Source organism: Anopheles moucheti, chromosome 3, assembly GCF_943734755.1.
Source record: "Anopheles moucheti chromosome 3, idAnoMoucSN_F20_07, whole genome shotgun sequence".
Lineage (NCBI taxonomy): Eukaryota > Metazoa > Arthropoda > Insecta > Diptera > Culicidae > Anopheles > Anopheles moucheti.
The window spans coordinates 22,942,409-23,519,124 of NC_069141.1; the positions used below are offsets into that span (position 1 = coordinate 22,942,409).

The window sequence follows — 576,716 nt, forward strand, 5'->3', positions numbered from 1 at the left end:
TCGGTTCGGTTTGCCGACACCAGCCGAAAGTGGCGTGAAGGCTGAGAACTGCAAACCGACCGACGCGAAGACGAAGCGTTCGTCCCAGGCTTTGTCATCGTCGTCGTCGTCGTCTATCTTTGTGATCGTAGAAACGAAAACCTTTCCATTTCTTCCTTTTTCGCAAACGGAATGGCGCGGTACACGTTCCGACGCTGGGAGGGATTACTTCGCGGCAGGATTTGCCGCTGCCAGAGTGCGACATTTCGTATGTCTGGCGTTGGTGTGAACGGGAGCATGGGTTTTTGATTCGATGCATTATTGGTTTATTTTTGCACAACAATTTGAAAGTGCATTCCACATCATGAAGCTGAATGTTTTACTAAATCTTAACCAATTTTCCGTAACGCGATTAGAGGAGATGGGAAGTTAAAAATATATAACACATGCTCTTACACAATGGTACAATTTTAATATACAAACTCCCTTAAAATTGCCGTACAGAGGTAGTTTTAACATAACAAAAGTTAACCGAAAATAAGGAAGGAAAAAACCTTCTCTACAGCTTGTTTTTTTTTTGTCGTTCAATTCACAAAAAACCCAACGATCACTTCCATTCACCACGTACTTCGTTCGTTTCTGCTGCACTTCCAGGGGCAGATGCATGCGACGCAAGCGCATCGCATACCTTACCTTTTTTGGAGATTTCGCGCGACGGTGCTAAATCTAACCTCAGGTTTTGTCGAGTTTTGCTTTCTCCAGCATCTTCTTTATTCGCAATTCTCGCGAAGAAGTAGCAAGAAACGAACGCAAACAAAAAAGAACACACAGTGAAGAGGTGAACACCGTCTGCAAAGTAACGTCAAACAAATTTCAGTCACTTCATTTTTAAGGGAAAACTGATTAGTTGTTAGAGTTCCTTTGTCACGTTTTCCTTGTTGAAATCACAATTTTCTTTGGGTTTCTTTATAAATAAATTTTAGAACAAAATGCTAAATATTGATTGGATGGAGCTGGAGTTGTACCAGGATGGCTTAAAAGTCCACAAAATATTAAACGAACCAAGTGCTCAAAACGATTCAAATTAAGAGTATAAAAGGAAATACAACTCTAACACCCTTTCCGGACTATTTCCATTGAGTTGCACAGGAGCATTTTAAAAACATTATACAAAATTTCAATTTTTATTTTCATCTTTCTTTGTGTTTACTGTTTAAACTACTTTAGACCAGCTTTCATTTACGCCAACCGACACGATTGCGCAGCAGCACTTCACGGTCTTTGTCGGAAGGCAAAATGAGGACAACACATTTCTTTGTTCAATTTCATGTTTTTTTAAGACCTCTTTTTTTTTACTGCTCAGAAAAAGAGGACAAAGCATTTCACAAGAACAGGACATCCTTATACTTATTTATCTTATCTTACGTATCTAAAACTCCTTCCAAAACTCTCGATCGACTGTTTCCCCCAAAAAATGATATTTAAACTATTCTTTTTACCTTCAATTGGTGGTAACTAACAAATGAAAGTTTTATGTTTTTCTTAGCTTAAAAGTCCAGTCCCAGGAATTGTAACATTTGTTTCCGAAGGAAGATATTAACAAAGCTACATGCTCGGTATCGTGCCATACAACATCTTCCTATATTCTACCCAGAAACCAAACTGGAGCTATTACGCGAAAAAAAAAGTAAAACACTTTTCGAACGACCACGCAATTCCGGAGCTGTTCGGAAACAAACGAAAGCAAACAAAAAAAAAACAAAAATGAACCATAAATCTTGTCACCATTGCATACAGCAATCGGGACTACTTTATCCATCCAAGCTCTGTCCAGTTTTGTGGCGATGCAGGCACGTACACACGCGATATGTAGAACGACATTTTGCTCAATGTCACGCCATTCGTCACTAGCCAGTTCTTTGGGGCCGGGCGCGCTCGCACAAGATCAGCCCCGGGATCTTTACGAATGGTGAAACCCGGGACGCTTTCGACCGCGGGTTAATGACTTTTTTTTTCATTCCCGGTGCACAACGTACCAGGGGTGGTGGTCAAAAGCAAAAAGGATGGATTTACATGCATGTTTTTCTTCAGCAGCGAAGATGCTGTAAAAAACCCCCCTCGCTTGGTGCTAGCATAAAAATGCAAAAACCCGGTGCATTTCGGTGCAAACGAACACGCTGATTGCACTTGAAACTGCATCTTAAAACACGATCGTCTATCGCCCAGAGTCAACTGTACCCGGCCGGCAGTTCGCTGGCGCACTTTTTATGAGATGTTATTTGCCGCATTTGTGCCTTGGTTCCGGGGCCCCCAGCCTCAGGGATCTGTTAGCCGTTTTCGTTTCAAGCCGGCAAACTGGCCGTTGTATAATTTATGCCCTTGCGGCGAATATGCCGGGCACATGTTTCTTCTTTCGATTCTTCCTTCGGTTTCGGTGTGGTTTGGTGTGGTCCGAGCGAAAAAAAAAACCACCTCTTCGGTACGTTGGCTTTTGGTTCGTCTCAGATCGGACAGATCATACGCTAAGCTGATCATCGTTCTACGCGGACGGCATTCCTTCGGGCCACCGCCACAGCATCATTTAAATGTTTAAATTTTATTGTTCGTTGTAAAGACATAAAGTGAACATGCCACTCGACACAATGGGGCATTCGAGCAGCACAAATCATAAGCTGGTGTGCGATTCAGTTAATGAAGATCAGTTTTTATGCAAAGCCTCTTACATGAGGGTACACAGTCAAAACAGAAATAATAAACAAGCGACCGTAAAGTTGAACAGGTAAAATGAAGAATAGCTGTAGCTTTGTGTGGTAAGAAAAACTTAAGGATATTAAATTCTTCCTTTAGAAAATTAAACCTTTTTAGGTAAGTCTTTATTACATCCAAAAATATCAGCTCTTAACTGTTATATCCGTTGTTGGTTTATTGTCTCAAGCAGCAAACAAAACATTTTCAGAAACTTTGTGCAATATTGTGATGTATGTCAGCGCAGCCAGAAATTGAGTGGCGGTTTTAACAAATTGTTTCCCGTGCAGCTAATTTCTTACCACCCGCAGCTTGAGAAAGCAACAACGCAACGAACATAACCTACCCCACCATGGTCGGAGAGGACCGTTTTGCATTGCAAGTGTATTTGCTCGTATTGCGCGTATTTGCACACTGATAGTGAAGCGCATTAGAGAAGATGAGGGCGTCGATGCTAGTGGTGGTGGTGGTGGTGGTGATGCTTGACTCTCTAGTCCGTCAATGCGCATATGCAGCAGTGCCTTTCTTCTGCTTTGTCTGGTCGGTTGTCGTAGTGACGTGACCACCCCATCCTTCCCCATCAACCCCGAAAGCCAACTCTCTCCTTCTTACCCCCTTCGGTTCTGTCTGGATGTGTCGGATGTGGCTTCATGTTTGCATCGGTTTGTTTGTTCATTTGTCTGTCTGCGGCTGCTTCCAACGCTTCAGCACCCATCGCCTCTCCCCCTCCCAACCCCCTCTCGCGATGCACCTGCCGTAACGAGCAACTCTTCGCGCAAAACCGAGCGCATACACTCCCAGCGCAACCCCCACCCCGCTCCTGTTCCGTGGCTGTTGCGTTTGCGTCACTGCACCACCCCAAGCCCCGACGCATCCGCAACCGGGCCGGTCGTGCCATTTTTGATCGCGTCGTTGCATGTGGTGTGCATGTGGCTCTCGTTAGACATTGCACACACGCATGCCCGGTTCTGTTCGCTCGCGCGGTCCCGTGTGGACTGACCGAAACCTATTCAATGCTGGTTGCGTTTCCCCACGGAGGGGGGGTTTCGCTCACGGAGCAACGGACGCCGTTGCCGTCGAGGTTCCACTTTCTTCGTCAATCCATCCCTGACCGGGGGCCCCGAAACGCATCCGGGCGGGTGAGGTGTGGGTAACTTACACCTTCATTTCCGTTCCATTTCGTCGCCATTCGAGGGGAACACATTGGAAGTGGCAGGGCTTGAGAATGGGTTTTTGTGTTCTGAGGTCAGCCTGAACGGTCATAATAAAACAAAACACAACACAACACACAAGCAGAATGGTCTGCCTGGGCGAAAACCGAAAAGGGCACTGGCGTAACAGAGAGAGACAGGGTGCTCAATGCGTGGCCAACACCAGCCACGGTTAAGCCATCCGCATCCGGTGCCTTTGCAGTACGCTCCTGGACGCGCATTGGCTTGGCATGGACAGTGGCATACGCCTTCTTTCGCCAATTGAAGGGCAGTAACAAAAACAAAAAAAAAACCTGACCCATCCAATGAGTCCGGCACAAGGGACATCCACAGCACCAAAAAGGGTGTCCAAAGAGCGCACCCATGATCGAGGGGGGCCCACCATGATGGTGATGATGATGATTATGACGCTCCACAGCCATTGTGCGCGCACATCATCACTATCATCGTCGGCAGGGATGTGCCGGAGCCGTAATGGTATTATTACCCATCGGTCTCTGTGGTAGGGCTTCAAAAGGGGAAGAAAAGGCCCCTCGTACAGCTTCTGCAAAACCGCACACAGCGCAGCGAACCACCACGCAACGGCGTGGCACCAAACAATTGCCCAATCCGGCAGCAAAGTTTTCGGAAAACGAACGCTTCCACGGGACAGTGTGGCTGATCCAGTGCTTGGGATCGACGCCGTCCGGAAGGGCTTCGAGTTGCTTTTGGGTTGGCGCATACGTCGTGTACCGCGAATTATTGCTATGGCTTCCCGATTTTCCGGACCGTGCGTTGATCAATGGGAAGCACGAACGAAGAATGGGATGAATTGTTCCTATTTTTAATGTCCACGGTGATGAAATAGTTGTAAAACTTTTTAACAATAAACTTTCACACAATTAAATTGAAGTAAAGTACCTCTTCAAAATTTTATTCAATCATTTATAAAACTTATATTCGACTACTGCTTCAAGAACGCGTAAACATTCCCGCAATAAGCTGCGCCACACAAAAAAAACACACTTCAGACATTCAGCATAAAAGTGGTCTAATGGCTACCGTATAAGTAAAGCTCCAAAATTACCTTTCCCGATATCAGATGTGCTATTCGAGCAGCGGGCAAACTGCCAAGGGTACGGTATAATAATAGTGATTTCCAAACTGAGCTCATACCGAATTACGGTGCTACAATAAATTACCTGATTATAGTGTATGTTAGTAAAGCACATTGCACGTTTATCACATTTCGGTAATGGTGCTACGCCTTTTGCTTCTCTTCATTTGATCACTCACAAAGCAGCAGCAGTAACGTTTGGCACAAGTGGATGGTATCGAAGACTTTAAGGAAATTATAATAAGAGGATGTACAATAAAGCATTCCAAGGAATCTGCTTCAGCATAAGCAGGTTTATAAACAAAAACACTCTTGTTAGAGACTCTCTGTTGGTTTTTGATGTCCTCAGTGAGTTGAAAGGAATTCATTTACAATAGGTTATCTCAGAGCTCAGTAGAGTCTTTAAGATATATAATCTGAAATCAATACACAATGCAAGATAAATGAATACAGTGTAATTCGTGATATTAGAAACATCTCCTTCATCATTATTTTAGCTTCGTGGTTTACTATTCGCAATACTTTAGTTAAATTACTTTAGTTGATCCTTTAGTTACATTTTTCCCATATTTTATTATTCGATTTAAGACCTTTCGTTTGTCCCATTAACGTTGTTGCAAATCATATGTCTAATTTCCTTCAGCACTGTGAACCGCACGGATAATCCGACACCCGGTTAAATAGCACCCGGATAATCGGCGATCCATTTTATTATTTAAAAATTTATGTTGTATGTAGTGATGCATAAAATTCCGAATTAATCACACAATAATTAGTACTAATGAAAAAAATTAAATTAAATTAAATTAAATTAAATTAATTAATTAAAGTGATAGTGTTAATTTGATAATCATCTACTGCTTACATCTTATCAGTGCTTCGAAATGGAGACGCCCAGTCTTTGGAACAATTAGTAGAATAGTCGCAGAATTAACCGGAATAAAAAAAAAATTAATAACTTTTATAACAACACACACACACACACACACACACACACACACACACACACACACACACACACACACACTTTTTCACTGCCATCACAAATCTGAATCGTCAACTAATAAAGCATTCATAGCGAAATCATTCCCAAAACCACCATTCCAAAATTTTCCCCCAACAGTAACGAACAACACCCAAAAAAAAAACCCCCCTAGACGGGGTTTTGTTTCATTAACTCCCTATTATGGTGTGTACTCACCCTTCGAAATGCAACACCCAAAAAAAAAACCCCCCTAGACGGGGTTTTGTTTCATTAACTCCCTATTATGGTGTGTACTCACCCTTCGAAATGTAGGACAATATAATACCGTGCCGCAAGCGAATGGTTGTTCGCGGTCGCACGGCGAAGGACACAAAACGGTGAGTTTTGTCTGCCGGCTCTCGGGCGTTATTGAACAGGACAATCGTATTTGCAAATTATTCAACGCACGTCTACGCGAAACTAATTTCAAAACTGCGCACCAACATCCTGTACGTGAATGGTTAAATATAGATGTACTGCGTCATGGCCAGGACTCCTCGCCCTCCCCCACTTTCCCGTTCCCTTCCACCCTTTACAAACCTCCGCGCCAGATTTATGCAAAGGATACGATCAATAATAAATAACGTAATCACAAGGGCAGGTTGGCTTCTCCCGCTCCTCCGGCCAACGAATGCGTTGCATAAAATCCGAGACATAAGTAAACATGTTGCCGAAGCGCATGGGATGGAAAGGAACAATTTCCGACACAAGTGGATACGGGGCTATTGAGACAAATTTGATAAAGTTCCCTCGCCCCAAGTTCGTGCTGGTGTTTGTTTTGTCAAGGCAATTCAAATGTTAACCTATGGGTGGAATAGATTTCTATTGAAACGATGAAATGGTTCCGGTGAATAGCGGACGCCAAGGGTACGTACAGATTTCGTTGTTGAGTCTTTTGCAGCGCCCACCAAAGGGATGAGTTTATTAACTAATGAATTATACAAAAAAGGGACGCCGTGGCTGTGTGGTTTGTTCGAAATGTTTCTACGCTTTTTTTTGCGCTCTTTTAAAAGGGACTTTAAAAGTTTGGGACCGCATCTCTCTGTGGACACTTTGCCCATGTATTGGATCACCATCAACTTTAAGGGGTCTTTTCTATATCTTCATTCTGTAATTTCATCGCAACCTCAAGACATCAACATGTTCGACAGACTCAAAGGGAGAAGCAAGAGCTATCCATCTTTTTTACACCACAATTAATGGCTAGCGGCATTCCCGAACGGGCCCACAACGGGCACACCAGCACAGCGTGTGCTTCTCCTGTTGCTTTGACACGCTAATTTCCACTTTGATTCACGCTACAAAACGGTCCTCCCGTATGCAAATCGAAACCCGTGCCGTAATTGCTGGTGCCTCCGCTGATAAGTGCGCGTTAAAACAGGGGGGGGGGGGGTGGCACAGTGGGCAGAGCATCCTTCCGGCAATGGGATGGGAATCACATCGTGGACAAAATGCGCACGCACCGGACGCCCGGATGAAGCGCGTGTGTGCTTGGCGCACCGAGTCGGACCGATCTGTCTCGGCGTGAGCGCGTTCGATGACGCCTTCAACCTGTCGCTCATTCGCGTAATGCGTTTGAAACTCCTCACCATGGGAGCTGTGCGCATGGCAATGATTGTTTTGCGTGCATTTTTACTGTGTTTCTCTTTTTGTTGCTTTGTTTTGTTCCGTTCTCTTCCTTTGGTTTGCTATCATCTTTACCCCCCCCCCCCCCCCCCCCACTCGTGTACACATGTATTGGCGGTGTTGTTGTTGTTTTTTTATCATACGTTAGCACCCATGTTCTTCCAACCCCATCGCGGCAATACACGCGGCCCTTCAACTGATCGCAAACTCACATCGATTTCTCGTGCGTCAGACGCTTGGAAAATTATCTCGCCTCTTTCACAGTATCCATTTGTCGCTCGTAAAACAAAACACAACCCCCTCCCTCCCCCTCCTCCCCCTTTCCCACCCCCTACACACACACACACACTTTGACTGTTCTAATGCATGAGTTTTGGCTTAATTTCACGCTTTCCGTTATTACCATTCTCCTCACCTTCGCATGCGAGTCATTACGCTGCACTTGCTCCGTTTCCTCTGCTGCGCAATTTTCGACACGTCCGACCGTTCCAGTTCATTGAACTGTTTTTTGTTTTTTTTTTTGGAGAGACCCGCGTGACAAGTTGTGTGACGATGATGAAATGCTCGTTTGTATTGCATTGCTGGCCCCCGTGCAGGCCTGCCCCAAAAATGGAAAGTTAACGTTAAAGGCTATTGAATGGCAACGAGCATCCGCGCCAGGATTATGGTTTTGCGCTTTACGTTCCTCAAATTGCTGCGTTTTTCGCTTGCGGCAAGATTTTGGGGAACTTTTTTAATATCCTTCCCCATTAGGGAGTTGAGAAACTTTCGTACCCTTTGCAATTAAGCGTAACGAAGTTTGTAACCATGACAAAAACGAATCAGTTTATGCTACATTCTTATGTCATGTATGTAATTTACATCGTTGAACACACACAAAAAAAAAACCCAAATGTCCATCTGCATCTTCTCAAGGTGCCGTTCTGCGCTAGAGCCAATCCATCCTCGGGTGAATCTATAAATCAAAATGCTCGTGTGCATAAAAACGAACCCCATAAAGATGAACGGCAAAATTGAAGTCTTCTGTTCAAACTACACACACAGACATTCGCGGACATGAACACAATGTTTCCATTTCCTGCACGACGTCGGTGGAGGACTGGTAACTGGTAACATAACGCAGCAAACTTATCTCTCTGGCCGGTGTCGCGCCGGAGGCCATAGTTAACCTAAATTGGTTTTTGCAACAGAACGCGGCAGGAAAGTAGACAAATAATTGTCTCCACCGACGCTAAGCTATCGGTTGATGGCCACTGTTAAACGTGAGTAGTTGGAGACACTTCGCACAACGACAACGACAACCACAACAACTGGAAAACAATAAATCATTTAAATTGTGAATTCATTATTTGTGCCAGGAAATGAGTTGTTTGGTGGAAAATAAGACAGCCAGCAATAAGTAAATTTTAAGTGTTTAAACAAAAGTGGTTTGAGTTAATTATTCTGACTTTAATATTACTCTTGCATGGTTGAGTAATATAGTCGGTGTGTATAGTTCTGACAAAATCCTCATAACTTAAATGTCAAAACTAATTAATCATTAGCCTTTCAGATGAACTTTATCACAAAGTTCAACAAACAGGAATTATTTAACAAAGTAAAGCAGAAGAATCCTAAAAGTTTGTAAACTGGACGAGCTAATTGGAAGAAACTCTAGAAGCGGATTCCTACCATTTAGCACTGCTTTGTCAATGTAAACGGGCAATGTCGGATAGTTGACGGTGTTTACGTAACCCGGCCATGTTGCCATCATTCGTTACGCCCCCGTATGACCTACTTTTTCGGGGGGCGATTGCCTTGTTTATCTGAGCAGTGGGATTTCGTTTTGTTTCGTGCCGCCTTTACCGCTTGGTTTTATCACATAATCATTACAAATGTTTCCAGAAAATTGAACTGACGCATCTGGAACGATCGTTACGTATCGATGGATGAATGTGACTGTTTGCTATACTACTCGTTAATACTTCTCCGATATGCTTTTGCTGTACAGTGTGTAACATAACTATGTGTGAATCCTTTTTTTTATATAAAAATACGAAACAGTTAAATAAATGTTTTGATAAGTTTGATAAGTTTTAAAAAATATTACAAGGTTGCTATGTTGTTTTTCTATCAGGTGGCAAATTACTTCGTGTTAGTACAGAACGTCGCTCTTATTGTTATTGTTATTGTCATTGTTATTTTAAAATTCATTCCAAAACAGTTAATGCTAGAGAACATGTCATGTTTTGTAAACATTCATTGCTGATCTTTTTTTTTTCTAATGTCTAAGGATTTAAGAACCTGCAAGAATTTATAAGAACCTTTCAAAATATTCAGATACATCTTTAACTCCACGAAAACGACATGCATAATGGTGTTTGAGATCTGAAGGTGAGATGTATAACTATAATGCACTGTTCTGTAATGGTTGCGAAAATAAAAATCTCTTGCTTCATTTTTCAGTTGAGGCAAGGCTTACGATTTATGCAAGCTTATGGTACTGTAGTAAAAGGAGAGCAATTTATTCGACATCTGCAGAGAGATCATCTTCAAAATTCGGTTGATCATATGATTACGTTACGCACTGTATTACTACTGCATGTACAATACTCTATACTGTGAAAGAAGTATTTCATGCGCTATTACCCAAAAACATTCTTTGCACGTTATTTCTACCTATCATTGCTCAAGTTAACGCACAGTTATAAGGCTTGTTGTTTCATAAAAGTATAACCACACCTGTATCATCAACTCGCTAAGTTTTTGGTTTAAAAAATATATTTATTAAAAAAATACACACACACAAAATCCAAAAGGGAAAGCAGACTCACCGCGCAACGCGACACCGGCGTCACACAAGACCGAGTTTTTTGATCCGCAATAACGACCATAACAAATTGTCTTGGGGCGTGGCCACCGCGCGCACTTGGGAGCACTTCCGCAAGAACGGTTTTTGTGAGGCGCACTGTGGCGCGGGCAAAAAAGAGGCAACCGTCGGCAGGAAGCTCATAACCGCAGAAATCCGAAAAATGGAGCACACGGAAATATGTTTCCTTTTTTTTATGCTTCTTCCATGATGGCTTCAGTGTGTGTGTGTGTGCTTGGTGTGATAGTTTTGTGTCTGTAAAACTGTTTTCTTTTTTTTATTCGCTGCAACTTGCACTATAGTGTCAACCCGGAATGGAACCATTTGGTGAATGTTGTATGAGTTTCGTACAACGTCTCCTTCCGCAGAAAATGTTGGCACCGCACGGTATGCAAAGCGACAAGGCGAGTAGATGTGAGACAAATGTACAAAATAAAACGTTACCTTGCGCAAAAACGGAACATCTGGATCGGGCCGGGGGAAGGTCTTGGAATGTAACGATGGTTTGCTTGCGGCTTGCGACCGGGTACGGATATTTGAAACCGGTATCCGACACCGACCTACAACCATGTAGCAAAATGTGGTGACTTTTAGACTTTTTTTCAGTGTTGGGACGAGATATTGATGCGGACGCACCAGAAACACCATGCATGTACGCTTTATATATTTGACTTTCGGTAGAATATTGTTGACGTTACTACGAACTGTCAGTTATTATCCATTCGTACAGCACTTGTGAGCGTTTCTTTTAACCCAACACATCGGAACGAAAAGGGTATAAAAACCGTTCCAGATAACAATTTTTTGTAAGAAAAAACACTTTTACCGTTTGACCTACATTGGGAGAGTAATTTTAAGATGACAAAAACATCTTAAGTAACATGATCGAGCAGCAAATTTGCTGCGTCCACCGTATATCACCACCGAAAAAGGATCACCTTTCGCCAACACTGGGCGAAATACAATAAACTCGCATCGTCGTCAAATCGCATCATTTACTCTGAATGCCGGCTTACAGCAAGACAACATCCGTGATGATCGTGGATGGGATGGGATGACGTCTTGCCATCTGCTGCCTTTCCATGCGCTGGTGAGATGAAGCGGAAGTTTTGATTTTTGACGAGAGCCGTTACTGTTGCGGGACAGTGCGAACGCAAAGAACAAGCGTATTAATGGACATTTCCTGTCCGCGTACGCAACCAGTCTGCTCCCGTTCGGATCCCGTGCCAAATCGGTTGGAGGCAATCGTGTGCAACACCAACACCACTGGATGATACGCGCGCTCGCGGTGAGACAGACGGTAAAAGACGGCCCACGTGCGTGACGAGGTTTTTGCGTTATCAGCCATCGATTTAACGACGGATCGGGCGTCTCGATGTCTCCAACCCCCGTGGGGCCACAAACGGTTTTGGGCAAAGCGAAACCATCGTCTGCCGACCCGACGACCCTGGTGAATGACCTTCAACTGTTTTCTTCGCTTCGTACCGTCGGGTCCGTCTTCCCAGCCGTACGCAGCGTTGGCCAACGGCACGTACATCCGCTGAAGGGCATTCGAGACGCCGGCAGTATCATGGCGAAACCACAAAACTGGCGTCAACCGTATGTTCTGTATCGATTCCTTTTCTTTAGCTACTAGCTCCGTATTTTTTTGCTTGTTGTTGCCTTTGCCACTGCGTTGGAACTTTCTCCAGTCCACGAGTTAGGCACGATGAAATAAAATAAACCTTCGTGCAAGGTTATGGTGGCGCGACGTCTTTATGAGCTGAAAGTTTAATCAACCGAAATGAGCCACCGGCTGCTAGATGAGCGGCACTGTGGGAAGGCGAGGGGTCGAAGTGGCTAAACTTTACTACTTCACGAACAACAACTTTACACCCTCGACGGCGTTTGCAGGCAGCATACAGCCCCACCCACCCACCCAAAAAGGTCACTCGGAAAAGCGGCATGAAAAAAGGGAGTGAAAACCTTCCATCCAAGTTGTGGAACATTCTCTTAATAATATTTTTTCCTTTATATTCTATCGCAAAGCCTACAAAGTTGCGTAAGGGACTTCCAGTGTGACGTATTTGTTGCACAACAAAAAAAAAAACCAAATAACAAAAACAGAAACATACATAGAAAGACAAGGATCGAAAGCGAGTAAGAATGCTCGCGAGAAGGATAAGTAATGCGTCGAGACATGCCAACGTCTCGAAATATTGATTTCTTATCCTACTGTAGTCCATGCTAAGGCAACATTGTCTCGAACAGTGGCAACTTGACGCCCAGGTAATACATCCGTCGCCAGGAAAGATCCTTGTGGAAATTGGATACTCCCCCACACAGACGATCAGGGAGGGGGAGGGGGGGGGGGGTGGTGCTCGCTCTCATTTTCCAGACACATCCAAGGTAAACGATTGCTATGCACGAAAGCGCCCTCTCGTGGGCAGGTTTGTAGGCAATGCTTCGCAATCTTGCATAGGTCATTCAACCCCTTTAGGGGATGGTGATTATCCTTGGTAGTAATAATGCCCTTCTAACGCTTGGGAGCGATAATCTAGCCCTGCGTAAAGTTATTCAAAGTAAGGTTGCGTCGAATATAAAAAATGCTTTTTTAATTCAAAGTTACATTTAAAACACATTAAATCTAATAATCTTTTTGAAACAAATCAAGCCAACAAAGAGAAGATTAGGAAAAGCGATAAGTGCATCATCGTACATGTTTTATGCTACCAAAAAAGAATCCATTCTGCTTCATCGAAGCAACCGCTGGGGAACAAATGCACCAGCGATGTTGGAAGAAGCATTGAATGTTGTTGCACTGCAGAACCAAAATGTTTGCAGAAAAGTCACCGATTGTCCAATGCATCGTTGCAGTTTATTATTACTTATTGTATCACAATCAAACCAAAGTCCTAAATTACCGGTAATTTGTTAGATAAAACAAAAAACTATCTTTCTATTTCTTTGCAAAAGTTCATGTGCACCGTAGCATCTAATGACAAAGTAGGCCAGACCATAAAGCATACAAGAAATGTCACCTGCATCTAGTATGCCATGAGAGAGCACCAAACGGCATTAGCCATTGCGAGAGAAATATTATCTTGTGCATCACTTCATCACATTGCAATTGCATGCTCTGGCTATTCTGAACAATTGATTATTGGTACAGAGATAAATTTGTTACATAATTTTACTCAATGTTTATCATATAAATGTACATTTAAACCTACAACTCCCTAAAAGGACTACTAAGTAAATGATAAACAGGATTGAGACCACTTACCGTGTTAGAGTACAGAAATAGCTGATGAAACAAGTACAAATATCCTCATTGGTTGGTCCGGCCACTAGATCAGTGTTTGTGGTTTGTGATGTAACGCACTATGTCTGTTCATGTCCTCTGATACATAAGGTTTAATCACCGGACTTATAGTTCCGTCTCTGCTTACTATCATCCAAGAGTTAGTTATGATAGCATTTCACTTGCTTTCACTGAATGCACATAAAACTCTAGGGTTTCTATTGAAATTTTCACAACAACTTTGTTTGTAGTTCTCCACTTGCTTCACTGAGATTGTTTCATCAAATGAAACAAAATGATGAAATTCACGTAGAATGCAACAACATGTAAAGAAGAGCAGATGCTAGCATCCTTCTAGTGCACTTGCAGTATTGTTCACACTCTTCCAAACACTCTTTCACCGAAGGACCACCACTCAGAGTCACTAGTTTGTTTGGTATCGTTTCTGGCTTGCCCGGAGCCCACTCAAATGTGCGTCCAAACTTGGCTGTTGTCGGATTTGAAATAAAATTTCTGGCGGCCACCAATTCCGACCTAGGACGATTTTTCGGACCACCATCCATGCTGTCAACCACCTTCCGATGCCGGCTTTGGCCGCCCGCCTTGCCCTGCGTCCCGGGTGCGGCAGCTTCATCGCGGTAGTACCATTGATTGTCCTCCGGAGCATATAGCCGTCGTACTCAACCACATACACGCACACACCCGCAGACAGCAGACAGCGGTGCGAGTGTGTGCGTTTGTGGTATCTGTCTCGCAAGGATGCAAACGAGAATGGTTGAACGAAGCAGCTACGCATACACGCGCAAGTGTGTAGTGTAGCATATACGCACTCGCATCGGAGGTCAGAGGCACTCGGACAGCGATTTAGTATACAAAACAAATTTTTCCAACGTCAGGAAAAGTTCACCCCGAGTGTATTGCGGTTAAGACCCGACCATCAACCCGACGGAGGCTTCGAGTGCGACGGATTCGGGCCGACCGAAGGCGCAAACTCGTGCCCTGCTCGGAGGGACCGCATGGAATGGGAAAGCCCAACCGTCGGTGGTCACGGTATTCCCGTAGAATCACCAAAAAACTGTGGATGGAAAAAGCATTACAACGGTTTACGACGTATACTATTATAGTAATAGTGACGATTGTGTTGATAGATGGTGTACCTAGCATCAGGAAGGTTCTCCGCACTTTGAGAGTTCAGAGTGTACAGTTGATGCCGTGGCGGGTGTAAGCACTGGGAATAGAAGGCTGGAAGTGCTTTCCATTCGCCCTAACAGATGGTGTAAGGGTAGCGAGTTTTTTCCTTCGTTGTTGTCACTTATACAGCTTCCGTCGGAAAAGCGGAAGAACAAGACAAATAACAAGAGTTAGACACTGAACTTCCGTGACCGTACAGCTCCACCCCACCGTTTTCGGGAATCATATTTTCGGCAGACAATAAAGAAAATCTTATCCCATCCCCGACCACGGCTAAGTTCAATGGCTACGCAAATGGTGGCGCTGTCAGGCGTACACGCACAGCGGCTCCCACCAAGGAGCAAAGCACTGGCAGGAACGGACGGGTTTAACAATTCCTGTGCCATTGACGCCACCGCGAGAGATCATTTCCGTTCCAAGTGTTCTGGTTTCAGTGCTAGACGCTCCTTCAGCGCAGAGGGCAAAGTTGATTCAACTGCATGATTACGGTTAGGGTAGAAGTTATGAGAAAAGTTGCTCGGTGTGGGTGGGCACTCTTACGGAACTTTCCAGAGGATGTTGAATTTACCAGTTCAGGTTTTAGAATATGTGTTTTGAAATTAATAATGAATTTACGGTTGTGAAATAATACTCCGAACCGCTGAAAGAATCTTCTGCTTGTATCAAATCACAAATAATGATAATAAATCATCCATTTAAGCTAATAAAAGATATTAGAACTTGCTTAAGCTACGAGGCAATATATTGTGTGAGCTACTAATGAACGAAAGCATACATCAATCCTGTTTTTTTTATTTCATCAAAATGCATGGAGTTGTATAATTTTTATGAAAAAAGGTAACTTATTTGTTGTAAGAAATGGTTTGCATTTGGTAACAGTAATTTAGAACTCTGGTTTTTAGAACTCGGCAATTTTTGACCGGCTATTTGGAGATCGTTTTTTAATGTCAGTTTATGCTAAAATCGAAACTTGTAGAATAGTTCACGAAGTTTGTGTCATCCCGAGTATTGGATGGTCCTCTGTAGGTCGAAGTTAACGAGGAATCCTTCTATACTTCCATGGACATTTCTTGTCTTTTAGCTTTGTTTTTATATTTCTTTTCCGACTTTGAGCTAATTTCTTTCTAAATTCTAAGGAGTTCTTTAAATTTCTTACTGGGTATCTATGTTTCGGAAAAAGATTGAAGCTATATTTGATCCAATCTCGCTATACAATAATATGAGATAATATCGAATCATGTCCAAAGATATCTACGTAATTAAGGTATTTTTGTATAGATCTGGATTAATTTAGCAAAAATACTTCCTTCACTAGGTATTCGACAATCATCAGCTTTCTTCTAATTAAACTAGCATATCGTCAAGGATTTAAAAGAATTTATTTTTTATGCCTTGAGGCCTTAAACCAAACCAATGAATCATGTAGAGTTGTTTTCTCGATACCAAGATACCAAGGATAATCTCTTCCTTAATCGGTTCCATCCTTCCAATCAATTAAAACAATTTTTCCAACTCGATCTTGCTTATCTTTCTAAAAAAAAGCAACATAAAACGTGGCAATCGATTTGCTCCTCATGTTTTTATACACACCTTTGTACACCTGTATCAAATGTTAAGAATCACACGAACTGATCGATTGGACCTCCCGGCATTGTAAATGCACTCCCGCCACGTGCCACACTCTTTCTCGTACGTACTCGCTTCCACCCGTACTGACCAACACCGCCACCTCCAACCCGCCTGCAAGCGCCCGTCCAGCCGCCAAACGTGCGGACGCGTTGCTTTTGATGAGTTCCGGAATGTTTTTATGCTCATTTGATCGGCGCAATTTATTTCACGTTAATTCTGTACCACTTCGTCGACCACCGCGTCGCTTCCCATCGTTTTTCCCGCCGTTTGTAGCGCTCAGCGCTCTATCTCGATGGTGCGGCGGCCCTGGATGTGCTTAATTGTTTATTTTTATGTTTCATTCGTTACTTCGCATCTTCCAACCCTGAGCCGTTCGGCGGCACGTCGCCGGCCACGAGGGTATGCACCCGCTTGCGCCTGCTGTCATCCTTTCCGGCAAAGGTAAAAACTTCGAGCAATCTTAATTTTCGCCATCTTGCGTTTGTAGAGAACCGCATCAAACCCATCCAAGATATCTGTGTCTTGCTGTCTCTTTTTGCAGGGGGAAAAAAAGCGTCCAACGGTGGCGATGAGTTTTGGGCGTCGACAGTGCAACGGCGGTGGCGGCTTACGGTTGACCACTGCACCGGAACAGCAGACAATTTCCTGTAACCTTCGACGACACCCCCGTCACCACGCCCGCAGTCTACAAACAATCGGCAGGACTTCTTCATTTGCAGACGCTAGCGCTAGGGGTCTTGGGTCCACCGGTGCACCGGCCCACGTACAATGTTGCAACGACCCGTTCGCATCAACCATCAAGGATGACGAACCGGCCCGGCCCGGCCTGGATCGTTCGTTTTGGATTCTTAATTGATTTTAAATTCACCCCCCCGTGCGCTGTTGCGGTGCGTAGCGAGCGCCACCGCCCAGACCGATTGCATCTTGCAACGCGCCGTTTCGGAAGATCAACGGCCCAAGATTGCAACGGGGTGACATGTGAAAACGCCAAAAATTGGCTAAAATCATGCTGGCAACTGGTGCATATCGGCACGGTTGCAAAGGAAAGCCAAATTATTCCAACCACCAAAAAAAAGGCGTCCGTAACGTACCAGCGGGAGGATCGAGGTGATCGTTCAGGTGTGTGCCGGCTAACGCAAACGATGGTTTTTGCTTCTCTGCGCCTCATTTTCCTATCCTGCTGAACATCAATGAATGGTTGCGTTATTTTTATGTTTCATTTCTACACCCGCCCAGCAGATACACAGTGCCTTGCCGAGTGTTTTCAATTTGAAGCAACAACCTGTAGGCACGCATCACCTACGGCCTGGCGATGGTTGGTGGTGGCGTGGCGGCCGGTTTCGTTTCGTTTAATGGTAACGATGTTGGGATTAAAGCCGGTAAGCCGCTTAATAGTAACTAAATGGTAATATTTGTGGAATTTAATCAATAAAGTCCATATCGAGTCGGCCGGCATCATCATGCGAACCTCCGGTTGTTGCCGGCAGGTTCGCTTTGAAATGTGTATCCGTTTTTCCGTTCCGTTGTTTTTTTTTCTCGCTCTCTCTCTCTCTCTCTCCACTGCACACCCTCCTTTGTGCGCCGTTCAACCCGTGCAGAATCGACCACCCGGGATGGGCATGGGATATGAGAAAGGTGTTTCGCAGCAATTGCGATACCGATTACGGTGCGTTTGAAAGGAAGCGTATTTGTCAGTTTTGGCAGATTGCAGACGGATAAACGGCTTCATTTGCTGTCGTTGCAAACACTCCCGGTTGTTTTCCTATAATTGTTGGAGGGATTAAGACAAGAACTCTGCGGATATTCAGTAGGACACATTCGTTAGCCGGGAGGATTAACTGAAGAGCACAGGAAAGGTGCCACATTTGCAATGTTTTGTTAATAAATATATTAACAATATTATGATCACAATATAACATTCTTCCGTATAGGAACTTCTCGCATAAACAATAATATGAGGTATGGTACTTCAAGATTTAAATGTCTTAACTAATATGAAACACAAGCCGAAAGGACCTTCTACCAACTACTAGATTAACAGTTCATACACGTGATTCTGTACCTTTAAGCACTTTTCCGAATAATTAATGTTCTTAATTTGTTGATTGCTCTTAGCGTGCTCATAATAGTTTGAAATTTTCGAACAACTTTAAAGAAAATTCTTGTTAGTTTATATTTTGCAACTAGAGGATCAAGTAGCCCTTGTTCTGACAGCCTGATACCCGGTTGCTAGATGCTTGATGACAAAATAAATTTTAGTTTAAATAAATGTAGTCTAATGTTCCCTTAATACTTCCAAAGCTATTGATGGGTCTGTAGAAGTGTAAAGGATTCAAACAAACCTATATTTGTGAACTTCTGAGAACTATTTTTAAATTGCAATATTGAACAAATCTAGAACATCATTGTGGTCTTTCCGATTTGAGAATAAAAGATAATACATGCTGATACGTTCTCATCATACTGCTAACAACCCATCGCAGCAACCCCCATAATAATCCCATCGTTACACATTGTCATGATGCTTCCCCGGGCCGCCAGTACGGCCAACATTCGATACATTTTCGCACAATTTCTTTATCTCAAGCAGTTCATGTTCCTTGCGGTTTCGGTATCAAACGCAACCGGTTGCGCGAAAGTGATCTTCCACCAAGTTCCCATCGAATCACCACCACCGTCGAGAGCAAGGCTTCTGCTCCACCCGGTCGGAAGCGGATCGAAATCATCACCACAGCACACACCATCGTGAGAACGGGCACATCGTTGCGTTTTCAAATCGTCGGTTTTACGGCGGGAATCTCCTTCACCAAGATTAAGTAAAGCCCTACGCAACGCAAAACGAGATACGCTAGGCAAAACGTCAAGGCTTCGGCTGGTGGTTGGACTGCAGTGGGATAGTGGTGACGCTGGCGTACCGGGGAGTTGCCACTTTATCCCCCTCACGGTGTGATTCATTCGTGGGACCGGAGATCACGCTGCTGCAACGTGAGAGTGACCGCGTTCGGGGTGCTGCAGGGTGGTATAGTTGCACTTTCTAGATCCAACTAACCGACACGTCTCTATCGCTTAATTTTTCCGACGTACGTCGTACGCCCACGTGGAAAAGCAGGAGACGCCAAGGAAGTAAACGTGTGGTAACGCTACCAGCGACACCGTCATGCGTCGTACCGTGTGCGTGGATAACTAACGCACCACGGGAAGCAACACGGTTACGTAAAAGCCACGGTTACGGTGGCGCCTAGACGCACGGATTTCTTCACACAGTTCTTACGCGGGACACGTGAGCATGTCTTGTTGGGCTTTGGCCCTAACCTCGTGTTTTCCTAGTGTCTTTCGAACCATTTAATACGGTTGTCCTATGGGGGCAGACTATGAACGACAAGCAAACAGGGGAATAATAATGTGGTAACGAATATCACTTACGCTAAACCGGAGCCACCGGAGCCGTTGGGGAAATTTGTCACCATTTTGTAATCGCATTATGGGTGCCAACGCTACACGTCGGTTAGAAAATCAAGTTGCAAGCATGAAGCTTTAACTGTTTAAGAAGAGAACAAAAAATACCTAATCAACTTTAACTCGAGAAGCAGGAAGTTATTCGAAAATGTGTAATTTATTCCATTGTCGAAACTTGAATACAATTTAGTTTACATAAAATTCTAAGTGTGCTAAACTAAAACTCTATGAAACTAAATAATTATGTCTGTTGAATAGGTGTCCAAAAATTTCGCTACTTTATAAAAATATTTGTCCTTGAGGCATTAACCCTCAAAGGCATTAAGTGACATTAATTAAAGATGAGGCTTTGGTTTGTCATTTCTAGCATTTATGTTGTTATTTTATTCACCCAATTTATCAATGAGACATGCTACAATTCAGTCAAAAATCGGAACTTAAATTCATTTTCATATCAAAACATTTTGATTTAAATTTGCCGATCGAACCTTCAATCAAATTATGTAAATGACATACTGCAAGTTGACATCATTTTCCAGGCGCACCAATGAAATGCTTTACTTTTAAAGGAAGTATTTTTGAAACCGCGAATATCCTCAAAACATTTTTCAAATTTCCTCAAAATATTGGGGCAAAACTCTTATCATTGCAACAACAAAAAAACAGCAGCAGCAGATGACGAACATAATAGCGTACGTTAATGTGATCCCGATGCACATTCCACAGCGCACGAGTTCATCACCTGGCATTATCCGGTAACATCCGATAATATGATAATTCACCACAATTTTGCATCATACACATCATCACTCTTCCCTCAGCCGAGTCAATCGTCCGTTCCTGCAGGAAGCACGACCTACATATACACGAAATGATCGCAACCACTGACACCCGTAAAAGATCCATCGTTCGGATGGACATTGTCACGATCAGCAGCTTCTTGCAACCTATCATTAAGCGTACCTTCAAACCCTGCAGCAAGGACTGCAAGTGCCTGGAGGGAATTAAATATAAACCGATCGATCGGTGTTCCGAAGCGCAGCGCGAAAACAATCCAGGCAAGGTTTGAAAGAATATTTTTCATTTCATTTCATTTTCCTCTTCCGTTGTTACAGTTTTCACCTCTATCCGCCAATAATGATGAGCCGCTTTACTTATCGGTCATTTCAATTAACTGAATGTTATACCCTGCGACGGGATAAATTGTGTTGCACACTTAGGCTGCTACCTGAAACTCATTAATTTTCGAATTCTTCACATCGCTGTGACGACAACTTCGCCATAGTTTAACATCATTCACTTGTACCTCGATTGCGCATAATGATGGTAATTTGAGACGGTGTTTCAATGAACACAAAAGCGTATACAAAACGCAAATAACATTAAATGAAACATTACGGCTTTGGAACGGTTTGTTTGACAACATTTTATTAACAGCGTAGCCAAAACGTGTTGAAATTCTGATAATAAAATTTATCATCACATTGTGTTTCTACCAGGAAAATAGATAAGCAACAAATATTAATGAAAATAAATAAGACAAACATTATTACATTTTGTTTACCAACCACTAATAAAACCTTATTTGTACGCAATTTACAATGAAAAACTTTAAAAAATAAAATCATTTGGTATTGACAAATGATTTCAAAATCTTGTTACATTTATATAATAATGTAATATTTAAATGTCTGATTAATTAAACTTATACAGCAGTCTTTGTTTTGGAGCAATGTGATTGTATTATCATCGCGCAAAAATGCGCTGAAACGTTCCCTGGGAATTATTTCCTAGAAGAAGTTAACAAAAGATGTAACAAAGAAGGCGATGAGCCACAAAGAGTAGCAAACCTTCGTTCGCGTCTGCACGGCATGATTGGTCGCCCTACACAAACAGGACACGCAAGAGATGGATGATGTTTAGAACCAGTTTCTCGGCATGCATCGGAAATTCCCAGCATAGTGACGCATCCGGAAATAAGCGAAATTGTTCCTACTTTGATGATTCACACTACAAATATTTTTGGCGCCATAACTCGACAGAAGGGTCGCGTATGTTTGCTTTATGATAAAAATACATAACACACCCGTCTTCCGAAATATAAATTATATCTTGTTGTTATGCAGGCGAAATTTTGAATCATTATGCTACTAAAATGCAATAACAATATCAAACATATTTTAATTTTGTTTGTATATCATGGTATTATACAAATATTTACCAATTAATTATTTATCTGAAATATTTACTTATTAATTTCTCAACTTAGAATTTTTTTTTTTGCCAGAGCTCGGTGAACTAAGAAGTTAGAATGAATTAAACAGAAAAGAACTATAAATAATTAGGGACAGTAAAATTTACTTCGGTGAAACAACCAAAATAATAGCATAAAATGTTTTATGACAGATTTTTACTCAATTATAACTATGTTCATATGATCTATTCTGCGAATAAAAGATGTATGTTTAGAATTAAATTTATACACTTCATTTACATTCATTTATTTATTACGCGAAAGAGAAAACCGAAACATAAACAACATATTCATTCTATATGCACGATGAATGTGATTAAATGTAAACTAAATTGCTGTTTTTATTTTACAATATTTCTTACATATTTATCCTATCAAAACTAACACAGACATCTCGATACACCTGTCAATGGATTTTAAATACTTAGCTGAACGTACGAGAAACAATACTAATACTATATGTTCTGTACAGTGACGCATGTTCGCCGTTGTACGATCTTAAAACTATCTACCGAATGAATTACCATTGCGTTACGTGTGAAATGCACTGTATGTTAAAATGTCAGCTCTCAAGCCGATACCTGATCAAAGCAAGCGATTAAAATTAACTCTAGCCTTTGATACAAACCGCTGTAAACGGGAACCGCATACTAACACGTCCACAAGTCTAGAAAACGCCCCGCAAACTGTTTTTACTCAAACAATTATTCGTCCCTGTGGTTGAATGGCCGGTGTTGTTGTAGATCGTATGAACATTATTCACATGTGGCTGGCGCTAGGATGATGGCGTTGACGGGGTGGGTGCTACAAATGGTGTCCACTTTAGGCAAGATTGATCAATCTTGGGCATGTTGCCGCGACGCTTCACGCGTTCCTCGTACTCTTCCAGCACGTCCTGAAAAAACAGCACAACATCGCATTTTAGTTTGCACCGTGAACGGGTGACTGGCTCTTCGAGATGATCCTCTTTTCGAACCATTGGATACAATTATTGTTGGAATGAAGAATCAAATTGGTTAAAACATACAAAAAACGGTTTGAAAATAAAAAAACCATACGAAAAGCCAATGAACATGAAACGCCTGTTCCTATGCGTCTTTAATGTGCCATTAACAGACACTTTCGCGTGCACGAAATTGCATTGTCCGATGTACAATTGCTGGTATGTTAAAAGATATTAAATAAAACAACTTAAGCTAATTAAAGAGAATCCTATTAGGACGCATCGTTTTGCCGACAAGGGCCTATCATTACTTGCTCAAGCAGAAACTGATAAGGATGAAGATTAAACATTCCATTTCTCATGTGCGTTCCGGGCGTCTCACTTCTCAGCTTATGTCTTACCCCGTCACTTAAGCTGCGCGCTCCGTCGAGTGCAATTCAACGTTTGCGAACATCGAAAGTTAATCTTAACAACGCATTGAGATAAAAAGAAAACTTTTCGAACATGAAACTGGATCGAGCATTGCGCCTGGGCCCAGAACTTTGGAGCGCTTCTTGGTGTAAATGGCTTAATTTATGTCGAGCGGCACGGTAAATCGATCCTCTTCCAAATCGACAATGCGCACAAGCACACAGACACTGGTTGTAGAATGCATTAACTGGAAAGATTGTAGCATTAACCAACAAGCTGTTTATGCCACAGCTTGTATGTGATTAATAATATCAGCGATCAAACATATCTCGTTAGCGGAAGGCAATAAACCCTTCGACCCGGAGGGTAGTATTTGGGCAAAGTGTGCAATTTGGTGCTGAAATTGCTTTTTGAAAGTGAAATATTTATCACAACATTAATTTCCAGCTCCATTCCTGCAGCCAAATTTTCGACAGAGTGCCTAGATTTTATCCACATCAAGGCGATAAACTCCTAAAATTACTACTTCAGTGAAGGTTTTATAGGAAGTTAGTAAGTTATAGTAAGAGCAACAAATATTTTTAAACAAATAATTTATTTATAACGTAATTTTAAATAAATTTGTAATGGCAAATAAAATGAAAACAACTTTCAATAACTGACCTATACTGCTTTTCATCTTATACCTTTATATCTCTATCAAATACACCGTCGTGCTGCACTGAAACACCTGAAAAGCTACTTGCTTCCCAACGTGTAAGAAGAGCTCGGACAGCACCGCAGTTTGTTAGCTTCGTGCCTTCAAGCTTCAGCCAACTAAATCGGGTAGCCACCGTCGTTACCCATTTTCGCAAAGTTACATTTTTTCGCAAAACAGGCGAAATCCCGGAAACGTCCATCAAACGAGCAATTACACGCTAATTAGCGAGATACGGCCAAAAGTTCCGGAGCACCATCATTTCGCAAGGCTCCAGCCACAGCCCCCGGGGGGAGGGGGGGGGGGGGGGAAGAGGGGAAAGGGAAACGCAAAGGGGGTGCGCAAAGGGAAGCAGATAAACCAACGAGGTCATCGGCGAATGCCTGAACCGGTGTTGTGGTGGTGGCCAGCATGAGCGCAGGGCGCATTCGCATTTTAGCTAAGTTTCGAAGCGCTTCGGCCGGATCTGCTCTAGTGATCGTGATCGTGAGGCTATTTGCTTATTGACAGCCAGAACGCGCTGAAAACGGTAGCTGGTAGTGTGGTACGGGTTCCGGGACACCGCAGAACATACCGGCTGTAAATGGCTGTACTTGCGTGACAGCGCACCGACCAGCTGATTGCTCTCGAGAGAGGATCGTTTCATCAAACTGTCAAATTTGTTGAAGCGTACCAATCAGGTACCGTTAGCCCCAGTAAGCCGTTTGCTGTGCAAAGTGGCTGACGATATCTAACACGGATCGGCCAAGCGCATCGATTGTTCCTACAATTTGTAAACTAAAAGATGGTCAACCGATACCGATCAACGGGGTAGCAGAAATTAGCAATGGGCGCTACACACACACACCCGGGTGTTGCCGTGGCTTGACCAATTTACCTAATGAATCCAATGGCATACATTCGCCCAAAAGCCAGGGAAACCAGGGGGCCGCCGGTGCATATCTCAAATCTGGGGAACATTTACTCTTCATAACAAGCCATTTGCAGGGAAAAATCTCAAGGCAACCGGGTATGCGTGAAGCCCAGTTTGCGACCAAAAACCATTGCGATAAGCTTCGTCGTTGATAATTAAGTTATTACTCATTTACATTTAAAATGGATCTTTTTTGTTTAAAAATGTTTCTTCAGGATCGCTTAAGGATCAGCGGAGCAGTATTGCGAATAATGGGAAGCAGGGAGAGCGAAAATGAGCGTTACACAATTGCTACCGTAAGCTGGGCAATGCAATTTTAAAGCTCCTGAACGCACGGTGCTGGTGCTGCAGGTGATGCAGGACTGTGTTTGAACCCGATTATCTTCGAAATGGTATTTAGATGGATCTTTTGCCCTCGCATTTCGATTGGCAATGAATTTGAGAAGAAATTTTTAAAAAGTTTTCTTTTCTCTCTCTCTCATTTGCTGAGCAATGGGTTACAGCAGCTGGCTTCTGGAAATGTTGATAGGAAAGCTAACAGTTATCTTTTTTGTGAATAAGCAGCTTAGCAAATAGATAACCAGTTTTTTGTTTTATTTCCACTCCCTTAAATACAAAACAAACCACAATACAAGGATAATACATCCCAAACAAAAAAAAAAGGTAAATTGAAGGCGCGTCACGGTTTGATCCTGCTATTGATGATCCTTAATCCTGCCATAAAAGGGCAATAACATCAACAGGTGCATCGGTGGAATTGCCTCCTAAGAGATAAGCTACAAAATCAAATTTAATTTACTAAAACACCACTCGTTTCTCTAACCTTCCCTCGCATTCCCTTTCTCTCTCTCTCTTTGCTCCATTCACACAGAGTAGTGAACACTGTTAGACCACCTTGCGTGTTGCGGTACAGCTGTGGATTACTGGGCAACTGATAGCTTCTCCAAATAAAGCCGCATCAAGGAGTGCACGAACTTGCAGTGCACCTAACAGCCCAAAACCGCATCGTACTGCTGCTGTTCGGCCGGCTTAAGAATCGTGGATATTGTGCGGCAGGCATTATAATTGCATTTCAATTTGCCGCCTTCTGTCTGACCGCGACGTCTAACATAGGTGTATCGAATAGCGATCGAGAAGCGTGTTAAGATAACAAAAAAAACGAACAAACTAACCGCTGCACCTTTCAGCTCCAAGTTTGCCGGCAATTTAGAGTGCATATGAATTGTTTATTTTTCTCACTTGATAAGTATCTCCTTCCCATGCAACTGAACCTTTCTACGGGTGGTGAGATGATTTTTTTTTATTGCAGTCATTGCAAATAAAGGCGTCCTTAAGTTTTGTACTTTTATTTTTGTTGGCTTGCATTCGTTAGAAAAATAAGCGATCGCACGTAATCCGGTCAAATGAAACCAGCCAGCTGCGAATATCATTAGTGCCAATTCGTTTGCAATCTGGTAAAAACGGTACGACTGGTTCGGTTGAGAAAACGTAACTTAAGAACAGATCTCCAAAGGTTCAACACACAAGGCAGGATCGCTTACAACCTTTCGCAATGTATCAAATCTTAAAGGTTATTTAGCAACAGCCACACAACTCCGCATGGCACTCATTCACGCTGGCAAGGTGACAGACTCCGGAGCAAACTCCCGAATCAATGGAGAATGATAATTAACGCCATTAGCATCCCGAAAACGAAGCATACTTCATTAGCAGCGGAAGCGTACACGATTCGGGACTTTCAATATCAAACAGCGCGCCTCGGTAAACAATGTTGCCCAAAGGTATTGGGGTATCCATATTACCCAGCGTTTCGTGTGCAATCAATTTTGGCACATTCTCGGTAAGGAGCTGATTAACCATATCACGAACGTGTATCGATGCCGGATGGCTGTGCGGACACAGGATCAGTATCAAACACGCAATAACTGTAATTAGGGGCCCATTGCAAATCGGCTGCCGTCGGGTTGCATCACGGTTGCAGCCCCGATTGGCAGGCGGGTGCACAATCGATCCGATAACGAACCAGTCAGCCCATGCCCGAAACCCGGAAGGGGTTCTTGGCGTTTATGCTGCCTTTATGCTGCCGTTAGACATCGTAAACATCTGCGTCGCGCATAAAGCTAACTGGCAGGTTGTAGAAGCAGAAGGGATATGTAAAGCATCCACGCGGGGTTCTGTTTTAACAAACATAATAACTGCCCTATTATCAATTATTTTCCATTTGGAAGTCAAACAACACTATGTTACAAATATATTAATAATCTTCCGGCAAGCTTAAACGTTTGCGCATTAGAAGAAAGGATAATGCTGTATTCGATTCAGGCATATCTTACGCACAATCACAAAAAAAAACCATCCAGGCGGTTTGTTTTCCCGAATCATTTAGCTTCACACATTCAACAGATGATGATGATACATTTGCCATTGCGGAATCTTATTATGTTTGTCTCATTTGCTGCGCATAAGAATTAGGCGCCATAACAATAAAATATGATGATCACTAATAATACCGTTGAGTGGCGTTTGTGTTGCAGATCCCAAACCCCTAAGACGTAACAATCATACATTCGTCATATGAAATATTCTTAATTCTAATTCGATATTATTGCTATCTGTTATTAATACTTAAGCAATCGTCGATGAGTCTAAAACGGGTGATTAGAACAAATGAAACAATTTCGGCTTGTGGGCATAGTTTGAGCTACCGTCGTGACTCATTTTGTAGCCTAATAAACAGACATCTCTTGAGCGTATTTTTACAATGCGAACTATAAATTGCTATAAGATAGACAAATAATAAAATAAGGAGCAAACTGGACACTCACAAACTGCTGATGATTATTTTAAAACGCAAAGAGCCCTCGTACTCGTTTTACTCACCTGTTTTTTCAGTATAATGTGCTTCCCTTTCCAGTACTTCATCATACCAAGGGCCTGCAGTGTACTAACAATATCGTAGGAATTTATTGCCATTTCCTGAAAAGATGAAAGCAAGGTGTCAAAAGTGAAGAAAATACCCAGCAGGCAAAAGGAGCCAAGTGGAAGAATAAATTGAAAAAACGAAAAAAAAAAAACACAACAAACAAGCATTTGATTCCCTTATTTTAATTTATAATTTAACCATCTTTTATCCATACATCGATTGTGCGAAATAGGCAGCTGCATCGTCTTGATGCAGCGGCAAAGGGGTGAAAAATGGTTGTATCCTTTTTTGGAAGGATACATTCATCACGCTGAACTAATGATTATTTAATTTGTTAATCAGCTTCGTAAAGTGATGGCAATCAAATTTAAGGTGTGAAACAGTGCTTATCATGCCCCCGGCAGACACATTCATCCTGTTGGTTGCAGTTACCAACAGAAGAACAAAAAAAAATCGTCATTTTCATCACTCAGCCAAGAAGAGCACAGCCAGCTGTCCGAATAATTGCGGCAATTTATCGAAACCCCCGTGTGATTGTTTTGACAGGTTAAAGTTATGGGTAAAATACAAACAGAATGATCATTTCACCGCTAAACATTTATCGAGTGTTTCGAAAGCAAATTACTATCCAAAATTAATTTTGTACGCAATTACGCACGAGACGGATAAGAAAATTGATATCTTGCGGATACTTAATACGAATTATGCTTCAATTAAAGCATACCATTCGAATTCTGCAGCTAAGACAAATTTTGACGTTTCCACTTTACTAACCTTAAATGGGCAAAACCTGGGCTTACCTGTGAAATGTCTTTTATGCTGAGAGTAGTTCCAGGTCGAGAGCATAAGTAGGCTAACAATACGTCCTTCCAATACGAGCGATATGATATCAATCCGAGGTCAGAAAGAGGTTTCTCTGGAGAGCCTATTTTACCTTCCACTCGTGTTAGGAGATAACCTGTAAATAAAACAAAAGATAACAAGACACATTTTACTATAGCTTCAACGTAATGCGATTAGAATGCTTGATGAATTTCAAAACAAATCTTTAACACATTGATGAAGTTTACTTCACATTGGTTCCATTTATTACTTACGGAATTCCACTGCAAATTCAGCAGCCAGACAGATAAAGACACATCCCCACGCGTGTCCGAAACAAACCACCACAGCAGGTGCTGTCCAGATAACAACATGACAAAATTGCGAACACGAGGGATTGGATTGGCTTTATGCGTTGCTATGCTTTATACCGGATTCGTTCGATGAACTGGCTGTCCGTAAGAAGTGTTTGCCATTTCAAGGCTGACAGCTGTATTAAGATCATTGACCAGCGTAGAACGTGTAGAACGTTATCCCCGAAATCGTGTGTGTTCTTGGCCCAAAGATTGATGCATTTTGTGTTTCGTAAGGAACCCATGAGACTTCATAATCATAATGGGAAGCACAAGGTAAGACTTCTTTATAAAGCTTTTTCGGTTAAAGTTTTTTTAGAACACTCAGGGACTTAGAAATTTGAAACACTAAATGATGTTTTAATTGCAAACCCCCAGTGATCTCATTCCTGTTCCTTGAGGGTAAACGCAACTTCATTCCTTGTTACTTGTTTTTTTTTTTCTGCAACATCCATCCATTTTGGGCCTTATATTAGCATGCAGTTTTAACGGTCAAAAAAGGAAAGGAAGCAATTAAACGACAGAAAGTCAAACATGGTATGAATGGAAAAAAAAACAAGGAAATGACCTCATACCATCATTAACTTCATATTCGTACTCATGACGTGGGCGGTTTGAGATTAAAATGTAAAAAAGATGACAGCGTACTTGAACGAACAGTTCTTTTGACACAAAAAATAAAATTAAATCAAACGCAAAAACAATGAAAGAATTTGATGTCCGTAAACATTGTTACAAAAATCTAAGGGGTTTGCATACAACAATTATTATACGCTGAATTTTACGCCACAATATTACTGCAACCATGTTGAGAAATAGCAAATAGATGAGCAGGACAAATGTTATCAAACTTCCGCTCATTCCTACCGCGCAACGGAGCAACAAATAAAGGAGAAGCTGCTCGGCAACATCCGAGCGGATGTTCCCAACGTACTCCACCCGTTGGTGGTATGGTGTTTCCGTCGTGTGGTTGTGTGTGAACGATGGGCAAATTTATTATATAATTTAACACTAAAGTCATGTTATGCACCGACACCGACAAACCCTGTCGTCGCGAACGCTTCTTTTGCTGCGCGGATTTTCACATTCAAGCGTTGGTATGCGTATGTACAAATTACCACGACACGATCGCGGTGACGTCCAACATCCCCCCAAAAACAAAACAAAAAAATCGTCCTCCAAAAGCGCCAAACGTGATGGAGGAGTTTTTTGAACTCACGCTTTATCTCTCCGCTGGGCGTTCGGGTGCTCTCTCAGTCAATGACAAACGTTTAAACATGGGAAGTAAACATCTCTCCGAGTTCAATTTGTTGAATAAAATTCGTTTTGAAAAGGTGCGAGCATAACGAGCATAAACTACAATGAACTCTGCACCTAAGCGGGAGGGAGATATGCATCTAACAACATCCTAAATTTTACAACCCAGAAACCCCCCGGAGAACCCCCATTTTGTGGTATCGAACAGAAATGCAGCACATAGGAGGTGAAAGTTCATCAGTTCCTGCTTATCGGAGAACGCTCCCGGAGAGCGGTTGTGGCTGGAAAAAAAAAACAGGAAACATATGAACCTACCTCACACCGGCGAAAAACAAATTGTGCAGTGCAATGGCTCGTTTATGTAGTTATGGCCGTGCCACACAAAGCAGCAACCTACCAAGGTGGGTACGTGGGTTTTTCGGTTGGGTCGCATATACTTCCGCATGCTTTCTCGCTCGCATAGCGCCATTTCGATTTCCCCTTTCGTGCTAGACGACTGCACTAATATTGCCATACTATCTTCCAGACATTGTAGCTGGAATGTGCTCCACCCGGTGAAGGTTTACTGCAAAAAGGAAGGATCGCCGAACGGGCTTGAGGGTCATTGCCTTGCACAGTGTGTGCGTATATACCGTAATACCGATCTAGTAGCCTGTGCATCGAATTTCCCCATAGTTCCCAGTTTTCTACGAAACCTTCGCGGATAAAGCTTTGCCTGTACATACAAAGCAGGCCAGGAAAAATGCTGCTGCCTCACCGATACAAGCCAAATACATCCTGATTCCCAACACACATTGCCCAGAAGCCGTCCACAAACACCGTTACAGGCTGCAAACCAGACGCAACTCTCACGCGTACTAGTTAGTCGACCAAGAGCGTAGTACGCCCACTCGGCCCATAACGGCAACAACAGCAGCATAAAAAAGAAGGAAAAGCTCTCTACCCACCAAACGTTCTCCGGACGTTAGCCGGTACCGGAAAACCCGAACCGGGAAAAGCGAAAATGGAAAGTGAGGTTTAGGAAAACCTATAACGCATCGACAATGACGGCGAAAGCGACAAGCGGTGGCCTAGCGGTGGAGTGACAGCGAAGAAGGACGCGGCATGGAAAAACCTGTGGTGGGAAAACGGCGCAGACAAGCGACGCTACTAGGGCGCCACACCAAAGTTGCGCACTGTTGACGTAGGTTCGGGTTTCCGAGACTGTCGGGGATTCGCTTCCCACTTTTCCCATCCCCTCCTCGCCCGGTGCGTTCTATCTTGCTCTATCTCGTTAGGTACTTAGCACTCTTGCGTTCCCGCGCTTGCCAGTGTCAATTACCTACCGGCGGGGGGGGGGGGGGGGGGGGGGGGCCCTCTGGTTTGCATCCGACCGTGGTTTCGAAACACGAGGATGATACACAACCGTAGAACTGTCGATGGATTGCTCTAGACGGTCGGTAATTTTTCGCACTCAGTCTCCAGTCCACGCTCTTTTTTCCAGTCTGTTACCTTTTTTGCTTTCTTCTTAATGTCGGCGGCAAAGGAAAAATCCCTACGAAAGTCATCTCTTTCACACCTGCGCTTGGGATTTTCCCATGCGTATGTGAAGCGGAAAACCGAACGATTTTGGTGTTCTTACCTCTAGTAGCCAACGAAATTAATTATATGCGCTGTCGCTTAATGGAAGACATTGAAAAGTGCTTTTGCCGAACAATCCGTAGACGCAAAACATTACGGCGAGCTTAATTGATATAATTTATAATGAATAGAATGTTTCGTTATTCTCGCATATTTTAAGGGCAAATATTTCACATCCCCAACATAACCAATGTTTTGATTATTGATTTTTGTTATTGTTGATTATTGTGGCATACTATTGTCAATTGTTTCAATTGTTTCAAAATGTCTTACGACTAATTGCAATGTAAATAAAATCGATAAATCGATTTAATATAACAATTTCAGGAAATATGGAACCAAGCGGTGTAAACTCTTCTATATCCTTAAAGTTTATATATATTTTTTTAAATAAAGTGATTAGTTCTATAGCTTTGAGCTTCTACAATTCTAAGTTATTTCTAAACAAGGAATTTATAGAAGTGAGACATAAAAGAGACCCTTCAAGGGTTTTATGTTGACTCTGGATGCGTATATGATAAGACTCCTGATTAGTGTTGTGATTAATAAATCATTTGAGAAGACTCATCCAAATCATTCATCGACTCCATAAATCTTCAATCAATGATTCAAGATTCTCCATAGTTACTATCAATAAAAAATGTACAATATATTCGTAACGCAAAGAAATCCGCGAATTCTTGAAGCATAAGATCTTTCTGAATAAATTAAATAAAATTCCAAGACAACTGTTTTCAAAACATCATCCAGACATGCAACAATTTAAAATGCAATACAACACTTTTATAAATTAACATACAAAAAGTTCAATAGCTGCGGCATTTGTAATTGCATCTTTAGCTGAGCTCAATTTTGGTATGACCAATTAGTAATAAGCAGCAAATGTGCTATAACGCAGACACATCATGATTCATCATGATAATATACCGTCTGAACAAGTACGCCTTCATCGGGCATCCGCAGCCATATGCGAATATCCGCCTGTTCCCAAATACAAACATGTATTATTTTGAAATTGCAATCATGCATCTACTCAGATTACCAAGTGTGTGCATCACAATAAGATACCTTCATTAAGAGTCGCCTCCTGATTACCAGCTGTTCGATCGTGGCTGTCGTGTGCACGCGTTGATCTGGCAGAAGAAACAAAAAAAAAACAGCAACCTTCGAGCACAACTTTCAAACAAAACACGCGCAAGTGTCCGCTCAAGTGTTCCTTCGATTCGCACGAAAGGAAAACACATTGCAGTGCTACGCCGGTTTTCTGCCGGCACAATGTACAGATGATTCCACTACATTGTTGCAACACATCGCACGCCGTACTCGAATTATATGCTCACAGCCTTAAAACCATCGCAATCTATCATCGTGTGTTAACGTCAATGAAATGCCGGTTTGTACCCTGTTTTTTTTTTTTGGTTTTTGGTTGGTCCGACTTTCTGATGAGCAGTTTCTTCTCACTTTCCAAACTTCCGGACATTTTTTTTTTTTTGGGGGGAGAAACCGAAACGTGCATTCCACCGTTCAATTTTTATTTTATTTCGGTGTGAGTTGTTCAATTTTTTTTAACCAAAACTCACGCATTGTTCCTGGTAAGGTTTTTGTGAACATTTTTCATTCTTTTTTTTTGGCGGAGAAATTAGTTTGCGAGGAGATAATTTAATTACAGTTTTAAGGTTCCTTTAAGCTTCATTCCACTTGTATGCAGGGTCGGGGGAAAAAAATAGACCCCAAATGAGAATGCTTTTTTATCTGTTTCGGTTTCTTTTTTTTAATGTTTTGCTGCCATGAACTATCTGGGATCACCGGGCCGTAATTGAGTAATCAATTAGTGCGATTTCAATCAACTTCGTCTTGAGCTGCACGTTGCTGCACCGCAACTCGCACACCACGGAGCCCTTCCCGCCTGGGTCGCGTTACCCACCAACATTCCATTTGCATAACCGTGCAACCACTTACGGTTATGTGTATCACATTTCTCCTGGGAAACTTGCTTTGCCTCAGGTGGAAGAGCCGGGTTTTTTTTTCTTTTAAAGCAAAAAAAAACCCGTATACGCTCGTGGGTTCCAATTATGACCGCCTGACTCAACGTATAACTTAAGTGTCTTCATCTTCGGCAGTATCGCCGTCTTCCTCTTTATCCGTTGCACAGCCTTTTTCTTGGCCGCTGGTCATTCTTTTCTGCAAGCAATTCACTTCACACTAGCCGCCATTGGGGAACCCGGGGAACGCATTCGCCACCGCCACCACTGGCGGTTCCGTGGTTTTCCCAAAGGTCAGCGCTTGAAATCCCATAAAGCCTGCGTCTCACGAGAACCAAAACGGCAGAAGGCAGATTAGCCAGTCGCTTACCTACACCACATTAACAGCTCCCTCGGGAATCAAACGCGTTCGCAACGATACAACGGGCCGCTTCACCACTGACCTCTACGGGCACACCACGATGTTTCCCATGGCACGCAGGAAACGTCCAAAAATTGATTCACATGCACCATGCTTCCGGACCACACTACGTTAATCTTCTGTCTTATAAGCGTCCCTGCTCCGCTTCCATGCCCGTGCTATTCGTGCTACTCCCTCCACAAAGCCAATTCTTAGCGCTTGTCTGGGAAATAGACACATTTGCAGAATTTATGAATACAATTTACATCCACTTCGCTTTTCAAAGTTTAGTCTTCCTGTTCGTCATCCGCCACGCTTTGCTAGGAGTATTTTTAGCTCCAAGTCATTATGCATCCCAAGCGACCGTGTAGGGCAAATTTGAATATAACAAATTATGTTCCGAGCAGCCGTCCTCTGTGCATTGATCGGCTAATTATTTCGATGACCGGTGGGGTTCAACAGTGACCACCCGGAATATTATACAATGCCCGACGCTCGGCGATAATGGTCCGACGACAGGAAATTAAGATAACTATTAATATGAATTAAATATAAAAACAAAGAAACAATAGACCACTCCACAGCTTATTTCCCAGGATAATTGGCAGAACGTCTGGCACGGTCTATGATTAAATTCTACAGTTCAAACAGTGGTACCGGTAAATGGACACATATATTTAGAGCTTCGAAAGATATTTCAATCACTGCAAGTCAAATACATCATATGTTGCGTCTTGGAATTTTGTAAATCGAAGTAACCATACCAATCGAAGTAACCAATGTTAAATGAATTGTAAATGAATAGACATTTGTTAAAATGGCTATATAAGTGGGAGCAATTGGCGAGTAAAGAAGTTTTTGGTGAATCGGTTGAAATAGGAACATCCGGTTTCCTTTAACAGAGCTCTGGTCTTCGGCACCTTCTATCTGAATAGACTCCCCAAGCTTTGGATAAGGAGCAATTAGCGAGAAGGGCTGGTAAGCGGGACGAATCACCCATAGACTCTGCTTCGCCGAGAAAACTCCGTTACCGTCCTGTGACTTCAGCAAAAGGACTAGTCCTTCGCGTGGTCTGCCGTAGAAGCTCGGCATGTAACACCATATACAACTCAACATGTAAAGTACAATCAAGGCATTAGGAGCTAGTCGATCTAGATTGCTCATACCAATGTCAGTAAAATTTGTTTTGTGCCGTGAAATAATTCTTAGTTGCCCTACGTGCTTTTTAAAAAAATTTTATTGAAAGAATCTGCCGACCTCAAAAGGAAACGATCTAGTAGCTGGAATCAAAGTGCACTGAATTTTCCCTGTTTTTTTTCTTCTTCTTCTGTCAGAAAACTGACGTCTCCCGCTCGCCAAATTGCATCATTGAGTTTGACACTTCGGCGTCAAACAATAATGATATACTCATACTTATTGTAAAATTTACTCTATATTGTTCAAATCTATAGATATTATGGCTTCAAATTACCAAACTTGACTAAAACAGATGATAATTGATTTGAATCCTGCATATCATTTTCATTTGCGTCCTTCGAGAATGAATGTGAAGCCAATTTAGCTCAAGATAGTAAACCCCACAGTATCAACAAAAACTACGCATCTTCATAAATTCTTTTAAGCCAACTATACTTTTGTTGTTACAGCTTTATTCTCCATTCTATCAATTAAATCTTTCTGCATCCAGCAAGGATGATTTTTTTTTGTCGCCCGTGCGTCTACTTTTCCAAATCTCATGTTCATCGCATTGGCGTCCCCATCCTCCAACAACAGTTTTCCAACACACTCAAACCCCTCAGAATACGGATTTTCGAAATGGTTCCAAAAATTTAATGGAATGAGCACGACGAGTGCGCGCACGTAACGGCACAAGTTCAATGAACGCAGCATACGAGAGTTAGTACGCCAGTCTGCCTCGTTCCACTGGTAACGGCGCGTAGTAGTACTACTGCGTCTGTCTGCTGTCTGGTCTAGCCGGGTCTAGACTTACTCATCCCGAGATCCTTTTCACACTCATCATTTCCACAGCCGGGCAGCATTCTCTCGTTGCATACGTAGTACGCTCCCGAAATGGCTCTCCCTCGCAACGGGCAAACGCAAACCCGGGGGTTGTCTGAACAACCCATCCCCCGGCCCCGGCACCCGATCCGACGAGATTCTGGGATCTCCCTCGCAAAAACATCAGCTGGATACTGCTGGAGAATCCCATCCCAGGACTGGCAGGATTGTAGACAGTATTTACCCCCCGTATTGTGCCAGACATCGGGAGAAAGAGAGATGAACAGTCTGAATGCTAAGCATCGGAGTGTTATGTTCGCTGCGAGGAGTGAGTGAGTGAGTTATGGTAGGAGAATTTACCGGCCTTGCGTCCAGCACCAGGAGCACAGGACTCTGTGGTGTACTGTACAAAAAAAAACACGAAGCGTTGAACTGTACAGTACTGCATGCGCTTCTAGTAATGTTATTTTATAAATTATGCTGTTTTAAACTTAAAAAACGAATTCCCCTAAATATTACATTTATTTCATTGCACAAACGATTGTTTGTAACTTTTTTAGATAGTCCTGTGCTTAACAATCATTCATTAGAAGCATCATCCATCTTGAGCTTTCCTGTTTGGTTACGGGGAACAATTGTTACTAGCAATGTCGCTAACCTCAGGCGGCCTCTCAACGGATTTCAATCGATATAGACACCACTGACAGATGAACAGAGATATCCATTTCTAACAAAGGAAGTACCCACCAACTCAGACATCTTGATGACCACTTCAATGAGCAATAATAATCCCATTTATAGAAAACATCCCTCGGGAAAATGGTGAACTGTGCAACAAACTTTCCGCGCACCAATCGTGCCAAAACAAACAGAAAAGGAAGCCGAGGCAGAAGCCGGGACAAAAACCACACAGCTAAATATTAGCTCTCATAAAGTTAAACAAGAAGCTAATTAGGCTAACGGCGGTAGTTGCTGCTAAGCGAGAGGGTCAAACCTCCGGCTGTGGCTGTGAAATATCTCCCTCAATGTTAACAAGACATGTTTGATAAATCGAAATCAACCCATCAGAGACACACACACACACACACATATTATCCATCGTTCTGGTTGGATGGGCCGTACATAATTGTGACAGCAGCGCGGATGTTCCTGTACCTCATTAACTTCGGATTGCGGCGTGCAGGCGTGTCCGGTGCGAAGGAGCAGAATGCTTTATCGTTTAATTTGATTTTTTTATTAATATTCTTGCATATTAAGTAGCGTACACACTCTTAAGCATTGTTTTGTTTGTCTCGTGGCACACAAAGTGATGAAGAAATCTGGCGAACCTTGGGACATCCAGCGGTATTTAGCAGTATGGCCTTATGTTGCTTTGGTCAATTAAGTTTCGATAGCCCTCGATAGGCTTCTTCGAACGAACCCTTTATATTAATCTGTCCCCAATTAGTGTACTGCATTGGAGTTTATCCTACACAACTTTACATTGGTTAAATTGTACCTCATCATTTTGATAAATGTGTTACATCCGTTGTGTAATGTGTGAAAACACACCCAATTAACTATTTGTTGTCATACCGATATCAACACCACAAAGCATAAAATACAAAAAAACACCAATAAACTCAACAACTATAAATCATAAATAATGTAAAAAAAACCTTTTAAACAAATAAGTTTAATAATAATGGATAAATAAACAGAGATAGGAGTTTCTCCAGCGTATTTATATCCTTCTATCTATCCTATACTATATTTCTTATAGTGAATTGATAGTAAAAAAGTAAAGAAATTTGCAACAAATCGTGTTGCCCATTACTATCCAAGATGGGCTCTAATTCTATGCCACCATAATATCACATTTTGTGGCATGTGAAACCCATTATACATGATTACAGCTACACATTATTTGAAATAACTCCCTTCGGAAGAATAAAAGTCGCCAAAAGCGACAGGTTTACAGGACCTGCCACGATCAGACGACCTCACACCCCAAATATTGCTTATTTGCCCGTGTCCACCTTCCTTTGCTGTTTGCATCTCCCACACACATCCCACACTTGCGTGCGTCCTTTCTCTCTATTTAACTCTCTTTCTCTCCCTCGCCTGCTATCTTTCTCTCACGCCTTGCTTTTTCCTAGCTCAGGTTCAATATGTATCGTCTCACTTCTTTTCTGCCAAACATCTGCACCGAACTAACCGAAAAATGTACTCACACTAGCGCGTCTGAAGCTGTCGAGACTAGATTACAGATCTACTCTGTCTAGACAGTTAAATTTATACCACCCCCAGCATCGCGTTCGCACCATCCCCCTTCACACACACACGCACACACACACGGACCCTCCCGCATAGTCCCACCGTGCACACAGACGTCAACCACTAAAACCAAACGGGACACAACCACGGTACCCATTCGGGGGGTTAAAGTATGCATTCGATTGGGGTTGGCCACCCCGTTTCCGGAGGGTTACAGACAGCTCGATGCCCGCGCGACCGTCGACAGCATCGGAACTGTTAAGCTATTTTTCGGATATTACACGGCGCCTTTCACCGAACCTCGGCGCTCATGCAAAAAACTTCGTTCTGGCCCCTTCCTCACGCTTGAGCACATGTACAGCAAGCACCAGCAAGTTTGCCATCGATGGATGCAATCGGTCATCGGACCCCATCCCGAAATGCAGCTTTCAATCAAAAAGGACAAAGAAGCGACCGGTCCTCTTGGGAACTAGGACCTAGGCTGAACGCTACCGTTCGCATAAGATTGCGAGGCGATTAGATTTTATCCTCCCTTAAATAATCCTTTTCTCGCTGTCAGTTTCAAACATTCTTACATTCGGATAAAACGGATACAATAGAGAAGCCGGTGTTGCAGGACGGCACCATTCCAGTGGACACTTTTTCATTACATTACAAAGATTGGTAGGCTTTCGGCGGACGTCAAATATGCTACACATCGAACGAAGCGAACCGCCGGGGGAGGGTTTGGTCTTTGGTCACATTTGCATGGCTCCCTGCATCGTCCGCAAAACTGCACAGGCGTGTGGTCAATTCTCGGATTCCCATGAGGATAACTCTCAGCCACCTCGCAATGATGTACGTAGTGCGCATCACAAGGAACTGCGTTTCGTGCCCGTACTTCCATCTCTTGCAAATAATAGAATTACTTTCTCGCTCTCTCTCTCCCTCTCTCTCTCTCTCTCTCTCTCTCTCTATCTTTCTCTTGGTCTCGCTATGCTGCTGCACAATCTGCAACTAGAGAGCGCTCTCAACGTTTCTAGAGAGATGCCTTCCAACTGCAACGCTTCTGCTCCTGTGCATCTGCCAGCATCCGATAGTCGCGGGGAGTTGGGAAAATCGCATTTAGCCGTAACTGTACAACACACATACGGTCATTGCACTATCGGTGAATCGCAATGGGTATTGAACGCTTCGCACAACTACAGCCACATCTCCGCTGGTTGTATGGTATCGTCCAAAACCGTCCTGCAGAACATAACAAATCCCGGAACCTTCCTATTATGCGCTCGAAAGCATCGTTGCACCCAGAAAAAGGTAAATAAAATCAAACAAACGACAAACGGGACGTTCGCGGGGGAAGTAAATGTCCCGCACGGGGGTGTGGGGGGCACCAACACATGAAAGTTATGAATTATTATGATTATTAAATTGCACTTTCGGAACTTTACCGGCACCGGATGGGTTCAAGTGGCGGAGTGGAAAAGGTGCACTGTGTATCTTGTCATGCCAGGGATGCAGGGATGCAGTCATTGGGCTGAAAGTCAATCAGATAACAAGTGCATACTTCCCCCCGATGGGTGCTCGACGTAGCCTTCACTCACAACAGAATGACTGTGAGCTGTGGCGGATGAATACTAATTCAAAATTCCTCATCCACAATTAGTGGGACGGTTCTTGATGAGTTTCAAAACTAACGAACATTTTATAATAGGTAATATAACTTTAATAACTACCTCACATCAGTAAACAGTTTACCAAATTGGGTTTAAAATAACTTTTTAATTTAATTTATTCCTTAATGATTCACCACCGGCAAATAAATCAAATGAAGCTCAAGTGATGTCAAATTGAAATTATCTGCACGCATCGCACACAAACACAGGTGGTGTTTTTTTTGTTTCAAACTTCTTAGAAAACAAACGAATGCTAGCCCACTACGTGAAGGGTACATCCATAAAAGCGCCCATAAACCGCTTGATTGGTATGCAATCCAACCGACTTCCCACAGGAAAAATGCACCACGTTTGGCTTCATAAATCAGGCTTCAACCATCAACGATACAGGTAACGAGCAGCACAAGTACATCATGTGGCCCCTTTGCAACTCATCCACAATCAATTACAATAACAACAGTGGAATGCTGCTCGTCTTGCAAAGTGCAATTCACCCGTCACCCCGTTTGGGTTGCGGGTTGCGACGAGCCACAGCTGCAAAAAGAGCGAGAACAATAAAAAAACAAAACATAAATGCAGTTCCAAGCTTTTCGGTGCAATTTAACCGAAGCGCGCACGAACGTGTGGAAACGCGCAAATCAAAAGCTTAATGTCTAATTACGGCCGATCGTACCGAACCGCGATCGCAAAGGTGAACGGATCATGCTTAACTGAACGGCGATGCCCTTTCTAGTAATGCGCTGTACGTTTGATGCGAATTTTAAGCTGCATTCAAACACCATCCTATCAGCTATCCAAACGAGGACTGTCAGCTAATGTTTGTGGCCGTTTCCATCACCGTACAAAAAAGAAATTCAACCATTCTAACGGCGCGTGCGTAAATAATGATCGTATCTAACGAACAGGTGAAGCGTTATCCCCCTCGCAACATTTGAAATGATCATCCACTACCGATCGCTGCACCGACCGGGTAGCGTGTTTGAAACATTATACGTTTACATCGGTACCATGATGAGGTACATTGGAATTATGCCATTTATTACACGATCCCTTTCCACCCCGTCCGTCCGTCCGTCCGTCGGTGTAACGGATGCATCCAACACTTATGCTGGTTGATGAGCTGTTTATGATGTCATTAAATAGATAGAATAGAGCTTCCGGTCAATTTCGACCAAAAATTAACAAAAAAAAAAGAGGCTTCATTCATCCCTTTCTTTTCCAACCTTTTTTTTTTTTGCTGTTGATGCCTCTTAAGAGCGGCCCCAAAAAATAGGTGGGAATGGAATGATGAAGAACGATCATAATTCATCATAATAAAAAATTAAAACGTTCAAACGGAAGAAACGGACACGCAAGATGCAATTGAAACGATTATAAAACTATCGACTCTTTTTTATTTTTCAATAATAAAAACTTAATTCCATCAAGCTACTCTTAAGTGATAGAATCACTCCCGTACAATAAAATAACGCATTGAGGGTTGCATCCCAAAAGGTTGCATAACGCATCCACAATCGTTATCTTGCAGCCGGAGCGTTTGCCTATCCGGATTCCAGGATAATGCAGCATAATGTTGGCACCACCAGCCGGCATCTTGCAATGCTTCGTGCAACGTCCACACGCCCGCCTGGTTGGACGCCAAGAATGAAACATCCCCGGCGGGTCTGTGTGTGTGCGCCTGTGGCGTGAACCTCGCTTCTAACTGTGTGTATGTGGGTCCGATAGTGTGCACACACCCTTTTTCGGAACGGTTCCATTTCCCTTTATTGCCTTGCCTTTGGTTCTCTCCCTACCTCCCTCCCCAGAAAATGGCACGTTCGCTTGCTGGTCTTCGTTGCTGGTGGCCTCGGGTCGCTAAATCCGAGGTCAACTCAGGTCACAGTCAGGACATCGCCCTCGAAAGCGGGCGATTCGCATATGAGGGCACCCGAACGGGCGCGCCCGAACTCGGAACTAGCCGAACAACTACTACTACCACTACTACTACTACTACTAGCACCACCACCACCACAACTACTAACCCGGCAACAGTCGGGCCACCTTCAACCCACCCCGGACGGGCGTGACGGTCCGGGGGGATCCACCGTTGACTCACCGTTGGCCAGCCAAATGAGCGTCGGTGCAGGCAAGCGAAAACCGGAGAAAAACGACGGTTTGGTACAACAACCGAGGATAAGAAAAAAATACTATTTCCAACTATGCGACATCTAGCACCGCACCGATGAAAAGCCACCGCCGCGGTTCCATAGTTTTTCCCACCGATCGATAATGTCTCGTCTCGAATACGTGGACCTTTCGCGCTCCTTTTCCAATAAAAAAAAAATACTAGAGTTTGCTCATCCTCACAACATCGCTTGCAACTATTTTGAGGAATAAAATGTAATGATTTACTTTTATGGTTTACTTCGTAATTTAACTTCTTTGCATTTGCAAACGCATAAAAATAATACAAGTCCATCAAATGTAATAAATCCAATCAGACTTTATGCAGGAATATGCAACATACGAAACGCATTGCCGCTGCTCATCTTCGAGAGCCTGTTCCGTTACGAGTTCCTGCTCCCGGTTCGGTACTTACAGCTAAAGTTTAATTATGCTTGTATTGCATTGCACCACCATGGAATGATCCGCCCCCGTCTCCAATTCGCTCGTCATTATCATCACACAAGGGTCCTTCATCCTGGCAGGGCGCAGCAGATGCAATTATTAGGTATGTGTGTTTACTTTGTCGAAAGCATTTGTGCAGGGCTTTGTTCGAGTGGCAGCGTTTGCCCTTTATCCAGATGGCGGATATTGGCGCCACCAGCAATCCGCCCGCCCGCGCTTCGGCCCTATCCTATCATCCCTCCCACCGCTTGACTGATATGTACAATGGACGAGAGACGTCGTAAATCAATGCACCGCGGTGCATGGTAGGATGTACGCCGATGCAAACGATTGCTCGGCTGGCGTCTTCGAACTGCGATCACAAACACAATCACCGTGTCTCCCCTGGTGGCTGGATACTGCCAGGTGAAACGAAGCCCTTTATCTTTATTACGACGCTATAGCGACGCTTTTGGACGCTGGAATTCGTCAATGTTGTTGTGGATGCGATTCGACCCTCCGTTACCGAGAAGAGCAATCGCAATGTTGTGTGATGCGTCAACTTTCAAATGCTGCTCGTGCAAAAAAGTTATTACCTTCTCGAGTGCATCGTGCCGGAGTAGAATTGCATTGGCCACCAGAACCAATTTTTGCCTAAATTTGGACTTAACAAAGCTTAACTTAACTTTGCAACAAAGCTTCGTAGGAATTATTATCACATCATTTATTTTCACATCTTCACGTTCCATCCCCCCTCTTCGTTCGGACGCGCGTCCAGCATATAACGGGAGAACGCAGAAGGCGCCGTAACACACAACAGGTGAAAATTTGCAACATGTAACGGTACCGGCATACCATTCCCCGTTTGTTGTTCGCCAAAATAGAAAAACCCAGCATCAGCGCAACAGAAACGGCTATTTTTAGCCGTTCATCCACCACCAACAATCGCGCCATCTAGCGCGCCAACACCGGTAACGGCATAATTCATACAGATGCTGCCGCTCCGCACCGCAAAAAAACCGCGAAAGGCTGCTTTTGGCCCTGTTTCGGCACTGGCCGGCGACCGGGTGCCAACCATCAATATATAAAAAAAAAAATAGCTAAAAATAGCTATTCTATAATCAATTAACAGCACATTTTCTCACCTTTTGCAGGCCGAGCCGTACGGCCACACGGTTGCGGGGCCAAAGATTTGCCCCCGGATGGGTGAAATAAAATAAATAACCAACCCGTTACGGAAACCGCTAGCACACGATGGAAGCGAGAGTTTGCAAGTTTGCTGCAAACAGATCATTACACGCCCGAAACCGCAACTGAATAATACCGCAGCGAATCAATTTGCCTATACGGTCGATACGCGCTTCCAGGTTGCAAAACCCGAAGTATGTGAATGTTAATGTGCTAATTTTTTTGTTTGACACGATTGGGGGTTTTATGTTTTGTTTTGTTTCGTCTAACCATTAGGTGCAGGGCCACGGCAGGTGACGAAAGGGCGGTAAGTTTTTCAAGCAACAAAAAAGTCAAATACACAAAACCATTTTATTTAAAACAGAATAGTCTTAACAGACTTCTATAAGAATATTATACGGGAGTCGAATAAAAGTCCTATAGAACTCCTATAGGACTGTAATAGGTGAGTTTTGCAACAGTCCGATGGAACTTCTATAGGAATGTTATAAAGCAGTTCATTTTGCGTACAATAGGACTACTATAGGACTGGGGCTGCCCGGTGGCATGATGGTAGCGGAGCCGGTCTTAACACAAACGGACTGGACCAAAATCTCTCCCGGACCAATCCCCCGTAGCAAGGACTGACTACGAGATAAAATAAATCTAGTAAGCCAGAAATGAAAGACATGACCTACTAGATCGCTTCGTCAAGAAGATAGATCGCTTCGTCAAGAAAAGAGAGAAGAGATTCAGATTCATCCATTCAATTCAAAGATTCATTTCTGCATCTAAACATCCTTGGAATCATCGGAGCAGCCCGGTGGCATGATGATAAAGGAGCCGGTCTTCACACGAACGGACTGGACCAAAATCCCATCCGGATCAATCCCCTGTAGCAAGGTGGTAAAATAAATCTAGTAAGCCAGAAATGAAAGGCAAAAGCATCGTTACGCAAAGGCATAGACATACTGGAATAGGTCGTTACGCCAAGAAGAGACACATAGGACTACGGTAAGACTCCTTTTTTTATTGTTCTATTTTATTTTGTCGATTTACACATACAGAACAAACACTATCCCAATTTCTAAATTTAAAATTGAAACAAAAATCCACTCAGTGGTAGCAGCACCAGTTAAACACGACAGGACTGGAAATCTAGAAATGACCGCTTGCGGTTGTAGTACCACTAAAAGACCAGAAAATATCTGGAAAAGCTCAAAACAAACAAAAGTTGCACCTTTTTGATAACTTTGTCATAATTTTGTCAGTTCCCCGTGGCGCTGTAAATATTAATGCTCAAACCCAGATAGCACTACGGTATTTTGGTCAAATTTGGCACAGCATATACAACTCCCATTACAGTGTCTGATTGTTTTAATTCACGTTTGCAAGCAATGATTACCAGCTTTCGAATGCGATTTGAATTATTGTTTTCGCCATAAAGTGAACCATCGTTCATATCAAAATTAATTAATTATGGCGTATAATCAGCGCTCATCAAACTGTGCACGGACTGTCCCGTCTGTTAACCTATAATCATGTCAATATTAATTCAATTAACTTATCTCTCGAGGCGTTTACATCTCGCGGCAGATAAAACTAAAGAACCCCATATTTTATTCGACGTACTGTCTCTGATCAGACCATACAGTTTGATGGGTTAGCGATGCATTTTCCCACGACAGGACTGCTACCAAATCTCACAAATATTGGGCTGTGAATTTATTCTACGTTTCATCACTCTTAAAGATCTGTTTGGCTGTGCCAAGTAACGACCATCCATCTTCTGCCAGAGAAAAACAGCTTCACTATTCGGAACGATACATCTAGTCTCCCTACGTTAACCGAGTCCTCTCGCCCGTAACTCGGTGTGAGAAACTACTACGCTAAGCAACATTATTAATCACTTTTAAATAAACAGATTAAGCTAACGATGTCATTAGCACATTTTGCATCACCGTCGAAGACTCCGGAGTTGTTGCACGGCGAACGGCGAATTTATGCACATGCAATCAACCTTCATTAACAATGCCTTTATGTTTTGTATGCCGTGTAAGACTGCACGCTGCACGCTGCACTTTCATTTCATGCACCAAACTACCCTCCAGGATCCAGGCGCTACAGCATAACCACTCAAACATTCCTCCCCGTCAGCCTCCAGCAGCAGAGGTAAAACCACCACCACCCGGTACCGAACGGTCAAATGTGCCATCGCCCTGCACAAACACATATTGCCGCTGATTAACGGCCCGAGTTGCGTTTTCATTCTTCGTCTCGTCCTTGACCGTACGACGGTGGATGCGGATGCGCTACGCCTTCGGAAGCCTTACATGGCGGTACACGATAAGGTGAGCAACTCCCTTCATGCCCCGATGTATCATCAATCATAATTTTTCCATCTCGGAATCTCAACGTCGCCGTCAATAGTCCCGGTGGGGTAGTGGTGGCCGATGCATTCGCTCACCGGTGCATTCGCGGAAGCTTACAATTAGTACCGTTTTTTTTTGGGTGGAAGCAAGCGTACCGGTCGTCGACGCAACATTTTGCGCAACCCCTTTGCGTTTTGTTTGGAAGGGCCACGTTCACAATCAGGAACTGGGCTTGTTGGTGGAAAATTATTACATTGTTCAGAACGAGCAGGTACGATCGATTAGCGCACCACAGCGCACCAACGACGTACCCACCCGGTATTCATTTCTCACACGTTCGGTTTCGCGGCGAATAAAAATGGCGGTAAAGCAACCACACCAACAACAGCACAGCGCCGCTGATGATCATAAATTATCTCTTTTGACAGCGGTCACGCAGCATCACATCAAAGTGGAAATGCTATTTATTATTGATACGCAGCTACCTTCAAAGAGGTAGACGCCTCATGATGCCCATGTTTTGCTGGCTTACATTTGTCCTGATGTTGATTGTAGTTAATATATAAAAGATAATGTATCATCAAGCACAATAGGAGAGTTTTTTTTATCATTTTACATTACTGTCACCTTTACATACAAATAGCTAGTTTCCCGAGCAACCGAGTTTCATCGTGGTAGTACATGACGAGAAAAAAATTCGTCAAATGCGATGAGATTTTCGAAAAACATTGTTTAGACTAGTATTGTGTTTATAAATTCTTTTGAGAAGAAGCATTCATGTGAAGAATCATTTTAAACACCAGTTGATTCTTAAAAGATTAATTAATCTGTGAAGGTTCTTGTGGAGGCCTTGAGCGGAAGGAGATTCGAGGCCCACCTCAACTTAATGAACAACTTACAGAACGGCTGGTCTAAGTGTCTTAAGTCCTTGGAAATTCATGACTCTCTATAACGAGATTCAGCGTCATTCATATGGTTTAAACATTCATTCAGATTCATTTGATTTTATAAAGAGATGAGACTCTTAGTACTAAAACCTTATCATTTGTAGATATATTGGTTTGAAATGTTCAGATATTGAAAAAACTTTGAGTTATAATAAAATGCAAATTATTTATTATTAATCTGCAAAAGATACTAACAACAACTCAGTTTAGTACAGATAAGTTGTACTGAAGACTTCATCGTTTAGCAAGCCCTTTGAAGAGTTTTAACGTTTGAGTTTATAATTTGTATTATATTAAACTTGTTTCAAATTTAGGAATTCCACAAAATTGGTGTGTGTTAATTAGTAATTTAATCTTTTTCTAACTCACTCATCTTGATTTAGTACACAAATGAGTAAAACATGATTCTTTTGCATCACTGTGAGTGAGCTGTCATGGAGTGTATTTATCTGGCTTTTAAAAATATATTAAGAGAAACAAAAACAAGCCTGAGCCTACCTTAACCTAGATGCACGTACTCCCTTCCCTGTATAAATGGCTACGGGAAAAGCTTCGTTTGATAAGAAAAAAAGCCCTTACTGGGGAACACCTTTCTCTGCATCATGTTGTACAAGCACAATAATAATGCAACTGCACCACACTCGGTAGAACCCATCAAGTACGGGTAAGTGCCGTATTGTTTTGCTTTTAGTGTTATGTTCACCCATAGATGAATCGGAGGAGCGGATTAAAAAAAAACTATATAAAGATGCCTAACTACTTCTAACATCAAGCAGAGCACGAGTGACACACTCGGAACCTTCGCAAACCCACGAAACAGGTGGACGACTTGACTGCTGAAGAGCGTTCCCCGTAATGATGCCAGTAGTGATGATAGTGCTGATGGCGAACCAGGAAAAAAAATTATCTACAACAACCACAATGAGCCAACCGAACGAACGACACGTACGATGATGATGATGATGATGAGAGTGTAATTATTTCCGTTTGTTCAGCGTCATTTCCGTGCATGGTGCTGGAGATGGAGCGTATGCATTTCTGCACTCTACGGGTGCAGAAGAACACCTCATGAAACGCTTTGCGTTATTCGCTTTTAAACGCTGCCGCACTCACACACACACACATGCTGATGGCAAATGTTGTGAGTGACACATTTTTCCCTGGGTGAAATTATGTCAACGAAAGTAATTTATCATTTGCTCAAGGCATGGTCCCAATACAGGGGACCGATGGTTGTACGTACGCTTACGCACGCGAGCCATCAAGAAATGCTTCTTTGCATTCGATTTGCAGACCACTTTTCCCTCTCCCTGTTTATTAACTATTTAATTTACACATTTCTTCCGCTCATTTCGAGCTCGTCTTGGCGAATAGTTTTTACGCTGGCTCAGTTTGCCGGCATGGGACACACGTTATAAAACCTCTTCACTGTCGCCAGGCTGCGCGCCCGCCGAATGTCCTGATCCTTTTCCTTACCGGCAGGCCCATCAAAAATGTCGGAATCGTAACGGCGATGCGATCTCGTGAGGATGATGAGGATGAGGATGGATGCAGAAGTGAATAATTTGACATTATTATCGCCACTGCAATGGAAATGGTGCGCGAGTGCCCGACAGGTACCGGGGCGAAGATTGCCACCGATCCGGGGCATGCGATCGCCGCCGATCATTAGAACGACGTTGTGTCAAGAATGAGATCAAATTAATTCCGTTGCATTTTTACGCTCGTAACAGGCCGCAATGGCTGCAAAGAAAGCATACACTGACCTATATTACACTCAGGGGCAAATTACTCGCCGGATTGCGCCGCCATGCAGGCATTCCAGCCTACTGCGATGATGATACAATTTTCCGCGTAATTGTGTACTGATACGCTGAAAACGACACAAATGGAATGTTGATTTGCTTCAGCGGGTAGCTCTTCCTCTTCGGCCATTAGTTGGCCACGGCACTCCAGATCGATGGAGCAATATTTTCAATAGCGTATCATGTTTTGAGGCACACTAATTATGGCGATAATAATTTTAGTTACAAAGTCCCTTACTCAGTGTGTTGAATTATAGTTATTAAACATTCCTGTTTTCTTATGAACTCGTGCACCCTACGAATGTTGTGAGTTTAACAAAATATTAGGACACAAAAGAATAAACTTTAAGTACTTTAAAAATGTTACGGAAATTAATAATGAAAAAAGATAAAAGACAGACATAAAAAAATAAAAAATAAAATAACACTAAATAAAATAAAATGACACTAAATATGCAAGAAAACAACAACAACAAAATGCAAGAACAATAAAAAATAAGATCATAAATATAAAATAAAACCTGAAAACTAAAAGTCAGCAGCTAAAAGTCTTTGAATAATCACTCAACCACGACTAGATAACTGGATAAGACAATTATAGGAAAATTGGCCACACTTCAAATCTAACTGCCAAAACCATAAATGGATATGAATGCCAGATCCGATTAGAATTGTCCTTCCCCCCCTCCTTTGGGAAATGAAATCGATGAAGGAAATCAGCTAAATGAGCACTAAACAAACTCAATTATCACATTACCGATGCGTCACCGGTTCATGACCTACCCACACTCATGCTCGATCGATGCCCGTGTGAAACCAATACCGGTTTCGGTGGCCATCGATCCCCCGGGGCTCGCGAATCCGAACGTTCTTCGGTTTAGGGTAGGGCAGGATTTAATTCAATTTACACCGGGCGCGCATGCTGGGTGTTCACACACTGCCTCCCCTTTTTGCAACAAGGAACTGCTCGACATACTGTTTAAAATGACATTCTTGGGAAGGCAAACAGAGGAGAAAAAAAATGGACACCCCAACTCCGGCACCCCCATCACCCTCCGGGGTGCGCCAGGTGAACAACTTCGATACGATTCCAATGTTCAATCCGCCTGACCGCGCGGTGTTCCCGTCGCAGCAGTCATCATGGTGCTTCGTTGCGATGCATCATAAATGAGACGAAGCTCGAAGCTCGGCACTCACAAGACGACCCGGACGGTGGCGCACACGTCATTGACCGGCATTTCTTTCCCGTCCCCCGGTTCTGTTTGTCTTGCGGCGTGCACGGTGCAAATGTTCGGTTTATGGTTCTGTTTACATACGTCCATTTCGCGGTTATCGAACCGAACCGCTCTCGAAATGGTCGACCACAAAACAACAAAAAAAAAAGGGCACAGAAACGTTCACAGCGAGTCCAATCACATCGCGTTCAAGCATTGGCATACTCACAGAACACAGCCACAACTGTCCCGGGAGAAAACATTAGACAGACAAATCGGCAATCAGCCAGTCGGACCTGCAGACTGATAAATAGCCGACCGGTGGGACGCAATTAAGACGTCTTTTCGGGGGGGGGTTCTGTTCTTTTTTTTGTTTTACTCTCACGTCAAGACACTTATAGAGAAACATCATTGCAAGGTGTTGTTCTAGCGCACAATGTTGACACAAACGAAACATCGTAAATCGTAAAGTTGTCGCATAAAGAGCGATTCTTTTTGTCAATGTCGTCTTGTCTGAAAAACACGATGATCATGATTAAGGGCAATATATAATGTTTCATAGACAAAAACACAAAAGTGTTTATCACCACAGACTATTATTTTCTACCGTGTTTTTTTAGAAGAGAAATTTCATGTTGGAGCCCTTTGAATTTTTGAAGCTGTTAGGTAAAGCGAATAAATTGTTGTCCTTTTAAGTTGTGAAATTCTTCGCAGGATAGTTTTCCATCACGAAAGAGATGATATTCAGCAGAACCAATCGTTTGATGGGACAAAGTTTCCCCTTTTGGATTTTTAAAGACTTTTCATAGGCCAGAATTACATACGGACAAGTGTTGTTATGCTGAATTGATAATGTATCACGTCATTATCTCTTTTTGAATCGATTTTGAAATTAATTATTTAACTAAACACTTTGGTCGAATAATTTATCAAAATGGTGGCCGAAATAGAGCTGATTCCACCGAAATCAGAGCCATATATATTCCTACAATGGACAGGCAATTATCAAAACTTATTTTAATTCGGAATTATCCATAAATTTAATCTGCAGTCGAAAATCCTACCATTGTACTTGTTCTGAACATAGGAGTCCTATAAATAGCTCTTTTATAGATAGATTAAACTTGGCTTGAAACAAGTTCTTATATAAACTTTATGCTCAATCCTTATGGGGCTTAGAGACAAAGATAATTGAAAATTCAATATAAATAACTCTATGTAGTCAGGATTTAGACAGATTCTTCAAAATTTGATTTGCCCTGTATGATTTTATCCGAGTCCAAGTAAAGGTGCAAATAAAGGTTAAGTAAACATTCCTTTCATATATATTAAACACTTTCGCACCACCACCCCAGGAACTCAGTATTGTCTGCGTTATTGGAAGTGAAAGAAGCGCAAGGTACGTTGTGTTTAAATCTCTGCCCCCAGACAGCAATCGGCACACCTATTTAGCTACAGTTTCGATTGAATGAGTTTACAATTATCCTAACTTCAACATCAACGGTTCGGTTCGTTACTTGCACCGTGTCCACGGTGAATTGCGTGAAGTCGCTTCGTTCCTTCCCTTTCCCCCCTCTGTTCGCAAAAATACACATTTCTACTAATTTTGTTCTCCGCTACACGCGTACAATACCATCGCCCGCGCGGTAGATGACCATTGATGGACGATGCAGTAATGGACGCTTAACCGTCAGAATTGGCTGCTCTTTAAGAAAAACCGCCCTGCAACCGCAGCGCTACCGATCAACCATTATCATCGGCCCCGAACGGGTACTGCACGCAATCAGGTGCATGCAAACGTAACTAGCATCAGAACCAGCTTCCATCAACGCACATTCCCAGAGCCCTCCCTCTGGCCCGCGCCACCACCAGGTGATCGTTTTTAGATTTCTGCTTACAGCAAATTGAACCGCAGGAAACAGGAAGCGAAGGCAAGCGAGTTGATTGCGTTTTTTTTTTCTCATTTCCAGCCCCACCGAGCCCCACACCAGCGGCGCAACATCGACCACTTACAGCTTGCAAACCGTATGGTTCCTGCTGTCAAGCAGAAAATGAACATTCAGATGCAGACCCACATACACAACACAACGGGTCAATGGACCTTCGGGTGGAAGAGGTGGATTGGTTTTGGCGATGGATTTAAAAATCGCAACCTTCCTTTCTTTTCTGTTGGCGAAATTTGCTCGTTTCCTTTGCCTTTCGTTCCCATCTCTTCGCGTGTTCCGCGGGGTTAACGGAAAATCTTTAAAACTCCTCTTCATTCGGCAGCTTTCCCTGCCCAATTCGATTTTGGGTGGTGAATGGTGGATAGCGAAACAGTTTCCTCACAAACGCGATTTGATTTCTCAAGCTCAAGTAAAACGATACTCAAGCCGTACAACAAACGTCATGCAAACCGAAATAATATCAATTAACACAGTTCGTAATATAACTATATGGCAACTTGTTTCATGAAACAAGAAACCGAACAGTTCAGATATGAAACTACACCTTCTTATATAAGACTTAAGCATATTTTTTCTATTTTTTCCCCACAAATCAAAACAATTGCTCATAACATAATGAGAAAATCACTCAAATCAAATCATAAATAAATAAATTTATAGTAATAAATCATAATAAGTATTCATAAAATATTTGAATTTGAAGCCGCGTTTTAAAATTATGCGAATGCTATTATTTAGCTGATAGACATGTTTTTCATTCCTTAAACATCAATTATATGTTGTTTTTATTACATAGTTATCATAGAATTATAAAACTACATATCTATCTTATGTTTAATGCCCAGTTTAATATATTTAATACCGCAGCGTAAGTTATTGTGCTGTTGAAAAAAAATACGGATGACTCACAGGACCTAATTAAACTCGCCCACGGGTTTACCGTGTGCAAAGCTCCTCAATCCCTTTTATGCCCCCCCCGTACACAACTAAATACAATAAAACAAACCACCACCCTCTCTACTGTTGCGAAAAAAAAGGGAATCAGGAAGAGCATTTGTAGCCCAAACCTCCGTACCCCCCCTCCCCAAAGGACGGGTCCTTTTCCCGCAAAGGACCCACCGTTCGGGTGGAACACATTTCCATTTGCGTGATAGTTTACTTTTGATAAGCAATATTACATGTGTATAATGTGTACGTTTCCACCCCTATTGTTGCGAATTATTGCTCAGGTCATTCAACTTCCCCACAAGTATTTTGCCTTTTTTATGTGTGTGTGTGTGTGTCTTTTGCCTCGTGGGGAAGGTTCAATTGCAGCAAGGCAAAACTATTCGAAGCAAACTATTCCAGCGAGAGTCCCCCCCAACATCTGTTGCCAGCGGCGGATATAGGACACCGGTGCCAAACCGAATATCATGCCGAAGTTAATACAACCGGCACACACCGGCACCATGCCCTCCGACAACCCGGCAGCAGGACGATGGACGGTGGAAATAATAGTGCCTTCGGATAATGCGATAATATCGGTGTAATAGGTATGATTATTTTCGACAAAACAGTACCAAACAAAACCAAAACGGAAGAACTATAAATTAAATCCCTTTACGTCGCCATTAATTCGCGTTACGAATTGAAACGCACCGCGACCTTCCCCTGGTTTCTGCAAGGATCAAACTTTAAGTGTTGGGTGTTTTTTTCCGTATTACCCCCCCCGATCGTTGAACGGGCGGCTTACAACGGTAATCCGTCGATGTGCCACACTCGTACAGCGGACCCGAAATATTGAGATGTGTCTGTTTGGCGTACGGCCTATAACGGTTACCCACCCCTCGTAGTAAATTTGCCAACCTCTGAAGGACTCTTTTTTATGCACACAGTTCCTGTTTTTTATTAACGAGAAACCCCCAAAAGATCCAGATCAAAAGGGTAAAGTTTTCGCCATTCAATCGCACATTCGAAGGTGTACCTTATCGACCCCAAATGATCGAAAATATAGCAATGACCGCATTCGGCCAGCACCGGCGGATAGGACAGTATGGGTTTTGTTGAAACCAGCCCCCCGTCCCCGAACACGAAGTGTCCGAATTGCAAATGGTAAAAGTATGTAAATTGCCTGATTTAAACCACCACCAATCCGCTAACTTCACGTAGCACGTCACATTTGCCAATTTGCCACCCTCGAAAAAGACAACACACACACACGCTTGCCAAAGTATGCAATCGGCAAACAAAACGGGAAAAAAAGTAAAATAAACGGAACCCCCTGGCGGTTGAACGTGCGCCGGAAGGCCGGTAGGGTCGACGACCACCCTAAAAGTGTAGCGGAATAAGAAATAGTACTTACTGAAGTCGATCAGCAACCGGCCATAGCCCTTCCTTTGGTACGGCGGTAGGGTAAGGATACACGACACGTTGTAGTTGAGGAATGAGTTTTTCTCCTGCAAAACGGAAAAAAATAAAAGGATAAAATTTAAATATATATATATATATTCGAAATGATTTCGTATTTCAAAATAACATAAGGTGGTGTTTATATATCTTTTATATGATAGTCTTAAATAGTCCATATTATATTTGCATATCAAATCTCTTCTTGAACTTCTTTAAAATATAAAAAAAAACATTTAGGTGAAGTAAAAAATAAACTATTAGACTAATACAGCTAAATAATTAACGCATCCCACCAGTAATAGTATATGAAAATAAATATTTTTAAGAATTACTATCACTGGCCAACTTGCAGGGTTTTCCACATGCTTTAATAACGAAATGTGCTATAAAAAAGCGCCAAATGACAGTTCAAAGATCACGAATCACAAAGAGCGAGAGTATGACGCATACAACAATGGCAGCAGCTAATAACACAATTGTGGCACATGACAGCATAAAATAATTTAGAAAATATACGCAAAGTACAAACACGCGCTCCAAGCTTTACTTCGCAATTGTTTTTTGTTATTATCTGCTCTGATTGTATTGTTGCTGATGTTCTCATTATGTCATCTGAGACCTGTCATCAGCACTGTTTGCTTTTACAATCGTTTGCTTTATGTTATCATCTGGAAAATTTTTAAGATCGTAACACAAAGTTTGTAATCAGTAAAGTTGTATAAAGTCAAATAAAGGGTCAGTTCTTACATACAGTAATTTTTAAACCATACTGTCAGAAAATGCCACCCTTACAGATATTGTCTATTTTTTAGCATTCTATAGGAAAAACAATTTTCAAAACGAAATTGAAAAATGGGAAAGATTTCCCTGTCAGTGAACGGGAACGTTTTGGAAGGAACCGATTTGCAAAAAAAAAAAAAACTACGGATACTTCAAAAACTGTAGCACCTCTCACGGGGTGTTAAGCGAAACAACTTCTATCGTAAGTGCGCATTCATTAATATGCTTCACTCTTCGAACAAAAAAAAAATGGCAAACCACTTGCCGGTTCTGCCATCGTTATCACATCACACGGCGAACCGCATGGCCGATGCACTGCTCTGCATGCAACGGCCATACGGTGCAGATGGTATATAGCAACAAAAAAAAGGCTTGATCCTAACCAACGCCAAGGAAGGAGCGGTGTATAGCATCTTGAGCTGAGTACCCTCTATGACAAAATCATGAAAACCCATGGCCTACTGATGTAATATGCAGAAGAGCGACAAAATTATGGCCTCTCTTGGGCAGTGTTTCTAGAATAAAATGATATCATTGCACTTTTTCCTTCCTCAATTTGGTATATGGCAATTTGGCATTATAAGTAATGCTGTGCTGAATTTAGTAGCATTCACATTTGATTGTTTAGCTAAGAAACTGTAAACCCCTGTACACGAAAAAACAAAACCCCTTCGAAAGGGAAAGCTTTTCGACTGATATCTGCACATCTGATGATCTGAACGGCAGATAACGATGAAAAATGCTTCATTAACGATACGAAAACACGTGTTAAATATGTGCTGGGTATTTTTTTTTTCATGTTCGCTCCCCTTACAAGCATAAAAATGCAACACATCTTATTAAAAATCGCTCGTATTTGCGTTCACGGAATTTTCGCCACACAACTGGTATTTTTATGTTGGTAAAACGAGGAGAAAAAAAAACAGCACAGGGAACCAGGTTCCTAAATTTATGTTTTAATCATAAAATTCCAAATTAATGCAAAACAGAGCGCACACACAGAGCAAAAAACGAAAGCCACAGTCACAGAGAATAGTGCAGGAATAATGAGTTTTCGTATCATTTCTCACGTACACCATCATCATCATCATCATCATCATCGCTGTCTGTGATAGTGATCTGACAAACAAGAGTGTAAACAAATAAACTAGCTGTTATAATTAGCCAAAAACTAAACATAACCGATACACACGCCCTATATCCTCGGTTCCACCCGGCAACATTTGCCTCAAAAAACGAGACTCCTCCAATGATTTGCACGACTGTCGTACCCCGGCGGTGTCTGGTTCCATCATATATTTCCTCTTAAGCATCGGAGTTTTTTTTCCTTTCCTTTCATACACACTCATCGGTTTCCTGTTGGCTTGGCAGTACCTTCTAACCATTGCAAGTTCGGCACGGTACACCAGCAGCGCGGTAGCTTGCAGCGACAACACCCTTCAATTTGCATTAAATTATGGTACACGTTGCCACCGGTGATGATGGTTGGCGGTTCCTATTTCTGCCAAATCGGCTTTCGGTGAAGAAACACACACACACACACACCCCGTGTGTGTCTGTCGTTTGTCTGTGCCGGCGTTACCGGTGGCTAATGTCGCTGAGCTTAACTAAAGCGTCTCGTAAGATACATATTTACATGTTGCTTGGCTTACGCTCCATAACACAGCGGAAAAAAGCCGGAAGAAGAATGAAAAAAAAAACAAGAAACAAATGCTTGCAATCTTATCTAACTCATCTCTCTCGCTCTCTCTCTGTCGCTACCCAACCCCATGAGCCGTGACCCTTCATCGACCTGCCCGAATGGGGTCGATGTGATGATTGTTTTTTTTTTGGTTCGCTTTTTGGTTGGCGAGCACACAAGAAAACGCCTCGAAAGAAGACGCAACCCTGCTCATGCCGCCCCGCGTGGTACGGTGGCGTTGAGTAAAGTATTAACTCACGAGGCCTGAGCTTTAAGACAAATAATAAATAAAATGTTAACAAACACCAACAAAAAAAAGCGTTGCAGGAAAAGATGAACAACCCCCGAACCTCCCGAAGAGGGCCATAACACTCTCCCATGGGTTTCCCGGGTGTGCTTTCCAGTGCTTGCCTTTTATTGTCGCTAATATATCTGATTCAATATATTTTGTTAATTGCATCTCATAAAGCTTGCTCAACTGTAGGTGTTTCACAATTTTCGGAAACCCGCTGCACTGCGTTGAGTTTATTCCGGCTTCAGCTTCATTCTTCCTACCACGGGTGGAGCATAAATTTTCAGCAATACTGTACGGCCCCGGTACGGTTGCATGCGAAAGCGCACGAACGCGGGACCGAGAAGCCAACCCCGGTTGGCCAGCCTGCGAAACCGGGAAAAAACACATTGGGCGCGTTCGATCCGAACCGAAAGCACCACAGGGGCAATAGCGTGCCGTATCCATGGCCCAGAAAAAAGGGAACGCACCGAAGAACGGTGCTCATCATCGTCGTGCCTCCTCCGACCGTAGTAGTGGCATTGGATGGTGATAATGATAATCGTAAGTGGATATAGGGTCAATTGCCAAAGCCCCGGGGTCAGAAAACGGTCGGAAACTCCCTCGTCCATGGCGGAGGAGTGTGTAAAGTGTGATGGTGTTAAAACAAAATTACCATTTTTTACCATGTTGTAAAACTTGCCAACGGGTGCTAGCTGGTGGCCAAGTTCCGAGACGCACCAGTACGAGGTTTAAACTAACAGAAGAGAAGGTAAGCGAGTGTGTGAGTGGAAAATATTGGAAAAACAAGTTAAAGATGAAGATCAACTGTGCTGAAAATTAAAAATCACACACGAAAACGAAAAAACAAACGAAAGACTTCAACGAGTGTAAAACAAGAAACACATATGAGATCATTTTGAAGCAAATGAAAACGGATCAAAAAATTAAAAAAAAAACAACAAAATGTAATTAAAACAGTTAAATAACTAATAAGAACCGCGAATGAACATAAATAAACATAGTCCATACTAAGAAGATGTTATTCTAACGAAAAATAATAAATAAATAAATAAATAAATAAATAAATAAATACGAAACACATTTGTGTAGCTTGCAAGTGATACAAGACACTTGCAGTAACTGTGAAAATTACCATAAAAGAATCGAAACACATTGATCATTCAATTTAATCGCATCCCACAAAACATGTTCATTCGTTTAAATGTTAATAGACGGAGTATCGTCAGCGATAAACATAACTGGTATGAAGGGGGAAAAAAAAACAATGTACCGTCCACAATCGTCCACACTAATTAAGTCGTTATAATTAACTATTTCGTTAACACATGAGCAGAGGTTTTTCAACCCTTCGCGTACACACGGCTGCGCATGATGGTCGCGCCAGTAACGTGCCATTGATTATGAATCAAAATGCTTGCGGGAATCGTTTACGGGAACAACATTGCTAACATAGTAGCGATGATCCGATGCCGGTTGCATGGAAACTTCATTAGCGTTAATGTTTTTTCAAACTTTACCCTTAATCGAACCATTTCTAGTCCCATCTGATTAGCGCACAAGATGTACAGTACTGTTCGAATACTGTTCACCCTTTCACCATTCCCCTGCATCGGCTTCGGCCACATCGCCCTACCCCTATCGTGAACCGATGTATTCGGACCTCGAAAAACCAATACCGTTCCACAAGCGCAATACCCCTTCCGGCTTGGGGGCGGTGGGGAGGAACACATCTTAGCTGTGGCGCATTTTGCGCTCACCTCTGCACAAATCATTAGCACGATCGGTAGAAGCATCAAGAAAGTTCAGCCTTAAGCTTTGCTTTTGCTTAAATTTTACGCTTCAGAATCGTCTCTCTCTCTAGGCGCTACGGAACATTAAGTCGGGTAATATCCGGTGATATCTTCTTCAGCGGTTGCTTCCATCCTGGCCCACCCTCCGGTACGGACGCGTTCGGAGTCACTGGTCTTTCATTAAATGGGCCACAGTTTGACATGGGCGGACGGGTTAATAGATAATCGGCGGTGGGGCCGCCAGGGGGAAAGGGACCTGGAATCGGCTTGGTCCTAACCTTGCCGGTTTGGAGGATATTCTACGACGGCGCTCTAGCCAACCAGTCACAATGACAACAAACACAACACCGGGTGCCATCTGCCGGTCCGTTTCCCGTGTACGGGCGGACGGAAAGGAACCCCGACACCGATATTATGAAATAATGACCACTAGAACGGCGGCAAAGAGTTTACCTATTATCCGGACAAAATATGTGCTAATTTATGTACATTCATTTTCGGAACATTGTGCGGTTTTTTTGACACAGACCAACGATCAACCTGGCCACCGTTTTGATCGCGTCCATCGGGAAGGGGCTTGTGGTGATCGAAGTTTGGATCTCTTGACGCTTGACGCCGAACGTGTAACAGACCCACGGACGGACAGAAGCAGCGCGGTGGCAACATTGCGCTGGGAACGGCAGGGTTTTTCACGATCGAACAACCGTAGCGTAGATGAATATCGTGCGCGCGTTGGTGGGTTTTTCGCTTCTTTAGCGAGCCCATTAAGGAACCCGCGCTGAGAACCCAAGGTTTCGGAGATGGGAAACGATGGGTTTTGGGCGCGGTTCGAGTGCAGTGCTTGGGTGTGCTTGGTTTCGTGCCGAAAGCTTTTTATGAATGAATCGGGCAGAAGCGCAACCACAGTGGCCACTAACAAGCAAAAGAGCCTAACCCATACGGGGTGGAGGTAAAAAAAAAACCACACACACACACACACACACACACAAGCCACAAGCTCAATGTTGCCAAATTCATTCAGAAAGCTAACCGCCCGAGCGGCCGACCCGGCACACAACGGCGACATACTGCGCATTTGGGAGTTTGGCAATGAGTGCGCTAATGATTCGTAAATCGAAGTAATTTATTCCTGTTCGCGCATTTTGGTTCCCCCGTCCAGCCTGACCGTGGTTAACCATGGCAACCAACCTAAGAGCTACTGGGCTCACTGGAGCTGTTTCGCCAAATTTGGTCGTAAAAAATTAGCTTCGTTTTATTAGCTTACTGCTGCTAGTATTATTGTTATGAACAATTCACTAATGCAGTTGTGTTAAACTGAACTGTTAAATAGTAGTAAATTTTTTGTTTCTGTCTAGTAATTATTCCCGATAAAAGTTTATCGACTGTGCTCTGAGTTTTAGTTTTGCGCAGTTTTTCTTATTCATATTTGACACTTGGGCGCCTGTGTGTATGGGGAGAGTAAGGCGCCGTCCTAAATCCACTCACTCGGTAACTGATTGCAAACAAGGTTAAAAATCATAAATTTATGAGAAAAAGTAGTAAGGCTAATTTTGCTTTTAAAAAATGTCAAACTGTCACTTTAACTAATCGTAAAAAGCATAAGATCATCAATATACAGTGGTGGTCAGTGTAGTAAGACCATTATGGCATCTAACTTGATGTTAATCCACTGTTTTCTATTGCAAAACATCAAAAACGTGACTTAAAAAAGCACTACAAAGCACATATATCACGTTTTATATATTATATATTTTTTGTTAACTAATTTTAAGTACTAAAACATAAAATATAACACATACTCATACATGTTTTACATGTGTTAGTTTGTTGAATGTTCTGTGAAGAAAACCAATTACCAAGAATAAGAGAAATAAAATAACACATCATTCGTATCCTCAAATTATAATGCAGTCTTACTTTGATGAAGCACAGTGTAAATGAAACATAACTTAATAAACCCATCTGGTATTTAGTAGAACACTTGTGATTCTCCAGCAACACTTAAATTAACCGACAGGAAAATACAAAAATTGTCTAACTAACTATTACAAATATAAAATTTATGCTAACTGAAGAGCCTGTACGAACAGAATGATTGGTAGTACTGTGTAAGTATAACAATGTCTGGATAATATGTGCAATATGTTTTACATACTATAAATTCAACCACCATTCCGGACTACCGATCACATTACAGACGATGGCTAACATAAAATCATAACGCGTCCCATTCAAACGATGCCCTCTTTATGTTGCCCACCTTCACCACGTTAATTTTTGCTCAATTCAACCAGCTAGTTGTCTCGCCGAAAAGCGTACGAGGGATTGCATGAATGAAATATGAGTTAAGCAAACAATCTCCAAAAGCTGATTACACGCTGCACATCGCGTTCGGTGCCAAGATGCTGAACAAACAGTGTTGGAACCGATCCCCGCTGAAGGAACGGGCGAGGGAACGAGCTTCATTGTGTTCCGGAGGGGGGGGTGGTTCCTTTGGTCCCTTTCGAACGAACACCGGTACGAGGCAACCCAAATGCGGTACGGGTACGACCTTCCGACCTTCCGACCAGTGCCGAATGCACCGCGCGCGCCGCACACGCCCAGGGAAGTTGTCAGGTTAATTATGAGCTGAAAATTTATATGCCCTTTACTGCGGGGTAGCTTTATTTTGCGCAAGCTCTTGGCGGCTTGGTCGCGTTTTCCTGCCTTGGTGACAGCGCGGTGGTACCGATCCTTCGCATCGCAACCCCGATCGCGTCAGGTTCAAGCGGGTGCCCGATGCGTTGCGCCGAAGGAATCGGCGAAGAATCGGTGCGCGATTTTTCGCGGACAACATTAAGCAACGGCGTGAAATTATCCATTAGCCTGCTGGCCGATTGACCGTGAGTAGGTAGCTGACAAGAGCCAGACTAAACGACAAATTGAGTACCATAAATCTGCATGGTGCGGTTTGTTTTATTATTACTATTATTACCACACCGCTTTCGCGTTATACACACACAACTAGGGGTTAAAAAATGTGCAACATACTTTTCGGATGGGCAACACCCCCCCCCCCCCCTCCCTCCCCCGGTCAACCACGGGAACCTCTATGGTGGATAATTTACGAGCGATCGTGGTGAATATATACACCGAAAAAAACAACTCCAATAAATTATATGCAAAGTAAAAGGTAATCCGACTGCTGCACCTACACTTTCTGGAGGATGCGGACACTTGCGGAGACGTGGGCTCGAAGGATTTTCCGTAAATGGTTAGCGAGTTGATCACCTAGCTATAGGTAGCAGAAATAGTATTCGCGTTGGGAAAAAAAGGAACTTAAAACAGTAGAATAAAGGGTCGTATTTCGATTGCTACATTTATCAGAACTTAAATTGAAAATCCGTGACACTTACAGTGCTCACCACTGTGCACGGTGGCACACAACAATCGATGTACCAATCGGGAGGTGTATCTGTGTGTGCGTGCGGTTCACACCAGACAGGCATTCGCAGTGAGCATTAGACAACTAGTCAAATTATTTCAGGTGCTATGCACTCTACACGCTTCAGCTCAATCAGCTACCGTAGCGAAGCGGTGACGAAGAACAAAGCCAAATGCTGTTCAAGATACGCTTCTGGCCGGCAGCTCGTGCACTGGGGCCACCATTGACGGATTTCGCAGCCGCATGCCGAAACCATCGCAACAAGACTTCACTAAACACCGTTCAAAACTGCTGCGCTAGCGCCACATCCACCGCGCTATTGTCCCTTTTTTCGACACCCAACGACGGCAAGGAATTAGGAGCGTGGCTCTTGAAAAAGTGGGCTGTTGTTTTATTTTATTCTCTGCTCAAACGATGCTCAAACGGATCAAGCGGTTCTCTTTAAGGGGAGATATTCAGTAAATAGTCATTCGAATCATGATTCATCTCTCTTAAGCTACATGAATCTGTGAGGTTTAAGAATTCTCTGTTTATGCACTTAAGATCATTTTAACACTAGCGTTGTGCTTAATGCATACTTTAAGCAGAATCATTCTTAAGAAATTTTAATGAAGAGTCATTCGAATCATGAGTCAACTCTCCAAACATACATGATTCTTTTCGGATCAGAGAATAATCAGATGTTTGTGAATTTTGTAACATCTTCACAGTAGCGATCACAAAAATCATTCATTCCGTTCCAACATTCGTTCAGATTTTTAGACCTCCAAAAAATTCATCTGGATTCATCCGAAAAATATGATAAATATAAACATTAAGAATTTCTGTGTTTCGCAGATATTTGAGTTTATGTTTTGGTCTTCAGCATATCGATATTAAACGAATTATTGATGTGAATTTTCCACCTGATATTCATAAAATTTCCAGTTACGAGGAAATTCCACATATTTTCCCTAGAATGCTCTTCTGCTTCTTCTTCTTCTTCTTTATAGACACAACAACCTCAAGAGATCTAAGCCTTGCCACTATGACTAAGACTTTATTTAGAAGATATTCCTGGATAGTCAGTCCTTGCTTCGGGGGATTTGTCCGGATGGGATTTTAGTCCTGTCCGTTCATGTGAAGACCAGCGCCACTACCATCATGCCACCCAACTCTCTAACTGCGTATATTCCCGTAAAAACGAATCCTTCTATTCGATATAAATCAATATTAATTTTTGGTAATCAAATTTATTAGGATTTTGCTAAACCTGATACGGTTTAACAATGCGTACACCAAACGCAATTTCCATTATAAATGTCGATTAAATGTTCACCAATTCACCAGACGCAACAACGCCAGCCACTGCAGACGCAAACAATCGAAGGGATGTTTCACCCGAGGATGGCACCAAGGCAACGGGTGCCGGGCAGGACGAATTAAAAAGAATATTTTATTACTAAAGTATCGCGACCGTGCGCAACGGAGGCACGGAAACATAAACTCACACACACACACACACAATCGGTCGGACCGAAACCCCCTCACCCAAACACACACACAAAACGGTCGAAGGAATCGGTGCGACATCAAATTTTATTATCCCGTTTCCTATTTGTGCGAACCCGAGTCCCCGATGCCCGGGACTCCGGGACAGACTTCGCCATCCCCGGCAGCGTCCCCGGGAACAAAGACTGACGGGTGGTTCCGCACCACCCGGCCAACAAAAAAAAAAACAGCACCCCAACCTCCACCCCGCTCTAATGCGCGTGGCTCGCAGCAATCACTTTACGTATCCGTCCGACCAGACACACACCCGAACGGCGCGCGTGGCCGTGGAAATTGCAAACGTGCCCCCACCGAATTCCCCGGGAAAAAACGCGGGACAGACTACGGTGCACCGAAAAACACACCGACGACACCGACTCGCCACTCGACAGATCATTGCGATGCGTTTCCGTTTCGGAGTTCCGGCAATTCTTCGCTACGCAAAAGCCGCATTTGGTTTTGGGGAGGGGGAGGGTGTCGCGTTCCCGTCACTCCACCTACGCGCACGGAGTGACACTGTGGGTGTGTGTGAGTGGACAGAGGAGTCGTACAAGTACACACATTCATCTTTTGTCGCAGGCTGCCTACAAAAGCACCAGCCACCACCATCGTTGCCGCGCCATACACAAAGGCTTTCGGTTGTACGGCAGCCTCTGCACCTGCCATTCATTCTGTCGACATCCGGGGCCAACCATAGACCCATCGCTCCGAACGCCATCACCATATTATCAACCGTTTATTAAATATATACATATTAAACACTCCGAAAGCGCACACCCTGCCTGAATGCTAGTGCCGCACGTGTCCCCCGACGTACCGTGTCTGGCCGCCAAAACCCTCCCAAACCCCTTAGACGTTCCGCTCCGTTTTTGTCACACTTGTTCCGGCAGCGCCTTCTCGTCGGGAGTTTCCTCGGGAGTCTAAACTCTCTCGGTGCAGAATTCCACTCCAAAAACTGCAACAGGGAGAAAGAGTCATTGCAGTACGGGGAAGGATTCCGGGTCCCGGTTTAATCCGCCGAGTCGTCCGAGGAGTGTCGCTGCTATTCCAGGGGTTTCCGGGGAATAAGGAGCAACGGCAACAACAACAACAGTAGTAGCAGCAAAAAACAGCAAGCAAGGCACAGCTAGAAAGGGAACCCGCAAGTCCCAGCCACTACACTGCTTGTCCTTGTCCCTACTGTGCCAGCATCACCAGACGCACCGCACCATCCCATGGCGTCTGTTGCGGGTGGCGCGTTCGTACTTCGCCCCGTTTCGGCCATCTCCACCAACCACTCCACTCCGCAACGCCAGACAGAAGGCGCGCACCAAATGAAAGGGCAATGACCGAATTTCAGCCAGCCAAACACATGCCGTACAGCCCAACATCATCAGCCGGTTGGCATGGGTTAGGGTGAGTCTGTTAGTCTCGTTGACCTTCCCCATGGTCGTTGATTTGTCGGGTAAATGTCTTCCCAGCCAGCCAGCCAGCCAGCCAACTCCGGGGGACTCCACACATTCCGGATTCTGTGTGTAGCGGATTCCCGCACCAAACTTCGACGCACATAGACAAAACATTGGCGTACGGTGGCGTTTGTTTTTTTTTCTTGTGTGTTCATCCCCAACGCCACATCATCATCCAGCCGGATGTGTAGTAGTTGTGTAGTAACGCCTGATGCCCGCCCTTGCCCCCTCCTGCTCAACATGCGCGCACACATACGCACCGCAGCGGCAGAATCCGTACGCCGGAACGGGATTGTGAATGAAGAAGTGGAACACAAACGCGGGAAAAACCCGCCAGTGACCAGTGTGCGAGAACTCTCCTCTCCGGGGCATGATGTGCTTGTGTGTGTGTGGTCACACAAACACAATCGCGCACATTTGCGCCCTCCAAAGGGTGGCCCTTTTCGGTGGTGGCAGGTTTGCTCCCAAATGGTGTACATGGTACACCACCACCTGCTATACCCATTGATAACTTTTCGTCCTTTTCTTAAACGGGCGCACACCATCAAAGTAGGTCCTGCGTTCGCGTATGCTACGGGAAAATCACTACAAGAGATAGATGGAAAAAGAGAGAGAGAGAGAGAGATTAGTGAGCAAGTACTTGCCACCATGTTTGGCACCACCAGACACACATACTCACAGGGCACACATACACTGTGGGCAAAGGGCCAGAACATAGCCTTATGTCTGCATGCGTTATCCTTCTTATATACCGCGTGTTAGGGCGCGTGTTAGTGCGCCGCCTATATGTACACGCTTTCCCACACACACACACATCCAGCTGGACGGACGAGAGCATCTTGTGAGCTCCGATGCCGTCATCAGTTTCCCCGGATTGTTCAGCTCCGTCGTTCGCGTCGTTCCCTCTTTGGACTCTTTCCAGTCAGACCCAAAAACATCAGTGACGCACAGGGCACCTTCGGGCATGTCTAAAAACCCCCCCTCGACATCACCCGTCGGTAGAATCGCGTATGTATTGCGGCCTGGTATTGGGGATTTTGTTGTTTTTTGTTATCCCAATTCTGTCTCCCAGCACCGTGTCTGGGCATGATGCGAACAAGCGTCTGGGCGCGTACGAACTCGTCCTTCACCTTCACCCAGTCAGACCGGCCAACCGGGGTGGAGGTGGGCATCAGTGCGCGCGGTAGGCCGTCGTTGCGGGGAAGAGCTTTTTTTGCGTTCTTTTCTCCACTCCCCTTGTGGTTCTCCTCCCGCCATCCTTTATGTATTCTGTGTGCTGCGAGCCGATTGCCGATTGCTATAGGGAGATTTATCCTTTATTTATCCTTTCGCCGTTATTGTTCATCTGCTGTCGAGAAGAGAGCGAAAATCCAACCGCGACACCCGTGTGATCGTGGGAATCAATGGAACAGGGTGCGGCGGCGCGACAACGAATTAACAGCGGCATCAAAAAGGAAGCCCCAGACAACGCATACGCGCACACGCACTAATGCATACATGCGTGTGCATGCGACCAACAATAGGGAGGACACTGGCAGAAGATCCGGCTAAATCTGGCGGGAAGAATCGGTTACGCATGCTATGTGTGCAATGCCCTTGCGACACACACTCACAGACACACACACACCCGATCCGTCCCAGTCCGCGCTTCCTTCCACACACCCATTCTGACTCCTGGCACCCCCTGTAGCCTGTCTACCATCAAACGGCACTAGGCGGAACAAACCACCGATGGGAAACCCGCCACACCAAAGGCACCCTAAAAGTATTTGCACAAATTTCGCAAACCTCTTCGTTATCCTGGCATCCTGACAGTTCGTTTTTTTTTCTTCGTTTCGCAGCTTCGCTAAACAACCATCAGCTCTCTTTTTCTGTCCCACTGTGTGTGCGTCCTTGCCAGACGACGCGGGACACGCGCCATATCCCGACACCCAGTTTTACAAACTTCATCCGATGGGTCGCACCCGTTTGGGGTCATTGAAATTTTGATTGCATCGTTTGCAACAGTGTCGGGTGAGTCTCTGTGTGTGTGTGTTTTTTTTTTCTCTCGCTGGTTACCGCGGATTCACGATGCTAGCCAGTGGTGAAAAGTGGTGAAAAGTGGTGAAAAGTGGTGAAAAAAACGAAACGAGCAAGACGGGTATTGTACGGAGCGCGTTTGAATTTGCTGTGAAATTGAAGAACGAAAAATCAATGCAAAACCATCATAGTAACCATCGCTTATGAACATCATCCGGACAAACTCCTCGACAAAGGGCGTCCTTGTACGCAAGTGCTTGGAGTGTTGGAGTTCCAATCTGAATGCTGACTTTTAAACGGCAACGGCCTGCCTGCCTGTAAAGAGTGCCGATGAGGTTTGGTTAGTTGTAAAACTTTTTTCCCAAAAAAAAAAAAAATGCTCTCACACCTATGTCCAATGGTTTGCCGACTTATGGCACCGAGACCCACGTCCCCTTTACCCCATCATCCATCCAGCGGTTCCAAATAGTTGCGGTTTTTTCTTTGTTGCGACGGCAGGGCAACGGCTCACACCTTTGCCACCACCTGTGTGTGTGCCCCGGTTGGGTGCTGACGAATCGTTCCGAATGGCAATGGCCGGTGGTAGTTTGGTGTGGGCCTGCTGCCAGCCGTCTAGACACTGCCAGACAGAATCCGCATGATCGCGGGCATCCGCAAGCAACAAGGGTGAGCACCATTGGCAAAAGTTAACCCCAGACGTCTGGTGCGGTCAACGTTGACGATGCTGCTAAGACGATAGACGGTTGGGCAGAGGGGGGGTGGGGGGGAGAGAAAAAAGAAACACACACACACACACACACTCTGCTGGTCCTTCGTCCACACAGCGGCAGCATCCTTGAGTTTTTCGGGTATAGTAGTGCCCCTGCCCCAGAATGCTTCTGGCAGCCACGCCACGGGACGCTGTAACGACCGACCCGCGCAGACCACTGCCTTCCACCAGCTTCCACCACCGTCGATCTTACGAATCAAGCGACGCAAAGTTCATTGACCAATTCATTGCAATCGTCGTCGTCATCGTCGTACGATGGCCCCGGCTTGCGAGTGCCATCCCAGGCCTGGAGCCGAACGACGAGCCTTCACCCGGGAGCCTCGGCACACACAAACACAACGAACAAACGCCTGCCACGCGCGATGCTGCACAAAGGCGTCACTATGTACTAACACACCGGTACACACCGTTTTGCATCCCGAACTCACCCCACCGCACACATCGGCGGCAAAGACTAACGATCGGAAGTACGTGATGCCTTCCAACTTCCGGTGCCGAGGGGGTGTTTTTTTTGCCATCGACATCGACTCCCTATTGCACATACACCACACACCCTGCTGGAGGAATGCTTTGGGAAGCGTAACGGGGTTTGGTCCCCCCCGCCACACCTTACCAAGGTTGCCTTTGCGCAAGATAAAAATTACCAAAACACACAACGCGCCTCACAGCGACGGTGTGATGGAGGCGCCTGGTTGAATGTACGCGAAACAGCTCGTTTTTTGCGGAAATTTTAGTGCAAATAAAGGTGTGTTCGATCAGAAATCGATCATACGCGATGATGCATATCAAGCGCAGTGGCAGAAATATATTTTGTACGCATCTATATTTTCCTAACCTCAACAAATAGAGCCTTATTTGAGGAGAGATTTAAACTGATGTGCATTAAACTAATTTAATCATCGCTTATAATAAGTTTTCTCCTTAAAAATATATAAATGGTAAATCGAACCGTAAAAGAACGGCACGAAAGAATCAAATTATAACCCATTACACTCAAATGCACTCCTGGCGGAACTCTCGAAACGCTCTCACAAAGGGTCCACTTGGCTGGTGGCTGGACAAACCATCCATTCCATCCAGCGGTCATCGACGACATATTGATGTCTATAAATTTGAACGGAACGGACAAGGGAAATACAACAAATTTTCTACTACTACGCGGTTGGAACTCAAACCGCTCCCATTGCATTGCAACAATAACCGTCTCCTGCACATGAGGACCGACGAAGGAGGAGGACATTCGATTGGATTGGATTGACCAAAAATGATGCTCGGAAAGCATAAGGGCATCTCTTCAGGACAATGCAACCAAAATGAACCCAAAAAAAATACGATGTACCGTCCATACCGGATTATGGGCACATCTATCACGTTCGGGCGGGTGTGCGAAAAGGAACGGCACGGCAACAATCAGTCTACGTTTCAAACGCTACATGAATGTGCTCTTTTGCAGCACCCGTTCCCGTCTGTCTGTCTGTCTGTCAGTTCTTGTCACAAAAAACGCCCTCCGAAGCCTTCTCGAATTGGTCAACTGTTGACAAACTTTATTAAGATTGTGTGAATATTTCTTATATATATTCCAACAAATATTGTAATAAAATACATACAGCTAACAAGGATAGTCAAATATATCATAGCTGCACTACCAAAGGTGAACGTTTTCCCACTCAAGAATAAACGCTTCGCGCTGTCTAATAAAAGATCATCTTGAAAACTTCCGCGTCCGAAGAGTTCGCGTCCAGCTACGTCCATTTCGTAGAGAACGAATAGTGTAAAGTAATTACAAATCCGTACAGTTTGCTTTATCGACCTACACAACTGTACAGACAGAATCTGCCCACATCTACCGGTGCAGCAGTAACACCATCCATCCGCACATGGACGTTGGGTCGAAAAATTTAAACACAGTTCAACGGGATGGACAATCGGTGGGGTTGGTGGTACTGACCGGTGGTTCGATGCTATCGGTGGAATGACCGTTGCGATGATAATCAAAAACCAAAACGGCCAAACGCCATCGGTTTGTCGTAGAAGTGGCGGATGCAGATACTGCGGTATGGTGAAACTAGGAAGCAAAAACCCTTACTTCCACTATATTTTACGCTCAACAATATATATATATATATATATATATTTATACCCCACACACACACACACTTCAGCGTAAAAGACCACCAGCACAATCGAAACCATAACACAGAAGCAGCAGCAACCAACGGCACGGGAAAGATAGACAGGACGTCCTGCATTCGGTGGTTTTCAAACTCTCCCAGTTTTCGTCTAGGCAGCGGTCATTGGCCCCGGCAGACACGGGCGTTTACCAGGAGCCATCCGAGTGTACCGATAACAAAACCCACCCCACGCTGATGCACTCGCGAAATCCTTTTCCAGTCGATGCTGGATGCTAGATAATGATTGCAGCAACGGCACCGAGCGCGACGATGCCCGATGATCATGATTATTGTAATTGAAGTCAAGTCTCATTTTACTCTTTACGCTCTATCTATTTTCCACTCTCTCGTTATGGCTGGCTTATACCGTATCGTAGCACGTACCGCAAGCTCTTTGACCTTCTCGGGCAAGCGTCGTTCCGAGTGTTGAACTTTCCATTTTCGACGCTTGAATGCAAAATTTTGCTATTTTTCAATAACACACTAACTTTAAAGTTCCAATTACTAATGTGTTGTTACAAGTTTGGTTTAAGCTTTTGCAGGATCGTGACAAAGGATGCGACCAATATTATATGGTGATGAAAGCAACTAATATAAAACAAAGAAATACAAACAATCTTTAGCTTTGCTAGATATGTGTTTTTTTAGTTGAACCCAATTTCTATTTACTATCTAGTTGCAATCAATGCGAATTAATTAATTAATTACACGATCTGTTCGATCGGAAACAAATAATTCAAAAACACTAAATACAGTACATTATAAAAATTCAGTAAAGTTAATCAATCAGTAGAGACAAAGAAGCTTCAACTGATTACAAGTGACTGATGACTCATGTAGCCAAATAAAAAATCTAATTGAATAAATAAACGAATAAACATCTAAAAACATGTAAGCATTAATTAAATCATTTGATAAACGTTTAATCAAACAGGTTCGTCTGTATTATGATTGCAAAAAAGTAGAAAAAACATTGAAAAATACCCTCGTCAATCCCAAAATTACTAAACAAAACATGCAAAATTGCGCTAGCAACAAATTTTTGTTCAAAACTGCGTTAAAATGGCAACAAAACAAAATTTGTAGTTGTCAGTTCCATTTCACTTTCACCTTAACTGTTTTATGTACTCATAAAACTCGAGACTTGTTATAAATAACAATTAATAAACTCGTTGTAAATGGACTTTTGTGCCTTTTTTGCTATTCGAGATAATAAAACATTAATTAAATTATAAAATATCATTCAAATAAACAAATATGAACAAATTGTCTTCAACCATCCAACGAATATCATTCTGAAAGAGCATTCACTAGTGTACAATAGAGGGCACTGCTGTCGCCTGAAAGATTTATGTCGCACAAACGGACAGCAAAATTCATACAGAGATTTAACCCACAGTTTGCTGGTAAGTAATTTAAGGAGCAATTAGAGGAGTGTTTTTAAATAAAATAGTCTATAACATCAGAGAACTAAGTATTTTTGAATATTTCAAAGTTAAGTTTAAACATAGTCATTCAAAAACAAATCAACCTAGTCAACCTTTAAGAGATTTTGTTTGTGGAGGAATCGTTAACAAAAGACAGACAAGAGGCTAACGACACTTACCTTGCTGAAATATCCCACCGTATGGCAGCCATCACTATCGGCCAGCGTCATCACATAGAACAGAAACGGTTCCACATCGTAGTACAGCGTTTTATGGTCGAGAAAGAATTTCGCCAGCAAACAAAGATGCTGGCAATACTGTTTGTGCCGTTTGCCATCCACCTGCCACACGCCAAGCTTACCCTTGCGGTAAATCTGAAAACATTGAGCAAAAAACGTTCAGTCAGCATTGAATCCACATAGAACGGTTCATTCCGTACCTCATCACCCGGTGGATGCCGCCAGACACATTTGGCCGCATGACGCTTCATTCCCACTTCCGACTTCTGATACCGCAGGCAGAATTCACACAGATAGAGCTTTGGTAATCGCGTCGCATCATCCGGATACGGCGACTGGTACCACACCTGCATACAGTGCCGTCCCATCGAAATGTATTTCGTACCTTTCCCGGTCACCATGTCGCCCAACTCTTTTTCAATACTTTCACTGGCCAGTGCCTGCGCTTCGCGGAACAACTGCAGATCATAGTCCGGCACAATCCCTTCGATGTTGGGTTCCGGCTTCACTTCATTTCCCTCGCGATCGATCAACGGTTTTGGGCGTTCCGCCATCGGGGGCGGAGTGGACGGTTTAAAGCGCGCCCGCAAGTCACGGATCTTTTGAGCGTACAGTTTCTGCTCCGGTGTTTGAATCTTTTTCGAATTCTCGTACACCGGAATCGATCGTCGCCGTTCTTCCTCGCGTAGTTTGCGCTCGTGCAGCAGTTGCTTCGTTTGGTCGATCGTCATATTGTGGTACATAGGGCAAGCCTCCAGGATGAAATGTTTCTCGGACTGACCGCCCATGTGCCCGAGCGAGTCACACTTTTCCAGCGGACAACGGCGCTCGATCGGCGCTTCCTCGATGAGCATCTCCTTCGCGTTCGGTTTATCGTTCGTCCGTTTGCTGGACAAAGCGTTGGCAATATTATTTTTTGCCTTGCCTTTCGACGGAACGGTGGGAGCTTTCTTGGCCGGACTCTTCGAGGCGGCATTCTTCACACTATCTACGTCCGAATCCGTTTCGGAGGCGTTCTTGCCAAGCAAATGTTTTGATTTTCGTGTGCTTGCCGAGCGAGTTAATTTTCTCGTTTGTTTTAACGTTTCCGTCTCCGAGTCCGAGCCTGCAGCGGTACCATCCTTGGTGTCATTCTTCTGTGGAGTTCTTTCGAGCACCCGTTTGATCGTGTTGTTGGATTTTTTGTAATTCTGTGCCGCTGCCGCACTTATCGAGGGTGACGAATCATCGGAGGATTCCGTCTCCGAGTCCGAAGATCCACTTGAGGATGATTCACTCGAACTAGACGTGGCTGAGGAGAGTGCCCGTATGGGAGATTTTATCGTCTTGGACGATGGAACGGCGGTTGGGCTGGCAACTTTGGTTACACCACTCACCTGTGGTTTTACCTGTCCGACCGGTTTTGGTGCCGTGATGTTTTGTGTACCAACTTGCGATGCCTTTCGAGGACGACCACGTCCACGTTGCAAGGCGGTAGCTCCAGTGGTACCACTTCCGGCAGGATTCTTGTCAAACACATCGGAACCCGCTCCCGTGTTAGCAGCCGAAGCGGCATTCCCACTGGTAGAGCTGGAACTGGATGTCCGTCTGTCTTGCAAGTCCGGTTTTTCCGGTGTCGTTTCCACCTCCGATTCCGATGAATTGACGGGCGAAAAGATGCTCTTCTTTTTGCCCTTGCTGGCAGGTGTCGATAGTGATTGAGCCGCATTTGGGGTCGGCTTTTTCACACCCGTTCCTGCATTGGCACCGTTGTTGCTGGATTTGTGTAAACTTTTTACTACCGTACTAGCCTTTACGGCGCCCTTTGTTGCGGGTGTTGCATTATGATGGTGCTGTTGATGTTGCTGTTTAATGACGGACGGTGGAACCTTACCACCACCGATCGGTACCGACCCCGTCGCTCTTTCCTTGCCCTGAACGGTGGCGACGGTTGATTTTTTCTTTCCTATTTCAGTAGTTGGACCCTTTTTGCCAGTCGTGGTCGGTTTGCTGGTATCGGGGCCTGAGTCATCGTCGTCACTCGATGAAATAGAACTTTTAGAAAGCTTTTGTTGTTTGAGTGGGAGTGGTTTATCCTTAGCTGTATCTGGTTTGCTGCCGGGTTTGATTGTAGCTCCACCGACCTCGGAACTTCGTCGTCTTATAATTTTATCATTCGTTTTCGATTGTGTGGCTAAAATATAAATGAATGTAAAAGGTATTATGGGTGTATTTTTCCGGTAAACTTGATATCCTTTACCATTTCCACTCGTTGCTCCGGCAAGAGCGGAATTGTTGCCACTGGTTGGACGAGGTGACGGTTCTCTTGAGCTGGATGAATCACTTTCACTACTTGAACTTCCGGAATCGGATCCCCCCGAAGAATCCGTCCCACTGGAACTGGAGTCCGTCGAACTGCCACTGCTGGACTCCGTGCTTGTGGACTGGAATGGATGAAGATGCATAAGAGTACAGGTGATTACAATCAAACGTGGCTTATGGTACGTGATTTACCTTTTTCCGCTGAGGCATGATGCTTAATTCAAGACAAGTCTTCGCTCCAAACGATGGATCAGAATGCACTACCAGTACAGCAGGATTTGCTTGTATCTAACGCTCTACCGCTGCACTGCACCAAATCTTTGCCTAAACTATTGCAAATCGTCCATCGCAACGTAGAGAGCAGCTTCGACAAGTGATCCGAAAATCCGGTGATAAACCAAATTCAGAAACGGACAAACAATTTTCTTCTTCTTCTTCTTTTATGCCTTTAATATCAAAACTTTTCCAACACTGCTGTATTACTTTACTTCCGAACGAGTTGCACAAAGTTTCAGAGAAGTTTAACGATTGTTGCACTCAGGGCAAATAGTTTTACGATGCCCGCGTTACAATTTTAGGGTTTTGAAGGTAAGTTTATTGTGGGCCGCTGTTTCTAAACGCTTTTTGTTTGTTTGTTGTGCATATTTTTTTCTATTTTGCAAATGTTTGACATCGATCTGTGCTGTCACCGGGCTATACCATCATGACGCCATATTGATTCTGGAATGTTTATTTCAAACTGAAATAACAGGATTTTGGTAATTTAAAAATTTTATAAACATCGGGTAATGCGTTTATTAACTTTATTTTTTGTTGGTTAGTTTAAGAAGAAAGCTTATAAGTCGTTAATTTTTATCGATAAATGCTCTTGCTCTTGTACTATCCCAACTGTCAAAATGCATAAAATGGTGCAGCCTTGGTTTTTGCCGTTCTCGGTAAACATTATTGCGGTAGTCGTCGGAGTACGGTAGTGTCCTTTTTCATCCCATCATGATTACGATTTAAGCGAACTGGAGCTTTTCAGCGTAAGCGGTGGCCTTTTAGGATTTGGTCCCGGTTGTGTAACAAGTTCCGTTCCACGCAAAAGTTAGCGTTCTAATACCTATCCTCAGCGTAATCATTCCCCGCACAAAATGCATCCAACCCTTGAGTATCTCAAAAGCCCGGAGCTGGTTGTGAAGGTACAGGAATATTTCGGCATCGAGTACCAGAAAAGTGATCCCTTATCCAAAAACGGCAAGATAACCGGCACACAGAACGGCACGGCCAATGGTACAGGTGTGCCGAGCAATGGGTACAGCACCGTGAATCATGCGGATAGGAAGAAGATCGATGACAATGATAATGCTTATCGGGTGACGAATTACTTCTGGTACGTGCTGTTCATCGTCGGCACCGAGCTGGGCGATGAGATATTCTACGCCACGTTTATCCCGTTCTGGTTCTGGAACATAGACAGTGCCGTTGGCCGCAGGGTCGTTATGGTATGGTCAGCGATTATGTACGTAGGTAATGCATCTGCACGAAGATAACGACCGGTTCTGTAACGATCATTCGCCATCTTGGTAATTGTTCCGGTGATAAGACTTATTAACGTGCCCAAAATGTTTCAGGACAAAGCCTTAAGGATATTATTCGATGGCCCCGACCATCCTACCCGGCTGCTCGGTTGCAGAAAAAATGGGGACTCGAGTACGGAATGCCGTCCACACACGCGATGGTCTCGGTCGCGATACCCTTTTCCGTGCTGATTTATACGTACGATCGGTACATTTACTCTATGCCGGTTGGATTGGCAATAGCGTGCGTGTGGTGTGCCGTCATATGCGTCAGCCGTGTTTATCTAGGAATGCACAGTGTGCTGGTAAGTCCTGTCCAGTGTTTAATGAATAGAATGGAGCCTTCTTTACTATGATTATTGTTTTTCTTTTTTAGGACATTATTGCGGGACTAGTACTAGTCGTATTGTTGATGATCCCACTGATCCCTATCGTAGATCGATTGGATCTTATTATCGTCACCTCGCGCTGGTCGCCAATATTCGTATTTACCATATCAATTCTACTGATCGTGTTCTACCCCGACTCTGGCAAATGGACACCAACGCGGTACGGTCAATTTTTCATCCCAGAATCGTATGTCCATTCTTATATTTTGATTGTTCTATCTCTTACAGTGGCGATACTGCCCTAACGGTTAGTGTTTGCGCTGGAATCGAAATTGGCGCCTGGCTCCACTTCCATTTGGACGAATTTCAGCAACCCGCGCAACCACCACCGTACGAAATCATTTGGCCTTCCTATAGCATGTTCGGTTTGCTACTGCTGCGCACCGTTCTCGGTCTTTGCTGCATCGTAGCATCGCGCGCATTCGCAAAGTCCATCTCGTACGCGTTCGTTTGCTTCATACTAGGGCGGGACAAAAACGAACTGCGCCGGTCGGAAAATACGCTCGAAAACAAGAACAAAATCATTGTCGAGTTGTCGTACAAACTGTTCACGTACGGTGTGATTGGGTTCAACACACAGTACCTGCTGCCGAGCGTGTTCAAACTGCTCAACATTGGCCGACCGGATTTCTACACGGAAATCTAATCAAATGATACAACACGAAATGTATGCATCTAGCGGATCGAAATCGCATCGAAGCACATTCCATCCACGAACGCCCAGTCACAGTGACCATACTTGTAGCATGTAGGCAAATCACACTTAGAATCACATTTCTTCCAAAACAAACGATAGGGTACCGACAGGACGGTACAGTTTGCGGGGTTTTTTACGCCACACCTTCTCCACTATCTTGTTAATCGCCTTTTTGCTTCTATAGCGTTGGCTAGCAGCAAGTGCTACCTACTATCCACTTGATCTTCAATTTATTCCAGCCGAATCTTTCTTGCATAATCTTAATGCATTGAACATTTTATATATAGAAAACTATTAGGAAAGGAAATTATGTTTCCCCTTTTTCAACTATATAGCAGAAAGTTTCCAAAAGCAGGGTACGCTTAAATGTAACAGTTACACGCGTAGGTAGTCAGCAGAGTGGTGTTACACGTTGTAGTTTTTAGAACAAAATCAGAACTCTCACAAAGTTCGCGCGTTCGTTCAAGTGCTTCCCGTAGCCGTGAGTATATAGAATGAACAACGCTTTTATAGTAAGAGTAAGAATAATGCAGCGTTAGAGTCCTATTCCGTACAAAGGAAAATCCATCACTACAGAGCTTAAATATCGCCACAACGAACAGAAAAGGAATGAAATTCATACTGCCAGTAGAAGAAGCAATTGGATCGGATGTTAGTTCAGGCTCTCCTCTCACGAGTGAATAACTGGCCCCCAACGTTAAAGGTGGGTTCGGATGCAAAGTATTCTAGTCTAAACAAAGCAACGAGCGAAAACATCAGTCCGTGGAAAGGTTTGAATGTATCCGCGAACCTTTCGGCTCTCGGTGTAGGTTGCAAAATCAGTACAACCGTACTGTAAGTTAGTGTTTAGACAAACGGTTCATCTCCCTGTGTCCCAGAAAGGGGGAGATTTTATTGTATCCAAAATGGTAGATAAAACCAAACAAAGCAAATAATGAAGGGATACAATGATTTTTTGCAGCTTTTCTTATCCTCACGAAATTCACGCAATTTGTGTGTAGGAATCGTCTTTCATGAAAATAAATGATCACATTTCATTACAATCTAGTCTTCTTTGGTAGTCTTTAATTATGTTGTGGGCTGCTGCAATCTGTTAATGCGGCTTCTCTGGATTAATGGAGATTAATGAAATTTGGTTTTATCTCGCTACCCTCAGTTTTGAACATAGTTCATGTCTCAGAGGCGTGTGTGTGGGAATTATATAAGTGTTATATAGTTCTATAGTGTAGCTTTATAATTAATTAAACCATATTTTTATTTATTTAATTTATATTATGACGGCAATGCCGTATTTTCAACACCGCTTGTGTTGAGCGATAATAACAAGTGGCACAAGGCATTTCCTCCTTGCGATTTACCTTATCCCGGGCATGCTCCGTTGTACTGGTAGTTGGCGTATTTTGATGTTGTTTGTCGTTTGTCTATCGTTGTTGTATGTGGTCTGTTGTCCTATTGTTTTGTGTGATGGTATTGATCCGGGGCTATTGTTCTAGTTGTTGTGATGCATAGTGGTTTCTGTGTTGAAGCTATTGTTTGTGGTGTGGCTGATGGGCGATTGCGCCGCTCTTCACTGGAACAACCTACTATGTCCGACATTGGCCGACCCTTAACGGAACTGGAACAAAACAAGACAGCAAATTTTGTTGTTATATGGCTTATAGAGACTTTGATCCCTGAGGACAAGACAGCAAATGGACTAGACGGACTACAAGTATACACCTATAAGTCTGCCTCCCTTTCAGTGGTTTTGGCGTTGTCCTTGGGGAGGTGACTGTTTTCTCATCGGCTTAAAGTGGCACAAAAAACAATTATCCACAAAGACAACAAAAAACAAAAGATGGACTACGAAGGGATATGGGAACAATGGATATTAAGGATAGGAATCAAAGGATAAGTCCATTATCTCGCGCAAAGCAGTAAATGAGCTTCATAAACTTGAGGTCCCTACACCCCAAAATGTCGCGTATTGGAGTACCCGGGAGCCTTCCGATTATCCCGGCCGCATCCAACAAGGAAGGTCTGGCGGTTTCAAAATCCACGCAGGACCACAGAAGGTGGTCCACATCGTGAAATCCTACACCGCAGCCACATACCATTGACGTTGCCAGATTAATACGCTGTAGATGTGCATCCAATGCGAAATGATTAGACATGAGTCGGGACATCATTCTAATGAAAGCACGATCTACAGGGAGCCCACCGAACCAAGGCCGCAGGGACACTTGCGGAGAGATCGCGAAAAGGAAACGCCCTAATTCGTCCGCTTCCCACATGCTCTGCCATCTTGACAGGAAAAGTTGCTGTGGTGAACGGAGGAATTCTTGGGTTGAGATAGGCCTGTCGTAAAAAACGCCTTCTGTGGCGCCTGTTTTGGCCAGTGAGTCAGCTTTCTCGTTACCAGGTATTCCCGCATGAGAAGGGACCCAAATTAGCGATATTCTAAACGCCTTGTTAAACATTGAGCCGAGCAACTCTACAATGTTAACTACAAAATAGTCTTGGCTCTTAACAGCCCTCGGAGTTTTCAGTGCTTCAATAGCACTAAGGCTACATGTAAATATGAAGTACTGATTCGGGGGACTCGCTGCTATTAACAATAGTGCGTAAAAAATTGCGGCAAGCTCAGCCGTGAACACGGAAGATGGCTGCCTCAATTTGAAGAATGCTTCGGTGTTCTCGCTAAAAACACATATTTTTGGATGTGGCAACCGGCTCAAAATGTGGTTAAATTTGTTATAAAAATCAATTCGACGCGTCATGTTTGAAACCATGTAAACCTGTACTAGTTTACTCTAGCGTTGCGAATTAGCGTGCCAGAAGGCGATAACAATGGATCGACTACGATCGTTCTCATGTGCGTGACCACAAGGGCATCGGGAGCAACAAACTGTGTGCCAGGCGTTAAACGGTGACTTTGCCAGTCACTTTTTTTTCCTGCGAATAGGTTTTTTAAAACGATTCTTACCTATAACCTGACAAATGATTTATATCAATTTCAGAAAGGCAACAAACAATAATTGGATTCATAAAAGCCATCGTCGTTATACAATTTGTTCTCAACAAATTTATTTATTGCACAATAAAATTACCCTTTTAACGATATGTTTCGCTGCGAGAAAAGTTCACCGAAAAAGTTAAATTGCTGTTTGTTAGTTGATTAAAGTTGCGCAAGCGTAACGAGATTTGGTCTCGTAACTCAAGCTCAGGGGTAAAATATGCATCTAGCATTGATTGTAAGTAAGTACAAATTGCGGGGTGTGGAAATCGTTATCAAAATTCATCCTTTGCCTGTCATAACGACACATGCAGATACTCTATCACGAACACGGAAAATATTCTGATCAAATTGCGCACCGTCGGTACGTCCACGATGTCACCATTATCTTCCAGCCTGTGCCACACGTCCGGGAAGGGGTGCGGGATGACGTGCAGCACGGGCACTCCACGCCTAAGGAATGGAATGTGATCGTCTTCGATCTGCGCCGAAATGGAATGCGGTTTGAAGTAAGCGATGGATTTTTGGGTCGTTGAAACACTGCTCGTGCTGTAGTTTTCCAGATGACCCAGCTCGTCCAACCGGCGCTCGACATGAAGTAGATGCACGTACCAGTTTTCCGTTTCGGGGAAATAGCTATAAAAATTGGGCTCCGGTGTCCCCAGCAGATCGAGCAGTACGAGCATGTCCATCTTTTTCAGCGTGTTGTTCCGCTCCATTTGCTCGGCAAGGTGCCGCGCGCCGTAAAGCGAATCCTTCTCGGACCAGTTTTGTATTGCTTCTTCACCATCGAAGAAAATAAATTGTAAGTTAAGGTCCGTTCTGGCTTTCGCGGACTGCAGATACGGTTCCAGTGCGGCCGCCATTGTAATTAGCATTGCACACGGCACGGCCGAATCCGTAGCACCGATGAACTTTTGTCCGGGGAAGTGTTTACTGTCGTAATGGCAAGCCAGCACCAGATTGCGTTCCGCGTTCGGGTTGAGCGAGGCGATTATGTTGCCAAACCGTACCTTGCCCAGAATCGGGACGGTTTGCTCAAACTCGTCCAGATCTACCGTGTAGCCGAGCCGCTTCATCTGTTCCACGATGTAATTTTTCACATTTTCATGGCCCGCTGTTCCGACCACTCGCTCAACGAGCAGATTTTCCAAGGCCTGTGGTAAAACCACCAACAGCTGTTCAGCTGCCAATTGCTGAAGGCCGCTCGTAGAAAGGGGCGATGGAGTGTGGCTTTGCTGCAATTTCCCAGGTAATCGGTAATAACATACACGCACGAATTAATGTTTCTCAAGGTCTTGTGTCTTCACAGACTGATAAACTTACCACATTCTTTAAGTTTCCATGCTGAGCGTTGGAATTCAGGAATGCTATCGCAAACAGCAGCAGAATGATATGTACTCGTGGCATGTTCTATGCTGCACCCCCTTTCTTGATTGATATGTGGTTTCAAAAATGTGATTAGATGAGCGTACTCGGCACGGGTTTTTGGGGTTCGTTCTTCCAGCAAACAAACGAACCGATTGTGACCCTTTGGGGCAAGTGTTGTGACTTTTCTTCCACGAAATTGGTTCCGCGAAACAACAGAGAACAACGTCAGTTGGATCACAAGACAGCTGTCAAACGAAATATTTGAAATGTACGTTGAGCGCACACCGATGTAAACACTATTAGCTCGCACTGCAGTTTCTGCAAACTTTAAGTACAAATACGTTCCAAAATAGCACGGTTCGTTAAATTAACTCTTTGTTCTGTATATCAACAACTATTTACAAAACCTCTAAATCAAATGTGGTGTGTCGTAACGTATCAGCAATTGCACTTTGTCGTAGTTTCCTAGCAGCAGCTCCTGGTAGACGTTCAGCATTTTGAGGTACGGCATTACCAACGGATGACTGCAGTTACCCATCGCTATTTTGGCCTGTTCGTAATCACCAATCAGAAACGATACCACTGCCCGATTGTAATGCATTACCGAACGAGCAACATCGGCGGAATTGATGTTCCAATGTGGTGATGCGCGCATCCCAAAATCATCACCGGCAAGCTCGGTTATAAATTTTGGTTCCAGGTATGTTATAGCTTCCAGTGGTCGGTTCATCATGATCAATGCTTCCGCTGCGTACATATGCGAGAGTAATCTAAAGGAAGAGAAAGGGCTTACAATCAATTCATCACCATCGGGATAGGTTGATTATGAATGCGTTACACTTACAAGTAAGACTGCGGTAAATCTTTCATGGTCAACATTTGTTTCGCATACTTTAGCGCCAAGCTATACTCGCCGAGAGTATTCAGCACATAGCTGTACGCGGCCAATACAGCACACTTGAGCTTATTGAACGAGACCAGCTTCATCGGCAGCGAAGGATTGCAAGGTACGCCTTCGTATACCTTATCCCAGCCAACCGTTTTATCGCTGCTCTCGGATTGACGGATCAGTTCCGGCTCGTGAAACTCCAACAGGGTGACCGCATTGCGTAAGCACAGCGAACCAAACTCGAGCGTTGTAGCCGGAATGGCTAACGATTGGTCGCCATCAACTACGGCAGTTTTAGGCATAGGACTAAGAATATACTTCCGATGCACACCACTACCCACAGTCCCGTGGCAAATGTTCGTGTTTTGTGTCTGCTTTTCCTGCCGGTGCACCATTATGCAGCACTCGGCCAACCGTAACCAAAGGCGGGGATTGTTGTGATTCGAGTTCAACACTATCAGCATACACTCGAAAGCTTCCTTGGGACGTTGAAGGTGTAGCAGGGCAAGCCCATGGTTGTACAGTATTTCGGGTCGCTTCGTTGCACCGACACAGTACAGTGGGGAACCTTCAACCTTTTCCGTCGATGTATCTTCCGTTGCAGATTTGTCGAACAGCAGCGCTTGCTGAAAGAATCGTGCTGCCAGTGCAAAGTGTTTGACCGAGAAGTGTATTACGCCCATATTGTTCGCCAGAATCGTATTCTGATCTTCACCGTGCTTGTTCACACTGACCGGTTCATTTGTGAACTGTTTAGAAAGTTCCTTGGCAGCCATTTGATAATCGTTGCCCAAGAAATACTGATGCCCTTTGAGGATGGAGTATTCCGAAGTGTCTTCCAGCGGGATGGACATGTTCTTCTTGCCATTGAGTAAATTGGAACGAATTAATATCAACCGAAACTCTTTGCGGAACTCCTCGAACTGCAACTCGGATATATCCTTCCGGCTTTCGTTATCTATCAGTGGTTCATCTTCGTCGGAATCGCTGAGAATTGCGTACACTTGTATGCCTAGTCGGTTCTGCAGCATTCCCAGCAATCGATTAGCCTTCTTGGGTTGGTTCGTATCGAGCAGCAAGTGCACGGTAAAGATACCCGCTCGCCGTAGCAAATAATCATCCAACCGATCAAAGTGAGCCATAACAGCGAGCATTATCCTCAGTGCTGCTTGCGGTTGTTTGAAATGGTATAGCACAATTGCTTGATTCACGTACGCCGCACAGGACTCGCGGTCTTTTACGTCTACCGCGCGAATCTCACCCACCAAACCGGTCAGCTGCATCATGGCCGAGCGGAACTGATCGTACCGACGCAGATCACTGTTGTAAAATTCCACCACTGCCTTGTTGTGCAGCACCTTCGGGTTGGAATCTTGCGTTTTAAGCAGTTTCTGCAGCGTTTGGTGACATGCATGGTAATCAGCTCTGAAAGGCAGACGATAGGATTAGCTGTTCTGCTATGCAGCAGGGAGAACCCCATGTTTTAACTTACTTTTGAAACTCAATAAATGCCTGTTGTTCCAGATCGCGCTCCTGGTCACTGAGGGTGGGTTTTTTCGCTGAATTTGCATCCGCCATGGTGAAGATTGTTTTGAATAACAAAATTGGCTGACTGATCGACAGCAGTGCAGCAGTTTGATGAAGACGAAATTAAACGGAACATGTGCGGTTGTAGTTCAGGTCTACTTACTACGACAGTAAATATTTTATTTCGTACCTGTATGACTACCATTAAACAATCTATATTTTAATTTACATAAAAAGCGGCGAGTAAGGTGTGTTGTTGCGTTTTTTGGCTTTAAAACATATTTGTTGTTGGGCACAGAAATAAATCGATGGAATTGTATATAGGGCCAATTTTGCAACAGAGCGCAAATAAACCATAATTTTATTAGAAAGGACGACAAAACTTTCATGTTGAACAGTTAATTTTAATGAACTCGCTAAATTAAGCGTTTTAAAATCAGGATTTTCACGAAAAATTAAAAGGAATAATTTATGAATTGTCCTTAATTTTCCACGTGCTCGCACACTGTACACCGTTCCAAAGCAAACGTCAAAACGCTATAAAGCATCATCCCCATTATGGCATGTCGGTTTGTTTCAATTTCGTGCTAAACTTTTGTGAAGCGTGAATACGGCGTTTTTGTGTAGAATTTCGTGCAATTTTCCGTGAATTGGTGTGTCGTGCGTAGTGTTTTCGGTGCGTATTTGTAGTGAAGACGTGTTTGGCGTAGATATCTGCATCGAAAGGTAGGTAAAAGCGTATTTCATGCTCAGTTGCCGGTTTTCCACGCACGGGGCAGGATGCTGGACGGTGGAAGAAGAAGGTCTTCAAAACCGGGTTTTCTTCGCGTCAGGACTTGCTTTGCATGTGTGCAGCATCGCAACAGCGTGCACATGTACGGTACGTGTACGGTTGTGCGTACAACTCGGAAGTGATCAATTATCAAAGCACTTTTTGGCCGGTACGAGGCTGGGTTCAGTGATGGGTTTAATTGTTCGAAATTGGCTCTACCGTATGACGGTAGCGTGCGAACAAGAACCAGAAGGAAAAAGCTCGCAAAGAAACATTAAAACTCTCGTTGAGCGCCATTCTTGTAGGTAGAGAAACGGATGAAATTTTCGGTAGAACGAATAAAACGCGAGCGAGAGAGATAGGGACAAACGGGACATGAATCCAGCCAGTTTTTCGGTTATGCTTCCCTCCCTGCACGCCATTCCACGCTCTTCACACTCTCGTTAAACCGTTGGTACGAGGCTTTCGTTTATGCTCACGTATACCATCGCAATTATCGCCACCATCGCCGGCTTGGTGGTATAGGTGTGAGCATACAAAAAGCTATAAGATGGAAAGAGAGGGAGCCAGTGGACAGGCATCACATTGCTCCCATACTGGTCAATCGGACACATTTTGCCTACTTTAAAAATATTTTGCAGCGCTGACTTGATGATAAAGTAAACTAATTCTAGTACGAGAAGTTTGCTCCATTCATCACGGGAATCTTTCGGAAGAGTCCTTTGATAGAAACGGATTGTACAGGAAGAGCATGTTGAAAAAGATGAAGCAGCGATGAGGCAGCTCATGCTGGTAGTTATGGTAACGCTATGCTATGTTGAGCCTGGGTTCGGTTGCTAGGTCGAAAGAGAATTCTCTCGATTCCATTCTGATGAGAGCAGCAGCATAGCTTCTGGGTATGCTAAAAGTCAGCAGAAGGGAGATTTAAATTTGGCGAATTTGCCAGCATGCCAAATAACGCCAATCAAAGTGTCCATTTTGGTTTAGCGGTTGCACAATTAATTCGGACTTTGATGATGTTGAGCACTTCTGACAAGGGTGTCTTTTATATTAGACTTTTGGAATAATGTTGTTGAATTTGTTCGCTATTCAGTCTTCTGAAGCTGTAACAAATTGGATATCTAAGTGAGCTATAATTAATGTTAAAATCATAGTTAGGTATAACATTTGAAATCGCACTGTATTCATTGCGGTAGGAGCTCCGTTTCTTAACGAATGTGTATTTTGCCCAGCTCCATACAGTACGTCTCAAAAGCAACTTGAAAGTCCGAATAATTTACATTACATCAAACATTCAATACTTTACAATCCTGTTCCTTTTTTTCTATTCTAGCCCAAGAATAGCAGGAAGGCTTACAGAGCAATTAAATGTAACCTTGAATTAAGTTCAACTCCGCACAAAATGCCATTAGATGCCCCGACTAGACACCACCTAGCCTGTGTCGGAGGCCAAAGTGAATCTCGCCACCATAATGGAAGATGGAAGAATGAGTGGAACTCAATGAGAAAATCATCGGACACGCTAGATATGCCGGAACTGGTTCAATAAAGCACGCCACGCCGTATCTACCAAGATCTTCACCGGCGAGGGCCAAATTTCCGACGAGCTAGGCCGCGTGTGTGTTCATATTTTTTTTGTCTACCCACGCAACCATGCTGCCGGTGTTACTGGCCGGGGCCACTCTTTTGTGGTTGGCTTTTTCCTTCCAAATTACGACCACTCCGGTTTGTTATAATGCTTGCAATATCAGCGAGATGATCGCATTTGGGCTCTTGTTGTTTTCGCGGAGCCTAACTACTTACGCAAGGAGGAGGGGGTCGGGATCCGGGTGTGTTGTGTTGTGTACGATATGGAAAGCGACCCCGAAAAGTCGCTGGGACCCAGATTGTTCACACTCCATCCAGGGTCCGAGGAGTTGAGCATTGCCGATGTGTGAATGATGTATTCCAAGTCAACAAATGCGATAGAGTCGTAAAAAGCATGGCAGCATGGACTTTGAATAACACACAAAAAACTACACCTCCGGAAAACAGTGCCACTAAAGCCCCCCCCCCCCCCCCTCCCCCGCTTCCCCAGTCCCACTTGGAAATATACCGAGGAAGTGAAGGAAAATATGCCAAGAATAAAGATGTTCGCATGTGGCTTGGGTAGTTCCCATCTCTTTCATTCCCACGCGGCCATGTTCGCAACATGTTCACAAGAACTCGCGCAATTGTGGCTTCAGATACAGCGGCATGAGCACACAACCCGCGTGGAGCTGTAACCTTTTTGGGGGTTTCACCTCTTTCCACGTTGTTAGCTCTCCCCAAAACTTCGCGCGTTGGTCGTATCGGATGGTTAGTTTATGCTCTCGTTTTGTTTTCTTTATTGAGATGCGACTGGAAGTTCCCATCTATCAAGCGCTGGTGTGGAGATATCGAATGGTTGGTGTGGAAGGCTCCCGGAGAGAGACCCTAAGTGAGGAAGACTCGCAGCAGATGTTTCACTGTTCCGCAATATGGTGAATGTCTAACAGTGAGCTGGAAAAATGACTCCACACAGCGTACCATCTGAAATAATATGTTGTGCATTGCGATCGTAGGCATCTTGTTCGGTTAGAGAGATTGCTCTTGATCATAGTTGATCATGCACAACAGCTTAAAAAACGACACATCTAATAGGCAGTATTTATTTACATTATCTGCTTTGAAATGATTTTCTTCTGGGCCGATCTATAGTTTCCTGGTTGATCTTGTCAAATGTGACTTTAAACATATTCGAAATATTAGATGTCATTAAGTATGAGGTCTCCTTCTTTAGCTGATCGTTTTACACCTGTTTTGAGTTAACGAGTTCCTTTTTGTCCCGATAGGTCAATCGGTCACATCGATAACAAACGTCACGTCTGGAAGAAACGATCGCAAACCCAGAGAGGTTTCCCGCAGACTGCCCGTAGGCGTATAGGGATTGCGTGCGACCCCAGTTTCCTATTTTACATTTGAAAGGGTGAATCTGTCCAATTTCTACGTAGCCTCCGGTGCTGGTCGAGAGCATTTCTTTGCTGGCTTTCTCTTGAACTGCTATGACTGGTACCGGAGCACGATAGGGACACGACCCCGTAGGTCGATTAATAGACATCAATCGGGTGTGATTCCGATGGAACACGGGCGCGCACTCGCGCGCTCTAGGCAAGCAAAAAAAACCCTACCATCAATAGCTGTCATATGTTTTCTACTCTTTGCCCGCTTCTTTGTCTCAACCTTCACATGTTGACCTTAGCGTGGATGTGGCTATGTGTTTTTCGTATATGAATGTGTCAATTTATCGCCATTCTAAGATCGCTTTCACTTACAACCGGTTGGAATGGGATTTGTTCCTTCTGCCGTTTCAGTCCGGCAATTCAATATGCAAAGGCGTTATGTTTGCCGGTCATTGGCTTTTTGACCCCTTGAAGTTGTGCTGATGGAACGAGGCTACGGGTAGATTCATCTCAAGTGTGCATGGAAGGGCAACCTTTGAGACCGTTGCTGACTGTTTACCGCCGCACAGCAGCAGCAACACACCCTCATGGGACGAATGTTAACCGAATCAGTACGGGGGCACGGAATCGTACCATATAAAATAGATAAAAGATTGATTGGTTTAATTGAATTACGTTACCATCGGGGAAAGAGTAGCAACGTATCATGTAGAGATAGTGATGGTCAGGAAGTAGGTAGCTGTTATCGTCGATTTCCAAGCGATAGGGAAATTTCTTTTATTTGGAACACGATGTGTGGCGTGCGTTCGTGTCTGATTGCTTTATCAATCGCGTAGAAGAGAAGCGTATTCGATTCGGTAGCCTTAGTTCCGTTTTGGTCGATATAATTGGTGTTATTTGTGTACCACTTTAACAAGTTTCCTGCATAAGGGTTCAGTGCATTACGAGAACTCGCATTCTAACTCATGTATAGGTTGTTCTAATGTCCCCTAGTTTGATATCACAATCGAATTAGATTAGCGTTTTGACCTCTGTGCTCCTAATATCTATAATATCCCTGTACATCGTATAACCGGGAACCTCCGAGATAATAGAGCCAAAATTTCAGTCTAATGGTTATAATTTTTTGTCAGAATGCTACTAAAACAACATTGGAAATGGGCCGATAAATCTTATTCTGAAATGTTAATAACTCATTCTTCTTTCGTAGGTCCATTCAGGACATGAAAGAATAGCAGATTCTCTACGCTCCCGTCTACAGTGAAATGGCACTGGTTGCTGAAAAAAATATGCAAAAATATGTTTAAAACAACAATGCAGTATAATTCAACTTTCAAATAAAAACTGCATTAACATTTGTGAGTCACTCAACCGGAGCGCACTAAATCATATGGAGGGCATGACTTGATGATGTTACACGTAACGAAAGCAGAGCGAAGGAACAGGCAGCAGCAGCAGTTCAATAAATTGTGCTCAGTAGAGCCAATTAATGTATTGTCGCCATTCTACCATATGCTGCTGAAATGTGCCATCAGCATTTCGACCACATTTGTTATATACTTATAGCGAAAGCGGCCAATAATGCACACAGCACCCGCCCCATGTTATCCAATTAACCGTTCGAATGTCGTTCGCCCCGTGGTGTGTGTGTGTGGCAGTTGTGCGGAAGAAAAATGCTGGTTAAATGTATCTTTGTCGTCGCGTATGCCGCGCAGCTCACAATGGAATGTATGCGATTATTCAATTTCTTTTGAATTTTTGTCCTTCTTTATAAAGAATGTGGAGCTGTGAAATCACGTTGCGGGGCGGACATAGAATTCGTACATAGATGAAATAGTCGACAGATGATGATGGATGTTTTGGAACCCTAACATGATACAACTTGCCGAATATATATCGTACGCCGAATTTCAATATTGAAGCTTCAACCGCAATCTTCCGGCAGCAGTAGGAGGAAACACATTAGCAATGTTAAATATTCTCAATCTGTTCCGTTATCTGTAGTCGGAAAACATTTTGCTTGCGACGAGTAAAAAGGCGTTGAATTTCTCGATTAATCGAGCAAGTAATTGATTGACGAGTGGAAGCCTGTCCATCTTCGTCAGTTGATACGCTGCTGGTCACAGTGCGTTAAGCTCTCCACATTCGCGCCTACTTCTTGTGATTAATCGTGCAGTGGGCATCATCGTATTGAACTCTGCTGTAAGAGCATCGTAATGCGACCATGAGCAACAGTATTTAATGCTATCAATGTTAATCGCATCACTGCCGACGATAGTGAGCAGGGAAGCACACAACCGAATAACGATAATATGTCATTGAGAAGGGTGCACGTGACAAATGCCAGAACATGGTTTGTCGTGGAGAGGAGAGTGTTAAGCGCGCCGCAATACGTTTCTTCTTTTTGAAGCATTCGAACACATCACCTCGCTGGGGTGTTACACACATATTTACGGCTTTTAGCCGACCGAACGACAATACTCGCACGCATGAATTGGCTGCTGCGCTGCTGACAGTGTGTGACACCGAAGAATTCCAATCCGATGGCTAATTGTTCAATAATTTAGCTCAATTTAGGAATCTTATCCCCATTCCATTGACGATAACGGATAGAATAGAAAAGAAAGAGAGAGAGAGAGAGCGAAAAAAATAGAATGTGGGAAAAGAATGTTCTGTTTTACGACTGTTGTTTCGTAGAACATGTGTTTTGGGTTTGAGCACTTCCTACCCTACTCATTCGCAGTATTACATGACTCATTGACATTGGAACTGTTAGTAAATATGACGACATTGTGAAAAAAACATTCACAGCCGCCACGTTTCTGGTTCACTTTAACGACGGACCACGAATCGGATAATGATGTACATTTTATATACAATTGATTATTAATAGAGATCATGATCTTACTGCTTAGTTAAGCAATTTGCTGGATAACTAACTCACAGGTTTATACGATGTGATTGAAATTCTTTCAAATTTAGTTATTGAAATAGCACAGCACGATCACCAATGCCAGTTTTGCACTTGACACTGGCGGAAGCTTGGACCGGATACGTTCTTTCCCGTTTCCGGTTCTCCTCGTGGCACTGCTGATGAGTTAAAGAAATTAAAGAACAGTAATCGGTGCTTCCTCGGTACAATTGCACCAATCCTACCGGGGGGGTGGTACTTTATGGGTTCCCCGTTCCATAAGCTGTCGTAGAGTTTTACACCCGGCTTTGCTTGCGCCTTCGTCACAGAAAGCATATATTTATGTGCCATTACACACGGTTAATGATTATGTATGCTATCGATAGCTTTCCTTTCGACTAGGTGCCAAATAGTGGATGTGGCGGCTGTGATGGGGCCGATTCCTGTGAGGTCCCGTGAGTAGTCGGGGGATGTGGCGCTTTTGGCGCCGATGAAAATATACACTTATCGAAAGGGTCGTAAGGCAGAATGCAATAGAGGCGCGCCTAGCCTTCGCGTGATTCCATCCCAAGTGGGAAAGTGCATTTGCGTGTGAAGTTAAACGCCAGTGGTGGATGGCGTGCTGTGGGTGTGCGGAAGCTCGTGCGCCAAACTGTCGACGACACGAGCGTTTCAGCGGGATTCACGCTGTTCTCACGCGGCCACTAGTAGTAGGCATGTACTGGGGGTGCCTGTAACAACGCCGCATTAGAAGATAGGCGCCCTCGCCTTGAAGAAGAGATTCGGAAGTCACCACAGCACATTATGTTGCTTCGTGTTTCCGCACGTTTCGGTCGATCCGAGGGGGTCCAGGAAATCATCAAACGGCAGGAATACTTCGTGATGCTTGTTCGGGGCTCTGGAACCGCCAGCTTGCCATGATGGTCTGGTGCTGTTTTCTATTCGATGTTCTGTGAGATTAACGAACAAGCAATGTCGCTACCTCCCTATTAGTGTCAAATGCCGGCAAAATATGTTCTATCGTGGGTGCGAATTTAGGACACAAAACGGCTTTAGCACAGTTTCGTAGTAGTGTTTTATTGATCGCGATGTTGAGTGAGTAAAAAAAGGGGGACACATTAATCCGAGGTACATGCACATAATTATGCGAATAATACTGTAGAAGGGGAAAAGAAATTCAGTAATTAAACTTTTAGTTTAAAAAAATATGTTTGTTTTAATTGTCTATGTAACAAACTTGGTAATTCTCGACCATTATGCAACTAAATTTCGTTTTTCGTTTTTTTACAGATTTCATTCCAATATTTGAGGGTAAGTGAATTCTAGTGCTTTAATTATTGCTTTAGAACAATCCATTATCCGTGCAGCTCAGAAATGACAGTTCCAAAACAAAATTTGACATAAATCCTGCAACATCGATGAAGCAAGATTTGAAAGGTAGATATTTGTAAGTGATCGTTGACAGATACATTAGATTTTCCAGTTCTGATGTTCAGTGCCCTGATCCCAGCTGCTTAGAAGCAGGGGAACTGATCAGAAATACACCTTTTCTAAAGGTAATTATGTCCTTCTGCCAACCAACGTTCTGCGGACAATATGGAATTTACAACCATCATCAGCTAGACCTCTGCTGCCGGACCGGCGCCGTATTATATAAAACTAAAGAACAACAAACATGTAATTCTTATTCATAAATATTTTTCTTTATTAAAAAAGGGCCGACCGGATTGGCTTATTTTACCTCGTACCCAGATAGTCAATCCAATTTTATGTTTAATATGTACAATATTGTAATTATATTTATGATAAGTTTCTTTTATAGCAATTCTACTATCAAACACAAATGAGTGTTTGCCAGTGTTTGGAGTACATAGATTCACGTAAATAAAAATGTATGCTTTACATGCTGGTGGTAACATGCAATTTTTCCGCAACCTGATGTCTGTTGAATAAAACCCTCCGATGCCGTAATGCCGCCCAAGTAACAGAGAGAGAAAGAGCAAGTCGAAGTTGTTGTGGGGGGCTGCGTGCAAATTTATGGGATAAAGTCGAGTGAAACGCTAACGCACGACACCGGAGTGAGCACCCTGAGGCAAGAAGGTACCATCATGCAGGGTTTAAGAGCGGTTTGTGGTAAAGGATGGAAAGTGTAGCCGGGTTGGTTTAGGTTTTTTTTTATGCTGTCGGTCCGTATCCTTTGCATGTATGTGAGCGTGAGCGTTTTTTTTTTTTGTGTTCACCTCACCATTTACTGCTAGACTCCCTGTGTGTGTCCCTATTTGTCTCCCTCGTGTCTTGCGTGCGGAAGGGCGGCAAGTGTCTGGCGTACAGGCTGTTGGAAGCAAACCTCTGCCTGCCACCAGCATTAGTAGTCGTGTTGTCTGTCAAAACCCCGTGGAACGTTTCACAGTACCACCGGATACGAATTTGCCGAAGGGGGACCCGGCCGCCCCGACATTGATGATTCAGACACGCACCGCGCCCGGTGGATTGTTTTCCTATACAATATCCTTTGATTCATTTATTGGATTTCGCGTGGGCTGGCTAAATTTCCATTTGGCCAATGCCGGTGCGGTGGCGCCCTACTACCACTACCGGTCTCCTTAAACTGCCCCCCTGTTCTCTGCACGGCGAAGGGAAGGATACAGTGCCCTCGAGAAATTGTACTTGAACGAGGTTCCGTACACTCGAAGCCGTGTCTCGTTTTGGGGGTGAAAGCCTGGAGGATATCGATACGGTCGGCTTAAAATGACGAGGGCGATTCTAGGGGCTGGTCTTTTAAGTACAGGCGTCACGTTTGGGGTGAATTTGTGAATGGGTGTTTTGTGTCGTCATGTTGAACGGCGGCGGCGGCGGCGGCGGCACTACGTAGAATTAAAATCCTCCGTTCCTTGTGTACAACACATTTTATGATGCGGATTTTTTGTTGAATCATTTAAATTGCAATTGATGATTAACTTTCGCGCGGCGGGACCTGTAGTGCGGGAACATGAGATCGCGCGGGATAGGAAAAGGCATAACATCAACAAATAGTTATTGAAGATTGATTGGAGTTGACTGGAGTATCGATTGGGAGGTTTTCAGTAGCATTTCGCTTGTGGTTTCTTTCAAGGTATTTTCTTCATTTTTTTCAATTCTTTCAAGGTTCGATAGAATAACTAGCCTACTAGGTCTACTTCCTTACTTATACTCCTCCCTCCTTACTTATACTAACTCCCTGCTGGTGTGCATATGCAATTGGGCTCTCTTCAATCAGAGTAGTCCGTTCAGTTGTTTTTGAAATAATCTTAAATAGCTTAGTTTACAATCGCTGATCCGATTCTGAAAGGTCCACGCCTGTTTCAAACTGCTTAGATGAACTCAGTTAGACATACACGGTTCGAATTATTCGACTGAGATGTTTACAGACTGTGACACAAATTCGATTGTCTCGAAATAGCAATAATTAAATGTCAGTTGTGAAGGTGATCATCTTTCCTTGCAATAATTGAAAACATGTTTTGAAGTTGAAGGAACGAAAATAAAAATTATATACCTAGCCACAAAAGGTCCAGGAAGTTTAGAGGAGTTATGCTCCGAGTATGCTAAAAGGCCCTTAATAATGCGTGATTACAAACTTATACCTCCATTCTGGTATCTTTTCTAGAGCAGAAATCTGATGAAACAATAGATTGACAACCTATACTCAGAGCGATCGAAAGACGACTCCCCTTTCGTTCGACCCGTTGGAGTTGGAGAACTCTGTGCGTCCGTGGACCTGAGGTTGAAAGTAAGAATAGGACAGACGCCTGAATAAAATGACAAATGAGCAAAGATTGTTGCGTGACTTAAATTAATTAAATTCGGCATGGAGATTGGGAGGTGCACGCGTGCGCGCGCTCGTTCTCGTTCTCGGTTCTCCGTTTGAAAGATTCGTTGGGTCAAATATGTTTCTTTCCTTCCCTTCGCTTGAGAGGAGCGAGGTTGTGGATGGAGGGGATTACCTTTTGTTCTGGCACCGACCAAAGACCGTAAAGAGAGTCGTGCATAACGGTGTGATGGGTTCGACATTCTTATGGTCCGTATCGTCGCCGTGGGGTAGTTTTGCCACCATCGCAGCACACCGCGTGCAGAACGGAATGTCTATTATTTGTCCCCCAATCTCCACTCCCCCCTACGGTCGGGGTAGTATTTTAGGGTTGACCACTTTTCAGGTACGATATTCTAATGATCGCTTGGGTTAACCAAATTTTTTTTCCGTCCCTCACCATCTCCCACCCACCGTCTGGTATAGAACTAGGCGTTCGCACGCCGACACTATTATTCCACTTTTGGCTGAGGCTTTTGTTTGGGCATATGTTTTCGGCACGCAGTCGTCCGCTTTTCCGCACCCGTGCATCGTTCTTGCGTGACATGTATTTCGTTTTGTGAAAATTTACTAGCCCTTTTTGTTGTTTTTATTCCGTTTTCCGAGTTATCTAATGTTCATTTCGTTTCGTGGCGAAATTTCTGTAACGGTGATTTGTTAATTGAGTAATGTAAACTAACCTCACAGTAAAAATTTTCGTAATGTCGAATTATTGCGTACAGCGGCAGAGTACGATTTCATAACGTTTTTCCGTCGATCGCTTTATAAACTTTTTTGTTCTGTTTTTCTGTATGTGACCATTGTAATGCATTGTAACCGTGCAAAACAAACATATGTGCGTATATAATCCTCCCCCGCGTACACAACATAGTCCACAGAAAGAATGTTTGGGGGGATGCTTTTTTTTTTTGAAACTACATTCTAAGCACCGACCGACGCATGAAGCTCCCCGAGAGTTCGCAGATAATACCTTTTTTGTTGCCTCAATTTAATGCTGTTAATCCGCACCCGTACCGAAAACATACGGTGGGAAGCGGTCGGCTTGTGCAAATTTAGCGCTATTGTTATTCAGATATTGCGAATGTCATCGCGCTGTCCTTTCTGTTGTTACCGGGTGCGCGGACCTCCCGAGTTCGATGTGCTCTCTTGCGCGCGGGTTTGCATATGTAACAGTGCTGTGTTGTGGCACGGTTGGACCGGTCCTTGCACAAGTGAACCCTCGCGCATTAATGCAATAACCCCCCGCGTGTGTGCATGTGTCCGATGGTTGACAAAAAGAACCCAGGAGAAGGCACTCTGTTTTTTTTTTTGGCGTGTGTATGCTCTCCTTTCATGTTTCGATCATTTTATGCCTGCCTCTAATTCTTCTCAATGAAACTAAATTAAACCCGTGTGTGTGGGTGGGTGGGTTGGGTAGCAGTGGTGGAGCAGTGGTTAATTGATGGAACTCATGTTTTTTTATTGCAGAATGTTGAATACACTTGAAGAGAAGCACAAATGATGTAGGCAAGGCTGCTGTGTATTTTAGGATATTCTTTAAATTGTGCATTAATTTATGGGATTCGGTCCCAGCTTCTTGGTCGGTAAGCTCACACCCCGTATAATCATCATCGCCGCAAACTAGCTGCTTCTTGTTAACATTTCAAACATTTTATTCGAACCTTCCTTTCCAGCAACTTCGGTCCGTTCCTCCGGCTAACGAAGGTGGAAGAAACAACCAGAGATGCAAAACAGTGCGCTGGAATGCATTTCAAAATTCCAATCACTGCCGCCGCCGCCGCCGCCGCCATCGTGTGGTGCCACCATTGGTTTTGAGCGCTTGTTTTAACAAATCAAAAATCGCGTCTGCAAAAATGCTCGGCACAGCATGAAGTCTCTCTTTTGGCAAGCGACGAATGCCCGAACTATATCCGCTGCCACTCACGCTGCCGCGTTTGCTTGCATTCTTAACATTCATGATTTTATGAGCCCTCGTTGTTCATTCTTACCCTCCAGGGTCTATGTGTGTGTGTGTGTGTGTGTGCTGGGGAAGGCAACGCTTGCGTTATCGTTCTTCCTTCCGCTTTGTATCCGTCCCGATATCTCCCGAAAACCCCTAACCTAATGACGCTGGGCTTTGATTATTTTATGAACCTGTTTATGGTCTGTTAGTTTCGGAAGTTGACGCATTTACTGCGCGTTCGAGCCATCCGTGTTCTTGCCCTTATCATTGGAACAACCTGCATTAGGAGGATGTGTAATGTCTTCGCTCCGGCACCGTAATTGTTATCCTCTCGACTAAACGCTCTAAAGACTGGGTCATGCTTTTGGGAATTTGCAATCTTGCTTTTGCGTTTCCTACATTTGTTGTCGCCTATCCTAATCGCCTGCTACCGTTGTGGTTGACTCAACATCCTGTTGGAAGATCTCCTCGCACCGAGAACAGCAGACGAACAGCTTTGGGCTGTTATCTTTGCCGATTGTGAAGCAACACTATCTCGTCGGCTAGACTCACGAAAGAGGGAAGGGAGCGATGGTTGAAATACTTATCAGAAACAGCAACAGCGATTGGAGTGTCCTTTAGGCTCTGCTTCTTAACGTAAGCTGCCTTTCTTTCGTGTGTACTATTGTTGTTTGTTTAAAGCGGCTATTTGTGGATTTGCTAAATTCCACTTCCAGAATGATTGTCGCCTATCACATCGTCTCGTGTCGTCCTTTTTTGTTTTTGCTTTTCGAGCGATCGATACATCTGTTTTGCATAACGAGAATCGCTTCCTCCACCCCCCACATCTCTGCTGGAGCGTCATTCGGAACAGCTTACTTCCGTATAATATTATGGGGCAAATGTTTTCGCTGCATTATTCATGCTCTCGCTGCTCAAGCATTGTGTCTCCTTTCTCTTTTTTTAAAGTATTATCATTATCACACTTGTTGTCTGTTGAAGCTTGTACTTAGTTGATTGCTTACTTAAGCAAATGTTTCCCAACAAATGTGAATTGTAGCTACTTTGCTCTGTTGTAGTATGATAGTTACAAGCAACACGGTCTAGATCTCATTTTTTTTTTAGCTTTAGAAGACATAAAGCCAATGGCGGATGAAGCCTCTTGGAGGCCTCAATCGGAATGGCAGTTAAGGTTATTTAGGACTTAGAAGATACCCAATATCTCGAGGCTATCCGCGGCCGCTTAGTTCGCGTTGTAGATGATCCACCTCTGCGTAAGGTGTCATCTTCAATGTCTTCAAACTTCCATAAATATGTAATTGCAATTGTGTGCCATCGTGACTAATCTACCAGTATCTGCATTCCGATCGACGAGCACGTCATTGTAGGGGATCGTCTAATGTCCCTCACGTCCATATTTGGTAGGATATGTCGGCTTTAGACTGAATGGACCAATGTCTCAGAGATCGCTATTAACTCGCTACTTTTGTACCTTCAAAACAGATTTACTGAGCAAAGAAGCGTTACTTCTAGCGATTCTCAGCGATTACCAGTCACGGAACTAATCATTAAAGTTATGGCCGATGTTAACCACTTACCTATTTTCAGGTGACGTTCTAGACGAATCACGCTGTAATCATCATGTGCCTCCACTTCTGAAACTGAAACCATCATGGACATCTGAAGCCTTTCGGTCAGATTTGGAACACACGAAATGGCTAATCTTCCACTTCTCAACGCTAACCCTCTTTGCGCTTGAACAACCCCAAACTGTCCCACGTGTAATGTTGGAAGGGGAATGACGGTTACAATAAACGACTTCTAGCTACCGGCAAAACAGTGGCCCAATCCCAAAATGCTTTGGCTCCGAATTGTTGGTACACTTACCGGAATTGATGGCGAAACCAAATGTATGCTACCGGAGCATAATCCACCAACAACACCGCGCGCGCTCCTCTGGTTCACTGGCTGTCCGGGGGGGCTGCACACAGTGACTTGCCGTTGCTGTTCACCATCTGGGCTCCAGTCGTGTGCGATCAAGAAATTCGTGGAGCACCACGAATATATGCTTAGATGGCGGGGATGGTATGCATAAACGCTGTGCATGTGCAGAACGTTGCCGGGTCGAGCGCGCGCGCGCTACAGTATGCGTGTGGTTTGTGCAGTGGTGAAGTTAGTTAGGTCGAGTGACGACGCTTTATCCCCAAATTCGTTGTGCTTCGCTTTTTTTAGCAGTTGTTGATCCGTTTGTGGGTCGTGGTTTAAATTGAGTGGCAAACGAAAAAAAAAAACCCCGGGCGGGCTTGTCGGAGACGAGTGGTGCATATCGATGGCAGTCAGTTTCGCTACGGGATGTTGCATTAGCTGGCAGCCCAAGGCAGCGGGCGGCTGTGCAGAAGTTGATTTTCGAGGGCATTCGATACAAGCGAAGGAAGGTTCCACCTCGGTCTCGGGGAGCCCTTTTTCGAGCTAAGCGACGAACGAGATTGTTCCTGAGGCAATGCAGCTGTCCTTCCTCTCCCGTTTGTTGTCGTCTTTGCTGCGTTCTTGTGCTCAATTTTCGACCCAAAGAACGTGCACTGGCCGGTGTGGTGTGATGATGGGGTGTCCGTTTGGGCTCCTCCGACAACAAGCCGCCAATCTGTTCGCGGTTGGACGATCTTCTATCTTGTGTGTTCCTTGTGCGCATAGACACGGTCCTCCCCCGCTGCTCATCCCGCCCGTGTCCGTCTGTGTTGTGTATTCCAATATTCCGGTCAAAGTCGTCGAATGAGGCGCACGAGATAAACGTACCGCTTATAACGGGTGTTTGTGGAAATTGGGAATTTTAAACTCTGCCGGGGCAGTTGGAGCTGTTCGCTCCTCTGCTGATTGCTTTCTGGTGGTTTTGATTCGATATCTCCGGGTGTCCGGGCGGGTGGTTGGGCTTATGGGGGATGGTAGAGGCTACGGGGAAGGTACGTGTTAGAGACAGGAGAACGTCAGCAAGACCGCGTTTTGACCTATCGTAACGCATGTGTATAAGAGAGTCGAACCGCGTTACTGTCTGGCCGCTGCAGGCTCCAAAGGCGCCAGATTGTGCTCCTAATGCGTTCCGTGCGGAGAAATATGCAGGATCAGATTGCGATGACTTGAGATTAGACGCGGGGCATCTTCAAAATTATTGGGCGGCTGGGGTGTTAGACATTCGGGGTGAAATTAGGCTTTTACTGTCGTGAATCTTACACCGAAACACGTGTGGAGTTATTGTAAATGGTGTGTTGAAGTTTATGGTTTAAAAAACACCTGAAAAGAATAGATCGGGGGTGACAGTTCCCAGTCTAGTATCGTGTTGAAACGGCTAATAAATAACTTTTTCCTCCAATTGACTTTTTTTTTTGCTTTGCCCGACTGTTCTGCGCCTGTATGAGTTTAACCCATATTGCAATTTGAACCGACCAAACATGTAGAGCAAACATTACACTGTGTGTTTTTGAAACACAGTAGGTGCCTCCCAGTTCGTGACAAGATCTATCGATGATTCATCTGTTGTTTGGAGAAGACCTTTATAAATTTCCAGCACTGCGGAGAGCCACTTGATCGTTCCAGGGGGACAACATATGACTCATCGCGCAGGAAAATGCTGTACAGTTTTCTCGCGGCTTGCAAAAATTTAGTGGAAATGTTTTGCCCTGGAGAAGGGTTGCTGGAGCTTACCAAGCCCTTTGTTGGACGCGCGATTTTCACCGGGTTAATTTGAATCGTGCCATTTCACTCTAGCATTGCTACAGACGAATCAATCCCGATCAGTTCAATCATTCCCCATCTCTGTCGTACATGTGGCAGCGGGAAGGTGTTGTTCTCTTTATGCAGCCACAGCATAGCAGATGAATAAGGGGTGCATACGTGTTTGTATGCGTTGAATGTGCACAGGTGAAGGAAATGTGTGTGTGTTTGTATGCGTACGCGCGTTTCTCTCGCAGCGGTTGTGCGAACAAAGAAGAAAGAGAACGATGCTTCCTTCTCTCTCGTTTCGCTATCGCTTTCCTCTTCTATTTCATCCCCTACCGTATGGTACGCACACCATCGTTCTTCGTTAGTGGTGGTGATTGTCCGATCTCGCATCATTTCGCAGGAAAGTTGGCTTCTCTTCTCTCTTTCATCTGGCGGTTCTCTCATTCTGTGTTCGACGTTCGTGCTGTGAAGAGGCGTTTAATTCCCGTGAGTTTTGTATTGCTTGTGAGGATTTTGTACCGTTTTTCCCTGCCAACCCGGGGGCGCAGGGATGCTATTTTTTTTTTTGGTTTGTTGGGCCGAGATCAGCCATTTTCATCGAGGTTTATTGGGCAGTTGCGGTGGAACAAGTGTAGTGCGCATTTCGGCTGATGAAAATTGGTGTCTAAAGCGGTGTAACGTGTGTGTTGTATGTGTTTGAAGAACGTATGAAACTTAACGGAAAAGTAGCAGAGTGCATCTTCAAAAAGGCAGAAGAAAGAAATGCATGATGGGTGATGCATATGGGATGTGTCACTGGCGTTGAATGTCTTTAGCACTTTTTAGAATTAGTTTCGCTGGAATCACGCTGAAAGAATGTGAATCCTAGCGAGTGTGTGTGTGATTCATGGATAACTCGATGAATGTTTGTGCAGTTTAGCGAATAATAGTGTTTACAGCAGCAAAACCCCGCAATAAAACCGCTACAGTAGGCATTGAGCTCGTACGCGTGGCCAACCAAATTGCCAGGACGTTAGCTTCGACGCGGAAGTGCACAAAAGTTAGACAATGAACCACCACCCTTTTTACGCGCCATCATCCCCCCGGGGGGGTGGGTGACTGTGGTATACGGGTTTCCACCCCGAACCATGCAGAAATAGTGCTGCTGCTGCCCTTTTGTTCGTACCGTTCTCACTTCAGCATCCTCGTTTTTTGTGGCACGTACGCGCGGGGTTAGTGGGGGTTTCCATAGAGAGAGGGGGTAAATTATCCCTGATCTTCTCAACAAGAAAACCAGTGTTGGAGCATTTTCCGAGCACAGTCAGAGTGCTCCTGCTTTCTCGCTTTCAGTGTTCTCCCTCTCGCTCTTGCTATCTCTCTCTCTCTCTCTCTTTCTCATTCTTTCTCTACATCTGTGGCTGGATTTTCCTGTGTCGGAGGGAAATGATCCCTCCCTTGGCTGCGCTTCCACCAATATGACTCCACTGACTAATGCACCCACCACCACTACCCTGCTCCCATGTATGATGTGTGGTAGTAAAATGTTTGCCCGGTTTTGGGAGCAGCGCGATCTTCCTCTTCTGCGCGAGGTTGTGTTTTCCGCAGCTTTTTTTTACCGGGCTTGTTCGCTTTCCTCCAACGAGGTCAGTGTTCAATTTGACCGTTGCTGTTTTTTATGATAGCCCCAAGTGAGCTGTGCTGCTGTCGATTTGAATTTTCTACACTTGACTTGGCATGAGGCTTAACGCTTATTTGTGCCGTTTTTTTTTTGGTGCCTTTCTTTGCTAGGTTTTATGTCGATTCAAGCGAAGTTATCGTTAGGAGTTTAAGATCTATATTTTTTTCGTAACGATTCTTACCCCACTGGTGGTCCAATCCAATTGGATGCATCGACTTGAATGGACATTAGGTAGAACTCGAAGTCACCCAAAGTGTCGACGGGTAATTGATGATACTCGACGAGACCAGCATCAACAGGAAGCGAAACATTTTCGAGAATGATCTCTCTACCCCTGGGTTGTTCGTTGCTACCTGTTCCAGAGCTTCCCAAGGAGGATTAAAATTCTTACTACACTAGCCGATCCCGATCTGACCACCAGCATCATCCAGCTCAATAAGAGTTAATGCGTCTGGAACTAGTTTTTGGTGTCGTACCTCCGCAACATGTTTCCCAGTGCAACTTTACCCAAGAGCCTCGCATTCATTGTGGTACGAACTATAGATTCTGACATCCTTCTGCGCCCTTCTGTGGATTTCGTTTCTTGCCTTACGGGCGCAACTTACCCACCCCATAAATACTCCTTCCATTAAGCCATTCATTCGCTCGCGAGGTGGCTTTTGCCGGTCGGCATCTTATCGGCATCAACGGGGCAACAACGAGAATAAAAAAAAACACAACTAAATAAACGGAAGAGCACGCGTTGTCTTCTCGGCAGGCCCGTGGCTCGCTTGGAGACGTTTCGTTACCGGTTTCGTCGTCCTGTGCCACCGGTTTATGTCGTCCTATTCAAGATTTTCTTTGCTGCCCACGTTATTTCGTACCCCGTTTTGTGTTCGCGTTCATTCCCGTTTGGCGAATGGTCGTCTCTCGTTGTGGTGTCCTCTGTGTGTGCGTAGGGGTGGCGGATTGTATGCCGTTTGGTTGTGTACCTGTGTATTATGCGCGTGCGTCTCCGCTACGCATCCGAGAACCGTACATGATGGGGTACACAAGTGTGAAGGATGTTTGAAATACGCAAGCACCAGAACCCCGGCATGCCGCAAAACTCAATCAGGGTGACGATCGGTGCAACAAGAGGAAAAGCTCTAGGGAATCGAAGGAGGGAGGGAGGGAGGGAGGGAGGGAGAGAAAGAGAGAGGAGGAGTGCGTGTGTGGATGCTGTGGGAATAGGAGGCTGTGTTCGCTTCCATTAGAATCCACCCTGCGGGAACACAGCGTCTTTGCCTTTTGCACCCTTCAATCGACGAGTTTCAATCGACCCAGCCCGATGAAGGAAACGCAATACGATAGCCGGTAGACGCACACACTCACACACACATACATACCAACGTGTGCTCTTCAAATTCACCACGACCTAACCTCTAAAACGGACCGAAAGATACGCCAAAGCGTAAAGCTGAGAAAGGGGGTAGTTTGCAATATAAAATTACCCATAACAACTTCTTCTCCACGTTTGCGGGAAAGAAGTGCAGCACAACGCGGCGACGTAAAGGTTTGTTTTTTTTTGGTATATTGCAGACTCCGACGAAAAGCTTTTCCTCAACGTCTTTCGGGTTGTTGCGTTTTTCTTCTTTTTTTGGTTCAAATTTATCGCGCGTGTGTGTGTGTGAAGAAGGCAAAGGAACGAAATCAAACGATGAAACATATGCAACATGATGCGCGGGGTGATGGTACAGTGATGTTGCCCCCTTGGTCGATCAAAAGAGGGAAAAGAGGGGGCCGGGTGGGCAAGTAAACTTGCGTGGATGTAAGATATGGACCAACAAAACATTTAGAGAAGCAAAGCAAGAGGCGAAAGAAAGCAGGAAGTAGTAGTAGTAACGGCCGAGAGAGAAGAGTAATACGAGCGGTTTAACATTTGGAAGAAAACGTTGCAAAAAAGTTGCCTACTGTGTTAAAATTAAGCAATAATAAGATAAACACAAGCCCTCCTTGTGGTCAGCTTTCCTGAAGAAATTTGAACCCTCCCTAGTTTTTTTTTCCCGCTGTTCTTGATCATACGATCGCGATGATCATTATTATTCGCTTTAAAATATGTTCATTCTTTGTTCTTTATTTGGCAGCAATTTGATAGAGCCCGAGCGTAAAGAAAAAAAGTGCTTTTTATATGTAGAGTGCGCGTGTGTGTCAAACCGGTGATTATTACTGCACTGTCGACTAAGTGATCGAAAAGTGTTTGCGTGTGTGTGTGTGGTGTGTGATCAATCCTCACGGGAAAGCGTGTAGCGCGGTCATCATCATTGACCCTGTTTCAGCAGTGTTGGTGACGATCAGTGTGCTCTGAATAAACATCATTACCGAAAAGGATCCACAAAGCATCGCGAAAGTGTGCGGTTGGAAAGAATACCCCCTCCGCGCTCGTAAGACACCCCGCAGCAAAACCTCGGAAGTTGTCGAGGAGAAGAATCTCTTGCAGGAACGATCAAACTTATCCAAGTGTGGCCTTTATTTTAAAAAGTAAGTAAGTTGCAGAAGATTAACTGCGTGTTTAAAACGTTTGAAATCGCTTGCGAAAGGTGTGTCTTTTTGCAACAGCCAACGCACACCCCTTCACTCGCCTGTGGGTGTTGAGTAATGATGGCTATTTTATTTCCTTCTTATACATACACACGAAGGAGGTGTAGGCGGTGATGGTTAAGATTTTGGACGGACAACACTGATTAAGGCACCGTGGCAAAGTTCATCCTCTGATGGTTTAATAACACAGAAGGGACGAAAACAGTTGTGTTTGGGCTTAAGAGGATGTTCGCTAGTTGTGAAGTCATAAGTTCCCTGAGCATATTCGGTACGTAATCTGGCTTCAGAACGCATTGCTATCCCGTCCGAAAATCGTTCTTGCAAAGGAAAGCGGAAAAAGGAAATGAAAACGAAACATAATATCCAGCGTTTTTTGGTTGGACTGGCTTTCCGAGTTTTTTGGCATATGACACATGTCAAAACTCTCGCAACATATCGTCTTACGTCCGCGCGACCCACCTCGTACAATTATGATAGCATATGCATGCCATTGGATATATGCCTGTTTTGCTGTGAGTGCGCACGGTGGTGTGTGGCTTCCTTCTGTCTATCACGACTAAAACACGACTTTGGGAAAAGTTGCTCCACGAGTCACAGATAGATGAGTAGGTCCCGAAACTAATGGGGGACGCCATAAACGTTTTTTTTTCGGTGCGTTTTATTCAACGAGAGCGCCCGCTCTCTTCACTGTCAAATGCATCATGTTTCAAGCCGAGTAATTATAGGTCATGTTGGTAGCCCTGAAAGAGATCGGTTCGCTTTTTGAAACATTTACCAACAGGGCGAGGGGTGGCGTGTAATGTGATGGGCGCCGGGGGACAGGATGGGGGGAAATCGTGAAATGAAACGCACAATTTCAACATAATTGGATTGATTCGGTCGGTCGGTCGGTGTTAGCGATGTATTTTTTTTTTGTTTGTCTACATATATGCCCGTTTGTCGTCCTGCCTTCTTTCCCCTCTGTGTACTGTGCAACAGCTTTCTTAATCTTGCATTTTGCGAGCGAAATCTCATTGTACGCACAGTACACAGTACCTTTTTTTGTTTTTGTTGATTTGTTAGCAAAAACAACCGACAAAAAAAGACCGACTTCCACACTTTCTGCGATCGAGAGTAAGATCACGGTATCCATTCTGCGGTTTTAGCCATTTTTTTCTTCTTCTTCACATGATTTAACATGATTCACTTGACTGAACTGAATTTCGTTCGATGTATCATGAGCGCGCGCGGGGCCCCATTCCCCTCCTCATGAAGTGTGAGCAGTTGACGAGAGTAGTAAGATGGGATTTACGCACTCGTCGCGTGTTTGTTGCATTAGTCAGCAATATTTTATACTTTTTCCCCAAGTAACAACCAAGTAACTGTATTCCACGGGACAAAGCTACTTAAGACATTGGCCTGCCCGAGCTAACAAGCTGTTTTGTTTCACTTTTGTTGGATAGCGGGTTGGATATCGCTGCAGGAGGAGGAGGAAGGGCTCGGTTGGAAGAAATAAACAAATGAATCTTCTAGTGGTGGGTAGAGAAAAAGGGTGGATGGATGGGCATATGCTGCTGCGGGGTGGTGAATCAATGGTATGAAGAAAAAATGTCTGCGTAAGGGTCGTATGCTACAGAGAGAGGGGGAAAAAAATCCATCCATTTGAACGAACATACAATAAACAGTGTGTCCAGATGATGCAGATGGATAGTTCACCGCTAACGACCATGAGAAATTCCTACGCCTTTGTTAGCAAAGTGCACAATGTATCAAACATTCGTCAGGAGAAAGCACAAGATACGTTTCTAAACTACCCACAAAAACTTTGTTACGCGCTCTGTTATACAGATGCTTTGATAGTGGTTCTGTTTGGCATATTTGGTTGGTACTTCGCAGTAAAATGTTTGATGCTATTAAACTTTGTATCCTTGAGAAGGAAATGTCTTCGAACGAATGTGAATTGTACACTAGATTAAGTTACCTTTAGTTGTAAACAATGCGGCCTGGCCATTCTTGAAGAAATTGTATCCTTGCATCTACCATTTTTCAAGTCTAATTCTCAATTCGGACTTTTTCTTTACTATTAAAATGATTTTTTGAATCAACAACTTATTGATGATAATTAGAGCTTTGTAGAACATTTTCACAAGGATTCTTCAAGGAATTGGTCCGGTGAGATAACGCTTTGTCTATGAAAAGTTTAGAGAATACGTAAAGACTAAGTAATCTGATACACATTATATCATTCTTTGAACTCTATTAGTTGGTTCCAAGGCTGCATTCAAACGAGTGTAGTGTTTTTGAAAGAACTGGAGCTTACATCCAGTATGGTCTGATGTACATATTCACGTGTACCAGCAAACACCATGCTCCTCTAGTTCTATATCCACAGCAAAAAATGAATATTTAATACAGTGCAACTCGCTAAAGTGCACCAATTTTCCGCCCATTGAATATTCTCGACTTGATATTGGCCTTTAAACATATTTTCACAACTAATAACCAGAGGGTCCCTCTGCAATACACCTCCCTGCAAAAGGCGTTGTTCTGTTGCGGCACGGTATGCAGGTTCTGGCGAACATTATGTCTGTCTTGATTTCTGCCTCTCTGTGGAGTGAATTTCTCCTTGCGTGGGAAGAAATTTACCATTCAGCAGCTGGGCTCGTAAGAAAAACACAAAGAGCAGTACTTATCTTATGGGTCTCCCGGTAGCTAACCAAGCCACACTACCATACACCGCGCGTGGCCGCACTAGTTATGCTGGACTCTCTACCGCGGAACACACGCGACGTCGATGATGATGATGATGGAAAGATAAACGTTTTTAACACTCAGCCCCAAAGCGTTGTGTTCGGTACGGTGAAGCGAACAACAGCAGGAAGCAGTGAAGTTATAAGTGCAGCAACTTCAACAACATTATTGCTCTTCGCTGGTTGACGCTCGCGTCAAATTGCCTTCCAGGCCCCGGGCGGTGTATGATAAACGCCTTTTGTGAACCCATCAGCGCGTCATCCGTGCACTGCTCTTAATTCAATTGTAACAGTTTGAGAGCACTTTTGTGCGACGAGCTTCCTATGGTAGTCTTAAATTTGAAGTTCACGAGAAACTCTGGCTTTATTGTTACATGATTACTCAGTAAGATGGTCTTCAGGCTGCGTGGATCTTTTCTTTAGTCAGTACGAGTGACGGAGTAGAGCTTGTGTTGGTCCATATCTTCAAAAGATAGTGGAGACCTTATAGGGTCCTAGTTCCTATAGGGTCAAGTTCATTGCTGCCCGCTGAACAAAGCCGTCAAAACATCTGTTTTACGGAAATGTTTCACTGATAGCTTTAACGTGTAAAGTGCATAAAGAAATGCATTGCGCCTTGCGAGATGAGGCCAAGTAAAGTGAGAAGTCGCACATCGTCGACTGGAAAGATAAACACCACTCTGCTGCACGATCACTTGATACTTGGAGGAGTCGGTTAGATGGCGAGGATTTCTGTGTTTGCCTAACACCGTTCAATCTCGACCCCCTAGCGCCAGGGTGTGCATACTTTAACGGAAAGGCGTGTCACACATGCGAATTCGACGCCAGACAAAGGATCGTAATGTGCGTCGAAGTCAAGGTTACGACGTATCGTCTACCTCAGCGAGATCCATCTTCCAAACGCGTCCATGGACCATGGGCAAGAGCTCTCCCAGTTCTTGCGCAAGAAGTCTCGTCGGAACAGGATCAAATACGCAGACGAGTTTTCGACGATTCGCGATTTGCATAGCCAAGCTGCTATCGGCTAGGATCGTATTACCTACCCCTGTAGTGGAGGTTCAGGTGATGCCAGTGATCGTCGTCGTCCACTCATTCTCAATGTCAACTACTGGGCGTCGACCGTCATCATCATCATCATCATCATCACGATCGTCCAGTGTGTGTTGCCCGCATGGAATGACAATCGGCATCGCACAATAACATCAAATTGCAAGTACGATCTCGCGCTTGTCGAATTCTTCGCCCCTCTTAGCCTCCCCCAATAACAACGAGCGTGTTCGCAGGTTTCTGAGGTGGTTGTGTGGATCTTTTCTTTCTTCGTCCACCCGCTTTTCGCAAACACAATCCACCCGGCGAGACAGTATGGTGCGCGGCCCGACCAGCGACAAATATTTCACCCTTTGTTTGCGGCATTCGTTTGGAATTGTGCGGTGAGATTCACGCATAGTAGGTATTGAGTTGTTGGCATGCGTGGCGCAAAAGTTTTCTTTATTTCGCTTGATGTACACCACACCCCTCCCACGGCCGATGGAGCGTAGACGAACGTGTGTGATCCGGTTGGATTTGGATGATCGATTTGTTTAGCGCGCGTAAAAGAAGATTCAAGTGGATCGGTTTTGGAACGCAATCACAGGGCCCCCACAATACCCCAGGGGGTTGGTGGGTGGGTGGCTGGGTTTAAACGATGTTGGCAGGACATGTAAGCGAAACAGAAAAAAAAGACATCACCATCAATTCATTATTCATGGCCATGGCGGAATGTTGTGTTCGTTCGCGTTGTGGAATGTGGAGTTTTACGCGTCGGCCGATAGCGAAAGTGCTAGAATGTGTTTAAAGGTTTTCAAGCGTACGCGCCTTGAGGTTTTCGGTGGTTTATCATCAGTACGCGTGTGCGCGCGCTGCTGTTGTGTTTGGATCCCGTGGTCTGATGCGTAGTTTTTTTTTTGTTCCGGTGTTCCATCTCTGCTCCACGTCTCCCTGTGCGCCACCGTGTCCATCAGTCATTTTAAAAGGGTTTATCTCGCCGTTGAACCAGTTTGAGCAGCCCAGCTTGAAGGTCACACCTCTTGCCCATGTGTGAGGTGGGTAAAATCTGTCCGATGTTTCGGGGTTTTTTTTACTTTACGGTTGTTTACGAAACTGTGTTTTCAGAGTGTTACACCCGTCGTTGGTAAGTTCATTTCGTTTGCATACTTCAGCTCATTACAGGGTGATATGAGATGATCTTTAAATCTGTTCACGATCACGTTGCTGAAAGGCGTTGATCACGCCCGGGGGGATGTATATTAAAACCTCCGGCTATCGGAACATTAAAGTAACGCTTCGTTATTCAGCTGCAGGTATTGTGGAATATAAGGGTTATCTATGGGATATTTGTTACAGCATATTTCGCATCCATAAACTTCACATTTATTGGCCCATTCCCGTAGTTTATAGCTAAACGCAGCAACTCTGTAAACACGCGTCACCACGCGTTTGTATGTTTTAGGCTGCGGTGTATATTATTTCCAGCCCGGAGAAGGATCCTCACGTTCCAGACGCGTTCGCGAATGGATGCATCTAAACAGAAGTTTGTTTACGGGAGTTGTTGTATATTGCCCCGGGTGCGCGTGGGCGAAGGGACTGAAAATTTATTTGTGTAACAGCGTAGAAGTAAAGGGCAAAAGGGATACGCGGAGGGAGCGCTAATGTGCTCTATAGTTGATCGGCTAGATGGTAACGGACGATGGGAAACAATATAGACTAGACCCCTGTCATCACGCATGCGAACCCGCACCATAATGTGCACCCGTGCGCAGACAGCAGTGTCTCGACAGGAAAGATGTTGAGCGCCGAATAGAGTTGTTGGTGCAAAGCTCGTGTCGATACGCGGTTACTGCTGACCCAACGGATCTGCATTACAGTGTATCCGATCCCGAGAGCCTCATACTGCTCATACTCCTCTGTCCGTTGTTGTTTTATATGTTCGTTTTCCACACCGCCATCTCCCGCCCTACTGTGTATATCTATTTTATCTGGCTGGAAACATCTCTGGACTTCCGGTTTTTTTTTCGGGGAGGTTCACCCCCGGCCAAATAACCTTGGTGCGGGGAATTATCTAGCGAGAGCAGACTGGCTAATAGATATTTCCTCCCATTGATGCTTGCCTCCCTGTCTCTTGTGTTATTCTTGCTCCTGAACCCTGGGGTGTAGAAAGCGTTGGTTCTTGTTGTGCGTATTGTTATTAGCCGATATGTATATTGGCTGTTTACACTAGTGATGCGCGGGTCGATTCGAACCTACCGGGTAGGAGCCATCCGGAAGCGGCTCGAGTAGGTTCGGGTCGACCCGTAGGTTCAGTAGATGAAGGCTACCATAAGTCACTCCGACCAGGGGGTGTAGCGAGTTTGGGTCGGAGTCGGGTCCAAGTAGGTTCGGTAGGTTCAGTAGGTTCAGTAGGTTCGGTAGGTTCGGTAGGTGCAAGCTACCATAAGCGACCTGCAGATGCAGCGAGTTCGGATCGGATTAGGTTCAGTATGTCCAATAACTGCAGAGTTTGCAGCTCGAACCTCGCTGCACCCACAGGTCGGAGTCATTTATGGCAGTTTGCACCTACCGAACCTGCTTAACCTACTTGGACCCACCTTGGACCCGAACCCATTGCACCCAAAAGTCGGAATCGATTCCAATCGGTTCGCAATCGAATCCGGGGCTCGGGAAATGAATCGTATGACCCACCACTACTTTACACTCCAGAATCTACTCTAAATCGTTGCGCTCCGCGTATGCAACCGCGCATTTTTTTTTTTTGGCCACGGTAATTTCCGCCCGCGTGTATGTTGGGCGGGGGTTGGGAGGCTTTTGTGTTAGATGGCGTGCATACGAACTTTGTTTCGGGAGGTCGGTTAAAAGGCGTTGTTGATTATTTATACCGATTCGGCGGGTTGAGCCGTCCACGTGGCGCTCGGTTAATGGCCTTTTGCTCTTTTTTTTTTTCGTTACGGTTGAGAGATCGCCCGCTGTAGTTTTTTTTAGGCTCTGTGCGCGCATTCAGTCCACTCGCTCACCTCACACACATTGGGGTGTGAAGAGTGAACCACCAACCTCCCCCCCCGCTTTCCGGTGGTTCTCTCGACGCCTTCATGCCACATTCTTTTCCCGTCATCTGTTGTGTGTGTGGATAGCATTTCCATGTTACAGCTTACGGCAGCAATTTTATTATCGGGGATCATCGTCGGTTTTTGTTGTACTGTTTTATTGCGGTTGATATTATTTCTGCAACCATTTCCTACCGTAGTAGCCGGCACAGCTAGCAGGTTTGTGAGATACGTGTTAGATTGAGATGAGATTCGTTTGCAATGTTCTGTTACACAGCTCTGCAGCATGTTTTATTAAGTTGTGGAAGTCGTAAATTTAGAAGGTTTCCATGGAATTTCTGCCGGAACAACAATATTTACAATGGTTCTCCAATTCGACATGGTAAATCGTATTATTAATAATGTATTATTCTGTCTCAGGTTTTCCTTTTGACTAAGGTAAAGAACCACGTACATCTGAAACACAAGGGTTTAAGTTGTGGCGCGAATGATTCTTCCTCGTGTTTTCCTTCTTTTAAGGGACACTATTTAAAAAATCACTAGCCAAAGCCTTGGCCCTCCGTCGTTCATCATGTTGTCAGGAGGGTATTCAAAAAGAAATGTTCCGGTGGCATAACGGCAACATTCGTTTGTCTGCGTTTGTGGGCGGTGGCAGTGAAATGTTGTCGACATGATAATTTATAGTGGTCGATCTTTCGATTGGTTGATGAATTTAACAGCTAAAAAACGCACCAATACCACGCAGCACGCAGCGTTTGCCTACGTTTTTCGGCAGTTCGTTCGTTTTGCATTACGACGAGAGAGAAAAAAAAGAAGGTTCTTTTACCTTCACCTTATTATCTTATTGTCTCGTTAAGTTTTCCCCCCCAATTCGATCCGTGGTGTTGAACATTGTGTTGTGTAGAGAAAAAAAAAACGAAAGGAAGATAAAAGCATGTGGATGGGGCTTTCCAAACCTTCGTTCGGTTTCCAGCTGGATCTAGTTACACACCGTCCTACACGGCCACGGGCGTGCGAGATATGTGCCACGCGAAGAGGAGGTACTGGATGGTCGCCAGCGACAACTCTCAACACGGAAGACAATTATGAATAAAACATGGACTTAAAAGTAATGTTGGTTAACCCTTCGGCCACGTGCAAAGGCACAGCATTTTTTTTTTCGACATTGTACACCTACCTTTCCTTGCCACATCGCGTCGAGGGTTTGTGGAGGATAAAAATTCAGTCGAACCGATGAGTCATGTTTCATGAAACTTTGAACTAAAACTGTCTCCCAAAAGGAGCATCATACTTTCCCTTTCGCCAGGTGGTGTTTAAAAAGGGGTTTAAAGAGTGCCATTGAGATATCCTTGTTGGAAAGTTAACAATTTAATAGTATAACGAGTGACAGTAGAGTTATTACTTAGAAAAATGGCGCATACAATTATTTATTGTTATTTATAACATCGAATAAATACATCCAGAGTTCTAAAATCGTTTTGCGAAGTTAATATAGCTACGTTACATTTTAAATAAGCTGCGATTTGATGAAAATGAGGTTGCCCATTCCGGGATCTGCGAAACAAGAGTGAAAGTTTCCAAAACAAAACACACTGTTGTCCTACCAAAAGCCACCGCCCTTACAGATGAACCCTGAACCTCCGAAGGGTTACCAAAGAAGCGTTTATTTGTCAATGACTATATTCAGGTCGTCGGTTAGCTTCTTTCGCTGCTTTGTAATGCAGTCTGTCAGGAAAATTCTATCTTTCTTTGGATAGCGCACTTCCTGCCGTAAGATTATCTAACTTTCATTGGCCTTTGTCAAGCCCTTTTCTCGGTTTTTCAACGCCCCATTGACATCGGTAAACAAATTCATAGCCGGAAACGAATCCTTGGCATGGGGAGGCAACGACGCCACGCACACGGGTGGGTACAGCTGTGAAGTTTTGACTAGGCGCGCGATGGCTAGGGGATGATAAGAAATGTAGCATTTGAACAAGGGTTCGCGTTGATTACATGTCACAAAGATTAATTGATTTCGTAGTCAGAAATGCTATTATCTCCTGTGGCCTTAAGAACGCCCCCCATTTTACACAGCTAATGCGCGCATCGCTGATCGTAGCATTGATAGCTCATTTCTTGCTGGAAGCTGAAAATGGTGTGCTGCCTTATAAATTACACGACGATATCATTAATCAAATATAGATTAATTTGTGTGACAATAATGAAGGACAGGAATATATAAAACTCACAACTTTACACACTTTCTTGCAATTCGTTTTGCGTTGCTCAGCGTCAGCAAATAAACCAATTTCGGTGATAAAAATCTTATCAAAAATTTCCATCGATAGGAGAACTGTTTTTTCTAGCTAAACACTATCGCGGGTTCGTCTCTTGGTGCTGGGTTTTTGTGCGGGCATTAGCTCTCTCACCGTAACGAATGCGGAAAGCGAACGGAAATGCTTGGTTCCGGAAATGGAAACGGAATGATGTCTTGATGTGTGCTCATCAAATCGGGATCTTCTTCCCTCTACCCACACACACTCGGTCCGATTCCTACTTGACGTGATACGAATCGCCGAGGTTTTTCTTCTTCTCACTTACATATTCTGTCTACCTTCGTGGTGCGACCCGGCCCTTGCTGGACAGCGGATGTAATGTTATTGAAATATTAATTTCTTTCCCGAACGTTTTCTCGACAATCTCTCTCTCCAATATGTGTGGTTGCTTTCACGACTCGCATTTTGTTCGGTTTTTGTTCTGTACGCGAGTGGTGATGCGTTTAGCATTCTTCTTGAGGCGAAACCGTACGCGTTTGACGTTCGTGTATGAAGTCATAATTCATTCGTCAAGCAGGAGGAGGGAGTTGTGTGTGCTTGTGATTGAGTTTCTGTATTTCTGACTATGCTTCTGGCGTGGTAGAAACTCCGATGCCTCCGAGCCAAGGCATACACCGATTTGGTATTCAGGAAACGATTCCAAATCTTCACTTCATTTTCCTAGTGATTTTGTGTGCGGCACAAGTGGCGACATTGATTGGCTATCATCGGCAAGAGCCTAATGCCAATAAACCAGAGGTAAATTGCTGATGGTTCAGTGATTCGTTCCCCTGTGCACCTTGAATGTTGACTGAAATGAATAAGGAATTAACATACGAAAAACAGCCACGGTATTGATGTGGTACTTCTTTTTTCTATCTAACTATTAGAATTAACAAAAAAACTTTAAAGAATTAGTTTTATAAAACTCCATGTACTCTTGTAGTAAGTCTCTTAATAATATTTTTCATTCAATCTTTCACATAGTGCCAACACAATGCAGCTAATAAGATTGAGAGGAGAAAGTAATGAAAATAATTAAATGAAATTAAATTATCATCAGATGATATCGCCTACCGTCGACTATGTTTTGCATACGTCAGCTTGATCGATTTCAATTTTCTGTGATGGCAAATGGCCTGTTCAGCCCGTTTAATTTGAAGTAGGACAGTGAGAGGTGTTATCAAATTATGCTAATCCTGCGGATGTGACAGTAATGATAGACATTCGTTCGATGGTTTAGCCAATGCTGGCTTCTGGTTTTGTGTGTACTCTGCGTGCCTAGATTGATAAAGAGAGTCGTACGTTTCGGATTTCACGCTCATAACATTGTCACAACCCATAATACCTTTGAGCATTTCATGCACGCGGCCGATCGCACGATAAGCAGCACTTGGTAACAGTCTATTAAATTTGTATGCAGTTAATGAGTGACATTTGATAACATCCGAGTATTAGATAACATACTGAATGTTAAGTTTATTAACATATTTATGAGTATTATTTGAAGTACTCCGAATGTCCCCGCTGGAAAGTATGTGTCATATTCATTATTTAAAATACAAAATCCAACCATGTTTTTGGGGGGTTCGTCTAGCCTGTGGATGTTTTGGAGCGTCCAATCAGCCAACGTGTATCGGCCATTGTTTGTTATGTTTGCGCCCTGATTCAGGACCGCATTTGTACAATCTATGGCCTCGAAAACAAGCTCCTCGTGCAACTGATCAATTTGCACACGAAGAAAAACGAAAGAAAAACACCTATCGACAGTGTCGTGACTTTTGCAAAAATTTGATTAGCATCCATGTTTTTTTTCCGTTCTTGGAGGCTGCACTCACTTGTTTGTTGTTGGGGTTTCTCGCTCCCTTTCTCTCTCTTTCTCTCTCTCTCTTTTCTGTAACGCTTGATGATGTTGTTTGTTATTTGTGGCTGCACGGTGGCATTCTTCATTTTGGTTGGTGATGAGATACGAGATGGAGGATTTTGCGAAAGGACAACGAGCAACGTTGGTTGGTCAGTCGAATCGTTAAATAGACCAATGTAATATTTGAAATAGGTTCAAGAAAACATGATAAGTTACGTATCAGTGGGTTCGACCGGGAGGTGGAAAAGTGCGCAGTAAAATTCGATCACGAATAAACTCGCTTCTCCGTTTTTAATGAAGTTGATGATGGTTGGTGGTGGTCACGTGTACGTGAATCTCCAATTGTGTGTGCCGGGCTGCCGTGGCTGCAGTGTGAGCGTGGGTCCGATCATAAAACACCTGGAAATTGATTAGTTCCCTGGGCTACGGTTATACCTTCAGCGGGGGGGAGGTTGCACTGATAACGCGCACCGTAATGTTGCCGGTTTAGAGGTGTTGCTGCAGGCCATTTGTTGACAGTGGCAGTCGTTACATTCCTTCTTAGTTGTTTGTTTTTTTGTTTTACACTTTACAGGCTTTTAATTTCGCGGATATTACTTTTTTCATTACTGCAGTTCCGCTGTTCCGTGCATTGTGTTTAGACAACCGCATCGCATCGGTCTCTGTGTAAGGTTTTGGGTCAAGAACAAGACCGACAGACTATAATGATGGAAGGAACGGGGAGCGGCAGTTCGAATGTTGAATGTTATTTTTATGACCATTATTTTATGGAGTCTTCCGACGGATGGTTCATCGGGCGCAACAGCAAAAAAGTGCGGGCATGGTTGATGAAATTCCTGTTTCGGTGTGTTTGACTGAATTTGCATACTAATAGCGAGGTGTAGCAATGACTGGCCGGCTGGCTGGTGGTCCCTTGGCCTAACCCTCTAAAGGTGTTGAGCCCCAATTGTCACTGTATTAGTTGGCGTTTGCACTTAACTTATTTGCTTGTATGCGATTGGTGGCGATCGGCCACAGCTTTGATCCACGGGGTCGTATGTGTAGTTTTGCGAAGTGTCACACAGTCTGTGGTTATTTATTGCCGTGTGCCGGAAGTATCGTTGTCACATGTTTCATTTTTCTGCATGAGACATTGTGAAACATTACCTAAAAGCTGCTTTTTGCTTTGTATCCAGGTGTGGACGTCTTTCAGACAAAGAAAGATGAAGTAGTGGTAGGTTAGCTGCTGCTCGCAGCTGAAAGAAACCTCAGCAGTGCCTCAATTTGCATGTTTAAGAGCCAATCGCATCTAAAGCTATAAAATTGCTCGGTTTCAAGACGTAGTTAATAATTAAAAAGACGTTGTCGTTTGTTACATGGGTTTCAATTTAATAGACACGAATGAATTCTTAAATTAGTGAGATATACGCTACAATTAGCAGCAATTCTGTTTCACATGCCTAAGACTAAGTTTTGTCAATTGTATAAGCATACAAGCGTTTATATCCTCTAGCAATACAATTAACGGGAACTGATTAACGAGTTCTGAGGATTTTACGGCCAGAAATAAACTCGAACGGATTAGTCACGTTCTGTTTCAGTCGTTGTGTTGCTTGCCATTTTTCAACCACGGCTCTTCTGTGTACACCACCACCGGTGCGGCCAAGACTTGTCACCAGATGCATTCTCTCGGAACTTGTCTTTCCCGGTTGCAGAGGAAGGAAGACTTCTTGCCCTTCGCCGTTAATGCCTTATTTTAGCAGCGGCGCGCCAACCACACACGCGGCAACCCGGTGTGGTGTAATTCAGCCTGGCCACACATCTCTCGGTGCCGTCGACCGCCACAAGGTCATTAACGATGGATGCGCGCGATCGCGAATGAATGCATGGAAAACGTGTATGTGTGTATATATCTGCGGCCGTTGTACGGTGGCGGGCTCCCCATTGCCGGGTTGGGCCCAGCAGCAGCAGAACAGAAGCAGCAGCTGCTGCTGGTTGTGCTGTGTTTCTTCTGCCGGTGTTATTGTTGCTTTCCCATTGCGTAAACGGGTCGTCGTTCTTGTCCTTCTCCGGTTTTTCGCCATTTAAAGGAAGTCTCAGTGCTGCCCGGGTGTGGAGGTTTGTCTCTCCACCACAACATATGGTTGCACCCCACACGCTTGCTGCCACCAGTGTCAGATCAAGCCCTACATCAAGCTCAAGAACCCACGCGGAAGGGAGGATCGTGTTAAGGGGGAAACGAATGAAGACGAAAAATATGAAACCAAACCGGTATTTTGTAGATACACACGAAATAGATTAGGAAATTAAACTTTCCGCCTTCAGGCACTGAGAGTACTTGATTTAATTTTCAGCTTTCAAGTTAGTGTGTTGTGTATACACTATTTTAAGTCGTACAATTATTGTTACTGTTACAAAATTCTATCTACTAAGAGAACGAGTTCTATATTTATTTTTTGTTTGTATACAACATAGCACTTTTATTTATTTACAGCTACAAAAAGCCCCCAATCGCATTAATCGCCATGCCGGTCAAGTTTTTCCCACGTCAAGACATTTTCGTCAAGGTTGCACATTTGACAAATCACGTTCATTCAGAGCTATTTTCTAGATTGCTGTTCGAACGTGCTGACTCGCTGCTATAATCAACCAAGTGTACAGGCAGGTCCCGTTCGGCCGGGCGATCGTGTCGGGATGGGTTAGAAAATTGCGCTATGGTTCGGAATGGCTTGGTACGTACTCGCAGCAACTTTGTTGGGGGCACCCAGTTCTTACACCATTTCTCACCTTCGGTACGACGGCTTCAATCAGACTGTAATGGAGTAGGCACAGGAGCCTCTCTATCGTGTATTCTTGTATATGTTTTTTTTTTATTTCATAGTTGCGCGCTGCTCCCATGCGGCAAGTTTTATTTTGTTTTCTTCGTATCACTTGTAATAACGCGCGCTCCTTGATTCTTCCCCAAGCGATCAGCGCGCGCGCTGCTGTACCCGGAATAATAAAGCCAACCATCAAAACATAATAACAACAAGATTACCACGTTAATGTACGGTTATGTGCGCGCGAGCACCGCTCTAGCTACGCTGATTAAACATAACGGTTTACGGCACCGTTTCCTGGCTTCCTGCACGTACCGGTACACCAATCCGCTGGATTGCGGGCAAGGTTTAGGCGATGAGTCAAAGGAGAAGCGTTCGAACGTGTCATTCGGTCTATCTGTTGCATCCTGCACCGAGCAACAAACCCCGGAAGAAGGTCCAAATCGGACATTTTCATTTTACCTTAAGAGACGACGGCGAGGGCTGTCTCATGATGGAGACACTCACCGCAATGGCCTCCCCTGCACCGGGGCTCGATTATAACGTGGCCAAGAACAGCACGCAGCAAATCGGTTTGACCTTTTTTTGTAGAAGAAATACTACAAAATCATTGATTCTTTCTCCACCCAAAGCTGTGTACCCCGTCGTCTTGGGGACCAAAGGGAAAAACATTTTATGCCTGTGTGTTTCTTCGTTACGTTGACGTCCCGGGAAATGTAGCAACAGCTGGGGAACTGCATTTGTTAGAACTAAGCTTGATTTGATGCGTTGTGAGGGCGGGCGACACACCTTGCACCGTGTGTGTGTGTGCAAGCTCGAGACAACTTTTGCTACATCATCTCTAAACTGCTCACCCACCACCCCCAACAACATATAAAATGCTGATGACTGTCATTGTTGGGGCGCATTTGTTTAATTAAAATTGTTAGAACATTCTCACAAATTTTATTGCGACCACCGAGTGCCGCCGCCTTGGGCTCTGCCACCCTCCACGCTGATGTGCAGCAATTACACGTTTGGTTGTCGCGCTGAATCATCACCATTCCCATCCAACGCAGGGAAACATTGTGCAAGCGTTGTCAGCTGGAAATCAAAATAGAGCTTTATGCAATGTTTTATAGCACAACGCGGCATTAGTGATTCATGCTAATTTCAAAGAATGTTTAAGGTGACTCCACACTGAAAGGTTGCTCTCTTCCGGTGACGAAAAACGAATCGCTAAATGATATCATCCGGCGGTAAACGCAAATACTAAATTCCACTGTGTCTGCGTTTACCGCCGGATGATATCATTTAGCGATTCATTTTTCGTTCAAGTTTTCAGGAACTTAGACATAGTTATATTAATATTAAGTACACGGGATTTTAAAGTGATCGTAAAAATTGATAAAGTGTAAATTCCAGTCAGTCACTGGTTTAGCCGAGTAAGCGAAATAAAATGTTATTTGGGGAACATAAATTTTGTTGCTCTCGAACAAATAATATTGCACCGTTGTGGTTCACATTTGAGTATGCGCATAAGTATGTCATAGGTAAATACGGAACACGGCGGAAATATTCCAAATTGCAATCGTTGGTATAATACACGCAGTCCCCGAGATATGCGGTTCCTCTTATACGCGGTTTTTGGAAATTTTACAGATGAGATGAGATGAGTTTATAGCACAAAATTTAAGCAAAAAGGTGAAAAATTGATTGAAAATATCGTTTTCGTAATATAAAACAAATGTTTTTAACTTATTTTATTGTAATCTTTCTAAAAATCACCTGATTTGGTGAATCTCGGGGACTGCCTGTTTTAGCCTCCATTCGCAAAGGTTTAATATCTAGAACATTGTTTCGCTCCTGTGCACACAAGAAACAACGTTTGTAGTCAATAATTGATAGAAGTAGCTGCTGCAAATAACAATACGCATTTTCCGAATAGTGTACACAAGAAATTTCATTTTATGAAGCTTCATCTGAACGAAGTTTCGTTTAGCGTGCACTTGGTCTTTATTACACCGTCTGGGTACTATCCACAGCTTGAAGGTTGGCCTTTACCAGAAAGGCATAAAATGTTATAGCCCTATTTTGTTTGTGGTCGATGTTTCAAGGGTTTGTGATGGCAGCCTGGTTCTGCTCTGGCAGTATTACGATGATGGAAGTGCACCCTTTGGTGACATTCACAAGGGGGAATGTGTCACATGGGCTTCTAGGGCTCCATTCATATTTCTACATCCGTGTTTCTCGCGACGTTTCGGAAATGAATGAAGACATTTACAACATTTGTTCTGGCAAGGGATTTTAACGATATTTACATTCAACACTATTGTTTTGGTTTGGGTTTTGTTTGAAGAGGTATATTGGAAATAATGCACCAACCGCTTGGTAATTTTGCTTCATTTTATAGCAAGCAATGAAGCATTTATGACTTATTCTCAAATAAAATAAAAAAAGCAAATAGCAAATAAAAAAGATTTGAATGTAATTCTTAAAATTTTTATCACCTCAAGTATACGTTTATCATCGCTGGAACTCAGTTTTGTAACGTAGAACCCACATCTCTGGAAGAGGAACAATCGGAAATGAATTTGCTCACCTCAATTAAAATGAGCCAAACAGGAATTTCAACAAAATAAACGTCAAACCGGCCTGCAAGTTGACGTCAACAGCTCATTAGGGCAGTGATCGCGCTACAGTTAAAGCACATGATGCAAAGGACTATAGGCATCCACCACTTGACTGTTACGATGGATCATTAATCTTGAAATTGAAGACCCCATAGCTGTCCATACTTAATTGATTTCGAATATTATATACGTGCTTCTTATGCTTTTCTTTTTTCTTAAATATCGTTTATCTCACTTGTTACGCAAAAGATGTATTAATACATTGATTAATTCATCACGCACAGCATGGGTGGTTGGAGAACACGCAAGGGAACAACAAAAAATAGTGATCGTAATTTCTATTATTGTCTAGATTTTCTAGGGGAAAATACCCTGACTACATAAAAATTTGTACGATTTAGACAATACAATGATACAGCAATATAATAGTGATTGTTTCTTTTTTGTTTTCCTTGCAGATAAAAGCTTCATCAAAGATATAAAAGATGGGACTGGCACAAAGTAAGCGTTCCGTTAACATAACCACAGACCCAGCCAAGGAAGCAGTGGTCGCTGAAGGAACTGGCAAGCTGGAAAAAATTGGAGAGGTAGATCAGCTGAAAGCACAAGCTAATGGCGATACTCAACACAACGATGGCGAGAATGTGAGTATCACACAACAAAAAAAGAACCATTACAATCCATTACTATAACTGATATGTTTCAAAAACTTCAAGCAATTTTGCTCCTTAACTAGGTAGTATTTCATCTATCCATTAAGTAGAAATTGCACACCGTTTGTTGCATTCGCTTGAGACCAGTTCACGCAAATTACCTTTATACGGGGCAGTGTTTTATTAATGCGATATTTTTGTGTCCATTTATTGACGGGCACGGTGGCGGACCACCCCGTAGAGACACTGACCTACCTCACGTAATCCGAGACCTTGGCATTCGTTTGAGGACGGCGGCGTGTTGTATTATGGAACATGTCGTCGGGCTAAAGCAGCGGAACGGTTTCCGTTTGTTATGGTTTTACAGAAATGGAATAGAAAGAGAAACCACACTCTTAGTGTCATAATCCTCTGAAATATTTCACCCGATGGTCTAAGCGTGTGCGCGTAGGAGTAAAATGGATTTAAATACACGCTGCAGCCGCTGCTGCTGCTGCTGCTGCTGATGCTGCTTGGGTTAGTTGGTTGGTTGGTCGTGACGTGAGAAAGTAGAATATGGTGGTGGTGCACATTATATGCATAGTTTATTAGAAGTGCAGTCGGTCTAATAGAGGTGATAATTTTCACGATATTAGCATACACGCGTATCGTAAAGATTGTTTTCCTTGCTAGGCATGTGCAACACGTTTCGTTCATTCGATGGACCTTGCTGTGTCCAATATTTCATTTGAACTATTTCACCGTCGGTAAAACATGCGTTTTCTGATCGAAAGTAATAGCGATGTTTATTGATTTAGTTTAATGTAAAAAAAGAAATAATTTACAAGATTTGTAATGCACCTAATCAATTCCGAATGCTGTTACACTTGCTGCTGCACTGTAGGTGTGCTGTTTACTTGCCATACAGGCACCACAGGTTCGTCGCTGCTGTGAACGTGGGGTGCACGTGCAGACGAAGCGTCGCACGCGTTAAATAAATCTCACGGTTCCTCCTGGGGGAAAAAAAAACAACACGAATGTCAGACGAAGGGGGAAATACCGGTCGCGTTCGAGAACATGATCGTAAATTAAGGAATTTATTTAAAGATTTTCAAACGAGGAAGTTACACAGTGGTAATACAGGTTTCGAGCTCAGTTACATTGCATGGTTTATCTTCCCGACAGTCGGTTACGCTGTGCGTAAAAGTGTAATAATTTTTATTTCTCCTTTAAATTGGAAACATCCGCATTTAACATTTGTTAAATGTTTTAAGAACAAAAATAGAAAACAAAAAAATTCGGTCTAATAATGTTAATTAGATACTCTTTTTGTTTATAACAGTTTCCTCTTGCGTTGGGATGCATTCGTTCTATATCAAGCCGAACATGCGCGCATTCTAGACGAATAAACAAATACGTCCTTTGTGATTTCAGCTTTTCCTATGCCCTGTACTCCATTCTCGAAACACACATCCACACGGTGTGTGATGCGTATGAGAGCACGAAAAAAAATCCCCCAGCCTCGGCCGCTTCCCTATTGCGTGACTTATAGACGTTAAATAATCTTTTAGAACCTGTGAAAGATGAGGGAGAACGACCGTGGAGAGAAAATTATAATGCTGGCGTGAAAAAGGTTGCCCGGTTTCCGTGTTCTTTTGCCTGGCTAATTAGAGAAAGTTCAATCGTTAGTTATGGAATTGCTTTTTGACGGGTTTTTTTTTTAACTTTTTCCCTTGTCCCCCTGTTCCGTTGTTGTTTGTTGTCGGTTACACGGTGCTACCGCCAGCTTCGGAGTACGGCCGCAGGTTCAAGTTCAATTTGAAACGTGATACCATAGTGTGGTCTTTTATGTAATAAATGATACGCATTGGAAGAAAAGAAAAATGAAAACGATATGAAAGGCATCGTGGAATTCCTTTACCCGCAGACACCCGAATACGGGGGTACGGAAGGACAGCGGATAGAAGCAAATGTTTATGGAAGATAAATTTTAACCTGATCATGATTTGTGTTCATCTGCATGCAGTTTATCTGATTCTGATCTTTTTTTTGTGTAATGGTTTCTAAACCATCCTTGTGGGTTTTAATGTTTTAAGGTTTTTTTTTTAATGTAACAGACCTATTACATAGTAATAACTTTTTTGTCTAATTACCATCCGGAATGCATACAATTTTTGCCTATTGTATTAATGTTAATTATACAATTATTGTTAATTGCCTATTTGTATTAATTCTTTGCCAATAATGCAGTAGAATTGTGTCGCTCTTTGAAATGCATAATTTTGCGCGATTCTTTTATGCAATCTGTTCCAAACTGAAGTATCCTCCATGCATCTAATTGCGGAACGTCCATCGTTTAGATTTTATAGCAAAAGAGACACTTTCCATTGTGCTGTTGCGCGTGTGAATCTGAATTGCAATAGTTTCTTTGTGTTGTTCTGTTTGCATGATCAACGAATGGCGAACAGCAAGTGATCAATTAACTCTTCATGATGCCGTCCTTTCCATCCGGTACGCAGGAAAGAGAGTGAAGAAATTGGTTATTTCTAAATATAATTTGTGCGTTTGTTGCACCAGGAAGCGTGCAAATGCAACGCACGCTTACACTTTTTTCTCAATGGATGTCAATTGATCTGAAACTCTGGTCGTCGTAGTAGAATCGCGCCGCGTAGATATAAGACAGATGTAGGAAAAAGTAGATGTCGCTTGCCTCATGTTTTTTTTGTAAATTCCTATGTAAAGAAACAACAAAGCAATTTCCTACACAGCGCAAAAAGGTTCTATCACGGCATAGTAATGGAAATGCGATCGGATGCGTACGGCTTTCAAAGATAAACAATCTAAATATATTTTGCATCCCCCCAACTATCGAAGTGGTTTTAAATCGACAATGATCAAGCGAAGCGATTTGATTACATCTTTTCTCTCTTACCGCACAGAACAAACCCGTACCATGCTGCTTTTGCCCGAGTTACCGTCGACGGCACACCGGGGCCCCTGTAATTATAGGGGCTTCCTAAGATGAATCTTGCGCCCGTCGTGTGAGGCGTTGGGCCGGAATATGCGGCTCCTTGCTTCGTTGCATCTTTGCGAATTGAAGCGTGCATAATAGTTATCGTCAGTTGACGATGATGATGCCTGTAAGATACCCGCGCGCGCCACCACGATGTGTGTGCTGTGCGAGAAAGAAAGTGTTCCCCGTTCGGCACAGTATGCGTGCGTGGGGTTTTCGCGGATACACCCGTGAGAAAAAAAGGGAAACCTAACCATTTTCATTAACCATTTCAACGAAACGGTGGGGCATCTGATATGAGTGCACTTTTCACTCTTGTTCACACTTTTCATCGGTACTCACAGGAGCACGCGTATGCGTACATGTTTGATTGATAGCTTTCTAAATCAATTACCAGCAAATGGAAGTAGTGTAATGGGTAGCTAGAGGGTTTGAGCCGGTATGTGCCACTGAAGAAAGCAAAGGGAGGGCCCCGCGGGAGGGGGACGTAACATTCTAACGGTAATGATTACTTTCGAGATTTAATGCTCTGCTGGGCCCACGCGTGTCTTGTACACCGTCCGTGTAGATTGGAATCTTGCTGGACGAAGTTTACGTACGCACGGCAATACAGATATTATTCATTCATCAGTTCCCTCCCCCAGCCCCCCTGGGTATCGCTAATGGAAATATGTAAAGTGGAAAACACACCTTGCCATGTTCTGATACCCAACCTCAGAAGGAAAAGCTTTTAAGGTGTCGTTTAGATCAGATTATTGTATTGCTTATACAGAACTGATAGTGATTTCAAAATGTAGTTTGAATAGAAAAGAATTTTTTTTTGATAAGCTGTACAAGTTCGAATCATTCCCTAAATATGTTGTAATATCTTCTACAACGTATTGTCAGATTATCACAATTAGAGCAGATAATCCTTACAATTTCAATTTCTTATACAAAAATAACACTCTAATAACACTTGAAGTATTAATCAGACTTTCGAGAATTAAATTTCTTAAATTCCAAAATTAAATAAGAGTTAGGAGAATAGAGGATTAATGCTATCGAGCTAACGAATCGGGCAGAGGAATTGGATGTTCCTTCTGAAGCATAACTAGACGTTTTGGGAAGTCTTGTGTTATGTTCATTATTCAATTCTGCCCCAGTGCATCTGTTCTGTACTTACCAGTCCTTAACCACGTCCAAGCGTGACCTTCTTTGCTGCAAAGCCACGGTTAATTGTTGTGCTACGCTAACGGCAATTCAAATCCAATTAATTGGGATGTTTATGATTTCTTTCTTCGATACAGCAGCGGTAAGCTACCATTCTTCCGCGTACATTCCTGCACCAAAGTGTGTGGGTGGATGGTATGGCAGGTTCAACAGTTGTTGTTAACACCGTAAACAAGGTTACAAGTTAGCGAGCTTAGCTGCACACCACCTTCACCTCTTCCAGAAACGAGGCGCGCACAAACTCCAGCTACGTTAATAGAGATTAATTGGAAGTGACGTGGATGAGCATTCAATACCCTGAAATCCTCGATTGGTTGTCTGATGAATCGTTTTGGGTTTTTTGCTTTCCAATGAAAATATAGAACCGGGCACGCGGGCACCATGAACTGAAAGCGTGTTGTGTGCCATGTTTACGGGAGAAAGATGATTGATCAAAGTGCGCGTAGGGGCAGCCAACGCAGCCCCCGGGGCGCTTTGGTGTCCGAGCGCCGAGGTTCAGTTGTTTTGTTCTCATTTAAAATAATCACGATCATAACTGTACCTCTTCGATTGCGATGGCGCTTAAAAGCGCATGCCGTCGTGGCCCGCTTGGTCCATTTGTTTCGCTTTGCTTTAATTGCACAGCGCAGTGCGTTATCCCCCGACCGAAGTTGGAAAGTGCAAAAAAAGTTTAAAGTGCATTTGCGAGATTGCAACCGTCGGCATGCTATTTCGCTTGTCAGCGTACACGTTCATCCTGTTCGCTGGAAACCGATGGTGCATGATCATAATTCTTTTCCTCCTGCACCGGGGAGCAGCAGCCTACTCACGATCGTAGTTCGGTTTGTTGATTTGTGCGAAAGGTTATGCACTCAGGGCACGGTGTTGTCTACTGCGACTTGCTGCTGGTCTAGACTGGTGGCGCAAGATAAGGTAACAACTGTTGTCTATTACACTGTGGGATGAGGTTATGTTCCGGACCAGACCAGCCGAAGCGTGATAGCGGCTTTCAAGCTGGAAATGCTTGCCCCTGTGGGTAGAAAGGAAGACGATTGAAGCAATTAGTATTTTGCGTCGTTTGCATCTGCCCACGCCGATTGCCAGTGATTCATCCCGTGTCCAGAGTTATCAGTGCCCATGATTCGACCGAGTGGGAAAGAGGTTTTGTAAATAATTTCCCTTTATGAAGTGAGCCGTAAGGATTATCAACAACATTCAACAAAAAGCGATAATGATGAAACCTATCAGCGACAGTTGATGTGTTTCCTTTATCACGCAAAAGGTTTCTTCGCATTTGGTTACGAAAGTTTGTTATATTTCTCTCAATCCTATGCTTTAAACAAACTATAATTAGTTTCAATGAAATGGTTGGTACTGATAGCCGAGTGGCGCCCAAATATAGTTTGTATGTAGTATCACCAAATAGCACAATAATGAGTATTTGTAAAAGCATCTGAGTTCTATTTTCGATCTGAGCTGCAGAATGTTATCAACGGTTATCAACGTGCTGCTCCGGTCGTGCTTGACAAAATACTCGGGAGTAATCTGCAAACGTTTTCGCAGTAGTGTAATTAGCAAAATTCTTCATTAAATTTGCACCGGAAGAAGAATTTTTTGCTTGTCTCGATTGTTTGCATCCCCATGAATTGTGTGCCAGAGGGGGCTGTAAGGTTATCACGGCATTCGTCATTAAAATTCTGCCAAACCGTGTTCTGCGTTTGCTGGATGAACGCGTTACGGAATGTAACGCATGCCGTCGTTCAAAAAGACTGCACAGAGAATTGCATACTTTTAGGCGCATAACAGAAATGAACCACATTGCGTGCTTCAATCGAACGGACGAATGATCGTGTTGTATAACAAAATGGAATAAACCTTCTTTTATCATTATTATTCAACCATTTTCACAGTCAACTTGTTGTTTTAAGTAGCATGAAACAATTACCTAAATAATTATTAACGAAATGCGGTGCAAATAATATCCAAATCATATTGTATATTGAGTCCAGTGCAATATGAATGTATAACAGATTCAAATTTACTACATAGCGTTAAACCGTATAATATAGTTATAATACAACGAATGATTCTGTCACTTCACATAAATTCATCCCTTACTAATAATTTGTTTTCCAATCTTTTTCTTCTCTCTCCATGACGTTTGCGTCCCCCATACGTTACCCTGCATCGCATTCGCCACACATACTAATTCATAATCATCGTGCGTTCCACACACCACACCGAACCACCATTTGGGAATGTTTTCGTTCTGTATGTCTGATGCGTGTTATGTTTTGTGTGGTCCTTTGGCTCCCGTATGACATCCCGCTACTTACACCCTGGACGGAATTTGGTGTATCGGTACAACACAACGGCAGGAAACGAAAGTGGAAACCGATGCGGCCGAAAATGAAAAGGACTCCACAACAGAAAAGACCAACAAAGAGGGTGGCGATGGTGGCGGTGGCGATACCAGTGTGGCCGCCGTATCCCCAACCTCGGAAGGCGATTCGGATGCGAATAATAAAACGCTCGAAAATGGCAGCAACGATGAATCACTAAACGATAGCAAAGCGCCAGCAGCGGCAGATGAGGCCAGCAAGAAGCCGAAGAAACCGAAGAAGAAGTGGTCCTTCCGCAATCTGTCGTTCAGCAAAAAGGACAAACAGAAACCGGCCAAAAAGGAGAAGGACGAGGAGCGAGTTAATGGTGAATGCGAGAAAGTTCCCGAAGAGGTAAGTGATGTCCTTTCGGTAACGAAATGTGTAACTGTCCGGGATGAACTAACTCTGGGAAGCAATCAATTTTTTTTGTACGTGGTTTATTTGATGTGTTTTTTTTTGTTGAAAACGTTACCATAATTCATCATGTTATGCAATTTTCAGTTGCGTAGATCGTTTAGCTTGGCAATATTTCATCGTGATCAGCTCTCAACTTATATAACTTTACAATTTAATTCCAGCATAACAAATAATTCATAGAATCGTTTATTATAAAAACTGTAATACTTTGAATCGTAAATAGTCCGATGAAATCAGATCGGTTATGAGTTTATAGTCACTTTTTTTAATTTCACGCATCGTCAACGCCATCTCCACCATCTACATTTAGCGTTGATGTGGATGATCGCGCCACAAATGATAGAGAAGCGCATTTAAAATGTGGTAGAATTAATTGGCAAGAAGCCAAAAATTCAATAATCTGACAAAGTTGTTAGTTACTGATGTTTGTCGTGTGTTTTTAGCAATATAGTTACCATCAGCGGTAACATTCACATCACGAGACACACGCCTGCAAACTTTTTGTTTTATAAAGTGTATTGTTTTGATATTATCGTTATTTGCTCTATCGCAATAAACTAATAGCGGGGGAAGACACTTACCTTTTTTCCTGCACGAGTGCTATCGAATAAATCATATTTACATTATTTTCAACCGTACGCATTCTTATTGGTTGGTAAACAAGCTGCGATCAGCACTAGCATACGTACGCTCCTGTATTCTTTTCGCTCGGTTGTCGTCGGCCAACGCAAAATGCCACGGTAAAGAAGTTCAGTGTCAAGAATGTTTTTCTTCCCGCACAAAATTGGGAGGTAAATATTATGCCGGGGCGCACATGTGTGTGGCGCTGTCGCTTTTTCAAAACGACATCATTTCCTACATCGTTTCAATGAACCGCTCTATGTATGCTGTTTTCACTTTTCTTCTTTACATTCCCCGGGTGGTTTTGGTAGCATGCGTTCCTGCATTTCAAGGATTTTAACGAACAAAATGCTCGAGTGTTATGTGTTTTGTTTTTTCAAACGCAAACAGATTTCTCCCGCAAAACATTAGACGAAGGTTGAATTCGAACGTTTTGTTGTGATCGTAAACGCTGAGAATGAAAAAAAAAACGAAACTTTTTACGAAATCTTAAAAACTCTTGACATGATGAGATGAAATCTGTATATGAATGATGGTTCGTCAGGAATCAGGGTTATCATCAAATCCCGAATCGTTTATCGTAAATGAAATAGAATTGCCAAACCGATTAGACTTTGCAGTGTTGCAAGAACCGTTCTCGATCGATCTGTGCGCTGAACATTGCTCAACAACGGTTCTGTAGTACATCACAAACGAATTTTGAAAATGTTTTAGCGTTCATTTAATTCAAAAGTGAAATAGAAATCAACCGAAACGTAACGTTATCCTTGACCGCCAGTAAATTTACGATGATCACACAAAATGTGATCTTTTTCCGCAGCACTGCCTTGGGTGATTAGCACCATCGCCTAGGTCTAATGCGCCATCTGCTATCGCCTTCCAAAAATTCAATTTGTCCGTAAGTAGTTGAGCTTCTTCTGCTGTTGAGATTCTATTTTCGAAAATCGCGCATTGCACAAAACACGCCCCGCGCGCGATAAACCGCCCGGACATTGAGTGCACGACAGGCACTGAACGGATGGATGGAAATTTCGGAAAACACATTTACCCGGTGGCCCAACCGGAAAATGATAGACCAATAACTGTACGACGTTTTTTGGTCGCGTGCGCTGCGCGGTCATTAAATGTTTTACTATTTATCGACATGTGTGCGTGTTTTCTTGGATCTTTCAATTTTGAGAAACATTTTCTTTCAAACGTTTGACGTGTGTGGTGAACATCGTTTATAGTTTTATTAATTATATTATTAAGGGAACTATGAATTTGAAAATTTATGTTGCTTTAAAACAGAGACGCTACCACATATTCACATTAGTTTGCAAAAAAAATCCTCATTTCAAAGATTCCGATGTTTCTTTAGAACAGCAGCAACAACGAAACACGTCTGTTTTGGACTCGAAATAAATAGTACGTAGTTTGCGTTTAATTCTGTTATTTTTTCTTCTTCGATGGTCAAGGTCAGTAAATTGCGCAAAATCAGCTGTTGCAGAAACTAACGCTGCGCCGCAGGTTTGTTTCTTTCGACGCCTGTCATAAGCACATGAGTGTTCGTTAATCACATTTTACCCTGGTTTAGTGTTGACAGATGGACGACTATCGTAATGAAGGAAGAATTTTCTGTTCATGTAATTTACGCCAAAGCAATAGGCGGCATCTTCAGGAGTGAGGAATTTAAATGCACATGTAGTCTATTTTTTAATCTATTTTGAACATTCTGGTAAAGATGTGTAATTTTCGATTTCATCATTACAATCTTCGGTAAGGTCAAACATTTGGAGAACATTTGAATCTTGGAAGTTGGAAGTAGACAATTAATAGTTTTTGAATCAAATAACGCCTGTCATAATACAGCAATTCAGTTAATATCATTCATCGTTTAGGAAATAAAAAGAATCGTAGCTAAATCGTTCATGAGGCGCAGCACCTGTGAGTAATAAATAAGTGGATTAATTTGGAATGCATGAAGATGTGAAAGCAAAACAAATGCATTTTGGCGTTTGTGACCACATGTGATGAGTGGAGCATTGATGCCGAAATTAAGTCGACACTTTGTATTGCGACCAAAATCAAGAATTTTCAAGAACTACCTATCCGTTGAAAACGTTTATTGTGCTTATCGTTAAATATTGTACTACGCCGCAACCAGGAGATCGATAGGAAGCTAGTCTTTTATTCATTTTAAAGCTGACGTTATACGTCGTTGTTGGGGTTGACGAAACATACCCCGTTAGGGTTGAGTTTAAGAAGGGTTTGTTTCTGCAAGTATTTAATTTTTGCAAATCAAATCTAGATCCTTTGCATTCGAACGCAGGCAGGGGTGGTTTAAAGCGTTGGTAACGTATGGTCTGCGCCTCACTTGTGTCAGTATTTGTATGGGCGTTTGCCGTCGTGTTGGATAAATATAAAATAGGGTTTAGATGCGAGTCGTTGTGTTAGGCACGATTGGACGGAAGTAAACAGGACAAGAATGGTGAAAAATATTCGATGACTCAGTCCCAACATTAAACTCGTTCTTAAAGCAGAAGAGAAGGGGAGTGTGTTATATTAACCAACCACTTGGCTAGAGAACTGCACAAAGAGGGTGAAACGAATGTGTTGTGTGTATGCTCGAGTAAACAGTCGATACGATGGCATATTGTTTCCAATATGAGCGATAATGTGAAACATAATCCGGACAAACCGGATGAAGAACAAACATGAAAAAAGACGACTAAAATGTTACAAAATAAAAATATAATGTAATGAAGTTAATGTAGATTTACTAAGATGGCGTTTGGAGTATGTTGCTGATCGGAAAATGTTCATAATGCAATGACGTACGTCTCTATTACCATCTGCTGTTTGTAATGAGAGGCTGGCTGAATGAATGCAGTTGGCACAAGGAAGCTGATGGGTCTGGTTGCGATTGTAATATATTTTTCTTTTGCTGACGCATATTTATCCGTCGCTTAATTTAAGCAGAAATGCTCTGTACTATTGCGGATGGCGTTCCGTTCCGTTTGTATCGCGCCGGAACAAAATAAACAACAACCGAAAATTCCACATTTCGGGGGTTGGAGGAGGGTGGGTACTACGTTTTGTTTATTTTAGTAAAAAAATATTGCAAATTTGACAGCGTCATACCGCTTTGTCCTTGTTCTCCAATATTAGAATACGGAATCGATACGGGTGGGGTGGTGGGTGGTTGGGTTGGTGAGAGAAGGAGATATTTTTGGAGAAATTGTATCACTATTTCACCCTGAAATATTGTCAACAAAAATGTCGTGCTTTTATGTTTTGTCAAGAGTAAACTATGAAATTTTGTAACTTTTACTAAGCAAAAAGCTACGGCTTAATGTGTATTGAACTAATCATTGTTGCCAGACACACGCCATAAAGGGGAATGACGTAAAAACTGTATATTTTGTTTTTTTTTTCTGAACAGCACTGCAATAGCAAACGCGGTGCATGTTCAGTTTCGTTCCTTTCTGCCCAAAATTAGTAACATTTCTTGCTAGTTCGAGGAAGTCGTTCAGAAAAACCCACTCTTTACAGACTATTTAGGCAATCAACTTGTTTCATTTTGAGGACCGTTTCTTTTTCGTCGTAGGAGTGGACACATATTTTGGGTTCATTGTAAAGGAAGGCAAGAGAATTTTATTGCTAATGTGTGTGTTTATTTACGATCAACTGTTTGCCTGCAGCGATGCGGAGGGGTTTCCTGTGGCGATGATGAATGAGAAAGAGAAAAATCCTTATCTATCTAACCAATCATATTGATAATCTTCAAACGAAGAAATATACCATACGCTCTTATCATTTGAGATGTGAGGATGGATAGGCAAAGAGTTCCTTTTTGATTAGATAGTGCGTTCATCAAATAGGAAAAATCTCATCTTCATGCAGAGAATTTACCAATTATTGGTAAGTAAAGAGATGGATAGAAGCATTGCATAAATATGGAATATGCAGACAAGAAGATAGTAGTGAAGAGAGTGTACCAGTAACATACTAATCCTAACAAAATTATTTCATCAGCTAGATTTTGTCTTGTAGGAGATCCATCGATACGATGTTGCCATTATCACCCATGTCTATCCAATTAAACGGTGTCAAATTCCTGTCGTATGGTCAGAAAATTGCATTTGTCTTCTGTCGCCGGACTGTTGGTGGCCAACCCGCAAGACATAGCTGGCAAGATAGTGTTGGCATCCGAATGCATCTCCACACTCGATTCAATACTCTCCTTAAGACCCGTGTCAATGTACGTATTGGAACGTATAGACGCTCCGGTGTAAAGCTGCAACGCAATAGCTTTACGGCTGATTGATTTTAGCCATGGCTCTACGAAAAGCTCTTGTTTTATGCGTTGCTGCACTGCTTCATTTCGGAAGCCATAAACCATTCTCCTGCAATATCACCCGTGTTCCGGCGGGCTGCGATTGCATCGTGCGCTGCTCTGCCTGTGGAATGTGAGGTGGTTTTGCAGGTATCTCTTTACTTAGCTTCTTTTACACATGGCACCCCCCCGGGATATTGTGTTTGACGTTTGTGAATCTGTGCGACTTGGGTGTACGAAGGTTATACCCAACCAATGCAGTTTCTATTTTTTGTGCATATATAAATAACAAAAAGTATTAAATATGACAGATAGTTATGAGTTCGAAAGTTTGGAAAAGGCAACTTACCAGGAGCTCTGCTTAAGATCGATAGGGGAGTGTTCCGTTTGCTGTGAAAACTAGCACCCACGTGTGTTGCGCTTTGACTGGAAGCACTGACAAGTTTTATCTTTCAGCCGTTGGAAAAGAACGGAACGGTCCCGTTGGTTCATGCGTTGTTCCAGCTTGGAGTGTGGTGAAGGTATGTTTAATTGAAAATGAAGAGCATGTAAATATGGTTGTGTGTCGCTCTCATGCCAATGCCACTGCCGGTAGTCGTCCGGTGTTTTATGCGCGCACGCCATCAGAAAGGGGTCTGATTTATTGTTGATTTTTGCATCCACTTTATTTCCCCCGTGCGGTGGTGGTGGTTCTTCGTGGCTGATTTTTCGTTTCCAGCTTTACGATGGTGGGCGAAATCCGTTTCCTTCTTCGAACACAACAAACAAGGAAACGGTTTGCCTGCGACGACACGGCCAAAGGTGCAGATGGAATGCTCTGGATAAGGGGCTTTTCCACTGCAGAACGATGCCGGGAGATACTTGATGACTTTAACGTTTTGCTATTATTTCATCATTTATTACGTCTCGCGGGTTGTGTGTTGTGTGTGGGACGCGCTATACGTTTACCTTGCACTAATCTCATTAAGTTCGTTTGCTAAGTGATTGGGCGATTTGCAGACTTTCTCTGTGTAAAATGTTACAATTTTTCGTTTACGAGCTCATTGTTGGTGGTGCGAGGAACGATCAACGGTGTGTGATTAATACGGCGAAAGAACCCCGTGGAAAGATTGTCAACCTAATGTAACGGCCATTTGTGCCTGCCTTACCCCGAAGTGAATAAAGAATTTTTCTCAAGTTCTTCGCTTCAGTACCCTTTGGCTTGTATGCATGCCACGTTACGATCGTCCCACACACGCAATGCTGTTCAGCCGGATCGGTTGTGCCAACAACCGCGCCAAGTTTTGCCACCAACTCACTCTCTTACTCTCTTCGCACAGCAACTCTTCTGCTGCGCGTCGCTTTTCCATCCGCGGAAACCTGCGCAAACTGAATGAGCTGAAGCGAAATATCATCCCCGAGTCGTGTCCCCTTCCCCTGCCTTAACACGACATCCGCCCGGATGCTGCAAAGAACCATTGACGTCCACTTGATGAGCCTGGGGTTCTTCCGTGCGCCGGGAAAATGGGGATGGTTACGGTGGAACTCGACACACGTACGACGCTTTCCTCATTGCAATTCCCATCCTATTTTTTCCTCTCTTCCCGCTGGTGACGCTCAGCAGTGTGGTGTGTCACTTTTACTATTTTCCCTACACCATCACGCCAAAAGCGGTTCTACTCAACTATCGGCTGCCGCCGCCATCCTTTCGAATGCATATGGGGATGTGAGTGTGTGTTTAGTGGAGGTGTTTGCTCACACATGTGTGTGGGTGCTCAAAATCGTTGTAGGATCATTAGCTCTGGCCAACAGCCGGTGGGAGGGGGAAGTAGTGATCTCCACCATCCACCACCTCCCCGTCAGACGGGGGCGCGCACACAGTGTGGACTTGGTATGCGGTATTTCCTAGGTCAGCTTTTTCGTCAGCGGGTCTATGTTAGTGTAACGGAGCTAGGCGTATAGATTGTCTGCGAAGCCAGAACCGGAGTGCGTTAGGGGTGAATGCGAAAGCGAGATATATCTTGAGTGTATGTGTCGCCGCACGTACATATGTGTCTTCCGTCGAAGACGTCGAGAGCGCGCCGCTTGGTCGACTCAAAGGAGACGCACAGGAGGGATATATAAATTAAATTGTATTGCGTTGCGGTGGTTCAGTTTTAGCCAAAGCTTCTGCCGGGAACGGTCATCGTGCGGGAAAACATTTTAAACTACCGTGTGTACAGAGTGCGCACAACCTCTATCGCCGTTGTCTGGAACTGTTCTTCATTCAGTGGATCAAGTTTTAAAGTTGTAACTGCGAGCTACAACGGCGCGTGCACCAACAGTAGAAGCACATCGGATTGGAAGTGCAATCTTGGAAGGATTTTCATTTAGTGCTTCTTCGTTTGGTCGTCAAGAAGTGTTTTCGTTTAACGCTGGTTCAGTTTTCTTTGTTCTTGCAAAGAAAACTGCTGAAAGCTCACCAAAATTCTACCAGCAATAGTGATCGTTTTAGTTGTTTGTCTACTGATCTTATACTTCACGATGGGTGGTGTTAAGGTGAATAGCGTTTGATGGTGTAGTGTTACGATACGAGTCAACCGGAGTGAGCCCGCAGTTGTTCGTGCAATATGGATTTCCATATGAAATATGTTCTTGTGCTGTGGAATATTGCAACGGGAATTTGGGCGGATTGAATTCCCTAATTACTTTTGTTATGAATGATACAGTGCCGTGTGTATAATGCTTTACGTTAATTTGTTTTCTTTTTTGTCTTCTACGAATCTTTCATTAAAGCCCACTGAGGATGCTGTTGTCGCCGGTACCGCTGCTGTAGCTCAAGAAGCCGCATCCACCACTGTTGAAGCCGGTACGAGTGAAACGAAAGCGGAATCCGTTGTGGCCGCTGCCCCCGAAGTTTCTACTACCACCGCAGCAACTACCGATGCTACTGCTGCTGCTGCCGCTGCTGCCCCAGCTGCTGATGTGACCACCACCACCGCTCCCGCTCCCGCTCCCGCTCCCGCCGTTGACACCACCAAAGTAGAGGAACCGGCAGTTGAGGCGGCTCAAGAAACGGTCGCTGCTGCCGCTGTCCCTGCTGCTGCGGAACCAAAGGTGGAGCCGAAGGAGGTAGCACCCGTGGTGGTAGAAGAACCAAGCGTCCCGTTGGCACAAGAAGAGAAACCGGAACCGGAAACAACCACCACCGCTGCTGCCCCGATCGACGAGAAAGTGGTTGAATCGGCCGCCGCCGTTGAGGTAAACACTTCTACTCCTCCTACTAGTACTACTACCACTACCAGTAGTTCTGATGTTAAGGTAGAAAACAAACCTGAACCGTCAGTAGAGAGCGAAGTTGCTGCTACTTCTACTCCTTCCAATACTACCAATCTCGAAAATAGTACTACTACCACTACTACTACTACTCCCATCACCCTGACCGAGAACGTTGTTAGCGAATCTGAAAAGATTGTAGACTGTGGTGACAGTACGCCTCCACCTCCACTGCCCTCCATTCCTCCACCCTCCCAGGTGATGGTGTTCGTTGAGGCTTCACTGTCACAGGTGACGAATGACGTACCGTCGTCGGACGAGAATCCGTCAGCGGTAGTTTCGGTTCCGTCTGACGTGGGCCAGTCGAACGAGACTCAGAGCCCACCCGTCGTCGTTGCCCCTGTTGAAGGTTCCGCCGAAGTAGTGGCACAGTCTGTTGAGAGTCATGGTGCGACCGTTGTGGGGGATGTCAGTCCACTCGAAACGTCATCTTCCACTGTCGAAGCTAAGGAGGTGGAGCCCGCAATGGTTGCTTCTGTCGCAGAGCAAATACAGGCACCGTTGCCATCCGTAACGGTTCCGGAAGCGCAACCGACGACCGTTGTTGAGGAGGAATCCGTTGTTTCGGCAAAGGTCGGTGAGGTTTCGGCAGCTGTGGTGCCGGAGTCGGTACAATCTTCCGTAACTGAAGAGATTAAGGAGACGGTTTCAAAGGCGGTGGGAGAAATTCTTGAACAAGCAGTTGATAAAATTGAAAGTGGCGACGTTTCGCACAATACGGCTGCTGCACCCGCAGAGCAGGTGGTCGAAAGTGAACCATCCGTTCAACTGACGGCGGAACTCGCGGCCGTCCCGTTGCCTGAGGCCGAGGCAGTCGATGAAATCAGTAACAACATTGATGATCTGCCCCCGCCACCGCCACCACCGGCCGTAGATGATGAGGAAACGGTGCCCGATTCTCTGCCATCGCCGCTGCCAACGATCGCTGCTGCTGTTCCGATGGAGCTGGATGCCGGCGAGCTAAAGCAACAGGATACCAGTGTGCTGTCGGTCGATATTTCCTCCCCTCTGCCACAGAACAGTCTCGAATCGCTTCCGTCGCCTCCGACCTTGTCACAGAGTGATGTCAGCTTGCCACCACCACCAGAGTCTCCCACGGCGGTCGCTAATCCCGAGCAACAAGTGGTCAACCCGGTATCGGAAGCAGAGTCTGCCGCTGATCTACTGTCGCCTCCACCTGCACCATCATCTACGGGTGACGATCCTATCAGCTCTTCCATCCCATCCTCCCTTCCAGCAGCAGAAGTAGAAGTAGCCAAGCAGCATTCGGTTGATAGTCAAGTTACGGCAGTGGCGGTGGCGACGGCGGCGGCGGCGGCGGTCGAAGTGTCAGCGGAAAAGCGCAATGAAAACGCAAAGGAATCCGTCCCGGTCGTGGATGCTAGTAGTAGCGAAGAGAAGAAGGATGAAACGGTGGCAAGTGCAGAGTCGGCTGATGCGCAGCAGGACACATTGGCAGCAACCAAGGCGGCGACGGCAGAGACAGAAACAACCGCGGACGCTCTTGATGCGCCCCCGGTAGACGTACCGGCAGAAGTTGAGGAAACTGTCGCGCAAAAGGTGAATAATCTTTCACACTCACTCTTCTTCTCTCTGTTAGCGAATCCACAACACTACTACTACAACTACAGCAACAGCCCATCTTACCATCCTACTCCCATGCCTAGGAACGAGAAGCAAACGTAAAAGCAACCTTTCGTTGCTTCATTGTTTGTTTAGATTGCTTTGTTTGATTGTTTGATTGTTTGTTTGTTTGTTTGTTTGTTTGTCTGTTTGTCTGTTCTTCTTTTCCTTCCTTTATTTTTGTCTATCGAAACAAAACCGTGCGACATACACAACACTACATCACGAACAACACACGTATACACATTTGCATTACATATCGTAACACCCACATACGCTGTGTGAGCAGATTTCCTACAAGTTCAGTAACATGCCAATCGATGGTGGTCCAACGGAAAGGGCAAAACAAATCGCTACTACCATCCAAGTGCAGTTGATTTTTAACTTTGTTTCTGTTCTTGTTTTCGTTGGCGCCATCTTTTCGATATCTGTTTGTTTTTCCTGTTTTCTTTTGCTGTCCCTCTAGTTCTGTTACCTGATTTCGGTTTTGATCTTTTTTATGAAGTTATTTTTGTTTCGTTAACCATTTGCGCTGCTTCACTTTCGTTGATAATGTCGTGTTATCGTTTGTGTTTTGTGAGACAACCATTATTTACGTGTGCATTGTTTTTTAATTGATTATTTTTACTACTCTAACAGTTTTGCATCAAATTATTTTTGGTTTTGTTTTGTTTAACATTTATTAATATCATCCGGTGTCGGTATTAGGATTTACTGGAAGTGGGATATTTATGAATATTTATATTTGATATAAGTTGAAACATATGTAACTGTTGTTAAGTGAGATAGCGCTACCAAGTGGTTTAAATTATTTAATTTATTTATTTCGATTCATACATACATAAATTATAAAATATTTATTGTCTGTAGATATGAGGGACTCTTTCGATAGTGAAGATAGAGTGCAACATTGAATTCATAACAGAATTGAATGATTGCTATTGCTTGCTCTAAGTTTGGTTTTATACTCTAGGAACGTAGCTTTTGGTTTTCTTTTCTATTGATTGTTATCTTTCCAGTTGATGGGTTGATGGGTTTTCTCAATTCTATTGATACGTTTTATTTATTCTTTCGGTTCTGTTCTTGATTCGCATCCGGCTGTCTATCGCAAATTGAAGAAGATTACGTGGTGGCAAATCGTTCTCTTCCAATTAAGTTAGAATCAATCATACCCTTTGTTTTTTTGTGTGTAAAAACTGAGGTCTCGTCGTTTTGTGAATGTCTGTGGTGTACACGTTAGTGTTGTTCTATACATATTCTGCGTTGCAAAGGATCATATCGCGCTATGAGATAAGATTTCAGTAAATAGGTAACCACAAAAAAAATTATAACTAATCAATCGTGCTACTTCCAAAGCAATGGGGCTGCTACAAAACAAGAGCGAATGTGGAAAACTGGTCCTCATGGATAACTTAATTTCCATCTACCGTTCTCTTTACGAGACCCTCTCCATAGCCCCCCGTAGTTGGAATCATCTGCCAAACATGTTTGTTCATATGTAGCGGCATTGTCCGGCATGTAGCGCACATTTCTTAGCTGCTTGCTTTGCGTATCTCTCGACGCACATTTAGCTGTAGCTAAAACATACACATTGAACGGTGTAAGCATGTAAAATAAAGCATATTTTGTATCTGTTTGTCTCATCGTTCTCGAATAGTTTAGTTCATCATATGCTGATGGCGTTATATTCATCAATTGCTCATGACTTGGCGCATACGCATTGCTAGGGGGGAAAGGGGAAGGTATTTTGTATTGTTAATGTACTCTTAGCCATTCATCGTGATCTTCAAAACTGGAATGCCCGAAGTACAGACCATACAAATTGTTGTCTACTGTTTGTACTTACATTATTTCATGCTATTTTCTAAACTCACACCAGTGTGAACAGTGGTTCACGAATAGCGCGTTTACTAATCTGTTAAAATGTATGGATTTTGGTGTGTGCTTCAAGTTACATTTTATTGTAAAATTATGCTGCCGTTTGTTCCCCCTCGGACAGTTGTCTCCCGCAGTGGTTTCAACCGTCAAATAATTGTATATATTTGTTAATATTTACACATGTTTTCGTTTTCTCTTTCTCTCTCTTTCTCTCTATCCATTCTCTATTTCTGTCCATTTCTCTGTTCTATTCACCTCTATCGCTGTCGCGAATTTCCAAATTTTTCCGCGCTCCTGTCTCTTCGAATGCACCCATGGCGCGTGGCCGTCCTGTCACCGCTTTTCATCCCTTTATGCCGCGCGTTCCTGTACTTCGGCCGCACTGAATCACGAACCTGCCTGAACGATGGTCCATCGCTTCGCGTGTATGCAAATGCGCCCGCCACCAAGCAGCAGAATGGAACAGTGGAGCACGGAACCACCAATGGCACGACCGAAAATGGCAAAACTGAAAACGGCACGACCGAAAACGGAACGGTTGAAAATGGTCAGAATGGTGTCCACGAAACGTCCGCCACAGAAAGTCTGAATGGAGAGGCTGAGCACAAAAAAGAGGTAATTAATAAAATGCGCCAAATTTTTCCATGCTGTTGTCTACTGAACGTGGCTGGAGGACTTCGCTCGAACTAAATGCGTTTTTTAAATGTTATGCGTTTCTTTCACTTCTAGGAGAAAATTCCAGAAAAGGCAGCTCAGCTTCAGCAACCTCCACCGGCAGCTCCAGAAGTAACAGCCGAGTAAAGGCAAATTGGCGCTGAACAAAACGACACAGCATCTATTGATTATTAATTAATTATAATTCTTATTATTAATAATAATAATTATAAAAAAACACACACACACAAAAGAATCATACACACCCTTATGGAAATAAATAAAAATGGGGGAAAATAAGTTACGCAACACCCGAGAAAAAAACGTACGAACGAAACTAAGAAGCGAGAGTAAAATGTGAAATGTGTTTATGATTAGGAAAAGCAACGAAAAGAGGAACGATTACAAAGGCAGGATATCGTTCGTAAGAAGAATCAAACATACACTACGAAATTTACTTCTCTCGCACATTAAAACACCACCCATGGATTTGAGCATTAAATTTAGTTTTATAATGGTCTTTTTAATTGTTTTGATAACGATAACGACTTGTCGAAGCAAGCTATCAAAAAAAAAAAACAAAACAAAACAGCTCAACGGTGAATGTAACGATGATAGAAAGTTATGTTGTTATCGCATGTGAAGATTGGAACATTTTGAACTCTCGTCTGTATCTACAATTATCTGATAGGCTGATAGGTTGTTTAGGACAAGCTGAGAAGAAAAAAACCCCCGTTGAAATAAACGAACGCGATCTTATATTGTAGAAATCCGTCATTAGCATGCCAGTATAAGTAAATGCAGATCCTCTCGAGCGAAAAGATGGGTTGCGACCAAATGTGATCGTTTCGCACGTATCCGCAGCCGTTTTTTTGCTAGTAATTTGTATGGAAACTGTCTCTACCGTTCAAAATGATCAGTTCCGTTTCCATGGAAGCAATTAGGATGCGCGGCAAGAGAATGTATAATTATTTTCTTTTACACTGGTGTGTGGTGTTAAGTTGGGCAAAGGAAACGGCGGTTTCCTTATCCTTTTTGCTCCTTTTTTCATTTTAATTATACAAAAAGAAGAGAATCAATAAAATATTTCAAACAAACTTTTGAATGCTGTGCCGAGTAGTGGCGGTTTTTTGTTCTGTTTATTTTTTTCTTGCGCTTGTCTCTAGAGACACGATTTTTGTTTACTACTAGCTCATAACCTAGGGTGAGAGTGTGTGTGTTTAAACGATTTACGGCTCTACTGCGAAGAGTTCCTTTTGCTGAAATATGTGTGTGTTTCTGAGAGACGGGCATAAAATGTAAAATTACCGTCAGTAGGGCTAGTAGAAAGATCGCGGATTACCACATGGCGCGAAAGTGTGTTTCAATGAGAAATAAAAAGCGGATTGGTTGTGCATCAAAACATGGAACTTCATTCCCGGGCTAAAGAATTGAAAGCATGATCCGGGCGAATATTAATTCGGATCGAAAGCAAGCCCAGCACCAGATACGGTTGGAAAGTATGATCACCAGGGGGAAGCGCATTCGAGGTGGAATTGAAATATTTGTTAGCGGTGTAAAGCAACAAATATCGGTGAAGCGCTAATAAATAGGCAGATAAACTGAGTTTTAGATTGACGCAGAACAGTACACGGTCATTAATAAGTACATTGGTAATTAGTAGCTGGATTGGTCGTTAGGCTATACGAAGTTTTTAAAACGAATAAACCAGACAAACAAAATAAGACAAACCGTACACGAACTTTACTGAAGCGAGAATTGACACTAAATTGATTTGTATCTTTATCTTATATAGTTTTAGAATAAAAATAGTTTAAAAGAGAGGAGAAGCTTTGGAAGCAGGGAGGCAGGAAGCGACGCAACGGCAAAATGTAAAGGGAGTTAAATTCACAAACTGAAATAGTATTGCACGAAAGAAATTGCAAAGAGATAGTGATGAAGCCAACAAGAAGCTGTTGCAGTAACACGAAGCTGATCGTGCAATGCGTGTATTCTGCCTAACACGGGTAGACCGAGCGAGATGAAATGGATTCACGTTTTCGATCATTTTATCAAAAACGGCTAGCTCAAACAACAGCCAGGGAATTGAAAAGGATCACCGCCATTACTGCGCGTACGCCATGTGCGCTAGAGCCATCATTGTTTCACGTCCATCCATCGCGTGTGCGTTCATACGCAAGATAAAGTGATAAAGCGAGATATGAGCGGTAGAGAAGTGTGCTGCCTTTGCTGCTGGCCTCCCCGAGAAAAAAAAAGAACAAACCTACCTAGAGTGAAAGCATTCGCGAAACGATAACAAGTACACCGACTATTTTGCAAAAGACTGCCTCAACTGAAGAGTACTGATTAAGGAATCGCAAGAAACACACTGACCATCAATGGGGAGGGAACTTGTCGTCTTTTTTAAATGCATCCATGTTCACATCACACTCATCAAAAGCTCACTAATGGTACTAGCCGAGTGCGTGGCGCCTCCTAAACGTAATATGGTCCAGATTTTTTGGGGGGAATTAGGAATATTTTGTATATCCCGATAGTGCCAGCTGGCGCGTTCCAGCTTCCGAGCACCTATACTTTTACACTACTATTGCAGAGCACAACAGCACGGAGGGAGGGAGGAAGAGAGGTGGGTTTGGTGGGAGGGATGATTTTGATAACCGTCTGCCGTATATACATTTACAACGAGAGATGCGCGAAACGGAACGGTACGCCCAACGGTAGTCGTCATTCAAACGATTCCTTTTACGAATTCGCAGGAGTAGCATAGGAAGACACGAAAGAATTGCGTGATCCGTCGACAGTATCTGTCCGGTTATTTGCCAACAGTTAGGTGTTCGTTGTAGTGTGCAGATCGACATACGAAAATAGTAATCAAACCGTGGAACATTTTACTATTTGAATACAAATCTTAACGAATATACACACAACAGTACGTACAGTCAATTTAGAGCGAGTCGTTACGTCGATGTCAGGCTTCACAACTGAGGAGCAAAATGAGGCACGGCAAGTTTTACGATATTTTTTTAAAAGTCTTTTACCATTTCATAGCTTACCTTCATTTATTCACTTTAAAATGCGCGACTTGTAGTCCGATGCTAGGGTTAGAGCTACACATTTCCTTCGCTTGCTGGAGAAAGCATAGTAAAACCTAAAACCAATCTTCAGATTTACTTCCAAATGAACATTGACCATCACAGAGAAGTGTGGAGTGTTTGTTGTTACATTGCAAAACAAAGGAACTAAGTTTACTTGCACAACAAAAGCCATCCAGCAAGTAAGAAATACAAAGAGATCGGTGAACATAAACGTGTGAGGTAAAACGGAAGAAATTCTCATCTTATTGTTAATAGCTGTGTATGCGCGTAATTTGCAGTCATGTTACAGTACGACATCCAACAAAATGATAACAAATATAGTTTAAAACTATGCTCATTTCCAATCGGCACGTAAGCAAACAATCCCCGCTGCAATGGATATAGGTTCAGCTTTAGAACAAATTGGTCTCCCCATCACGTTCAGAGATTTAATTTTGTGGCGCATATAATGGATCAATCTTCAAATTGAAATCAAAATAAACCAATAAAGATAATGTAATAGAGCGAACGCATGATAGTTGTTTGGGTGTTTGAATTGTTGAAACGAAAGAAAACTTGTACCTTTTCCAGGGGCGTTTATTTGCAAACGAATATCGCAGAACGGGGTCTTCCTTCAAGTGTAACGGTTAATTTGAATGAACAGCTTGAGCCATTCAACGTGGAAATATAAACTGAAGCAATGATAGCCGGAAAACGTCAAAGCAACCGCACAGCAAACGCTATCACTGTACAGTCGGTGAAATAGGCACGCCACAAAAATGCACGATATCATTATCAAAACGAAGACGGAACAAGATTTCACAGAGGTACGTTACATAAAACATATCAGGATTACGGTATCTGGTCTTATGCCATTCTCTAATTATAGGTGGTATTCCTGTTAATCGATTACATCGTGGAGCTACCACGAAGCCAGCGGTCCCGTGAACGGCTGGGAACGCTGCTCGGTCAATCCACAACCAGCGAGGAACTCAAACACACGTTGAAACTGTTTGAAACCCTCGTACGTAAGTACTGTCTCGGTGAGCTTGACGAGGTGCGTCTGCGTACACATTTGAGCCAACTTTCACCGAGCCGGCAAGACCGTGTGCTGGAAATAGTGAATCTCCGTCGATCGGAAATAGCGCAACGGCTGATCGACGAGGTAAATCGTCGCGAGGGAGGTGTGCCGCTGGTAGAATCGTTCGATTGGAATGTTAGCTGGATAATGGGTAGCAGTAGCTTGGCATCGAGCAGAAAACAGCTGTGCACCGTGGCACTCGCTTGCCGGGACGGTGATTCGAAGCCACAAACGATCAGCTTCGAAATGGGCAAAGATCAAGTGGAGCAGCTGATAGGCGAACTGGAAACGGCTGTAGCATGATGCGAATTGTAAGTATGAAAAACAAGACGGTACAGCCTTCGCAGAGTTTTAAAACAATCTTACTAGGTAGGAATTTATCGTGGTGATGGAATCCAATTCATCGCGCATTGCCATTGAACTAAGTTAAGCACTTCTAATATTTAAGCATACTCAAATTTGCCGAAAAAAATGAGTAACTCCTTTTTTTGGGTAATTTTGATATTAATTAAACCAATCAGTTAACTGTTAGCATAGAAAATTCTTTAAATTATTCAACGTTACATATTGAGAAACAGCCGACAGCCAACCACACTTTTGGGAGCTACAAGCGCGGAATAACGGGGTCGTTGTGAAATACTTTTTATTCACTTAAACAAGTTGTTATTTTTGACGCTTACCCCACTTATCGTGAAGCCGGCCGTTTCGACATTTACGTATGGCAAACGCTAAAACCTTTTCAAATATCAACTTTTCCAAAATATCTCATTCATTACGTTGACCTAATATCGGATTGTAAACTAACGAGACACAAACACCATAGTTGAGTTTATTGGTTACACAAATGCTAGAAATTTAATGGCAATATGCCGTATCGAACTAACGCCGAGCTCAGCTGCATATTCCCATTCATTGTAGAGTGCATTTTTTATTAGTTCATTCAATGTAATGAGGTAATGTCAATAATTTCATCTGTAAAATCATGAATCCTTCCACGTACCGCCGGGCAACGGTTTATTTCGGATTGTAAACAGCTCCATAGAACAGTGGCAATCTAGTGGTCTCCTCCCGAATAAGCATTAGAAAAGGTCCGTTGACGATGAAACTAACCTGGGACGAGATACGATCGACCAGCGTAGCGGTAGCAGCACCTCCCTCTGTACCGCGCTCATTCACCGTCACATCCACCTTGTGCAGCATTTCGTTCACGAAGATCGATTCATTCTTCGTCGGCATCGGTGTCTGTCGTCGGCGGCGTCGCCGGAAGTCTTCACCCTCCGCACAGCACACGCATGTTTGGCCCCCATACGCACAGTTTTTCTTCAAGCATTCGCCCCGCTCAATACCATTATGCTCCGCCACAACGCATCCTTCCTGTTGTTGCTGCAACTGGCGCACAGCGTTTTCCTTCGTGTCCTGCAACACGTCCAAAATGTCCAGCGGATCATTACCATCGTACCGATTCAGTGAGGTAAGCAGACGGTACAGGTCCGCCTCTTTACGATCGAACAGCGTATAAACGCCGAGCTGCTGGAGCACACTCTTCAAGCTGATGGAGTTGGTGATATGCATCTTGGGGAACAGCAGCGTGACCGATTTCATCTTCATCTTCGTTACAATGTCGTTCACCCGCTCGGCAGTAATTTTGGACTGCAACGATTGCACCAGCTCCCGGGTTGAGTTCATCGGCAGGAAGATGTACATGGTGACGTTCTGGCGGTACGGCACACCGACCACACGTACGTTTTCCTCCTGCCAGTAGTAGTACGGCATGCAGTGACTCTTGGCCATCATCGGGATGTCGATCGAGTCCGGCCCATCCGGTCCGTTCGGGAAGAAGCGCCTGTTCCGGGTGGCAAGCGGTTCAAATGGTTCCTCCCAAAGGCCGCGGAAGTACAGCGTGTTGACGATCATCAGGATCGTGTCCGGGCTGACGTGCGATACGATGTCCGCTATACGTCCGCGCGTTTGATTATTCACCCAGTTGTTAATGTACCGCACGGAAGTGGTCTCGTCGCCGACAAAGTCAAGGTGCTTCAGTTCGCTCTGGTACAAATCTCTGGCCAGCTTGTTGTAGCGATCGTCGAACGTGGTACCCAGTTGGGCGAAGATCCCGTTACCAATCTGTATGATAAGATCCTTCCTGTATGGGGAAAAACACACAACAAATTCAAAGGTGAGACACATGTTTGTTCTTGCAAATTACAGCTGTGAAACGATCAGGGGATGAAATGTCGGCGTGTGAATTGAACGTACAATTCTTTCCATCAGAAATTGATCGTTCTGGCTTTTTCCCTAAGTGAAAAACATAATACAATTCGAGCAGAGGTACGGAAAAGTAGACTCTTTTATTGATCGTCTTTTACATACAATCGTCATCGGTTAATAATAGGTAGCTTTGTTGCGATCCGCACCTTCGGTAAATAAATTCTATTCGATGCCGTTGCGGCAAATGTCCTAAACCTACCATGATCGTAGCGCATTGTTTTTCGACGCTTGGATCTAAAATTGCACTGGTGTGGGCAGGCCCAGTTAGCCTGGCGCACATAGCTTCTTCCCGTATTGAACGTGCCTGGCTATATAGTTACGCATACATGCATAGCAGTCCCATATTTAGCTAGTCGGATGGTAAATGGGTCCGTAAAATAGCGGCAAATTAGTGCGATCGTTGCGAATCAGCAGCAAAAATGGTGCCTCCGCACGGAACACGACGCTGGTGCCGGAACGGTTCAGTGTCACAATAGTGGCCGCCCCACCTTCCGTACCCGTTTCGTTCACCTCCAGATCGACCTGATGCACCGCGTTGCTCACGTACAGCTGCTCGGCCGCACGTTTGCTACGCCTTCGCAAACCCTTCTTCCCCACTGGGCCATTTTCCTTGACGATGCGCTTGTTCAGTATGAAGTCCTTGCTGTTCAGCGGACCTGCTTGTGCGTGCTTGCTGCTCGGCACCTTGTAGCTAACGTCACGCTTTGTTTTACGCTGCCGATTCGTTCTGGACGGACTGGCAGTTAATGGTACGAGCGTCTGTGGGACAGGTTCTGTCGTTGGTGGTTGTTCCGTTTCAGAATTTACGGCCGGTTCATCCTTCGTATCGTTACTGATACGGTTGAATATTAAGACTTCTTTCCTATCGTACCACGGCTCCGTAGTCGGTCTCCGTTCGTATGCTGGCGTGTTTAGCGCAGGTCGCCTCGCTGGAGCTAATGCGTCCACCGCTTCTTGCACCCGGCTCGGGTACGAATCCGTCTGCGCTGGTGGGTCGTTCAACATGGCGGATAGATTGCTTCGCTCCGCTCGGAACATCGACGATACGCCCAGCAGCTGGAGCACGCGCTTCAGATCCACCGTGTTGCTGATGTGCATCTTAGGAAACAGGATGATCGAGGTTTTGATCGACATACTGTCGATCAACTGTTGCACCTTATCACCGTTCAGCTTCGGGATGAGTCGCTGCAGTTTCGCCCGGTTCGAATCGTTCGGCATGATCACGTACATCGTGGTCAGGTTGTTCTTGTACGGCAACCCAATGATGCGCGCATCCAGCTCGGCTGATTCGTAGAACGGAAAGCAACCACCGTGTGCCATCATCTCCACCATCACCGACGGTTTGTCCTTGCCGTCCGGGAAAAATTCCCGCAGCTTCGTCGCCCCGTCGATAAACGTTTCCGCCCACAGTGCCTTGAAGTACAGGGCGCTCGCCAGCACCATGACCGTGCTGGGGGGCAGTGTCGATGCCAGTATGTTCGGTATCTTGCCGTGCGTCTTCTCGCTTACCCATCCGTTAATGAACTGCGTCGCACCGGACGCGTTCTGCTCAAAGTCAAGGGACCGCACCTCGGAGCTGTAGTACATCATCGATTGGTTGCGGTACGTGTCGCTGAGCTGGAAGTTGCGCTCGACAAATATACCGTTGGCGACCGTTATTAAGTGCGCTGTTGGATCGTAGTCGGTTGGGTAGCTAAAAGCAAACAGGTGGAAAACAACAAGAAGAAGAAAAAAAGGTTGCTTTGAATAGAGCTTTCCAGCACAGACAGGGTAACTATCATTAGGAGTTCCGGGTGCTGCTTGCAAAATGGGCGTCGTGTGAAGGCTCAACTTGATTGCGCAACCGTTGGAAAGTTAGTGCCAAATAAGTTTAGTAGCAAAGAATTCCCATCACCGGAGCCCATTGTACCCAAAGGTGGTAGAAAAGTGGGGGTAGCCTTAACACTTGGTTCGTGGATGCTGCTTGCAACACACAGCCACACACAAGGTTTAGTAATTCCGTGCGCATACTAACAGAAGTTATAGTGATATATTCGAGCAAACATACTGAGAGGACTGCGTCATACTCACCCACACGACACCCAGGGCCAAATGAAATGTATTCATTAACTCACTTTTACGTGTCACTCGAACATGTTAAACGAACAGTAACGGCGTAACGTAGACAAATCGAACTGATAAGCGCCATTACCAAGCGCCTTAAGAAACAAGTTTCAACGGACACAGGAGTTTTCCTGTTCTTGATAGAACATATCAGAGGTAATGCGGACATCATTGGTCCACGTATAGGATGCAGTCAACGAGCTATGCGCTCATCCTGCTGATTCCTCACACAGATCAGCGAACGTGAAGATCGCTTTCAGACTTCTGTTTCCATGACGGAACAGGAACGACACTCCACTCTCACATCACATCATGGCATTGAGCCGATCGAGATTTGCTTGACAGCGAGGAGGAGGAAGGTTATGCGCGACATTTTGCGATCGGACAATGCGGATGGCATAATTTATTATTCAGGAAAATCCAACGTCTGACCGGTTCGGTGAGTAACGTGAACGCGAAAAACGCGATACACCGGCTCCAAAACCGACCGGAACGTGCTGAAACCGATTCTTTATGCTTATGCCATTCTTATCTTTATAGGTTCGTCCAGCGCTGGGTATATGCTGTGAGTAATAGGTGCTGACATTTAAATGGGCGACCATCGCTCCCATGTACGTCACAACAGTCACAACGCAATCTGCTACCGATTTTCACAAGCGAAACAAACGTACTTGGCATGTCTTATTTCTGTTTATTTGTGGTTAATGCAATGGAGGATCGATTTTTTTTTTAAATTACATACTCCAAAACGCTTGATCGTCCTCCTGCGCTCCTGGCTTAGAATACTACCCGCAGGCACACAACCCCCCTATGTAGAAATACTGTCGCAAAGTGGAAACGGTCGTTCAGGGCCGTGGATCATACACGGCACCGTAAAACAATGGAAGTTGCGTTTGGTCGTGGCGAATGAAGATCAAGAATGGGCCGTCAACGACGAAGGAATAGCCTGGCGCGATGCGATCGATAAGTGCTACAGTAACCGCACCACCTTCCGTGCCCTGTTCGTTCACATCCAGCGTCACGTGGGTGATGATCTCATTTACATGCGGCAGGGGTTGTCGTGGCCTTTGCTGGGATTGCTGTTGTGGTGGCCGTTGTTGCAGCACCTGATTCGTTTGCGCTGGCCGTTGCCGTTGTATCTGAGTTTGTTGCTGCTGCTGCTGCTGTTGTTGTTGTACTGTTTGCTGTTGAAATGTTCCTTGCTGTTGCCGTTGTATTGGCTGTTGTTGTTGCGGTTGGGGTCTTACTTGTTGCTGTTGTTGTGCTGGCTGCTGTTGTTGCGGTTGGGGTCTTACTTGTTGCTGTTGTTGTGCTGGCTGCTGTTGTTGCGGTTGGGGTCTTACTTGTTGCTGTTGTTGCGCTGGTTGTTGTGATAGTCTAGTTTGGAACTGTTGTTGTTGCTGTGGCAGTTCCGGTTGCTCTAGCAGCTGCTGATAGGGTGCTTGCTGTACCTGTGGCTGTACCGGTTGGCCGAGGAATGGAGCCTGACGTTTCTGGATCCGCGATGATGTTGTGCACGTAAAGCAAATATTTTGTACAGCATCCCATTGGAATCCATACTGCTGGCAAATAACACTGTTGAACAGCTGAGCATAGCGGTAACAAGTGATCTTGGGTGGAACGTAAACCGGTGGATTTGGGTTCGCCGCCTCGTCTGCACCGAACCGATTGGCCAACATCTGTTGGCTGTTTGACCCGGCCTGTTGCTGTGGTTGCTGTGTTTGTGGTTGTTGCAATGCCACATTGGAGGTACAGCAGTAGCACAAATTTTTGAACATTTTACACTCATATCGCTGTTCGCATGCTGCCGGGGTTCTTAACTCCGGGTTAAGCAGGTAGTTGGGCTTCACACAGATGTGCGTAGTTAGCGACGATGCGGTAAACCCAATCAGACAATTCCTTTTCTTCTTATCATCATAATAATGCTTCGCTACATGCGCTCCACAGTCGGGGGTAAGGTCCTCGGTTGGTATGCGATTGCATGTACATTCGTTGCTGCGCGCTGTATATCTACAGTTCTCGATCAAATTACAGTCATGGGCCGCTGTGTTAAACGATACTATGTCTTGTACAGCGTTTGCCGGAGGTCGTGGCTGCGCCTGTGATGGAGTTTGTGGCCGCGGTACTGCGTTCTGCTGTACAGGAGCAATGGTTGGGGTTTGTGTGGACGGTTCCGTAGCATCTAAACGGTTTTGAGTGTTTAGTGGCCTTATTGGCTCACCTGGGTTGCTAGTAACGGTGGAGTCAGTCGCCCTTTTGTCGTTGAACATTTCCGTCAAGTTAGATCGCTGCGGATCGAAGAGATCGCGGATGCCCAACCGTTGCAGGATGCTGCCCATACGTATGCGGTTCGAGATGTTTAGCTTCGGCAACACGACCATACCCTTCTTTACGATCATTCGGTCGATCAACCAGTTTAGATGGGGAGCGTTCAGTACTGCCAGCTTCTCCTGGACTTTCTGCCGGTTTGAACCATTGGGCAGGATGATGTACATGGTCGATTTGCCCATTTCGTACGGCAGTCCAACAATCTGTACATCGTACTCATTGGTTGCATTGTAGTAAGGGAAGCATCCGGTAGTGGCCATCGATTCCACCCTGATGTCCGGCTCTAACCGACCGTTAGGATAGAACGATCTCTGCCGCGTGCCGAACGGTGAAAATGTTGTTTCCCACTGTGCCTTAAAGTACAGAGCGTTCGCCACTATCATACGCGTATTGCGCAGCAGATCTGCCGTGACAATCTCCGTGATCTTGCCTTTGGTTGCGTCCGAGCACCAATTGTTTATAAACGCTGCCGCACCAGTTGCATCGCGCTCGAAGTCCAGATTATTCACCGTCCCTTGGTAGATGCGTTGCGTTAGTTGCACGTACCGTTCGATTGGCTTGAGGTCTTTTTGCAGAAACAAACCGTTCGCAACCGATATCTGATGGGACGGGTATCTGTTGGAAATGCGAGTGAGGAGGAGGATGGTTCGCAAGTCAGGTGATGAATGTAAAACGGTCCATGTGTTGGGATAATCGTGCAGTGTGTGCATGTGAGCGTTCGTCTATTTGTGAGGATACACACGATATGGCAATGAGGCGGTCGCCGACAAGTCTAGCTCCAGTGATCCAGAGTGAGCTATGTAAGCTTTGTAACCCGCTAAAAATGGTGCTGGGTGGTCGAGAAGAAGCGATTACGTGCAATGATAACAACAGTTAAGCCGCTGACGAAGCTGTCCTCCCGGTTAGAGCGGACTTGCGTGGGATGTTAGCATCCAAGCGAATGTTAATGCAATGACATGATCTACTCACGGATGCAATTTAACTGACTGCTTTGATCCTTTCTTACAGGTGTTTATTTGCTAACAACATTGATGGAGCTTTCACCATGACCGTCACCATAAAGCCCCTGTGCTGGGTTTATGCAATTGGAGTATGCGAGATCCCTGGTATGTACGTATTTCTATTTCCATATACATTCGCATCATACCGAAAGTGTCAGATTACAACGAGATTACGACAAAATTATGGAATCGCTGTCGAAACTGAGTTGATTCGCACGATTCGCTAAACTAATTGACAGTGTGCAGGTTCGGTAAATTGCCATTGCATCTTACCAATGGTACAATTAGATGTGATACAAACTTATAAACAAGCATCAAACGTTTGAAGGAGAAGAAGCGAAAACAACGAAAAAGGATACCAGTATCTTTTACAGAACAGAACAGAACAGTAGTCAGACCAAGCGTAAAGGTTCGTTGTGAACATACCTTAAACGAAAGAACAATAACAATTTAACTTACTCGTTGGGATTGCTCGGTGATTGCGCTGGTAGGAACTCTTCGTCTTCCTCCTCTTCATCGTATCGATTGCACTTATCGTTCAAGCGCCAGGTCACTAGCGGCTCCAGGCTGGGATCGTTCGACACCAGGTCTTGAAACAGGCGCCCGAAGCCGACGTGTATCTCCTGGAACGAGAGCTGCCCCCTGTCTAAGCCCATAACTTTAAGCAGTTCTTGCTGCGTTGTACCGCCCGAGCCAAGCAGCAGCAGCGACAACGCTCCCGCTATGCTGACGGGTGAGAAGATTTCCGTTTTGCTTTTCTGGTTCGACAGCGCGTTAGCGATCCTTGCGGCTAGATTGGTCACGCTATCCGACACCACCTTCGAGTTGGCGGTCGGTACATGCAGACGATTCCCTTGCTGATTGGCAACAGATGCCGGTTTTTGCAAACCACTTTTTGGATTGTTGGCCGCATCGGATTCCAGTGCGCTGGCTAGCAGCAGTAGCCCTACTGCCACCAGCATCCAGAACACATTGGAACCGGAACGCATTTTGCTCCCGGAGTGTAACATCTAGATCGAGAAAAGATGAAAGGGAGAAGGTGAGATTGTTAGCACATTACAAACTCAAAGTACGCCAGTATTTACTACGCGAAAGAAAATGTTCTATAGCATGATCATTTTACCACCTGTCAAAGAAAACAGACGACCTTGATTACTTCTCGATCTTCTCTTCAACAATTTTTTCCCCTGTTGATCATCTGTCTCCAGCTCTTTGTTCGATGTTAGTCCGCTTTAAGCGCTTTATGAGTTGGAAGATTTGAAGATCAGTAATTTTCTTGAACCTACCGTAACCCCAAGCACACGGATAACTCAATTATCGCATCGCAGCTCGAGCGGGACCGGTTTGCAATGTTCAATACCGTAGCATAGGAAATCACACAACGGCCGTACCGCGGGTACGACGAAAGGCAAAGCAAGCGAGTGTCTGCCGTATACCATAGCTGTTATCACGGTGTCCGACGCTCAGAACTGGAATTCATCAGACGTCATCAGAAAAACCCAGAAATACAACCGTGCACCGTACACCACAATGAGGCACGACGACAACGACGACGCCGATCCCCACACGATGATGTCTGTCGGCACACTGCTAACAGGTTGAAATCGAGTGCGAGTTTCTATTAGCACTTAAAAGAAGCAGCTGCGAGTTGTTGAAATGAAACTCTTTTATAAAGCTCCGCTCCGATGCAGTAATGAAGCGCTTAATCTGATGCATCCGTTTTCTGGAGCCATGCGTGTGCAAAAGTTATTCAAACCATTGCAAAACTGCAAGACGGTTTCCGCCTTCCGACTGCCCATTTATGGTGGGGCAAGTTCGGAGCAACTTTGAGGCAAAGGCCAACACCTCTATCGCCATCCAAAGAAGCTGAACTCGCTCTAATGTACACAACCCGCCGTAAGATTCTTTCGAGGCCGAGTCGTGTGGACACGGTTCCGGCAAGGTCGCAGTAATCTTCGCACGCACGCAGCGGTGTACGGTGGTAGAACACTACATCTGGTGGCAGCTTGCAGCAGCAAAATAGTCCTGCAAAAATTATCACCTGGCTAGGACGTCGGATCCGAGCGTCTTAACGCTCGCACTGGATGAAACTGACTAACAGACTGACTGGCAAAATGTTTTGAAAAACGCGGAAAAGATGTTCCACCCGCCGGTCGTGTGAAACGATCGTAACCGGTTGGCCGTTGCTGTTAATGCTTAGATTGGTTTCGGGCATAAGGTCTCGCACGAACGCATTATATACGTATATTGGTTTATTCTCTTCGTCCCCACTGTTTCCTTTTTCGTCGTTCATCCGATTCTCTCGCACAAAGCGGAATACCCAATGGATCTTTAGCGTCTGCAGCACGTAAATCAAAGACTCAAAATGTGTTCAATATTCTTCTAAATATCAACGACTAAATCTATACAACATTCGTTAACACATACGGGCGCGAGCCGTTTTCGATCTGTGTCCAGAGCAATATGGTACTTTCTAAATGCCAATGACATTGCTACTGTTCCAAACACAGTTGGCTAAGGTCACTTCTCTCTGTATGGATGCTGTATAGATGTTCCATCAACAACATCAAGATGTTCGCGATCAAGCAAGTTCAAAAATTCCTATGGTTTGTTTTGCAACATCATCATATGTGTCTGTCAAGTGAAGGAAATGTATAAGAGATCACTAAATAAGTTTTCTTATGACGTCAACTATTCTTGGGATGGCATAATGGAAAAAAAAGTCTGTTCGTGTGTGAACTGTCTTGTAAATGATTATCTCAACCTGAATTCGGGTATAGCGAAAACTGCATTATCATGTAGCTAAATTTAGAGCTCTATTGTTCCATCTTACCATTGTTGGTAAACGTACAAGCATGCTCCCAACTGTGTCATATTCAGAAGGAGATCCCTTTCAATGCATTCTTTTTCTCCCATATGGCGTAATGACCTACTAAGGTCATAGCCTGCCATATTTCAGGCTTACTAAACATATTTTACCTCGTAGTGCCGGATAGTGAGTCCTTGATACGGGTGATTGGCTCCGGTTTTGGCGTCGGTTCTGTGGTGTGAAGACCGGCATCGCCACCAGTACACCGGGCCGCCACAGATATGGGACATTAATCAAAAGCTAACCTGAACCTATTCGGAGATATTATTCCAGATACTATTTACCGAATTGAATGACATCCGGTTGGCAACCCGGCGCCGGTCTTCACACGAACGGACCGGACCAAAGTCAATCCCATCCGGATCAATCCTCCGTAGCCAGGACTAATCATCCGGCTACGTAGTAAAATAAGCCTGGTAAGCAAGAAATGACAAACATATGACCTAGTAGGTCGTTAGGCAAGAAGGGAGAGAGAGAGACATCCGGTTGATTCCATCAAACATAGTGCTTTTTTCAGGTTAGGAAATACAACGCTTATGTTTGTGCCATAAAACGATAGACACAACAGCTACTCGCCAGGACGAGGCAGATATTATAACAGTCAGTAGTGTCGGTAACACAACTAAGCAATCCGATCCGGGATCACTCAAGGGAGACTTGGAGTGTCTTTTTGCGCATAAGCCTACCCTTCTAGGGATAATGCAAGTCATTGATATCAGCCTTAATCACATCATCTTGGGGAATTTCAAAACGCCATAAGTGGAGATAATAAATTCTCCCCATTTTGTACCACACCTACACATAGCAAGAATAGATTATCCGGTGAAGTAGTACACAAACATTTAGTAAACACTTCCACATACGTGATCGTGATCATCATGATCTGCAGCATCACGTTTGAAGATATAATTAGCCGAATGATCAGTAAATCTTCACTAATGTATATAAGGAAGTAATATGAATGAAAAAAATGGGAACTTAATTTGATTCTGTTATTTTCGAATGGGGTATGGAATCTTTGTTTTCGTAACAAATAATCTTATCAGTGTGCTGTATATGGGACCACACTTTGGTTTTTTTCTGAACTTGATGAACTTTTCTAAGAGTATTAGCGTTTGAAAGACATACATATGTAAATCGAGAAGAGTCATATGTGTCTCCTTGTTATTTCCGTGATTGTTGACATGGTTTAAAGAGTCCCCACCGGAAATCGTTTGTCTCCGGCGAGACTTTTATTTCGGGGTTTTAATGAGGTTAACTTTTAGTTTTTGAATGTATCACATGAAAGCTTGTTGTTTGTTTCCATTCGCTAAAGTGACAACAGGTGCTTGGATTTGCATGGCGATCGTCCTTTTTTTTGCAAATTTAATTTAAAAAAAAACAACATTTCGCACCTTTCTTTGCACTGTCGTCGGCAGTGAAAACGCTTTCTTTTTGAAGGTGTTTTGTGCGTTATTGCAATAACAAAAAAAAAAAACGCCGTGAAACCATATGAAGCGAACGTAATTTGAGGCTGTGTATGCCCACAAGGTTCACGTCCAAACCGCAAACCGGTTTCCTTCGTCCGATCCGATCCGTCAGACTCTCGACACCCCTTTTGCTCAATACCGTACCGCGCCAAGCGCCAAGGACTGAAGTTCGTGATCTGCGTCCCGGATGATAATAAACCTAACTGTATATGTTTGCTTGGTTCGTTCCATTGCCTCACAAATATTACACAAATGAGTGAAATTTTGCTTCAATTTAAACGCTCACAGAGGACGGTGACGAGGCGTTGTGCGAGACCTGAACAATGTCCTTGAACCCGAAACGCGACCAACAGCGAAGAACAAGAAGAAGAACAGTTGCACGGCAAGGGCAACATGTAAAGATCATAAAAGACACCGGAAGGCAATGGTGTACTGAGTGGCTCAAAACATTAGCAGCGACGATCACTGAGTTAAATATGATCAAAACCTGAGCAACGTAGAATAGTCTCGTTTCGCACCAGCACTTCGTTCGAGCAGGAATATACAATTAACGGCAGAGTGCAAGCTTGGCGATGACCTCTGCGGAATCGGGTGATAAGAATCGTGAGTGTGTGTCTTGTCATCCGGTAGAATGTGCTGTAGCTGTACAGCCGAACGAAGACGACTGCCGTCAAGGGCGTCGTTAAATCGAAATGACGAATGCAGGAGGCTAGAGCTAGTACTAAAATTCACTGAGCTATGCTTACCGGTTCTGCGTGTTTATAATGAAAATTTAGACAAGCTGCTTCTTGGGCGCAAGAATAAATCAAGCAAAACACACACACGGGTCGGTAAACTATTTCGGTTGGAGAAAACTTTCCACTTAGCTTCCGACAGCCCACACTCTCGCACACTTTTAATCACACGCGATCGTTTTCGAACACCTTGGCGCTGCAGGATTCCGGAGTCTTTTTTTCTCACTATGTTATCCTATCTCTATGACGTGGAGTGGGAACGTTCGCACTTTATTCTGATTATTCAGGGTGTTGGACTTGGCAACCCACTAGCAACACTGGTCACGGGCAACACATTTTGGTCAACCGAAGCACATGAACTGGTCGAGAATGACTGAGAATCCCGCTGGTTCTGCGCCGCGACTATCATCTAATCGTCTCACACACTCTCACAATCGCGTCCTCACAGCACACACTTGCGTGCGTGCCGCACCCAAACAGACCCGCGAACGGAAATCTTGCGCCGTACTCCCGAAGCAAGGGAAGAACAGAAAAAAAGCCAACAATCCGTAACCGTACACACACGGATCGAGCAACCTATCCGAGATCTGGTTTGCCGAGCACTGGAAACTTGTCCGACCGGTGCGAAACTATAAACCGTACGCCATGACGTCGAACGTGCCCGGATCGGAGCGATCAACAACATGCGTATTACTCAGAGCGAACGCGACCCAGAGATGATCATTACGCGAACCAATGTGTCATTTCGCGTTGCTGCAGTGTGGTTGCTCGGCCGCAAAACATTGCGAGTATCGCGAGAGGAGCAAAACGCACGAACAGTGCGGACATTTCGCCGACATTCTGTGTCGCTTTTGCTCCCCACTGGCCACCCCCGGGTTGGCACAGATGATGCGCCAGCGGGGGGATGATGCTTAAAAGAGGGTATGTGAGGAGCAAAATGAAGCCTCCGACATGGACGGTAAAAACAGTTCCATTGTCACCGGGTTGAATGAGAATCGTACCGTAACGGGGGTGGCTTTTTAGATAGCAATATATTGACCAAACATTAGCCATGGTTTAGGGAAGGCATTCGACCATTGTACACTTTCGGGAAATTCCCAACCATTAGAGCTGTTGAACAGAACGGAAATGGCGTGAAGCGCAGCAACCATTCCTGCGCCCTGCTCAGTCCCCCTCAGTGTGCAAGTTGACTAAAATTTAAGGAGCAATTGTTTAAACAAATTTGTCATTTGTTTGCAGTGCCTAATTGTAGTAACGACCGTGAGTTCTGATGGCATTATTGCCAAACGTGGGTGATGATGCATCGCACCAGTATGCTCTACAGGTTGACCTACACATGACTCTCGGTTAGATTGTTACGGTTTTTATGTTTCTTTTTAGCACCAACCTCACTAATGGACCACGGATTACTGCACACACTTCCGATGTTGGCATTCATTATGATATAACACCCCAGCCTCGTGTGGTTTTGTCTCTATTTAAAATCGACAGAGAACCTCCTGCTGAATAGTTTATGAGATGACCGTGAGATCAACGTTTAAGACTCTTTTTATTATACGCTAAGAAACTCTATATGTAAATACAACTAAAGAAGAGTTCTTAATATTTTAGAATCCAATACTAGCTCCATCTCTACGCCACACGCAGTCTAGGATTGTGGATCCAGTTTAGAAGAAGAATGGGGTTTCTAAAACATATTTTCAATTCCTTGGACGGACGCATTGCATCCATGTTCCACTATTCGTAACATTCGATGTAAAATTCATTTTGTTCAACGAACCTTTTTGTACCTTAAGCGGTATGCATGTATTTCCAAATCCTTCCGGCAATTGTACAATATCCACGTAATATACGGTGCCATTACCAAAGGGATGGTTAGACGAAGGAGTTCGTCTTTAAAAAAAGATGAAGATTTTAACTTGTTTATTTATATTACGAATGAATTCACATATAATAATTTATGCGTAAACCATTGTGATCTATAATAATTCTGTGTTTTCTCTATAGTATTATTGATCATTCTCTTGATCGTTCTCTGACAACAACAACAGTCTTTCGAGCATTAGTTGATGCAGGTACGATATAAAAAAAACAATTGTGAAAGATCCAAACCATAGTTCAAATAGCACCTTATGATTATGCAAGAAAGAAGCGCTTTTGTTACACTTAACTTGTTGATGTTTTAGTTAGTTTGAGAATTTGGGAAATTCCAGTATCGCATCAACATTGGATACCAAAACCAGAGTTTCTGGCCGGGTTTTTTCCAAAATGTTAAATACTTATTTCACTGAAGGTGAGCCGCTTTTGATCAACGAAACAATGATCAGTACATGATGGATGCCATCCTGACGCCTAACGCAACATTGAACAGGCATCGGAATTTGTAATATGAATAATAAAACAGGTTGATTGATTTTTCTTACCGAAAATTAGCATTTGGCTTGTCATATCAGCAAATGCTTAGTAAGCTTCTCACGTTTCTCTAGAGGGCTTTACAATTTAATACAATGCGTACTTGTTACCATCAATCTCATCTGTCGAGGCCGGAGTTCTTGAGATAGTATATGAGGTGCCTGAAACACTTTTTATGGTAGTATATTAAACTAAAAAACATATATAAACATAAAACGTTCATTGCTAATGGTACAGCATAGCAAAAATGGTGTTTATAACACAATATAAAAACGCAAACAACGCATAAACTCCTCGTTTTGTGACATCTGATATAAGTCCCGTTAAGCAAACCCTTTAAAGTATGCTTTAAACAAAAACAAAGCCGCTTATTATACAGTCGGCCTAAAGGTGATGCGTATTCCGTGCTGATGTGCTACCAATGATTCCGCAACGGAAAAAAAACCCTTTCTCTTTGAATCCACCCAGCAGAAAATGGCACCATGCTGATTTTGAATCGATATTACTCATTAGCATTACAGTGCCCATACATAAAGTCTTAAAATGGTTGGGAATCTTGACGATGCTTTTCTTTCCGATAAATGGTACGTGGCAGCTATAAAGCAAATTGGACTTTCGTGTGAGCATAAACATCCCATTCCGTTTATCATCGGTGCCCTTTTAATGTATGACCAACAGTCAATTCCATAGCCAGTGTTGTTACCCATGTTTCATGTTGGCGCATCTTTAGGCGTTGTTCTTCTTTCTTATGTTATTTTTTTCATTCCCATTTCCTTTCCCATTTTAAAAAATGATTAATTTCGAAAGTATAATTTCTTTTTGTATTTTGCATCCGGTTTGCTTTTTTCACGTATTTGTTTATAAAACATAATCATTATATTTCATCTTTAAAGGCTAACATTATTATGACCTTATTGGCAGTCAAGTGAATGCCTGCATAAATACATTATGCGTTCTATTAATTTATTTCCTTTTTGTTGTGAAACAAGTAAACCATGAAACAAGTAAAAACCATAACTTTACGAAAACAATCGTTGTTTTCTATTGCGTAGTTTTTACATCAATTCTAAACTCAACAGTTTGATGTTAACCTACACCAGGTTCCTTATAGTGCAGTAGCAACGCAAACAGTTACGGTTACTTCAATCTTGGATTCCAATGGAAAATATGTTTCTTATTATAATACGGTTTCTTTAAACTATTTAAATAAAGTCTTACTTTTTGATACGCCTGTGGCGTTGGTTTTGAAAACATAAACGGTAATATTATTTGCGGTTTTGGTGGCCGTTGGAAAGAAGCCGATCCTAGGCTAGGAACAGCATTGGTTGAATTATTGTTAACAACAAATACCGTTGGTGAATCTGTGGCTTGGGCTGGAACGATGTTTGATGGGTTCATTTGCACTGAATTAGACGAAACCCCGAATAATGATGCAAATAATCCATTGTTAGAAGAAATTGAATTAGCATTTGAGCTGATGCTGGATGTTGCACCAGGAATACGTGTCGTAATGGTTAGAAATGGTACTATTGGTGATGTAGGTAAAGTGGTGGTTGATGCCGTTGTTGCAGGTGTTCGCGATGTAGTTAAGGGCGACAAAGTTGGTAATGTTATTGGGGTAGATGTTGACGTCGATGCTGTAGTAGAGGATGTAGACATCGTGGTAGATCGAGTGGTTGGAGTCGTTATGGTTGGAAGTGTTATTGTAGAAGATGACGTAGACTTCGTTGTTGAAGGTGTAGACGGTGTCGTAGAAGGAGTGGTAGGTGTCATTGCGGTTGGAAGTGTTACTGTAGAAGAAGATGACGAGGATGCTGTACTAGAGGATGTCGACATCGTGGTAGATGGAGTGCTTGGTGTTGTAGAAGGAGTGGTTGGAGTCGTTATGGTTGGAAGTGTTATTGTAGAAGATGACGTAGACTTCGTTGTTGAAGGTGTAGACGGTGTCGTAGAAGGAGTGGTAGGTGTCATTGCCGTTGGAAGTGTTACTGTAGAAGAAGATGACGAGGATGCTGTACTAGAGGATGTCGACATCGTGGTAGATGGAGTGCTTGGTGTTGTAGAAGGAGTGGTTGGAGTCGTTATTGTAGAAGATGACGTAGACTTCGTTGTTGAAGGTGTAGACGGTGTCGTAGAAGGAGTGGTAGGTGTCATTGCCGTTGGAAGTGTTACTGTAGAAGAAGATGACGAGGATGCTGTACTAGAGGATGTCGACATCGTGGTAGATGGAGTGCTTGGTGTTGTAGAAGGAGTGGTTGGCGTCGTTATGGTTGGAAGTGTTATTGTAGAAGATGACGTAGACTTCGTTGCTGAAGGTGTAGACGGTGTCGTAGAAGGAGTGGTAGGTGTCATTGCCGTTGGAAGTGTTACTGTAGAAGAAGATGACGAGGATGCTGTACTAGAGGATGTCGACATCGTGGTAGATGGAGTGCTTGGTGTTGTAGAAGGAGTGGTTGGAGTCGTTATGGTTGGAAGTGTTATTGTAGAAGATGACGTAGACTTCGTTGTTGAAGGTGTAGACGGTGTCGTAGAAGGAGTGGTAGGTGTCATTGCGGTTGGAAGTGTTACTGTAGAAGAAGATGACGAGGATGCTGTACTAGAGGATGTCGACATCGTGGTAGATGGAGTGCTTGGTGTTGTAGAAGGAGTGGTTGGAGTCGTTATGGTTGGAAGTGTTATTGTAGAAGATGACGTAGACTTCGTTGTTGAAGGTGTAGACGGTGTCGTAGAAGGAGTGGTAGGTGTCATTGCCGTTGGAAGTGTTACTGTAGAAGAAGATGACGAGGATGCTGTACTAGAGGATGTCGACATCGTGGTAGATGGAGTGCTTGGTGTTGTAGAAGGAGTGGTTGGAGTCGTTATGGTTGGAAGTGTTATTGTAGAAGATGACGTAGACTTCGTTGTTGAAGGTGTAGACGGTGTCGTAGAAGGAGTGGTAGGTGTCATTGCCGTTGGAAGTGTTACTGTAGAAGAAGATGACGAGGATGCTGTACTAGAGGATGTCGACATCGTGGTAGATGGAGTGCTTGGTGTTGTAGAAGGAGTGGTTGGAGTCGTTATGGTTGGAAGTGTTATTGTAGAAGATGACGTAGACTTCGTTGTTGAAGGTGTAGACGGTGTCGTAGAAGGAGTGGTAGGTGTCATTGCCGTTGGAAGTGTTACTGTAGAAGAAGATGACGAGGATGCTGTACTAGAGGATGTCGACATCGTGGTAGATGGAGTGCTTGGTGTTGTAGAAGGAGTGGTTGGAGTCGTTATGGTTGGAAGTGTTATTGTAGAAGATGACGTAGACTTCGTTGTTGAAGGTGTAGACGGTGTCGTAGAAGGAGTGGTAGGTGTCATTGCCGTTGGAAGTGTTACTGTAGAAGAAGATGACGAGGATGCTGTACTAGACGATGTCGACATCGTGGTAGATGGAGTGCTTGGTGTTGTAGAAGGAGTGGTTGGAGTCGTTATGGTTGGAAGTGTTATTGTAGAAGATGACGTAGACTTCGTTGTTGAAGGTGTAGACGGTGTCGTAGAAGGAGTGGTAGGTGTCATTGCCGTTGGAAGTGTTACTGTAGAAGAAGATGACGAGGATGCTGTACTAGAGGATGTCGACATCGTGGTAGATGGAGTGCTTGGTGTTGTAGAAGGAGTGGTTGGAGTCGTTATGGTTGGAAGTGTTATTGTAGAAGATGACGTAGACTTCGTTGTTGAAGGTGTAGACGGTGTCGTAGAAGGAGTGGTAGGTGTCATTGCCGTTGGAAGTGTTACTGTAGAAGAAGATGACGAGGATGCTGTACTAGAGGATGTCGACATCGTGGTAGATGGAGTGCTTGGTGTTGTAGAAGGAGTGGTTGGCGTCGTTATGGTTGGAAGTGTTATTGTAGAAGATGACGTAGACTTCGTTGTTGAAGGTGTAGACGGTGTCGTAGAAGGAGTGGTAGGTGTCATTGCCGTTGGAAGTGTTACTGTAGAAGAAGATGACGAGGATGCTGTACTAGAGGATGTCGACATCGTGGTAGATGGAGTGCTTGGTGTTGTAGAAGGAGTGGTTGGAGTCGTTATGGTTGGAAGTGTTATTGTAGAAGATGACGTAGACTTCGTTGTTGAAGGTGTAGACGGTGTCGTAGAAGGAGTGGTAGGTGTCATTGCCGTTGGAAGTGTTACTGTAGAAGAAGATGACGAGGATGCTGTACTAGAGGATGTCGACATCGTGGTAGATGGAGTGCTTGGTGTTGTAGAAGGAGTGGTTGGAGTCGTTATGGTTGGAAGTGTTATTGTAGAAGATGACGTAGACTTCGTTGTTGAAGGTGTAGACGGTGTCGTAGAAGGAGTGGTAGGTGTCATTGCCGTTGGAAGTGTTACTGTAGAAGAAGATGACGAGGATGCTGTACTAGACGATGTCGACATCGTGGTAGATGGAGTGCTTGGTGTTGTAGAAGGAGTGGTTGGAGTCGTTATGGTTGGAAGTGTTATTGTAGAAGATGACGTAGACTTCGTTGTTGAAGGTGTAGACGGTGTCGTAGAAGGAGTGGTAGGTGTCATTGCCGTTGGAAGTGTTACTGTAGAAGAAGATGACGAGGATGCTGTACTAGAGGATGTCGACATCGTGGTAGATGGAGTGCTTGGTGTTGTAGAAGGAGTGGTTGGAGTCGTTATGGTTGGAAGTGTTATTGTAGAAGATGACGTAGACTTCGTTGTTGAAGGTGTAGACGGTGTCGTAGAAGGAGTGGTAGGTGTCATTGCCGTTGGAAGTGTTACTGTAGAAGAAGATGACGAGGATGCTGTACTAGAGGATGTCGACATCGTGGTAGATGGAGTGCTTGGTGTTGTAGAAGGAGTGGTTGGCGTCGTTATGGTTGGAAGTGTTATTGTAGAAGATGACGTAGACTTCGTTGTTGAAGGTGTAGACGGTGTCGTAGAAGGAGTGGTAGGTGTCATTGCCGTTGGAAGTGTTACTGTAGAAGAAGATGACGAGGATGCTGTACTAGAGGATGTCGACATCGTGGTAGATGGAGTGCTTGGTGTTGTAGAAGGAGTGGTTGGAGTCGTTATGGTTGGAAGTGTTATTGTAGAAGATGACGTAGACTTCGTTGTTGAAGGTGTAGACGGTGTCGTAGAAGGAGTGGTAGGTGTCATTGCCGTTGGAAGTGTTACTGTAGAAGAAGATGACGAGGATGCTGTACTAGAGGATGTCGACATCGTGGTAGATGGAGTGCTTGGTGTTGTAGAAGGAGTGGTTGGAGTCGTTATGGTTGGAAGTGTTATTGTAGAAGATGACGAGGTAGACTTCGTTGTTGAAGGTGTAGACATCGTAGTGGACAGTGTTGTAGAAGGAGTGGTTGGCGTCGTTATGGTTGGAAGTGTTATTGTAGAAGATGACGACGTAGACTTCGTTGTAGAAGGTGTAGACATCGTAGTAGACGGTGTTGTAGAAGGAGTGGTTGGCGTCGTTATGGTTGGAAGTGTTATTGTAGAAGATGACGACGTAGACTTCGTTGTTGAAGGTGTAGACATCGTAGTGGACGGTGTTGTAGAAGGAGTGGTTGGCGTCGTTATGGTTGGAATTGTTATTGTAGAAGATGACGACGTAGACTTCGTTGTTGAAGGTGTAGACATCGTAGTGGACGGTGTTGTAGAAGGAGTGGTTGGCGTCGTTATGGTTGGAAGTGTTATTGTAGAAGATGACGACGTAGACTTCGTTGTTGAAGGTGTAGACATCGTAGTGGACGGTGTTGTAGAAGGAGTGGTTGGCGTCGTTATGGTTGGAAGTGTTATTGTAGAAGATGACGACGTAGACTTCGTTGTTGAAGGTGTAGACATCGTAGTGGACGGTGTTGTAGAAGGAGTGGTTGGCGTCGTTATGGTTGGAAGTGTTATTGTAGAAGATGACGACGTAGACTTCGTTGTTGAAGGTGTAGACATCGTAGTGGACGGTGTTGTAGAAGGAGTGGTTGGCGTCGTTATGGTTGGAAGTGTTATTGTAGAAGATGACGACGTAGACTTCGTTGTTGAAGGTGTAGACATCGTAGTGGACGGTGTTGTAGAAGGAGTGGTTGGCGTCGTTATGGTTGGAAGTGTTATTGTAGAAGATGACGACGTAGACTTCGTTGTTGAAGGTGTAGACATCGTAGTAGACGGTGTTGTAGAAGGAGTGGTTGGCGTCGTTATGGTTGGAAGTGTTATTGTAGAAGATGACGACGTAGACTTCGTTGTTGAAGGTGTAGACATCGTAGTGGACGGTGTTGTAGAAGGAGTGGTTGGCGTCGTTATGGTTGGAAGTGTTATTGTAGAAGATGACGACGTAGACTTCGTTGTTGAAGGTGTAGACATCGTAGTGGACGGTGTTGTAGAAGGAGTGGTTGGCGTCGTTACGGTTGGAAGTGTTATTGTAGAAGATGACGACGTAGACTTCGTTGTTGAAGGTGTTGACATCGTAGTGGACGGTGTTGTAGAAGGAGTGGTTGGCGTCGTTACGGTTGGAAGTGTTATTGTAGAAGATGACGACGTAGACTTCGTTGTTGAAGGTGTAGACATCGTAGTGGACGGTGTTGTAGAAGGAGTGGTTGGCGTCGTTACGGTTGGAAGTGTTATTGTAGAAGATGACGACGTAGACTTCGTTGTTGAAGGTGTAGACATCGTAGTGGACGGTGTTGTAGAAGGAGTGGTTGGCGTCGTTACGGTTGGAAGTGTTATTGTAGAAGATGACGACGTAGACTTCGTTGTTGAAGGTGTAGACATTGTAGTAGACGGTGTTGTAGAAGGAGTGGTTGGTGTCGATATAGTTGGAAGCGTTACAGTAGATGATGATGATGTAGTCGGCGTTGTGGAGGGGGTAGACATTGTTGTAGACGGTGTCGTTGCTGGAGAGGATGGATTTGCAGTTTCTTCTTCGTCTTGTGGTATGCAATATCCATAAATTTCAACACTTGATGATAATTTCTTTTTTTTGGATTTGTCCTCTATGAGTATGTTCATGTTGTCTTCATCTTCATTCCATATTTCAAAATTTATTTTTGCTTGGGATGATTTTCTAGTTGGTTCAACCAGTACGTATTGTAACCTTTTTCCTATTGCCTGAATCGGAACGATTTAATTATAAGAGGTGGAATCGTTTGATACGTTTATGCTATAAATGTATTATATGTTCAAATTGAACCACTTTTTAATCAAGCTCAACAGGTACGTTTGAATTGCCACGATCATTTGCGAATCATCTGCTGCTTTCTCTTTTTTTGCACATTATTTCAGTCGTCATATATCTTTTTTTGCAGTTATTTGAATCTTATTTAGCAATTTTTAGATAGATAGATAATCCTTAGTAAAATAATTCCGTACTCTTATTCCAACACCACTGGACCACTCCCATTATATCGATCACCATAAATCATAACATTGTAAACCAAATATACTTTGAAGAAAAATTGATTCAAATAAGCCCATTCTATCCTCGCTGGAGTTTAACAGATTGGCATTTAATCACAATATTGAAGTTGTACACAAATTTATATTAGCAGGGTTACCTAACTGATTATACGCACAACACTTTTTGGTTATTCCAGGAAAGCGGCTAAGCCGTATTGGTTGTATTGTAACACTTATACTTAAACTTAAGCAACTTTCATAATGCACTACAGGACATTTTCACCAAAAATAATAATAAAAGTTACTTACGGCGCCAATTTGCAAATATGCAGGGTTTCGGTTGCCTCTTAAGAGCTTATAGTAAAAACAGGTTTGAAGGCTGCTATCGTAAATTCCATAGGTAGAAATGCTTTCAGCAATGTTATTATTGCATGTCACAAATGTTATAAATGCAGCAATTAATATGTATAAGTTATTCATATTGCACAATAACTGGGTGGTAGAAACTGAACACACTGAGGTAAAGAACAAACTGAATAGGTGGACCCTTTTTCGTGTATCTTTTATAGAATCCACGAGAATACCTTTCATTTTGACGAAAACAAGTTAAACTACTTTCTCCCAAGTTGAACCCAAGTTGACGAACATCAAATAATTGTTTCAACCGGTGTATAGGTTAACATGAAATTTGTTGGTCCATCCAACCTGATTTAAAACGGTGTCGCTTCCCGACCTTAAAGGCTAAAAACAAAGTGAGTGTCAAAATTCAGTAGCTACCACAACAATCGCAGTTACCGGGTGCGTTATTAATTTAACGGATGACCAAAACCGATGACAAAGCAGTATAACGCTCGTTTATTTCTGTTGCAGGTTTGTTAATTTTGACAGTACTTATTGCATTTCTTTCAAACCCATAATATGGATGTGTAACTTTCGATTGAGGGAAGGTTGCTTTATGGGACTTTAAATAATGCAAACTGTATCAGGTACTATAAATTCAAATAAGTTTTTTAAACATAAAAACCTGTTTCGTTCCATTATGCTCCAAATACACAGTATCACGGTCAATAAATGTAACTGACCTGCCGTAATCAAAATCCAGGAAGGTTCAACAGGCACATATGCAAGCACAGGCGGGAAACCATTCCGCCTGAAATATATTGCATGCACAAACCATTCGTTAACGAGACATTTTCGTCGTATTGTATATTGTTTGTCGTGTGTAGGTCCTTGTTGAGTATTGAAAATTTATGAATATTTCATCAGTGAATATTTATTCACTGCGCATAATTGATTTCATTGCAAGGAGAGTATAAAAAGTGTAATAGTTTAATATTGATCGGTGTGCTTTATTTCCTAATTACACTATTGATACATTAAATGAAATGAAAGATTCTCAATATGTTGGTTACGTTTTACAAATGCATCATATTGCAAATAAGGAATTAACAATTCTAAAGTGTGCATGTTAAGAGCACTTTTATGAATCTATGATATTGCAGGTTTGGTTTGAATAAGATCGCATGGTGTTAGGGGCACTGCGATAGTTGTCAAACGCTGCAGGTTGTTAAGGTTGATAACGCTTCAATAAGAAAAGACAGAAATAGCAGAGATGTGGTTGATGTATCCTTTATAGAACTCTTAAGAATGCCTTTCACCGTACCCAAAGTACATGAAGCTGCTTTCTCTTCAATGTAAATTATCAGCAGATGCAAGTTGTATGAATAAAATGAATGGGAGAAAAGAGGTTAGCTCTTGTGCGGTTTGGTATTCTGCCGATGCCATTTTGGAAGATATTATTATGTGTGAAGATACGGTCATCTTACGAACTCGAAACCAAGTGTTTAATATTTGTGAAGTGAATTGCAGGGGTTTTCTCGTTCACATTATAGCTTTATCATATCTTTCGTGGTTAAAATAAATTGTTTTGTGACTGTGGAAACTTTTATAGTTTTATATTAAATTTTTTAAATGCATTTCTTCTACATTGAATTAATCGTAGATAGCAATACGGCCTGGCCGTTCTTGAAGAAATTAAAAAAAAATAATCTTAGATGGAACCATGAAGGCCAGAGTATTTTTTATTTAGTGTCAAATTTTTTATATCTATCATTTTTCATTCGAATCACAAACTAATACTTTTTGATTCTGGTTTTCGCAATTGGAAACTATGTTTATGTAGAACGTTTACAACTATTTTGTAGGGAAAAAACGTTATTCGTATTAAATTACGAGCTATATTACTCTTTACTGAAGCATTCGGCGCGCACGACGTACATGGGATTTTTGTCCGAGATTTGAAAACTAGCCATTTCATCTGGTCCATATCGCGATCTTTGTATTCGTTGAGAATGTCGACCGGATTCAAATCCGGGATGGATGTCCACAAAGTTGTGTACAAACAGTTGAATAAAATCTCCAAACCGTCATAGACGATCCCTTTGCACGAGCTAAAACATCGTGTGGCACTTTTAATTCGTTTGAGCTACTTTTTCTATGAATTCTTTTTTCTCCCGGAGAAAGGTCCGAGGGCCAACGTCTGGTCTCGTGAAAGCAAAAAAGACCGAAAAGAGCAACAGTAGTTAAGAATAAAGATCTGGCACAAAGTAACTTGATCATTCCACCTGAAGGTCGGATCAACTCACAAAGGGTGAAGAAGTACCTGGACAAGGTGGACACTGTTATTCGTTAGTGTCGATCAAAACCAACCTCATCTGAATCTCATATCCCCCAAAAGATGGCCCAGAAATACCTATGACGGTGGCAAAATGGTTTTTCCAGGTGTAACGCGTCATCGGCATATGATGGTACAGATTAGGCAGGTACCAGAATGCTTTACGCTCTTCACAAAAGAGATAAGCGTTAACGACTTCCACACCATGTTCTCGAAAAAGTGATCTCTGCAATTGACAATCCGAAAATTGTTGTGCGAACCGTTAACGAAGCCGAAAAAGTCCTTACAACATTCCCTGGTTAAGACAGAGAATCTACTGATCGCTAAACCCGTATTCAAGCAAAACCACATCAATATCTTCGGATAATACTCATCGAAATGGTTAAACATTGGTACTGAACTACACAATAAACAATATATTCCAATTATTGTACAACAGTAGGCGTAAAACAACAGTACTGAGTGTTGTGTGTTAGGGCGACCTGGTGGCATGGTGAATGCGGCGCCGGTCTTCACACGAACGGATCGGACCAAAATCCCATCCGGCCTAATCCTCCGTAGCAGGAATTGATTATCCGTCTACGTGGTAAAATAAATCTAGTAAGCTGGAAATGACAGACATATGACCTAGTAGCTCGTTAGGCAAGAAGAAAGCGACAGAGAGCGTGTTGTTTGTTGTATCAATCCAATTTTTTATTTACTTTTTTGTTTTGAATTCAATTGCATATCTAGACCATTATATTAATTTAGTAAGATAACTGAACGCCAATTTATTATCTCAATACCAGGACTACAACTTCAATCCAGGATACCAATGTGAAATACTTTTCCGATCAATTTTTGATTGTACCTGTTTGGGATAAAGTTTAAACTGCTTAAACATTTTAGACGTTGGTCTAACGAAAAGGAATGGAAATACAATTTGAGGCTTTCCACGCTGTGGATTTGAATCTGAAAAAACGAGTGGCTTTTTTGAAGTATTTGTAAACATTAAAAATCCAGGTGCTAAAGCTGGTATAGGTTTTTGTTGAACGATTGTGTTTATGGAGGAATTCGTACTGCTTGTTGTAGTGTTGTCAACGCTAGGATTCGCGATCAATTGCGGTTTGGAAGTAGTAATACTTGTAGTTGGTTTAGCAGTGGTCGTATGAATCGAAACTGTAAGGCCAGGTGTGGTAGGATGAGCTGTGGCAGTAACAGAGGATGAAGAAATGGTAGTAACCGTCACAGGAAGCGTTGTGAAAGAAGTCGTCGAAACTGTCGAAGGTGTTACAGATGAACTCGATATAGAGGTTGACATACTGGAAGACATAGTGGTTGTTGAAGATGTGGTAGACGCGGTAGATGCTGTAGTAGAAGCTGTAGATACGGTGGTAGAAGCGGTTGATACCGTGGTAGACTCGGTAGATACTGTGGTAGACGCGGTAGATGCCGTGGTAGAAGCAGTAGATGCTGTGGTAGACTCCGTAGCTAATGTGGTAGATTCGGTAGATGCAGATGTTTCTGTAGGTGCTCCACTAGAGGACATAGTGGTTGTTGATGACGATGCTGTGGTAGACTCCGTAGGTGCCATGGTAGAAGCGGTAGATGCTGTGGTAGACGCGGTTGATACCATGGTAGACTCGGTAGATGCTGTAGTAGACAGAGTAGATGCTGTTGTAGGCTCGGTACCTAATGTGGTAGACTCGGTTGATGCGGATGTAGGAGTTTCGCTAGAGGACATGGCGGTGGTCGCTTCACTGGAGGACATGGTGGTGGTCGCTTCGCTGGAAGACGATGCTGTGGTAGACTCGGTAGATGCCGATGTATCTGTAGGAGCTCCGCTAGAGGACATAGCGGTGGTCGCTTCACTGGAGGACATGGTGGTGGTCGATTCGCTGGAAGACGATGCTGTGGTAGACTCGGTAGATGCGGATGTATCTGTCGCTGTACTGGTGGATGTGGTGGTGGTCGCTTCGCTGGAAGACGATGCTGTGGTGGACTCGGTAGATGCGGATGTATCTGTAGGTGCTCCGCTAGAGGACATAGCGGTGGTCGCTTCACTGGAGGACATGGCGGTAGTCGCTTCGCTGGAAGACGATGCTGTGGTAGACTCGGTAGATGCGGATGTAGGAGTTTCGCTAGAGGACATAGCGGTGGTCGCTTCACTGGAGGACATGGTGGTGGTCGCTTCGCTGGAAGACGATGCTGTGGTAGACTCGGTAGAAGCAGATGTATCTGTCGCTGTACTGAAGGATGTGATGGTGGTCGCTTCGCTGGAAGACGATGCTGTGGTAGACTCGGTAGATGCGGATGTAGGAGTTTCGCTAGAGGACATGGCGGTGGTCGCTTCACTGGAGGACATGGTGGTAGTCGCTTCGCTGGAAGACGATGCTGTGGTAGACTCGGTAGAAGCAGATGTATCTGTCGCTGTACTGGAGGATGTGGTGGTGGTCGCTTCGCTGGAAGACGATGCTGTGGTAGACTCGGTTGATGCGGATGTATCTGTAGGTGCTCCGCTAGAGGACATGATGGTGGTCGCTTCGCTGGAAGACGATGCTGTGGTGGAATCGGTAGATGCGGATGTATCTGTAGGTGCTCCGCCAGAGGACATGGTGGTGGTCGCTTCGCTGGAAGACGATGCTGTGGTGGACTCGGTAGATGCGGATGTATCTGTAGGTGCTCCGCTAGAGGACATGGTGGTGGTCGCTTCGCTGGAAGACGATGCTGTGGTAGACGCAGTAGATGCGGATGTATCTGTAGGAGCCCCGCTAGAGGACATGGTGGTGGTCGCTTCGCTGGAAGACGATGCTGTGGTGGACTCGGTAGATGCGGATGTAGGAGTTTCGCTGGAGGACATAGCGGTGGTCGCTTCACTGGAGGACATGGTGGTGGTCGTTTCGCTGGAAGACGATGCTGTGGTAGACTCGGTAGAAGCAGATGTATCTATCGCTGTACTGGAGGATGTGGTGGTGGTCGCTTCACTGGAAGACGATGCTGTGGTGGACTCGGTAGATGCGGATGTAGGAGTTTCGCTGGAGGACATGGCGGTGGTCGCTTCACTGGAGGACATGGTGGTGGTCGCTTCGCTGGAAGACGATGCTGTGGTAGACTCGGTTGATGCGGATGTAGGAGTTTCGCTAGAGGACATAGCGGTGGTCGCTTCACTGGAGGACATGGTGGTGGTCGCTTCGCTGGAAGACGATGCTGTGGTAGACTCGGTAGAAGCAGATGTATCTGTCGCTGTACTGGAGGATGTGATGGTGGTCGCTTCGCTGGAAGACGATGCTGTGGTGGACTCGGTAGATGCGGATGTATCTGTAGGAGTTTCGCTAGAGGACATGGCGGTGGTCGCTTCACTGGAGGACATGGTGGTAGTCGCTTCGCTGGAAGACGATGCTGTGGTAGACTCGGTAGATGCGGATGTAGGAGTTTCGCTAGAGGACATAGCGGTGGTCGCTTCACTGGAGGACATGGTGGTGGTCGCTTCGCTGGAAGACGATGCTGTGGTAGACTCGGTAGATGCGGATGTAGGAGTTTCGCTAGAGGACATAGCGGTGGTCGCTTCACTGGAGGACATGGTGGTAGTCGCTTCGCTGGAAGACGAAGCTGTGGTAGACTCGGTAGATGCGGATGTATCTGTAGGTGCTCCGCTAGAGGACATGGCGGTGGTCGCTTCACTGGAGGATGTGGTGGTGGTCGCTTCGCTGGAAGACGATGCTGTGGTAGACTCGGTAGATGCGGATGTAGGAGTTTCGCTAGAGGACATGGCGGTGGTCGCTTCACTGGAGGACATAGCGGTGGTTGCTTCGCTGGAAGACGATGCTGTGGTCGACTCGGTAGATGCGGATGTATCTGTAGGAGCTCCGCTAGAGGACATGGCGGTGGTCGCTTCACTGGAGGATGTGGTGGTGGTCGCTTCGCTGGAAGACGAAGCTGTGGTAGACTCGGTAGATGCGGATGTAGGAGTTTCGCTAGAGGACATGGCGGTGGTCGCTTCACTGGAGGACATGGTGGTGGTCGCTTCGCTGGAAGACGATGCTGTGGTCGACTCGGTAGATGCGGATGTATCTGTAGGTGCTCCGCTAGAGGACATAGCGGTGGTCGCTTCACTGGAGGATGTGGTGGTGGTCGCTTCGCTGGAAGACGAAGCTGTGGTAGACTCGGTAGATGCGGATGTAGGAGTTTCGCTAGAGGACATGGCGGTGGTCGCTTCACTGGAGGACATAGCGGTGGTTGCTTCGCTGGAAGACGATGCTGTGGTCGACTCGGTAGATGCGGATGTATCTGTAGGAGCTCCGCTAGAGGACATGGCGGTGGTCGCTTCACTGGAGGATGTGGTGGTGGTCGCTTCGCTGGAAGACGAAGCTGTGGTAGACTCGGTAGATGCGGATGTAGGAGTTTCGCTAGAGGACATGGCGGTGGTCGCTTCACTGGAGGACATGGTGGTGGTCGCTTCGCTGGAAGACGAAGCTGTGGTCGATTCGGTAGATGCGGATGTATCTGTAGGTGCTCCGCTAGAGGACATGGCGGTGGTCGCTTCACTGGAGGACATGGTGGTAGTCGCTTCGCTGGAAGACGAAGCTGTGGTAGACTCGGTAGATGCGGATGTATCTGTAGGTGCTCCGCTAGAGGACATGGCGGTGGTCGCTTCACTGGAGGATGTGGTGGTGGTCGCTTCGCTGGAAGACGATGCTGTGGTAGACTCGGTAGATGCGGATGTAGGAGTTTCGCTAGAGGACATGGCGGTGGTCGCTTCACTGGAGGACATAGCGGTGGTTGCTTCGCTGGAAGACGATGCTGTGGTCGACTCGGTAGATGCGGATGTATCTGTAGGAGCTCCGCTAGAGGACATAGCGGTGGTCGCTTCACTGGAGGACATGGTGGTGGTCGCTTCGCTGGAAGACGATGCTGTGGTAGACTCGGTAGATGCGGATGTATCTGTAGGTGCTCCGCTAGAGGACATAGCGGTGGTCGCTTCACTGGAGGATGTGGTGGTGGTCGCTTCGCTGGAAGACGATGCTGTGGTAGACTCGGTAGATGCGGATGTATCTGTAGGTGCTCCGCTAGAGGACATGGCGGTGGTCGCTTCACTGGACGATGTGGTGGTGGTCGCTTCGCTGGAAGACGAAGCTGTGGTAGACTCGGTAGATGCGGATGTAGGAGTTTCGCTAGAGGACATGGCGGTGGTCGCTTCACTGGAGGACATGGTGGTGGTCGCTTCGCTAGAAGACGATGCTGTGGTCGACTCGGTAGATGCGGATGTATCTGTAGGTGCTCCGCTAGAGGACATAGCGGTGGTCGCTTCACTGGAGGACATGGTGGTGGTCGCTTCGCTGGAAGACGATGCTGTGGTAGACTCGGTAGATGCGGATGTATCTGTAGGTGCTCCGCTAGAGGACATAGCGGTGGTCGCTTCACTGGAGGATGTGGTGGTGGTCGCTTTGCTGGAAGACGATGCTGTGGTAGACTCGGTAGATGCGGATGTATCTGTAGGTGCTCCGCTAGAGGACATGGCGGTGGTCGCTTCGCTGGAAGACGATGTTGTGGTAGACTCGGTAGATGCGGATGTATCTGTAGGAGCTCCGCTAGAGGACATGGCGGTGGTCGCTTCACTGGAGGACATGATCGTGGTTGCTTCGCTGGAAGACGATGCTGTGGTAGACGCGGTAGATGCGGATGTAGGAGTTTCGCTAGAGGACATGGCGGTGGTCGCTTCACTGGAGGACATGGTGGTAGTCGCTTCGCTGGAAGACGATGCTGTGGTAGACTCGGTAGAAGCAGATGTATCTGTCGCTGTACTGGAGGATGTGGCGGTGGTCGCTTCGCTGGAAGACGATGCTGTGGTGGACTCGGTAGATGCGGATGTATCTGTAGGAGCTCCGCTAGAGGACATAGCGGTGGTCGCTTCACTGGAGGACATGGTGGTGGTCGCTTCGCTGGAAGACGATGCTGTGGTAGACGCAGTAGATGCGGATGTATCTGTAGGAGCCCCGCTAGAGGACATAGCGGTGGTCGCTTCACTGGAGGACATGGTCGTGGTCGCTTCGCTGGAAGACGATGCTGTGGTAGACTCGGTAGATGCGGATGTAGGAGTTTCGCTAGAGGACATAGCGGTGGTCGCTTCACTGGAGGACATGGTGGTGGTCGCTTCGCTGGAAGACGATGCTGTGGTAGACTCGGTAGAAGCAGATGTATCTGTCGCTGTACTGGAGGACATGGTGGTGGTCGCTTCGCTGGAAGACGATGCTGTGGTGGACTCGGTAGATGCGGATGTAGGAGTTTCGCTAGAGGACATGGCGGTGGTTGCTTCACTGGAAGACATGGTGGTGGTCGCTTCGCTGGAAGACGATGCTGTTGTCGACTCGGTAGAAGCAGATGTATCTGTCGCTGTACTGGAGGACATGGTGGTGGTCGCTTCGCTGGAAGACGATGCTGTGGTAGACTCAGTAGATGCGGATGTAGGAGTTTCGCTAGAGGACATAGCGGTGGTCGCTTCACTGGAGGACATGGTGGTGGTCGCTTCGCTGGAAGACGATGCTGTGGTAGACTCGGTAGAAGCAGATGTATCTGTCGCTGTACTGGAGGATGTGATGGTGGTCGCTTCGCTGGAAGACGATGCTGTGGTAGACTCGGTAGATGCGGATGTAGGAGTTTCGCTAGAGGACATAGCGGTGGTTGCTTCGCTGGAAGACGATGCTGTGGTAGACGCAGTAGATGCGGATGTATCTGTAGGTGCTCCGCTAGAGGACATGGTGGTGGTCGCTTCACTGGAGGACATGGTGGTGGTCGCTTCGCTGGAAGACGATGCTGTGGTAGACTCAGTAGATGCGGATGTAGGAGTTTCGCTAGAGGACATAGCGGTGGTCGCTTCACTGGAGGACATGGTGGTGGTCGCTTCGCTGGAAGACGATGCTGTGGTGGACTCGGTAGATGCGGATGTAGGAGCTCCACTAGAGGACATGATGGTGGTCGCTTCACTGGAGGATGTGGTGGTGGTCGCTTCACTGGAGGACATGGTGGTAGTCGCTTCGCTGGAAGACGATGCTGTGGTAGACTCGGTAGATGCGGATGCAGGAGTTTCGCTAGAGGACATAGCGGTGGTTGCTTCGCTGGAAGACGATGTTGTGGTAGACGCAGTAGATGCGGATGTATCTGTAGGAGCTCCGCTAGAGGACATGGCGGTGGTCGCTTCACTGGAGGACATGGTGGTAGTCGCTTCACTGGAAGACGAAGCTGTGGTTGACTCGGTAGATGCGGATGTAGGAGTTTCGCTAGAGGACATGGTGGTGGTTGCTTCGCTGGAAGACGATGCTGTGGTAGACGCAGTAGATGCAGATGTATCTGTAGGAGCTCCGCTAGAGGACATGGCGGTGGTCGCTTCACTGGAGGACATGGTGGTGGTCGCTTCGCTGGAAGACGATGCTGTGGTAGACGCAGTAGATGCGGATGTAGGAGTTTCGCTAGAGGACATAGCGGTGGTCGCTTCACTGGAGGACATGGTGGTAGTCGCTTCACTGGAAGACGAAGCTGTGGTAGACTCGGTAGATGCGGATGTAGGAGTTTCGCTAGAGGACATAGCGGTGGTTGCTTCGCTGGAAGACGATGCTGTGGTAGACGCAGTAGATGCGGATGTATCTGTAGGTGCTCCGCTAGAGGACATGGTGGTGGTCGCTTCACTGGAGGACATGGTGGTGGTCGCTTCGCTGGAAGACGATGCTGTGGTAGACGCAGTAGATGCGGATGTAGGAGTTTCGCTAGAGGACATAGCGGTGGTCGCTTCACTGGAGGACATGGTGGTGGTCGCTTCGCTGGAAGACGATGCTGTGGTGGACTCGGTAGATGCGGATGTAGGAGCTCCACTAGAGGACATGATGGTGGTCGCTTCACTGGAGGATGTGGTGGTGGTCGCTTCACTGGAGGACATGGTGGTAGTCGCTTCGCTGGAAGACGATGCTGTGGTAGACTCGGTAGATGCGGATGTAGGAGTTTCGCTAGAGGACATAGCGGTGGTTGCTTCGCTGGAAGACGATGCTGTGGTAGACGCAGTAGATGCGGATGTATCTGTAGGAGCTCCGCTAGAGGACATGGCGGTGGTCGCTTCACTGGAGGACATGGTGGTGGTCGCTTCGCTGGAAGACGATGCTGTGGTAGACGCAGTAGATGCGGATGTAGGAGTTTCGCTAGAGGACATAGCGGTGGTCGCTTCACTGGAGGACATGGTGGTAGTCGCTTCACTGGAAGACGAAGCTGTGGTAGACTCGGTAGATGCGGATGTAGGAGTTTCGCTAGAGGACATAGCGGTGGTTGCTTCGCTGGAAGACGATGCTGTGGTAGACGCAGTAGATGCGGATGTATCTGTAGGAGCTCCGCTAGAGGACATGGTGGTGGTCGCTTCACTGGAGGACATGGTGGTGGTCGCTTCGCTGGAAGACGATGCTGTGGTAGACGCAGCAGATGCGGATGTAGGAGCTCCGCTAGAGGACATCGAAGTTGTTGAGGAGGATGCTGTGGTAGACTCGGTAGTTGCTGATGGTTTTGTAGGTTCTGCGATAGAGGACATGGTGGGGGTTGCCTCGCTGGAGGACATAGTGGTGGTTGCTTTACTGGAGGACATGGTGGTGGTCGCTTCGCTGGATGACGTTGGTGTGGTAGACTTGGTAGTTGTGGATGTTCCACTAGATGACATAGTAGTGGTTGCTACGGTAGTAAACGTAGGTGTGGTAGATTGAATCGACGCAGGTGTTTGTGTAGTTCCTGCACTAGAAGATTCACTGGTTTTTGAGGTTGATGCTGTGGTAGAATCGGTAGAGGTGGTTGTCGTTGGTGTTGTTTGCGTTGTTGGTAATAGGTTACAATATCCCGATACTTCAGCGCTATTTTGAAATCTGCGTACAGCTTTATCTCTTATCATGATTGTTACGTCTGATGTTCGAAAGTTTCCCGACACGTCTACCGTTGATGTTTCTCCGGATACTGTAACCATCAGGAATGCCATCGCTTTTGTCGAATCCTATTATTATAAAAAAATGATGTTGCAGTTTATAAGTTGTAAGTTTTTTATTAAATTATTTGTATTACGAGCTGTTTGCAACATTGTTTAGCACATTTTTCCACATTCCAGCACATTGTCTGTGCTTCTTTTTAACCATGAACTATCCTCTCCCCAAAAGTGCTAGCAACAAGGTTGATCATTGATTAATTTATGCACTTTATTGCAGAATGTCTTTAGTGAAGACAGTCTTCCAGCTTGTTGACCTTTCCAACATACTTGTCCGAAATGCCTAAATAAATGGATGTATTCTGTTTTATTCGTTTAAATGATGATAAAAAGAGTCACAAGACACTTAACTCTCGTACACTTTAATACACACACAAGTTTTCCCAAAATCATCTCGCACTTAGGTGGTTTAGTAAAATGGGGGCGGTTTTTACGAGTATGATACGAGTACTGCCTAATCCCATCCTACTCATTCCCAGATAAAAGGTAGTTATAAAACACACGAAAAGCGTATCTCCCTCCACGGTAATACTTAACTCTTGCCCTTACAATATATTCATGTTTAAATGCTGCTCCTGCTGTAGAACAAATGTTATGCACATTTATACACAGCCGCACGAAACCGTTCCGAATAATCGAATCTCATCTATGCCGACCCGGTAGCAATACCTTGAGTATCGATACTGGTTATTAATTGCTAGGTATATTTTTGTGCTAGGTATATTTTTTAACTTAAAAGGAAAACAAAAGCCATACAGTCCTTTGAAACACCATTACGTTGTTTCAAATTTGTTGAACACTATAAATATTATTTCACGACACTTCGCAATACAATCAATTCGCTGATTGATCGGTACCATCAGTATGATCACATTGAAGTAAAAAACTTCTTCATGCAAGCAGACCATTCAATATAAAATTCTTTGCACGTCGGTTGAGCAATATTCATGTTAACTTTACTCTTTTAAAGATCGTCCAGGTAAACTTTGCGACTTGTCTAAATTCGGCTGTTAAAACGCACTTAGTTGTAGTGTATCCTTTTCTGCTTTATTTGCACAGTTTCTTTCGCACTTTTTAATCCTTAATCGAATAATTTCAACACTATCGGAATTTTATCAATTATCCACTGCATCAGTGACACGCTAAACGGAACACGCAAGTTTTACAACTGGTCAATTTTAGCATGTGGTGCTCACTTTCCGGCATACTCTTCACCTCTGGCGTACCTTCTTTATTTCTACCACTTCCGGGCTTATGGATCCAGCCAGTATTCTATTGTAGTAACACATCACTAAGTTCGTATCATATTCCCCGAACGTGAACACTTCGGACGCGACCAAGCGCGAACATAAAGCGGTAACCAAAATCACGGTGAGCATAAGCTTCATGGTTCGTCGTTACTTTTCACATTGAATTTTGAAGCATAACTGATATTCAGCAAAACATTTCACCGGCCTTATAAAGCTTTCCCGCGTCCTACATCTTCCTAGGGCCTAAGGAAACGTCTGCAATCTAGAATTCACCGGCAGAAAATGAAATATGCCGTAAAACGTTGTTTTTGCCACAACCGGTTGAAAGTTTTTGAACGTTCGTTCTTTTCGGTACGTCAAGAAAGTCCACCGTTGAAGAAAGTCAAAAAATAATTATTCTTCCATTCCTTTCACCTTCGGCTTTGGGAAATTAAAACAGTGCCGCAAAACGAAGTACTATGGCATATAGTTTAAAGTATTAACATTTAAATGTACGGAATGGGCTTTAAATGTTTACTTTACGCTTCATATTTATATTTCATATTAAAAACTGCACCCATTACCCAGCGTATGTTAGCTTCGGTTTTCCTTATGCAATATTTTACCAAAACCAGGGTTTTCATAAAATTACTTCATGCAAATGCTGCACATACTGCTATGAATTCCCTGCCTCAGCATAATGGCTCCCCGTTCTGAGGTATCGTCGAGAAACGTTTCTTTAATTATCATTATTTTATTGATCACGACATGGTAACGGCGATTTTCTGGCTGTTCTGTGTACAGGTTCTTTGCGTAGCCTATGCTTTCGTTTTTCATTTCGTTGCAACATTCGCACAACTTTTTTTTGTGGTTCAGAACCAGCTTCGAATGTGTAAAGCGTTAAAAATGAAGCGTGTAATGCCATGTTGCAACTAAGCTTTAAAATTCTTTATCTGCGATTAATTTTTTACAGCATGATTATGAGCATATCAATCGCATCCATATGTGTCGCAAATGAATGGAAGAATGAGCCGCTTCCAGGGAAAAGTGGCCGTCTGGAGAAATGAAAATTAACGGCTATATTTATGGTCCTAACCAGTTTTTGGTGTCCTGCATTTCGAATTTTACTTTGTATTATGTGTGTGTGTGTGTGTGTGTGTGTGTGTGTGTGTGTTTTGTTTTATGAAACAAGGTTATTTATGGAACATTTTGGATGGTTTATTCGGCTTGTTGTTTTAAAACTGACAATGGTAACTAAAATCTTTATCAAGTTTTTAGACTTTGGACAGTTTGGACAAGACATAACGTTTTAAAGCTACATTGATTATGATCGGAGAGTTTATAATATTCTCATGTATTTTACGGCTGAAGAAGCTGCGGCCAAAGCTGATAGAACAAAATATTGTCTCAATTTAAAACCTGTCACCTTCTTTATCAGCACAACAACCTGAAGAGGTCTAATCATGCAATTTCTGACTTTCTGTGACAATATTTATCCGTAGCTGGATACTCAGTCCTGCGTACGAGGGATTGGTCCGGATGGGATTTTGGTCTGGTCCGTTCATGTGAAGAACGGCGAAAAGAAAATAAAAATATACTCCATCGTACCATTTTTTCGTATTATTTCAATGATTCAGAAGCACAATCGTCAACAAATAGGAGACAGAATACAGAAAAGGGAGAACACGAAAATGAAGGTGAGGTTGAGAATCAGATGAAAGACCCGTCAACATGACGAATGCGAACGATCGACGGATAACAATGGATTGTACAAGAGTGGTGTATTGACAGGTTGAATGAATTGATCGTTGAGTGAGTGAATCGACAAGCAACATAAAATTTAATGCAGAAAATGAAGGAAAGGTAAGACCGAAGTCTAACAAAAGCGAAAATTCGCAAAGAAAAACGGACGATACTGGTGAGAAGCATCAAAAAACGATACCATGCATACAGGGAGAGGAAAATCAGTTATTAACTGATTCCTTTTTAACCAACTTCAGTCGTTCAGTCCAATATTCTGAATGTAGAGAATCAAACCTTATATCCCTCATATCAGCAAATTTTCCCGAATTGTTTGCTCGTTACACCGAAATGAAGAATGCTTCGTAAGGCGCATGGTGAGGCACTTCGTGTTCTAGCATCTAAAATGTCTTCCCTTAGCCGACAACAGACGTAAACGTAACGTGTAGCAGGATCTTAAGATGAAGATGGAGATCAAAGTTATCTCATCGTTCTCTCTGGAGTTGGATCAAATCAAACACATAACGAAGAAGTACCTGGACAAGATAGACTTTGTATTGTGAAAGTGCCAATCGAAATCAGTCGCATCTCCCAATAGTATCTTATTGATCTTTTATAATACATGTTAGCTCAACGAATATCCAATCGGATACAGGATCCATGTGTGACTGCTGCGTTGACCGCAAATCGATTGTGCCCTGTGGTGCATTCGTATATTCATGAGATGGTGAAAGGAGTGCACCATTTCAGGACAGTTTGCATCGGTAGCGTCTCTGCATGATGCCGTGGGACAACTTTGCCTTATGAGAACCAGAACAGATATGGTGTGGCTGTGCGCTCCCAAAAGAATATGGTTGTAGCGAAATATTAAGATATAGAGCACGTGATCATGTTTTTTGTGAGTTTTGTTTACATGTTGACTGCATGCTGATCCTCTGATAAATTTCGTTTTCATAGCTTTTATAACAGCTCTGCAAGTTCCGACGCCCGTATTGTAAATTTTTAATAATGAAGATGCTAAGAAACCTTTTCCTTCCAATTTACATAAAGACTGTGCAACGGTTACATGTAATGTACCGTGCGTTTTAAATTGCACATGACAGAGCCGTCAGTCAATAATGACAACCGGCCCAGCTGTCAGTTGCATGCGCTGCGTGTGTGTTGGTGATTTCAAACCTTCGATTCCTGTGGATGAGTCTGTGCATTCTACACGGGCCATAGAAACTCATTGGTTTTATTTAGATTACAGCCAGCACCAGCAGCGAGTTGTGCGTACGGCAATAATCAGCATCTTCGCCCTGATAAGAAGCGACTTCTGGCGAGACAGAGCAGAATAGCAATAAGAGCCCTGACGAAAAGAATAGTTTATAATCCTCGCTTGTAGCGATAGTGCAGTTTCGTGATTGAGTGCGATACCCGAAAGACATCCAACAGCCTTTGGCGCAGTGCATATAGTGCAACACTTAGTTCTCATACAAACAGTTCGTGCTTTGCATTACGGCTACAAAATGCATTTGCTTCGAAACGCCGCCACCATTTGCCTGCTGCTGCTGGGATTAGCGATGTGCAATGGTAAGTACGCCCATCGCGCGCTGACTCACCCATGAGCCACTGTACACATTGCAGCAAAAACCTTTTTTCCTAAGGGGATGGCGTATTGGAATTGTGTAATCAAAATGCGGAACTATAACGCAAGTACGCAATACGTTCGTGCAGAATCCCTTCAACTGCAAAACTCGATGTGGAAATATGTTTCACCTACTCGGTGCGTTGTTGGTTTGCGTTGGTAATAAACACGGCTACCATGATTATCACCCGTATGCATCTCATCAACACAATCCTATATGATGATAGTATAAATCAAACAGCTGCTCGTAGGCTTGTGATGAACAAAGAAAATGTACAGCACTGGCTGAACACTTCGCCGTCACGAGCAGTAGGAGCCGCGTTTCAAACCAAACTAAAATGTTGCGATTAAACGACGGCGAGGCGTTCTGTATCCCGTGGAGACTGTTTGTTCTTTAGCTTAGTTTCTTTTTAAAAATGCAAATGGTGGATAAAGGGTCATGTTCGAGTGGATACCTTAGCGGTGCTTTCGCACTACGCACTACGACGCACAAGTGTGTGTCAGCTGATTTTTGTTTTGTATGCGCTTGACACAGCACGATCATTTCCCCGTGCAATGGGCGTAGAAGGTAGTATGAAACGAAAATAGCTTTATTTTTGCATCGTCAAGGTTTGCAAGTAAACGCAACAAGCATATGCAAGAAATATGTTTTAAAATCGATCAAATCACACGGACACATGGGCAGGTGTTGTTGGCTATCGTACTGCGATGATTCAGAAAACATGAATGCGAAATGCTTGCACATACAAAGAACGTGCGGCTTGATTGAAGCAAAATAAGCTACTTTGTTTTATATCAGCTCTAAGCTGAGCTAATTGCTAACTGTAAACACTCCCCTTGGTGGTAAACACTGAAGAAAACATGTAATTTTTCAACTCTGTGAATGTTGAGATAACTGTATTACAAACATGGTCATAATTAAATTAGAACATTTATGCCTTCAATTGGCGTAAGGCAGCAAGTATAAAGACTTGTACACGCAATCACAGTCGCATTCTGTAATCACATTCTTTAACATTTCGCTACTCATCGAAAAATGTACAACAAAAAAAAACACTCGAAACACACTGTTCTTTGTGACAGTTTGACATGCGGCGGTTGTATGCTGTGTATGATAATTCAATCCAACTGTGTCGCTTATCAGCGCAGTAATGCGAGATGGATGATGCTATATTTTTCCAGTAATGCTGCGTTGATCATCATTGCTTTAATGATTCATTTTTATTTCCTTTTTGTATTTCCTTTGCTGTACCACCGTTAAAATCTTTTGTTTTTTTTTTCAATTACAGCGCAATCGGAGCCAACGGATTCCATCCCGTCCCAAACTAATACGACAACAACGGCAGTTCCACCTACTACTACAACTACAACTACGACGACGAAGACGACGACGACAACAACAACAACAACACCAAAACCGACTACTACCAGCACCCCTGCAACTACAACGGAACCTGCCCCAACCACCACGACCGTTGCACCGAGCCCGAAACCCGTCCCGGAACCGGACATGGGCAACTGGAGCTATTCGGACCCGGCCAAAAACGAAACATGCGTCATTGCTCAGATGGCCATGCAATTTAATCTGAGCTACTTCGATGCCAGTAAGTGTGCCCATGATAGCTATGGTAAAATAGAAATCATCCTAAGCAGGTTTCCGGAATTATTTAATCCTTGTATCAACAAGTCAGCATGTTTAAAACAATCGATTTTTTACATTTTGTTGAAGCTCAGGCTTTTAAGATTGTCTAGGGAAAATGCCTACAATATTCACCGACCGAAAGGGTCCTGCTAAATTTTAAAACGCATTTTTGTCGCGTCTAGGAACCGATTGACTAGAAATTTGCATCTGCTATTCTTTACACAATTTTGTAGTATATCTAGTAGTAATTTCGGGTGCATTTCTCCCTATGATTTCGTATCTTCCTTTCTTGCAGATGACAAACCGGTGAACGTGTTGTACAATCTACCGAAGGAGGCAATTGTCAAGTCTGGCCAGTGTCAAAACTTTACCGACTACATCGAGCTTAGCTGGGCGATGGACAAGCAGAGCAACAATTACAGCTCACTGCGTATCGATTTCACACAAAATGCAACTGAACACGAGTTCGCTTTCACCGGCTTGTTGCTACAGTTGGCTGTGGCTGGCGATTCGTTCCCAAATGCTAAGCGTAAGTAGTTGTCCACCCGCACAAAGTACAGTAGTATCCCAGTAATCTTATCATCCTAATCCCTTGCACTTACAGCGCTACAGCAGCTTGTGCTACGCAACAACCAGACGCTGTTCAAAACACCGCTGCAAATGTCGTACCACTGCAACAAGGCTCAGCAGTTGAATCTGACCGCAAGTCCTGCTGGGCTCGCTCAGCCGACAGTGACCGTCACCAAGCTCCAGCTGGAAGCATTCCACCGGAAGAACAATAACAAATTTTCGATCGCCAAAGACTGTGAGGCTATCGATACCCCGGACATTGTGCCGATCGCGGTCGGATGCGCTCTGGTAACGTTGATCATTATCATGCTGATTGCCTATCTGGTCGGACGTAACGCTGCCTCCAATAGCGGATATCTGAGCATGTAAAGAGGTACTCCGGCATGGAGATCGTCTCGACGGGTTGGCGGTAGTATCTTGTGAAGTGAATTATCATTTTCAGGATCGTTCTAAACCCCAAACGATGAAGCATTCCGACATGTGTATCGTTTGCGAATTGGTGGGGGTCCCTCACTTTCTTTAGCTCCTATCTCTGTTTTCCTTTCCTTCATTATTTTCTTTTTTTATTTTACCCCCTCGCTCTTGTCGGAATGTCTGTGGTATGTGGAGAGGTTGCGCAAGAATAGTTTGGTAATCTACTTGAGTTTGATAGAAAACAACGTGATAAAAGGCCAATTGAGAGCATACGCTGATTGCTACACATCCGTAACTTGCTGGATTTTGTTGTGTCTTTGGGGTGCGTGTGTGTATGTGTCAGAGATACCGGTCCTGTTGGGAATCTATTGATTTTCCAACCTGATCAACGAAGAAACCGCATCCCCATGTATGTCCATACCACTGAAATGATAAAAAAGTGTGAATTATTTTCAATACGGAAATGTGGCAATTGTGCTGAAAGTATCCGTCGACTGGCTAAATATGAAACTAGAATGATAAATAAAAAAAAACACAGTACAACAGAACATATACTTGCACGGTAACATGGGGCGCGGTAATCTGCATTGAAGAGGCGCATATGTGCGATGGGGACTCATCGGTTGGAAGACGAAACACAATGTAAACAATACACATCCAAAAGTTACAAGACACTATTCACGTCAAATTTCGCCTATTACAAGTATAGTAGAGTAATTTTTATGAAACAATAAAATCGTATTGAAACGAGCGTTGACGAATTGGAGAAATGTGCAAATGATTAATCTTCAAGTAGGCAACCGGATAACCGGGTAATTTTTTCGACTTTAAACTGCAATTACTTTTCCTTGTATTGACCTGAAATTTTCAGTAGCCTCCCAACTTTTTATTTCCGATTTTTTGGTGTATACATTGTAATTTTAAACAAGCGGTAAGTATTTGATTTTGATTTATTTTAAACTTTAACACGTAAGTTTTCAACTAGCATACCCGGGTATTACATACATTTTGTATGGAGCAGGACGTTCCTCTTCTGCTTCTTTTCTTATTGTGCTTATTTTTGAATAAAATTCAATGGATTTAAAATTTAAAAAGAAATCGTTAGTTTTTATCATAACATAAAAAACATAACGAATGAATGAAATAGATTTTAGATATGCAAAATATACAAACCAGCTGTTTCGATATTTCTGTGAGAGCGATCGCCTGCGCAAGTGAGATGGATGAAATGGGAAGTCTCCCTCATCTCTCGCTCAAAATTTCCGTCGGCCGGATCGAAATTTCTATACAAAACCAGCTGTTTTCAGATTTCCTACACCAAGAGAGCATGTATTAGCGGGAGGTAGCATTTATTCCCCGCCAGCGTGCATATTTTGTCACTTGGGCCATCACTACGCATACCATCAAACTCATGAGCGCCATCGGTTGTGTAAGTGAGATGAAGTGAGATGAGATGTTGATGGTATGCGTAGTGATGGCCTAGGCCATCTTGATTTCTACTCCATTGTGTAAATTTTCGCACCGACAATGTTTGTTTTTCGGCAAAAATCGGGTTGCTTTGCGTACGAATAACTGCAATAAGTTCTTTTTTCTTCATCCCGCACTTGTACGCTACGCACGATAAGCGATCCTTGTAACCAACGAAAAGGCGTATCGTTCACCTTGGATCAAAGCTGGAAAAAGAAGGAGGACTACGCGAAGCTGAAACGTTCTTCCGGACAACTCGGGCCTGTGGTATTGTGCCCACGGCCGCGGCGATCATGGACAGCGGTGGTTTTCTTTGCTGCATTACGTAAGAAACGATCTGCTGCAGCGAACCAACTGTCGCGACTTTTAGGTGATAACATCCCGCAAGCCGTATGTGAAAGTTCTGTTCCACCTGCCAATCAGCAACAGGCCGGCGTTTTTGCGTAGATACAAAACGCAACCCGGTAAAAATGAACCGATAGAATCGCACGATCTGCGGCAGGTGATGAAGACAATCTTGTGCAATCAAACGGTGATTGGTGTCCCGATAACGTTTGCTGGCTACTATGGAACAATCCGTGATTCGGTGCCGGACGTACGCACGCTATCCTCGGTGTAGCTCGTGGTGATCTTGCGCGATCTGGTCGTGTGTGTCTTCTTTGCCGAGATTGGATTTTACTTCGTGAATCGATTCTTGCACCTCAAGCCACTGTAAAAACTGGTGCATAAAAAGCACCACGAATGGACGGCACCGTTTGCTTGGACCGCTATGTACTGCCTTTCGATCGGGCACATCATCAGCAACATGATCCCACCAAAGATCGGCATACAGCTCATGAAGGCGCACATCTTCACCACTGCCATCTGGTTTCCGTTGGTAATCCTTAACACGATTCGGGATCATTGTGGCTACCATTTGCCGTTCTTTCCCAGCTCCGAGTACCACGATTATCAACACGCGAAGTATGAATCATCAAGCCAAACTGCTGTATGAGGGATATTCTTGCACAGCTTTATATGAATGTTTGTTGTATGTTTACAGATTCACTGAGTGCTTCGGAACGTTCGGGTATCTCGTATTGGTTGCACGGGACGGACCCAACGTTCCGGAAGTCAAAGCAGCACCAGCGTCATCGTACACTTTGGGGCATTAAATCGGCCCGAGAGTTGTATCCGGATAGTTAATCCGAAGCCACCTGTTTGCCATCCAAAGCTTACGAGTGAGGGTGGTAAGGAATACGTCGTACTAAATCATCCATCGTTGTTTCGTTTTTCTAGCTGTTCTATTTAATTACATGCACATGTATTCAATAAAACCGTTTTGGGGACTCTTCAACCAATACGCATAATGCTAGGAAACATAGAAACAATTCGGCATTTTACTTGGACCTTTTCTCTACTCATTTGCTAAACATTGATAATAAACTCATTTCCGATTTTTTGGTGTATACATTGTAATTTTAAACAAGCGGTAAGTATTTGATTTTGATTTATTTTAAACTTTACCACGTTAAACTAGCATACCCATACCCCATATTACATACATTTTGTATGGAGCATGACGTTCCTCTTCTGCTTCTTTTCTTATTGGGCTTATTTTCGAGTCAAATTCAATGGATTTAAAATTTAAAAAGGAATCGTTAGTTTTATCAAAACATAAAAAACATAATGAATGAATGAAATAGATTTTAGATATGCAAAATATACAAACCAGCTGTTTCGATATTTCTGTGAGAGCGATCGCCTGCGCAAGTGAGATGGATGAAATGGGAAGTCTCCCTCATCTCTCGCTCAAAATTTCCGCCGGCTGGATCGAAATTTCTATACAAAACCAGCTGTTTTCAGATTTCCTACACCAAGAGAGCATGTATTAGCGGGAGGTAGCATTTATTCCCCGCCAGCGTGCATATTTTGTCACTTGGGCCATCACTACGCATACCTTGATGGTATGGTATCATGAGTTTGATACTCATGAGCGCCATCGGTTGTGTAAGTGAGATGAAGTGAGATGAGATGTTGATGGTATGCGTAGTGATGGCCCATGTGACAAAATATGCACGCTGGAGGGACACCTCTTGAAAAACATGCTCTCTTGGTGTTGGAAATCTGAAAACAGCCGGTTTTGTATGGAATTTCGAACCAGCCGACGGAAATTTTGAGCGAGAGATGAGGGAGACTTCCCATTTCATCCATCTCACTTGCGCTGGCGATCGCTCTCGCAGGTTTGATAGTATGAAATGCAATAGGGATGGGCAAATTTATTCCACGCTGCAGTATCGGAAATCTGAAAACAATTGTGTGCGCGGCACCGGTTTTCTGTACCGTTTTTCGCAGTTGATCAGCTGATTTTGTCACTTGACAAATTTGTCAGCATTTTGTCAACTCTCGTTGCCCTGCACCTATTAATGTGAATTTCTATCGTATCAAGTTTGATGCGATGCCATTCAAGAAATAGAATACATGAATAGGTTGAAGTAAAAGGGTTCACGGGGCGCCTAGATGGTGTATTGGTCTGCACACGACAGAACCACGGAAAAATGTCATCAGGATCACCAATTTTCCGTACGCGGCACTGACAATACTACGGGTAAATAAAGTAAAAACCGCCTACTCCGCCTACCGTTGATCCGCCGCTGTTATGCGGGTAAGATTTATTCCATTATCGTTTAAGGTTGGTTTTGCATATGCGAAGAAAGAAGTACGAAAATTCGACATCAATAAGTAGATATAATTTCACGTATCAAAACACAAAACGCGGTGTGCGATAAATTAAAACAAAAACAATGCAATGACTTGAAGAGGATTGTAGAGGAGTAAAACAGTGGATGGGGAGGATGCAGTTCAAACCCGAACCCGTGCCCCTACGTGACACTACGTTGACGCCGGTAACTCCATCGCCTTCGTTTGGTCCACCGTTGCGGGTGCTGCTGTATCATCAGTAGCCGTCCCATGGCCATTCACTTGATTATCATTGGTTTGTGGCTTTTTGGTCGGCACCTCCTGCTGGACGGCTTCGGTCTTTTCGGCGGTCGCTTTATCATGTTCCGCCTGGTCTGCCACTTCGGACGGTATCGGTATGTTGCCTTCCTTTAGCGCAGCCAAATATGTGGCCCGTTCGGCCTGCAGTGTGCGGCAAAGTTTTTGCAAATTACACAGCTGGCGGGTCGTTTTGGTGAGCTGCTTTTCACGATCGATCTGTTCGTCCAGCATCTTCTGCACGGTGGCATTACTCGTTTCCCATCTCGACTTCCACGCCATCGTTTCCTTTTCGAGGGTTTTCATTTTTTTCGACATCTAAAAGAGAGGATAATCTTAATCTTGGGCTTTTTCAGAACCGTTGTTTGGGAGTTTTCTAAGCAAACCTTTTTCATGTCCTCTTGATATCCCTCGTAAATGCTTCTGCTTTTCTTCAGAGAATCCTGGAACTCGCCGTACTTGTCGGAGTACATGCTGACCTGTCCGCGTAGATGCGTCTCGACAGTTTGCAGATCGGCCAGCTGCTTTTTCACCTTCTGCAGATCAGTCATTAGCACTAGCTTCTCTCTGTTGTGGGGCGAAGGAAATATAAAATATAGTGCGTTGGTCCTAGCGGAATTCAAAAGCAATTTATATTACGCTAGGAACTGTTCCTTTTCCCCATTCGCCTGCATCTGCAGCTTGGCTAGCTTGGCATCGTTCAGCTGAGTGACTAGTTCCATCTGTTTGTTCATTTTATCCATCTGCTGATCGCGAAGTTCATACTGCTCCAGAATAAACTTGAACCTGTACGTAACCAAACAACCGTTGTGTTAATTTGTTCTATTTACCATTATTAAATTTCCTTACTTTTTTGCCATTTCCATGTTGTCCTCCTTTAACTTCATGTTCTTGTCATTGTTCTCGTTCATGACGGCCTGTATTTCGTTCAGCGACTGCTGGAACTTTTCTTGCGTCTGTTTCCGCTTTTCTTCCTCCTGATGTATCTGCGCCAGGCTTTCGTCCTTGATCGTTTTGTTCTGACGCTGCAACTCCCTGCACAGGCCTTCCAGCTTCGTTTTGGTCATGGCCATTTTGTCGTGCTCGAGGATAAGATTTTCCTTCTCACGCTTGGACGCTTCCAGCGTACGATCGTACTGCTTGTGCAGTGCCACCAGGCGACGGTTTTCCTTTTCCGAATCAACCAACCGTTTGTGAACGGCGGTATATTTTTCGTCCAGTGTCATACCACTGAGTGCCTTGGACAGCTGTTCCTCAATCTTGGCCTCACGCTGCTTGTCTTCCCGCATGAGTTTCTTCGCTTCTGCATTACTACGAGGTTCGCCGTTAGTGGTTTGCACATCCATCGTAGGGTTGTTGATAGCAACGTCTAAAAATAATAAATATTCAATCATGGGACGTATTTACTGTACTCCTCAAGTATTCCCCAACAGGATACTATTTGATCAATAACCCAGGAAACGGATAACCTATACTCTGAATCGTTCACGATTACTTCAAACCTCAGCCTTCTCGTTTTGGCAATTCGAACAGTGTAAATTAATTAATAAGGATCAAAGTCACGCAATTCTACTCTACATAATTTTCCCATAACAAACAAAACTTAAAATATTCACGCCCGTAACAGAAGATGAGGATTAGAAAGTGAAAATGTTAAAACACCCACAAACCTTAATTCGGCACAAGGTACAAAGTTGGTACTGGTCGATTCTAGATGTGGGTTTGAATAAGTTATTAAACAAAATTGCCTCCCTAACGTATGATGTACTGAGATAATGCAACTAAATTTCACTAGCCGTGCGCGTTTTGCTTTATCTTTTCTTGCAATGACCAACGCACGGAGAAGCATTGTTTACAAACAAACAACTAGTTTGACAGCTTTTGACATTTCATTCCACCATCCTGTTTATGCTGTATGGCTCAAAGTAAAAAGCTTTGCGATTTTAGCACGACGCATTCAAAATTAAATCAATTCTCGACAAAATATTAAATATACAGTTAAGATACTATCAGTGTTAAGATTAATTTGCACTCCTTTTTTGGCTACCAATATACCTCGAAGGGAATGGAAAACTTTTTAATGTATCACCTTTTGTCAATTGATCGGAGTTACATCAGACGATCGTTCAAATACGATCGGAATGCATAAGGTTTGGGGGGTCTTTTGTTTTTGTGACCGCTTGAAGACATAATTTTCAATCTATTTTTAAATAACTTATAACTAAACAGTGCTCCACATTTCTCTACATTGTGCGTTTTACTTATATTATCAAATATAAGCAGCGATAATGAACGAAAATACTAATTTCATTTCATACACACTCTGTGCGTTCGGAATCTAATTTAAGTCAAAGACAATTGGGCTGGATGTGACTGTGCAGTGAAAACTCATCAGCGCACACGGAAGTTCTACCAAAACGCACGAGGTATTGAATGCAGTCCCACCTCGTTCATGTTCACGAGTTTCCCCCGTGATACCAACGCACACGTTGCATTTGTAACGATATACTTACCGGTCATGTTGATTTCACCTTTGAGATTTCAAGAGTAGATCGATTTTCATCCAAATTCTTTGGCAATTTTCCTGGCACAGATTTTTTTTCTCACGCAGTTTTTGACACTACCGACCGAGTTTTGCACCGTGTCTCACGCGCAACAGTTCCCGTTCTTCTGTACCGTCCGTACGTGCGCAAGAACGTGTTGAACATGATCAAACTAAGTCCGTCGTATGCCGACGCTCTTGGAAAATCACTCTCTCTCTCTTATGTTGTGCATTAAAAATAGATAACATCGCCCGGTATCTGATCGCAGCGTGCTATGATTTTCCGTTGTCAAATTTCTATGCTTTGCCTATTTGGAACTAACAAAAATAATGAAGAACGAACTTTAACCGTAGAGTTGTCAACCAAATTTACACACGTATGTTGGCAACCGGCATACCCGGGTATTCCATACGTTTCGACGTATTCAATTAACAGTTTTTCAATTAACAGCTTACCAATGCTTGCTATCTATTTATATTCTTGCAAATCTTTGTAAATCGGAATGTTAAATGAATATAAAACTATAATGCAAAATTATATAATTTTTTTTATATCACACATATTACAATATAAAAAAGAAATAAGTAATAACATTCGAAACAAGTAATCATTCGTATAATCGTAATGAATCATTCGGGGATCATTCGTACTTAATGAAACGTTTAATATGAATATAAAAAATATACAATGAATATAAAAATTGTTTTCAAATTTACTCGCAATAACATATTGCTTGGAGAAATTACCATTATGGACGTATGATTTGCCTCTGAATTAGAAGAGTGAGAATGGAATTTAATGTACCCTTCACAAGGTTTTGAGGAATGTTGAACGGAGCTTTCTTGGTAGGGTACTTTGCTGTATGTTGCTCGTAGATGGAAAATTCAGAAAAACCATTACAACGTAAAAAGACTTTTTACAATAATATTTTTAATTTTATGTAATGTATTTATTTATAATTTGTTTATTTTTCTAGACTTGTTGTTGCTTTACCTGCAGTGTGGAATAAATTTGCCCATCCCTATTGCATCTCACTATCAAACCCGTGAAAGCGATCGCTAGCGCAAGTGAGATGGATGAAATGGGAAGTCTCCCTCATCTCTCGCTCAAAATTTCCGTCGGCTGGATCGAAATTTCTATACAAAACCAGCTGTTTTCAAATTTCCGATACCAAGAGAGCATCCAAAACAGGAGCTAACAGTTATTCCCCTCCAGCTTGCATATTTTGTCACTTGGGCCATCACTACGCATACCATCAACATCTCATCTCACTTACACAACCGATGGTGCTCATGAGTTTGATGGTATGCGTAGTGATGGCCCAAGTGACAAAATATGCACGCTGGAGGGGAATAAATGCTACCTCCCGCTAATACATGCTCTCTTGGTGTAGGAAATCTGAAAACAGCTGGTTTTGTATAGAAATTTCGATCCGGCCGACGGAAATTTTGAGCGAGAGATGAGGGAGACTTCCCATTTCATCCATCTCACTTGCGCTGGCGATCGCTCTCACAGAAATATCAAAACAGCTGGTTTGCATATTTTGCATATCTAAAATCTATTTCATTCATTCATTATGTTTTTTATGTTATGATAAAACTAACGATTTCTTTTTAAATTTTAAATCCATTGAATTTTATTCAAAAATAAGCACAATAAGAAAAGAAGCAGAAGAGGAACGTCATGCTCCATACAAAATGTATGTAATACCCGGGTAGGCTAGTTGAAAACTTACGTGGTAAAGTTTAAAATAAATCAAAATCAAATACTTACCGCTTGTTTAAAATTACAATGTATACACCAAAAAATCGGAAATGAGTTTATTATCAATGTTTAGCAAATGAGTAGAGAAAAGGTCCAAGAAAAATGCCGAATTCTTTCTATGTTTCCTAGCATTATGCGTATTGGTTGAAGAGCCCCCAAACGGTTTTATTGAATACATGAGTTTGTAATTAAATAGAACAGCTAGAAAGACGAAACAACGATGGATGATTTAGTACGACGTATTCCTTACCACCCTCACTCGTAAGCTTTGGATGGCAAACAGGTGGCTTCGGATTAACTATCCGGATACAACTCTCGGGCCGATTTAATGCCCCAAAGTGTACGATGACGCTGGTGCTGCTTTGACTTCCGGAACGTTGGGTCCGTCCCGTGCAACCAATCGAGATACCCGAACGTTCCGAAGCACTCAGTAAATCTGTAAACATACAACAAACATTCATATAAAGCTATGCAAGAATATCCCTCATACAGCAGTTTGGCTTGATGATTCATACTTCGCGTGATGATAATCGTGGTACTCGGAGCTGGGAAAGAACGGAAAATGGTAGCCACAATGATCCCGAATCGTGTTAAGGATTACCAACGGAAACCAGATGGCAGTGGTGAAGATGTGCGCCTTCATGAGCTGTATGCCGATCATTGGCGGGATCATGTTTGCTGATGATGTGCCCGATCGGATGGCAGTACATAGCGGTCCAAGCAAACGGTGCCGTCCATTCGTGGTGCTTTTTATGGACCAGTTTGTACAGTGGCTTAAGTTGCAAGAATCGATTCACGAAGTAAAATCCAATCTCGGCAAAGAAGACACACACGACCAGATCGCGCAAGATCACACTCACCGAGGGTAGCGTGCGTACGTCCGGCACCGAACCACGGATTGTTCCATAGTAGCCAGCAAACGTTAACGGGACACCAATCACCGTTTGATTGCACAAGATTGTCTTCATCACCCGCCGCAGATCGTTCGATTCTATCGGTTCATTTTTATCGGGTTGCGTTTTGTATCTACGCAAAAACGCCGGCCTGTTGGTGATTGATTGTGGAACAGAACTTTCACATACGGCTTGCGGGATGTTATCACCTTAAAGTCTAGACAGTTGGTTCGCTGCAGCAGATCGTTTCTTACGTAATGCAGCAAGGATACCACCGCTGTCCCTGATCGCCGCGGACGTGGGCACAATACCACAGGCCCGAGTTGTCCGGAAGAACGTTTCAGCTTCGTGTAATCCTCCGTTTTCCAGCTTTGATCCACGGTGAACGATACGCTTTTTCGTTGGCTACAAGGATCGCTTATCGTGCGTAGCGTACAAGTGCGGGATGAAGAAAAAAGAACTTATTGTAGTTATTGGTACGCAGAGCAACCCGTTTTTGCCGAAAAACAACCATTGTCGGTGCGAAAATTTACACAATGGAGTAGAAATCAAGATGGCCTAGGCCATCACTACGCATACCATCAACATCTCATCTCACTTCATCTCACTTACACAACCGATGGTGCTCATGAGTTTGATGGTATGCGTAGTGATGGCCCAAGTGACAAAATATGCACGCTGGAGGGGAATAAATGCTACCTCCCGCTAATACATGCTCTCTTGGTGTAGGAAATCTGAAAACAGCTGGTTTTGTATAGAAATTTCGATCCGGCCGACGGAAATTTTGAGCGAGAGATGAGGGAGACTTCCCATTTCATCCATCTCACTTGCGCTGGCGATCGCTCTCACAGAAATATCAAAACAGCTGGTTTGCATATTTTGCATATCTAAAATCTATTTCATTCATTCATTATGTTTTTTATGTTATGATAAAACTAACGATTTCTTTTTAAATTTTAAATCCATTGAATTTTATTCAAAAATAAGCACAATAAGAAAAGAAGCAGAAGAGGAACGTCATGCTCCATACAAAATGTATGTAATACCCGGGTAGGCTAGTTGAAAACTTACGTGGTAAAGTTTAAAATAAATCAAAATCAAATACTTACCGCTTGTTTAAAATTACAATGTATACACCAAAAAATCGGAAATGAGTTTATTATCAATGTTTAGCAAATGAGTAGAGAAAAGGTCCAAGAAAAATGCCGAATTCTTTCTATGTTTCCTAGCATTATGCGTATTGGTTGAAGAGCCCCCAAACGGTTTTATTGAATACATGAGTTTGTAATTAAATAGAACAGCTAGAAAGACGAAACAACGATGGATGATTTAGTACGACGTATTCCTTACCACCCTCACTCGTAAGCTTTGGATGGCAAACAGGTGGCTTCGGATTAACTATCCGGATACAACTCTCGGGCCGATTTAATGCCCCAAAGTGTACGATGACGCTGGTGCTGCTTTGACTTCCGGAACGTTGGGTCCGTCCCGTGCAACCAATCGAGATACCCGAACGTTCCGAAGCACTCAGTAAATCTGTAAACATACAACAAACATTCATATAAAGCTATGCAAGAATATCCCTCATACAGCAGTTTGGCTTGATGATTCATACTTCGCGTGATGATAATCGTGGTACTCGGAGCTGGGAAAGAACGGAAAATGGTAGCCACAATGATCCCGAATCGTGTTAAGGATTACCAACGGAAACCAGATGGCAGTGGTGAAGATGTGCGCCTTCATGAGCTGTATGCCGATCATTGGCGGGATCATGTTTGCTGATGATGTGCCCGATCGGATGGCAGTACATAGCGGTCCAAGCAAACGGTGCCGTCCATTCGTGGTGCTTTTTATGGACCAGTTTGTACAGTGGCTTAAGTTGCAAGAATCGATTCACGAAGTAAAATCCAATCTCGGCAAAGAAGACACACACGACCAGATCGCGCAAGATCACACTCACCGAGGGTAGCGTGCGTACGTCCGGCACCGAACCACGGATTGTTCCATAGTAGCCAGCAAACGTTAACGGGACACCAATCACCGTTTGATTGCACAAGATTGTCTTCATCACCCGCCGCAGATCGTTCGATTCTATCGGTTCATTTTTACCGGGTTGCGTTTTGTATCTACGCAAAAACGCCGGCCTGTTGCTGATTGGCTGTGGAACAGAACTTTCACATACGGCTTGCGGGATGTTTTCACCTAAAAGTCTCGACAGTTGGTTCGCTGCAGGAGATCGTTTCTTACGTAATGCAGCAAAGAAAACCACCGCTGTCCCTGATCGCCGCGGACGTGGGCACAATACCACAGGCCCGATTTGTCCGGAAGAACGTTTCAGCTTCGTGTAATCCTCCTTCTTTTTCCAGCTTTGATCCACGGTGAACGATACGCCTTTTCGTTGGCTACAAGGATCGCTTATCGTGCGTAGCGTACAAGTGCGGGATGAAGAAAAAATCACTTATTGCCGTTATTCGTACGCAAAGCGCGTTGTTTGCCAAAAAAACAAAGATAGTCGGTGCGAAAATTTACACAATGGAGTAGAAATCAAGATGGCCTAGGCCATCACTACGCATACCATCAACATCTCATCTCATTTCATCTCACTTACACAACCGATGGTGCTCATGACCATTGATGGTATGCGTAGTGATGGCCCAAGTGACAAAATATGCACGCTGGAGGGGAATAAATGTTACCTCCCGCTAATACATGCTCTCTTGGTGTAGGAAATCTGAAAACAGCTGGTTTTGTATAGAAATTTCGATCCGGCCGACGGAAATTTTGAGCGAGAGATGAGGGAGACTTCCCATTTCATCCATCTCATTTGCGCTGGCGATCGCTCTCACAGAAATATCAAAACAGCTGGTTTGTATATTTTGCATATCTAAAATCTATTTCATTCATTCATTATGTTTTTTATGTTATGATAAAACCAACGATTCCTTTTTAAATTTTAAATCCATTGAATTTTATTCAAAAATAAGCACAATAAGAAAAGAAGCAGAAGAGGAACGTCATGCTCCATACAAAATGTATGTAATACCCGGGTATGATGGTTGAAAACTTACGTGTTAAAGTTTAAAATAAATCAAAATTAAATACTTACCGCTTGTTTAAAATTACAATGTATACACCAAAAAATCGGAAATGAGTTTATTATCAATGTTCAGCAAATGAGTAGAGAAAAGGTCCAAGTAAAATGCCGAATTGTTTCTATGCTTCCTAGCATTCTTCGTATTGGTTGAAGAGCCCCCAAACGGTTTTAATGAATACATGAGTTTGTAATTAAATAGAACAGCTAGAAAGACGAAACAACGATGGATGTTTTGGAACGAGGTATTCCTTACCATCCTCACTCGTAAGCTTTGGATGGAACAGGTGGCTTCGGATTAACTATCCGGATACAACTCTCTGGCCGATTTAATGCCCCAAAGTGTACGATGACGCTGGTGCTGCTTTGACTTCCGGAACGTTGGGTCCGTCCCGTGCAACCAATCGAGATACCCGAACGTTCCGAAGCACTCAGTAAATCTGTAAACATACAACAAACATTCATATAAAACTGTGCAAGAATATCCCTCATGCAGCAGTTTGGCTTAATGATTCATACTTCGCGTGATGATAATCGTAGTACTCGGAGCTGGCAAAGAACGGCCAATGGTAGCCACAATGATCCCGAATCGTGTTAAGGATTACCAACGGAAACCAGATGGCAGTGGTAAAGATGTGGTAAAGATCAAATGGTAGGCGGAGTAGGCCCCTTCTTACTGCACTTTTCGCTTTGTCTCATCTCAAGGGCCTCAATGTCCCCCAATGCATAATTCCGCCCTGGGCCTCCAAGGGGATTGATCCTCCACTGCCGTATAATAACTTGACATGAATGATAGCCAGCGGTGTTTGTCTACATATCTCTTCATCGATTTACTTTTATTTGTCCTATAGTTTTATTTTTCTGAACACGCACTGTTTACGGTAATGTTTTTTTTGTTTGTTTGTTTGTTAATTGTAAAAACAAACCGTACGCACTTAACCATTAGATAGTTTCTTGCTACTGTTACTGCTACTACGGCTACGGCTACTACTACCTTCCGTATATGCTTAGTGTATACGTGCCCAAGCAAGCGTGTTCAAAAACGAGAAAACGACTAAGCGAAATAAGCGCTTGGCGGTGGTGGGTTTCCATATAAAATCGTACACAGTATGTTTCTAGTAAGGGGAACGATCAATGCTAGGGTGTTTTTTTCTTATAACGTTTGGAGCAAAAAACTTTGTTAACCGCCTAGAAACAGAGTTTAGCTATACTAGCGACGCGTGAAGCATGGTAAAATTTTGCTAACATCGAATCAAGTTTTTTTTTGTGTATCACTGTAAGCTTTTGCGCTTGAGAAAAATTTAAATTAACCGTGTTTTAAGCTACAAATTTCGACTCTCGTGCGAATAATTATTGCAGCTAGTGTAAAAAAGAAACAAACAGGCAGCTATCGTTTTTTCGTTCGTTTACGCTAATTTTAAACCACATACAGCCAAGTGTACAGCGAGCGCGCTCCATTCGAGTTTGATTAAAATCAAAGGTTGCTGTTCCGCAAAGGCTCTAAATCGCAACTTTCTACTGCGTTTTATTTTCACAACGACGTGTAGTATGACAGGCTAATTCGATAATGCCCCCTTTTAGGCTCGGTTAAACTCAATCTCTTACTGCGCAAATCTTTCCATTGGAGCACACAAAGCCTGCACAGCAGAGTCCGACGACAATCTCAATTCTAATGCTACTATTTGGATATTCGTACAGCTCATTACACGCATATCAAAACTAGGAACAAACTACTAGCCGCTCCGAGAACCTTCTATGGGTCTAATATCTCGAAGAAGGAGACTTGTTGGACGCTGACGAAATCTAACCGATCTACACAGATTGCAAGCAAAGCTCTTACAGCGAACGCAACGGAAAATGAGGATTCAAAAATCTCGACAGGGACAGGGAATGAACAGGAATACAATACTCATCTACTGGATGATGCACGCGCGTTTTGCTTCAGGAGATAAAAGCCACAGTCACTTGGAAAACTGTGCACCGGAAACAGAAAACTGGTAGTGCTATAGTACAAACAGACATTTAGATGGCGCACTATAAGGATGGAAAGGGCAGGGGGGTTGCTTCTCTCACAAAATAATCTTCGTGCACGAAGAAAGAGAAACATACAACTTATATACAATAAGCTTTGATGGGTTTGAAGGATTTGTAAGGGGGAGAGTAGTGAAGGATATAGAAACGATCCGTTGTGATCCTCACTTCATTGCGTTCTGCCTACCACGCCGCCGCAAGCTTCCCGATTCGGTGGACAAGATTACCTAAGCTTTTGCGCTACTAAAAACGATCCTGCTTCGTCCTTTAAATAATAAACTGAACACACGAAACACGTGTCGAAGAAGGGCAACACACACAACACATTACACCCTGGTTGGTGGAGTGCCCAAAAAGGGGATACGCTTCGGGCTCGGTGTATTGCTGGTCCACTGCCGTGCTCGCGGTGCCGCCTGCTGACAGTCGGAGTAGGAACGATCTGCAAAACAAAACCCAACAATAGAAAATTTATATAAGCAAAGATCTTTCGAGGGCTCCCTTGTATTTGTGGCACACTTACCTCTGAATTTCATTCCCTGCGATTCGTTGATGATGGCAGCCAGGGCCGGATGTTGCTGGTAGCGATCGCGCTGCTGCGTACCGTTGGCACGATCGTTAAGGGTCGATCCTCCACCATTACCATTGTTGTTGTTGTTGCTGCTGCTGTTGCCGTTGTTAGTGTTGTTGTTGCTGTTGTTGTTGTTGTTTAGTCCGTTAAAATGTTGATGGATGTTGCCATTGCTGCCGATCACACCGTTCGGATGCTGCGCCACGTGTTGATGATGCGGATGCGGATGGTAGTGTGAGGGGAGGTGATGGTGGTGGTGGCCACCACCACTACCATTGTTGTTGATGTGGTTATTGTTGTTGGCGAGGGCACTGTTGCTGCTGCCATTGCTGTTATATTTGCTCTGCTCGAAAAACTCTGCCCGTACCGAACGGATCGAGTTTTTGTTCTCCTCCGTATTGCGGGCCCGAAGAATCTTCTGCTCCTGTACGCTGTAGCTGTGTGTTTGGAACGTGAGTTAGTGAGGCTGACGCACATGCTGGGAGGTTGTTTTTTTTTTCTTATTCTTACCGAGATCCATAGCTGTTCAGATGGTTGTTGTTGTTCGTGCTGCCGTTGCCGTTGAAGTTCTGCACATTGACGTACCCATGGCGAATGCTGCTCGCCGGCGAAACGAGCGTTCCCCGGGACGAGCTGATACCGGTGTCGGTTGTCTTGTCCTTGCCCAGGAATCCGGAACCGTGGCCATGATTGTTGTATGCCGAGCCGAAGTAAATGTTGTCTCGGCAGCTCGATGGACGGTGCGTCGATGGTGGCGTATCGAGCCCACTATCACACCCGGTATAATCCAGATCGGTGAGGACTGTAAACGACAACACGGGTAGTGGCGGATGTTAGGTTAAGCAATTCAAAAGATGAACTTCCCAACCGATCGTACTTACACGAATGGCGGCTACTATCGTTCCCACCCGGACCGAGCGGTCTTCTGTACAGATCGTCGTTCTCGCGGTAGCGTCCGCCCCGGCGCAACTCAACCTCCTCCTCCAGATCGTCGTGCAGCGTGTAGCTGTGATTGCCGTTGACAAAGTTGTCCGCCAGCTTCTTCAACGGTGAGTACGGGAACCCATTGTAGAGGCTACCGTTGTGGCTGCTGTACCCATTGCTTGAGGTACCGCCGCCGGACAAGTTGTGGCGTGCATTCGGCACCTTCTTCGGGGTCGAATGGTTCGTCAGCAGACCGCTGCACAGCCCGTTCTCGTTGATCGAGCTGAGATCGGGCACCGAATCCGACAGCAGGATGTGGTTGAACCGCTGACCGCCCGGTTTCTGATGGCGCGACATTAGCCAGTCCTCGATCGCACCCGAGTAGGTGCCGCCGAGCCCGAGGTGGTTGCTCTGCAGTGAAGCCGCCGATACTGGGGCCGCTAGCGAGGCGCGCGATCGTGGCCCTTGCGTTAGCCGAAGAGCACGACGCCGCTCCTTGCTGCTCAGCGTGCACTCCTCCAGCAGCTCGAACCAATCCTCCAGGCCCTGGTCGCTGCGCAACAGGACGCGTCCTTCTCGTGAACCGAGAAGCAGGCCTATCGCGCTGTACGACCGCCGATTCAACCATTCCACCTTTTCCACGTCGACTAGTTTGATCTGCGGAAGACAAAACAGCCAAAGTTTGCATTAATTACATTATAAAAGCGAACATTTCAAACACACTAAACGTGAATACGTGGAGTCCGAATCACTAATCATGCGCTAACTAGTGATTATTTATCCCGTAACGAGCCCGCCCCTCGGTAGAAAATGCCAGTACAAGCGGCGATAGAACAAAGGCGAAATCAATTGCAGTCAGTCAGTCAAAATCGGTTCGACGTTTAACGCTGGATGACTCCACTGTGCAGCCATGTTTTTGTTCGTTCCCTACGTTCTCCTTTGTGCCTCTTGTTATCGAAACACAATTGATGATACGATTAATTAGGCCAGGAATTCAATTCCACCGCCAGCAGCAGTTGAAGGTATTTTTCGGGAGACTTTTATTTTCCCATTTTGTCAGCCTCTGAACTGATGAACTCAGAAAAACTGAAAAATAAAGTGAATGATTGCTAATCGGTATTTTTTTATATTTTCGTACAGTTTGGCAACATTTTATACCGGTTTTAGACACTGTATATTATTGAAATTTACAAAATTCAATGGTTGACATTTCATCGTTTCATAACGAATGATAGCTTCTATTAAAAAAAGCTTTCAATCCATTTTTTAAATATTATTGAACAATGGAAATTAAATTTTTATTTATTTTTAATCAACTTCTTGTATGATGGTTTTTGTTGTATTATCAGCACCGCTTGCTTAATGATTTTTTTTAGGAGAGTCATTCACATGAACCTTAAGTGAGGAGTCATTTCCATTGAAAGCTTCCATTGAAATTGCAAATACCGCTCCGTGTGCGGGAAAAGCCAATCCCAAAGGGAAATCGAACTTTATCGATATGATCAGATTGCATACTTTCCATCAATTCATCCCTTAAAAAATCCTTCCAGAACATTTGCACGCGATAATCGTTAAACTCGTGTTCGATCTCGTGTTCGAAGGGGATGTTAATAACCCCATCTGCTACGTGTTTGATTAACGAACGCGGATCGAGTATGGACACGAAAAAAAAACCCCCCTCCCCGGTGGGCGAGTTCATTGGATTTGCTGATGGAGTTTCAGCGCGTTTTGTCCGCTTTGGTTTGGTTCCATTCCGCACACTCTCCTATGTTTGTCTTGGCATGTGTCGAGGAACGTGCCATCGCCCTTCGCGACTTGCTGACCTATGTAAGCCTCGGTTGAATCCCTTTTCGCTTCACGGTTCACCTCTTACAACCGACCTCGCTGCCTGATTAAGCTTACTGCCCTGTTAAATGGTTTAACCAGCCCTTAATCCATCTTTCGTGTCGGAGCACGTCTACTAACTACTCGTCGCTCGTTGGGTTTGTAAAAGAAGCGCCCGATTATCACAACGGACGATTCTTGAAAGTCAACGGGCAAACGGGTGAGTCTGTGGCCCCCTCCTACTAGACTCCAGCCATGGGTGAATCAATTAAAAGCAATTTATATGCACTCCATTGAACAAACATTTGATTTTTGCAAGTGCAAAGCGCACTTAATTGCATTTCCACTCTTCTTCAAGCGAGTACGATTTTTCGCATTCGCACATAGAGGCCGGGTCGTGTCGTGTTTTTTTTTTGTTGCTTTCCCCAACCTTTCTCAGCATCACAGCCATCACTGTACGACTTCCTGCTGTGTCCAACAGCGACAATGCCGTCCTCCAATCCTGGCAGACTTTCTTCGCTGCACTTTGGCATTGCAACGGAGGCGACCGTTCATTGTTTACATATCGCGCCGTAGCACAGCCGACCCAGGTATAGGAACACGAAAGCCCTCGGTCTGGCAGCACAACACGTTTCACTTAGCGGAGTTCGTCCGGGAGTTTCCGCTTCCGCTTCTTGAACCCAAACACACACACATGAAGCAACTCGATCGTGAAAATGTGCGAAAATGAAATTTTTCCATCCCACCGCAACCAGGCGCGCCAACGACACACACGTACAACACACACAACAACGGAGTGTTTGTCTTCTGTGAGCTTTCTCTGACGAAGCTGAGCACCCCGATTGGGGAGAGTCGTTGCTGGAACGATATATATATATTTTGCTTCCATTTTCCACCGTACGTGCGTGCAGCAGATGCAGTTCTTCTTCGCAATGCAAGCTTACCCGGTCGCATTGATTCTGGCCAGCCACACAACGAGACGGTGCGGAACAGATCGTCATACAATTGTGTGAACCACCGTGTGGCTGTTGTGTGCTGGTCCCTCGCATCGATAGACATTCGACGTTCCAATCCTTCGGTAAAGATGGCAAAACCAACACACGACGACGCACACTATGGAAAAGCCATTTAGGGGTTTTTTGCGAAACGATTTGTGTGGAATTTCATTAATTGTTCGTGGGAGGTGTGTTTGTGTGGCATTAAGCGAAATTTATGATGCATGATTAAAGGGAGAATGAATGCAGTCAGCATTGTTTTCGCAATAAAACAATTTATTGTAAGTTCTCGCTGCTGTAGGTTTTAAAAATAATTGCTAAAAATGTCCAAATAAATATACCGACATCAATCAATATACTGGGTTTACAATCAATATCTCAATATATCAATACATCGGTCATCGTAAACTCCTTATTTATAAAACACCTTATTAAAATTATAATCATAAAACTACACAAAATTGATTAATTAAATTTTGATTGTTTTCCAACAAACTTCAAACTTTATCAAACTCATATATGCTAGAGAATTCGAAACAAATGAAAGAATAATACAATTGTAACTATTTTGTATTATGTTATGTATGTATTTTGCCACATTAAAATTCAATCATATTCATTATTTTATTTAAAAAACACCAATTTAGCCAATTTAATAGGCTAGATTTAAAAGAAAACGAAACGGCAACAGCCGTTACAGGAATCTTTAAATGTGCATCTGCGAAGCAAGTCTTGCAATTCAGTATGCAGCATTCCTAAGAGACCTGAGAATCGATTCACTTTGAAACAAGATTCAAGCATCTATATTAAGAATATTTTTAACTTTCTGAATTCCGATGCAAGCTTTCTATATTTCTGGTTTACTTATATTTGTACATACAGTTGAATGTATATACTTTCAAATCGAAAAACGTCCTGTTCAATGTATAATATAGCTTTTCTTTTGAAAAATCTCAAAATCATCTATTTTTCATGATAATTCTGAGCTCTATGAAGAAGTCTTCTATGAAGAAGTTTCACTATAAAGCGAGTGGAATTCTCAAAATTTAAAATTACTATTGTTGCAAAAATGTTTTAATTACAAAGTAATACAATTTTTTCGCACTACATTTCATTCCATTATGCCAGCGATTGGAAGGGTACTTCTAATTTCTGGATGGGACAAATCCAATGAAAATGCACCCACCATTCCATTCTTAATGCAACTAACCCTCCCTCCCTCCCCTCCCTCATAGCATTTAGGAAATGGTGCTACGCTGGATGGGGACGAGCGAAGGGCAAATATTGACCCTTTTTCCGCTTCAAAATTACTGATCGAAGTGAGTACTCAAATAGTGGAGTTCCCTACCATGCAGTGCAGTGCCATTTTTGGAGTTTCATTCGCCAACTCGTTAGAAAAAAAACGCATGCGATTTGCCTTTGGCCAGTTACCATTAACTGGAACCCAGTGCAGTGCAACAGCGTGTTCACTCAAGCGCCAGAAAAACCCATGGCGAAACATCGGTTTCATTGCCTGTGCTTTTATAATGCTACATTTCTGGTCCTGGGGCCCGGTCGTTTCATCGCTTGCAGTAGCATTAATGTTGCCGCCCATTGGCCCACCTGACACCCGAGCGGCGAGGGGCTTTAGGTAGGGCCGCGTTCTATCCACCACCCGAATGTGTTTAAACACACACACACACAATCCAACGTGTTGCCTGCGTCCGTAAAACATCGTGCAGCTATAGAACGTTGGCTGGCCAGTCCCGGCCTGTACTTACCTTAAATATAAACTGTCCCATGTCGGAAATCTTCTCCGACGCGGATCCGGTCGCTCGTTTGAAACAATTGAGATAATCACGTGTTAGGATGAAGTATCTGAAATAAGTATCAAAGTTAACGTCCCATCATTAGTATCGCATGGCATACCAACGGCGAACAAACCGGAAACCGGAAGCTAATTGCCAATCGGAACAGAACACACCGAATAAAAGCGGCACTTGCGGGTTTTGGAGGAATTAATATAAAATGGAATCCGTTTCCGGAATGAAAGTCGACGGGACAAGGCCCGTAGCGTGAGCTTCGGAAGGAAGGGATTAGAATGTGAAGTGACATCGGTCACGGGGTTTGTCTATGGATGGTTTAAATTTATACCGACATTTATCGGTTTCTAGACCGGGTATACGTACCTTTCCTTCCAGCGGGAGAACAGACGATCACGCTGCTGCCAGAGCAGTCCTCGCTTAATCGGACCAGTCATTTGTGCTACCGGGATTCGTCCAATTAGTAGAGATTTCTGAAAGTGTAGTAATAAAACGGAGTATTTTTAATTATTTATTTATAATTACATTTCGACAGCTCCTTGGCGTATTATCAACCATATATTGGCTGAGGTGAGTACAAATTTCTCAAGCCATTTCCTTCTTGTGTAATGCCTTAGCCCGGGTATGCTCGATTTAAATAATAAAATTTTGTAATAAGTTATAAAATTATGAGAAAATAATGAGATGATTTCAATGCCCGTCTTAAACGAATAAGCGGAATTTGACACCCATTAGCCAGTGATGGTTCGGAGGCAGCTTGTAATAGATGACACCCTTCCGTTCCCATCATGGCTTGCTGTGAGTGAACATTTGTATTTGTTGTCAATTGTGCTTGTTAATACGCTTGGGGAATATTCTAAATTTTAAACATATGTTTAAGAGATATTCAAATTAATTTACTTAAACAAATGCTAGACTTTAGACGTTATTTACTTGATCACAAACAATACTTTCCATAACTTCGCTCGAAACAATGTACAACATCGATAAACAATTTAATGATGGCGTATTATGTCAAATCAGATGTCCAACAAATAAATGTGACACACGAAGATCGTATCATCCTTTTCGTAATCTGTAACTTTTATAAAACATTACAAACATTCTTTTACACTAAGCAGCAACTCAGATTTGTTGTTCTTGAAAACTTAAATTGAACATTAACACACACCGAATTCATGTCTGACCCAACCGTCCGCATCAAAGCTGCGTTCTCGAGACAGTGATTGTTTCATCAGCTGCCGTTCCATTCGCGCTGTCACCAAGCAACCACCCCGAGGGAAGAGTCCAAAATAGTTGCAAAACATTAGCAAAAGCTAAGCACGGAGACACGCCTGTGCTTGCTGTGGAAGTAAGTAAAGCAAACTCCACGCTGCTGCCAGCTGCTCCACCGAAAAAACGGGACGGTGGACCACGGTGGCTGGCTGGATCCCACCGAAAGTAAATATTGAAATCAAGGTTAATTTGCACATTCATTTGGGTGTAAAATTTAAGCGAAGACAGTGAAAGACCACGATAACGTGCGCAAAGTGGAAAAGTTCGTTCGTCCCCGATGAGGATTTTATGTTGCCGGTGGTGCCGTGCCGCCCGCTCCTCGGCCAGCCCCGAGTGCTGTACCAGTTGACAGGGCAAGTGGGGGTGGGAGTTGGAGATCTCTTGGTTCATTATTTTAATTTAAATTACTTTTTCTCGCTTGGATGATGATTGGAGTGAATTAAATCATGTCGACGAGTAGTTTCGCACTCGCACACCACCAGTGCATCGACTTGCGCCACGTGATGATGTAAAATTATGATGATTAATGGGTAAGTTATGTTTTTTTTTTTGTTGTTTTCGGTGCGGGGCAAACTTTTACGGAAATTTCTCCGGATCCGGACCCTTATCAATGGAATGGTGTGTAGCGCTCATCCTAATAATGGCGCTGTAATGGCAAGGGGTTTGGCAAGTGAATCAAATAGCGAAAGTAAATAATTTAAAACATGATAGAAATATACTATCGTGTTACTTATCATCATTAATTCATTTATTTAAATTTTACATATTTTTTTTAAATACCTCAAAAATATTCTCTTCGCGTTGATGGAGACGCATGGTGTTTTGTACTCGGAGGAGAATTTAGAAGCCAAATTAATCCTAACACTAATAAAGAAAACGTTTCAATCACTCTTGTGGTTTTGTATTCATGACGCAGTCTTCTGAATCAATGACAACGATCCAGAACGTGCCGCAAATAATGTGCGCTACACAGAAGAATATGAAACCAAAACAACAGTGCCGCGCACTTCGACCAAATGGTATCATGTTTTCTACGCGGCTCTGCTACTTAACGTTCATCGCACACCCACCCAACCAAGCAAGCAAGCAAGCAAGAAAACACGAAACGGAATTTCACACATGTCCACGGAAGAGAAGAAAAGAGAACCAGCTGGGAGATGGTTCTAGCTTTCGGAAAATGTGTAAACGACACCGTCCATACGGTTTGCGCCCCATTACCGGCGATGTAAACATCTCCATGCACCATTAATAACGGACCGTGTGCTCGGGGAAGGTACTCGCCACCGTGTGGGTGTGAGGGTGTGTGTGTGTGTGTGTGTGTGTGTGCAAAAAGTCAACGGATATTATCCGTTTTAGAAAACGCGACAAGGATAGGGAGAACACACCCCGCGGACGGTGTGTTGGATGTTGGAAAGTGATAATGTTGTAACATGCCACCACACACGCATGACAACCCGAGGACACGATACGGTGTGTTTGTTTGTGACACCGGGAAAGTGATGCGAGCAAAAGAGACCGGCCGATTGCCAATTCATTCATTGACGGTATCCTCCCCGTGAGCCCGAACCCACTCAGTAAAAGGTGACCCGACCCGACGTACGAAAAAAAGGGAAAGTATTTTTGTTCTCACTGATAGACGAACCAGTCGTGACGTAATGGGAAATTTCGACAAAAATAGTACGACAACCCACAGGCAAAACATGTGATTAGATAAACGCATTAGGGTGCCTTTGATGGCATTGTTGACGTACGCCTATTTGCACGCTATGTACGTAAAGGACACGTGCGCAATCAATTTCGTACTTAGGCGGAAAACAACAAACCACTCGATTGAATCGTTCTAGACGAGCGATCCGCCAAGTTTGTGCAAAAGTTAAGCAGCATTCATCTCTTCTTCTTGGGCTTCAATAATGCCCTGAAGTTGAGAAGTTCCTGCGTATTTTTTTTTCGTCATCCCCAACAACGTGCTAGCGGGGGGCTGGTGGTACTGACAGCGTAAGTAGATTAACTTCCAGGGCATGAAAGAGACGTTATTCTGCCTTCTCCATCCTATTTCGCGCGGTAGATTCAATTGATGGAATGTCCTATCAGTTTCCACTGGGTGGGGCGCTCAGGAGAAGAAAAAAATAATCACCTACAGAATACGGAAATAGGTACAAACGACCTTACAACAATCGATGTGCCCGCTTTGCTCAGGGATTGTTGTGTTGGAGTTTGTTTTTTTTTTATTAAGAAATACTGGCCATAAATTTTACTCCACTGAAGAGATCCTTCCGATCGAACCTCCCCCATCTCTCCCATGTCTCACGGAGAGATTAATATCGAAGACTTTAATCTCGCACCGGGACCGAAGGCACAACGGCAGTGCGAAAGCATGCCCGTCAAACCAAACGGTTGTTCTGGTTCGATTTGCTGCTATATATTTTATTCGTCCACTGGCATCCATTTCCACCACGGTGTGATGGAGAAGATTTTCTCCATCAATTTGCTTCCTCTCTCTCTAGGGCGCGCGCCCACACACACACGCGCCTGTAACGAGCAAACGGAAAGTAAGCGGAAAATATTAAACATCCAATCATGTTCTTCATCATTATCATCATCATCATCGTCGTCGTTGTCGTCCTCAAACGGTTTCTCGTTTGACGTTGTCTCTCGTCCGTGAGGGTTTATCCTTTCCAGGCGGCCCAAGTACGTCTTTTCTTCACTGCCCGTGTTTCGGTTGAATGGAATAGCAAACGGGTAATGAATGGTAAAAATGATTCGCTTTTAGTGTACGCTTTTGTTTTCGCAAGGAAAAAGCTAACAATTTTCTCTTTCAATCATGCATGTGCGCATGATGGCTGGATGGGATAGCTCATCCATTACACCGATGCCCCGAACCCCAACCACAGCAAACCCCACGCGGGAACGACGGGAATGGGATGAAAGAAAGAATTGTGTTCTAGGTTCTCCGTCCGTCCTTTAAGACGATGGAAAACTTCTTGCCGACTTTGGCAACAACTCCAACTTCCTTCTTTCCCTCCCCCCCCCTTGGGGTGCAATGCAGCGGAATTGTAATACATTCGTACCAAAAACGGAACGAAATCCACCTCACGAAACAACAACGGTGAAAACATGCAATTTGCTGGCCGGAGGTAATGTTTCGGTATAGTTTTGTTGCTATACGTGCAGATAAAGTGCCAGCAGTAACGAGTGGGAAGTTTACACACATCCTACGGTTCTATGCTACGCGCGCCACTGTGTTGCAGTAAGCGTGGGCACAACTTACAGGTATGGCATGGAAATGATGGCATTGTTTAATGGAAATTATCGATTGCAATTTATAACCGAGCAGACATTTAATTTCAAAAGGGGTTGCGCTTTTCGCAATACCAATACGAAAGCGGGGGTTTCTTTATTGGATTGGTATTTTTCTTAATCGGAGTGGTTTTTTTTATCAAGAATAAAAGAATTTATTGGTAAGTATTACATTGCATTAAATATGCTTTCTTATTTTAGCTATTTATTAACTATGCTTATTGTATATAGCCTGTATATAATTCCTGACAGAAGAATAAAAGTTCCATAATTAGAGATGTAATAAACAAAAGGGAAATGCTTTTTAGTATCAATAGTAAACCTGTTCAACAGTGCATATCATAACTATAAACATAGTTACAATATATTGTCCCTGAGTCTCGAATTCCTTCAAGTAACATAATTATGTTTTGCATAACCTATTGTTTCTTTTGTTCATGTAAATGTTAGCAAAAATAGTTTTTAATTCTTACAAACAATTAAAAATTTATTTAATTTTAAAGAAGGTACTTCGGATACAGTGGAGCGCCAGTTATCAGGGTCACTGATTATCCGTGCATTTCGGAAATGACTGTTCCACAGGGAATTTGACGTATTCCGACTACACCATTGACGGAATAATTGAAAGACCCAATCATATATGATCAAATGACCTCAAATTCATAAATAAAACAACTATAATTTCTTTTGCAACAATAAAACACATAGGGAAAACAAATTACTCAAAAAAAAACCCTACCTATGACACATTATACTCTAACTTTAACAAAAAAAAGAAAAGTGCTTATTATCGGTATTATCCGATTATCCGGAGTCCCGATGAGCACGAATAATCGGCGCTCCCTCTGTATATGATAAGAAACTTTGAGCCATTTTTTTATGCGACACATTTAATACTATTTAATCACCAATGTTTTATTGAAGAATTTTGAAAATTTTGGTTTTTCAGTCACAAAAATAGTTATGTTTGCTTTTAAAATAAAAGTTAATATAAAACCCGCATATGTACGTATGTAATTTATTTTGTAAAAATCTAAATAAGATAACATTTAAACAATGTTCATCTTATCAAATGTGCCATTAATTCATAAAACCAAATATAACACAGCATCGACTTGACCTCCCAACGCTAATTTTTCCGCCCTTTGGCAATGAACGACCACAATTGAGTTGAATACCAACCCCAGTTGTTTCCAATCAAAACGTTTCAAAGTAACAAATTATCTTTGTTTTAAAAAAAAGCACAATTTCCTGCTGGAAGCAATAAATGACGGAACGCAAACACTTGTATAAACTTGCACCACCGGAGGATACTGTCCTGATGCTTGTTTACCGAGAGCGCGGACGACGACGACGACGACAATTGTGCTTTGATACTATTTATAAATCAAAGTTTTCCAATATATCACTATCGTCCCCCCCCGGGTCCGGACGGTAGTGCAACTTTTGTAAGATGACACCCGGTGCATGCGATGCGAGTGGCAAGCGATCCGAACACGATTGTACGCCACAACCCGGCTCCATTGAAAGCGCCTTCAAACCATCAGTGCTCGGTGTAGTTGAGAAAAACAGACCTGCCAGTGGCCATCTTCCGGTGTGGCATCTTTAACTTTCAGCGCGTGCACGCCAGAGCCCTTTTCGTGCCGTGGAGCTTCCGGAACGGATTGATCCGATCGGATTGGTGTCCGAATATATGCTTTCCGGGGAAAGGGAAGCACCAGACCCGATGAAAAGCGTTCCCGCAAAAGGAAAACCCTTTCAACTGGTGATTGTTTTCTGGTGTCGAGGTTGGTGTTAAATTTGTCATAATTGAAAAAGTTGCCCAGCTCAATCCCGGAATCAATGGGTAGAGCTCGTGTTCGAGCGAGCGACTTCACCGTTGTGCGATCACAACCCAAGGAGGGACAAAACAGAGGATGAAAGAAAGGGGCGCACACGTGGCGTAGATCCGTTTTCATAGCTCCAGTGCTTTTGTTTGTGTGCGATTGGAATTCTTCTTCAAATATTTACAAACGACTTGTGGTTTAATGCGCCACGGCTGAAGCACTTTATTGAATTAGTATAAGTTGTTTTGGGGGGGCCTTCGATTCTGGAAACCCGGAACATCTACACCACCATTGATCGGTGAAACGTCGAGCGAATGGAATGGAACGGGAAATGTGTTGCCTTTCACATCCGTACATCCGGAAAATGCGCACGGCCTTCAATACGTCTGCCGTACGTAACAATCCCAATGCTAAATTCCCACTGCACTTCACACACACACACACTCGGGGCTCGCACGAGTAGTTTGGCAAGGCAACAAGACAAAGATTTACGTAACTCGTTCGACTTTCGATGCGTTGGCGGTAGGCAATGGGCAACAGAATACATACATCGCCGGCCGGGAATTATCAGAATATGGAGAAAGCTCGCTTTGCCGTGAGTGTTTTCCCAGGCACGCCTGGCGCTCCTGGTGTTTGTCATGTGCAGCTGGCTCGGGTTTTGCGTAAAGCGGTGGCTGTTTAGTGAAAAGTCGTCCTCGAAATTAAAGTGTGTAATCGTGTCTTGTGCTTCGGAGCCACACTAGCAAGCAGGATGCAACCATCGGAAGCGTATCATCATCGTCTTGCTCCCCCATGCCCTTTAGTCTCTAGGGGTAATTGAGTTTTGGCGTTCCTAGCGCACGTGGCGTGTCTCACGGCACGAGATAAATCTCGCAAACTCCCAACCGCCGAATGAATTTGGGTGGATCGAAACCGAGATAAGTATCAACTACAACAGGCCAGTCGCCAGGCCTGTGTCGCGTCCGGATACGTGGCTCTTCGCTCGCTTCCCAAATCGTACACGGATTGGGTTGTGGGGATTCGTTTTCTAAATTAGTTAATATCAAATCATGCGGCTGTCTCCTGCCTTGCCCCGGGTGCTTTCGCGCTGTACACGCCCTGAGAGGCAAACCATTTTTGACATAATTTATGCATGCTGGTCGCATTCAGCTCGCTGCTCCATATCCGGCTTACCCCGAAAGACTGCCGGCTGGGCTCATCTCACTTCTTCAAGCCCTGACTCCTTCTCTCGGTCCCTCTCTCTCTCTCTCTGTTATTTTGTCGTGGAGGAGTTTGAGGGAGTTTCCTGCGCAGCGTCCGGACCCACAAAACACGGAAAGCACCGTGTTATCATCAGACAGGACGAGTCGCCTTTTTAGACAGCTTCAATCAGGGCCAGCGTGTCTAACTTTTCGTTCAACCGATGTCTAACTTCACACTCGCCAGGCCCGGAAAACGACAACCACCACCATGACAACCGTTTCGTTCGTTTCGGCCATCGCTTGCTACCTAGAAGAAGACGCAGGGATGGCTTTTCTTTCGCCCCGAGATTGAATTGGATGATATACATACGTTCGTTTGGGTTTGCCATCTCCGGTGGAACGGAAAGGATGTGGTTTGGGGCCAAGTGTCACATTTCCGCGCCGTTAAAGGTGACAAAGAGGATGACGACGGCCACCACGGTTGCGAGCACAACATTCGCCAACGTTTAATAAAGATTTGTGCGGTTAAGACCGGCATTAACGGTGGCGGAATATTGTGGGCCTTGTGTGTAAGCCCTTCTCTCTTTCTCTCTCGATTTGATCGTAACTATAACTTCATTCTCTTTCTCACACTTCCTTTCCTAACTCCTGTCTCTGGTGCTACCGAGCGGTCTATAAAAGTTTTATAAACTTCCTTAACCATAGGGCTAGGTCGAAAAACAACATCCTATTAGGGGATGTTCCGGATTGAGAGAGGAGTAAACTTTTTTTTCTTTTCGTTATGTGAAGGAACATTTTCGAGCGAGTAATAGCTAGGGAACTCCGGGAAATTGACCATGAGACGGACATGCAACACCGCTATGTCAACACGAGGAGCAGCCAGAAAACTGACGACCATATTTTTTCGCTGGTTCAACTTTTGCCACTGGGCGGCATCTCCTGAACCGAACGGAGCAGAGATTGGAAAATAGGAAAATGATGACATAAACAAACCTTCAAAGCATTCCTTGTAGCCTGTGTTGTGTATGTGTTTAAGCGTTGACAGCAAGAATGGCACAGGAAACTAATTTGGCAAAGACGTTGCTAGACGTCCGTACAGTTCCGGACTTCCGGAAAACATAACATGTTAACGACTACCACAACCGACATCACCACTCTGTCTCGTGTCTTACTGCGAGCGATGGACAGCCGACGAAGACGAGTCGTGATAATGTTGATACAAACCCCCCTTTCCCCAGTATCAGTAGTTTGGTTGTTGTTCTTTTTTTATGTCTCCACCAGTCCAGTGCTCCACCGTTGGGCCTTGCATTAAAGTCTAGCGCTTTTCCTTCCGTACAGTACCAGGGCGGAAAATCCCCGTTGTTTTTCACGAGCCATTTCTATGGGGCTTAAACATGTTTTATGAACCATTACACCTTTTGTGCCGATCTGTCACATAACCCGATCAATAACCATTAAGCTTTATGCGTGTGTCTCACACGTATTTTTTTGTTTGTTGTCGATTCTTGTGCTACTGAAAACACACTGTCAGGTGTAAATTATGCTTAGGGCAGCTGATTATCAAGAATAAAATCGAAACGTTAAATAAAAAAAACGGAAAACGTTTTCCACCAGCAAATAAGCTCGCCCTCTAATCAACTGACCGAGACAAAAAAAAGCCCTTCCGAATTAAAACACGCGCGCGCGCGATTCGAGGAATTCATTAATTCGATTCATGCTCACTTTCGCTTTCGTTCTTACCTCACCGTTGCCCTATCGGCACATCCCAGATCATGGGGATTTTCTTTCGTTTCTAATCTAAATTTTATTGTGTCAAGATTAAGGCACGGAATGGGAAATTTTGTCCGGAAAAATCCTGCTGACCACGGTGGTGGGTCAACCAAAAGCCCTCCCACTCTCATTCTCGTGGAGCCGAGCGAATTAAGTTAGTTTCAGCCAAACGGCTCTAGACTTCGTCCCGCACTGTAAAAGACTCTGTTGCACAGAGTCGTTGTTCACGGTCATGGAAAAGCCACGACGACAACATCGTTTCGGTGTCTCCCATCCTAATCCGCCGGAATTCAATAGAAGCAAATGGTCAACACACGAAAAATGTCATGGTCCACCACAGCAGGCCGTTTGGAACGCATTCCAAATGAAAGACGGAAGCAGTTACAACACCGACACCGACCGGGCCTGCCCTGTACCGAGCGACTTTCTGTGTGGTCTTTGTTTACGGTGACTACGTTGGTGAGCAGAAAAGCCTTCCACACCCTTAACTTAAATGGGATAAATTTTTCAACAACCCAAACCCCCAAAATGTCTGTAGTCCTTGGGGGTAAAGATGGCAACACACACACGGTAGAAAACCTGGTGTCCTCATGAATATACGCTTAATAAACGTAACAAGCGAGTCGATTGTGGTTTACATCTCATGAATCAGAATTCTACGCTTGCTAGTTGCTAGAAGTCCCCAAACTTCAACGGAGTGTTCTTATCGAGGCCACACGCCCTGCTCTCGTACATGGTTGCCAATATGTAGCAGGAAAGTCCGGAAAACCCGAATGGAACAGAGCACACAGTGCACAGCACACGAAAATCACCCTCCCAGCCTACTTTGGGGAGCGTAAAAGTCAACCAGTTACCGAAACCAGTCCCCACAGGTATGTGACAGGAAACCACGTGAGATGGCCACACTTCTCGTCTCACTGTCCTGTGTTCCGCGCGTTCCTTACCATTGTGCATTGTGATTTATTGTGTGAAAGGTAAATTTAAGACACAAAATGAATTGATCCTTAAATTTAATCCCCAAAAGTACCCCCCACCCCCCGTGACCAACCAATGCGCATCCGATGGGAACTGGCGTCGTGGATTCGATCGTGGATTCACTCCGATTCTACAACCATGTCACGTGCGGTAACTTTTACCATAAGGTGGCCCCTCTCTTAGCTACGGGGCGGCATTCTTCAATTTGCTGCTTGCAGTCAGTTTTAATCTGTTTGCAGTGTTGAGAGCGGGGCCGAAGTGCATTAGTGTGATGTGTGCATGACCATTGCTTAAAGTAATGTAACACAGGTGATTTTTGCAGTATTTAAATGTTTTTTTTATGTTTCAAAAACTAAAAAAAATTCGTACAAAATTTACAGTAAGTAGGTTCACTTTTAATTAATACCAAGCTGATAAATTGATAAACTTTCTTATATGATCAACTTTTAAAGTAACATTTTTCATTCAAGAATTTTTCTCCCGAGCACTTCCGACAGGAGTGGGACCTCCACTCTCTCAGGACCTTTGCCTGCACGCGTCAGCAGTCGAAATTAAACTTTAGTTAAGGAAAAACCACCGATTAGACAAATGACATCCCGGTGAAAAATTACCTTCCCATGGGAAACGGTTCCAGCCGATAGGGAAAGCGGCATTCATTCCAGCGCGAGGTAAATCCTCTTCAACGATGTACGTACGTATGCCGGAAACCAGAATGCCATGCAGTAAAATCGTGACAGCTAGTCGATTGGAAAACGTGTCGTTTAATCGAACAATCCGTAGTGCCGCCCTTGTTGCTACCGGCGCAAAACACACGGCGGTGGTAAGCCGCAGCAGCATAAAAGGGGGGGTGGGACCCAGAGAGAACGCACACCGCAAAAACGGATGCCACCATGCAATTGCTGATAGTACCGCACGGATTGAAGGCACGTATTTGTTTCCCCGGGTTCCCCAAACCCAAACGGTTTTCGGTGCGAGTTTTATTGGGTGGCCACCCGTGCTGGTGGTGATGGTAAAACAAAACAATTATTGTGCAACTATTGGCTAATGAGCACGGCAAACTTCCTTTGCCCGGTGTGCAAATGTGGTTGCCATGCCCTGCAGATTTGCGGCTGTGTATGGATATGTCGCTTGTGCGGTGGTGTACCCACAAAACTGTTTGCCAAGTGCATTAGACGGAGGCACCCGATGCGCTTGGTGCAGTTTCACACCACCGTGATGCGTAACGGATATAATAGGAGTGTGTACGGAACTTCACAACCCAAGCAAACATTATCTTTCACACCGTTGCGGCTTGGGCGAGCAGGGAGGACGCGCCGCTATATCCGCCACAGCGGAAACCATAACTATATCCGTACGCCTCCGGACATAAGTGACATGTGGACATAGGTCGGTAGGTGCACACACCGGTCGGATTGAAGTCCTTTGGGACGCTCCAACCCAGGATAGTACTACAATGGAACTAATTTTGTTTGATCGACAGGTTTGAGGGTGTGTGGTCAACTCCGTGAAGTTGCGTGATGGTGGTGGACACGCAAGGCGATAAAAGATGGCTGCCGTTTTAACTGCCAATTTAAATTTGATTAATTGCAAAATGCGACAACTGTTATGAGACGGAAGTCTATTATCTATGAAAAATAAACTAACAGCTAAGCTTCATGAAGAATAATGAACTTTCTAGGTTAAAAGTCCATATTGTGGTAGAGAAGCCACTTTGTAAACGAATTGTAATGGAAAAAATCCTTAAATCGTTCGCAAAAGAGAGTTCTCCAACAAACCCTATATTTTATATAATTCCTCCATAACACTCTGAACTATTCTGTCTTAAGTTCTTATCAAAATTAATTCTTAAAGAAATAAAGGAATAATCCAAGTTATAATTTATATCTATTTCTTGAATACGCTTCCGCCAAAAACAAGCGATCATGAGTTATACGTAAAAGTACAGAATTTGGTAAAAAAAATATTGCTGTCTGGGAATTCATTGACTTCAGTGTGGACGTAAACATTAGAAACAAATTAAAAAAAAAGCCTATTACCCATTTACCATGCAACCAGCGTGTGTTCAAGCATGGCTAACCGTACAACCGATTCTGCACGATTTGTCTTAGTCAACACACACTCACACCCGAAAGAAGGGCGAAAACTTTCGCCCAATATTTCAGGGGGGTGCATCGCTCACTTTTGGGCACCTCCATCAAGGTTTGAAGCGGATTTTCAAACCGCTTGCCAAAGACCTGCCGCTCTAGACCACTGCCACGCAAAAAACTCCATTGTTGATTGATGTAAGACGGATGATTGATGTAAGAACGCACGATTTCGCATCGGTGTGCGTGCGTTGGCATATGAATTGATAATTAGCATTAATGATTACTTTGTAGTAATTTGCATTTATCGCTTCCACGAACGCTGGCAAAGAGCCAACGATACCGCCCCCGGGGGGGGTATACGCTGGGAAAACATTGATGCGTGCCGATCGTGAGAGACGGGACCAGCACGATAGGATAATGCCTGTGTGCATGTACCCCCAGATTGAGTGGAGTTAATGTGCTGGAGATGTATTGCATGGGAGGGCTTTCCTTGCGAAAGCGAACCTTAAATCATGAATAAAACACACAGATCACGTTTGCCCACAAAACTTGGTTTGTTGTGATCGATATTTTGACAAGCATCGCAGCAGTATTATGAAAATGAAACAATGCCATGTACACCGAAGATTGATCTTGAAGAAGAAAAAAAATCACCAAATTCTCGATATGGAAAAATTATGCATGATTGAACCAATCGCAAAAAAAAAGAAAACATCCTTTTCTGGTTCTTCTTTCTTCTCCATCGGATCTCGTTCAACAAAACTCTCGCCCGACCGTCTCGCATCAAACGATGGACGCGTCCTGTCAGTCTAGCGCACTAATCAAACGATTTGCCGCTGACGACACGCATCGAGAACCTGATAAGACTGTCAATTTCTATCCAAGATCCGAGATTTCCTACGGCAAAAACAAATACTCACTGCACCACCACCACCACCACAAACGCAGGCAAATATTCCTTACACACGATATTTTAGCCCAACTCGCCGAATGTTGACACACAAAGTCGTGCACGATGATGAGAACTGTGAGGTGCCACAGCATAACAAACAGATCAGTTGTCTATTGCCTGCTTTTACTGGGGAGGGGGTATGAGAGTTTGCGTTAAGGAAACTCCCTCACCAAACGGAAGCGATAGAGTTGATTAACCGGAGGAGACGGCGGGTGAGAAAGAGTTTTTTTTTTGTTTGTCGAGTCTTGGAGAATGGAACTCTTTTCTTGGATCCCAATCCACACCCCATCCCTTAGACAGAAAAACTCCGGTCTCTGGAGATTGCAGAAATCGAAAATTCAGAACATTCTCAGCCGAGCTCATTATGTGCTTGCTTGATACCTTTTCTCCGCCGACAGTTGTCTGTGGTGTAGAAGAAAGAAAACTTCGATTAACTCCGATCAAGCCCAGGTCCCCGAACAGAGAATTGGGTGGAAATTCTCTAGACACACTTGCTGGCTTCACTCCTCATGCGTTCGTTCCACCGAATGGCTTTATATTCCATGCCTCCACAAAAGGGGGGAAATATTACACTCCATTGTGTGTGCGCCACATCCAAAAAAAAGAAAAAGGATAGCTGGAAAAGAACAACTTTCCTGCAAATATATGGGCAAAAATATTATCACCTCGCAGGGCTCGGTTAAAACCATCTTCAAACAGCGCTAAAAGCACTACAAACAACAAACACAACGGTTAATGCTACGTTACGAGAGCACATACACACACCCACGGTGAGTGTTATGGGAAACAAAATGGTTGAATGAAAACATCCCCCCCATGGTTGTCGATATTAACGTGCAACGCACCGTGAGGATGTGAACTTCAGCACAGAAAAAGCAGCGCAAACAAGTATAGACGATATGGAAATAGCGAAAGCAAAAGCATTCACTGATACCGGATGTCCAAAGGGCTTCTTGGTCTGGTGGAAACATGCTGAAAACTTATCCCTTTTTTTGGGGACCATTTACGTCAAAGGGGGAAAGGCACATTTTGGCGCCAAGATTCTGCTGCCACATACATGCTCTTCACGTCCTCCTTTGTGTTTTTTTTTTTCATTTACGTCCCATTACGAACCCTCTTCTCCCATCATCGGTCACGCATGTTATGTTATCGGGAATGCACTACAATCGCACGAAATTGTGCTCTGCCGGACCGAAGTAGCGCTGTTTTTTGAACAGTTGTCCCCGTTGACTAATTTTGGAACACTAGCCGGCCCATTAATCGGTACACCAGTTTGACTAGCCGGCGCGACAGACACTGAAACCGGATCCAATATTGTTGTGCCGACACAAAAGAACAAAGGTGAATGGGACGCAACTCAACGGAATGGTTGCGCGATGGAAGGACAATGATGTTCCTAGTACGAAAGTAAGCCTTTCTTTGGGTCTTCAAAAGTTATGAGGACTTTTTTCTTGTGTTCCACTGCTCGTCCACTGCTCCAAATTTTCCGACACATTTCCCCGACACTGCCCGGTGTCTTTGTCGTAACGCGTAAAAAGAAAAGCTCCTATTATCGCAAGTAAACAATCATAAAGAAAACTACTTAGCACTTCAGCACTTCATCTTCGGTGTGTGTACCACCACCGAGGCTCACCATCAGCATGAGAATATCCCTTTGGCAATGTGAGACGATTATCATCCGCTGAGCTGAGACCTCTTTTGTTCGGGGATCAAACGGCCGCACGGCATCAAACACCGTGGAACAATATCTATTGGAAGTCGTATCCACGGCGATGACACAAAACGGAACGAAATGCTATCTCCAAACGTTCCCCAGGGAGGGCCACACGATTATGGCCACCTGTCAGTGGTAGGGGAAGCAGCAATGGGGGATTGGTACTAGCGAAATGACTCGAGATTAAACTTATTTTCTCGTCGAGTGTCGCCTTTTTGCTGCAGTGCAGAAAGTAAAGGACGTTTGACATTTTTTATCGTTTATTTTTACATCGCAGCAGTCTGTGGCTGGTGCAGAACCATTTGGGTCAGGAAAACAAATTGATCCTAGAATAGCTCTCACTCTCTCTCTCTCTCTCTCTTCTGTCGTTCTGTTATGTGCAGCTAAATTATTTCTTAGTACAAATCAACAAATAGAGTTAGGATCAAGATGAAATATTTCGAACTGCAACTGAACACCGAAGCAAATGCAATCAACTTTCTGCATCATCGCGTCAAGATGCGGATAACATTCGAATGATCGTAAGAAGGAGGTACCGTACACACTTGAATGCTCATTTGCTCTCGTCTCTAGTTCAATGTGCAAGCCCCGTCACTTGCATACATCAAGTAGCCAGATCAAAGAAACAGTCTTTGTGTGCCACTGTTCATTCGCCTTTTCTGTTGGCTTCTGTTGGCTCAAAGCGTTCGGTGAGCGCAAAAGCGGTATCTAGACCCCCAACCCGCCCGTGGTCATTCGGTTATTACAATTTATCAATTTTCTGCCCACTCTACCTTCAGGATGCCAAAACATCTTCTTCGGGCTTAGAATCGGTAGCAATACCCCCCGGCCCCTGCTGGTACGTACACCTCGATGACAAATGAACCATCCTAACTCTATCTTCGGACCGTTAACTCGTGACAGTAATTTATCGTACTGGCTTGGGTTACCACCTTCGTTGGGGCCCAGCAGCAACCCCCGCTTGGGGAACTTTCTCAGCCATGGCTCTCACTCTCGGACACGACCCTCCGGTGTTCATCAAAATCGATGACCCCACCGAGAAGAAAGGGATCCGTTGGTGAATTTGAGAATGATTACTGTGAACTGGAGCAGTCCTCACCTTCCCCCCGTTAGGTCCAACTGCCCTAGCAGTTGTTGGCCCTTTTATTGATATGAACATCGAAAAGCACTCCTTCTGTTCATATTCATCATCATATCGAAAGCTGTCCGCATATTTATGCGTTTCTGGAAGGGCTCTCGGCCGGTCGGAGGTGTGGACAGCCGCACACGCAACACACACTGACGCAAACGGTGGTGTTGGCATATGCGTACGACGAGTTTGCGTATGGTTGACGTCCCCCCCCCCCCCCCCCCCAATTCCACGTGGCGTGTCCTTTGATGTGCTCCAAATCATAAATAAACATGCACAAATGGTTCGCCGACGCCCGGACGCAGTAATAACTCGATGACTTGTTGGCGGCGGCATTCGTCTGCCTCTCTGTCGGTCTGTTCGTCCTGCACGTCGGCCACCCGATAATCGGATAACTGATGACCCGTTCTGCAGCGCGGCCGTGCCTCGAGACAGACCTTCCGGAATTGAAAATGTGCGTCAATGATAAGGATGGGGACGCCCGATGTGAAGTCAACCATTTGCCTTCGCTCATGGTAATGAGATTTGTGAAACCGTCCGACGAGATGCGTCAATCGATGCGTCAATAGTATGACCATCGTCCGAATGGTTGCAAGCATTCTAGCAGGGCCTGTCACGAAGTGCACCTTCACATGGTGAGCAGTGAATATTATATCATTTTGAAATTTAAAACAAGTTTGTTTAAGGGTAAAGCGCATCGGTGCTTTAAAATTTTCACTTAGAATTCTGAGTCAGTTGTTCATTTTGATGAGCTAATTAATTAAGTCTTATACTTATACTTAAGTCTAGTATAAGTATTATATCTTTTGAGATAAGCTACAATGACGAGCACTGTGAGGAATTATAGATTTTCATCATTTGGCTCCAGTGGGGTGATCTTTAAGCCTTACTGATGTCTGTCTACGTGAACTTCAGCCCTCGAGTAAGAAGTCCAGATGGTCAAATGGAATGACTCGCAAACTGTGTAAATTTGTACAGATGGTTAAAGGGATGTAAAGAGTCTCAGAATGTTTAACTTCTGAGAATTATAATTGCCGAGGACATTAGAACGCCTACGTCGAACGTCAACCTATGGACAAAACTGGACCTGTAGAGGACCTGCAACAGACGACTGTCACCATCAGATCTCAGCTATCAACCTAAAAGGACGTGATAAAAGCATCCTCAATTGCATCCTCAAAAGCTCTCTTGAAGAAACCTCGACAATCTCGGGAATTCTTGGTCTTACATTTCTGACACTCAAGATACAGGCAGTTCCCGAGATACGCGGTTCCTCTTATACGTTAATTCGAAGATACACGGTTTTTGGAAATTTGTCAAATGAGTCAATTTATAGAACAAAATCTAAACAAAAATGTGAAAAATTAGTGGAAAAACTTTTTTTGTCATATAAAACATGTGTTTATATTTTATTTTAATGTATTATATCTAAAAATCGCCTGAATAAGTTGAGTACAGCGAAGAAAGTCGACTCTGGGACTAAGAAGTATAAATTAAATTGCAACAAAATTCGAGTTAAGTGAAAATTCGAGATACGCGGATATTTCATGGTTATTGTGGTCCGCTATAATTGCGTACCTGGAGGATTGCTTGTTTTTAATTTTTTTTTATAGTTTTCCCTGCATATGGAGTCCGGACACAATTTGTCATCAGCAGCAATTGTGTTTGAAGATCAGAACAGTGACACCACCAAAATATTGTATTGACATTTAAAAAAGCATACAAATGGAATTTTAAATGGAGCTAGAAAAATTAAACGAATAGAATCGAATAAAAACCTAAATTTATTCCACGATAAATAATTGTATCGCCGCAAAATGGACATCCCCAGTGTTTCCCCCATTTACTATGCATTGAAAAGCCGCCTTTCAATGCATTCGTCCTCGTTTGCTCATAATTCTATTGAGAGATCGAAAATCAATTTGCAAAATAAACACTTGGCCTAATTGTTAGTTGCGCTTCGCGTTGCGTCAAACACACCGAACACATTGCGATTGCGTCCCCAAAATCGTGAATGCAGAAATCTTTAGGTCACGAATTCACGAACTCCCAGTCCCCGGCCGGTTTTCATTTTGTTTCCCATTCTGCGCGGGAGGGGGAAGGGTCTTGTGTTTGTTCCTGCTGTTCGCTTTCCCAGAGATGATTGTTTGAGGTCATGTACTGCCATCGCCCCACACACAAATGGATTTCCGATTTCAAATGTCACACACACAGGGCAAAAAACTAAACTTATTCAACTGATACATCGCGCACACCATTCCGCACGAATTATGCAATGAGCAGCGTTTGTGTTTTAAATATTGGAACGTGCCGGGAAAATGTAGCGATTAGTATGGGCGACAAACAAATGGTAAGCGAATCAATTGCTAAAATGAATAGTCGATTGCTAATTGCTTTCGACACTGTGGCCATCCACAATTCCACGGTTCGGTTTAGGTTCATTAAGTTTAATTAGAATCATCAGGCGCATCAACATCAGCATCACCGCGCGCGTCAGCAAGCTTTTGGACAGTTTGGCTAAATTAGTTGCCAATTTCTGATCGCGCACTTATCCTCGATTATATGGGTGCAGCAAAATATGGGAGAAATCCGCCGCTCATACCATCAAGCACGTGTTATTGTTTACTGATAAAACATTCATAATTGCAAATGCTTATGCTCATTGTCTGGCATCTCTCGTTCGGATCGTCACACCATGCGCTTCCTCCACGTGTGCCAGCAAGCAAAACCCTAGTTTGATTGTGTGTTCGTTGAAAACCGGTAAAGAATTATGACAGGCTTCAATGCAAGCTGGACATACGGCATGATTTCGGACAGCTGCCACGGTCCACGGTTTCACCCGTACGTGGGGGACACGCTCACAGCATTAAACATTCATATCGTTTGCCGGGTCACTCCAGCTGCTGTACCGCGGGGTCGCGCATTTAAGCTTTTGACCTGCTGCTCCTCTCCTCTCCTGATTATCCAGCGTCCACAGGAGTTTGATGCAGGTGCATTGATGCGAACAGAAATATGGATAAACAAATCATTAATTCGCAACGAACGTCACCCTCCGGGCTAGGTGACCGTTTGCCCGCATGCAGCGAATTGCATCACGCGTATCCATTTCACGCGAGTAGGAAGAGGTGGTGGGTCCTCTTTTTTGTATTTACTTTCCCCTATGCTATTGTTCCACTTGTTCGTATGATGAAAATCGACCCCGGTTATTGCCTGGGTTTTCCACCGACAGCGTGTGTGAGAGTCTGTGTGAGGTTTTAATTGTACCTTGTGGATTTTATTTTCATATATATTTTCCGTACCACATCAAACACATTTCCCACGAACACGGCCGATAGGCAGAGTTAAAGCCCAGAGGGAGAAACAAAAATTGATTAAATATTCACAAAATTAATAAATCATATGCCCCTTCGGGACGAAAGTTCGGTGAAGGGTGACGATATTCAATTGCCAATATTTATTTCACAGAAATGTGGCCAAAGACTAAATTGTGGGATGAGAGAATTGCAAAACTCATTCCATTCTACCGGTAGCAGGTGTTAAATTTCTCATTAAATTTTAGTAAAGTTGGTAGTAATTTTGGTAAAGTAGTGAAGCCCCCGAGATACGCGGTTCCTCTTATACGTTGGTTTGAAGATACTTTTGAAGTAAATTTGACAGGTTTATAGTACAAAATCTAAGCAGAACGATGAAAATTCGGTGGAAATAATTTGTTTTGTCATAAAAAACATTTGTTACTTAAATTATATTAATAAAATCTTTGTAAAAATTATCTGATTTGCTGAATAAATTAATTGCAGAGAAGGAAGTCGACTCTATGACTTTGAAGTATAAACGAAATTGCACCAGGATTTGACTTGCGTGGATTTTTCCCGGGATAGTCACATAAACATCCATATGCTCTTTAGGGGTTCCACAGATCAACAGATTTCATATGCAATCAAAGAAGCACTTTAGATGATCACAGCCATACGATGGATAAAGGAGCGAAAAATGAGATCAGATTGCACCAAAATCCGGAATCAATCACCAATCCCATAATACGATCCATTGCCCTCAGTAAGCAGCTAGTGCTCAAATCTCCCATGCTATATCCATCACAATATACTATGCTAAACGCAAGGTAAGGCAGCAAGGCAATATGCAGATTGATCACCGAGGTACGGGGGGGTGGACTCGGTAAACGTTTATTTTTCCTAAGGGTTAGATTGATTATTCCCCGCGTTAGTGCCCGCCTAGCTGCACTTTACTTTAGAAAATACAATCGAACACAGGACGAATCTGTTTGTGTCCCTTGCTGCACATCCGATTACCCTTGCCCAACGAGCCAGAAAAATCGTCCCAAAAATCGCCTCACATCCCGTAAGCTTTCGGCCGGTCCTCGTATGTTAAAGCGACGAGAGAGCGACACACACCAAAATACTTTGATTACATTTTTATTCAATTTATGCAAAACCGGCACCAACTGTCAAGCGCTGCTTCACATCAAAGCGAAGAACACCATACACACAGCCACACCAAGTGCATAAACTGCATGTCGTTCCGTTTTTCATGCAACGGAGAATCGGATTTGCAGCAGCTATCGACACTGGCGGCTGGCAAGCTTGTGTGATGCGACGTCCACTGTGTGCATGATGGGGTGCAGTTTGGCCAAAAATTTGAATATCTCCGGCAATATGGCCACCCGCCGGAACGGAAGAGTTTACCAGTTCCAGGGGTGAGGACGCGCATCAACGCATCAACCAGTAGTGAAGGTCCGGGTTCCTTCCAGGCTGTGGAATGAAGAAGAGCTAGCGATTTACTCGTGAAAACAAACCAACCTACCGCTGCTAACCTGGCCAAAAAAGCACGCGACCATCGGCGAAATGCTCTGTTCTAAAAGTGCCCTAAAGCTACCCCCCCGGCCGGCATCGGTTTCGACGAGCAAAAAGCAAAAGCTTGTTCTCACACCCCCGATAGAGCGCCCGGAATGGAAGCCATCATGCTCGGAAGCAAAATCTCCTCCTGATCTTTCCAATTCCCGTTTCGGCAGCGGCACGAGTCGACAAAATGGGCGCGCGTTTTTATTTTTTCTCTTGCTAGATAGTTTTCTTCCGGATAGGTTTTTTGTTAAAGCTAGACACATTTTTTGGGGGACAAAAGTTCTACACCGTAATACACACTCTCCCTAGGAAGCACAGCAGACCACAGGGACAATGTTGTTACTTTGCAGTGAAGCAAAAGCATAAGAATGGGTACCGATCTCGTGCACATTTTAGGGATGACAAAATTTTCAACCGGAACAAACCGGAAAAGCGATGATGGTGGGTGAAGGGGTTTGGTAAAGCTTTTCATCTACAAAAGAGCCTCCAGCAGCTATACCAAAGCTCGTGCGCAGGCAGAACACCCCGGCATCAACAAGCCGGAGCGGAGCCAAGGAAAATGTATTTCCAGCTCGAGTTGAAAAAGAAACAATTGCGCTTTGACGTCGGGACGACCGTCTGTGCGATTGGTCCCGTGTGTGTGTGAGGGGTGAAAGCGTGTGCCGTTTCTATTTTCAAACTTTGTCAAATAGTAGCGCCGTGCAAGGCTTTTGATGTTAGAGGGGGGATGTTGCTAATTTCTAGCGTAACAGCAGAGTGTGCCGGACATGAATTATATATATTTTCGCAAAGCAAATAAACTTGCAGAACTTTTAACAGCGCTGTACTGGTGAGCATTGACAAAATGGCAACACAAATAGCATTCACTTTAATCATTCAAACAGAGCAAGTGTACGTGCATGTGCTGGCATTCTTCGCTGGCATGGTTCTGTTAACCGGTGGCTAAGGCTAAGGCACATTCTTACCGACTTCTGCCCATCTCACATTCACACATGTTTTATTGCCCTTCGAGGGAGAATTTTTATGTGCACGTTAATTGCGGTGTCACAAGAACATCCGCCGTTCCCCATTCGGCCAGCGACAATCAAACGCAAAACCAATTAAAGCAACGACACGGAACATCTTTGCACGTTTAGCGAGTTGCAGTGAAGTCAGGGGGGGATTATGGTTAACCAATGCTTAAGTTGTTTAGGAACAGAAATTTCTTAATTAAAAAATAAAGTCAAGATGAAGTACATCATTTGCTTTAAAAATGCATCACAATAAATAAAATTGTTCAGTGAACTAAAAATATGGAAAACACCACGCTGTAAAAGAAACTACATATTACGAATTGAAAGAGCATTGTTTAAAATATTCGATGTAAATAAAACACTACAAAATCTTTAAATAAAACAATCTTTCCAAACAATCGTAAACCAAAAGCTTAAAACACAGTGACCATTCTCAAATTTACGATACACAAAAAAAATACACAAACACAAGTTCTACGGCCACAAAACATTACAACGTTTCGCCGGGCGTGACATGAATTTCCGGAAAAACTTTTTCGCGCCAACGTTGGCCCCAATGATGGCTAGCGAAAATAAAACAGCACCCCAAAACAGAGCACCCGAGCGCGCTGCAAAAGACTCGCGCGCCCGCTTACCGGATGCAGTTCTGGGGCAGCTTTCGAACGGCACACACAACATAAGCTACTGCTCACTTCACCACATCCCCAAGCGCACGTACTTCCTTCCTCGCCCCCCGGTGGTTTGTTTTTCCGTCACAGTGTTTCCAGTTTTCCACGGAGCTTACGGTCGTACATGGGGGGATGGGAAACTTCCCAATGAACAGCAGGGAAAATCTACAGCTTTTAAGACTCTCTTAATCTTGTTTAACCCTCAAAACCGCTTATCGCATCATCTTCTTTGCTGCTTCGACGAACGGAGTTATTTCAGTGGAGAGAGCGACCGCTGAGAGCTCGGGTGCGAGAGTAGGGTGGGTGGGCGTAAGATCCGATGGTCGGAAAATCCAGCGAAAACTCACCAACCGTACCGTGGTGGTAGTCCACAAGTGAAGGAAACTTGAGCTAATTAGTAAGCATGTATATTTTCCGGATTGTGCCGTAACTTGCCGCTTGCCCAAAAAGTGTACCGCCGTCCTCCTCCTTGCCGGTGTGAGTGTCTCAGGACAGAGGATGCGCACCCCGCCACCCTGTCGATGGGGTGTGAGACTAGCGAAAGTAAGTCATCTAAAAATATGTGCATGTGATTAACGTTCGACAGCGAAATTTACGACACTAGCGCTCGTAAAACGGTGCGCGAGCGTAACGGAAACGTTGCAGTCGCGCCTCGAGACACCACGCCTCTACAGACCTTCCTGATGGGGCGGATCACTGCGGGGAGAAAGGAAGGGAGCGAAATGTGCCGGAAAAGCATATTTTCGCGACATGAGACACACCCCCCCCCCCCCTCTGTGTGACAGTGAGAAGACCCCCATGTCCTGACCCCCGGGTCGGAATCTCTTTTCCGCCCGTAAAGCTAAAGCTCGTGAACTCCCGAACCCGGCTGGAAAACAGCTGCAGCGGAAAAACTGTGCCCCAAACTTAAAGCGCTCCGAATGCTTCCGGGCGGGCTGGGCGAGGGATATGTACGCTTTACGATGTCCGTGTGTCCTCTAGTGGTGCGGCTCTCAAAACGGTAACCACCTTTGTACAGGTTGGTCGGTACTTTAGATCGCAGCTCACGCTTCGACCCGGTAATAAAATCCTTGTTCGTGGGATTTAAATCGTTGTCGCTGGAGGGTGCACGCGCGCTCGCTGTTTCGCAAGTGCTTCCACCCCGTACCCGTAGGTGAAAGGTGAATGGATCAGTTTGGTGCAAGCAATCGGTAGGTAGGTAGGGCAGCCTAGAACACCGCCGGACTTTGATGTTGATGAGTTTTTATGTTTACCTCTCATTGGAGAATTTGTTTAATGAAATGGAATGGAGCTCGTTTCAGCAATTGGATTGAAGGTGTTCCGACAATTAGGACAAACATTCCATGATGTACATTATGCATGCGCACTTAAAATGCAATGAATCAAAATATTTAAAATCTTCACCATCAATTTGTGATCTTTTCATAATTTATCAACAAGTATTTAAGTTTTGTTTACAAGAACACAAATCATAAAATACATTAATAATAAAATAATAAAAATATATAATAAAAACAATGTAAGAACAAAACAGAGTGCTTCACACGGGAGAACTTTAAGAATATTAGAATTATGAGGATTTGGTGTGCTATTTCCATAATACTTTTATATACTTCAGGTAACATTTTATAATTTGTAGAAATAGGACAAAAATATAGCAAAATCAATTAGTTTATCAGTTCTTATCGAAAATACATTTAAAATGCCTTTTCAATTTTTAAATATTCTACGACTCAAAACCGGCTTGCATGCTGGTCAAAATCTTCAGTGAAAGCAAAATCTTTCAACTAAACAATCTCTGCGCGAATGGCTGGCATGAGTAAACATTGTTTGCCTATGGCATTCCACATACTCATCCACCGTGAATTCTACGACCCGAGCGATGCTTATTCGCACTTCGAAACCCTTTCTTCCGCTCGTAACGCCCACGGATAACGGACGGATGTCAGTAAAATTTCCTCGAAACCAGATTAAAACAGATTGCTTCCATTTGACCGCATCAACACACGATGGCAAAGAAAATGATTAGTCATTCTCGTGGGAAAGGCCCCCCCGCCCTAGTAGAAGGCGCATCTTGTTCTGAAATTTCTAAATATGCGTACAACAAACCATGCACGTAGTATGCGATGGTCGTGCAGCGGCGTGTGTCGATGAAATCATAAAGCGAATTTGTTGACATTCCTGGCGGGTGACAACAGCCGTCGTACTCGTACGACACATTTTCAGCCCTTTCGGTGGTTGTGCCCCCCTCGTCCCAACAACAACAGAGGTCATTTATTGTTGCTTTCAACATTCATCTCGCCTCATTTCAACACGCACCGAATGTATGTTGCCTTCTTCCCCCAGAGCCTTGGCTTTGTCCGCGTCCCATGGTTCGGTGAATTGCGAATGAGAAGAGATTGGTTGATAAATGAGTCAAAACGAATGGTGCGCCTCTCACAACCAACCGTCGACTGATGTTCCCATTTACGAAAACAGCTGATGGCAACGCATGCCAATGCATGTTGATGCTTTTCGTGTGTTGGGGGGATGTGTTAATTTCTTACGTCATTTTAATACTGCCCATGAAACACACACGCGCGGGAAATCGAATGCCATACGAGCAAAACTTAAAGCTATGCTAAAGAATCTTCACCGTAGCTGAATTAAATCATTCTTTAACGATCCTCAAGATAGTAATTTTTCCCGATTGAATTGTGGCGTTATTCACAAACCTGCTCACCCGGCGTACCGGCATACCGGCGGTACAAAATTCGCCCAGCATTACCTGCAAAGAAACGAAAGAAACGGGAAAAAAGAGTTTAATATTAACGTCATAATCGTAAAGCGCAAACGAGCCACACCAGTGCCACCAGCCGAGAGGCGGGCAGTGATGTGAGCATTCGAATAATAAAACCAGAACAGTCGAATCAACCGACAAAACTCCCCAGCAGCTGCCTCAACAAAGCACCCATTTTCATACACCGGGGGGGTTGGTGTGGTGCGCAAGCAAACATCAAGCGAACACAGCCAGTGCCGACACCAGTGGACTAAAGCAAAATGGCAAAGTAAAATAAAATAAAAAAAAACTAAAACCAATCTTCGGAAGCTCTTAATTTTACCATGAATTTTAAAATAAAATCTTCAACGATCGCCACTTCAACCGAAACCAGAACTCCACAACACACACGTTTGGGGGTTATGCTCAAAAGCACAACTCGTCGCCGGTTATGGTTGTGAGTTGAGCTGGCGAGTTCCAACTGCAACAACGTGCCTCGATGGGGGGAGGTAGTTTCCGTATTTAGATCTTCCTTTTTTTAATATTCGAAGAACATGACCACCTTCTTATCACGTGTTTCGAACGGATCTGGATTTCGTTTTCCTTGGTTTCCGGTCTACTTCCACCCAACGCACCCAACGATATAGCACATCCTTGATCGTGTCTTATTCCGGGTGTGTGCAGCTGTGAAGAGCCAAAGGAATGGCCATTCAATTGCATCCTCATATATGCACACACAAGCATGCAGCAGTGTATCGAAAGAACGGCACGAGAATGCGATTCCTTTAGAAGGTTCCTTTTTCGCATAAGGATGCCACCAGGAACGGAAGGCTCAGCATCGTAACTTCTTCAAGCGTCTATTCAACCGTAGCTGTCGGTGCGGTGTTTGAGAAATAATTCAACGGCGCCAGATAGATAGAGCTATCATCGGGCGCAGCAAACGGATATATGCCAGTGGTGAAATTCGTGTCCATTCGTGAGTGTCTGGTGGCTTTAACTGAACACTATTCTCGCCCACAGTGTCACGCTGCACAAGAGCGCAGGAAATCGAAACGAAACGATGCACTTGCATCGTTGATGTATTTGCATCGTTGATCGAGGGATGCTTTGTGCATACAAAAAATCGTGTCGAAGTCAACCTTTTTTTTCGAGGGAGGGATGGAGGACAATGTATTTCGTGTATTTTCGATTCAAATTTGTATGTTTTGTGATACAACACTTTAAAATATTGGTAAAACAAATTGAATACGACGCGACGTAAGGACGGGAAAGTAAATCCATCACCTATTTAAATTATTTCAACATAATATCGATACATTTGTAGTTCTACTCTTAAACTAGCTTTGTATAAATAACTTTAACACTAGAACTATTAACACTAGAACTATTTCGACTTATTCCAAAATAAAATTATCAGTTTAATATTGAAATAAGTAATGGGTAAATAAGTAAATAATAAATTAAGTAATGGGCAATTCTAGCGGGATTTTACTAGGGGTCATTTTGACTGGTATTGTGTGGTACTGAATGATAATCAACGTGTTTTTGAGCAAAATACTTATCAAAAGTGTGCTTGTAAAAGTGTGTTTATCAAAAATAGCTGCAGTATCTACTTCCACTTCATCTACTTTATGATAAAAGAAGAAGAAAAAATAAGAAAGTGTCAACATGGGTTTGAGACACGCGATTGGAATGCGCCTTTATGGACTTTGACTGGACTCTTATGGAAAATCTTACATAGAGCTTGTGATACACCGTAACTCTGTATGTTGTTTAGTTACTGTTTTTAGTCGTCATTTCGGTCACCCCACCTGGTCGTTTTGTTCATATTTTTGTTCATACATTTTGTTCATACTTTTATACTGTTTATATCTACTCGTTTTGTCCCTTAAAAAAATAAAAAGCCACTTTCGAAATCTACGCGAAATCCATTTCAAACTTTTGTATGAGAGTATGAGGGTATGAGGTGGGTCCTATCATCATCTTGTTTTTTTTTTGTTATTTTCTAAGTAAACTAAAATGCTAAATCTATTGCCATTATTTTGTTTTCTTAGTGAACAATCTATGGAGTGATCATTAATCAAAAAATGAATGATTAATTAATTAAAAAACAGAAAATAACAGGCACATTTTGAAAATTGTTGACTAAGGAATCGTCTGTAATTTTGACTGGTCGCGGTGAAGTTGCAAGTGTCAAAATCGCGGTAGTTCTAGTGTTAAAACAAAGAAGCCACAAAAAATAAAGATTAAACTAACCTGTTGATGTGAATTTCTCTTTCTTCACAATTTATTATTTGTAATGAGCGATTTATAGTAGAATTCGTAACTAATTCTAGCATTAAAACATTATTTGTGACCCATTATTGAACCATGTCTACAAAGCGTCAAATTGGGATGACAAACCATGCCATGCTCAGTTACTAGTTTCATGATCAGACTCCATCATAAACGTTTGTTTGATGGGATAAAAATGAACCCTAAACGAGCAGCAGCTTGAAATAGGTGAAATAAAATCCATACGATGTGGACCTCTGCCTACGGCTGTTGTGACAAACACCGCCACGCAAAAGGTTCGTACCGGCTTGGGCGACAGCGTTAGACTTTGTTTTTCCTGTGCCAAAATGGAATTGACATAGCTTTTCGGGCCCGGCGTCACACACATTTTACTCAACAATTTTACGATGCACTTTTACTGCTACCCATCACGCGCGGGCCACGGACAAAACATCGCCAGCGAATGGTTGAGAAGTCGGCATAACGTATTCTCGATATTTTACGACGGTCGCCACTCACAAACTCACACACTCTGCAAATATCAACCGCCCGCTTTGTAGATCACCCTACAGCGAACTATCCTTACTGGATGCATTCCGAACTACTGCGGTGCAGCGTTGTGCTCCTCCAAAAGAAAGCATTCGCGAAAGATTTACAACGCCGTTCCAATTTCCAATCCACTCGCGTACCGTACAATTCCAGCCATTCGTGACGGTTCGTTCTATCAATGGTGTAAAATTTGTTTTTCCTATTCCAAATTTTACGATCTTAGCACCGATCTTAACCCGGCCGGCGAAGAACCAACCAACCGTCTGGAGGAAATTTTATCTCCACCATATCAAAACCATCGACTGGGTGGGGGTGCATATACTCTCAAACAGCACAACACACAGCCTGGTCACACTCAACCCAGCAGGATGCTGTATTTATTTGAGAAAAAAGTCAAGGGAAAAGACCCAACACTTTCATAATTCCCAGAATTCAATAACAGTAAACATGTCGATCATGAGATTGTGGTCCAAAAACACCGTCGAAATCCCCCAGCGAAACCAATATGAATTAATGGTCGAGGGAAATGTTTGTGCATTCAAAAATTAAAACATCACACTTCTCCTCACGAAAGCGTGTAATATGGAAAAGGGTCACTTTTCGCTCTCGTTTCGTGCAAGACAAACGATGCTACGCTATCAACAGCAGTAGAAATCCTCAATTTTCACCATTGAGTAAACGAATGTTTCATTTCTTTAACTTCAAGAAACGACGGGCCATAAATTCTTCTCGGTTGCTATTCCCCACCGCTTGTGCCTGCCCCTCCACCAACGCCGAGTTCTTCCCCTCCCCGGTTCACAATCAAACAAATGAAGATTGTACCGTGGGCTGGCTTGGGTGTGCGGCGTCCGGGGTGATTTATGCACACTAGAGGGCATATAGTGTTTCCGGACCCGAGAAGCGGAAATGAAAGGGAAAAAAAAGTCTTCTGCCAAAAGAGCAAAACCGGTGGTTGGCTATCTGGGCGACTGCCAGGCGTGTGTTGACACACACTGGCCGGCGTGCGTGCTACTACCACCGATGGATTAATTCTGTTCGGTGCGCTAATGGTAACGTGATAGCTGTGACACAATCGTGATGGCAAAAGATGGTTTCGAAAAGCTGTGCTACTGTAATATGTGGAGCAGATTTTGAAACATTAGCACACTAAAAATAACATCCGAAAACCTGGGACCAGAGAAGATAGATTGCTTTATTAATTTTCCAAATGAAAATGATTATTGTGGTTGAATTTTTAATTTATCGTTTTTAAACAATATTACAAAATTTAGAATATTTATTGGTTTAAAACATAAAAAACATATAAAAGCTAAATTATATTTAGAATATCACTATAAAAGAGGCCTATAATATAGGCACTATTGGTAGGCACTATTGGCGTTGGTAGTTCAATACTATTCCACGGTTTCGTGCCTCGAGCATCGTTCTTGTACACCGAAGATAGAAGATAAAATCTCATCTGAACCTACCTCCTAGGGAAGAAGTAAGGATTGCGATTATCATTCGGTTTCGTCATAAAAAGAAATTTTAGTAAACGCAACTATATAGTTTTAAATTAGGCCATTGTAAAGCATAATAACCATTTTAATTCATATTGTTTTAATAAATATAATCATTCTTTTATGTTCTATAAAAAATATTGCAGAAACAACCAATTTTAATCAAATCAGCAAAAATGAAATTAATCTTTCTGGTACATTTGAGTACGTATTGCTGCACCAGTAGATAACTGCTATCAACAGCAAAATTCTTTTCGGAAAATTAAAATGTGCAATGCATCATTATTTCCACCGAGTTGCCATCGATAAATTGATAGCGAAAATTCACAACCACACATCCCTTAATGGTTATTTTTATGCATGAAATCTGCCAACCCCCGTTTAGGGTCTTTAATCGCTACCCATCCAAAGAAACAAAGCAACAAAATCGAAATGTTCAATGCACGGAGGTGGGAAAAAAACACTTTGAATTCTTCCGAACAGATTACCATAGTTGGAGTTGAATTAATTGAACTACAACGTGGCCAGAATGGTCGGTGGAGTTTTTTTTTTTTTTGGTTCTTCGTACCCAACTAGCCGTGTGGATCCACACACTAATGAAATTAGTCCGCGAGAGCATGGAAGCTCGTCTTCTGCATGTACACAAAACCGTACATTGAAGCAGGGCAACCCACCAATAACCAACCACAGCTGGCTCGGTGGCGAAAGTTTTGCGGATTTCTACGTGCCTGCTGCTGACCATCATCGTGATCCACAAATGGTAAAGGGAAAAAGTAAAACCCCACTAGCCGCCCCTAAGTAAGTGTTGGCAATTAAGTTTTATGAAATTCGCCAGACATTATGCTAACAATGAACGTACGGCAAAAATGGGTTTTGGCTGAGCTGAACAAAAATCTAATTCACTCTCTCTTTGACGACATTGTGTGGCGATGGTTCGTTCGTGGCCATTCTTTGCCGAATGACCTCCTGCGAGGATAACGATCCAAATAGAGATGAATGCAAATTAAACTATGCGCTAGGTGAGGAAGAAAGTAATACCATTTGTATGAAAATTAAGATTTGCCAATAGTAAAATGCCATTCTGCAATTCTATTTGCTTTGATTTGGATACATAATAAAAAGGACGGGGTTGGGTTTTTTTTTTTTAATAAAATCTCGCTCCTATATTCTCTTGCCAATATAAATAAAAAATTGAATCCCAACATTTCTAATCATACAATTTCACGCTGATCAAAGATAATCCTTTACAGCTTATATGAAGCACCATCCGTAACGAAACGACGTAGTAAGCCTCTAATGTTTCCTAATTGAGGTGGCTACACCAATTATGAACCGTTTAGTATTACATCTTACTATCTCGCTTCTCAGTCTCGAGACATCGCATCGCAACTGTAACAAAGTCTACCCCCCAGATTAAAACCTTCACCACCGTCCAGCAACACGAACACGGGCGCGTTTGCACGTGGCAAAGCAACACTGTATATCTTTATCGTTGACTTTAATCGCATGCGATCCCAACAGCAACCGCCGTACCGTAGCATCCCGAAAACCTTACGATACGATAGCAAATCTCAACACTGAAAAGAAGGCACCACACCATCCACCATTTAAAAAAATAAACCCCCTTCTTTTAACCGAAATAAAATTTTCTCTCGAGCGCATCGTGAAGCGCCGCCGCCTGAGGATGACGCTTGGCGCACTTTATACATCCGTCCGTATCTTATCGCACCCGCAAAACGCTGGTTGCGCATTGTTTGCGGTGGCCGGTTGCGTGCATAGATCCCTCGCTGCAAGATGAAACCGTGTAGAATTGCATCAGAGACGGCAAGCTAACGTGTCTACCCCGGGAATGTTGCAACAGACGCTAACTATGTGGCGATGCATGAGTCTGGGTGATGCGTAATGTGGGGTTTTAGTATGTGGAAATTCTTTGAACTATCCCTTCCCAGCATTCCTATATAAAGCTTCATCACAGGCTTTTTGCTGTGGATGGAAGAAGTTTTTCGTTCTGTGATGTATTGTGTGTGTTAAGCGTTAAATTAAAATACCGGCAAAGTCCGAATTCCTATACATCATATCCTCAAGATCAAGGGGAAATAAAGGAGACTCCTACATCTCAAAGTATAAAATTTACCATCACGTTTAAGTTGCCTAACAGACAATAAATGATCCGTTGTCCACCTTCACACAGCAATATAATTCTTGTACACGATTTGTACTATATTGATTGGCTGTGAAACGAGCGCAAGATAAATGATATACCGAGAGACATATCACAACCACACGGCTATCGTTGGCATTCGCAATTTTCGCATCCTTTGTACGAATGTTCTACCATCCGCTCAAGGAGCGGCCCAAAGCCCCACAACACTTCGCTCACGATAAACGTGACGTGGACCGGAGCACCGGAGCTTTACAACCGGTGAAAGATGAGCAGCTGGTCATTTTTTATTACACTTACTCATTGTCTCCGGTGGTGCCCTTTCCTCTACCCAGTTTGGAGGGCGAATGTGCATTCATTATTATAGCCCGCGTTACATCAACCGCGGCGCAAGGTACGGTGAAGGCTATCTACGGTACGGGATCAAAACTCGCCCCGGCTTTCACGGTCGCACGGTCCCCACACTCAATGGTCATGTGCGCCCATAATGTTCCGCTCACGTCCCACCGGTCCAGCGTGTCCACCACCGGGTACCGAGGGTGGGGAAGTCACGTAGTGAATTTTTATTTCACTCACAAAATGCTTCTCGTTCCGCGCAAGTCGTCTACGTACACGCCAGTATCCTTCACTGCTCGACTGACTTCGCGCGGGTAAGGGCGATGTGTTAGGAGCGATACAGGATCGGTGTGAAAATCCCGGCATGACCAGTGGGGGACGGAAGAAGTTTCAGATATAAATTGCCAACATTAAATAGCACTCAATTTTCATTATCAGTTTCAACAACCATCAAACGTGGCATCCGTGAAATCGTTCAAGCAGCACCTAGCAGCAGCAGTTGAGCGCGCGAACCGGTCAGTGAACACCCCAGCACCACCTTCACCATCGTGCACCAGAAGAAGGACAGAGAAGCAGTAGCACAGGTCCCGAAATGATCACAACCGAAGACTTGTAGCGACAGGCAACATATTGAAGACGGCCATCGTGCGCTCTTCGTGCACGAACCTGGCGCAAAAAAATGGCCGCTATCACACAATTAAGCAATCCTGACGATGCGGAACGTTCAGGACGCTGCCCGGGCGCAGGAAATAAAGATGTGAGCGTAAACACGGTGTTACTGACGGGAACAAATCGGAACACGGTTCCGCCGTTTGTTGGATGATCACGCGAAGGTATGATCACCCGGGAGAGATTCTCGCGTAAATCTCAGCTAGAAGTGAAAGCGCTCAAATCGTTGGGGTCGAGCGAGTAGGCTTTTATCCTGGCAAGCAGAATCAGTTCCCCAGCAGACCTTTTTCCAATTCGATGGCAAACACAGCGACTCGAACAAGCACCAATCACGGTAAAATTGCAAGTACAAGTGAGTTTATTTAACAAATTTTCCAGCTTTTATAGTAACAATGTGTCTTGAAAGTTTTTAAGTGTAAATGAGATGGAAGAATTAGAATGAGCTAGAAACTTCATCTCGTTATTTATCACTATTGCCTTTTACCTAAACGAGGTTTACATGAAATCAGGTATGCCATTTTATTGCACCTCGCTAGTCCGAGTGCATCTCGATTCGTATTATTTGCATAGGATATTTTGGTTACCTGCGCATGGCGCGCTCGCTAAGCCCTATTTCGCTTATTAGTTCAGGTGTTGCCTGATTACCCTTATCCGGTACGCTATCTGACCTACGAATCCTTGGGCACATTACCCTAATGGCGGTTAATGTTTACATGTTTCTCATAAGGCGTGTTTGTTATGAAGTTTAGTTCTTTTGGTTTTAGCCGAGGCGGCGATCTATAATTTGCTTAGGATTTTCCTATCCTTTATTACCTGTCCGTTGGGCGTGTACCTTGTATGCTTTACTTGTAACGTATCCTTACGTGTGTTATTCCACACCTTACGCCCACGCTTGGGCGTCGGACCTTATTGGTTTTTCTTTATCTATTTTCGTCTACGCGTTAGTCCTTTCCTGTTCTCTACGTTTCTTTACGTTCACCTTCTCCGATGCAGGTACGCTCGCTCGATTTACATTCGCGTTCGTAACATTCTCTCCCTGGTAAAACTACAAGTTTTACCATCTTAACGCGATAAAACATTTTACTCTTAATTAATCGAAGTTTCAATTACGTACTCGCATTTATCATTGAAGGGCTGATGAACAGGATGATGTTGTAGACTTCATGGCTCGAGATCGTTGCGTTGGTTCTGAAGGTTGATCATTTCCTCTTGTAAATCCGGATACCGCTTGGTTCTGGTGTTCGGAAGCTGAGTCGTTATTGTAGGTGCTGTAGCTGGTGCATCGGTTTGGTGCTGATCTTTCCTCATATGATTACGATGTGACAAGAAGTTTGTCAATGAATCCCAAAACGAGGCCAAGAGCTGCCATCCTATACCGTAGATGTCGTACAGAATCCTACCGTGAATGATGGTGTCGACGATGAATTTGAGGGATCGGGTTAACACGTAGATGCCGATTGCTGTAGACGTGATGTTACCCAGCCACGTTGACCACGATAGTACCTTTGACCAATACTTATGGAAGGCGTTATGAATGACGTTCTCGGAGATGAGCGCCTCGAACGTGAAGCCTTGAAGATTGGGATGCTGGCCGGATATCATTTTGTGTATGACTGATGAGGCGATACGTTTATCGCTTTGCTCATACACCATGTCCTTCATCCGCTGCAGGTTCTCGTAGTCGTACACGCCACTTTCCATTAGACTCGGCAAGGGTGTGTATGACCAACTCGTCACGACGTCCGTCGTTAGTTCTTGTGGCGGTGTGGTTTCCCGTAATTTCTGATCCGTCGTGTACCATCTTCCTCCGATGTTGAACTTAGCCGGTAGTAGCGGAGTGCAATCTATTTGCGTTCCTCGGAGCTGCAACATTCTCGTTACCGGTGCCATGAAAACTGATCGGTTGTTGTATTGCACTGGTATTTCTTGATAACATTCGTCCTCTCTTCGGTAGGTGACGAAAACTGGTTTACATTCAAGAATATACAACACCTCTGCGGCGACTATCGCTGTGTGCCCCGGTCGCCGTATCAAATTGGAAACGAATTCGGTTGGATTGATGCGTGCTAAAGTCAACTTCGTTTCCATCAAAGCCTTGTCAACCTTGCATATCTCCGTCATCACCGCGGTATATACATCATTCAATTTCTGCCCAAGGTAGTTTTCAACCAGTGTTATTTTGGAGTTGAAATATGTGAAGAGATCCAAATTCTTCCCATTCATGGCCTTACGTTTAAACGGCGATTGATAACCGTTTAATTCAAGAATGAAGATTCGCGGGTGATCTGTGTTGAAGCTGTCGAAACCACATATCTGGTTTATATCACGCGCCCTTATTGAAAACATTTGCTCATGCGTAATCAACGTGTATACTGCGTTTATGCGCTCTCCCTGGTTGCCGTTAAACGTTTTATTGACCGTACCTTCGTAGATGATCTCGAAGTCGGTCCTCTCACATAATCGTTGTTGATCTATCTCCCATGTGAGATAGCCGTATTCCGAATCCAGACACCAACCAGCACTGTACGGACACACGATGCCACTTCGAAGCGTCAATTGGTCGTCCTCGATGTCTGCCGTCGCCACGTAATCGTACATGCTGATCTCGTATTCATAGTACACCAGCGCCTTCGTCCACGTATAAGATGGTGTCGAGTAAACGCCTCCATCACACGATGAGCCCTTGACGCTGCCGATGATTAATGCTTGACCCCTTGTAGTATGATTGCGACGTAATTCCCTAACCTTATAAGTATCAGAGAGTGAAATTTCGCCTACCACTTGAGCGTGCCTACATTCATCTGGAGTAAACTCTTTTACTATGTACGCGAATCCTTGTTCATATTCAGAAGTGTGAGACCAAGCCCCGCAGTGTTTTATCGAGCGTTTAATTATTACCTTACACTGTCGCACATGTGTTAATGTTTTCGGACTACGTTGCAATACCTGAATTTTTGTTTCTACTGTGGTTACGTTTTCAGTTGGGGGTATGCAAGAAGCTACCTTCATCAATGAATAGCTTGTAATATTGACATTGTCATTCGCACAATCATATGCGATTAACCCATTAATCGTTTTACCGAATGCTTGAACTGAAAATAGAAGAAGAATGATTAATAGCGTATTCCATATATTCAATTTAAACCCTGTTTTGCTCGTACGCTTCCTCGGTACGGGCTCATCTTCACTTGTTATTTCACCAACATCCGTTGTGTCTTTCTGAAGATGCCTTGAATATTTCGAACAATTTTTTCTCTTCTTCTGCTTTACACCCTTTTTGTGTTGAGCATTAAAATTTTCCGTTTGTTGGCATTCTTTTATGAGGCCTATGAAGTTCTGTTGATCTTCTTTTACCTCAACTTGATCCTTGTTGGTCTGATCATCATCAGACCCTTGGATTCCTTTTGCTTCGCTTTCTATTGGCTTTTGTTTATCATAAACATCCAATACCGCTATTCCAGTAACCGGGCGACGATATGTCCCTTGCGAAGTCTTTATTGTTGCGGATCGTATTTCTCCATCCCTTCCTGATTGTACCTCTATCACTCGACCCTTTAACCATGCGCCAAATTTATTGGTGGTATCTGTTATGACGACGATATCATCCACCTTTAGTGGTTCGGTATATCGGTTCCACTTTGGTCTTTTAGCAATTATCGGAAGGTATTCCCTGCTCCACTTACGCCAAAACTCCTTGGCGTAATGCACCGCTAGACGCCAATGTTTTCGTTCCATTGGATGCGTCTGAAACTCTGTGGGTACCGAATAATTTCCCGCTCTTCCTATCAAAATATGGAATGGCGTTAGTGCTTCATCATCCTCGTGATTAAGCGGTATATGCGTTAACGGTCGTGAGTTCAGGATAAATTCCGCGTGTATTAACGCTGCTCGTAATGTTTCGGAATTAGGTGGGTGATTTGGCCTGCATTGTATCATTTCCTTTAGGTTGGACTTTATTATCCGAATCAGCCTTTCCCAAGATCCACCGAAGTGCGGCGCTACCGGTGGGTTAAAATGCCAGGCGATGTTAAGTTTCATCGCTTCGCCTCCTTCCATCACGGAGTTTATTTTTTTTATCAACTCCTTTAACTCATTATTCGCCCCGACGAAATTTGTTCCATTGTCGCTGTACACTTGCGACACTACACCTCTTCTAGCTTGGAAGTTCATAAAGCAGACTAAGAAAGAGTCGGTATCCAATTTTTCCGCCATTTCTATATGGCTTGCACGCGTCGTCATACACGTAAATATGACGCCCCAGCGTTTTTCGACTGATCGTTTAACTGCTACGTCAAAGGGACCAAAATAATCGACACCCGTATGTGTGAACGGATAAACATATGCATCCGTTCGGCAAATAGGTAGTGGTGCCATTATTGGTGGTGTAGGTTTAGCCTTGGCATTTTTACAATGCTGGCACCTCGCCTTGACGTATCTGAATGCTGTGTTAAGACCAACTATATAATACCGTTGTTGTAGTGTCGATAGAACTATTCGATGGGATTGGTGATGGTATAATTCATGATACCATTGAATAATTAAGTGCGTGATGTGGTGATCTTTCGGTAGTATGACCGGTACTCTTGCCGGTTTTGGCAGTCGCTCGGTATATTCCAACCTACTCCGGAATCGCATTACCCCATATTCATCCAATATGGGTGCAAGCTCTGACAACGGTCCTATCGTTGTCAATTCTTTATTCTTTTTGAGATCCTCGATCTCATCTGGATATCTGTCCATTTGGGCTCTCCTATAAAGGATATTTTCGGCCCGTACACGATCTGCATTTGTATAAGCCTTTTTAAACGTTTTGCGTTTCAGGCCAAATTCAATGATCTTCATCATTATGCAAATTCGTTTTATCAATTTCCACCACTGTGAAAATTTTGTTTCCTGAATATAGTCATGCTTTTGCTGAAACATGTTCACGAAGTTAGTCTCCTCGTTTGTTTCTCCAATTGTGGATTGCGGCCAGTCCTTTTCTAGCTTATTCAGGAAATCTGGACCCTTCAGCCATAATGACGATCCCGGAACCTTCTTTGTTGCCTCATCCGCTGGATTCTGTCCAGACGGTACCCATCTCCATTGGTCCACGGTTGTTGTATCTAATATCTCTCCAATGCGATGAGCCACAAATTGCTTATATTTGCGGTGTGTTGAGTTTATCCAACTCAACACAGTTTTCGAATCACTCCAAAAAATTGATCTTGTTACTGTTAGCCGTGTCTCATTTCTTACTGTATCTGCAAGGCGTACACCCAATAATGCCGCTTGCAATTCCAATCGAGGAATCGATAACAATTTAATTGGCGCAACTCTAGCCTTTGCTACAATAAGTTGCACATGCGGGCAGTTAACGGAATTTTTGCTTCTGGAGTAAATTACTGCTGAAAAGGCCTTGTCAGATGCATCAACAAATACATGCAACTCTATTTCAGAGCCAGCATTATTCAGAATCCATCTTGGAATACGGATCTGGTTAGCAAGTTTTACATGTTCAAGGTAAGAGTCCCATTGTTCCAATAACCTTTGTGATATAGGGGTATCCCATTCGCTAGTTTCCTTATGGAGTTCCTGCATCAGGATCTTTCCATGTATTGTTATATGAGAAATTAATCCCAAGGGATCAAAAAAGCTCATAATATACGACAATACTTCACGTTTTGTTGGTGGTCTCATTTTACTTGAAACATCCTTTGGTAGGACGTCCAATCTTGACTTGAATCCTATCTCATCCCTCGCCGTATTCCAATAAATTCCTAATATTTTGGATGCATCATCATCCTTATCATTTAGCATTCTTACTGCATCAGGATCTACCCTATCTTTGGGTAAAGATGCAATCAACTCATCGCTATTGGAGCAAAATTTCGTAATACAAAATCCTCCCTCGTCATGAGCTCTTATTACCTGATCGACAGTTTTAATAGCATCGTTCAATGAGTTGAAACTGTCGTCATAATCGTCAACGTAATGTTGACTTTTAATAGGAGTTAAAGCGAGAGGGTATTTATTTTGTAAACGTTCGGCGTTTGTGTTCTTGGCGGCTTGTGCGCATGAAGGTGAACAAGTTGATCCAAACGTCATTACTTGCATGACGTATATATCCGGATATCGATTTTGGCAATTCCGCCAAATAAAACGTTGCGCATCCTGGTCCTCTTTTCGAATTCTAACTTGGTGAAACATTTCCTTAATGTCACCACAGATCGCATACTTTCCTTCACGGAATCTTACTAGGATTCCAAACAAGGATGTTGTGGCATCGGGACCAGATAGTAACGCACAGTTTAGCGATTGTCCCTTCACCTTAGCTGCTGCGTCAAAAACCAACCGTGGTTTAGGTGGGTTTTTATTCTTATTGATTACTATAAAATGAGGCAAATAGAACAATGGAGACGCATCTTTTATGATCTCCCATGGTTCTAATTTTCTTGCGTAACCTTTTGTTACGTAGCTCTCGAAGGTTTCCATCGCCCATTGCTTTAAGGCTGGGTCTTTGTTTAGTTTGTTCTCCAAACTTTTCAATCTTGTCATGGCGTTATCCAAACTCCATGGAAATATATGATTGTCTTTTTTCCATAAAAGACCGACTTCGTACCTCCCATCTTTGAATTTCAACGTATTCTGCAAGATGGCCTTTGCACGCTTTTCATCTTCTGACTCTGGCAGCCGTGCAACTGGTTTTACACCGAAGTCTTCTACAGAGAAATGTTTTTTCATCATTCCTCTAATCGCGTCCTCTTCTTGGACGACCATTGTATGATCAACTACAGTTTCTTCGCAATGCAATTTGCCGAAGACTAACCAGCCTAGTTTGGTTCTCATTCCAACTGGTTCTCCAGGTTTGCCAAGTCTGTGCTCAGTTCCAATTAATAGATGATTGTTATTTATCCCTATTAGTAATGAAGGACGAACTGCATTAAAGTTTTGAATTGGCAGTCCCTTCAAGTGAGGATATTTGGCAGTAATTTCATCATACTGCATCGATTGGAGTGGTAAATTCATCTCCCTAATCGTTCTTACATCATCTAAAGGAAAACTTTCGTTAGTTGCACCCTTGATTGTCATCTGGACCTTTTGGCTGGTATCCTGCACAGATTTGATCCCTTGTGCCCACGCAAGTTGAAGTGGTATTACGGGCCCCTTCAGATCTAATTGTTTAGCGACATCCGCCTCAATTAATGTTACGGAAGATCCCGAGTCCAAAAATGCGTAAGCATTTACTGACTTATTACCATTTATCAACCTTACGGGCAATGTCTGAAAATGGGTTATCCAAGTTGTTGCCACACTATTGTGGTTGTTCATCTGTACTGTTTGAACAGTTTCAACTTGTTTTTGATGCAACATCTTATTATGTTTATCCGTACACCCATCTATTCCGCATGTTTTGGCAACCTTGCATTCTCTTAAGCTATGTTCATTGGAACTCAAACATCCGTAGCATAGTTGTTTTTCTATAACAAGTTTCCATCTTTCTGACGGAACCCTTTTTAGCAATGCAAGGCACCTAACCGTCGCATGCGGTTTATTACAGATCAGACATCCTTTGTTAGAAGATCTCGTTGGTTTTTTTCCTTTTTTCGTGGCTTGCTTATCCGTTGAGCCCTGCTCATGCACATGGACATTTTCCTTTGATGTGTTACCAACCATTGTATTCATCACGTCCGCCATTTTAGCATAGGGTTTGAGCCATTGATAAAATTCGTCAAGGTTCTGAACATCCATTCTTTTCGTTGCGGATGCTATGAACTTCGCTCTATCCCTTTGAAGGTAGTGCGGTAACTTAGCGGATAGATCCACCACTAATCTGTGATCATTCAAATACTCTGGTAAACCCATCAATTTTACATTTGAAATGATGTTTTCTAAAGCATTTACTATTTCCGAGACTACATTTTTGGAATCCCTTCGTATTTTTTGGAGATCACTTAACAACTCCATGTATACAATGTTGGGTTTTCCATACGTTTCATCTAAACGTTTAATTATCTCCGGAACATTCTCTGCTTCCATCATCAATTGTTGAACAGTCTTATAAGCTGCTCCATGTAAAACCAACTTAAGACGATTTAGGTTTTCTAATTTGGAAAACTCCCCTTCTCGGGTTGTGTCTTCAAAGGTTTTCTTGAAAGTTGCCCATTGCCTGGATTTTCCATCGAATTTTGGCAATTGCATTAGGGCTTGTCTCTTGACCAAGATCCCTATTTGGGTGGATTCACCACCGTTTTTTGCTAACAATTTAGCAAACTCTTGCATTTGCTGTTGCTGACTTACCAGCAATTTCGAAACCAACTCTTCTAACGTTTGTTCCCTCATGGAACTAACCTCACCGAGGTCCATTTGGCCTTCCTTCAAGGCCTTGAGCTCTTCTGTATTTTTAGCGTCTCTTTCGGCTAATTTTTTGAGCTCATCCTTTTGCCTATTAAGTTCGTACTTAATCTGTTGGCATTTGCCGCATAGCCAGACTTCTTCTGGCCCAGGCTTACGTGTCAACTTGATACACGTTAAATGAAACCACCGATCGCATTCGGAACATGCGATCATTGATGCCAAAGCGGTATCTTCCGCTGTGCATAGGCGACAACTGCCTTCTGTATTGTTTACAAATTTGTAAGGCATTTCGGACGAATCTAAGATTTCCTTGCCGTGCTTATAATAGGATATTTCACTTACCGACTCTCGGAATTTTGGTGATTCCTTTGATGCACTGGCTGGGATGCGTTCGTCGTTGTCCTCTGTTTCATTTGAAGTACTCCTCGAAGTACTCCTCGTCGACGACTAACTGCTCCTCGACGTTGTTTTCTTCAACTGGCGGTGCTTCCGGTAGTGGATTATCGTTGTCCCAGCGATACTCCTCGTCCCCTTCTCGGTCCACGGGTTTCACTGGCACTTTCACGAGTTCCTGGCTCACTAGGTCCGCTGGCTAATTAACTTTAGACACTTGGTTTAAGAGGCGCGCAACTCTTTTGTCCGTAGATATTTAAACTTCACTTTAGCCAGTAGCCTTTTAAAACTTGCACTCGTCACAATCACTTATCACACGGATTTGCACCTTGCTGTTCTTTGGGCGACAGCACACCAGAACGTAAGTTCGTTCGAAGAGATTTTATACACACGCGAGTTATAATAATCTCCTCTCTGGAGCCACCATTTGTTACTGACGGGAACAAATCGGAACACGGTTCCGCCGTTTGTTGGATGATCACGCGAAGGTATGATCACCCGGGAGAGATTCTCGCGTAAATCTCAGCTAGAAGTGAAAGCGCTCAAATCGTTGGGGTCGAGCGAGTAGGCTTTTATCCTGGCAAGCAGAATCAGTTCCCCAGCAGACCTTTTTCCAATTCGATGGCAAACACAGCGACTCGAACAAGCACCAATCACGGTAAAATTGCAAGTACAAGTGAGTTTATTTAACAAATTTTCCAGCTTTTATAGTAACAATGTGTCTTGAAAGTTTTTAAGTGTAAATGAGATGGAAGAATTAGAATGAGCTAGAAACTTCATCTCGTTATTTATCACTATTGCCTTTTACCTAAACGAGGTTTACATGAAATCAGGTATGCCATTTTATTGCACCTCGCTAGTCCGAGTGCATCTCGATTCGTATTATTTGCATAGGATATTTTGGTTACCTGCGCATGGCGCGCTCGCTAAGCCCTATTTCGCTTATTAGTTCAGGTGTTGCCTGATTACCCTTATCCGGTACGCTATCTGACCTACGAATCCTTGGGCACATTACCCTAATGGCGGTTAATGTTTACATGTTTCTCATAAGGCGTGTTTGTTATGAAGTTTAGTTCTTTTGGTTTTAGCCGAGGCGGCGATCTATAATTTGCTTAGGATTTTCCTATCCTTTATTACCTGTCCGTTGGGCGTGTACCTTGTATGCTTTACTTGTAACGTATCCTTACGTGTGTTATTCCACACCTTACGCCCACGCTTGGGCGTCGGACCTTATTGGTTTTTCTTTATCTATTTTCGTCTACGCGTTAGTCCTTTCCTGTTCTCTACGTTTCTTTACGTTCACCTTCTCCGATGCAGGTACGCTCGCTCGATTTACATTCGCGTTCGTAACACACGGGTTAAAATGATAAATTGCGATTAATTAATTATTAACATCCTTCTTGGCAAGCGAAAGCGCTCGAGATCGCGCGCTTCTTTATGACTGCAGATGCGTGTCCTACCCACCCGGTCTCTAGACGTAAGTTCATGATACATAGGAGAACGAACTCGCAGAAGTAGCAGTAGTAGTAGTAGTAGTAGTAGTGGTAGCATTGGCATCAAATTCAGCAGACCGTGAATGAGAACGCCGCGGAACTCCGACGTTCGGAACTCCGTGCCCAACGTTATGATTATGAAAAGGCACTTTATCAAGTTTTGTACTTGATTTACTGAGCATCCTTCTCTATATGATGCGGATAGTATAGCGCTTGACTTTACATGTGAGCGCAGAGATAAATATACGCCTCTACAACTATTACACAGCTTGTCATAATCAATAACTGACCTGGAGCTTTTTTTTTGTGAGTTATCTCCTTCCTATTTCCCTAACTCTCAATGAAGTTGTTGAGCTAGTAGTTTGTGTCGCGTAAAACCTAACGAATGCATATTCTGAGAGCAAGAATTCAAATTCTCATTCATCGCAACTAATAAAATGCTTGTAAACCTCCAAAATCCATTACCTTCCGGGACCACTTTACGACTGATCAAACTGCTCCAAAGGTATTACCCGTCGTTGATCCACTGGTACGGCATTTACTATCGCGGAACACCGAAGCAGCAAGCCCTTCCGGGCACACCGGATGGAGGAGGCACGCTGATTCCTGTGTATTATCCTTCGATCTATCATGCCGATCCGTCGTGGACGCGCAGTCGGCGTAGCGTAAAATTTATTTCCTTGCCATCCTTGTGCGGGACTCGGGCACGGTATAACCACCATTGTCATAACGCGTGGCGCGCTGGGTAATATCAAAAACCTTCCACCAGACGAACCCCAGCATCGTACAGCGGTACCGGGCACGGCCGTAATGGGGTACCGGAATTCCATTATCTGTCGATAAAAAGACACTCTGACACGCGAGCGAGTCAGGCAGAGACACAACGGCCACGGAAAAACCATGAGACACCATGGCGTTCGGGCGGTAACGATGGCCGACCGCGAAAGGCCAACCGCGTAAACAGCAACGTACACCAGTGCCGTCTCATCGATTACAGTAAATTGGTTAGCATAATGCTTCAATTTTGCATCCTGCACAAATGCTAGCCTCTACCAGCGCTGGCGCCACAAATTCAGCGGTCCATGGTGAGCATGAGCCGTCTACGTTGTTTTTTGTTTTTTGCTTTCATTTTGGTTTTGTTTCGAACTCCCGAGCCCGAGAACGAGAGACACCCAACCGTACCGTAACGTTTTTCTTTTTTTTTGGATGTTGAATGGTGCAAAATTACATTCCCCGCGCGAGAGATCGTCGTGACAATCGAATCAAATTACGCAATGAAGGAAAATATATTATCCACTGCGAAGCGAGAGATGTTGCCGGCACTTTAACAATCAAGTACGAGTGCTTAGTTAGCTTCTAATACCACCCCAACTACTGCCTTACGCAACAGTGCTCTGTTCCATTCGCTGGCCGTGAAGCTTGGCTTAGCGCGATGTAAAAGGATGCGCTGCTTTTTTTTCTTTTTTTTTTGATTGCAGATAAGAAAAACCGGATGGAAGCTGGATTTTCCAGACTGTGCATAAAACGCTGAGGGAAACATCAACGGACGGAATAACAAATCTACTGTCAAGTATTGTCTGCTGACAACTTCTTTTATTATCAGATCGATTATTGATAACACAGCGTTGTACTTTTGCGATGCGATTTTTTCACTGTCTAATCCTTGATTTACTTATTGAAGATAGTTTTATTTTGCTGGCACAGATAATAAATGCAGACTTTCTTAATTGGAAGGCTTTTTTCCGTATGAAAAATATTGATAGAGGTCTATATATAGAAGATATCTAAGTAGAGATAGAGATATCTAAGAGGTCTAAGTATATAGAGGTCCTTAGCACAACGTATCACAGTAGAGATGTGATTTTCGACTCTTCTAGAAGAGTAAATCTTAATGTTTCGAAGATGTTTCTCTTGAAAGAGTCGACTCTTGAGTCGACTCTTTGAAGAGTATGTATACGTAGTGAAATAACAAACCTTACCTTACCTTACCTTGAATTAAAACATTGGCCAAATTCCAATTATTCTTCCAATGAAATTCTTGGTTTCAGGCGATGCAATTCGAGAGTCTACCTCGAGAGTCGAGATTCGAATCTTATAAGGTGTACTTTTCTCGCTGATATGTAGAGAACGATGAAATAATAAAAGAGAATTGTTGGCATCACCCACATCAGTGCAAAAAGAAAATTATGTTCGACTCTCTGAAGAGTCGCGAATAAAAAATGCGAAGAGTCGATTCGTTCGTTTTATTGAAAGAATTACTCTGAATGAGTGAGTCGACTCTTTTCGCCCCGCCTATATCCGAGCGTAGATGCGCCCAATACAACCATTCCTCGGGAAAACTAAAAGCTTATAGAACTCTCGAATTAATTTATGGGTCGTGTCTCTATGATATATGTTCTTACAGATAAACTCAGTGATTTTCAGTTACACTGTAAGGCAATACAGCTGGAACAAATCGTTCGAGCTTTCATTGCATTTTAACGAGCTTTTTTCGTTTGTTTCTTAATAACCATTTGATCCACCGAACAGCTTCATCCGTGATCCTTATTTGATTTGGTCGAAAGCATGAAACATATGTCGATGAAAAAACATGCAATATGCAGTTAACAAAAAAAAACGCAATAGGAAACTCGCGTCGCATGCACGTTCAACACGCATATGCATTTTTATGCAGCAAAAAAAAACATCCAACAGAAAAGTCCTTTTCATACCCCCCGTGTCCGAATATTGGTTTGCTTTCAATTGTATCACGGGGCACACAAGCATCGTGTGGTGTATGCTTTTGCAGCTTGACTGAATGTATGGTCGGGTCTGGTAGTTGTGAATAATTTAAAACGAACAAGACCACGAAATCCGGGCACGTACCCGGCGCGACATCATGTGCGAGCGATTGTTAGCGTTCCGTTTGGGCATGTAGACTTTTTTTTTGCCCTCTCCCTCTCTTGAATATGATGGATTTGAAAGCAAATAATTGGACCAACCGTTAAACGACACGCGTTCCCGCTGTCAGCTTCGGTTCGGCACTCAACGTGGAGTAAAATTCATCAGTCGTTTGGGGGATGAGCCGACGATACGCTATTATGTTTGATGATCGCTGATAAGCGAGCTTCCCCCGACAACGGTCACACACATCCTGTCGCAAAAAAAAAGACCACACCAAAACCCATACTAAAGGAATGGAGAATGGAAAATGGGGAAAATTCACGCATTCGCTGAAAACGATTGCAAAATTGTGTTCCCACACAGAATGGAATTGTACGGAACAAATCTGCCCGGCATGACGATCGATGAGGAAACGATTATGTTTTGTTTGGTTTGTCGGAATATTTTTAACGATTTCGTTTCCATGTTCAAAATATTTGCCGAGACACCCGTTGATGCTATTCCATTTATCCCCCATTGTGGACGGGGGGGTTTTGTTGTTGTTGTTGCTTGTTCTATTTTTCAAATCATATCATGAAAACTCATTTGTTTGCACATGAATTGGTGCACGATTTTAATCCTCTTGTGATTGCTTTCTGACTGCACATGTTAAAACTAATTCAAATCGCGCATATGTTTTAATCGCTGTGGAATAAGGCTAGAAATCGGATTAATTTCTGCGATGTTTGACCATGTGCGGTATATGACATCTCTACGCTTATTGAACCGAAATCATAATTGATCGTGCAAAATATATCGAGGAATTGAGGAAAGATGAGCGCACAACAGCGTCAATTTTTATTTGCAAAGCTGGTTTGAATCAACCGACAATCATTTGTGTTCTTATAACCTTAAAATTGATGTTTTATTTATTTAAATTGATAGCTCTTCATACAGTCGTAAAAGTTCGTCATGTCATGTCATTTTTAAATAATATTGCTTGCTATAAAACAGACATCAATTTTTATCATAATCAAATTTGCAAAAAAAGATGAATCACAAAACAAATACCAAATTTTACATAAACACTATTTCGATCGACACAAACGCGATGTGCGATAAAAATGACACAAAAATGCTTGTAGAACAACAAAAGCCTTAAAGGAGAAAAATAGAATAGCAAAACATACGGGAGAGTTCTTCATCTCATTCACAGCAAACCATCATCGTGGCGCGCACAACCTGAACGTGACTCGCAAAAGACAAAAAAAAAACGTTGTCCGAAAGGCGTCATCACACCAGCAACGAAATGGTGGGAACTAATTTGATCCACTTACGTCGGTATGTCTATGTTATTTGTATGTTACTCGCACTCGCGGGCAACAACTCGCGCCCCCCGAAAACACCCGAACCGGTTTTTAGTGGCCACATTCTATGATGGATGCACGCCACCACCGAATAGACAACAAAGCGACAGCCATGAAAGCCACCACAAGGCATTCTCCAGGATCCCAACGCAGATGCATCACTTTTATGGCACGAATGAAAGAAGAGAGAGCGAAGAAAAAAAAACATGTTCTCCACCGGTTCAGTGATATCAAAACGATCTGTTAATATCTCACACACAAAAGAACATAAAACCTACCCACGAAATGAACACCACAATTAGACCACCCGAGATCATCGGAATTCTTTCGAAAAGATAAGGGTAGCTCCCCCCTTTCTGTCTGCTTTCTTCTTGTTTGCTCTTAACCGTTCCCCCGTCTGCCAACATCCGACGGTAGTTGCTGTTGGTCAAGCGGAAAAATTGTGTGACCACAATCTGTTCCAGTGCTTCGTTTTTGTCTTCTACTAACATCCACACCCGCCCGGTTGACCGGAAGTTCGTTTCATTTTTCCAACCGTGCTCCACATTGCCGTGGTCATCATCAGTTCGCCCCCGGACGGCGATTACGATCGGGGAGCCGTTCGGAGTAAAGTTTTTTGACAGACATAACATACTTGACACCATTTTTGCGTTGCGTTGTTGATGTCAAATTTGAAGTGTTTTACATTGCATTTGCCCTCATTAATCGTGCGCTGTTAATTAGTACAGGCAATGTGTAACGTGGTACTAATTCCATTTTTTGTGTACTAATTTTTTATTCATGTTCACAGCAGTACGACTCTGCCAGGGAAAAGTAGAGAATTTCCCTGGAGAATCACGCACAGGCCACTAATAGCATGATTGATGGTCGTATATTTATGCACGGAAGAACATTTACTAATTGAAAAGATTAATTGATGTAATTTAAAAAGCCTACCAACGGTTGTACTAAAACGCATTAACGCATCATACAAAAAAAACCAAACGGAAGGCAAGTAAAACACACTTAAAAAAAATAATAGTTTCATAATTAATTTACCTCCTCAAAAGCAACACGAAACCGTTACGCAACTCTATCATTTCCATCAAAAAGAATCAATCATTTTCGAATCAGCTACATGGCACAATCGCTACTCCAAACAGACCGCCAGCCGATTTGAGACGGAAACGATGAATCCGTTGTAATATTTTAATGATTTCCCGCCTAACGGGGGCACAGTTTTTGGTTTATGCGCGACGAACATAATTCCACAAAACTCACGCTGCCTTGCTTGAACTCACGGCCAGACTGGCGGTGTTACAATGCCGTTACGATTGTACTAAAGTTAGTTGCAAGAATAAGGTAACGAAATGCGCAAAGGCTAAAACTGTCGTCAAACACTCGCGAAGCTGTTTAGCACCGGGCAGCTCTATTACCTTTATCGGTCATTAGACGCCCGAACGAAAGTGGTTTCCTCATTTTCATAAACACATCAAATCAATCGCTCGCGGGGCGCGCTAAAGCAAAAAAAAAAAGGATTGCTCGAGCTCAACGTTCGCCGCGTGGAAAGGATTTACTGGCTGGCGCCAACCGTAACTATGACCGTCAACTGAACTTTACCACGCTGGGCTAGAAAGCACTGTAGGGATGGATGTCGTTAAAAAAGAAAGGGTTCCCACCGTAAGCTAAAACCAGCCGTCGGGAAACAATCGTCACTCACCCTTAATGGGGTAAGCTATACACGACGCCGAGATTAGGGACGATAAGCGTCGATAGCACGCAAAATTATTGACCTCGTACAACCTCGACCGGCAAACCTGACGATTGGGGTGGTAAGTTTGGCTGGCATAAAACAGCAGGTCGTGTTGGGGCTATTCGCGGCTAGCCGCACGACACTTGAAGCGTTAAGGTTAGGTTTAGGTCTCCTTAGGCGGGATGAGGTCGAAAAAAGGGGACCTCAAACCATGGTTGAGGCGATATTACATCGATCGCTCTAAGGTATGCGACGTCTCAAAAACCATCACCGGAACCGGGTGGTAAAGAATTTCTCTCGAGTCCGGCTCTGCACCAAGATGGGCATCGATCGAAACGAACCCCGGAGACGGTGTTTCGCTGCAGCCGGCTCAATGAAGCTTGTCCGTGTGTGTGTGGAGAAGTCACACCCCAGCTGCGGTTGCGATTGGAAATCTCTATCTCTCCGGTGTGGTAGGGTTCTCCTTCTCCCGATTGACTGCGTGTCGATTTCCTTCTACATTAACGTCACACAACACTGCAGCGCTGCACAGTTGCACCATTCTCGGTATCTTTTCACTTTAACCGAAGAACCGAAGACGACCGCACCACCCCCAACCCCAAAGCCCGTTTCGATGATTCACTCAACCATATCGAAACCGGCACGAAAGACTCACACTGGTATTGGTATTGGGGTAAACCTGTCTGGTGGCATTATTCGCAATTGGCTGGCTATTAACGCCGTAATTGCAACTTTGGCCACCACAAACAGCCACCATACGGTCGAAAGGGGTTCCTTCTCCGGCAGGCGATGTGTAAATCAGTGTGTACGGAGCTTATTTCGTCAAGCAAATCCGCCCGGGCAAATAGGGTGGTCGGTCTAAACCTATTTTGCAATTATACACGACCAAGCGTAACGATACGGGACAGTTCCGACCGGTGGGGTATAATATGTTGGTAATAGTTTGAGCAGATGATTGAGAAAAAAAGAACAAATTGTTGCTAAAGATTGTTTAAACAATTCACTAATCTATTTTGAAGCATAATTGTCTTGAGTTATTTAAAAGCCAGTAAATATAACTTATTCTTCCGTTGATTACTTAATTATTCAATGTTCTGGACACAATCAACGTCCATTTATTTCAATTGACAATCAAATTCTTTGACATTCCCCATAAATCATAGTCATAAAACCGCCGAACCATAATCAAACGTAGCTATCAGCACTGATAGCGCGAAGCCTAAGACACTGATAAAATGTCGTTGACTAGATGCATCGCGGGGGCTATAACGATTGCACTGCTGCTACTTATCAGCTTCCGTGTCCGCTCGTTCATCCGCTACCGTTGGCCAATGCACTCGTTGCTCAACAGCAGCAACAGCAGCCGCAGCATAATGAAATCAATTGTACGCATGATGCCATCGTACGATCGGGACAAAGCGGGGAATTGTGGGAGGACGATTTTATGCATGTGATTAATTCGTCCGGTCCGGTCGGACCCAACTGGCGGAACGTGCACAGCACAGCACAGCACACAAACACGCACACGCACAACATCACCAACGTCAGACGGATGTCCGTCGGATTCCTTTGAACTCGCGCGAAACTCAGCAGACCCGTGTCTGACGCGTTATCAAACTTCCTTTGCCCTATCGACCGTGGGGGGGGGAATGGTTGATTCATGCCACCGGAGTCGCTCAAGCCGGTCAAGAGCCACAGCGATGTTTAAGCCGCTGTCACAGACACGGGATCACCGACGGTGTTTGGCCCCGCAGAGGAGGTCAACGTTTGTGGACGGAGATAAACGATCCCACGATTCAAGCGGAAAAATGATACACACTTTCAATAACGCATAAGTTATATGATGTTTTTTTATTGAATTCTTGTAGATTAAAGTGTTTTAAAGTGCTTTAAATTCGCAACCGAAAAAAAGGTTTAAGTTCCAAACATTACACAAGCTTTTCCTAAGCTAAAAGCATTTCGCCTCACACCCACGTCCTCCTGCATGTTGTCAGAAAGCTCTCGACCTGCTTTTTATTGCTCACACACGAACTAACTAAAAGGATGGCCGAATATTTTCTCCGCCGCTCTCTATCGTACGTGATCTGTGCAAAGTTCCAAACAAAACAAAATGTATCATGTTGGACTTCGTACATCTTGCGTACTGCTCTTTCCTCCTCCCCCAAATGCACGTTTCTGGATGGTGGAGTTTTTAGGCATCATGTCTATGTCAAAAGACAACATAAGCCATTCATCGTTTGTGGTTGTTTTTGGCAAATGCATCGTTACACAATACAACCGGCGGAGAATATATCATCAAAGCCGTCTCAATCTTCTTTGATGACTTCCGGATCGTGTGCTTACCAATGATGGACATATCCATTATTAAGCCGAAGTTTTGCTTGTTGTATTTGTACTGATTGCCTGAGAAATTTTGTGTACTATTAAACTTTGATCAGATCGACCGATTACACCCGGGATAAGGTGACCTTTCACTGTTTGGAGAAGGAAACGAATGTGAATTGTACACTAAATTAAGTTACCTTTACTTCTAAGCAATACGGATTGGCCGTTCTTCTTGAATAAAAAACAAACTTTGATCAGTTAAAGTTGCTTGATTGCATTTCAACAACCGTAAGTCATTTTGTTATTCCAGCTTCAGAAAGTACTGGCAATATTCTGTCTCTTTTTTATTGTGTTTGTGTTAGAGAGACCTAGTGCTAGAGAGGACCCTCCGCGACTCGGAGATGGACACTTCGGGGTCCATCTTCTATAAGTCAATCCAGATCCTGGCATACGCTGATGACATAGACATCGTACTCTTCTACGTAGCAGATGCTTACTAAAGGATTGAGCTGGCGGCAGAAACCCTCGGGTTGGAGATTAACGAGGCAAAAACCAAGTAGATGGTCGCAACCCTTACTTACACAGGGGTGATGTACAAATAGGTGAGCGCACTTAAGAAATCGTCCAAAATTACACCTATTTTGGGTCAAAAGTCAGCACCGACAATAACATTGATATTGAGATACGCGCTAGGGTGATGGTTGGCAACCAGTCATTCTACTGTCTGAGGAAACTTCTCCACTCAAAACACCTGCTTGTGACAAACGAAGCTGTACGGTAAACTCACTGACGTACAACTGATTAGACTCGCCAGCTTCCGGTGGGCTGGTCACGTCATTAGAATGACACCGGATGATCCAGCACGTAAAGTCCTTTTAAGTCGTCCACATGGACAGAGCAGGTGTGGGGTAGACCCAAATTGAGATGGAGTGATGGCGTTGATGCGTCCGCCAGAAAGGCCGGGATAATGGATTGGCAGACGAAGGCGCTCGACCGTGAACGGTTGAGATGACTCCTTCAGCAGACTAAGACCGCGAAGCGATTATAACGCCGGATAAGTAAGTAAGTAATGTCCATTCGAGTGAATAAACACCAAGCTCAAGGAATCTTTCTGAGATTTGAGTTCCTAAAGTGCTACATATAGTGAACGTTCCGAGTTGGCGGTTCTGCTACACCAGCCTTGTCGTGTACCAAAAGACCCCAAAACCACCACCTAACCGAGAAGTAGACTAATAAACACTTCCTAACCCTCTTGAAACCGATTTTGCCACCTCATTATTTGTTTGTTTTCTTGCAGTTTCCAATTGATATTTGTCGTTAAACAAACGGCGTGGAAAAGTAATTGCTATCGTCACGGTCAACTGGTTTGCTTCTCGGTCAGCTTGCAATCGTGCAATCACTGTGAAAAGGGGATACACAATTGGCCAGAACAAATAAACACCCAGCGCGTTTTTACTTCGTTCGTGCAAAAACCCATTCGCAATTAAAAAGCCACCGACAAAGCATACGATTACTGTTTCTTAATAAAATGTCATGTTAAAGCATGGTGTGATGAATGAGCACGAACGTTTGCCTCCATTTCGTCGCTCGCGGCAAGCTTAACCTGTCGAGTAAATTGCATAAAAGCATAATTTTCGTATAAAGACGACGCGTCTCACCGTCACCATCATAACTCAAACAGATCCCATTTCCAGTTTTGTTTCGCGCCACTTTCTTTCGTCTCCTTCCAATTGCAAGTTCACGTCAACAAATAAACTGCTATTTTTCAACTTGCGCCTGTCATGGTAGCCCGCTGCAGCTGGGATACTACACCGGACCGGTCACATACGATGGCCGACCTCGCGACGCCGCAGCGTCTGCAGGACTGGGATGGAATGGGATAAATATCGAACTTTTATTATACTGCTTGCTTTGCACCACAAAACTCTTTGGCGTACCACCACCAAGCGCGCGTACACCCGTTTTGGCCCGTTCACCCTGACCGTCCGACACAACTGTCGACTCCAATCGGTGCGACTCCAATGCTGTCGAGCCCTCCGCGTGGATTTGGGAGTCCGTTGCCAAAACAGCGCTGAAGGCAGTTTGCCAACTTGCCTGCCTGGCAGATTTTATGTGCGGGCAGTGTGTGCGCGCGCGCTTGAAAGCCAAAAGCATGATTTAGCGTTAGCAAAGGGAAAATTTACCGAAGCCTTTCCGTAGCCTTGAAACGGTTAGCAGCCAACCTTGTGCCGTAAAAACCAAAAAAACAACGGCTACTACCGTTGAGGCAAACCTTGAAGAGTGCATTTAAAACGATAATTTTGTTTTCGGTTCTACGCCCCGAGGTTAAACTGAGCGTACGATCGATTTCTTCGACCGAAAAACCCCGTACTGCAGTGACTTGTCCCTCGGTGAAGTAGCTACGTTTCGAAAGATTCTACCACTGCGATTGCAATGCAGTTTTCTTGTGCTGTTTTGATGCAGTCCAATTTGCTACACCTTCATCTAGCCCAGCAGCGCAACGGATTGTGCTGATCAAACCAACTGTCAGTTGCAATAAAGATTGGCCAAATAAATCGTAAACATAAGATGCGAAAGTGCAGTTACTTAAATGGAGCATGTGAAGCATTATACAGTGTGTGACATAATTGTAGACAAACAAACAAACAAAAACGTTCGGCTGAATGGATTTAAGATAGTTTGACTCATTTGTGAGAAATTTTAACTATGTTACTTATGTGTCGCTGTGTCTTCAAGTCTTTCAAATTTTGAATCAGTTAGATACATCTACGGTGTTTTTCTTATGTTTGTGTAACTTTAGGATGAGAGGCGGCTCGGTGGTGTATTAGTTGCGGCGCCGGTCTTCATTCGACAGGACCGGTTCCAAAATCCCATCAAGACCAATCCCCACTAAGCAGGATTGACTATCCGGCTACAAGTAAACAATCTCATAGAAAGCCAGAAATGGAAGGGCTTAACCTTCTCTTAAAGGTTGTTGTGTTGTCCTGGTGAAGAAGCAGAACTTTAGGATGAAGGAAAGACATTTAAACTAAAATCTGTCGTAAAAAACACATTTATAAAACGAAATTTATGATATTTTTATACAAAATTCGCATAATTGCATTACCGATATCATCAACAATAAATACAAATCCAAGAGCAGATTTACTACATTTGTAGTACCATAAAGTAGTTGCTGGATTCATTTATAAAAAAAAATAATGTAGTAAAAAATAGGTATAAACATAAATTATAGTAAAGATGGTGATAAAAAAGCGTATTGATCATTCTAACTTATTATAATACGATTTTTATCTATTTCTGGAAGAGTTTATATTGTTATCACAGTGCAAGTGCTTGTATTGTTATGACACGCACTGTATATACAATGAAAACATTTTTGATAGAACTCTTTGTTTTCGAACTAGTCGTTCAAGCAAAAAAAAATACAAACAAAGAAATCAACAACATTACGAGGACGTTAACTAAGGAGAATCTCATTTTATAACGATATACCCCAAAATATACGCCTTGTAATCATACAAAACCATGAGCATTTTACGCACCCAACCGTACCTGAAATCAGGGAAATCGTTCTCTTACCAAACTTTTAATATGCACAAAATAAAAACGCAGCACATACCTGGCAATTTCCATTTTATTCAATCTCAGTCCCATCCCCCTCTGTTCCCTTTTTGGTGTGGCAGGAAAAAAGAACCCCCACAGACACTGCCGGGTGCGCGTTCCGGCACATTTCAGTCAGTTTAAAGAAATCGTGTCCACATTGAAGCTGCTGCTGCTGCTTTGCATACACAGCAAAACGGTTCTAAAGCCCAGAAGCCCAGCAGCAGAGGAACGCAAACGGAAACTCGTTAGCCTAACCATACGGTCGGTGCGTTGCCACCGGAAGTGGTACATAATCGCATTCAATATCGACTGAACTCGGGGCGAAACCTGAATAGTTGTTATTTCCATATCGACCTGTGTGTTATTATGTTGATGCTACGGATAGCTCCACCAGTGCGCGCCCGCTTCTCGATGGACCTTTTCCTTTTTCTTCCTTTCCCAATTCCCCAATTGCTTATTGGCACAGGTTAAAGCAACCGTGTCGGTTCCCAATTGTCATCATCCACTGGCGGGGACGCGTGGAACTTTTGGCAGTTGTTGTTAAAGGCTTGCGTGCGGTGTGAGAAGGGAGCGATTTTTCAATCGTTTTCTTCAGCACAAACATAAATAGAACTTTGCCCTTACGGTCGCCCCGGTTGGGGAATGTGGCCTGCGGCTAAACGGAAAATTGCACACAAATACAAAAATGCTAAAGTTTAGCGAACCAATAACGGACGCACAACCGCTGGTAAAATATATATATTTTGAACTTCCTTTCATCGGCCCAAAAACTGTTCAACATTTGACAGCCCTACATGAGGTTCCGTGTTTCTCTAGCCCGCTTTCAACCGGCTGCTGCCGTGGGGAAAGTTAACCGACCCTGCACACAACAACAATCCGTCCCATATTGATGGTTACTGCGCTATGAAAAATGCATAAAAGAAACAATTGCAATGACGGCAAGCAGGGGGAAAATGGCCACATTTTCATGGCATGGCGGAGGAAAATGCTCCTGGGAGGATACTTCGTCTGCGAGAAAAAAAAATACCCCAGGAGAAACTTTAAATGGATGAGTTCTTCTCCACCGACCAACCGTAGGGTGCGGCTGGGGTCTAGTTGTAGCTCGATACCACCACTTAGTCCTTCATCTGGATCGCCCCAAGGATACACATCCAAGCCATCATAGGCTTCCTCTTCCACTCCGTGAAAACTCCGTGAAAACTTAGTCGACCGAACGAATTTTCCGCTGAGTGAAGTTTGACAAGTTATAAAGGGAGTAAGGAGAAAGAAAATATAGGAAAAATACCGACAAACTGTCGCTCACAATTCGACCGAGAAAACCGACCGGAAAAAGGCAAATAGTAGCTAGTGCACGAACGCTTTAAAACGGGAAATAGCGTTCCGAGAAGGGTACGAAAAGCGTGAAAATCTCAAAGACCTAGAATGGAGCAAAACCATTGGCACCTAATTGATCAAATTTCCTCACTGGTTGACGCCTTCCTATTGTTTCGATTTCTATCTCGCTTGTCAGTGGAACTTGTCGACATGTCACAACCATGAAGGTTTAAAAATGGTGCAGGAATTGAGAAAAGCCAACTTGGATGCAAAGTTTGGCGATTATTTGACAGATACGTCAAACGTCAACTGTGAATGATTGAAGCGTTGTATGGTATATACGTGTATGAAAAGGAAGACATTCTGTTTAATGTTCAGGATAATGCAATTGCGCACTTTATATTAAAAGTTTCAATGTTTTTTTTAAAATCTCAATACTTTTCGTGAAAAGGTATCAAGAGAGGGTTGTGTGATTAACAATGTTTATAAAAGGGTTGATAATACTGCTTTTGAATCTGGCATTTCAAGGGCAATTTTTGAAAGTCACAAGGAAAGATATATTTAATAAAGTGCTCACATTAAACTCTGATTCTTGGGAGTTTGTCTAAAGCCGTTAAACATCGCTTAGACGAGATTATAAGGGAAATTGTCAGGAAAATGGAAAATTGAGTAGGTGCTGATGTATACAATTATCGAATAAATATCAGACAATACATAAGCAAAGATGGGTTTGATATGTAATTAAAATGACACCGGACAACTTTCCCTTATCACTTTTAGTGAATTATCCAATATGCTTGGAGGAGAAAACCTCAGGTAATTTAGAGGACTCCTGCAGCAGGCCATTGGTAAATAAATTTCTTTACAGATGATCAGTTTTTCACATAGGATGACCAGAAACATTGTACTGAACGAGTTTACTGAACACATTATTATCAAGCTTCATTATTTTAATATATTTTGGCGTCAGGATAGATGTACGAATATATTCTTCATAAAGTGGAAAATTGTTATTTGTATCCCCAATCTTCCTTCAAACCACCAGTAATCTTCTTTTTTTGGCGAGCCGAATCAAGTGCCAGGCCGTACACCGAGCAGCTGCAAAATGGATAATTACACATCAAGCCCTTTGGAGAGCCACAGAATCGTGTACGTAAACACAACAACAGCAGCTGAGCGTGCCATGGTGCAATCATTTCACCACTTGACGCACAAAACCACATTCTACCCTCCAGCACGCTTTTATCAAGCAAGGGGCAGCACCTACGGAAGTGGCCCAAGACACGGGATGAACATTTAAGATGGATGGTAAAAACGACATCTTAAAGCGTATCTTGTCCGCTTCCTCGGTGAGGTCCTTCATTGTAGCTTGCTTGTTTTTTCGCCAGATGGTGACAAAACGACATCGACTTCCACCATAAAACACCGGCCCCAACATCCACAAGACGATCAAGCGAGCATCTGTGAGCTATAACCACACTGTGAAAAGCGCTTCTACAGTAGAGTTTCTTTTATTTCACCTAACGGGATCGTTTGTTCGACCCGTGCAACACATAATTAGCCCTTTTAGACGAAAAATACTTCTTGCGCGGCAATGCATGTAAGAGCAGCGTGACGGTCGGGTATGCACCAGAAGCTTTCACGTGGCCCGAACCCAAGAGAGTTCGTTGGACTGCGGGTTGTGTGCGGGTTGGAATGACCGCACATAAATGGCACGGTTGGGTTGGTTTATGCTGGGCAACATCACACATATACCGGCAGATAGGCTGCATAAAGGCTGGCTGGCTTTTTTTTTCGGTGGCTCGGTAAATGACCTTCCGAGGATGGATGGGATGTGCTTATTTCGAGTCGAGCAGCATACAATTATTTATTTACTCGCCATGCGCTTACGCACACACCACCACCAGTGTGCAATTTGACCAGGTGGAAAAATCAGCCCCAAACTAGCATACTTTTTCCTGCTTCAATTGAATGTCTTTAACCTTTAAGATACTGCCACGAACGCACTAATATTTCCGACATTCACTGAGGCTACAAATTTACGAAGGTGGCGCCGCAAATGAACATTTACGATCAAACCTAATGCTCTTAGCAAACTTGCTAAATTGAAGTGCTTTAAGCGCTGGGTGGCAATTGCAATAGAGTACACGCGCGCATTAAACGCATCCCCCCGCTCGAGTGCAAAACTAAACGAATTGAGAAAAGCGTTTAAATTACTGGCGCAATTAAAAGTGCTTCCTGTCCAGAGCTTTCCCGTCCATGGTGGTCGCTCGACACACAGTGCATGATCACGTCAAATTGCATCATCGTGTTCGGAGCCCATATATTACGTGCCTCGTTTGATGTGTTTGCGTGCTTTTTTTATGCTCCTTTCATAAACCCTCAGCCAGCCGGTGTGCAAGTGCAAGAGAGCAAAAATGGGACAGTTCTATCATCCGTTGATAGATTTTTTCTTTTTCCTGGCAAAACGATTTCACAGGGGGGATGAAAAAAAATCTGCGCCCTCCACTGGGTGGAGGGCATTATTTAAGCACCGTATCGCATGCAGTGTGCCAGAAGTGTGTAACAGAACCATGATTTTTCCCATGGTTAGCACACATCGGTGTCACCGGCCACCATCATGAAACGGCCGCCCCATAAAGGGGGAAATTGCTCGCGAGCTTTACCGTTCCACAAGCCGGGGCAGGTCGGTTTTTGGTTTCGATTTGGGCCGAGTGCGCCGACAAAGCCGGGATGCTGCCACTGGTTGCCACGTGTACGTGTGGTGAGGTGTTGTCGTGTGGTCGACAAGCATTAAGCTCCCGGTTACCGTACCGTCGATGCAACAGCACATATGCTGCACTTCGCAGTGCATGGAATCAAAATCATGCTCCACCTTTCCACAAACGGGATGATGGGTTCACGGTGATGGAAAACTACCACTGAACTGCAAACAAGCAGGACAGTGCGAGCAGTGCTGCCGTGTGCAGAAGAGTCGGCCACAGGACCCGGTAGAAACACGGGCTTCAACAACCCGTAAACTTATTTCAACTTTCACCCGGCTTGTACTGCGCTTTATCGGGTTCCACCGGTGCGGGCCGCATGAGTTCCGTGCAAATGCCGAGACACAAGACGCTTAACGAGTTTTGAACTCGCGCAACACGGGAAGCACTTAATCATCCGCTTTTTTTCTGGACGCCGATGTGGTGTGGTGTGGGCCCTTCTTTGGATGTCCATCCGTGCCGCGCGTGAAGGTTATGCTATTTTGCTACATTTCTTTTTTGTTTTTTGTTAAGTTGGTAAAATTTTTAAACCACACAACGGCCCTTCCCAAATTGAGCGAAAGCAATTCCACCAACGTCCACACCTGTCGTTAATGAGCATCTCCGTAATCTGCATAACCGATCGCCCGACCATAAATCGCACACCGCGCGCACAAACGTACCTAGTGGATGAGAAAAGAAAGACGAAAAAAAACAACATTAGTGCGATTAGTGGAAAGTTTAACACGAGAAAGAGAACGAAAAAAAAAAACACCTTAAATTGGCGTGATGAACTGAAAATTTTCCATCTCATGTACCCACCAGGGAGGAGGTTTGTTTGAAAAGGTGTGACGGAAAAGGTGAAGCAAAAAAAAAACCAAAGCACATAATCAAACAAACAGCAAACAACCGTTTGGCAAACAAGCGATTTAATGATGTGCCAAGGGAAGGGAAGGGAAGAACATTTGGGGTGACATGGAAGCCAACGCAACGTTAACCAAAAAAGTTGACAAGCTGATGATGAAACTTTTACGTTGCGTTACTCGGGAGCGTGACGCTTTCGGCATGATTCGTGCATTTGTCGCCACCCGGAATGTTGTGCGCGAGTGAAGAACTTTCCTTGTGTCATTTTAATGATGATACGCTTAAAACCTCACACACACACACACACACACAAACCACATCTCATCACTGGGAACAGAACGAAAAAATTCGGCAAATCGGCAACTCCAACTGGTGACAACAGTACACAAAGCTTAAAAACCGCACCAACTCTCACATACTGACACCGGGTATACAAGCAACGGCGATGATGACCCATCATTCGATGGAATCCATTTTAAAAGCATCCTTGAAAAGCGAGGAAAGTTCGGAATGGGTATTCGTCCCGGAAGCCAACACGACGAAATCGCCTCTTTTTTACTCGCAAACCCAATTTAAACTTGTCCGCCCGCCACGCTCTGGGAGTGTCCCACTTTCCACAGGCCCCACCAAATCCAGCTTACCACCGGAAGCGGAAGAGGACAGCGCTGTCGCGGTCGGTGGTAACATTTTGTGTAACACATGTTTTACAAAATCCCACTGGCCGGGACACCACCAGAATCCTGTTGGATTTTTTTTTGTTCAGAACCGAGGGCCGTTCGGTATCGCGCCCCGGAAATCGCCTGCGTTTGTCCCACAAGTTATCTCGTTTTATCCTTGCTGTTGGGTGTTTCGGCAGCCACGTATTATCGGCTGCGGTAGTGTACAGTTGTATTTGTGTTCGCTTTCCGGTGGCCTTTATTCGCCGCAGCAGTGTGGCGAACTGGCTTTTCTTTAGCCATACATACACTCGCACGCCACAGGGACTCGTCACTTTATCTTTCTTGATCGCCCCGAAGTGCCCAGCTGGTCCCATAAACAGCACGTTATCATTGCACAAGTCCTAGGCCCCGTTAGAATGAGGGCTACCTTTTGGATGGATTTTGTTCAAGTTATCTGGGCCTTCTGTTGGAGAAAGCTCAACAAACAGACACGATCTAAGGTAAATACGAAAGGAACTAAATTAAAGAGCAAACAATAAGCCTTGCATTTGACCAAAATAGCGTCCTTTGGAAGTATGTTCTGTATATGTAATGGAATGTTTTTGTTGTGCTTTAACGCGTTGTATATAAAAGTTATATACTACAGTTCAATCTTTGTCATTCGAATGAGTACAACTTTCGCTAGAAAAATTCGCTTTTCATCAGGCACACGAACGAGTTGTATTATTTATTTAAGCTTATCATTTCAACGACCCAATGTCTCATAAAATCACCAAAAAAGTTAGATTTCCAAATCTAAATCTTAAATAAATAACTAAAATTATAGTTTGAATATTTGAATAGCGTAGCGAATTGTAAATTTAGATAGTAATGCCTGGTGACCCACAAGACATGTACACAAATATGTAGGACACCAATAAACGTAGAGAGAAATTGACCTCCATAGGTTATAAATCACTTCAAATGAGTCAATAAATTTCAAAGTTCTTATATAATAATGTGTCACCGCTCAGTGATGTGAACACTATGTGAGAGAATATACAAACTTTCAGCTATACTTCCCATATTCAACGGTTGCTAAACATATATACACATTATTATGTATATTCCATATACCTCTTTTTTATCTTTTTCTCGCTTGTTTAAAATGTATTATTTAAAAAAAACAATTCGTAACGTTATATTACACCACACCAATCGTAAAGGAAACAATATACACTAATGCATTTCCGAAAACACAGCACGTAAATAGGCCGCAAAACCCATCGTCGTGTGCGCGCTGCTTATCGATTACGACGAAACATCTATAATTCATTTTGTGACAAACGGGATAATCGTATGATTTGTAGCATAATAGGCACAACACTGGCTAATCCAATGCTCAGCATGAAAGCTTGCGATCTGCGAAAAAACAGTCACGCCTTCGCGTAAGGTGAAGCGCGCCTTGCTGTAGGTAAAAGCCCACCATTTTCCATTCCAGACACGCTGAACGCACAATTAAAACCGTTTTTCTCGGGACATTTTGCTTTGCAGACAGACAGCACACAATGTAACCTGTGTTCTGGGTACCATTTTTCCGATTCCGTCCTTGGAGGAGCATTTGTGAATTCTTGGCACTCTTTCCCGGCACCACCGTCCTTTTATTTTCTGGCGGTTCTCCTCGGGTAATCTTCGCACGCAGCCCAACAGCTCCACTCATTGTCCACGAATTAATTCTGGCCGTAGAGAAAAAGGCCCGTCACTCTAAGGCGGTCCGATAGCAGGTCTCAAACTCTTAATGTAAGCTGTCTCAATTTCATATTCGGGCACGCCCGGAAGCGACTCGTGTTCATGCATGCGGTCTACCATTAGACACCAGCAACGAGGGAGCGACATCTTCTGATACTACGGCGACGAAGCCCTCCTAAACCGTCCATAGTCCAATGAATGAACGAATGAATAAGACGTTACCAACCGCTGGTCTCGTTTGGTTCATTTTCTACCGGGCAAATGAGGGCGAGGGGCAAAGCCCGCAACACTCGAGGCCAGCCCTGAAGTTCGAGATCGAGGCATCGCGTAAGATATTGTGCGTTTGTTATGCTCTCAGCTCACGTTCTACGCCTTTTACGTCTACAAGGAGGGCTGTTGGAGTTTGAAGCAGCTTCGAGGGGACAAAAAAAAGCGTTCCCGAGACAGGACATTACACTGCTGGTGGCAGTCACCAGCATCACGCTTTGTAACACACTGTTCCGGAGGGGGTCCACACAATTTCTCTCTATCGATCGAGCAACCTTCTCTGCCTCGCCTTCGAGGATGCTAGCGATGGTGAAGAAGCATTCCCCAAACGCATCACAGCGAAGGACCACGCCGGTCATCCTTCGGTATCAGTGTCTACGATGAAAAAAGTGATAATAGCACATCAAGATTAAATAAAAAGAAACACACGCACAACAAAAAAAAAACAACTATCCCCTTTGATGGTGCAAGATGCGAGCGGAATAAGCAACAACAAAAAAAGCACACGGAACGGGCCTCTTTTTCTGCAGCCTACCCAGGCCCCTTTAGATAGCAGGCGACGACACTTGACGACGATGGTAACACTAACTTGTGCGTGAATGCGGGTTAGCAGAAGGAAACCTACGCACGTGAATGAGAAATACGCGACCAGCGGGCGAAAAGGAACCAAAAGAAGCCGATGAACCCGGGACCGCATTCAACAAGATCAAAGGACTCAGTGTTGCAAGTTGCTGCGGAGAAGCCCAGACTAAAGTGAGCCATAGCGTCGGTTATCGACGGGACGCGTAGGAAAGGATGGCCGGGGTTTTTTTTTTGTAGGTTTCTTTTTCTTTCACCGTGCAGAAATTTGATAACATCCCCTTGACACTTGAGTCGTTTTGTATTGGCAGCTGGGTTTCGCCCGGTCGAGCCGGATGCTCATTCACCCGTGCGTCGATAGAACTCGATTAGCTTGGTGTCAATTTCCTACAGTGGTGCACAATTCATTTCATCAACCTTTTTTTTTTGCACTGCCTGTTGGGCCTGAAAAAAATCGGGTAGGTTTGGTAACAGTTTTCCTTTGCCGTTTGCTTACTCGTATGTTGATTTTTTTTTATAATAAGATTATCGGGAAGTGCAATAATTGAGTTGCTTTTCACACTATTTGTTCGATAGTCTTGAGCGGAACGCTTGATAGAAATAGTGCAGAAAAACATAAACTAACCCATAATAATACTCTGAATCACTCTATCAACTGTTTGTAATTGACTGAAAGCAATGATATCTTTCTTCGGAACATCCTTCTTAGGATGCATTTTTTGGGATGACGTTGAACTCGACCTCTTGTATTAGGCAATTTAACCGAATATTTGTGGCGCAAAGAAAATGTTTCTTATTTGGTGGGAGTAGCCTGGCAGTAGCGTATTGTGAGCCAAGTAGATAACAAATGAATTTTCAATCCTATTAATCATGCAATGGAGTCGTGAATTTCGAAGTCCAGTTTTCACATTATTATATTCCACGTGCTTTAAAATTTAGTATTTAACATCACTCAAACGGAAAATCCTAAATCATGTAGACCAGACATTACTCATCTGATTCTAAAAAATCGTAGATACAAATCAAAATTTGAACTTCTGAAGATAAAATCGCATACACTTATTTGTACACCTAAAAATACGAGCTAAAGAAACAACTTTTTGTCAAATGGTAACTAATAATAAGAGATTAAACCAACAGCTAGTGTAATTTTTTAATTGAAATTTCGAATGGTTGTTTTGGCAATTTGGTCAATCAACGTATTATTACATAATTGAATAATTTAGCACTAATCCGAACAATTGCGTAAATCCATTCCGTTTTGTTTCATTTTACTGGTGTGATAAAATCTTACGGTACACATTGTATTTGATTACACATACACCATTCACGATTGGCCCTTGAATGGGTGTGAAGCATGCTGCTGTAAAGTTCTTTACACAGAAAATAATTTACATTTTGCCGCACACACAGCTTGGATGAAGCTGCGTTGGCAAACGATGCAAATGAAAATAATCCTGTACCATTCCGGGAACACTGGCTCTCATCAGGTTTGGTTGCAAGTGGAAAGCCTTCCGAACACCGTAGGTACACACAAGTGGCGTACCAGTTACCAGCATATACCCGTATCACCCAAGTGTTATTGCCTTGTTTGCACTGAATAATTGAAAAACAATCACAAAAATATGAAGCACCTACAATCCGGGGGGGCACGAAAGATCCCAGAAATGGTTTATCTTGAGAGATTGCTCTCACTCTTTCTCTCCCACTCTCTGCTTCTCGCACAGTGATTGGAAAGATGATAATGGAAGGTAGGCAAGTGCAAAAAGGAAACCTTTTTCCAATATCAATTTATCACACCCCGAAAACCCTTGAAACGTGTAATCATTTATGAAAAAAAGATTTATGAAATACGGTCACTCGTGTTCATTTGTTGCAATAATCAATAGGATTGGCTAAGGGTCGGTAAATCTTTTCAACACTTTGCTGGAAAATCTTCATCGTTTGTTCGCACCCGTAGCGCCGCCGATTTATGCTAGCAAACTTCACCCCGTGAAAGCCGTTACATATTTCATAGTGAACTTGCTCATTCGACGCCGCTCGCTGTACGGAGTGGAGCGTTAAACCATTTCCCCCCGCAAGCAAATATTTATCAATTTCTACAAGGTGTGAACGGGTCTCCTCACTGCAGCACCACCAGCAAGGTGGTATGGTATGTAGATTGAGGAGACGCAAACCAGCCAAAAAAGGAGGAAAACACAACCTAGCTAAAGCTCATTGCATATTGATATCATCCAATCCAATTCCGGTTGACTAGGCCCTGGGTTCAGCCGGTATATATCCCTATATTCGTTTCTGCTGCGGTAGAAATGAATCATAAATTTTGAGTCAATTCGAATGTCAAAATGCCACCAGGTTTGTTTTGTACACACCTCCGCATGCACCAAAACAAAACAAAAAACAACCCAAACCCCACGACCGTGACCATAGGTGCGGATTGGTGTGGGCGCATGGATAAAAGCAAAGGTTTACGCGTAGTATGGTATGAAATTTATCAACAAAAGCAACAACCCTTCACCGGGTTGGCCAAAAGTCGTTCGCCTTTCACCTGTGTCCACACGACCATTTTTCGGTCTATTTTATTTAGTTTAACGCTTGCCGTTTTTTTTTGTTATCAAAACTGACTCACGCATCACGGGCGGGATCGCTTGAGAGCATTTGCCCCTCGTCGAAAGGTCCCACCCCACCCCACACACACACACACACACACACGATCGGCAACTCAATTATGAGTGTATGATTTATGCTGTACGTCCACCATCTCTCCCCTGCTGCTTGTAGCGCGTAAAGTTATTGCATTATTTATGAAGCTAAATATTTCACCGGTTTAGCTCATGGTGGAGCGCCCATTACCTGGTGGAGTATTTTCCGAGGCCGAAACACTTTCCGCTGCAAGTACAGGCCAGCCGGCTGAACAAATCGCCCAATGGGTAGGGGGAGGTGAGCCTATTTATCCATGCCAAAGGTTCCATTAGTCAACTAGATTTTGGGGCGCAGATAATTTTTTGGCACAAAAGGCTCTCTGGAGTATGAAAATGCAAATATGCATTCTTCATCGTGGGCACGGGATGGATGATGGTGTTTGTTTACTCCTCATGGTTCAAAGGTAGGACTGGACCAATCCAATGCGAAATTACGCGTATTACGAGAGGAATTAACAGCATGATTGCCAAAACCATCCGCTGTTTTACAGCCACGGGAAAACAGATAAACCATTCGCTGGGGAATTTTTCTAGTCCACAGCGCACAATCGAAAAGCCATTTCACACAAAAAAACCTCCTCCAAAATTCAATTGCGAGACGAGCGTTTGCCCATCTTCAGCCCATATTGGAGCCCTCCCCAACGCTTCCATTAAAGCATTCCCTGAGTAATGCCGAAACGATTGGTCGAAAAACTGGTCCAAAGTCTTACGAATTGACCAAGTCATCAGCATGCGTTCGGTACGTGCGAAAACAAAAATTGAGAAAATTTAAGAGAACACAGAGGAGAAAACAAACCCGATTTTTTGCTCCCTTTTGTGCGCCACCCCTAGAGCCAGAGTGTATGACGAGAAGGGGGAAGATTGTCTTTCTCTCTCTCTCTACACGGTTTCCCACATCGAGCTTACGGAAGTTGAAACAGAAATGTAAGACAAAAAATAACACACCGGGCTGGAAAAATGAGGAACAAATTCGACATTTTCGGAAGTTGGCTTTCGTAGCTAATCAAAATTTTATTAGGCCAATTTCGAACATTCGTAACGAACCGAACACTGTGGACTTTTGAGGGGCGGAGGGGGCGCGCACCCTTGATTGGTAATGAATGCTGGTAAGAAGGGGAGGGGGGGGGGAGCACTAGTAATTGTGGCGTGATTGGGAAGTGCCGTCACACAGTGCAGCTTTGGCGGGCGCCCTTCGCATTACAATGCACCTGTGGACGGACAGTCGGCACTCTCTGTGTATCGGGGGTTTTTCTCGATCTCAATCTCGAGGTTTACCCCGAAAGGAAAGTGGCTTTTCCCTTTGTTTTGCCAAACTTTGTGGCACGTGGCAGTCTTAAGGTGTGGGCGCCAATTTTTATTTTTGTCCATTTTTCGAACTGAATTTAAATTTGATTTAATTGAGGAATGAAAGAACAGTAGAGCGCGCACACAATGAGGGGGTTTCTTTTCCATCGTACCAAACGAATTCGAATAATAACAAAATTCAATCTTCTTCGTACAGGTTTTTTTTTTCTTATTTCGCATGTTTTCTACTCGTCAAATCAACATTAAAAGGGCTTTGCTCTTTCTTATGGTCCAAAGAATGTCTTGCCCATTCATTCATTCAGCTAGTGAACTTCAGGAAAACCTGTTTTTGCTATTTTTAGCACTGACCAATCCATCCCCCTCTTCCCCATCTCATTAGCATACAATACCGTAACAAAATGGGCAAATGCAGCGCGAATCGATCGAACGAACAAAAAACCACCGGGCGCCCCCCATCCGACGGCGGGTAGCGCGTCGTCATGATGCATAAGCTTCTTACGTGCAATCTCACGTGCAAATGCAACTTGCCGGCCGTGGAATGAACTCAAGCATTGCAGCATACAAAACAAAGCATTGTACCCTGTTTTTCCTTCTTTATGCAATAAATTTGTACGCTACAAGAAGCGTTTGACATTGCAATGTGTTTCGTGAAGCTTTACGCTACAAACTGCCCCGTTCTCTTTTCTCGTCTCCATTTAGTTAATGTACTTTCGAAGACAAACGTCTTCCATGCGTTGCTGCACTCACTGTTTGATCGTTCCGTTGGAAACAAAAACAAGCGATCATGTGCGGGGCACTAGAATAACAAAAAACAATATCTGTTTGCCAAATGTTTACTACGCCATCACAGAAGGTCAGGCCTCGTCGCCACTTTCGAACGAAACATCCGAAGACGGCTCCAACAACGACTCCAACAACTCCAGACATTGGGGTAAGGGGTCTTCTGTACATACACAGTCTGTATGGTATGGTCATTTGGTTTGGTCGTTTTCCTGCTTTCCATTCAACATATCGGGCCCTTCCCATCTCCCTTCTAGCAGATCGCAAACACTACCACCAGCTGGTTTGCATCATAACAAATTCCGTCTCAAAAACCGTATGCCACTCGTCGAGTCATCACTTCTCGGGCGCAGAATGCTCAGGCACAGGCGAAAGGGTTTGCTTCACAGTTGAGAAACTCGTCGTTTTTGCTCCTTTTCCATCCACCGCAACCAACAGCAAATGCGAACAACACTGTGACATGATGCGTGAGCATAGATTTTTGGCATGTTGGTACGGGCGTTCCAACTCAACTCAACACTTAAAATCAAACAACCGTGCACCAGCACCCGCTGAAGTGATCTGAAGAGGGTGACGAAGATAGGCCTCTAATCGACGGGTCACACATTCTTATCGATCGGGGCGCTGCTGATGGGTGTTGGTGGTTGTTTCAGCAAGAAACGCCTGCGATAACAATCATCCAAGCCGAAATAGCAATCTATCTTTCAACAGGAAACGTTGATTGAGACTGATGTTGTGTTATGGTTTTTCCTGCTGCACGGCAGATTAGAACTAAACAATTTTTCATTCGCACGCGTTCTTTTTCTATTTGAAGGAATGATCTATTTGCTATACTCATTGATATTTTCCTGTGCTTAAACTATTTAAATTAATTTTCCAATTTATATTAAAAAACATATAATTAGTTAAGATTTTTGTTTCAAAGTTTTTAAAAATATTTATCGTATTGAAAAGAGTAAAAAAAATAATTATAAGAGTCAAGTTAAATTTATAAAATAGTTCTCATTCGTTAACACCTCGTCAACACTCAAAATCAGGGTTAAACCATACCGTGTAAAACAGTAACACGTTTCTACTTTGAGGCTAATATTAGCACCAATCCGTGCCATACGAATGGCCCGATTTTGCGCTGATGATGCTTCGCGATTATTAACACTCACTTAACCAACTATCGTTTCGTCGTTAAACAGCACACAACGAGCGAAAGATCTGAAGAGAAGCAAACGCGATTTTCGGGCTGGAAAGGTGTGCTTTCAGTCACTCAAAGCCAACGTTACATCGGTTGCATCGCGTCGGATATTACCTTCACAGCTTTTTCCCCCCTTTTCAGGGTTTGATGAGGGTGCTGCCGCCAGCCGCGAGGGTGGCGTGTATCAGCATCATAACAATCTCAGTACACCGTCATGTTGTTTCCGACTCGAAATGATCCAAAATTCATTGTGAACCTTTACCGGTAAGACGCTACTAACATCATCATACGCCACATCATTTCTCTCGCCTCGCCCCGTCGCTGCGACACTTAACAAGATTCACCTTTAAAAGTATTCTTCTTCGTACACCCGGCCGCGTTCGTTTTTCCTTGGCGAGGATCGAGTAAAATTTAAATTTCCATTAACAATCTAATCACACTTACCGACCAACCATCGGAACAGCGGGTCCTTATAGATCGGCACTCTACCGGTGCGGGCACGCCGCCAACCTTCGACAATGTGAATCTGTCCCCTGGACGTCTTTTCCACCATCGTCGTCGTTCGGCGAGACAATGGGAGGAAGAAATGTGGCTGAAGCTTATGACGAGGGTGGGTATGATATTATGGTAAAATGAAAAGCCATACGTTTTACCACGTTCAATGGATTCTGATGCGAATGCCGGGGTGCCTTCTTGCTATCGCACCATACACGCCTTTTTTACCGCACGCGGATGAATTTTCGTAATTGGGTCGCTGTTAACCCACTGGCAGTAAAAATTACTTCTATGTGCTTCGCTATGTTCCAATGCTTTCGCTTCGTGTGCCAAGTAGCGCCAAGTAGCCATAAAATGCTTCGCTGATGATCTCATACCGTTTTGGGAGGGAAAATATAGCCCTGCTTTTATTAAAGCTTTATTTCATTTCTGTATGTATCTGCTCAACAAAGCATCGTACAACCCTGAACCTGCTGCTATAAAAAAGCTTGAAATGAAATGAATTGAGAAAACAAGATCTCTTATGAGTCATCGAAATGATGATCAGCAATTTATGCTCCTTATTATTTTTTTTAGAAATCCACAACAAATTAGTATTATCATATAAAAAAAGGGAATTTTATCTCATCAGCAAACTATAAATCTTCTAAAGAAAACTGTAAATGATGGATTACTGTTGATCGCTGTTGATCAAAGGTGACTAATACGCTCATTACGTTAACCGTATAGATACCTCCCTGCCGATCTTGCACTGTACGAGAGCGCGTTTAAACAATATTTAAACAAACCGGCCACACACACACACGGAACACGACGTCAGTATTAAAGTGGCACACTGTTTTGAGCGTCATCGAGGTAAACTCCCGAAATAGTACCACCATCTAGATGAAGTGTCCAGTTTTCACATGTATCGACATTCTACATCTCCCGAGACGGTTCATTGCAGTGATTCATCGCTGTGCGCATTTAACAACGGGCGAGCCTCCACCTTCAAACCGGAGCTGAGATGACGCATCGGGGCGGGTTTGATGAATATTAAATGTTGGTTCAAACATATGAATAGTGCGTTGTGCCAAATCCGAAAGTATTTCGAAATTCGTTTACATTGGTTTGGTGAGATTAAAACCTTTCTGGTGAAGATGTAGAGAGAAAAAACAGTTCAGCAGGTTTTAAGCTACTAAGGAACCATTCACGATAGTAAATATTGTGCCCAAAACATGTTCAAACATTCCAAAATGAAGAAGACATTCCTTTCTTTGAGAATATTTCCATAGGACTAAATGGAATGCAGACGAAACAAAAGGAATTCCCATTCATTGGACACAAATAGTAAGTTGCACCTCGTCCAAGGCAACGTTTCTTGCGTTTTTGTGCATTATCATAAGCAAAACAGTGTTGCAAGCGTCGAAATTTGTCACAAGTTTATAATTAATGCACTTCTTGTAAGGCACGCGGTTGACCGCATGTTGTTACGGCCCCTTAGCCCCCTGAAGGAGAATCAACTGCGTTGCATATCAAACGCGAAATTAAAGGAATGCCGCCGAAAAAACGACCTACCGAGCCACAAACGGCTTAATGCAGCAAGAAGCGATTTACGTCTAGACAAGTCGGAATATAAATGAGCTTTTGTTATTACTTGCTATTTTTTGCTTGTACATTGCCTTCGAACGCCACGCCGAAATTGTTTGCCTGTTACTCACCCCTCCCTGCCCAAAAAAAATAAAAATAAAACGTTTCCGGCACGATGTGGTTAGAATTTTTTTGGAAAAGTCTTTTTTCAAACTTGCCATTCTATTTTCAACTCGTTTAACCTTACAACCACAGACAGCCCTTAAGGAATAGGTAAATGGGCTTTTCGATTTTGTACCGTGCAACCCACACGGATAACAAATTGCACAAACGGTGTAAGAAAAGCTCAAGCCCCAGCAAATTTATAGCGTCCTATGAGGTGAAATATAATCGACTGTACATCATCGTCGCGTACACATCGAGTGCAACTCCATGAGAAAAAAAAACTATCTACATCGTAATGTGGAGAAAAGATTTATGAGTACCCTGAAGCTTACAGATTATATACGCGGATGTACATCGAAATCTCTGGATATGAGGAAGAATAACTTCAAGATTTTCTCCAAACTTACAGTTTCGTATGGGGACTTGAGAAATCTTCGATGTTCTCGCTTCAACGGTTGTACTATTGAAGTTGATACACTCAGAGCACATTAGCAGTGTTTTTCACATACCTAAAATGAAAAGAATGAAAAGAATATTTTAGTTTTATCATCAAGAATAAGGACATACTATTACAGTTCTAAAACATTGAAAGATCACGCCCAATACAGCAGCGCAATAAAAATTACTATTGCCTCTTTGTTCGGCTTAGACCGGCTTCTTCCAGCTGCCGTTATGTTTTGGCAGTTGGTGTAAGCTTATTTCATGCTCATATCTGTTTATTTCCCTTTAGATCCAGCCCGACATCCGCTTCCGATCCCATGATTGCGTACAGGCGCACGGGTTTATCCGAAGCGGATCACCCAAATGTAGCCTCCCATTCACTCAAATGGCAGCAGAAGCGTCTATTTAATAATTGAGATCATAACGAGAAATAAACAAATCTCCGACATATGCTGCGACGCGCCGTTATGTTGTTTACTGCGACACACGCACGAGCAAAAACTTTTCCTTCGCCCGCGCGCACGCATCTTCTCGGGTTTTTTTGTTGTGTTGGTTGTTGTTTTATTTCGCTGTCGTCTTACACTCCTCCTCCTTCGTCCAGGGCTGCATCTCTAACTGTAATCATTGCAATTGCACTCGCTGCACACTCGCTGCAACGCAAGCCGGAAACCGATGCAGATCCCCGCCGCGGATGGCGGAAGAAGATGCGCTCGGCGATGGCAATGGAAAATACGAAAATAAGCAAAAGACAAAGTAACAATCAAACAACAGCACCATCACCCCTCAGCAACAACGGCTGGAAACGTACGATCCCTCCCCCCTCCTGGCTTTCCCTCCAAGTCCCACCATTCATTCCGTTCCGCTTCCTCTAGTACGACCAAAACACCCCCACCAACCAACCACCTCATAACAAAACAGAAACAGACACACAAAACTCTCACCCAAACACGTGTGCACAAGGCGGACACAACACAGGCAATTTGTGTACCGTTCATTCTCTCGGGCCTACATCACCCAACCCCCACACCAGCGGATACTTAATTCCACACGATGCGTTGTAAAACAATAATTCTCTGATTTTTATGCGCGACTCTCCTGCCGTGACTGCATTTATGCTTCATGCATTTTGCGCTAATGCACCACCCGCCCCCCTAAAACACATGGCGCTCCCTCCCACTCTCTCTGCCATATACCCCCATCTATTGTGGAACGGAACTCGGATGGGGCTGCCTCATCGCGTTCGCGTTATGCTTAGCTGAAAGTCGGCGCGGTAACTCTGCTTCATAGTTTATGAATCTCACCTTTCCTTCTGCAGCTTTCATGCCACTCTCCCTCCCCTCCCTGCTGTCTTTCTCGCTCGACCCGATTCCATTTTCCCATTGTCGGTTATGAAAAATGTGGTGGTTCCCCCCCGTTCCCCCCCTTCGGTAAAAAAAAGCTCTCCGGAAGGAAACGACTCGTGGGTGGACGTGCCGAGCAAAAGATTTGTCTGGAAGTGGAAAACCCCGAGCGCGATGGGATGGTTCGTTAACGGGTGCCACAATGCGTCTCATTTAGTGACTGTTAATGTTCGGGGTGGTGCAGGTAGGTGGGCAGCATAATGATTCCTATGCTCCCTAGGCCTACCGAACTCCCTTCCCTGTATTGCAACCCTACCTTGCGACCTTTGATTTGTTTGCACTTTTCACTTCCTACGCCCCAGCTGTGGATTAAGCCCGTGTTAGTCCCATTGTGATAAGATTGCCCAAGACATCAGTTCCCAAGTGAAAAAAGTGGACAGAAAGTATAACATAGTGATGTTAAAACCAACGGTATACATCATCGTCCAACGCAATCAAGATAATATGAAAACATGTTTAGCTTTCATAATAATAACGTTTGTTTATAGAAAATCGTGTGTTTGCCTGTGTTTGATCGAGGATGAGGTGTTTGCCATCTTCGTGGCCCAAGATATAATGGATGTTCCGGGATTTTTCTACTTAATCAGAACAACGAGCTCAAGAGGTCAAACAAGGCCTGCCATTTCGTGCTTTCTTTGACTTAATTCGCCCGTAGCCGGATAGTCCGTTTGGTCCGTTAGGATTGGTCCGGATGGGATTTTGGTCCGGTTCGTTCGTGTGAAGACTGGCGCCGTCACCAATACATCACCAAGCCGGTAAAGGATTTAGATTATTTAGAGAAATCCACGTACTTAAAACCTCAATTTGCTGCGTTGAAGTCATTTATATAACATTTGATGTCATTTATTTGTTAATTAATAGTAGGAAGATTTATAACGAATATTTGAAATATATTGCATAGAATTTTCATCCAATTTTAAAATAAATACATTATTTACTTCACCACAGAATCTTCCAATGAAATATCTACCTCAGATGCTTCAAGGGAGCTGTACTACCCACCACAAATCGTCTTTAAATACAAAATTAGACAACACGAACAGAAATCAATGCAAATATCAATGCAAAAAAGCACTTGAAAGCTGCACAGCACACAAACGAGCATTAAAGTACCCATTCTCCTCTAACCAGGCTCTTTATCGCAAATAGTGACACACTAACGTTTTGTGTCCCTCGTGGGACCACCACAAAAATGCATTCTGTTCGCGAATTTGATGATCACTGCTGGCCACTGATGATAGCAATGATAGTGACGTCCCATCTGACATTCTCGCTAAATATCCCACCCAGAGTGGGTGGGACGAGGTTCTTCTTTTGCATTCCCATTTTCCCTCTCCCATCATCATGTTATTTTATGATTAGCAAAAGCGTTGCACTTTATGCAATTCTTTCCCAAGCCCGGTGCTCCCAAGCTGTGTGCATGCGTTTGTTTATTTTATTTTTTTCTTTGTGTCGTACGACTTTGTGTTTTCCATGTCCCATCCGCGACATTCGCTTGGGTGTAGCTATTCTTTCGTCCACAAAGTTCGTCCTTCTCGGTTCACGTTACTTTTTTTTCGCCCGTTGCATTAAAAGCCATCCCGCAAAATCCCACGGTACAACGTCGGTTTGGTGCCAAAGAACTTCGCTGACAGCGCGCGCCGGGGCCGTTGTGTTTTGCTGGGTGTTCCTTCGGGGCATCGCAAAGACTTCGGGGTGCGCGAAATGCGAAAATAGAATAGCAATAAAGCGTGGGGACAAATGGGTTTCCAAGGGCGGTGACACAGCATCGCGAATGTAAACTTCGCGACTTGGACGCGCGGCAACACACCAGTGCTCTATCAATGCGCGTTCTGTTTGACGTGATTTTTCCACCAACAGAGAAAAGTTTTCACAGATGAGTTAGCTCCGTTGGTTGAAGTTTGAGCAGCGCTGGTGAAGCTTCTTGCCGGCCGGATAGTTTCGTACCGTATGTCCAAACATATGATTTCCCTGGCTGGGGGATCTTCTAGCAAAACTGTTGACATTTGAGAAGAGCTTCAAGAATCATGCCAGATTGGTTCGTTCATATTGTTGCTTGTGAGATATGCTGTTCCACGCAAAAGAAACGATAAAGTTTGTTTTAAAATGTCTTTTGCCTGGGAGCAGAAGCACTTAGCACCTAGTCGAATGATATTGAAGCAATAGTTTGGAAAGTTATAATCTAGCTAGTTGTTGGATTACAACAACTCAGACGAAGAAAATAAAACCGTCTTTTTTTGGTTTTCAATGATGGGATGGACAGGATAATCTGCTTTTACTTAAAGTAGTTACTGGAGCATGCTGTAGCTTTATACAGTAAGGACTATGATCTAACCAGCAACACAAAAATAAACGAATGAAACGAAAAGCTAACCAATGCTACTACAAAATTAAATCATATCGAAGTATTACTTAAGTACTTAAGTTTAGTGTAACTAATAATGCTTTTAATAACTCGCATAATTTCGCACACTAAACTTACACACTCTATTCCTCAGTTTACTGCTTCATCCATTGTTCGTTGAGTCATTGTTTGACTAGTCTTTTCTTTTCACTCGTTCATATTCATTAATGTCGTACCATAATTATTCCAACTACACTAGCCAGTGATATTGTGGATGAGCTGACGACCGTTTTCTTGATTTGATAATAAGAAAATAATGTTAATGAAGTGGCTGATACTTCAAAAAAAAACAAAAAAAACACCGTAAAAATATTTCTTCATCGTTACTTTCCCACTTCAACCCGGGGGTATGTACAGCAGAGCTTTAGCAAAGCTGTATAGGTGTGTGTGTGTGGGGATGAAAAGAAAGCCACAACGTGCCTGTACGACATTAAGAAGGTAGAACATCCGAGCCTAGACGAATGTCATTCCAACAAACAAACAAACAAAAAACACAACCACACACACCGGAAGTTTTGCCCACTGACGTTGTGATATGCTTCACCGAAAACCACAGCCGACAGCCGGAAGACATATTTTTAATTAAAATTGTCGCTTCACTGTCGATTGTGCAGGTGTTTGGGGGGGGGGGGGGGGGGGGGGGGGGGGGGGAACACGGAACGGAAGTACGAGGAGAGATGAGCATTCGGCGAGCAGACGACTAACATACGACAATAGGAATTATTTAACTTTAAGTAATACACTCCAGCAAAAAGGAGAAAGAAATGATTAAAATTACTCGTTGATTTGCAAATGGTGGCCGTAGTACTCGAAAGTATGAATATTTATTTATGTTTTTTTTTTCCTTTACGGAGCTTGTGCTCAATACTTACAAATCAGTTGCAAATAATACACTGATTACATTGAGACCCAAAATCGAGATTCATGTTGCCGCTTGTGCCGGGGGATAACAAATCTATACCCCTTCTACTACACAAATCCTTGATTTTATCCGCAGCACAGCAACAAAAAAGCCCAACATTGAACCCCTTTTGTTTTTACTTGTCCACTCGGTTACGGGTTACACCGCAAGAATGTTAATGTAACCCCGCAAGAATGTCGGATAAACAAGCCCACCTCCCTTTTTAAATAACTTTACAATCAAAAGTTATGAGCTACGGCAAATCTCTGTCCCAAGCATGGCTACTCCGGCGAGGTGGTGGCTTTATACGGCGGTGTAAAAGGCACCCACTGCTAACCACCGAAAGCTCCTTTTAAATCCTAATGAGATAATGTGACTCTATTATCAAAATCTGACCAAAGGGATCTCACGCAACCGACAGCAGCACAGCGCCGCGCGCGCGCTTCACATTACACACCCCAGCATCCCCCACATCCAGGCCTGGGGATTTGAATTCGGAACCCTCTCTCTCTCTGCTTTAGAGTCCACCGGCCCCGAAAGTCGAAAACCCAAACACGAAAGCCCATCAATTTATAAATTCCAACGCAAAGCGCCCTTCCATTTAAATACGAAACCCTTGTTCGTTCCGTTCTTTTCGGTGGTTTTGAGGAAGAAATAGCTGTGCCTCAAATTGCTCTGCACGCATGGCAGTGAAGGAAGGAGAGAAAAAAAGCAACACTGTAGAACAGACAACAAAATCCTTCAGTTTTCCCACCGTAGGCAATAGCATGCCCGGGGCCGGCCAGTCCCTGCCGTGGCTTGTTGTCTTTTAGGTCCATTCCAGGAGGCGAGCCTCCTGTATGTCTGTACCCCGGGAAGCATGAATCGCGCGACATGACGTGAGGCCGGTTCGACCGGTTTCTAGGAAGAAAGGGCTCCGGAAGGACGAGCCCCATACATAATAAACAGGTACCGGGTACGAGGTGCTGCAGGTCTGCGGAGTCAAAGCTAGTTGCGTCGTGCCAGAAGAACTCACCAAAAAAACCCCTAAACAGCCTCTCTACCTGTTATAATACGTTCTGGGCCTCCGTACACACCAGCCAAAATTAGCAGCTGCACCATTCAGCTTTTCGTTCCGAGCAGAACTCAAATCGAGCCGAAAAAGGCAAGGCAGAAAAAAGGCTACAATATGTAATTTGCATTCACATCCTGTCCGAGGTTGCAACGCGTTTGCAGCAATGGGACCTCTTTTTTGACTTCCGTTCCTTGCGCTTCACTTTCATTGCGACTAGACACGCTGCCGAAAAACCGGACACAAAAGCCGATTCTGCCGACGTAACGTAATGCTAACTACATGCCAAAAACGGATGGAAATTGGTTTATTTTGCCGGGCAGCCCCGGATAGTCGAAGGATAGTGGGTAAATAAGTTGCCGTGCAGGAAGGCTTCAAGAAACTGAAGACACCCCGCAACAAAACCAAACGTTTTGTACAAAATCCAATTGCCAGCCTTCGCGGGGCTGGAACATTTAGAAGGTACCGAGTAGTGGTGGGTCATACGATTCGGAATATGACCCGACCAGGAGTCGAACATATCGGAATCGATTCCGACCCGTGGGTGCAACGGGTTCGGGTTGACCCGTGGGTTCGGTAGGTGCAAGCTGCCATAAGTGAGTCCGACCCGTGGGTGCAGTGTGTTCGGATCGGATTAGGTTCAGTAATTCCAGTAGCTGCAAAGTTTGCTGCTCGAACCTCACTGCACCCACAGGTCGGAGTCGCTTATGGCAGCTTGCTCCTACCGAACCTACTGAACCTACTGAACCTACTGAACCTACTGAACCTACTGAACCTATTGAACCTACTGAACCTTCTGAACCTAATGAACCTACTGAACCTACTGAACCTATTAAGACCCGACTCCGACCCAAACTCGATGCACCCACGAGTCAGAGTCGCCTATGACAGTTTGCAGCTACTGGACTTACTGAACCTACTCCGACCCGAACTCACCCGAACTTACTAAACCTACTCCGACCTACCGGAATCTTTGCACCTACCGAACCTACTTGTACCTACGGGTCGACCCGAACCTACTCGGGTCGCTTCCGGATGGTTCCAACCCGCTCATCACTAGTACACGAGTGCGTGTTTCGCGCAAGCCATAAATAGTGGATCGCGAAAAACTCACCACGCAATGCATGCACCTATGGGCGAAGACTGAACCACAACCGTAACGTAACCATCGTTAGGTACCGGATGAAATCACAGATAGTGGAATTAGTTTCACAATAATCCCGTGGCAGTGGCCAATCGCGTACAGCCGATAAGTTAACGGAGTGCAGGAATAGTTACGCTAGACATTGTATCTAACGGAAGACACCGAGTGCCGGTGCATGTTGCAGTATAGCTACACAAAACGCCTCCCTCCCCCTTCGGAACGGCACAGGTTTATTGTAGTCTCGGATCATAAAAGTAACGCGCACGAACCACCAGAAAACACTGATCGAAAATTCGTAACAAACCCTCGTCCTCCCCCCGGGCGATTTCCCAATAAACTTTTACCAACTTCAACTCCCGATGCCATAGACACGGACACATCTCCCTTCCAATTTTCCTACGATCGAACGAGTCCAGGGACGCGGTAGGGATGAGTAATACCGTAAAGCAGGGGCCATGGAGCACACACGTGGGCTCGCACCACAGGATTGGTTTAATTTTGCGGGTAGCGCGATAAGAAACCGTTTCATTGCCGTATTTGGAGTTCAATTTCACGGATTCGCAGACTGGAAGTTATTCAGGCCGGTTGTGGAATTTTGCTGCGGCAAGACATTTAATCAGCGTGTTGCAGTGTAACGCTTGCACGTGCATGTATTACGAACCATCCGTGGCGTTTTGCTCAATTGGTACCATTTTGTTTGAAGAAGCGATAACAAACTTGGCATACAAACAAACAAACAATTGGATAAGTATATTATTATCTATCTTAAATCAATATTTTACATCCATAAATATCTCCAATCGATGAAAACACACTATAGATAACTTAAAAGTAAATAAAAGTCATTGAATACTTAAGTAAATACAAAGATGATACCAGAAATTGCAACAAACATTCAAAGCTCAGACCTTATGTTGCTGTAGGTATAATTGTTGATGGTTCTGTCTAATACTGTCTGAGCGATTTCTCTCCTAGCTATATAGCTCATTTCTAACAACGGAAAACCTTTACAATCTGCACCCATCAAACAGCGAAACAGCCTGAAGCAATTGGAGACTGGAACGAAGTGACACCTGCCTGCAACTCTTGCCCTTCACGGAATCGCCGTATCTACCCGATCGAATCTGCAATAAAATCGAGATCAATTTAATGACGCGGGCTCACCCAAACCGGTCCGCAATAAAAATTACATCGACAGAGCGTCACCAAGCAGCCGTTTGCCCAGTTTTTCCACGAACGAACCAACCCCTAAAGGTGATAGGGGGGGGTAAATTTTCCTCTGATTGACTGTTCCGTCTCTCCCGGCGCGACCAGCATTAAACCGCCGTCGGGTGAAACTGACTGATTTGCACCAATCGAAAACCTCTCTTCCCCGGTGTTCCACGGCTGCTACGACAAGCAAAAGCCGCAATTTTCCCAGCATCCGAAAACGAAAGGAAAAACCGGAAAACCATCCACACTGCATCATGTTTGCCGTAACATGACCAACTTGTTATTCGTTCCCCCCTTTACGCTCGGGGGTTCCATCCTATCCAGTTGTTGGTGACGGACCGTTCGAGAGTTAAACGCTTCCGAAACGATCACTCAACAACCGGTTTCCTCGCTACGCTCGCTCTCTCATCTTTATCCGAACGAACGACGACGGGTTTTAATCGTTCTTCCGATCTGGCGACACCATCCAACTGGCCTCCGCTGTCCGGCCCGGCAACAACATTGGCACTGTACCACACTGAACCGCAGTGAAAGTGAATGTAATGAGAGAGAATTTGCTGGCGACATTAAATTGCCTTTCCATCGGGGCTGGAGCTCGGTTTGGTGATGTGTCTGGGGCTCTGAGCTTATTTTCAATTTTCGATTCGATCTTCGATATATGCCTCAAAACTACAAACTTACAAAATTTACCATAAAAAGAGATGCGTTTTTATCAGTAAGAAAAACATAAATGTTCCATTATGCGAGTACAAAAATAAAAAATAATAAATTTGTACAGGAATTTGATAGCACCATGCAAATATTCAGACAATACAGCAAATACGAGCAAAGCATCTCAAAATAATCTTCTCGATCTCTTTCCCATTTCTTTATCTACTTATAACATTGTTTGCAGATGAGCAATTCATCCTTATTTTTAACTACTCTAGCCACTTAGCAACTGGATGACCCAAGCCCCAAGTGTTCATCATCCAACATGCTTTTGGTTTGACGTTTCTTTGCAGCACGCAGCAGCAGCACAACAACCAGCCCAAATACATACTTTTATTTTCCGCACAAAACCGCTCCCCTTTCGGTCGTTTTCGCGCCGAACAGCGTTTCATTTACATTCCCAATTAAGTAATTAAACATTTAATTTCGAACCCCCCCCCAACCGAACCAACGGACCGCGCGAACAACAACGCAAAGGTCAACGGGGTTGAAGTTTGTGCTTCCACTTTGCACGAGACCTGCCCATACCCGGTGGTAAGGGGGGGGGGGGGTGGCTGCTGCTCTTCACTACGGAATTTACACTGCACCATTAAAAGAACATTAATTTCAATTTCTGTTGACAGATTGCTCTCGACCCGCTCTCGACGAGTTATGTGTTCTGCGTTCCCCCATCCGACAATGACGGGACCGGTGCGAGGGGGGAAAAAAGGGATGAAACCAGATTAAAGATGAGGGTTTCTGAACAATCCCTTGGTTCTTGTGTTCCCGGTGTAGAACATTAGCAGCAATCAGACAAATAACCGATGGTTTTGGATCCAATACGGTACCCCGGGCGAACGTTATGACGTAGTACGATGGTTTCTATCAAGTCTACCACAAAAAGGACTACCAAGGGACCCCGTTGTCCACACAGGCAAAACTCATCGAATTCTTCAAAGAATGATTGATGGATTTACAATCAGTTGTCAGCTTGATTTGGTAGTCGCTCAGCTAAAGCGTCAAGCGAAGATTTTCCGGACCATTGGGCGAGTTTACTTGAAACCCGACCATCAAGGACCATAATTACATACAACACACAAACAAGGTTGGCAACGTAACGATTCGTGTAAAGTAGTGAAACAAAAATCATGCAATCGTTAAACGAAAATGATTGATTACTGTTCAGCACTAGCCAGGGATTACTGATGCAGAGCCAGATGGTGACCTTCCTGTGGAAGATCTAGTTATACAAAAGTCGAGGAACTGCTTTGGAATTGTGTAGGTGGTTGTTTTGAAAGGTGCTCTCTCACTATCGGCTCTCATTCATGTTGACTTAAAGCAGGACAGTGTGAATGGTTAGAGGACTCATTTCTTTAATACGACATTACCTTCAATACTAAGCAAAAACTGCAACTCGTCTGTGTAGCACACGCGCGTCATATGGTGGGCTATGGACCTTTAAAACATACCACAACAGCAAGTCAACCGGTCCACCTTCGGCGGGAAGACACACCAATTTAATAAATACCTTCCCTCGCAGTACCGCTGTTCTGGGTTGCGAGATAACGATGTGGGCGTTTGTGGAATAGTTTCTTCATCGCCCACTCCCACACCGGACACTCAGGTGATACGGCCGAAAAGAAAAAAACTGCACAACGCCGCTAAGCGCCGGATGGACGGTGAAGAGAACGAAAACAACCTGGCCAACCAAAAACTACTGGCATCTAAAGCTAACAACCGACCAACCGATTAAGTGCTCCCGGGCTCGGCTTTAGCCACAAGTGCTAATTATGTTATTAAAGCAAGGAGTTCGTCCGATGTCCGAAGATCTCGGGCCAGTTTTGTCACCACACGCCCACGATATTCCCGCACTGTAGTAGCGGTGTGTAGCCTTGACATTTAGCAGCTCCCCACTCTATGCCTCTTCCGCTTGTTTATTGGGTTTGGGGTTATTTTTTGGATACCACATTATCTGGCACCCTGGGGGAGGTTCACAGGGTGTGTCACAATAGCGAGCAGAAAAGGGATCGTCAGACTTGGGTGCGAAATTCCTCAAGAGCTTACTTTCTACGAGCTCCGCTCAACTTTCCTCGATATGGAAACAGCTTGAAGTTGCAATTAGGAAGAATCTCCCAAGAAGTGTAACTACTAGACATCATTGAAATAGACACTTGCTCAATGTAGGCGTATTCCGGCCAAATGTGACATACTGTACTAAGCCCCATTCCAGTTTGATATCCCCCAAAAATGCAGACATCTGTTGGTCGTTGAGCTCGTCGACTCAGCTGCACTACCGGATAGGGAAGATTTGAATTTCAAATCACCAGTTAGGTTTACGCTCATCCCACAGATAGTCACAGATACGGCGTCGCCTCGAAATTGAGGACCAAACGCAGTCATCATCGCAGACATCCAGACATCCAGGTTGTATCAGTTCTTTGCTAACAGCTGCTGCTTCAGGTGCTCCCTCGAAGTGTGGTTATGGAGTGTATGGGCACTATCATCATCAGCAGTCCATTACCGGCGTGCAATTAGGACCCCGTAAGTGGTTTTCAACGGCTAAATTGAGTGTTGGGCGATGAAAGGGATGATTTTAAGCTGTTCAACTTCCATGTTTGAAGTGCATTAAGAGCTCAGCACTACGACTGGTGCAGCACTGAGTTCTTCGTCCAAAGAAAGCATGACTCCCATTTGGAAAAAGAATTAATGTATAATTTAACAAACAAACACCGTCCTCATATTTCATTCTTAATTAAATAATTTGTACATTTTAAAATAGCGACTACCCCGCTCTAGTTGAATGCTTACTCCTTCTTTATACTCTTTAAAGAGTTCCAAAAGCAGCTTTAAACACTTTCAACCTGTACACCTATATTCTTATAATTAATAAACGTGTAGCATCATGGAGCTTTTAAAGTTTGGTGCCAAATAAAAACAAAACCACCATCGCCGTAGACCAATTTGACCCAGATGCGAACATCCTAATGGTGTCAGTGTATGGCAAAAGGTTCGTTTCATAATTTAACAGCAAATTTAAGCCACCAAGAACACAAACCCCTTTAACGAGAGGTTAGCAGCATTTCCGCATGAAAATGGCGCATAAATTTTGGCATCCTTCTGTCTACCACCAGGATACTACACAGCGGCATGGAGAATTGGACAACCCCTTGAAATTGGTTGCGCCTGTCTCACCGGTCGGTGCGGCAGTATATGGGGGTAGAAGGGGGGGCTGAATTTTCTCTGTCCCCCGCACTCTCACCATATATACTCACAGGGGAGGCAGAAAGTGCGTTCACGCGCCAAATTAAAGCTAATGGGCTTCAACCGCTGCTGCTGGCGCAAGTGCTAATGCGTGCTATTCCCCCGAGCGGTTACGTTCCGGCAGCATTCTAACTACTTCAACCCTCCACTACCCACACCAGACCAGACCAGACATGCAAAAGCGACCGCGAATGTGAATGCTATTTGCGTACGAGTACTGCGTGGTTACGCGGATGGTTGTCGGGTCGGGGTAGTGCCCAGCAATGGCGGCATGCATCCGATCTATTAATTCAGCAACAACGACTTCCGCTGATCGCTGGCGCTGTACACACTGGAGGTTCGTTTTTACCATTTTTTGTTTTGGTTTAATTTTTTCTATGTACACAACATCGATTGTATGTATTTAATTAATTCACAGTAATCTATGCTAATAAACGGAATATAATTAGAATATTTCCATTACTCCTGTCTGCTGTCGGTGGTTTGCCGATACAGCAGCAGCAACCGAAAAGCTAGCCTACTACTGTCATAGGGCAAAACCGCAGAATCGGTTTGAATTGGGTTTATTAAGAACTAATTACGGCAGAGGCTAATAAAAAAAAACACACACTCAGCTTCGCACACCACATTCAAAATCAATTAAACTATTGCACTTGATTATTGTCAGCTTCCGCCACATTGTTACTGAATGACATTAATTAAAGGAATGCAAATTATTGGTGGACAGACGAGACACACAAAGCTCGGATGATGCTACATTCTGACGAGCACGAGATGGTGAACGAGTGTGTGCCGCTGCAGTGCATCCGGAACGAGCACTGAATGATAATTGCTGCCGGGTTGCACTGGGACACAGTGACGCCATCGTAGCAGACCGTAGACCATTAGAGTTCCAAAGGTGTGAAGGTGTGTGATGGCTCATCATCAACCATTAGTCACTGTGGCGTCATTCTGGAACAGTGATGCATTCTAGATGTAGACCTCAGCCTCAGTGATTGCATCTCGATGATGCACCAAATGTTGAAAAAGCCTTGGACAAAACCCACCGATTCCGAGGGTAAGCTCCCCGAAGACTCATGCAACGCCGGTTGGTAGAATTGATTGAATATTAATTTACTGACAAAGTGATGCGATGGACGTCTTCCTCAGGCATTAACCTTAAGCGCTTGTTCCACCAATCACACTGAAATCACCATAATAAGCACGGAACCCACTACGAGGAGACAAGGTAAAACCTTCAAGCCCTAAGCCGCTTCATTTTATGACAGTTTTAATTGAATTATTACCACATCATCTTCAAACCGTTGCGGTGGCGAAATGGCCATGAGTCAATAACGACAATGTGGTTGGTATATGGCGTAAAAGGCTAAATATGGTAAAGAGACCCCCCCCCCCTCCGCCACTACTACTGCGGCTTGACGCCCCCACCTTGTTGCCGGTGGAACTCGGGGGGCGCGTCATGTACGACGCATCCGACGGCTGAAAGGCTTCCCCGAAAGATACCGTCAGACCGATGGGCATTAAAACTTTTCACCCGTCGTCGTGCAGAACACCAGTGAGTGGCAGATATATCTGTGTCAGCAATTAATATCCATCTATCGTGGCATATCTTGAGTGGTGAAAATTGACGTTTGATGTTGGCCCTTGTGCGTAGGGAAAAATATATCCACACCCGGGGTGCGCGAGGAAGATTAACAGTATCACCGTAACGCTTGTTAAGGAAAGGAGGTAATAACGAACCCACGCCTACTCAGATGTCAAATTATGAATGTTTGCAGCTATTCGCTCCCGGGAGACTCAGCGCTACAATGAGAATTACTGGAGAATATATGGAAAAGCGTGTAGATCTTTTCATTTTTTCAACTCAAATTCACACTCAAAGTAGTCCGTAACTATCGTCCGTACTTCAACCTTCAAAACCTTAAACACTGAGAGCTTGATCGAAATTTCGCACAAATATTTTCCAACTTTTATCTACTTTTAACCGTTGCGCTAAATCTTTAAATAAAGGTTCTAGCTTTATGTGTGTCGTTATGTTTACAAAAGCAGACGCCCCACCCACCCCCTAGTATGGAAATTCTTCGGGGCTCTAAAAATTCACAACGCATTTGCCCCTAAACCGTACAAAGTCGAAGACAATTGCTCTATTAACGGCTGGCGACATGATGTCAGCCGAGAAAAAGACGATGATAAACACACTGCTTATAGATCTCTTCTTGGGAGCGTGGGAGAAGAATATACCCCACACCGACAGAAAAGGGCTTGAAGAGGGCTGTAAAGAAAACAAATCCTTCGCCAAAACCCCCGGACGGATCGCGATCTCTTTTGCAACAGTTTTCCAACAGCACATACTACAGCACCAGGCAGGACGCGTAATGCACGCACAATGTTACGCCCGAGCTATTATCCTTTATCGCGTCGTCATCTTTAACGGGCAGGACATTCATCACAACGGCGCGGCGCGGGATGCTGCTGCGGCGAGAAGTCGCTCGTTGAGGAACAAGTCGAAAGGGGCCATCATCTCCGACCGGGACGCTACACACGCTCAACAACCACCCTCCTGTAGCTTGGAGGTTGTTTGTTTTGCTTGAATTTTTATTTCCCTGCCAATTTCCAGCTAGATGAGGCCATTCTTCTTCCTCCACGTCTATAGCGCGCGAGTTCCGTTTCCTCGAGAGCGGGGTTTTTTTATATTTATTTTCACTTGTAAACGGGATTTTCACTGTCCCTGTCCGTTCTTCCGCCACTGCGGCACACACAAAGCTTGGAGGTTGTAATTTTAATGCCATAAATTCAGTTTTATAGCTCCATATCCCCGGCCCCACAACAAAGGCTCCGGACTTCTTTGCCATCCCGAGAACGCCGACGAACCGACAGCAAACGTGCGACGTGCGAAACAAGCTCTTTTTTGGGTTACCCGGATGGATGACCCATCCAGTGGAAGTGATAATAAAGTACCGAGGGTAGGATATCAAAGTGGTTACGCTGTGGCGTAGGCATTCCCGGTTGAAGCCCGATGAAGCCTCCTGCAAGGAACAATCGAGGTTTCGCGTAGCTTCTCCTTTGCGGTCGGTCATTCACCAAACGGCAACCTACGGGGCTGAGACGGTTGGTTGGTCCGTCAGTTGGGTGGATGATAATAAAATTAGATTCAATAAAAAAATGTATATATATATACGACAGCATAATTAATCATTTTTATTACTTTGGACGCACTTTTCACGGATTTTCTCCTGCTCAGTTTGTGCTGATACGTGTACTTGGACCGCGGTTAGACAATGATCACACAAGCAGTGCAGGGAGGAATGAACTGGAAGTTTAGTCTAATGATCGAATTAATGAAATCTGTGCTACAAGTTGGAGATTTTGTTATCCACAAGTGTGTATTTCTCATGGACTACGAAGTGTTTGTTCTTTTTCGGAAATTATTCTACAATTATGGGAGATCTAGTTGGTCTATTCGAGTTACCTCAATCGATCTAATTGCATCTTTACATCATCCTCACATATATCATTCGTTCAAATTTCCTAGCAATGTTCAAACTCGGTGGAGGTAAACTTCATTTGACCAACGATACAAAAAACCGAGACGAAACACATTCAATGCACAGTTGCGTCTTCACGGCACTTCCGGAAGTGTGCGAGACGAAACTGCACCTTATAGGAGTGACTTCCGTCATTGAGCACACGATGTCTCACTCGATTTCCTTGTTCCGAACCGGCCTCCCTTACTCTCCACCAACGCCAAATTAGCCATCTGCGCTCATCATGTCCAGCGTGAAATAATCGCACACTTCCATGGTGCGCAATTTTAGCGCAATATGACCATTACCAATCGAACGCACGAACACTAGCTAGCGATTCGCGACTCGAGGTTAAGTAAACGCGTACAGAAATGCTGCCTTATGCACCACCAATGCAATCACGCGATGTACGGCAATGTGTCGGAGTGCAAGACCCAACAAACAATGCCTTTTACGCACGGTGCACCGGATCGGCTAACGTTCGCGGTGGCGACCGTTAGATGCACGATCGTGTGACTAATTAATTCAAGATCGACCATCCTTGACCACACCAAATGATGGAATGCAGTTGCAGAAGCCCGAGGGCAACTCGCGAGGTCTCCACGGGGTTGTTCGAAAGACACGCGTGCGAATGTTTGTTGATTTTCGCGTATCTAGAGCACAGCAGCATATGGTTATGTTCCAGTTGAACTCACCGCATCTCATCGCCGCTGTGTCCTAGATTGACTCTCTCAAGCCGAAACTTGTTGCAAAACACTTCAAATTCGTATGCTGCAGTGAAGCAGCACTTATAAACCCGCTTACATATTAAAGGTTAACACTAAATAAATTATAACGTTAAAATTTAATGTATTTCTGTTGCATTTTTACCGAAAACAAGATTGCAACATTAAGTGATAACTTCCACCACGAGATAACGATTGTCATATTTCAACGCATAACGCGCGTAACCCTGCAGCTTAGATTAGACAACACAGGTTTATAAACAGATGCCGCCCCTTGTGATGTAAACAGTTCGAGAGAGGAACCGTTGATAAGCAATCAAGCAAGTGCTTACTGCTGAAGTCTTATCGGGCTTTTAATCGAACGTGCAATAAATTCCAAACCACTGATTCACTTTGTCATTGTAAAGTGCCTTCAGTTGCCTCATGCGAATGGGTTAATTAGTGGTACTTCAGACAATGTTTTGATATCGCCCGGTGATGTTTTTGATAATTTACAAAAAAAAAAATCAAGTTTAAACCCTTATCATGAGTAATATGGTAGAGCGTTCATTACCACTGCTTTAACCACGTACATTGTGCCGGTTGAGACTTGAGACGCCCTCGTTGTGTTGTTGAGATCGACTTCTTTTCGACATGGCCCGGTGGCATGATGGTAGCGGCGACGATCTTCACACAAACGGACTGGGACCAAAATCCCATCCGGATCAATCCTCCGTAGCAAGGACTAACCATCCGGCTACGTAGTAAAATAAGTCTAGTAAGCTGGAAATGACAGACATATGACCTACTAGGTCGTTACGCAAAGAGGAGCCAGAGAAGATCTCCTGTTACTACTCAGGATCTCAGAAACTCAGTTGTAGGTTCGAATCTAGTAGCTTGCTCCTGGCAAAGAGCTTTAGACGAGAATACATCCAAGATCCTCAATGTGTGTCACCAAATGCCACTGTACAAGGCCAGGGAAAAGTCTCAATGTCTATATATACTCTAAAACTGATCAATCTAGAGATGGGAAATTAAATTCTTTTCAAAGAGTTAAATCCGAGTTAAAGAGTTAGAATGAAGATTTAACTCACTTGCTCTTTAACTTAACTTAAGTTAAGTTAACTTTATTTAACATGTTGCTGCGGCCTTCATCTCACGATTTAAATCGTGAGTTAATGGTCGCTGTGATGAATTAAGTCACGAGTTAATTCCCGTAAGAGTAAACTCACAATTTAAATCGTTGAAGCAGTTGAAGGTCGTCGTAAAGAATTAAATCCTAAATGTTTTGAATGATTTAATTATTTGTGAATGAGTTACATCGTAAAGAGTTATAAATACTCCTCTTGGCGATTTGAATTCACTCACTCCCTAGAAGGATTTAAATCATTCATTCATTCTGAATCATTGTGCATATCAATACATCATTCGACAGACGTTTGAATTCTGAATGTGACTCAAAAAGTGTCAAAGTGTCAAAAAGCTTTAAACATAGAATCAGACTACTTGATGAATGATTGGGGCATTTGAAGTTGGCTAAGACCGCAAATCACTTCCACATAAACCAAAGCATACATCTTTGCCAAACAAACGATAATTATTATTTTACATCTATTGAATGCATCAAAACAATGTTCTTATTAACAAAACCATGTATTTACTACACGGTTAAGGATTTCCCCTCATGCAACGTGATCAAGCCGCAACATGAAGTTACTTTCTACGTTAAAACAACCGATGCACATAAAGCCTTGTCACACCAGCAACCCCGCTTTCTTACCGCATGCTAAATCAAAACATTAGCCAATTAATTACCCCGATGGTAACACGCGGGTTGTATGTAGCAGAGGGTCTTTTTTTTCTCTTGCTTGTAGTATTTCTGTAAATCTTTCCCTGTTTCTCTTCATTTCTGTACGTTTCTCTCTTACTTTTTTTTTCCTTTGCCTTTGCTTTGTTTCGCTTTCCAACCCGGGAAAGTCCAACCACCGTGTGGTGCATTGTTTTTGTGTGCAAACACTTTTTCCACTTTCGCGATCGCGAGATGATCTTCCTCTCGGACGCTTAGGGGGAAGGGGGCCGGCGGTTTGATCCTCGCCAACAGCAAACGAACCGAGCAATTAGCAAGTTTAAGTTGACACTTACCGGGTCCGACCGGTTAAGATTACTCATTCCCTTTCACCGTGGTGGTTCACGGCACCGAAGAGCCCGGCGGAACTCATCCGCAACCGAACACATGTGCAACCGATGCGCAACGGTTTCGCTGTCCGCCGGTCCGCGGTGTGTATCTCGACTCTGCTGCGCGGGGCCCAGGCACAAAGTGGCGTGCGTAATCATGCCAAATATTTGCCGGACCGACTTGTACTGGACACAATCGTTGAACGTGATGATTGCGTATCGTCGGAGGCCACGCGCTTAGGGTTCGTTTGTTCACCTTTTGAAATGTTCTTATTTTGGTGGTTGATAAGGTGGTTTTTTGTTCGTTTTACAATTTAACAGTACAAAAGAATGTAATAATGGATGAGACACTTTAAAACATTGAAGTGTACGTGTCTGGTAGATATATTTGCTTAAAAAATAGTATAATTTAAAATAAACTAACCGAAACACATGTTGAACTGGAAACAAACACTAAACAAGACTATCGGGATACTGTTTGAATTAATTTACACCAATACGATCCACCTAACAAAGTTCGTGGTAAAAATGAATTTATTAAACCTAGCAGGTCGTTACTCCCCCAAAATAGCAACAGAAAAGTAATGATAACTAATCAATAAATCAATGAAATGGTTCAACAGCAATAACAATGTGTCTACATCGCGCACCAAATTTCTCTCCACCGGCAAAAGGCAAAGATTCCGTACGGAATTGGCCCAAACCCAAAGCTGATGCGAACGTTTCGCGCTGATATCACCTTTTACAATTGTTATCTTAATAATTACTCCAAAATAGCTCGCGTAATTGTGCGATGACCCTGCCCTGCCATTAAACGCAACAAAATGCCATCATACTCTCTTCTGCGCTGGTATCATTCCATTTCGTGGAAGGCAATTCACTTCTTTTTTTTGCTTGCTTTGCCTGTTTGCAGTTCACCCCCATATCCATTTCCTGTCCCGAGCAAACGGAACAGGTCGCAGCAGCAGCAGCAGCACCAACGGAAATTGCGATTTTTGTGCTGTTGTTGTGTGCGTATCTCTATTTTTTGTCCGTTACTCACACCATTTCACACTCATCTCCCGGTTTGGGGGGGTGAAGTGTAAATGCCGTCGCGCATCGTCATCAGCGTGCATCAGAGTTGGCGAGTTCCACTTCACTTTTATGAGGGTGCCGCCGTTTGGGCCGGGCGGAGGTGTGCGAATACCGGTGCGCCCGCTGATAACACAGGTTCACATTATAAGAAGCAACAGCAACACAACAACACGCAGTGCAATAAAAGTACGAAATACTCAAGGTAGCTCAATGAGTAACGCAGACGAGTACTCAACCCCACCCTGAAGGCTATTTGCGCTGCTTACTGGTGGGGTGGAGGGTGGTTTTTGGCAGCGCAACACCGGAACCTCACCCCCTCGCAAATGCAATGTTTTTTCTTTCACGGTTCCAAATCCACTGGACACACTATATACGTGATGACAAACCATTGTGGATTAGTAATAGCGCCTCGTAAAATTTCCTATATTAAACGCATGGCCGAACAGCAACGCGGGCCGTTCTGTCGGACGGGGGTGGCTTTTGCCATGCTTCCGACGGGTCTGATAATGCGTGCGATAGGAAGTGACCCATTTGACCGACCGCGAAGGTCGCTGGATCGATTGGCGGCGGAAACATTCTTGACCACTGGAGGGGGGGTTGTCAGCGAATCAATTAACAAACAAAAAAAGGAAATAAGGAGAACAGATTACGAATAGTGCAACGCATTCCTGGCTAATGGGGACAAGTTTGGGGCCGCTGCAGACATTGATTATATTTATTTAGGTACAAACAAAAATGAAACTTCCTACTTTACGACTGTGAAACATGGTGGAAACCTTTACGAGACATTAGTTGAAAAATATGTCATAAATATTCAGTTTTGGAAGTTCCACACTAGAGGGTTCGCTAATCGCAGAGGCTTTAATAAGTTTATTGAATAAAATATATAAAATATTAATTTATATAACACCCAACTACTACTTCCTGTTTCATTGTACAACATTTTAATTGGAGTTAGATGTCTTAGGTTGCGGAAGTGTAGAACAAATAGGTGGACATTTCCTGGTTTAGGAAATATTTTTTAAAATTTCTACTCTTTAGCATTTCTGAATTAACCCACTGTGTAAAGTATAAAAGTGAGGAGAAAATGCATGAAATGCCTTGAATAAAATGAGCAAAAACGGGCAATTCTTTAACATTTGGATTTAGGCTTGATAATAATAATATCTTTTTAATATCTATCTTTTTAATATGAAATATGTCCCCGTCATTTTACCATTGTCCACAACGCGCGTTCAGAGAAAAGGAGTAAGAGATCTTTTTTGCTCACGTGACGGAGAGAATGCAAATGCAGCAATATCCAGGAGTTGAACCCATGGGGATCCGACCTTCGTGTTGTCGAACGCGTGCCCCAATCAACTCTGCTATTGAAGCAACACAAAGAGCATTCGCACACTGGCAGTCATTTTCGGAGCCTTCTCAGGTCTGTGAAGTGACAATCTGCTATTATGAAACGATACACACTATCTTCACGCAAAAAGACTATTATTGTTTAATTATCTTAAACTTGCTTGCCTTCCCATCGCACAGAGCGTCTCAGAAGGGCAAAATATAAGACAGATCTTTTAACCTTGCCTCTGTCAACTTTAAAGCAACTGTGCATGCAGCACACGCGCCAACACGCCACTCGCTCGCTGCTGATTTGTGTATGAAAGGCGATGTACGAACATTTACACCATAAAAGATATCCTTTGCTGCACGTCACAACATTTCTTCTGTCCGAAATGTCCAAACCTGACTCCAAAAGCGAGCGTTGCGAGCGAAAGCCTCTCGTGCCATCTGTAAAGCAAAACGGGGATCCGAAAACAGCACGTCCACGCGTATCTCTTGGTGCCACACACGGGAAGACCTTTTCTACTACCGCCGTACGATATGGGGGGTAAATGGATAAAAAAGCATAAACAAGCAGACGATACGTTCGGTGAACGGTACCGCCGTGACAAGTAAATCCCGCACCTTAAATTGGTGAAGGCCTTTTGGTTTAGTGGGTAGAACCATCTTGGAAAACACTCACCTTGGGATCGAGCAGACAGCGCTCGAGACTGTCCTCGCGTTGGCCGCTACCCGGTCGCTGCCCGTTGCTGTCCGCTTCCTGGCGCAAACGGGCCCGCTCCACCCGCACCAGCGTCGGGCTGTCCATGATGGATGGCGTACGGCTTGGCGGGCCGGAATTCGATTCCGACGTGACCCGCATTTTCCCGTTGAGCGACACCTTGAACGGATTTTCGTCCCCCGGTCCGGTGTACAACGGCGCACGCCAAGTAAAAGTAAACCCTGAATTCTTACTTACTCGCCTCTTTCGCGCGAACTTTTACGCCGAAAAAAAAAAGGAGACGCACCTAAAATCTGATAACACGAAAACACTTCGCTTTTCTTTTTTCTTTTGCTGGTCACTCAACACGCTTGGCAATCACTTTCCCGTGCCAGATTTCGGTAACTGTGCAGTTGATTACACACCTTTCTGCTTCAAAGGACAAAAACCGTTTTGTCCGCAACAAACAAGCGATCGAGAATTCGCTACCCTCCACTGTAGACTTCACTACTTCACTTCTTAATTGCACACTTCAACGACGACACTTGCGCTAACTGTATTAAAGACCCTTAGTTTTGTTAGGACCTGCCTTTTCCGCCCCGTGGAATGTTCTTCGCTTAAGAACTACCACACTTTTGCTACGCTTATAACCAGTCGCAACACTTCCTACTCCAGAGAGAGAGAGAGAGCACTTCCGACCGGAGGACCGGAAATTTAATGGACGCGCGATTCGTGATTTTGCACTGCGCCTCTCTGCGGTGGGATTAACGAGGTGACCACTTGTGGGGACACTTTTCCGATACGATTGCGGACAATCCGGCACAGGTCATCACATCGTCCAGCTTTGTTGCAGCCAGTATCTCTTTCTAGCTCGCTAATCCAAGCAACACGTTTCCACAGTGCCTGGTTGCTTCGATCACTTTTCGTTTCCACCGGTTTTTCCACCGATAATTTTTCGTTTCGAATCGTTATTTAATCATCATTTTCTGTTGCTGATTCGCTGATAAGCCGTTGCTGCTGCGAACTGCCCCCGGACTGTGCACTTTCGGGGTAGTTTCTTTGCTTCATTTTTCCACCACATCTACCAATGCAATCATTATTGGGAGGGGCAGCACACACACGCATACAGTTTTCGGTGCGTTTCGATTTTCTTCTTTGGGTACTTTTCCGGGCCGTTTTTTTTTTGTGCCGGGGCTGAGCCTTCAGACTTTGGTTGGCCAATTTTTGTTTTGTTTCTGCCTCTACCGTTTCGGGGGTTGCTTTAATGCTTTTCACTATCCATTTGCATTATTTTACCGCACGACCGCAGGGCATTACTACTTCTCCTCCTTCGCGCTATCGGTGAGTGAGCGGCGGTTGCTACACAGCCACTATATGCACGTGCTGATTATGCGCTTGCGGGTTGCATCCATGTGCGCAGCACCGTCAAACACCGTCAGCGTTGCGCGGGACACTTCTTCGCTTACGTGGGGTTTCTTCCGCGTTTCATTAATGCCGATTTGCTTGCAGCTTCTAATCAACGCCGCCTAATCTTGCTCTCACTTGCCCGGTGTGTTTGTCGGCGCCTGGGCTGGTGTAGGAAGAGATACAAAAAGAAAAGAAAAAAAAACGATTGAGTAAATCACCGAAAGCTGGAGAAAAAAAATCAGCCCATTCCGTGTGGGTGGGGCGATGTGTGCCGATTTGACTGAAATATTTCACTGACGGTATGGATTGAAAAGTGTTCGCTGGGCGCACTGAGTAAGAGTGAGTGAGTTAGTGATGAGTTGAAACCTTCGAGGGAGTGAATGAATTTAATTCCGCACGAAGAGTTTTTATGACTCCTTTTACCGCTCTTTTGCATTTATACTCACTCTCACTCTCTGTGTCAATTATAAACTCACTCAGGAGTGAGTAAAAGTGTTTTAGCACTCATTGGACTATTATCACTGTGTAAGAGTGAGTAAAATAATATTCACTCTTTGACTATCTGATTCAAATCACTGAAAAGAGGGATTATTCCCATCTATAGTTCGTACGCTAAGATTTCATCAGTACCAATCTGATACTGTAGATAGAGCCAATAAAACGCTAAGGTTTATTCGTAGGCAGTCGCAAGAGAGCTCTGTGACCCACATCGCTTTTCTTTACCGGCACAAAAACCTCAGGAGATCTTGGCTTGCCATTTCTGGCTTTCTTTGACTTTATTTACCCGTAGATAGTCAGTTGTTTGTTTTTGAAATCTTGATGTGTCTATCTTGTCTTGTGGGTCACCCCTTGGCGTGATATAACATCTCGACCATCGTATCATACTCGATAATGGATGTTTTATTTTGCAGAATTTCGGTAGGAGACGACGTCTTATGTACCTTTGTTTTAATACTCCTAATAGAGGAGCTAGATTCACCAGAAATGTTGTCTCGTGTAAAAATTAAAGTACTTCCGGGAAAATTTCCAGGACCTCAACTTCTGGGACGTGATCAAACGAGATGTTGTGGCCTATAACACATGCAATTTCAAGATTGAGACGACTTTTGACCTAATGTGTTTGTACTTCGTACCTTTAAGGTTTTGTGTAAGTTAGGAGACAAATATACAAATTTTATTCATAAGTGTAGTACCTACAAGGAGTTATTTTGCAATTTTTTGATTAAACACTAACATTGTGGGATTTAAAAAACAGTACTACGTTTAATAATAACTTATCAAATTTGCATCCTTCTATAATTATATCATCTCTCCGACAGCAAACGTGCTTTCCTAAAAACCTTTCCATCCACCAACTATAAAAGGGCCTTAGGTCAGGTACATCTTGAGTTTTCCACGGTACGAGATTTTTCCACGCTGTGATTCATTCCCGCACAGCACGCTTCCTGTTATGCTCTCAGCGCCGATCGCTCTTTCCCGATGGCCGAAAAGGTTGGCGGCCGTGGTTAAAGAAAAGAAGATAAACACCATTTCTTATGGTCGTCGCAAGGCAAAAAAAAAGGTATAGTGTTATACTTTTTTGTGTTGCGCTTGCTTATTTTCTTTTCCTTGCTGGGAATCGTATTTTACTACCCCTACACCACGCCGAACTGGCGCAACATAGATGAATCCTAACCCCCCTTTGGCCACTAACTCACCCCGCGGAACGCCAACGAAAAAAAAAGTAGTTGGAAAATTTCGCTCATCAGTTTTGGTGCGGTGTTCTCGTACTAGTTTCATCCTAACACACCGAACAGTCAGGTACACGCACCACCACCGGAGGAAATGCATTCAAAGTGGCGTTAAAAAAAAACAGTGAGTGTTTATATACCTTTTTTTTTTGTTTTGTTCGGTTCATCTCGCGCTTTGTGGGCCAAAAGATCCGAGGAACATTTGGGTTACGACGAGGTATAGCTTTTGTTTCTGTCTGTCTGTCTGTGCGCGTGTTTTTCTTAAACCAAACGCTTAGTTTCGCGCACGCCGCTCACTTTATCTTGGCGCTCAAACTTTTCCTTCCTCACACCCGAGCCAAGAGGGGTGGTTTTTTTGGGGGCATGCTTTTGGGAGCTTCGTTCTGGGGTTGCCTTTTCGTATCGTTTCGTTTTTATTTGAATGATTGTTCCGGTCCGCCATTTATTGTCTTGAAACAAAAGTTGGCCAACCATAATCAACACCCAAATGTTAACGCACTTCCATGCCTTTTAAAATGAAAATCCATCACGCTTCTTGACGGTTTCGTTTGCTTTTCACGCGTCTTAATATTATTATCGGGGTAGCCCATTCGAACGCGGCTGAGAGAAGACGCAACAAAATAAAACCCCCCGAACAAAAAACCGGGCACACGATAGCGCACACCACTCGATTAGATGACCGATGATGGTTGGAATGGTGAAATGCTACGCCACCCCTGTCACCCGGAAGCGACCCCTCAGAGTGTGTGTGTGTGTGTGTTTGGGGTCGCGTGCTAAGAACTCGCTTCTGTAAAACAGCAGTTGCAGTAAGATAAGCCCGCAGTCAGTGCTGCGGAATTGCGGTCACTGCGTATAAAAGGCATACGGAAGAAGCCATTAGTGGAGGTTTTGTTCTTGTTTTGCATAGACTCACTGGCACACTGTGTTTAATAAGAGGGTCTGCGCGTTTGTACAAATGCAGTTCAGATCGGGTGTGGTTCGAACTCCGTTTGTCCTTGAAATTATGTACACGAAATCAGTATCAAAATCCGGAACAAAGTAACGTTAATGGTCAAACGTGTTTCAAAACCGTGCTGATGCCCCCCCCAAGCTGGTGTACCTTCCTCACGGCAATATTGAGAACGATAGGTCACGTTACGGAGTCCCCGCGATGCATTTCGATGTTCGGCAGGTGCATGTTTTGCGCAATGTGATGTTTTGAAAAGTAACAGCTCTGATCGATAATGCAGAACACAAACAGAAAACATGAAACCCCTGTAAGGTGGCATTGCGATCAGTACACTAGGTTTTACCAACTTACCGTGGAACTTTTGTAGAAGAGTATGTGATGTGCACAGCACAAGCATCAAGCAATGTTGAGAATTACTTCAATGATAATAAAACTTCCTGGAATTTTGCACCCTTTCTTAGTGATTACTTTATTAATAATGTCAAAGAGCTTGAAAAGCTTAAGAGCTGAAGTTGACTTACTACAAAATAGATTAACAAGTCGTAGTAGAATTGTTTAATTACCAAAAATAGTGTGATCGTGAGCTGTACAATTCTGCCAACTGACAAAACATATAATATCCATACGAAATAGGTTATCTTTCGTTCAAACCATCTCATTTCTGTTGCTGAGTTCCGGTAAAAGGTTGTTTCTTTTTAATTCAATGAAGTTTGCGTTTGTAAATGTAATTTCTCGCGTGCATCCTTGCAAAAAAAATGTCTCCATCACGTTATAGCTCTGAGATGCCATCGGATATGTAAAGCAAATACAAAAGACAAACCAATCCCCATACACTTTAACACAAAGCACATATTCACCAGCAATCGGCTTATCGCAGTAATATCGGCCAGAGAAACCGATTCGGTACGCGAAGAAATGGATTATATGGTGTCTTTCTCTTCCAATTTTCCCGAAAGATGGAAATTTCTGATAAGCGACAGCATTTACGACCACCATTTTCATTGCTGAATTTTGAGACCCAAGTGCTTTATCACACATGTGTCTCATGTTTCGCTGTGGAGCAAAACAAAAAAAAAACAACACCAAAACCCAATGATAAAACGACAGAACAACAGAAAGCTAAACGACGAATGGCGCATCGAAAAGATTGCAACAGCAATACGGGGAAGGGAAACTATAACATTTTTATGGCATCTCGCCAGGCAACACAGAAAAAAAAGACCACGATGCGTAAAGTGCATAAAAATGGGTACAGAGGCAGCAAAACGGCGTACCTCCGGTGGCAGAAAAGCATGTACGAAATGTGTATATTTCCAAACTGTACGAAAAACGGTTGGCGATAGCTAGAGAATTACTTTCTTTTGCTTTTCGTTTTCGTGGCCCAGTTCCATCAAGCGCTTCTCTTCCACGTTTGGTTCTCCTTTTTTTTTCTCCCACCCCCGGGGATGGTTGGTTTTTTTTTTGTTTGGCTTTCCTTTCTTGATTTTCGGGGCCATGGCCCGGGATCGGGCTTGAACGCCCAAAAAGCCCATGTTGTGCGTGTGCATGTGTGTGGCTCTTTCGCTTTCTTTGAGGCAATGCCGATGTCGGTCTGGTGAAGAAAATTTGCCGATCGGAACTCCCTTTCTCCCTCCCGGGACACATTTGCTACAAAGGAAGAACGCGACAAACGAGAAGCGGAAGTAAGATGGTAGCGCAGACACACATTCCACCAGGGTCAATTGCGTGCAGTGTGCACAACGGAGCATAGCCACATGTGTTGTACATTTGGCTTAACACTTGGCATTCCCAGAAATTTGGCCGCACAAATCGTTCGATGGTTTGAAACTGCGCTGAACAGTTGGGTGTAAAAACTCCAGTTTGGCTCTGGGGTTGTAATTTCGCGATCGGCACGCAATTGCCCGTTTTCAATTTAGCTTTGATCGCGTAATATTTTTCAGATTTTGAAGCGAGCGATATTGGTACGCCATCTTTTATGTTGATAAGCTTTTAGGACTGTATAGAACTTATACAGTTCCATTATACGCCTCAGAGACATGGAGAGGAAGATGATCCAAATGTAATATTGGGAAGTATGTGTGACATTGCAACGCTACAATGACGAACTTGGTTATTCATGTCATGAGAAAGATACCGGACGACTTAGTCTGTAGAGCCCTCTTCATGCAGTCCCTCTTCATGCACAAATAGACATGGACCCATATGACATTTCCCGAAGTTTGCCTTCGGTTTTTGCTGTACGGACACGAAATTTAGCGCGTTTGCTCTGGTGTTGGTGTCGAATTTACCGTATCGAGCAATACGGATGTGTTTTTTTACTCGTTTTGTCAATGTGTAGTGGCAATTGCAGCCGCGATCGGAAAAGATCGAAAGTGAAAGAAGAACACACTCAAGCACACAGTCCGTGAGGCCGTCGGTAAATGTTGTGCTCAGCTGTGGTGAAGCAGCTTGCAAGATGGACGCTTGTAAGTCGGCCGTGGAGCAGTGAAATATTAGTGCATCATGTTGCATAAGGTAAGATAAAGTGTAGGATAATGTTTGGGACCTTTTCTAATATCATTTTTTCTGGTTCCTTGTGTTTCAGACGACGATTCCAGGAGCGACCTACGGCGTCATTGGAAGCGTCATCCGCACAGTCATGTGCACTGCGAGGGAAGGCTGCTTTCGTACAGCCGTAATAGTGAAAATAGTGAATAGTGTTGTTCGTTCATTTCTTGATATTGGTTGTTCAAAGTGCAGTGAAAATAGTTTGAAAGTGATGTAACAAATATTTTTATAATAAAAATAAAGTTAATTATTTCGTGTTGCAAGTGTATCGTACTGTGTTTCCTTCGTCGCCGAAAGAACGAAAGAAATGGAAGGGAAAACTAACACTAACACATGGAAAGAAATATGTCTCGATACCCGAAGAGGACACGAACGCCGGAGGGATACGAACACGCACACATGTTCAAAACCTTCTCAATAACGACGCCTTTCGCGAAGGTATTGAGAAATTATTGAGAAGGTTTTGTATATGTATGGGTGGGATTTTGCCAGGTGGGGAGTCATGACGTTGATGCCTCCTGAACGTCTGGGATATTGACAAACAACCGTGAAGGAGCATAGAGGACTCCTGAGAAATCAGACAGTAAGTCAACACTATTGGACATCACAACATTAGTGATCGATTGCTTCGTGATCACTTGATCGATACGCTTCGTCCTGCTATCTTCACAACCTCAATTCAAATTAGACACAAAACAAAAACAATCAACTTCTCTCCAATCGCCTTGGTAACCACAATCTCCAGTGCAAGTAATCATCGCTTCGCAAAAGTGCATCCAGCCAGCCGGTACCACAAGGCCACAGGGCGTAAAAACCCGCAATCGAACGGGTCAATTATCACACAATACATTATTCTCTTTCTCGTCTTTCCAATTCCACTGATTCGAGATTCCGTCTTGTTTTTAATTTGCACAAATCGTTGCATGATTGGTTTGGGTTTTGCTTTTGCTTTTCTTTTCCCTTCTCTTACTGATGTTGTTTGCTGGTTTGTTTTGATTATTATTCACCGTGTTCTTGTTCCTCTTTTTTACCTTCAACCCCTTCTTCTTTGTACATCGATCACCAGAGAGGAGCACTTCACAGGCACACAAAGAACAGGGCAGATGGGAAAGGCGAAGATTCGAAGAAAATCCACTCTCTTCTTGCTGGACAAACCCTTTCGCGGACAACAGCGAATAAAGTGAACAAACCTTTTGATTTATGCTCTCCTTCTTGCAGCGGTCTTCTTGAACTGTTTGCTGCTGTCTGGTTGCTGCTTGCTCTACGAGCCCCCGAAACGTGGTCACTGACTCGCACGCAGCAACAATACAAAACACAAACGAATGGAATGTCGATGAACATACACCGATCGATCGACACGCAATTCAAAATTCAACTGCAACACCAGGGTACGCGATCGCACCGGTCGGGGCTCATGCACCCGCCAAGCCGGGTAATATTTTCGTGTAAGATTTACACACTCCACCGGCAACCTCACACACTGCACGGAATTATGAACGCACACAAATCTCGATCACACTGACCCTTTTGTATTTAATTCGCGTTTGATTGTTTTACAGAAACTGCAGCACAGTAATGTTGCACCTTTCGACAAATAAAACGCACGCAAAAAGCAGTTTTAATCCGCGATCCGTGCGCGGTGAACTTCGATGGCGGTGTTTTGCTGCTGTACAGCCACAACCGACCGTCGCGCAAAATAAAATAAAACTGCGGCACCGCCGGTTGTGTCGAAGCAGGCGATCCGAGCGCGATGTTCGGCTACGAAAACCGAAGCCGAAGCAGAATTACCCTAGCGCTTGGTAAAATGATTTTCTTTGCGCCTATTATACCACCACTTAATATATGTTTACACATTTTCCATTTAATTTATTTTGATACGGTTGAGAGATTTTGAAGTATGCGATTTTCTTTTATCTGTTGATTGACTCGTTGTTGATGATTTCGTATTGCTACAATAATTATTAAATATTTAACCGGTGGTCGTTGAATCGATAGGATACGAGTCATTCCTCATGACAGTCACATTATTGGTGATTGGTGTAACATTAGTGTATTGTATAATGTTGTATTGTATTAAATTATTTATATAGTAACTCAGAATTATGCCATGTGGCTTTATCGTAGAAATCACGCATTGATATTGTTGTCTCCCTTCGTGTAGTCTATTAGATCTTAGTCTATTGCAATTCAAGCTTCAACGCTTCTTTGCTCTTGTCCAATTAATCATGAAACCATTTTTAAACTGGATAAATTGGAGTATTGTTTGTTTTATGTTGACAGCACAATGTACTCAACCTTGTGGGCCCAAAAGCAAAAAACCAAATCGACATGATATTCAGCCCTTATGCAGTGGTCACGCTGGCGAGTCCCAACCCAAATAGCCTGAAACGTTTGAAATCGAACCATAACGCTGCTAGAGGGCTGCTTAGTGAAAAAGCGAACCATGTGTGAACCTTGGGGTTGCTTAAACCGCACGCAGCGCACGATGGAACTCGTGAGTTCCAAAGTAGTCGGTTAAAAGTTCCCGACGGAACTATGCGGTTCTTTTGGAAGCACACGGTACTCGTTGGAACTTTGTTTACAATATGATAGCTCTACTGTCAAATGACGGCTCCGCAAACGACGCCATCCGTTTCGGGAAGTTGTAAGTGAAAATAAAATGGTTTTAATCCACGTAAAGGTGTATTAAATCAACGTGCTGGATTCCAATTCGCATCTGATTTATGCGTACGATTAAGGATGAGGGTCCTCCTTATGTACTCCAGTCATCATATCCTTGCGATCGCGAGGTTATCTGCTCCTGCAACATAGTTCGTAGCGCATACTCTTCTGTGATTAAGGCTCACAAACTACGGCAAAGTTCGTAGCACCCGCCGATTGAAAGTGATAATAAGTGGCATTCGTTTGTTTTGTGTTATTGTGTAATAAAAAGTCAACGATACATAAATATATATATACAATTATTTTGCAATAGTTTCCAAAAAAATAAAATCCGAAATAACAATTGATACCTAAATAGACAAAACATGAAAAAGAATGTACACGAAAATGTTAACTTTTTCCATTTAGATTGGTATCATTTATATATGTATTTTCTAGGATGTGACGTAATAAAACTAAATGGCCGAATTAGTAAAGTAAATGTTCTGCTGTCTCTGAAAACCCCTAGGTTCGAATCTCAGAAAACGATACTTAATAAATAAGAAAAAAGCAACATAAAGCCATAGATATGAACAGCTCCACCGTGTAGTCAGGCATTCACATTTTTTGACGTTTTGGCCGAGGGCTGCTTAAAGGTTGCTTAAAAGTTCGCGGAACTTCGAGGCTGGTTATCTACTGCAAACAACCTATTTAAAGATCGATCTTTAGCGTTGCCAAATTGGCTGCTTAAGCAAATCTGGCTACTTGGGAAGGATGCAGCTACTATTAAGCTGCTTAAATTAATCATTTTTATTATGTGTTCTGTTAAATAACCACCAAATAAACTTCTGATCCTTTAAAGTAAGTGCCAACTACATTTTTATCACTTGCAGCATATATTAATGAAGGAAAAGAAGCGATTTAATCAGATTTACAAAAATAACCACCCTGTAGCACATTTCTCAAAATCACAACAAAACGAACATAGACAGGAATCGAACCTCGAGCTATACACGCGCGCAAACTGTCATCGTTGTCAACAAAAAGAATGTGTGTGTGAAACGAGGAAGGATTGTAAATTTTCACGTAAAATCTTTTCGAATACACAGCCAGACAAATCACCAGCAATAGAAATAGTTTGACCAAATTCTGTAACCGACATGGCTGCGGTGGACGAGTTCAATAGCTGGCTCAGCTCCAAGCTGCGAGCTTCGAAGGCGGATGTTAGCGTATTCGGATCGTACATTACCGGTATCCTGGAAGGAGACGAAAACAACGAGGAAAAAGTGGAAGCTTTGGAGGGCATCCTTAGCGCAATCATTGTACGTTTGTTTCACCTGCTTTGGTGCATGCCGTTCAGATTATCCGGGGGCTGGGAAACGGATCATCAATCCATCGTGCATGTTAGAATGGATGGTCCGTTAGGTATAACATTAGCAAACCAACTAACGCATTGGCTATTTCTGTCCGCATCGCATCGTGTGCTGGTGCTGGCAAAATGATTACCTTGCGACAGGAAACAGATCTGGAACCGTTCATCAAAGAGATCCTCGACAAGTGGATGACTTGTCACAGTCAAGGGGCAGAAGCCGCCAAGCCCTCGCTCGACGTCGAAGTACAGCTAGCCAAATTGCTGGAAGGACAAAAATTAGCTACAAAAGTGGAACGCGAATACACCGAAGAGGAACGACGAATTAAGGAACAGATCCTGTCGCAGTACAGCCAGGTAGGAGTACTGATTTGGAGCACCGAATCTATGACACACGGCTAATGCAAACACGAGATGCGATATTCATTTCAGCTCTCTGAAAGTGAACACGACGAGGAGGACGAAGAAGGGGCCACCAGTTCCGACCCGAAGCTGGTGAAAAATACTAACTTTTCCGATGTGCAAGCACTGGCGCGGGAAAAACGGGAGCAGGCCAAACTAGAAAATCAGCTGAAAAAGGAAAAGGATAAACAGGACCGAGAAAAGCAGCGGCAGCTCCGCGAGGAAAAGAAAGAGAAGCGCAAAACCGTCAAAGGCGAACGACGCCGGTAGCGCCTGATCGGTGTGCGTAGGAATCCAATCAGTTCCTTTTGCGGCACGCACGGCCAACGGGAACTGTTGTGTTGTTTCGCCCTCGAAACATCCATGCGATTTGCAATACGAAGTGAGAGCTAGTAGAAGTGCGAATAATCCCCACGTTGTTCAAAGCTGCAACAATCCATCCTACGAATAAACGCACAGCTAAGCGGTGCATGTAAAATATAGCTATCGAAAATGGAGCATCCAAGCGTGGTAAATTCTTATGCAAAAAAAATATCACACTGATAAAGTGATTGAACCATACAGAATTAAAAGCGATAGACTTTTAACTCAACTAACAATTAATATTTTATGTTAACAAGATCAACGCCCCATCTAAATCGTGCAAGTCGACTTCTCTAGAGCATACGAACTCGGGTACTGCGAAGCTGAACGAGTTAAAAGAAACGTACAATTCGTAAACCAATAATAATTGTGATAGTAAAAGTATATTAAAACTCCCAGATAGCGGCCAAAGGCGTAATAATTCAAAATGTCCTCAACAATAAATCTGTTTTTGTTTACAATTCCTTTTGCATCGACCACTGTGCGGTGGAACAAAAAATTGAGCAAAATTGCTCGAACCCGTACGTCACGTTACTTGACCGAAAGCTCGACTGAACCGTATTGCTCAATATCGGCCATATTTTGATTTCGTCGTCGTCGTCGTCGTCGCATTTGTGCTCCGCGTAGATTTTGTGCATTTCACTGGGAAAAATAGTTAATTTACAACCCGAAAAACGCCGATACAGTGTCAGCGTGAATACCGTCCCATTTCGAGTGCAGTGTAGCGAACGAACGGTGTACTACGCCAAATACTGTGTGGATCGAACTGTGCGTTTTATGGAATAGTGGAATCGAAAGAACAAGAAGGAGCGCAGAGTAACGCAAACGCAAGAAAGAAAAGCAAAAAAAACATTGTGTTCCCGTGGTTCTGTACGTTCGTCATCGTTCAGTATTAATCTACGGCGGGTCGAGATGTACGCTGTATCACATACTTTCGCATAGAGTCGGGCACGGGAAAGTTGTGTGATTGCTGCAAAACACACCCACCCACCCTCTCTCCGGCTTATCCGCATAATCTCCCCACCCGCGGGCGCCATCATCGCGATATGCTGCCAGTGTCGAATGATTGCTGACTTTTATTACACCAAAACACAACAAAACGACCAGCGGATGCAGTTCCGGGACGCTCCTGTGGGTAGGAAAAATATCCTTTGCTGCGTCGGCTTTGCCATTACCTCATCCTTTTGCAGTGCAATAACAGAAGTAAAACGTCGTTGTGCACACGCACGCACATACGACGTTCACCGCGGTGAGCAATAGAGAGTGGAAATAAAATTGCGCAAGTAGTGACAGAGACCGAACGATCGGTAAAATAGTGTTCTTCTCATCTTGTGCAGTGCGATGCGTTGGTGAGGTACAAACAACACAAAAAAAGCACACGCCCCACCATCACGCTCCACCCAGCAACCCCACCTTCAAAATAACCCTCAAACCAGGGACGGTGTACTGCTGTCGCTTGCCATTGCTCTGTATTGCTGGAGAAGCCTTCTAGTATATAGTCATTTAATTGCCCGCTCTTGCTGCCACTGAAAGAGTGTCGCAAAGTGTACAGGTGAAACAAAGTAGGCTGCTACACGGAGTGTATAATTATTTTTGGCCCGATACAAACAACCTCAGCATAAGGCCCGCCCGAGCACGTACACGCACATAGGGCTGCTTTACTTTCCCAATTCTTCTAAAGTCTCAGCGAAATCGCAGCATTCTGGCGTAAGATCACATGTGATCACAGACCCCACACACTCAAACACCCAAAATGTTCTCCCTGCTAATGATAATAATGGAAATGACGATAGATTCACGACGATTGGAGCTGTGGAAGAAGTGTTTTGAATGCCACCAGGCGTACGCCGTGAAATCGTAGTGTGCAGGAAGCGCAACCGTTTTTCCTGAGAAGACCGGTATTAGGTGGCGAGTGATCGTGAATGTTCGACATTCGAAGTTTTCTGATACGCGCGTGTGTGTGTGTATGTTGTTGTTGTGCACGTTTACTGTAGTGCGTGCGTGTTCTCACCAGCTAAACCTCAGAGGAAGAGGAAGAAGAAGGCATTAAAGTGCGTGCAGCAATGGGAAAGAGAGTACTCGATCGAGATCTCATCGTGCATTTGTTTGTCCATCGGTGCACTTAGTGAGAAGATGTGTGTGTGTGTGTGTGTATGTGTGACCGTTTGTCTGTATGAAGAAGTTCATAATATTTATGTTTTCACGCCTGCATCCGTGCGTGCGCGCTCCCTGTGTTGACAGTGATGTGCTGCATCGTATACGTACATATTGTGCCTGTGTTAGTGTGTGTGCGTCGTTTCTTCCGTGGTGACTTAGATCCGTGCAGTGTCTAGAATAGTGCGTTGGTGTTGTTTTTGATTTGCGTGAAAGGAAACGTACTAAAGGAAGGAAGGAAATATAAATTATTATACTCTACATTCGTGTGCGATATGCTGCGTATTTTAGACACCGATGGTTTGTGTTCCAGCTCCGTAGTACGATAACATTTGTTTTTGGTTAAAACGTAGCTACACTGTACGATCATTTGTGTAGCGGGCGCGTGTGTATGTGATTTTTGTGCGAGTTTTTACGTATTGTTTTCAAGAAGACACAACGTACATCCGTGGCTGTGTGTGTGTAACTCAATTTGAACGATCGGACACACACGCACATCGCAGGGGGACGAGCATATTTCCCATCTTTCTTGGTAATAGCATGCAAATAATCTGTAAAGGTAAGTTTCTAAACTAATATGAATTGTAAGTAATATCGCTGTTCAAAACGATGACTTCTTCATCGGCACAACAATCTCAAGAGGCCAACAAGGCCTACCATTTCTGGCTCTCTTTTACTTTATTTACCCGTAGCCAGATAGTCAGTCCTGCGTACAGGATTAGTCCGGATGGGAGTTTGGACCGGTCCTGTCGTGTGAAGACCGGCGTCGCTAACACCAACACCAACAGGTTGAACATATTTCATAATAGGTGTGCGTTGACAAGTGCACTATTGTTAGTTTCAATCATGAAAAAAACACGAAAATATATAACTACCCTAAGAACTTCAATAAATTAAAATCTTGGAGCCATTCTTGCAAGTGAAAAGCTGCAGAACCGATCAGCATCACTTTAAAGTCATGTAAGTAGGCTGATCAATCTATAAAACTAATATGTTACTTAGGGCCAGGTCTGCGTAAATGTTGCTCGAACGTTCCCGTAGGATATGAGAGCCTAATGTCCCCATAACAGTTTCGTAGTCCCGGATATTACGGGAACGAATAGGACATGCCAGAAGTAGTGAATGTGTTGTGTGAAATGTATTCTCATTCAAGTTTGTGTAAATTCAAGTAGTCGCTATGCTTAATCACGCATCATTTCAAGGATCCACAACACCCAAGCAACCAAACAGTCTATTTTCAGTGACGTTTTATTTTGTTTTTTCTTCTTCTTGTGTGTGTGTTATTTGTGTCCCATGCAGGCCTCACAAACACACACCACACAAACAATCTGCAACATAATCCAGTTAGAAATCGCATCCCTACCGTTCATTGTGTGTGTGTGTGTACCTTTTTGTTGTATTTATCTGTTAGATTTCGCGAAAGGATTATGTTGACAGTGCGTAATTTGCTTTGGTAAGGAACAGTTTTGTGATAAACTTTCTCCACCTGTTCGTAAGCAGAAATGAACATGATCGTTTGATGGTGTTTATGCTGCCGTTTCACACACCGACGACGAGCGGGCGGTTTCACGGCTAACGCGATCGATTTGCCCCACGGTGATGTATTAGCGACAACAACGGTTGCCGGTGTTGGTGTGCGTGTATGTTTATTTTTTCGTACTGCGTGCACGGTGGTACGCTGGTATGCTGTGATATCACGGTACGCGTGCTTGGCTGTGTGTGCGTGATGATGGTAGTTTCTATTTGGTGTGTTTGCTTTTGACGCTGAATTTCGGGTGCTCGGCGTATCGGGGAGCGCAAGTTATACAATTTTTCCCATTTCGAGCACACGAACAGGGGGCTCCTACATCAGGCGCGTCCGGTTGCGGCGAGTTTTCGAGCACTTTTCCCCTCTTGCGCGAGGTTGTTTTGCGAACGAACGAGGGGAATATGAAAACCCCCCCCCCTAAAATGATATTTGTGTGGCGAGATGGTGGTGGCCGTGTGTAGGTCGTGATTTTTATTTCGAATTACGTCTTCCGAAGCTTGTCCTGGCTATATAATTTAATAAACAGAATTGTGAAGTGTGTTGTGCCGAAGATACGTGACAGATACAGAGAAAGAGACAACATTCCTCTATGATTAAGTGCAGTAGCATAGACTTCTTTCAATAATTTCAATATCTAAAATTAATTGCAGCACTAATGTCTGAAAGGTTTTCGAAATCCGTTAAATAAAACGTTTGACTACTCTTTAATAAGCATAATTCCAACCCCAGCACTTAGATTTATATTTCTTCTTTTGTAAACAATTTTCGGCTTATCATTGGAGGCGCACCGAGTGCTAGCGAGAGAGAGAGAAAAAACTACCCTAGACGTAGGTGTGCGTTAGCGAGTTTCGCTAGGTTCTGCCGAACGATAATAGTAGGCCTAGCCTTCCTAAGCGTATGTGAAAAAAAAAACTTTACGGTACAACTAAAAAAGAATTACGTAATTTACCTAGCAACATACCAACACAGAACCGGTTGCGTTGGCATGTATTTGCCGTTCCGTTGCGATGCCGATGCTTCGGGGTGGTTGGTATGCAATATCATGTAGTCGAATCTGCACCCCTCCCATCCACCCTGCCAACTCCCACCCTCTCGAATCCACCCCTTAAAATACACTCTCTCGCTGTTGGCGATTTGGTTTTGTGCTCTTTTTTTCCATCCATCGCTCTCCTGCTCACGCAGGAACGAAACTTTTCCAACCCTGTTTCGGAGCCGAGTGTGAGAGAGTCTGTGAGTGACCGAACACTCACAAAGTGGATTTTGCTGTTTTATGCTTTTTTGGAACCGCTACATATACACCATAGCAACATCCACAGTTTGTCCGCAATTGATGTGATCGCGATCGTTTCTGTTTACCCAACAAGGTCTTTAAAAACAGAATTGATGATAAAATTGTCCATCGTTTAGTGCTTAACAATTTCCAAGCATCAAGAAGCACGAGTGCTTTATGAAGAGTCATCCGAATCAATGACTCGAGGCTCGTAAAGTGTATAAATCTTTAAAGAAACATTCCTGATGGTTGTTCAATCAATGAAAATTCGTCATTCTTCTAAAATAGGATCCTCTGAGTATTGTCGAATTTAAGCAAATTTGTGGGTTTGCAGAGAAATTCAAGAACATCTCTAAATATTCTTATTAAATAACCGAATCTCTTAGGATTCGCCTATCTCTGAAGATTTCTATCAAATAAGAGTGTCGCTAAAGATCAATGAATCACTCTGAGTCCTGAGTCCCCGATAGATCAAGAAAATAATAACGCATTTCAACGTCCTCAAATATTTTTCAATCCTTAGCGATTCAAGAATGCTCAAAGATCAATGAAACATTTAAAATAGAGATCGAAAGATCATTCTTTCAGAAGATTCATTCTCATTCATGTATTGCAATCAGATTAATCCAACACTATTTGCGATGTTTTACATTGGCTAATTCTCATGCGGCGTTCTCATCTATATTGGTGAAGGCCAAAATTGAAAGTAGCTCCTCGGGGACCACACAACCCCCAAGGAGAAGTAAACGATCAGCAAACAAACCTGCCCGTTTCAGCTGGTGGTGGTAGTGTTAAGAAAATTGTTTAAAAATAGTATGCACTTTAAGACGCAGATGCGTGTAAAAGTTTCCGTAGTGCTAAAATAAACGTTGTAACAGAACATTCAAATGTACACACACACACACACCGCCACCCACATTGCACCACTTTCGTTTGGTCACGAGTTTTCCTTCGTCAGCTGTTAAGGATGGTGTTTTCACTTTCCGCCGGTTGTTCCAAACCGCAATCAACTTTCGCAGGTCAGCTAACCTTTTTTGTTTGTGCCGAATTTTGTGTGTTGCCCTCTCTTGTAACAACGCGCATTTCCTTCCAAAAACACACAGGTTCAAACTCGCATTCAGCTGTTTTTTTTTTTGCAGTTTTCCGAAACCATTGCCCAATCGGACAGACACACATATACAGTTCCGTTCTCTCACCCTTTATTCTCAACGTCCAAACGCTTTTATTTTATTGCCCTTTTTTTTAACTTTGCCTCCTGCTATCAACCCTGCAATCCCTCGCAACGCTAGTGATTTGGTCGAGTTACCTCCGCATTGGCATTGGCACTGTTGTTTTTTTTTTGTTCCAGTGAGTGAAACGTTTGGCCAGAGTTTGTGTGTTAGTTTGTTTGGTTTTTGCTTGAAACCGAAATGCTTTATGCTAATTAATATGATTAATTAGCTAATGGGGGAGATGCATAACGTGTGTTTGTTGTTCAAATATACGCTTATAGCATTAAAGGTAGCAAAATATGTAGCTTTTCAGGGTGATTGAAGCAACAAATAATTAACTCCTACAGCAGTTGAATGATTCTGAACTTGTGGCAGTTTGCCTCCATCATGTTTTGTGGCCTCAATCATGAGAGTGTTGAAAAAAGTGTTGCTTTACACTTTGTTACGATCGGTGTTTAGTCCCATGTTCTGTATATTTATTTTATTGTTTGTTAGAATCGATTTTGTAATGCTGTCAGTAAGCTGTTAGTATACTCTGGAGGTTTACAAATAGAGTGGTTTTTTGGGGTTTTAAAAAAATAACTTTAAATGTTTGTCATGCCGTTTTCTGGTTGCATAAATTAATATTTCGATCTAATTTGGTCAAATTCCGCTACACCTTCACCCTTCAAAAGAAATCTGCTAAATGGCGGACATCATACAGGCCACATTCTAAGAGCTACTAGTACAAAATTAATATTTTTTCCTTTAATTGTTGACAGTTTTTTAACATTATGTTGAAAATTTAAATAAATAATTAGCAACGTTTTAAAGAATCAAGTTCTGAGCACCTAAATAGACACAAAAGCTTGCACAGAAGAGATAACAGGTGTTTTTTTTCGAAATATACAAGTATTAAAAATGATCGACTTCGTAAGTTCGAGTACCCCTGCATTTTTTGAAAACATATGAAGGTTTTGAGTTCTCGCTTGGAGTGTCACTGAATGTTTCTTGAACTACTGGTAAAATTGTACGATAAATTAAGAGCGCTCCGAATCTTAATTTTAATGATTATTTTATTAAAAAGAAACACACATCCAACATCCATTAATCCACCATCAAATGTTACCACCGGCCAAGGCACCGGCATGTTGCGTTGCCGCGTGCTGGTCTACCGTACCAACCAGACCTCATTGATATTCCAGCAGCTGCTTAAACAACACACTATTTCTTTATTTGGGTCAATGATGAGATGCTAGTGCTAGCTTTGGTGCGTTTGATTATGGTCCGCCGTAAGGTGCGTGTTAGGGTTTTCCGAACAGCCTAACGCTGAAATGCGTTTAGGTAGTGCTGCTGGTGAAGCTTAATTTCTCAAGCACCAAACCAAGGTGAGTAACAGGTTGTACAGTTGATATTGTTCAGCACTTTTATGGTGCAGAGATGTTCGTGGTTGTAGAAGTTCTTGGTTGGTGATGAGTAACTTCATTGCCACTTTGATAAAGCTCTTGCTCAGGGACAAAACTTTGATGCATACAGTTTTTGTTTGTTTGTTTTTTTTTTTTGTAAAACTGTCTAAATTTCTAAGCCGTTTTGTACACAAAGTCATGCACATACACGCGGTGGTTTCACCTGTTGACGTTATTATATATTTAGAAAGAATTCCCGAACAAGTTGATGGCTAGATATTCGTTGCATGACTTCTCAGCGCCATCAGCATGGTGCTCAGCAAACGATTTTTGTTTGTCTGCGTTCTCTTTCTGCTTCCTTACCGGTGCCAGAAACAGGAAACAGACCACCAATGTCATGATGCGTGCACAACCGATGAGACGAGCGAGCGCGCGGTTCATTTATTATTTTGTGTGCCCATCGTTCGATGGTCGCGTCGCCCGTGTGTCGTAAATTCAATTTGGGCAATTTTTATATCCCGCTTCTAAATATGGTGATCAAACTCTAGCGAACATCGTAGTTCCCCCCCCCCCCCCCCACCCCTCTCCCAGTACCGATGAAAGAGGCTATCGATCATTATCGATGCGAGGGAGATTTTTAGTGTGTTTACTGTTTTCGTTTTTATTACGATCGATTTTGACGTGTTGTTTTTTGCCTTTATTTGCTTATATTCTTTACTGAAGTGAATCACACTTTTTAATTATTACAGTTCTTCCTAAGACTTGGTTCTTTTTACTTGGTTACTTACTTCCTCAGGGCGTTTCAACCGCTTCGCGGTCTTGGTCTGATGCAGGAGTCCTTTGAACCGCTCACTGACGGACACATCAACGCCATCACTTCATCTCAATTTTAGCCTATAATGCCTGTTCATGGAGACGATCTAACAGAACTTTACGGGCTGAGTCGTCCGGTGTCATTCTCATGACATGACCAGGCCACCGGAGCCTGGCAAGTAGGAGCACGTTAATCGTACACGGCTCGTAACAATTTCTGATATACTCAGAGTATAAAAGTTTGATATTTCAGTGAGTTGACTGGGCAAACTAATTTTTTATCGGTACATCAATCTCAAGTGGTCTAGAGACCTGCTATTTCTAGCTTTCTATGACTTTATTTGGATACTCAAGTCCTGCATTCGAGGGATTTTGGTTCAGTCCGCTCGTGTGAAGACCGGCGCCGCTACCATCATGCCACCGAGCAGTCCCAAAACATCATGCCACCATTTGCGGGGTACAGTTCCGACTATTCTGTAGAGATAAAAATTCTGAAAAGACTTTTAAAGTGTTGTAGCTTTGCTATTTTTGTCTTACCAAATATCTCCAATCGTGTTATGTACTTAATTGCACCTGAATTAGACATAACTCTAAATACAGGTACAGGCTACAGATAATCCAAGTCTCATTTAAATTTAAAGCTTTAGGACAACGAGTGGTAACAAGCCGATGTCGGCCTTTGGGAGTCAAATGGGAAGAGTATTTTTAAGTATACTTTTCATCAGGCTGTGTTTTGACAGCTGCTTTCGATCAAACGATCATGTCTATCCAATATAACTATTGGTAAAATAATTACGAAACTAGCATTAGCCATAATTGATCAGAATGTTGTCAGTAAGTTATCGTTTGCACCTCAAATCAACCAACCCAATGTGTTGTCTATTGCTACTGGCCAAACGGTTCCGCCACATTCTACTGCTTCGTCTTCTCCGCATAGAAAAGCGTGGCGCTCTTTGGTGGAAAGGAACCGAATTTATAATTAAATAATTAAGGAAATAATACAATAAAACTGCAATCTAATAAGAATAAATCATTTCTAGCCATTCGATCCCGAAACGCTAGAACCGCACATCACCAACCACACCCGGCCCCTGTTCTGCTGGTGCCACACGGTGCGTTGCTGCCTCTGTTCATCTGTTTCTATTTTCTTTCCTTTGCATTAATTCTCTGCCGAACATTAGCAGCTGCTTTTGAGTGCTGTGTGGAGCTCTCGGGGTTTTACCCTATACCACGTCCGCTTCTCCAAAAATCATCGATCCTCCCCCCCATTGGCGCTATCCACCATCGGAATCCATCGTTACTGATGTGGGTCCCTAACATCGCATGCTTTTTGGTACACTGTTGGGATGAGTCGTTTCCAGCGGCAGCAATTCACATATCGGTTTATTTCACTGCTTCCCTTTCTGGAGCGGCTTCATTCGCGGTTGTGCGCGTATATTGCGGTGTGTTAGACTTACTGCTTCTGTCCATAACGCTTGACTCTTCTTCCTGGTTCCACATTGAGTTTGGTGTGGCGTGTGGCGTTCTTTTTCCCTTAAAAACTGCCACCATAAATAATATTAACATGCGCATTCGATTCACGGATTTTGACTGCGCTTGAGTCCCCCCCGGCCCCCCATCCCACCACGATCTGTCATCAGTGGCTGTTGCAGATCGCGTCTACGTGTGTTTAGTCAGTTATTTTTTGGCGGTGTTAACCGTTTTTTGCATCCCTCCAAACCTGATCAACCCTCGGTGCAGTGGCAGCAATGTGTGCGATCCTTTGTTTCGGGATGGATTTCAACAATACGGTGAGAATAGAAATACAAAAGTTTAGGACATGGAACGGGCCACCAATTCGTGGAATAAAACTCGGAATTAAATTTTGCTATTTTTTGCTGTACCCCCAAAAAACTGTTGGAGATTGTTTTTATGGTCTTAATTATTCTTGTTTCTCGTTTTTTTTCGATCTGTCATAAAATAAGGTTGAAATGGGTTGGATTATTTGGATGCTGGATGTGGGATTTTCAGTCTGGGTGGGTATTATGGGAGGGGGATAGTGCGGGAATGTTCGAAAAGATACTTAATTTTCGTTAAACCATAATTGATCACTTTTTCTGACTTTTTGTTGTTTATTTAGGGAAAAAGAAGTATTAATTTATGTATCGTAATATAAAATACACAAACAACACGAACAACATCTCATATGACATACTTGTTGTAATTAATCTCTTATGTAACTAGAAGGCGATAAAGGTTCAATGGTTGTGTTTTACAACTTTTAATTAGCCACCATCGATTTTGCAAAACACTCACGCAGTATCACGACGTGGCCGGGAATAGGCCGCGTTACATACAATGGTTCTAAACTTCCAAGCGATCCATTTCTCAAAACCTTCAGTTGCAGACAGGGTCAAAGCCAACGTCAAGAACACGCAACATATGGGAAATTGACCGAACGTGCATGCACCAACACACCGATACACTCGACGCTCTGAAAAACGCTAACGCCTGTGCCCTTCTAATCTTTGGCGGCCGTGCCTCGTACAGACACACGGGGCCTATTCGTGCTGTCCGTGTCTCGGTGTAAGCAGTGTTGCTTAGTTGTTGCACCTTACGCTCCACGCGATTAGAAGCGACCCAAAACGGACGACAGGCAATAACGAAAAACATGTGTAGATAGTCGTCGGAAGGCCGTGCGCTGCTGTGTGCCCCCCCCTTCGGTGGACGCGAAATGAAGCGAAAAACAACGCTTGGAACGAGACGCGTATCCGCACCGCCGCGGCACACCACGGGGTGGGTCGCGCTGCGTCTGCTCTGCGTTGGATGTATTTATTTACTTACGTGTCCAATCCATTGCTGTATTATTCTGCCCGAAGTAGAACGCAGCCTACCCAGCAGGGCAGTGCGCTATACAGCATAGTTCTCATCCGTTCGCTTCACTCTCCGGCTGCTTCTGCGTTTCTATTCCACTTTTGCGATCGTTTTGCCCCCGATCGCTCGGCCACAAGACTTTGGGTAAATTGGGGACCGCATGTCAATGTCGAATGGGACGCGCTGCCCCGAAGAGAACTAAAAATCAAATTCCCACTCAAGCTATACAATCATTTTGCGGTACAATAGTTTTCGTTCCGTTTTGGGCATCGCTCATCATCATCATCTTCATTCGATGGTTCAGAGCTGCGGAGGCTTTCTTCCAATCTTATTCGAACCAATCGGAGTTGAGATGTGGCCAAAAATGAATACCCATGCATAGAACAAAAAACAAAAAAACCTTTCGCGATTAGCCACCATTCCTTTTGGGAGTCTCAACGAATCGTGGTGGAATACGTCCAGCAGCAAAGCGTTGTGGCCAGTTATGTGCTTTGCAGCAGAGATGTCAAACTCGTATCTCGGTTAGCATACAAATATTATGGTCCCGGAAATTATGCTGTTCTAGTTAGAAGAAAAATACGTAATATCAAAAATGACAATTGCTTTCATAATATAAAAATCTTTCAAAGATATGTCGATTTCAATATCTATTTTGGTCTATTAAATCTATTTAATAACTCAAAACTTGGAATACATTTTTAACAGAAGTTCTTGCTTTTTTATCATGTAGCGAAAGTCTTCGGCTCTACTTTTTCCTTTTGTGTAGGTTCAGTTTTTTCAAGCAGTCGGACATTCTGGAGAAACACACATCACTGTTCGAAGGGTGCTCGATATCGAGTCTATTCTGTCAGATCAAAATCAAAACAAACCCCAAAAATGCCAAAATGTGTAAAGATTCAATGGAAAGGATCCGAGGCATTAGACAAATATAAATAATTTTGTTCTCGATGCCATGTTTGGCTGGGACGATGTATGTAGTTTAATTTCGCACCTCCAAGAATATACACTAGAGATGGGAATCATAACTCTTTTCAGTAATTTGAATCAGAATCAAAGAGTGTTTTTTAAGGATTTAAAACCCTAACTCACTGCTGAGTGAATTTCTAGTCGGCACAGAGAGTGAAAGTGAGTATCTGAGCTGAGTGAGTGCATGCTGTATTATATTCATTCACTCCCTCGAAGGTTTCAACTCACTAACTCACTCACTCTTCCTCAGTACGCACATCTCTAGTATTCATATAAATTGTTCTAATTTTGTTCTTGCTGCTTGTAATCATTTTGTCATAATGACCTTTTCTTTATTACTCTTCAAATCATAATGATATTCCTGGACTCCTTGATAGAAGGTTGAAAGATACAGAAAATGTGCAAATAGGGGTGAGTTTGACATCCCTGCGGTACAGTAATTTGAGGCCAGCCGACTTGTTTTCTGCTACCACGATCGGTTCGCACACCTTTGGCGTTCGCCATATAACGAAACAAGCAAGAACTAATGCGAGAGAATCCCGCGAGACGCAAAAGTACGTACGCGTCTCTATATGTGCGCCGTTGTTCCGTTCCGTTGTTCCGTTCGGCGGAGAAACTTCAGAGCAAAACCGTGTTAAGGACCTGTGCCGCAAGGTCGATGGTTTAGGTTGGGGCTACGGTAGTCTCACACGGTGATCCACGCACACAGTGTTGTGTGCCGGTTGTGACTAACCGCAGTGTGTGTGATGGTGCTGCTGCTGCTGCTGACTGCGATTCTTGCGTATACGCCTGTACAGCGAGACCGCTAGCGGTAGGGGTAGTAATCGTAGTATAATAACTAATATAACGCTTGCTTAGCACTGTGTGGTAGTAGTGGGAAGCATAAATAACAGTGTGTGTGTAGTGTTGTGGCCTGCGAAAGGCACTGTTTGTAAGGTTTTAATATTACCTTTTTGTTGCTCTTGATTGTGTTGGTTTTCCGATGTGTGTGTGTACAGCTCCCACCACCACCCAAACGGTTTTAGACGTGGGGGCAACATAAACATGCCCGCACTTACACGAACATAACGAACTGAAGCCCGTGTGTGTGTATGTATACATTAATAGTAACCACATGTAGCTGGAAAAAGCTTGAATCGCTTGATACGGCAGTAGTTTTTAATATGTATCGTTTGTTATTAGCTATGATTAATCTCTGCTTTGATGATGAGATCCCACAGATCGCAGCGAATGCAGCATAACTATTGATTTATGCAAGTATGTAAATAATTCCGCCTATCAAAAGGATGGCGGCGCATAAATGAACTCAACTCATCATCAATTGAATCATTAGAAATAAAAGCAAAAGGTGTTAACTCACCGACCGACTGGAATCGATTCTGCTTGCTATGAATGGTAGTTAAATAATTATTGCGCTCCAGATATTGTGCTTCTACATTATCACTTCAATAAACCAGCTCATTAGCTGAATGCAAATATATATAAAACAAAACCGAAAACCACCAGATGTTCACCAAAGCTATATTATTGGTTGTGTGTGTTCATACTTTACGCTTCCCTGATGAAAGCTTTCCCTTACATCATAACCGTTTGTGTCGCCGGTCGGGATGTGTCTATGGCATCTTTATATCGTGTTGCAAAACGCGCAGATTTTCTCCACATCTCCAAACGCACCACCTCCAAACTATTGCACATCATCATCCAAGCACGGCTGTTATTATGCTTTGTTTATTTTGTGTGCTGTCCTAAAGCATCTCATCCGCTACCGCACATTTTGGTGTATCGTGTATCATGTTTCTTCGCCACGCTAAAAAGGGGAACCTTCGTGGTTAGAACCAATGCAAGGCTGAGCGTTAGCCACCACCATGCTGACAGCGGGAAGGGTAGGAAACGCGGTAGAAGAGTCCGCATAAGCACCGGCAATAACACCTTAACCACAGCGGCGTGCTGCACTTGCACAAAATTGCACAATATGTACATTAGTGTTTGTTGATGCAAAGGGGGCGGTGGGGGGTTGTTTGGGTGGCGGCACGTTGGGAAATTAGTTTCTTCCTTTTTCGTATGTTCTTGCTGTTTCCAGGAATGGAACGCTTGATTTTTTTTTCATGTGTGTGTGTGTATGTGTGTACACCGTATTTTAATAAGAGCAACTTGGAAAATGTATGGTTGCAACATGGCACGCATCGGTTGAAAATCCCGTAGAACGAAACCACAACTCATCAACGCAGCAGCAGCAGACGACGATGCCCTCGCAATCGACGACATCATCTTCCTAATCTTACCCACATAACGCAATGCACTTTTGCATCATGCAAGTAGGTGCTTGCCGTGTGCGGTGATCAGGTTTTACCAATGCCCCCGCCCGGTTCGGTGGTTTACAGCCGACGATGATTAGGCAAACTCCCAGCGGGTTGAGATGCAGCAGAATTTTCCACGCGCTCGTATTTGCATACGAGCGAGATGTGTAATGCGAGATAGATTCGGTTTGCAAATTAGGTGCAAATAATCCTTTGCCTTCTGCTTGTTTTGTGGTACAAATATTTGCTTTCCACCACTAATGAGCGTTGAAGGATTGGAACATGTTTTTTTTGTTTTGGAGTGCACAGTGTGCAAGGTTCGGATTGCATACGCTAAGAACCGCAGAGCGAATGTGGGGGTTTGTGCACCGCGCGGTATAAAGTACAGTTTATTGATCTTGGGAAACTGAAGTCAAGATGTTTTTCTTAATACTGTTTTAAACTCGTATTTGAGTAGTTTCACGTGTGGGTGGAGGGAGTGGGAGGTTACTTCTTGTAGAGGGAATCAGTCCTTTCTGAAAGGTGATTTTTGGATTGGGTACATTGACAACTATTTTGGCTGTTAAACCAGGCGTTGATCGTAGAACAAAACCGACATTTTTCCATTTAACTCTGACAAATGGGCTATTGGGTTTTTATTCCAGCATTGGATAACAAAAACGGATAACGTTTTTTTTTTAAATAGAAAAATTGAGCTTTGGACGCACATAACAGGGTTTTTTAGATAATAGAACAAGCGCAGCACTTGACATTTCAACGGCCTTACTAGACACCACAATCGCAGCAGGCTTTCTGCAAAGTTATCGCATAACCAGTACCTCGGTAGAAGTGAAGTACGATCCGAGTAGTATAAGCGTGTCTTAGGATGAATTTTCAAGCTAAAAATTGATTGTTAGTTTCATTTACTGTATTTTTCTTATAATAAAGCATATTTAATTCGATAAATGCAGTAAATATTTCTTCGGATCAAAACAAACATCCGTTTGGTTGTCAAAATCCTTCTCAGAGTGTGTTTATACTGCTTGGATCGTACTTGGCTGATACCGTCGTACGAGTTTTGTGTTAAACTGCGTGCTGCGTTTATGATATCATCTACTTGCATTGAACTATGCCTATTGCGTTTTTGTATCATCTCTAAAACCCTGTATGTTCTGCACGGAAAAATGAAATTTATGGCCGAATCAAACATAACACAGAAGAATGACTAATTGGATTTGGTGCACAGATCGTGGGATTATTTTTAATGTTTCTGTTTCCCTTCATTCCGGTGAATGAATTTATTATCGCATCATAAATTTGCCATTTTACTTAATTGCCTATTGCTTAATAGTTACAGCAAGCTTAACGGAGAAGAACTCCTGTATTAAAGTTAATGGTTCGAAATTACTTGCTCTATTACAATAATTCTCATTCTCAGGTATTAGTATCATACTGTACATGATACAAATTTCAAACAAAAAATTATTTAAGAAAGGCCTAGAATAGAAAATGGGAGCGAATTTTGGAAGCATAACATGAATCAACAATACTGTTGAACCCTTAAAATTGGTCAAAAGTCACACCAAACGCTTACAATGTTGTAGCTCAGAGATCAACCACTTACCTACCACCAAGCTACTAAAAGCTCTCAGCAGAGTTTGTTACAAAGTTGCCATTTTGTTGGACACTTCGTGGGTTGATTGTTCGCAGCACACCAATGATTGCTGCCTGTTGTGTATTTAATTTTCCAATTATTCCTATCGTAATGCGGAGAGCTATCGGGCACGCAGATTTATCACGTTTCATGCGAAAGTCTGTTACGTTCATTACGATTTATTTCATGTAATGACAGGAGGAAGGCATTCAGCATTCTCCGGCTGCATTCTGTTGCAATGGTATTAAATCGTATGTAAATGGTTTTCCGATTGAATATTGATTTTTGACTTGTAGGTCAGTGGCATTTAACACGGAGATGATGTGACGTGCTGTGGTCCAACCAACGCTGTTTCCTCCGGTTTATTAATTTTCAACATCCTCCCCATGAACTTTGCCTCACCCGGTTACAAAAATAGATTGATTGGAGAGTAAGCGGACTTGGGTTGGTATGGTGAAGCCGATGACAGTTGGCAACATGGTTGCGAAAATTATGGTTCGTTCGTGTAACTGAACGCTCGTGAAACATCAATCGTTCAAAGTATTGCTGAGGCTGCAAAGAAATCCGAGACAATGGCCATTGGAGTATTGCATGCTCTCCCTTGGTTGAGATCGATCTAGTAAACAATATTTTCAATTTTGCAACAACTAGTACCGCCGTAGTAGTGCTTTGATCCGAGCGTGGAAAATGCATCAAACAATAAAATTATATTATGCTATATTCTATACTTCTATATTATAGTTACATTTTCTCTTGCTAAATCATATAAGATTGAATTAAAATTGAACGAAACTATTAAAATACAATCATATGCGTGTCGTCACCAGTTGGTAGTAGTGTGAGTGAAGAACATAAGCTGCTTATGATTTATTTTGACTACTTTGTAGGACGGTTTTGTTGTAAGACGTAAAGTCCGGATAATTCGCTAACTATTCAGCGCAATTACATGTGAGTATCGCAATGCCTCGCAAGTAAAACCGATGTATATGCACACTTTGATTAGAAATCGTTCTCTTTCGCCTGTTGCCAACAGGCGATTGAATGCGAATCTTGCGCAGTGAGAGGAAAATTGCTTTTAATTTCACTTGCGCTCGTTTCGATTGGAAAGTTTAGATACCAAAAGTACTTCGGAAGATAATGTTTTTCGCAATGTTCATCATAAACCCACCCATAATGCACTTGGGAGGACCTGACTGACAGTGGCGAAAACAGCAAAAAAGCAAAACAAAACAGCTGGTTGTTGGCACTGAAAATGCGCAATGAAAAAAAACTGCATTCGACAAATGCGCTTGTTCCGCGCTGGTTGTATGAGTGAAAGGAAACATCCCCTCTCAAGATGAAAATGGTGAGGTGATGAGCTGGTTTCATGTTTGGAAATTAATTGCACTCATTGAAAGCTCATAAAGCTCAATTTTACGGCTTTGTTTTATGTTGATTTCATCTGGTGCGCCTTTTTTTTTTGGTTTTGTTTTGCTTGGTAAAACATTCACGCCCCGTGGTAAGCGGCGTTGGTGTGCTGCTCTGCAGCTTGCGCTGGGTTTGAACCTCTCCCCAGCGTGCGCTGTTGATGATAATTTGTTGCTAAGTTGATACCGAAACGATGAGAAAACGCCTTAAACGATTCAATCAGGAGTGCTTTTGTTTTATGCTTTCGTGCGGTGTAATACCGCGCAAGATAATTATTTATTTTAATGAATTATTCTCACACGAAGTGCGCGATGAACGGTTACAAATATTATTGGACAACAAAGTATTGGAAACAACAAGCTAGTTTTCAACCTTTTCGACTGTACCACCGATGCTTTGTGGTCATGTAATTTGGTAATTTATTCGAGCAAAATCATGGCAGTTTTCTGCCAGAAATGCATCATGCAGAAAAAGTGTGTTTGATATCTGTTGTTTTCTCCAGAAAACCGATGGAGTAAAGTATTTGTGGTGGAATCAGGTTGCAACCCAGTGGTCAAATCAGCACTGGGGATTGGTTATGAATCATCTCCTGGCTAATATTGGGGCAGATCATACAATAAGTTCAAAAGTTTAAGCTTTTAGCCTGTATCTGTCAAATAACCGAGGTACAGGACTATATTATTCAGAGCCGATTCGTAAAGCATTTGACAGATCGACATAGCATTTTGACATACAGAATGACATAAGGGATCATTCTTGCGGAACCACAATTAGCGAAAAATCGATTATGGTTTGGAAAGTTGATTCATTTAGAACAAATTATAAGCCTGGTTATTAAAAATATTCAAAAACCTAGTTCAATAATCTTTATAATGTTGTAATCATAAAAAGTGTTTGTTTGTTGCATTTACATGTGTTAATTTCACACGCATTTGTTGTCTAAGAGTTTTATACTGACCATAGTATGTCATGGAGAGCTTTTCTTAGCAGAGCAAATATCTTTTAATTCACTAGCGAGCCTTGAACGACCGGCAAAGTAAAATTGGATGCAAATCGGGTTAAAAAAAACAAACACACACACACACACACACATGAGAATATGCAGCAAATGATGGGGAATGTGCTGTGAGTGATTAGGGTGGGGGGGTTCAAACAGGGGTGGAATGGCGAGATACGATTATTCTTCATTTCGCTTTGAAGTTGCACAAAATTCGCGTGCATGTGCAGCATGCCAGTGCAGTTTAATGTTTTTGTTTTGTTCTTCTTACCGCGTGCATTCCTGCCATTTCTAATGTTTTGCCTTAGGAAGGCAGAAATCTGGTGGATGGCATTTGGATGAATGAATGCTTTTGTTATAGGTAGTGCTTTCGCGCTGGTTGCTTTTGCCTTCGCGGCTTCGTGTTCGGCTTCGGCCTTTATCCTGGTCCGGAACATAACTAAAACATTTGGCCAATGAGCGAAAGCAAAAAAAAAAAAATAGAAGAAGCAAGACAGAACAAGTGTAGAAAGAAGAGTTACATAAGAAGTCCATCATCATCGACCGTAATCAGGTGGTGGTGGGGGCAAATGTGCGGCAACGGGGCAGGACGGAAACTACGGCCCCAGTACACGCGGTGGCATTGTGTCGCCCGCTGGTATGTCGAGCCGAGGAAGGATTCAATGGGAAGGAACATGAAAATGGTTAAATTCAAACGGGAAAAGCACCACAGGGATAGGGACTCCCGTGCACGTGAACTGTACTTATGCTGCTCATTGAATGTTCTCGAGTGGTCTCTCAGGATCGTAATTTAGTTCATTATTCCTGCAGACGCCGCGCGCGCTCCGTCACTATCCGCTTTGGTTTCGATGCACCGAAATCGTGACGGTTCTGCGCCAAGACAGGTGCGCTCTTTGTTATTGGCGGAGCGTTTGCAAGGGAAGGATGTCCCAAGGAAACCGTGCTTTTACGGTGCAAACAAACCAAAAAAAAGGACACGCGGGAGCGAAATAGCTCCGGTGGTTGGATATTATACGGCAGAAATCATGCAAAAATGTACCGCCATTGTTGTGTTGTGTTCGGGAGAGTGGTTGGACTGTGTTTCGGTATGTTCGTACGACCGACCGGTGAGAAAAACGGAAAGACTACTTTTTGCGCGGCCAGTTGCTAATGAACAGATTCCGTGTCTTCAAATTTCGCCCAGGATTCTAGCAGTTTTTACGATTATTTATTGCTTTGTTGCTGAAGAACAGCTTCAACTTTCTTATTTCAGATTAATTTACGTTTTTATGCGAGGTTTGCGGTGATTTTAATTTAACTTACTTGAAAAGTACTGGCGATCACTGGCAACTCTTTGAAACCTTGTTGCAAATTCCAATCACCAGCAATGGGGTAATTGGTCGATAAATGTATTGCTTTCAACCGCACTCCGATACATGCCACCTTGAAATGTGTAGAAAATCCTTTCAATCTCGATGCTACGGGCCACAATTTTCAAGCCTGTTACCTTAATCGGCAACCACCGAGTCTTTTGATTCCATTTCAATGCGAACTGTAACAAATTGCCGAAAAAAAAAAAAACAGTCGACGACGGGAAACGATTGGGTAAAGCAACGATTTCTGTTAGCTCTCACCCCCGTTTAATGACAGCCATTTGGCTAGTTCCGTTAACGCCTACTGAGTGGCCACTGGCACCTTTTCGAATGCGAATTTCGGTTGCCGAAATTGGTTGTCGAACTCCCCCTCCCAAAGGGTGTTCGGGAGGGGTAGGGCGCGAAGAACACACATACACACAACCGGGCCCAGCATTATTGTGTATGCCATGCAACGTTGTGCACCACGGCACCACGGTGGTACACCGGCAGAAGCACACCACGCATCCACGAAACCTCGTAATAAGGTATATGCCGCTTAGAGGGTTTTGGAATTGGGCTGTTTAGCATGTCATTCGGTATTCGTACATGCGCCACGTAGCCGTATCCAAACCGCCGGTCGGTCCTCCCCAAAAAAACGGTTTCAAATACGACATTCATCAGCGGTGCGGATCTGACGAGAGAAAGAGTGAGAGTGTGTGCGTGTGTTGGGGGGGTATTGTGGTCCGCCGTAGGTAGAGCCCGTACGCGCCATGATGTCATGTTGCGAAGTGTCTGCAATACAACTTCCTCCTCGCCCAAGCTTTTAGGCGCGGGGGGTAAATGCCGGACCCCGGGTGTGTCCCGATCGTACGCTTTGCGTACTTCAATGTCATTTGGGGCGTTTAGGCGGCGAACAAGAAACGTGGACGACTACTGGTCATTTTGAGGTGGCGCGCGATGGTTAAGATTATAAAACTTGGAGACCTTTCAGTGTGTGCCGATGTGGTTTTTTGTGGCTTTTTTAATTTTGCAGCAGTTCCGATGCAGGTGGATTTGACATATTTTCGGATTGGAATTTATTATAATTTTTTAATTTTTGTTCTCGCTTATGTGTCATCGACCACGAGCAGTTTTAATTTTCATATTGTTAATAAATACATTCAGCATTCAAGGTTAATTTTGTCCAAATGCTCTCATATGCAACGTTCCAATGCAACTGAGTACAATTAAAAAAATTGAAAGAATGTAGTCGAAAGAATGTACAGGCAGTTCTCGAGAAACGCGGTTTTAGGAATTTTGACAGATGAGTTAGTTTATAGCACAAAATGTAAGCAAAATGGTTAAAAATTGGTCGAAAAATCCCTTTCATAATCATATAAAGCATGATGATAGCATGAGTAAAATGACTTGCTGTATAAATGAAATTCCGAGAAGAGGAAGTCGACTCTATAACTTTCAAGTATAAACGAAATTGCACCACGATTCGACTTACGCAGAAATTCGAGATACGCGGATTTTTCCTTAGTTATAGCGAACCGCTATAATAGCGTACCTCGGGGACTGGCTGTAATGTGCAAATCGTCAGAGTCCATGTCTATAATATTTTACGAGCTTTAAGTCATTTGTCACCAAAACAAATTGAAGGAAATACCATGTTGTACTACAACGCAAACTTGTTCATATGAGGTAGGTTAGTTGAGTATCAACCATATAACCTTTGTTGCTTTATTGTGTTGTTCCGAGCAAAAGGAGGCTCGTCGCTCGAAGGTAATACTGTGAAGGTAATACTGCACGGTAATTAATTGATGTTGAACGAAAAACCAAAGCTAGCTTCTAGAACTCTTGTTGAATGTTGTCCGAATCAGTCGATCAATCGATCTAAGGAACGCTAGTAACAGCGGCGGTTGATACAGGCACAATTAGCACAACACTGGTACTAAATTAGTATGCAACTGTACAAACTAATGTGATGTTTTTGTAAGAGTAAACTGTGTGTTCTAATAATTTTAAAATATATGCCTTATGTACCCTTGTAACAACAACTGATTCTTGTGTCAAACATGTGTTTAGTACGACGCTGTACAACAAGTACAAGTATGACCCAGTTGCATCAATGCAAGTACGGTCAAGTCTCTCTAACCTGCAAGCTGAAGGGACCGCTATCTTAGAGAGACTTGTAGCTTTGGGAAACAACACACTTGGATAGTATACCATTTATGTATAGCAAAAGTTTTCAATTATGCTCTGTAAACGCACCCATCACGAGTTGTCGCTGAAAAACACCAAAACACGGCCTCCTTAGGGAGACATTGGTGAACAAACAGTATGTGCAGCTTAGAGAATGCCATGTTAGGGAGGCTTTGCACGTTTGAGAGACATTGAATGTATTGAAAATGAAGGGACTGTAAAAAATGTTCATCTTAGAGAAACTTGCTATCTTTGTGAGGTTCTACCTTAGAGAGACTTGACTGTAATTTGTTTTTCTTTTCCACCTGTCTTCACACGACAAAACAGGTTGAAAGTTCTGTTCGGACCTGTTGCTCTGTAGCAATAATAAATATAAAAAATCGCTGTATGTGTCTGGATACGACGAAGACGATGTTATTAATTGTGACTTTTTCTATTTATGTTAATGCAAAAGCTAAATGCATGTCATAATTCAAAAGTGTCTTAACAAAAATCAACTTTAAACGATTCTAATCCCTCTAATAATACTCACTCAATTTCCACGGCACGTGTCCTTCAAAGCAATCTTCACGACCAACGCACCCGATTGCTTTCTAGCATTGATGAAGCTTTTGCTTCAGCTTGCGTCGTTGCTTTCGATTGGAGCTCCTAGAATCGGCGCTTCCCCCTCTTCCTGGCACATCCCCCGGCTGCTTCCGTATCCTGCCGACATTGTGCTAATGCAAATGTTTCGTTATCGCACACTGGGGTGGCATTGCTGAAGTGGGGCCCCCACTGACAATCCCAATCAGCGTCAACATCATCAGCAGCGTGACGTGATTGGGGCTCGCTGGCTCCCGTATGTATGCTCGCTTCATCGGAAACCCGACCATCTTTTGCCGACTATCGGTCACTTGCTAACGACAGCTAATCCTGCCTGCCGGCGCAGATCGGTTGCTGCTGCTGCCAAGGCATTCGCAAGAAATAGCCCCAGTGCAACACTACCCACTACCCAGCGTATGGCGAAACGAAATCAATCAACCGAACAGTGGTCGCCAGCAGCAAAGTGTGTGTCCATTTGGTCCAGTTCTCCCACCCGGCCACATTCGTTTTCGCTCTATGCAGCTCTCTATCAGACGTTGGCTTCGGTCAGCAGGGGGGATCCTTTCCTCAGCGGGGAGCAGAAGCACTTTGCCCGCAAAGAACACTCGAGTGAACTGGCTTAGGCTACACTCCTGGCAACAGAAAGCCCTTGCAGGACGCGGCCACAAATGGCTACTAGGCCAGGGTTTTCCGTGTGTATCCTTCACGTGTAATTATGAAAATTGAAGACAAAGTTATTTCTTTCTCGCAGCGCTTAGAACAAAACATTGGCATTGTTTTATAATGTAGATGAAGTTTCCTTCCAGCTGTCATCAAAATCTGTTACTGGGACATTTACGAACTGCTGAAAATTATCTAATGCCTATTTTTTTAAAGAACATTAAAATTAAGCTCCAAAATCTCTAATTGCTTTTTTTTTGTTTACTTTCAGGTGCGTTGAAATATCTTATTACGGTACAAAATCAAATAGAATCCGTAAGGTAATTTAAAACTTTAAAATATATGCTTTGTGTCAACCACGCTTTATTATACGAGGCGTTCATATGGTCAAAAGATTGATACGCTGAAGTTTCAGTGTTTAAAAACACATAAACACAGAGTCTCTAGAGATCGTTATAACATGTTCGCATACATGGCGTAACGAAGTTGGAGCCAGCGCCACTTGAATTCGCTGACAATGTAGGTTATTTCCCATGTCGGTGCTGTCGGCGGTATCATAAATTAGCTCGTTTCGACATGTTGTTCCGTGTATCACGATGCAGCATAAGATAATAAAATGTAGTGTCACATCAATGAACAGCAGAGACGAATAGCTGGCTTTGGTTTTCCATTATTTTATTTCTTTCAAACTTATTATAAAAATACACACAAATAATGGTAAAATTTAATAGTCAACATTCATGTTTCTCTGTACATTTTACTAAACATATTCTCTTTCGAGGGCATGTTAAACCCATCTCGTGGATCATTTCCCAGTGTTGCAAATTTTCCCCCGTCCGTCCTGGTGGTGGCTTCGGCGCGCGTAGGTGAAAAGTTTCCCCACACAGCCAGCCATGTTGCGTGTCGCAACATACTTGCCCATTTGCTTCAAGATGAGGCCAAATTGGTATCTGATTTTTGCAAAGTGCACGCAAAATTCCCGTAGCTATTATTTGTCGAACGCGGAATCATAGTTATCAGAGGCGTGACAGAAACGGAACCCCTTTGGAGATTCAACCCTTCGGGAGCAGTGTGTTTGTGTGTGTGTGTGGATGTAACAATGGAGTAAAACGAGCTGCCGCCCTCATCATGTGGAGGCTTAATGCAATTTCGTTTCTATTATTTTCCGTAATTAAATTTTGCTCCTGCCCAACACCAATACACCCGTACGTGATTAAAGCGTTGCCGAACACACCACACCGTGCGTTTTGCGGTTAGTGAAAAAGTTGTCCCAGCGCCAAAGCACACCATGGTGAAACAACAATTATGTATAATTTGAAGCATTATAGTGTGACAAGCGGTTACTTTAATCTGGGACGGTTTCTGTTCCAGTGCCTTTGTAAGCAACGCGTTTCAACTTAGATGAAGTATAAATAGCATTATAACAGTTATTATTCATAAATCGTGTCGAAGGTAGATAACAGCTGACCCATATAGTTTAAAGAACATTAAAAAATCAATCCCGAAAAGGATCTCGGGATAAGTTTACTAATAAATGTTTGTTTATGAAAAGGTGCTAAAGCTAACGAAGGAAGTAAAAAAGTGCCTTTATCCATTTTATCTAATGCCCTGCCGCTGATCGCGACGCTACGTCACCTGCCTGCCGGAAGAGCTTTGTTGTAACTCTGTCTGTGGTCCCTGACCTTGTGTGCTTAGCAATAAATATGTGAAGCATGTTGTTTCCTTTACCTTTGCTACGGCCGCACCGCGTACCCCGAATCCCGTCCAAGAATTTGCGCGTTCCCACCAACCACGGCGACATCAAGCGACATCGTGACTATGCGTCATTAAATCAGAAGCACCCATCATCAAGGCTTTGCTTTGTCTGGTTTGGGACGCGTCCGCGCTGTCTGGTTTGGGACGCGCCCGGTACCCGGTCTCGTAATGGTGAAAAAAGCCCAGAATCATTAAACGACGGCCCTTCCTTACCTCCTTGTCTACCTACGTCAGTTTGTTGGAAGTTGCATTAACCATTCCTTCCTGTATCTAAGGATTTTGAGGAAACCCGCCCCGGTTGAGTTGTTTGTTGCCAATTTTGACCTATTTTTGCAAACGGCGGGCTCCTGTCGAAAGATACCGAAAATAGGTTAGGGTTTCAAGACCATCGCAGCTTTTGTTGGGGAGGGGGAGGATGCGTTGTTGTAGGGTTGGGGGTTGGGGGGTTTTGTCGCGCGTAGTCACCGTCGGCTGCGCTAAGGTAATATCGCGAAATGGATAATATTGTGTACCGCGTTCGCTAGCGAGCGACATGGTGGCGAAGTGTGCATTCTAAGGGCGGCTTATCAGACCGGGCCCTGAAGGTCGTCGGTTGACAGGGCAACGAGTGCATCATCATCATCGGCGTCATCATAACAGCCTCTTATCAATTCGACTGCGGCGACCATGGGTGATATCGCTACGACAGGTTGGAAGGCTGTGTGTGCTGTAGGAAGTCTGCAATATATGCAGGTGTTTGCAGTGGATGCAGTTTATCGTTTACCATTGCGCTAATAGATTTTTAATAATTTTCATTGCTATGATATTCTGTAGAAGGTTATTAAAATACTTCCAGGAATGTCATCCATAAAGGTATGATCGATCAATTTAATTCACAACGAAACACTTAAACAAATGGACATTAGAAATGCTGAAAAATATGAAAGATGCAATGAAAAGAAACGTTCGAAAACAAGTGTCTCAAGATAAAAAATGGGAATTTGGAAATTAACTAATCAATTAAGCATTATAAAGACTCAAAGCTGGGAAGAATTAGTTTTCCATGATACTACCAAGAGTGGAGTGGATTTCAAACATTTCGTTAATTACATAAAAGAAGTTAGTCAAAATCCCGATGTAGACATGAGTGCAGATTTTTTTTATTATTATCGGATTATTAACAACCAGGCCGTATGTTTTACAGACTACCTACACCTAATATCTCCTAATACCCTAATATAGTTTTGAGGAGTGTCTAATGTTCTCCCTGTTCTGTGGACTTCATTTTCGGCTCATTCCGATATTCAAACAGGCCGTCTGTGGCGTCCTTTGTTCGGTGGATGAGATGAGCTTAAGTGGTCATACGGTCAGAACGGTCGGGGTCGTGACAAGATTGCACGTCAGCAACTTGCCTTTCATTAGCTGACGTCCGTGAGGATCAGCCTTGATCCAAGAAGAATTATGAAGTATAGATTTATAGACTAAGATATTTGAAATACATGGGGCGGCCCGGTGGCATGATGGTAGCGGAGCCGATCTTCACACGAACGGACCGGACCAAAATCCCATCCGGACCAATCCCCCGTAGCAAGGACTGACTATCCTGCTACGTGGTAAAATAAGTCGATACGGCCAGTCCGTTCTAACGAAACAAAAAAAAAATATTTGAAATACAGTTTTTGTTTGAATCTTTAAAAAACCAATCTTTCAAGAGGTATCCGTCCAGGGGGGGGACATAAGATTTGAAGATATTACCTGTTTTTTAGACCAAGAGCTTAGTTCAGCAGTATTGTGCAGTAATTTAGAACCAATGATGGGCGGATATGACTGCAAAGGAGGTTCAGTAGGGACAACGATTCCGTTAGGTCCAAAAAAAGCATAAGCAAATCCGACCTTAGAGTGTGTAATCCCTTTTGCGTAGGAATTGAGTTGAATAATACCAGAACGATCAAGACAACTTAAGCGACTGCAACCCGAAATCGTACAGGCAAAGTAGGGGTTCAGGTAGTAGGTTTCAAGGTCCGATTCGGTCAGAATCCGGATTTGAGTTCCGATCATATCGCCATCAAGGGATTTGGCTCTACTATTTCTGACCCTCGTTGGTTTTATCAATTTATAGTTGAAAAGTGCATTGTGCATCGTGAAATTAAAATTAAGCATATAATGCCATTAAATGTATATCTCGACTGCACTAAATATGGTTCTAAACGTAACAAAATTCTATTTTCGCATGGTTATATTTTTGGACCACCGTGCTTGGGTTTGAGCACTCGCAAAATTTGCAACCCCTTTACCGCGCCGCCACGAACAATGCGCTTCTGGTCGCTTTCAATGTTTTGTGTGTCGTTTTCAAACAAACGCACTACCAACCCCTACCACCCTCCCTTGCGGTGGCCGCTAAACACTGCGCACAAACACCAGCGAGAGCAACAAGCGGTGAAGCTTTGCCACACATCCCCGGTGCGCGGAGCTGCCGCGCGCGATGTACGCGTTGCGTCTCCTTGACATACATTTTTATTTTCTGCCTCGCGCGCGCGCGCGCGCTCTCGCACGCCATATTCGTATTGCCGTTTTTTGTTGTTATAGTGTTTTTTTTTTCGCTCCCTGCTGATACATTCGTTAGTCGACTGATCTTCCGAGAGTGGTGTGTGGTCGGCTGGGCGGCTCTTACACCGCCGGCCAACTGGGAATGTGCTGTTGTTTCTTTCTCTTCGTTTGTGACGCGAGATGCACCTTTCCATACAGCAGTGTGTGTAAACAGTGCCGACTTTTGCCGAAGTCGGGGAAAAGAAAAACACCTGTACCGCGTGCGTAATGCGTGCACACACACCCGGCAGCATCATCGAACGCCCTGCCCGGGGGGGAGTGCGAGGACATGCAGCAACCATGTAGGTTAGATTTTTGCGCATCTGGCTGCATCTGTATTACGCGAAGCTGCCGAGATGATATGAGGAGGCTGCACGATCGGAAATATGCGCAAGCGAAACAGTAATCAGTCGTGAGTTAAAAAGGGGAAAGTGTTGGAAGTTGTTAAACGAGCGGATAACAAATGGACTGATTCATTTAAGTTTAAGTTTAAGAGATCAAACCAAATTGTTGAAAAACGTTTATTAAAAATAAACATCTTGTTATATGGAGGGTATCTTCACAATTGAATCTAAAGCCGAAGAACAGGAAATTTGCTGTAAAAATCCGATTCTCGATGATGGTGGCGGGCATTTGCATTTCAGTAAAGCCAGCGGGAGAACTCCATCTCTTCGTTTACACTTTTCAATTTGTGACGCCAATTAAGCACTGCTAGGTATCGCTTAATTATTATGCCTTGACTGTTTCGCCTCCATACTCATGTCCTTGCGTTGTGCCGGCTGTTTGCTGCGCACTGTTGGTGGTGCAGTTGGAGTGCTTGCGGCAGCGCATCTCTCATGCCGGTGCAGCCAAATGCATCCGAGATCTACACGTTCGCTTTGCCGGGGGCTCCCGGGGCGAGTGGGGCCTCCCGGACTGCCGCTGCCGGTTTGCTGAATTGTTGTTCACAGTGGGCCGTGTTCCTTGAAAACAATCCGTTCCATTGATTCGTTCCCGAAGCTTTGACAATGCGGATACACCGAGCCACGCAGTCACACGGCGACGACGACGACGACGGCGAGAGAGAGAGCATCATAAATGGGTATGATGACAACGACGTTCCGGCAACGGAACCAATTGGCACAATGCATGGCAAATGATGATGATCGTCGTTGGTGCTTTTGCATCTTCAGCTCAAAGTCACGGCCCGGGTAAATGGGGTAGGAAACGCTAGCGAGAGAAACAAACGTCTCTATTTGGGGTAAGGTGTGCATCCGAGTGAAAAGAGACTCATCCCAAACAACGGACACCTTCAATTAGCTGTGGAGCATGCTGCAGCAAACTGAAAATGAAGAAAATCCCATCGGGCGAAGGAAACGCACCTTTTTTTCCCCTTAATAGAGCTTTCCGTCCTGGAAAAGGCTTATTAGTGACGTACAGTGTGTAACGTAACTATAGGGGCATTAGTTTTTTAGAACAAAATAAATCATAATAATATAACTTACATTATTTAAAACGTAAGTTCAAAAGAATGATAAAAAGAAGCTCAAAAAATTTGTGTCATTATCCTGATATTTTACTACACACCTAATTAATTTATTACTTCAGATTATTCTTACATTTACGCTACGCTTTGTACGATGTGAATGTTTTTTGGTGGAAAAGTTAGGTGACTTTAACCAGCATGTATTGCTCATTTTGTAAACTTTATCTCTTTTTAAAACTTGCATTATATTTGCATAAGTGCACCGAAAATGATGACTCACAATGGCGGCTAGACTTGGTACGACAATTGCCACTGATTCGTGCCCAATTTGCCCAACAAAACATTGCAAATTCAAGGTCGTGAAGTAAACGATTTATTGTTTTTACAACGCAAGACTTTACTTGTTTGAAGGCTCCATTTGTTTTAAAAGCGGACCAGTTGACAGCAGTTCCCCCCTCCCCATGACCGCATGCGCATCCACACCCGCGGCCGGCTGCCATAACGCTGCCGGACATGAGGCGGATGGTTCGGACACAGCGATCGGTTCGGTGAGATAATTGGCTTGTCTAATTGCTGTTGACCACAACAATCGAACAGAAACAATAACAAGCAATAACGCTCGGCATTATTGCATTGCTGTTCCGGAGCAGCTAACGACCGAGCATAAGATACGCTGCAGAAATGCAGTCTGCCGCCCCTCCCCCCTCGAGTCGTTTTGTTCGTTTCCGTGCGTTTTCATAATGGTTCATCCCCGTCGGCAAAAGCCTCTTCCACTTGGGAACCTGATTAGTGTTGGTTGGTTAAGCAAAAGCACTTACAGATTGTTGCTTGGCGCATACGCTTTACGAAAGCTTCCTTCTTCCAAATGGAACCAATTATTCTACTCCAGTAAGATCGCTTTGATTCCAATATGGAACTGGTCTATTCACACAGTTTTGATGCTTTTTGGTTTTTGTTTTTGAAACAGATTGTTATATTAAGGTATATTTTTTTAATTTCATTGAATGTTTCATCTGTTTTTGAAGAGTATAAGTGTTTTAAAAATTAAATGTTCTATTTGTGAAACTTTTAGCTTTGATACTGACACAAACTTATGGAAAACCCTTCGCATTTAACAACCAGATAGCGCCGAGCAAGAAACAAAATGAAACGTAGCGAACATCCAGAAATCTCGCGGATGTAATCGGTGCAATTCGTCTTTGCTCGCGCGCTACCGAAGCAGAAGAAATTAATTGCCATCCGTGACGCGGCACTTTTCTTGCTTCCAGCTCTACCCCACCTCCCTGCTTGCTGTGCACTGTAGAACATTGGGTTCAGGTTCCAGTCTTTGTTCGACGAGCCGGGCGAACAGTAATTTCTAATTAGGTGAAATACCGATGGTCGCGGCAATGGGGCAAAAGTTGTGCCGAACTAAGATGGCACCGGCTTGAATCGTCTCTATTATTACAGCTTGGTTTGTACCTTGTTCGATGTATCCTAGCAGCAGTGATTGTTGCGCAACATTTGTGCGAATCCTTCCGCAAGACTATTCCAGCGAGTGGATGGGTACACAGCGAATGGAAATAAATTGTAGTGTTCGTTTCTTTTTTGGGTTGTCGCTAACACAAGGTTTGGCAATAGATTGGAAATGGCGTGCCAAACTTATTGAATTGCGCAAGCGAATAAGATAAAGCGTGACATTGATAGTGAAACGCGAAATTCTGCCAGGCTGTTTACGCACATGCGGATTCAAGAGTTGAAAAATAAAATGTAATTTTTGGCGATTAAATTTAGATAAAAACTAAACACAAATATTTATCATTCTTTCAAATTATTTTTAATTCCTCATCTGCACGTCTTATGTTTGAAATTTCGTCTTATTTTATAAATCATATCTCAACTCTCCAATCCGCATGTGCGTAAACCGCCTGACAGAATTTGCATGCCTTGCGATACCGTGAAGTGTTTTGCGTTTCACTCTATTGCCAAACCCTGTAACTTCGATCGGTGCTGTCGATGGTTACTGAGGATGTTCTAGAGAGGTATTAAAATGTTTCTAATCGTTCTTGAATGTATCTCTTGAGATGTTTTTTTTTCCTGAACGATAATAATTCACTAATGCATCGCCATCTGAGTCATACATACGAGTCTCATATAGAATGCAGTGACAATCATCGATCGCCCCTTGTGCTAGTGGTGACATACATACATACCGGTTAAAAAAAACCTCCACAGCCTATCTATCGTCTGTCTCCTGTGGTGTGTCGTGTGCCCCGCTCTGTACCAAGTCAGACAATATTCTTGCGAGATGGATCCTGCAACGATTCGAAACATCTAATGGTATTTAATTTTTTCATGCAACTCGCGTTCTCTCGCTGTACGGTTTGCGTATTTACGTCGCCGTTTTTTTTTTTTACGATCGCACTCGTGAAACCCATTATTTTTATGGCTTCTCTTAGCTGTGCCGTGAGTGTGGCGGACCATTGTATAAGCGATGGCGCTGTATTCGGTGGCCTTTTCCCGCCCCATAGTCGACCGCGCTAAATGCGCCTTTTCGGACGCATTTTACTGCTTTTAAATGCTGCAAAACTATCGGGCTATATAATACCTCCCGAAGGCACTTGCAGGCGTTTCAACGGCACCGGAGCATCGGCTTGCTTGCATAGTGGTTAGTATCGGGCAGTTTTTGTCGAACGAGAACGTACCCACACGATCGTTTTGCTATTTTATGCCTCGGGTTTAACCCAATCGGTTGGGAGATGTAACAATTTGCGAGGTGTTTTAAATGAGTGATGAGATTTTAATGATCCATCAACGTTGTATTACTTATCGCGATTTGTAGCATTTAACGATCCTTTGCTGTGTGAACATTGTTTCGTTCAGAAATATGTTTTCGAAAAAACTGTTCTACACAGTAGAGCTTTTTTATGTTTTTAAAATTCACTTGCGCTTAACGCTGAACGATGTTCAATTTCGAAAAGATCTCATCTAGTACACACAAATCTGATCGATTTTTCTTGTTTTCTCTTATCTAATTCTCTTGCTTTCCGGTTTGTCTGTCCGGAATTGTTTCCTGTCTCCATTTGAAGGTGACGATTTCGAATTTTTTTTTTGGTCCTGCATCTTCCCCTAATCTGGTGACGTGTTGAGCATTTCTTGTGCCAATTTGTTGGCAGCCTATCATCAGCACATCGAAGGCTCAGTAGTGCAGCCCCTTCCGTTGTGTCTCGCTTGGCCTTCGCCAGAGGGGCAGATGGCATTGCGAAAGAATGCACCCGATTCGATTCGATAGTGCCTCTCTTTCGACAGAACATTCCATTGTTGATGGAGGAGATTGAGCTGCAGAAGGCAAAAAAAGCACACACAATTTCACGTCAGACACACAACCATTCCGTCTCGTTGAGATTAAATTCGGTTGCAGACATTGTTGCACCCATGCTTGAGATATTTGGTACACACATCCTACGTTTAGTGTCTTCTGATGGCATGGCCTTTTATCGATCCGGTCACTGGTGTATATTTTGCTTGGCAGCGAGGAAATGGAGTATGCGGATTTTTGAGACCTATCATGGAATGATGGCAGTGCTATGATGTTTCTGCCTTAAGTTTCATAGGAGTTGAGGATATTGTCAAGACGCAATAAAAGAAAATATGTTTAAATTATAATGACTTTTATAACTGGGTAATTATTCCAACAAAAACAGGGAAACATATATTAAGCACACTCATGCGAATACGATCGCATACCGTTTGTGCACTTTATGCTGTCCGTTCTGCCAGAGTGTTCTACCTGTTCTACGCGTATCAGTATTGTTCCTCGGGCCGCTCGTTTTTAGCCACATGACGGGGCATGGTGAGTAGTGCCAGGCGATGGCTTACCGTGGTGGATATTTGTAAAAATAGCACTTTATCTCCAAAACACTCCGTCGGTCCCGTTGGTTTGCACGTTTCCCTGCTCACTGCACATTCCACGCTGAGTCGTACATTCCTTTGCCGTAAGTGATCGCTAACGCCATAGATCGAGTAGGGCCTGCGCTAAGTAGTTGAAGTTTTCTGTCGCTGCAGCCCTACTTCTATTGGGAGCTCTTCAACGCTCCATCGTCCCGTGTTTTTGCTTATGCCTGCGAACGAAAAGAAAGCGATAGTGTGGTTGCTTTTGCGCTAACACTGTGCGCGAGTGTAGCATGTACTCGCACGTACACGATAAACGCAACGATAAGTATCTTGAGCAAACAATTAACAGTTCACACACTGTGTGAACTTGTCTTTCAGTTGGAAGTCAGTGAAAAAAAAACACCCCGAATTTGCGGAACAGACTGGGGTTTTGCGAAAAATGTGTCGCAAATAATAAATATTGTGAAATTAGTTACAGTAATTTCCCGAACTACGCGACACTCGAGTAACGCGAATATCAAAATTTTTACAGTTCGTGTAATTTTGTATGTGGAGTTGAATGTTTTATTTGTAAAATTTCAATTTTTCCCAGAAGTACGTTACGCTTTTATATTATAACTATAAATTTTGGAAACTCGCGTAACTAGGGGAAAAGATCGTATTTGAATATAGTACTTTGGAGTGCGAGATATTCAAAATTTTCAATTATTTAGTGACGATCGTAGTTCATGAAACGAATTTTAACAGGCAATTGTTATTATTTTACCTATAAAACACACAGCTTTAAGTTTAAAAATTAGAGTACTTCACAAGAATCTGTGCAAGGTGCACCAGATGGAAATGTCGAGTTATCAGTACCATTCGGATTGGGACATGATTAAAATAATCTCCGAAAAATTTTGGAATATCTTCATTTTCGGGATCTTCATTCTGTTTTACTATATCGATTTGTTTTGCCAGAACATCATTAGTGTAAATATATAAGTTTAATATAGCAAACCTCCAAAGACCCTCTCTAAAACTTACAAATCTCAACACACGGTACGGTAACAGTTTGGTTATGATTGCCTACCGCAAGTCCCAAACGCACCATCCATTTAATGCGTAAGCTTATGATAGTTGAGCAACTAATGGTAGTTCCGAATGCGATTCCAGGCGCTAGCTTCCGCAGTGGAGGGAACTCCAACTCGTGAAGTGCTAGTTGTGTCCGTGGGCTGAGGTTCTGCTGTTTGCTTTATGAGCTACACCATTTATCGCCGGACACACGATTACACTGTGAACCACCATGCACCACCATTGAGCTGAAACTTGATGGTAAATGCGACAGGTTTTTTGCTGTTGTGGAAACGTTTCCTGAAATGCTGATACGAAGGACTGTCCCTTACCCTTACCACCTCTGTGCTGCTGTGGTATCAATGTTTATTTCTTAGGTCTTTTACTGTACACGCTGGGGCTGAGTTGTTACAATTTCACGTATGGTTTTGGGCGCTCCTACTAGTTTGCATTGTACGGGGGCATGTTGTGGTAATGAGCATTGGATAGTGTGTGTTTTTCCTTTCGTTCCAACAGGGCAGCAATAAAACACGTATTATGTGTAAACACAAGATAGTTGCGACAAGTATGTACCAACTAGCGGTTTTTACTGACACGTGCAGCCCTGTATTTCTATCGGCAAAAGCTCACGGTATAATATTAGCTTAAACATATTGTCCTCGGGAATTGTTTAATTTAAATGCAATTATTTCGCAATTACCTGTCGAGCGACTTACGAAAAATGATCTTAGGTTACTATACCTAACCCTGATTAATGGACTCTACTTAACCAATTCGACAGCTTGATAGAAGAAGCCGAGTTTAGAGGTGCTATGGTCAAGGATCTTGCAGAGTGTGAATCCAGTAACAGACCTTTGTGTTCACGCGATATGATCTATACGTGCCTTAGCTTAAAACTAGCGTGCGATGAGAATTAAACACTCTTAAGATATTACAAAAAATCATCCCTTAACCCATGCTCACAGAACCGGTAAATATTACCGTTTTAATTACGCTATTTTTTATGGCACGATTCTTCAATATTTAAAATATCATAGTTGGGTTTAACTTTCGGTGTCTTAAAGCTCCTTTTCGTGCCTTGTACTCGCGTATGCACCGAGATGAACGTCACCGTCACCGTGCAGAATTCACAATTAACGATTGCACTGTTTTGTTGTCGGGTCGTTTATTTGTTCGTCTGACAAGTTTCGGCATCATTCGTGTAACTGAAAACGAGATATGAATAACTATTTTGCAGTCTAATCTCTCGCATCGACTGCTTCTCGTTAACGTCTTTTTGTTTTCCTGTCGTTTTTTATGTTCCAGCGATACGACGAAGCAAAGCGAAACGTCTTCCATTTCCCACTTTGCGTTTGGCCCACATTATTCGCTTGTACGCTATTTGCCATCCCTCGGCTGAGTCGGGGGTCGGTGTGTTCCTACTGCCTATTGGTAGTCACCTAGAAGATTTACGCACACGTGCGATCGAATGAAGTGCTGTGGCGGTCGATGATGTGCACAAATAATAATAAAACAGCATAAACTATGCATCGCCGTGCTTGCTGGCGCTGGTTTGCTTGATGCTTGTCGTACGAGCAAGCTTTGTGATCATGCTGTGAATTAAAATTTTTTAATTTGCCAACAATCGCGCGAACGCTTCGACCGTGCACCAGCACCAGCAGCAGCAGCAGCAGCAGCAAGTGCCACTGAGAAGTAAGCCATCGGTGGAAATATGTTAATGTCTGGTAGATGATGGGGCAGGGTTGCTGTGCAATCGGAAAGAAGAACGAGGAATGCTGGAATCCGTTATTTTATATGGCTAAACCAGCAGAACCTCGTGCAGAAGCATTCAACCTACGTGTGCGCCATGAGAAAAATGCTAATAAAACCATCGAAATCTTTCTTCCATCTTCACTCTTTGGCTGTTGGCTGGTGTGCCTGCGCGTTGCTCGTCTACAATAGCACCGAGTATGTACTTTTTGTTGTACAATCGCTAACTACTGCATGGTCTTTCTCTCGCTTTGCTGGAACTTTTTCCCTGTATCAATGTGTTTTTTTGTGTTGCTTTACTTTAAGCAATAGCAGTGAAAATGTATCGAACGCGGTAACCGTTGATTGAAGTCACACCTGGCTTCCGTGATAAAACCTGTTGATTTTGACATTTTTCGAACCATTCCGAACATAGTGTTTATATAAATTTAACACTAGAACTACTGAACAAGTCATTTAAAACGGTACATAATTTTGAATGGTATGGTACACAATTAATGCATATAATTTTGAAACAATCAGGATGGGACATAGACAACGGGAGGCTGCCACTACGACCAACCCAAATAACCTGATTTGATGGAGTGTAGTACAAATCGTTATATTTTTAATCGCAACTCACATCAACTGCCATTTTTCTTTAAAATTAATGGCTTCAGCAGTTTTTGGAAAATTTCTGGTATATTAGAAATTATAGAAATAAAAATTGCAGGTTATACTAACTTCGAGACTCTATCCCATTGATGCTGAAACTTTTCATGTTACTGCATTATTTAAAAAAAAATTGTAGAGCAGTAAAGTTTAACCATTTGAGTCAGGGGTCGGCAAAGTGCTGCCCGTAAATATATTTTATCCGGCCCGATATTCTTATCTTATCTTATCCCGATTATCTGGCTGCACAACGATACTAACAATGTATATTTGTGATTGATCATTGGCATGAACTGTCTGGATTTTTAAACAATATGTTTTGCACATTTTTTTTTCTAACCAATTATTTACTTTACCAATTTATTAAAGTTGCGTCAACGCGACAATGCTCAAGGATGGCAGAGGTTCGTGTACCAGCAGAAGCGATACAGCTTGGAAAATTTATAAGAAGATTTTTTTAATGGTTTCATCTTAAGTTATCCCGAACTACGCGACACTCGAGCTACGCGAATTCGAGATACGCGAATCTCAAAATTTTCACAGTTCGTGAAATGTTGTATGTGGAATTTATTTTTTTATTTGTTAAATTTCAAATTTTCCCAAAAACACGTTACGCTTTGATATTATAAACATAAATTTTGGTAAAAATGTAACCTAATTGTCGAAATATACGTAAAAATAGCAATTATAATGCGCTTTGTATCGTGAAAAGAAGCAATCGATCTATGGATACTAAATATAATCGATATTATAAAGAGAATTCGAGTTACGCGAATAGCTCTGGCACGCATTATTAGCTTAACTCGGGAAAAGATTTTACGTCATGTATGTTTAACACCACGTTTGAAATGTCTGGCTCACAGCTTCAAAGTTGTTCCTACTATCTGACCCTACCCTTGAAAGGTGTGCGGACCCCTGATGTAAGTTATCAGACCGTCATTTTCCATTTTTCACTCCAGTAAAGCACACACAGTATTCTAACGTAATGGCCGCAGCCCCATCCTATCCCACCTGCGTTATTTGTTTGGAATAATTGACGAATCATCAGCGGAAATGCTACGTACTTCCGCCGAATCGATTTAACTGTTTCTTCCACGAAAATTGCGCCTGATTTGCATCCCATTATCGTGCCGTAAAACTAATGTTGTTTAATTCTCCCCCAAAAAAAAAAAAAACAAAACAGAAAAAATAATAATAATCCTTAATGCATTCTGTGTCGGTACCGTTAAGTTTTGCAACTGCGCCTACCAACATTACCACCACCACGCGTTCGCGCCGGCATTTTAAATAATGAGCATCTGATGAAAGCATCCTCCAGCATGCGTGCTGCAACTAATGGAAGAAAGGAATGAATTAAAATGGAAAAAAAGGAGTGGGATAGAGTGTGAGCAAAAGAGCATTGAGTGAGTTGCGTTAGAAATCCATAATCTAAAAAGGAAGTCTAAAAGAAACGCTAAGAAAAACACACACACAGAACGGTTATGTTTCAATTTACCCATCAATCGCGGGCACCCCAGCCCAGAGCCCAGCCCAGCAGCCACGCCACCAACAAGTGCATCCACGGTGTACCGAAATGATGTCTAGGGGAGGCTGAGAAACATTCTGCGCCCGAAAGAAGCATTCAGGGGTGGACACGAAGGAAACAGTGCTGCTGCTGCAACCAACGATTGTTGTTTAAGTTCCAATCTCCCCCCCATTGTTGGTTCATGCAATGTGGGTGTGCGTGTATATGCGAAGGAAAAGACAGATTGGATTATCTGTTCTGCGTATGTGATCGCGCGCGCGCGCGCGCGCCCTCGTTCGCTCTCGTGCCCTCTTGCAGTGCAGTTTAATAATGCGCATATATTAAAACCAATTAATTAAAGGAACTGTGTGCAAAGGTACCAAGAGGGGAAAACTTTGTTGGATAATTCATCTCGCGGGTGGTACCGTTGGTTGGTGGTGGTTGTGTGCTGTAAGAACGATTTTATCTACAGGTGTGTTGTGTTGCTGTTAGTCGGATAAAGCTAATATACATGGTGCAGCTTTGCATTTTTAATTGATACTGATAAATTAACACACACACAGCCCCATTGCCCCCCCCCCCAGGCCACAATTTATGCTTAAAAACAATCGTGTTAAGACACGGACACGGCACATGTTAAAATTTCTGTTTTGACATTTCTCGATCGTCAAAGGTGAGAAAAATTCTAGTCAGAACACACCACCGTGGTTGGTGTTGTAATGCCGTCGACCATTGCAAATCGATTTAAGCGGAGTGTGCGCATGCCGACGCGTACGGATGCAATTTTTCACATTGCACGGTGTTGTTGCGCTTCTTTTCCAGTCTTTTGCCTTTTACATGCCACATAAACTTCACAGAGAGGTTGTTGTCGCCGTTTGTCGAAGCAATTTGCATTTCGTGTTTTCGTCGCCGTCCGATGGTGCATGTCCGGGGCACACATTGATGGTGATTGTAATGTGACGCTTGACGTTCCTCTCTCCCGCTTGCGACGATGCACCGGAGTAAGATGCATCGACACGCGCGTAAAGATGCCCATGACGGCGAGCGACGATGGCTGTGTGGTGGCGGTGTACAAAAGTTGGTGGCTACTGGCTATTACCATTATCACTGATGTGATCTTCATTATCATTAGCAAAACGGCAACCGGGTATGGACACACAGAGAGGGCAACACAACGACAAACCAGCGTGATCACTGTGAGGAGGAGGCCCACTACTGGGGTGACCATTGTGAGAACACCATCACCACCACTACATGGTCTCTTCCGTTGCCTTGTTGGGGATGCGTAGCAAACAAAAAAGAAAACCAGTCTTTGGCGAGTACTACTCTTCGGTGGTGTTGTCTCGGCGACTTCGATTCGAGGCCCGCCCGCTGTGCAAGATCAGCGTTTGGTTCTTGTCTTTCTTGTGGTCCATCAGCGATGAGCGAAGATCCCAACTGACTTTTATGGTTGTTGGTTGGTGCTGCTGAATGGCCCCACCGACGTACTGCGAAGAGTGACGGAAAAGCTGCATGGTGGTGAGAGCGTGTGTGAGACGGGCACTCAGCAGCAGTCAGCAAATGATGCAATCCGCTCCGTCTGATCTCTCTCACTCTTTCTTTCTCTCGCTCGATGGAGGCGCCACTCAGTGCAGACGGAAAAACCATCCCTTACAGTACAGAAGTGCGTATTGTGTGATGTGGTGGACACTTGCATGATGCAGTTTCATGTCCGATCACATCGCAATTGATTAGAAAAGTAATGCCGTAAATTATCGTGCTACATCTGATGACCTTTAGTTAAGTGTAATAGATTTCTCGGTAGCCTTAGAATAGTAATACACAGCATTCTTTAACAGCAATACGGCATTGGATAATGAAACTCTATTCCAATGCTATTGTTAAATTAGTAGCAATTTTCGTTATTATATCACCTATAACAACTTTTTTGTTATTTTTGTTTCAGGTATGTCACCATTCGAAATGCATCGTAAGCTTTGAAAACCCTTCTATAGTAAGTTATTTTTTTATGATCATATATACAAATATTTTTAAATTTACTAATGGACCTTACAATCCGCTCGAAATATATATTAATCTTCGAAAAACTTCTAATGTAAGTCTTTTTTCCTAAGTTCTATTTTTATGATAATATATACAAAGATCCTTAGCGTTATGATAATTTTGGGATTTTAGTGCTTGACATTGTTGTTAATTAAGACGATTTCAGTACGCAGCACGTTGCTTTAATATTTTAGGGTTTGAATTGTGCAACCTCAAAAGTTAAAGTGTCTAATAGGAGCCATTAAATTGATTAGTGCAGTTTTAGTGTTAATATAATGATAACTTTTTCATTGTCAACTCTATCATATTGTACGACCGTAGAAACACCCCTCGAGAGGGGGTAACTTTGGGGTAGTTTGGGGGCTCTGTTCCGTGTGGTGAGTAACCACCACGCAGTTAGTTGGTGGTGTTGTTCCACTGTGCGGAGTCGGCCGTATACCACGCATACATTCGCAAAGCCCGAACCGAACGCAAACCAGCACAGTCTGCTCGATCCGGTCCCTTTCACCTCCCCTGCTGCCTCCCCCCCCCCCCCCTCACACACACACAAAACTGGTTACCTTCGATTCTAATGGTTCTCGGCTGCGTGTTTCTGTTTTGGGGCCGCATGTTAGGGCCATAATCAGTCGAGAGAGAATACACTACTGCAGTACACGGAGACCATCCGGCCCAAAGGAAGGAGTGTAACGCGCTGGAAAACGGGCACAGGGTCAGAACGCAACACACAACAGCGAAGCGAACGCAACGCAAAAAAAAGCTCTCATCACACACACACACCACAAGTCCTGTGCCGGAGCAGGCGGAGGCCATCGCGCTACATCCGTTCGGAGACGATTCGAGAGCTTTTCGGAGCGGGGACTCGCGCGCGATAGCTTTCGGTCGGTGAGTGCCGCAACCTTCGTCGAGGGTGGCTGAGTGATTGCCGGTTGGGAGGCGCAGTACCGGGAACGCTCAGTAGAGATTGTACTCTCCTCATTTTGAGTTCGCATTTCGTGCGGGGTGGTCACACTGTTCGTGCGTGCGTTTATTTCGCGAAACTTCAGCCACAGCGACGACGTGCGTTTTGTTTGCGGCTGACACAGCTCTAGTGCGTGTGTTAAGTGTGTGTGTGTGTGTGATTTCAAATAAATATATGCGTTGTGGGTGAGGAATTGTTAAACCCTCGAACCTCGTCGTTTTATTTTGCTTTGCTGGAACCGCAGTTTTGTTCCTCCCCCCCGGTCTGTCTGTGCATTTCCACTGCCGTTTTTTTGTTGTTGTGTAGTGTGTGGAATCGGCATAATAAGGAACGGCATTTACCTATCGATCTGTGGGTTTTCCGTGCGTGGTTGTGTGTGTCCGTGAATATATCTACCAATTTGCACGATATTTTGTTGAAACCAAAAAACGTGACCTCCGCAGAGCAAAGAGAGAGAGAGAGAGTGTGTGTTGTTGGTCCCGAACCTGTGTGTGTGTGATTTGTCATTACATTCCACAATTGGTGTGTGCTGTGCGTCATAGCGAAACCCCAACAGTTTTTAATGGGCAGAGTTGAGCAGTTGTGAGATGTTGTTGTTTGGCACGGGAAAAACTTCCGTTCTTTGGCACGTCGTCGGTTGCGAAAGTTATTACATGCAAAAATGCATACAACAGCCCCGGTTGGTGCTGCAACTAGCTCAACCAGTGCTGAGTATTACGCAGCACCATCCACAACAACAACAACAACAGTAATGGTCGAAGAATTACGAATTGATTGTTGCTTGCTGCTGGCCTTCGAGGACCGGAAGATGTTTTTGTTCGTCCAGTTTTGGGTGACCGGGGGGGAAGAAACATCCGAGATCACTAATGCGTGTGTTTGTATTAGTTGCGTAATGTGAGGCAACCGTGCAAACCGAAACAAACTGCAACGGGTCACAACAAACTTTGCAAAACTACTCACACGGGCGGGCCCCTGCTGTGCGATTGACAAACGCTGCTTTGATTCATTCATTCGAACGCGATAGTGCGTCCATGTCCATCCGGTCGAGATAACTGATAAGCAAAGGGCGACTCTCTATTTCTTTCTATTTCTACCCTCCCTTTCTTCTGCATCTTCTTTTTCTCTTCCTCACATTCACTCACATTCTTCGCTTTGCTATGATTTTGTGAGATCAAATCTCTTCAATGATCATGAACAACTTAATGCTGGTGTTATGCATACAGGGAAATGTTGTGTAAAATTTTATTTTAATTCTGGCAATATAAGACCAGTATTAGTCTCTATGTGTACCCCACCAAATATATTCGACACCGTTGGCTTGAATTTAGTATGAATTTTGAGTGTTGTGTGTTTGTGTACATCACGATGATTTTGTATGCAAGTAATGTTGCCCAGTCTCTGGCATATTAGACGCGCGTACATCGTCGACGGTTTCGCTTCAAGATAAGAAAATACACACGTCAGCGATAAACACGGCAAAATGATGTTGGTGAATAATATTGGAAACAGGTGCTGAAATGAATTTTAGTGCACACTCAGGAAACAAAACTATGTGTCTTAGTGTGGAGTGCACTATGCAGTGATCCGGTGATGTGACTCGATCACGCTTTAGAAATTCTTTGCATTATGTAGTTTTTTTTCTGAGAAAACGTTGGGAATTAAGTGTGCGTGCGTGCTATAATTAAGGAGCGAGAGATGCATTTCACTTGATGCTTCCATGTGAAAACTGCATTTTGGTGGAAAACATTCGCGATACCAAATCCTATATTTGCGTGCTTTATTGTCGTTTTTAAACAAGTGATTGATGATTACGATTGTGTGATCGACTAGCTCTAGGAGTCGATAAGCTTGTAAATTGGCAAAAAAAAGAACACATCGTAACGAGTGTGTTTTGTGCGAAAAGTGCATATCTCATGGGGGTGCAGTTCCAACAGTGTTGCCCACGATTATTATTGTGTGGAAAGCGAGTAAAACGTGCAACACTACTCCCATACTTTGCGTTAAATTGTTTTTTCACTCGCAGCAAGTGCGCACATGCTTTTATGGAAAAACATTTTGATTCGAAAGAGTGGTTCGCTGTGGACAGCATCGTCACCTAGTGCTGGAAATGAAATCACCGTTTATAACGTATCGCAAATTCCATCCCACCACATGCGAGAACAAATAAGAAGCAGATGTTCTTTGGCCGATCGACGTTTCGTGTCGGTTTTGCATTTTCGCTGTTGTTGTTGTTGCTGCTGGATGGTGAATCAACAATTAATCCATCAACCTGAAACTCCGCCTGGAAAGAAGGCTCATTTTAGGCTCGTGTAGAATGCGTTTCCTTGCCCCCTTTTTTCGTGTGTGTGTGTGTGTGTTTTCTTTCCTTTCCGATGGAATCGAGCTGATGAGATGCATTCACACACTCTGGCAGGCACGGCCTGCAATCAAAAAGGCCTGTTGCACAACACAGCACCGAGTTTCTCCGAGCCCGAGGAACCGGATGAGGCGCACAAGAGCACAATGAAGAACATAACGCAGAAAATAAAGCAGCACAACAATCTCGCTTCTTCCCTCTCTTTCTCACTATCACTGGCACAACAAAACGCTAAAAGTGCGTTATAAAATGCGCAAAGCAGCGCTAAATGTTTCTCTGTGTGCGTGCGTTTGACGCTCGCTAGAAAGAGATGCAAAATAAGACGCTAGAAACGAGCGAGAAAGAAAGAAAAATTCCCGGTGCGTTTTTAAGTATAGAGCCGGCCGCCGTGCGCGCGAGAGCTTTTCCGACGCGTAATCGGTCGCGAACGGAAGAGCCAGAAATATGGTGGGAACAACAAAACCAGGAGGGTCAGGAGACGAAATCTGACTAGAAACACAAAAAAGAATGGCAGAGAGAGAGAGAGAGAGCGTGTGTGTGTGTGAGTAGTGCGATCCGCGAGTGCGCGGAACAGCGAAAACGCGAAGAAGGGATTTTTTTTTTGTGCTGACGCGAGAGACCTGCTTTTCGATCGCGGCCGCGATCGCGTTGCGTCGTCTTCGTTGGCTGGGTGTTTGTGTGCGTATTTTTTCTGTCTCTCTCCCTGTCTACCCGTCTTCTGATCATGTGTGGAGATTCTACATTCGCAAACCTCACCCAATTCTTCACCCATCTGTTCTGCTATTGTTCATACGCCTTTACTACGTCCTTTTGGGTCGGTGTTGTTTTGCGTCGAACGATCGTTTTGCAGCACCTATAGACAGGAGATGTGCAGTGCGCTTTGATGATTTGTTGGGTTAGAGGGTTTCGGATCATTCGCTAATATGATCGGGCATTTAAAATGCAGAGAAAAAAAAACGCATTCTTTATAGCGTTAGATCGTGAACGCAAAGATTAGAGACTGAAAGAATATCGCCCAAGCAAAAAAATTTAAGTTGCATATTTTTATGTTGCTAAATCTTACCAGAAAATGAAGAAAAAGTGGGAACTAGAAAGAGATTTAAAGGCAGAGTTTGAACGAGTTGATGCAGATGTATGAATCACTTCGCTCGCAAAGTATGAAATCGTTCATTAAGAGAAAATTTCAGCTTGTGCATAACAACAACATCTTGCCCGTTAGTGTTGTTTAAATTATTTTTAAACTGTACCTCTTTCTCTTTCTCTGTGTGTAACCGTGTATTTGTTCGAGGAGCATTGTAATATCTGTATGTTATAGTCCTTTTTTTTTTTCTTCTGAACCAATCGGTGTAGATCTAAAAGTCTCATTACGTACGTGGATATAATGTGGTGCGTGAGGTGAGGTAAACGTGCAGATGAATATAATGCTTCTGTGTGTGAAAAAGTAGCTGAAAAAAATGTTCATGTTCGACGTGATGTTTTGATGGAAATTCAAAGATATAAAAAAAAAATAATAATTCCTCCAAGTGTGTGTGTGTGTGTATGTAAGTGTTCAGTGTTAAATCCGTGCCGTATCCTTGAGAGCCCCCTTCGCCTGATCGCGTCGGGTTATTATCAGCGGCTCGTCGATGCGTTTCTCACGTCGCGTTTACAGTGTGCTACCAGCTGTGAGCCTGTTATAGCTGTGTGTCTCTCTGTGCCCGGTTGTGTGTGTGTATGTGTGTGCGCACGTAGGTGTGAGCTATTGTATGTGGGCCTTGGTTTTGGCCCGAATGTGTGCTAGTGTGCGCGTGTGTGCCCGTGCGCATGCGCGAGTGCGTCCTGCTGATCCGTTCTATTTCTAGAAGTGCAGTGCGACGAGGAAACGAGTGATTAAATAATTTTACACCCTGCTTCTTCTTCGCTCTCGGAGCCAGGCAGGGGGTGGGGGTTGTCCCAACGAGCAGCGACGATCGATCCTGGTTTGTGCGTCGCGTTTCCGTGTTTGTTGCATTTCTCCATTCCGATCCGGTCGTCCTGCGTTCTTTTTTATTTATCTTCCGTACCGAAACCCTACGAAACCCGGTGCCTAGAGAGATAGAAAGAGCGACATACAATATCGAGAGAGCAAAAGAATTCTTCACTGGCGAATTGTTTATTTTAGTGCTTCAAAATTTGGGATTATTCGTTAGACCTGGTGGGTATTATGATGGTGACCGTTGTGTGTCCTTCTTCCATGTGTTATTGTTAAGTTTGAACTAAACTTTCCTTTTCTACGTTCCTTCTACATGACCACGTCCTTTGGGGGGAGGGGGGGAGGACAGAGCTAGGAAGATAGAAGAACACGGCGCGATATAACGCGATCTTCTATCCATCCGACAGTGCCTCATTCCGTTTGCTGTTGTGTGTTTTATGGTTCCTTGCTTATGTTTGGATTTGTTTATCTGACAAAAATGTGTTTACTCAAGCGCAATGTTTGCGTGTTTGTATACACAGAGGAAAAGCTTTATCCTTAAAACGTTCGAAGCCTGTTTGCAAGCCGAGTTTCGTAAAGCCTGACGCTACATAAGCTAAATCATCTGTGACGTATGTTTTGTTTCTTTTTCAAAGTTAGAACTACATACATGATGCTGATTCCTTGACATGGTTTCTTTGACTTTTAAGAAATTAAAAAAAAAAAATCTTACTTGAGTGAAGATGTATAAAGAAGCGAAAATCATGATGCATTCATGACGAATTTGAATTGACAATAATTGTTGGTTAGATCATAAACTTTTTGTACTGCCCGAAAGCAATCCTAATCTGTGGGGAATAAAAAAAGTCAAACCAGTATGTGATTCGCTCGATTGCAGAGAAGTTCTGCATCGAAGAATTAAGGGTATCAGCTCTGTAAAATATCTGAGCCACTATTCTTCAAATAGTGTTTGGTATGAGCAGCCCCTAACATTATCGGGAAGACTAATTACTGTCATATTCTCATGATCGGATCTGTTTCCCTTCAACGATCGCTCCAAACGCATAAGATGGATTACCGTTCCCTAATGATGGTGTGATCATCCAAGAGATCCTGCTTGTAGTTTATGAATCCCTTATGACTTCTCTGAGTGAATTTTTCGCGTTGTTAACGTTGTTAACAGATGTGCAATCAATAAATGTGACACATGAGATCCTGCCCTTAGTTTAAAGTGCTATAAAACGCTGAGAATTTACTTGTAGACTCAGTCGGTTTGAACATAAAATAAGTTAATATCAATTAGTAATATATTCTGCTACACGATTCTTTAAGAAAATGTACAAGTAGTTGGTTGTGAGCGTTAAATTATTTGTTTGATATTGGTTTTATTACTGGCACAGGCTAACGTGCATAAGACAGCAGCTTTTAAAACCCGAGCACAACAGAAACAAACGCGCTGGGATTTTATAATTGCTCGCTGTTCCAGTTCGCTGGGCACATGATTGGTTTGGAAGGTTTGGATTTTCTTGATCTCGCACGATCTCCCAGCCGAAGGGGAGGTATGATTTGCCCCTCCGATCCCCACCTTCGCCGGGCAATAAGGATGCAGGGGAGTGGAGCAAACTAAGCTTCATTCCACGGGCGCACATGTGTGTGTGTGGTTGTTTTGGGGCGGTGGTTGTATTTAGCTGTATTTTCGTTTTTTTCCCTCACCCATTTCGAAGGCGAAGGTTACCTTGAACAGTGAAGCGTGATTTTTCTGATCGTTTTGCACACCTCTAGCCCCGTGCAGCAGCGTGGTCGATTTATTTACTTTTGCCGCGTTTCGTTTTCCACGACCATTTTGTAAAAGGGAAGCGTTGTGACGATTTATCCCAGCTAGATTTTCGCCACTAGACACACCACTAGGAAACGAGATTTGTCTCGAAATCCACGGTTTGCAAACACGCCAAAAACACGTCCTGTGCGCGGGAGAGAAAGAGTGTGTGTGTGTATGTAATGCACTGGTAGAGTGCTACGTGGCGGCATCAAAATAGAAACGATTCAATGATTTGTTTATTTTTGACACTAACAAGCGAAGTGGTCGTCAGCGCCACGGCACGATTTCGTTTGTGAGATTTGAATCAAATCAAAAGACGATTTGTGCGATTATGGATTGTCATATTTTTTATGTAATTTTTTATGTAAAACAAAGAAGGATGACAAGAAAGTAGATGAGGCTAGATTTAAAGAACTATATTATGTTTCTATAGGGTTTAAACTTCATACTGAACCAAAGACCATTACTGAACCACTGAAAAATCCCAAAGCTAAATTATATTAATTCTGAAGGAAGGAAGCATTCTGGAATAGACTGGTTCAGTAGTTCTAGAATTCCGTTTTAAATATCCATCCTACTGATATGCTAAACCCAGACATCTCCAAACTTTTCAGTCCACGGGCCGCATTGGTCGAAACTAGCGTAGTTGGGGGCCATTTACACATCAAGCTGGAATCTCTCGAGAGCCGCAGTTTACTAAACGATCATGCCGGAGTAATTTCTTCAAGAATGTCCAAGAAAAGGCCTTGCAAAATTATTTATTTGCATTACATTTGTAGAATATGAGATATCCTTAGGCTGATCCTTAGCTTGCCAGTTTATAAGGAAGATCAATATCGTTTGGTTCTCCAAAATGTGTTGAAGATCATAGATCTCGTGCACTTCATGGTTAGATCATAGATCTCACGATTATCAAAGAATCTCTCGTGGACTAAGACGTCAAAATTAAAGTCAAAAAATGTCTTTCACAAAGCCCTACTGAAGTAATGCTATTTATTTTTAAATTTGCAACCATTTTCCCATCAACCCTTAGTTCAGTTCCGGGAGCCATTCTTAATTTGCTCCTATCTGTGGATGGCAATTGAATGTGAGACTTTACCAAGAGCAAAGCTAAAGAAGTTCCGCGTAAGAATAAGCCACCTTATCCCTCTTATTTTCTACCCTTTTGCGGTATTTGTGCATCACACATGCACCCGGATGTGATGCTTTACCCCGTTCCCATCGGAAGCAAATCGCGCACCGTGGTAGTAAAACTGGTCTTTGGTCATAATTATTCCCGCTATCCGTCCACCGTTTCCGTAGCAGCGCAACAGGGGCAACTGCAGCAGCATTTCGCGAAACAAAGCAACAACAACAGCAGCAAAAACTGGTCATGCCGCGTTTTCTAGCAAACTGAAGAAGCTAAACCAACAATCGTAACCGTTTGCCCAGAATTAATGCTGACTTGCAGCAGCATGGCATGGCACGGCATGGCATGGGACTCTTTTTCACACCTTTTTGCGCCAACACCGCGTGTCGGTTTTGCGTGCGTGTGTGTGTGTGTGTACTGTAAGGGAAGGAAACGTTACACAGCACACAACCCATAACGGTTTCGAACGCTTTACGCTGGTGCAGTGTGCAGCCATGAGTCCAGAGTTTTCCTTTTTTTTTTTTAGTGCATGGAAACTCAAATCCCAAGTTCACCAAATTTGGTCTTTTAATGGAGTATTATGCTTTGCGGTAACTGATAAAATCTCTTTACACTATTACGCTTCTCACTGTTAACTATTTCTCGAACCTCTTGCAGGTGGCTGGCGTATCAGCGACCACGGAGCGACTTACTGCTCCCCCCGCGCCTCCACAGGGCCCTTCGCCCCTTCAGCTCTTAGATGAGTCTCACATGTCAATTGCTGCGGCTGAAAATGCAGGGTAAGTGTTGGATTTTGCTTTCGATTGGCCAACCAGCCAGCAGGAGGAGGAAGGGAGTGTGTGGAAAGGGGGGGGGGGGGGGGGGGGGGGGGGGTCAGTTTGTACAGGCTTATTTGTAGTGCTGTTTTATGTGTGTACTTCTTGTATTGAAAATTATACTCGACACTAATATTGGCTGCTTGTGTGTAGTGCGAGCATATATTTCCATCGCCCATCGGTGTGTACATCGGCTCGGGGGTGAGGGGGTTGATTGCTTTTGATCGTTTGATTTGAAATTGAAATTGCACACTGTGGTCTATTGATCAAACGGGGCAGCCTGGATGTTGTGTTGCTTTGTGGGGTGGCGATGGGTTTGGCATAACATTGGCAAAACGGCAGACCGGGAGGTCGTCAGAAGAAACCTAATCGGGCATCGATGCAGTACCGTCGGGTTGCATCATCGATGTAGCGATGCTCTCGCTGTGACTTTGCAAAGCTCGTCCATCTTGGCCAGAACTGGGAGAGGGGGTGGTTTCAAACACTTTCCGTCGATGTCGGCGAACAATACCACAATGTGTGCACAACACAACACACTGCGAAAAGGATAACGGATGCATCGTCACTGCGCGGGGGGGATACGTGACGACCAGTCCACGCAGCAGTCCGGAGATGCATTCAATTCCAGTTTGACCCGCGCGCGGTTTCCATACGAAGACGCTGGGTGTTTGTGTTTCTGCGCGGATTAGATTCAAACGAATGATTAGATTAAACCGTTTTGACGCGAACCAACCGTGCTGCTGCTGGTAGAAACGATGGCCGATGTGTGTGTTGTGTAGAAACGAAGGAACGCGGCGCATATCGATTTATATCTACGCTTTGCCGCTTTGTCCTAAGCATGGGTTAGCGCTCTTTGCAAACTAAATCAGCCATTGCGGAGTGCGAGAACCGTCATTCTTTTGCTTGGTGTTGCCACCCCCCCCCCCCCCCCCCCCCCCCCCGCGGTCATCGGATGCATTTTTTTTTGCATATCAGTAAAAAGGAATTGCTGACGATTGGCGATATGGCAATCGCTGCAGCGTACGATTGCATTCGGTTGGTGCAGCAGCAGCGTGTCCAAATGACGCCATTTGACTATGAGCAAGCAAGCAATGAATGTTTATGGAAGTGCCCGGGACCTCCCCCCGGACGAACGAGCGTCGGTTGAGCAGAAGAACGAACTCTGTGCCCATTTTTTTCGTTGTTTCTTTCGCCTGTTTGACAGCATTTCGCGTTAGTAGTGTTGGGTTTAATGGGTTTAGTTTTCATCGAGACACCCCGGCCGATGTACGATGTCGAGTTTGGACAGTGCAGTGCTTTATTGAATGCTCATTCAATGCTGCAACATTATCACATTGGTTGTGAACGTTTCTTGCGAGATTTGTTTTCCTTCTGCCAATCGCATACAGCAGAAAAAACATTTAGAAATGCATTATAAAAAGGCATTAAATGAATGTTTGGGAAAAAAGTCGCACAGATTACAGATTGTTGAGACACAAATCTTCATCAAATAGGATAGGAAGCGTCACTTCCCTCCATTACGTCAGTCATACAGACATATCGCCAGTTTAACTCAACTCCACTGTGCGTATACACACATCCTCAATTCTTCGCTGGAAGTGGGCATCGGCGGAATGCATCTCGTACTGCATCACTTGCATATGATGATGATGATCATCGGTGTCGGTGCAGCGCATCGTGTCATCATCGCCCGCCGGGTGTGTAAAGCCTTCTGGTGGTGCTTGAAGCCAAGACCCCGCACCAAGCGAACGATAATTGAGTTGAGGCAGGTCATCCACAAAATAAATTGATTTGTTGGCATTTATTGTTAGCAAATACACATTCACAAACGCCAACAGCTACAGAGCACGCCGGTCATGATTGTCAGTGAGAAGGATGTTCGGAAACGGCGGAGCTCGTTGGATTTGTGCATAATGGTGACGTCGTTGTTGGGTGATGTTTGGAGCATTAGCATTCAAGAGGTGATGTTGTATGGACAGTATTTGTCAGGGTGCTTTTGGTTGTCTGTGACTTCTCTGAAATAGATTTAATAATAATTTATCGAAATATTATCAACAATAACTTAGTAGCGATAAATGTGTGACCCGTGTACATTTCAGTTTAACATAAGTCGTGCTCTTCCCAAAAACCTTTTACAAACGTGTATTTCACGCAGCAGGCAAAAATACACACAGCTGGTTCTTCAGCTGCTGCAACTAGCGCTAGTTATTTGCCTTTTCTGCTCTGGAGAACAAATATGCGCTCCCTCGGCTAGTACGTGGCTGTGCCGTAAAAATGGAGACGCAAATAAACGTATGTATTCTCAACTGTTGCACTACATTGGGTTTCCAAAAATATCCAACACCCGAAAAGTCTTCCTATGTGGAACATATTAGCCCAAGTGTTTTATTCGTGTTTTTCGTCGCGTAAAGACTCTTTAGCATAAAGGTGAAAATTATAACAAATTATTTTCAAACTTTAAGAGGTATTATTTCATTACAGTTATGTCTGATATGTTAAAAATACTGAAGTTAAAATTCATTCTAAACTTCCAGAAACTTATACTCCTTGGTAATACTTAAGTTGTTGTCGCATCTTCATTTAATTACTCGGCATGAAATGTCAATTAAAGGAAAAAAAAACAGTAAAAATGGAAAGAATTCATGTTTAATGACATGCAATCATACCACAAACAGCGGATCAAGATATGGTATGCGTATGGTCCTATTAAAGTCCTCGTGCGTCTACATATCGTGACAGTCTCGCGCTGGAACGCTATGCATGCCACTCGCATCTTGTGGCATTAAGAAATGAACCGTTCGCTCCATCCTTGCGGCGTTGTACATTGTAACGCTTCCTCGTGCGTTTGTGTGTACATTCGACAGTAAAAAGTGTGTAAGACATCCGTAATCCGTGCCCCACCGCTAGAATGATGCGGTTACGCGTCAGCAGCACATTCGTGTGCGGGGCTCGTAGGTGTCTTCCTTGTCGTAATAAGTGAAGCAATTATTCTGTCATTGGGTTTGATTAAACCGTAGACAGGTTCGCAGCAAAGTTCATCGCGATTAACGCACGAGCTGCAATGCAATGCGTGTGATGTGTCGCTTCCCTCATAATGGGGGTCGTATTATTCAGCTTTGATTAAACAAAAAATCTACCGAACCTTTTACCGCTATATTACTTAAATTTATGCGTTTATTTTAATATTACTATTTTTGCTTGTTTACATAAATTTCATTACTTAGCTATAAAAATATCCCTTTTAAAACTGAATTTTACTGTTACTCTTGCGTTATTTTTTTCATTGAAAAGCATTACACTCCATCAACATGTTACCGTTGTACACATTCAGTGAAATGAAAACAGAGAAAAACGCGCTGGTGAATCATAACTGACTCAACAAAAACTTAAAACGTAGTGTTTGCCCTACGTGTGTGTCTAACGAGCATGAGAGAATATTGTTATTATAGTCAGCTTTCTGTGTGTTGTGGAGGCAGCTTTTTCTTTAAAAAAAAAAACACTGTTGCATGCAAATAATGGAAGGGTTGTTTAGCAAAAAAGTAATAATAAAAAAATTCATATAGCTTTCAAACAGCGACGATTCCGGCTGTCACCGTTTGACGATGGTTGCTAGTTTGCACTTTACTTTACTTAAATATTCATTTAAAAAAACTCATATTGACTTTATACATTAGCTTCTAAATTTTCTCCAATACCTTCGCAATTTGCTTTTGCATCAACAAGGCAACATCAACTTTTGGAGACATTAATGCGATCAATCGTGGGGTGAACGGTACAAAAAAAAAGCTTTTGGTGCGGTACTTCTAGCTACCCGGTGATAATGTCCGCGATAGTGTGCGTGACATTATTATAAAAGCATGACTGTTCACTAATGCATTGGATCGATGCAATTTCAACAACCCTCCCAACGGTTTCATCACTCGCTTCTTCTAGCCGCTTCATTCGATTTTCCCCCCCGCTTCATTCGAGTAGATTTAAGCTGATTTGGGTTATCGATTTGAAACGCTAGCAGTCATTTCGCGCAATGATTTTGGTAACCTATCGGAAACGAATTGGAAAATTGGGAAGTTTGCGATAGCCATTTTATTTATTCTACGGTTTTAACAGTTTTTTAAATCACCTTTTCATTTGAATCATTTGAAGACATGAAGCGAAATGAACCCTTTTTTTTTTTTTTTTTTTTTTTTTTTTTTTTTTTTTTTTTTTTTGTTAACGGGGAGGGAACCTTCAAAAGGTACCCACCTAGAGGGGCATATCGCGGCTAGACACCGCCCCTCGAGATGGGTTATGTGGGATTCATCATGAAGCTTGACCCGTGAAGCGAGTCAAGCAACCGATGCGACCGGGCGAAATGAACCCTTGAGCGAAAGAAGTAGACCTCTCACCACAAGAGGAAAAACAGCGAACAGGATACTCACAGGCCACGACCTATAACCATTTTGACGGGCCAAAATGAAAGTAATAGTGCACAATGTGCAACGTACCTAATACAGGACGACAGGAGTATTCGAATGCAAAAAATAGCAGAAAAACAGGAAATATATCGCTTTAGAAAAATTAAAAGAGAGATGGAAATATGAAAACGGAAAAGAAATTTAAAAAAATAACAAAATACATCAAAATGAATCAAATAGAAATCTAAAGAGGATAAAAGAAGAGAAAATAGAAAAAAAATAAAGAAATAGATAACTTACAGACAGAATAATAGAAAAGGAAAATAGACCAAATAACGAAACGAAGTTAGGAAAAATGCAAAGAATCGGTAAGACTCTGAATACGGAATAAGTCATCAGATGAGCCTTATAAACGTAGGAGTATGCAGCCCTATACGAGGAGCAAGAAGCAGAAGAAGATGGTATGAACACATTGCAAAATGGTTTAGTTACTGGATTGATTGAAAAGATAAGATCAATTTTTGATCACATCTAGCATGATGAATTCGAAATTTCGAAAAAAAAAGACAATCATTTTCAGGGGCAATTAGGCAATATTCGATCATATTTAAGTGATCCTATATTTGAAACAAAATTAAGTCGAATTGGAATAATATGTTTTGTATAAATTGAATTAAATTCTTCTATTAGATCGGAGTTAGGCGAAGTATTCTGATAAACTAATGGACCAATTCAACTGCAAGCATAGAATTTAGACTTACACCTTCAGATAGCTTGTAAACATAACCACACCGACCCCGTACTACAAGAAGCGCGAGAAACACAGCTGTTCTCACCGCTTATCAATTCGCATAACACAGTGCGATACAACAACGCCAGCAGATTCGTATGTTGCGAAGTCTTGCCTGCTAAACACCGTTACCTTGCTGTGTTATTGTTTGCATTTTGCTGGTGGTGTTGGTGGCCGTTTCTGTTGCGGATCTGCGGATTGTTTCGTTTTACAGATTACTGTTATTTGTGTTTACCAGCTTGCGATCATCATCGCTAATTGATCCTTTTGCTTGCATATACACTCCCCATCTGCCAACCGATTCTCCTTTCTTCTGTTTTCTTTTCTGTTGTTGTTGTTGTTGTTGTTGGTGTACGTCATGTTTTAGGCACACACTGTAAAAGCATGAGCATTGTGCTGGCGTGCACGCTTGGCAGAACGGTTTAAACGTAATGCAGCCCTTTGCATGAAAGGTACTTTTCGTCTTACACCAGTCATGTCGAACTCTCAACAAAATAAAAAACTCTCTTAAATAAGAGACTATAATCACAAGGGAATCTTCCCTTGTACGATCCTCATGAATAAGAGACTTTGGATAACACAAGATCATGCCAGCCGTATCGTTTGGAACCATTGGTACTCTGCATCCGAGGTGTGTGTTTGACTCTCCTGACCGGCAGCTATGCTTTCTTCGCTTCACCCTGTGCGATATCTGCAAAATTACCATCCAAACAAACGATTCCCAAACGAGCGTCAGATGCTAAATAGTGACTGTGCTTACAACTGCAATCAGGTGAATATTACAAAGCCCACAAACATTGGCCTCAGCTGTCATGATGATAATTTGCCCGTGCCCGTACACGTATGCGTTTGTCTGCGAATGTTGACTCTCAAAACTCATCGCTCAATTGTGAAATTATTGTTAGCGCAGTTTTCGTTCGGTTTGTTTTGCACAAAAACTCTAATGAAGCGCGCTACTGCTTTGGTAGGTCGAATCGAACTGCTATTTCAGTTAATGCATTAATGCTTCAACTTCGTCATTGAGGGAAGATTCCCAAAATTCTCACCAGCACGCGTGCATACATTATTTGCCTATTTGTGTCAGCGTTCCGAACAAAAGTTACCAGCAAAAAGGAAACGATGAATCGTAGTAACGTGTAAGCGGCCCGGTCGTTAGTCATATTCGAATTGTTCCGAAAAAAACTGTAATGAAGACGGTTGGTTGTAATGTACGTCATCTTCGGGGCCAGCCCAATCAGCTGGCTCCAAGATGGAGACTCCCCGGGGCGATAATGCTGCTCATGTGCAGTAAAATTACCCCGCGTTTTCTTGGCTGGTGGGGTGCGAGCTGCGCCATCGAACCGTTCCGTTAGTTCTTCTGTTTCCATGTGCCATCCAGCCAGCCAGCCAGCCAGTAAGGTGAACGGGTGTATGTGTGTACGTGTGACCAGTTTTGCTGCCGCATATTTTCCATTCAATTTCCCATTTTCTTCACCGTGGACCGTTCTCCAGAAAGAAGCAATCCCGACACATGGGACGCATGGTGGTGGTATGCTTTCTCTTTTAGTCAAACAAAAAAATAAAGCCACGTGTTAATACGCATCATTAGCAGGGCGTCAATTATCAGTAATTAAAATTTATGTCTTGTATTTTAATGGGGAAGTTTTTTTTTGTGTTTTTTGGAGGCTCACGCTATCTTGTGTTACTCTTTTAATGGCGCTAATAAGTGACAGGAGCGGATGATGCTTTCGTGTTCTTTAAATTTTACTGTCTCGTGATTTGAATGGCGCCCCGTACATGTGAATGAAAAGAAGTTCTAACAGTTCTGACATGTTCTCACCGTGGGTTACAAGTGTTTGTCGCGTTTCTATTTCGTATTGAAAAGGTTTAACTTTATTTTATGCTACTTTTTATATCAGGAACCGATATATTAGCCCTTAGAATAGATTCTGATATATATTACTGACCAGGAGAACCTCACTGTTTCACGAGAAACAGAATTTGACAAACAGACAATCATTTCGCCCAATCGAATCGAATCGCAAGGGCATCATTCGTACAGCTTCATTCTCGTGGAACAGTAAGGAACAGGTGGAAGTAACATTTATTCGCAAAAATGAAAGCCCACTTCTTTCTGTTCACCTGAACGCAGAAGGAGTTTCGTTGAGTGATTGGAAAGGTGAAATATGACAGCGACAATCTGCAATACCTGCGTATATGGGTGCACACATCTATACGCAGGTGGGTGTTACTGTTGCGGTGTTACTGGGTTCAAATGCTTTTCACAGCGCTAGATTGAATTTCCCACCCGGGAAACACAGGCACCCATACACACACGCACGGTGGGGGGAAAATCATTGCGCAGGAAAAAAAAACAGCAGAAGGAGAAAGCGATGAAATGACTTCGATAGATGACAGTTGGAACGCTGGTTTTGAAGGGTCTTCTCAGGCAAATTGATTTCGCTTTCACAGCCCGAGACGTGTGTAGCTGTTTTTTTTTTTTGCTTTCTTTCTGTTGCATTTAATGAAATTTTCCTCGCCCATGCGCCAACGCTTACGCGCGCATCCCAATTGGTGCTTACTGTGGCGTGTCGGTAACCATTCCTCCCGGGGCCCGCGCGGTGTTCTGTCTCGCTGGCTGCTGTAAATCTTCCAAGGTATTGAGCAATTATTGCTATCGATTCGTTTTTTTTTCTCTGGGTACTTTTGGAAGAATAATTAATATATTGGCAAATACAACTTATTTTAGAATCAATAACAAAGGATCTCGTGTAAGAGCTTCGTGAAATAAACCCAATTCACTTGTGGTAGGTGGTAACAAATCGATGGACGGCAGTAATTAATTTTTTGCACAACACTTCGCTTCATACTGCCTTTTGGGTACTGATTTATGATGCGTTCGAGGGCTTGTGGAAGTTTTGCAGCAATAATGCAACTTTAAGCTCACTGTTAACTACGTGCTATCTTTATGTCTGTATGCCTGTGGTCAGTTCGGAGCAGTTGCAGTGCGGGGAGTGATCTCGTGCCAGGCTAAATATCCGAGCAAGTGATGAAAGTGATAAAACAGCTCGAAGACAGCCGACATGAACACAACACCAACACCGCAACGGTTGTGGTAAGGCATTAAAAATCTTGTCTTGCTTTGGGTGTGTTGTGCCGCCTTCGGAAGCAACATAAACTTCGCCGGGGCTTGACGAAGAACAACGGCTACGCACACCGAAACAGGCGGGCATAGTAGAGACCAATCATGAAAACGACGGAAGCGTGCGCAGAGGGGGATGACAGTGGTGATGGTGGTAGTGGTGGTGGTCCCAACGCAGAATGAAGCCGTGAAACATGAAACGAAAATTGAAACGAATGACTGACTTTAACTAATTATAATTGTGTTTTATGATGTGGTATGCTGACATTTTTATGTGCTTTTAAACGTTCCAGCGCGCTGGAGGGATGTGTTTATTTCCCTAGCCCTTGTGCGATCTGGGCTTGTTTGGGGCATGTTTCGTGAATCCGTACGACAATGCGTTCTAATGCGTTTGTGTTTCTTTGCGGTACACGACAGGTTTACGTCGATTAACATTTCTTTAAATTTTGTTTTAAAATTTCTGTACTTCCTTCGGTTAACTACTACTGTGGGGCGTAGGCAACTTCCGGGATGCAACAACAGCAGTGGTTACACGCACTGCTTATCTTGTCAAAAACGTTTCGCGTTACTTACGCGAGGAATTCCGACACTGTTTACCGGGGCGATGGGTCGCCACCCGTGCCTTGCTGTCTTAGGTGTAGGTGGTTTTCGTACGAGGATCACATTTTCATTAAAATCTAAATTATAAATGATTGAGTTTTCCTGTGCAAGCCAGCATATTTGGCATCAGCATAGAAGAGGTCTTGCAAGAGGCGCACACAATGTAAAAGGCCGTATCTTTTGCTACTTTTAATGGAACTGTGTTTAATTATGTGGCTCTAAATTTACCCTACTATACTTCCAGCTGTAGGCTGTTACTACAAACTATAGCTGCTTAAGTTATAATTATATTTACCGTCATCTTTTTATGACCCTGATAATAAATATGAATTAGTTTTAAATATATTAGTGGTGTTATTTTGTTAATGAAGTTATTTTAAATTTATTCCATTCATATCTAATTCTAATTCTTTTGTTCCTACGTGGGTCGATCATACCTTAAGTTAGAAAGTCAAAGCTTTAAGACGCTATCTGTCATACGATCGAACGAGTAATGAGATCTCGTAACAGCCAATGTTTACGGCGACATTTTGGTTTTAATTTTGACAGTTAGATAACCTTGGCTACGTATTGGTGGATGGGTACTGTACAGGTAGTCCTCAAAATACATGGAACCAGATATACGTGGACTCAATAATAGGCGGATTCAATAATTAAACATCGTAGCTAGTTCATAGCACAGAATGTATGCAATTAGAAAGCCAATTTTTGATAAGTCTTTCGAATATGATTTAGTATCGTTTTTATGACTTTTGATAGTATTTTCTTTGTAAAACCCACTTGAAATGTTGCTTTAATGCGAGCAAAAACGAAATTGTCCCAATTCAGCATTCGTGAAAATTCATCAAACGCCGTGATTCTGCACTGATCTCCAATATCCGTTGCGTGGTGCTTTTTCGGGTACCACCTGTGGTGCAGCACAGGTTGTATACGCTTCAGATACCTAACCGTCATTTTATTTTTTTTATTATTCCAAGAGCTGACAAAACCCTCCTATTCCTAGTCCTGTATTTTCAACAGACCTTGTACCTAATCGAAAAAAATTCTTGAAGAACACTTATGATAACATTATACAAAATTATGCTTTTTTGATATTTGTCGAGTTGTTGATCGAATCTTTCATTAGGAATACAATGTAAGCTTCAATACAAAAGCTAACTTGGCATCTGTTTGTTTCTATGCTAAGCCTTTTTTTTTATTTTTATTTTTTAACGGGGAGGGAATCTTCAAAAGACGAACACGTAGGAGGAGGAGGGTGGATATGGTTGCCATAAGCGTTTGTAAAATTCTATGCTAAGCCTACAAAGTGTTAAAAAACATACAGAAAAAATAGTTTGAAGTATGATCTAACCCACAAGCAGTTACAGTTACATCATTTCTTCCCTAGAATTAAGAATGATTTATAGTCTGATAAATGAAGTATGTATCACAACTAATCTTCTACTTACGATTCTAGTTTCGTGCACATTTGCTCTACAATCGTCATCAACAGCTGACGATGGACATTATCAATTTCACTGCACTGTTTCTTATTCGATGAGATGGCTTTTTTTTTCGCCAGTTAAATGATATATGCTATCAATTGTGAGAATTCTAACTTGCAAGGCCTACTTATGGATTGGTTTCTGTTGCAAATTTCATGTTTATGCAATTGTACTTATTCTTAAAATTTATTGACATTGTGCGATGCTCGGCGATGATTATTCAGTTGCACAGTGCTATTCCGAGTGTCTGGAAACATGCGAAGCTCATAGCCGTTCGCCTTCGGCACCAAGTGCTTAGTTCTGTGTACGCCAACTTAGCGTCACGTGAACAACGCCGTGCTTCCTATGGATGTGCCTTTTTCTCATATTTTCCACGTCCGTGTTGTGTTGGATGCGTGTTCGACCCCATGTTACACTCGCGGACGGTTGAAGCCGCTCACTCGCGCCGCGATATGATACGCGCGCAATCGCAATCTGCGCACAATCAATCCGCTCATCTCTCATCCACGGCGTATACGGGGTGTACCTGTCATGCTGGACGGAGTTACCGGGGTAGTTTTCACCAACACACACGTGCGCAAGTTTCCCTTTGCGCTGCCCGCAAGTGTGTGCGAGAACGCGCGCGCGCGCGCACGCGTACCTTCGCGATGCTGATTTTGATTAACAGCGCGAACGCGAAACCGTGTTGCGCGGGGTTGTGTTGTTGGTTGTGTGGTGTTCCATGCTGTGCGGCATTTGCTGCTTGCTGGGTTGGTGGTTGTGTTGGCAGCGTAATTGTTGCGATGAGTGGCGTTGGTAATTTACGATGCTGCGTGGTACAGGCGTCGGATCGATCGTGTTGATCATGAAAAAAAAACTATCGGTAACTAAATAAGATGCAAAGTAAATCATACTTTACATCCCCCTTTTCTATTAATAATCCCTTCAATACACAGAAAACTGTGTTTAAAGGATTCTTTAGCATGAAAATGAGTACTTACTGCAAGCATAAAATCATTACTATGCGATCAGACTGTTTTTTATGTTTGCATTGCATTACGTGTTCACAATTACTACTACTAAATACTCTATTACTACTACTGCCCCACCGGGGCAATACGGCCATACGGCTTTTGGGGTTGCTTCCGTTGTGTGACTTGCATGCACACCGATGCAACGCCGTAGTTGCATTCGCGAACCGTGCGCGCATTGTACAAAGGTTTATTTTGTTTTTTTTTGTTTCGCCCCCTCTCCCTCCCCCCCCACATTCGACCGCTCACGACCAGCAGCATTCGAGCCATGGATCCGATTCGAGCGATTGGTTAATCAGGTCAATGTTGTAACATTGAACGAAAACGAAATTTATGTGCGCGGCCAGCCTCTGGCGCTCATCTCACCAGGGTTTTTGGTGTGGATAGTTGTATGGGTGAAGTCGCTATTTTATCAACAAAATTATCGTTCAATTGATATGTTTTATTTAAGGTTTTTTTTTTTACTAAACGACAGATGCATTTATGTAATTTTTTAGTCAATTTAGTTTATCGCCATATCCAAAGGTGCATTAATAACTGGGGTTCTTCAAGACCTTCCTGTTTCTCACTTCACACATCATTTGGATCAACTTCCATACCGAATGTTGCCAATTTTACAATTATTTAGAAATGTAACCATACTCCCAATAATCCAAAACCTTGCGACGGCCCATTTCGGGGGAGGATTTATATGGGGCGTGAAGTAACACCCCACCAATATATCGTCCACATACTTCGACGGGCACTGTTGAATGGGCCATTAAACATAAATAATTGTGTCCAGCAAGAATTTATGTACGTGTGGCACGCTTGTTTCGTACCGGCAGCCACAGCCCCTGCAGCAGCAGGGCATTTAATTTCCAGCGGACGGATTTTTGTAATGTAATGTGGATGCTTTTACAACACCATCTCTCTGCGATGATGATGGTTGGGGTGCTGCTATCCGGTGTCATCATACTTCATAGCGGCGTTGTCGTTTATCTTGCTTTAGGAAAACGTTTACAGGTGAACGTCGCTTTTGCTTTTTTTCTAGCAAACAATAAATGGATTGTTTTCTAATTTTCAGACAACTTCGTGAGATAGTTTTGACAGTTCGCGTCGGTATGCTTTTAATGGGTTTTGCGTTAAAATGATAAAATAAATCTGTCTCGCTGCGTCTGCGTCGGGATGGTAACAATCTCGTCGTTGCGTTTCGGGAGCATAAAATCTCACATAAAAAACTTCGAAGGCACCGGTGCGCAAAACATCGAGACAGCTTTGGAGGCGAAAATGGACTTAATTGAGGACAAGATAAATATGGTGCAATGGGCGCAATTCATATTTTCAACATTGAAATGAATAGTAATAAATACTTATGTTTTAATTACAATTAAGCTTATGCAATCCAATCATGAGCTTATTTAAATACTTTTCATAAAAATAGCTTTAATAATATTATGTATCCTAGTTTGTCCCAGTTTTTTCGACGTAGTTCTTCTCTTTATCTTTTTGAATTATTCACATTGATATTTACTTTTATTTCATTTAACCATCCCCATTGTAGTGCCAACGGAACCGGTAATAAGCCTTACAAGAGCTTATTAAGACTCGCTCACACACACACACACCCGTTGCGTGGTTTGTCGGCTTTTGATGATTTTGAGGTGTAGTTGCGTCCACTTTAACGAGTGGATTATCGAAGATTTGAACGTGGTCCGCATGGTTGCCCGTTCGGTTTCGGATTGGTCCGATCGGCCAGATTCGAAATCGAATATTCCGCGCTGACCGAAGTCCAAACTTCCGAACGGCGGGTCGAGGGGTAGTAGTGACTGACCGCGATGGCGTGGTGGTGATGGTGGTGGCGCCTAGATCGATAAGAAAGACGGAAAGAGACGGAATAACGGGAGTGCTATGGGGTCGAGATGAAACGAAACGACGCACCGTGTGGCCCGAATGGCCGATTGTAACAATTGAAGGTTTGCTGGTTGCGCGAAGAACGAACAGGCTGTGAAGTCGGCTCCGGCTGACGGTCTGAGGCAGAATGAATGCCCGTTTGGTAAAGGTACGGAAAAAGCAACATTATGTTCTCTTCCGAACGTCTAATTGCTGCGGATGATTTGCACTTTCTGTTTTTCAACATTATTCCTACTGACTTACCACCACCATCACCACCATCACTACTGCTGACAACAACGTCATCAACGCCATCAACGCGACCAGCCGTTTGGTATTCCTTTTTGGTGGAAGTGGTTCCAAGTGCTATTTATTCGAAGGGAAGGAGAAGGCCTACGGCGGCCGTGCCGTGATTTCATCGGTGCGGTTTTGTCAAGACCGCTTCGAAACTGTTTGTTTTGGCTGTATGGACGTTTGCCATTGTTTCACGGGGCGGAATGGTGAAGGCATGTTGTGTTCGATTTTCGATTGAAATGCATGAAGGTATAGTATAGTTGCTATACGCATCGACCAAAACCCGATTGCTCTGTCTTCCTTCTATCGTCAATGTTTTCTCTCGCTCTATCTCACCCTCGCCGCTGTCCCGCCACCGCTCAGGCAAATCGTTCCTAGGTTGCACACTAAAAGCAACAGCAAATTCAACATCAAAAAGCTGATGATTAACTTTTAATTATAGACTTCACCTAACGTCGGTATGCTTTTGTTTGGTCTCTTTTTTCTGGTCGATCGTTTGGTGTGCGTTCTCGACCCATGCCAGGCAGCATCGGTACCTGCTGCACAGTTTATCTCTTTTCATTGGTGGTTCATGCTCACACAGCTCTTCCCTGTTGATAGTGCGGCGTAGTGGAGATTTTACGCACAGGTGAAGCCGTAATTTGGATTGAATTTTAACCAACATCACGGACGATCGTATTTTGCGATCGTTTAAATAGTTATTTTTTGCTTATGTTTGAAGATAAATATTTGTATTAAGCGATGTACAGTGGTGCTTCAATAATCCACTTAGTCGGATATCAGATGATGAAGAAACTATTCCTATAAACCGTTTTATTATCAGCATAATCGATGCTGTATTGAATTTTTATATTAATTTGGAGTTCAAATTATCTGCCCAGTACAGAGGGTGTCGGCGAAAAACAATTTTATATTGTAGTTCGTTTGTAGGAATGGAAAATATTTCTAAAGATGTTACACAGCAGAAGAAGTGTTCAGAACTTGCACTGTAAAAGCAATCCATTTTAGCAAGGTTTTATTCAATGTTTGTCCATCCTTGAAAGCATGATTGTTGTTGCGCAGAAGTTCGCACTGTTTTCTAAACCAAATCGAACAGATAGCGTGTCGAAATCTACGTCGATTCCGGTATGACAACGTTCACTTCCCGTCTGCTAGGAAAAGGAATCAAACTTTCGCATATTTAAGCTTAACCACTCGCTACCTAATGACAATCCCAAAAGGGGAAATAGTAAGATGAACGAACAAGGAAAGGCAAAGGGTTTTCCGGTGACAAACAAAACAAAGCCAACCAACAAAGCCAGTCAGTCGGTCGGTCGGTCGGTTGCTGGGTTGCGTTGCGTTGCGTTGCTTAGGAGCCAAAATGGTGGAAAAATACATGCAACAAGGCGAACCTTGACGTTGCCTCCCGGTATGAAAATGCCAAGCTTCGGTGAAATGATGGTGTGCAGGAGGAAAAGCGCCTAAAAAATCAATAAGGACCATTCGTCCATTTTGCTGGTTAGTTTTGCTGCCGAATACAAACGCTGTATACAACATTTCGTGTCGTATACCTTTGTTGATAAAATGCAATAAAATTTGCGAAATGTTTTGATATATTATATATATTATATTTCGAAAACAGTATTCAGGAATATCGGTTTACTAAACTAGTAATATTGTTGTTAACAGATTCCGTAATATTTAAATTAGGTTAAAATATATATTTACAATAAATAAAATTCACATTTTTATAATCCTATATTTACCATTTTTTTATCTTTCTTTTTCAGGTACGTACATTCTGGATAGAATTTATTAATCTAAAAAGGCGAATAACAGGTATTGAAATTATCTTTTTTGTAATTTAAATGTTTCTTACTGTATCGCGCTCTAACATAAACCCTTTTCCCCGTTTTCCGCTGAAGGACGAATTCTAAGCAAAGGGAAATGAATTCCCTGCTTGAACCGAAACCAAAATCAACTCCACCGTCACAAATGTTGACCTAGGTCATGATCATATACTAACACGCAGGATCAATCCTATGTATGCGAGTGAACGAACGGTTGTGCGGTAGGAACATGAAGAAGAACCGCACAAACACCATTTTCCTGTTTCATTTAACTTTTTCTGCGGCAACAATCTGCGGACCGATAATACGATACAGTCGAGGATTGCTCCGAGACGCTGCCGCTGCAGTGTTGGGATTGTAAATGGTAAATGGAAACATTTTTGCGTTTTTTTTTTCCTTCTGGTGGAAAATCAAATGTGAAGATAAGAAAGAAAAAAAAACATGGCGTATCATGCGAGAGCAAGAGAGCACGAGAACATGGTGGAGCCTGGAAGCGAACCAGTGAGATATTTGGAGGTTTTGGGAAAAATGAAAGAATGTTTCTGTCGACAGACATAACACTGTGCGAAAGAGAAGGAAAGAGAAGGAAAGGAAACACCAAAGCAGCCCATGGAGACGCCTGGTTGTCGCAGCATAAGGCAGTGAGAGAGTGGCTGAAAGTTCTAGACTGAATGAAATAACGTCGAAGCATTTTTCGACGAGATACGCGACACCGTCAAGCGCACACAAATAAGCACCCCGTGTCTGTTTTAGTTTGTTATTGATCGTATGACAGCTGAAGGAAAATGTAGAGCTGAGCGTTCGCCCGAGCAATGTCTGTTTTGAGAGACATTTGTACCGGGGAGGTTTTTTTTGGTTGTTGTTTTGGTTTTTGAAAAGGTGTTCTCCAATACGCTCAAACAACCGGTTCTATTTATTTTCCTTCCTTTTTTTTCGTTATAAATAATGTCAGTTGGTTTCCGGGCGAGAACAATACCAGGAGCCGATGGCGGCGACCCCCAGATGAATCTGTGGAGAATCCATCTCTCACTGTGAGAGGAACATCGGGTTGAGGTTGTTGAACTTTCGCTGAATTAGGAGTTTAAAAACCTGCGATAGGGTAATTTATAGAAATTTTCCCGTTTCGTATGCGCAACTTGCGGTGTACAGCTTTAATATGCTTCCTGTGCTAGGATCTCTGGAGCTCAGATCTCTAGAATAATACGTTGCGATGGGTCGAGTGTAGAACGGTTTGCTTGGATGCTCCGGTTAGAATTGAATCATCGACCCTTAAAGCTGCTTTATGCCGTGAGCAATTTGTGGGGCGCGAAGCGTTGGATGTAAAGTGAAACTTGTGATGCCGTTTAGTGGCCGTGGTGCGATTAAAGCATAAATGAAACAGCACCAGTCAACGATGGAACGCTGGTGCTGGCGCTCATCCGGCGGTGCAAGGGAGAAACCAAACGCCAGACAGTTGAGAGACATGCTTTTTCTTCGCCTGTGAGCTTTCTTCGTGCAGATCGATAGATGACACAACGTGGTACAGCGGCAACTTTACACCGCATGGAAATGGGAGAGCGAAGATGATGTAAGCATCCGATGGAAAGTCGGGACAAATGAGGTAGAATTGTTATTTCCCCGTTTTCACGAGTACTTCATAGCACGTCAGTGTGTCGATGGAATTCATTTGCTTGCTATGAACTTTAGTAACGGATTCCGCTTTTCTCTCCGGTAGACTCGATGCTTGAAGAAAGTTTCCCGGATACTGAACGGAAAATATTTCTTCTGACTTGTTTTGCAGCGGAAAAAATATTTTCAAGAGTTTAATATAACTAGAAAATGATTAATTATATTTAGTTTTTGGCTAGCATCGCATCCTATGACCGTAAACAGGTCGATCTTCTTAAGCATTTTCTTTCGCAATTTAAAATTATTTGATGTGCACAATGACATTAATCATTTATTTTTTAAAACAAGTAAAATGATTTCCCTTAGCAAATGTCGTATGTAACAAGCTAAACTAAACCAGTTTATGGTGTTAAGATTTTATTTCACCATTAGTTGAAATGGACCACAATTAATAATGGTACGAGTCCTTAAAGCACAAACCGTTCCGTATCATAAGTGTTATGAAAAAAAAAACGAAGAACCGGATTAGCTTGATGTGCCGGAATTCATGCCGCGACCATACAGGGCGCGGGTAGTAGTAGTCAATAAAATTGTGTGAAAAGCAATCTACATACGATTATCGTTCCGCTTAGTTGCTTCATCTCTCGGATCGCTTTCAGTCCGGGAGTCGTACGGGACTGCTAATAGCGGGCTATTGTCTAGCGTTTAAGATTAATCCCAGTGCAGGCAGGGCATGAAACAAACGGTTACGGCACATTTCGGATTTATTTCGGGCGTGTGTTTGTTGTGTGTGCGAAATAAGCGCTTCGGTGGTGCTGCTACAACTACTGACAATAAATTACTCGATCAAGTTCTGTTTTGAATTCTGCTTTCACCAAAACGTAACCGTCACCCTTTGCGGAAGATTATTACGGAAAAGGAAGGAGATATTGGGGGAGGGTGGTTTTATGGTGTTCCCATCTTATCTTTCATTGTGCATAGTCATATGCCGGGTCCGGGGTATCGTTAGCTGCCATTATTGATTTTATTGTGCGATCGTTTTTAGTTATCAAAAATTAACGGTAAAGAATTGTGTGAAATATTTCACTGGGTTAGCGGTTTGTTTAAGTATTTTAGAATTTGTATCATCTTCACATAAATTAAGTGATGTACAGCTATGAAAAAAAAACTTACCTTCGAAGCTTCGAACCTGTCAACATGCTCATGGCTGCGTTACATTTTACTTATTTTTAGTTATTTCTTCACTAACAATAAAAAAGTTCTTCTGTTTTTCCCCGCTTCTGTTTTGCGACAGATTGAATATTAAAAGTTTTAATAGAAAACATGAATCCAAAGGCATAGATTGCGTTGTTCTCCAGCGCGGAATATTCGTCATCCCCTGCAAAGCTTCTTAAACTTTGTGCGGATGCGAAACAGAAGATTGTCGATTTTGATGTACGGGGAAACGGGACAGCAAAGTGTGGAACTCTTTAACGAAATTCATGCATACTGATGCGGCGCTAGAACCATTGCGTCTAGTAAAATTGCCTGCTCTGAACCTAGGATGTAGTGACGAAACGGTGGCCATACTGTTCCTCGTTCTGAGCATTTCAGTTATGGTTTTAGTCGTTGAACCACGTAAGGCAAGCGCATCTACTAGGCCTATAAATTACAAATTGACTGGTATACATAAACATGAGTTTTCAAAGGCAGACGTGAGAAATTTGATCGAATAAGTTGGGTTTAACACAGAAGCGCAAACCAAAACGAATTACGAACTTAATATTGAGAAAATTGTTACCTCAGTTACGCGACTAAAAAATTGGGTTTTTTAAGTTTTTCCACTGCATACAAACATTCGACATTTTAGAGAAGATTTTTGAAAAGTATTAACATCTTTAATCTGCCTGTTGAAGTGAAGTGTTTTAATATCTCGTCCTTAACTGTTTGATAATTCAAATTTCTTTATTTTATTTTCAAATATTGGGAAGTTTTCAAATGCCCTTTATTTACTTTGTGCATTTATAATTGCAACGATGTCAATAGCTGTCGCTTGTCCTTTACTCCTTCGAGAGGCGTTCAACTTCAATTGCATTCTGATAAAATCTAAGCATTTGTTTTGCATTGTGAAATGAGTGCACAAATCCAATAGTTGTTTAAAAAAAGAAGCTTCAATTAATGTTACTCTCTAGCCATCCCGTTGTGGGGACAGTGGTTCGGATGAATAATTTGTATCACCGCCACGGACCACAAACTGATATATAACGCACACAAACCCAGTGGTGTCCTGTAAGGGTAAGGTTGATATTTGCATTTTCTCATAGCCCCAGCGTCTGGCGAGCTGGAGCACCACCGATGCAGAGGAACGGTCCTCGCGCTGGATTCTCGGCGCTGGCAAAGCCAGTCCAGCCTTGAACTCGCATTCTCGATCAATGCCCTTCTTGCTTCGATGGCCACTGACGCATCCATAATCGATACAAACCATTTGATATACGGCGAAACATCGGCCAAGTAGGCTCAGCGACAGAAGCACAAACCTAACTGGGCTAAACGCATAAGTCGCTGACCTCCCTTGGTTCCATCGTGCCACGAATTGGTGCGATGGTGACATTAGGATGATAGCATTAAAATCTTCGCCTTCACAGATTAATGTTGGTCGTAAACCGAATACAATGGTAGAGTGCTTTGGATAGTTATGAAAAATAAAATTTGACACTAAGACTTCACTATCATTCATACAGTTTGTTGCTTGTGTAACGTTTACGAAGCGTTGTGACGTTATGTTTTTATGTTCATCCAACCTGCTCTCTACTCTACTGGAGCCGCGTACGTTTCATTGACCCTAGTCAAGGTCCACCAAATGGGCTTTGCAGCACACTACACATTAGAGGCAGAGTACGCTGTGTCATGATGAATACGTACTTGTGACGTTGAACACTGGTGATAAGATACAGCACTGTTTCAACATTCCTCTTGAGGCAATTGGCTAACACGCCTACACTTATAGTCCCCCAGCATATTATTCTGCCCACAGGTGCGGTCAATGTTGGTGTAAGCTGTTGGATAGGTATTTGCCTTTTACGTGTACATTCTGTATTACCTATATGTAGCGATAATGTTGGATAGCTTTTCCGTAAGGCAAGACGTTTTGTTTGGCTCCATTTATGCTAATGGTGAAGAGTAAAATACTTGCACTGGCGATATGCTTAGTGTCTTCATATCTAATGGACAATCGTGATTCTTCGGTGATGACGCAAATGTTTAATAATTTTTAAGCTATAAATAGTAGTTGAGTGTACAGTACTTCCACTAGTTGTGAGTGTTTTAAGCTTAACAAGGAACTTGCAAGGAGTTATCAAAGAAAGGTTAAAATAATTGCTTAAAGATTACCTCCTCTTATACAACATAACCTTGTAATTAGGTGTTGGAGTTAATAAAATTAAAAGTAAGTAGTATGGAGTATAATAAAGTACAATTTTCAAGTAAAATAAATGATATCATAAGCTATACGATATTAATCTGAAAAACAAATTACAGCTGCGTAATGAAACCTGGGACAGATATGCGTTGTTGCATAACGCACGATAAAAATGGCATCCGGACACTCGTTTATGCAACTTTCCTTCAGCCAGATTTCTTGCAACCAGCAACAGCGAAAGCATTCTGGCATAATTCTTCTCGCCAGTTGAGCGAAAGCACACAGCCGACCCCGGTTGGATTGTCACGTTCCGAGTGGATCAAGCTTTTGATACACCGGTGGCGTAACTGCAACAATGTAAGGTTTACATTTCGACGCAACAATCTCTAGGGGGCCCCATCCTCCGCACAGCTGCAGCAGCAGCAGCAGTGCATTGGCCCCTGGATGGACAACCGGGCTCGTTAAAACCACGCAAATATTGATGCATTGCAGCCAGGGGTCGGGTCGATTTGCCTTTTCCAATCAAACCCATTTACAATCCAATCCATCCACGCAACGCAACCAAATACTGCTTGGGCGCCCAACCACCGGGTGACGATGATGAACTTCATTCCCAACAAACAATTTGACGAAATTTTTAAGCGTTGTCCGAGCCTTTTTGGTCGGATCAAGCGTCGTTTGGTTCTGCGCGCAGCTAAATCAGCAAGATTGGTTCCGAATCTTGGCTAAGTTTGCGTCAAAGGTTTGGGTCTTTGATTTCCTCCCGCACGAAAAAATCGAATTGGTGCGATCTATTGCTCTTCTTCATCTTTTTCCATGGCTTGTTTGCATTTTGTCTGCGGTGATTACCGCTTTGACAGATTGAATGAAATAGAAATGTAAACAAAGCCTGACCTGTGATCAAACAACATCTACTCTGCTTAAAGTTGCCCTTTTAGTTAAATCTGTGCAACAATCTTTCATTGGTGTTAATATTTTCAATCTGTGGTGTTTCTGAATACTCTGGTAAGTAAATAACGTGTGCATGTCGTACAATATTCGTGCCAACATTGTTGTTTTGAAAACAGCGCTCTGTTTGGATCTTCCCATGCTAGGTGCAAAATGGAATCCAAAAGAAGCCGTGCGACTGGTTTGGTGTACAAGATCCTCAATATTCGACCTGCTCTTCATCTTATAACTTCATCTTCATCTTAACAATTATATGACGAATGTGTTGGAAGCACATTGCGACGCGGCCAAACACTGGATACGGTGAGTGATATCAACATTCGTTACAACTTGCCCATTAATTAAGGACATATTTTTCCAGACAACGCGCAACGATGGTTTTGTTGTTTTCTTCAGCTGTGCGCCATTATGGTTCAAAGAAGGATGACCGGATAGCGGATTCAAAAGATACAATACCACATATATCTACAGCGGAGATTAATACCACAATATATGGAGCAGCGAATAATTTAATAATAGCAGACCAAATGCTAAAGATACTTTTATGTTGTAGGTAGCATCATATAATAAAATAAATATTATTTTTACAAATATTTTGCATCTATAAATCTAGTCCTAAATATTGTTTACTGCAATGCACAATAGATGGCGCTTTCGTAAAACGTCCCGCTCGATTTTCATCGAAAATGCTCGAACGCGTCTTCCTTGCGAGCTCGAACAATGGCTCGAACGACGCTCGAACCGGACCTGTTCGAGCCTCGAACCAGATCGAATTGTTTGTTGGGTTGGAGTTCATCGAGTCGTCCCTGACCTAGGCAACCTGACACTGGTCGCCCTACCGGCGGCATACACTTACACTCGACACTTACCTTTTTTTCTCCCGGATCAGGTTGAGAATTCATTCTGGGTATTGAAACGCTCATCGTTATATGGGTGAAGTTTGTATGTAGTTTTTACTTTTAACAAGATTATGTCATATAAATAATTAAGCATTATTCATACAACCGCAACATATGTCGACCTACCTTACAATTTTGAGATTCTCTGAACATCTTGACAACATGTGAAATAAAAAATTGTATTTCTGAACTTGCTTTTAGTAATACATGCAATTATTATCTGATTATCTGAGATCTTATTATTAGTAGTCGAGATAAAAATATTTTATCAACTCATCCAAACAAAAATCATAGCTAAAAGTTCTTCTTTTTAATACTTTAACATCATAAAGTGTCCTTAAATAGCTGCATCTTAATCTTGCTCGCCCATGTTATGAAGGATTCAATTAAAATCCCATACCATCGCTACAAAACCATCTGAAATTCGTGCGCATTATGCCATTCGGTGGACCGGGACCGCTTCTACATGCCTGCTACCTGTGTGCCCCGTGAATGACGTTGAAACATGTTTAGAGTTATGCGTGTTCTTATGTGATACGTGAGTCCAACGCCGCCTGTGTACCTTTCGATGCAGAAGCTGCTTTTCAGAAGCCAACCAGCAGAAAAACAACCCTCAAAACACTCAACCGGCCCCGGAACGTGACCGGAATTGGAAACAAGGGCTACCGATTTGCTGTGTCTGCCGTGTGGCCCGCGCTCTGCAAATCAACGTGCCGGATTAAACTGTGCCGCCAACTACTACTGCTCCTCTCCGAGAGATCGAGAGCACCAGGAGGTAATGCGCGCACACCACGCTGTGTAGGAACTTTGATTTCGTGCCCGGTTTTTGCTAGCCGGATTTTTGATCCGGCGGCAAAATGAAAGCAACAGTAGGGGATACCACCACCACGCGCTCCATAAAAGGAGGAAAAACCCGTTCGTTGTAACAGCGTTGTCATTTACATAACAAATCATTTGATGTAATCTGATCGAGTGATCGCGTTGTAACAACCTTGTCAAATCGATTGAAAACTTTTACAAACCGACGGAATTACAACGGAGCAACGTATGATGAGGACAGTTGTTTTTTTTTTTTTGCATTCCCAAAGTAGTTTGGCTGTAAGCGAATGAAACACTTTTAAAGGTACTGTAAAATTGAGACCTGAGACTGATGGGGTGGTAGTGCCGCTTGCCATATGTGGTAGTTGCGTGAAGAAGAATTTAATCGCCAGATACTTTTACTTGTCCCTTGCATCTTAACTTCACGTTTGCCATCTACTTTAGCCCTGCTGGCGCAGCTTGACAATCCAAACAACAAAAAAACACGCTAAACTGGATCAAATACGTGACTGCGAAACAGATTTTGCTCCCCTTTTGCCTAATTTACTCTCGGATCCATCTGTCAGCTGACGTTTGACGTTTTCGTCGGCCGTGTGTCCTCTTATGCCGGCGATCAATTCCTCCGCCGGTTAGACCCGGATCCTCCCGATGGGCGTGTGTAGAAAACGCTGCGAATAAATCGTGTTTTCCTTCAGGCGTTCCCTGCATTCCGGCCACGTCTAAGCGGGGTCGATTCCATGTTAGCGCTCGATGCACGCAACAGTTTTCGACACAAAACAAAACAAAAAAAGAACAACCAAAATGAGAAGTAGACATTTTGATTCTTCCTTTCGCAGTCGGGTTTTGTGTGTGTGTTTCGTCTAATGTTCCCCAGGACGGCGTTTCCGTTCAGTGAGCAAAACAAAAAAAAAACCTAATGCTAATCCGCCGAAAAAGATCATCAAAATTCAGACAGGGGATCCCATCAAACAGATAGCAGATAATATTCGTCGAGAAGCGATGAGTTTGAAGTTGAGAATGTGAATCAATCCTAACCCCCTCCGCGCATCGCATTAGGCCACCCCGGATTGGGGCAATTTCTCGGAACTTCCCGTTCTGCCTGAGAGATGGCCCGGGCCATGTAGAGTGGTGCCCTGGTGCTCGCTGCACGGTGTATTTTACCATCGCCATCGTTCTTCTTCACTGAAACCAGTCGGCAAACCGGCATCATCGCGCCACAGTGGTAGCAACAGTGCGCGGATACACACGCTCGAAAATTTAGACTTCCGCTGATCGAACCTGCAATAATTCCGGCAGATCGTAGATCGCGCACGTTTGCTGTTCTGCCTGTTGCGTCCGTCTCGCGAAGTGAACCTAAGCGCCGCACACACACACACACACGCGCGCATTTATTCATTCTCCATCATTGGGGCTTTCCTTTTTGGACAGGAAATTGAAAATACATTCAGCATAACATCGAGATATCAAGAAGAAGGCATTGGTTTCGTTTTCGCATTGCCGCCGTTACCATGCCGACAGAGAAGTAGCAGCAGCAGCAGCAAACTGCTTCACTAGAGAGGTATCACGCACGCCTGCTTCGTTAGTCAAATATATTAACTTGTGCGACGGGATTATGCAGAATGGCGTTTTTTAGGCATTGAAGAAAACAACATTAGAACAACATTGCATTAGAATGCTGCACGTGATTAGGAAGTTTTGATAAGTTTACAATATGTTTGTCCTTTTATGATATGTGTTCAACATGCTCTACTCGTTGTTATAGAACTCTCGCCTATGTATTATAACGAATCAAAATTTAATGTTCTGATCTGATTTATTTCCCGATTGAGTACCGCATGGCTTAAGTAAAAAGTCCCTTAATCCTAATTCTAATTAATAAACCTAACCTAACTTTTTGCAAACTAGCAACTACACAGAAGTGATGAGGGAATGAAGGAGGGTTAAGGAGTGATGTTATTCAAATAAATGAGACAAGCCATTGAAAGCGCGATCTGTCCAAGCAGTGGGACTTCAGTAAAGACTCTCTACGTCGAATTACAGTGTAACGTATGAAGATGAGTAACACAGACGTCTTGCACGAAGGTAACTCGTTCGATCATATATACATTTGAGGAGGAATTCGAGTGATTCCATAATATTACGATTGGATTCTCGGGACTGAACGCCAAGCAATCGATCCCCTAAATTGTTGAACCTGGTTATAGATCTCTACATTCATTTAGTACGATCTATATAAGACTTAGCTGAATTAGATGAAATCACTCTACAATAGGCCTGCGATGGTCTAACCCAGGGCTCTCCAAACCGCGGCCTTCGAGAGCCTCCAGCCTCTGTCTAAATGACCCCCAACTACGGTATTTTCGACTAATGCGCCCCCTCGAGTTCCCTGGTCTACCCAATGAGCAATAAAGAGCCCCCAAACAGGAAAATCTTCAGCAATTCGTTTGATAACTTCAAGGGTCTTCCCAACCCTGATCACAAGAGCTTTAGTATGGTTCTAGAAGATCAAGCTATATATGCGTAGGTCCTTAACGAAAGACACACGACCTGAATGAATCTATAGATATGCATCCTTTTTGGCGAAGTCATTGAAATTATTTATCTTCGTCTGTTTGGTGTTCTGTTTCTTCTTGTCGTTACAACCTCAGAATGTCCTGGTTAGGTATTCATTTTTACCATTTACCACTTCTAACGGCCTGTGTATTTAGTGTTATTTAATATTTATGCAACAATTTTAGATGAGTTCGCGGATCACTCTCACTTCACGCTGCAGCTGACAATTGTTGCAATTGCATCGCAACTTCACATTCCCGCAAAGAACACATGTGACTCGCACAGCAACTCGTGCCTGTGTATGCGTACCTTCGGCAGAAAACCGACGAGATACTTGTTACAGCATCATCATGAAAGATCGAAACAAGCAGTAGCTGTGGCCGGTCGAACCGAGAACTCACGGGGAACTCAGGGAACGCAAAGTCCTTCTGGCTGGCATCATCCAACGCACTCCCGCGGGAGCATTCGAAGAGAATCATCAACCCCCCTCCAACGGCATCCGGTTGTGTATTTGCCGCCTGCCACACACCACAGATGCCGGCCGGCATAACACGCATACAGCGTCAGCGTCATTCTCCCCTGGTGTTTCCCCCCATTCTTTGCGCCATCGGTCCAAGAGGCATGCACACAAACACACGGGCCCCGCGCGCCGTTTCGCCGTTCTGATGCGAAAAAAGACCAAAAGGGGGGATAACCAGGAGCGAAAATAAAACGCACTCTCGGCGCGCTTGCTGTTCGCGCTCGCACACCACGCACACGCCGCGGTGTGGCTGTGTGTGGGGCTGCATTTTGCTGCATTCGCTGTTTATGTATGTGCCGTGCATACGCGCGCCCGGGCAGTGTTATGTGTTGGTTGTGTTTTGTATTTTTCGTTGCCAACTTCTTTACTACCTCTACCCCTAGCGCGTCCTGTTTTTTTGTTCACTTCTGCCTCCATCGCGATCGCGAGAATCGATCGCAGTTTGCAATCACGTTCGCATAACAACTCCTCTGCTGCGCTTTGGCCGTGTGGACACACACACACACACACACACGGCTGTGGCCACACAAGGGTGAGATGGCAGCAGTGGAATCGCGCTCCTTGGGTAAGTTGTTTGGCCGGATCGCTGCCCCGTGCCTCGTGAATGTTCTGCCGATAGGCATTCTTCCGAACACAGGATTTGCTATGTGTGAGTGTTTTGCTGGCCAGGGTGTTTTTATACGCGCGTGTGAGTGGGTTAAATCTTTTTCCTTTGCGCAATATTTGTATGCGTTTGCTATTCCCGTTCGCTTGTCCATTTGGTGTTCCCCGTTTTGCGCACACCCATGCTCCATTCGTACACGCGTCCGCGGCCGGAGAAGATCCCCCTTTTGCGCGGGGTAGCGCGACGCCGCGGGTTCTCTGTTGCGCGTCGCGCTCGCCTTGTACGTTCAAGGCGCTCGGCACTGTTGTTGTTTGCTTGTGCTGATGAAAACCCGGGGAAGAAAATATGTGTGACGGTCAATCAACTTTAACCTTACCCGAGTGAACGGGGACGCGGTGGATATGTTGTTGTTGTTGTTTTTTTTTGCGCGCGTACCAACACTCGCTCTCTTCGCGAAACACACCCTCTCTTTGCAATTGCGCGCGCTCTGCCAAGAAACGGGCCTGATGACTCTCAAGTCCTGCTCCTGTGGTGCGCGAGTTACAAAATGACTCCGTCGCGCGCGCGATGGTGACTCCGTTCGCACAACACGACGGAGCTGTTTGCTAAATGCGTTGCAGCGCGTATGTTTCGTTTTTCACTTGTTGTGTACACTTTTTTGCGTTACAACAACCCCGTCCCCCCCCCCGGGTAATACTGAGCGGGAGGGATGTGTTGTTGTTTTGTTCTTCTCTCCTACAGCCCTAACCTTCGGCATCGCCATTTGAGCATACCGTCAAATTGGCGATTACTTACACAACCTGGAAGCATTTTATCGGGCACGTTTCCATAAGAACAGTTCAGTAGACGGAAAAAGGAACCACACACAAAAAAATAAAACCGGGTAGTTGCGTGGTGAACAGCCGGTTGACGATGTTGGTGGGTCCACGCCGTTAGGGGACCACGTAACCACGCAAAACATAACGCCGCCGTTTGTTGTCGTTGGTCGGTTGATGGAGTTAATGTTGTTTTTGTTCCGTTTGCACCGTGTTTCTGTTCTGTGGCGGTGTGGTTTTTTTTGTTGTTGTTTGTTTGCTGTATTACGTTACGTTATCTTATGTTGCGGAGTATCCGGTAAAGACATTAGATGTTTGTACTTGAAAAAGAAAAATACCGACAAACACTTTATAAAAAGTTTTGTTTGCACAGCTTGGCTTATCGGAACTAAACCACCGCTAGCCGCCCCACCGGGATGTTATCGAATGAGTGCTGTATTTTATTAAAAGTCGTGCCGTTATGTTAATCTCTTCCTTAAATGGTTGCATTTTTTCGTCGGAACACACATGTCACTAATGTAAATAATGGTAATTTTAAATAAAATTAAAAAAAAAAACTGTTTAAACCCTCAACCCCTTGGTTGTTGTAAACCTTACACACGTTTTATAGTTTGTTTTCGATCGTCTAAAACATATAATAAATCTTCAACACACAGTAAAGAAACGCTAAAGGAAATCGTCTGTGTAGTGACAATGCACCGGAAATAAATCATGCGGATAATTGGGATTACCGTCAACTAAATGCGAAAACTCAATTCATCCGTGCCCAATACATTATTCGTCCGATCGCGTATTCCAGCGTCGTAGCATTTATTTTTTCGAACGCTGATATGAACTGCGACACAGCTGTGAGTGTGTTTTTTTTGTTTTGTTGCTAAGATTTCTCTGTGACATAAACGACTTTTCGCGTACAATCTGGCTCGCAAACGCATGCCATAGGGATTACCAGACCAGGACGCGATCCATCATCGTAACGATATGAAAAAGCGATTAGGAAAAGTGTACGTTTGCGTTTCGGTACGTGGCGCTTGCGAAATGACGCTAACGAAAACCACGCAGGACAGCTGTCTCGCGCAATACAATTGTGATTTTTGGGGGGACTCCGTAGTGTGTTTGGGGGGTGGGGGGCTTTTCCCACCAATCCACAATTGTTTGTTATCATTTATATTTTGGAACAAATTCTGTCGGAAACCATTATATTGCACGAAGGATATGCCCGGGAAATGATGATGTGATCTTTACACCGCGCTTTGTGTCTGTACGACGAGTAATGGAATTAAGTTGCGAATTTATGCCACCGTGAATGCACTTTTGTTCGAATGCGTGTGTGTGTGTGTAATTGAATTTAAGAATTAATATACAAATACACGTCGCCCAGCAGTAGGACGTATTACCTCCCCACCACGTCTGGTGGCCAAAACGAAAAGAAAAAAGGACATTCTAAATGCTCCGTTCTGCACAACTTTCAGTAGCATCCCATTTTATTTAGCAAATATTGGCGCAACCAGGGCGGCTCTAACGGCGTGGTAGAAACGAGACGGAAGTACGGCACATACAGGGTTTTACACTTTACTTCAGACTGGCAGCACACATTTTTTGACACGCCGCACTCGATTTCTTGTCGCGGGCGCACATTTTTGATTGCAAGCACCGGATTTTTGATCGGGAGCATTTAATTTCAACAGCCAGACGCTTGAAAGCTTTTCGGCCGCATGTTTATAACCCCCCTTGTGAAAGATTGGTTTGAGCTTGTAGCATTTGTTTATATGCAATATTGTTTGTTTTTTTAGTTACTTGATAAGTTTTGGTGCAAAATATGTTTAAAAAATTGTGAAAAGGTTTAAAAAACATGTATTGGATAACGTATTTGAAGAATTATGCCCGAATCGCTCTAATTCTATGTATGCAACAGATTTATTTAAATGTGCAGCAGTGGATCCTTGGAGATAAACCTATGTCCATAGGATTGGTTCAAAATTGTGCTAACCGACAGAATGGCGGCAGATTTCTAATCTTCTCTTGAGCTATTCACGGACATCGGTATAATCATTTTGCGTAAACCTCATATATTCCCACAAAATACTGCTGCTGCTAACAATAGTGTTGTGTGTCATTAGACAGGTACGTAATTGTTCGTCCGAAATTCTCTAGCTCACCCACGATCTTGTTTACAGGTATCACACAGGTATCACAACGTGTTACACATTAGGAACACATTTAGAGCTACGCAAACAAATTAATTGGAAGCACACAGTGAACCTAAAGAAAATTAATACGATTTCAAGCTATGCATTTCTTAATATTTAATGGTGTTATAAGCTCAATAAACTTTATTAAATCCTCGATTGATGTTTAGCATTTCTGCAATTTCTTTGCCGGATGCACCATTTTCGTACGCTGTAACATCACGGTTTCGATCTTTGTCAGATGTAGTTTTGTTACGGCGTCGAGGTACAGCCTCCGATGTATCCAAGTTTGCTGTAGGATTATCATGAACAGAATTATCTCCTTGTTGTATTGCAAGGATAAAATACACAGTACCTCTTTGAAATGCGTAGCTCTAAATGTGTTCCTAATGTGTAACACGTTGTGATACCTGTGTGATACCTGTAAACAAGATCGTGGGTGAGCTAGAGAATTTCGGACGAACAATTACGTACCTGTCTAATGACACACAACACTATTGTTAGCAGCAGCAGTATTTTGTGGGAATATATGAGGTTTACGCAAAATGATTATACCGATGTCCGTGAATAGCTCAAGAGAAGATTAGAAATCTGCCGCCATTCTGTCGGTTAGCACAATTTTGAACCAATCCTATGGACATAGGTTTATCTCCAAGGATCCACTGCTGCACATTTAAATAAATCTGTTGCATACATAGAATTAGAGCGATTCGGGCATAATTCTTCAAATACGTTATCCAATACATGTTTTTTAAACCTTTTCACAATTTTTTAAACATATTTTGCACCAAAACTTATCAAGTAACTAAAAAAACAAACAATATTGCATATAAACAAATGCTACAAGCTCAAACCAATCTTTCACAAGGGGGGTTATAAACATGCGGCCGAAAAGCTTTCAAACGTCTGGCTGTTGAAATTAAATGCTCCCGATCAAAAATCCGGTGCTTGCAATCAAAAATGTGCGCCTGCGACAAGAAATCAAGTGCCGCGTGTCAAAAAATGTGTGCTGCCAGTCTGAAGTAAAGTGTAAAACCCTGTAAATGGGTTTCCGACGAGAGCGAAAGTTTGCTGCCAGAATGATGCGGAGGCCACGCTCACTTGATGATCCCCGCGCGATCCTTGTTTTTCGCTGCGCTTCCGCTGCGCTCATTGTGTAATATTTTCCAACGCCAATCGCTCTTTTTCTCTCGCGTTGTGAAAACCCCTTTTTAGGGATGGGAAAAACAGACGCAGAAAGGAAGTAAGCAACCACCACCAATTGGGTTGACAGTGAGTGCCGTGTCATGCCAATGCACTCGAGGACATCAACTGAGTGCTGGTTTTATTTTGGAGAATTTTTGTTTTTTGCAATAAGTGCAATCATTCTATATTTGCGTTGTTGTTTTTAACGTCTCGAAATCCCTTCTAATATTTCTACTCGGTTTAGGATATATTAAAATCGAGCTATTCTCGTACCGATAAAACGTACTAATTGGGGGCCTATTTATGTATGTTGTTTTATTTTTATTGTCGCTACAAAGGTTGAGTTCTCAATTAAAATCGTATGCTTTAACGATTCTATCCGTTTTGCACGGTTGTTTAACGGGGTCTCTTTGTATTACCTTTTTTTTTGCGTCTGCATCATCTTCCGCACAGTCTCTTTGTGTATTCCAGCACCGGCAAGGTTCTCGGCACTCAGCAGCAGTTTTAGCATCGTTTTGCACAAAACATGTGCTCTGTGCCTCATTCTCAAGTCGCCGTTCTTCCCGTCGCTGCTGCTGCCCTGTTCCGTTCGTTCGAAGGACAAATCCACCTCCATCGGTGTTTGATATACTCTTGTATACTCACTTCTGCCTTGTGGGGGGTTGCCTTTGCCCCGTGCGCCTCCGATGTAACGATGGGTGTCCCAGTGTGCGAATATTTTGTCTGTTTTGTCTTTTTCTTCTTTCTATATCGTTGTATACACGCGTGCACACGTACATAAGGACAGGAGCAATGAACCCCGGTTCTTCCGTAGCTACCAGCTCTGTCGGTCGCTCGGTCGATGGGTTTTACGGCAAATTTATGTTTTGGTTTTGGCTTTTCCTTCGCTCTCACCACCTCTCCACACCAGATGATCCTTTTGCGTGTACACTGTGTTAGATCATATCCTTTTTCTTGTGAGATGCAATGTCGGATTGTTAAAGTGCAATGAAACTATTTATTTCTAAATTGAATTTCTTAATGGAAAAATCCATTGCATTTACAGCAAAAAACATTTTTAAATCTTCTACTCATGGGAAAAATTCTTCTGCCGACACTATGACGTTCGTGTGTACCAAAAAGTTGGTCTTTTTTTTATTTCGTTTTAGTGTTGAAAGGTCGCGAGCGCATCCTGCGATCGTTTTTATGTGTCCTTTTTCTCGTTATTTTCTGTTTACTTTTTGAAAACTTCTGCTCGTCTTCTTACTTTTGTAAGGTTCCCAACAAGGATAGAAAAAAAACGTAATACATTTTTGTAACTTCAAGACATTCCTCGAATTAATGTAATTAAATCGAGTAATTTTAAGCAAACAAAACCCAAATTATGTTGCAGACAATTTTAACCATTTAATCGTTCCTTTCCTTTTTTGTCTCATTTCAGGTAAGCATCCTGAAACTCTTCGTATCAGAAAGGAGCCGTCCGTTTGGTTTAAACACACTGCTTGAAGAGTTATCGATCGGTTCGATCGTAAGTAAGAGAATGTCTCGTATTTCGTCCAAGTAGCCCGTGAGATGATACACGATTTGCTACAAATATTAAAGCCCCAGCCATTTGCTCCACTTCACGTTGGTATATTGTCATGTTTGGAGAGCATTTAGCCATACACGTTTCTACATATTTACGCATTTCGAGTGCGGTTGGAAAGGGCGAACATTACCGAACACCAATAAAATTGATATTTATCAGCTTTATAGCCCACTTGAATATGACTTATTTTAGGGGTTGGTGTTTGATTCCTTCGCACTCACTGTACGGCAAAGCGCTATTTTGGGGGTGGGTGCTTTGCTTGCTTATCATGGCATTTCGGTCGCCCGGTCCAGTGGTTTGGCAGCTCTTGTGTGTATGTGTGTAGGGTGTAAGTGAGTGTGGTTAAGTAGGGACTATCGATTTACGACCTTCCCGCTCAGGTACGGTGCAAACGAAGAAAATTACTCACTCAAATCGACATACGACCCACTTTTGGCAATGGAAGGCCAATAACAAATACAAATACATGAAAATTAAAAAACATAGAAAGTTATGCTTTTATCCCTGTTCCCACCCTGTTGGTTGACCCTAACGGAACGGCATGGATACAATCAAATATTTGAATACTTTACCGAGGCCTATATGAACTGGTGACATATATCCATGCATTGATGTTAATTATTAATAAGAAATAGAATCAATTTTTGGATACAATACTGTGAAGTGTTAATCGCATTAAACCTGTATAAGCATAGTACTACAAGTTTCCCCCTTTGGCGTCTTGAAAAAAACCTTCCAGAATCTTGGCTTTCTGGCAAATTGTCTGGTGAATGATATGCTTCCATTCGTATCTCACTACACTATTACTGGAACAGTTTTTGCTGCTGTGGCTGTGTTTTGATAGGCCTAATGTCCACAGTTCTTGGGGTGATTTTGTTTGCCAAAGCATGAGACCATGAGCGGTGCAGTATGACCCGCTGCCGGATTTACCATCCATAACTGTCAGAATGCGTGACAGAGTTGGTTTGTCACCGGTGCTTCCAAGAAGTTTGCTCTCCTTTCGCCCCGACAACTATTGTTGTAGGTGCTGTGACAGAACGATTGTGTTTTGTTAGTCTTTCCGTTTGATTGATTGCTAGCAACGGGAAATTGTTGGAGATAAATCCAACATTTTTATTCCTGTTTTTTTCTTTTTGGTGCGAATAGTTTGTGAGCTTTAATAGTAATTTTAGTGTCTCTTTTAAAAAAATGTAAATCTTTATAGCTTTAAGACACATTTGCGCGTGTTCAAAAGGACATCTATACAATTAAAATGCTTTCCAGAGAGTATTTCGAGAGACAAATTACTAATCGACACAATGTCTCGTGATCATCGTCTCAATCCCGTCTAGCGTATTCTTGCCCCGCGTTGCCTGGCTGGCCGAACGGCCAATAAAACTGGACAGACCATTTGGCCTTTAGCCATCCATTTTCCGGTGTAACCTTCAACGTTGAAATGTGGACGCTGGTCGAGAAGTCCGCCAGTAAAGTGCAGTGTGTTGATACAGTACTGTTATTATTAGTGCGATTCGAGGTTTTAATTTTTTTCTCTGCGGCCATAAATGCTCACATTGACCATATATATATATACTCATCGTTTGCCGCAGCATTTTGATGGTTGTTAGAGGCTGTATATGAGAGGAGCAAAAAAAAAATAATTCGCCTGTTTTTTTTGCAAACTCTTGCCCATATTGCCTTCTAATGGGGGCATTTTTGGGATGTTTTCTATGTTTGCTATAAAAGAGTGTAATGCTATTATTCCATCATTAGCACGTTGCACGATGTTGTGCGCTGGTAGACCAATAAATTTTATTGTTCTTCAGCTGTGGCTGCGGTGCGTTGCCGGGGTGTGTGGGTATTTTTTTTATTTCAAACCGTATTCTGTCGAACTGTTCTGCCGAATCAAATTCTCATTCGTTTGCTCTTAAACTAAACGCATTGTAGCTTCATATTTCTCACACAGTAGTAGTGCCGTTCGTGCCGAGTTCGCAAAGCGTTAGAATTTCATATCAATCTGCAAGCTCCGTCCGCCTTTCCGGGTAATATGTGCCCGCTCGGAACGCGAATCTTGGCTGGATGGAATCCATAAATTTTATCGTATCTATAACAGAGATATAAAAGTAAATCATCAGCCCAACAACGGCGCAAGGAGGGTTTTTTTTTGTTTTGTTTTGTTTTGTTGTCTGTATATATTTTTATAATGCTAAACAGAGAATCCTTCATTATCATCCTCATCGTAGCAGGAGGAGTGGTTGCAAATCGTTTATGAATGCTTTTGCGCTCCGCACGAAGAAATTTGATCCTTTGTGAGCGCGCGAGAGTGCTCGAGGACAAAATGTTTGACGCATTCACCGAGGACCGAGAAAAAGCTGCGTAACATGTGCAGCAGCAACAGCAGCAGCAGCCAGAAGCATTGAAAAGGGACCGGGTAGGATTTTTCCCATTTGCTACCATAGTCGCAGCACCACAGAAAAGCCACCGGATGATGGCACCGAGATGGGAAGGGGGGGGTGGTAAATCTTAATTCTTTTGTGTAGCAAAAAAAAAACAACTCCTAAAACCATGCCCCCGGGGTCCGTCCTGGTGGCTTCCACAACAATAGTATTACGGTGGCATTTTATGTCATTCGATATCGCATATAAAAAGCGTTGCAACCATGTTTTGCCTCCTATGCTCCAGGAAAAGCTGGTGATGGTAATGCTTCTTTATGTGATTATGTCCTTGTTCGAAGGAGGCTGCTACACCTCGGCGGGAAAGGATGGTTTCGACATTGATTTCGCCTTTGTATCGAACGCTGCTGTGCTGGGTGGCGTATCGCGTTCGCAGCTGGAAATAACCATAGACAGAAGCGCAATAAGAAGTGGTTTAGGCATGGCAATGAAAGTAGCCTTCATGATGCAAAATGTTTCACTTTAAAGCAAATATTGTAGTGCTGAGCACTGTGCAGTTAATAATAGAATGGCGAAGAAACAACATTCTAGTACAACTAACAAACAGTGGACGATCGATACCCAATTTGCAATCGATAGCAGTTTGTCCAATTACTCATTATCTTCCTGGCATCTAATTGGATGCCTTTCCGCACTGTTTGTGCTCATTGGCAAGTGCGTGCGAGTGCGTGCGTGCCACCAACATGCTCACTAAGGTTAGTGTGTAGCGTGTTCAACGTTCTGTGCCCTCAATTCGGAAACCATCCGCGCGTCCTTCCTTGTGGTGTTTAATTTATTGCCAATGTTTTTAAGTTCCAATAAATCTCGCAAATAAATCTTTCAAGGATTGTTTGTTGCGCACACACACACACACACTACTCCGCAACGATCCTTCGCGTACGCGCGTGTGAGGATTGGTCGCTTGTAAGGGCTCCGACGCACGGCATGGAGGAGAGTGCGTTTGACTTTGTGTGTCCCACAGTGGGTCCTCTCGTGTTTCGACAATCCCGACACCAGTGTCGTCCCTTTTCAGCGTCTCCGCAGCGCCATCGGCCAGGGTGTACGATCGTCGGTCGTAGTGGCCTGGTTCCTATCCCTGATATGTGTCGCTTGCTGAAAACACCATTCATCTTCGAAGTTAGTCACCTCGGTGGAAGAAACACAGCCTTTTCTAAATGAAGTTTCATTCGCCATTATGCTCACATGGTTTTATTTTCTGCCCTTTTCTGCCCGGCTACATGTGCTTGCGCTTGATAGTTGAGTGCGCCTTTGTGCGTCGATAAGCACCAAAGTTTTGCTCACTCCTGTCGTCAAGGATCGCTTTCAATAGGGTGCTTTGGGCGATGTGTTAAAGCTATGAAGTTAATTTATAATCATTTCACAAATAGCGTTGGCAACCTTATCGCTTTGCTGTAGAACTTATTAGGACGGGTTAGTATAGTGAATAAGGTATGTTTGGTGTTTAAGCTTTGGGCTTTGTACACCGGAAGTTTTGGTTCGAATCTCATCTGGGTTCAGTCTTTCGTAGCATAGATAAATTAACCGGTTACGCAAAAGCTAGCTTTGTGCTTAATGAATCTTTTGCGAAGAGTCATTCATATGAATCTTTCACGAGAAGTCATTCAAATCATGAGTCGATTCTTAAAAGATGCATGAATCCTTGAGATTCATGAACACCTTGAGATCACTCTAGGGGGAACGTAAAGTCGCGGTCGTTAGAATAAAATTCAGCCCGATTGGGTTTAAGCGATCTAGCTTTAAGAATGCTAATAATAACTGCTAATAAATAACTCCATCTGTATAAAAACAAATATTTTAAACGCGAAAATCATAACAAACACGCCAAAATTATGTTTCCGAAGAGAATCATTAATCTCTAAGGATTCGTGAATCTCTGAGGATTTTTGGGAATAGAGAATCAGATTCATTCATTCAGTTCAAAGATTCATTCAGATTCATGAATCTGAATCTGAATTACCCAACACTAATTTAGTAATTTTTAAAAGCCATTCAATAAAAGTGTCAAATTACAGGGTTTTCCATGCTATCCATCATAGATATTCATTTTGTGAGGTATTTATTAACTCTCTAAGACAGGCATTTAGATTTAGATTGACAAACTCAAAATCGCAATTTTTCGCATATTTAACTGCCAAAAAGCTCTTTAAATGCTTTTATGTGCATTATTTTTAAACGTGTCGATGTTTTAAATTGGTATTTATTCTGGCAAAACCCTACTTTGTAACTATTTCCAAAACCCCCTGAGCTATTATCATACTCTATAGTATAACAAAAAAACATAACGCCTCTGTTATTAATAACAGCAAACCAAACAGCGGTTTTGTGTAACGCCATCGCTAAGAATGTGACGCGTCAGCTTTGTTGAGGTTGTGGCCAAATGTAACCGCAAACAAAACCATTTCAACATAGTGACAATTGCTTCGGCTTTGCTACGAAATAAGTGAAGCGCAGCTTGTTGACTATCAATGATGCTGCTGATAAACATCTAAAAGTGCATGTTTTATCACTACTTTATTGTGTATAAAGCAGCCTGGTTGTGTGCAAAGCAATAATAAAGCAGCGGTGATTACAATGTCAAAACATTCATTAAATAATTTAATCTGTCACACAATAATGCAGTATGACGTATATTGAAACACAATAAGGATTTACTATAATAGCATTAAACTATTCAACATTTATTTTGTACCTTAACAACTGAGTTTCGTTTAAGAAACTTAACATGTTCTCGGAATTACCACGCTCGTTTTATTTCCCAACAAAATTTGAAGGTTGCAGCTACATGGCATCTGATTGCTGGTAATGCGCGTAATAGCAGACAAAGAACCGTTTAGCTCGTGTAGATTGTCCGTCGTCCCATTGGTTTGCTCCTCGTGACCTACACCAAGGAGAATTCGGTTCGGATGTTCTGCGCATAACCACACCCGGAACAAAGTGTCGTCTAACTTTAAGTACAACGTGTGGTGGAAGAAACTCTTTTTTTTTATCGGGAGCGATGGAACAAACGAAATTTTGGAATGGTTTGATGCTGTCCGTTTGTGCATATTTAAGATGATGTAATGTTTGATCATAATCCGCAGTAAAATGATATCTTGGTGCGATATTTCCATCCCCGATTGCATTTTCTTTGTCCCTGTTTTGATTCTGTATCTGTTGCGCTGCTGTGGTGTTGCAAAAGATATCGTAAAGATGATTTTTTCTTGTTTGTGATTTATGAATTTGCTTCTCAAGTCTCACTGCGCACAAAACTCTTTGTTTTGATGCCATTGTAGTAGCCAGCTTTTGTCGCTGACCAACTTTTTCAATCACTCTTCGCAAACCCAACGAAAGCAACGTGAACCCAGCTACCAAATATTTGTGAAAATATTTAGAATCGTCGTTGAGTCGTGTCTAACGGTGGTGAGCCAGTTCGATGATAAAATGCAAATTCCACCCGTAACTTCGCTGTGTTTGTGCATTGGTGCAGAGCAATTTTAACGCAACGTCAAAACTGAACACCACCGATAGGTTTGCTTTTTTTTCGTTTTTGTTAAGTGCTTCATTTCTAGCTCGGGAAAGGCAACACGTTAAAGAATAAGAGACGGCGGAAGTTATCAACGAACAAGAAGGGCAACATTCTTGTCGCTCACACCAGCAACACACAACTCAATTCCGCTGTAATATTTGCTGGCAGAGCTTAAATTTGTAAAGCTTAGATGAGTCATAGTTTTTGCGGGGTGCGCTTATGTACTCCAGCGGAAGTTGGGTTCGTTCCCGTTCCCGCTGAAGTTACAATACTCATTTCACAATGTTTAACACACGATTGCTGAGTGTGTGTTGTAAATTCCTGTAATATTTCGGGAAATGTATGTGCCTGCCCATGTTCAACATCACGTAGATCAGCGAGTCATGTCCACAGCTGAACAATTCGGCAGGTATGCTACATTATTCATTCTTCAGCACATTGCCACATACGGCTTTCCCCGTCGTCTAGCCGCTCATGCAACGTTCGCTTTTTGATAAGATTTTTACCTTTTGAGCACGGTTGAACGAAACGCCAGGCCAAGAAGTGTGGTTGTGGCCGTAAGCTCCATTTGAATTCTGCTTGACAAACTGCGCAGTAGCATAATTATTAGCATGAAGTATCTTGTAGCTAGCTCTCCGGCTAGGGAATGATGAGTGTACAGCAATTGCAGTTCGGTTTGTTTCACACTTTTTCGTATATAGTAACGGCCCACACCTACCTACGCTCACACTAAAAAAAATAGTTGTCCGGATTGTTTGCGACCCATTGCCGTTATGTGTTGTACGCTTTGTGGGAGGATGAGATACATTTGTTAAAATTCTCAAACGTCATGAATGTTGTATGCACCTACATTATTATTCATTAAAGTAGTCTGTTTTTCTTCACGCTACATTTGGTATCCAAATACTACAGCTAAAGGTCAACCCCTTAGGTTCGACATAAAGGTATAGACTTAACCGCTTGATGATGGACGTGGTTCAATTCGACTGCGCAAGAAAGGTATACGCAAAACATGCTCATTATAACTTACAGCGTTTTTCAGACGATATAGTAATATCTTAACCGTTTTTTTTGTAAACGCTTAACATGAAATGACACATACGCTTATATGACATTGTAAATGCTTCAGATGACTTAGTAGGCCATGACGTTTGTAATGCTAGAATATGAAATGTCATCGGTAGCCGATGACATTGCACAGTGGCTTTGCAGTTTTGTGTTGAGAAACGCTGTATGGATCAATGAAATATAATAATTATTCTTATTTATTTCACATGTATACCGAATATGTTTACGGTCACTGGAAGCTAGTTGAGCTTGTTTTGTTTCACTTTATTCAGTTGCCTGGGATCTTGTGGGCCGTCGATACACAATTATTCTTTGCGGCAGAAACTGTTGAATCTTTACGCACACATGCTGTAGTTGCGTGGGGTGGTGCTTCAAAACATGTCCAGCAAACATCGTCAACGCTGGGCGCAAATTGGGTTGTGGGAGCGCGACGCGTTTGTCGCCGTCCGACGGATGTACATAAAAACGAACGGTTGTTTCTTCGCGGCTCGAATTAGCTGCCTGGAATTCTAATGTGCCCGTCCATCGGGGCTGGGCTGGGAGAAACCTAACCCTAGACGAAATAATGTGATTGGAAATTACCTCCAATCAATGTCATCACCAGCGCAGTACCACTACGGACTGCTACAACCGGGAACAGCATGAATTCCATGCTAGTTATTTAGATGCTTGAAGGTTGATCATGGAATGTGGTTGTATAAAAATAAAACTCATAGCTGTTCACGGTTCCCGGTGGATAATAGAAAGCGTTGCAGCGTTGATAGAAAGCAATAACAGAATTTACGTAGAGCTGCACAAGTATTGTTAAGAAAGTTATGCTAATGACAAATTTTATTGCCTATTTTTCATACATTTAAAAAGATTACTAATATCTCATTTCCAAACCACTATGGGGTCTAATCACACACTCCCATTCCCAATGATTCTTCACTTTTACAAACACAGTGTAACATGTGAAATCTTCGCATGTACGTATCAATCTAAAAGAACGTGCACAGGCACGGACAACTTTCGTGTGCTCCCCGAGCCTGACGCGCGAAGAATTCGCTCCGTTCTGTGTGCGGGAAACATTTTACAGCCGTTCGGAGTTTTGCTTTGATCTTCAACTACACTTCATTAATGTAATTGCTTCGTAGGCACGATAATATCCTTCCTCTCCAGCGCGCCAACACGCCACCGAATTACCAGCTTTCAGCAGTTTCAATGTCCGTGCCGTTGCGTACCACACTTCAGCAACGTTGGATAAATTAAAAACAGCAAAACAAGAAGCTTCATGGTCAATCATTTTAGTGGAGATCTTTACTTTAACAAAAAAAACCCGGTTCCACTTTGTCTAAAAAAAAAAAAAATCACACGATCGTTGTGTGAGAATTTAAGAATATTTTCAAACGAATTGGACAAATGCCTTATGCAAATATCTATTTATTTTAGTTTCAAAAACTTCTAATTATATTATTCCTGATGAGGTAGTTGCGTCTTATGCAGAATAAAAACCTTACAGATGTTTAGAATAATAACCAATAAATTTACAATTTTCGTGAAATTTTGTCATCGTTTCCACACATTCACGAGGGCTCTGGCAACTTAAAGAACCTTAAGTGTATTTACCCTTTACGCATATATAAAAACATTTAATCACTCTTTGCCCAAGCTATTGATCTCACGTTGGGAAAGCTGGAACTACTGAAACTGCCATTGCTTGCTGATGGTAGTTAGCAATAAAATGTGCAACTTTTCTGCTTTGTTGGAATCGTTTGGCCATCTGCCCTTACTGCAATCGACTTGGTGAAGTTTTGTTCCCGGAATTGTGTGGCCAAAGTTTTCTCATGCTCCAATCAGGAGATTAATAGTGTTTGCTTAACGAAACACAGTCTAAGCCGTTCTCATAATGTGACGGATACGAGCGTTCTGGGCATGAGTTCCTTTTCGTAAAAAAAAGGGTCGGGTTTTTATGCGTCCACATCATGCGCACACACGATCGTAACTTTCAAATCGTCAGCTTACGGTGAGCTTTCGGTACAAAACTGTGTAACACTTCACCAAGTTCCGTAACGATTATTATAGTCCGGCCGATTAGGTTTGCTTCAGCTTCACCAACTCAGCGTCGTAGCGTCGAAAGGAACGATGTGTACGAAGTAAGAGATATGTAATTACTATTATGCTTTTACATGCTAGGACTTCCGGATTTTACGAGCTGTTCGAAGATTAACAACAATGTTAAGCATCGTGCGCTTCAACAATGCAAAACTTTTATATTTTTGCTTCTCCCATTCGGAATGTACCACCAGCCCATCAGCCGAAATTCGCGTTGGCAATACGCCAATAAAATGATTCATTATCTAGCTAGTACGAGAGTTGCACATGGTTCTCCACCTGCTGAATGTCAGATTTTCACCAGGTTCCGGGCCACAGCCGAACGCCAGAAGCCGAACACACCGGCGTGCTAATCGGTTCGATATAAAGTCGACAAAACGGACAGTTATTTGGCTACGTTTTCCTTGGACCGGCCAGTTGCTCCACCGAACCGTGACACTGAAACAAGTTTTACAGAAAATGGTGGAATGTGCATAAATCATACACGCTTGTTAGGTATGTCACAGAACCACGAACAGCGCTGTCGCTGTGAACCGATGGACAATATTCTCCCCGGAGTTAGTTAGTGGCTCGTAACTATTTTTTTGAAAAACAATTTCAATTTTGTTTTTTGTTTTCAATTCCGCGCCAGTGCCGAAGACTCGTACAGATCGTCACAGTCACATTTGAAAAAAGGGATTGGTTCAACCACCGCGTTTTGGTTGTTGGTGGGTTTTGTTTGCTCGCGAAGATAACGATCTCTTCATGTGTAGTCCCTTGCTAATGGCCGGCGGCTGGTCTGTTGTCGCTCCGGACCTAGTTTGAAAACCTGAACTTGTGGCCACCCGTCCGGGGTCCCATTTGTTGCCTTGGGTTTAACAACTTAATTAGCGGTGCTTTGTGCAATAAGGTACATTTTTAAATAATTTTTTTTTTAATCCTTCTCAATCGCGTTTTTTTGGGGGTTTGTAGAATTTGTTTCGAGAAATTGTGTAATTTAATGTAACACTTAACTCGCGACAGTCACATAAACCAATATGTTTTTTATTATACCTGCTATCTTATAATAAAACTGAAAATAGTTTAGCACATCGTTTGTAATTAAAAGCAATTTATATAATTCCCCTCTTCTGTGTCACGCTATAACTACTACCGTAAGCGTAAAACGTGCCTGGTTCCGGCTGTGAAGCATTCGAATCGATTGTGAGGATAAATTAATCATAAATCAGGCAGTCCCATTTTCGTGCGTAAACCTGTTGCAAGGGGACCTTGACAATCAACGATAAACATAATTTCGTGACGGTGCATAAGAAGGGTACCTGGCATCGTTTTTTTTATTTTTTATTTTTGGCACGGTTGTAGCCTACGTAAATGGTGGTGGCTGGCCACAGGTGAGAGGACACAATGCCGCGGATGGTGGTTTTGATTGGAATCTGTGCGCGAAAGGCACTCCATCGCCGTCGGTGGTCAAGGTCGGCTTTGCTTAACAAACAGTGACAAATTTTAAACAATGGCACAGAGTTTTGTCAAATCATGTCATGAAAGAGCGTATTTTGTTCGCTTAAAAATATGTTTAGTAAAGTAAAGTCAATGAATAAACCACTGATAAACATTCGTGTTACAAAACCTATAAACATATCGATGCTATAAAGAAAACGCATGAAAATTTGGTTACAGTATGCTGGGAAAAGATCACTTTTTAAACGGATTTAAATTTTACATAATACTAAACGTGGAGGATCGAAAATATTCCTTTCCCCACCCAACACCATGCGGTCTCAGGCACAAGGAAATAATAGCGCGGGGAAACAATAAAAAATGCAAATAATCATGTGTTCGTGTTGATGCTTGATGTTGTGTGAGCATTTTTTTTTGTTTGTCTTTCTCTATTTTTGACACAAAATCCCCTTACACACGATGGTTTATGACAACAATAGCCCACGTTGGGTTGTAAATACTTCGGCAATATGGCTCTTTGTCACCCTTCTACAATTAATTTTCTCAAAAGAAAAAAAAGCTGAAAACTATGCTTACTTCGATAGTTGCGGTTAGCAAATCTCATAACATCGTTTACAAAACATGACTAAGGCAATCGAATTTGACATTGTTGGTCCTGTTTTTTTTTTTTGCTAGAAAGTTTACTCACGAACCTTAACACAAACCACACGATTTTGACGGTCGAAGGTTAAGGCAAATATGGTTGACCCTGAAGAGTATGTGATTTTTGCGCAACTGGGAAATACGTGTATTTATGTGGGATTTAAATACATTTTGAATCAAATATTGTATTGATCAATCGAGCATCTTACATTCAGGTTGTTTTTCGAATTTTGCTATAAAAATTGGGAAGCCTCCCTGATGAAAACCCTTGAGAAGAAGCGTGCAAGGCTAATATTATATTATCCAATAATTATACATAAATAAAATTCAGAATACAACATAATTTAATCATCAGCTTCTTTCCTCAAGTTTCAAGCATTTTGTGTGTAGATGTATATGAGGTCCACTATACAGAACTCAGTAGGATCGAATCGTTGTTTACGTAAACCTTGCATACCACCCAGCGCCATCACACACTACCCACACGCATTACAATGTATCCTTTAGAAAGGTTACACCCGCAAGGAGGGGAGGGGAGGTGCATTACATGAAAGTGTGCCTGTTTCGCATTGTTCTTACAAAGGCAACACGCACACACACACACAGCGCGAACATCATCAGGGTGAAATGTGTTCCAAAGTAGAAAAATGATCAAACAAAAACAAAAACACGGCAGAGTACTTACACGGCGCGGTGTGTATGAATATAATCGGGTCAATGATGAAGGCAATCCCCAAAGTAGGTCATCATCTGTGTTGATGCACGATGAAATCACGCAAAATGAAAGCGAAAAGAAGGGGCAGGAGACAATGTGTGTGTGTGTGTGAGGTAGAGATGTAAGGTTCACTTTACGAAAAAAAAGTAATGTGACATTTCATTGGTGGTAAGTCGATTATGGTCCTCCACAGTAGAGATATCCATTGGCCCCGACGGTTTATGCGTTTAATACACATTTTCTCTTATCACAGCGCAAGGTGATAATGTTGCAAAACAAACCAAAAAAAAATGGTGAGAATAATAGTAATAAAATCAAAACAAATAATCATGAGTAACTCATTACCAGTGCCGAGAAAGCGGTTAAACAACGTCGTGTGTGTGTTGAAGGTGTCGTGTCGCGAACAAAACCCGCGATCGAATGAAAACGTCGCATTGCGCGATTTTGCGCGATCGAGCGCTTGTGCCGCGCTCTCGTTCTGACGCGGAGCAAATGGGCGACGTAATGATGATCACGTTTCACTTTCCGTTTCAGCCAACCGAGAAAACAACAATCCTATTTATATAGGCCCTGATCTCTCGCCCGTCTCGCGATTTGTGTTGGATGGCATCGGTGGGGGGGCCTCCTACACCCACCCGGGAGTAGGACGGACGGGCGGACGCATGTTTTCTCCACGCACAGACGAAAGAGGAGAAAGTGCAATGGAATGGAAAACGAAAGCGGAAAGGACGCGCAACGATCGTGTGACAAAACGGTAACGCCGCTGATGATGGCCTTTAAAACGAGCAGCGCGCACAGGGACCGCGGATGGGTGGAAAGTGACACGATCATCGACGAGACCGGCAGAAGAAAGGGGGAGGGGAGATTCATGGGTGGGGGGCGGGATAAAATATCAAGCGGAGGGTGGGTTTTTGCGTCGAGACAAAATTTTGGTTCCGCAACGCTTTTGGTGGGGGGGGGGAGGGTTTCATTAAACAGAGAGAACACAGCTTGAAGAGAGGGAGAGAGAGAGAAAAAAGAGACATTTCGTACAACGTTTTTTTGTAGTTGTGTGAGCCATTGTGGGGCATGGTGTGCACAAATCGGCATATTAGTGTATCTGCACGCGACTGCGCATTCCAAACCTGTGGCACGCTGTGGATGTATGGGTGTATGGCATTACGAGGGTGTGGGGGGGGGGGGGGGGGGATGGATGATCTTGACGCCGTAACAATGGCAATGAGCTAGTTACGAAGGCATCTGACGTACATGTTTACCATCACCCTTATAATAGCCCTTCCATTGGCGTAGTACCAGCGTAGATACGGAATGGGGCTTCGACACGGCCAGCAGCACGCAGCACCAGCTCTCGCTTTCCCTTTGGAATGAGCCACCGGTAAGACGAATATGGCTTTCTTCTCCTTTTTTTTGGGAGCTGAGGCAGGGGTGCTCCACCCCCAGAAACAGCCTCACAAGCCCTCCACAAACCCCTTAGTTTTATCTCGAAAGTGAGGATTTTCCGGCGACCGAGAAGCTTTTTAAATTTAAATTTTACACTAACCAACGTGTTGCTCTTTACCTACCACTGAACGGAGCAAACGCAGTTGCAGAATTTGTGCGGCTTTTGCGTGTGTTTCTAGCCCGCTGTGTTTGTCATCACCAGTTCCGTGGTGAAAACTTTCAAATTCCGGGTGTTACGCAAGCAAGGGTGATATAAACACGATGTGATATAAAAAGTTTACTTCGTTGATTCGCTTAGTGGGGAGGGAGGAAGGTTTTTGGAGGCTTTTTGTTGTTTTTGTTGTTGTTGTTGTCACTTTCCAGCTGGAAAGCACAGCGTGTCTCATCCTCGCAGCCACGATTACGACACCCAGCTTGATCTTAGTTCCTCCGAATGGTTAGCAGCGGTTGTGTGTACGAGCGTTGATAGTCTCGCAACATCAAACACACCATAGAGATCCACATATATTTAGTGAGCCGCTCCGGGCACACCGGACAACAGTTTGTTGTTGCGTTAGTCCCGCTCGCGATGGTGAGGTAATAATGTGGATCCGGTGTGCTTTGTAAGAGTTCGTTTAAAGTCATACTTTTTGCCCCGCCATAAACCACTTGACACAATACACAACACACTCTGTAGCTTCTTTTCCCTTCTCCATTCTGTTCACCTTGCGCCTGGGAAGCACGAGATCGCTTTGGTACGATTTTTTTTGTTCTCACCGAATGGTATTTTTTAGCTCAGCTGTTTCAAGAGGTCCAAAATTTATGATCGATTCAATTACAACTTCATGCTTACATTTTATTGTACATCATTTTTAAAGAAGGGAGGGGGGGGGGGCAATCTCATCAGGCAGCTGATGGAGACGCATTATTCATTTAAGTGTTTCGCCACCAGAATGTGGAGGAATAACTTCATGTTGTTTTTTTTTTGGGGGGTTTTTGTTCACCCTTAAATTTATGGCACTCTACCAAATCGCTAGCCATTTTCAGGCAATGTTCACGGTTTGTGGAACTATTTTCGTGGGTAACGCAAAAGCTCCAACCAGTTGCTTACGTCTTAATGGATTGTTTTGATTAGTGGTGTTCAGTTGGCTTCAGTTTAACTGGCTGTCGTTAACATTGCTTACATTTCAGTGATAAAGTGCACACATTTTGTTTTTGTTTCATCAGATATTTGAACCTTCAAAAATCCACATTCTAATATCTATTTTGACAGATTAATTTTTTATAACAATTTGGTCTCCACAATGGTCTAACCTTGCCACTAGAGAGCTTTAATTGAAACGTAACTGGAGGTGCTACAGTGTCGGACATCAATGAATGCTTAAGACGACTTGAAAGACTTGAGTTAGTTCATATGAATAATCAATTAGATTTTTGTGTGTTGATAGATGAAGCTTATTGAAATGAGTTCAAAAAAGTGATTCTAAACACCAAACAAATATTGAATGGCATCAAGTATTGTTACGAAGAACGAAGATCTACAAAAGATACAAGGAGAAAGTAATAGAAAGAGCATTAAACAGTTTTATACATTACAGAAGTAACAAAGTGGTTTCGAATAAAATTTTCTATGACACATTCACACCTCCGGTCGATCCACTCCATTCGCTACTTCAAACGCTCGCACATATACACCAATCATCATAATTGGGTATTCCGTTTTTCCCTGCCGAACTATGTGTGTATGTGTGTGTGTGTGTGAAATAAAGCCTTCTCCTCGCCCTTTATTCGATACATACACCCAGCAGAGGAAAACCAGTAGCTTCCGCTTTGCAGGTTGCCATCGTCACCGGATTTGCATAACAAAACCCTCGCAGCACTCGCGCTCATATTTCCACACGCCCTACACACATTGTACCAGCAATTTAATCGATGCTGGGCTGGTATTGTGTTTTTCGACCGAAAGCTTACCGCTGAGTAAAATGTCCGCCGCGTCGAGGGAGAAATGCGAGCAAAAGGGCTCCTCTCGGGGGAGCTCTGCTGTACTCTGTGTTTGTGGTCTGAAAACAGACCGTTGTATAAATATATTTATGGGAAACACAGCATAGAATGTAGGAAATGGAGTGGAAATAGTGAAAAAATCCCTTTTTATAAAACCACATACACGTCTGATCCTGTTGCGTACTGCATGCGTCATGCGGAATGATCGGCAAATTCACGCAATGAACGCGTCACTGCATCGACATCAGTAGTGGTTGCGCTGGTACCTTCTCACGCACACAGCTTACTGTTTCAGTAGTCCTCCTCGCCATCGTTCGCTGGCACTTAGTATACCCCAACACACACACACACGACCACAACTGCAAGTGGCTGTCCGTTTTTGGACCCAAGCAAACTTGGCACGGTGTTGGCGTCGACGTCGACGACGGTCACACGATTTGACTGTGACCCACTGACACCGATTTTGTTGCATCCCCCAAGAAGAACCGCCTCTCTCGGGTGCCTCTCGGTAGTACACCAAACGCACCCTCAACTACGTCGGACAACACATCGGGAGATGGAAAGTGTTTATAGTAAGCACACATACGCAGAGGGAGAGAGACGTCCAAGAGATCTAACAAAGAGTGGTCGCAAACGAAGCGCCATCGCGCAAGACATTAAAGACGCACGGATGTTGTGTTACGCATTACGCTATATTGTGCCTTGATCAGTCGGAAAACGCGAGAGTAAGTTTTATCTGACCAAAATTGACCACAGCAGACAGTTGAGTCAGCTAGATTAAGCTGAAGATATCATTCACTGCCACCTGTTCCGCCTGCTCCTCTCCCGAAGACGATCTTCCGATCTACCGATCGACAATGACGTCGTTATTCTTGATGGCGATCATTAGCGTTTTTTTATCATTACCTTATATTTATTAATCATTGCTGTTGATGGGCTACATTACAAAGAATTAAAAATAGAAAGAAAAAAAAATCATCCCCCGACCAAAGCTGTTGCAATTTAAATGCATTGAAACACAAAGTATCCTCACGTATACCTGTGTGCATTCACGAGCGCAGTGTAAACAATCGGATGTATAAAAGCGCCGACACAAATAGCACGCTATCTAGAGCTCTGGTCTGCCGATATGACCTAGTAGTATCACAAAGGAACTACAGAAGAAAAAAATGTAGAATTTTTAATAAAATTTATTCAATTCATTACATATGGCACACATGTAAAGTGTGCAGGATTAAGGTTCCACCACGAATACCAATAGCCATTAGAAAAGAATTGTACGATTTCTTTCCAAAACTATTGATCGTGCTTTAATTTATAAAATTTTGAACCAAACCCCATTGCAATGATTCCACCCGTTTGTTTGTTTGAAGGTGGATGCAGTTTTCGCTCCGGTGGACACCTGCTAAACGGTTATGGAAATATGTAATAGCACGTACGAACAGCACAAACGCTGCTGTGTAGTGATGGTGCAACTTAAACGGCCCAACAATATAATGACGTAAGCGAGTGAGTTTTGCACACCGAACTGCCATTGGTATCTGCAGTTGGAGTTGGAATTCGTCGCTGAACTTGACCCACTTCTTTTGCGTGGATTGGTTGGTAAGGTTTTATTGGTTAAGTGGGAGCAGAAGGGGGGGTATTTTTTTCACCCCAAACGGCGCTTTGTGTACGTAATCATTTGTGTTTCGTTTGTATTACATTTTTTTCACATTGAGGCGGCAAAGTTTTTGGTCTAGAAAATATTTGTCCCTTCCCTTTTCTTTCCGGAGAAAAAAACCTTCCTGGATCAATCATGATCATGCCGATCACAAAGTAGTGTAGGTGATCTTTATGTTTGCACCACAAATCGAATCAGATATTCACTTCCGAATTTCACCATTATGAGTAATGCTCCGTCATCATCATGCTGCTGTGCCATGTACCACACAGCATGAAGGAGCAGGTATAATACTCCTTTATAATGACTATGAGTGGCTTAGCCAGCGTCATACGCAGTGACGATTTGGTGGTGGAATTGAGAGGATTTATAGTTAGTCTTTGTGTTCTTTGTGTGGTGCATCTTGTGAGTAGAAGCAGTGAGTGTTTAGAGTAAAGCAGAGGAAATCGCGATCGTATAAGTTTGTCCAATAATGTCATGTGATATGATTAGTTGGTGAGTTGTCAATCAATAATGTCATTATTACAGTTGACGTTTAGTACACTTGTAAACATTACACCGTAGTCATGTCATTATGTTATGTTCCTAAGTATTCTAAATAATTTCATAAATTAATCCATTGAAGATCGAAAACAAACTACTCCGACATGCGGATCTTCAAGATGTGTGATGAATCCGGACGGAATGAAATTCCACCATGATTCATACGACGCGTGTTAGCAAGGTTATGTGCGCCGTAATGACTAGCTTCCTTCAATCCTTACCTAGCGTAGTGGGTTCCCTTGACGAAACGAACTTAGCTCCATGTTTGGAGCATTTCGTTTTTGAGCTTCACTGTGCGCGCTGCTGCTTTGTTGTGCTGCTGCTAACTTCGTGCTGCATTAATTCGAGCCCATTGTCGGAAACATCGCAAAAACCGGGAGGCTGCACCCCCTTCCAGTGGGTCACAATTGGACAATCGTTTTATGATGCCATACAAGAATAATTGTGTACATTACGGCCCTTTTAACGTTGTGCTTTACTTCATTTAAACAAAGAGTGCCCAGCAAGGTGATGGAGACTTCAAAGTCATGAAGGAGGAGTTATAAACGCACGCCCGTAGAACAGTAGTGGAGTGCGTATTGCTGTTGCCAGGTTGCAGAAACGGTAGATATTCAAATATATTTCAAGGCTCACCTAACTCAGCTAAGTAATACTTTACATGGGATTTAATGCTAGGTTTATTAGTTACTCAACTGCTAAAAGTAATCTTTAGTATGCCTACGAAATATATTACAGAAGATAATCCAAATGTCTGACATATTAAATGGGTAGCCGTTTAACACTTCTAATTTAATACACGTTGAAATGGTTTCAATATAATAAAATGGTGGTCTATTTCCTTCCATAAAAAAAAAACCGATTCTAGCTCACGCAGCCAAAAACGTGATTAGTCTGGTAAAACGATAACTCATTTCTATCCGAATTTGCCACCGTCCAGTGATGCCTTTACCTTATGGCTGCAAGCGAAGTTCGTATCATCAGCCTCGGCAAAGAACCGTCACCACACCGTGTACCGGCAAATGGGTCGGACAAACTGACTTCTCCGCCACAGAGCGGGTGAAACCGTTGTGACGAAAGACGCAAGAAGGCTTGCCTGGGGACGGAAGGAAGAAACTTGAACCGCCGTAAACTGATAACACATACCTTAGGGTGTAATAAATAAATCGAATAAACCGCACGGTCCACGGGCTCAGTTGTTTGCCGTGGGTGGACCAGTGTCCACTAACGTCCGTCCAGCGGTGAGGCAAGCGAGTGTCCCTGTGTATTCCGCCCGCTCGTGTCGGTTGTTTATGTAGTGATGAATTGATTCAATTTTGTGTGTGCCAACAAAGTGCTTTTCGGGGGTGCCGAGGTGGTGTTCTACATATCCCAGGAAGATTTTTTAACCTCCGAACTTATACAAAAAAACCCCCCCCGAAGAAAAAGAGATGAATCGTCAGTGTAGGGCTGCGAGTGTTACAGCAGTTCCAGCAAGCTATCGGTTCGTTGCTTATTTTCTAAACTGCTGACTAACTCAAAAATAATATTAGTCCCCATGTTTCTTTTTTTTTTTTTGGGGGACAAATTTAGAACCATTTAGCGTAAACACAGACGTGATCGTTCAGCCGGGTTTCCGGTTACTTTTGGTCGCTACGTGCGTGTTTTGTTCGTGCAAGAAAAAGGGAGCTGTGTGTCTGTGAGTGTGTTTTTCTTTTTGCAACCGTGACATTCTGTCGCAGGTGTTGCGCGGCCCGAGACCGCTCACAATCTTCCAGGTGTTCGGTTATAATTTGCGGTACTGGGTTAACCGATAAAATTGATGAACGGCGATGGTGGTAAATTTGTAGGTCCGCTTCAATCTAGCAGCAGATAACAGAGGGTGCCTATAAAATAGACCATTCATCGTTTACTACAAACGTGTGTCGTGCAAATTGATTGCCGAACGTTCGCCAAGGTGTGTGGTACACTGGTGTTGATGTGTTGTTTGACAAAGAAATCGTCTAATTTACACGACACTGTAACACGCTCACAGAAAACTCATAATCTTAAACACCTCCTGGTGGCACTGCGTGGTGTGGAAGGTGGTCGTCGGTTCTTCGCCTGCTGATAACTGCTGATTGCGCAAGTAACGATTATACAGAGATACGAGCACTACCTACGTAGCGAGTTGACTCTCCGATAGCCGGTTTGAAGGATGCGCGGTGTCGGTGCTGGAAACGCCGCGTGTATGAACCGTTTTCACACAGCACACTTCAAATATCTTCAAATGCTTAGAATCTGACGAACGCGCTTTAACTATCAGCCTTTACACACCCTCTCTCTCTCTCTTCTGTCTTGTTTTCCGTCAGGCTTGGCCCATGTGAACTACCACTGCCGGACCAGTGGCTTGTGCATACACAACTGTCGCAGTCAGCGCAATCGTCTCAAGCATCGTTCTACTCCACATCGCAAACCGGTGGCCAAAGTTTGGGTGGACTGGGTGGACTGTCAGCCACAACACTGCCGATACAACAACATTCCACCAGTGCCCAGCAGCAGTCATCAGCTCAGTTGCAACACCAAATCAACGTGCCGCAATCAGCAGCCGCAACAGCTACACCGGGAGCAGCTCCAGCATCACAACTGCAGAGTCAGTCAAAAATAATGAATGTCGTCGTACCATCCGTGGCCTGTCCGCCTACTGCATCGAAAAAGATTCGCCGCAAACCAGACGCGAAGGTAAGACGATCGCGAAAAAGATCCGCGGTGCAGTACTGTCGATCACTTCGTTATTTGTTTCGCTTCTATCAATTCACCATTTTGATCTTCTCTGTTTGTTTGTTTTTTTTTTTCATCTTCTTCTCTCCAAGCAGCAGCCACAGTCACAGATCAACAAGTGCAACAACGAGAAACGTCGCCGAGAGCTAGAAAATGAGTATATTGAACAACTTGGCGAGTTTCTGCAGATTAAGCGGGATATGACCGCTTGCAAACCAGACAAAGCGGCGATACTAAGTGAAGTTGTACGAACGGTAAGTGTTAGGTTGATTGAAGATTCCACATTGTTATTAATATATTCATGTTTAAACATTTTGAAGTATGTTTTGAGTTTTCAATCTGACGGCGAAATAAACACAGACAAATCACTTTGAGGCGAATCATGAATGCATCGCAGAGTCCTGTTGAAAGTAATATTGATTAGCTTTACCACCAACTTCATCAACAACAACAGCCTTTCTTTTCGTACTTAAGCCAGTGCATCCTATTATCATTTCGTTTGTAGAAGAGTAAGAAAAGTGTTCAGTAAAAAAAAAACTCGATTCGAATGCATGTTGCGGCGCCAGACATCACTTAACCACGACGGATAAGCCACTGATTGGAACGGGTTCTATTTTTAGCTCATACAAGTCTTGATTTTACTACCCGCCGGGTTTTGTTTTCTTAGATGTTATGTATGACCACTGGGAAGTACAATTTTACGCGCTAGTGTGTTTACGAGCTTTGCAATTGATAGGACATACGTTAGGTGTCTAACATCAGTGAGCACTCTGCGTATCTGCGCGAGTGAATCATTAACTAACATTCTGAAACAAACAACTAACGATTATCTTTTCTTTACAGTTTCGTTCTATGCTAGAGCAAGGAAACCCGAATCTCACTGGTTCGCGGTGTTCCAAATGCTCACCGGATTGTTCTGCTTCCTGCAAACTGCACCCGGTGCAACAGGGAGAAGTGTCATCCACTGAACCGCCACTACCGGAACCATCGGTAAACGGCCACTCGCCGGAAAAGTCAGCCTACTTCGAGGCGGTGCAACATTACATCTCGAACGTCGGCTGGGCCCTACTGGAGATCAACTCGGAGGGTGTGATCGAATGTGCCACGGAGAACGTCCGCGACGTACTGCATTACTCGCGCACGGAACTCCACGGACAGTCTATATATTCGTACCTGCATACTGGTGATCATTCAAAGTTGAGTCCTATTTTAAATAAGAATTCGTTTGAGCTAAACTGGGATCAAAATGAAGTAAGTAGTAGTGTACAATCTGTGCACTTGTCTGCAAGAGTATGTGCATCACTAATGCTTGTCCCTTTTCTCCCGTTCGCAGATGTTCTATCAGACGCCAAAGCGTACCATACGTACTAAAATTCGTTGGTTACTGAGGGCGCCAGAAGGAGCAAACGAAACGATCGAGCAAAAGCAGCAGCGCTTGGAAAAATACAAGGATCTGCTGATCATCTCTGCTCCTGTGAAGGATGATACGGAGGAATCGTCCTCGGTGCTTTGTCTAATTACACTACCCGAGGACGAACAGGCAACCATAGAAACTACCACCATGCCACAAACGCTGGACGAACAGCTAACGTTGAAGCTGGATACTAGTGGTAACATTATAAGTAAGTTTCCCAATCGAATTGATTTGTCGAATGCTTTTTTTCGAGAAGACGCCAAAACTAATGACGACAATGCTCTCCCTTTGATAGATTATAACTCATCGACGCTAAGGAAACAGTTTGCAGGAAATCTTACCAAAGAAACAATTCGGTCTATCTACGACATATGCCACTATCAGGATCGACCACGATTGAACGAGCACCTCAGCAATGTACGCTCGTCGAACGGAACCCCTCACGAGCTGACCTACCGGCTGCGTCTCGGTGGACCGGATGTTTACGTGCACGTGAAGACCCAGTCGAAACTGTTCCGCAGCACAAAACCAAACGAATCGGACTTCATAATGGCCATCTGTACCGTACTGACGGAAAATGAAGTCGCCATGCTCTCGTCGGACGGCGGCAGCGGTGGAGGAATGGTGATGGGTGGAAGTGGCAGCAGTGGTGGCCTTAGTGCGGCAATGAGCGGCAACAACATTAACAATAACAACGGCAACAGCAGTAGCAGTAATCCTACCTCATCCTCATCCATGGGGCTGCTAATGCCAAGCACGAGCAGCTCGGTGACAGGAGGCGGCCTAAATGGTGCCAACGACGTCGTAGCTCGTCACATGGCCCAAATCACACAGGGAGTTAGTAATATGGGTGGACCGCTGATGTCGAGTGTGCTTAATGGAGGTAGTGCCGGCACGGGTAGCAACAGTTCAAGCTCCTCGAGTATGCTCGGCGGTGGGGGAGGATCGGGCGGTGGTGGGATGACCGGAGGGAGTATGAGTGTATCCGGTGGTATGACAGGCCCGGGAGGTACACCGGGATCGGGAGGATCCGGCATGGGTCCCGGCGTAGGCATGGTTGCGGGAGGCAATACTGGCATGGGACCGGCCACCTCGATGAGCTCGATTGTATCGCCGCGTAGTAATCCCAACTCATCGTCGCTGTTGTGCGCTCCATCCTCCGACAATAGTAACTTCTTCAACACGGACTTTGAGCTCGAATTTCCACATTCCACGTTCGACATGGAGGCGGTTGGTGTCGGGTGGGACTCGCGACCCGACTCCCGTACCAGCGTTACTCCGGTCAGCACCCCTCGACCTCCGTCCGTTAGTGCGTACAGCCCAGCGGCCGCACCGATGTGTGCGTCACCGATGACGCCGTACTACTCAGGCAACACGATGGGCGGAATGCCTTCACCTTCGAACAACAATGGTGCAGCAGGTGGCAGTAGTAGTGGCGGGGGCGGTGGCCTCATCAATCCCAGCTTATCCCTGAACAATAATAACAACAATAATAGTAATACCAACAACAACAACACTGGAACACCGTTCGGCACGAATGCGTTTCAGTTTCCGTTCGACGACAGCAAGGATAAGCTGCAGGATATGCAGTCGCAACAACAGCAACACCATCACCCCCATATGTCCCCAATGCAGCAGCAGCATCCGTCTGGGATGGCATCGCAGCAAATGGTGCAACGGCAGCAGCCGCAGCACCCACAGCAACATCACCAGCAACATCTGCAGCAGCATCTTCAGCAACAACAAACGCAGCCACCATCGAATACGCACGATTCCGAGCGATTACGGAATCTGCTTACAACCAAACGACCTCACTCAAATGCCTCATCCTCATCCGGTTTGGATATGGACCATGACCATCGGAATCCGAATCGAATTTTAAAGGTATGTGTGTGTACTTCCCGTTACGAAAGTAAACCAATTCTCGTATGTAGCTGTTGGGTATTATTGCGTATGGTTTTAACCTTCGGTGTTAGGCAATAACAAATACAATCGATGGTAGTACATAGGCATAATATTACTAACCTTAGCTTTAACTTTTTCGACTAATTTTTACAATCATCTACGTAAAGTAACGAAATATGTTGACTCTTTATATTTGGGGTACTCTTTCTCTCTTGGTGAATTGTTATTTTTTCCTATCTACATTCGATTCATTGAGTATTCTTATCATTACTGCATGGGTATGAACAATTTATCACATAATACTGCTTAATGGAGCTTTAACAAGATTATTTGGTGAGCCATCCTAGTGTATCGCTGTATTTTATACAGTAACTACATTAAATGTATGAGTGATTTTTTATGACATTTCTCATAAAAAGATTCTTTCTGAATTGTATCGTGTTGCCAATATTTTCTCAATGCATAATTAAATGATTTTTTGTGTATTCTTTCATGTGATTTAAAACAATATACTATTATCTTTTCGGAGTGGTTTAGTGGACTAGTGTGCTATTATGCGTATCGTATGTATTATGTTTTGTTGTTGTAGTTTAAAATGATTACAAATAGAAATGCAAGCAGCTGCTAAACTGAATATTTTGTCAATTTGGCTAGCGAGTTCCAGCTGCTCCTCCGTATTGTTAGCCTTCCACATAGATCGCACACCACGTGTTTAAGGATTGTTTTCCTTTGTTAGCTTATGCGATCATAGTTTTCTATTGATCACTCTCATATGTCTCCTTCTCCGTTCATTCCTTTCCTATTATAGCAGATCCTCTTATTGTACGTTTCTCTTCTTCTCTTCCTCTCTTTTCTATTTTGTAATATAATTTGTGGTTTCGTTTTGTAGGGTTTGCTAAATTCCGATGAAGATAAGGATAGTAATGGCAATAAAATAAATACCGCATCTCTTTCACAACGTATACCTCAGTCAGTTAGAACTCCAGCGCAGGGTAGTAATAATGGTGGTGGTGTTAGTGGGCTGGGATTAACAAACCGCGCGGGAAATGAGAATAATAAAGCCAGTAGCAATAATATGCTATTACAGGTACGATACTCACACTGTTCTATCCGCATTTACTTTCACTAGTTCGTTGCGTTTGTAGATTGCCATTGTGATTTTAATGAACCTTTTGCACAAGCGATGCTTATTATGTGATATTTGCTTTGTTTTTTTTCTTCTCTCAATTACGTTCACTTGAGCACGTCACTGATGTTAGTTGAACATTCCATCACATACAACAAGTTTTAATATCATCCATTCAAACTGAGTGTCGGCAACAAGTTTGATCTTACGATGTTTAAATTTTTCACGCATTTGATTGAACACACAGTTTTTATTGTACAGATTTTTGATATGTTACGTTTCCCTAGCCACTATCTTTTAACATTCCCACCAACTAACTTGTACTAACCTGTTTGTTAAAATAGTTCGCTCGTTGCATTTGACCATAAGTATTTTCATTCGGCTTTGGTTAATAACGTTCGTTATATTTTTGAATCGTATTGTTTGCTGCTGATCGTTCTAACACACAACCTAATAACTGAATTGGCACGATGGTTTAGATAGAATTGCGTAAAACAAACCGATAAACATGATACTCATGTTTAACCTTCTTCACCACTCAACCATAATATTCCAGCTGCTCAACGACAAAAGTGACGACGACGAAAGTGACGCCCGCAACCGACAAGGTCCGAGCGAACTTCTTAAGCAGCTACAAAAGGTTAAAGTAAGTGTTGTCCCGGTATTGACCTGCCGATCGAACAGATTCTGAACCAAATCATGCAAATGTTGGCACTTAGACACAGACCACACACACTATGGAAAGGACGACATCTTTATAATCCTTGAAATGGGTTAAGATTTCGTTTGTTCGTATCCTGTTTTATGAAGTTTTGCTAAGAACACTGTTATTGCTGTGTATCTAAAACTCCGTTCTGTACTATATAGGCACATGGGAAAATTAATTCTCTTCAAAATAGTGTACGCTCACTATAGAACGATCTTTGTATAAACCTTCATCAAGTAACGAACATCAATTCCGACCGCACATAACACGCCTGTTTGCTTTTTTCTTCCCTCCAGGATGAGCCAAAGGAGCATAATCCACCGCCATTGAACAACGAAGAACTCATCCAGATGTTACGGGTACAAAGTAATGATCGTAAACGGCCTTCGACCGAACCGGACGAAGGTGCCGCGGTCAAGCGATCGGACAACAGGCCGTCGAAGTTGCGCGAGCGCAACAAGATGCTTGCCTCATTGCTGGCCAACCCGGCCAAAGCACCAATGCCAATGCAAAACGCAATGCCGTTCAACCGCATCATCCCGGACATACCAAACTCGGGACTGGCTCGGCAACTCGCCAACGTGTCGAGTTCGACGGCACCGAACCAGACGCTGAATAATAACAATCTAACAACTAGCAACAATAATTTAAAACAAGTACAACAGCTGAACCAAATGCGCCTCCAGCAGCAGCAGCAACAGCAGCAGCAACAACAGCAGCAGCAGCAGCAGCAGCAAATGCGCAAATCAGCTATGCCTTCTCAATCGCAGCAACCTCCAACATCCTCCGATATCTACCTCAACCATCAGCAACAGCAGCACCATCATCAACACCCCCAGGCGCACCCACAACACCTGCAGCAGCAGCAGCAACATCATTCGCAACATCCGCAACAGCAGCACCATACGCAGCAGCAGGCATCGATGATGCAGCAGCAGCAAATGTTAGCCGCCCAGCGGCAGCAAAATTTCTCACCCGCCATCCAGGACTCCGGTATTGGTTCGGCTGGGAGCGGTTCGTTTGCCACATCGACGCCCGCGACATCGACCCAGCTCGTTTCCGAGTGGGATCCGGAGCTGAACGACATACTTAATCACGTGATTGAGATTGCACCGGAGGGCGACTTTGCCGAAAGTGAACTCAACAGTATCTTAGGTATGTTTGGTGCACCTAGAATCGGGTAATAGGTCGATCGATCTTCTCATTACTAATGACACCTGTTCTGTATTTTTAGGCTTAAGTCCGATCGAATCGTCTACATCGTCGGTTGTACCGTCGTCACAGTCGAGCCAACCGGACATACACGAAAAGTTAGCGATTAATGCAATTCAAAAATCGTTAATGCAGTATGAAAACGTCAGCTCGCCATTGCAACCCCAGCCGCAGCCTCAGTTCAGTGGTAGTCCCCCTGCCTATCCAATGCTCGGAATGGCTAGCGGAGGTAACAATGGTGCTGTTTCAGGTGGTGGCAGTGGCTCTGGTATGGGTTCCGTAGGACCAGCCGGCACTGGACCGGGTGTCGGTGCCAGTAGCGGAGGGCCTAGCGGCACGGGTAACGGTGGTACGGCGGGTGGTCCGGGATTAAATCCCGGCAGCAGTTTACAACAGCAATCGTCACAAGCGGGGCCAAACCAAAACTTCACACCTCCTCCAGTGTACACGCAGCGAATGCGGATACCGCAGGGACAGCTTGGCAACAACAGTCCCGTGGGACCCCCGAATATGCTCGCCATGCAGAAGCTGCAGCATCAAACCCGGGACCGTATTTTGCAGGAGCAGCAGCGAACCCGGTTGCTACAGCAGCAGCAGAAACAGCAGATGGTTGTTACGGTGAACCCGACAGCCAACTCAGACCTTGGTCGTAAGTCCATCTGTTTGTTGTTGAATGTTCTGGTTTCGATTTAAGTTACGTCTCTAATTACCGGCTGTTTTTGGTTTTAGCTCCGAACGTTACACTGACTCGTGCGAATAATGTGCCGGATTCACAACTTAGTCCCGGATTTTCCCCGAGTCTGATGCAGCAACAGCTGAGTCCAAGTCAAAGGACGCAACTTAGTCCGCAACAAGCAGGTACATGACGACTTTATAAGCCGTGCCTTACATCAATAGAGTAAAGTATGTTTCGGACTCTAATGTGCTTTGTACGTTTGCGTTGCAGGATTCCAAGGCAACCCGTTCAACAACAATCCAGGCCATCGTCTATCTCCTCAGCTACAACAGATGGTTTCCGGTTTTGGCAATGCGGGTGGTAATGTAAATCAACAACTATCACCGCGCCAACCACCGTACGGTGGCGGAGTTGGAGGCCCAACGGTTAACCAGCCGAATGTGGTCGTTCCTGGACAATCACCGCAGCAACAGCAACAACAGCAGCAGCAACAGCAGCAACAACAGCAACAACAGTGGCAACAAAATGCGAACGCAAGGCTGTCAATTCAGCAGCAAAACCCGATGCTGAATGCTCAGCTTTCGGTAAGCTTGGCTAAGCGTAACAGAAGTGTAATGTTGTCGGAGCGTTGATAATAACCTCTTCATTTTTTCTGTTGTAGTCGGTTGGCGGTTTTAACCCTGCGCAGAATCGACAGTTCGTCGGCCCACCTCAAAGGCAGCGAAGTACACTTAACAGTCCCGGAACGCCACGGCAGCAAAATGCGTTCGGTGGCTCCATGGTGGACGGTGGCGGGTTTCCAGGTCCACCGAGCCCCTCGCCTGTCGGCGTTTCCGCACCGAACTTTGCCAATCCCGTCTATGCCAACCAGCAGATGAGGCTTCAGCGGCAAGGCAGTGTGCCTCCGCAATCCACTCAACACTTGCCAGGTTAGTCATTGGGGGAGTGGTTAATTTCGTAGATTATTGTCGCTTTCTAGTTCGAGAGGTTTTTGTTTCTCTTCCTCTAAAGTTATCTAAATTACTGATTGAGTGGTCAATCAATCGATTGGTTGGATGGTTGGAAATGTATAATTCGTGTTGTCCTTATTGCCCAAAAGATCGCGTGTGGTATGACGCGCAGGAAGCGAGCGAGTGTTTCGATGGATAGTAAAAGAATTATCTAAATAATAGACCGGGTGCGAGTGCGCTGTGTGCACTGGTTTACGAGAACAAGAACCATGCTAAAAGATAGCTGTTTTCGCAGGATCGCCCCGTTCCGCGTACGGTGGACATGGGCCTGGTCCGGATGCCACCGGTTATGGTATGATGTTCGGCAATGCAGCAGCAATGCAGCAGCACACGGCGAACTCACCAGGCGATTTCTTCAATCGCAGTCAAACTGGTAAGAGACGCAATGTACCCAATCCACCCAATTCCCTCTCAAGCACCACCAACCATTTCAACGCACACCACACATCCACATCACATCGTCATACAAACGCTCTGGTCTCTCGCAAACTACGAAGCACTCCATCCGCGCCTTTGTCATGGATCATACGCAATCATAATGTGAGGTCCCCGAAGTGGGAACTCGTACACAATGGTACTGTTGCACGAACGAAAAAAAAGCTCCCCCATTCTTTTCTGCACCTCCGTTCTATTCCCATCATAACGACGAACCTGTGAAATCTTTCAAGCCCTCTGTGAAGCTGATTTTATCATTGCTACAGCATCGATTGAAAATTGTTTTTGCGTTTGATGCCTGAACGAGGACGAAAATTGGGCGCGCCGTGGTGAGAGTGCGTGTGTTTGCTATGCGTGGATGTGTTAATACGCGTGTCATTACATTACCCCCTTGTTTTGCTCCGTGTGATCATCAATCCTTTCATATACCTGTTCTGTATAAGTGTGTGTGTGTGTGTGTGTGTGTATTGTTCATAATGTTCTTGCTCTCTGTTGTATGTGTTTTTCATCATCATCATTCACACGTTCTCATCTTGCAATTGGGAATTGTTAAAAAAACAAACAAACTCGCTTCGTTACGTTAGTAATTCATACCGAATTGGGAACTATGTGTTTTCTGTCGTTGTTCTTGGGTGCAATTTCGCCATTTCGCTGTCCACTGTTTGTATTAGGTGTGTGTGTTTTGGTTGTTGCTTCTCTCTGTCATCTCTCTCGTAACTGTATTCCAATTCCGTCGTTTCGTACCTTATCCCTTTCCACTTGGTTGGGTGCTAATTATAAGTTGTATGTATATGATGTTGTGACTATGTGACTAATTACCTAAAAGGGGATTTACGTTAAAGCAGGCCGTATGTAATTAATGACATTAAAGATCGAATAGGTGCGAAAAATTTTATTGTAATTTGTAGATATGTACAAAGCAAAACATAAGTTTGGGCCTTTTACTTGAAACGACTTGCCGTGTTTGTGACGGTCAACGTGATTCAATTAAGATACTTGTGCCGTTACAAAGTCCTTCTGAGTCCTAAGATTTGGAAATCGCAATCCAAGGCAATATGCATAAGACAAATATTGGAAAACTAGCAATATTTGTTCACGATCATTGAGAATGATAAAGTGACACAGTGTGTGTACATACTGAACAGTATTTTACATAGGATCGCCTCATAGTGTCATTAATACCACTGTTACCACCACCAATTACTACCTTCATCAGTACGATTTGGTTTGTAAATGTATATAAATTGCACCGTCCAGGTTTTAACACCACCACCCACTGCGTGTACCGTATTCCTGTCATGGATGTGCCGTCAAACAATCATTACTGTACTTTCATAACCATGTTAATGTGTTGAATCAAAAACTCCCCCCCGTGTGTTCCTGGTGTGCTTACACAATAGTGTCACACGTCACGTTGTATATGTTTGAAACGTGTCCACCCCTCCCCCTCCCCTTACACCTTCATTCCCCCTGTCCTTCATGTTAGTCAGGGCCACCGATCGGAAGGATCGACCCGTGCCCCCCCCCCCCCCCCCCCCCTCACCCGTCGCATAATAACGACACATTTTATTCGCAGGTCTCAACGGTGGTATTATCGGTGGTGGCAATAGTATTGGTGGCGGCAGCATCGGAAACGGTGGCAATGGGCTAGGACTTAGCAATGGCACAAATTCCGGTGGCCAAAGCCTAAACCATTCGGAACTGGTACGGCAGGAGCTGCGGGCCATTGTGAGTGGCCGAGCGCAACGTCCACCATCGCACAGCCCGATGGGCCTATCGCCCCTGGGAGGAATGGCCCTGCAAAGCTGTAGCGAGGGTGGTAACGGTGTTGGTAGTAACGGTGGTCTGAATGTTTCCACCGTGGGCAGTAGCAACGGAAGTTGCACCTCCATCTCCAACACGTCCGCCGGTGGTATGCTGAGTGGTGGTATCGGTGGTGGTAGTAATGTGGGTGGTGGAAGCACACGAACATCCTTGTCGGATGCCGGAACGTCCGGACCGATGCTTCACAGCGGTAACACTTCCACCGGGCTAGATCCATCGATGCTGTTCAATTTTCATCTCACCCAGAAAGGTTAGTGTACTGCGCGCCTATAAGCACTAGGCGCCCACGGACGAAGAAAAAGGATGGAGTGTTATATGAAATGAGGCAAATTGTCGTACCGCTCTCCCGAACATGCACATCCATTTTTTGTACAGCTGTGGCGTTTGGATTTTGGTCCACGTTAATCATACGCTTCTATCTGTTTCTTCTCCGGGTTTTTTTCGATGCGTTCTCCGTTCGTAACTTACTCGTTGCTCAAACCTCCCAAAAGTGCCCAAATGTCCAAAATCCGGCCTAAACACAGATAAAACTGCAGCATCCATCGATGGATCCGTTGTCAATGCAGAAGTGACCGATGATGATGATGCGCCAGTCGTTAGAATGCTATCGTGCGTTAGTGACAAAATTCTATCAACGGTGGACGATGAAAGTTCCAATGCGTCGTGCGCGGTGGTGGTGGTAAGCAGTGTTACATGAATTGCCTCTAAAACACCGCGTAGCAATGCACCGGCAATGGGCATTTACGATGGCCAATGCTAAACCACCGAGTGATTCTAGTGATACACACGGTCACGGGCACGGTTAATTCTTGTTTTGCAAGAACCAATACAATACCAATAGCTGTGCTGTACTATTATGAGCATCGTTCTAGCTGCCCTACATATTTTGTTTAATTTTGTGTTTAAAATGTTGTTTGCCTTACGCCAATTTTTGTTCGCCATTTCCCGCGGATCTACCCGCGAGATTTGCCAGCATCTTTTAACGAGCACCACAACTAAAAACTGTATACATTAGGGAGCTTTTGTGGCACATCATTTGGCATTTGCACATAACGGGAAGTCGGACGGTGTTGCTGCGGTGTTAATACAAAACGAACCAATTTTGTTGCATTCCGTTCAGCTCATGTATCCCTCTCATGTCTGCTATTCTGTCCCCGATAAGTATTGCTTTTTTTCATATCAATTTACACATTTTTAGCATACACCATGTCAACAGTAAAACCCTTAGCGTTACCATCCACATCATACTCATCTAGCCGGGTTTTCACCATCGTCCAACATGAACATATGAATGAAGCATATAAAGAAAAAAAAACAATGTTGTAAAATATATCCTTAAACAAACCAGCGTCATCATCACTGACCGAACAACCGGTTTGGAACAGAAGCCTGATTACTAATGATGCATCTTGTTTTGTACTTTTTTTTATCCCCGCCCCGATCGTACGCATTCGCAGAGTTTTTCGGAGGAAACACGAGCCGGTGACCCGAGAAATTCATCCCTTCTTCTGCAAAAACTTCTATCGGATTGAAGTAAAGCCCCGCGGATCCCGGTAGACGATGGAGAGCATCACCTCCTACATTTGCTACACACCACTAACCACCGCCGCAGCCTGTGGGGGAGGTCCTGTGCCGTTGACATCCTCCGGGAGTGGCACTAGCTATAAGCTAGTAATATGCAGCAAATGTGAAATGCTTTAAACACGCGGGAAAAGACAAACGCGCGATGGACGAAATGTTGTGTGTGTGTGTGCGTGTGTGTGACTGGTGCTGACAAGGTCGTCATCTGCCATACACACCATGACCATCGTGCGATTCGGAGATTGTGATCAAAACACGGTAAACCGAGGGGTAAACCTGCGCGCACACATATTTGCTAGATTGGTAAAATGTGTGCAACCCCACTAGAAGAGAGTAAACATAAAAAAAAAAACATTTAAAAAAATCTTACCTTGCAAGTGTACTGAAAAGGCTCATCCGGTGCAAGCAGAGGTGATTAACGCGACCATGCGTTAATATGCTTCACTGTGTGCCGTTGAGAGCGAAAGCAACAAATGATACAACCGATTTGTGATTTGATGTTGAAAACAAACTAAAATTAAAGTAGAAAACCACAAACACACGCCAGCGCGCCTGTGTGTGTGTGTGTGTAAAAAAGCTGAAAAACAGCGAACGAAACAGATGCATGTGATGTGCATGTAAAAAATAAAGCATACAAAGTAGAACAAAGAAAAGGGAAAGGCGAGAATTAATGGTAGTTGAGAGTGGGTTGATGGAATAGTTACGAGTAATTGCTAATCGTATTGTAGAGTTAAAGAAAACTCCCCCAACTGTACATAATAACACCCCCCCCCCCCGCCCTGTGTGCTGTGCTACGGCCACGGACACGATAAGTTAAGTAAACAAGTCATGTGTGGAAAGATGAACACAGGTTAATGTTTTTTTTTTGTGTAGTGGAAGATGTTGCTGCGTTCGCTTCTTAGGCATATTGGCGCAAACAAAATGAAGAAAAAAAACATAAGTGATCATAATAACATTGTTCGAGAACAGGTAACAAAAACAACACAACAAGAGTATAAAAAAATGGTAATAATGAATGAAGGGAAATAGAAATACCTCTAACTTTAGTTCAAAGTAAAAACTACAAGAAAAAAAAAACATGAGTAAAAGATGCTTAAAAAAAGCGGAATGTTACATCTTGGAATACACACCTACAACACAGTAACACACCACACCACCATGTATAATGAAATCAAAAAAGATAAGCATATGTTGGTTGAAGCAGATACACTCTATATCGGCTGTTGCCTGTCGCTAAATGGTTAAAACAATATATATAATATGCCTCCCAGCAGCGATAGCAGATAATAATCGAAACCAAAATACTGTAGAAAACACAAAACGAACGATTCAGCGTACGATTAGAAAGCAGCTAAGAGACACACAGACACACATAAACTGGATTATCCTCAAGAGAAAAGAAAAGCCCCGAAACCGGGTAACCGTTTGTTACAGCCAAACAGTTCACTTAATTGTGCACAACTGTACAATGGAAACTCATGCCCACACAACGCAAAACACACTCTGACTCTCTCTCCCTCTCGGATCAACAATCCAGAATTAATCGGTTTCGATGAGGAACGAAGCGGAACAATAGTAATTTTACCACACCAAAACGAAGGTGACCAAAACAAAACAGAAATGGGACTTCGAAATGGGGAAAACAACAGCAGCAAAGCAAAACAAAACATGCAACATGTTTACCAACAAAAATACACTACGAAAAAAAAGGGCCCGGTCAAAGAAGACAAAAAGTTCGTGTACTGTGATAATTTCTACTACTTTTTTCGATACCACGAACCTTCTGGTACCAGGTTGTTACATGTAATACAACAACATATTTGTTTTGTGTTATTGTGTTTTAAATTGGTCACACTTGTTTTGTATTTCCGCGATGGTGTGCTCCATTAGTGCAGTGTTGGTGCAACAACCGTTACAGCAAACAAAGGCAACCCGAATGCGCGCGCATCCTGACTGCTTTGGCATTTTCCCTTAATGTGACCGTTTGTTTTGTTTTGTTTTATTTTTTTTTTAACAAGTTGTTTAATGTTTTACACGCACGCTGTTAAAAACATCTACAATGCCGGTGCATCATTCTGTGTTTTGTTTTCTTCACTTCGGTATGATATATGCGAGCCGCCAATTTATATTACTAAGTGCTAACCGATTGCAAACACTTGAAGTTACTCTTCTGAAATTGAACACATCCCTTTTGTGCCCGTTTACAATGATGAAATGATGTACGTCGGGAGGAAGAAAATTAACATCTTTCCCTTCTGCTTATAATTGGCTTGCAAAGATGCAGATGGGGAACAGCAGCGCTCGCCCCCTTTACATTCGGTTCTTGTAAGCGGAAAAGTAAAAAAATGCAAACCCTAAAACCAAGGCTAGCATGAGATTTGCAGTAAAAGCACGAGACAAAAAAGAGAGAACAAACTCAGAAATGGTTTTGCTGTGCCAGGTGTGTATAATCGTTGCCTGAACACGCATATAGTGATCGTTGTGTATATATGAGTTGTAAAAGATGTACAAGTTTTTACTTCTTTTTTTTTAATGGTTATTATCTACAAAATGGAATTTTCTTCCATTTTATTATTTGCTCTTTGTTCGTTATAGTTCGGGGTTTGGAAATGGCAAAGCTTAACATACTAGGTTAAGGCAAACTACATCAACAAAAACACACACACACAAATTATACACTCTTCTCCCGCCCCCCCTCACAGTGAAAATGCTTCTTTTTGCGCGTTTCGGTGTCGATCAATCCTTTTTTTTTTGTGTTATTTTATCCTTTCTCACTCTACACATCCCGGGTATTGATAATTTTAGCAATTTGCGGTACCAATAGTCTGCTTAATTTAATAACACAATGTGCTTTTTTTTTACAACTTCACTGTAAATATTATTTCGCTGTTCTGCTGCACAAACGCGTCGAACAAATCCAAAATTGTTTAATTCTGTTCAAACGTCGGTTGAATTATCTTCATTACTGGCTAGCTTTCACCCACACAAACACCGAGTAATACGCATTGTTTTTTTTTAATTCCCCCCCTTTGCCTTTTAACTGCAACAACAACCCGACACCCCAATACCGAAAGAAGTACACAGAGACCAATTGAAAGCCAATCTGGAATCACTACAATTTATAATTATTAGCGTCACTACAGCTGTAATATTATTATTATTATTATTATTATTATTGTCATTATTATTATTATTAATATTATTATTTTCTATATAAAATACATTATTATAATTATTATTAATATTATTATTGCTATTCAATTATACGATTTACACGTTGAGGTTAGTTTTATTCATTGTGTTTTTATGAAAAGAAAAGGAAAGAATGAGCGCGAATATCGTTGTTTGTGTGTAAAGGTTAAAAAGCTAAAAACAAACAAATCGAGAGTGTTAAAATGTGTACACGAAGCAAAACAGAACCATTTGGGATAAATTATTACAAGTACGTTGAAGCCGCAAATGTTAAAATATTTTTTTTACAGAAAATTATAATAAACAAAAACAACAAAACATACACACATTTAAAAGATTGATTTAAACATGAAACAGTTGAAAACAGGAGGAAAGAATAGCGAACCCTCTCCCACACACTGAACGACGGGGAGAGTGCATGATTTGTTATCAACTATTGAACAATAAAAACAAAACATCTTAAATGCTTTATTTTTTGCTTCATTTTGTTATCACACTATTTTCGATTTTAGTACTTTAAGTTTTTTTTTAATTTCTACATTGCTAAATAAGTGTCGCAGTTTGCGTATTGTGCTGTTTCACCCAACGACAGTATGTATAAAAAGAAAATACAGCTAAACGGCAATAGCAAAGCTGAACTGCATGAAGCTCTATTACGCTATCCACAAATCAGCTCGATTTGTAATAAAATATCAACAACACTACCCATAGTACATGAACAAAGTGCATTACTAACATTTGAAGCGCGATGCTACTTGTATAGGTATTTGACTGTTTGCCTCCACTTACTCACGATGTAAACCTCAAAATTAATAGAAACAGCGGAAACTACAATTATCATCGGCTAGGTTTGCGGGGCAGGCGTCATTGTTACAATTAGCGAGATGTTTTGCTTCACCTGAGGAACGCTACGAGTCACGGTAGCCATACAGAGAGGAGCGAAACGGTGGCTTGACATATTTTGCGAAATGCTTCCAAAGCACTATTATTACTGGTAAACCGATACCCGATTCCGATTACTATATACAAACACACACACACACCCAGTCAGCCACAACTGGGGCCCGAAAAAACCAAACGAACCAAAACTAAACTAAAACAAACATACGTAAGCTTATGATAGCGGTACAGCAAATGGTGGTTTCGAAGCCCGATTCGGCATCATACCGAAAAACGTACTAAATCTCTAAACGTACTACTATTACTACTACTACTACTACTACCACTTCAATCGTAACACTACCACATTAATAGCATGAAGATAGCAGAACCAAGTATATGAACTCAATATCTTCCTGTTTTCCTGTTTGCCGAAGCCTTTCATACATAATGGTGAGCAAAAGAAGTAACGCACGGTGTAACAAAAAGTATAGGTGAAAGCTGTAAAATAGTGTCCAGTAACCCGAAATAAAACCAAAATAACTCGAAAAATAGAACGAAAAAACAAAACCAACAAAACACTGCCTGTTCTCACCGACAGAGAACAATAAGCAACAATTAGCAAAACCACAAAACGGGCCAACAACATGTCGCAGCGAAAAAACAAAAAATGGCAAAGCTTTCCATGAGGTGAAAGCACAAAAAAAAACAACAACAGTGAAGCTTTTGTTACTTACAAAGTGTTTGAATGGTGAAGTCACGTTTTCAGTTCGTTAAGGGATTTTCCCTTTTTTAAATTATTATTTCAAAACTTTATCTTACTTAAACTTTATTGTTTTTCGTTGGTTCTTTATTCAATGAAACCACTTTCATTAAAGCGCAAGAAAGCGTCGAATGTTATTCGCGAACAAAGCAAAGATGCCTCCTTGGATCACACTCGATTATGTACAATTCGCAAACTGTACTTACTTCCACGAGGGTGGGGAATGTGTGTGGGTACCGTGTATATTAAAATAAAATACAAATAGAACAACGTACAAACCAAAAACGTTTCGAAGGGACTAGTGGGTTAGTTTGAGTAACGACAGGACTGTTTACAAACAAAAATATATTCAATGAAAAAGGAATAATAATATACTTAACAACTAGACCTCATAATGCCAGTTGTTAAATGTAAATCAGATCAAAAGCTACAACAAAGCTACAAATTACTGTAAGTTTATCTGTAAACTCACATCTTTCTCACACTCTCCAACACTAACTTTATCTCTCTCTCTCTCTCGCTCTCTGTCTCAGACGGTTTACAATTTGAGATAGTTGTGTAATGAAAATGAGAGGTAAATTAAAAGTAAGAAAATGGAACGGGAAAACCCATTATCGGAGAGTGAAATCCCAAACTACCAACTGTAACAAAACATGTAACAAAAACGAAAGGACAAGGCAGGCGTTAGGCAAAACTGAACAAAAAAAAACAGCTCTTCATTGATATATTTACTCTAGTTACCAATCGGTGTATGAACAAACAAACAAAAAAAAAACAGGTGTATAATCAATGTTTTTCTTCACTCGGCATTTGTGTGACGTGGCAAAGGAAGGCGAGGGCAAAAGAAAATATTTATAACATCCCTTTCTCACACACAGATGCAACGTACAACGGACGGAAGATGGAAGGAAAGCTTAACATGTAAGAGAAAAGCTACCAGATAACAGAAGACTTGTTTCCCCGTTGTGATTAATTGCTTTCAACAAATCCTTTCCTCAATTAATATTTTTGGTTATTTTGCTTTGAAAGAAGGAAATCCCTCTCACACAAACAGGCATTGCCAGGAACGATAAAAAAAATACCGCGGAAAACAAAACAGTTATAAAGGTATGATTTGGGGGAAAACCAAGGACCAACGAAAAATCGTACGATCTTTTTGCACACTTGTAGCCGTTTGGTGTTTGGTGTTTACTTTTATAATACAATTAACCCTCTTATAACGAGTTTAATCGGTGCCTTTCTTTGGAAGATGCTTTTTCATACAATTTGCAAGAAAAGTTATATAATCAGTTCAATTAATAATTTTATCAGATCTGATAATGGTCAATCTGGATCAACTAACGACCGTCGAGTGGAATGGTAGTTAGGAGCCCATCCCTTTTCGAGGTGCCAAAGTTTGAACTCCTCATACACCTCGATCATAGGCGGTTAGGAAAATTTGTTACATTGAGGCCCTTGAAATGATCTGCAACTACCAATCTGCAAGAGTCGGTTTCTGTCGCGCGTCGATCAATCGATCCACAAAACATTTTTCGTACGGATTGTCCTTGCACCATCATTGCGGGCGGATCCTTCATCGCGCTCAAACTTTCTGCCGGCTGATACGAAATTCCATACAAAACCGGCTGTTTTCAGATTTCCTACACCAAGAGAGCATCCAAAACAGGAGCTGACATCAATTCCCCTCCAGTATGCATATGCTGATCCGCTCTCACGTGTTATCATTGCGCGTGATAGAAGAGTTTCTCACACGTTGGCTATTATGGCAGGGTTTTTGGGGACTATATTGACATGTTCAGCGTGACGTTCTTTGGTTCGTTTGGAATCTCATATAATTGTCTCATATATCTCATATGAAATAATATATCATTGGAAGGTTATCGTTGCCAACAACATTTGACGGTCATTCGATAGCTCTGCCGAACTTGTCAACGCATATTATAGCTTAGCATAGCTTTTCCCGAACAAAGCAGCACAGAGTACGATTTGTCAATACAGACGACGCCAACCCTGCATCGCTTCAAGGGGGAAAATCCCCTCTCTCATTTGCGCGGTAGTGAGCACGGATTTAGCATCGGCAGCAGATCTCGCTCACACCATTCGAGCGATACGATCGCCGTGTGTGGCTATGTGTAGCGTGTGTGATGTGTATCCACATGTTACTCAGGCGAGGGGAACTGTTTACTCTCCGGTATGATCGCTTTGTGTAGCTATGTGTTGCGTGTGTGTGGGCAACTGAGATAATCAGCTGCGTACCGTCGGCTGATACGAAATTCCATACAAAACCGGCTGTTTTCAGATTTCCTACACCAAGAGAGCATCCACAACAGGAGCTGACATGAATTCCCCTCCAGTATGCATATGCTGATCCGCTCTCACGTGTTATCATTGCCCGTGATAGAAGAGTTTCTCACACGTTGGCTATTATTGCAGGGTTTTTGGGGACTATATTGACATGTTCAGCGTGACGTTCTTTGGTTCGTTTGGAATCTCATATAATTGTCTCATATATCTCATATGAAATAATATATCATTGGAAGGTTATCGTTGCCAACAACATTTGACGGTCATTCGATAGCTCTGCCGAACTTGTCAACGCATATTATAGCTTAGCATAGCTTTTCCCGAACAAAGCAGCACAGAGTACGATTTGTCAATACAGACGACGCCAACCCTGCATCGCTTCAAGGGGGAAAATCCCCTCTCTCATTTGCGCGGTAGTGAGCACGGATTTAGCATCGGCAGCAGATCTCGCTCACACCATTCGAGCGATACGATCGCCGTGTGTGGCTATGTGTAGCGTGTGTGATCTGTATCCACATGTTACTCAGGCGAGGGGAACTGTTTACTCTCCGGTATGATCGCTTTGTGTAGCTATGTGTTGCGTGTGTGTGGGCAACTGAGATAATCAGCTGCGTACCGTCGGCTGATACGAAATTCCATACAAAACCGGCTGTTTTCAGATTTCCTACACCAAGAGAGCATCCACAACAGGAGCTGACATGAATTCCCCTCCAGTATGCATATGCTGATCCGCTCTCACGTGTTATCATTGCCCGTGATAGAAGAGTTTCTCACACGTTGGCTATTATTGCAGGGTTTTTGGGGACTATATTGACATGTTCAGCGTGACGTTCTTTGGTTCGTTTGGAATCTCATATAATTGTCTCATATATCTCATATGAAATAATATATCATTGGAAGGTTATCGTTGCCAACAACATTTGACGGTCATTCGATAGCTCTGCCGAACTTGTCAACGCATATTATAGCTTAGCATAGCTTTTCCCGAACAAAGCAGCACAGAGTACGATTTGTCAATACAGACGACGCCAACCCTGCATCGCTTCAAGGGGGAAAATCCCCTCTCTCATTTGCGCGGTAGTGAGCACGGATTTAGCATCGGCAGCCGATCTCGCTCACACCATTCGAGCGATACGATCGCCGTGTGTGGCTATGTGTAGCGTGTGTGATGTGTATCCACATGTTACTCAGGCGAGGGGAACTGTTTACTCTCCGGTATGATCGCTTTGTGTGGCTATGTGTTGCGTGTGTGTGGGCAACTGAGATAATCAGCTGCGTACCGTCGGCTGATACGAAATTCCATACAAAACCGGCTGTTTTCAGATTTCCTACACCAAGAGAGCATCCACAACAGGAGCTGACATGAATTCCCCTCCAGTATGCATATGCTGATCCGCTCTCACGTGTTATCATTGCCCGTGATAGAAGAGTTTCTCACACGTTGGCTATTATTGCAGGGTTTTTGGGGACTATATTGACATGTTCAGCGTGACGTTGTTTGGTTCGTTTGGAATCTCATATAATTGTCTCATATATCTCATATGAAATAATATATCATTGGAAGGTTATCGTTGCCAACAACATTTGACGGTCATTCGATAGCTCTGCCGAACTTGTCAACGCATATTATAGCTTAGCTTAGCTTTTCCCGAACAAAGCAGCACAGAGTACGATTTGTCAATACAGACGACGCCAACCCTGCATCGCTTCAAGGGGGAAAATCCCCTCTCTCATTTGCGCGGTAGTGAGCACGGATTTAGCATCGGCAGCCGATCTCGCTCACACCATTCGAGCGATACGATCGCCGTGTGTGGCTATGTGTAGCGTGTGTGATCTGTATCCACATGTTACTCAGGCGAGGGGAACTGTTTACTCTCCGGTATGATCGCTTTGTGTGGCTATGTGTTGCGTGTGTGTGGGCAACTGAGATAATCAGCTGCGTACCGTCGGCTGATACGAAATTCCATACAAAACCGGCTGTTTTCAGATTTCCTACACCAAGAGAGCATCCACAACAGGAGCTGACATGAATTCCCCTCCAGTATGCATATGCTGATCCGCTCTCACGTGTTATCATTGCCCGTGATAGAAGAGTTTCTCACACGTTGGCTATTATTGCAGGGTTTTTGGGGACTATATTGACATGTTCAGCGTGACGTTCTTTGGTTCGTTTGGAATCTCATATAATTGTCTCATATATCTCATATGAAATAATATATCATTGGAAGGTTATCGTTGCCAACAACATTTGACGGTCATTCGATAGCTCTGCCGAACTTGTCAACGCATATTATAGCTTAGCTTAGCTTTTCCCGAACAAAGCAGCACAGAGTACGATTTGTCAATACAGACGACGCCAACCCTGCATCGCTTCAAGGGGGAAAATCCCCTCTCTCATTTGCGCGGTAGTGAGCACGGATTTAGCATCGGCAGCCGATCTCGCTCACACCATTCGAGCGATACGATCGCCGTGTGTGGCTATGTGTAGCGTGTGTGATCTGTATCCACATGTTACTCAGGCGAGGGGAACTGTTTACTCTCCTGTATGATCGCTTTGTGTGGCTATGTGTTGCGTGTGTGTGGGCAACTGAGATAATCAGCTGCGTACCGTCGGCCGGTACGAAATTCCATACAAAACCGGCTGTTTTCAGATTTCCTACACCAAGAGAGCATCCACAACAGGAGCTGACATCAATTCCCCTCCAGTATGCATATGCTGATCCGCTCTCACGTGTTATCATTGCCCGTGATAGAAGAGTTTCTCACACGTTGGCTATTATTGCAGGGTTTTTGGGGACTATATTGACATGTTCAGCGTGACGTTGTTTGGTTCGTTTGGAATCTCATATAATTGTCTCATATATCTCATATAATATAATATATCATTGGAAGGTTATCGTTGCCAACAACATTTGACGGTCATTCGATAGCTCTGCCGAACTTGTCAACGCATATTATAGCTTAGCATAGCTTTTCCCGAACAAAGCAGCACAGAGTACGATTTGTCAATACAGACGACGCCAACCCTGCATCGCTTCAAGGGGGAAAATCCCCTCTCTCATTTGCGCGGTAGTGAGCACGGATTTAGCATCGGCAGCCGATCTCGCTCACACCATTCGAGCGATACGATCGCCGTGTGTGGCTATGTGTAGCGTGTGTGATCTGTATCCACATGTTACTCAGGCGAGGGGAACTGTTTACTCTCCGGTATGATCGCTTTGTGTGGCTATGTGTTGCGTGTGTGTGGGCAACTGAGATAATCAGCTGCGTACCGTCGGCTGATACGAAATTCCATACAAAACCGGCTGTTTTCAGATTTCCTACACCAAGAGAGCATCCACAACAGGAGCTGACATCAATTCCCCTCCAGTATGCATATGCTGATCCGCTCTCACGTGTTATCATTGCGCGTGATAGAAGAGTTTCTCACACGTTGGCTATTATTGCAGGGTTTTTGGGGACTATATTGACATGTTCAGCGTGACGTTCTTTGGCTCGTTTGGTATCTCATATAATCGTCTAAAAAAAGCCAGAAATGGTAGGCTTCAATATCCTGAGGGTGTCGTGCCGATAAAGAAGGATTTTGAGTACACTGCATACTTCTCTTGCGTAGCCGTGTAACCAGGCCGATATAGTTAGTCAAATAGAAACAAATGTTTTATATAACCAAGGATATATTAAATCCAAGGATATTTTCGATCAAATTGTTTCCTTTTTAATTAGATTTTGTGCTATAAATTAACTCTGCTGCTAAATTTTCAAAACTCGCACAAACGGCACAAATTGTTTGGGGCCGCTGTCCGCTATCAACACCTACAAAATATCCACGATGGATTAAGGATCCATTTGTTACTGAAGATTTTCAGTCTGACATCAGTAACTCCATAAGTTCTTCGGACGATTTAAACAGATTCTTCGATGTCCTCCGTAAGAAGCTCTCTTGGGTCGGTATTATCGTAATGGCTAACATCAGTAACACTTTTGAACGATTGGATGGTGCAGCTTTTTTATTTATTGTATTTACGATATCATCAGCCCAAAGTATTTGCAATGGTTACCACTGCGACATTGAATTTCAAGAAGCCAATTGCCTTAAGCATTTTTGTTTCGCATTCAGATCTTCTCGTTATGCAACAAAAATCGGTTAAAAGAGGTGTGACTGTCATTGTTTGCAATTAATTAACAAGAAATATGAAAAAACAATTCCTAAAGTACTCTTTTCTTTTTTAAATAAACAACGGAAACTTAAATGAATCAAAATTTTGCCTGCTACATACACAGTGATGTTTTAAAACAAAAGCAAAAACAAAAACAGAACATCCAAAAACATAAAATTGTTAGAAAATCAAAATTTTTCTACGTACATTAACTAAATGTTAACCATTGGAACGATCACATGAGAGGATCATTTAGATGAATTGGACATAACCTAACGGACTACTGTAACACTGTACAGATTAAAATACGCATAAAGTAGCGTAAATATGTTTAAATTTCCCCGTATTGTTTATGTTTCGAGCAAAACATTACCTTAATTACTTTAACACGATTTATCAGCAACTGGTTAGACTGCAAAAGTATAAAAAAGAAAAACATACAAATAAGAGACTCCAAAGCGGTAACGATCTTTTTACTAAAAGCTGGGAGCTGGCAGTGTCGACTGAGCGAAAACCGAACGAAAAAAAATCGAATCAAGTGCAATTCAACACGGCAAAAATAAACACTCAACGTAAGTGTGTGTGTTTAGTGGATAAAGGTAGACAAATTCTTCAACCACATAATTTCGTAGCAAAAATGTAAACAAAATTTAAATAAGATTTCTTTCCCCCCAAAAACATAAAAAAACACACTCTCGTAGTGGTAGTTGTAAGGATGATCTGATTGACTGATAGTGAGCAGTGCACCACCAGAAGAGTGGAGTAATTGGGGATGGCTGGTAGTGGTGTATGTATTTTGCGCGCGTAATAGTTGTAGCTACACCCCAACGCAAGCAAAGGAAGAATAAAATCCCCCCTCTGTTTCGAAGAAATAGTTAAAATTTATAGCAAAAAAACGATAGTTTTGCTTTTGTACTTCGGTTTCGAATCGCTTCTCGTTTACATGTAAATAATTGGCACGCGGCGCGCGTAATAGGTTTAATCATTCGAGGGGACATCGAACAGGGGCAGATTTTAATATCGTGTATTTGCAAACACTTTGCTAGCATTTTGTCGGGGAACCCCGGAGGGGGGGGCATAACCGTAACCAGAGTATACGAATCCAGTCGCAAATAGCGAGTGCAAGTGATATGAGCGTTGTTCCAGTGCGATCCATTGTGAGCAGGGAACTGTTTTCCTCTTTCAAGGCAAAACATTACAAAAAGCACTATTGTTGTTTTATTTTTCTATTACGATAACGTTAATTTTTATTACATTGTTTTCCTTACTTTTTAATGCTTAACCACCTCTTCACTCCATTGACGGGTGGGACATATTATTAATATTAAACAGAACAAAGCATGCTTTGAAATGAAGAAGGATGGTGGAAAATGGTGGATGTTGGTGTTAATATATATATAAAATAAAAAACGTATATTTAAACAAACGCCATTTGTAGAATCAAACGATTCGATTACCATTTCGATACGGACGAGAGCACAAAACACACAAATTGAAATGCGTGTAATGTTGTTGTGATAAAAAAACAACAAAAACCCAATGAGGAGACAAGAAGGGGAAAGAAAAAGAAGAATTAATGCTGTGTAATTATGCTATACAAATAGATTGTTATATACACCACCACCACCACACATTGATACAGTTATTCTAAACCCACATGTAGGTGTTTTTGTTTTGCGAAACACCAGAAATCAATCTAGTGTGCCGCGTAGCTGTAGCAAATGCCCGTTGCAGTGTTGCACAACAACAGCAGAAATGTAAATTTTGGCATTTATAAACACTGGGGAATGGAGAAGGGTGGGGGAAAACGATGGAGAGAGTAAATGCAGTGTGAGAAAATCTCGCGTGCCGTGATCATGAAGGACAAAAAAAAGTGCAACTATAAATCAGTGTGTGAGTGTGTGTCAACAAACGGCAAGGGAGAGATTATTACCACAGGTGATAGAGAGTAGAATAAAAACTGAATATTAAACTAGAGACAACTTGTAACTATAGCTTTGCCCGGACAAATTGTATATATATATATATAACAAAACAAACAACAAAATCTATATATATACATTATATATATATATATACATTTCATTTGAAGACTCACCAAATACAAATAAATCGAAGTTGATATTGTCAAATGCAGGTTTTATACACTTTTATATATATATATATTCGTTCTTGATGATGTTTCTACCGAACGATCTTCTTTAAGTTTATTTGATTAATATTCCTCTTTATATGAAATACTTTTCCAGTAGCATTGTAAGGTAAATTATTAACAAAACAATATCTGAACTTTACTTTATGATTGTATCCGCATAGCATTAGCGATCGTTTTCTCCATCGGAAATCTGAAAACATCTATTGCATCTATTCAACTGATACTGATTTATCCAGCGGCAGCTGAAAGAGCAACATAAAGCAGTGCGTATAGATCTTCTTATTATGCAGCGAGCTACTTCAAGGAAAGCAAAGAATTGTCCGACTCACCTCGACAACTCCATAGAGGAACTGAAAGAATTGCACATAGGACTCTGGTTCCTGTAACGAATAAATACCCCGCAAATAAATACCTTCATTTATCTCTGTACATCATCCCTTACAGGGTTACTCAATAGTTGACACATCGAGGCAACCATCGAGGCAACCATTGTCATTTTCCGCGTACATTCGCTTGACACCCAAGTACGTTTCGGATGCAGTAGTGGAGAAAAGCAGTAAAAACACCCAGTCGGAGTTATTTTAATGCACTTTTTAAAATGTTCCAAATGGCATACGCGCTCGGTGTTAAGCATTTTATTCTAAGACATGAAAAAGACGTTGTGAGAGTATGACAAAATTAATCAACTTTTTTTACCTTCTCTCTCTCTCCCTCTCTCTCTCTCTCTCTCTCTCTCTCTCTCTCTCTCTCTCTTTCCTGTGCAACAACACAGTACACGATGTGCGAATTCTAGTCTTCGTATCGAGTGATAATTAAATTAAAAACAACCCTCCAACAACAGTGTTTTATTCATGTTCCTGAGTGTTACTTCTAATCTGCTGTGTTTCTGCGCTCCTGTCGTAGAATGTTCGTTATTGTTTCTTGTTATACTTTGCCGCACAATTGTGAGGTGTTGATGGAATTTCTCTGTGATTACACAGCAATTCAAACACACCGATCGTGTAGTGTTTTGCATGCACATCGCTATTTGCTTCGATGTTGCCTGCAATCCTGCTTATTCCTGTTACGTTTAATTTAGCTACATCGTTCAAGCACAAAGAAACAAATAATAAATATCCATGCAGACACGTACGTGTGTGTGTGTGTGTGTGTGTGATGAACTTCATATATCATCGTGCCACTATAGACAGCATTTCAGTTAATTTTCTTCCAAATAAAACATGAAAGAAAACTCTTCGCAAAGCGCCATAAAACAACAGTACATCTGTTTTTTTTTTGTTTCTATCTCCTCCTAGCTATTGGGTTCAGTACGGTTGAGGAAGTGGTGCGGGGTGACTCTTTCAGTTTACAGTTAAAACGGTTTTAGTATTCAGCACAAAACATTCTGCACAAACATCGTACGTTATTTTGTCGTTTTGGACAAGCGTTTTTTTTTTTTTGAAAAATTCGCAAAACAGAAGGAAAACAAAAATAAACAAAAGAAAAACAAGCGCACATGCATTATTTACAAAAACCATAACGGGGTTTGCATTTATTTATTTTGGAAACCGCCTCTATAAGGAACTGATAACTGTTAATTAATCTCTACCGTATTCCGCGGGGAGGAGGGCATTCGGGGATGGTTCAAATGAGAACACAGATGAAAAATGGCATTGTTTAGTATAAAATAGAAAGATACAGAGAGAGAGAAGGAGAGAGAGAGAAGGAAAGAGAGCTTTAACGCATATTCGTGATTTTCAGATTTTACTCTATCAAAGCACAAAAAAAGAACGAAGCGAATGAAAGTAACATTGCTGAAGAGAAATAGAAGGACAATGGAAGGAACGGTATAACAATGATCTCTTATTTACAACAAAACCAAAAGGTTGTGCCACAGATGTGGTGTGGTGGTGCGCGTGGAAAACAAACCCAACGTATGTTCATTGTGTGAATGTGTTTTTGTTGATTGATCGACTATCGAAAATCCTATCGTAGTAGGCATTGTGTTTTTGTTTTTCTTTTACATTAAACATCATTCCAAACTCACGAAAAGGAAACGGTCCTTATTCAGACTACCAGCATGCGGCAAGTCTTTCATTCGAGGTACTTTTTGTTTTGTTTTGTTCAGAAGCAGTGGTTCATACGCGTGCAAAAGATCGTGATGTTTTCACGCGTGTTTGTGTTTGTGTGTGGTAATTGCAAATGGTGGCTGTGTGTATGTCTGCATCGATCTTTCTGGGATCTTTCTGCTGATTAGGATTTGGCAAATGTGACGCTTGTTTTGTTTTCCCCTCGCAACAAAAATCCTCCACCACACGAGCTCCCAGCAAGCACTTCCCTTTTTTTTCTGGGGACAATCAATGCTAATCACGCGTCGCTTCTTTTAGCAGGAGTGCTAACCTCTAGAAACAAAAGCCTTACATAGCGCAGCACGCCAATACGACGACAATAGTGTGATGGTTCGGAGTGAGGAAGGGGGGTTTGTGGGAGGAAGGACAGGAGCAGGGTAGAAGATTTAATTTACATGCTACAACATATTTCAAAATGGCTGCGCCGAACGGGTCACAGTTGGGAAAAGGAGTACTCGTGAGCTCGGATCCGCTCACACAGACGCTAAATGCATTCTTCAAACAGCCACCGGGGCCATTAGGTTAAATTTTTTAGTTTGATAAAGTTTTCCATACGTTAGCTTGGTCTTCCATACTAGTTCCTCTCATTCTCATTTCTTAACTTCACATCATTCTTCTGTGTTTCTTTTCATGCTTTTACTTATTAAATTTCACGGCTACTAGTTTAGCGAATTGCTTACAACACTAAAGATTTAACGGTTTCTTCAAATTTGGGAAATCATCCAGTCTATTCTGTTCACTGTTCATATCCTAGTGTCCTACCTCAATACGCATACATTCTCGCGTTTGGTTCGGTTGTTTAGCCAACCGAACAATACAAACACCGCCACACTACGCCTCATCCCATTCAACCCTTCCACCTAAACCTAAAGCGCCTAAACCTGCTAGTCTTTTCGTCTTTGCGTCTCAAAAATGGCCACCGTTCGGAGCGCGCGTTAATGGGTACACGATCGCACCGCATGCCTGTGGAGAGATGTGCTCAAACGTTTGTATATAATGTATATAGTGAATGATGTTGGTATATTTATCTAGTCTTCATCCACCGGTCTTCCCATGATCAAGAAAACTCGGCTTTTGCAAACGGAAAACAAACAAAACCCAAACATTTTCAACCCCTTGCCGTTCATTTTCTTTTGTCTCGCAAATCTATTACCATCTAACGCTGGCCGGGTGGCCGCCCGCTTACCAACCTATACCCCGATTTCTCTTCTTTGCAAAAGAAAAAAAAAACATTTGACAATGATCAACAGTCTTTAACGATTCCTTTCAACTCCTTCCATTCATCGCAATCTGCATCTCTATCTCGCTCTCTCTCCAACTCTCTCTGTGTTCCCTCTCTCTCTCTCTCTCTATCTCCCACTTCTTTGCAAACGTTACATTCTTTAGTATTAGGTGTTATTTTGTTCTGTCACTGTCCTCCTTTTCTCTATCGGTCTCCATCCCCATATTCCTATCACATCAAACACTCTTCGTCCTTATTACTGGTTACAGGGTTACCGCGACTTTGTTTCTAAAGGACGAGTAAAAAAAAGAACAGTGAAATAACTCACAATAAAATCAAGTTCGCATAGTACACGGTACATAATACATATATAATATAATAATTTATAAATTAACTTCCATCCGGAGGACATCCTGAAAGGTGGGGAGCACACTGGGCGGGTCACACCACTTTCTAAACCTGAGACAGTCTTGTTCTTGCCTATATATGCGGCATACGCGGGTTATGCATGCGCAAAATCATAAAATCTAGCTGAGTTCGAATGGCAACACACTGCTAGCGGTGTTGCGCCCTATTCCTTCCTTGCTTGAGGTTTATCGGTTGTTAACACTTAGTTCCTTCGCCTAACGGTGGCTACAGGGTGGCGACACGAAAACGTACAATATAAATATTACTACCACCGAGCAGTGTGTGTCCGGGCAGGGAGCCGTCCACGTGCAGGCGGCTGCTACTCGAATCCTTCCCTAAACTCTACGATGACTTGTTCGCGTACTGGATGACGGAGCTCATCCGTATCACGGTGGTGGCCACCTGAGGTTGTGTTGTTGGTGTTGGCGATGGTTGCCGCTGTTCCCGGTGGCACGGTGACACATTCCGCAGCACTTCCAGCTTTACGGGCCGTTCCTCGTCCGTACATTGCTGGTGCGAATAGTGGGCCTGCTGACCCGCCTGGTGGTGGCTCTCCGATACGTGCTGCTGGGGTGGAATTTGATGGTGATGGAAATGCTGTTGATGATGGCCGGAATGAACATCCAGGGGTAAGGTTTGCTGCTGCTGCTGCTGCTGCTGATGCTGTAGACCGATCGACTGCTGTACGACACCGTAATGCTGTGACGTCACCGTACCTACCGACGCCATCTTCGGACCGGACGATTGCTGCTGACTGTCCTTGAAGTACAGTTTCCGTTTGCGCGGCGGCAACGTGTTGTTGTCCCTGTCGGCCATTAATACTGAATCGGATTCGGGTGAGGATGAGCGATCGGGTGACTCCGGTGAGGAACGCGGTGGTGTAAGCAGATTTTCCGTACCAGCAATGGCCGCCTCCACCTGGCGCACAATATCACTGGATGAGCTGGAAATAGTAGGGGTTGGGAAAGCGATCGTCAATCATTTTGTTTATTCAATGCGCCGATCTTTCAATTTGCTGTTTGCGAACTTACCGATATTCTGTAATTTGTGATGCCGGTGCAAAGTATCCATGGTGCTTCATAATGGCTAGGGGTTCGTACATGAACTGACCCGATGTGGCCGTTACACCCGTACCGGTCGGTTCGAGAAGCGTAGATGAGGCACCTACGGCCGGTGGGATCGACAGGACCGATGAGGACGAGGAAGAGGAGGACGATGAGCCGGAGGACGGTGGTGGTGTGACTCTGGTGATGGAAAGGGCAGCCGGTTGTACTGGTGAGATCGAACGCTGCGGCTTTATATCGGGACAGAACTTCACCTCGGTGCAGCCATTTTCTACCGCAGCCGCAATGGATGCAGCCGCCAGCAGTGCGGGAGCAACACCGCCGGTCGGCATACTACCGTAGGCGCGTTGTAATGACTGATCGAACGAATGGGCCATTGTGTCGTACGGCGGTACTTGCTTATGATCCATCTCATCCTCATCGGCATCGTCTTCTTCGTCATCCTCCTCATCAACACTGGCCAGCTGACCGTCGTCGTTTATGCCCACGGACGATGATGCCGTCGACGGTGGAGACGGTGAGGATGATTTCAGAATCGTAAAGCGGCTCACACCCGAACTCTGCCCGGAAGGTTCATCACTAGACGGCGCATGTTCCGTACCCTCGGTGTGGCTCATGCTGGAGGAATACTCGAACGAGCTGTTGCTGTTGCTATTGCTATTGCCACCGGATGGTACCTCCACCGCCGAGGATGCTGCTGACCGTTCAGTTCCACCAGCCGAATCCTCCTGCTTGCATCCACCTTCCGCTCCCTCTTCATCATCCGGCAGCTCATTGGCGTGACCCTTAATGTGAGCCTCCATTTCCTTCTTGCTCTTAAACGTTTCGTCGCAGATCGTGCACTTGTAGCATTTGGCTCCGTAATGCTGCACACGGTGCAGCTTCAGTACGTGGTTGTAGCCAAAGTCCCGGAAACAGATATCACAATGGTACGGCTTTTCACCCGTATGCGTCCGGGAGTGTACCTTCAGCTGTTTGCTACAGGTAAATCCCTTACCGCAACCCTCCACTGGGCATTTGTATGGTTTTTCACCTGCAGCAGAGAAGAAGAGATAATCGTTTAAACCATTAGAACAAACGAACCGCTTTGCACATCGCTCGGTAGAATGCTTTTTTGTCAGTACGCAGCCAATTAACCAGCGTCAGGCACCATGCGTCTCCATGCACTATTGTTAACAACTGGGCGTCTCCATCGAAATTGGTTGTTAATTATTTTACTTTTTTTGAAATTGTTTTTTTTTTATTTGCGTGAAATTGTTGTTAATTTAAACAATTTCATCCAACGAATCCTTGTTTAAATAATTTATAGTGACAAAAAAAATCGATTAATTTCAAAACACTCCAATTACTTACCGGTATGTGTTCGCATGTGAATGACAAGCTGGCCCGACTGTATGAACGTTTTTCCGCACACGTTACATTTGTGTGGCCGCTCGCCGGTATGGATGCGCATGTGCCGGTGCAGCTTTCCGCTGTGCTCGAACGCCCGGCCACAGATCTCACACTTGTACGGCCGCTCCTTCGTGTGGATCCGCCGGTGCACTTGCAGATTTTCCTTCACGCTAAACATCTTATGGCAAAATTCGCACTCGAACGGCCGCTCACCGGTGTGGGTGCGATAGTGCCGCACTAACCGTGCCGGCACGGCAAACGTTTTCTTGCACACATCACACTGGTACGGGTCGGGTTGTTGCGTGCCGAGCGAACCGGTACCGGCGGTGCTGGCTCCGCTGACTATCGCTGACTCCGCGAGCTTGGCCACCGGCATCTTCTCGCTCGCCTGCTGCTGTTTGGCATGAGATTTCATATGGCTGGTGTGTGCGCTTTTGCTGCCAAAGCTAATGTTGCACTGGTCGCAGCGAAACTTGGAACTGGCCGGCGGACTGCTCAGCTGCGCCGGATAAGCCGGTTGCTCCGGGGAAGAGGATGCTCTTTTCTCTTCCAGCGGTGACATCGGTGCCCCGTACGTTCCGGGCAGCATTGATGGCTGGTGGTTCGCTGACTGGCCCTGCACCGGTGGATTAAGCATGATGGTCAGTTGACCGTTACCATTACTACTACTGCTGCCGTTGCTGCTGTTACAACTCTGCGGTCCGTTGCTGATCGTTAGCCCATTGGTGAGGCTGATCGTGTGATGTTGTTGCTGGGGTTGGTAGCCATTCAAGGTACCGTTGCGAGATGGCTGCCCCGGTACCGCGTACTGTTCCGCACTATTTGCATCGTTGTAGTTAAGCTGCAGCATTGTACCATCCGGACCATGTTGAAGTTGCTGCTGCTGCTGTTGCTGCTGCTGCTGTTGTTGCGTCATCAGCAGGGGAAGGCCAGAATAGTACACCATTTTGCATAGATCTAAAGGACAGAAAAGAAATCGAAATAGTTATTAAATTTTTGTTCGTATGCGGAAGCTAATAACTATTATAACGTTGTCCTTTATCTATATGTATCCATCGCATAAATGCTTCATGCCAGATATATTTATATAATTCGAATTAAAAGGTGCTGGTGGCATTAATTAGGTACAAAATATCCTACCAGCATCGCTAAAGATTTGTAGACAATCTATTTAATTTTAAGAAATACCCAGACAAGAAGGTGGGAAGAGCTTTTCGGCAATCCAATAATGGTTCCAAATTTAGCACTTGAGCTCCGCTTGAGCATCCGTCAGTTTCCAACCCCATTATGCCGTAATCCATTCTGCTGCTGATGACCTTATCACCGCGATAGCGATATGCTCATTGCAACAGGCCTCTTGCCGAAATGATCGTTCTACTCCGAAAGTTCATCTAAAGACTATCGCCGCAGCTACTGTCACCTCCAATCAATTATTCGCAACTCTAGCATGCAATCCCCAGTTTGCCAGTGTCTTGGGGTGGAAAAAACCCCCTCGCCATTACACTCAAAACGGGAGCTGCTGCTGGACAATAAACCCGAGCATGGTTTTGCAAAAAGGGAGCAGTTCTTATCAAACCCTCAAAAAAATAATAATAATCACCAAACAAAAGCCACTTCTATCGTCCGTAAATAATTTCCCGACCGGGCATAATAACGCAACCGCAACGGCAACCGATCGTGTGTGTGCGATCCTGGCGGGATTCGATTAGCACAACACACAGCCGGCCGAGTATGGGCATGGTCTTGGCGAAGGGCATGGTTTCGAGCAACTGGGACGCGCTCAGCTCAAGCACACAAAGGTCGTTCCGCTCGGGGGCATTTCTCACCCCATCCATATCTTGCGATTTCACAATCGTCGTGTACCGGCAGTGATTAGCGTTGAGCTGAGCTGAGGCTCGCGTCTTCCTTACCCAAAGATCATCCGTCGCGCATCGTTAGTGGCACGTGGATGGGAAGCGGACAGGCTTTTGATTTAATATTGATATATTGTTTTGTTTTTTTGTTCTTTTTTTTTTGCTTGCGATACTCGACGCGGCCACCGGTCGGTCGAGGTTATTCGTCAGCAGTATTTTTTTTTTTGCTGTGCGATAGTTGAAGATGATGATGTGCTTTATGGGAATGTTTCAACGCGGAATACAATTAGTTGCGGAATTGTAAGAATAAAACAACAACAGCAAAAAAAAGGACCCCATTATCTTATGGAACTCCACGGATTGGCGACAGCATTATCAAGCCCATATATGCGTGATTTGCGTTTCACGCCTTGGACTGTGTGTGTGTGAGTGTGTGTTTTTTTGTTATTCAATCGACACTTTGTGGCCCAGTTAGAGGAGACACGGAGACAATTTCGAATTCTCCCAACTGATAGTTTGTTTTTTCCCCCAATCTTTTTTCGCTCTTCTGACCTCTGTGTGTGTGTTTTTTTTTGTTGTTGTAAATTGTGCTTTAATAATGTCTATAATCTATGCGTACCGAACCAGCGTAAGTCCGATGACTTCAGTTTGGGACGGTTGAATGTTTTGTTCCACGTCAATCGCAAATAGATTAATTATAGTGCAATCACTATTTAATCGTCCTACATCAATCTGTTCGCCTTTTGTGACATGTACCAACCCTGGAAGTCTTGAGAATATTTTGTTTTTATGCATGTGCACTTCATAAAAACCTTTCTAAATCGAACATTTATCAGTGTGCTTATATGAGCTTGTAACTTATTGAAAACCAATTTAATCGAAAAATTACAGTAAAGCACAAATGACTCCCGACCTCATTTAGTGAGCTGATTAAGTGAAGCATAACTAATTATTAAAACAATTATGAATGCAGGAAGTACCTGTTGCGGACAGGAAGTCTAAAGTTTCTTGTTACAATAACAGCCAACATCAAGCTAGTTTGAAATGCATTCCGAAATACATGCTGACTGTTGTTTCCGTTGTGTGTTTTTGTGTTTTTCTTTTCTTCTTCGGTGGTTTAAATATCTAACCTTCCAGATAGTATCTAAATCAATTGGCATTGTGACAGCTCACTTACCATTGAAGGATAAAAGCTAAGTGAGTGGACATTTACACTGTCCAAATATGTACCAATCATGCGCTCATGATTATGTCTCTTTGAACACTACCTTTGTTGGTACACCGTTTCTACGCAAACAATTCCAAACACCAGACCGGCGAACTCGCTGGCCACACAGCTGGTCCAGCGATTGGTTCGTTCGGGTTGATTTGAATTGTGCTTGTAACGCTTTTGAGATTATCCTTGACAACGCCGTGAAATCTAATACGATGTGCGAAGATAAAATCAACGTTTCCCCATTTGGGTCGTCCACGCATCGGCATGCTTGTTATTACACCCATGTAATATGACACTGCCGTTTGGGGGAACGTTTGGGTCCGTAACAGGTCTGGGCCAGTTTTTGCTAGGTTGGCAGTATGCGGCGGTCGTTCAATTTACATTTCATCAGCTTCTTGGCTGGAGGCTTTGCTTTAGCGTACGGTGTTAGTAAACTAATCAACAAGTATGGGATAACATGTAAAAGTATGGTAACATAAGCGTGTTAACCAAACATTTTGGATTGCTACCCTAACGTCATAACAATGGGGGACAACTTTCGGTCAGGTTATTTTGAATGTCTAGAAAACAGGTAACAATACTTTTACTACTTGATATTATTTGTTAACGCCTTTAAGGTTTCAAATACAATCAAGACTAACGATAATGGGAAGAGTCAAAAAAGTGAGCAATGGGTAAGGTGCCCCAAATATAGGAACTTCTGTAGAATAATGTACACAACAACCAAAGATAGAGTGGGAGTCGAACATGTGGCCACAAGAATTGAAAGAACGTGTAGCTCCCACAAACGGGTCGTCGTAAGCGAATGGCGAAATCGCCATCTTGAAATAAGCAATAGTGAACCAAGAAGCAGGAAGTGCAGTAGGATGTGGAAATGAATCGTGGAAAGAAGGTTAAAAGTTTCAAGTTGATTGAACATGAGTGCGCTGACGAAGATGGATTGCACTGTAGCTAGGAGCCTTCCCAGCAATTTTCATTCCCAGCAGTTAATATCTTAGCGTGGAACTGCTGTCCCAGAGAGGTGAAGAAATTTGGCGATCACAAATTGCTTAAAATTTGTAAAGATTAGGGCCGGAAATCACCAATTACCGAACATTATTGCTTATTTTAATTGTTTGTTGCGAATTACTGTAGAGAAATTCAGTACTCAGTAAGTTGTGATATTTTTAGATCTCAAAAAAAATAAATAAAAAAACATTCAAAACCTATTTAACTAAACCAATTTTTTCCTCATTCAACAATAATTAAGTAAATAGTTATACACATCCAAAATTGGTATTAAATAAACTTAGAAAAATATTTTTATTTTTTAAACAAAAAACTTGTAGAAATCCCCTAAGAAACTAAATGTGTTGAAGAGGATGCCAGTTGATCACTGATGAGATTTTCTTCCACACTTTGTGAATGGATATATTCCAACATTTATAACAAAGTTCCAAAACCTCCGAGCTCCGTTAAAATAGCGAGTTTTGAAAGTGCTTCTATTTCTTCTAAATTCCATTTCCCTTCACAAATCGTTACCTTCTGCAGGAACTTCCTTTATTTCGGTGCCCGATTTGGAAAGGATATTCTTGATCCAGTCCTGTTGCGCCCAGAGATCAACATTGTCTGCAAAGCTGGCCGCGGCCGCTGCCGCTGCTGCTGCAGCAACCACTTTTGTTGTCGTGGCCGTTTCCACACCTTTCTTCATGCTGCACAAAACGAGCGCTGTGCTTTAAATGCAGTCGAACATGCAGATGCGCTTATGCCACACTACACGGTGCACCTTACAGCAGTAAGAATATTTTTCACCCAGAACGCTTTACGGTTAGCACAACATTTACGACGTGTGATACACCGAGGCAGCAGCTGTACACTTTTGAACTTTCTTTAATCAGGAATGCTCTCCACCGAATGCTGCACTTTCCATTTGTTTGATTGCAATACACTATCTACTCAATCTACCGAACGCAGTTACGCTACTAAAACAGGCATGTGGCACCACTATTACAGATTATAGGAACTATGCTTCACTGTAACGAGGGGATTTGAAAACCTTCAGCATGCTTTCTCCCAATTTTCACCCAACATGACACGTTTCACTGCCGGACGATGTCTTCCAATTACTTTGCTCTGCTTTTGGTTTAAATCATGTGTGCCGCACTATCGGCCACAGCTACAAAACCGTTCTCGTACGCCTCTTTCGGGATTTGTTTTTATTATTTCAGAAGCAAACATGCATCTACGACCCAACGGTGTTCGTTGCTTCCAGGTGATTGAAGTCCTTTTAACACACGGTACTATACTGCATGCCTAGCGCATGGTTTTGCCCGTTACCGAACCGAACTGTGGCCGCGAAGAATTCCTATTTGAATGAACGCGACCAGCAAGAAAACATTTCCACGAGGGTACCCTTGGTGGACACCGCCGTTGTGTGGTGGTTGCTGCGTAGTGCACCGGGTTTTCGGCTGCGCTGGCTGAATTTGGAACCTGACTGTTGTAAAGTGTGCGCTGTTTCCCAGTTCTCCCCTTACTGGTACCTAAAACAGCAATCGAACAGAGACGCGACCATCTTCCCCGTGTGCTATCTCTTTTCGTTTTGAGTTCCCTCTCCCTTTCTTCAGCATTTTCACCCTGCGTCCGAAAGTCGAGCGTTCGGTTCGGAATTTCGGAAAACATCGCATCGGCCGCGATTCGCGTCGTGTTCGTACAGCTTCGACTATCGGTCGTCGGATGTTTTCGGTTGGCTTCGTTCGCGGTTCGGTTTTTTACCATTTCCCCTGCGAAGCGGGCGCGAGCCTCGGCACTGCACTGCATGTGTATTTTATCATGATAAATTTGAACAACTTGAACAACTTCCAAAACTAGACCATATCAACGATCGAAATAAACTTCACAAAGTCTTATTAGCAACTTTGTAAAAGGAAAGGAAGAACTATCATCCGGCATTGCATCACCCAACCAATCTGAACAGCTTTAAACCATTGGTCAGTAAGTCAGAACGATCAGATATTCGCATTCGTATATTAGTTTGCCAATTGGAGAAGAAAAGCATTAACTAGAGTTGTATAATTTCATTTTAAGAAAATAATAAATTAATTTATCATCCACAAGCCACGTCATCGTTACAAAAATTATTTCAATTTTAATGTGTTGTTACTGTGTGCCACTTACAGCACTTGAAAATTCGTCCATTTTTAACGTCTGTTTTATAAATCAACTAGAAAATAAATAAAGACTCATTTTATAGTACTTCTCGTTAGAACTGTCTGGCCGTAACCTAACGATCTCTATGCCCTAGAAACGGGTATCGGGATCTTAACACCGCCAAAACACCAATGGCTTTAGTAACAAGACTTTAGTAAATAACATCTCTTGGCGGCTTTGATTGTAATTTTTCTCACATACATTACAAACATTTCCTAATGATTGCAAGCGCTATAAATGAGTCTTGACCCGAGATAGCCCGTAATGCTCAATGTTATGCCAGTTGTGCTCCTTTCCAACTGTTCTGGAATGCTCAGTGCGTATTTAAAAAAAATGCTTGCAAGCCGGGCATAATTAGCAGTACAACGCCATATTGCATGCCTGACCCACCGACACAATCATCCGGAGCTCTTCACACTCATCTCAAGGTGGAGTCCCACAAGATCACCCCTTGGATAACCCTAAGAAGGCCGACCCGGCCAGGATCGTGCCTTATCGAAGTTTTTCGAATGCGCGCGCATGCAGCACACGGTGCCTGATTGATGGTGCGAACAAATTAGGAAGTTCCATGTGTTAAGGCAGCACACCCAATTAAAAATTGCGCACGCAAAATTTCGAACAGGAAGGCGATCATATCATTAATGGCGAATTTTCACACCATATTCTATTTACGAATCACATCTCACTATCTGCTGGTGCTGCTGCACGCAGTAGGCCGAGCTGAAGGAACGGCACTAGACACAATCGTGCAGTTTAATGTGAGGCGGCAAAGCAGTTGTTTTATAGTTACCGTGGTGCCGGTATAGATGAAAAGGGGTCTATTTGTTTATTGTCTTTAAATGAAGAAAAAACAAGGACCACACCCGGAGGAAGCGCACCGAAATCATAAGCCGACCGCTCGACCGTAAACACTTCCACGAAATCTACGACGATTAAGTTCGACCGAGTAATTGTCAGATGTCGAAGTTCGACCAAATACCTCAAACCCTCATTGAGTCGTAAAAACGATCGTTTTTACAGCCACAAAATTAGTGTTATAATATTGTCAACTCCGGAAGGCCATTTTGTGGAATTAAACCAACATCAAATCTCCGCTGAGCAGAGTCAGCATTAAAACAGGTTGTATTGCCAAGAAGGGGAACAGAAATAAAAAAAAAGAAGCACGCAAAACGCTAAGCAAATGGTCAACATATTAAAGGCGGACATTCATTTTTGCGGATTTATTTAAACCACCTTTCATTTGTGCGAAAATTCTCCGCCTTCTTTTTCTCGACCAAGCAGTAGGTGAGTGGTGAGACCCCGATTGCCATTTCACCAACAACTTTGCCAGGACGGTGTCCTGCTGCCGATCGTTGTGCAAATGATTGGTAGCGGTCCGGTAACAAACAAAAACGACACCATCAAACGTACCTTCTCTTCTACCCCGTGCGCTAGGCAATGGGGCCCACTGGTGCCAAATGGTGCTAGCAGGATATAAGGCATGGTGGTGCGTTTGCTGGAGCAACAACCGGTTCCCGCTCGCGATCGTTCAGCGAGGCCAATCCGCATAAAGCCGGGGCCACCCGTTTTACAGTTTCGACCGTAGCTCAGGAAGGGAGGAGTTGACCAAACACCGGCAATAGGCCTGCTGCCACTATTCGGTGGCCCAAAACCAAAACCAGCTGGCAAAAGGCGGAAGGCAACTTGATACGGAATTTGGGGTTTTTCCTAGCTTTATTCTTGGGGCTTTCAGGGAGGGGGGGGGGGGGGCCCAATTGTTGAAAAACACTTGCACCATGCAATGCCAATCACTGGAAGGAAGAGCCGCCAAGTGTGTCGAAGATTTATTGTGGGCAAATGATAACAAGGTTATAGACGAGTGCAAAAACAAAACCCAACAGACACAGCACACAACCGGCGGTACAATGCGTTGGTCATGGACACGGGTCTACAGAGACGTAATACAGCGTAAATGACTTCCAGGAACGATCTCACTTGCTTATCTTTCCTGTTTTTTTTGTTGGCTGTTCCTGCCGATTTTGGGTCACGATAAGACGGAAATCAGGAGTCCAAACGTGTTTAGCTGCTGCTGTTGCTGATTATCGCGGTATTATTACCTAATCGGCTGTTAATTCTAACGCTCTTATCGGAGCACAATGGCAAAATTAGTTCAATAACCGTAGTCTGGCATCGACATCCGTGTCCGCGTAGTTGCATAACTCCTAACTCCAACGAACTGCGTCTTAAAATAAGTCATCTACCAGAATGGTATCAAGAGACATCTCCAATATCTTAAGATATTGAGTGTCTAAAGGCACAGTATCCGCAAAACAATTATACAACAAACTTACCGCTCTCACCTGCTCAACAAGTTCTTTATCATCATCGTCATCAACATTCGACCTCCCCCGAAATCCCCTAAAAATGTTTGAAATTCGTTCCCAAAACGTTCTCTTCACCCACCACCACCAACTCCAACGCCTTCCCGCACCACGCACCAATTGCCGGTGCTAAACATTGTGGTGCGCCTTTTAGTTCTGGAATGTTCGTTCCCCCGGGGTTTCGTTCGCCAATTAGCATTATCTTGCGTGCGCAATTTGGGCCGGCCGAACTTAGTAGCCAACATTCGCGCAAGGACCACACGTTATCACATTTTGTTGTTTCCGAAGCGAAACGCGAAAACTACACGATCCCGACTCTCCGGTAACGCCAACCGGCCTGACCTGCCCTGTTTCCGTGATCGCCATTGTTGTTTTCTTCATCGCACTTTTGCGGTGGGTTGTATTTTGGAAATGAAATCTAAAATTGTACTGTAAAACACCTTTCGTTTACCCGCACAAGAACGTTCGGCCCCAATTTTTGCAATGTTTGACAACAAGGGAAAGAGACGACAAACAACAACTGAAAAAACAGATCGTCAGACTTTCTGAAGTTGACCGCTGTTGCCATTAGTACATTTGGCCGATTTCTGTGCCCGGTTGATGTTGTTTCTGAGTGAGTTTTTTGAGTAACAGAAAAAAGCGAAGTTAAACTTGCAACCACCGAAAAAAAAAAAGAATGCTCAGAGCTCTATAATAGTTAAGGAAAGGAATTGAACTGAACGCATGACAGTAAATATGTGCAACCTTCATAAGATTATACCCGATGATTCGATCGTACATAACGTTGCCTATGTATATACACACTTTTTTGTGTTGCTGCCACCAAAGAATTGCAACTCAAAAACAACTTCTTTCGTACATGGCGAATGGTGAATCGATGGCCAGCAGACAGAGCAGCCGTGGTAATTGTGGACGCAATGGTGGTGATACGGCTGGATAGATGATGGCGAAGAGGGGGGTGGAGGGGGACGGGGAGAGGAGAATGGTGGAGGAAAAGAATGTGGAAAGATGCGAAAAAGAAGGTCGGCACACCGAAAAAAGAACAATATTCACGCGCCACCAAATGCTGCCGAAATGTTGTGCCGTACCTGCTTGGCTTCTGGAGCGCTTTATTTAAGGGTGGTTTGGTGGTGCCTGCCGCGCAAGCTGAAACACGCAACGAGCGGCGGTACGAGACTCGCTTGGAGCGAAACGTTGTGCCGTACCTCCACGTGCGAATCGAAATTTTCGAACCTGAAGCCAACCCCGACCGATGAGGGTGAGTGCACTGCACGCTGGCTGCTTGATTGCTGTGAGGATGAGCGAGAGAGAGAGAGAGAGCGCGCGCGCATGGGGCGAGTTTGAAAAGTGAGCGAGTGAGAGAGTCTCGCAATCGGAGGGGTGAGTTGCGACGGTGTGAGTGCGAGCGATGGCGTGCTCCGATACCCTGCCACCCTGCTTCAACCCCCTCTCATACCGCACGCATCAACCCTCTGGGGAAGGCGCTTAGCAGGCAATACAAAAGTTCGAGCGATAGGCGTAGCAGGCGGCGGTTATTCATTCGAAAATACCTCGACCTCGTCAAGTTAACTCGCGGTGTGGATGTCTTTTTACACGGCCTACTACACACCGCCCAGTGTGTCTGTGTGTGTACGTGATTTTTTCGTCTCTCCCCCTTTGGTGTGTTCGCTTCGTTTGGTTTGCTTCCCTGTAGGAGGCGCAAGATGATACACAACATCGGGGTTGTTTTTTTTTTCTTTTGGTTGCCGAGATGCTGACGGGACAATTTTCTATCGGAACTCCGAACTCCACCACCGTTTGTTTGCTGGTGCATGTTGGTGCAAAATGTTGCATATTATTGCACCAAAATCACACGAATGGCGGGGTGGGTGTACAACTTGCCCGGGGACCTTTTGTTTAAAGTTCATGGATTTTCTTCCATTTCTTGCGCTGCGTTTGTATGTAACCTTGTTGTTGATTTTCCAAACCAGAAGTGTGTCGAGTTTTTTTTTGGGGTTGTTTTAAAGAAAAAGGTTATCGCGAACGACACGCAGCTAATGGTGCACATGGAGCTGACTGAAGCCTTTCTGTTGAGCCCAAAATGGTTCGGGTGTGCTTGGGCTAATGGCCGATCGGAGTCGCCAGTCGAAATCTCGTGACCTCCTAACCATGATGCGTGTCCGCAAGTAGGCGCCAAGTTTTTTTTTCGAGAACAGATCCATCAGGCGACACCAGTGTGTAAGAACTAGTTACAAGGTTCGTCGAACTTATTCGGCGAAGCCTTGTAGAACCTATCGCAAACTCAGCCAACTTCAAAACCTTCGCTCTGAGCATCACATTCTAGGCATCGCCATTTTGTCGTTCCCAATGCAATGGAAGAAGCGAAGGGGGGGGCACATATTCAGATAAGCACCTACCACCCGGTCGAAATTTTTTTTGCTCAACCAGGCGGGAAAAAAGAAGGAAAAATGACTGTACAATAACCACCCAACACTGACCACTCCAACGTGGTCGACGCTAATTTTCTTGCCGAAAAATCCGAAACTTATCGGTGTTTGCGTGCGAGAGCGGTGTGTTGTCTGGTGTCATCAACGCATTTGTGGATCCCGCCTCGTTACTCGAACGGTCGGAGGGGTTTTCCCCATTCCATGCTACCCCCAATCACCACCGACGCCGACCAAAAGCAATCATCTTGCAACCTTTTTATGCTTAGATGTTCGATTTTGCTGCCTGCACACTCATACAAATTCAGCAACACGACACCACGGTGGAAGAGGAAAAATAAAACCATCAAACAATGAAGCACAACACGCACACAGGCTGAAACTCAACTCCCCGAAAAAACCAACCCCGCTTTCCCCCTTCCACCTATTTACGGTATTTCCATGGACGTGAAGAAAAATGGCGGAAGCGATAAAAAGCGACAGACACCGAACCAGCGAACCAGGGATGGGTGATGGAGGGATGAAACATCATGACGGGGGTGGTTGCAAAAATACACAACCTTTCCTAAGCCTACCGTGCTTAGGGCGCGTGACTTAGACGGGTTCGATATGTGCAAATGTGCGTCAAACAAGCGCGTGTGTACGTGTGTGTATGTGTAGTCGCGCTGGTGGGGGCAACTAGTAATAAACCCGGCAAACATTAGAGCGACTGGGAAGGAAAAAGATACCCCCGACACATGCGAAGAGGTCATGAATTTTGCCAAAAAAGCAAGCCTAACCATCTCTCTTCCTCGGACCATCATTCGGGTGGAGGCATTGCGTTATACGGGGATGGCCTCCCCAAAAAATGAAAACACACACACACATACTCCGATGTAAAAGGCCATCTTTACCGAATTGTGGAAAGGGCAGGTCAGGAATGGGTTGGAATCCGGCCGAAACTCCACACTGTTCCGTACAATCGCCTAAGAGACCTACCGTTTTATCGGCCTCAAGTTGCGCACTCATTCTCGCTTTCTTTACCTTGTGCCTTTTCTCTCTCTGTCTCACTCTATCGCTCTCTCTCTTTCCTTTCATCCCCTTTCCTGCCAAATGTAATTGGTACAATGGAGAGCAACATTTTCCCGGCAACGCACGGACCACAAAGTAGCAGTGGAGTTCCAAACGTACGCATCCTGCACACACACACACACATAAACCCGGCCGACTTTGAAAATGACCTCCAGCGTGAGAGGGCAGGAAGACGGCACAGGGTGAGATGAGATGATGGTTTTGCGGAGTCCGGACGGAAAATTGTGCATACTTTCCGGGGCCCAACATTTGGTGTCTGGCCTGTCGCGTGTGTGTGTGTGTGTGTGTGTGTGTGTTCGCGCAAAAACCACAACCACACACAACAGCGAACGCGTTGTAAAAGGAAACGATCCCTGCGCGTGATGTACCGAAGCCGAGGCCTACTGCGAACGTCGGTCCTCATCCTTCCCGAAAGTTGGCTGCGTACGTGTGTGTGTATGCCGCCGAATCCGTGCAACGGGTGCGAAAGGAAGACTTGGATGAATGTTGGTGAAAGCCTTCGTACAGCGCTTTTATTTTGATCGCTAAGCGAAGGATAGTGAGATGAGCGGGAGCGTGATGATGTTGCATCCCGATCCGGCTCAGGAGCACCAGGTGGAGGAGAGAAATAAAAGAGCTGGAGCATCTTCTCGGTGGGAAAGGGTGAGCTACATGGAGGATGTGGTGGATGAAAAGCTACAGCAGTTTCGAAACACAATGGAAGATTTCGTTAGTGTTCGGTACTTTACAGCACAAGAGCAAGAGAGCGCATCATCTTGCGATCGATCCGGCAATGCTAAGCTCTTGTTGTATTTTAAGCTTTTGTCCAAAACTGTTGACCATGAAAATGGCAACCCTTGGAGGATACTCCTTCCGCTGTATGGAATGTAATTCTATCTTAGGTCTGAAGAAGAACTACATTAATGATTGCCTCTTTTTTCAGGAATTCTTCACTTCCTTGAAGAATACTTTCCTTGAAGGACCTCCAATACCTCGAGCAAAACAAACATGTCTAAGAATAAGAAAGCCCAACTATTTGCAAAACTCAAACCAACCAATCCAGTGGCAGGATTTGATAGAAAAAAAAGGGTAACAAATCCCACCCCACTATTCTTCGGGCAGGCGCATTTGAATTGCATGTGCAGCGGAGCTATCGGACGGGAACACGGTGGAACTATATTCGCCACGGGCGCATAGTGCTTGACGGGTTTCCTCTTATTGCCACTTTCCTTTGCAAGCGACTTCGGTGCATATTGGTTGCAGCTGCAACACTGGAAAGAAAACCATTCACCCCACCCCTCAACTGCGCTAGATGTTCGCGTGACTACACGCGGGGCACAGACATTGGTGCTTCGCCTGATGTGCGTTGTTGCTTCCCTTTTGGCTCTTTTCATTCGCGAACTGCACTGGACTGCAACTGCCGCGGAGCGACTGCGCATTAAGCAAGCAGCCCTCGAATCGGATGCAATTTTATGCAACTGTACAAGTGATTTCAATGCAACTGTGTCCCCCGGGGAGTGGGGAGAGAAAATGTTGCAACACAAGAGTCCTTGCTGGGCAGGAAGGTACCGCTGGACCATTTTCGTACCGGAGAGAGAACAATCTGGCTGATATTGGACTACCGAGGTGCTTTTATTCGTCGAAAACAACAGGAAGTAATTTAGATTTCTTCCTTGCGCGTGTATGCGTGTTCCTTTCCAGCATGCCTTTCACATCTAGAGAGGATAGGTCACGGATAGGCCGTGCAGAAATCGCAGCATAGAAACGGGTAGGAATACAAGCAAACAAGAAAAAAAAAGCACAACAACGATTGCGCAAGATGCGATGGATGATGGATGGGAGTCAGCATAAACTTCTGCCTTCTGGTTTGGCCGTTGGACCGTTTCTAGTTTGCATCTTCGCTCTCTATCTTCTTATCGCATCGCAACGTAATGTTTGTTAGGCACAGGAGAACGAGAGCGAAAGCGAAAGCGAACTCTAATGGCCATCGGGGCGCTTGAAGGAAACAAATGAAGCTGCCTGCCTGCGGACACACATAAAACAAACGCATTCCCTTCGATATATCTGAAGGGTTTTTTCCTCTGGTTTTGGTTTGCAAATTGTAAGCACATTAGAATTAACCTCACCTTGTTCTCTTTACTAGACTTTATGTAAAAACTGAAATAGCTCACTAAATGGAATTTAGACACGCCATTCTGGAAGAACTGGAAAACTCACCCGAATGCACGGTGTTGCACCATCAACCAACAGCACTGTTTGCCACTGTACTTTACATATGAAAAAAATCCCAACCCCAAACCGTTTGTTTTTTTTTTTCTCACACAATAATATCCCGAGAATAATACTTCCTGAACCTATCGTAACATCCAACCGAACGCGAATGATTTTCTAACGCCACACGGGTACGCGGTTTACCAACGGAGTCGCATCCGAACCACCCTGTGTTTCGCTCGCGTTTGTACGCATAACCATTTTCAAGGTTAAAGCGAAGAAGACACCAACAGTGCAGAGCCAAAATGAAGCCGAAAATTGCAAGAGAAAGAGAAAGAGATGCACAAATCGCTTCTCGTATAGTGCAAAGTTGTGTAAGAGAGAGAGAGAGAGAGAAAGAGAGAGAGAGAGTGAATAATAGAGGGAGCGAAAGAAGGAATCCGCACAGGCACATCTTTATTGTGGAATCTCTTTATCAATTCAATGTGAAATTTTTTTCTGCGTTGCAAATATTATCCAGCATCGCAGCATAAATATGCGCTTCTTAGTTAAATTTACAACTTTAAACTACAATTCCGTGACATACCTTTCGTTTTTCACTTCCGCTTGCTTGCTCGAGAGGCCTGGGTATTGAAAATGGACGACGCCTGGTCTTTCACTTCCCCAAACACCGGCAGCTACTGTGATGGTGAAGATTAGAGTTCTGCTTTCCACGCGAAGCTCACCAGCAAATCGGTTGCTTTGATTGCCGCTGCATGTTGCACATTGGGACGCAAAAAAGCTACCAATAAATTACATCTGCACATCACTTGCACCTACTCTTCACCTCAGAACAACCGTAACGCTCGTAACGCTCGCGTAACGGGGCTCGCTTTTGAACACGTTTGCGTACTGGTTTTGTTACACTTGATTGTTTTTTTTTCCGCTAGTTTCAACAAACTGCTCCACACTGGTCCAGATACACACTGGAAATTAATGCTAACTAACCCACACACACACACACACACTAGAAAAAGGTAGCAACCAATAGCTATTGTTATTACACTGCACTCGTTTTCTTTTCTCTTGGCTTGGAAGATCAATCGGAAAACTTTGATTTCGGCTTACCATTCGAACGTAAACGCAACCACTGAATGGGTGACGCGCGGTAACGTCCTTTCCCGAACCGACGTGCTCACTTTCTTTCCTTCTAATCTCACGCTACCGACGCACACGGGTGCATCACCGACCGACCGAAATCAGCATTGAATCGCAATAGGCCGTGCACACGGTGTGCGATTGATTCGGGGGGGTGGGTAGCAAGTGCGCCACCCAACACACTTAGGGGATCGTCACCATCAAAGATCTAACACTCACTCACACACTGCACGGCACAGCAGTGATTAAACACTCAAACGCCGCGAGGCACACGCAGCGAACCGACGAGCAGTAACAAAAACAGAAAAAAACGTCGCACATCCACTAGATTCGCTATTGACCTAGGCTTTTTCCTTAACGGTCAGATTAGCATCAACCGTGTGTTTATAGCACCAGATATCTACACCTCTACACCGCTGGCCACTGCTCGTCGCCGCGTTTCGGTATCATCCCCTCTACACTGCCCTCTACAAAGGTAAGGGTGGGGGTAGAATGGGGGAGGTTTAAGCTTGCGAGTGGTTGCCAAAATTGTGGTACCATCAACCGCTGCCCAGAGCATCAAATGTTCAGTTTATCAGTGGCGATTCCTCCCGGTTGTTGATTCACACAACTCACGCTTGGGCGAGATTTCTTTCACAAAAGCACCTCACCACTGGGACAAATTGGTTCCACACACTGTAACGTCCAACGTTCGTCCCAACGTTGATCGCTTGTACTTGTACGCAACGAAACACCACCGGTATACGGTGTGCTGGTTTGCTGGTTTTCGGAAGAATGCGCGAATTTGGCGCTCTCACTTGGTACCCTGCGCAATTTCGCTACACACTAGCGTGGTTCGTGCTTCAATTTGGTGTCGAGTTTCGTCTGCCGAGATGAAAACGCCACCGTAGCGTTCATGCAACTGTTTGCCTTGATGCTCTCTCGGTAGGCAACACACTGTCGCTGCGTTATTGTTACTGCTCGCCCGGAAAACTGTTCAACAAAAATTCGCTTCGCATATTGAAACTCCACAGCGAGCTAGTGTGGCATGCACCAGTGCTGCTTTGCTCACGCGTTCTAGCACTGCGCCTCCATCACCATCACCATGACTCCGCTGCAATGCGAAGCTGGTGGATGTGTATACCGTACGCTTACTCACGCCGAGATAAATAGGCAGGCGTTGGAATTGTTGGACGAATTATTTACACAATTGTTTCACAAACGCACCGACCCAATGGTGGACATCATTGGGTAACCAAACTGCATCCACACGGTGTTCGAATTCGAATCCTTTAATTAAAACAAACCCCAAACTTCAAGGATATGTTTCGTTCAACCGCTCCGCTTTCTTGCTTGCTTCGAACTGACAACCTTACGCACACCGATGCGTTCCCGATGCGAGGCCTACTTCCTGCTACCTCACCAAAGCACGTCATTTACGGCAGTATCGTCAATGCGCGACACATCCAACGGTCAGGTTGGAACAAAAATGCTTCAAACAAACAACAAACGCGCGTTTGCCTACGGTAACATATAATCGCTTCAGTGTTTGGGCCCCATCGACAGACTAACCAACGCTCTCGCATCAACATCATTAGCTGCGGATTCGGCAGAAGGGCCCCAAACATTGGGACGAGATGTATTTCTCAAAAAAAACGATAAACAGGCAACGGGAGAAGGTTTTTGCAGCGAAAGGGAAGCGGCAACATTGGCCCTCCGCCCATCATTATGGGGACCCATCGCATCCAACCGACCGTCCGTTATATTCGTCGTCGTCGTCGTCGTAGCTGTAGTCTTTGCTAGTGTAGTCGTGATATGAATCGAACTCAATGGCAGACCACGGGGCAATGCGAATACACGGGGCGGTGAAGATCGAAACTCCCGTGTCACCACATCACAGGCACAGGCGGATGCCAAGAGGCGGACAGACCGGTGAGGCAGCAGGAAACTAAACCCTTCATGTCCCTGCCGTTCCCCATTCCCCATAACGCCGTTCGGTTCTAGAGTGCCCTCTACCTTTATGCCGTGTGCGCCATGTACAACGGTTGATGCTTGTGCAAAAGACCCGAGGATGAGGAATAGAAGCGACAAAAGGAAACGCAGCAGCAGCAGCAACAACCCCGCTGGCCAAAAAGGGCAAGAAGCAGGGCGGCGCAGTGCGACGGTCCGGGGACCGGGCGAGTGTGAGCTCGCAACAGACACACCAACCAACACACACGGACGTACACCGCCACCACGAGCAACCACATTTTTCTAGGGCACGTGGAGGTACGGCACAACATTGCGCACCCGCGGACCGTGTTGCGTGCGAGTGTGCGCGAAGGGCGTTGCGTGCGGTTGACCAGGGTGGAAAGCGCGACGTTGCTGACGTCACGCGCCGCAGCCGATGCCGATGCCGACGGTTCGTGCGTTCGTTTCGTTCGGCTACTTTTAGGGTGGGGAAAAATCTGCCCCTGCCTGCGAGCGATCGGGTGCTGTTCGTTCGAGAGGGGTAGGTTCGGGTTTTTGGGCTGCTGTTTTGCGAAGCCGTACTGGGAAATAGTGCAACTTTGCACCCGCGGCACAGAGAAACGTTCTACAAGATCGAGCGTTTGTGAAGATCATTTGAAAGAATGTTTGCCCCGAAGAATGTTTGTGACAAAACAAGGGGGTTTTTTATTTAATATGCAAGTATTACTCAATCTCATATAGTAATGGTCGTTTGTTGCATTGTTGGAATATAAATGTCAACTTGCTTCGCTTAAGACAATCAGATGGATGTAAAATCAATCATAATATGCACAGTTGCACAAGTAAGAACTTCACCGTTCCCGTGATTACCTCCCCTGTAACAAATTATAGCCCTCCTTCGACAGAAGCGACTTCTGTCGATATAGTAAAGCTAAAGTTCATAAGAATCACTAAGGAGGCTGAACGTTGGATAGAAATAAAGACCTCAAAGCCCGTCATGAGACAAAGACAAGCAAAAATATGTTTCCTTCGGATTTCACGCGTGAAATCGTCGATTTGTATAGAGGATACATATTTTTGCACCCGTTAACCTCACGATTATTATGGGGGCACTATATCCTTGGAATAACTAGCTGTCCGGAATGGTATTTAGTCTCCTGCATCAAACGACCCTTCCTCCAAATATAACAAAATATGTCAAGTGTAAAAACTGAAAAGTAGAGAGATCGGGTATTAACGATAGGTTAAAGTAAGGGCATCATCAGCAGTTCTATTAACAATTATTAAATTAATTTATAAAGCGTTATGGTATGAAGTCGTCCAGCAGCAAACATCAGCATCCTGAACTAAATATTTTAACTTCATTCTAAACTAAATTTGAAGCTTGAACTTTATGGAAAAAATCAGGTTCCAACAGTTACAGACGTCCATAAGAGATATTAGACAAGAAAAATCCTAAAATCTCTCACAGTCAAGATCGAGAGAAATGCACTTTGAGAAATGCACTTTGAGAAATGCAGTTTGTTCCCACGGCACTAGTTTACAGTACACTAATCACCTAATTTCAGAGATCTGTCGCAAAAATTCCGTGGCTGAATGGTAGAATCTTCAAGAATTCTAAAGGTACCTCCGGTATCTGACACACTCTGAGGATATAGACATGCATATAACTATAAAATGGTGGTAGCACCTTATGAAGCTCCTGATTGTAATAAATCCTGACCTTCACAGGAGTAATGTACAGATAGGAAGACACCTTTGAAAAGGTGTTCAAACTTAAACTTTCTTCTGATAAAAAAGTACCTATAACAACATTAATATCAAGATAAGCGCTAGAGTGCCGAAAGGCAATTGATCATTCTTAAAGTCTAGTCTTGTGCACTCAAATTATCTTGAAGGTCAGAACAGAGGTTTTATTTACACATTTCCAGCAGTCACACACTTCTGAGCCTCTGAGATGTGGACTCTATCCAAAGGTTATCAAAACCTCATAATTCCATTTGATGGGAGGATGTTCAGAAGGATTTTTGGTCCCGCATGTGTGGAACGGCAAAAACAGACCTCTACCCTCGATGGTGTAATATTTACGGCTCGTCAGGCTCCGGTAGTCTAATCATGTCATTAGATTGACACCGGACGACCCGGCCCGTTACCGCTTTCGAGGTCATCCGCATCGACGGCAGATGCGTGACTGGCCAAAAAATGGAAGGGACGCAAGATTTGCAAACGAAGATGTACGAGAGTGCGCGGCTCAGAGGACTCCTTCAGAAGGCCAAGCTCGCGCATGATAAGTAAGGGAGTTATCGCATAATGTCATGGGGTTCGTTAAGTCACGCATACAAATGGTGTCTGAACTACCCAATCTAGACAGATTTTTTACGCCGTTGACAAAAACTATTGAGGTTCAAAAAGGACCTCTTCGACACCGGAAGGGACACCACAGTACAGCTAATTTAATTACGGTGGCAATGCACTATTAAATTCTCTCTAATGACTTCCAAGTCGCGCAGGTTCGAAAATCTATAACGACCGTATTTATATCACCTAACACTAGCTCAAGCCTGGTGGGCTAAATTAGCATGCCGAGGTGAAAGGGCAATGATGTGTTTATTAGGTTCCACCAACAGCACGCTCAAAAACCCCGCTAGTAAACATATTTTAAAAAAACGCAAAGTGTCGAAAATGGCCGAGCGTACGTGCATGAATACACGGCGCAGCTTGCGCACGATCATCCTAATCGCCAAATTACTTCATTTTGGTAACCTTAAGCCCCCCCGTTCGCTGGAAGACAACGCGTATTCCGCTGTGGCCAATCTGCACATCGTTTTGCAGTACGATTGGTTGCTCTTTTTGGAAACAAAACCATACGAAAAAAACATGACATCACCGACAAAGGCAGTGATTAGTCCGTTTGCCTTGGCCGCCAGAAACTTCCGGGCGGGCGACCCACATGAACGCCAGTGGAGCTGGTGGAATCTATATTGCAGATAGCGTATTTAATTTTCACTCCTTTCACCTCACATTGAGCGAGCACGTGCTGATATTGCGCCAGACAATAATTCACAAACGCTACGCGCAAACATTACATTTGCTTCACCTGCCAACGGTGACTCCATCAGGGGGGAGCAAATCAAAAAACCCCCGGCGTGGGTAAAGACGAACCGAGAGTTTTAACACGCACGGATTAACCAACATTAGCTAATAAATAGAACTCGCGTGCAAAATACAAGGGAAATCAAACCGATGCCCACAATGATTGGTGAAGGTGTTTTTTTATTTGTCTTATTATGGGCCCCAGCCATCATAATCTGAAACATGAAAGACACCTGACACAGAAGGCGTCCTATTATGTACATGCGCCAATCGGACTGGTTTTTGACGAGCCGCACGTTTGAATTTTAAGGCGTCGTAGGTGCGTAGCATGGGAATGAAGGGAGGGAGGGAGGCATGCAATGGAAGAATTGAAGCCGCACCATTACTGCGCGATCTTTTCGTTGTTGTTCGATGTTTGCTCAGGCTGAGGTCCTCGTCTTGCTTGGTGCACTACAGCACGGCCAGCGCCGGGAGTTGTTTCGGTTTGCTAAATGGCGCGTGGCTAATAAACAGTTTGGCCCGAGGTAGTACGCGCATGGTCCTCTGCGATCTGACAACCTGCTCGGCAAGGAGTGAAGTGTTGGAAATGACAAAAGAAAGTAGCCGAAGAATGGTTTATTTGCATTGCTAATGAGTTTTGTACCATTTATGCTTTACTTATTTCGGTACGACGGCATTTGCCGTATTGTCAACGAGTTTGTTGAATATTTCGATTAAATTATGCGAATCAAACCGATCCTCGACGATCGTGAAACATCACTCTTTATTTATAGAAATAATAAATTCCCTTTGAACTGATGCTGACCACTATGAAGGCGTAAATTGTCTTTATACGAACAGTATAATAATACACCTTACGCCGATTATCCAGGTGTCGAATTATCCGTGCTGCGTGAGAACGACAATTCCGAATTTGACATATTAACTGCAGAACACCGTTGATGGAAGAAATGAAAGGTACCAATAGTAACGAACATGTTTTACAACAATAAACCACAAAATGAATCAAACAAATCAAACCATACATTAAAAAGAATCTATAGTCAACATACATTATACACTTATATCGAGTAGTTTCACTTATTTTTATTAAATATGTTGATTTGTTAAAATAAATCTTTAGATGTTTTCGTGCAACAATTAGACAAGTTCAAGTCCGATAGATTGTTAAAATTTTAAATTTTGAAAAAAAGATTTCATGTCTGTCAAAACAACTACAATCTACAATTAAACAATTTAATTTTTAAACATAATTTACAACTTAAAAAATATAATTTCTTTGGATAAAATTTTGAGAAAACTCTTTAAAAAGTATACAAAACAGACATCATTTTGTTTATCAATATCAATATACAAATATATAAATTTTCATTCAAGAGTATCTAAAATATAGTACAAACCCTAAACAAGCTCTCGAAAAAATAAATAAATAAACTAACCAGAAGCCAGCGGCGCGATACGCATATGCTCCACATTACACATTTATTTGCCACAAATGATCGTTTGTGATTTTATCTCGAACAGAATCTGCAGCAAAGTCGCGGGCTGGTTATGTTCTCGGCACTTAGCACTTGGCGATGTAGGCGAACTGATAATGATCGCAAAACACTTCATCGAACTAGTATTTGGTTTTGCTACCGACCGACGGTGCGAGGTCGTTTCGGAGCTTTGCAGTGCAGAGCAAAGCAGCTAGCTGAAACCGGTTCCTCGTTGCTGGATACTGGATGGGACCAACGGATGTCAATTAATAGCAGGCGGCACGTGGCGTTAACTTAAGACGGCGTGAGCCACAATCGGTGATGGATTGGCTAGCGTCGCGATCGACGCGCGTGGCCGAACGCGAAGGTTATACGTGTTCACCCCACTCCGCTACGCCGAAAAGGTGTTGCTTGCAGCGACCGGGTGCCCCAATCGTTAGTGGGCTAACGTTAGCCGTCCCTCCTAGCGGGAGATCGCCCTGTGGGGCCCAGCAGCGGGATAAGGGAGGGCGTGCGTGCGTTTCAAAGCATGCAACCGAATCATTTGGGGCAGCAAAAATCAAAATGTGTGAATAGTTCGGCCTTGGGGTTCATGCGGTTTGTTGAAAGATTATAAACGAATTTGCGCAAAACTAACACGACTACGACAAAGAAGCGATGGCCATGTCCTCAGGCTAAATACAATCAGTTGCGCGGATGGGAGAACTGCAGTGATTTAAGGGAGGGAATAATGGTCCAATAAATTAGTCCCAAAAACATTCGACCGAAGGAAAAAAAAATCACAATTAACGTTCTAAATTTAACGTTTAGTCACGCCGAGATCATTGCTGTGGGACGATCAGTAACAAAAATACTCAAATAATATTTCGAATTAGCAAAAACGACTGTTGATGAAAATGATACGTCCCACCTTGGACTGCAATAAATGTTTGACAAGGACAGCATCACTGACAACTTTAGATGAGTTTAGATAAGATGAGAATTGATAAGTTTTGCAGTGATCTTCAACTAGCGTTGGGTTTTTTTTTGTCTGAGATGATTTCTAGAATAACCTTAAAGATCTGGGAGTTGCTAGCATTATCCTAAAGAAAGTTTGGTATTTTGAGCTTATCCTCCGATGGGTGTAGTATCTACAGACATCCGAACCCCTTGCAAGCCTTCAGCTAAATACTGTGATTGTCCATCTTCAAGAGAGGCGAATGTAACAAAGGGATAAAAACTACCGAGCAATAATCCCAAAAAGGACCTAACCAGAAAGCAGAACAATGCCTGCAAAAAACAGCGCAATTTAACATACGAATCGTTCTGCATGTCTTGCCAATTATGGCGTCAAAGTGAGGCCACAGTCGAGGCCAAACGCCAAAGTCCTTGATCAACGAGACGCGATTGATATGGACCGGATGTAGGACATAACGAGACAGTTTTACGCTTATCAAAGACACGGAGATTATCGCAACATTTTCAACATTTTCCGTACAGGAAGTACAGAAATTACATCGTTTATAAGCAAGAAACACAGAAAGGTACCAAGGACACTACCCTGGAACACACCAGCCCCGGAACAGAAAGAGCTAATGTTAAGTTTAACAAGGCGAAAACGATAACAAAAAAAAAGTATTCCAACCAGGAATCAAGAGTGGTAACGATCTCTAGTTGAGATAACTTCTCAACAAGTGGGGTCAACACGATCAAACGCGGAATTCGTTCATTTGTACCTTCCTGTTTCGCAGTGTGGATTATCAACAAAGAAACTAGTTGTAATATTGCTAAAGTTTGTTAACCTAATTTGTTTACATCTACATCTTATTATCGTGTATCTTGATGTATCCCTTTGATTCTAGGGGCAGATCATCCACTGCGCAAACTAAGCGGTTCCGGGGGGGCTTTCGTAACACATACTTGGGTTGCAAGCTTGTTTAATCACCAAGAATGGCAAGGTCATTTAATTGAGTTGCAAATTTTATTTAGTCACCATGTTGATGGCTTGAGTAGTTGATCACGAGCTTCTTTTTTTTGTTTTTTATTCGCAAAACACCATCAATGTCGAAAGCAGCAGGTATTCATTTTATGAACTTTTTGTTGATTCTTCTTATCCCAAGATTAGTCTCAACTTAACAACTATATTTTCCTCTCGGCGCACAAATTCAAATGTCAGCGTTCGACAAAGTGATAGCCAGTACCAGAGACTTTTACCTACTTATGATCGACATAGATCCGATTTCAACACACACACACACACACACACGCGCGCTGTATCCTAACAATGTGGACAGGCGAATCATTAAGGTAGCGCTAGAAACAAAAAACTGGCGAACTCATACCCCCATGTGATGCTGAGGGCTGGGACCGGTTCTATCTGATGTTGTACCGCGATGGGTGTCTGATCTGTCACCCGTACCACCGTTGACAGCCGCAGAAGTGTCATGCAGAGCGTTCGAATATATCGCTGAAATTGAATATTCACCTAATCCTCGGTTCACGTCAGCTGTGTGTAAGTCGGGAAAATTTGCCTTTGCTTTTCGTCGATCATATTGATCTTGTGCTTCTGCACCCATCTCACCTGGTCGCGCTTAATTGAAGAAACAGATCGTGTTGACAACAAAGCCAAACCCGATCCAGCTAACCAGATCGTGCATCAATGTCGTACATTGCTTCGCTGTTTTGGGTGCGATTGAAACTGTTTCGACTAAAGCATGCTACAAAATACGTACCATTTTTAGAACAAAAGTGTGTTTAGTTAAATTACTAGTAAAACAAAATCGAAGCATTTTAAGCTGTTCAAATCAAAAACTAAACTAGAGGAAAACTAACATCGTAACTATCACAAATGAATGGTAAAAAAAAATCGGTGGCCAAATTAAAGTTTCACACTCACTGTAATCATGGGGTAATTAGAAATACGTTACACTCAACCAACCGTTATCAGCCGCGTTCGGTTAGGCGATGGCGTGTGCCTGCCTCTGACGCGATTTAGGTTGTTTTGTGCCATGTTTAATAGTTCACCCTTCCCCATATTTAGTACTCTCCCGTATGCGTAATCTTTCGTAAAGTGAACCGATAGGTCACACACTGTATGCGTTGGCTTTGCGTTTTTGCGTCAAGGAATGAGAAACTGTTTTGTTTTTGTGTATTGCTAACGCTCCAATTCCGAGCTTTTAAGATGATAACTCGAACATAAATTTAGTAGCAATAGTCTTGTTTCGTGGAAAAGGTTAAATAGTCTATTATCACTGAAAAAATGCTGACGGAATCGGGAATGGCAAGCAAACAAACAAAGCTTTAGAACGTTAAGTCATTCATTTAGAACGTCGAGCGGTTTCCAGCGAATAAAACAACAGAAAAGATGAATAAGAATTTAATTTGTAAAACATTTAATGTTGGAAACTACAACAAAAATCAACCGGATTAATCACCTACATTTCGCTCACACAGCTTACCTCTCTATACCTAAACAATTATCAAATATTAATAACAAAAAAGTGTCATCAGTTTAACAAGCTTCATAGCCACCCTTACGCCATATCTGTAACCCACAATGCCAACTGCTCTCAGCACAACACTCAACGCAAAGCGGCACAAAGCGAGTAAAACAAGTCCGGCGACAAACTGTAACCGTCCGAGCCATGGGCGGACAAAAAGAAGATGACCGAGTCCCCGTGCATCATCGGCGGGCGCAGAAAGCATAGACCGGCGGTACGGGTACGGTCTTGATGCACCGATGAACGCCAGCCTTCCCTCCAAGCACCCAGATTAACCCCCCGAAGCCACCCTGGAACACCCTATGTACCCGACTGTTCCGCTGTATGTGGCCCTTCGTCTCCCCCCTCCCACCTCCCACACAATCGGCCAGCGACGTGGAGATTAACGAGAGTATAATAAAAGAGTGTGTCAGTGAACCCATTCCCGCTGCGCTGCGAGTTCGAAACGCGTGCACGTGCCAGTCATCGTGGGCGAACGCGTTGTGCCGTACCTCCGAAAACGGGTGGATGCATCGCGCAACCCCCAGGGGGGGGTTGGGTTGAAGAAAGCATTCCTAGGGAGAAAAGGGACCGCCGTGCACACTGAAGCGCCGATGCACACGCACACACGGCAGCGCCAGCCAATCGACGAATCGTCAACAGTCACCACCGGTGTAGCAATCGGTTTCGGCTTCCATTCGGGCGTTGCGTTTTCTCCGCCGATGCAGCGGCCCGAACGCATTCAAAACCCCGAGCGAAAGTTTACACGAAATGCATCCGAAACGAGTACCAGCGGGGGATGAGATCGCTAGCCACTAACACAGATCGCTGCTGTACGCACACGTTGCGATCGCGTCACGATCGAGAGCAATTGCACACTACAACGATACAGATAGTTTCGCTAAGCAATTGCTAGCTGTCGCTTATTTGTTTAACTCGTACCAATCGTGAATGTTTATTTTAAACGTGCGAAAAAATTGATATTAATTAACACATACCACTCAAAACAATCGAATATGTATTAAATGCGTGATGGCATTGGGTACTCTATTGCCTTTGTTTTAAAGACGCTTGTTAGCCTTTATCAATTCAAACATATTCATTTTTGTGTTTCTTTTTTTACCTTTGATGACTTTTCACGCATGACGAAAATGACAAAAAACTCACTCCCCCCCCCCCGCACATTCTGTCCCGCGACGATTGGTAAGCAATATAAGTACGTCGCAAAAAACAATTGCTTCTTAAATGTAAATAACATGATTGCGCAGCTACCATCAAGCAGTTGTTGTTTTTTTTTTGTATTGATACTGACACTAGCTGTTATTGGGCCGTACTTAATGTTACAGTGACCCATCAGTTGGTCTGAACACATTGGCAAGTTTTGTTGATAAAGAAATCATAGCAATTTAATTATTCATTGCTCATCCTCATCCAATCCAAAGGTCATCCAGCATAGGAATAACAGCTAATGGCGTTTATACTAGAGAAGAATGATCGCTTTCTGAAGGTAGGACCCTGAGAAGACTTGAGTTTTTTTATTCAGTTTTAAGTGTTAATATTTAAAGTAACAGTCCTTACTACTTCTAAGCTGAGGCGGATCTTCCTATCAGTCGATAGAAATATTTGATACAAAAATTGAAGATTGTATTTGGCCTGGCCGTGAAAAAATAGTATAACTTGAAGGACCCAAATAAGTTTTAATTAAAGTTTACAAAGATTTCATTAGATGTCTAGAATAAAAATCTGGTCGTTGAGCTTATAAACTTTTATCTAAAGCATCAAGGTTCAACAGGTAGTGCTGTTAGAAAAGCATTCCTTATATGAGAAGCAAGAAAACAGAAGAAACAACAGAAAAAAAACCAAACAAGTCTCAGGTATTAGGATAAAACTTGTTACAGCTAATGACATTGTAATGCTTATTTTATATATATTCCGCTATCTCGAGAATGTCACCCAAATGTTTATCTTGATAGCATCGGCATAGTGTCAGTTGATAGCATCGGCACAGGATTCTCAAGTTTTAAATAATTTAACAAACTATAGATAGCTGTCAAATCAACTGATATTGTTACTAAATTAAAGCTAAATTAAAGCTATTCACATAATTCAACCATCACAGCCCCTGCTAAGGGACCTCCACAACCGATCCTATACGAGTTTCGATCTGTTACTTTTGGTGTACGCGGCCGAACAACGTTGCACGTGACTATATTATCGCCTCCTATCACTTCTGGTTGTTTTGCTATAAAATTTACATACCAGAATGGAACTATCGAGGCTTATCTACTGAATCATTTCGCTCAATTTCGTCACTTACAGACTTCAATTCTACGCCACACTTTGCATTACCATTTATTCGTTCGAAAATAAAGGCTTAATAGCTAAAGATAATCATTTATTTAAAAAACCCTATTAATTGCGAGTGAAATGGTACAGGCACATTCAACACTTTAGCTCCACAATTACTGCGTGTCGAAGCGCTTTCGCTGATCGTGCGCTGTGTAAACAAACCAAAACAAAAATCTAGAAAGGAATAATCATTTGCGATTGAACGTTTTGTGACTGACCTCAAACAACGTCACCGTGCATTCGCCACACCATAAGCGTCGCTTGCGTTATGGCACATTGCATTACGCAGGAGGATACGCGATCAGCTATCCGGACGCGAATTCGCAAATCCGAACACGGTCGCGAAACGGCAAGTGAAGGGCACACGCACGATTCGAACGCCTCCGGCCTGCCGAACAAAACCTATGCCAATCGAACGCAAGAAATGAAAGGTTCGGTCGGGTAGGAGCGAAACAATAATAATAAAAAACTACAACAACCACAGCATCCATCCATCTATCTGCCCGCAGACAACCCGGCTTGAGAATAGTTGTCATTTTGGTAAAAGTGTTGCGTATTTTACGATCCATTCCCGCCGGTGAGGTAAGGTGCTGCTTAAATAGAAAGGAGAATTCGACACTTATTGAACTCTTACACTCGCTTCGAATTGCATGAACGCATAAACCGGCACGAATCTTTACTGATCGGGTTTTGCAAAACAAAAAATATTTAAAAAAAACACGTCCAATGTTCTCGGCACGAGATTTGCTCATTTGCAGCCCCATCGCACGGGGGCGCACTTGATGCACGAATTCACAACTGATCAAAATGACGATGACCTGCCGAAATGAGCGTATTACGCAATTGCATCTCTTTCACCACGCTTTTTTGTGTTGGGTGCAGCTGCAGTGCAGTGTGCTCCTGCAACCGCCGCGAGTGAATGCATCCGTTGGGGTCGTCAAACTTCATGAGGACTCCGGGAAATGCTAGACAACTTTCTCATTCCCATCACTTTGGACCGCCGGTGAGACTCGTAACCGCCCGGCACAAGGTCTTCCTGTCTTGGCCATTACCGGTAAATCAATCTCTTGGCCGCAGTAAACAGGGAATAATTCCCCGTTTGCTTAAATGCACTATTATGAAACGGTTCGTACAGTCAATGCAAAAGGAGCGGATATCTGGAATAAACGTAAATATGAAGCAGTAAAAGGGATGCGAACGAACGCAAAAGGATATGGGAGTGAAAACATAGACAATTAAAACCCACCACCGAACAAAGCACGGGTAATAGCGTCGTCAATTCAACGCATCTCATTCCTACCATCCCACGAATGTACCGCTATCTAATCATGAATCGCCTAACAGATGAGAACATCTTTCAAACAATCCACGGGTTCGTTGAACTTAAAGGTTCGTATTGAAAGCGGAACCCAACAAAAGGTTCCTCAAAGAAACCATTTATCTCAAGGATCATATATCCTACCGCATTCCAAACGTGGGCTAGTGATTATGTAAGATATGCCGGGTTTGGGCTTTAATCTGAATAGGACTTTTATTTTAGACTTAAAACCGACCAACTGCAGGGCAAATTATCATAAAACCATGATATTTTAATAATATTTACAATTCAGGTGCTACAAGCGATTGACATATATCAAGATCTCAATGGATTAATCAAAGAACATTCGATCGATAAATAGACGGTAGAAATGGAACTCCTGCTCCATTGTCTGATCTTCATGGTAAAGAACTGATGGTTGATTTTCCGTTTGGGAATCACCTTTGACTATGTTCAACTATCTGTTTTTCCAATGCGACAAGCCTGTCTTGTCATGTTATATCTTGTAGGTGTTATTTGACGTCGTAACATTCCTGTAATTCCTGCTTACTTACTTACCTATCCGGTGCTACAACTGTTTCTCGGTCTTGGCCTGCAGGAGTCCATTAAACCGCTCACCGGTCCGCTTTCCACGCCTCCTCTGTCCAGGTGGACGACCTAAAAGAACTTTATGGGCTGGGTCGTTCGGTGTCACTCTCATGACGTCATCAGCCCACCGGCCCACGACAGTGAGTTTGCCGTACAGCTCATAGAGCTCGTCATTGTAGCGGCTCCTCCATTATCCTTCCACACATACAGGACGGAAAATCCTTCTAAGCAACGTCCTCTAGAACACGGCTAAGAGGGTTTCGTCAGTTTTGGACAAAATCCATGTCTCAGTGTCCATGTGTCTATATAGTATTCCTGAACTTTAGCGTATTTTCCTTCTTGTACATAAGGGAAGATAATGCTAATTATAATTTGCTGACTTTCATGTCCAAGTCCTGAACTGATCGTTAGAAATATTGTTAAAAATAGTAAGGCTGGCCATACCATAAAGCAACATTCCAACCTAACAAAGGTTTGCGGACAATATTCAAAACGACACTTTCAAAACTAATTTTAAACTTAAGCTATAATGTGATCCGTCCGTATTGCTCTCAAACTGCAAGACCACTTGCAACACTAGCATAGAATGGTGAATATTAACCATAACCTAATCTATGCAATGTGTTCACTTATAAAAAAAAACAACATAAAGGGCTACAATCCGATCATACGGCTTCTGACATCATTGTGAGATTAGACTATCTTCACGTACAATGATCAACAACACGTAATAGCAAAATGCATGCCGTAAGGGACAAAAAAGAATACTTACAAGATTGGTTTTACTCAATATCAACCGCCTTGAGGAAATTCAACCAAATTAGATGATAGTAAACTGCCATGCAGGACGTACCACCATGCCAACAGTCTTACACATGGTCAGGATTGATTTATTGCACCACAATGCTAACATCTACCCGTCAGCGTACATGTTTATTGTCCAACGAATTATTTTCGTTGTTTTTTCGTCACGAAAGTAAACAAAAACCGCATAGCCGGACAAAAAAAAACTACCAGCGCTTCATACTATCAAGCATAAATAGCCGATTACATTAAAATAAATACGAAAAAACTACCAAACAGTGGTACACGGTGGCGCTCGTACATCTTTTTCACTGCCGCCGGTGATGGCCAATCAATCGGCGTTATCAGGCGCGGACTTTTCAATGGAGCAGCCAGGGTTGTGTTACACTTTTTCCCTTTTGTTTGTTTACGATTTCAAACCATCCGTAATGGTACTAATGAAATATTATGAAACATTTACCGATCGGAATGGGCTGCCTAATGGGCTATTGTCGGCCAACTGTGTTCTGTTTGCTGTCTGTTTGCACTATTTTTATGCTGTGGTGCGCGCTACTGCTACCGACTCTGCGTTGCACATTTTGGCAAGCGAGAAGTTCAATGGGTCATACATTTTACTGTGTGCGGTAGGTTAATTTGGACAGCAAAACTGTGTGCAGTTGCTTATCAAACATGAAAGCAAACAATCTATTGCCAGTTTATGATTCGATGCGCACAACAGCGAGCGAATCTGTACGGTATTATTATGACATTTCGGAGATTGAAGGAGTCGAATAAATCATGTTTCTGACAATATGCTTTTTTCTCCTATTTTAGTTGCATTTCGTCGCGGCTCTTTGATCTGCCATGTCTGATCTCTTCCTTTTTAACCTTTTCATGTGAGAGAAGGACACCGAGCGGCTTCCTTCAGAAACGTTATGCAGATATGAATTTGTTGAAAGGTTACTCCAGAGCAAAATGTTTTAAAATGTTTTCAACAACCTAGTCTTAGGAAGTATTAATTTCAACACAGGATTTTTTTTGTTATTCCTTTTAGAGGCTTTAAGCCAGGAGAGGTTTATGCCTAGAGGTTTGTGCCTAAAATTCATTACTTTTTCTTTTACAACACATGCGCAACTACATTAATACAGAGAGTTTTGTTATTACAATTTATGTGAGTTTTGTCAGATTTCATTGGATAGTCTTATAGCTTTTACGCATTTAAAAATATTTCTTCATATTAGAACTGATTCTTCATTAATCGTCATTATTTCGTATATATTAAACTCCTTTTTTTCTACAGCAAATTGTGCAATTTTTTTGTACAGCAATTTTACTCAAAAACCGCCGAAAGGTATGCAATATTTAAACACTAACTTTCCCGTTGGTGGAGAAAAATTTCTTCGAAAACTACCAGTTTCCGAATGCAACCAGGAGTGCATCCACGGAAGAGGTAGCTACTGGTACTGCGTCGTAAGGTGGTGCAATTTTGTTTATACTTTAAAGTCACAAAGTCGATATTCTTCTCTGCATTTAATTTATCACATAGAAACAAATGTTTTATATAACCAAGGAAGATATTTTTGATCAATTTTTTACCTTTTAAATTATTTGTTTTTGCTATAAATTAACTCTGCTGTGAAATTTCCAAAAATCGCACAATCGGCACAAATTTTTTGGGGCCCCCAAAACGGCGAGGCCCTAGGCGACCGCCTACCGTTTGATCCGCCGCTGTGTTCGTTATTTCTGCCCTCGAAAAGAGTAATTGAAATATTGAATTCTACCATTCAATATGTCCATTTGTTCAAATCCATTTGGGAAAGACTTTCATCAATCGCTCATACTTGTTCCCAACGTTCGTGGAAACTCCCAAGATTACTTCAGAAGTAGTAAGATGTGATAAACTACATACACCACCATTATATTTTGCAAACACTTACTTAATATGTCTTAATGCGATAGTGACTCCAAGGCCTAACAAAAAAAAGGTTTTGCTCCAAACATTGAACTTTCTACTTCTTAGTACACTTTCCGCAAACTTCCTGAGACACTCCGTTTCAAAAGTGAAGTAAGGCCGCATCGCTCCAGGCGAGGACTGAAAGCATGAAATGCGATTATTTCGAAACCATGTTTACAAAGTTGGTGGAAATAATTACATCAAAAGTGGTCCATCTGATTTAAACGCAGAATGAATGTATGAGTTTTATTATTTCCGCTCTCAAAGATCAACTAAAAAATGGTTATTTCATAGAAAAACCAGATTGAAAATGTGTTTTGAGCTTTTAATAGCATTAAACAATACGTTCAAGGATAACAAATTCGTTTAAAATCAGGGAACTTTATTTTGAATTTAAGGACAGAATTTAAAACATTATCAGAAGTAACACACTGTACCTAAAATAGCGACCGAAGCTGTTGCCTAGTGAGGCCCAATCATTTGATTTTTGTAGCCGGAAACATGTATTCCCTTCTGGTAATAATGGTGTAAGCCAATAAATGTGGTAAGTCAAGTACTCACCATATTTATCAAGCATCAAGGGTGAACTATACCCTTAAACTAACTTGCGCTGTCGAAATATTTATGCAACCTTCCATGCTGAAGCTGATAAGTACGGAAAACAACGTTAAACCCCTGGCATAAGCTGACCAGAGCAGAGTACCAATCGTTTCGGCCTATTAATTATCTCAACGTCGTATACGTTACTTTAAATCGTTCTAAATCGGTTTTCCATCGTTTCGACAAAAACCCACCACCGACACCGGCCGGTCCAAAGCGACGAGGACCACAAGGAAGGCATTCATGATTGACATATTTTGGTTGCGTACCGTCCCTATCAGCCGCATTTGAGTGACAGTCGAGTGCGGTATGATTAATGTAACGCTTGTCGGGGCAGGAAATGATTTGTTAGGTGTTAAACATTGATTAGAAATGTAGCAAAGGTCGTGATACACGAACAAACAAGAGCAGAAATATAACTTACTTAGCTTTGCTAAATAAGGATTAATTAAGACAAGGTTTTCGTTTCAAAACACGGATTTGATTGCTGTTTGACGTAGCATTTTGTTAACATTGAACGTTTTGTTCCTGGCGCCAATTCTATGCCAGCATTAACAAAAAAAAAATCACTCGCACGTCGCATGTGCGTATGGTGATGATGATCGTTGGTTAATTTATTTAAAAATCTTAGCTGCATTATTCATTTGCAAATAAATAAATATATTTCCTTTCGTTTCAATTGCGAGCAGAAAGGAACGAGCATCTTCGATCTGGGTGAAAATTTGCTACGTGCTTCCCGCCTGGTACACAGGGAAAACCTTCACACCAGCGTTCGACCATGCGCAGTGGGAAAGTTTGCGTTTCCCCCTCCCCACTCGGGCAGCCAATACTAAGGGTGCCTACTGCGACTGTGTACGATCCCCCTGACATGTGGTGCGATGTTTTTTCGATGTCTTCAGCGCAGAAGAAGCTGTCACGCCGGTTGCCATACGCACGCATATATTCCCGCTAACCCGGCTTTCGTTGTTTTCAATTGACCCAATTCCAGGCCTAACCGAAACTGAAACCAACGCCCGAAAACCCATACACAATGGGTGAATGGCCGGTGTGGTGCGTGCGAGAGAGAGAGAGCGAGTCGAAAGTGGAGTTGGAACGGGCTGCCGTTGTTGTTCCGTTTTGTACATAGTGTGACAAGAACCGAAGCGCAGAGCCCGATGCATTGCCCCTTGTAAGGTGGTAAATAACGGACCGGAGCGAACTGGCCTGGGGGATGCGGGAAAAAGGGTGGAAGTGGAAGGGATGGGAAAACTGGTCCCCCACACTGCCGAACGCACAATTTTCTTACGCGAGTCGCTTTGCGTTTTCGGATGTTGTTCTAACCATCCGTTCCATCACCCCGTCTAACTCCGGCCACTGCGTCACGCGTCTCCATGCAAACGGTTCGCCCCTAAGTGGGGCCCGGGGAATTTGGGTTCAGTTTTTGTCGGGATATTTACAGAGTTTTATGTTGGGGACCGACGGGGAAACGTTCAGCTAAACCCAGCATAACCGGCGATTCGATGGGGCACCTTCCGTTCGCGCACCAGAGTTCAATGCCCTTTTCGCTTTCGGAACCCGCGAGAACACGTGTCAAGCATTCCTGCGCACATGGTTCGGGGTGCGTTTCTGGGGGTTTCGGTCGTTTTTTTGTTGTTGTTTTGGTTCGGTAGCGGAAGGAGCCAGCAGTTTTGGGCGGGCGGGGTGTGTTGAAGCGACTAGAACAACTGGCCCAGTGGCATACAGAATGCCGTGGTCGTACGCACGCATCTTTGCTTCCATTTTTGGAATCCAACACACAATACAACCGTTGGTTGCGTTGCGGGGTTTTATGATGATTTTACATCGAATTTCTAGCAACTCCCATCGCCAAGGCGGGTATTGGGACATTCGTATAAAGGATTGCGTATATTGCGCAAAATGCTTTCAAGGAAATGTTTCTGTTGAGGGCAAAATACTTGAGATAGAACGGTGCTGGTTTAGAGAATTTGCAGTCGGAATCGATTTTTCACATGAGTAAACCACAAAAGGCTTGATACTCCTTGCGATGTTTAATCGACAAGCTTGATAGCTAAATTATAAATATTATTTAATTAAACAAATGATTTAGTAAATTGTATCGAATTAATGGGATTACAGCAGTATTTTAAATCATCTTCTATAAAACACGTTTAAATGTTGCAGTAAAACGTGTTAAGTTTACTGATTACTAAATTTGCTCTATGTCAGAATTCTTTTATTAAGCCAGTTCTGCATGTTACGCAAAAACAGGAATTCTTAAAGTACCTTTTCGTCTCTTTTTGCGTTTAAATTTAAAAGAGTCATTTATTGCATTTTTTTGTTAATAAAGCTGAGAGTCATGCTCAATGAAAGTCAATACAATAACAGGCAGTCTTGGAGATACTCTATTATAGTGAACGACTAAAACCCGAGCAAAAATCCACGTATCTCGAATTTCCGCGTAAGTCGAATCCTGGTGCAATTTCGTTTATACTTCAAAGTCACTGGGTCGACTTTCTTCTCTGCACTTAATTTATTCATTAAATCAGGTAATTTTTACAGTTTAAGTTTAAGTTTCAATCGAAACGTTCAACGAAAACACAATTTCTTGGTATTGAATTTCTCACAATTTCTGTCTGAACCACATGTGAACCGATTTGCTTGAAAACTTAAACAGAAATTCTTCATGCAATTTAAAATACCATTTGTATGTACCCATCGTTAAGCTTCGTTATCTTTTTTTAAATAAATTTGTCCTTTTTTATCGTAAAATTTAGTGAGAATTTAAGAATGTTAAGTTTTTCCGCTATTATTTTGGTAAATTTTTTATGTTTTTGAATTCTTTTCATACTTACAGTCACAAGAGTTTTTTTTAAAGAGAGCAAGTTTTTCATATAATATTACCGTAATTAAATCAAGGTAATATTAAGAGGATATATCCAGGAAAAAACAAAACTCTCCCAAAATCACAGCACAAAAAGTTTTAGACAGTGTATTTAGTTAAATTTTCATGTTTAGTGGTTTACAAAACCACCACGTAAGAGCTATACGGTTTTTTGTCCAAATTAGGCGTTTCGTTTAAGATCTTCATCGAATTAGCATTAAACGTGTAATTAATTGTGTTGTAATGAAAACAAACAACACATCTCCCTGTGCGTATATAGTGCGCTTACGTATGAATCTACCTTATATGATACAATCGTGTCCGAGACTACCTACAAAAGCCCTCCCAATTGCTCCATTCCGCCCATGCCTTGTATTGCAGGGCAGGGCCCGGGTGCAATGACCGCAAACCGTTCCGTTTGTGAAGAAATCTTATCGACCTGCCGGAGTCGACGAAAAACGTAGCACTTATCAGCTACATCGTAAAACATCATGCGCATCCCTTCGGCCGAAAGAGGGAATCCACTTCCCAAATTGCGTGCGTACCCTGCCGCGTACCATTACCCACCACCCGGGCTTGCCACTTGGCCGTTTCCACCCCAATTGCGCAATACGAAATCTCGCAAGAACCCTCTGGGTTAATGCTTTTGCCGCAGCTAGCCGAAAAATGATAGCCGAGTTCTACATTTCCCAAAAAAAAAACACCGAAGCAAGAGGCAGGAGAGCCGAAAATAGAAGAAAAGATTTGATCGCTCGATACCAAATCCAGCACGGCGAAAAGCAAGACGGCACACCGATTCATCCTTAATCGCGCGAACAAAAACGCGTTTCGATGGTAACGAACAGGGGTATGGGGAGGGGCGGGACGGGGCGCAGGAATGGAACAATACACGCACCCTATATCGGATTGTGTGGTGCACGTGTCGGTCGGACGGAACCGTTCCCTCGGTACTGCCGAATTTGTTCGAGCCGCATCGCGCGGGGTCACTAGACCAATGAACTTTTACTTTTATTTATCACACTCTGCCCGCTGCTCGGTGATCTTCGGCAGCGGGGATTGTTCCGGGGTGTGGAAAAGTCGGGTCGGTGCCGGATGAAACGCATGCTCAGTAGCATGGCCCTGTGAGCCGCAGAAGTGGGCCGGGTAGCAGGTGCCGAAGCGAGGGAACGCACGCACAGAGCAGATGCCTTTACGCGGCTATTCTTTTAGGGAATAAATGGCCATATATCGTAGTGGTGTGTGCTTGTATGCCTTTGCATCTAAGCTGCAGCATTAAACGTCCACCATTGTGATCCACCCTTTTGCTACTGTATTTGGTTGTTATAGAGCAAAATTTGATTTCTTTTCCATCTAAACATAACTTTTCCTTAACCAGCTTCTACCATAACCAGTACAATATAGTCACCGAAAACAAAACTAGATCCCAATAGAACTATTTTTCGCATTATATGCCTAAATTCCATCAAATATTGTAAAAATGATATTATAAAATATTGGTCATTATACAATATACTAAGAAAAGCTCAAATACCAAAGGCGTTTACACTAGGGTTAACGCAGTAAAAATCTTTTTGAAAGATTCTTTTCCTTTCAAACACTATTATTTTCAAAATTTGTCAATTATTTTGATATAAAGCATTTAAATATCTCTTTTGTAGTACGAATACCTACACCACGATGCATTCTATATTACGATGTATAGAGCTGTTACTGTAGCTGGTTTGTTAAATTGAATTTTAAAATTTTAGATCCGTTCATTTTAATATCTTTTAGTGAACATGTAGCGATAATTCCCAAATTTGAAACATTAAAAGAAGAATTCTGCGTATTCGTTAGGTAAAATTAGGGCACAATAGCTAGAGTGTTCTCTTAATGAAGCGCAAACAGCATTTTACAATATTTTCATGTTAAATTATTCCCCGATCATGATGCCCCGAGAAAATATTTTCACTGTTCGTCATTTATCGTATCAATCATCAATCACCCGTGGATACGCTATCAATAAGTATCTTCTTGCGCGCTCATCCTGAAAGTTGAAGCAGGTTATTGACCCGCTTTCGGAAACATTCTCCTACCGGGCCGGTTCGTAGCTTTTACATCAGTCACAATCTTTGCTATTGCGTCACATCGGCTACGGCCCGTTGCAAAGACTGAGAAGGATAAAAAATCGATAACGGTTTGCGGTATATCACGTAGTAGCGAAGGACTACAACGATAGCGCAGGACAGTGTGAAACGCGCACACAATGTGTTTTTATTAGTGAATTAACTAAAACAGGGTGTTATCAAAAGAAGGTGTCTTTTAAATTTACTAATAACTTAATCAATTAACTTTTCCGTACTTTCTTCTTCTTTCGATGCTGTTGACTTTATTTCCCTGCGGATAAATGGTCAGTTTTTAGCAAACACACATGTAAACGTGTTGTTAGAGAATTAGGTTTTAAAATTATCCTATCCTATTGAAAGACTTAAACTGTTTGTTTCTAACAATAAATAAGCAATTTTCCTTCGAATTCCTCAACAGAAAACTGCACGAACTAAATTATAAATTCTTAGCAGTTTGTTCGAATAAATATAATTTAGAATAATTTATACAATCCAAAGAGTACAAATGCAATATATTCAAGTAATTTATTTTAAGTCATAGTTGTACATCTATTTTAATTAATATATTTAAAGGTAGCCTGATAATACTGGCAATTTAATAAACATTAGTAATACAATGTATAAACTAACGTTTTAGCAAAGGTATTGCTCACCTAAACCTAGAGGATAATCCAAGTGTTGTTAATTCAAATAGAAAAACACTGATTACTGATAATACACAAAATTTTCAATAAGAATAGAAAATTACATACGTTAGGCATTATTTTGTTTAATCACCAATAATATACCTTTTTTTTTCCTCGAAAAAAAATACGCATGTCAGGACGATTTTCAATATAAACGTAAAATGGTAATAAATTTCGGAATTTCTGTCTCATAACTTTCTGTTTCTTGCAAACATTTTTGGGTGTGACCGAGCCTGCTCCCTGAAGATATCCAAACGCATTGCTGTACGCAGCTTTTTATCGGTCAATGACCGCGTAGCGCGTGTCATCAGTTCCCGGAACTTTCCGGAATATAGTACATAGCACCATCGAGAAAAAATGTTAGTGGTACATAGGAGCATTCCCTTTTCCAGCTAGTGGCCTGGAAAGCATCGTATTCTTGTAGATATTAGAAAAATCAAAAAAGTTAACATCGAAAATACGAATTTTTCACCAAATACTCTGGAAATTCGGTTACTTTGCAGGGTATTTTCAACACAAATTTTCGCCACCATCAATTCACAGCGAGGCAATCTTATTGTAATATGGATCGATAAATGTGGGAAGCAAAATGGCGAAAAAAGCAAAATGGCGACCTGCAACGGATTCTGTGTAATGAAATGTTTTGCTGTGGTGTAACACATCTTGTATCGCCCCGTTTTTACGAAAACAACCAGGCGTCCGCTTTACTTAACAGCGCGTGATCACAGTGGAGGACAAAGCAATCGCGGCAACCAAATATTTGCCGTGTATGAGTCAGAATCAGCCGAACCATCTTTACAGCCAAAATTAATATGCTTTTTTGTTATTTCTATTGACTATTGAAACACAGTTTCAACTTGAATTGCTGTAAAACATGGTAAATAATTTAACATTTTCCCTCAGCTTTAGCTTTGTTTTTCTGCACACCACTGTTGCACGCATGCACCCAAAACGCAGCCGCGAGTACGGATGAACGGAAAGTTCATCGACCTCGGCTCGGTTCTGTACCTTCCCGAAAATTCCCCAATTTTGGGCGCTCAATCACTTCGCTCCTAAAAGGTTTTTCTTTCCCTTATCGACCGATTCCCGTCCCCCCCTCCCCCCCCCCCCCCCCCCCCCCCCACCCATTGCCTTTCCTGCATGTACGGTCCAATGCGGTAGAGGTGTTGTCATGTTCGTCCCACCGCTTCCAAGCCGCCCACCCAACCACCTGGCAGTCGATCAAGCGGCAAGGCGACGCAAAACCTCATGCTGATAGCCTAGATGTACGCACCGTTTTTGCTGTTGAGAAGCATAATGTTCCTAGGGCCGAAGGGCCGGAACGAGATGGAAGCATATTTACGCATCTTTCCGTACTGCTCATCCCTGCGACCGTATTCTTACACACCATATCTATTTATGCCACTAGCGGGGTGTTGGAGAAAACATCGTCGCACATAAGCCTCAACATAAAATCCTAAGGGAGTGCAATGTTACGATCCGGGCGCTTCTAAACCACCCAACCGCACCCGGTTCCAATCAACTCGAGCACGCGGTTGCTGGCAAGAGAGTAAAAGTATATGTTTAACCTAGTTTCGGTTGCGATGCGTTGTGCCAGGAAGCCGTCGGTTTACGGGAGGGATTTCCACTGACCGGGTAATCAGTTCTCCAGTAAGCGGGAACGCAACCATCCTCCAAACATTCCACCCCATTACGATGACAAGGGTGGGACACTGTTGCTTCGTAACCGCTCTGTTGATGGGAACGTTTTACCACGGATGGACTTATCAACCTGGCGTTCTTTATTATATAAGATGTAGTAGCTGTATACACAGCGATATCAGAAATTCCCTTTGGCTGTTTGGAAATGATTTAATTAAAGACGATATAGCCTCTTTCTTAAGTTGCTTAAGAACATCTTGCAAGAAGCCAATTACTATTTGTGTCTATATCGTATACAAAGGATTTGTGATAGGGGATATTATATTGAGTTTTAAAATATATTTTCAGATGTAATATAGAACCGATATTATTGCAAGTTACTGAAGGAAAATGCAGAAATGTATCCACAACCAGCGGCGGATCAAACGGTAGGCGGAGTAGGCGGTCGCCTAGGGCCTCGCCGTGTTTGGATGTTGGGGACCGTTAGATGCTAGAATAGAAATCATGCTTGTTTTCACTTCCGCGCTATTCGCCAGCAATTGCCATTGCGATTCTCGTGGTGTGGTATTGTTTTCTCTCACCGATTGAACCGTGAAAATGTCCAGCCTGCGTGTTTTGAAACAGTATTGTGGTGGAGTATTGTGTTTAGTATTTCGATTGTCACAATTTCTGCAAGTTTGCAAGCCGGTAATAATGTTATAACCGACACAATCTGTCAGTGTACTACGACATAGCTAGCATTGTCATAGAATATGAATAAAATCGTATTGCAATCATTAGAACTTTCTTTTCCGTTCGATATTTGATACTTCATGGTTCTTGGAATACCATTTCTGTCTTTCTTGATTATTACTTATTCGAAGCTGGATTGTAGGTTCAGCTTATGTCCACCCACTTTCCAAACACTAAGTAATATCAATAAAACGGAAAGCATCCTTCATCTCGCTCAAACTTCCCGTCGGTTGGTACGAAATTCCATACAAACCAGCTATTTTCAGATTGCCGATACTAGGAAAGCATCCACGGAAGAGGTAGCACCTTGTACAGCAATTTTGGTCGAAAACCGCCGAAAGGTATGCAATATTTAAACACTAACTTGAAAAATTTCATGGAAAACTACCAGTTTCCGTATGTATAGTACCAGGAGAGCATCCACGGAAGAGGTAGCTCCTGGTACTGCGCCGTAAGGTATGCAATGTTTCTACACTATCTTTGCAACCAACTTTCCGCCGTAAGGTATGCAATGTTTATACACTATCGTTGCAACCAATTTTCCACCGTAAGGTATGCAATGTTTATACACTAACTTTTCATACAAACCAGCTGTTTTCAGATTTCCGATACCAGGAGAGCATGTTGTTCAAGAGGTAACATCTTCCATCCCCCTCCCCCCTTCCCCCACAAGATGGCGACCAAGATGGCGGCCAAGATGGCGGCCAAGATGGCGGACAAGATGGCGGCCAAGATGGCGGCCAAGATGGCAGCCAAGATGGCGGCCAAGATGGCGGCCAAGATGGCGGACAAGATGGCGGACAAGATGGCGGACACAAGATGGCGGACAAGATGGCGGACAAGATGGCGGACAAGATGGCGGACAAGATGGCGGACAAGATGGCGGACAAGATGGCGGCCAAGATGGCGGACAAGATGGCGGACACAAGATGGCGGACAAGATGGCGGACACAAGATGGCGGTCACGATGGCGGACACAAGATGGCGGACAAGATGGCGGACAAGATGGCGGCCAAGATGGCGGACACAAGATGGCGGACAAGATGGCAGACAAGATGGCGGACAAGATGGCGGCCAAGATGGCGGACACAAAATGGCGGACAAGATGGCGGCCAAGATGGCGGACAAGATGGCGGACAAGATGGTGGACAAGATGGCGAACAAGATGGCGGCCAAGATGGCGGACAAGATGGCGGACAAGATGGCGGCCAACAAGGCGGACAAGATGGCGGACAAGATGGCGGACAAGATGGCGGACAAGATGGCGGACAAGATGGCGGCCAAGCTGGCAGACAAGATGGTGGCCAAGCTGGCGGACAAGATGGCTGACAAGATGGCGAACACAAAATGGCGGACAAGATGGCGGATAAGATGGCGGACAAGATGGCGGACAAGATGGCGGCCAAGATGGCGGACACAAGATGGCGGCCAAGATGGCGGACAAGATGGCGGCCAAGATGGCGGACAAGATGGCGGACAAGATGGCGGACACAAGATGGCGGACAAGATGGCGGACACAAGATGGCTGACAAGATGGCGGACACAAGATGGCGGACAAGATGGCGGACAAGAAAGCGGCCAAGATGGCAGCCAAGATGGCGGACAAGATGGCAGCCAAGATGGCAGCCAAGATGGCGGCCAAGATGGCGGACACAAGATGGCGGACAAGATGGCGGACAAGATGGCGGACACAAGATGGCGGACAAGATGGCAAACAAGATGGCGGACAATATGGCGGACAAGATGGCGGACACAAGATGGCGGACAAGATGGCGGCCAAGATAGCGGACAAGATGGCGGCCAAGATGGCGGACAAGATGGCGGCCAAGATGGCGGCCAAGATGGCAGCCCAGATGGCGGCCAAGATGGCGGACAAGATGGCGGACAAGATGGCGGACAAGATGGCGGACAAGATGGCGGACAAGATGGCGGACAAGATGGCGGCCAAGATGGCGGACAAGATGGCGGACACAAGATGGCGGCCAAGATGGCGACCAAGATGGCGGACAAGATGGCGGCCAAGATGGCGGACAAGATGGCGGACACAAGATGGCGGACACAAGATGGCGGACAAGATGGCAGACAAGATGGCGGTCAAGATGGCGGCCAAGATGGCGGACAAGATGGCGGACAAGATGGCGGACAAGATGGCGGCCAAGATGGCGGACAAGATGGCGGACAAGATGGCGGCCAAGATGGCGGACACAAGATGGCGGACAAGATGGCAGACACAAGATGGCGAACAAGATGGTGGACAAGATGGCGGACAAGATGGCGGACAAGATGGCGGACAAGATGGCGGACACAAGATGGCGGCCAAGATGGCGGCCAAGATGGCGGACAAGATGGCGGACAAGATGGCGGCCAAGATGGCGGACAAGATGGCGGTCAAGATGGCGGACAAGATGGCGGTCAAGATGGCAGACAAGATGGCGGACAAGATGGCGGCCAAGATGGCGGACAAGATGGCGGCCAAGATGGCAGACAAGATGGCGGACAAGATGGCGGACAAGATGGCGGACAAGATGGCGGACAAGATGGCGGACAAGATGGCGGACAAGATGGCGGCCAAGATGGTGGACAAGATGGCGGCCAAGATGGCGGACAAGATGGCGGACAAGATGGCGGACAAGATGGCGGACACAAGATGGCGGACAAGATGGCGGACAAGATGGCGGCCAAGATGGCGGACACAAGATGGCGGACATGATGGCGGACAAGATGGCGGACACAAGATGGCGGACAAGATGGCGGACAAGATGGCGGACAAGATGGTAGACAAGATGGCGGACAAGATGGCGGACAAGATGGCGGACACAAGATGGCGGACAAGATGGCGGACAAGATGGCGGACAAGATGGCGGACAAGATGGCGGACAAGATGGCGGCCAAGATGGCGGACAAGATGGCAGCCAAGATGGCAGCCAAGATGGCGGACAAGATGGCGGCCAAGATGGCGGACACAAAATGGCGGACAAGATGGCGGACAATATGGCGGACAAGATGGCGGACACAAGATGGCGGACAAGATGGCGGACAAGATGGCGGACAAGATGGCGGACAAGATGGCGGCCAAGATGGCGGACAAGATGGCGGACACAAGATGGCGGACAAGATGGCAGACAAGATGGCGGACAAGATGGCAGACAAGATGGCGGACAAGATGGCGGACAAGATGGCGGACAAGATGGCGGACAAGATGGCGGCCAAGATGGTGGACAAGATGGCGGACAAGATGGCGGCCAAGATGGCGGACAAGATGGCGGACAAGATGGCGGACAAGATGGTGGACAAGATGGCGGCCAAGATGGCGGCCAAGATGGCGGACAAGATGGCGGACAAGATGGCGGACACAAGATGGCGGCCAAGATGGCGGACAAGATGGCGGACAAGATGGCGGACAAGATGGCGGACAAGATGGCGGACACAATATGGCGGACAAGATGGCGGACAAGATGGCGGCCAAGATGGCGGACACAAGATGGCGGACAAGCTGGCGGACAAGATGGCGGACAAGATGGCGGACAAGATGGCGGACAAGATGGCGGACACAATATGGCGGACAAGATGGCGGACAAGATGGCGGCCAAGATGGCGGACACAAGATGGCGGACAAGCTGGCGGACAAGATGGCGGCCAAGATGGCGGACAAGATGGCGGACAAGATGGCGGACAAGATGGCGGACAAGATGGCGGCCAAGATGGCGGCCAAGATGGCGGACAAGATGGCGGACAATATGGCGGACACAAGATGGCGGCCAAGATGGCGGACAAGATGGCGGACAAGATGGCGGACAAGATGGCGGACACAATATGGCGGACAAGATGGCGGACAAGATGGCGGCCAAGATGGCGGCCAAGATGGCGGACAAGATGGCGGACAAGATGGCGGACACAAGATGGCGGCCAAGATGGCGGACAAGATGGCGGACAAGATGGCGGACAAGATGGCGGACAAGATGGCGGACACAATATGGCGGACAAGATGGCGGACAAGATGGCGGCCAAGATGGCGGACACAAGATGGCGGACAAGCTGGCGGACAAGATGGCGGACACAATATGGCGGACAAGATGGCGGACAAGATGGCGGCCAAGATGGCGGACACAAGATGGCGGACAAGATGGCGGACAAGATGGCGGACAAGATGGCGGACAAGATGGCGGACAAGATGGCGGACACAAGATGGCGGACAAGATGGCGGACAAGATGGCGGACAAGATGGCAGACAAGATGGCGGACAAGATGGCGGACAAGATGGCGGACACAAGATGGCGGCCAAGATGGCGGACAAGATGGCGGACAAGATGGCGGACAAGATGGCGGACACAAAATGGCGGACAAGATGGCGGACAAGATGGCGGACACAAGATGGCGGACAAGATGGCAGACAAGATGGCGGACAAGATGGCGGACAAGATGGCGGCCAAGATGGCGGACAAGATGGCGGACAAGATGGTGGACAAGATGGCGGACAAGATGGCGGACAAGATGGCGGACAAGATGGCGGACAAGATGGCGGCCAAGATGGCGGACAAGATGGCAGCCAAGATGGCAGCCAAGATGGCGGACAAGATGGCGGACAAGATGGCGGACACAAAATGGCGGACAAGATGGCGGACAATATGGCGGACAAGATGGCGGACACAAGATGGCGGACAAGATGGCGGACAAGATGGCGGACAAGATGGCGGACAAGATGGCGGCCAAGATGGCGGACAAGATGGCGGCCAAGATGGCGGACACAAGATGGCGGACAAGATGGCAGACAAGATGGCGGACAAGATGGCAGACAAGATGGCGGACAAGATGGCGGACAAGATGGCGGACACAAGATGGCGGCCAAGATGGCGGACAAGATGGCGGACAAGATGGCGGACAAGATGGCGGACAAGATGGCGGACACAATATGGCGGACAAGATGGCGGACAAGATGGCGGCCAAGATGGCGGACACAAGATGGCGGACAAGATGGCGGACAAGATGGCGGACACAATATGGCGGACAAGATGGCGGACAAGATGGCGGCCAAGATGGCGGACACAAGATGGCGAACAAGATGGCGGAAAAGATGGCGGACAAGATGGCGGACAAGATGGCGGCCAAGATGGCGGACACAAGATGGCGGACAAGATGGCGGACAAGATGGCGGACAAGATGGCAGACAAGATGGCGGACAAGATGGCGGACAAGATGGCGGACACAAGATGGCGGCCAAGATGGCGGACAAGATGGCGGACAAGATGGCGGACACAAAATGGCGGACAAGATGGCGGACAAGATGGCGGACAAGATGGTGGACAAGATGGCGGACAAGATGGCGGCCAAGATGGCAGCCAAGATGGCCCGTGGGAGGTGGGTGGTGACTCGTGGGAGGTGGGTGGTGACCCGTGGGAGGTGGGTGGTGACACGTGGGAGGTGGGTGGTGACACGTGAGAGGTGGGTGGTGACCCGTGGGAGGTGGGTGGTGACTCGAGGTTTGAGACGACTGCTAATTGACGGTTAATTGACGGCTAATCGACGGCTAATTGACAGCTATTTGATGGCTAATTAACGGCTAATAAACGGCTAATTGACGGCTAATTGACGTCTAACTGACGGCTAATCAACGGCCTTTTTTCAGTGCCGGTCACTCAGTAACTCAGGGGCTCAGGCACTCAGGGGCTCGGGGGCTCAGGTGTCTGAGTGGCTGAGGGTCACCTCTTGAAGTACATGCACTCCTGGTATCGGAAATCTGAAAACAGCTGGTTTGTAAGGAAAGTTAGTGTATAAACATAGCATACCTTTAGGCGGGCAAAATTACCAGGTGCTACCTCTTCCGTGAATGCTCTCCTGGTGCTATACATTCGGAAACTGGTAGTTTTCGAAGAAATTTTTCTCCACCAACGGGAAAGTTAGTGTTGAAATATTGCATACCTTTCGGCGGTTTTCAACCAAAATTGCTGTACAAGGTGCTACCTCTTCCGTGGATGCTCTCCTGGTACTATACACTCGGAAACTGGAGTTTTCGAAAAAATTTTTCACGACCAACGAGAAAGTTAGTGTTTAAACATTGCATACCTTTCGGCGGTTTCGTGCAAAATTGCTGTACTAGGTGCTCTTCCGTGGATGCTCTCCTGGTATCGGAATTCTGAAAACAGCATCTTCCTTAAACTAGTGAACGCTCTCACGGGTTTGATAGTAGGCAATGCAATAGTGATGGGCAAATTATTTTTGGCAATAGTGATGGGCAGGTTATTTCACCTGCAGCGCAAATTTATTCCACCTCTTGAAAAACATGCTCTCCTGGTATCGGAAATCTGAAAACAATTGTGTGCGCGGCAACGGTATAGCGGTTTTCACAGTTGACCTGCTGATTTGGTCATTGGACAAATTTGTCAGCATTTTGGCAACTATAAAACTTGATCAATTGTTGAAAAAGTTCAGTAAGTAGGAGCTCACCACAGAAGTCAACCGTTAATTTTTGTTCATCGCCTAAAACATCTACATGAGCGGAACAGGTTGCTAAGAAATTTCGCTGATTGTTACCGAAAAAGTAAACCGATTGGAAACTGTACCTTGGGCGAAAAAATCGTAGAAGGCGTTGGACTAATCAGGAATCATAAATGTACGTAAATCGTAGAAAATGTGATTCGTTATGGTTATGGTTACTCCTTAGCTCATACAAACGTTTATATATAGACTAGCTTAACGGCCCGGTTTCAGGGCTACGCAATAGAACTCTGAGTTGTATGCAATGGAACTTTTTTTTCGATACTTTGCTGATGTTTGTTTGGTCATGGAGGTAGTCTTTCTACACAAAAACTTGACTCGATTTTAGTTTTCAAATGCTAAAAGCTATGCAAATCTAACCGGCTGTGCTTAACACAAATTACTATTATTATTAAATAAAATTTGCGTTGTTTGCTTAATGGGATACACAATGTTAAACAATCCACTAAATAACAAATAAATAAAAGAATCAAAATTCACAACTTAGTAACTCGCTCATTCTGTATTGCAAATCGTACTGGACTATATTCCTGTTATCAAGACTCGGATTACAAGTCACGGTGATGAACAGATCTGGTTTGCCCAATAGCACAAACAATGATCATTGAATTTTGATACTGTGCCCTCATGTATCCGCTGCAACTGAGTGTTGCATGGCGAATATTCCGGAAGCACTGCGAGCGAACCAATTCGATGGCAAAGTGCTCCTTGAATGCTGTAGTTGTAAATTCCACCACGTGCTGCTTCTCGAAATTGGCGCACGTATGATTGTAGCTCCATTTAGAAGAGTACAGATACAGTGGTAACTGGTGCTGGTGGTGATATAGCCGGTTCCGTTATTGTATTCGAAGATGGTGATGGCCCTGGCGGACCATTTGAAGAAGATGATTAGGGGTGGCCCAGCGGCGAATAAAACGGTAGGCGGAGTAGGCCCTTTCTTACTGCGCTTTTCGCCTTGTCTCATTCCAAGTCCCCTCAATGTTCCCCTTCCCTCCTGCATCGTTTTTTTTAAATTAGAGGCCCCAACTATAATTCCGCCCTGGGCCTCCAAGGGGATTGACCCTCCACTGTCCACAACAGCAACAGCAAAAAATAAAATCAACATATAAAATATTTTGAAAATATTACTCTACATTCTATGGAGTCTAACTAAAACTCAGAAATTACTCACAAAAGCACGCAAATAATTGTTAGTTTGATAGAAAGTTTTGGAACAAAATATCAAATACATGCTGATCTTTCCATTCTGCATTTTTGTAAGAAATTTAACAGTTTGATTGAATTTAAATTCTTGTGATATTGTGAATGGACAATTAATGATGGATGATAAATATAGCTTAAGCTTTATTGTGTCCTACTTGTATTTTCTCCATGTGTCGACTAATTCCATCGAATGACGCAAAAAGCGGATAAAACAGAAGGCTTTCTACACGCGCCTATCTATAAACCGTTTGCACTAGAGTAGAGAATAATCACTCTTTTCAATGATTTGAATCAGAATCGAAGAGTGGGTTTAAAGATTTGAAACCTTTACTCACTCTTTTGAGATTCATTAAAAAGCATTGCAGTGCACTAATGTTTTCACCGCTCTTTTGCGTTTATACTCACTCTCACTCTCTGTGCCGACTAGAAACTTACTCAGGAGTGAGTAAAACTGTTTTATCACTCTTTGGATTATAATCGCTTTGTAAGAGTGAGTAAAAGAGTATTATCACTCTTTTGAGATTGTAAACACTAATGATGAGTGAGCCATCGTGGTTTCTCTGTGGTCACTCTCTTTGGATTTTACTGCCCGAGTGATTACAGAGTGATTATAATCCAAAGAGTGATAAAAAAGTTTTACTCACTCCTGAGTGAGTGTCTAGTCGGCACAGAAAGTGAGAGTGAGTAAAAACTCTTCGTGCTAATGTATACTCATTCACTCTCTCGAAGGTTTCAACTCACTCACTCACTCTTACTCAGCGTGCACATCTCTAGTTTGCACACAGAACGCAGCCGGTGGCCCAATCAAACGCAGCCAAAATAAATGCAGACCGCAGCCAATACTTTATCAGATCGTGTTGTAAGATTTTCTTACCATCAGAGCAGCGAGTGCATTGGCCGTTGACCACAGATTTACAACACAAAAAACAAGAGTAGACATTTACACATTTATCTATTGTGTCGAATGAACATGTCACATGATTAACTTTATTTCATCCCAAAACGATATATTTCAGCAATCGTCAATTTTTAATTCAATTACTTAAACTTACAGCAAACAGGACAAACAGCCATGATTTAGATTCATTCTCCATCAACCGCACACAAGACAACGTTACGCTCGGCTAGCTAATGATGTGCTCTCTAATATGCTGACCTAAAGACCTACTCGCCTAGGCGCATGGTAGAAACCTACTCGACTACGCACAAGGGACACACAGACACACATACACACAGCAGTGGCAGCGCTAAGTGTATCGTTTTTAAGTAACGATCTTTCAGATATCTGATGATTGACCTTCACCCGGGAAGATACCACATCCTGCAGGTAGCCAACCTGTGGGCACCTTCTGTTGTCGTTGAGAAGCAGTACGGTTTCATGGGCTTTTCGTTTCTTTTTTACAGACTAGGATAAGATAAATTACTTACGAATCACAACTGCAACGTGCCACGGTGCACAAAGTACAATAGTATTTACTGGTTTGGCTACGAGTTGGTTTTTTGTTCCGTCATTTGCAAAATACTTTTCCGGGGTTTCCTTTCCGTCTACGCTTTCTGTTGCTTGCTCTAGTGCTACTAAATGGCAGTTTGTCTTTTTTTCTTTGCTTCCGCCCGATAAGCGATAGCGAACCACACGGTGGCCATTTAGAGAAGATGTATTTTATATAGTCTTGCTGATTGATTTCTATCCGCTTTCGTCAATGTTCAAGGTATGGTTCCCTCCGTAAGATAAACACTCAGTTCAGAAAAATCAGAAACGTTTCGTTAGCACATTAGATGATATCCTAGACAGGGTGGTCTACCGTGATTTTAGATCCAACATGTTTGGTTTTGTGCTATGATGAATTCTATATGCTGCTACATATTCTACTGGCTCGTTGCGAGCACGTGTACATTATCGCTTCCTTTTGATGCCTACAATGCTCCTTTCGATGTACCGACGAATGTGAAATTGTCGTCACCACGTGCACCTCCTCGCAGGAAGACGACTCTAGTGATCGTTAACACGGCCCCACCGAGCTATATGCGCTCCAAAGGAGCGCGTCTGCTGTCCGGGAATTAGTCCTACATATTCAAAAATTTAGAATTTCTTTTCAAACACATCCATAAACGGAAAGGCGGCCTTTTCCGGGCGCAGCAGATCGATCAGAAAGCACACCGTCCCGGCGTAACCCTCGTACAAGCTGAACGGGCAGTCCGGATTCCGTGCGTTGCGGATGAATTCCTCGTGCGTTAGAAACTCCATAAACTTCAACGCTCGATGTAGATATTTCGGATCCGATGTGAGCCGATAGAGCAGCAGGAAGACGTAACCACTGCCTGCCACTCCATGGCAGATGCCGGGACCCTTTCGCAGCAATCCCTTTCGCCAAACTAGATCCGCGCTGCGGATGCAAGATTGCAAATAGCGCTGCTCTTGAAACACCAGATATGCTTTGGCCAACAGATAAACTACGCCTGCCGCACCGTGGCACCAGTGCACGAGCGTTTCGCTGCGTGTGCGCCTCACACAATCCTGTAGCGTGGTCGGAAAGTTGCCTTCAATGTCCTGCAGCCTAAGCAATCCGTCAACCGTGTTCTTTACTAGCGACATTTCCACACTGCTCAGGTTCAGTTGCAACGGTGACTCCAGCAGCATGTGCATTATGGCCGAGGTACCGTGGGCGGCTCCGAGGTAATCGTCCCCGTAGCACTGATAATAGAGAGGTAGAAGACTGTTCCGGTGGCGTTTGCCACTCTCGAGTACGGCGGCACAGATGACGGTGAGAATTTCCTGGGAAAAGAGCTTACGTTCGATGGTTTGGTGCAGCCAGTAGACTCCCGACAGATAGCCGGCTCTCCCGAACAGTATCTCATCGCTGCCATTCTTGTTAAAGTCTAGCCGTTTGCAAACCTCAAGGCCGGTCGCAAAGCAACGCAAATCTTCATCCATCTCTTGCTTGGCATTGTGCCGGTGGGCAATGGCCGCTGAAACCGCATACACGCCCGCATTTCCACACAGAAACGAGCAACGTTCTTCCGGACGTCCGGCGTACCGTGCAGCCAGTGCCTTGGCATTTACTATGTACTGCTTAGCGTACTGCAACGCTTCCTGTCCGAATATGCCCGCGTCGTGTAGCTTTAAGAACATATAAGCGATGCCTGAAACGAATCATAAAAAAGGGGGAATAAATTTTATGGCTCAAAAAACCGGAAGCAACTGCAAAACGGTGCTACTCTACCCGCATCGCCCACGTATAGGTCACCCCGTTGGTCTGTGTTACGGTCCGGTTTGGTATTTTCAACTATCAAATTAACGTAGGACTGTATTAATCCCTTGATGTGGTCATCGCATCGCTGTATTGGCCCACCACCATAATCCGGAAACGGATTGGCAAAGTATCTAGTGCCCATAGGGATATTAATGATGCGGTGGCTGGAAAAAAGAGGCGGATGTCGATGGGTGCAATGGAAAACTGTTGAATACGCGGAGTGTACCAGCACTCTATCCTGATTTGGCTGGTTTTCGTACGCGGAAACACACTACCATTACCTGTAACTAAACCAAAGCACAACTTTATCCGTTCCAGCCACCAACGTTTATCCTGTTTTTTCTCCGCTTTCCTTTGCTGTTTGCCTTTTTTCTGGGTTTTCCGTTTTTGTTTTTATTTTTCACTGCAGTCACCTTTGCACACAGGACGAGCGAGCGGACATCGTCTATCAATTCTAATGTGACGTTTCATCCAGCGCTTTTTTCTAAAAATAAAATAAATAAATAACATAATACGCAAAGCTCAATCATAAAACATTCCAGTAAATGTTCTAGCAATTAATGAAGAAAGCAACGAAAATTAGAAACTGGCCATGGTACTGAAGATGAATGAAATATATCTTCTAGTAACAGAGGTCTACAATTTCGTTTGGGAAGTGGCACTGTGAACTATGAACAATTGTACGATCAAAATTAATTATGGATTTTTATGAGAATTTCAAGCACAAACACAAAATTCGTTGCTCAATCGTTATTATTCTCATTTTATGCGGAGATTTTAAGAATCATGTCATTTTACAATATTTGTAAAATTCGAAACATCACTTCGTCAAAGCAAGATTACAGATTAGTTCTGATTAACACTGGAATGCAACAACACAGCATCCTTATAGCGCATGGGTGGATCGGTTTAATCACATCCGCGATCAAAACCAAAACATTGTTCCTTTCGTAGCATATGAGAAAGCGGCATCGGTTCCAAAGTGCACTGATAAAAGCGAGCCATATGACAGCCATGCTAGGCTGAAAAGGTTTCCGATCGTGTACGGTGAGCGAAAGGTGATCGCGCTTTTGTACATTATTACTGGTTTTTAAGAGTTTTCTATTAAAACAACACACCAGTATGGCTAGTGGGAAGCTGTTTCGTGCAATCATCATGGGTGCACCCGGATCGGGCAAAGGAACCGTGTCGGGCCGAATTGTCAAAGTGTTTCACCTGAAGCACATCAGCAGTGGTGATTTGCTGCGATCGAACATCGCGAAGCGCACCGAGTTGGGATTGATCGCCGACAACTACATTCGGGAGGGCAAACTGGTGCCGGATATTTACATAACAAAGTGCATATTGAATGAGCTCGAACAAATTAAGTCCTCCTCGTGGTTGCTGGACGGCTTTCCTCGCACGCGTGAACAAGCGGATGATCTATGGAACCAGGAACGGATCGATTCCGTAATCAATTTAGACGTGCCTTTCGATGTGATCATCGAACGGATTCAGAGTCGCTGGGTACATTTGCCTAGCGGACGAGTGTACAATGTAGGGTTTAATGACCCTAAGACTCCAGGTCGGGATGATATCACTGGGGAACCGCTTAGTCAACGGCCGGACGATAATCCGGTGGCTGTTCGAAAACGTTTAGAGGTGTACGATGCGTGTACGCGCCCCATAAACGAGTACTTCAATGAGAAGGGCGTGTTGGTCACATTCAAGGGGAGCACCACTGACGAAATATGGCCACATGTGAAGCAATATCTCGAAGCGAAGGTACAGTGAAGAAGTACCGTGCTAAACCATATCCCCAGAATTCCAATGAAACATACCGGCACAAACAAGCTGCACAGTAGTAGATAAGATAATACAAGTGTACGATAACGTTATATCCCAATAGCACCTCGAAAAGTAATTCCATTGTAATTCCACTGCGGCGACAATAAGCAATTGTAAAGCAATTTTAAATAAAAAAGTGGAAGATTATATGGAGAAAGGTGATTGGTGTGCACTGACGAAAGAACATGAAATAAGGATAGAATAGAAGCGATATGATAACATTTTGTGGGTTACATTGTTTTTTGGTGATGTGGGACAAGTCAACAATGCGAGATTATCTTCATTATCATAGTTAAAATTTTATTTAGTAAAGTTTGTAGAACAAACACATCAATTTCCTAATTCCTAATTATGGTTACATTTGTAAGCATGTCGTGGAAGAAAAGAGAATGAATCACGTACTTGCTGAGCGGTTTGGCGAAGCAGACATTCTTCCGGTGGTCAAGGCCGGAGCGATACGATGGCTGAGGCACTTATTGTGATTGCTTTACTCAATCGCCTGCCAGGAAGGGGCTCGCCAGCTAGGTGATCCGAAGAGGAACATAGTAAACTAGTTGGCTAGAGCCAAGAATAGGATAGAGACATATTTCTGCTGGATTGAGAATGGATTTCCGGCTGGTTCGCACTTTTTATGCTTTTACTGCTTCTACTGACATTTTTGAACTGGTATAATATCAATAGTGACGTCGCTGTCAAACCAGCAAAATGTCATTTCAGCGTTGTCAAATGTATCCAATATGGTGGCACAAAAAAGACGACTTCTAGGCAAATGATTGCTTTTTCCCGCAGACGCCGAAGTTCAAGTGGAAGTGAAACGTTCTACACATTGGTGCTCTAGGTGCGTGCGTGTGGGCAAGAATCTTTTTTCTATGGTGAAGTTAGCAATTTTAGGATATACAGGACATCTGCAGCGTAGGGTAATATAAATAGGCCCACTCTGTATATCGGAAGAAAGTGCAGGTAATTATAGTTTAGAACTACGAGCCCTAGAACTTAACAAACAATTCCGTCGTGCTGGTACAATAGTCAGCCATCTTTTTCTTCCGGGAAAATTCTGTGGGGCATTTTTTCTCTTTGCCGGTAATACCATCGGTCGAATGCGTTATAAATTGTTTCTAACCTTTTAGAACCGCACTTGCCAAAGCTCGTGTGAGGGTAACAAAACGCCGGATAAACCGCAAGAGACCAATCCCCTCATTTGTTTCGCGGATAGACCAACAAGGCGAACACAGCCAATCCCTCTGTACGAAGTGTGTCAAGAGTTATGAAAGTGAATTTTTGTGAACCGTAGCTTGCAAACTGGGAAAACACCCCGCCCGGCGACACATCAGCGTGGCGTTTGCCAGACGCGTTTTAATGCACATTGTGTATCGCAATATATAAGAAGTCGCAAATCCAACATAACCATGAGTCAACAGCTGCCGCTAAACCGTGTGCTAATTCAACGGACGGTTGAATACCACGGGAAACCATTACAGAAAATATGGGAATCAGAGATTCAGCCGAACGAGCTGTACAAGCTACTCGGTATCGACAATGGGTTGGATTTTGCCGTTTACAACGCGAGACAGAAACACTTCACTCTTCAGGAAAGGGCCAAACGGTTAAAACTGCAACAGTTCATAGTGCGAAATGCGAACACGCTGTACAGATACTACCCATCCGCTTCCGGGGAGCCGGAACGTGATTACAAACAAAGTAAGTGTTGCTGCCGAATACAATAAAAGGAATATTGTTGGAGGTTTAACCGCACTGTACACTTCTCGGTTAAAAATGTATGCACACGTAGAATAAACGCTCGATCCTGTCGGCACTGACCGTGCTGACAATTACAATTATAGGTAACCTGTTTGCCCTACCACCATTGGATGCTTTCTTGGAAACGGATGTAGCTGGCAGCGCAACTCAACTGCTGGAGGTATTGACACATTTAACGCTCCTCATTTGTAGGCCGACTCGGGCGTACGAGTCCTACCGATTAATCTAACATCGTCAACTTTTCATTCTAGACCGTACAACCGGGTGATGTAGTGTATGGCTCAATCACAATGTTCAAGCATTTTGCCGGAGTTCTCTTTCGGCCAATATTTATAGTCGGTAGCGTAACATCTTACATACGAAATAAATCTATTAAGGTAACTATGGCCCGAAGCGATCTTCATAAAATGTACAGCGCATCGTCGGAAAGATACTTTACATAGGCAACCTCATAGCCTTCCAGTCAGAGGCTGTGTTGATATTATTGAATACGCTTTCATAATGTTTCTAGGGTACTATTGCGAAAAACGAACTCATCTATCCAGCCCACCGTCCTTCAAAAGTATTTTTTCCAAATGATCTAATCTGTTGCGAGGTGATCGATGTCGCACCGGACGTCCGGCGCCTTAATTGTTCGATGAAACGCCCCCCGGGCAGTCGAGCCCCGGAAACGATTGCGTACGGGCTGCTTACCAAGGAGGATCTGCCGGAGCTTTACAAGTAAGTGCGTTCTGTACTGGATGCAGCGAATGCTTCTCTGGGGATGCGAAACCAAACGAGAAGAAAATGATTTCATCAGACGCCGGTCTGCAGCAACGCTGATAGGAGCAAATAACTTTTGGCGCGCATGATTTAAGTTTAAATAAATAACCGGTGAACCGAACAAAAGTGTCAGTCAGTGAAACAAACTGAACACTTGTTCGGGAGAAATAGCTAAAACCAAACAGATTCTCTTAATTTACACGTATTTTCGTACGTTGGTTACGCGTAAAATCAACCATTGTGCATATTAGTGATAAATTTTCGGAAATTGAAACGGAGTTCAGCGTAAAACAACTGAAAATCGTTCATTTACGCATATCCATTTCATAATTAATTACTATTTACCTCTTGTTTATTTCTACTTCTGGCAGCCTCACTTCGCAGCGGATCGACCAAAATTACGGCGAGTTTTTGGAAAAATCACCATCCTTTAATGATCCGTCGTGCATCGAGCAATTGTATCAATCGGTTGGACTAAGCAGTAGCGAATACTGTACGAATATGTCCAGCTTAAAGGGTAGATATCCATCACAGGAGTATGCAGCAGAATTGCGCAACTCGCAAAACAGCAAATGGGCATTTAGGTACGTTGTGTCATCCGTGTACAACTGGGAATCATGTCATTAAGAACTTTATGTTTTGTGTTCTGCACAGATCGGTTGCTCAAGGAATTGAGCATTTCAAGGAAGGGCGCCACGCTGAAGCTTTCCAATGTCTCAACAAAGCGTTGAGTATGGATCCACGCAATGTCGAAGGATTGGTGGCACGTGGTGCACTGTATGCCAACAGTGGATCCTTTAAAAAGGCGGTCGAAGACTTCGAAGCGGCACTCAAACTGAATCCTTCGCATGCAAACGCGCGTAAGTACATGGGCGAAACGTTGGTAGCGCTGGGCCGTAGCTACGAGGAAGAGAACCGCTTTGAAGAAGCAAAGAAAGCATACCAGGATTGCCTGAACATTATTCCGCACCATGAAGAGGCCCAGAATTCGCTCGAATTTTTAAAATCGAAACCATTCACCGGCAAACAGATTGTGGAACCGACTGAACTGGAAATTCCAAGTAAGTAATTATGATCATGATCTCAGGATGGTGACAACTTACACGCTTATATTATATACGTGTCTATTGTTTTATTTTCAACTTTTCAGCATTAAACATTGTAAAACCATCGTCCAGTGATCGCAAAAAACAGGAACCCGACACATCCGGTGTTGATGGTAGTGGTTTGTTCGGAGGCAGTAGCAGCAAGCGAGATAACGATGGCTCGCGCAAGGATCGTAAAAAAGATAGCAAAAAGGAGCGCAAAAAGCGTCATAAGAAGCACCACAGCAGTTCGAGTGACTCCAGCTCCGCTAGCTCGGATAGTAGCGATTCGAGCAGTGACTCGAGCAGCAGCAGTAGCAGCGCATCGTCAAGCAGTTCCGGTAGGTAGTGTAATGAAACCCGGGTGTGTTGATGCAAATGTATAATCAACTTAAAATGTGCTCATGGTTTACGTCCGTCCGAGCGTACACACTTTTGGCCATTTTCCCTTATTCCTTAATCCTTGCTGCGTAAATAATGTATTTTATCACCAATTGAAATATGTTGAAATAACGTTAAAATCATTTTTAATCCAAATTAATCTAGATTCATCGTTGAAGATAATGTTAGCTTGCTAATTTGAATTAAATCTACATTCATACTTGCCCTCTCTATATGCCATTCGAAATTGCTACTTTTATGTTTTTCTTCCCAAAGTCCTATTATTGCTTACATCTATCTACGATCCTTTCTATAGTGCAGCTATATTCGTATGTTTTAGGTTGTAAAAATTACAAACAAATGATGAGACAGAAGAATTTATTGTTCAAAAGCATTACAAGACGTTCGACCAATGGTGTGATATCAGTTGCCGTGGCCGTGTGACGTGGTCTATCCTCATGAGTGTTGAAATCTTCCGGAATAGTTTTACCTGATGAGAAAACGTAATGCAAAACTCGTTACACTGGCGCAGCAACAGTTCTCCGACACATAAAAACGTGAAGAGGATGTGTGCAAAGAATTTCGCCATTGGGAAACATGCAAAACGAAGCGAAATGAAGACTTCTGCCCTGTACCCCTACTGCAGCTGCTGCACAATCAATCAACAGAAGCGGGGTGTAATGCGCGAGAATGTTCTTTCTTTTGTAGGACACCAGGTCTGAGCAGCTACCCGCCATTCCAAGGATATGCAAATCTTTGAGGTACAATACATTGAACGTGGGGCATTTCATCTGATGCAGTATGATCGAGATACAACAGAAATTATTTCCTGATCAACATACAGTTTGCCCCAGATTTTATGACGTTTTGTGGACGTTGTTTGCTGATTGACGGTTTAGTTTATTTCATTCGATTGGGTGGTATGGATCAGAACAGTTAGTAAGATTATTGCGCACCACCACCATATCGTTGTGTGTGGCCGTCTCATGAAATCTTCCTATCATCCTAACGCCGAGTCTTCGGCTGTGTTCTGCAAAGCGTTTGACCATTATTTGAAAGGGTGTATCTAGCTTTGAACTATTATCCTCCACCGTTCTATCATCTGCTTCCTAATTTCCTTTTTTCAGATTCATCCAGCTCTCGCACTAAAAAGCGCAAACGCTCGAAGAACGATAAGAAACCGAAATCCGTATCGCCGCTTGGCAAACGGGTGACTTCCGGTGGGCGTAGCGGTCCAGCAGCAGGCGAACTTGTCGGTTACCCGATTGGAGGTCAGAGCGGCATGTTTGGACACGGTTCAGGTCACGGGCAATCGGGAATTGATGATTATGAACAGAAGGTAAACAAAACCGATATCCTTTTTTTTAAGTGTTTTGTCCTAAGTGTTTTGGTTCCCATATATTTCTCCTCGAATTGTATGCACAGGTGCGCAAGTTTTTAGAAATGCCCCGTGACGAAGAGAACTACGAAGAAAAGGTTCGTAGATTTGTCGCCGAGGCAAACAAGTACCAGAAGGAGCGCAAACAGATGGAAGACAAATCAAAGAAAAAGAAGAAGAAGGACGAGAAAAAGGCCAAGAAGGAAAGCAAGAAGAAGCGCAAGTCCGATGAAAAGAAGAAATCGAAGAAAAAGGACAAGGGTGGTGGTGGCGACGATGATGCATCCTCGGGCAAGGATAAACTACGTGAAGCTTTGAAGTGCGTGTAAAATACACACCGATACAGTCAGAGGAAAGATAATTACTAATTTTCATTGATGTGTTGCAGAATTTTTGAAAATTTTCCGGTCCTGGATGAACTTGGCTCGAAACTATCGGTCGGTGGATCGGTTGCAGAAGCCCTGTCCGCCCTTCTTGGTGCGGGGTCCGGCAGTAGTAGTGGAGGAGCCGGAAGCTCCAGAGGTAAGTCTATAGAGGATTTAAAAAATGACTGATCTTTGCGATTTTTCCAACGATTTGTATACGAAGCCAACAGTAAGGAAATTAATTATGTAGTTTGGTTTGAACGGCAGGTGTCATACCGGATCGATACGATTTAACATGGTGAAACACACCGGATGTACTGATAGAGAAGTCCTGTGTTGACCACCCGATACCAGACGGCACCGTGGAATGCATTAAAATATAAAGAAGAAAATGTGCTCTCTTTTTGTGTGAAAATGAGCGAAGTGCTCTCTTTTTTCCCCTATAAATCAGATTAGGATGCAAGTAAAATTTATGTAACGTTTCATACAATTATGTTTTTTTGTTCGTTGCCAAAATCAGTCACATTTTTAATGCTTTTGTTAGTTAGTATGACGACGTAAAGATAAATGATTGATGGATGTCTACATGTGCTTTCAGCTAAACCAACTGATCTGTTAGACATCGATCGAGGAGCAGCGGCTAGTGTGGACGAAAGCGGCAAAGATGGCAAATGGCGCATGATGTTTAATAAGGACAAACGCCCTACGAAAGAAGCGGCCCCAATGGCCGCCACATTGACAGCGGGAATCGGGCAGCATCCGTTCAGCAATGAGTCGGACGAAGATTCACTTGGTGCCAGCGCACCACCACCGTATGGTACGGTTCCCAAAACACAACAGCATACTGACCGCGGTTCTGGACGATTCAGTAGCCGTTACGATGACCGCGGTGGGGCATCTGATAAGGGAAAACCCTCCACTGTTTCGCAGATGCCACCGGTTAAGTCTGGCCCGGTGGTGCTGGATAAGTTCGGTAACTTCCGCCTAGCAACGGCCGATACCCCGTCCACTGCTGGCGGCTCGAAACCGCCCGAACCGACGGCTGCGCCTCCGATGCGCCGATCGCGCAGTAAATCGCGCACCCGAACTTATGGCAGTTCGCGGTCACGTTCGCGATCGCGCAGCGAGCGTCGACGGTCGCGTTCGGGCAGTTTCCGGCGAAGATTCAGTCGTTCGCGGTCGCGATCGTTCAGTAGATCGCGCTCCGGCAGTTATTCGCGCAGCCGATCGCGATCGCGCAGCTTCGAACGTCGTCGCTTTGATCGACGTATTTACCGAGGTGGTCGAGGTGGTGGCGGTGGAGGTTACGGCGGAGATCGTATGGGTTCGTTTGGCGGCAATCGGTTCAATAATTCACGCGGCCATTACAGGCGGGGTGGTTTCCGTGATTTCAGGGACAACCGTTTCGTAGGGAGTCGCGGTGGCGGCGGAATCGGTGGTGGTCGTGATAGGCCCCCGTTTCGGCCACGCTACCGTGGGCGGTTCCAGCGTTCGTACAGTCGCAGCATGAGCAAATCACCCGATCGTAGACCAGTGAGTCCTAGCGATGATCGTTCGCGCCATCACAACCGACGCGGAGATAGCCGTGACCGTGGAACGGCGGGCCAACATCAGCGGGGTGGAGATAGCCGGGAGCGCTCTTCGCCGCCTGGCCGGCGTGGCAGTAGTCGGGGAGATAGTCGCGATAATCAGCGTGATCGTGATGGAAGCCGCGATCACCATCGCCGATCCGAGGGACGCGATTCGTCCAAGCGTTCCAAGGAAGATCTAAGCTCGTCTGCTGTTGGTGGTGGTGCTGCTGCTGTAGCCGACGCTGCAAACAACAGTTCGCCGGACACAGCTCGTGCCGACAAAGCACGCCAACGCCGCTCATCTTCTGCCGGAAGCCAGCGTTCCAGTGGATCGACCAAAATTCCACATGACATTGAAGGACGCTGGGCTGACGATCGTACGAACGAAGGCGATCAAAAGAAGACACGGCGACACGACACAGCAGATGAATCAGCGAAGGAAGAAGCCGGCATGCATTCGAGCAATACTTTGGTGGCATCCTCGGCAGCTGTCACGGACGATGTTTCGCTGGAGGAACTAGAGAAAATGCTCTCTAAAGCACGCAAGGAACGTAAAGAGGAAATGTTGGAGCGCAACAAAGACATGCTCAAAAAAACCGGTGGGTATTAAAATGTCGGAAGAAAAAGGACATCCCTACGGCCCGCTTGTAAGAGGATGATTTGAACAAGCTCATTGTTGCTAATAAAGCTGTATTAATGTCACAAAGAATGGTAAAAACAGAAGTATCATAAGTTGCAGAAGCATATTAATCGGGGAAAGTGTAAGTTTAATTGGATCGTCTATAATCACTAACTTGAGCTATTCGTTGCGATGCCGAACGATCGCAAAGCAGTACACCTTAGTGTAATTATTCTTTAATGTACTCATTTTAATAAAGAACCAAAATTTCATCGGTAGCGTTTAAAAGGAGAATTTTAATCTGTTCATACATTTTTTTCACAGTGTTTTGTAACAAACAAACGGCCTCTTGGAAAAAGAAAGAAATGATTATTGTGCGTTCGTGGTGAAATGTTGGTCGCAACAGTGGAGGATCAATCTCGTAAGTTGGCAATCAGCATACCCGGGTATTACATACATTTTGTATGAAGCATGACGTTCCTCTTCTGCTTCCTTTCTTGTTGTACTTATTTTCGTGTCAAATTCAATGGATTTAAAATTTATAAAGGAATCGTTAATTTTATCATAACATAAAAAACATAATGAATGAATAAAATAAATTTTAGATGTACAGAATATAAAAACCAGCTGTTTTGATATTTCTGTGAGAGCGATCGCCAGCGCAAGAGAGATGGATGAAATGGGAAGTCTCCCTCATCTCGCGCTCAAAATTTCCGTCGGCCGGATCGAAATTTCTATACAAAACAAGCTGTTTTCAGATTTCCTACACCAAGAGAGCATGTATTAGCAAGAGGTAACATGTATGCCCCCATATTTTGTCAAGTGGGCCATCACTACGCATACCATCAACATCTCATCTCACTTCATCTCACTTACACAACCGATGGTGCTCATGACCTTTGATGGTATGCGTAGTGATGGCCCAAGTGACAAAATATGCACGCTGGAGGGGAATAAATGTTACCTCCCGCTAATACATGCTCTCTTGGTATCGGAAATCTGAAAACAGCTGGTTTTGTATAGAAATTTCGATCCAGCCGACGGAAATTTTGAGCGCGAGATGAGGGAGACTTCCCATTTCATCCATCTCTCTTGCGCTGGCGATCGCTCTCACAGAAATATGAAAACAGCTGGTTTGTATATTTTGCATATCTAAAATCTATTTGATTTATTCATTATGTTTTTTATGTTATGATAAAACTAACGATTCCTTTTTAAATCCATTGAATTTGACTCGAAAATAAATACAGAAAAAAAGCAGAAGAGGAACGTCATGCTCCATACAAAATGTATGTAATACCCGGGTATGCTGATTGCCAACTTACGTGGTAAAGTTTAAAACAAATCAAAATTAAATACTTACCGCTTGTTGAAAATTACAATGTATACACCAAAAAATCGGAAATGAGTTTATTATCAATGTTCAGCAAATGAGTAGAGAAAAGGTCCAAGTAAAATGCCGAATTGTTTCTATGCTTCCTAGCTTTATGCGTATTGGTTGAAGAGCCCCCAAACGGTTTTATTGAATACATGAGTTTGTAATTAAATAGAACAGCTAGAAAGACGAAAGGACGAAGGATGTTTTATTACGAGGTATTCCTTACCACCCTCACTCGTAAGCTTTGGATGGCACACAGGTGGCTTCGGATTACCTATCCGGATACAACTCTCGGGCCAATTTAATGCCCCAAAGTGTACGATGACGCTGGTGCTGCTTTGACTTCCGGAACTTTGTGTCCGTCCCGTGCAACCAATCGAGATACCCGAACGTTCCGAAGCACTCAGTAAATCTGTAAACATACAACAAACATTTAATATAAAGCTCTGCAAGAATATCCCTCATACAGCAGTTTGGTTTGATGATTCATACTTCGCGTGATGATAATCGTGGTACTCGGAACTGGGAAAGAACGGCAAATGGTAGCCACAATGATCCCGAATCGTGTTAAGGATTACCAACGGAAACCAGATGGCAGTGGTGAAGATGTGCGCCTTCATGAGCTGTATGCCGATCACTGGCGGGATCATGTTTGCTGATGATGTGCCCGATCGAAAGGCAGTACATAGCGGTCCAAGCAAACGGTGCCGTCCATTCGTGGGGCTTTTTTGGACCAGTTTGTACAGTGGCTTGAGTTGCAAGAATCGATTCACGAAGTAAAATTCAATCTCGGCAAAGAAGACACACACGACCAGATCGCGTAAGATCACACTCACCGAGGGTAGCGTGCGTACGTCCGGCACCGAATCACGGATTGTTCTATAGTAACCAGCAAACGTTATCGGGACACCGATCACCGTTTGATTGCACAAGATTGTCTTCACCACCCGCCGCAGATCGTGCGATTCTATCGGTTCATTTTTATCGGGTTGCGTTTTGTATCTACGCAAAAACGCCGACCTGTTGCTGATTGGCTGTGGAACAGAACTTTCACATACGGCTTGCGGGATGTTATCACCTAAAAGTCGCGACAGTTGGTTCGCTGCAGTAGATCGTTTCTTACGTAATGCAGCAAGGATACCACCGCTGTCCCTGATCGCCGCGGACGTGGGCACAATACCACAGGCCCGAGTTGTCCGGAAGAACGTTTCAGCTTCGTGTAATCCTCCTTTGTCCAGCTTTGATCCACGGTGAACGATACGCCTTTTCGTTGGCTACAAGGATCGCTTATCGTGCGTAGCGTACAAGTGCGGGATGAAGAAAAAAGAACTTAATGCAGTTATTCGTACGCAAAGCAACCCGATTTTTGCCGAAAAACAAACATTGTCGGTGCGAAAATTTGCACAATGGAGTAGAAATCAAGATGGCCTAGGCCATCACTGCGCATACCATCAACATCTCATCTCACTTCATCTCACTTACACAACCGATGGTGCTCATGAGTTTGATGGTGTGCGTAGTGATGGCCCAAGTGACAAAATATGCACGCTGGAGGGGAATAAATGCTACCTCCCGCTAATACATGCTCTCTTGGTATCGGAAATCTGAAAACAGCTGGTTTTGTATAGAAATTTCGATCCAGCCGCCGGAAATTTTGAGCGCGAGATGAGGGAGACTTCCCATTTCATCCATCTCACTTGCGCTGGCGATCGCTCTCACAGAAATATCAAAACAGCTGGTTTGTATATTTTGCATATCTGAAATCTATTTCATTCTATCATTATGATTTTTATGTTATGATAAAACTAATGATTCCATTTTAAATCCATTGAATTTGACTCGAAAATAAATACAGAAAAAAAGCAGAAGAGGAACGTCATGCTCCATACAAAATGTATGTAATACCCGGGTATGATGGTTGAAAACTTACGTGGTAAAGTTTAAAACAAATCAAAATTAAATACTTACCGCTTGTTGAAAATTACAATGTATACACCAAAAAATCGGAAATAAGTTTATTATCAATGTTTAGCAAATGAGTAGAGAAAAGGTGCAAGTAAAATGCCGAATTGTTTCTATGCTTCCTAGCATTATTCGTATTGGTTGAAGAGCCCCCAAACGGTTTTAATGAATACATGAGTTTGTAATTAAATAGAACAGCTAGAAAGACGAAACAACGATGGATGATTTAGTACGAGGTATTCCTTACCACCCTCACTCGTTAGCTTTGGATGGAACAGGTTGCTTCGGTCCTGCTTTGACTTCCGGAACGTTGGGTCCGTCCCGTGCAACCAATCGAGATACCCGAACGTTCCGAAGCACTCAGTAAATCTGTAAACATACAACAAACATTCATATAAAGCTGTGCAAGAATATCCCTCATACAGCAGTTTGGCTTGATGATTCATATTTCGCGTGATGATAATCGTGGTACTCGGAGCTGGGAAAGAACGGCAAATGGTAGCCACAATGATCCCGAATCGTGTTAAGGATTACCAACGGAAACCAGTGGTGAATATGTGCGGCTTCAGGAGCTGTATGAAGATCTTTGGTGGGATCATGTTTGCTGATGATGTGCCCGATCGAAAGGCAGTACATAGCGGTCCAAGCAAACGGTGCCGTCCATTCGTGGTGCTTTTTATGGACCAGTTTGTACAGTGGCTTGAGTTGCAAGAATCGATGCACGTAGTAAAATCCAATCTCGGCAAAGAAGACACACACGACCAGATCGCGTAAGATCACACCCACGTTAACGGGATACACTGTTTGATTGCACAAGATTGTCTCCATCACCCGCCGCAGATCGTTCGATTCTATCGGTTCATTTTTACCGGGTTGCGTTTTGTATCTACGCAAAAACGCCGGCCTGTTGCTGATTGGCTGTGGAACAGAACTTTCACATACGGCTTGCGGGATGTTATCACCTAAAAGTCTCGACAGTTGGTTCGTTGCAGGAGATCGTTTCTTACGTAATGCAGCAAGGATACCACCGCTGTCCCTGATCGCCGCGGACGTGGGCACAATACCACAGGCCCGAGTTGTCCGGAAGAGCGTTTCAGCTTCGTGTAATCCTCCTTTTTCCAGCTTTGATCCACGGTGAACGATACGCCTTTTCGTTGGCTACAAGGATCGCTTATCGTGCGTAGCGTACAAGTGCGGGATGAAGAAAAAAGAACTTAATGCAGTTATTCGTACGCAAAGCAACCCGATTTTTGCCGAAAAACAAACATTGTCGGTGCGAAAATCTACACAATGGAGTAGAAATCAAGATGGCCTAGGCTATCACTACGCATACCATCAACATCTCATCTCACTTCATCTCACTTACACAACCGATGGTGCTCATGAGTTTGATGGTATGCGTAGTGATGGCCCAAGTGACAAAATATGCACGCTGGAGGGGAATAAATGTTACCTCTTGCTAATACATGCTCTCTTGGTATCGGAAATCTGAAAACAGCCGGTTTTGTATGGAATTTCGAAACCCTAGGCGACCGCCTACTCCGCCCTACCGTTTGATCCGCCGCTGGGTCGCAACATCGTTGGTTCACAAATTTTTCGGATGTGTTCAAAGAAAACAAATCATAGACCATCGCATTTACATTTCTTGTGAAATTCTTTACCATTTTCCGTTTTATTTGCAATAAATTAATGTATTTCTAGTGTTGTCACCCGCTCGGTGGTGGGGTTGCTTCAATGTGTTGTTGTTTAATAAGTTGTGTTTATGTGTGCATCAGCCTATGTGTCTGCGCTTTGTCTCTCTTGCTTTCGCTTTCAGTTTCATTTAATATTGTATTGTTTTTCTGTTTAGTGTTGTTTGTTTTTTTTCGTATTACTTCATTTATATCACAATGGAATACACAGTCTCAATTAATCAGAACTTTAATAGTGTCTTGTTTCGAAGTTTCTGCCACTCTTTGCCATTTTTTTGTTACAGATTGGGTGTTTGGGAGTTTAAGTGTTTTTTTTTTAATTTCTATTTCCTCAACTCAAATCATTTATATTTTATTTTAATTTAGTTTGGATGGGTTCCAGTTGTTACGGGTCGAATTATGAGTGTTGGTTGTTTGGCTCCGCTTTTCTCGCGACTTCCAGATCGTATCCAGTTTGGATACTACAGGTGCATTGGTCGCTTTTGGTAGCATCTTTTAATGACTTATGCAGCTTGTTTGTTTGTACCATTTTAACCTAATCGAGTTCAATTTGACGTAAAGAATTAGCTAGCACACACAAAAGTAAATCGAGAACTGTGTGAAATTAACTACAAAAATTATAAGCTATACTTAAAGGACTTTTGAATTTGCTCTGCGGATTGTAGAATCAAAAGCAGATCCGATAAACGGAAACACATGTCGATTGTGTACCATATGCCTAGCATGCTCAATTGTAGTAAGGCACACTTTGGTAAATAATAAACCAATTATCGTTTAACGAAGAGGAAAATAAACATAAACGAGAGTAAAAGAGAGAGTTAAATTTCAAAAAGTTTTTGCTTTGGATAGAGCGAGGGTGTCTTTTTTGGAATCTGAAAAACAAACCTAATTTAGCTTTAAGTTCCCATGCCTACTACTAATCAAAGATCCCTCGCCATTCGGAAAGTAATGGCAGTGGCTATAACCAAACATTCCTGTCGTTGTCTACTTTGATATCTCTTCACGTGATTTCAGAACTGCCGTTGCTAATTGGCAAAGAGGACACAGAAACTTCTGGATTCACTAGCGATTCTGGCTCGTTTAAAAGGATCTTTCGTATATGTAAGCGAACACTTTTCTTCCACACCTAACGTTTCTATATCATGCTAGTTCGAAACTTTTCCTATCGAGGGAGGCGGCGGTGACTACTAGAGTTTGTGATGTGAAGCGCGCATTTGTCTCGTTCTCGTCGTGCATCTGCTGCTCCACATATGAATTTACGTTTGCTTACGTTTTGTATACATATATATTATTTTGTTTTATTGTTTTTCTTTTTTGCTTTAAGTATATTATGTATGTGATTGGGGGTGAAAAACGAATCATTATTTCACTATAAACTCATATCTACCACCTACTACTACGACGTATAACGCTCCAAATAATAGTACACACAAAAGATAATATTAATAAAATGATTCGATAATAATAATAACTATTGATTCGACTTCGCCTGCAATCAATATCCCAACGTGTTGTGTATTTGTTTGACGGTGATTAAACATAACGCAAAATTATTTGGTACTGGAAAAATCATGTGTTGGCTTAACAGAATCCTGCAGAACATAACAAATCGATCGATTCTTTACGTTTCGTTATTTACTTTGTTTTTCATATATCTTTGCTAGTTAGTCTTATTCAGCGCACTTGTTACAACAAGCGGGGGTTATTTTTTGTTTTGCTTTTTGCGCTCGGTTTTAGTTATTAATAAGTCGTTTCCGTTTATTCTCCCTTTTTTTCAACTGATTGAACCTTCTTCTATCGCATTTTAGCTACATTAATTTGTTTTCCGTTTTCCTATTTACTACCTACGAAGAGAACGTGAAGCTACTATAGAAAACGTGGACAAATGGTTTGGCTAAATCCGTTTCTCCATCGTAAAATTGATTTGCAGGATTGCTTGCCCGTTACAAACACACACATCGAAACCTTTCATTTTATTCCTCTTTCCTTACGGGTGGAAGAATTTCCCTCTAGTGCAAATAACACACTTTCGCTTAACCGTTAACAATGCATCATTCGATAGAGTGTAGTTAAAGCAATTACACAGCACACAGCAATACATTAGAAAATCAAAAGGGAAATAGAAAAAAACACATTGTTAACAAAAAAAATGCCGTAAAATAAAACAACAATGAAAAATTGAAAACAAAAACAAAAAAACACTCAATATTAACACAGGATTAATTAAAAGGATTATTCGCTACTTGTTGCACACGTCTGTCCTGCTCATTGCCGTGTTGCCTTTTTAGGCCAGAAATTCCTCATAAAGACAGAAATTCAATTAGTAAAATATTAAACATCATGGCAAATCGAGGTTAAATTGATAGATAGAACAAAGGCATATTTCATGTAATACGCACACTTAGTAAAGAAAATAAGGTTGGAATATGATATTGACTAAATGACTAAATTTAAACTTTAGTTGTAACAGGCTGCATAACTCGAACCTACAAAATTCGTCCGTTTGCGACTAGGGGGAATGGAAACGGAGGGGAAAAAATGCAATGCTTGCAATGACCGGTATTATTTAGACTTTAGACATGATAAACATCACTTAATAAATAGTGTGAAGGTAAAAAACAGGTGTTAAGTCGCCCTCACTTTTACATCGCTTCTGTGCATCGCAAACTGCTTAATTGTTGACCAAAAATTAAAGAACCCTCACCAGGATCAGTAAAAACGGTGTGACGGTTGCCAGGGAAACGCAGCCGATTCGATTATTACACTACTATTGCCATTCTCTTCGTCTACTGGTTTGAGCGTTCGAGTTTTTTGTTTAATAAGTAAAGCCAGGGAAGCGACAGTGGGATGCCGGACCGATCAGGAAAAGGACAACCCTCCTGATTTACATCGTGATAAAGGCAGCAAAAATTAAGACTAGAATATTAGTTCGCTATATAGAACCGTGGGTAGGGGCACTTTTTTACGGATAGATATAAAATATGCCATTACTTCATTTCCTACTCATTATTCACTTGTTGGTTGGATTGGTTAGGTTACGTCGTATTTGCTTTTTTCTTATTCCTTGTGTCCACTATTTGCGTTTCGTTGTGTAGTTGCACATTCCAAATAAGTGCCTAAAAACCTCACAGCGGGCCTACACATTTCTCTATTTTGCTCACCTGATGTTGATTTTAAACGGATAGAATTAGTGTTGTCATAGGTTACACGCTTAAGCCGTCAGTAAACATCACTGTTCTCGTACACATGAGTTTCATTTTAACGCTGGCCGATACATTTACAGCGCGTGGGCTCATATCAACTACCGTATGGAGTACTGTAAGTATATTTGTTCCGCTCTAAATTTCCTGATTCTTATTACTTTTAAATTTGCAGAATTTTACGCTCTTGTAAGTCTCCATCCTGATCTCCAGCATACTTTGCCAAGGTATAACTATAACTAACAACACATCTAAAGCGGGGAAAAGTAAAAGATTTCTTGCACAAAATATAAAACAGTAAGTCCACTCATCAATACAAAGAATACTATCGAGCACTATAAGTCGACGTCAGGAAAAAAGAAGCTGTTATTCATACTAACCCGGATGAATACACATTCGTTAAAAAAATCACGAATCTTACACAATTGTAACTATTATACATTTTCATTTTATTGCGAACGAGATTGAGTAAAACAGTAGAAAAACAGTGTGTTGTTTCGCATTACAAAGCGGGTACGCGGTTTAGTCAACCGGAATAGATATAGATACCAGGAGGCGAATTTGGAGAATGTGTGTGGCTTTTTTTTTTCGTTATCCTATTTCAATAGAAATCATTCGAAAGAATGTGCAGCAAACGCCCTACACATTTTATCTCATTTATCCATTTATCCTTCCTAATCGATTCCGAACGCACGTTCGGTTCTAGTGCCAGTTACACATGGTTACACACCTGGTGATAGTGATAAATGTTTGCGTTTTGTGTGTATTATATACTATTTTTGCCTTCTCTCCTAACGAATCCACATATTAGTTCTTTTGCAAACTTTTTTCTCCACTTCTAACGCTTTGGAAGGAAATGGTATTATCGTATTTCGTTTTCTTTTATCATTTATTGTTCAATTTAGTCTTGTACGTATATGTATGAAGTTTTGCGAAACGACACCCTGCTGCATTAGAGATATTTTGTTCAGCGCAAACTTATTTTTTTTATGTCGGCGCTGCACGGTGTGTGTTGTGGTCATTGCAATACACGCGTATATTACGAGAGAGTGGAAAAACGTGTTTGAAGGGTGAAAGGAAATCAAAATCAAACTAAACTTTTGCTCAGTTGACGCTATTTGGGGACAGGCTGTCGTCAGCTACAACCATTTGAATGTAATTTTTAAGCCAACTTCTAGTATCTTTGTATAGAAAACTAGGAAAACCGAATAAAGTATCGAGCACAAAAGAAAGATGACAAAAAATCACCCCAATTCTGACCTTTTGCTACTACTTAAAAGAGTTAAAGTAAACATTTTTTTTTTGTTATATTTTGCTTAAGTTCCGGTCACAATTTTTGCTACCAAAAGATTAACTTTCTATCCTTCCCTTTGCGCCTGATTACTTTGCATTGCTCCTAATAAGTTATGTTTTAAAGTAATTAGAGAAACATCCTTCAATCTCAGTATTAAGGATAGCGCGAGGATGTTTTGAACATATTATCATTCGATGTGATCTACTTCTCAGATATTTAAAATGGAAATTGGAAAATCCAAAAAGGTTGTGCTGGTTTAAAGAGACAACGATTTCAGGGTGTATCTTGCTTTGCCACGCGGGGGCATCGTCATGAGCAAAAGCGCTTGGTCTTTGTTAATTGCTTTTATTGTGCATTTACTGTTAATAATTAAACTGCAACACACATCGTTTGATTATCATCCGAATTTCCATTGGCAATGTGGTGTTTTTTGTTTTGTCGTTTCTGATTCTTTTGACTAAGTTTACAATAGTTTCGTCTTTTTATGTTTTCAACTAAGGGACTACTACTGACTCGATCATGGTGTGTGTGTATGTGTGGTTGGCAAATAATTCATTAAAGATCTATGCTATCGTTCGATTGTAATTCCACTCGGGAACTTGTGAAAACAATTTGCCTTTTATTGGGAGTTTTGTCTGTGCAGTTGCCTAAGAAACCACTTTCGCATTAAGCTAGTTGTTAGATTAAGTTAAGGTTGTGTTTTTTTTATTAAATAGCGTTTACTTTGTGATGCCTCTACCTCCACACGCATCCTATATGAGATCTTCGAACTGTCTTGTCCAGTAGTATTTGCGCTTGTATTTGCGTCGTCCCGCATGGTGTTTAGCTCTTTCCTTCATCTTACTTTTAGTTGTTATTTTTTGCTTTTTTTACATTTTAAGCCATATTGTGCTTGTTAAGTACGACCAAAATATCTCCCCATGCCTTACATCTGCCGCACAAGTGTCCTACACCTATGACTTGACCTATCTATTCATCGTTCACACCCATCAAAATGCACACAAGTTTGCTCAAAAACGTTTCACACTTCACGTTTAGCCTTTTTATATTGCCCTCGTTAAACAATATTGTTGGTGGTGGCGACCATTCCTGTATGCAATATTTTATGCTCATTGCATGTGAAAGCAAAGATTTCAAATTAATTAAAAACATTTTTGCTAAAGAAGAGCTTTTTGGAAGTTCTGAAATCAAAATTATGTTTATAGTATTGATCATTTACTTGGTAAATAGTAGTGGTGTTTGGTTAATTTTAGAGCAAAATATGTTTACTCATAACGTTAATGGTTTGATTATATATCTTAAGTACCAATTCCAGAAAAATACTTATTCTTTATCTATGGGATACAAAATTTCGACTCCAGCTGTTCAGTCTACAAAACTCAATTGTAATGTTGTTACTCTTGTATGAGGCACAGCTAAATAATACACAATCCAAATGGTAGAGTTATGATTGCAAGAAAAAAAAAGTTAACTTAAAAAACGGGAAACGAAATGTTGCTCTCGCATGTATTGTCGATGTTCTTTGGCAGCAAACATTGCTAACTATTAAGCGGGAATTGACTGCTTTATTCAATCTTACGTATCGCTGGGGGGTACAAACACATCGTAAACGTGCCATTTTTCTTCATTAAACTTTATAGGCTTTCCGCTTTGAGAGAATAGAGATCTACAGTTAAGAAAAATGTACGTACACGCAAAGAATGTTGCATAAATTTTGGTAACTAAAGTCCAGAAAGAAACAAACACACCATTTAGAAGGTGAGTTATTCAAGAAAATGATGATCATTTAGAAATTAACATAAAAGAAAAAAGAAAATATAACAACAACAAAAAACATAAGTCTCTACCAACTGATTACTACTATTATCACATCCTTTGATTTTACATTTGCATTGTTCAGTTCTGTTTTGTGGCACTAGCGTTTCCTGTCTTAATTTTTAATAGTATAGTGCGCAGATGTACGGCATGTGTTTCCGGTCGTACTACATTCAAACCTGAGGATGGATTACGGTAATGATTTTCTTTTGTTGTTTTTTCCCGTTTTTTGCTAAGCGTGTGGAGACTTCTGACTGCGTTCTTCTGCATCACTGGCATAGAGCATCGCGTGAGTAAGCTGCACAGTAGTTTGTAGTTGGAAGGATATGTTGGTTTCTTTGTATTATTCGAACTAAATGATCTCCCGCATTTACCATTAATTGTAAATCATGATAGAGCCAAAATCAATTGAAATCCAACGTTCATTCGGTGTGAGAGCTACATGAGCTACGCATAATGGTGGAGGAAATTATTAACTATTAGCACATGGTGCGTGATTTTAACTTGTCCCTCTCGTCTACCTTAATATCAACTCTACCGGAATAATAGGTGGCATCGCTCATGTTGGGGAGCTTCCGAATATCGAAGTGGTACACAAAACAAAAAAGTAATAATCTAAAAGCAAAGCTAAAGAAACAACGAAAAGGTAACAATATTTCAACAGTATTCAGTTCTGCTTTTACGAAGCAAGTAATAAGGAAAACACATATGATAAGTAAAAAGGTGCGTCTCCTTCGTTAAAAGATACAAAACGAGATAACATAATGGTGAGCACAAAAAAGCGTTGATAACGATAAGGTTCCTTTTTCACCTCCCCGTTTGGCCTTCGCTCTAACGTTTTTTTTTTGCTACATTTCTTTGAACCGATTGATTTGAATCACATTTTATACTATATGCAACCAACAGTACTAAAATCGCACGATGCCAAGATATCGGCTTAATGTAGCGGCCTCTCTTGATATTGTTTTTTTTTGTACATGCTTCTCTGCTTGATTTCCCTGTCTTCATTTATTTGCAAGGACAATTTCGCTCGCAGTTAATCTATACATTTGTTTTTCAATTCCCATCATCCCATGTGTTGCCTGACTTCGACGATTTTCGTGTTATTATTACTAGCCGGCACGGTATCTGGACGTAAAACTATTTCAACTATAAAACGTAGACAACTACAGTTCAGACTATCCGCTTCCGCGTGTGTTATAACTATGCATGAATTAAATTCTACAACCCAACACTGCGGCGCAACTGTATATGCTAACTGTTTCCCACCCATTTTTTTAAAACTCTCATAATGGATATTACTATTATACGCTTTTTTGGGGGTTTCAAAATTATCACCAGTTTGTAGTAGATGCGTGTTTCTGTTTGTGTGATTGAAAGTTGGTTTTGACAGTGAATCCGCGTCTCTCGGCGTCTCATTCGCGTAGGATTTTATGTTGTAAATTGGAACGCTTCTTAAGTTATCCTTTTCCTCCGAACCTTTCCCGACATCGGTCCGACAACACGCACACAACACTCTCTTAAAAGAGTTAGAAAAATCTTTAAGAGATGGTGATGGGGGTGCAGATGTTTTGCTACTGCTCACTGCCAATAAAGCTACCCTTACCTTCAGTACTACTGATAATCCAAATAGTACAACTAGGTAAATATAGTAATAATTATCTTATTAATATAACGTTGATTAATTCATTCCCGCGTTTGTATTTTGCATCACTAATCAATAAAATATTTGTTTTTGTTTCCTGCATTGTCGTAAGTTTCGATATCTTTGTTTGTTATCTAATCGATTCTTTGCTCCACAACAATAATTAATCCATCCGTTGCCATTAATTAACTTGCTACGGTTTTCACTCGGTACGCGTGTGTACTTGTCGAAAATTTAAATGTATCTTGTCCCATACTATGTTCTTAAGTGCTACTTCGTTTCTGCATCATTCGAATCCGCCCGCCCCGTTTTGATTACTTAAATGAATAAATTTTGTCCTGCGTGTGTGTGTGTGTGTGTGTTTTGTTATACATTACTCACTTTATCATGGTGTAATATCGCCAATACTTTGTTTTAATCGGGAATCACTGTGTGATTTCGTAGCGGGGATTCTTCTCGTATATGTAAACCTAAAATCATCGTTCTTAATCTCCGCACGTAGCTTTTACTCTCGGGGGAAGAGTTTTGTTGCATTTCTATCAAACATACACTACCTTTGCCTTCGACTTCGGCTTTTGGGTGTTTCCCGCTACGACAGACATTGGAAGTGCTAGAATACTTTGTCTCGTTACATTTTCTGAATCGTGTTTGCCTTTTGCCTGTGGACTTGGTTTAGTATTTTGCCCGCCTAAAATTTCTAATAGTTAATCATGGCTGCGGGTTTTGAAGGCGAATGTGGAACGATGCCACCAGTAAATGAAGACGATGAAAGGGGTGCCATAAAGATTTCACGTATTGGTGTAATTCCGAGCGCGGATGCTGGAGAGCTTATGTATAGACACACATGAATAGAACCGGAACCTGAGAAATAGAAAGACAGAGTTTAAGCTAATGGAAAATAATAAAATGCAAACCGTAAATGGCTATTACAATTCTTTTGCCTTTAATCTAGTTGAAATTAACTGCAATACTTACGGAATTATATCCGAATCCAGGCATGATGAGAACGAAGTGAAAAAGTCGACAAAACCTATCAGAGGATCACTTTTACTTCCTTGTTATTGATCCGTGTATGTGTTGTGCAGTTTTGGTTTGATTTGAATCTATCTCTCCGGCAATTTGCCCTTAGTAACACTCCTTTATGCCGGGCCGTTTGTTTACCAAATCACTATACTGCCGCGATTACTGGTGGGGAATTTAACGGATAACTTACGCACACTGGTTTGTGAAAATGGCTTCGTAAGCCATTTCGCATAATGCTCAACCCTGATGCATCTATAAATGTATCGCAGCCTAGGATTCTTGGTTGTTCGAATAAATACTCGCAGCTCGATAAAATTCCTTTTGCGTTGCACGATCGTTTAATGATCGTGTTTTTGTTTTCTTCTTCAAAGAATAACGTGATGAATCTTCAGAGTCGTTGCAAAACGTTCTTCATTTCTTATAACAAATGGTGTAGAATGTCATTGATTCGAAGTATAGCACTAACGGGAAGGCTCCGAAAACTTTCGTAGTAACGTGGGTGTGTGTGTACCATGCAGCATGGAAATTTGAGCAGTATTTTTTTTTAAATCGCATCTAAATAATTCTTTTCGTTTACGTAAAAACAAGATACTGTTCTCCGTGTAACATCATTATAACTAGATAAAGAAAGTTAGTAAAAAATCGCTTTTTTGCTTTGGCAACTTTGGTAACGATGGCGAGATGATGTTATTGCTGCTGCTGCTATCGTACTGATCTTCTCTGGTTGGTTGTTTCCAATTCTGGTTTGTGTGTGTATGTCGTTGTTGGTCCATATTGCTGAGGCTTATTTCATTGTTTGTTTGTTATTCTCTTTAGGATACCTTAACATGATTCACTGTCTTTTGATGGCGTGTGCGCCTGTAGCCTAAATATTCCTTACTGGAAAGGTACGTAGTATGGGGATTGTTGCTGTATTTTGTTCAATTCCATCATCAGCTTGGTCGCGGTGTCCTGAATCGCGGTGTTAGATGCCATTGAATTTTTCCAGTTAGAACCAGACGGCATGTTGTTGACTCCAGCAGGTCCCGCTACACCATAACGCATCGATGAGCTTTTCTTATAGTAATGAGAAGCCTGCTGTGACTGTTGTTGCTGCAGACGTACAGCAGCATTAGTAGAAGCCGGCATGGCAACAGAATTAGAAGCTGCCAACAAATAATTGTTAACACATTGTTTTTGTTGCTGCACCATATCGTATTGCTGCTGTGGACGAAGTCCAGATGATTGTGACGATGTACCGTTCGATTGCGACATTCCTTTATGATTGGCACCGGTGTTATTATACTGCATTCCCATCGGTCCCATATGATTGAACTGATCGCGTCCCAATAGATTATTGTTGAAGAAACCACTGTTTGATCCCGATCCAGCGATTCCATTCTGTGCATTGGGCAAAGATCCGCCGGCAACATTCCCTGATCCATAAGCAACGTTGTTAAACCGTGAGGACTGAAGCCCTCCTGCAGTATTGCCATTTCCTCCAATTCCGTTAGATGTTTGTGGGTACATGTTGTAGTCACGTGCCGGCACAGAGTTGCCGTTGTTGTTGTTGAACCGATAGGCATACTGCATTTGCAGCTGTTGTTGCTGGAGTCGCAATTGTTGCTGCTGCTGTTGCTGTTGTTGCAGATTGCCATAAATTTGATTTGCGTTCAGGTTAGACAAGCTTGCGGTACCACAAGTCTGATTAATGGGAGCAGCTGATGAATTTGCCCCAACAGCATTCACCGGATATTGGAAATCACAACACGGGCACGTTTCCATGCGAAATTCTTGTACATTACCATATGGCCCAAGACGATGGTACTGGGACCGGTTTTGAAGAAAGAATTGAATATTGTTTGTTACCGGCAGTTCGGCAAACTGGAATGCGAATTCACCGGTACCACCACTACCTTGCGGGCGAATATTGCTGCCCAGGTCAAGAATGTCGCGATTGTTGCAAATAACCGATTGACGCGGCAAGGTGAAGATAGGTTCCTTCGTAGTCTTGGGCGAAAATAACGGCAGTTCGCTGGGTTCTTTCGTCAAGTTCAGCAGCTCAAGCAATAATGCATCGTCCATGGTGGTAGTCGCAGGGTCGTTCGATTCCTTTTCACTGGATCCAAGTAATTCTGCTGAAGGTGAAGTGGATACTGGGGCACTATTTTCGACTGATTTTTCCGATAATGTTGGTTCATTTTCGTCCAACTGGTTGGCATAGTCATCTGAAGCCGAAGACGAGGAGGAGGAAGAAGTGGAACAAGTTCTAGAAGATGTTGTCGACATGGTCGTTGCAGCGGACAGCGATGCTGAGTTTGAAGGCGTATTTCCCGCACCAGATGTTCCGTCTTCTTCATTCTCGTCCAGCAAGGTTGGCATTTGTTTCTGAAAAAGGAGTGCAGAAATAGTAGAAGTTGGAGAACTCTTCAAATCACAAACGCCACCAAAATTACAATGTTTAATATTTAGCACTTTCAGATGATTAACTTCTATGAACGATTTTTTACAAGTGAATGCGTTCTCCCTACCGTATAGGAAATGATTTCATGAGAAGCTATAACTACGAACAGCATGTGATCTTTCAATAACGTTGCCAGCGAACTTGATGTCAACGGATCTATTTTATATCTTTCAAATTTAAACCAGCGGTTTGACGGCTAATATTTTCTACACTCAATGACAAATCTACTATCGATGCAACCAATTACAATGAAAAGGTCCTTGGTAAACTCCGCAATTCTAGGAATTCTTACAAAATGAATATGAATTTACTTAGGTATGATAAAAAATACGTTTTGATTCAATTTCAACGTTCGCTCTTCAACATAACGTTCTCTATTTCTTTTTAAATTCTAGCATATGTCCAGAAACATTAACAAATTCTTTCGTCCTCATTCGAGTAGTCATTGATGAAAGTACCGTAACCTATTGCTGGTAAATGGATCATCATTCGATTTGATACCGTCATTCTAATTGGACGTACTTCCAAATTACAAGTGAATCAATACGAAATCTACATTGCCACGTTCGACACGCTCTATTGGTAAGTAAGTGGAAGACATTATTCTTCCATCTGAGTGATCCACACATAAAAATGTATCCTTTTAGTAATGGTTTACACAGTTTCTCCAAGTTGCTGCTACTATCCTCTGGCTTTTTGCTGCAATTCAGGACCATACGCCAACTGTTTTTGCTGTGGATACGGTTGTCCATCACCAATTTGCTTGTGCCCATATATACGAGCAAAAAACTGCCGTGACTTGCGTCTTTGCCGACCTTGGGGAAGATGAGCTGTAATCCTGCCGGTAGCTGCGATTATTTAAGCTGTGGTCCAGGCTTGTGTTCACCGAAAATGTTATGTACTAGTTCCTGTGGACCGTGTGGACCGTGTGGACCGTGTGGACCGTGTGGACCGTGTGGACCGTGTGGACCGTGTGGACCGTGTGGACCATGTGGACCATGTGGACCGTGTGGACCGTGCGGACCGTGTGGACCGTGTGGGCCATGTGGACCGTGTGGACCGTGTGGACCGTGTGGACCGTGCGGACCGTGCGGACCGTGCGGACCGTGTGGACCGTGCGGCCCGTGTGGCCCGTGTGGCCCGTGTGGCCCGTGTTGTCTCCCTGAAGATACTGCAGTGTACGTTGATTGCACTCACGCAGCTGTAATCCTTCAACGAGCGAGAATGGCAAGACGCATGAGGCTTAAAAATGCCTTCATGTACGATTGATGGCGGCATAAACAATAAAATAGGTAAATAATACTTTATATTGTATTATTATTGGCTCGCCAAATAGTATAACTTATTAATAACAAAAGAAAATGTTGCAAAACAAATATTGCGAATTGAACGAATTCTAAAGTAACATGCTGCAGATGTATTGAAATAACCAAGCTTGATTTTACCTGAGCAATAAACGCAATACCGAAAAAGTGCAGAATTGGTTGTGCGTACTGCAACCAAAATGTGCAGCTGTTTTGTTGAAGGGACGAACCTCTTGGGTTCCCATTTGATGCTGCATGAAATCCAGGTAGCTACCGGTATGGCTACATTATCCAGGTATATAGGTCAATTTTTTTATCTGGGTATCAAATGCATGTCTTAAGAAGCAGCTGCACATATCAATAAGCGCAAAGTTTGATGCTACCAATCCTACCATTGTTTGTACAATCCGGATATGCCACCTCACAATATTGCATATAGAGCTGTAAAAGATTACTTGCTGTAAAATAACCTTTGATATTACAAATACACCCTGGTAGTTACGCATAATCATGTGTATATTTGTTGATTACATTAACGGAATGGTTTTCTTTTGTATTTCAGATGGGATGCCACACACATTATGAAAGGATGGATTCTCACCTTGATGTCTTCCAAATCCAAAGAGCTGACGCCGCTGGATTCGCTGCCAACGGGTGATAGCGGGTTCTTCATGCTGCTGCGAAAGTCAATGCTCACGGGGGAAATCGGCGACAACAATCCGAATCCTTCCAAGAGATCGCCTACTCCCGACATCGGAACAGCAATATTGAGAGCCATCTGTTTGAGATAATAAGAGATTAAAAACAAAACAATATATATTAGTACAGCCTCTATAGTTGTGTTTCTTCACATTTACTGTGACTTAAAGCTTAGAGAAGAATTTCTTTCTATAATGTGGAGTGGGAAGGTTTTGTCAAATCAATGTATATTCTAGAAAACATGTTGTCTATTCTACCAAATGTTCGAGACACTCTATGGAAACCCCTGCCCAAACAGCTTGCGCGTTATCAAGCATGCCAACCAAACTGTAACCGTCAACTTATTGAGCATTGGAAACACCTCAATCTCTTCATAACGCAAGTGAAGCAAAATGTATTTTGCTTATCTCCTTTTTTATTACAAATCGACGGTCCTTCTTCTGTTCATCTGTATGAAATGCATATTCTGTTTGTACGTGATTGATTAGTACTGATATCAATTATAAAGTAATAAGAAATATTTCCAATAATTCCTATTTTTATGCATTTTCAAATGTAAACAGTAAGAAACAACGGTTAGTATAACAACTCTATTTTAGGATATATTGTTTACTTTTCAACTGGCCACTATTAGTAAAATTTGGAGTATATCATTACTCTGAGTACATGCCTGTCCTACTACCCCTATTTTTATTGCGTGGTTATAAAAGTCGGGTTTTTACTAAGCCAAAGAACGATTTACCTCATAAACTAATAGCGTGAATAATAAAACCTTATTCGACACGAAGCAACAACATCGACCAGAATGACCACAAAACAAACATTTACGCTTGAACAAACATGTTTTGAAGGGATTCTTGTGCACGTGTTTGTACGGTAACGGTTTTACGTGTGAGTGATGTACGGTTGATACGGTGTGGGGTAGTAATAAGGGATATAAATAGTAACAATGATTACGTTGGCATGTTGTTACGGGGGACACATTTGCTTTTAAACCATATTAAGATGGGTGAGATTCATTATGCTCTCACACTGAATATTTCACACAATTAGAGATTATACGGATAATATTCGGATTACAGAATAAAAACGTTTTTCTGTATGTCTATTATAACTGTGTGTGTCTTCTATTCTGTATGCCTATTATAACACCAGATTAGCATTTGTAAATGCTAGTGTTCTTTAAAAGCAAGACATAGGAAGAGCAACGACAAGTAAAGAAAATAACCCCTTGAGCTTCTAATGGCCTTGGGACTCATGTCCCACGGTATAGATGTTGAAGAATACAGTTACCATTCGACATCAACCCGTTTTGTTGCGTTAAATTTCGCAAACAGTTAACAGTTCTTCAAAGAATGCGTATCAAAAGGTGCAAATTAGTAATGTTGATCGAAAATGTCAATCGCCATGACATCAGGGTGCCGCACACGGACATCTTTTACTTTTGCTACCAACAGAAAGAAATGGCAACGTTCTGCAAACACAAAAAGTAACAATAATAAAACAGCGATGAATCCTAAATGGTCGGTTGCGAACGAAATACAATATAGCGCGATATCATTTTCTTTTGGCACATTTCTACGTGTGCTTCGTCTTCTTGAAATGCCCTTTTCGTACGGTTCTTTTCCTTTGGCGCATACAAATGCACGGTGTGCGGCGGACGTTACCGTCTGCTTTTACCTAAGGGCGTAGGTACGAATGTATTTGTATTACGATTCTCCTCCACTACAGCTGTCCTGCAGTAACGGTGTCGACCCCATAGCAATATGGCACTGGCATTGCTTCTTCGCTTTACACCGTCGCACAGCAAGCAAAAAAGATAAGGAGCACGAGTGAGGGGCTGTGGTTTCAGGAGGATTTCTTCCATTCGTCCATGGCGTCAGATTTGATCACACTAATTTTTCTACCGTCGTGAGCGGCATCATTCAACACGTGTCTTGCACAAGACTGGACGTAAAGAAAACGGAAAATATCGACCGGCAATGGTGCTCCTTCCGAATGATGGAATGGCAATATTGCCCGAATCCTTCGAAAGAACCTACAAAAAAATGAGAACAGCTTGCCGGAATGCACCGCAGTATTCCGGGTTTTTGCAATTCCTAGTGATATGGATACAATACTACGTGAGCAATTACAACAGCTAGTTGAAAAAGCGCCTACTCACCATAGACGACTGTCAAATCTTCGAACGGACGGATGGAATTCGATTAAATCCAGATTTCCTTCAGATGCGAAGGTTGGATTTCGTGATGGAATTTCCTCCTTTCGATGTTATGGGGTGCTGTCCGAATCTACGACCGTTGCTAATATTCGCACAGGTTTGGAAACTAGACACTGAAACGCTGTTGTTCAACTATCGCAGCAACACCAGATACAAACTTACGCACATATATGTACACACTCACGCGCACGTCGTCAACTTAACACTACACAATAGGAACACAGCAAAATAGGCACCGAGGCAGAGAAGAAAATAGCTAACGCCAATGGAAGAATGAACGCTATATGATCACAGATCTTGATATTTGAAGACACAAGGAATAAAATTGAGAAGAAGCATTAAAAATCGGGGCTAGATAACTATACACAATGCTATTACGTATGGGGGGGGATATATGAATACCCCCGAAGAAGAGTTTTGAGCTGTTTTTTTATTCCATAAGAACGGCCAGGCCGTATTGCTAGTTTTGCGCTGTTGACACACACACAAACACACCAACACGCACCAAAAACACACACTGGCCGTACCTCCGTTTGCAAAGATTTTCGACTGCACTATTTAAAAGTTGGCAAGACTATGTACCACCTCTCTTGGGTGAAGGATTGTAACCGAATGGGCAATCCTTTTTCTACAATTTTTAACCTAATGTAAGTTGTTAATACAGCGCGATGACGTGACGAATTTTGGTTCTACGTCTCAGCGGAAAAAAAACTCGACTTCCTCACTGGAATAATACACCACCTGCTGTTGTACGGCTTGTGTGGCACAAAAACGCAATAGAGCGGTCGATGGAACTGAAGACAAAATGACGAGAATGTTCGTAAATTGCCAGCCGATTCGTAGATGGCGGTGTCGCAATGGTGGTACAAGGCGACGCCGACGGCAGCACACGGGGCGCGCGGTGGCGATGGTTGACTTTTCCACTGGTAAACTTTATATTTGCGCTCTATTTTAGTTGCGCTTTTGTAAATGTTTCGATACTTGCGACCAGTCCCAAATAGAGCCCAGAATGTGTACAGAAACTTGAATCTTGCAAGCAGAGCCGATGCGTGTGTGTTTCGATGCTACCGTCGTGAGTTGTACTATAGAAGAAAGTTCAACTTTTTTGGTGGTAATTTTACGAAATTGCCGTCCACGATTCTAGCACGATTTTCTCCTGTCTCCGTCGCTGTCAGACTGTCACTGAGCGCGATGACAGAACCAACACAGGGTACAGGGCAGATTGTACCAGTGACTTGCTTTTGCGACTTGACATAACGGGCACAAATAACGATCAAGACTACAGATAATCCTAGAGATGCGTTATTGTTTGTGAATTTATCTTCATGAGCTGAATAAATAGCATTGGTGCTGAATTTCATGTTGATTTAGAAATGGCCCAAAGAGATTTAGATTTCTGATGCAGCAATACTGAATTTCTTGTTTTCTCAAACAAGTTTATTCTGGATTAATTATGCTAATATAATTAGAAACGCAATGCTATCCAGGCAAAGGTTGTTTCTTATGCATAAAAGTTGTTATTTTAAAAGATAAAAAAGCCCAAAATCATGTTTTTTTTCGATATATATAAGTGTTGGACTTGGTATTTTAGGATTTATGAAACTTTTAAAAGTTGATTCTTGATTTGAATAACACCTCACTTAAGATTGATTTAAAAAACGCTTCTTCAAAAATTTTATTAAACACAACACTGGGTTTAGTAGTTTCCATTGGAAAGAACGCAGGGGATTTGCAGTAGTGCTAAGTAAAGCGAAATGTATGTGAAAAATATGATTTTTTTTTTATGCGTGTTCTGTTTACAATGGTTCCTTCAATAAAGTGAAAAGGTTAAATACTGTATCAAAAAAACTGTATCAAAGGTTAAATACTGTATCATAAAAACATGTTATAACTTTATTATTTCATATTGCTGCTTGTTGGATTGTTACTTACAGATATACTTCTTCTTCTGTTCTATTCGAGTAGGAACTAGGAGTATAATATGGCTAGCAGCACTATTCGTCCATACTCAGATGCTTTCATAAACTCTATGATTGCCTCTCGACTACACTCGGATACATCTCGACGGATGTACAGTCTTGTCCCAAGTTACGCGAATAATGCGTGCCTGAGAAATTCGCGTAACTCGAATTCCCTTTATAATACCGTTTAGATTTAGTACTCAGGGATCCAATATTTCTTTGAACGTTACAAAGGTGACAACATTTAATAATTGAAATTTCGTCAATTAGAGTAACATTTTACCAAAAGAGATTTTTATGTTATAACGTTTATGAAATATAACGTATTTTAAGAAAAAAAATAAATTTGGTAAAAAAACGTTATTCCACGAACTGTGAAAATGTTTAAATTTTAGATTGAGTATCTCGAATTCGCGTACCTCGAGTGTCGCGTAAGTCGGGAAATGACTTTACATACATTTGAAGTTTGTTGCTTTTGTGCTGCGTTTCTTTATGTTTACGCATGCTTTTATGGTTTAACGTTTTCTTACAGATGGTACATGTTTCGATATGATTTTGTCTATGGTACCGCAGTTCCTGCAGAATACTGAATTTCCTATCGCATTTGCTGCAAAAATAATCACCACTAGTTTCTACGGTGTGTTTGGTTTTTTTAATGACACGCGACTTAGTTTTGTTTCTCCTGGTCTTTCTCTTCATTGGTATTCGCTTATGTGGCATTCTGCGAACATTTTTACCATCTTTCTTGTTTATGGCATTGTCGAATTGGGGGGATTCGTTTTTAGTCACAGATATGTCGCTCAAGTCATCGCAAGTGTTCGAACTGTTCGAACATTCGGGCGTTTCGTCGTAAACAGATGGAACGATTTCGTATTTTTCACAGGTTACGCTTCCAATAAATTCTGCCAAGGTTTCATACGAATAATCAATTGAATCTGGGTGAATTTCATTCGTCACCAAAATATCGTCAATTTCTTTTTTGCAGTTTACCATTGTCATATTATCAACATATTCTTCCGACCGATTTGTAGGTCGCTCTTTTGCGTTAATGTTCTGACCAATGTCTCCCATGTCCAGTTCTTGATTTACGTTGCAGTTTTGAACTTGGTCTGGCAATAGTTGGCTGGCAAGCTTTTTCTGATTGTGTTGCACTATCTCGCTGTAACTGAGGAAGTCCAACACATTCCATGAGCAGTTCTTGCAGATATTGACGGGCAAGTCCACGCTGTAGTATATCTGTAAGTTTGTAATGTTTTAAAAATAATTTATACTAGTTATGTAATAATACAATAATTCTTACACCAATTGCATTTACTTACTTCGAATGGAAACACATGGTTTAACGCTTTTTGTATCGTTTCATCTAAAAGAAAGCGAACATCAGGATCATCCGGATTGACTTCGTTGATACATAATCTACATATGCTTCGTTTGTCCATTGCTTTTGCGATACGCGAACACATTCTAACTTAGACTATATGTCTGGCACAAGAAATGTTGATGTTGCTGAAAGGCAATAAAATGGTAAAATATACATTGTGTTAGTCACGCGTGTACCATGTTAAGCATTAGAATTAGCGATATTTGGGTTGATGTTCCCGTAGGTTCTTTAGTTGCAAGTGTAATACAAAAAATAGTGTATGGGGTAGGAGGGCTGTAAAATCCCATGCCAAGGACAAAATCCAAGGTCAAGATAAAATCCCATGCCAATCACAGTACCTCCACAATGTGAACTGACTATCCAGTTATCAGGTAAAAATAATTCTATACCATTTGGTCGTCTGGCGTAATACCTTTTCTCACCTTTTCCCGTTTTATCTTTGTCGTTAGCGTTTTACCTATTGTTTTATCAAATTAATTTATTCTTGAAATGTATATAACACCCGGTATATTTCGTCACAGCCGCGCTGTTGAACTATCCATGCCACATGAACGTTTGAGGTATTCGACCGAACATGGAAATTAAGAGTTTGGTTGAGTATTTTTTGGATTAAAGAAAAAATATATTCTTCCCCATATTCGTAGTGCGTGATTTATGCGAATATTAACCATTTGCTTACTTTTAGAAACTCCAACATATAAACGATGTTTTAAAGGAAACTTGAAATACGCGGATTTCTCGGGAAGGATTATCCGCGAATCTCGGGTATCGACTGTATACGGATTTTGACACATTGTGCATCACCGCGTGCGTCAGTATCAAACAATTTGATTTTTTATGTGCAGTTAATTTTATTGCTAAGACGCAGCGCTCAGCGCATCAGTGAAACACTAGGTCATATGCCTGCTATTCAAATACGATCCAGATGGGATGTTTTACCGATCATGTCGTGTGAAACTTTCGTAAGTTATGGCCAAGGGAAACAGATAGCAAACTGTCCAGAGCAGACAGATTTGTTCACCCTAGAAAGGCTGCAAAACGTATAGATCCATTCTCTCGAAACAGACAAAGTAAAACTTACCGTTTACACGTATGTTTGTTGGTTAGGTGAGCAGCTTATTTCGCTTGGCAGATGTGCACCGTCTTTATAAACTCAAAAAGCTGTCCTGAACACGAACAACATGTAATTATCGCACGGATTAGGGTAATTTTGCCGGCTACTCGACATGTACGCAGAATTGTAAACAGCGGTGAACTGATTTGTTTTGATGCTTCCCAGGTTGACATAACAGACAGCTTCGATGTTAGTACCGCAAAGATACGATAGAGGGTTCTGAAAGTGATGTAGTGGAAAATTTAGATCAGATCTTCTTCTTTCGAACAGGGAATACCGATCGTTAACAGGATGGAATGAATAAAATATGATAAAAAAACTGTGGAAAAACTTGCGCAGCATAATGAATTATTTGATTAGATATAAATCAAAACATCTTACGTTGTCACGATCACTTGATCACGCCACGTCACAGTGTTTATTAATCCTTCTGTTTTACTTCCATTTCCTTATTTGCTTGAATGATGCAGCATTGTATCTCAATAATATCCCGCAAATTAGCGCCAGGACAGACCAGTCCAAGCAAACGATCGCGAATACAAAACTTAAGCTACTGAAGATGTACATATAGAAAACAATAATTATCTATGCATGATCGTCTTTAGCGCAACTGTTCTTATGAAGTTTGAAGCTTCGCTGGTTTATAAACTTTGTTTTGCATGTATTGCAGCGCAATGCATCCTGATGGCTTGTGATGTGTGAATTTAAGGTCTTTGCCGATACAGTTTTTCGGCAAAATGGGCATTTTATAATCATGTGTTCTTGCTTATGATAATCTAACTGCCATTTGGATGCAAACTTTTTCTCGCATTGTGCACAAGGGTGCATTTCATTGTCTCGATCGTTTAAAACGCGCATGACCTCTTTGTGAACGTTTGATGATGCGTTATATAAATCATCCACTAAATTGTTCCTCCTCACAATGTCCCGTGCAGCTGCACATCCTGGTGTGCTTATTTTATTCTTCTTCTGGGAAGGTTCATCAGAGTCAGAAATGTCGTTTTTATCCTCGTCTGCAAATCGAACCCTAGTCGGGAGGATATTCTTTTCGAGGGCTGATTCCATTATTGTGTGGTTTGAGTTCTCCTCCGCTTCACACGGAGTGATTACGTATTCTTCACAAACCATATCTGAATACGGTTTACCAGCATCTTGTTCTAGCATTGTTGAACTTTCATGATCTGGATGTATTTCATACGCTACTTTCACATCATCCAAAGAAAGCTCATTGCCTATAGGTGTAATGTTGGTGTCAACTGGATGTTTCTCTTCCGGTTGAGATGAGTTGAATGGTTCGGAGTCATTTGTAACATTATTTTGATTTGTATCGCCCATGCCGTTAACTACAGTAATCTCTTCTGTGGTTGATTCGTTTTGGTCATTCCGTGGAAGTCCCTTTTCGAGTATTTCCTGATTTTTTTTAACTAACTCGCTGTAGCTTTGAAAGTCGAATACGTTCCATGAACATTGTTTACAAGTGTTTACGGGCAAATCCTTGTCGGCACTTATCTGTATGAAAAGTAAAACGATTATATAATGTCAGCATCAGACTACTAATGTTATTACTGCAAAGAATACGCTGCATTTACCTCAAATGTGAAAACATTATCAAGAGCCTGCCGGAACCTATCGTTTAACACTGAGCAGCCACTATCCTCAGGATCCAAAACAGCCAAACAAAGTCTGCAAACATCATCCTTCATTTTTGTACCTTATTTGATGCAATTGTAAAAACGTTTTATATCCCAACTGAAAACTATTCGATCGTTACTGTTACATTCTATGAGTTAGATAAAATATAACAACAACTCCGTAATAAATATTATGATGATCAGTGATCATTGTCAATATTTACGATGGATTACACCCGGAATGATATTTATGTGTTCTTCAAGAACTTCCACAAGTTCTTCGTGGATAAAGATACACACCTAATCGCAAATAATTTACCAGAATATTTCCTTTGTTTCTGAATTTCTTTACATACGCCTAAAACACACTGATTGACCGGTAAGCTTATGTTACTCACTTAGCATGTAAATCAATACTCTTGCAAGGGTGGGAGCATGACAGAGAAGCTTTGTGTTGAATTTTACCTCTGTCCGGTGAACTGGCGAACAGGTCAGGTGGGATTGAAATTATAGCATCTCTAGAAAATGGTCACGAATGACACTTTTGGAGCTTATTTCTCTCAATTTTTGTGTCTAGAAATGTTGAAATAGCGGCAGTGCAGCAGAATAGTCCTGCGTTATTGCGAACACAGCTCAATTGATTTTTTTACACAGATCGTCGTTAGTTTTTGAACTTACTTACGTTGAGGATCTCGACCAATTAGAATATTGGATATCTGATAACAATTTGATGCCAGTCCAAACCAGCAATCAAATGGTAAGTTTGCATGGTCGTCTGGAGAATTTATTCGGCGATCAGTTCACTGAGTGGGTCAGGCCTTCTAGGAGCAATTAATTTATTTTTGTTGATTACACTGATTCAATCCGAAACAGCATATTTGCTTACTAAATAATACATTAATCTGGTTCGCTCTCAGCTCAGTTTATTACGCGATCAGCCCAGCAGATTTATCCTTATTTGTTTTCATTAAATTTAGACTTCTTTCTCTACGTATCCACTGAGCCAGGTAGTGAGCAATAATAAAGTAATTTCTTCATTGATATGTTTTATATAAGTAGTGGATGAGTATTTTTTTTTCACTCCATGTTACTCCTTCTTGCACTTCGTCTTGGCAATCCTAGCGTACGTGTACGCGTTACCGGCTGATCTTGAACATCTGATTTTGGTACCTCATTTTGCACATCCTTCGCGGCGTCTAGCTCTTCCAGCACGCGTTTGTTTATTTTAGAGACAGTAGTTCCTTTCTTTTTGGTGGCCTTGGATTTTTTATTTGCCACCGGTGTCTCTTCAACATCTCTCACATTTTCAAATGCTCGTTTTTTCGCCGCTTTTCTAGTACGTTCATTCAAACGAGCTAAATTTTTCAGCACCAACGCTTCCGAGCTCAGGGTTGATTTGTTTGCTCTCGATTCCATGACGGCACCGGTAACTTCGGAACGATTAGAAGAAGCCGTACGATCGATGTTTTCTTCATCGTCATCGTCCTCATTGCGATCCAGCTGGGGTTCCATTTCTTCCTCGTCAGTCACTTCTCCCGGATTTGTTCTATCACTGATTGTTCTCTGAATCGCTTCCACCAAGGCTGATGTCTTGATACGAAAGTCTCGCACCGTTCCCATGTGTAACAGATAGGTTAAATCTTTCTTAGTTTTTTTGCTCAACTGCGTAACGATCTTGTTGTACGTCTCGATGCGGAATACAAGCTTTGGAATCATTTTCGTCTGGCGTAGCACTTTATCGCGGTTGGATTTCGCTTTCGTCGAACTTGCTGGTTCCTCTCCTTCATCTTGACCGATAATATTCTCCTCAACAAACGGTATAAGATCGTAAATTTTAGATGCAAGTGGTTTTGATGATTTTACAACCAAATTGAATCTAAAGTGTAGATAAAGGGAAATATATGAAAACCACACACGTTATGGATTTACCGTTAATCAGGTATCGTAAAGTGTCATGCTAATATACAACATACTTTGTAACGTCATAGGCGATCGGAACGATTGCATGGCGGGCCAAAAAGTGCTTGCTTAAATTTGCAAGACATCCGTAGACCGAAAGCAACAGTTTGATTAGCGTATCCATCGTCGATCCGAGTGGCAGATTAGCGTTGCACAAATGCGTTAAGGAACCAAGAATATGTACCAATTGCGAGCAAATTGATCGTTCGATTGACTTCAGCAACTGTGAAGCTGAAAGACCCCATAACATAAATAGTAAGTGATGAACGATTCGAATTTTGTTTCATTTGGTGATAGATACTTACCCTCATCTGTATCATCTAATCCAAACACTTTCAAACGTATCATAAGACTATTACTACGCAAAATCAAATGTTCGATTTCCTCTAACTGCTGTCGGAAGATCGCACATAAACATTGAAATGTCGGTTCTGCTGTAGCGGAAGTAATCGATTTAAAGTAAAATAGTGGATTCGTTTCTTCCGCCGCAATTTGGCCAAATTTTAACTCCAATCGCATTGCTATAGAATCAAAATAAGCTCCCGTTTGAGTGCGCATGCGCAAATCGAACAACAGACGATGTATGATGGCGAACGATTTTTGCTTTAGCTTGGTGTTGATACAAAAGTTCTGCATCCATTCGTAACCCTGCGTCAAATGGTCTTGAGTGAGGACTTGCGATTTATAAAGCAGTTCCAAACATTGTAGCAGCCCCACCACGATTTTATCTCCAACCGAATCAGGCTCATTCCCGTCTTTAAAGTACCATTCCACGATCATTTGCAGTTGCACCAGTATTTCCTGCTTAAACGATGGTCCAATTGTACAACCTTAATCGGGCGAAGTAAACAAACGGTTTGATTTTAATTACAATCGACATATAACATCGCACGAACTTACATATCAGTTGTAGAAAATCGTTAAACTTTCGCTCATACAATTCGACTGCCGATGTTAAACCCTGTCGGAAACATTCGACAGCAGCCTGTGCAACGAAAAGACCACCGTTTTCGGTCAACTCGGTCGTTTGCTTTATGCATCGATCGTACACTAGCTTGGTGCACTCGGCCAAATGGCCAAATATACGCTTGCTGTGATTCACCTGCCAGTAATCGGGAAGCGAACGTAAATCTTCCATTTTTTGACAGGCAATTTTAAGTATGTACTGCTGAAGATCTCGATTTCCGCGGAATAGTTTAAGATCTTCCTCTTTGGCATAATTTGTCATGGTACTGCAATGAATGTAAGTAAACGCATTTGTAATTATTTGTCACTTACATCAATTTTGTAGATCATTAATAGCTGCAACTTACTCGAGTGAAATCTTCAAAATTCTTTCAATAGTGGCCAAGTCCCATATGTTTTCTGGTTTAAAGGATTTTCCGGACTTTCCGAATCCTGTTAACGTGGAAGCATTCATCGAGCCTTCAGTGTTATTCTTTTTGTTTCCTTTTTTCGGTTCCATTTTCTGTGTTTAAAAAGAAGAATACAGAAGAAATATAAATTACACTCATTGCTACATACTTGACGAGACTCGAAAAGTACCTTAAAATTCTCAACACAATGCTGATGATGTTTAAACAAGCGTACAAAATCACGCAGCAAGATATTGTCCGGCTCCGTTTTCCAAGCGCAATACGTCATGGTAGCCTCTAGCGTATTTAAGTATTGTGCAGCAACAACCACAGTCTTTGTATCCAGTGTACCAAGCTGCAAAATTTGGAACAAATGTTAATTAAGTTAAACCTGCTGTCAACGGCAAAGTAGTCTTACTATTCCCATATCTTTTGTGCTGAGATTGTCAATCCGTTCGACGATAAGTTGTAACGTATTTTTAACCGCACTGGTATCGTGCTGAATATCGTGCATGTCGCAAAGTACCACACAATGCACCATAAACGCTGTCAGTCGTCCGACATTGTCATACACCACTACGGATCGCTGTTCATCCGATAAGTCGTCCTCGCTCGGTTCACCCTTGTAACGGACACACTTTTCGAAATCAACTCGGAAAGATTCTTTCGGGTTTTCGCCGAAGAAGCTTTCAAAGTGCCAATCGATGAACTGCAATACGTGCGGCAATAGCTGGGTATTAAACTCTACCGCTCTTCCGAGAGCTTCGTAAAGCATTTCCCTCACTTCAAGCGTCTGGGTAAAGCATCTACAATTACGAAAAAGGTTTCGTTTCGATTAAAACTTGCCCGTCTCGCACCTTCAGGTGGTTTACTTACTTCCGCAACATTCCCATTATTTCAAGCGTTAACATATCGAAATGTACGTTCGGATTATTCGGAGAACCATATGCGGCTTGTGACAACAACGACATACCAGAGATGGTGAGTTGCGTGTAATTTCCTGCGCCACTGCCCATGATCGAGCGTCGGGAATTGTTATTTTTCAGTTGTTTCAGAAGTGAACAAAATCCAAACACACCCATAATCCGTGTTGATGTTTCGCTGTTGAAACAGTTTAACAGAGTTATTATCACGCAAGGAAACAAAAATTTGGAACTATTTTACCCATTGTACATAGCCTTCCGCAATACTTCGATGTATCGATCGCGGATCGTGTGCGAAATGCGAAGTAATGGAAATATGAATGCCATGAACCGCATGGCATGTGTTCCATTTATCTGTACAAATAAATAAAATACATTATCGTAATTCCGTAATCGAAACATTTTGCCTCTTACCAGCAGTAGATAATCCATGATGAACTGAATCGTATTTGTACATTCAGACACGGTTAAGGCATTGGTCAAGCTTAGCGTCGTCAAGCAAGTGTTAAACTGTGTTTCTTCCAGGTCGGCAAACAGATACTTCTTGATTTTGGCGATAATACCGTTGCCAAAGATGAAACGTCTTTTGATGAATAGTTGAAAGAAATTGATCGCTATCCCATGCAATTTCGTTTGCTTCTTAGCTAGCAGCAGTGCGAAAGCGAAATTAATCAGACCCGGTGTTACAACTTCCTTTCCCTCCTGACTGTTTTCCGTCAGTGTGCTAAACAGCTGATCGATACGTGCAATCGCCGATGGCTCAATACGGCCTCGGCACCAGGCAGACTGTGTGCACATTTCACGCTCCTTCTCGCTGATTGCTATTAGCTTGATTAGAAATGCCATTATGGGGGATGCAACGACATCGGTTGTGTCCGGCTGTCGGTTAATTTTGCTCATCGCAAGCAGCGCCCCGACCAGAAAGGGTGTAAGCAACACTTCCGGGTTATTTTGAAAAGGTTTGAACATGGCTACAGTTTGCGTTTCATCGATTCGAAATTCGACTACATTCGATAGATGAAACAGAATCGTTTCTTCCGCTTCACGAATCTCACTGTCGGAATAGCGATCTAAAATATAAAAATAGTTACAGATTAAAAAATTTCGGAAGATGTTTTTTTCTTAATCGTACCAATACTATCGAAATCAGTGGTATCACTGTTTTCAGTCGACAACAGCTTCTTGTAGTAATTCTTATGGAAATATTTCTGTAGCGCCATCAAAGGAATCACCAACAGGCTAGGATACTTTAAACAAACGTGCAACAACTGGTAAGCCAGTGGAGGAAGCTCTAACGGTTCGATGTTTTTCAGATTGTCCGATATTTTCGTTACAAAGATGCTAGTTTCATCTTTAGATAGTGTTAAATCTCGAAACATTCCACACAACGGTGTGAGAATGACTAGCTGTAGCTTCATTTTAAATATTTCCTCCAACAGCTTCTGGCGATATTCTGTTCCTGTCAGAAGCATACCATTGGCGTTAAATCTTGCGGAACTGGCAGACAATTGAAGAATCGTTTGGGGTAGCAAATGTTTCCAGGTAATACATTTCGGGTCACCGGCCCGTATTGATTCAATGCATAGTTCACATATTTCTACCAGTTGCTCCGGGGTAAGCGACGGCAGGTCGGTCAAAAATCGTGCAACCAAATCAAACATTTGTTTTGTTGTGAGCTCCACAACGTTCAAATGCTGAAGCACGGCCATGACTAGCTCGAACCGTTTGCGAGCGCTTCGTTCCGAGTGTGCTAATCCGAGCAGGGTGAAGTGCCAAAGCGTGTAACCATCAATTGAATCAATATTCGACACAATCATGTCGATAAGCTAAAAACATGAACAAATTAAATGAAGGATTTGTGGTGCTTTGTTTGGATTCCATCGAACAATTCACTCACTTGCGACGATTGCATTTTCTCTAGCATTTCCTTCAACTCATCGTGCTGTCGTTTTTGGCCAAACTTAATCACGGCAGAGGCAAGATTTGGCGGCATTTTGACTAAATTTGCACCACATAAAACACGCAAAACTTATCGAACAACACTGGCGTACAGGACGATACACGAATCTTTGTAAACATTTAAATCCCGCCAACGACGTTGTTTGACAGTTCCGGTTTGTGCCAGTTGTATGCATAAAAGATGTGACAAAAGGAATTTTAAAATCAATAGAATCCCAAAAACCTTGATTTCCCGTTGGACCTTTTTTTCGTTTGAAGACGCGTTTTTGTAGTGAGCTTCGAATTTATGAGATTTTTCGTGAATTCCGAGTCCCGTGATTCTTTAGCACATCCTTATTTTGGGTACGTTATGTAATATCAGTGCTTAATGAAGCACGAAAATTAAATGAAAACCAGTGAATTGCGTGGAGGTATTTTCACTCGTTATGGCACGTAAAAAACACTCCCGTCATACACAGCCCGTTTAACCCCGATTTATTTGCATAGTCAGCTAAACGCGTGGAACAACGCTTTCGATTACAAACCTATTCTTTATTTTGGCCGATCGTGCTTCTCGTGCTGGCTATTAATCAGGATTTTGGGGAATAATTTTCCATGTGCAACTCGCTGAAAGGTGAACAGATCGAAGCATTTCACCATAATTGTTGCAACGGAAGACTAAAGCAATGTTAACGATAGGGGCAAAGTTATGTGCATAAGAATCACAATTACAAACGTGCTGCAAACAACGCAGTACGACGTAACGATCTAGCGAAGTACAAACAACCTTATGTTGGGGATGTTTGTGGGGAGGCGCTTTGGATGATGCAGTACCAACCGGTGTACTCTTATCAGTGATTCCGCCACGGTGTGCTATGTGTTTGTTTTTCTGTTCTTTCCTCACAGCCAAAGCACGGTAAAAATTGTTCATAGCTCAGTTCATCACAGCCACGGTGAAGTGGTCGCAATCGTAATCGCAATGGAAGAGTTAAAGCCGTCCGGAGGATGGTCCAAAAAATGGATCAAGGTTTTCTTCTGCATGATCTGTACCATGCTTTGTGTAAGCTGTTCTAACGCGCTACCTAGTGGAGCGATCACCCGTGCACATAGTAATACGCCTTTTCGTTTCAGTACTTGGGCGTACTGTTGTTAACGATCGGGTCGGTAGGCAGAATACAGTATGAACAGCTGGATATTCTCATGGATATACGAATGTACCGAATGGTTTTGTTCCTGATGTTGGTAGCTACACTGTGTCTGGTACTAGCATTCATAGGATTCCTCGGCATTTGGAGAGAAAACCGTCCTGTATTGTATACGGTAAGTTGTTCGTTGCGATAAACGTCCCGTGAGGAAGTTAGCAAAGATTTTGATAATACTCCCTTTTATCCACACAGTTCTGTTTGCTGCTGATCGTTTTTTCGCTAATGGAAAGTACAGTAGCTTTTCTTGGGTACACACAAAAATACAGCATGGAAATGGAAATGGAAACCAAGCTGTGGTTTTCCGTAAATCGGTATTCACTCGACGTCAGTATGCAACCTTACGTGGATACGTATCAAACACAGGTTAGTTAACCAGGGAATCTATAACGATCTTACGATAATCGAAACAAACCACATTCTAGCTCAAGTGTTGCGGAGTCCACAACTACACCGATTGGCTTGCGGCTCTACCTCCAGATGATTACACCTTGAACGATGAGGATCTGATAACGCAGCTTGTTCCTCTTTCCTGCTGTGATCTTGAGGATACAACGAAATGTACAATCTATGATGCCGGTTGCCATACCCGTCTGTATGACATTTTTTACGATACGGGCAAAACGGTAATCATTAACACGCTAATAACGGTGCTGTTACAGGTAAGTTGCATTTGCGTTGGATGGGGATAGGTGAAAGTTTTGGTATCGGACTAATTTATTTTTAATTCCATCGTAGCTTTGTGGGGCTGCATTAGGGTTCTTTTTAGTACGTAAGCTGAGAATGTTTACATTCATGGATGAAGAGCTGTTCCACGCGGAAAAGCACAACCCATTTGCGTATTCCAAAATGCAAAGCACAACTCTATCGAGCGAAAAATTGTGAAGTTCAAGTGTTAGCATAGCGGTACAACGCCTTATATTTTTAGTCATAAGCTAGCTTTGGCCGTTTGTGAAACATCAAACCTTCAAACAGTACCGTAAAAAGTTTATCAGTTTGAGCCTTATGATAAGACACAAACGATAATGTACTTCATTGTTCATGTGTGTTAGTATTACTTATATCTACGTTTGGGGTGGCAGATTTTGAATTATTCACTCCATATAGAAACCCCTCGTTTCCTTCCATTGATTGTTCAGCTAATAAACTGCATGAAAACCAACATTCGTGAGAAAGTATACTACATACTCCTTTTGTGCCACCTTTTTGATATTTCTGGTTGAAAAAGTACCTGAACTATTTTATAAATCGAAATTATTTAAATCACTTATTCTATAGGTAGGATTTGAGTGCGAGAGGTGTTTTTTAGTTTGAATTGAATTTATTTTGACTTTACTGATGATCTCTTCAATTAGAACACGACTCCTCTGTTCATGTCGATGACAAAGAAAAACTTGTCGAACCATATAGGTAGTCTATTGCTATTCTAAAGACTAGTCCATTTGAACGATATTGTGATACAGTTCACAGAACAGTTTTCAATGTATTTCCGTCTCGAACGATGTCAAAAGATTCTTATCACCTTTGAATAGTTTTCATGATTCACGGGCCTTCATGAGTCTATTTCAGGTTACAAAATATTGTCCAGCTTCAGTCTTTACTGCCACTGAAGATGTTTTCATTGGTGGAAACTTTTCCAGAATGCAGCATGACCAGACGTCAGTATCTTACGCCATAGCGGAACTGATTAGCAAAATCGTTGATAGTGTTACGATAATATTGATTCTTATCTGGATAAACTCCAAACCATGGATTTCTGTATTAGTGTGCAAAGGAAAGGTGTGCAAAGGAGCTGTAAACTAACATTGTCCATGTCTTCAGCGAATACCAGGATCTGGATTGACTTATAGAGTATGATAATCTGGCAATTTTCTGATCAACAGTTGGTTTTCTGCTTCAGAATCGTGCCCGATTTTCTCAGCAATTTGGACAGCAATCCACCGCCAAGACGATCTTAAAAATTTGGATAAGAATATGTGGTGTACGAAATTGAATATACTGCAATATGTTGCAACACTTGCTGCACCGAACCTCATCTATTTTCTTGTAGGATAGATGATGTACAATCATGGTTTGTCGCTCTGAAGTTGAAAAACCTGCCGCTCTTCCGTTAGTTGTTTCTTGGGGCTGTAAACTTCTTTAGACTTTTTCACGACATTATGACGACATTATTGTTTTGAATCCAGAAGAAAATTCCATTATCCTTATTCTAAGCTGTATTTTAAATAGTATTACTCCAGCGGTATTTTTAAATTGGCGAACAGTGTTGAAATAAAAGTAGAGAACACCATCATATAAACTTGCAGCAAAACAAAGTGACGTAAATCATCCTGACAGCTGTTATCAAAACATTTTCACGACGATTTTTTACGAATTGCGAAAGAACCGTCCCGGGGAGCCGTGGTTTTGTTTGTTTGGTAAAACTCACGTGAATCTTCAACATGAGCAGCCCCGCTAAATTACAGGACCTTCCACCGAAGGGAGGCTACCAGAACATCCCATTCCAGCGGGTCCCTGCGAAGACCTACTTCAAAGGTGAGCTGTGTTTGCAAAAGAATCGATTATGTCATCACAACATTGCCGGAGGAAGCAATCAAATAATCGGGATATTTTTGCAGGATGGCAAATGATCGCTGGCTATGCCGGTATTTCGACCGCTGGTTTGTTCCTGTACTGGCTGAACGTGAAGGAAAACCATCGAAATGACATCGAGATGCGATCCGCAAAGAACGTCATCTATCCATTGCTGCTAGCGGAAAGAGATCGCGAATACATGAAGCAGCTACGACGAAACCGTGATGAAGAGGCTGAATTGATGAAAAACGTGGAAGGATGGGAGGTATGTAGTTGAGGGAATGAGCGTGCATTGCAGTGAGATTCACATCGTGCGAAATTTGTCTGTTTTACTTTAAGGTTGGTACCTGGTACGGTGAGCCGGTGTTCAAGACGATTCCGAAGGATAAGCTGGTCGAACCGACTTTCCAAGAGTTTTATGTGCACACTGATTACAAACATATGGCGAAGCGTTCCGATATTAAATTGATGAACTAAGGAACTCTATGATGCCAGAAGTGGGTCGAAATTGTAGAGGAATGTGTTATTACAAATAAAATCAATTCGAATCTACTCTGTTGTGCATTGCTGGGTTACTTTTCATTGGTAGAAGCGCGAAATTAGTATATTAAAACTATTCTATTGGATCTACCACAAACTAGCGAGATGATTTTTCTTGTTGCATACCATAGTTTTTACTTGCTTGAATGGGAATCCATTTATCTGTTCTACGTGGTCATCAGAAAATTTATCCATCCAGAGAATCACAAAATAATAGCTAAGCAGTATCTAAATTTTCGTTCTTCTTTATTTACGTGTGTTGCATGTGTTAATACATCTCTTTGTGAAGCATAATGTAACTGCTATAAACTCAACTACACATCGTGACGAACAGGTATGGATGCTAATAGGTACTACTTACTCCTTGCACCTTGATTTGTTTCGCAAGATAACAAGCAAAAAGAATACCAAAGAACTGGAAAAACAAGAACATCATTAATCGTTATAAGTATTCTCGTATAAGAAACTTTTCGCAGCTAACTGACCTGAATGACAGCCAGCGCTATACCGGCAGCACCTAGGCTTACAGCGTGTGCCTTGATGAAGTCGCCGAAAGAATCGATACATCCAGTTTTGCGCAGAGTAGCACTGTTGGGATCCGGACAAGATACGTATCCAACGGCACCTTTCGATAAACAAATACAATAGAGATACATGTACTGAAGCGTAAATTGGTTCGATCGTTCTTACCCGTCTGTTTCCGACAGCAAGTCATCGGAAGGAACGTTTCATTGAACTTTGTTGGGTTTGCACGCGACCAATCCGAGCTATTATAAACTCCACAGCAATCGAACTAGAAGTGAAAAAGAGGAAAAGCTTCATTTACTGTACGCCTGCACAAGTAAATGCCAGAACTCTCAATACTTACGTCGACCTGAATCTCGTCCCAAATCAATGTAATATCACCACCATTCTCTCCACCGTAGCTCTTCATGGAGGAGTTGAGCGCATTACTAACAAGCTCCCTGGTATCATTACGCAGCACATATCCGCTGATTCCAGCCGCCAGTTCCAGAATAAAAATCAAAATTAACAGGACCGAAAACTGTGAAAACATAGATAAAAAATCAAAGATCCAGGCATTTTAAAAGGAATAAATTGATAACTCTGCTCAGCGCAAGTGGCTTACCGTTAGGATCATGCAATAATTTTCCTTATAAGCGCCACAGCACCCGAAAAAGGCAATCACAAAGATAAACGATCCGATCACCACTAGGAAGGTGGGAATACTGAAAAATTTTGCATCGAGAATGTCCCGGAAATTGTGATACGCTCCTTGAACCGTCAAACCAACGGCCATTATAATTACGCCCGTGATCTAAAATAGTCCATCGAAGGAAACGTAATTTATTTTATTAACGAACGTAGCATATTTGAAACATCGCATCGTGAACTTACCGCGAAGAAAAAGTTAAATAGGAATAACAAATATTTAATGAAATTAGCACTAGTTGAAAGAGCCATTTTTGCGGTTTGTCTTTATCTTCTATCGGATCTGTAAAGGCGAGAGAATGCGAAATGTGATTAATATTATTGAGTATGTGAAGAACCTAACTTGAGTTGATTAGTCAATAGCAGATGTTGATGAGATCTAAAGCAGTTTTTTCCAGTATAATATCATGTAATCGTTATTATAAATCGAACTGCATATATTAGCTCTGTAGAATGATGTTAAAAGAGTATTCTGAAACTATTTTGCACAAACGCCCGGCACAACGTGTATTTGCAAAACAAAAATCCCACTTCGCTGACCCTGTCTAGGGACGGACAAGGGTTATTTACTCACAGGTACATACGAATTGCGTTGTGAATGGCACTGCAAATTAGTCCACAGGTTCGGTTTACTGTACGCTGCTAAAAACCGTTCTAGCAAGATGCTAACGATAAGATAACCGCTTATCGTACCGTACTTTCGAGAGAGCTTATATCAATCAGTGACAGAAAACGGAAACATAAAGCATGAAGTCGGATTGTAACAAAGAAAATAAATGATAAAAAAATATTGTTCCATATTGGTTGAATAATCTACACTTAATGGTTAGGTCGGCACGTTGACGTTATGCAGGTGATGGATAGGAAATAGTAATTCTGTATGGTTTCCGCTGCTTCAAATCACGAAAGGACCCCATCATTGCCGATGCAGTGCATGAACCGGTTCGTGTTTTCAAACCTTCGCTTAATGGGTGGCAGGGTCACGCAATTTCGATCCTTTCGATCCGTGAGAAGCAGGGAGGCGTAAAAAAAGCTATCATGCAAAAACGACAATCTTTCCTTTGCAGCGTGGATCCGACGTTTCGTTCAGGGCAACTTTCTAGCATCGGTTTGACATTCGGGTGTTGCGTAGCATGAAAAGGCGTATTTTCAGGGTTAAAAATCGATCCAAAAGAAGGGGTTTACATCTTAACGCAACAAGGCATAATAACCTCCACCGCCATTACTACTACTATCCACCACCGCGAGCATGATAAATTCATGGTTCATTTTTTGCACCCATATAGCGTGGATATGGTGGGGATGGCAAAAGAGTGGGGGTTTTGATGCCGGCTATCAAATGCCGATCATTATGCTGAGCTAGCCTCGAATTCGACGGTGATCCATTCCGCCTGGTACAGTGAATGTTTTCGTGTTCTTCTTCTTTTCGCGTACCCATTTCGTAACACCTGTAAATTGATCTATTTTTTCCAAAACAGATGCCATACTTGAATAACAAGGCTGCTGTATGTTCGTTCCGTACCGTCTCTTTTGGTTTGTTTAGTTTGGCAAGCAGCTCAGTATACTACTATGTGCAGTGTTGTTTATTGAACTCTGGAGGAGCGGCAAACAAAATGCAAATTGAAACATAAATTGAGTCGCAAAAAGGGTCTACGTGGCCAAATATCCATGTGTTTGAAGAAAGGGAATATCTTTCCCGTGCGCTAACGACTCAAAAATGTCCATCCATTGCACCAAACTGCACTTACTAAACTTACTTTAAGTTTAATGGTTCTAGCACGAAGTAAATGAATCACAAAAAGGAACAGTTTCAAGTCATCACACTCGCTAAATTGAGAACCTCAACGTGCCTCTTTGTATATGGCGTGCTGTGAACTGATAAGATGCGTAGGTGTATATTTGACTGGGTTGACTGCAATCGACGCAGCAGGCTAAACTCACCCGTAGCAGAATAATACTTTTCACAGAACTCTATCGCGTGTACTTTCCACTGCCTGTTCAGTAACGGTCGTTGTTTCAACAAACACGAGGCAGAATAATTGCGATGGACACGTGTGTTTTTAGCAATACAATTCACACAACACGCACACACGATCGTTTTCCACCTCTCCACTTGTTCAATCTTCCCGAGCAGTGTGTATGCACCTAGGGATTGACAAATTCTCCACTCGCTTTGCTTGGGTCTATATGGCGATGCACACCCGACGAATGATTAAAATGGAATGAGCTGACAAAACCACATGTAAGCGTGTGGGCATAACAAACCACAGCACCGCACACAGTTTACATACATCCGAACTATCGGTTGTTGCATGTGATAATATCGATCGATGACGAATACCGCTTGAAATAGTGCTCCGGGCAGGAAGCAGCTTATCCGGCCAATGGGGCAATCATAATTGAATCGCTGTGAGTTAGTAAATTTGTAATGAATGCACGGTTTGTAAGAGACCTTTCCTTCGGTACATAAATACGGTAAAAGAGCGAAAGGTTACAATGTTGTTGGAGCGAATATTGCAATGATTGTTGCAATGCTTGCTATTATAGCAATTAGCGGTACAAGAAAATATAAGAAAATGGTAAGAACGAGCTGTTAGCACCTTAACGTAGTATCGGAAACTGATGCATCTTGTTTGAATGCGTAGAATTATTTCCTGAAAATATGTTACCGCTGTTGTTCCTTTTATTTGATGTTGATTTTCTGCTCTTTAATCTTTCATGCAATGAATGCACTTTCTCATCGCATTTGGTTTATTTTAACTGTAAAATCCAATTATTTTTCCTGGCAAATAACAAAAAACAATCTGGTTTTCGGGGTAATTCGAAGCATTTTTGAGAAGAACTGAAAAATGTCCCTATCAAACGTCAAATCATTGACAGCTGCCGGCAATCGCAGCGTTGTTTACAAACAATTTTTGTGCGCAAAGCGATCTGGTTCTTTTCTTGCGGAGTTTGTTTGAATATTGAAGATTTTACCATAAAACTTACCATATACACTCATCCAACATGAACATGTTAACGCACTTTGGCCCCGACTCGGGAGGACGCGTTAAGGTATGTAAAAGAATGAGCAACAAAGCGCCAAACTATCTCCTACTTTACGCTCCCGTTTCCAGGGATTAACCATAGTTAAACCAGTCGTTTACGGGAATGTGGCTCGTTCCTTTGGTAAGAAGCGGGAGGAAGATGGCCACACTCATCAGTGGACGGTGTACGTAAAGCCGTACAAAAACGAAGACATGCAATCGTACGTGAAAAAGATACATTTTAAGCTGCACGAAAGTTATGCGAACCCGAATCGAATCATCACGAAACCACCGTACGAAGTGACCGAAACGGGCTGGGGTGAATTTGAAATAGTGATCAAAATTCATTTCCACGATCCCACGGAGCGGCCGGTTACGATGTACCACATACTGAAGCTCTTCCAGTCACCCATCCTAGATGGGGAAGTATCTTCGCAGATCGAAGGTAAGAAGGGTTTGGTGTCGGAGCAGTACGAAGAGCTGGTCTTTCAAGAACCAACACAACTGATGCAGCAACAGTTGACGAACGTAAAACCGGTAACGGCTGGCATCTGGAAACATGATACAGATTGTAAGTTTTTCCGCAAATTTATGCATTTTCCCTTATTTCTTTATTTTAAACATAATTTTTCTTTCCCGTTTCTCTCCAGTTGAGGAAAAAAAGGTTCAAGCACTGGAAAATATAATCGAAACCAAGGCGAAAGTAATATCAGAAATCGCGCTACTGAAGGAGAAGCTAAAGCTTGCAAGGGAAACGATAGCCAAGTTTAAAACCGAAATGACCAAGGTGCAAGGACAGCAACCTGCCGCGTAAATCACATCCGATCGTTAGATCAATTAATTGGAAGATGATATCTGAAGACTCAATGTAAGTGCATGAATCGTGTAAGAATTTAAGGAATATACTATTGTAAGAAATATTTGTAGTAATAATAATTGATTAACACGTTCAGCGCCGTGTCAAAATCGCGCAAGGCGATTTCCATAGAGCATCACCCAAATTGGGTGATGCGGCGCTGAACGTATTAAGTACAATAAACAACGAATTCCGAATATGGTGTACTGAAGAGAAAAACACAACAAACGCCACGTTAATCTTGTTTTATATATTTGTTTGTATTTTGTTTGCAGCATTGTAACTACCATCATGTCTATAGTGTGTCCTACATATTTGCCCAAGCATTTTCCAGTCTAACATTCCGTCCTATACTCTATTCCTTTCGGTTCGTTCCAGCTCCTGTTGAAGTCTTTCATATTTCATGCGATTGTTTCTGTATTGATAGATTTTTGTGAGAATAGTTTCTATTTGGTTTGTTAATCATTTTATTTTGGGTACCAACGCTCTACCAAGGCAAGGCAGTTTGACATTGAATGTGCGAAATTAAATGTGTCCACTTAGCGTACATTCATTGTTTTTTTAAACTTTTCTCGCGATTAAATGCTCTCGGGTTTATAGGAGTAACATATGAAACGACATTTTCGCACAGTTTACATCACTCTATAAGTGACTGCTGATTGATAGGTGGGTGAAAAACTATGCTATACCAAACAACAGTCATCCTCATCACTGTCCTTTTGTAAATGATTTGTTGTACAGTCCCTTGAAACATTGACATCGTTGTTTTTGGATTTATAGTTTTCATTTTTTTAAATAGATCTTATCTGATAGTAGCGTCCAGTATTAGTGTACTGTGGCTATTTCTCTTCGAGTCCATCAAACAGCAGATAACAAATACATGAAACAAACTTAGTGTATCTAACCTTAAGTACCATTGATTTCGGTAAGTGTAGCAAAATAGAGAGAATAATCGCCAATCAAAAACGATAGTCGAATATTAACTAGAGTAGCATTCACAGTTGATATGCGATCTCATTGCATAGAACAACTTCCTCTCGGAACGCCCTTTCCAGAACGGCATTTGAACCATTTGCTTCGATGAAATAATAAGTTACTTTACTGCTCCTGGCTGTTATAGCTCTGTTTGGATTCTTTCGTGTTCAACGGAGTCGCTTCCGCTTCGGCTGATTCAATCGCACTGGCCGGTTTGTCACCTTTGTTCCAGGGTTGTTCTTCACCCGACGCCAGCAGCAGGTAGGCAATGATCTCCAGAATGTACAGACCGATCGTAACAAAGAAGATTACACGCCATGCACCGATCGTTTGCTAGAAAAAAGAAAAATTCGCGAACGCAACAAAATAAAACATAAATTCGCTTAATTCGTTTACAAAGCTCTGCGCGCATGCTTACATTTCCGTGCGTAATCTGTCCCACAAAGATGGGCACAATGATGCCAGAAAGCGTAGCGGCCGTGTTTGTAATGGCCATCAGTGTTCCGGCATAGTTCGGTGCAATATCGATATGGTTAGAGAGCAGTCCGCAGAACATGCCACCGATTGCCGTAATGCCCACCGTCATCAGAGTAACCGCCAGTCCACGCTGGCAACCGATGTAGCAGAGCGCCAGCAGGCATGCCATCGGTACGGCGGATGCAATAAAGGTGGCAGTTTTGCGCGCAATGGTGGTCGTGATCTTGCCTCGCGATCGTAACGCATCCAGCGTTTTACTGAGCGCCATACTGAAGAACCACATCGTCAGGAACGGAATGGCGGTAACGACGGCATTCTCCTTGATGTTGAATTGTAGTACCTGCTTCATATAGAATGGTAGCTCGATCAACAGCATATACCAGCCCCAGTTGTTGCAGACGTGAGCGATCAGTATGCCGTAGAATGGAGCGGATGTAAACACCTTTCGCCATGGTACGGGAGGTTTCGGCTCGTTGTGACCGTGCGACGAACCCGACCCAAGCGAAGAGGTAATGAGATCGCGCTCCTCCTGATTAATCAATGGCTGCTTGCTCGGTGTATCCTGGATCAGCCACAGCCATAAAACCATCCACAGGCAACTTAGGCCACCCATCACGTAAAACACCGACTCCCAGCCGAGTGTGCCGGCCAGCACGCCAGCCATCAGCATCGAAATGACCGTACCGAGTGCGGTACCAGCGTACACGATAGCGGACATCACGCTTCGTTCGTTCGGTGGAGCCCACGATGCCAGCATTACGTGCATTGCCGGGAAGGTCACACCGCCTCCGATTCCTTCGCCAACGCGCATAACGATCATCGCAACGTAATGCATCTTGGCCGCGACCGGTGTGAGCAGGGTGCAGACAACGTTGATTAACACGGAGAAGAACATGACCCACCGGGCGGAGAAGGATTCGGCGACGCGTGCTCCAGGTACCTGAGAAACCAGGTAACCCCAGAAGTAGCAGCTCAGAATGATGCCCTGTACCGGTTCGCTCCAGATGAATGGACCGTCCTAAACGGGGGGGCGGAGAGCAAATAAAAGAGACAAAAATGTATGATTAGTATAATAACTTCTACTATGTGTTTTACAGTTCGTAACATAATCATCAGACACCTAGATTTTTAAGTTAGTCATAAAAAGTTGAAGAGATTGATAACAAGTATGCTCCACTGTGTATCATTAATCGTACCAACAGAATAATATTTATGTTAGGAACTGTAGCATAAAAATGCTTGTGAAGGTAATCAGAGCACCGCAACTGATGATAAACGGAATTTTATTTTAAGAACACATAAATTATTTTAATGTTCTCATTATTTAAAGCTTAACAGCATTTACGTTTTTCATTCACATTCGATTGATTGAAAATGATCGTATGTGATCCCATAACACTTGCCATTCATCTAAAGCATATTTTTCATTCTTCTCATTTCGTCTGAACTGAACTGAACGAATGAAAGTGAAACCAATTTAAGCGAGCAGCCTTTTGCAAACCGTGAAGCTCAAGAAGATCCCCAAAGCAAGGAAGAGGAATCGGCAAATAAAAAGGCAACCACAAAACGTTCAATATAAATATCAGCTGTTAACGCTTCTCTTGTGGTTCTTTTTTGCCATAATTCCCATTCGCGATGCCAGCACATTCTTTCAATTGATTGGTGCGGCGCCCAAAATTTCCCAAACACGATGTAGTCATCTTCGGACATCACACCTCCGAACGGACCATGACCTTCTCTTCCATTTGCTTTATGGTTTTAGTCCGGAAAGGAGGGTTGGTTTAATATTTATTTTAGGCATTGGGAGAAGCGAATTGATTAATCTGCATCGCAGGCTGGTGGACGGTTGATTGAAATGTGAGGCACGATAAATTGGCTATATTTGAAACCGCATTCCACGGTAGGTCATTGTGCAGAATATGGTTGTAAGTTGTACTGTTGTACTGATGTCCAGTCAAAAAGCTTGTTGTCAAGTATGCGTATTGGGGAATTGTGGTATTCGCTATCAGGTTGTAAATTGATACATAGATATCAAGAAGGGAACGCAAATTGGCCATAACTCACAAACAGATGTGTTGTTATCAATATTCAGGTACAGCGTATTCGAATAAACCGAGTACGAAACCCAAAAAAAAAGAGTTTTTTCGTGAAAGAAAGCATGGTGGTAATTCATGTTTGTGAGAATCTTCTGTTTTGTACGTTTGATTTAAAAAAAGTCAACAAACCAGCCTTATTTATTTAAGTTACAGAATTATTTTAAAATTATAATGTTGTACGACAAGTATAGGTGAATAAAATTAATCTTAATTCAAAATTATATAGTTAAGCACTGTAAGTAGCGTAAATTTGTTCAACATAATGAATCATACTTCGAGTGTCACACACTGTTGAAGGAAGATAACATAACGATTTTTATTTCCTAAATACTTACCTCAACCGCTTCGGTTGAGTTGCTGCCCTGGCAGACGGGTTCTGCGTTAACGTGTTCCTTCGCCTCGACCGACAATGCGCCGTGATGGGCAAGGGCGGAATGGTTCAACATCGCGACCATCGCCACGCTCAGATTCACCTTCAGCCCGTAGATGATAGCCATCGCGATCGAACCGAGCACGGCCAAAATGTAACGGGCCGGGATGAGGGCTAAAACATGGCGAGAGAAAAATAAAAACAAAACACAGGATAATAAAAACTCTTCAAATCCTGTCCTGAAACTCATGGGGAGCCACATTATCGTGACGTAGGGCGTAGGCGCAAAAGTATCAACTGAAAACAACAACAAAGAGACAATTAAATTTCCCCAATGTAACCAAACGGTTTGCATCATATCATTGCACGGTTCCCTCCGACCATGAAACACACAGGGCTTTGCCTCCGAAGCATACGCATTTGTGACTGGCCTTTTCTTCATGAAGGGGCGCGGTGGGATGGGTAACGCGATTCGACGGATACGATCTGATCGTATGGCATGTAAATCAGTCACACTTGTGACACAGACCAATGCATTCATGGGCAATGTTGAAACAATGGTGAAGAACCCCGTTGGAACGTTAGAAGAGTGCATCGATCCAGAACCGGGGACTGCATCATTCCGCTTCCGGTGAGGGTTTGATTTGTATTTTTTACTTTACTTTTTTTCCTCAAAATTGCACACGGTGGCAGAAGAATATCAACAACGGGAAAAAGTAAGCAAACGTTACATCCGGGGACCAAGCGCAGTTTCTCTTTTCTTGCTGCTGCTATAGTGCATTACGCGAACGAGCCAGCGCAGGTTTAGCGCAAACGGGAATTGTGATGCGCTTTTACCCAACAAACGTTTTAAAACACCAGAAGCGGTAGCTCTGTCGTTAACCAATGAAGGAAACCGTTCGATCGGGGTGATTCTTTTTAGGTAAAGGTATCTTATTTACGTAGACAGTCGATGTCCGCCCATGTTCTAAGGAGTGGCAGACATCCGCACAATAAAAAGCGAACGTTCCGTTAAACGTTACGCTAGAAGAGATTCGAAAGTTATTGCCTAAAGAAGTACATGCGAACGACAACGTGACCGACGTCATATGCCAGATGATGGTGGATGGTGAATTCTCAGGGCCCTTTGCTATCACCAAGCGTTTGTGTCAAAGAGATGGGCTAGGTTGTATACTCCTCAACCTAGCGCTGGAAAGAACCATCGGAGGTGGAAACTTCGGGGACATAAACATCATTCAACATCAGACATCATTGGTCTTAGACATAACATAGACATCGTTGGTTTACGGCTCTCCTACGTAGCATCCCAAGGGATTGAGCAGTTGAAGCAGGAGTTTTCTGCTAGTAAATTCTACCTTTCGCTTGGGTGACGTACAGATAGGGATTACACTCGCCAAGCTCCGGTGAGCTGGTCATGTGTTGCGAATGACACCGTACAACCCAGAAGGTAAAGTCCTTTTAGGTCGTCTATATGAACCTTTCACGCCCTAAAGGCTGGATTTATGAATTGGCAGATGAAGCTTATGGACTATAAGTGGTTTAGAGGACTAAAGCAAGTCGCCTAAACGATTGTTGACACGTAAGTGTTTGGAGTTTTGTATGAAGATTGTATCAAAGATTGAAAAACCAATTACATACATGATCGTGTACGTTGTCATGTTGATCCCTTCCAGCACTCACCGATCGTTGTACGTTGTACCCAGAAAACAATGCAATCATATTCACATCGTAAATTGTGGCAATGCGATCTTGGACATGGATGGAGCCAGCAAACCTATCAACCTGCTATCGATCAAAGTCAAACACACAACCAAAGAATGCAAACGATGTTCGCTGGTTGAGTGTTTTTTTTTTCTTTTGGCGGGAAATTGTGCAGGCCATCCGCCCGGGGCAGGAAGAAGCTCCGTATGCGTTACAGAGAGCGCGGCGATGAAAATCTTAAATTTTCCCATGGTGACGATTGTTTGTGTGGCTTGGTCCACCTGTTGGCCTCATTGCAAATATACAAACACTTCTGAACACTACTCCTAGGAGGTCTCTCCCGTGTTATGTGTGCGTTAACGACCGCGGTGAAACCAATTCCGCTCTTTGGAGCATGGGAGAAACATTCTCTTCTCACACCGATGGGGACGCGCAGTGCACACCGGCTTTTTGGCGCACCACGTGTATGCACACGAAGGATAACTCAATGTCAAAAGCGTTCCTTTTCCCTTTTCATTACCATTTGCTGCTGTATTTGTTTGTAAGTCTCGCGGGGGGAATGCCGTGTGGATAAGACTTTAATTGAGCAGAATCGGTTGGATTGGAGCCGTTGGTTTGAGATTTACTGCTATGAATATGGAAACCGGCACTTAAAATACTGAAACTGCACCCGGTCCAATTGTGACCCAGATATGATGGCAAAATTTCCCAACGATTTCCCCCACCCAACACAGTTTCCTTGCGATTTTCCCGACCAACGAACGTCACAACATGTTCTCGTGTTTTCGCGCCAGCGTCGAAAGATGCGTCTGGTCGTGTCCTCTAGCTGACCTTTCAGTCATACCCGATGGAGAGCGGTGTACTGCGACCGGAATAAAGATGTACAACAATGAGTAATTCCCACCCATGATTGCGTTTTGAAAGGGAGGATAAGCTATTTATTTCGCGTGCCATAAAGTGGAAATGTATACACAATTAAAAAATCCTTCTACTTTGCAATGCAAATGTACTAGGAGTGAAGAGTTTTGATTACCAATCAAGCATCGCAAGATGTTCAAAATCTGCACCAGCACAATTAGAGAGTCTTTCAACTTCCCTATAATGAATGGGTATTTATATACATTGTCGACAGTTTGTTAAATAAAGCAAATACCTCTAATTGTTTGTTCAATTTGCTTCCCTGGGGCGGGGGAATTTCATCATCAGCTGTCACGAAGCTGCAAAAGACGGGGTCTGCGGTAATGTTGTCGAACTATAAATTCCTCAAAATTACCGCTTTCAGTAGCAATCGTTTTTCTGACTTGTTGTGACTCTGGGTTGAGCGGAAAATAATATCAACAAAGCAACCAACGACTCGTTCGTTTTCTTCCGATACACGGATGGCTTCAACAACCCTGTCAATCTGAAACCCAAAGAAACACGGCCGTGTGTTTGTGCGAATTTGAAATTATTTTACAAGTGTTCCGGGCTTGTTGTCACGTTCGCCGCACCCATAATTCGTGACCTTTTTCTTAAAGTTTGCTCGTGCCCAACCTCAACATTTTTGGAGCTCTGGAAAGATGTTATCCTGCCGGGTGGTTCCACTCTAATCCTTCGTCCAAATCCATGGCACTGGTTACACTTTTCAACTGGTTATGCCGTGAGTTACGCGTTGTCTTTTCTATTTCCAGCTCATTCGCCTTCTTGCCTTTTTTTTGCATCCAAGCTCGTCTGCTACAACGCACAACAGTTGGACCCGACGGTGTTTGCTGTGATGAGAATTGTTCTGAAGTGCATAAATTAAATCTAACCCCTTCGATGACGAAATCTTTGTTGCCACAAGACTTTGCATTCGGTTTCGGGATAAGCAACAGTTCAATCGGACCGGGGGCATCTTCACCAAGGCCACTGTTGTCGCACCAGACAAATGGATGATATCGGTGCTTTAAGACGACACGAGAGTGTGAGCGCGATTTGATATCCCCCAACCCTGCATCGATTTCCTCGACCCTAAAAGCAACACAAACGAAACCGTACTCCACACCGGTGGTTTAATTTTAGTTCACCAAAACCTGAATATCGTCGATGAATGCTGTTGCTGCTGCACGTATCGTGAAAGTGTGTTCATATGGAAGCCTGTTAGATGAGGTCGGAAAAAAGGAGCACATTCCCGTGCATCCAAATGGCCAGACGAGAAAAGGGATCAACTGAACCGTCTGCGGTTTATCGTCTGCATGACCGACGCGCCATAGCGTGGGATGATGTTGGAACTTGTATCCTCCTCCGCAATTTGCTGCCCGGAACAGGACCGTAGATTTGGATTTGATTCTGTAGGGCAACGGCCCTCCCAAAGCGGGTTGCGGTATGTTTGGGATACAACAAAGATGAGAAAAAGCAACCATTGACTCAGGCGCCCCCTCGTATCGATACGCACAGAGAAACTTCGCTTTTTTACCATATGGTGTTTTCATTTTCATCCACACTTGCTGTAGAGCACTGTGATAAGAACAACGCCTTCGCGGGACTGTACTTTTTGCCAACGCACGTCTTGATTTACTTACTTCCCAAGATGTTGCCTTTTGCTGGCACGACCTGATCTCCCATGATGACAATTTTCGATTTCTTCCAGTCTAGAACTCAAACGTTCTTTCACTCACTCGAAACCAATATCTTAATGGTTAGTTTGGCTAGAGCACGCCCTTCACTGGGAAGTTACGTTCACGCTGCACGGAAAACACCTCGACTTCACAGAATCTTATGCAGTGAGGACTCTTTTCACGCTTAAATCTAGTAAGGAGTACGTTCCTCTGACACGCGGTAATTCTGATGCGATACCGATTCCCGGCAGCCGCGGTCCAACTCCCGGCACGTTCGTTCGAAGAATGAGCATACCACCGAGCAAAGGGCTATTGAAACAGCTCGACGGAATCGACACACCAAACGCACCACGCGGAATCCAAACGTACGAGAACGAGTTTCTTCTTTCGCCGATGACACCAACACTCACAAGCACGCGATGGTCAAACGCTGGGTGTTACGATAAGCTTCTGCAATACCTGTTACGGCTTTAATCGATATCTTTATGTTTATAGAAGATAACATTACACATGCTGCTTCAACAACTAGCACTGTTCAATATTTTACAATGTTTTCTGTTAAGTGTAAACGTAAAAAAACGTTTCGGGTTTGAATAGGCATCCGCGGTTCACTCACACACACACACACGCGGAACAGCACGCATGCAAGGTTTTGTTTTCGACGTGCTGCGCACACGCACCATTCTTCATCTTTTTATCTTATTCGTTCGTGAACCGGCACCGAACCGTCGTACAGCTTTTCTCCTACTTCCAAAAAAATATGTTTTATGTAGCGGTCACTGTATATGGCAGCATGGTTCTAGTCGTGGGACGCCGATTACGAGCAAACAGCGAGTAATGTTGTTGAATGCTTGTTTTGTCTCAGAACAGAATAACATCAACTAGCTCCAGCAAATCGGGGCACGTATTTATCTTTGCGTACGCCAGAATGTGATGTGAATTAATAACGAATCGGAAATTAATGCTTCACGCAGATATGTTTTGCTAAATCTTTAACTGTTGCAACAATTCCGATAATCATAAATGTAAACAAAACTTGTTGATTGGAATGTTTTGGATAAATTAGCTTAATTATGTTTGATGTGATGGCATCAATCATCCCTGCGTATGTATCTTTGAGAAAGCAGTCGTGGAGCGAGGACTGAATTTCATCATTCTCATGCAATACCGGCGCATTGATTGATAGAAATGCAACCGTTTGCGTCACCGCGGTAAAAGGTATGACGTTGTGTATCGCAATACGTCTGATGCGCTCAGGAGTGTTTCTGATGGTAAGTTGTTTACATATTACATTAAATACGGGGCATTCAGTATTAATCTTACACGTTTACACTTCAACAATATTGTTGGAAGTTCACCAAGATTACAAGAGTTTATAATTGTAATTATAAAAATAGTCAAAGTAACTAAACAAACGGACCAATGAATTAGGGACATTCGCAATAAGGTGCAGTCTAGGGACGCGTTTCGTTCTCTGCTTTCTCATATATTAGCACCGGTAAAGGTAAAGAACCGACCGAGATGCACTTTTACTTGCGCACGCTCGAGCAACAAGAAGAAATCTCTACTAAAACGAATGATACAAAAGCGCGCGTAATGCATTTTGATTTAGAACGTTTTTTTTTCACTCGACAAAACTCTGCCACAGAAATGCAATGTAACTTACATCCACCTCTCTCCCTGGCCAACTCTCTCCAATGTAACTAACAAGATTTTATCAAAATCGAAGTAGGCACGTTGAATCGTTGCCATGGGGATAAGAGCATCATGTTGCTCCTGAGCCCAAAAGCAAACCATGACCATTAGTGTCAGAACCGCGAGCATCATCGGAGTTCATTCCCTAAAGAAAGAATAAGTGCTGGACTAGCTGCTAAAATGGTAAGCAAAGAATAGAAGGGTTAAGATATCAACCGCAATGTACATCGCATGGAAGGAATTACATTGCGCATAATTGATCCTGCACAGACCTCATCACACCGCAGCTCGGATTATCGTGCAAGTCGTCGGTATAGGGATGATTATCACCGTCCTAGAAGTGTGGAGCGTCGTCATCGAAGCCGCCGTAGCCGTTCCGATTCATGGGATCGATGTTCGCGCCGTTCAGCGTCTCGTTCTCCGCGCCGCACGTATAGCAACCGAAAGCGGTCCCCATCCTCGACGCGTCGCAAGATTCGTGTCGATTCGCCGGAACCCAGCCGATGTTTGGGCGTTTTTGGGCTGAGCGTTTTTACGACGGAACCTTACCTCAATCGAATCTTCAGCAACTTTGGAACGGTCGAGAATACGGTTGTGATCTACGACGCCAAGACGCGATTGTCACGAGGATTTGGATTTGTGTACTTCCAAACTAAGGAGGAAGCATCAGTAGCCCGAGCGCACTGCAACGGTATCTATATCCATGGCCGACGAATGCGAGTTGATTATTCCATCACCAGTCAGCCCCATGCTCCGACGCCGGGCATGTATATGGGGAGAAAAAATGAAAGGTTAGAATTGTGCTTACTAGTTGTAGGAAACTGACACCGAATGGATCCTTTTAAAACATTTTTATTCCATCATTTAGCCGTTCCCCATCACCACGGTATCGTTCGCGCCCTGAACGCCATCGTCATCATGTCCGATCTCGCTCCAATTCTGCTTCGTCGTACGATAGTCGTTAGATAGGACAATCTCTCGATCATCCGGAACATGAACGTAAGTCGAAAAAGTAGAATTCTTGAAAATGAATACATCGAATCAGCTCCATGTTTGATTAGAAACTATGTTTAGATGTAAAACTAGAAAATGAGGGGAAAAGTTCAAAGAGTACACAATTAGTGTATAGAAACTAAGGGAACAACCATCGAAAAGAATGAAACGTTCTATATAGAAAGGTCTGAAGATCCTCACTCTAAAATAACCTGCATAACCGATAACCTAGTCTCATGCAGCAATATGAATATGGTTATAATAAAAGCACTAATGTCTCTCGTTCCATTTTCAGGTTATGGAATTACATGCTTCAACAGCAAGTGCCTCAAGGAAAAGAAACCCTGTGAAACATTATAGGAAGATGCGTGCTAGCTGTAATCGTTCAGATTATGAGAGATTGTGATAAATACATTTCCAGTAATATATACGTTAGTCGTTATTCAAGATGTACTTACGGCGTTACCCTGGGTGAAAGAACCCATTGCTTCAATTTATTTAAAAACCATTCAACCTCGATGAACAAATGCCAGCTACAAATGCGCTACAAATTATCAACCAACTGCAATATACGCAAGCGACAAATTTTCTTCACTTCTCCTAAAGCAATCGCCAACTCCTGCTCGACGGTGTGGTAAATTCGTTCCGATACACTGCGAAGAATAACTTCGAACTTTGATGCTTCCCGAACGCAAACCACAAATGGGAATCCAAATTTGGTTTTGTAACTACGGAGATAAGGTAGTGCACCGCGTTTTATCAACAACATTTTTCTAAAAACAAAACATTCACAATTCTCACCTTTCATTCAGATCAGTTAGTTTCTTTTTGTCCTCTGGCGACAAATTATCCAATCCTACGGAAGCATGCTCAATCGTTGAATCCTCCGATAGTTGATTTGTGTCGAGCATTTTTCCGGCCAGATCTGGATACAGTTTCAGAATCTTCAGCTTGGTATCGGCGGGTAAACGTTCCAGATAGTTTTCAAACGCGGCAATCATTGCGTCGAAGCTTTTGAAGGGTAGTAAAGCTGAGCAGAATATGGCCGCTTCCGGCCAGCATTCAATAACATTTTCGAATGTTTTATGAAACACTGCGGGTGGTAGCGCGTTCAATTGTTGGAGGTTTAGTTTGGGTCGCCTGAAACGATGGTTCAACAGTTTATAATAAGCTTATTACGATAGAGCTTCAATGGGAAAAGGCTGAGTGAGGCCCTGCTGAAAAGATCACGTAAAATGCTTCTTACATTATTGAGTTGATATGTTACGAACTGAATGCGTCGTGATTCGGAAGGTGACCGAATGCGTTTAGAGGCAGATACAGATAACAAAGACTTTCGACTGTTCAACACAATCAGCAGCACGCGGAGTTCTGTACCCGATTGATGCTTTAATCGCTATTTACTATCTCTGTTATTATTTCCAAACGCATCTGTGCTTTGCGTGCTTACACAAACTGAGAAATCTTCATGAAATTTTATAACTTTTGCAAAGAGATAAAGGGATGCAAACTAACCTTCATTTCAAGGCGATTTATTTGTAGGAAAACTCTAGTTCGGGAATTATGTAATATTTAAATTAGTAATGATATTTTAAATTTTCACAAATATGAAGAAAATCAACTTTAAAATGTGCATCCCACCCGTTTGTAAATGGCATTTCGTTTGACTTTCCGTTTCTGAAGGGATGTGACAGCAGCTGTGAATTGACAGTTCGAGTGCTGCCAAACCTGCTCGTCATTACTTGCAAAAAGGAAAACATTCACGACAGACGCGAATTTCATCTCAAAACTAGAATTTACAAAATGGTAAGCGGATTAGTTAAGCGCTAGTAAGCAAACCCAAATATTCATTCAATAATGTTCCATTAATTTAATTGCATAGGACGCTGCCCTAAAAGTAACACCGAAAATGCCGGCAACGTTCAACGAATTCTTGGGGCACTTGGAGCCGCGCGATGAAACTTGTGCCGCTCAACTGCAGGCCGTCCATCCTCTGAAGCAATCTGAGTTGAACGTAAATAAGTCTAGCTGAAGTTAGGGTAAATACGTGTGTTTTAATGAATGTGTGACTTTACTTTACAGTACAATCAACATCGTCACAATCTCAACATGCAAATGCTGCGAAAACACGAGGGTCTTGCGGCACCCCTGAAAATTGCAATGGAGCTGAAAGCCGTTTCGAAGGTCGGTCATTTGCCGTTCCTTCCGTCGTCAAATGTAGCCCGTGATGTGCTGACCGGCCACGATGAGGTGATCGAATTCACGGACATATTCAACTTGGAAGAACACCAGGAACTTTTGCGTCAACCCCATGCAGTGATGGAGAAGGTGTTGGGAATGTAATCACGATTCTTTATAAAATTTGCGTCGAGTGATGGGTTTACAATAAATTCTTAAGGACGATCGTTCGTAAAGTGTGTGTAGTTTGGCACTTTGTACTTACATTTTGAATAAATTAAACGAGTATCAGACGTGGGCGTAGTATGCGATAGTGTAGTCCGTACGATCTGATGGAACAGTGATTGTAATGATAACATTGCAATTTCCTGGCATAAAACCGGTTTGGTGCTAATCGTGCACTGTGTCGTCCTGTGGCCAAACTAATGACGTTTGCAGTTTTTAAAATTGGTACAATTTAATGTGAACACAATCATCAGATTGGCCATATTTAGAAGGACGCCAATAGTTAGAATGTAGAAAAACAAATCACCTACTTGGCGGATCATCGTTTGTGGACCGTAACATTCGAGTTTGAAGTAAAATTAGGCCTGAAATTAGTCGTAAGAAAGTGTAACTTGAAATAAAATGCAATTTAAAGGTTATGAATCAATCGGGGCAACATGAAAAAACATATAAAAATGTAATTAACAACATGCAAAGCAAAATTCGTTGAAAAATCGTGGATCGGCGAAACATCGAATATTAGCATCGTGTGATGCGATGAAATATTTTGTGCTAGCGCCACCTATTAGTGAAAATGTGAAACTAAATGTGGCGAAAACCAATTGGTTCACATTTTTCTTAATCAATTTTTGTTTGAGTTTTTGAGTGTTTTGTTCGTTTATCCTAAACCCAAAGAGTCGCGCGACCCAAAACTTGGAACTAATCGTGACCGTTTTTAGACGTCGCGTTTCGGTCTTGATTATGTGCCAAAGGAAGCAGGTTTGACCTCAACTCGGTCGCGTTTTGAGGTGTGTGGCTTGGCTAAAGCGCTTTTTTTTAGCTTTTGCTAAATTTAACGAACGGAAATTTAGCGAAAGACAAAAAAATAAATTAAAGTGGTGGTGGTGGTACACGTGTTTATCAGTATTATTTGTCCTTTTTACTCTACTCTTCGCCCTAGCATTTATTCTTTGGCTTGGAATGTGCTGTTCTGTCGTCCTGCTACTGCTACCACATATCAACTGTGTGTGTGGGGAAAGTGAGGGGAAGACATTATTGTGATATTTGCCAACCTGCTCAGGTCTGTATTTCTGTAAGGAAACCATCGAAGAGAAAGCGGAATTGAACGGATTCTTACCATGAGTGTTTGCGGCGCTCGTCTGATGATGATGCTACGGCGATATGGTCTCAGAGAGTTGATAACGACTGCGTTTTATTCTACGCGCAGCGCGTGAAACTTAAATCTTAATCCGCTGCGTTGAAGTCATGGTTTTGGTTCGAGGATGCATCAAAATGTTGCGTAATGGGTGTGCGCAATAATATGTTTTTTTAGTTAGTCAAATGATATTCATTTGGTGTGTTTTTTTCAATTGTTGTCTTTTTTTAGTTTATTCCTTGTGTTTCTAGTTGTTTGTTTTATGTGAATTGTTTTATGAAATTGTCGATATCAAAGCGGCAAAGATGGAACGTTTCTAGAACAACCATATTAAAAGAGACACTGCTCGGCAAAGACAGGCGATTGAGGAATTTGGAGCAGCAACCCGGCCAGATGATGAGCTTCTCCCTCGGTCGGAGTTTGAATTAGCACCGCTAGAAACTGAGGAACAGCTAGAGGATTTTGATCAAGGACTACAAGTAGATTCGGAGTACAAGCCACAAGTAGAGAAGTTTTTGAGCCGGTAAATTCCTCGCGCAGACGTTAATAATCGTCTGCATCAGACGATTGCAGTTCACCAAATCCTTTTTTAGAAAACAACCCATAACTGAACTCTATCATTTATTTAACATACTCCAGCTATGGGAACTTGAACAAAAAAACAATTGCGTTTTGTAGTTGTTGTGGTTTAAGATATAACAATCTCAAAGATAGTTTTATTATGTTCTAGATATTATAATGTAGCGACAGATGAATGGTGCGCTCACGAAATTATTGTTGCGGTGTCAAGCTAATGTAAATGTGTACATATTTATGCGCAAAGTAACATGACATGTTTGGCCAGAAAATACGTAAGATGTTAATGCTATTTCCGCCACTGCAGTTGACCGCCAACTACCAGACTAAGGACGTCCCTTCAGTCGTCCCGAAAAGTGTGTAGCAGTGACTCAAAAGTCAACTGGTCAAACACAGAAGATCAGCACCATTCGACAGGTCACGGATGAAGCCTTTGCTCGATATACAATGATTGTGTATTGTTAAGAGGAAGTAATTTGTTCAGACATATACGGAAAATAATTTGTCCGCCCATAAGGCTTAACAAAAGGAATGTTATAGTCTAATCTTAAATCTAATAACGCGTCAGAGGGGGAGGAGGGAACAAACTAAACACAGAGGATTATAAAGAGTAATTAATTAGTCGAGCCCGAAAAGCAGAAATGAAAGCAGAAAAAACAGTTAAATGATTTCATTGCTCGCAGAAAAGGATCATTTTGGCCGTATGAGGTAAGGCGCGCCGGAATGAATATAGGAGGACGGGAACGGAGACGACGACAAGGAACATATAGGTTAAGCATAGATAGTAAGGATGGGGCACAAATATTGTTGAGGAGAATCTTAGGGATGAAAATAGCTTGCGTATGTGAGAGGAGTGATTTTAGATCTACAATAGAATCTACAAAGTGAACCGTAGACGGATGATCACTTTGGAGATGATTTTTTTCTGCTGGGAGGGGTAGGTTATGGTCTGCTCCGGTGACTTTGGCATGCAGAAGTATTAAACGCAGAAGCAGAATGCAGAAGTTCAACGTGCACATGCATCAAATTGTGGTGCGTTTCGTTGTTAGATAGTGCTCAGTTACGGATGCCTTCGTCGATCGACATGGACTGAAATCTACCAATCCAGGCAATTCCACAACCGCTTCGATAGGAACTGAAAAAGCGAAGCCCTTATTTTACACGACACACAACAGTAGAACTTGCCATTCCGGCTAGGGCCCACTTGTGGGTCAGCTTCTTCGGCCGTGTCCACCTTTATGAATTTAGCCACCTGTTTGTAAAAAGCACCGGTGCGGCGTTCGCGGTTCAAATCACTCATGTTGATAAAATAAAAATGTTTGAACACTTTCGATGTAATTACTGGAGTTGGTTGCTTGTGTAGTGTCTTGTTTTTTTTTCGGAAGATGCAAACCTACAGTTCCTTAAAGTTAAAGCAACCGATCCTTTTGTGATATACGTGCCGGTACCATTCGTTGCCATAATGACCTCTTTGTAATAAGGGCACCGTTTAGTGTTACACGCAAAAATGTTTGGAATAGTAAAATATATACATTAACCCTTCTTCTTGATATCATGCCATGCTGGATTTTCATCCCAACATTAGCGCGCTTGCAATACCATCAAGTTCCTCATATCAACAACCGGTGCAAAAATGTACTCCTTCACACGGCAAATTTGACGAAGAAAATGCACATGTGTGCGCGCAATATCCAATAATGAGCACGAGCGAGATTGCATGACGCCGAAGAAGCGAACAGCATGAGAATCTCCTTCAGGTTTGAAACAGTCATCGAGCGAGCTTTCGATTCGGCGAGAGCGGAAGCAGGAGAGCAACAGCGGTTAGAAAGAGCACTCTTTAATTTTGGCCGTTGAAAGTCTAATTGTTCTCTTTGGGAAAGTTTCTTGTTCAGGTAACGATTTCTTAAAAGATTAAATGTAAAACTTGCAGTTTGCGAAGAGATCACACCAATGCGTTAAGGGTAAAATGAGGAAAAGTTATCTTAGGTAAAATTTACAAAACATTTTTTATAACACAAGCAGGAATAATTGTTAAAATTCAGTTGTAGGACCAGAGGCAGTGGAGGATCAATCCCCTTGGAGGCCCAGGGCGGAATTTTTCAAGGGGGGCCCATAATTTTGCTACGGCATTATCGGTGTTAGGGAGATGTACTTCAAACATGATGTAACAACACCAGCAAAGTCTCGGAAAGAAAGCTCCCTTGCGTACATCTCAGAGTTCTGTTGCGTAGCCCTGTAAACGGGCCTAGTAAGCTAGTCTCTATATATAAACGTTTGTATGCGCTAAGGAGAACGATAACGCCACTACTTGGATCGCCATTAGCTGGTACGAAATTCCATACAAAACTAGCTGTTTTCAGATTGCCGATACCAGGAGAGCATCCACGGAAGAGGTAGCACCTAGTACAGCAATTTTGCTCAAAAACCGCCGAAAGGTATGCAATGTTTAAACACTAACTTTCCCGTTGGTCGTGAAAAATTTCTTCGAAAACTACCAGTTTCTGAATGTATAGTACCAGGAGAGCATCCACGGAAGAGGTAGCTCCTGGTACTACGCCGGAAGGTATGCAATCAACTTGCAACGCAATGCGCCGTAAGGTATGCAATGTTTATACACTAACCTTGCAACCAACTTGCAATGCAAGTTTGGTGCAAGCAAGAAACTTGCAGCAAGATGGCGCCCAACTTCGTACTTGCATGCAAGTTCTTGTATGCAAGTTTGCATGCAAGTTTACATGCAAGTTCTTGCATGCAAGTTCTTGCATGCAAGTTCTTGCATGCAAGTTCTTGCATACAAGTTCTTGCATGCAAGTTCTTGCATGCAAACTTGCATACAAACTCGCATGCAAACTTGCATACAAACTTGCGTGCAAACTTGCATGCAAGTTTGCATGCAAGAATTTGCTTGCAAGAACTTGCATGCAAGTTTGCATGCAAGTACGAAGTTGGGCGCCATCTTGCTGCAAGTTTCTTGCATGCACCAAACTTGCATTGCAAGTTGGTTGCAAGGTTAGTGTATAGACGTTGCATACCTTATGGCGCATTGCATTGCAAGTTGGTTGCAAAGTTGGTGTATAAACATTGCATACCTTACGGCGCAGTACCAGGAGCTACCTCTTGCGTGCATGCTCTCCTGGTATTATACATTCGGAAACTGGTAGTTTTCCAAGAAATTTTTAACGACCAACGGAAAAGTTAGTGTTTAAACATTGCATACCTTTCGACGGTTTTCGACCAAAATTGCTGTACTAGGTGCTACCTCTTCCGTGGATGCTCTCCTGGTATTATACATTCGGAAACAGGTAGTTTTCGAAGAAATTTTTCTCGACCAACGGGAAAATTAGTGTCCTGGTCCTGGTGCAATTTCGTTTATACTTTAAAGTCACAAAGTCGATATTCTTCTCTGCATTTAATTTATCACATAGAAAAAAATGTTTTATATAACCAAGGAAGATATTTTTGATCAATTTTCTACCTTGTAAATTAATTTGTTTTTGCTATAATTTAACTTTGTTTTAAAATTTTCAAAAATCGCACAATAGACACAAATTTATTGGGGCCCCCAACACGGCGAGGTCCTAGGCGACCGCCTACTCCGCCTACCGTTTGATCCGCCGCTGGCCAGAGGAAATCTAAATTGCTTCCGTTGGAAGAGTTGAACATTAACATTGAACTAAATATGCATTGGATCGGTGATATGATGGTAGCATTTGTGGATTGATGCCGATGTTCAAAACGTGCTAAACATAATTAATTGTACTTAACACAATTGTTAACGCTTTCTCGTTATTAAATTCAGAAATAAGAATTTTAGAGCTGTATCTGTTGTTGTTCAAGGTTAGACGTTAAAGAATTCTACCGATAGTCAAGGGAAAATTGTATGAATCAACTAATCATGGCTTCGACTACTTCCCTGACGAAGGATAAGATCAGAATCATCGATGTAATGAAAAGCTTAAGGACTTTAATCAAGAATCTCAACTCGCTACCGTTTAATCCAAAAGTAAAAAGTATAAGCATAAAGTTTGAACAGTAAATCGTATAAGCATCTTTTGTGATACATTTTATTTTACATATGTAAAGAAGTGTAGAGGAATCCCTGATAAATTGTTCCATTGTTCTTTGTTTTTTTGGGTATCATCCTCCCAAGCGTCACATCTAATTTAATCAGTTAACGCCACAAGCCATACCAAATAATCCCACATTTGCTATCCGCGCTAATTAATGGCTTGTATCGCTAATAATAAACGATGGCACCGAATGCGAATGGACCTCGCTGGAACGAGCTATCCATCGCAGCATTGGGAGTTCGGAAAACGGGCCGATTTCGATGCGTCCAAGATTCATGCGTCGAGCTGAACGCATTTTATGACACTCGTCCTATCATCGGTTCGCTTGTTCGCTCCTTGCCTTCCCCGTACATTTATCTGCCAAACCCTCCGGACGAGCGAATGACGAAAAATGTCTGCCCCAACCACGGTCGGAGGGCCCGAAAGTGCTGAAGCAACTTCCAACCCGCCAGCAGCAGACTCCACCAGCAATGGCTAATGGGTCGCTTGATTACACGATAAAGAGGCAACGCGCCATCATCACCAATGCTGGCTGGCTCTAGCTGCCCGGTGAATGGTTCCAAATTTTATGTCTTCATTTTGACGCCAGATAAAGGCACGGTTTTCGATGGGGCCGCTGGACCAATGGAATTTGTTTTTGTGCGTGTGTGAGCTCGCGCGGCATTTTTTGCCATTTGCTTTCGCATGGTCCGGTTTGGGTGCTATCTGTCTAATTAATTTTCGGGCGATCTTATTGGGCATGGCAGACCATGGCCGGTAGAATAATGCTGCATTTCAGAAATATCCCGTTACCATGGTGAATCGGATCAATTTTATCATGCTCGTAAAGCAAAGTGAAATAGAACGAAAATATAAAAAAAAACAAAAGAAATTATTTTACAGCTAGCTTTTGGACTAAATAAAGGAAAATATAAACGAAACTAAAGTTATGTTGTTGAAAATTGGAACATAATAACAAAGGAAAAAACTTAATACACTAAAATCTGCAATCAAACAACTGGAAAAAGCAAAAACAAGTAAAGTTGGGAGATTTATTCCTTGAAGGTTGATGGGTTTTATATTTTTATATGAAAATTATAGTATAACTATCAACATTTACCTTAAAATCATGTATGAATTATTATTTGTGTAAGAAAAATATAAAACGCTGAACCAAACAAAAACAAACCATAATGAAATGGTAAAAGTATAGCATGAAAGCGAAATATAGGAAATTACTGTTAGTTTTCAATTCAATTAATTTGGGTAGGCATTTTAAGTAATAATTACATCATATTTAGCAGACAACTTTGCTCCCACCAATCAAGCGACTAGCCGTATAAATATTGTTGCCGCCTTGCATTCGAATAATTATGTGCATTAGTGTTTTACGCACTCGCCAACCACTGTACGAGGGATATTCGGGAATTTGCGTAACGGTTGTAAGTTTGTTAAAATATTTTTTATTTTATTTTTGCTTGTTTTACTTCACCTTTTCCAGTACAACAGAAGAATTCAGCTTAACCAAAAAAAAAACATGTACAAAAGCACCGGAGTTCAGTAAGATTTTTCTTTTCGGTTTGGTGTTTGTGGTGATCTTCTACATAGCATGAGTGCGAAGATCTTAAACATTTCGATCCTCGAGGACGAAACGGGCGCGCCGCCATTGTGTAACCGAACGAGTTTGGTGGGAATGACCATCGGAAACACAGAACGCGGACCAACATCGAAAAAAAAAAACAAAAACGAAAACAGTGGAACGCATCGGTTCTGTTGCGTTTACGTTCGAACTCGGAGGACGTTTATGGCCCACGCCTGGGTGCCATAAAACCTGGACGCTTTATCGAGAGAACGCAAAAGCAACGAATCGGAAAATGAAGGAATGGTCCGGTTTTTGTTGTTGGGTTTTGCGCTGAAATGAGCTAAATATGCGAGCAGCAACAGGAATTAATAAGACGGTCTGAAGCAAAAAAAAAATGATAAAATTTAGAAGCAACAACAACAACACACATAAGACGCTTTTTAATTCGACAGCGGGTCCAACTGTTTGACCCCGTATCTCTGTTTTCATGTCGCCTGACCGAAACGGGGATCTCCTTGTTTTGCCCGTTCCCTTACGATATACGATCGGATAAGGGCTTATCCGTTTGATCGGATTGTCTTTAATTAGATACAGCAGCAGCCAGTACAACGCAGGGACCAGGCTAGCGGCCATTATGGGAGCTGAAAGTTAGAAATTAAACGATCACATTACTGGAATGTGAGATCGTCCCCTAAGGAGGAGCATATATTGATGGCGGACATTATGAACGCACCAGTGTCGGAGCTAGAATAAAGTTTATAATTTTTCTTCAATTTCTAATAAATTATCTGTCATCATGGAAGGAAAAATGGATGAAGTTTCGAGGGTTTTAAAAAGTTCATGGCTCAACCGTAGCACCATCTGTTGAAATAAAGTAAAAGGGACAACAGAATAATATACTGATAATTAATAACAGAACAATGTTGGCAATATTCATCAACTTAAATCGAGTTTCAAACATGAAGGCTCGTTTTTGAGTTATAGAGTCCACCAAAATGGAGTCCTCGCTCGTTTAGGCATTTTAATTCTGTAATTTTGGAACAGTGTGTGTCATATGGATTTCGGGAAAAGCTAAACTTTTTTAAGCAGAAACCCCAGTTATTTTAAACTTCCACTTTGCCTCCAAAATACAGCATCCGCTCCCTAGAATTCTTTCAATGATGACCCGTTTTTCTTTCTTTCCGTAATTGCTTTTAAGCTGAAGATATGCCCAAAAGCTTTTTGATTGGAAAACGTATTAAAAACAACGGCCATGAAGTATAACGCGTAATACTTCGGAATTCTTCCTTTTCCCAGTAAAGTGCGTGTGAGAAAGAAATCCGTTCGTCCGTTCGTCCGCTGTCCGATATCAATCGAAAGTCATATTCTTCTTGTGCTCCTCCTTACACCGTTTTAAGCTGCATCAATTCCATTGTTGTTCGCTTCATTTCAGCGTCTAATTTATGGCACCCGTTCTCAAGCAGGCTCGAGAAGATTCGACCGGCAGCTACGGCCGTTGCCTTGACACTTTTCCATCGGAGCAAGCAACCGAGGGAACCGGCAAGAACAAGCGAATGGAAAACAGGCAAGAAGGAACGAATGAAGATGGTAGAGAGACACAGATAAAGCGAATCGAACGCCGCCAGCAGCTGAATTCGGATTGTCCTTAATTGATTCCCATTTGCCCGTTCCTGTAGCCCTGGGCCCGATCTTGACGATGTCTTTCTGTACCGTCGGCCATTATTCTTTTCCCCCTAGACAAGAAGTAGAAGGCGTTGCCGTGGCAACGATCGTTGGTCGACCATTCGTTAACATTCTTGTGAATCACTCAGGGTTGCCTTAGATGTAGCATAAGGATTGTTCTGAAGAAATATTCGGGATAATGGTAGGCAGCGGCAAAGTGGATTGAGTCCCCTGGTGATATCTGATGGCTGCATGACACCGTCCGGAAACAATTCTGGCTGAATATGAGACATTTTTATCGTAAAATTCTGCTGTTTTATCTATAGTTTCTTCGTGCATTTATCGGTTTTCCATTGTTTCCTTGCCGTAATACTAGTTTTAATCTCTTTTGAGACAGTTCTCGTGAAGATTTTTGATTTATACAACGAATTGTGTTTTTTTTTCCTGTTGTCCATTTTATCACAAATAGTACGTTATTTCGCTAGTGTGAAACAGTATGAATAAAATTTAACTAACATACGAAAATATTATCAACTATGCTTCATCTAAAGAAGTATAACGTTTAAATTAGATAGCTAAAATAAAAGCGTCGACAAACACAAAGATCTATATTGAAAATAAGATGCACTTAATGCATCGTTCTTACAATTTGTTGTAATTTTAAAGCTAGTCTCCTAATGCCAATCCAGTAGAAGTCTCTGTCTTTTAAGCGAAAAACACTAATAGGCGATCTTGACAATCTGCGCCCAGGATTGGATAATTCGGAGAATGCGTCCCAACCTTCCCAAATGGAATATTTTTATGAGTCGCTACAGATGTTTACTTAACGCCTCTTCTGTTGTCTAATTCAGGCTGGTTTTGGTCTATCTAAGCGACTTTGTACGAGTTAATTAATGATTGTTAAGATTCACAACTCATAATGCAGGATCCATTTTCAGTCCCACCAAATGCACACTACTGTTTTTACTGTTTCAATTCGGTCACGTACTTAAGAATCGATCATCTTTTCGTTGGGAGTTATTCGTAGTTTGATGGCTGAACTTTGACTCCTCAGCAGAGACAGTCAGACAGACTGATTTGATACAGAGACTATCACTAGAGAGCTATAAGGACACTACGGCTACTAATATACTGCATTGCATTGTTAACACTTTATCAAAATGGCGAGCCAATGTCTTGTTGTTTCGAAGTTGTTTTGAGCACATGGCATTACACATTATTAGCTGTTAATTTATCGGGTTGAACTGTGAAATGCTTCATATTTTATCTTTGCAATCTCCCTTGTGTTGTATATCTCATAGTTCATAGCATAATATGTTACTTTCATAAGAAGCCGATGCAATGAATTGTTTGAGTGATTAATACTCTCTATTAATCGATATATCACTACAGGTATATCTGTCAAGAAATGCAAGAATTCCCACGACAAACGATAATAAAACAAATTGAATTAATTGAATTTCCTCGAACTCGAACTGAATTGCAGTAACAATTTTACTAAACAACGTTGTACACCTCTTGCAATTTAAAAGAAAATTCAAAAAGGTTAATATGAGATTCAACATTGACTGCGTTACACTGGGATGTTACTTCGTTGGGCAATCATGTGCACAACTTGAATCAGTTTCTTATGGAAAAAGCATAGTAATTTCAGCACTATAAATTCTTCGACCAGCGTTAATTTTAATTGCAATAATAATTGGTGAACCTTGTATAAAATACACATTCCCCCACACGGCGTACCATCGGAGCAGTTGAAGTCATTACCACAATTAAGCCACCCGTTGCGAACAGTCCTTCGCTGCGACATGAGCCTCGATCTCGTTTGCCACGAGTGCATAAATGGCATCGCGTAAAGCAGAACACACACTCACACCGGAAGATTGTTTCGTTTTTCGCACATTTCGGGCCCAATAAAATGATTCAACGCGTTTGGCGAAGGAAATCGGCACAAGGTTACAGGTTTGGGGCGAAGCATCGGTAACGCGATCGAACGGAGTGCGATCGACGGTGCGATCAATTACAGCCGGTGCCGGACCATTTTGTGATGGTGTCGCGAACGTACTGACGTTGAGCGACCTTAACGGAGGGTCACCGAAGATGCAGCATAAATCATGGTGCTCGTTTATTGGACGTTCCCTTATTTATTGCATTAAAATCCAAATGCATGTGCTGATGTAAAAGGGTCCTTTGCTCCATGAGCGTTGGGCAGACACGGATGGTTTTATTTGATAGAATGCACCGACAATATGTCACGCTGCGCAAACAGATTGAAACGAATGTCGAGCTTTTCTTCAACACTTCTCCAAACCCGGCAGGGAAGGGCGCAAATGGAGTGCCTCAGGTTGTTCGTACAGCACACGGAACGCTTCGAGTGGATTGATAAAATGGAGCGGCAATCAAGATTGGCTTTGGACATGGCACGCAAACATGGCAGTCGAAATCGTTTGCGCACAGACACCGGGTAACGTGAAGGGACACGCTGGGAATTTGGCACATAAATGGTGCGAAATTGTCGACGACAATGGCGACATTTCATCGTTCTGATGGGTCGCTGATAGGACGATCGTCCGTCAAATCTTCAATAATGTTGCAGTAATATCGAAAGAAGAGCAAACAGAAGATGGGTAAAAACGAAGTTCGACTTACAGCTTCGTATTTAGATACGAAGAGAGGGCGATAAGTTCTGATAAGCAATGCTACTATGTGCTGGCCAATGTAACGCCGCAGTTAACTTCAAGCGGTCCTCCTTAAGTATGGGAGGACAAGAATAATAAAAAAACTGCTGTATAATGGGCGGACCGATTCGATCGGTTATTGGATGATAGAAGTGCCCATGCCGAAGGCTCATTCGCACGCAATATCGCGACATATCAACTCGATCGCAGCTCGCTTATATACCTGCACGTGTTTGTGTCTTAAATGTGTGGCCAACAGTTCCGAACAGCAGAGATGGTTGGTTACGACGGTGGAACAGTTTGAGATTTGGATGAGTTGGTAATTTATAATCCAAATAAATAATTAGTGCCAATGCGATGTCAATGCCCAGGGGATGATCCAGTTGTTTCGGTGCCGGTTGCAATCGATTTTATTACCCCGTCATCACAATCAGTCATCAAAATGGCACACAGTGCACAGTGGAAGAAACAAATCTGGTCTTTTACAATGGTAAACAGACAGTAAAGATAGTGCGGTGGATAGTACTTAACCGGGAGCCGGGTTTGCATTGCGTGAACCAAATAGTGCTAAATTAATTGTACAGCCGAAGCAATTCGGTTCGGTGCCATTTGCAGTGTGTAAGTGTTGAAGTTTACGTCTTACGTCAAAAAGAGGTAAATACATTAGTGCTGAAGTCCCTAACTCCTAGTCACTATCTGTAATGAAATATATAACTTATATAATTATTTCTTTAATTTTAGAGTATATTTCTAAAAAAAAAAACAAACAATATAAAACATTATTTTAATATTTCAAGTAGAAAAAAAATCCAGTTAAAGACGGCCCTGGAATATAAAAAAAACCCCGGGGATAATACATTCCCAAAGAATTCTTTACTGTAGTACAAAGAAGCAAGTTCTTGGACTATCAATACCGACATTCCTTGACTTTTATATACTTGTTTATATGAGTACAGAGGGACCGGTATAGAAGGAATATCCAAATAGTTTTATACAAACCTCCCATTAAAAGAGGTTTCTCCGAATTATATTTACTTCAAAATTAAATCTATTATTTGGGCACATTTTCGGCATAAACCTCCCAACATGTGTCGGAAATGGCTTTTAATAAACATCTCATTTCCCTTCCGCTGCATCAGGTTGTTCATGCTGCAATGACAAATTGGAACGAAATTTAACTAAACCAGTTAACATTACACGAATTAACTCGATCGTTGGTACCCTTGTTCAGACGCATCTCCGTTAACCACGGCCATCGTAAGGCCCCGTTTCCATCGTAAGGCCTGCGGTTTTTTGTGTTGCTTCCTTATGCGAAACAAACTTTAAGTATCAAATTTCATCACAACCAGTCTGATCACGATTCTGGATCCGTGGTACGACGGTAACCCCGTGTCCGTACCGTAACACCATCTTGCCGACTCGTTTACTTCAGTGCAGTGCAAGATTCACCCTCGCAGCGCGCACTAGCACAACGAACGTTATTTATTCGATTTTTGGCATTCGACAAGTTCACTCCAGTTCGTGCAGCCGCGTTGTTCCGTGCCCTTTGTGCCGGCGGTTCCGGATGTCGGGACGCCTGGTTGTTTTTTTCTTGTCTTGTCTCCTCCCCAATGGCCAATAAAAGCGGACAGCTCTCGGGAGGATTGAAATGCCCGCACAAGCGAACAAACGGTCGTCTCGGTCGTGTCGTGCGACGGGCGCTGATGACTGACGGACTAGGTCGACCGGCTCGAGAGAAAAGTTTGCCGATTGTTTGAGCTACTTTCGGAATGGAACGGTCAACCATTGTTGCTACCCTCCGCAACCAACTCGGTGTTTCGCTTCGGTTGGACACATTTCACTACACCGTTTGGCTATCTTTTATCTTTCAAAACGGCCTAGAATTGTAGCAACAACTTCTTCATGCTTCAATAATGGTTTGCTATTGACGTATCACCACTTTAACCTTCGTGTTCGGGGAAAATTCGCGCCTGCTTTGTGTGGTGTCTACAAAAATGTAAATCAAGGCATGCTTTCTTAAGATTAAGTCGATATTTGTCCTGAATTCCGGCAACCACAGCAACCAGTGCGGAATCACATTTGAATATAAAGCTGACAAAGGAACGGAAAAACAAAT

General features: G+C 43.3%; 33 protein-coding genes and 1 pseudogene across 45 annotated transcripts; 14 read left to right on the forward strand and 20 right to left on the reverse strand.

Moving 5' to 3' along the window:
• Positions 1-22,603: 22,603 nt before the first annotated feature.
• LOC128302032 (histone acetyltransferase KAT7) lies at positions 22,604-75,175 on the reverse strand. The gene is made up of 8 exons (XM_053038745.1): positions 75,061-75,175; positions 74,807-74,990; positions 72,768-74,740; positions 72,508-72,702; positions 54,951-55,044; positions 29,030-29,187; positions 28,187-28,282; positions 22,604-23,237 (listed from the first exon to the last, which is right to left on the reverse strand). The coding sequence occupies exons 1-8, from the start codon at positions 75,076-75,078 to the stop codon at positions 23,118-23,120; spliced, it is 2,838 nt and encodes a 945-aa protein (XP_052894705.1). The 5' UTR covers positions 75,079-75,175; the 3' UTR covers positions 22,604-23,117.
• Positions 75,176-75,827: 652 nt separating this feature from the next.
• Positions 75,828-78,548, forward strand: LOC128302185 (sphingosine-1-phosphate phosphatase 2-like). Its single transcript, XM_053038944.1, has 4 exons — positions 75,828-76,377; positions 76,482-76,732; positions 76,804-76,976; positions 77,045-78,548. Exons 1-4 carry the CDS (start codon positions 76,002-76,004, stop codon positions 77,460-77,462), a joined length of 1,218 nt encoding a protein of 405 aa, XP_052894904.1. The 5' UTR covers positions 75,828-76,001; the 3' UTR covers positions 77,463-78,548.
• Positions 78,549-80,590: 2,042 nt separating this feature from the next.
• LOC128305817 (glutaminyl-peptide cyclotransferase-like) lies at positions 80,591-82,204 on the reverse strand. Its single transcript, XM_053043432.1, has 2 exons — positions 81,835-82,204; positions 80,591-81,746 (listed from the first exon to the last, which is right to left on the reverse strand). The coding sequence occupies exons 1-2, from the start codon at positions 81,916-81,918 to the stop codon at positions 80,805-80,807; spliced, it is 1,026 nt and encodes a 341-aa protein (XP_052899392.1). The 5' UTR covers positions 81,919-82,204; the 3' UTR covers positions 80,591-80,804.
• Positions 82,205-82,254: 50 nt separating this feature from the next.
• On the reverse strand, positions 82,255-84,347 carry LOC128305816 (CCR4-NOT transcription complex subunit 10). Its single transcript, XM_053043431.1, has 3 exons — positions 84,261-84,347; positions 82,724-84,193; positions 82,255-82,649 (listed from the first exon to the last, which is right to left on the reverse strand). The coding sequence occupies exons 1-3, from the start codon at positions 84,344-84,346 to the stop codon at positions 82,289-82,291; spliced, it is 1,917 nt and encodes a 638-aa protein (XP_052899391.1). The 5' UTR covers position 84,347; the 3' UTR covers positions 82,255-82,288.
• A 509-nt stretch (positions 84,348-84,856) lies between these two features.
• Positions 84,857-141,683, forward strand: LOC128300236 (uncharacterized). Of its 2 annotated transcripts, XM_053036228.1 has the most exons (7): positions 84,857-85,021; positions 92,229-92,249; positions 121,471-121,656; positions 128,227-128,583; positions 136,343-138,442; positions 140,837-140,998; positions 141,113-141,683. In XM_053036228.1, the coding sequence occupies exons 3-7, from the start codon at positions 121,498-121,500 to the stop codon at positions 141,182-141,184; spliced, it is 2,850 nt and encodes a 949-aa protein (XP_052892188.1). In that variant the 5' UTR covers positions 84,857-85,021; positions 92,229-92,249; positions 121,471-121,497; the 3' UTR covers positions 141,185-141,683. The 2 variants fall into 2 exon arrangements, with proteins under 2 accessions (XP_052892188.1, XP_052892189.1); XM_053036229.1 differs by lacking the exons at positions 84,857-85,021; positions 92,229-92,249 and adding an exon at positions 104,479-104,576.
• A 3,166-nt stretch (positions 141,684-144,849) lies between these two features.
• LOC128305301 (uncharacterized) lies at positions 144,850-152,967 on the forward strand. Of its 2 annotated transcripts, XM_053042683.1 has the most exons (3): positions 144,850-144,938; positions 145,001-145,503; positions 152,900-152,967. In XM_053042683.1, the coding sequence occupies exons 1-2, from the start codon at positions 144,891-144,893 to the stop codon at positions 145,493-145,495; spliced, it is 543 nt and encodes a 180-aa protein (XP_052898643.1). In that variant the 5' UTR covers positions 144,850-144,890; the 3' UTR covers positions 145,496-145,503; positions 152,900-152,967. The 2 variants fall into 2 exon arrangements, with proteins under 2 accessions (XP_052898643.1, XP_052898642.1); XM_053042682.1 differs by lacking the exon at positions 152,900-152,967 and having other exon boundaries at positions 145,001-145,676.
• Positions 146,084-158,547, reverse strand: LOC128300724 (uncharacterized). Its single transcript, XM_053036893.1, has 5 exons — positions 157,977-158,547; positions 153,352-153,902; positions 147,811-149,153; positions 147,765-147,768; positions 146,084-147,335 (listed from the first exon to the last, which is right to left on the reverse strand). Exons 2-5 carry the CDS (start codon positions 153,900-153,902, stop codon positions 146,207-146,209), a joined length of 3,027 nt encoding a protein of 1,008 aa, XP_052892853.1. The 5' UTR covers positions 157,977-158,547; the 3' UTR covers positions 146,084-146,206.
• A 3,291-nt stretch (positions 158,548-161,838) lies between these two features.
• Positions 161,839-165,500, reverse strand: LOC128300730 (mucin-2-like). The gene is made up of 3 exons (XM_053036900.1): positions 162,348-165,500; positions 162,197-162,273; positions 161,839-162,166 (listed from the first exon to the last, which is right to left on the reverse strand). The coding sequence occupies exons 1-3, from the start codon at positions 165,498-165,500 to the stop codon at positions 161,839-161,841; spliced, it is 3,558 nt and encodes a 1,185-aa protein (XP_052892860.1).
• A 46-nt stretch (positions 165,501-165,546) lies between these two features.
• On the reverse strand, positions 165,547-178,147 carry LOC128300734 (serine-rich adhesin for platelets-like). Its single transcript, XM_053036906.1, has 9 exons — positions 177,663-178,147; positions 177,151-177,386; positions 175,413-177,060; positions 175,168-175,250; positions 172,549-174,882; positions 172,072-172,482; positions 171,460-171,948; positions 170,436-170,568; positions 165,547-167,257 (listed from the first exon to the last, which is right to left on the reverse strand). The coding sequence occupies exons 1-9, from the start codon at positions 178,145-178,147 to the stop codon at positions 165,547-165,549; spliced, it is 7,530 nt and encodes a 2,509-aa protein (XP_052892866.1).
• Positions 178,148-183,567: 5,420 nt separating this feature from the next.
• Positions 183,568-187,179, forward strand: LOC128301627 (lysosome-associated membrane glycoprotein 1-like). Its single transcript, XM_053038203.1, has 4 exons — positions 183,568-183,921; positions 185,266-185,580; positions 185,914-186,147; positions 186,223-187,179. The coding sequence occupies exons 1-4, from the start codon at positions 183,858-183,860 to the stop codon at positions 186,555-186,557; spliced, it is 948 nt and encodes a 315-aa protein (XP_052894163.1). The 5' UTR covers positions 183,568-183,857; the 3' UTR covers positions 186,558-187,179.
• A 969-nt stretch (positions 187,180-188,148) lies between these two features.
• LOC128304131 (fatty acid hydroxylase domain-containing protein 2-like) lies at positions 188,149-189,344 on the forward strand. Its single transcript, XM_053041271.1, has 2 exons — positions 188,149-189,032; positions 189,112-189,344. Exons 1-2 carry the CDS (start codon positions 188,839-188,841, stop codon positions 189,221-189,223), a joined length of 306 nt encoding a protein of 101 aa, XP_052897231.1. The 5' UTR covers positions 188,149-188,838; the 3' UTR covers positions 189,224-189,344.
• Positions 189,345-190,689: 1,345 nt separating this feature from the next.
• LOC128303805 (alpha-taxilin) lies at positions 190,690-193,677 on the reverse strand. Of its 2 annotated transcripts, none has more exons than XM_053040872.1 (5): positions 193,559-193,677; positions 191,895-192,414; positions 191,685-191,831; positions 191,432-191,612; positions 190,690-191,363 (listed from the first exon to the last, which is right to left on the reverse strand). In XM_053040872.1, the coding sequence occupies exons 1-5, from the start codon at positions 193,563-193,565 to the stop codon at positions 190,941-190,943; spliced, it is 1,278 nt and encodes a 425-aa protein (XP_052896832.1). In that variant the 5' UTR covers positions 193,566-193,677; the 3' UTR covers positions 190,690-190,940. The 2 variants fall into 2 exon arrangements, with proteins under 2 accessions (XP_052896832.1, XP_052896833.1); XM_053040873.1 differs by lacking the exon at positions 193,559-193,677 and adding an exon at positions 192,716-192,849.
• A 1,744-nt stretch (positions 193,678-195,421) lies between these two features.
• Positions 195,422-196,759, reverse strand: LOC128300744 (fatty acid hydroxylase domain-containing protein 2-like; annotated as a pseudogene).
• A 661-nt stretch (positions 196,760-197,420) lies between these two features.
• Positions 197,421-198,346, reverse strand: LOC128304077 (fatty acid hydroxylase domain-containing protein 2-like). Its single transcript, XM_053041209.1, has 3 exons — positions 198,206-198,346; positions 197,861-198,118; positions 197,421-197,781 (listed from the first exon to the last, which is right to left on the reverse strand). Exons 1-3 carry the CDS (start codon positions 198,250-198,252, stop codon positions 197,640-197,642), a joined length of 447 nt encoding a protein of 148 aa, XP_052897169.1. The 5' UTR covers positions 198,253-198,346; the 3' UTR covers positions 197,421-197,639.
• Positions 198,347-200,155: 1,809 nt separating this feature from the next.
• Positions 200,156-302,158, reverse strand: LOC128305366 (homeobox protein 2). The gene is made up of 7 exons (XM_053042767.1): positions 300,940-302,158; positions 207,847-207,953; positions 207,439-207,535; positions 202,817-203,516; positions 202,446-202,737; positions 201,888-202,372; positions 200,156-201,806 (listed from the first exon to the last, which is right to left on the reverse strand). The coding sequence occupies exons 1-7, from the start codon at positions 301,117-301,119 to the stop codon at positions 201,694-201,696; spliced, it is 1,974 nt and encodes a 657-aa protein (XP_052898727.1). The 5' UTR covers positions 301,120-302,158; the 3' UTR covers positions 200,156-201,693.
• Positions 302,159-311,287: 9,129 nt separating this feature from the next.
• On the forward strand, positions 311,288-312,484 carry LOC128305369 (coiled-coil domain-containing protein 43). The gene is made up of 3 exons (XM_053042770.1): positions 311,288-311,552; positions 311,747-311,956; positions 312,032-312,484. Exons 1-3 carry the CDS (start codon positions 311,391-311,393, stop codon positions 312,269-312,271), a joined length of 612 nt encoding a protein of 203 aa, XP_052898730.1. The 5' UTR covers positions 311,288-311,390; the 3' UTR covers positions 312,272-312,484.
• A 100,257-nt stretch (positions 312,485-412,741) lies between these two features.
• Positions 412,742-429,218, forward strand: LOC128305363 (neurogenic protein mastermind). The gene is made up of 16 exons (XM_053042762.1): positions 412,742-412,794; positions 413,642-414,011; positions 414,146-414,304; positions 414,894-415,301; positions 415,384-415,672; positions 415,760-417,348; positions 418,259-418,456; positions 419,052-419,141; positions 419,498-420,356; positions 420,436-421,062; positions 421,143-421,271; positions 421,360-421,673; positions 421,751-422,018; positions 422,323-422,472; positions 424,111-424,608; positions 425,816-429,218. The coding sequence occupies exons 1-16, from the start codon at positions 412,742-412,744 to the stop codon at positions 425,842-425,844; spliced, it is 6,030 nt and encodes a 2,009-aa protein (XP_052898722.1). The 3' UTR covers positions 425,845-429,218.
• Positions 429,219-439,995: 10,777 nt separating this feature from the next.
• LOC128305365 (Krueppel homolog 1-like) lies at positions 439,996-460,546 on the reverse strand. 2 transcript variants are annotated; one of them, XM_053042766.1, is made up of 4 exons: positions 460,469-460,546; positions 445,545-446,540; positions 444,159-445,224; positions 439,996-444,070 (listed from the first exon to the last, which is right to left on the reverse strand). In XM_053042766.1, exons 2-4 carry the CDS (start codon positions 446,527-446,529, stop codon positions 443,470-443,472), a joined length of 2,652 nt encoding a protein of 883 aa, XP_052898726.1. In that variant the 5' UTR covers positions 446,530-446,540; positions 460,469-460,546; the 3' UTR covers positions 439,996-443,469. The 2 variants fall into 2 exon arrangements, with proteins under 2 accessions (XP_052898726.1, XP_052898725.1); XM_053042765.1 differs by lacking the exon at positions 460,469-460,546 and adding an exon at positions 450,174-450,342.
• Positions 460,547-495,290: 34,744 nt separating this feature from the next.
• On the reverse strand, positions 495,291-497,915 carry LOC128305367 (lanC-like protein 3 homolog). Its single transcript, XM_053042768.1, has 3 exons — positions 497,821-497,915; positions 497,510-497,703; positions 495,291-497,429 (listed from the first exon to the last, which is right to left on the reverse strand). The coding sequence occupies exons 2-3, from the start codon at positions 497,679-497,681 to the stop codon at positions 496,369-496,371; spliced, it is 1,233 nt and encodes a 410-aa protein (XP_052898728.1). The 5' UTR covers positions 497,682-497,703; positions 497,821-497,915; the 3' UTR covers positions 495,291-496,368.
• Positions 497,916-498,506: 591 nt separating this feature from the next.
• On the forward strand, positions 498,507-499,503 carry LOC128305368 (GTP:AMP phosphotransferase AK3, mitochondrial). The gene has a single exon (XM_053042769.1). The coding sequence runs from the start codon at positions 498,662-498,664 to the stop codon at positions 499,310-499,312; it is 651 nt and encodes a 216-aa protein (XP_052898729.1). The 5' UTR covers positions 498,507-498,661; the 3' UTR covers positions 499,313-499,503.
• Positions 499,504-500,162: 659 nt separating this feature from the next.
• LOC128305364 (tetratricopeptide repeat protein 14 homolog) lies at positions 500,163-507,570 on the forward strand. The gene is made up of 12 exons (XM_053042763.1): positions 500,163-500,326; positions 500,658-501,064; positions 501,208-501,284; positions 501,376-501,501; positions 501,636-501,844; positions 502,258-502,470; positions 502,541-502,947; positions 503,037-503,312; positions 504,480-504,691; positions 504,778-505,049; positions 505,119-505,252; positions 505,694-507,570. The coding sequence occupies exons 2-12, from the start codon at positions 500,773-500,775 to the stop codon at positions 507,274-507,276; spliced, it is 3,801 nt and encodes a 1,266-aa protein (XP_052898723.1). The 5' UTR covers positions 500,163-500,326; positions 500,658-500,772; the 3' UTR covers positions 507,277-507,570.
• Positions 507,571-508,819: 1,249 nt separating this feature from the next.
• LOC128305370 (fatty acid hydroxylase domain-containing protein 2-like) lies at positions 508,820-510,064 on the reverse strand. The gene is made up of 4 exons (XM_053042771.1): positions 509,500-510,064; positions 509,156-509,412; positions 508,938-509,075; positions 508,820-508,840 (listed from the first exon to the last, which is right to left on the reverse strand). The coding sequence occupies exons 2-4, from the start codon at positions 509,311-509,313 to the stop codon at positions 508,828-508,830; spliced, it is 309 nt and encodes a 102-aa protein (XP_052898731.1). The 5' UTR covers positions 509,314-509,412; positions 509,500-510,064; the 3' UTR covers positions 508,820-508,827.
• A 5,973-nt stretch (positions 510,065-516,037) lies between these two features.
• Positions 516,038-529,130, reverse strand: LOC128305171 (putative uncharacterized protein DDB_G0277255). 5 transcript variants are annotated; one of them, XM_053042501.1, is made up of 6 exons: positions 529,062-529,130; positions 527,904-528,256; positions 527,420-527,838; positions 525,642-525,818; positions 521,246-523,660; positions 516,038-521,131 (listed from the first exon to the last, which is right to left on the reverse strand). In XM_053042501.1, exons 4-5 carry the CDS (start codon positions 525,816-525,818, stop codon positions 522,170-522,172), a joined length of 1,668 nt encoding a protein of 555 aa, XP_052898461.1. In that variant the 5' UTR covers positions 527,420-527,838; positions 527,904-528,256; positions 529,062-529,130; the 3' UTR covers positions 516,038-521,131; positions 521,246-522,169. The 5 variants fall into 5 exon arrangements, with proteins under 5 accessions (XP_052898461.1, XP_052898457.1, XP_052898458.1 ...); XM_053042497.1 differs by lacking the exon at positions 527,420-527,838; XM_053042498.1 differs by lacking the exon at positions 527,420-527,838 and having other exon boundaries at positions 529,029-529,117.
• Positions 529,131-529,851: 721 nt separating this feature from the next.
• LOC128304394 (uncharacterized) lies at positions 529,852-532,535 on the reverse strand. Its single transcript, XM_053041580.1, has 3 exons — positions 532,384-532,535; positions 531,241-531,427; positions 529,852-531,157 (listed from the first exon to the last, which is right to left on the reverse strand). The coding sequence occupies exons 2-3, from the start codon at positions 531,382-531,384 to the stop codon at positions 530,306-530,308; spliced, it is 996 nt and encodes a 331-aa protein (XP_052897540.1). The 5' UTR covers positions 531,385-531,427; positions 532,384-532,535; the 3' UTR covers positions 529,852-530,305.
• Positions 532,536-532,847: 312 nt separating this feature from the next.
• Positions 532,848-535,038, reverse strand: LOC128301352 (uncharacterized). 4 transcript variants are annotated; one of them, XM_053037786.1, is made up of 3 exons: positions 534,934-535,038; positions 534,006-534,127; positions 532,848-533,925 (listed from the first exon to the last, which is right to left on the reverse strand). In XM_053037786.1, exons 2-3 carry the CDS (start codon positions 534,117-534,119, stop codon positions 533,002-533,004), a joined length of 1,038 nt encoding a protein of 345 aa, XP_052893746.1. In that variant the 5' UTR covers positions 534,120-534,127; positions 534,934-535,038; the 3' UTR covers positions 532,848-533,001. The 4 variants fall into 4 exon arrangements, with proteins under 4 accessions (XP_052893746.1, XP_052893742.1, XP_052893744.1 ...); XM_053037782.1 differs by lacking the exon at positions 534,934-535,038 and adding an exon at positions 534,446-534,511; XM_053037784.1 differs by lacking the exon at positions 534,934-535,038 and adding an exon at positions 534,348-534,467.
• An 86-nt stretch (positions 535,039-535,124) lies between these two features.
• Positions 535,125-540,306, reverse strand: LOC128301351 (Fanconi anemia group I protein). Its single transcript, XM_053037781.1, has 12 exons — positions 540,182-540,306; positions 539,417-540,110; positions 538,699-539,354; positions 538,526-538,638; positions 538,238-538,462; positions 537,780-538,167; positions 537,552-537,716; positions 537,320-537,474; positions 536,907-537,238; positions 536,312-536,836; positions 536,021-536,237; positions 535,125-535,923 (listed from the first exon to the last, which is right to left on the reverse strand). The coding sequence occupies exons 1-12, from the start codon at positions 540,275-540,277 to the stop codon at positions 535,125-535,127; spliced, it is 4,365 nt and encodes a 1,454-aa protein (XP_052893741.1). The 5' UTR covers positions 540,278-540,306.
• Positions 540,307-540,484: 178 nt separating this feature from the next.
• LOC128303998 (tetraspanin-3-like) lies at positions 540,485-542,580 on the forward strand. Its single transcript, XM_053041110.1, has 6 exons — positions 540,485-540,585; positions 541,129-541,282; positions 541,354-541,542; positions 541,620-541,790; positions 541,850-542,086; positions 542,163-542,580. Exons 1-6 carry the CDS (start codon positions 540,530-540,532, stop codon positions 542,307-542,309), a joined length of 954 nt encoding a protein of 317 aa, XP_052897070.1. The 5' UTR covers positions 540,485-540,529; the 3' UTR covers positions 542,310-542,580.
• Positions 542,581-543,787: 1,207 nt separating this feature from the next.
• Positions 543,788-544,544, forward strand: LOC128304003 (NADH dehydrogenase [ubiquinone] 1 alpha subcomplex subunit 13). Its single transcript, XM_053041117.1, has 3 exons — positions 543,788-543,959; positions 544,043-544,263; positions 544,338-544,544. Exons 1-3 carry the CDS (start codon positions 543,866-543,868, stop codon positions 544,473-544,475), a joined length of 453 nt encoding a protein of 150 aa, XP_052897077.1. The 5' UTR covers positions 543,788-543,865; the 3' UTR covers positions 544,476-544,544.
• Positions 544,545-544,765: 221 nt separating this feature from the next.
• Positions 544,766-548,044, reverse strand: LOC128303385 (CD63 antigen). 2 transcript variants are annotated; one of them, XM_053040321.1, is made up of 7 exons: positions 547,692-548,044; positions 545,937-546,033; positions 545,668-545,856; positions 545,407-545,583; positions 545,229-545,331; positions 545,024-545,163; positions 544,766-544,953 (listed from the first exon to the last, which is right to left on the reverse strand). In XM_053040321.1, exons 2-7 carry the CDS (start codon positions 546,000-546,002, stop codon positions 544,882-544,884), a joined length of 747 nt encoding a protein of 248 aa, XP_052896281.1. In that variant the 5' UTR covers positions 546,003-546,033; positions 547,692-548,044; the 3' UTR covers positions 544,766-544,881. The 2 variants fall into 2 exon arrangements, with proteins under 2 accessions (XP_052896281.1, XP_052896282.1); XM_053040322.1 differs by lacking the exon at positions 547,692-548,044 and adding an exon at positions 547,508-547,633.
• A 622-nt stretch (positions 548,045-548,666) lies between these two features.
• On the forward strand, positions 548,667-549,837 carry LOC128304341 (YEATS domain-containing protein 4). The gene is made up of 3 exons (XM_053041519.1): positions 548,667-548,804; positions 548,867-549,347; positions 549,427-549,837. Exons 1-3 carry the CDS (start codon positions 548,757-548,759, stop codon positions 549,588-549,590), a joined length of 693 nt encoding a protein of 230 aa, XP_052897479.1. The 5' UTR covers positions 548,667-548,756; the 3' UTR covers positions 549,591-549,837.
• A 65-nt stretch (positions 549,838-549,902) lies between these two features.
• On the reverse strand, positions 549,903-557,853 carry LOC128302450 (sialin). Its single transcript, XM_053039276.1, has 4 exons — positions 557,792-557,853; positions 553,516-553,724; positions 551,026-552,102; positions 549,903-550,940 (listed from the first exon to the last, which is right to left on the reverse strand). Exons 1-4 carry the CDS (start codon positions 557,832-557,834, stop codon positions 550,731-550,733), a joined length of 1,539 nt encoding a protein of 512 aa, XP_052895236.1. The 5' UTR covers positions 557,835-557,853; the 3' UTR covers positions 549,903-550,730.
• A 1,762-nt stretch (positions 557,854-559,615) lies between these two features.
• Positions 559,616-560,945, forward strand: LOC128303426 (transformer-2 protein homolog beta-like). Its single transcript, XM_053040368.1, has 4 exons — positions 559,616-559,705; positions 559,793-560,313; positions 560,391-560,521; positions 560,811-560,945. The coding sequence occupies exons 1-3, from the start codon at positions 559,703-559,705 to the stop codon at positions 560,485-560,487; spliced, it is 621 nt and encodes a 206-aa protein (XP_052896328.1). The 5' UTR covers positions 559,616-559,702; the 3' UTR covers positions 560,488-560,521; positions 560,811-560,945.
• Positions 560,946-560,963: 18 nt separating this feature from the next.
• On the reverse strand, positions 560,964-562,254 carry LOC128300749 (2-oxo-4-hydroxy-4-carboxy-5-ureidoimidazoline decarboxylase-like). The gene is made up of 3 exons (XM_053036927.1): positions 562,244-562,254; positions 561,317-561,655; positions 560,964-561,243 (listed from the first exon to the last, which is right to left on the reverse strand). The coding sequence occupies exons 1-3, from the start codon at positions 562,252-562,254 to the stop codon at positions 561,060-561,062; spliced, it is 534 nt and encodes a 177-aa protein (XP_052892887.1). The 3' UTR covers positions 560,964-561,059.
• On the forward strand, positions 562,228-562,999 carry LOC128304214 (proteasome maturation protein). Its single transcript, XM_053041376.1, has 3 exons — positions 562,228-562,321; positions 562,398-562,529; positions 562,598-562,999. The coding sequence occupies exons 1-3, from the start codon at positions 562,319-562,321 to the stop codon at positions 562,856-562,858; spliced, it is 396 nt and encodes a 131-aa protein (XP_052897336.1). The 5' UTR covers positions 562,228-562,318; the 3' UTR covers positions 562,859-562,999.
• The last annotated feature ends 13,717 nt before the right edge of the window (positions 563,000-576,716 follow it).

Coding starts and splice junctions, on each gene's coding strand:
- LOC128302032 (XM_053038745.1), bottom strand. Junction 74,741..74,806: donor CGGAGCAACGAGTGGAAATG/GTAAAGGATATC, acceptor TTTATATTTTAG/CCACACAATCGAAAACGAAT. Junction 23,238..28,186: donor ACATTATACTGAAAAAACAG/GTGAGTAAAACG, acceptor CTGTTTTTTCAG/GACGTGCTGGAAGAGTACGA.
- LOC128302185 (XM_053038944.1), top strand. CDS start 76,002: ATGCATCCAACCCTTGAGTATCTCAAAAGCCCGGAGCTGGTTGTGAAG. Junction 76,733..76,803: donor TAGGAATGCACAGTGTGCTG/GTAAGTCCTGTC, acceptor TTTCTTTTTTAG/GACATTATTGCGGGACTAGT. Junction 76,977..77,044: donor GGCAAATGGACACCAACGCG/GTACGGTCAATT, acceptor TATCTCTTACAG/TGGCGATACTGCCCTAACGG.
- LOC128305817 (XM_053043432.1), bottom strand. CDS start 81,918: ATGCCACGAGTACATATCATTCTGCTGCTGTTTGCGATAGCATTCCTG. Junction 81,747..81,834: donor ATGGAAACTTAAAGAATGTG/GTAAGTTTATCA, acceptor GGGAAATTGCAG/CAAAGCCACACTCCATCGCC.
- LOC128305816 (XM_053043431.1), bottom strand. CDS start 84,346: ATGGCGGATGCAAATTCAGCGAAAAAACCCACCCTCAGTGACCAGGAG. Junction 84,194..84,260: donor GCATTTATTGAGTTTCAAAA/GTAAGTTAAAAC, acceptor TCTGCCTTTCAG/AGCTGATTACCATGCATGTC. Junction 82,650..82,723: donor GATTTACCGCAGTCTTACTT/GTAAGTGTAACG, acceptor CTCTTCCTTTAG/ATTACTCTCGCATATGTACG.
- LOC128300236 (XM_053036228.1), top strand. CDS start 121,498: ATGGGACTGGCACAAAGTAAGCGTTCCGTTAACATAACCACAGACCCA. Junction 128,584..136,342: donor GCGAGAAAGTTCCCGAAGAG/GTAAGTGATGTC, acceptor CTTTCATTAAAG/CCCACTGAGGATGCTGTTGT. Junction 140,999..141,112: donor AGGCTGAGCACAAAAAAGAG/GTAATTAATAAA, acceptor TTTCACTTCTAG/GAGAAAATTCCAGAAAAGGC.
- LOC128305301 (XM_053042683.1), top strand. CDS start 144,891: ATGCACGATATCATTATCAAAACGAAGACGGAACAAGATTTCACAGAG. Junction 144,939..145,000: donor CGGAACAAGATTTCACAGAG/GTACGTTACATA, acceptor CTCTAATTATAG/GTGGTATTCCTGTTAATCGA.
- LOC128300724 (XM_053036893.1), bottom strand. CDS start 153,902: ATGTTACACTCCGGGAGCAAAATGCGTTCCGGTTCCAATGTGTTCTGG. Junction 149,154..153,351: donor TCACCGAGCAATCCCAACGA/GTAAGTTAAATT, acceptor GTTTGCTTTTAG/CTACCCAACCGACTACGATC.
- LOC128300730 (XM_053036900.1), bottom strand. CDS start 165,500: ATGACACCTACCACTCCTTCTACGACACCGTCTACACCTTCAACAACG. Junction 162,274..162,347: donor CAGTAACACTTCCAACGGCA/ATGACACCTACC, acceptor TTCTACAATAAC/ACTTCCAACCATAACGACTC. Junction 162,167..162,196: donor CACGATGTCGACATCCTCTA/GTACAGCATCCT, acceptor CTTCTTCTACAG/TAACACTTCCAACCGCAATG.
- LOC128300734 (XM_053036906.1), bottom strand. CDS start 178,147: ATGTCCTCTAGCGAAACTCCTACATCCGCATCTACTGCGTCTACCACA. Junction 175,251..175,412: donor GATACATCCGCATCTACCGA/GTCTACCACAGC, acceptor CATGTCCTCCAG/TGAAGCGACCACCGCTATGT. Junction 174,883..175,167: donor GACCACAGCATCGTCTTCCA/GCGAAGCAACCA, acceptor GAGCACCTACAG/ATACATCCGCATCTACCGAA.
- LOC128301627 (XM_053038203.1), top strand. CDS start 183,858: ATGCATTTGCTTCGAAACGCCGCCACCATTTGCCTGCTGCTGCTGGGA. Junction 185,581..185,913: donor TCTGAGCTACTTCGATGCCA/GTAAGTGTGCCC, acceptor CCTTTCTTGCAG/ATGACAAACCGGTGAACGTG. Junction 186,148..186,222: donor TTCGTTCCCAAATGCTAAGC/GTAAGTAGTTGT, acceptor TTGCACTTACAG/CGCTACAGCAGCTTGTGCTA.
- LOC128304131 (XM_053041271.1), top strand. CDS start 188,839: ATGTACTGCCTTTCGATCGGGCACATCATCAGCAACATGATCCCACCA. Junction 189,033..189,111: donor CACGATTATCAACACGCGAA/GTATGAATCATC, acceptor GTATGTTTACAG/ATTCACTGAGTGCTTCGGAA.
- LOC128303805 (XM_053040872.1), bottom strand. Junction 191,832..191,894: donor AACATGGAAATGGCAAAAAA/GTAAGGAAATTT, acceptor GGTTACGTACAG/GTTCAAGTTTATTCTGGAGC. Junction 191,364..191,431: donor ATCAAGAGGACATGAAAAAG/GTTTGCTTAGAA, acceptor CCTCTCTTTTAG/ATGTCGAAAAAAATGAAAAC.
- LOC128304077 (XM_053041209.1), bottom strand. CDS start 198,252: ATGGAACAATCCGTGGTTCGGTGCCGGACGTACGCACGCTACCCTCG. Junction 198,119..198,205: donor ACGTACGCACGCTACCCTCG/GTGAGTGTGATC, acceptor TTGCAACTTAAG/CCACTGTACAAACTGGTCCA. Junction 197,782..197,860: donor CACGATTATCATCACGCGAA/GTATGAATCATC, acceptor GTATGTTTACAG/ATTTACTGAGTGCTTCGGAA.
- LOC128305366 (XM_053042767.1), bottom strand. CDS start 301,119: ATGCGGGTCACGTCGGAATCGAATTCCGGCCCGCCAAGCCGTACGCCA. Junction 202,738..202,816: donor CGATAGTAGCCGCCATTCGT/GTAAGTACGATC, acceptor TGTCGTTTACAG/TCCTCACCGATCTGGATTAT. Junction 202,373..202,445: donor CTGAACAGCTATGGATCTCG/GTAAGAATAAGA, acceptor CCAAACACACAG/CTACAGCGTACAGGAGCAGA.
- LOC128305369 (XM_053042770.1), top strand. CDS start 311,391: ATGGCTGCGGTGGACGAGTTCAATAGCTGGCTCAGCTCCAAGCTGCGA. Junction 311,553..311,746: donor GCATCCTTAGCGCAATCATT/GTACGTTTGTTT, acceptor ACCTTGCGACAG/GAAACAGATCTGGAACCGTT. Junction 311,957..312,031: donor TCCTGTCGCAGTACAGCCAG/GTAGGAGTACTG, acceptor TATTCATTTCAG/CTCTCTGAAAGTGAACACGA.
- LOC128305363 (XM_053042762.1), top strand. CDS start 412,742: ATGAATCGTCAGTGTAGGGCTGCGAGTGTTACAGCAGTTCCAGCAAGC. Junction 421,674..421,750: donor TGCTGAATGCTCAGCTTTCG/GTAAGCTTGGCT, acceptor TTTCTGTTGTAG/TCGGTTGGCGGTTTTAACCC. Junction 422,473..424,110: donor CTTCAATCGCAGTCAAACTG/GTAAGAGACGCA, acceptor TTTTATTCGCAG/GTCTCAACGGTGGTATTATC.
- LOC128305365 (XM_053042765.1), bottom strand. CDS start 450,342: ATGAAGAAAGGTGTGGAAACGGCCACGACAACAAAAGTGGTTGCTGCA. Junction 446,541..450,173: donor AAAGGAAGTTCCTGCAGAAG/GTAACGATTTGT, acceptor TCTGTCCTTTAG/ATCTATGCAAAATGGTGTAC. Junction 445,225..445,544: donor TCACATGCGAACACATACCG/GTAAGTAATTGG, acceptor TCTCTGCTGCAG/GTGAAAAACCATACAAATGC.
- LOC128305367 (XM_053042768.1), bottom strand. CDS start 497,681: ATGGGCACTAGATACTTTGCCAATCCGTTTCCGGATTATGGTGGTGGG. Junction 497,430..497,509: donor CCTATACGTGGGCGATGCGG/GTAGAGTAGCAC, acceptor GATTCGTTTCAG/GCATCGCTTATATGTTCTTA.
- LOC128305368 (XM_053042769.1), top strand. CDS start 498,662: ATGGCTAGTGGGAAGCTGTTTCGTGCAATCATCATGGGTGCACCCGGA.
- LOC128305364 (XM_053042763.1), top strand. CDS start 500,773: ATGAGTCAACAGCTGCCGCTAAACCGTGTGCTAATTCAACGGACGGTT. Junction 501,845..502,257: donor GATCTGCCGGAGCTTTACAA/GTAAGTGCGTTC, acceptor TACTTCTGGCAG/CCTCACTTCGCAGCGGATCG. Junction 505,253..505,693: donor AGGAGCCGGAAGCTCCAGAG/GTAAGTCTATAG, acceptor ATGTGCTTTCAG/CTAAACCAACTGATCTGTTA.
- LOC128305370 (XM_053042771.1), bottom strand. CDS start 509,313: ATGATCCCGCCAGTGATCGGCATACAGCTCATGAAGGCGCACATCTTC. Junction 509,076..509,155: donor CACGATTATCATCACGCGAA/GTATGAATCATC, acceptor GTATGTTTACAG/ATTTACTGAGTGCTTCGGAA.
- LOC128305171 (XM_053042497.1), bottom strand. Junction 523,661..525,641: donor TGGATTTGGAAGACATCAAG/GTGAGAATCCAT, acceptor CTCCTTTTTCAG/AAACAAATGCCAACCTTGCT.
- LOC128304394 (XM_053041580.1), bottom strand. CDS start 531,384: ATGTGTTCGCGTATCGCAAAAGCAATGGACAAACGAAGCATATGTAGA. Junction 531,158..531,240: donor ACCATGTGTTTCCATTCGAA/GTAAGTAAATGC, acceptor ACAAACTTACAG/ATATACTACAGCGTGGACTT.
- LOC128301352 (XM_053037782.1), bottom strand. Junction 533,926..534,005: donor ATAATGTTTTCACATTTGAG/GTAAATGCAGCG, acceptor CTTTTCATACAG/ATAAGTGCCGACAAGGATTT.
- LOC128301351 (XM_053037781.1), bottom strand. CDS start 540,277: ATGCCGCCAAATCTTGCCTCTGCCGTGATTAAGTTTGGCCAAAAACGA. Junction 538,639..538,698: donor TCATGGATTATCTACTGCTG/GTAAGAGGCAAA, acceptor TTATTTGTACAG/ATAAATGGAACACATGCCAT. Junction 538,463..538,525: donor CGGAAGGCTATGTACAATGG/GTAAAATAGTTC, acceptor CTGTTTCAACAG/CGAAACATCAACACGGATTA.
- LOC128303998 (XM_053041110.1), top strand. CDS start 540,530: ATGAGATTTTTCGTGAATTCCGAGTCCCGTGATTCTTTAGCACATCCT. Junction 541,283..541,353: donor TGATCTGTACCATGCTTTGT/GTAAGCTGTTCT, acceptor TTTTCGTTTCAG/TACTTGGGCGTACTGTTGTT. Junction 541,791..541,849: donor TGGATACGTATCAAACACAG/GTTAGTTAACCA, acceptor ACCACATTCTAG/CTCAAGTGTTGCGGAGTCCA.
- LOC128304003 (XM_053041117.1), top strand. CDS start 543,866: ATGAGCAGCCCCGCTAAATTACAGGACCTTCCACCGAAGGGAGGCTAC. Junction 543,960..544,042: donor TGCGAAGACCTACTTCAAAG/GTGAGCTGTGTT, acceptor ATATTTTTGCAG/GATGGCAAATGATCGCTGGC. Junction 544,264..544,337: donor AAAACGTGGAAGGATGGGAG/GTATGTAGTTGA, acceptor TTTTACTTTAAG/GTTGGTACCTGGTACGGTGA.
- LOC128303385 (XM_053040321.1), bottom strand. CDS start 546,002: ATGGCTCTTTCAACTAGTGCTAATTTCATTAAATATTTGTTATTCCTA. Junction 545,584..545,667: donor ATTATTGCATGATCCTAACG/GTAAGCCACTTG, acceptor ATGTTTTCACAG/TTTTCGGTCCTGTTAATTTT. Junction 544,954..545,023: donor TAGCGCTGGCTGTCATTCAG/GTCAGTTAGCTG, acceptor TTGTTTTTCCAG/TTCTTTGGTATTCTTTTTGC.
- LOC128304341 (XM_053041519.1), top strand. CDS start 548,757: ATGAACATGTTAACGCACTTTGGCCCCGACTCGGGAGGACGCGTTAAG. Junction 548,805..548,866: donor ACTCGGGAGGACGCGTTAAG/GTATGTAAAAGA, acceptor TCCCGTTTCCAG/GGATTAACCATAGTTAAACC. Junction 549,348..549,426: donor CTGGAAACATGATACAGATT/GTAAGTTTTTCC, acceptor GTTTCTCTCCAG/TTGAGGAAAAAAAGGTTCAA.
- LOC128302450 (XM_053039276.1), bottom strand. CDS start 557,834: ATGGGAGATCAGGTCGTGCCAGCAAAAGGCAACATCTTGGGAA. Junction 552,103..553,515: donor ACTCAACCGAAGCGGTTGAG/GTAAGTATTTAG, acceptor CCCCCCGTTTAG/GACGGTCCATTCATCTGGAG. Junction 550,941..551,025: donor GACAGATTACGCACGGAAAT/GTAAGCATGCGC, acceptor TCTTTTTTCTAG/CAAACGATCGGTGCATGGCG.
- LOC128303426 (XM_053040368.1), top strand. Junction 560,314..560,390: donor ATGGGGAGAAAAAATGAAAG/GTTAGAATTGTG, acceptor TCCATCATTTAG/CCGTTCCCCATCACCACGGT.
- LOC128300749 (XM_053036927.1), bottom strand. Junction 561,244..561,316: donor CTAACTGATCTGAATGAAAG/GTGAGAATTGTG, acceptor TTATCTCCGTAG/TTACAAAACCAAATTTGGAT.
- LOC128304214 (XM_053041376.1), top strand. Junction 562,530..562,597: donor TGAAGCAATCTGAGTTGAAC/GTAAATAAGTCT, acceptor TTTACTTTACAG/TACAATCAACATCGTCACAA.